Raw genomic sequence first — 450,455 nt, forward strand, 5'->3', positions numbered from 1 at the left:
ATGCTTCCCTGACTTCTTTTCAGCTGATGCAGTGAATCTAAGGATCGGGTGATGACTTAAAATAATGGTCATCTTCTCCTGGAAATGAAGAGCTCAGGTGCTGGTAAAACTGTTGGCTAGCTTTTCTTTTATTGCGTTACGATTCCAGAGTTAGTTTTATGTTTCCAAAGAATCTGGTTTATGTTAACTCTTGGCTATATTTTCTCGTATATACATAGTGTCTTGCATGGGAGTAGCCAGGCTATGCAGAAGATCTGTGCTAGTGAAAGGTTACGCGCGATGCATTTAACTTTGCATTCCTCTGAGAAAGGTGGGAGTTGGGTGTGTTACTGCTCCCAGGCTGAGCCCTGAGAAGCTGATGAGTACAAGAAACAGTTGTACTGACTTCCTTGAGAGGAACTGTATGGTGATTTGAAAACTAAAACATTAAAGGGCTTTTGCCCAAACTGTGCCATCTAATGGCTGATTAAAAAAAAAAAAACAAACAAGCAAACAAACAAAAACCCCTCTGGTTATTTCAGTACAAATAGCACAAGTCTACTGGGTTTTTCATGGGTGCAACGAAACTGGGCTCTACTTTTTTCCAGGCTCCTACTTGAAACTACTTCTAAGCTGTGGGCATGAAGCAGGGATGGCAAAAGGTGACCGAGGTACATCTGCTGGTGTTAGAGCTATTTGCCTTCGTCAGAGATAGAGCTATGGTAGAAAAGCTCTTGTTAGATCAGGACAATGGTGATGGGGAAAAAATATTACTGCCTGGAACAGCAGTGACCTCTTGTGGGTAGTGAGGATGGCTGGTTATGCTGGCAGTTGGCACATAGAGTCAGAGGATGTTATTCTGTTGTAGTTATGTCTGTGGCCTTGGGGTGAATGGGGTAAAGGGAGCTCGGATTCTCTTGGCTGGGTAGCAGAAACAAACAACTGTAAGTAGTTCTAAGTCTCTTCTTCCTCGTATGTATGTGCTCTGAAGCTGAGTGTCCTTAAGTGTTCAGGAGCAGTCCAGACTCCTCTCCCTGCTGAACCCAGAGTTGGCCTTCGAGCGTATCAGGGGAGCAAGAGAGAGTGAGACCAGAACTTTTGCTCATGTACTTTTTCCATGATGTGTCTTCATCTCTGATAAAAGCTCTCTCACTGATCTGGCACAAAATCAGGAAAGTAACATGGTACTACGCGAGCAAGCATTGTGTCTGTGATATGCAGAGGTACTGTGGGGGTTTCAGCTCCTAATAATCACTTTAAAAGCCCTAAGGCATATAACCAGGTTCCCAGTTAACTGAGAACTATGCCTCAGCCCAGCTTCCTAGCCAGCTGCAAAGGCAAAGTAATAACTTCTTGTTGAAGCCTTTTTTTTCTTTTGAAAAGGTTACCTCAGTATATTCTATCTCGCAGTTAGTGGAGGTAAATTTATGTAGTTACAGCTCAACCGATGCTTTATAAGATGCAGGGTATAGCCTGTGTGTCAGAAAGCTCTTTTAGTAGTTGGTGAGATGAATTCAAGTCAGAAAAAGAGACTTTCTGTGTCTTTCTACCAAACACCAGGTTGCTTCACCTCCCTGTGCTTTAAGAGCATCTGAAGGCGAAATTCTCAAAGGAGAATATTCATTTTGTATGTTGCCTTATGGCAAGCTAGTTGCTTAGATTTTTGCTTCTCTCCTCTGAGCTACACACAACACTGCCTTTGAATTGTCGTATATCTCTGGGCAGTTTCCAAATATTTCTGTTCTCTGAACAACTGCAGATTCCATGGGACTGAAAGTAGGAATGTGTATCTAGGCAGACAGCTGCACTGCTGCCCTGCAATTAGAAGGTAACAATATCAAGATTACAGGAATGCCACAGAGATGCTGGGTGGTGGATGTCTTGCACATGCAGATGTCAAGAAAATGAAAGGTAGTGGGAATCTTTAAGAAGTTATCTGCCTTTTATTACTCAGTTTTGAAGCACTAACTCTTTGTGCGTGCCCTTCTGTTGCGTGATGAATTCTGTGTAAATTTACCCTATTCCTATTCTTAGAAAATAGGGAGAGATCCAGCAGAAGATCCTATGCCTGTCCTGTTTCTTCCTGATTGCTAAGGGAATGAAACATCTCTCGGTGAATTGAGACAAAACCAGGATTTGCATTTCCAATAACTTGTGGTTGCGATTCAGATATTCCCTTCTTTCCAGTTCTGATAAAGTAGTTTGTCAGGTCATCGTAAGTTGTGGAAATAAACTACTACCTTGCAAGACTTAAGCTGTGTTGTAGAGCCATGTCCGTCACGCCAAAATAAAAGCAACGCTCAAAAGCCAGGGTATTTGAAGTGGTTTGTCTGGATGTTTGTGATAGGTGGGTGAGTGTCTTGTGCTGTAAAAGTGGGGAAAGGGAAACCAAAGAATGAGGAAGAAGCCAAGAATGTGCAAGAGCAACAACTGGGAATGCAGCCTTGACAAATTTCTGTCTCGTGGTTTTTTTTTGGCTCAGATGGTAGCTAAAGAAAGCCTGGAATAATGATTAAAAAAAGCTATTAGTGTCAGATTGTGTTCAGGGGAAATGCAAGTTGCTGCAACTTCCTTTTCCTATAAAGAATATGCAGAGGGCGTCAGGCTCCAAAATAAACAACTTCTACATGTAAAAGCCTGCTTGACTGAAGTTTAACTAAATGGTAAAGGTCAAAAAGGAACATAGAAGATCTTGTTTCCAAAGTAAGTAACTTTAACAGAGCAAATGACAGATGCATCAAGGTGACCAAGAAGCAGCACACCAAGCCTGGATAGAGCTGGAGACTTAGTAAAGAGAATTTTAAAAAGCTCTGAAGTTTTATCTAGCAACTTCTTGGAAAGTGTTGGTGCGACTTGTCCTTGGCAGTGAATCTCTGCAGCAGAAGTGTGTTTGGATGGCACAGGAAAGGCAACTGTAAGATGGTTCACTTGTGGGGCGCTCTGCGTGCTGACCCACACGGCCCCCTTTTGTGCTGTGGCAAAACTGATTTAAATCAATCTGATGAAGAGCTCTCAAGACTTCATTCAGAACTGGCACTCAGTCCCGGGTAGCCAAGGCATGGCTGAATGTTAGTGAAAAGCTCTTTGTGAACTGGCAGAGCGGGTGTGAAGACTTACCCTGACAAACTGACGTATCCCCAAGGACTTCCAGGGTTCATTAGAAAATTGGATTTGAACTGAGAAGTCAAAAGCAGATGAAGATAATCAAAAGCTCAAGGGGGCAGTGGAACTGGTTGCAGGTTTTGAATATGGCTTTGCAGCAGAGTAGTGGAAGAAGAAATTGCTGCAGTGGAAGAAAAATGGGGAAACCTGCTCTTAAAAAAACATGTAAGCAGTAGTGGCCTCTTACACATGTGAGGGGAATGCGGGTTTATTTTTTTAAAAGTGTAAATTTTTTTTTTCCAGAAAAGTGGCAACAGTGCAAAAATAGAGTTCAATTAAATACTAGTTATCCTGAAAAACTTAGTTGTAAAATGGTGTGGTCTAAATACAAGACTGGGCAAAAGAAGTGATTTAAAATCATGAGAAGAACCCCTCCTCAATTTGGAAGATGGGAGTGGTGTTCTTTCAGTTTTACATGGCCAAAAGTAACATGCAAACACCAAATAATTTGTGGTTTTCTAAGTTTTTGTCAGATGTGTTTTCTGGGGTGTGTTGGATGGCTTCGGGGTGCTGAGAAGCTTGGGTGGGGGATAAGGCCACCTGGTTTTACAGGTCAGAATAAACCCTGTTAAAAACTGTGAGTTTAGCAGGGAGCCTTCGTGGCTAGGCAGCTAGGAAATTATTAAGCTGTTTGAGAGAACAAGACACCTGGAACAATAACCATCTCCTCTGGAAATGGAGCACATCACTGTCCACATCAAAGGTGTAAGGTAGGAGTTGTCTGTGTGGAAGCCAATGGAGTATCAGGCAAGTTAAAGCAAACAAGGACCTGCTTTCAACTTGTCAATTCTTTGAAGGGGGAGGCGGAAAAAGCACTTTCTTACCACCAGAACTGCAGAATCTGTTTACCATGGTAGCGAACGCTGTATTGGGTCTGCTTATCGTTTTCTGCTTCACAGGTCGCAGGATGCTGCAAGGCAGTGCTGGCGTGTTTCAAAGTAAAGAATGTGGAAGGTAAAGATAACATTGGTGCCACCTCGGGAGGGGGAAGGAACCGGGGGAGGGGGAAGGAACCGGGGGAGGATTTGCTGCCTGATAACCTCCGATCCTGGGAGTCTGAAGGCGTGCGGTTCAAACGGTGCCGCTGGGGGTGTTCTGCAGAGCAGCGATACGCGTAGCTCTGTCTCGGAAAAGGGCGGGAGAGCGGTGCGCTCTCCTTGGGGCAGAAGGGTGTCAAGTACGGCTTTTAGGAGGCGGTAGTAAAACAGCCTTGATTTTCCTCTGTCCCATTGCACCAGGGTTTTCGGAGTTGAAGAAAAAAGGCGGTTCCTTTTTTCCACGGCTCCGGGGGACGCGGCGGGCTCCCTCCCAGGGCCCTGCCGTGAGCGGTTCCCGAGCCCAGCCGGCTGCAGGGATTTCCCGCGGGGCGGGGGCGGAGCTGCGGGGCCGGGGGGGGCCGGCCCTGCGGCCGGGGCAGCGCGGCCGGGCCGGGGCAGCGCGGCCGGGCCGGGCCGGGCCGGGCCGGCGCTCACATGACGGGCGGGGGCGGGCCGGGCTCCCGCCGCGCCGCTCCGCTCCGCCGCTTCCCGGGCCGCCGAGCCGGCTCCGGCGGCTCTCCCCCGCCCCGCCCCGCTCCTCGCCCCTGCGTTTCTCACCCCTTCCTTTTCCTTCCTCGCCGCCCTCCCGCCAGCTCTCCGGCAGAGCCCTCCCGTCCCGCTCCGTCCCAGAGCGCAACTGGGTGTTTGGCTCCCCTCCCGGCTTCCTCTCCCTCCCTCCGCTGCTTTGCTGCCCGGCTGTTCCTGGGACTGGTGCCGTCTCCTTGTGCCGTGCCTCCGTCTCCGGCATGCCCGGGCCTTTGCCCCCCACAGAGGTGTACGCCTCGGAGCGGGTCGTCGTGCTGGTCTCCTGTGTGCTTTCCTTCTTGGGTTCCAGCCTCCTGGTTTGCACCCATGCCCTGTGGCCGGAGCTGCGGACCCGTCCCCGCCAGCTCCTGCTCTACCTGTCGCTGGCGGACCTCCTCTCAGCCCTCTCTTACTTCTACGGGGTGCTACAGGACTTCGACAGGACCTCGTGGGACTGCGTGCTGCAGGGTGCCCTGTCCACCTTCTCCAACACCAGCTCCTTCTTCTGGACCATGGCCATTGCCCTTTACCTCTATATCACCATTGTGAGGGGCTCGCCCACAGGCACAGGCTTGCTCTGCTGCTTCCATGTCGTGAGGTGGGTGCTGTCCCCTCTTCCCGTGAGAGCACGGGGGGTGGACCCCGCAGGCACCCAGCCTGTGGCCAGGAGCCACCGCTGCTGCGTGCGGCATGCTCTGCTCTGTGATGAAGCGCTTGGATGGTTGCTCGAGTCACCTACTCTTTTCTTAAGGATAGTGTGCCCTTCTGAAGTTCCTTTTAAACAGGGATTTTGCTGTCTTTTAACTAAACAGCCCTGCTTATTTCCCCCCTCCCAAGTGAAGAAATGGAGATGTTAAAAATTATTTGCTTAAGGTCACCTAGAAAAACCGCTGGCAAGAGATAATGACTCTGAAAATCCTGACTTCTGCTTTCCCTCCACAACCTGCTCTGATGTCCTAGAAATAGCGTCATGATACTTGTGTTTGCAATACCTGTCTGCTGCTGCCGAAACTCCTGTGTTCAGGATCCGTTTCCACGGGTCCCTGACTTCCCGGTGTCAGCCTGGTCTGTAGATCCTTCCCCTTTCCCCAGGCGGGCTGCTGTAATTCAATACTCGTAGGAGAATGTAGTCTACAAGTGGGGAGGCTGCTAGAAAAGCACTCTGAAGGTTGTTTTGGCATGTTTGAAAGCAAGGCAAAACAGACCACAGTGTAGCTTTATGTCTTAGTTTTTGCTATTTAGTTAGCTGATTCTCCACATCGTGTTAGTAAAAGCTTTCATTATGCAATTTGAGCTTGTGGAATCACGTGCTACCTCCATGCTGAGCAAAACAGTGATCCTTTAGTCCTCGTGCTGCCAAGCTTTTGCAATAAATTATAAAAGGAATGATCTAGTTCTTAAAAGAAAAAAAAGCCATCAGAGCAAGTACTGAATTTTCTTTGGTTTCTTAGTCTAATATTTGTCACCTTTTATTTTCAAACAGCATCATTTGGAAGATGGTTGAATTAGAGTTCAGTCCAGGTAAAGGTGGGCCAGAGGAAGACATTAAGGCCAAGTGTGAATCAGGGAGGAACTTCAATTCCTGCCCTACCTGTTCTAATTCTTGCTTGACAGCAAGGTCTGCGTGTGAGGAAGCCTGAGGTGACTGCGCTTCCATCTGGGTACACCGGGCTATTGTTGGTGAAGTTGAAATAAGATGCAGTGAGACAGGGGAGTTTGTTAGGTTATTTCATTTCACGTTTGTTAGGTTATTTCATTTCACGTGACTAGAGAGTTGCACTACGGAGGGGATGGAGTGCCAGTGCAGAGCCACATGTTGCTTAAGGAACAGAAAAAAGGAGTCTGACTTCTTTATGGGCATGCTGTCTGCGTCAGGCTACATCAAAGAGTTGATGTAAATCTGGCCTATTTGTAATTTTCCTGTCTGCTAATCACTTGTTGTGTGGCCTTTGTTCTTTAACTTCTCCATCTGGTTTAATGCTTCTCAGCCTCATCGGCTATGAAGTGCGGACAGAAACAGGCAGAGTCGCTGAAAAAACGTTGGCCGTAATCTGTGCACTCTTTTAAAACTGTAAAAATCCTGAAAGATTGCTCTAACCCTGCGACAGAGGAAGGGAGTGCTCAAACTGAACTTCCTCTGGGGAATTTGCTAGGTTTATTTTCAGGTCTTTGCAGTAAAAATAAAATGCCATCTTCTGTTCTTGGTATTGATCAGCTCCACTTGCTCTGTTTAAAGGGCAATATAGATAGCTTTCATCGAACACCTATTGACAGGTTCTGCTTCGTAAATGACTCCCGTTCTGTGCAGAGCCAGTGTTTAAAGCTGCTTCCTGCTTTATGATCTGTATGAAAAGCCAGAGAAAACAAGCGAGGACCTGTTCTCTGCCCGTCCCCTTGTGACACATCTTCCTTCTTTCCTTCCCTGCACTTTTATCATTACCTGAGAACTCAATCATAGAACCAAATTCTGGACATAATGCTTGGAGATGGGTCCCCCCTCGCGCTTTTCCGTGCTTCAAAGTCCTACTGGCTGCGGTGCTGTTAGCCTAAAAGTCTTCTGGTACCACGCAGGTAGGAACTGCTGCAACTGATACGAAAAGATACTAGTCCGTACACTAATTGCAGAAGGTAGGTGAGGGAGACCTGTCTAGGGCAAAAGGAAAGGTGGCAAAGGGCAGATGATGTTTTAAGGATTTAAAGATAAGTTTCCAGTATTTTTGTCTCGGCAAGAACCTGGGATTTTTTGTTTCCCCTCCTCGCTTCAGAGGTTGCTAACGCAGTCATGTAGCGACTGTTGTGCGAAGAGTCATCCTGAGAGACACTTCTGGAAGGGATTCAAGGCAGGATGGAGTTTTGTCATGATGTTTCCTATTCTTCACAAGCAGTTAGTCATAAGGGGCAAGTGTTCGTAAAGATGAATACTCTTTTAATGTTGAGTATAACCAGAGACTGTTCTTTAGCTGAGTAGAGCTGACCTAAATGTATGTTGGAAGTCAGTAACTGAAATTTTCTTTTTAGGGAAGTTAGGATGTCGCGCTGGATGAAACCTGTCAAACAGGTTTGTTCCTTATTGATTCATGTGGTAACAGATCCACCTAGTCTACTGCTAGACTAGGGAACTGCAGGCTCTGTTTTGGTTTTAAACTTGTGTTGAGCTCAGACGAGCTTTGAAAACAAGCTTACAGTTAGCTTTGAAAATATTTATGTAGTTGTAAGGTGTAAGTTCTGGCATCCAGAGTGTAAATTTCCAGGCTACCTCACTTGTTCTGGATTTCTAAACATCAAGTATCATTTAGTGGGGTCATGTCGTCTTTGCTGTGAGAGTGGTTGATCCAAACTCGGGGTGAGGAGTGGACCAGAACCCACCTTGGGTTTGTTCCCTGCCTTGCTTTTGATAGCAATTGCTGTCAACCTTTGAAGTATTTGCATATCGTGATCAGGCTATGCAGATGGTTATAAGCATGTATATGCTTTTTTATATATAAAATTATGTGTGTGTGTGCTTATACATATGTTTATAACCATGCATATATATGTATATACGCATGCACGTCCATGGAGTACCTGGGGGTCCTTTCATGTGCTGCTGTCCTGTACATCTGAGGCCTCAACGGGCTGCCTCATGCACGACTGACGGTGCCAGTGCTAAACTTCAGAACTGGACTTCAGTCCCTAAGTGTTGCCTGTGAGGTGCAGGGATCTCTTGAAATTTGCGGTGGCTTTATCATTTAGTTTATAAAAGCTTGTAGATCAGGCCAACGAACGTGCAAGCTACCCGACTGCTGGTGCCTTAGCTTTTAAATTCTTGCATGCTTCACTGGGAGGAGTCTGCGCTTGGTACCAGAAAGTTGGTACTTTGGTACTGCAAACTCAGTTTAATGTTTGAGTGGGTAAAAAAAAAAAAAAAGGGGGCAAAAATGAAATTGGAGCAGATTTGGTCTGGAGTTCTGTTTACAATGCACGCTCAAAGCTCTTTCCTGAAATTGGCTGGTACATCCAGAAGACTGATTTTCCTTTCTTACAGAGTAAAAATTCCTGTCCCCAGAAGGGATCGCCTGCAGGCTTGCTGGTAGGATGGCTTGTCGTCTGACCTGTGCAGGCAGGTGACTGCAAGTCTTCCCTGCTTGTAGGAGCCTCTGGGGGGAAGAAAAAAAAAAAAAGCAGCTGTGCAGCGTAAATCAAAATGTGGTATTAAGCAATCTGACCCAGGCATACTGAGGACAAGAAAACCAACACAGCAGTATGCTGCTATAGTTTGAGGGTCCTTGTCCTACCTTGATTAAATGCAGCATTGGTGTTAATGTGGAAAGATATGCTGGGTTGTATGTATTTTTATTAATAGGTTGCTGGGGGCTATATTAGGGAAGTAAGTACTGTTGTATCTGCCTTAGAGCTGGGATTGCCAGCCTTCTTACAGAGGTGCAAGGAGTAGCCTTCTTTCCCTTCTCTCCCACACTGATTGCGTTTAGATCCAAGTGTGCTTTTGAGAGGCCCATCCTACATAATTGCACTGTCTTTGGGGCTCAGAGTAAAATTTCTGCCTCTTTTTGTTATCTTGGATCCTTTTTATTCCAGTCTTTACATATGCCTTGGGTGTATAATATTGCGATTCTTCTGTTCCTCCATTCTTCTAGATGGGTATAAAGCATTGATATTTTCCAGTTCTTGGGATTCTGTCATTTAGGGGTTCTTAAGAACAATCAAATCGCTAGTCTCAGTTCTCCTTTCCGGTTTTCTAAAACAGAGCTGAAGAAGTTCACTGAAATGTCTGTTGACTTTCTAGATTCTTTCTAACTTCACTTGGAGTTTGTAATCCTTTGTCCCTGGTGTTAGTTGTAATAGCCGTCTGATCCCAATACACTATTTCAGTAAAAATTTACTGCCTGATGTGTGACAGTTTTCTTCCACGTTCTTCCTTTTCCTAGTTAGATACTTGAAGATTTTTTAAAGTCCCTTGCTTAGTGGTCTGTTATTTCCTACTGTGGCCTCTCTCACTGTGTCTGTACATACTTATGCTGTTCTCTTTTATATCCATGCCTAGTAATTTGACCTGGTTTTATATTCTCATGTAATTCTCTTTCAGTTTCAGGTCACTGTGGAGATCATTATTTAGGCAAATTAGGTTTTTAATACGCTTCCTTTTTCTTGGTGCTGGACTCATTTGTGCTTGTGTGCCTCAGTATGGTTTCTTTAAGGAAGTGCCAGTTCTTTTGAATTCTTTATCTTAGTGGTCTGCTCTTCCAAGTGTACTGAAATGTGAATGTCTTTGCATCTGTAATCCTTGTTTTCAGGCAAATCACTGTTTTTGCCAAAATGAGTCTTGAGTTCTGTAGAAACTTTCATGGTGGTGGCGATGTTTGGAATGTTTTTAGAAAGCCTGCTCTGATAATAGCACGGGGAGGGCTTCCTGCAGCAGAACTGTCCTTAAGTAACAGCCCTGGCTTGGATTAGCACTGGCTGTTCTGAGCTGAACAGTGAAACAAAATGTTCTAGACATGCCAAAAGGTTGACTGTGAATTTTTTTACAGCATTATATTTACTTTTGCGTTGTGAGTAAGTGAACCCAGACATTACTTAAGAGTAGGAAATGGGGTATTTTTGAGATCTAATATCATGGGATTATCTCTGATTTTCCAGTTGGGCTGTGGAATTTCAGCTAATCTGGTCTAGGCAACTGCTGGTTGCCTACGTAGTCTGATGCATGTGAAACAGATTTTAGGAGGAAGATCCTTTTCGTGTTCTCTGCAGCTGCTCCAGGCTGTCTGTGAAAGATGAGCGTGAACCAGGCAGGTAATGAGCAATACAGTAATGGCTTTGTTTTCTTTGCGTCTGGAGAGACCAGGAGGGTTATGCTGGAAGCTCAGTCTGAGTGCTCTCTGAAGCATGTGTGTCATCTGTTGAGGAAGTGTCCCTTGTCCCTCTTAAGGCTCCACAGAACCTTCCTCTGAGGATGAATATGGGAAGGGCAGGTGACGCATCAAGTTGAATGCAAGGCAGGATTTCAGTTGTGGAGTAATTTGCGAGTTGTACATCACAGGCTAAGGCAGGCCTGTAAAGTCCTGGGTATTAACAGCACCCAGGAAGGGGCTGAGTATTTTTACATTTGGGCTCATGGAATTTTCCAGTTCTTGCTCATGGCTTTTTTGTGGGCAGCCCAAGCTGCTGAGTGACTTCATTCATGTGTGTCACCACAGTTATTTTTCTTCTAAATGCTTCCCTATATTTGCCTCTGCTGTCAAGAGAGAAGCCAAAGTCAAAACACAGCTCCAAATTATCTGAATATGACTCCTCTTTGCTTTCTTAGCTTTTTGCTGTTACTGCCAGTGCTTTTCCTTGGGAAGAAACTTGCACTTTGTCCTTCAGCAATTATCCTTTTGCTCCCAAAATATTGACTACACCTCCATTTAAAAACAAAACAAACAAAAAAGCCCCACTGATGGAATAAAATTGTGGATTTCTTTGTGTGCTGGTCCTTTGTGCCAAGTGTCACTTAGGAATTGGAATGTGGGATTTGGTTGCTTGTGTTCTGAAAGCTGCGTATCAGCCAGCTTGCTCTCGAATGGCTGGGTCCTACAGGATAGTCGCACTGTACAATGCTCTGGCCTTGACAAATCCTCGACCTCACCTGTATCCAGGAGAGAATGGGAGAAGGGGAGTAGGTGGGATGTCTTCTGTTCACCTCGCTGGACCCTGACCGCTTGCTGTGCGGGCCAGGTTCCAGTTCAGAGTGTAGCACATCATTATGCATCTCTCCTTCAGGACTGGGGATCCAAGTTCCTCGAGTGGGTCCCTAGGAAGTGGATTTGCAGCCCACATTCATAGGCTGTCAAATACCTGTTTGTCAGTCGCTCCCCTTAGGCCTGATGCAGGAGTGTCGACGTTCTGGAATAGGTGTTGGCATCCTGTCTGATGAAGAATCCCCTGGTCTGTCACCCGTTTTCCCTGGGGTGTGGAGGGACTAAACTGAGCATGCTCTTGGCTTAACCTTGCTCTTCATGTTCTTTCCTTAGCTGGGGAGTCCCCCTTGGCATTACGGTGGCTGCTGTTGCTCTGAAGAAGATTGGCTATGACGCCTCCAATGTTTCTGTGGGCTGGTGTTGGGTCAACTTGGATGCAGAGGATCGGGTCTTGTGGATGTTGTTAACGGGGAAAGTTTGGGAGATACTGGCCTATGTGACTTTGCCGGTGCTCTACGTCCTCATCAAGAAGCACATTAATAGAGCGGTGAGTATTTTGCTGCTTTCAGCTTAGGTTACAGACTTGCTGTGTGATTATATCCTCCCATGTTCTGAAGGTTTTGCTGCATATTCAGCAGCTACACAGGCAGGAATTGCTTCATATACTGCTGAAATGCATCCACCACTGGGGGAAGCAGTATACCTGACTGAGCAGCCTGCAGCATCATTACACAATGACTTAGCACAAGAAGAACGTAAAAGCCTTTTGAAAACTTAAGGGGTTATGGGATGTACATGAGTGAAATGTGAATCCTACAGTAAGAATTGAAACAGGATGTGAAGGACAAAACTCAGCTCTAATCAGTCTTCCACAGTTCCACTTGTATCAAGCCTGAGTTTGGCGTCTGGACTTAACATCAGCCATTTTAGGATCTCTAATGATGGTCTGCATTTATGAGTACCTGTTTTGTACTAGCAGCATAAAGCCCCATTTGGGAGTCTGGGCACTATAGCATTAAGCACCATATGCATACACAATCCAGGAAGACACCCTGTCTGAGGGTTTCAGAATTCAGAGTCTTATTTGCTGCTGTTCCTTGTAAGCACAAAGAATCCAGGCATCTAGGACAACATTTGCATAATAGATAAATCTAGATTGAGAATGGCAGAAGGAACTACATCCAGAGATTCCTTTTCTCTCTAAGTTGTATTAGGGGGAAAGAAAAACTGGATAGATTCCTCCTGGAAAATGCTGCCACTGCAAACCTGCTTGCTGTGGTGAAGCTATGGCAGCGGTAGTTGGGGATAAACACAAATCTCGGTAGGGCAGGATCCCACAGACGAGTTGGAAGAGCAACGTAGTCTTAAGCAGTCCTAAGGGTCCTGGGAAAGGGGAGTTGGGAAGGGTTTGCTAGTGCCTGTCACCATCACCTGACACGAATCAGACAGGACTCTGTGTTCCAGCAGCTGTCAAAGATAGCAGGGTGACTGCCTGGAAACCCGACCCCCCACCTGGCCAGGCTCTTACCCTCTTGCTCTGCCAGGGATTCTTGGGCACTCTGCTCTCCCTTTCCCACTCCCAGCCCTGACCCTCTTACAGGAGCAGGCAGTTGTCACTCTCTCTTCTCATAATGGGGGGGTCTGAGGGCTGGAGCAGCAATACACAGGGCCGTCTGGACTAGAGAATCTCTCTTCGCGTCACTAGGGATTTTGCCAAGCCTGGTAGCCCGCTGCTTATGCCTCTCTACTGGCGGGAGGTCTCCCACTTCCAGGGAAGAGCAATAGGCAACCAGGGCTGAGTTTGGGCTGTAGTAATAATGGCTGAAGTAGGTTTTGCAGTAGTGGCTCCTACGCAGTCTGAGAGGCAGGAGGAATTATGGAAGTAGCTGTTGGGGGGGGGACGGACACGCAGGGTGTGTACTAGGGGCTTTCCAAATGAAAAAGACTCCACGGGAGTGGATGGGAAGCTGCACTGAAAGCCCTCAGCGGGGTTTGACTCGGGCCACCGTGCAGTGTTGTCATACAGCTCTCTTCTGGAGGGAGTAAGGTGTCAGGGCTGGGAGTACTGGAGCCAAGGAGAATACTCTGCATTAAAGTCGTGTGTGCTCTGTAGCCCTGATGGTAGGAGGAATAGTTTTCTGCAGGTCAGCTGTCCTGAGATTTAATTTCTTCACCCACATTAACATCCTGGTATTCAGCTTCGTGTGTCCCAGCAGCTGCTCTGTGCGCCGTGTTGACCTGCTCTCCCCCATCCAGGAATCTGAGTGCATCCAGTAGCTTCTATCATAGGAAGGTCTCATGGGCCTTACACCTCCAACCACCCTGATCCAGGGCACAGATCCCTGATTTTTTTTTTTTCTACATGTGCTGGTATAGAGAGGTTTGCTGGCTTGTCCAAATCCATGGAAGCCCATTGCGGACGGTATATGGTCAGAAATCAGGCAGCAGGTTCTACGCGAACATACTGAAGGACTGGTTCACAAGGGCATAAATTCCTTGTGGAACTTGCTGGCTGTGGCCGTGGTGAAGGCCAAAAGTTTGAATAGTTTGAGAAGGACGAGCCAGACTTCTCCCCATATATATATAGATAGATAGATATCTCAAGAGGCCTTCCCAAGGCCAAACCCTTAGCCATGCATTTACGAAGCGGTAAGGCCAGCAGCGATGGGGCCAGGCCACTGGCCCAGCAAAACTGTTTTGTGGAGCTCTGCATTTTTTTTTTTTACGTTGTTATGACCTGGTTTCTTGGCAACTATGGAGCAATGTATGTTAATATAAAGCTTTAGTGGGACTCTGGTAAGGGCTGGATATCCTTTATTTGTGCTCCTTGGCTTCAGCAGGAATGTTTGCGTTAGCGAGGGCAGAATGTGGCTGCAGGCTGGTGCTCATAGCTGTGTCCCTGTTAACTTCCCGCAAGATGCAAAAATTGAGTTTTCTCTGGAAAGAATCCCTGGAGCTAAATGTCCAACGTGTGTGGCTTTTTGTTCACGTTTTTGTCTCCCTCCCACCCTCCATGGAAGCACGCAGCTCTCTCAGAGTATCGCCCCATTCTCTCAAGAGCACCTGCATTTCAGCCCCGGACTTCCATAGCAGATAAGAAGTTGATTCTCATCCCTGTCATCTTTATCATCCTCCGCATCTGGAGCACTGTGCGATTCATTCTGACCCTCTGTAACTCTCCTGCAGTGCAAAATTCAGTCCTGGTTGTCCTGCATGTAAGTATTTGCCAGGAAATGCATTAGAAGGAGGATCTGGGAGGGAGATAAGGCTTTGTTGCTCTTAATATCACTTTTTTGTGGCAGGATGCAGCGCGTACCGGTAAAACAACATGGGTGTTGCAAGAACATCTGCTCCCTACTGGCAAGCGCTGTCTGGGATGCTCAGCAGTAGCTATTTCAGCAGCATCTAGTGGCTACGGAGAATAACTGCAATAGGAGTGTTGGGCAATGCCGGCTGCTTGTGGGAAAAGCAGGCTCACACCAGAAGTGTTGGGTGTCTGTCCTTCAGCAGGGCTCAGCCTGCTCCTCCCCTAGACCAGGCTGTAGAAACAGCAACCCACACCAGCCATTTCTAGTCTGCTTTTGGGTGCAAGGTTGATTCTTCTGAACCTGTTTTTCTCATTTAGGTGGAAGTTGCTGACTGTCTGTTCAGCAGTACTATAGCTGGTCTGACACGATGTTTGCTCTTCTCTGGGGGGGTGCCTGTAGGAACGGCACTGATTAATTCCTTTCTTGCCCTTGCAGGGAATTGGTAACACATTCCAAGGAGGTGCCAACTGTATTATGTTTGTCCTCTGTACGCGGGTGGTCCGGACTCGGCTGTTTTCCTCCATTTGTTGTTGCCACTACGACGAGTTGGACTGGCCTTTGCAAAGATCAAACAACCACTGGCAGTGCCCAGAACCCCACAAGAACAAGGATGTGCCAGGCCCTGAGCGGACGAAACCCCTGCTTTCCAGCACCTGAGCCTGGGCTGCCTACATCTCAGTGTTGATTTCTTCTTTCTTGGTAAAGATCTAGTGTGAGTCTTTCCTCCTGCCCTGCCTGTGCACAGCTTCATGATGTGAGGGGTGGGGAACAGCTATCAGTAAGCAGATGACAGAGAGGTAGGCTTCTGCTGCTGCTGTGGGCGTTCCCTGTCTGACTCTACAGCAGCTCCCCATCGTGCTCCTTTGGGGTGAAACCACTTATAGAACAGATCCACTGCCCTTCCCTGTGAGCTGGGGTAGCGTCAAGCCTGTAAAATGAGGAAATAGACTGCAGTGCTGTCTGGCCCACAAGGACATGACACCAGTGAAAACAAGAGGAGGAATTAGTGGCTCCTTTTGGTGTAAAATACCATGCACACGTACATTTCTTCAGTACTGCACAGTTCAGATGTATTTAGTGCCCCAAGTGTTCCTCATAAGGCAATGCAATCCCTGCTGCCGATCATCATAAAAAGAAAACAGAGGGTAAGTGAGTCATCCAAGCTTACGTAGAAAATCTGTAGGAGCAAAAACTTGACAGAAGCTCTCCATCATTTCAGGTACAAGATTGGACACTGATGCCCCTGCGTTGGTCTAGTTGTTTAAGCATCTTGTTTCCTCGCGCTTGACCTCAGGAGTGATAGTTGCAGAACACATAGGGGTGTCAGACTTAATCCATTTAAGAGCACTTGGGGTTGGGGCACTGTGTGGGCTTCTGTCTGTGAAGCAGATATTGGCAATGCTCTCTTCAGTAATAGAGTGCAGCTGAAGGAGGGAAAAACCTAGAGCAGCTGTCCTGACTGCTTAGGTGAATGTAAACTGCGATGTGCTGGGAGCTGCGGTCTCTTCAGAAAGAATATGAAACCCTGTGTACTTCTGCAGTTGTACTTACCCTGCAGGTCACACTTGGTAGAAGGGGCTGAGTCTGAAAGGCAGCAAGTCTGTCTGGGTCATGGGGCGCAGCAGGGGTTGAGCATCCTGGAAAGAAAGCTGTGTATTGGGTACGGTAGGTCTCTGAGTAGATCTCTCTCACGTACATCTGTTTCTTGTCTTCCCAGACCACAAAGCCCCAAAAAACAAAAGGACTTTTTTTAATCAATTGACAATTCTTTTTAATGCGTATAACAAGTTTTTGCAAAAAGATCAGAAGCCTCATGAATTGCCTGGGGAGAGAGGGCAGCTGTCAGGCTGCCGCTGCTCCAGGCAGCCAGCTGTTCAAGAGCTGCTCTTGTTAGTTTAATTTTTGTCATTTTAACAGCATGCAGAACAGTGAAATGATGCAGTGATCTCATGGGACTATAGGCAGAGGCGAGTCCCGTTATTTCCTGAGTTGAAGACTTGGCATTAACTTTATTATTATATTAATATATTTAAGCCCCCTGGTACACAGGCTGTGTAAACATGGGAAGGTGGAGTCCTCAAGAGCTCATGAGCCTATTTCATGGGGCTGTAGAGGGGCTCAGCTCTTTAGCATCCCTAGAGTCTTTGAAGGGTAGATGCGAGCATCTTATCTCTGGCATAGATGACTTCAAGATGTTTTTCCTCCTTTCAAAAGGCTTTTTTAAACTTCTGAAAGCTAAGTAGCAACCTTGGTAGCTCAACTTCATGTTAATCCCATGTGGCTTGGAAAGAGGAGCTATGTTAAAAACTTCTTGCAGAAAGGCAGGGTAGTAAATCTTAAATTTTATGAGACTTACAATTGTGCTGTGTTCGGTTTTTTGGAGCCAGCCCTGAAGAGAGGAAGTAAAATTGTCACCAACTTGGCTCAAGGGAAAAGAAAACAGAACACCACAAACACAAAAAAATACCCCTCACCCCCCAAAAAAACCCTCAAAAAACTAATCAAAACAGATTCCTTGTTCTCAGTTTGCCTTTTTCCATAACAGAGCTCTGAGAAATGCTTTTGGAGGAATGTGCAGCTCGACAGAATTACATTCTCAGCTCCCAGGGGCTCAGGGAAGCGTGCTGGTTTCTAAAGGCCGGCTATTGGCAATAGCACCTGTGCTGATAGAGGTGGAAAGTCTCTGGCCATCTTCATGTCGGCAAGGACAGAGGAAGAAAAACAGCCAACAGAGAACCTCTTAGAAGTGTCTGTAGTTCCTAACACTGAAGCTGACTGCAGCCTAAATATAAACAGAGATGGGATAATAGGGGAGGTGGTGTGCAGAAATGCTTGGCTGCTCCTGGCAGGTCCCCCTCAGTCTCTGGCATGAAGTGCAAGTGCAGGGGTGGTGCTGGAGTGCAGTTCTCCCCGCAGCCTCGGTTGTCTGTGAAGATGACTCCGAACTCTTCCCTGTCAGGCACGGACTGGAGAATTTTACCTCGGATGTTTCTGAAGGTGGCTGAGGTTGGGGTACCTGGCTGTACTTTAGGAATGGGTCCATCATGTCTGTTTTCAGCTGCTGCAAGGTGACGTCCCTGCGGCTTGAGCTGCAGCAAGCCTGTTGTCCTGGCTCAGGGCAAACCTGTGCACACTGGCTGCAGGAAGGTGGGGCAGTCCTGGATTTTAACTGTGCTTCATTTTGAGCAGGTGCGGGATCATCCCAGAGTCCCACAGAGGGAGCTAAAGCCTGGGGAAAAGCACCGCTGGAGTGGCTGAGCAAACGGAAGAGGTCCGGCTCCTCCTCGGCATTCAGATACCAGCTGCTTTGGTCTTGAACTTTGCTCAGGATCCCCTGGAAGATACTGTTCGGCTGTACTCCAGCTTCCTGGTTTTCTTCCCTCCTTCCCCTCACCCTCCACTATAAATCTTAAAAACTGTTTGGGGTTTTGCTTTTCTGTCTGACAAGGCAAATGTGTTGTGAGTTCTGGGGTGAACAAATATCATGGTGACAGGAAAACTTTAGTAGCTGCTGAACTGGACTATCCTGGGCATGGTTTTGAGTCCTAGTGTGTGAGGACTTCCAGGGAGCTTCAGGCTGGCTCCTGTTCTTCACTTGAATGTGGACAATAGTGTGCAAACGTGCCTGTTTGGTGGTGGTGATGGATGGTTCCTCTATGGTTTATTCCTCCTCCTTGGTGGTTAGGGGTCTTCATCAGGGTTTGTGGTGGCAGCACGGTTATTGCCTCCTGAGGAAATCTGAACTCTGCAGACTCCCTTGGTGCTCAGGGATATCTGGGTGTACCACCCCAGCCTCCAGCAAGGACAGCCCTCACCAGCAGCAAGATGGTGCCTGGCACGTGCTCCGAACTCCAGATGTCTTCTGCCGAAGCACAGGCTACGGTCTGTTCTTGCTTTGGGAGTGTTACATCAGAGCTGGGGAGGGGATGGTTTTTTGTTTGCTATTTGGAGATAGTGTTTTACCTTATTTACAGCTCCTCACTTGCTTGTTTTTTAAATATTTTATCCAACTTTTACAAAATAAAGTTTTGTTTCTTTACCAAGATGATGTTCAAGCATGTTGTGATGGGTCTCAGCACCTTGGAGAATTTGGAGAAACTGTTGCAAGATCTTCCTTCAGGTTTCTTTTGTGTCTACCTTAAAGACTAAGGCAGGTACAGGAAGACAAATCTTTTCTACCTATTTGTAGATATGTTCCTCTTCCTATGTACATCTTTCATCAGTTGGAGCAACCTGTTCACCAGTATGCGTTGTTATAGTTCATTCTTACTGGCCTATTGCTGTGAACTGTGGAAAGACCTCTGAGAAGTGAGTATGTGGGTCTTATTTCCCTTAGGCTCAGGTGCCCTTACGGGCTGTGGCTCTCAGCTATGCGAGATTACAAATGTTAGGTAATCATGAGATTACAAATTGCACTTTCTCCAGATGAGGCCAGGCTGTAAGGTGGGTGGGACTAATGTTGGGGAGAGCTGGTGCCGTCCCAGGACCTGCCCAAATAGAGAAAATTCAAGTCACTATGGGGGGAAAAAAACAGAGGCTGACAGTTGAGTATTGCTTTGTAAGTTGCCATGTGATTCCAACCTGTGAATGAACTTTTCTCAGAATGGATTCAAACTCTGTTGGCCGTCTCACAGGGCTGGAAGCAGCCAAGAGCCCTGGTGTAAGAAGTGGTGCTGGACCTTGGCTATAGTCACAACTGACTGAGCGACAGTGTCTGTTACTAGGGTTGCACAGCGCTTCCCTTCTGGGATATCTGCTTTTCTGTGGTTTATGACTGTGCCATAAATTTAAGTGGTTGACCTGGGCAGGCCAGGAAAGGAGTCCAGATGCTGTAGACAGCAAGCGGAGGGGAAGCTTGTTTGTTCTGCAATGTTAGAAGTGATTGAAGGCTCCTTGCAGTATTTTGGCTGCTCTGTAAGGGGGGCTTGCAATGTGTGCTTTGTGTCGGCACTCTGCCCTCTGACTGCATGACAAGCCTTAGCTTGCACATCAAGGGTTGTCCTTCAGATTCTCTATCCTAAATATTGCCATCCCTGAGCACGTCTTTGCCACTTGGAGCTCCTATGCTCAGTGTGCTCCAACACATGGACTAGGGGCTGATGTCAGAACGAAGGGCAGGGAGCCGAGCTGCGTGCTGGTTTCCAGTAACTCTTGGGAGTCTTTGAAGTTCACGGAGAGGTTTTAAGTATATAAAGACAGAAAAGAACTGTATGTGTGGGGAGGGTGCTGGCTGCCTATTGTGGACTATGAGAGTGGAGCCTGGGGAGGGGAAGTAAGAAAAGCTAGGTCTGCAAAGAGCAGAGCTTGTTAAATAACAAGAGCTGGAAGGAAACCAGGCTGGAAAGATGGGAAGGACTTGTGGTGGTTGGAAGTGGAGTTGGAAGTTTTAAGTCTGACTGGATACAAAAAATACAAGCCTACAACGAAAATGTTGGGTGGAGGCGCGTGGGCTGTGTGAAGGAGGTAGGAGTGCGATGCAGCTCTGGATTGAGGGGAATAAAGAGCAACGGGTCGTAATGGCTGGAGGGTGCTTGCCCACGCTCTTTCTCCAGGCAGGAGTCGGTTAGGACTTGGTGAGTTCACATCTCACATGTACTATCACTACTGTTACACTACTTATCAGTACTGCTGATACTGATTTGGTCATTGCAGAATCCTATTCTCCTTTTTTCCCTTTTTGTCGGCTTCCCAAGACTTGAGTCTGTGCAAGATGATCCCTGGCTCTAGGAGTGAACCAGGGTTCTGTAGTGCGGGAGAATCTGGGTGATGTTGGTTTTACTTTAAAACCTAGACGTTGTGTGTTTAAGGAACCATCTATTTGCAAGAAAAGGATAAATCTTCTTGTTGCTAAAGCAGGGGAGCATCTTAGAAAAGTAATTTCTGGTGGTGCCACTACTATCCTCTCTTCTCATCATGGAGAACAGTTACAGAGATGACACCAGAGTACTCTAATGCTGCCAAACCTAATGTTTGTAAGACTTACGATTGCATAATACAAGTCACTCCTGCTACTCAGACGTGTGAATGTCTGTTGTGCTGCGCTGAATTCCATGTATCTTGTAACCTGTGCAACTCTATAGGGAGCCGCAGAAATCAGTGCGGAGTGGCATGAGCTGGCAAACGGCAGGTCTTGGCTGGCACAGTCGGTATTCTGTCCTGGATAGAAAAATGAACCCCCTAAGGTCCAAGAGGGCAGTGTGGGTGTACTGACAGTCAGTGTACTGACTTCTGCTGAACAAAGTGCAGATGGAGATTTAATATCCAAGCATTCCAACACTTTCTGAAACATCTTCTGGGTCACACAACCCTGCCAACAGAGAAAGGACTAGACAGTTCCCAGACCAACTTACCAGATAGTGATGTGGTAAGTTTACAGATCTGTCTGCTCCTTTGTTTTTACTTTGGGGATGCGTCTGTGTGGCTGAGGCTCTTCTGAGATGGTCTTCGAGGGCAGCAATGGAAAAGGAAGAAGGTTGGCAGGATGCGACCTAACATTGCCTTTGCGTGGTGAAAAGAGTCTTGTTTACTTTCTAGTTCCAGAGCTTCATGTCTCCTACTGTTTACCTGCAGTGTGCTTATTTATCCAGCAATCCCCTTTCCTATTGCTAGGGGATCAGACTGCCACATCTGCCTCTTAATTAATTGGCTGGTAGCCATTTATGCAGCTGATAAAGCAGTATCTGTATATGACTTATTTGCAGGCAAATCATTTGTTACTTAAATTATTGTTTCACCTTGAGGCCCCAGTTGTAGCTGAGGACTGCATATAATACTGAATTAGCCTTGACTGAACGTGCAATTCCTTCCCAAAATGCAGGTGAAAAGGCTGCTGATGTCACTCTTTTGGACAAACACTGTGGAATGTCTCCTGGTAAGTCTCCTTACCGCAGGCATTGCAATCAGCATACTGCAGCATGGCTGAGTGCCAGCTCCCAGTCTAACCATCACTTTTCTATAGCTCACTGCTAATGTTCTCCAGCAGACTTATTCTCCTGGAAACTAAGCTTCCCCTCTTAATTATTTTTGCCAAAGGTATCAGGGTTTCATAGGATCCAGCTCTGAGCACAGACAATTGGGCTGAGTGTAAACGGTTTCCTGCACGCATGCATGGGAACTCTTACCACGTGGTGGACAAGTGCGGAGGAGAGAAGATACAGAGCTGAGTTAATGTCTTCAGACAATTGCACTCTGGGGTGAAGAGCAGATGTAAGAAGCTTAATATGTGCTGTAGCTGAAGTTGAAAATGTGCTTGTAAAACGCCTGTAAAACTTGCTCCCTTTACTTGCTTCTGGCGCTGTTCTTTGCCCAAGTCCAACAGGATCTCGGCTGTTGAAGTTATACCCCTGTAATTGCATTGAAAGTCCAAGGAGAAATTAATTCACCGTCCTGTCTCCCTTCATCGAACTCTTCCAAGATCATCTTGGAGCCAATTACTACCTTACAGATGTTGTTACCAGATTCTTGCTGTGATTGGCAAATGTTCAAAGTGTTCTGCTGCCGTAAGCAGCATTTACTCTGGTGAAGGATTTCTGATGGCAAACATACATGTCCTGTTTGATTTCTGTGTTAAGAATTTCTTCAAGTTCAGGGAAGGAGTTTAAAGACCATGATAGAGAATTCTCTTTTCTTATAATTACTGAGCAGCAAAGTGGCTGTCATTCTGCCAAGAACTCCCAGAAGAACGATACTGTCTTTAAAGAACGGGAATTTCATGAAAGAAGTTTGTCCTTGCAACTTCCCTACCCCTGGGGCAGAATGGCTCACTTTCCATTTTCCCTCTTCTGGCCAAAGATTTGTGAAAGTGAGAACTAAACTAGTTGCTGAGTGAGCTATGACCTGTCTGTGCTGGTTTTGGCTGGGATGGAGTTAATATTCTTCACAGTAGCTGGTATGGGGCTGTGTTCTGGATTTGTGCTGGAAACAGTGTTGGTAACACAGGGATGTTTTTGTTATTGCTGAGCAGTGCTGACACACAGTCAAGGCTTTTTCTGCTTCTCACCCCACCCACGAGCAGGCTGGGGGGGCACAAGAAGTTGGGAGGGGACACGGCCGGGACAGCTGACCCCAGCTGACCAAAGGGATGTCCCACACCATATGGCGTCATGCTCAGCACGTAAAGCTGGGGGAAGAAGAAGGAAGGGGGGGACGTTTGGAGTGATGGGATTTGTCTTCCCATGTCACCGTTAGGCGTGATGGAGCCCCGCTTTCCTGGAGATGGCTGAACACCTGCCTGCCCATGGGAAGGAGCGAATGAATTCCTTGTTTTGCTTTGCTTGCGTGCGCGGCTTTTGCTTTACCTATTAAACTGTCTTTATCTCAACCCACGAGTTTTCTCACTTTCTCTTCTGATTCTCTGCCCATCTCACCAGGGGGAGTGAGCGAGCGGCTGGGTGGGGCTTAGTTGCTGGCTGGGGTTAAACCACGACACTGTCCCATTTGTTTTGAGGTGCTTTGAGCAATGTTTGAAGGCAGCATGGGAAAAGCTGAGCTAGCTCAGAGTGTCTTGGTTAGTACCATTAGCTACATTCGCTCAGTGGGACTGCAGGGGAAGGTAGAGAAAGATGAGTTACGGGTGAAATGAATATTCTGGTTTGCATCTCTCTTCAGTTAAGACACCACGTGATAGGTGGGACTGAAGCAGGAGTCACTCCTGAAAGAGCCAGGAGTGTTCTTGAGGTTCTTGATCCACTGTCAAGATATCCCAGCTAACAGCATCCCTGAGGATGTTAACTTATAACAAATGCATTAAAAGACAAATGACAAGAAGTCTAGGGAGGACTTCCACTACCCTGAAAGCAACAGGGCTCCGTTCCCCTTCCTATTTTTAGAGCAGGATGCTTTCACCTAGAGCAAGGGAGGCTGCAACCAGTCAAAGAACGCATGCAAGACACATGAACAACTCCTGTTGCTCAAGAGGATGCGTTGTTTTTTTTTTTTAAGCTGGCTGTTAAAGATAGATGGACCAATAACAGCAAGGTTTGGTTCCAGTTTCTCCGGCTGCTGGAGGTATCTGTGAACTTTGCATTTCTCTGATAAACTCTAGAAATTGTAGTCGACCATTAACCAAGTCCATGTACTGTTAAAAGTAGTCTCATAGTGTAGGAAGTTAATACTAAGCCAGCACCACGTGGTATACCTTGCATGTAGAGGGAAAGGAACTAATGTGCTTTGGTGGAAAAACAGTGTGTTCTTGTGTCCTGTCAAAAACACAAATCTGAGAGGATGAACCTGTTCTCTGTGAACTGCAGAAATGCCCCGAAGCAAGTTGGTTCGTGCAAGGTAGGACAATGAGCGGTATTTAGGCCCAAGGGCAGATACGCAATCCGTGGCTGCAGGAGGGTTAATACAGTTCAGTGTTATCGCTGTGGCCCGTGGCAAACACCCGCTCTGTTGCCGAGGCTGCTCCTGCAGAATGCCCCATTTTCCCCGGCGTGCAGCAGTCGCCTCTCCAGCTGCGCTGTCCACAGCTGCCCATGAGCTGCGGCGTGAAGGAGCAGCAGCCCTATTGCTATAGACTCATCTTGTCCATGTGTATATAGCTGGGGGAAAACAGCTCATTTAGCAGCTTTTGCGATAAGTCTGCCCCTTCTAGTCGGAGAGATTGGCCTGTTTCCCCTGTAGCTAGGCAGCACCTCAGTTTTGAGTCGGGATCTGGCAAAAGAACATCTGACCTAGCGGTGACAGACTTGAACGAGGAAAAGAGAAGACACGAGGGAGTCACGCAGAGTAAGGGAATGGCCAGACAATAACAACTTTGGCTGATAGAGCTTGTCGTTGATTGGATGTTTTCTGAAAAGCCACAGAGGGGGATTTTCTGTGCAGGGCGTTTCCATCCCCGCGTTGTCTGTTTTGGCTATAAAAGCCTCTACTCGGCATCTGTGATTCAAACACCAAAATGAAGTTGAAAAGAGAGAAGCAGGAGAGCTCTGACTGCGATGAAGGTTCAAAGGGGGTAAGTATGCCGGACTCTATACTTCCAACTTGAGCCTCCCACAGAGATACAGGGCAAGCTGTTTGAGATCTGCAGGTACTTGTAGAGGAAGGAGAAGACCAAGATCTTTTGGGCTAACATATCCGTAACTCATCTTGCAGGGAGAGCAGAGATGCGTATGTTCTTGAACCCCATTTATGTCTGTCTGCAGCGTAGTGTTGCACTCTCATGATTTTGTCTGCAGGTGACCTACCTTGTAACTTCTGTGTGACTTTCCCCTTCTGTGGGTGAGTTTTCTTTCCTACTTTCTAATCAGTTTTAGGCTGCAGATGCTTCTGGATGGGGGCTGCCCATAGAGCAGCGTTTTTGTGGAATCTTGCACAATGCAATGCTCGTGTATGCCAGAGGCTTTCCTAAATGTGAATAATTAACACCAGTGGCTCCTTTCAGCTCCTGGGATTTGTTTAGTGAGAGCAAGGCAGCCTGCTTTTCATCACCAATGTGAGAATGTCAACAGTCTACTCCTAGAAAATGTAGCTGGAAGCCTCAGCTTCCTCCTGATCCTTACTCTGAGATTGACTTGAATTTTGATCTCCTGCAGTGCCTTAAACTCTGCAGATCTCTGGAGGTGAGCTGCTAGAGCTTCTGAGGAATACAAGGAGTACCGGCAGCTATTTGGACAAATGTTCAATTTAGGGAAATGACAGATTTCATTCAATGACTTGTGAGTGTTGGGACGTAAAATCTTGCAGACATGAAGGCTATTGATGGTGACAACTATATGCATCTGAATGAAAAATTACTTTATTGATGTAGCAGCAATGAGATATATTAATGAGCTATAAAAACCCCCAAAAACCAGCTCAGTCAACACAGCGGGGCCAGCCTGAGAACTGAATAGCAACTCAATTGTTGGAAAAAGTGAGTTACTTGTAACCCTGAGGACCGTGTACCCACAGCCAGGGTTGGTGCTTAATCCTACTCCAGATGGCGATTTCACCCTTCTGTTTAACGGCAAAGTGCTGCTCTTCTACCCCACCACCAAGCCCTCGCTGAGCCCCTTGGATAAGTTCTAATTGGCTTCAATGGCAATCGGATTAGATCCATAAACAGCTTGATCCTGAAATGTGGGAGGCAGGACAAGCCAGCGTGTGAAGGCATGACAAACGAAGAGGACAGGGATTTTGCCACTTTATGCAAAATCTCTTCTTTTTCAGCTTTCCTGTGCCATTGTCCCGTGTTATTTCACTAACCAATTTGCATGTTGGAAAAAGAATAATTGCATACAACTTTTTTGCCTGCGGGCGGTATTTTAACAATGATAACTTTAAAAATTATTCATCATCTAAATGATCCATCAATACCAGGAAAGAGTAGAATGAATTACTGTAATGACTATGCAAATCAAGCAGAACAAAATTAGTTATCATGAAAACAACCCATTGGGCTTTCTTTATACAGTAACATGAAGTGACAAACACAGAAGGCAAGCCTTAGGGTACTTCTCTATTTTTACTGAACGCCGTTTATGCCTAAAAGCCAAACCTGCTTCTGAGGTGGTGTTTCTGTGTTTTCTTTTCCTTCTGCAGAAAATGACGCTTTTGCTGGCACTGGTAACGCTGATATCTGCGTTTGGATCGTCTTTCCAGTACGGCTACAACGTGTCTGTGATTAATTCTCCAGCCCTGGTAGGTTGGACTGCGGAGTGGACCATGACCTAGGAGCGGGTTTACGAACAAAACGAGGCAGGAGCGTAACAGTAGATGACGGGTGTTTGTGGGCAGAGGCTTGTACTTTTCTCCGTGCTTTGAATCACCAGGCACCTTGTGAGAAGTGACTCCCCAGGAAAGGAAAGGGGGGCTGTTACGGCGTATAACACTACTGTCGGGACTCTGTGCCTAGGAGAGACGGGGCATGAGGAATGCCTTCCCTTCTGGAAACCAGGCAAATCCTACAAGGCAGGATAACTTGTAGTAACAGTTAGCTAGTCCAGGCTTCTCCATCCCTCTCTTGCATTCGTTTTCCAACTCAGCCATTCTGGTTTTTATCAAGACGTTTGTTTAAAGCTTTATGGTGTTTGTTGTTAACTAGCTTTTACAGCATGAAGATTTTACTTACTGTGCTAAACATGCTCTGTATTTCATTCTAGTACATGCAAGACTTTTACAACCGAACCTACTTCAACAGGAGTGGAGTGCCTATGGACAGCGGCTTCCAGACGCTGCTCTGGTCTCTTACTGTGTCCATGTACCCTCTGGGTGGCTTGTTTGGGTCCCTCATGGTGTGGCCTCTGGTCAACAATTGTGGCCGGTACGTGACAGTGGTGTTTAACAACCTTCACCAACAGTTTGCTGGGTTCAGATAAGACTTGCCTCACTGGTCACTCCAGCTTGCCAAGCCCATCAGGAGCATGATAGTGTGTCACACACCTTGATTGTAAGGCAGATGGGCCCGTGATTAGTTGCTGGATTCAGCAATACCTGTTGTCTCCCACACGTAGAAGAATTTATATGGTTTCAGTATGGTCAAGGCCAGGCTGTATGCTGGGCACTGAGCCAGTTAGAGAGCAACGATGAAAGCCATGGGCTGGGATTTGAGATCGGGCCCAGCTTCTGCTGCTCGGGTTTCCTGAGAAACTTCAGTTCTTTCTTAAAGCCTCCATTCCCTGCAGGAAAAATGGGACAATCGCCACTTTCTCTTTGGTTAGTCGTTGGGATGGTGATTCATTTGAGTTTTGGGCAGTATAACGCAGGGGGGATCTATCTGCTCTTGGGGCCTTAGAAAAAATAAACTGAATCTGTCTCCTTCTCTGTTACTTTGCAGAAAGGGCACTTTGCTGATAAATAACCTCTTCTCCATTGCTGCTGCAACCCTTATGGGAACCTCAGAGCTAGCAAAAACCTTTGAAGTAATCATCCTTTCACGTGTTATCATAGGAATATATGCTGGTAAGTGAGAGGTTGGATGGCAAAGGGAGAACAATAAATATGTTCTTAGCTACGTAAAGGTGTTTTATTCTCACAACAGATGGTTTCACAGGTAGCACATTTTAGCCAACGTCTGCATAACAATGCTGTACTTGCTTGAATAACAGTTGTCATCTGCATGTTGCAGAAGTACTAAAGATCTCTAGTAAACAATGGCAGTGAGACTGGAATTTAGGAGGTACAGGGAAGATGTGTGTCTGTAGATGCAGCTATTCTCTGTAATAAGCATCTGCTAGGCACTGGAGCTCTGACAGCCAGGAAACCTGATGTTGTTAATCTGTTTTCCCAGACATCTTAAAGCAGATTTTTTTTTTTTTTTTTTTTTTTTTGCTTTTTAACATAATCAAAACCAGAATAATCCTTCTAAGTCAAAGTCATTGGAGACAATGCCAGATCCAATAATCCAGTCCTGGAACTGACTGTTATTCCTGCAGGAGAAAAGAAATGTTAAAAGGGAGAGCGAAGGGTTCAGAGCCACTGGATTAACTGCAAAGATAGTGGGAAGCCGAGGCGAAGGGTGTACGGGAGTTGCTGGTATAAGTGGCTCTATTAGAGCTACAGTAATATGGAACAAACAGAACCCAGGATGGCTGGGTACCCCATGCAGTGCTGCACTGAGAGTGTGCAGAGCTAGGTTGATAAAGGGTCCTAACAGCATTTAAGCTCAATTAATTGGCTTTGGGCTGGTGAGACTGACATGGTCCATGGTTTATTAGTGGGTTGGGATATCCTGTAAAGATAAAACGAGAAAACAAAGAACTGATATAGGAAAACAACCTGCTCTGTAACATGCAGCAATTGCCATTGGTGAGCTAAGGCAGGAAATTTCTCTAGTCCAATGGTTTTGTTTTGGCTTTTGACTCTCCTAAGCCTGGCAGCTGCTCTTAGCATTGGTTCCCTGAATAAATACTAAGGGACCTGTTAAGCGTGATCCCTCTTTCCAGTTATTTATAACTGACTAAAGGATCTGGACTGGCTGTCCTGACTTGCCCTTCACAGCTTGACTTCACTTGAACTGTGGACACTGTGTCTGGGGAGGGAAGCTGCTGAGCCAAGGCAGCCTGCTTCTGGCTCCGGTAGGATCCGAGCGTCACTCTTCCTCCCAAAAGGGCAGCTCCGGTGCTGGTAGCCCTGTTGACAGCCCTGTTGTATGCAAGCCCCTCTGTGACAGGGCTCGATCAGCATGGGTCTGAAGAGTTAGAAAGCTGCTGTAACTTGAACGCGGTAGTCCAGGAGTCACTGCTAGCATGTTTTAATCTGGACAATTAAAAGGCTGGTTATAGTGTGAACTTAAAACACTACACCTCGTGAGTTTAGTTTTATAATGTTTTCTAGTTGCTTTAATACTTGTTTCCATGCCTCTTGGCTTTCGGATAACAGCTTGATCATCTTAGTAACTCCGAGCTCCTGAAGGCTAGGAACTTTAGAAATGCAAGATAAGAGTCTCATGTGGTCATTTGACTCCAGGAGTTTGGGTTTTGCGTGCCAGGATTTACAGCGTAAGCATGGGAGCTGGCAGCTCTCTGGGGTTACTGTGGGTGACCATGCAATGTTCCTCAAAATAACCTGTGTCCTATTAGAGTAGAAATACCTATTCCAGCATACTACCTGTAAGAAATCTCAAACCAGCAAAGCTCTCCGCAAAGTGTTACTGAGCAATTAAAGGAGTAGTGAATTTTTAAAAGCCAGCAAGAAGTCGCATCCTTCCACCCCCACATCAGCTTGTTTGGATACCGGTTTCTTTTCTTGTTTTAGAGGAAGTAGAAATTCCTCCCTTACACTTTGAGTTTGTTTCCAAACCTGAAGTAGCACACAATATTTCTTTGCATGTATTGTATTGAAGTACTTGGCAGACTCTGCTGGGAGAAAGCTACTCTTAGGAAGATGAACACTGAGAGTCCCCAAATCATCTGCCAGCTCTGTAGGCAAGACAGGCTACTGTTAGCCTTCTCGGACTCCTAAAATGCTTTGCTGCTGAGCAGTTTATAAGCTAGACCCTCAAAGCACCAGAATGTGGGCAGGTTGCACTCCCAAGGCCCCTCGTGCACACATGGTTGGTTCCCTACTGTATTTCAATTGAAATGGGTGAAACAATCCAGGCTCCTTGAATTAACCCCAGCATGGGAATGCCTCTGCAGCTTAGCCACAGAGACGATGTCTGTCTTAAGTTTAATATCTGTGAGTGTAATATTGACAGCTTTGGTGAAGGGACAGCATTACCTATGAACAGAGAGGTAGTGGGACAAACTTCTTTCTCTAACGGCTCCCGGAGAAAGCTAGATTCCTGGGCACCAGATGCAGCGATGGATTTTGTACCTGTCCACCTACTGAGTGAACCAATGCCACGTGTTTTTTGTCCCATGTTGCACTGAAGAGTGAAGAAAACATACACAGCATATTCACTGGCCAGAAGATGACATTAAATCTTCAGCTGGAGCAGAAGTGTTTGAGTGTGAGGATTCCATATGTCCTGTGGTCCAGCGGGGATCACTTTGGTCTCACATGGGGGAAAAAGGCATCTTACTGAAGACGGTGAGTGTGCTGATGTCAGCTGCATGTCTAACATTGTTCTCTACCTACTAGGTCTGGCCTCCAATGTGGTTCCCATGTTCCTTGGAGAAATGTCCCCCAAAAATCTGAGAGGTGCTATTGGGGTAGTACCCCAGCTCTTCATCACCCTTGGGATCCTTGTAGCTCAGATCCTTGGTCTCAACAGCATCCTTGGGAATGCCGAAGGTAAAGCCTGGGCTCGGGACTTTTCTGTGGGCTCCATTGGGGAAAGATTTGTCATCTTGTCTTACTTGTTGCAGGCTGGCCCGTGCTGCTGGGGCTCACTGGGATCCCATCATTAATTCAGCTCCTTATATTGCCCTTTTTCCCTGAGAGTCCCAGATATCTGCTGATACAAAAGGGCAATGAAGAGCAAGCACGACAAGGTACAGCATCATCCTTTAATGAAAAGGGGAGGTGGAATGGGATAGATCTGACTGTGGGACACGGCTGACAGCAACCAGCAGTGAAGCAAGCCAGTGTGAAATTCTTCACTGACATGTTGCTGGTGGATGGGATTCCTGCAACATTGCTCCTTTCTCTGCATATGTGAATCCCTGGCTTCCCACCATGGAAGCACTGCTGCCCGTATTGTTCTGACTTGATCTGAAGCAGGAGAGCTCACTGTAGACCTGTTCTCTGGGGTCCATAACTCACCTTCCTCTCCCAACTAGCTCTGCAGAAGCTGAGAGGCTGGGATGATGTGGATGATGAGATGGAAGAAATACGCCAAGAAGACCGGTCAGAAAAGGAGGAAGGACATTTCTCTGTACTCAGCCTGTGCACCTTCAGAGGCTTGCGATGGCAGCTCATCTCAATTGTTGTCATGATGATGGGCCAGCAGCTCTCTGGGGTTAATGCGGTGAGTGGGAAGGCGTGTGGGAAAGGCCAGTGGGGTGAGTAACAAAGGGATGGGACTTTAGAGTGGATGATGTGGGGCAGTGCTGACGCAGGAGTACCCCTTCGTCAGGGACACTGGTTCTGTGTCACGTTGTGGTGGGTTGACCCTGGCCAGTACCAAATCCAGTACACAGGTGTACTAGATACAGAGCTAAGCTCTCCTGTTAAGGATAGTTCGGACGTTTTTAGAGTAAGGTGCTTGTGCCTGGATCCAAACACCAATATCTCCAGAAATGAAAGAATTCAGTTCTCAGGCTTCTGTGCACCAGTTCTGGGATGTAAAAGCAGCCAAAATGGGATTCCTGTGTTCTGCCTTTGGTCAGATAGAAACACAGCTGTGGTTTTGCTGCAGGTCTTCTACTACGCAGACAGAATCTTCCAGTCGGCAGGTGTGGACAACAATAATGTTCAATATGTCACTGTGTCGATAGGTGCCATCAACGTCGTCATGACTTTGCTTGCTGTAAGTTTGTCCTAGGGCTCTTTGAGTTCTAGCTTGTCCAGTCTCACCTGTCTGTCACTGTTTAAATTAGGTTGTCATTTACACATACTGCGAGCTGCTTTGCACAATAGATGCCCTGCAGTGTCCCCTGGTTGAAGGCAGCTACGTTAAAGTGATTAATCATGCCGATTTCTCACATGCCTCAGAAGTTTTCAATCTCTGGTCTCCAGGCTGATACGCCCTCCTTTTGCTGTCCAGTGTTACCATGCAGGGCTTCCACGCAGTTCTCACTGGGACTGGGTACTGAAGGATGGCCTGCCTGTTCTCTCAGTGTTATTGACACATCCAGCTTTTTGTTGGGTGACTTCATGCCCACAATCCATCAGTAGATGCTGGAAATTTCACTGAATTTCTTAAAAGACAAAGACTACCTTAATAAATTTTTGTGGAATAAGAAGTGCTGTGCCCCAGGTTTCTGGTCTCTCACCGTCTTCCGTCTCTTCAGGTTTTCATCGTGGAATCCCTGGGGAGGAGAATCCTTCTCCTTGCTGGCTTTGGATTGTGCTGTGTCTCCTGTGCAGTGTTAACTTTGGCCCTCAATCTCCAGGTGTGTAGTTGAATGGCTCAGGTGATCCTACCCGTGCATTTCTGGACCTTCCAGGGAACAGGCCATTGGTATATTTTGAAGTTGTTTCTACACCCTGGGTGGGACGGGACAGTATGAAATGTTTCTGTACTTGTATACCTACCCAAAGTAAACCCAGGAAAAGCTATGATCCTGCTTGTCTGAATATTACTTCCAGTATGTCATGTTCATAATACCTGTCACATCCATTTGTTGAAGCAAGGACCATAGCCAGGCTATGATTTTTGTGGCTAAGTATGGGCATATCTGGCAATGGAGGGTGACACTGGCTTTAGAATGCCTTCAGATCTTACTACGTAGTGCCTTGAATGTGTTGGTGATGTTCAGATAGGAACCACATCTAACCTGTGATTAAATTCTTCACAGACCACTGTCTCGTGGATGTCTTACCTCAGCATAGTGTGTGTCATTGTTTACATCATCGGACATGCTATTGGAGCCAGTAAGTATGCACAGTTTAGTCCAGTCTCCTCCACGAGCTGGGTAAAGCCAAGTGTTATGCTGAATTTCAAATCAAAAGCTTCGTGGAGCTAATCCAAGGAGATCAAATTTCTTCTCTGTGTGGCCATGCACCTTGTTGATTGCCAGCTAGGCAGTGATTTGCTGGCTGTGTCGGTGAGGCAGGGGAGCATCTGGCTTTCAAGAGGAAAAACAAAGGCACAATTGTGCTTGTGCCTGAGATTCCCCCAGTAAGACTGGGAGCAAAACTGCGCTGAGATAGTGAGCCCTACCAACTGGGCAGAGACGTTGCACGCTTGCATCTCTAGGCAACAAATGAAATTAAAAGCAACTCAAATTATATGTGGCCCCGCACATCACTTTGCAGAAAGGAGATGTGCAGATAGATGTGGATATTGGAAAGGCTTTTGTCCTGGCTCAGCTTCTTAGCGTGGTAGAGTTGTCTGCTTCGCTTAGAAAGCCCTGTCAGACCCTTGCTGGATGCAGCAATGCGGTTTTGAAACTCCTGTAGAGGTTTCACTGGCAGACGGAATTACCTACAACCTTTCCTTTTCCATTTATGCCATCAGGCGGATTCAAGCGCCGGGGGCAGGGAGATTGCTGGAGGGGGACCACCAGGCCAGCTGGACCTGTGGCCTGACCCCGTTAATGAGAACACGGTCTATTCCTGCTTAACGGTGCCACAGGGCAGCAGTGCAGGGCGCGGGCCTGAGGGCTTGTTCCACGAGTCATTTTTCCAACACCTGCATGTGTTGGGGTGTTTCTCTGTTTTTCTTTTTTTAAGAAGCAATCACCTGCTTAGTTGCTGCTCATAGGGTGCTCTCTGGAGAGACAGTTCGTGTTTATCAACCTTATTTTACAATTTGTGCAGGAGATGGGTTCATGGCTACGGTGCAGCCATAGGAGAGAAGAGGTTGATTGCTGTGTGTGAGCTTAGGAAAGTCATTTAGTTGCCCTGTTTTTTTTTTTTTTTAATTTAATCCCTTATTGGATTTATTGGGTGTTTCTAAACACTAGTAGTTTAGAAACCGTTGCCTGCCACTGAAGTGAACAGTGTAATCTAGGAATTCAGAGTGGGGTAATTGCCTTGGGGATTTCCAAATATGCAACTACCTTCCAGGTCCAATTCCCTTTGTGATGATCACCGAGATGTTCCTGCAGTCATCCCGGCCTGCAGCGTTCATGGTGGGTGGGTCTGTGCACTGGCTATGCAACTTCACCGTGGGGCTTGTGTTCCTCTACATGGAGGTAAGATGCGATCACAGGACAGGGCAAGACTTCAGCTTAAAATTAGTATCTTCACCCCTGTGTTCTTAGAGAGAGCCTTTTTAATCCTGAAAGCCATAAATGCCCAAGTTGGTTCCCAGTACCTGTACGCAGGATTATATATTAAGGGCAAGAAACTGATGTTAATCAGCATTTTTTATCACATCTGTCTGTTGCACATGCTTTAAAAGAAAGCAGTTATTTTTCCAGGTGAATGTCTGATCCTGAATTCGGGAGCATGGAAAAGATTGCAAATTCCCCATCTTCCATTTTAGCCAATTTTAGCTTTTGATCTCTAGGTCACCAGTTCAAACTGATCCCCGGCAGTAGTGACCCATAAATTGCTACAGTTGATGATTTTAGCCTGTGCAAAGGGAGCTGGCGAGTTCAGTTTGATTTATGTAACAGACCCTCACCCTCCTTTTCCAGTAAATCCGTGGTGGTTTCCAATAAATCCATGGTGGTGGTATGAGAAGAGAGAATCTAGAACCACCCCTAACTTCTTCTAGTCGTTCAACTTAAAATATGTGCACATCATTGGCTGCTTTTTTTATAGCTATTGCAGGATTCAGCATGTCCAGATCATGTAATGTATGCAGCTGGAGTATTCCTTTGATCCCTGCTCTGTCTTCTTTCATTGCCCTAGGCTGGACTGGGGCCCTACAGCTTCCTCATCTTCTGTGCCATCTGCCTTGCCACTATAGTTTACATCTTCTTTATTGTTCCTGAGACGAAGAACAAAACCTTCATGGAAATCAACAAGATCATGGCCAAGAGGAACAAGGTGGAGATTCAGGAAGACAAAGAAGAGTTTGAGGATTTCCACACTGTCCCAGGCGGGCAGGCAGAGAAGAAAGAAATCTCCAGCAGTGAACTGTGACCCAGCCCAGTGTTTGGCCTGGCCCAGATATTTTTCAGGATCCGTTCAGTGGGAGAACGAATACATCGATTCATCGTTTGATACCAATCTTCATTCAGACCTTCTGCAAACTTCCCACAGCAGGAGTTTCCAAATAAGCCCCTGTGTCCCGAGAGTGTTCTCATTGTGAGTAATTAGCAGGACCATTCTGCTTCATGGCATAGCCACTGCCAAGGCAAATTACTCATTCATGGTATTTGTCACAGGGAAAGGGCAATATCCTCAGCCAGCTCAGTTCCTGTGATCACAAAACCTATGTCATAAGGTGATGTATGTCCCTGATGTCCTGACTGACACATCTCAGGTGACATAAGCCAGCACTTGAGCTGGGTTTTGGTCAGTTGTGTGCAAGGAGTGCACTATATTCCTCTGAGGAACTGTCATTCATGTATTTGAGGGTCCAACACGAGTGATGCCAGGCCTTTGGTGCACTGGGGTGGCGAGAGCATCAGTTGTTCTGAGGTACTTTGTTAGATGGGCTGACAATGGCATCTACCCTGTCAGCTCTTGTCCTTCCCTTGTGTGCCTCAAAGGACCGCTAAATTGGAAGTGCCTATCACTATAATCTCACCCAACTCTCTCCTTCAAATCAAACCTAGTCCTCAACTGTTGCTGATGAGTCCTTCTGAAGCCTTATTCTTGAGGTTAGGAGTCATCCATCTGGCTGTTGCTTATTCACAGCCAACTTACACCTATTTGTTCTAGTGGCGCTCTAGTCTTTGAGCTATTTAGCTCATTTCACTCCCTAGTGTTTACACTTCAGTTGCCAAAGAGCAACAGTCCCTCTCTTAATCCTTTAATAACCCCCATATCCCTACTCTGTACGCATGAGCCAGTAGGAGCTCATTTGTCCCCCAGAGATACATGGTATTGAACTCTAAGAACCTCCCTGCTGTGTTGCAGGAGTCAAATTCAGGTTGATTCCTGTGCAATGAGCTACAAGTTGGAGCCTGTGTTTGCAAACACATCCAAACTTGTCTTTAGATTCTGACATTGAGTTGCTTAAATTTAATTTTTGAAATAACTCAGCTCTCAGGTACTTGAAACCACTTGAAAAAGTCTTCAAGTGGTTTAGAGCTTGGTCATTCTACTGGTTTCTGGCTGTGTCCCCTAAGGGCACCATTCCACCTGAAGGCTAAATTGGTTTGGAAAAGCTCCGAGTCTGAAGGACTAGTGCTGACTCTCAGAAGACAGTAAAGTGCACACTGATAAAAATGGAGGATTTCTTAAAGTTTTTATTAGTTTAGGGGGTTTGGGGGTTAATTATGGCAAATTTAACATGGGGAAATTCAATTTAATTAATTGTTATGTGAGGCTGCTGCCCTCTGTTTTGAAAAAAGCAGAATTATTGAACAGCCTGGCACGGATTTTGTTGTTGATGGAGATAGCCCTTCACATGATATACTTTAACCTTAGAAAATGAGTTTTATACCTGCCCTCAAACTTGTGATGTATACATGTTGAAGAAGAAACTGCTTCCGTGCTCAGTCTCTACATCCATTTACAGAAAAGAAGGCATGCCATGGATCAAAGCACAATGATTGCATAGGACCACACTCTGTTCTGCAAGGGCTTTACGTACCCTTTCCTATGCGGTAGGTCTGCAGGGGAAGGGGTGGTGATTTGATGGTGAGAAATGGGAAGGAAGGACACATGCAGGGAAGATGGTAAGAAACCGAGACTGGGTGAAGGACATGAGAGATATTTTACTTGATAGAGCAGCTCCTTTGACCAAAGAGAGTGGCACTTTGGCATGTAGGAAGATCTATGTATGGGGACCTAAGTCAAACTCCTGGGTGGGATGTGACTATACAAGGTGTTGGACTGTGCCAAGTTCTGCTCTATTCTTTGTCTCTATCCTACTGATGGAGGCTTTGCTCCCATGTACCTACTTGGAAAAATGACCTGAAGCACTAGCAGGTGCGTAGTGAGCCTATACAAAGCAGAAAGAGAAACAAGCAAATCTAAGTTTTCCTCAGTTTCCCCAGCAAGCAGTTTGGATTCTTCTGCTGCCTTAAAAAAAGTTGGGGTCACTGACAGCTGGTGTCAGACTCCAGAACCACCCCCCCCAAGAGGGTCATGGAGGTTTCTCCCCATGCTATGATATCTCCCTTCAGTTGCCCTGATTTGCACAGTGCAAGTGCCCGAACATCTGCAGGACTGAGAACTTGGCTCCACAGGTTCACGTGAGTCATCCACCCTGCAAAACCATTGGAGAACGTCCCAAGAAGAGTGTCTCTATCTTTCCCAAGGACAAGCATCCCTCCAGCCTGGCTCACATACCCCTTCTGGATACTCTTTGCTTTACCAGCTGCTCCACTGAGCCATAAATTTGCCATGCCAGACTGGGAGGCCCATGCCATGCAGTAGTGCAGCCAATCTTGTGCCTTGTGGTACAGGGGGAAGCTGATGAAATGGCCTCCTATCCACAATCCCACATCTGTGCCCACAGTCATCACTAGCTCATTATCCCTCTCCTGCGTGGAGTAGGAAAGAACAGTCTGACTGCCAGCATGCTGGGCTTTTGTCCAGAAACATAAGGTGAAGGCTTGGAGAGACATATCATGGAGGGGATGAACATTCACAAAACTCTCAATGTTTTCCACAGGGAAGTAGAAAGCTGGAAAAGTGCTGGATTTAATACCTGAAATAACCAAAAAGCCAGCTGTTACATTTCCTGCTATGCTTATAAATCAGCCCAACTCCTGAAGAATACACCCATAGGAACTGGCAGGGCTGTGACAGTCTTAGCTGTCTTGAGCCACAGTTACTGACGTGTGTCGTACCAACAGGGAAGGGGGCTTGAAATGATGAAAAGCTTAGCTCCCTCACGCAACTGTTTGGGAAAATCACTTTTTTTCTCTTCTTCCTCTTTTCTCATCTTGTGTAAAATAGAGACGACGATTATTTATCCTAGGGGAACCGTGAGCTTAAATCCTTCACTGTTTGTAAAAATGTGCTTACATGTTGCAGGAGAAAGCTGTAGTTGCTGTGAGAGTAGCTAGATTAGGGCTAGCTTTAATGATGCTGTAGTTGAAGAATTTCCATCAGCAGGCCTAGATATGGGACAAAATTCTACCTGCGCATATCAGTACCAAACCTGTTAATGATTTAGGCCATCAAGGATAGCAGGGCATGGGCTTTTCATCCTTGGAAGGTAAGCTGGACTCAAGAATAGATGTGTGTCTCACCTATGTGGCTCACTCCATTCAGCAACTCTCTCTTCATGTCTTGGAGCTGCATCTGGATTTGTTCCAGTCTGAGGTTGAATTCTTCTGGATGGCATTGTTCTAGAGCAATCAGACAGCTGAATTTACAGAAGACCAGGACCCGCACATGGTAGATTTTCTGCTTTCTAGTTTGTAGAAGGTTTGGGAAAAACCTTTGTTTTAAAATGCAGCGTCTCACCTCCATACGGTGCCTGGCTAATCAGCCATGCCAGAGCTGTTTCTACAACGGTTATCCTCACCCATATGGATGCAGACACACTTGAACCTAGTGTTCTTGTGTGGTGCCATGTAGCACCACTTATCTTGGGAGATCTGTGTGACACCATTGCAGTCAAAACAAAGGGCTGGTGCACAACCTACAGCTACCACTGCACCATTAGAAGCAAGATGTGTTGGCAAGGGGCAGAGGCACATGGGCCATCTCCACCTGCTGTGCAAGGACACTGCTACTCCTGGGAAAGGTTATCTCCAGCATGCCTAGCTTAAGTGATTTGCAACTTAACTACTTCCACGTAGGTTTCTTGCCCTTCCCCAGGGAAAGCTTGAGTCCTGCCCGCTGACTCCCTTTACCTTGGGTGAGTTTGGCTCTGAAGGAGGACTCCACCACCCGCCCGTTGAGGGGCTGAGCATGCCGGTAGTCATTACGCAGCGTTCTGTTTTGCCAGTCCAGCAAGGTGTTCTCCAGGAGGCTGATCTGTGAGCAACGCAGGCTTATTATGGCAGGCAATGGGAATAACAGCTTTGCCGAGAAGTGCAGTGCAGATCCTGCAGCTCAGGATTAAACCTAGCAATTTGTTATAGAGGAACCCACAGGGTCTCTTGCTGAGTATTAGCAAGGGAAAGGAACAGAACATGAGGGCTCTTATCAGCTAATTCATGATAAAGATATTTTGCCTGAAGGAAGTTTTTAACACCTGCCTGATGGTATGCATGGATGGAGATTTTGCTGCTATTCTGTAGCATACTGTTTTCTCACAAATGCCTACTAGCCTTCCCCCTGTCAAAAAGAGTATTTATTTTTCAAATGAGAACACACTGTGATCCTCCATTACTGTAGTCTCCATTTATCTTGTTCTGCTCCTAGAATAAAATGTTTCTGTTGTTTCTTTCTCATTAAGGAAGGTGAACCACTCTGCAAGACTCAACAGTAAGCTTATTTTACTTGTGTTACTTTTTTCCCTGCTAAAGCCTTTGTCCTGACAAAGCAGACAGAGCGAAGAGAAGGGAATCCTGCCATGTGACAGTATTCAACTGCTGGCACAAGTGGGGTTACTGCCCAGTGCTCCTGTGCACTCAACAGGGTCCTTTGTCAATGCCTCTGCTGGAGCATGGACGAACCCTCTCCTGTCAACGCAGCCAAAACTCGCAGCAGGCCACTCCTGAAATGATCCCATCTAGCTCTACAATGTAAGCGTAGACAAGAAAAAAACCCAAAAATGCTCATTTTTTTAAACTCAAAATAGTTCTAGAAAAATATGCCAGTTATTCTGTAACTGTCTTAATGTTATGAATGGCTCTTACGTTTTTTAAGGGGTTTTTTGGACTCTTGCAGTGGTTTTTGCCTTGTTGATTCTGACTGGTCTCTTCCTTTTTATAGTGCTTCAGCATGGTTGAGCTTAACTGAGCAGAGAGCTTTGTTACCGCTCACCAGACCTCAGGTAAACTGCTGCTGTACAGAAACTGACCCTTGCTGTGATGTAGCATCATGGTGTCGTTACAGCCACCTGTAATTCCAGTTGCTTAGGAGTCTATCCCAAAAGCCCTGTGTGAGAAATGCCCTATCAGCACCTCTGTCAGCCTGTTCCCAAAATCACTGGAGGACAGAAAAGGAAACTTGTGTGGAAAGGTGAAGCGTGGAGGAAAGTGAAGCTGCTCTGTCTGGTAAACAGCTATCACTTACCTGTGTGTGTGACAGGACAATCGGAGAATGAAAGATGGTCCAGATCACGCTCTCGGAGCAAGGTGGGGTTGTTAGTGAGCCCTGGTACCTGTAGAAGTGTGAGAGGTTTTCTGGCAGCATGGCTTGGACATCCAGAGAAATGAGCTTTGTTGATTGACCTCAAAAGGAAACAGAGAGGCAATAGGAACAATTAATGGAGAACAAAGAGAAAGGAGAGAGTGGTGTTAGAGCTGGGGTTGACAAATCACTTTGCCCAGAGCACTGGTATATTAGACCTTTGGCAGAACTGGATGAAGACGGAGGGAAGTGAATGGTCCTTTCAGTGGATCTACGGGTTGTCATTCAGAGATACCTGGGGTCCTAGAGGTGGTGGGCAGCTGCACCTCAGCGCTCTGCCAGTAGCTGTTAGTCCTCCCAGGAAGCAGAGTATATTAGTGCAGCGCAGCACCTGCTATCTGGGCGTACAGGCTGCAGGATCGTAGGACGTTGTTATTTGATGGTGCTGCAGCGTGTTGTGTAGACCTACCAGGAGTATGTTTATTGCTGCCTTGAGCATCTTCCACGCCACCCTGCTGTGTGGGCTGCTGTTTGAGCTGTGTGGGCAGGGATGGTGTGAAGTTGTGCATGGCTGAGGATGCTTGGCCACGTAACTGCAAGCAAAGCAGCAGCAAAATGCCTGTCCCCAGACCCAGTACATACATACAGGTTTTGAGAATATCAAGGATGGAAAAAGGCATTCCCAGGTCTTACCTGCAAACCTGATTTTTGCCAGTTTGGAAATGAATTCACTGTAGTAGGTATTCTCGAAGTGCCCATCCTAAACACAGCATAGAAACTTGAACGAAAAGGTTAGTGACCTGCCTGTCCTTCTATACCATTAATCAGCTTGGGGGATTAATTGATAAACTGGGAGACAGAGAACAAATAGTATTGCAAATCTCTTGGTAGGCTGGACAATCCTAGGCATGATAAGGTATGTACACATAGGTCTCGGGTAGAATAGTGAACTATAAGGATCCTTTTTCACCACTTCTAAATCCACACAAAATCAAGTGCTCTCACTTGCAGATCAGAGCAAGGCCTTGAGGTACAGCAGGGAAAACCCAGCCGCCACACCTGATAATCCATCTGTACTTCTTATGGGGGAAATTTTTCTGTGGCTCCCAAGTTGTATTGGCTGGTATGGTGTGAACCCCAGATGGCATAAGGGAAGAACAGTCCTGCTGCAGCACAGCTTCCTCAAACTGGTAGCAGACATCATCTCTTAAGATAGACGTGCAAACCCAGTACAGGCTGCTTGTGTCTGGACTGTGATTATACCATAAACAGTGATCACAGACTGGCCTTGCTCAGCAGCCTGGGTGTCAAACCTACCGCATACAGGAAGGCAAGCACAGCCAATCCATTTGGTTTGTCTTTGGCTTCTTTAAAGCTTGAGTAGTCAGCTGAGTTGTAATGGACAATATGCAGCTGTCAGAAGAGAGACAGGGTCATTTAGCAAGAAGTCATGAATGGCTTCCTTGGTGCTTTAAAGTACCCAATACAGTCTGAAGGGAGAGTCACCATCCCAATTCCTGCTACTTGTGCTTCACAGCGCAGCCAAATAAACCTTTAGTTTAATAGGTTTGTGACAAATGTGGAAGAACAACTCCATCTTTGAAGGCTATTAGTGCTATTGCAACGGCTTTTCTTAGTCTTCTGTGCCAGCACCGTCAGGCTCAGCTCTTGCATTGCACCAACCACCTGCACTTAAGGGAGCCCTGTTTCTCCCACTTGCCTCTGCATTCCTTCTTGCAGGTTTTGTGGGCTGCAGCTTCCCATTTCGCAATTGCCAGACTTGCAGCGTACCCTCCCTCCAGCCCACTCCGTTCACAAGTACCTCTGCAAAGTATCTCATCCCGTCTATGGTGTGTTCGGAGCCGCTGGTCTCCAGGTCCAGGCCACCCCAGTGCAGATGCATCTGTACAGCTGTGTAGAGGCCTGGGAGCCCTCTGGAAATGTGCATGGTGGGTGGCAGATCAATCTGAACTGAAAAAACAGGATTGGAGACAGCAATGGGTGCAGCCATGCCCATTCGTGTAGTTACGCTTACAGTGCCTAGTGCTTTCTGCCAATAACACCCTCTCTGAAATAAGCTGGCACAGGGAACTAACTCCAGTATGCAAGGAAAACCACTGAAGCTTAAAGCTAGGTCTGCTTAAAATCTTTCCTGACCTCAGGCTCGTGCACCTCAAAGACCACACCAGGCACAAAGATCACTGGGCACTAGCTGTGCCTGCAGACTTTTTTTTCCATTTGAGCAGCTCTAGGTTTTTCCTTAGGCACGAATAAAGGTGCTTTAACGCTCACTTCTTGTGCAGTACATCACATCTTGCAGGGCTCTGCACAGATTTGTTAGCTACTTTATTTCCAAGGAAGAAAAGGGGGATAGAAATCAACAAAGCGACTGGCCTCATCTAACCTGCCATCATAATTTCCAGTATTCTGGACTGTGCATGTTCTAGGAACAGGCATACTGGGCCAGAGCCCTGTAAGTTTGAAAAGGCTGTGTTAATGCTTGAAGGATTTGTTGAGACAAATCTCTTTGCTTCTCCTCGCCAAGGAGTATTCACAAAGACACTATGAAACATTTTTCTTCCTGCTAATGTACTGCCACAAATCGTATTTATGTTGATAAAGATGCCAAACCTAGGAGTGAAAATGGAGAATTGTCTCATCCTAATGGAAGCCCAGAGCACGTTACAAAAAATAGCGACTATCTTTGCAAAATGTAGCACAGTATATATGATTCATTAGTCATAGTTTGGGTTTGTGAGAAGTTTGTTTTGTTTGTAAACTGTTTACAGACAGACAAGGTGAAAACATGTTTCCTTGTAATATCCCAAAGAGTCTAGAGTGGGGGGAAAAATCCATCTACCTTACTTTTTATGTAAGATCCCTGCTGACTGCCTTCCATAATTAAGGTTATGTACCTCAGGTACCTCACTACGGTTTCTACTTTCCGCAAAACACAGCCAGAGAACTGCGTTCTGAGTTTACGGGAAGTTTAAGTCTTCTGTAAGATATTTTATGCAAATACTTCCCTGAAAGCTTGAAGGTCGGTAACAGCCCAGTTGGCTTCTATTTTTCACCCATGTAAAGTGTGTGTGGAAAGTATGACTGCTCTGAGCTGGAAGTGCCTTACTCCTACTTAGCTCTAGTTTTGCCAGGCAGTGGGGAATCAGCTGGGATTACGCAGTGGGAATCTGGGTGCAACTGTGCCTTTCTCCAGCATTTCTGCTCTGCAGTTGGGACTCTTGTCCATTACTGCCTTACAGATTACAGCACAGGCAGCCAGCCTATTTTCCTATCTCTGGCCTCTGAGGCGGTTGAGTTAATGAAGGTCACACTTGAGGCCCCAGTTCTAAGAAAAATCTGCTACTGGAGGAAGCTGCACACCCCCTCCATGGATGACATTTTAATCTTCCAGAGCTGTGTGTGTCCTTGCTACCTACTAGAGGACCAATCATGTTTTTTTAAAAAAAAAAAAAAAAGAAAGAAAGAAAAGTCCAAATGCCAAATACAAAAGTCTTCATTAACCTAAGGTTATCTGTGAGAGTGTGTCTGCACAGATGTGGTAGATAGGTGCAAATTCCTTGTGCAGACACTCTGTGCTGCTGCAGATAGGCTTTATCAGGTGGGATTTAGCCTGGTAATCACACAGCTAGAGAGAAAGTGTAGCTGGTGTCTTAGGTGAGACACTTGGTCTCCAGCTCCTGAGAGCCTGTAAGGAGAGTCCTGCTGATAAATCCGTCTCCTGTCGCTTTCAGATCTGCTGAATGTTTTCTGATGTGGCCCAGTGGAACATTTTCCTTGAAAGATATTGCTACCCTGTCCTATTGCACTGAAGCCAGTAGGAAAACCTAGCCTGACTTCAGAGGCGCTATGAATAAGGACAGTCATTTTGCCTTTGTGCTTTTCTAAAATGCCCTGCATCAGAAAATCATTGTTTTGATGTTAACAGAAGAATGGGAGAATACACATGTGCAGTCAGAGATCTGAAAGCTAAACCTGCAGGAATTAATTTGTAGGCAGTCAGGGTAGCAATGCTGACACGAGAGCTTCTAACTGAATGTTGAGCTTGTGTGGGTGACAAACAGGAGTACTTATTCATTATGACTTTTAGAAATACAATCACAACAGCCTTTCTCTGAAGGCAGTATGTCTCTCATCACTTCATTTCCCTGCTCTCGCTCCATACTTCTTTCTCTTACAGAGAGGAAGAAAGGACTGCCGTGCAGGATTACAGAGCTACCAGCTTTATGTTCCAAACACCTTCCCAAAAACGCTCATTCCCTCCCCACTGCAGCTATTAGAAAATTCTCTCATTGCTCATCTGTAGTCCAACAGCATTATTCCAACAGTACCAGCTGATGACTTATTTAGACAATGAATTACAGACTGCAGCAGGGGAATCCAGGACCTCCTAAACTATAAACCCTGCCCTGAGACTGCGTGGCCAAAGGCAAGGTTTTAACCCATGCTGTGCTTCAGCTTCCCTTCCTGAGACCTGAAATACCAATCCTCTGACTATAAGGGAGGGATTCTCCTGTGTGTTGTACTTTATGTGATCTACATCTAACCGAACCTTGGATGCAAACTTGCTACTGGTTCTCTATTCCTATCACTTCTAGTTCTTAGTATTATACAGGGGGAAAAAGATGCATTTTATGAATGCAGAGAGGAGTCAGTATGTACCAAATACCATTCATTACTATAGTCCTGCAGTATTCTAGCACACTGAAAGGAAGGGTCAATCTCTACTGCTCTAGCTGCCTTTTATCCCTTATGGTCTTGCACAACCATAACTGCCTTTTATTTCTCTGGTTTATATATGTGTTTCTGGACAGCTTTCCTGTGTGATTGGGGAAAACAGCAAATCTAGGAGAGTAGAATGAAGTGAGATGGCAAAGCAAAGTAAGGTGAGTTAAAAAAAAAAAGGGGGCATTGTCTGTGAATAGCATTTCAATCAGCTAAAATGAATAATCTGTTCTTGCACTGTCACGAGCTTGACATCCTCCCAGGACATCTGCTCAGCCACGGAAGAAAAAACTTCCCACCCCTACAGCAAAGCTGACTCATTCCACTGCATTTCAACCTCGTGTCTCTTGCTGGCCACAAAAGGTGTGTGATAATGTTCTAGCTATGGCAGAATGCTGCAGTGATCATACAGGAGCTGTTCCCGTATTCTGCGTGTGCTGGGAAAATATATATCTGAACTCATAAAGTCTCCTTTATACCCCAAACATAATGTAATAAGTGAATGCTACACTGCCCAGGTGAAACCTCCGGAGGATACACTACAGCCTACTTTATAGCTTAAAAGCAGAAAGCTGTCAGGTTTAGGTAGTTCTTCCATCAGCTGTCCCAGCAGGAAGGTATGTTCTTTCTCTCATTGAATGCACTGCAGGACTAAACTCGGTATGATGCACAGAAACCTGAACTCATCAGTGCAGGATGCTAACAAAGAGGTGTGGATAAAAGGGTTGGGTTTTAAGGACAGACCTACCATTAAAGACATCTGCATTTCAAAAATGTAAGGCCTTTGCTGTGCTGCTGCTGGCCTGTTCCCTGCACTGTTGGCTGCCAGCATCACCCGCTGTCTTGGAAACAGTGCATGGGAGGCCCCTGGATGCTGCATGTGCGGTGATCCATGCACATACCAAGCCATGGCTCGGGGGCAAAATGGGGCTGAAGGGGACAGGCAGCACTTGCTTCCTTGTGCCTTAGAGCTTCGCTTTCTGACAGCTAGAGCTGCTGCAGGACTAAATAAACTCCTTGAGCTGTATGTCCTGATTTCTGTTTCAGGCTGCTCCTTTGTCAGCAGTGACTTCTTGACCGGCTCCTCTTTTTAGGTAGGTAATGAGAAGGATCCCCCCAGTCTTACCGGAGTGACCGTTGTTGGTCATTGTGAAATCCCCTTGCAAAGGCCCATCATAACCACTCAGCTCCAGCTGCAGTAACTGGGGGTTGTACCTCACTTTTTTCCTCTGGATGTCAATTGGAGATTGGTGCTTGCCAGCACAGTCTGCAAAGTGCTTTCCCCAGTGCTCTTCATCCAGCTCTCCTTCTGTGTGGAGGAGAAGCAAACCAGGTTATTAGGACACGGTGAGAACTGCTGTTAGCTCAGGAGTCAGAAAACTCTCTTCATTTGCCAGCAGGGCATGTCAATCTGGTTATTATAACACCAGGAGCTGCAGCAATAAAAGGTTGCTCTGCCTTCCCTAGAGTGAAAATAAACATTATTCTGTCTGCAGGACAACTGTGCTGCAAAATAAGAAACCTGCATTGCAGTAATAGCTTACTGATCGCTGGAGACTGAACCTTCACCGAAAGAGAAGCAGTGTTCATATAGAAATGGGGATTTAAATGGGTCTCAACCACCAAAGGTGTGGAATCAGGTTCTCAATGAACGTGAGAGTGAATAGGACCAGGGAAAGTCTCTACTTAGGATTGGGAACTGGCATCAAATTTGCTATTTTTAACTAAGGAGAGAGCTAACAAAAGAATTGGAGTGAAATGGTTTAAATAAATGGAACCTTTTCTATGTGTTCTGGGATAGGAGTGGTCTGGGGTGGCTTTGATGTCCTGTGTGCATTCTTATTAATAAAACCCACCCCTTCTCCTGAGCGCAGTGCTATGCCTCTTTCTGGCACCCCCTTTTTACACACAACAAATAATGACAAAGTGATTCATTGCTTTTGTGAGACAGATCCTGGTGTAGAATAGTACCTGAGCCTCCCAATTTCGGGATTCAGTTGATTGCTCTGAGCTCTTGATGCCCCTTCAGCCCCCAGGCCTAATAGCCCCTAAAGGTCATACTAAGTGTCAATACCGGCTCCTTTTCCTGCTTAGTGTCACTAGCTCAGACACAAACATTTGACATGGGACTAAGGACTAAAGGCCCTAGCTTCACCTGCACGTGCTCATGGTGTCCGCAAGTATTTAATACTAACCCCCCCCCCCCCCCGTGGTCACCTATGGAGGGAGCAAATGTGTAGGAGACCTGGCATGCTGGATGCTATCCTTTTTCCAATGGCTCTAAGCCTCTTAGCCTTAATTTGAATCTTTCCTGCAGAGGTCTGGGTGCTGCTGAAACTATTAACAGATGCCTGAACCCTTCAAGGCTATTTGCTCTCTCCATACTGCTATATTTAGCACTTTAAGCATAAGTAGAAATTTTAATGCCATCTCTGTCAGGGCCGTGACTGACAATCAGTATGGAAACCTTTTCTTCTTGACCCCAGAACTGCAATATAGCGATCAATGTCAGAGTCACGTCTGTCTGAGAGAAACGGAGCTAGAGCTAAGGAATAATCATCATGTGATTGTTGAACTCACTGACTTCAAATCCTGTAGAGATGGTTTGGAAGGAGAGGTGACTGTTGTAAAAAGAAAATAGTTCAAAGCTACTTCATCATCTTCCTAATTTTCAAATTATTATACTTATGGCCACACCTGGGGATTTGTTACTATTTGCCAATTCTTTTATTTTTATTTCATTTAAGCAATGTCAGTTTGCAGGTGTTTGTTTCCTGACATTGATTAAATATGGGGGGCTTAGGAGATGCAGACAGCCTGGCCAAAAGAAAATCCAGAGAGAACTTCTGCAAATAGCTTAGTGTCCTAATTGCAGCAGTGTATCTATTCAACAATATCCTTTGTTTTAGCTTGATTCCCAGCCCACTGAAGATCATAAAAGGATTACCGTTTACTTTAATGAGCTCTGCAAACAACCCCCTGAAACAAATGAAAATCCGATAAAATTTCACAAAATATATAAATACATAAATAAGCACTTCTTAGTGATCTGTACCACATGGGATATGGCAATAAAATAATGAGCAGGCAGTATTTAAAGCTTTTCCTTCCAGGATCATCCAAAGGGCAGCTTTTATTCTAACACATTGTAAAGATTTTTCTCCATTGTTTGAACCTCATTGGTCTGCCAACTCTGACAATGTGCCCTAACCACACAAAGGAGTAAAAAGGGGTGACATTGAAGAGAATCACTTTCAAGACACACAGGCATCAATAAAGAGGAATAAATTAGCTGCTCTGTGGAGATCTTTTGCTAATGGAAAGAGTCAAGCTGAGTGTTGCTCCTGCAGTACCAAAAGGATGGGAGTGTCTTTAGCAAGCTGGCAGTCAGTAGCAATCCCAAAACAGCCTCATTTTTCATTACCTTTGTATGTCCAGTGCACGAGGTGAGAGCAGCTCAGATGCACCAGGAGCAGGCGGAACAGGACAGCTGTGACCCACATGTCTCTCGCTGTATCTGCAGTTGGAACCAAAGTGAGGAGTGCCTTTCTTTAAAAAAGCGTAAATACCAATTTACTCTAGGTCTGGCCTTCCCAGCACCCATCCCGCCCTTCTCCTCACCCATCCAAAACAATAACAGCAAACAATGCCACAGAGATATTTTATTTGGACAGCCAGCTTTAAACGCTAAAGGCACTTTATCGATCCTCTGAACAAAGCTGTCTGTGTGAGTGGAACAGGTTTCCCCCGATGGCCAAAGCTGATGGCCTCGGGGTCACTTTCTGACCCCAGCTGCTACACACTCTCTGCCCGCTTTTCCTGTCCATTCATTCCTGATGAGCAGGTAGAAAGGCTTCATTACAAGTATGTGTAAAACAGTGCTTTGTAAGCAAAGATACCTAACACGGATCTCAAACACTGTCCTGAGGTGGCCAACTGTTTCCTTGTTACACGGAGGAAGGAGCCAAGGCAGAAGGCATTTAAGGGACTGGTTTTCAAAAGCGCTGAGTGTTCACAATCTTATTAGAAGTCAAAATTGTAGACACTTAGCTCCTTTGAAAATCAGACTTCTGAGGCCAGATTTAAAAGTGCTCCGCACCCACAAGCCTAGTGTTTCAAAGCATTTTGCTTTCAACACCTTCCCTACTCACTGAAAATCTAGTTTTTAATGTGAGAGATTTGCAAAATTTGGAAAATTCAGAGCTCTGAAAAACTGTTTAGACTGTTGAAAGATACAGGCGTGATACAAGATACTGAAACCCTGATGGCTTTTTAAAAAACATACAGGAATTCAAATAAAAACTAGCTGGTGTCAGATGTCTAAATGCTCTTGTGGACTTCAGCAGCTGCTCTGTACATCTGCAGACACTTGATTTCCTTAAAAATGTGTCCCAACAAAATCATTGCCCAAGGTCCAGTAAACAAGTCATTCGGCAGGGCAGGGAACAGACCATGGATCTTCTGCCTGCCTTTTTGTATCCTGCTACTAGGCAAATGTCATTCCCTTTGAAAAGCCTTCTCCTCCCCCCAAGAATGACACACTACCGACAGCCCTTTCTGCCCAGCGGTGCCTCCCAACCCATAAACCACTGTTTAATAACAAAAGGGGAGCAGAAATCTCCCCAGGAATGGAATTTTCACCTGGTACTGAGAAGAGCTACAGCTTCCACCAAATGCAGCACAACTTTGCTGTTGATTTTAGGCGGCAGGCAGCAGTATTAAACATTTGGCAAGAAAGCTCACATCAGTGAAATCTCAGCACTTCTGTTTGCAATGTCCCTGCCACTTGCAATAATATTTGCAATTATTTTCTTCAGCAATAAGGTACATAATACAGCAACTCAACAATAAGAGCCATAGGTGAGTAACAGATTTCATGTGAACTGACTGTACTGAACAACAGAATCAGGTTTTTTATTCAAAATCTTATTCTTTGCAAGTGAATTGTTAACATTAAAAGGCCTTTCCTGGTTTGCTGTTTTGTGCAGTGCATATTTAATCTTTGGGAACTGCTGTAATATTGAGTTGATTAACCAAATGTGTATTTTTCCCCGTCTCCCCTAAAGAAGTCATTTATTCTGACAGTTGCACTGAACTGTGGAAGGACTAAACTAATCAAACATGCCCTGCAATGCACTTCATAATCCTTGTGTATCCAGTTGAGTAACTAGGCTTTGAAATTAGCTGAGGGAGAAATTTTGGGGGTTTATACCTGTTTACACTCCAGGATTCCACAGCAGTACATGAGGGTGTGAACAAGAGTCAAGAACAGGAGGCCACCTCTGCACCAAAGCATCCCTCCTGCCACCCTGCCTGTGTGTGCGTGCCCAGAGTGTTTAAATGGATGTCATTTAGGGAGAAGCTGTTTCTCTTGCCTGTGCTTTATCGATCAGCTAGCCCAGTCTGCACAAAGGATTTGAAATAAAGCCCATTTGGGAATGTCCTGGTGCCAGGAAACTGGAGATGACAGTGAATTAATTTTTAATGGAGCTTTTGCAACATGCTAAAATTGTGACATTTCACTTGACATCAGCAGGAGCTGTGGGTGCTGATGTGGTTCAAAAACCACATCTCTGTTAGCTCAAGTTAGCTTCCCCCAAATTAGTGGCTACTCTGCAAGACACAGCAATCTGGGGAGAGGATTTACTAAGGGGATTAAGTATGAATTTGTTTTGGAGTTATGACAGAAAAATAATTTTAATTAAACTCTTTAAATGTATTGGAATATTAAGCTTCTAAATACAAGCTGAATAATATGGAAGGAGTCCTTCTCCTGTATAAAGTATTGCACACGTCAACAGTCACTTATTGATTCTTGGAGCTATAGCTTTTTTTAGTGTATATGGTATTAAACCTGGCTGGCTTGAGGCTTGTCTTTATTAGTCATCTGTTTTGCTACCTCAATATAATTGCTAGAGAGAAGTATGGACGTAGTGCCTAGGAACTCCAGATATCACAGCAGGACCGTGCTTGGTGTTTTACAGGTGAAGAAGATTGTAGGTCTAACAGGACCCAAATTTAGCCAGTGGGAAAATCTAATGTCAGATATCTCAGCCATGAATATTCTTGGCATGATTTCTTCACAAAAGCAGGCTACTTTCACACAGACACAGTTACACAGACACAGTTACACAGACTTCAGCCTCCCCCCTCCCGCCCCAACTGCAGTAGGAAATAAGCCTTTAATCCCACATCATTGGCTTCCATGCACTTCACTTTTATCTCTCCAGCTTTCCCTGACTCTTTGCCATCTTTTAAATCCTGCTTCTCCCGGGCTATTCCCTCTGTCCTCGCTGGCCTAAAGCTCAGCTCAAGTCTGACTTTCAGATCCATTCTGAGTATTGGTAGCCACATTAAAACCTTGACATTGCATTGAAGTAGCTGGCTCAATACCTCAGTGTTCCTTTGACCCAGAACTTGAAAGGGTTAACTCCTTTCCATCTGAATCAGTGGGAATTTCATCAGGGGTTGCAGTAATAGCTGCATCACTCCCGAGTCCAGCAAACATTTGACCAGGAACAGGCTGTTTGATGTGAGACGGACAGATTGCCTTCAGTCAGGCTATCTAGGTTTTCGTAAGTGAGTCTAAAACCTCTTCAAATGGAGCTCTCCCTGCTGAAGTCAGGCTGGATGAATAAAAGTATTCAGCGCCTACACAAGTTTTACGAAAGACAAAAAGCAGCTAGCGCTAGTGGGCCCAAACCCATGAGTAAAGCTGGCAATAGCTGTGCAGATTGAAACACGAGATCCTTTTATTCCACAATTCCTGTAATGTTTTTACATCTTCCCTCCAAAACTGGCCCTCGCTTCTTTGAAATTTTGCCCATGCTTTTTTTTTTTTTTTCCCTTTTTGCCCCCGGCTTTCAACTACATACAGAGATCACGGAAGTCAGAGGCAGAAAAGCACTAGAATTCATTTCTCCAGTTCACACAATCCCCTTAGGCCTCCTTCCTCTTATATAATATTTTGATGTGCTTGGCTAAATTCACCTTCTACCAACATAAATTCAGATACATTTGTTGATTCTGCTGAAGCTTTGTGACAGAAATGGGCTTTGAGGCAGAGATAGACAGACACCGGAGGTTTACACCAGTGTTCCTAAAAGCAGGATTTGCCCGTTTTAAAGCAGAGAGGTTTCCTCTGCGGATTCCATTTCACGGTCTAACAGATCTCAGCATTAGCTACCTGCAGTTCATTGTCAGCCTAAATTTTCTTTTGCTCCGTTTCAGCCAATTACTCTTAGTTATAGCTATAGCCCTCGGATCATCTGAAGATAGTTTTCCCTCTTTAATGTTCACATCACTCCTGGGGTGGTTATCACCTCACTGCACCACGAGCATGAGCAGCCTGTCACTCGCCATTTCCCCATGGTGGTGAAAAGGACAATGTGATGCTATAAAAAGAAGAGAACATGGTCAAATAACCCCTCTTCATTTTCATTTCCAGGAAACGTAATTACAGTTCTTATAATGTCTATATAGGTCTGCTCTACAGACTTTGCTGAAAGTGACTTCACGTTCTGGATCTCTACTTGAGACTTTGAAAAAAAAGAAAGTGTGAAGGGAGGATTAGGAAGGGGGAGCTCAATCTTCCCTCTGCATTTAGTGTGAGGTACACAGGAATGTGGCCTGAGTGTGAGGATTGAAGGAGTGCTGTCGAGAGCCGGCCTGGGAGAAATTTTTCCATCATACCAGGGCTCTGTGCTGTGCACTGGATGGTGGTGGGATAAAGAAGGAATAACTCAGTGACAAGATAGCTCGTCAGCATGTGCAAATACCTGTCCACCTTCTCAGACACCGTGTCATTACTACTTTATACATATCTGCACCTCCTTCCATAAAAATATTCATTTTGCTCCTGATGTCCCAGTGTAATAACACGCAGAGGAAGCACAGCTGCTGCTCAGTCTCTCTGAAAGTCAATATTAGCAGTGCATAAACACAGCAAAAGACCCCAAGCCCCTTAACAAACAAACACTTCACAGAACAAATAAAGGCTCTGAAAATGTGGCTGTTGCCCACTGCTGGGTAGGCACTTTTCCTTTCTTATTTCAGCTGCATTGTGTGTTGAGCAGCTGTGACATCCAGTGGCCAAACACAATACAGTTGGGTTTGGTACAGAACTCTTCATACGTGGTAACAATAACAGAACCTTTCCATTGCATTTTTCATCTTCAAAGAGCTGTACAAACTGTAATGCATTAACCCCTACAGAGCTCAGTGGGGCAGATGAATGTAGCGACCCTAAAAGCACACATGAGAAGGGGAAATGACTCTCCAAGCTCTCTACAAGCATGGCAATCAGCCCTCTAGGGTGGTGAAGAGCCTGCCCTAGGGCCAGAGTGCAGGACCTTCACCCAGCACTGCAGAGATCAGCTGTTGAGAGATAAGGGATCAGAAAGATGCAGCTCATTCAGCATCTGATGAAGAGGCCACACCTGAGGGAAGGGTTGTGCTCTTTTTCCCTAGAGCAAGAGGGCCCATGGTTAGGGACTGGGGAAAGCTACCTGACACAGCAGGACCAGAGCTGGTGTGGAAGAGATGCTGTGCCAGAGGCCTGGCCAGCGGAAAAGGCTTCTGCAGTGATTTTCTGAAGATGTCAGAGGACTTTGTTGATAGATGTGGAAGGTAGGGAAGGGAGTGCAAACATGGATTTGGATTAAGAAATACAGTGGTGCAATCAAAGAAATGTGACTGTGATGAGATCCCAGCGGTTAACTGGGATTCCTGTTCTGACAGGTAAATCGGAAGATACAGAAAACAAGAAAACAAATCAGTGGAAAAGAGGAGCTGGGTCTCACCCATGGAGCAGGGCATCCCAGATTGATGCTAGTAAACATCTATTCCACAAAGAAAGAAAGAAATGGACCAAGAGATGGGTTATCACAGGCCCGTGTTAATGGGGAGGAATAGTGGGTATAAAGTCTTTGAGAGAGGTTTAATCATAGCATTTAGTGCATCTGCTGCATTTCACTTTGCTCGACTCTTGGCCTGTGCTCGAGGTATGTGCTGAGGGAGCTGAGTGGCTGGGCCAGAGCGTGTTTGCCGAGCTCCTCACAGCCTATGAGAGTTAGTTTTCAGTGAGTGTTATAGCTGCAATTACTCTATATCCCATAGAGTGTAAGATCCTGGAAGACATGTGAATGTCAGTATGTGTCTAGGTACGAGTTTGCCACCTTAAGCTTCCTTTCTAGCCCATGGAGAGAAACAGCCTTGATACAGACGCTGTGTTTTATGTGAGTATCTTTGAGGTCAGTCCAGACGTGCCTGTTTCCTTTTGATTATAAAAGCATGACTCAGAGATCCAAACTATGGACAGATGCATCCAGTTTCAGAGATCAAGAAATCAGTCCCTGCTTTCCCCAAGTCATCTGTGCCCCAGTGTTTGCTTGCTCAGACCTGCAGTGGTTTTTTTGCTGCAGGCAAGGTCCATGCAGGGACATTCAGCAAGATCAGAAGCGCCCGCAGCCCCCCCTTTCCCAGTAGCTCATCCCCACTGCACTCTGCCTGTGCGAGGCGGGGGAGACGGTAGGAGCTAAAAGTGATTCCCATGAGAATGAGGTCTATTTTTAAGGCAGGAAGACGACATGAAGGAAATTTAAATCCTACTGTCTGTGCTGTACCTGTTCTGTGGCAAGAGAATCCTGCTTGATAACTCTTGTGCTTTACATAAGTATTATGCACTCATTAAAAAAACAAATGAGTTGTTACTGGTTTACTCATACTGTTTTTTTCAGGTTTCCATTCTAAAAAAAAACCCTAAATACCAAATATAATTTCTTAATGGCTAATCGATTCCTAGCTTGTTTTCCCCTTTATAGCAGAATATATTTCAAAGTGAGAGGGAAAGACTTGCTCAGCAAGGAGTCTCAAACACCCTGTAAAAGGCAGTGCAAGGCTTACACACTGGCCTCTATAAAGGGGATTACTTAATGGTTTCGTCATGGTTTGAATGAGCAGGTATGGCCTTTGGATGCACAATTCCTGGCAATTAATATCCAGCTGGTTTAAAAGCTTTCAGTATAACCTCAAATCACCATATCAGATCATCGGCTGCTGGGAAATGTACTCTTTGGTATCAGCACGCTGATTTGTGCATTGGTTCACTTCCAAATAACTCTTCACCATCACCTGAAAACGGATGTAGTAGTTTCATATGCAGGTTAGCGTTCACAGTAGTTAGAAAGTAGTATATATTTTTCCTATTCCAGCCACCTTATCTGCTTTTTTGTTGTTGCCATGGTTGTTGTGCAGTAACGTTCCATTTAAAATAAAATATGTTCAAAGTATTCTGCCTAGTACATGAGTGTCTAACACAGCTCTCGTATACTCATGTGGGCTGATGATTGACCTATGCTACATATTCATAGCTGCACACAAACCTGTGTCCATAGTATCACTTCTCAAAAATGGCTAGTTAGTCTAATGTTACCTGTATCTCCAGCATCCATTAAACCCCCTTTAGTACTGAATAAACCCTGAGCACCCAGTTCATAGAAAGTCAGACATAACATTCTCTGGCCAAGGTCTGTAAGCTCCCTGCCCTGTCCCTGCTGGCTTGCAAACTAGGGGCATTAATTTCCATTGAAAATTCAAATCCCAAACCTACCAAAGCCAGCTGGAGTTGGAGAAAATCCGAAATCAGACTGTCAGGTGATACAGCAGGCTGAGGTCCCTGCAGCCATGCAGGGTTTGTCACTGATAGCAGATCCTAACTGACAACTCTTAGTTTAATTTTTGTGCTGCAGTTGTGAGTTTTCTATATGAGGACCTGAAAAGATCTAATTCAGTCTAGGTCCTTCCCTCACCCCAGTCATTGTACTGAAGTTACTTTCAGACTGGCTATTAAATGCAGGAACTGGTGGCTTTTAAATCATTTTCAGGACACTAACCAGTCCATCTCTAAAATCCTGGGAGGAGACAGGAGAATCAAGAGAAGCGGCGGAAGTTACAAGCATTAAGAAAGACATCAGGTCTGTCATCTCAAGTCATTTCATCATTCAATGGCCCTAAAACCTGTGGTGTTTCATCAGAGTTAAGCTGTAAGACAGAAAAGGGGGATGAGAAGCAAGAGAGAAGGATGTAAAGTCAGAGGAGGTTTTGAATGCCTGAAAGAAAACATCTTAAACAGTCATTCAATAATTTTAATAGATACCCAGAAACAGCATTAGTCAGGCTCTGCCATTACCTTTCCAATGAATCTTCCTTAAAAATACCACGATCTGCAGAGCCAGTGAAGAGAAGAAATCTGGGCGACAGAGTGCTGACTTCTGCATCCAATTGCTTTCCTCCGGAGATCTCACCTTGACTGCGGTGACGTCGTAACGCAGTCAGAAAGCCTCATTCATAAGGCCACTTAGATGCAGGACTGCTTTTCATAAAGAAACTTATCAAAACATAAACAGGCTGGCACTTGCAGGACTGTCGGATAGAGTAGATGAGGGTGGTGCATACGCAGTGACCCAGACACATGTTCTTCAGGTGTTTTGTGAGGCACTGGGGAGAAAGAGAAGTCCCTGAGTATTCAGGAAGCACTTTCAAGGTGCTACAAAAGCTCACACCCTGGAATGCACCCCACACTGCATAATGGTTGTTAAGCATATTAATGCACCGGCAAACAAGTCCTGATCTGTGGTGGTTCTGCTCCCTGCCTTGGCATCCTCAGCCGTTTGAACCAGTGATTTCACACTCTGCAAAGCGCTGAACTCTCCTGCCCAACCACTTTAAACAGGGAAGGAAAAGGCTGGCCTAGTCAGCTTCTGTGCTCATGAGCATATTGCAAGCAATCAAAAAACTTACATATATTACACTTATAATTTTACCATGGCCTGTAAAGCACAGGGAATGACTAGGCCTTGCAATGGAAGGGGATTTTGATCACGAGAATTGTTTTCCATTTCTGGGTGGTGGATGCCTGTAAGCCAGATCTGTGTCGGTGTTTTTTCTCCATCTGCTCCATCAGCATGTTATACCAATGTGTTAGGGTACTTGCGTGAGCTGTCAAACTAGATTACTAGCTACAGTGGCTTTATGTTTTCTGAAACTCTCTGTTCCCAATGTCCACCCCATTAGCCATACATCCACCTCCCAAACCATGAAAGAAATACATTATTTTAAAAGAGTGCACTGAATATTTGATTAATTGGTAACAAGCCCGGATTCCCACAGAAACTCATGCCAGCTAGATATCTCATTGCCTTAGGGATGCTCAACTTTTTCTTCAAAGAAAGAGAAAAAAAAAATCAGGCAGGATACATGACTGAGCAGTGGCATTTTTAATATCACCTCTGACTTTTATTTTAATATGTACGGTACAGTGCAATTTTAAAGCTGCTCTTCCGGGAAAAATTATACCAACACCTGAACAGTGCCAGGCTTCTGATCCTGGATGCCCGATCACTGCTGCCTCTAGCTACCGTAGTGCCAATGTCTTCAGCTGCGCCCTCTTTTGCAGAGACACGATTCAGTGGAGCGGACACGGCTCTTCGCATGGGGTCTGTGGCCAGAACCACGAGTGAGTCCTGCCTGCCAGGGATGGAACCATGCAAGTAGCAGGGGATGTGGGTTCTCAGCACACAGCTTGTTGCTCACACTCCAGTGGAGGAAATTTGCTTGCTTTGTGCTGGTTTTGTGGTCACAAGGAAAGGAGAGCCTAGGCAAGGGACAAGGGGAAGAGTTTAGGCTGGTCTTCTACAGCCAGTCCCCTCTCACAGCTGGCCAGAAGGTTTGCTTGACACTCCAGTTCTGCCCGCCACCAAGCTAATCATGACCTTTCATAATATGTCTTCTATTCCCAAAGAGCACCTTACCATACTTCACCATTAGCCTTTTGCTCAACTACTACAATGTTGAATTTCCCTCGGCCTTAGGCTTTTTTGTGCTCCATCTTCTCTAGCTTATTATAAGACTCAGCACCTCTACGTGATTTTCCATGCACAGCAATCAAGGGACTTCTACAAAGTGCAAAGATGGTGGAGCACCTCTAATCCATCAGTTATCCAGCATAAAAATCCAGTTTTATGATTTCCAGCATCTGATCGCTCAGGAGTGTGTGTCTGCAGGGAGTACTCCCCTCTCATGCCTTTGCACCAGGAAGGGTAAAGCTCCAGGATAAGTCAGGAACTACTGCCAAGGACACAGCTATAAGGGGTATAACATGCGGTTTTGGGGAGGTTGGCACTGCAAAGAATCATCTACCTATAAAGTGGCAGTTTAATTCCAAGGGCCTCTCCTGGCCAATATTGCTTTATCTCAGCTGTGTGCATCCCAGCAGCACTTCAACCTGATTCATGGCTGTGCAGCCCACATGAATCTGCACCTCCAGCAAGGCAGAAAAAGCACAAAAAACCAGCATGCAGTGCCGCTCTGGACATGTGGGCCATATTGCACTGTCACGAAACAGCTTGGGTTCAAACGGCGTCTCCTTGCTAGGAGCCTAGGAGTCATGCAGGGGGGCCTCATGGGGTACTGTGTCAGCATGGCGTGCCTAGGGAAGGCGGTCAGTTCAACAGATTTCCGTTGCTTTTTATTAGACTTAAAGCTTGGCTCGGGGGGTTGTTCTCAGGAAGGAAAGAAAAACGTGCCCAGAAGAAATGATCAGTCATAGTCAGGCTGGAAGGGCGAGGCAGTTCTGGAGCAAGCACAAACATAACTAACTTTGCGAGCAACGAAATGGCTTCGTGTGGTGCAGTCAGGATGAACTGGGCACTGTCAGACCCCTGGAGCCCCTAGACCCCAACTCCAGGCATGGAGAACTTCACAGGTTTGATGTTATGTACTTGAAATACTGCAGAGCCAGGCCCCCATCAGTCTGAACTCAGGCTGTGTAGTGTCAGATGAAATGGGAGGAAGCAAACCCAGGGGAATTGGGAGCTCCCATGGGATTACACGCATGGGTCTGGGCTCTGCAGTGTCCCAGCAAGGCAAAGTGCCAGTCCCTGCTTGGGCCTCCACATTCCCATGGCTGGGGATGATGCTCTGCCTTGAACAGGAGCGATCATGTCCAGGAGTGAAGGCTAAGGGCACAGGAAGGTGAGAAGGGACGAGACCGTGCCTTTCCCAGGTCAGCCTGGTTCAAATGTTTTGACCTTGCAATGGGATTCCTCTCATTGCAGACTCCCTTCCGCAGTGCAGTGTGTGACTATCCCTCAGTTAAAAAATCCTGGAAGAAAAACAGGCTTATGGGAAGCGTGGGCACAGCTATTCTCCATAGTAAACCCACAAAGACCTTGTATTACAACTGCAACTTACCTAACGTAACCAAAGCAGTATATTCCCCGGGAGCCATACTACCGGGGAGAGCCTAGAGGAATGGTGGCAACCAGGGCTGAGGGGGAAGGAGGCATGCCCCCCCGGCAGGACCTCACACCCCCACGGTCCAACGCTCCAGCACAGAGGAGGGGATGGAGTGGGGCCTTGCCAAGCCCGTCGCAGGGAGCAGCTACCGGGGAGAAGCTGGATAAGTAAGTCCAGGAAGGAACAGGATCCCTCCGCAGTGCCGCAGCTGGGAACAACTCATGTGAGTGGTCATGTTCTTACTAAACACCATGACACCGCTGAGTCCATAGAAAGTTGAGTATTACTTTCCAGGGATGGAGGCTTTGCCGATCACAGAGCACCCAGTTCATTCAGTGGTGCGTGGTTCACACTTCACCATAATGCAACAGACTAAATAATTATCAGTGAGTAATTTGGTGGTTTTTTCAACGTCCATGGAGGGATTGGAGCTTTTCAGGGGCGTGAGTCACTCCATTTTGGCGCAGTCTTTAATTCTGTGGCCTGGTGTTGAGTATTGTTCCACTCCATTATTTTTTTGGTCACAACATGGTCTTCAAGCATGTGTCTTGGGGCATCAGATGCCCTTGTGCAGACCCACGCAAAACACTTGAAAAAGTTTTTGTTCCTGTTGGCACAGTGGTATCTGATGTGTCATAACCGGTCGCACGAGTGCTCCTCCTCCACCCCAGGAAGCGTAACGGTTGTTCACTTCAAAATCAAAGCAAAAATTTATTGTATTTGTAATTAACCTTTTCCTAGAACTAATAACCACCACCACCACCCCTCTTCCCAGCCTTCCTCTTGCCAGCGTGCCGCCTTCTTGCCGGTTTTAGTGGCCGTTTCTACGCCCACCTCGGGATGCGTGGCCGTACCGTCCGAGGATGGGATTGCCGCGACACGGCAGCACCGGGCTGAACCACACGCTTGCTGAGCCTTTGCGAAACCGAGGCTCAGCTTCCAGTTTTAGTGACAATAAGCGTGTTAAATGCCTTCTCTCTCTCCCCACGACGTGCGTGTGCGTTTATACAGGGACACGCGAAGTCAGCGTGCCCCGCGTACGCGCACAAAGGAATCCTCTGCTTTGCACACACACGCCTGGGGATGGCACCGGCTTTCTGCGCAGGTTTTCACGGCTTTGCCACACAGGAGAAAAATTTCCTCGGCGTGGGCCCGCCCTTCCCCACGCACCGGTTCCCGCAAGGGCCCCAGCTCCCCTCACAGCACGCGTGGGCCGCGCCGGGGGAGAGGGGGGGCGGGCGGGCGGCTCCGCCCCCGCCCGCGCTGGGATTTTCCACGAGGCGAAGGGCAGAGCCGACCGGGCCGCCGCAGCACGTAGCGCACGCACCCGAGCCCGCCTCTGGCGCGAGGAGGCGGTAGCCAATGGGAGGGCGGCCAAGGGCCGGGCCGGCCAATGGGAGACCGGAGAGGGGCTGAGCCGACCAATGGGGAGCGGGAGGAGGGCGGCTCATCTGCATGGGGTGGGCTATAGCCTGGCGTCCGCGCAGTCGCTCGTTCCCATTCAGAGCTGAGGCTGCGGGCGGTGCTGTGGTGCGGAGCTGGGCCGAAGGTGAGTGTGGCGGCGGCCGCCGCGGGGCCTTTCGGCCTGTTGGCCATGCGTGGCCTCCGCGGTTCAGCCCCTCCGCGGTTCAGCCCCTCCGCGGTTATCCGCGGGGCGAGAGGTCCCGGTGGGGCCGCGGTTTTCCCTTCCCCCGGCCTCCTCGGGCAGCAGCTCCGGAGGCCCTGCCGTCCCCGTGAGATGGGGCCGCGCCGGCCCTGCCTGCGAACCAGGCCGGGCCTAGGCGGTCTCCGAGGGGGTGCTGGCCTCTGTGGGCGTGCTTCCCGCCAAACAGCGCGGCAGCCGCGTCGCGGGGGCGGGGGGAGGCCTGCGCCGGCCTTAGCCCGGTCAGCGTGCGCAGCGGGGGTTAGAATCTTCTGGGGAGCGTGGTGGGTCAAGGCTTCTTTCAAAGGCAGGGTTTAACCTCTCTCTCTTAATCATTAACAGTTGCTCTCGGATTGCGTGTCATGATTTGGACCTTCCCCTCTTTAGTGGCAGTGGATGTCCTTCAGCTTCGCATCTCAAATATTTAATGTTTGATGTCAGCGCTCAAATCTGCATGCCTTGGGTTGCCCAATGGGGTTAATTAAGTACTAGTTATCTGAAGGCAGCAGTTGTGGGGAGTAGCACCTGACAACTTGATGTGCATCTCTGGATGTTAAAGTGTGGAAGAAAAATCGCTTCTTAAGCAGCTTGCCTCGTGCAGGGTTGCAGGAGAGGATCTTGGTCTTTCTCCTGTTCCGTTACTTGTCTGCTGAGTCACAGGGCAGGGCTATGACTTTCTGAGCCTGGCAGGAAGTAGTGAAGTTTGTCATCCAAACCCACAGATGGAGGCGATGCAGTTTCAGGCCTCCATCTTATTAAATAACAAGAGAGAAAGTAGTTCAACATGTCTGTGACTTATTTCCTGCCAGGCATTATTTAAAACACATTGCATCGTGTTGCAGAGCATAGAGGTGAATTATTCCCATGTGGAACACAAGGGAATAGGGTTGGAAGGTGCCCTTGTTGGTCCACATTTGTCCGGTTTTTAGGAGTGCTTCAGCAGTAGAATTGATATGTTAGGATCTAATACAGTGAGGTCAAAGGTCCAATGAGCAGTAAGCTTTTTTTTTCCCAGAGTGGTGATAGTATGAGACTTGCAGTCTTACAGGACCTTAAAGTGTCATGTAAGATTTCCACTGATAACTGTATGGCTGTTTGGTAATAAGACACTAACTAGGATAGTTCTTTCTATGGCCAAACTTCACTGTTGTTTTTTAATGTCCATTCAGATGCTTGCAGTGCTCAGTCTTAACCCTGTCTTGACTTAAGAGAAACGTGGCTGCAAAAGAGCTCACAAGTACAGCTTTTGGTGATAAAGCTGGCTGTAAAAAAAAAAAAAAAAAAATCTCTGGAAATGATTTTAAGTTGGAGTAGTCCGCATTGGTGTTAGAGTACTGCATTCCCTGTTCAGAGCACAGGATCAGGTAGGGAGTAAGTGGTGATTTCTTGGACTTCAGCTGATAGTGAAGCTAGTACTCAGAACTGGCAGTGGTGCATTGGGCTGTAGCTTAGCCTTGAAATAGTCAATAACATGTGTGCTCCCGGGAAGGTCAGGAAAGCTAGTGTGTGTGAGATTCCTCTCCTAAAGGGAGACACTGACCTTGCCAGCAGATTATAGTACAAAAAAAGGTTTAAGGCAATGCATGCATTAAATACCACTCTGGTATTTGTCTGTGTTTGGCTAGCTCCATCACTGAATACAAAGGTCTGGAGCAGGCAGTGCTACTGCTGACCTCTCTTGTGTTCAGTTAGCATTTCCACAGCTAAACCTGTGCGTGGGCTGACTCCCACTCTCTAGATGAGTTGACTGAATTGATTGAGGCAGAACACATAGTGCTCAGCTTGTGATGAGCTAAACAGCATCAGAGTTTTACCCAGGAATAGCTCAGTGGGAAAACTGTTTCTTGAAGACAGAAGTGAGGGGGTTTGCAAAATGAGCCAAAAAAAAAAAAATGGTGTGAGGAATTTCTGGAATGGTGCAGTGCTGTGAAATGCCTTCTAAAGAAAAGCGAGGGACTACTGGAGAGGTCATATGTCAAGGACGCTTGAGTCATGTCAAACCTGGCAGACATTCCCAATGGAAGCTCTTGCAGTGTGTGTTCCTTAAGTGCCACCTTCTTTGTGAAGGTGAACGAACAGCTCTTGCATTTCTCTAAGACTTCCTGTGAGCTGGCTGTGCTTTCAAAGAACAAGGCACCTAATGTGTTGTCGCAAAGCCGTGTATCGGAAAATGAAAGTAAGGCATAGCAGGTGCCAGCCTAATAAGCTCTGAAAGCCCTTTTCAGATAAATGGGGATTCTTCCTATTAGTCACTGCTCAGTGCAAGTGCAGAGAGATAAGTGTTAGCATGGATGGGACTGATAACTGGAGAGTTGCAGGGATTTATTTCTAGCTTTATATATTTACTGATTAAAGTTAAGTAGTGGCAGCACGAAGGTCAGCTTGAACTAAGTTGTCTTGCTTCTTAGGGTAATCGGATCATCTGTCAGTGTGGGGGTCTTACTGTAAAATTGGCAACATCTAAAAACTTTGAGCTGCCTTATACAATATGCTGCTTAGAGGCAGGATAACTGGAAGGGACACTTTAAAGCCAAGGAGACAAACCAAATGGCTATCCATGTTTTTAACATGGGGAGGGAAAAATTTGCTGTGGAGGAAGAATGAGTGTATGAAGTTAACCCCCCCACACACACACATATTCTGTACAAGCAGCAGTATTTCTAAGTTCTGTTTCCTTGACTTTGCAGTAACTGTGGAGAGATTCATGACCATTTCTGTGAACAGGGTTACCACCCACATTAGCTTGCCAAAAAGCCAGCTTCCAGATAGTTCTACTTCTGAGGCTGAGCTTTCTTCTCTGCAGATGAACTGGTGCCAGTCGAAGGCTTACAGGCATTTGTATGACTTCATTTTTAAAATGTAAAATGTAGCTGAGCTTACGTAAGACATTCCTTACTGCAGTTTTCTTAAGGAAAGGTGTATAGATACGTGAGAAGAGGGAAAAGGAAATATTCAGAAGATCGTGGTGATTTTTCGTCCTTTTAAGAGGAAAAGCTGTTCCTGTAAATACTCAAGACGGGGTGTAACTATTACACAAATTCTTAATTAGAGCTGTGACTGTTTCTATTTCAAGATAGGTTACATTTGGCTCTGAACAGCTGCTGTGCGTACTAAGAACTGTTGCACTTTAGTCTTTTAACAAAAAGAATTGTAACTAGTAGCAGAGATTTCCTGTATTAGGATTGCTTGGCTGCTGTTATGTGGTGAGGTGACATTCCCTTAGATCTCTCTGGAAACAAGGCTTCTGGTTTTAGACTGTTCCTCCCACCTAGATTGAGATTTCTGTCCTCTCAACATAAGACTCTAAGTCTCACCAAGTATAAAAAGTTTTTCCAGTTGAAATAGTGTGAAGTGATGTTTTTGAACTGTTCTCATGACTGCAGGTGTACTACAGGATATAAACGTCAAGCTGATGCTAGCAGCAGCAGTTGCTGCATGCTGAGAGGAGTGCAAGGCTTGTGAGGTCCCTAGGGAGGGTGTCTGAGGGGGTTTCTGTGCCCCTGGCACCCTTGGGCTGTGTGGGAGAGGAACCAGGTGGCAGGTTTCGTGAAGGGTGAGTGAGAGTTGGGTCGTGCCAGCTGTGCCTGTAGCCAGTTCAAGCTGCCGGAAGCCACATGCAACCGGCCTCTACGGAGCACCAGCAACCAGGGCATGGAAACAGGGAGTGGTGTCTGTTGGGAGCAGCATCAGCAGTTTGCGTGGCAGCTCTTCTGGGAAGGGTGTGCCAGTGTTTGGGCTGCTGCCTGCTCTGCTCACCTGCAGGCTTAGGCTGCAACCTGATGGTCGCCCCAACTCAACTGGTGGCTGTGCAAGCCTACCCAGAAGCTTGAGGTCTCCAGGGAATTAGAAGGATGACATCTTTCAAAAGAATTATCGCTTTATTAGTGGAGTCTTTTTTTTCCTAAGAACTGTAAGGAGACTGTGACCTGCTGAAAGAAAATGGTGTCCACCTGCTGCAACTGCAAGGCTGTGGCTGAAAGCCAAACAGTTGCACTACAGCTTACCTATGCTGATGTCTCCACCCAGACAGTCCTCCCAAGGACTGGAATAGCTGTCTAGACCTTAGGTTGCATGGAGCTTCAGTATTTGGAAGTTCCCTTGGCATATGAAGGCAGCAGTGGATGTCATAGCTGCAAGCGCAACCATGGGAAAAACTCCTTGAACAGGTAGCTGTGTTACAGAGGAGCTCAGCAGGCAGTGCAGTATCCAGGGATGTGAGCAGGAGAAAGATATGTGGTATTGTGCACTGTCCCAGGCTGAGCCCTGCCTTAATGCTGTGCAAGGGAAAGGTAAGCCTGAATTCAACCTTGAGCTAACCGATGCGAGTAATGCGTGAGATGGAGACTGGACCCTTGTCTCCACTGTTATGTTCCTGCATAACAGACATTTCCATGCTCTGGGGTTGAAAAATGAAGAGCTTGTGAGTAATAGACAGGATCCAGGAAAAGCAAACCATGCAAAGTTGATCCAGCCACCCACCCGTGTTAGAACTGGTGCTGCCAGAAAAGGATGTAAGGTATTAGTAATTAGAGATTCCTTACTGAAAGGCACTGAAGCACCCATTTTCAATTTGGACAATTTCTCTAGAGGAGTTTGCTGCCCTACCAGAAGCTTGCATTTGTGACATCACTGGGAGGCTGCCAAGCCTGGTGAACCCTACAAATTATTATCTGCTCCTATTATTCTGTGTAGGGTCTCACGATACTGCAACGAGGTAACTTAGAAACATCAAAAGAGGCTATGTCCCTTGGAGCAAAGTTAAAAGGATCAGGAGTGCAGGTGGTGTTCTCCTCAATCCTCCCAGTCAGAGGAAGGGGTTCAGGACGGAGGAGATTAATTCAACAGGTGATTGCTTGGCTGCCTAGCTGGTGCCATACTCAGGATTTTGGCTTTTATGATCATGGATCAACCTTTGAGAAGCTGGGTCTTTTGGGAGCTGATAGGGTTCACCTGACCAAGTGGGGCAAGGGCATTTTTGCCAACAAGCTGGCAAGACATATAAGGAGAGCTTTAAACTAGACTTAGTTGGGGAAAGAGATGGAGTTTTGAGTAACAAAGAAGAGCCAGGGGCTGCTGATATATTAAGAACCAACAATGAAACAGTTGCGAAATGCCTCAAAGGAATTCAGGCTTGTTCTAAAAAGTTGACAGGGTCGGTAGCCCAACTGAAGTGTCCAATGCATGCAGCATGGGTAACAAACAGGAGGAGGTGGAAGCCCCTGTGCATCTAGAAAGCTATGACCTAATTGCCATCACAGAAACTTAGTGCAATGAATCACATGACTGGAGTGCTGCAATCGATGGCTATAAACTGTTCAGGAGGGACAGGCAAGGAAGGAGAGGTGTGTGGGTTGCCCTTTGTGCTTTAAAAAAAAAAAAAGATTGATTGCACAGAGCTGTGTGTGAAGAATATTGATGAACAGGTTAAAACTGAAAGAGGGTAGATTTAGTTTGGATATAAGGAAGACATTTTTTACGATGAGGGTGATGAGACACTGGAAAAGGTTGCCCAGAGAAGTTGTGGATGCTCCATGATTGGAAGTGTTCAAAATCGGGTTGGACAGTGCTTTGAGCAACCCGATGTAGTGAAAGGTGTCCCTGCCCATGGCAAGGGTGTTGAACTAGATGATCTTTGAAAAGGTCTCTTCCAACCCAAACAATTCTATGATTAATGCTCAGCTCTTCTTTTCAGGTGTTAAAGATGTCCATTCTCAAGATCCATGCCCGTGAAATCTTTGACTCTCGTGGGAATCCCACTGTTGAGGTAGACCTCTTTACCAACAAAGGTGAGTCCTTAGCTGTGGGTGTTTATTCCTTTCTTGTATCTGACAGAACTGAAGAGGCAGTCAAAAGTCAAACTGTCCTGTTCTAGCAGTGGAACTGTGCTTACTCTTTCCTCCATACATATAACATGTTGCTGAGCTTGCTATGGGACTTGCAGGAAAAAGCTCTATCTCATTCTACTGGAATGAATTTGCTGAGCTCAGGATGTTGGCCTGGATAGTGAAGTGTGCCACTTCTTACAGTCTAAATTGTGCAAGTGTTAATCCAAACCTGCCTTCCTCCCCTTGCCTTGAGCATAAACTGGGATAGCATTTGCGAACTCGGAGTTAACAAGGCCTTCGTTCCTGTCCTTAAGCAGCTGCTAATGGTCTTAGTTTTCAGTGTATGACTCTGTATGACTGTACTTGAAGTTTAATTCTTGATTTGTCTAGCAGTCACTTTGTGTAATGAAACAAAATCTTGGGTAATGATTTCTTCTCTGCATAAGTACTCAGGCATGACTAAACAACTTGTCTAATTGGGTTTTCACATATAACATCTTATATTTTTTAATTATTTTAGGACTTTCCCTTGGTCTGTTAGTTGTTCATCCCACATCTGATAGGATCTGACAAAGGCATTGTGCAAACACATACCAGTGTGGTTTGGTGGAATAAGCAAACACAATAGCTGTAACTAAATAGCTGATCTTTCTGCCTCAAAAGATTAATGCAGTCATTTAACGAGATTGCCCCTCCTAAGCTCTTTGCTGTAGTGGGATAAGGGAAAGACTGGAGACTGAAGCTGGCATCTTGAACCACAGGCAGAACAGACCTCAGTGTACTGATCTGCTCGAAGTTCAGCATCCTTGGCTGGAAGGATGAGCTGTCTGGGTGGCTGTGCTGTTGTTGGAAGGGCTCAGAACTCATATTAACAAAATAGGCCTCCCAGTTGTCTTTTGTATGCCATATCTTAGAAGAATTTAAGAGCTCGCCTGCCAGACTGAGCTCAAAAGTAGATTCAGTGAATAAAGCTACTTTTTTGGAAGGGAAATGGATGACTTAACTTAAACACTTGAAATGCACAGTGGAAGAGAATGAGTCAGCTTGCTGTTAATCAGTATGAGAGAGACACTGATGAATTGGTGATGCTGTAAAGGAGCAGACAGCTCTCAGGATCACTGTATAAGTGAGCAGAGATGTGGTTTAGAGATTACTTCTCCCATCTGCAGGGATGGAAGTATGCGGTAGGCTGGGATGGTGTATGGGTGGAGAATGTTTTGTGGGTTTGAATGTGCTAAGATGGTTCTCTTTTTCTGTTGTAAACAGGTCTATTCAGAGCTGCTGTTCCCAGCGGTGCCTCAACTGGAGTCTATGAAGCTCTGGAGCTTCGTGACAATGACAAGACACGCTACATGGGGAAAGGTAAACTTGAATTTTGGTACCCAGCTTGGCCTGTTACAATGGCTGTGTTGCTCTGTATGTTTATGCCAGATTGTAGCAGAGGACAACGGGCTCCTTTACTGCCATCTGTATTCTGCGCAAGGCATGGCAATTAAGCAAAAGCGGTGGAGGTTAACAGTAAGATGATAGCGATGTGTATCATGCGTAGGCTGTGTGGCTGGGGCAGAGGTAAAGCACAGACTGCTGGATTTTCCAGGGGACAATGTGGAGAGTGACTGCCTCCAGCAGTGCAGCCTCATAGTGGTGGAGATCACTGTACTTCCATAGGTGGGTGCGTGGAGCTCAGGCATGCTAGCTAGGTGATAATGACTGTGCAGTATGCCCAAACATATTTTGTTACACCACTCCTGTTGCCCTGCATGTTGGTGCATGTCAGAGTACAGAGTGCTGTAGTAGTGTGTTATAAGAGCATCTAAACTACCTGCTCCAAAAGGCTTGGTGATGCTGTGGCTAGTCACAAGATCTCTTCATAGACCAAATGTGTCAAAGAACTGTTAAATATATCTGCTTTGGCCCTATAGACTCCTTAGATCCCAGCATGTTAAATCTTGAACCTGGGGGTTATGCCAACTGCTGACCACAGCTAATGTGCAGCTGTACGCTGGTAATCATGGAAGATACTTCTGTTTCAGACTGCATGATAGCTAAAGTCGCTTTAGCTTTTTGTCTGTCATTATAGGTAGCCAGGATACTTAAGTTTGTGTTAGTGGCGTAATATTTTAGTTGTCTGGGGACTGGTTGTATGTTCTGAAAGGAAACTAAACACAGCAGTCACCAGACAAGCTTGGGTTGTGGTTTAACCTCAGTTGGCAACTGAGCACCATGCAGCTGCTGGCTCACTCCCCCCCTGGTGGGATGGGGGAGAGAATTGGAAGACCACAAGTGAGAACTTGTGGGTTGAGATAAAAACAGTTTAATAATTGAAATAAAATTATAACAATAATAATACACAAAGCAAGTGATGCACAGTACAATTGCTCACCACCTGCCGACCAATGCCCAGCCAGTCCCTGAGCAGCAGCTCCCCTGGCCAGCTTTCCCCGGTTTATGTACTGAGCATGATGTCACATGGTATGGAATGTCCCTTTGGCCAGTTTGGCTGTGCCCCCTCCCAGCTTCTTGTGCACCTGCAGCCTGCTCAGTTGGTAGAGCATGGGAAACTAAAGTCCTTGGCTAGTGTAAGCACTGCTCAGCAACAACTAAAACATCGGTGTGTTATCAACATTGTTCTCATCCTAAATCCAAAACACAGCATTGTACCAGCTACTAGGAAGGAAATTAACTCTATCCCTGCCAAAACCAGGACAGCTTGGGAACAAGTATGGGGGAAAAATGAATAGCCACATACAAGATGCCATTACCCAATAAACATCCTAATAGTAATTCTTATGACTGGTCAGAGCTTGGACGGTCAGAACTCCTTTTAGCTTGCTGCTGTAAAAGCATTGGTGATGCCTTCCAAGTATATGCAATCAACTTAACTTTTGGCAGGGAGAGAGAACTACTTGTATTCAAACTTTTCTGCCAGTCAGGTGAAAGGAAGCTGAAATATTTTGTGCCTATTAAGAAAGAGCAGTTAGAGTGGATAACTATTGAATTGAGCTTGGAGAGCCTTGTCTGAGAAGATTCATGGTTGTTATTACTTTAACACAGAATAAACTCCTAGATGGCTGAATGTCCCAAAGAGCTGAAGAGCTTATGCTGTTTACCTAGGGCACTTTTCCTTGGGAAGAGTAAATGTGTACTTACCTCTGTGTGCTCAATGTGTGTGTGCTTAGACCTGTTAAATCTGATCCTATAGGCAGTCCTTCATGGTGCTTAACTAGACAGTAGTCTGAGCTTCCACAACAGGCTATCACAGCTGAAGGTTTTTGTCAGCTGGGGAATAACATGAGTTATGAAAAAATAATCATCAAATGGGATGAGTTGCAGATAGCTGGTAGGTCTTTCGTAATATAAATCTGCAGACTTAGACCATTTAAAAGGCAATTAATGTGGTTCAGGGTGCACTTAATTAGCATTCACCAGTTCTGAAGCTTAGGTCTTTGGAAGTCTTTAAACACTCTACAGGGATGACAGTATTCCTCAGGCTAATATTGGTAGCTGGCTAATGATGGTCTCTGCTTATGGGGAAGAAGCAAGTTCATGCTGGAACTGCTGGTTTACACAATGGTGGGCCCACATAGACTAAAAGGGTCGTGCTGTGTTCATGCTTTATTCCCTGTCTGAAGCCAGGAGCAGACAATCAATTTCTGTGCCTGCATCCAGGTACAGAGACAGTGTACTCCAGCATTGTATCAAGTGTAAAACATGTGCTAAGGTGATGCTTTAGCAATGTTACAAAATGATAGCAGATAGTGAAATGCCTGAGCTGCTGCATGCTTAACTTCTGGGAAAACCTTTTTCTTTCCCCTTACTCATCCATTCTATGAATGGGTAGGAGTAGCCTATCCTAAAACCTTTTCTAAATGCTGTCATTCAGCCACTCGAGGTTTGGGTCCACAATGGTGTTTGCAATAGTATGGAAACCTGGGTGGAAAGAACAAATACAGCCTCGCTGGCTGATGCACAGTTTCCTCTACCCTTTGAACCCTTTTGTTTCTAGTCTGCTGCTCAGTATCAGACACTTGCTGACTTGTAGGTCTGTCTACCTATTTGTGTCCTTTTCTTTTTCTTGCATGACTGGCTTTGTTTTTGGCTGTGACTCTTCATCTCTTCCTTGATTCTCTTGTCCATTTCGCTTCTGTCAGGTGTATCCAGAGCCGTTAAATATGTTAATGAGTTCCTGGCGACAGCATTGTGTACACAGGTAATGGATGTGCTTTCAGTGCAACCTTGTCACTTGGACGAATTTCGCCAGTGCATGGTCTTGCAAACTAACATTGCAGCAGGCATTCCTAGATGATGCTTACTTCATGCAACTTCCATTTGATTGAGATGACCTCTAAGTGTTCTGGTTTAGCTGTAAGCTCAGGTTGGATTGGGGATTGAATAGCATGAGGTGGTATTCTTGAGATTTTATTGTTACTGAAATCACCTACTAATGCCTGCATAGCCAGTGTGGTTGACCAGTGTCTGATTTGCTTGTTCCTTCCAGGTGTCTCAAAAGCTGTTGAGCACATCAATAAAACAATTGCACCTGCACTGATTAGCAAGGTAGGAGCAATCTGTCTTCTGCTAACATCAGTTAATGCCAGTCCAGTGTGTCCTACCTGATGGGTTGTCTCTCTAGAGGTGGTTACAGGAACTGTATTACGTGGAGGGGTGTTAGCCTGTGTATTGGAGTGCATGTGAACAAACTGACCTACAGTAATTGCTTTACTTAATGACTGCCTATCTAACACAATCAAAACAATCTCTAGCAGCCTAGTATTGTAGTGTGCAGAAATACTTAAACACCTGGGAACTTCAGTGGTGTGCAGTTGACACAAGCTGCTTTATGCTTAAGAGGGTGGCTGAATGATGGGGAGGGACTGGGTTTTATCCAAGTTGGCTAGTTTGGAAGGGAATCTGAGGGGATCTTAGTAAAGTCTGCTTGAGTGAGATTTCTGTGCCCTTTGTGGGCACTAAGCCCTAGCTAGAAAGGATGGTGCAAAACTAAGTGGTAATGCATAAAGTGATTGCACATTCTTAGCGACAATTCCAAACGTTATGTACTAAGTTACGAATGGGTTGTATGTTGTGGGCAAGCTGGTCGTCTTTGAGCTTGCACTAAAGGGGCAGGGGGCATAAACTGGGGCTTTCTCCTATGCCGTGCCAGGCAGATAGCAGTGCAAATGTCAGGAAGTCAAGGGACATGACAGCCTTATGGCTCTGAATGTGAAGAACAGAACAAGCTTTTGATGTGGCCGACTTATCTGTCAGCTTTGGTCTGCTGGAAGTGACCAGAAGATGCTGCTCTGTGATAATGACAAGAATTAGTCTCTTGAACTGTTGGTAGTTGCCCTTAAGCAGTTCTTGGTGCCAGCCAGGGAAATAAAAATGCAGTGGGTAGATGACAGTTTGTAGAGCCATGTTTGGTGTCAAGCAGTGCTTTGCTTGCTTCTCTCTGCAGAATGTCAACGTTGTGGAGCAAGAAAAGATTGACAAACTGATGCTGGAAATGGATGGATCGGAGAACAAATGTAAGTGGGCTTTGTGTTGCAGTGAGGCATGAAAAGATGAAGATTGGTTTATAGAATTCTAGCTGACCTTATCAGAAACAATGGGCAGTGCAGGGCGTATGCTGTGCACTTCCATAACCAAGACCGCAGTGCTGGTATTGCTGAGTCTCTTTATGAAGATATAACATTTCTGTAAACAATTTCTTGTTATTGCAGCCAAATTTGGTGCCAATGCCATCTTGGGAGTATCTCTGGCTGTATGCAAAGCTGGTGCTGCTGAGAAGGGTGTCCCCTTGTACCGTCACATTGCTGACCTTGCTGGAAACACAGAAGTCATTCTTCCAGTTCCTGTAAGTATCTCGATAGGGCTAGCTAAGGACTTGATCCGATCAGGTGCTTCATGATAGCTTGTGGTCTTGGATCAAGTTTTCTAGAGAATGAAGAGTCTTAACATAAATGCTGTTATCAATTTACCCTGAAGCATTCTAACTTGACTTTGCTTTTTGGTTACTCCAAGGCTTTCAATGTGATCAATGGCGGCTCCCATGCTGGCAATAAGCTGGCTATGCAGGAGTTCATGATCCTCCCTGTGGGTGCTGACAGTTTCAAGGAGGCAATGCGCATTGGTGCAGAGGTCTATCACAATCTCAAGAATGTAATCAAGGAGAAGTATGGCAAGGATGCAACCAACGTGGGTGATGAGGGTGGCTTTGCCCCCAACATACTGGAAAATAAAGAAGGTAAGAACGAGCTAAGTGTGGGAGGAGGCATAACTGATAGCCAGAGAATGAAGGCCATGCCTGTCCAGTATGAATGGAAAGCAGGATCATCAGGTTGTAGGACTTGATGCTGTTTCTTTGCTCTGCTTCTATCCTGACAGACTTTCCAAGATGCTATACTGGTGTGGTCCAGTATAGAACCACAGAACTATTTCCTTGGGCATCAGTTTATGCAGCTTGACAGGACGGTTTTGACTTCAATGCCTCATTACTGTTTCATTCCTGTAGCAGCTTAAGGGCATCTTACCACCTTCCAGTTGAAAAGTGGTATGGGAATGTCTGTGTGCATTGCAGGTTTCCCAGAAGTCAGCAGTCAAGGTTTAGTGGAATTGTTTTTCTGCTGACAAAGGAGGAAAACAGTTTGGACTGTGCTTGGTAATGTGTGGGAGTGCATGAAGGCTTGCCTGGGAAGTTGAGGCACTTGCTGCTTCCACAGCCAAACAGTTCTGTTCAGAAGCCCGTGGGGGAGGGAGGCAGTTTGTCTTGTGCAAAGTGAAAGCCAGTAGAATACTAGAACTCTTAAGTTATTTGTTACTTTAAAGCTGTTAGTTATATTACTGTTGAAGGTGGCCTCTGAACTGCATTGCCTTTTCTGATGCTGAAGATAACTGAACCAGCACTAGAAATCAGGACGTTTCTGAATCCCACAGTCACATGCAGCTCTTGCTAGGTCTGTACCCTAGCAGATATCAGTGAAGATGACCTTGAATGACCATTACAGCCCAAGGAATTTGTGTTGCTGACAGCAGCTGCTTTTGCAATTTGTATTACATGAACATGTTGAAGAGAAACAAACAAAACCAAAACAACAACAAGAAAACGAACAAAAAAACCTCCACCAAACAAACCACACACACAAAAAATCCCAAACAAAAACACTTGATCTAAGCTTCCTACTGTAAATAGCCTGTCTGACCCAGCTGCTTGGCTTTGAGTCAGGGGTGAGTGGGAGAGTCTTACTGGTTATGACCATATTGAATTTCCTTGCTTGGACTCAGCCAAACAGGGTAGCATAGTGGGTAGTATCCAGGGACTCCTACTGAGTAGTTCTATTCCCTCTTCTGTGTATAAGTGTGCAAGTGGAGACCAGGTAGATGCAAAGAGAGGATGCCCTGGGCTGAGGCAGGCTGTGTATCACATTGCCTGTCAGGGTTTGGATAATCCAAACCTGATCTGGAGTTAAAAGGGATTAAAGTGCAGTCACTACTTCCTGCCCACATGCATAAAGCTGAAAGAGGATGTGGTATCATCTAGTATTAAGCTTTCTGGGCTGACACGTAGTCCTCCCTGAAGAGATTATGAATCCCATAATGGTGTCTCAAGGGTATTGCAAGCTAAAAGTAGTATTAAAGTAATACCTTGTTCCAGTCGGTTCAGAAGTGGGAGAGTTTAAGAACCTCTTCTATGTGGCCTTTGGGCTTTCTGTAGGGATGGTGGAGATTCTTTGCCAAGCGAACGTACTGTTGTTGGTAAATGAATAGCTTTGAGTTAAGGTGATTTTTGGGAACTCAGAAATACCTTACCATGTTTCAGCTCTGGAGTTGCTGAAGACTGCTATTGGCAAGGCTGGCTACTCTGAGAAGGTTGTCATTGGCATGGATGTGGCTGCCTCAGAGTTCTACCGTGATGGAAAGTATGATCTGGACTTCAAATCCCCTGACGATCCCAGCAGATACATTTCTCCTGATCAGCTGGCTGACCTGTACAAGGGCTTTGTCAAGAGCTACCCCTGTAAGTTGTTCGTCAACAAGAAGCACGGTAGTAGTGGTGAATAGAGGTTGATTGCTGAAGGAAAGAGTTAGGGTGGCAGCCTCCCTTATAAGAGGGATCAAGAGCAGAACAAACAGCTAGCCTTTTAGGGGTCTTGGGAATGTTCTTTGAGGTGGGTAGTGCTTGGCTGCAGCGCTTTGGTACCACTGCTTTCAAACAAGACCTTTCAGGGTGGTGTTGTCTTAAAGCTCCTTGTATCCCTCTACAGTGGTGTCCATTGAAGACCCATTTGACCAGGATGACTGGGCTGCCTGGAAGAAGTTCACTGGGAGTGTTGGCATCCAGGTGGTTGGTGATGATCTGACTGTGACCAATCCAAAGCGTATTGCCAAGGCTGTGGAGGAGAAATCCTGCAACTGCCTCCTTCTTAAGGTCAACCAGATTGGCTCTGTGACAGAGTCCCTGCAAGCGTAAGTTCTCCCCTCTTGGCCATGCCAGGAGGGGGATTGTCTAATTGAGGGAGATGAACATGCAGACCGGAGCTAGTGGAATAGAAATGTGTTGATTGGGCATCTGTGAAGGGAGAACAATTGTTAACTAATAGAGGATATTGGCAGGTAAACCTGTACCTTTATGGCCTTGAAGTTGTATAGGCACATCAAACAACTTCACTGGGTCTAAGCATGTGTAAAAGCAGCTCTTTATCACTGCCTTGTCATATGATCTAACCCTAACACGTACCAAAGGGCAGTTCTGTCTTGTCAAAGCAAGGAAGGCCTGCCACTTGACAGCATCACTAGAGCAAAGGCTGCTAAGTGAATAGGCATGGTGTGAGGCCTCATCTGTTTATCTCTTCTAGCTGCAAGCTTGCTCAGTCCAATGGCTGGGGTGTGATGGTGAGTCATCGCTCTGGAGAAACAGAAGACACCTTCATTGCTGATCTGGTAGTTGGTCTCTGCACTGGTCAGGTTGGTATCTGTAGCTGCTGTAGCTTGCCTTTTTGCTTGATGAGATAATATGGTGATGAAGCCATGCTGCACAGCAGATGGGGTCTGCTCTGACTTAAGGCATGCAGATTTGCTGTTCCTGTATACAGGAAGCTGATTTGCCTTATGGGAGTGTGATGAGGGAACACTTTATCTTGTGTAAACTCACTGTTAATCACCAATTTAAAAAAATCTTAGTCAACTCCAGTGGGTGTATTGGGATTTTGTGATACCGAAGCTGTTAGCAAATGAACAACCTTTATTACTCCCAAGCCCTATCCTGTTTGAGTATACAGTTATTTAGAGCCCGATGCTGAAATGAAGTTTGTGATTATGCTTATTACTCTAAACAGAACAGAATAGTTTTGTGTTGGCATCTGTGGCCTTATTTCTGCTATGGTTCTTCACTAACTTTCTGATTTCCCTTTCAGATCAAAACTGGTGCCCCTTGCCGATCTGAGCGTCTAGCCAAGTACAACCAGCTGCTGAGGTGAGGCTTGTGGGGCAGGGAGGGTTGAGGGTTAAGCCTGACATAGAATGGATGCTCCACTAATGCATTTGGGGCACATGTTGGTCTTCTGCATCTCAAACACTCTGCAGCTTAAGGACTTAAACTGACACTGGCGGAGGTGCTTTTGGGCTGGTGCTGTGCTTGCAGAGCTGGCTCTAGGCTGAATGATGAGTTGGATGGGTAATGCCTGTAACAGACGTGCTAAAGGGGAACATCATACAAAGCATCCTGTGATACTAGATACGAGACGCTGTCTTTCTGTCTGCATGATGCAGTTCCCTTGGGCAAGCATTTAAAATGTTTGGGTGAAGTTAGGTAAGATGGGTGACGCTGACCAGTGCAGTTGAACATGCATATAATGGAAGTTGCTTGGTGGGAACTGGCTTGTGACTCTGGTATCTTCAGTACTGGGTAGATGAGGTGATGTAGTATAAGGCCAGCAGCTGTGGTAATGCAGGAGCTCTACACTGTCTGCTCACACCCAGCACTCTTTCCTTTCCATCAGAATTGAAGAGGAGCTCGGCAGCAAGGCCCGTTTTGCTGGAAGGAACTTCAGGAACCCTCGTGTCAACTAAGCTATGTGGATCAGTCAACCCCTGTTCTGGTTTAAGGCACTAGACATCTACTTAGATCACAATTACCTGTACTAGAGAGATAAGGGCAGCTGAAGGAGAAAGACCAGTTTGCAGGTCCTCTTCCCCCCCTAGACAATTCCTTCACCTCGTGTTTTCACCAATGCTGATCTGTTACTTGTAACGCTCTACTGCTTTTGTAGAACAGTCCCTGTGGGGGGGGTTCTGTGTATTAAACACCCTCTGGGATCACGACCTTGTGACTCGGGCATAAACAGTTCAATTCCTTTCTCTGCCTGTCTGGTCTTCAATGTGTGGAGCTGTGTGACTTGCAGTGCAGCAAAAGGTAGCTGCAAACAGAAATAGTAGTGTTTTTACATGTGATAAACAAAAGCATCAAACAACCCAACAAAGTGTGGCTTTGAGTTACTTTGGGGGAGGCTGAGGAGCAGGGATACCTACCTCTGCATGATCATGCCCTGTTTTAAAGCTGTTCTGCAGGGAGCAAGGGTTGGACTGCTGTCACTGTGGCCATGGGGTGGATTTCAGTTGCTTTGACAAATAGACAAAGAATTAGCTGAATGCGTGTGCCTGCTATCAAGAGGGTGGCCTTGAAGGATGTGTTTAGTCATTTGGAAGCAGGACTAAGAATAGGTTTCTAACCCCTAGATCGATTGTGATCCTGCAGGGGAAGAGAAAAAGCTCAAAGGTCTTCCTTCATTTATCAAAGACGAGGTGTATCCTGACAATAAGTGCTATGGTTAACCTTCATCACGGACTGTTGCAGATGTCTGCTTGTCAGCCTTGTCACAGTGTTGCTGAAAAAATTCAGTGATAGCTTTGGCTTTTGCCAAGAGGTTGGTACAATGTTAACCATGTTGAAAGTGAATTTGTAACCTCCATCTTGCTCTCTTGCTATGGGAAGAGGTAGCTCAACAGGATGCGAGTTGTGGAACAGCACTGTTCTGAACCCTTGTGCTTTGTTAATAGCACTCTAATGTAGGGTGTAATTGGAAGCTGATCTGATACTGCACTCTAATTTTTACCCTGTTCGTATCTAGGTACCATATTTCACATGGGGGAAGAGAAGACTTCAGGGCATTTCCAGCTGTGAGAGAGCAGATGGCCATAAACAAAAGGCTCATGAGCAAATACTTACATTTCTAGAACCCTTTGTTTTGTTCAGGTTGCAGCTCTGCTGGCTTGGCTGGGAAGGGAAGGCAGTGAGAGAGATTGCAAAGCATAGGGCTCATTCGCAGTCAGTGCTTATGTTCTTGTGAGATGAGGAGGAAGAACTCCTTTGTCCTGGGGTTGGGCAAGAGGTTGTTCAGCGGCTCTGTCACCGTTGCGGTGCTATTGCTCTGTGTAGTCGTCAGAGCAGTGTCCTCAGAAGCCGGGAGTGGGGAGCAGAGTTGGAATGTTAGTCCCTTACCAGGCAGGAAAAAGCAAAGTATTGCACAATTGAGGGAAGGGTTGTTTAAGCCAGTTCTTGCTGCTTTGTTTTTTTTTTTTTTCCATAATGGCAGATTTGTAAGGAAAAGATTAATTTCTGATTCACTTCAATGACTGTTCTACTAGTCTTTCCATTCCAGGAAACAAAATTACCTGTGGCTGGAAATGTTTATCATCTGCGAGGAGCATAACAGTGCCCCGCTGTGGGCGTTGCATGTGTTGCAATGTGTTGCAATGTGTTGCCTTGTGGTGGAAGTCAATTTTATCTCTCTTATGGTCTTAAATCAGTAAGGTGGAAACAGCACATTTAAAGCCAGTGATGCTGCCGGGTATGTGTCATCATTTACCTTAAACCCTGGAACTTAAAGAACATCTTCGGTTCTAGTTTGGAAAAAAACAATGCAGACTTTATTTCAAAAGCTGCTGTTAGGAAGTACAGAGCTATGAAATGCTGAGGCGTAGGAACGGTGTGTTATATCCCTAAAACAAACCCGCACAAGAGTGCTCTGCCATCAGGACGAGGGATATGAGCCTGCCCTGTGAGGAGTGAAGCCAGAATGGAGAGGTTTGAGAGTTGCTGGGAGATGTTAGGTCTGCCTCGTACTAGTAATAGCTGTGAAAGGATGTAGCACACAGGGGACTGTTGTTGGGAAAGCCTGGCCTCTACGGTGTCTATCGATCAATGTTTTTTAACTAGAAATACTCATCTGTTGTTGGCATTTCCAAAATACCTTGTCTTGTACAAAGACTGGAGAAGCCGCAACACCAAGAATGCTGAACACCCCTCACAAGGGAAGGGAGGAGTTTTTGGCATCCTCACTTGAACTGAAACCACGGAGGGAGGAAAATAATGGCTCTTGTGCAGTGTGGTGTCCTCTGGTGTGAGCAGTCCCTGCGCAAAAGGCTAAAGCTGGTCTCTTGAGGGAATGTGGCCCATGCTGAAAGTAGGAAGAACGCTGAACTCTGTCATGTGGGCATGTTTGGATCCAGGTCTGTGTCTTGCAGTGTTGCAATGAGCATGGACCACTGTCCAGCGGGAGTACGGTGAATTCGGACCCCAACCGCAGCTGTGGCTTCCCCAGACCCTACAGCCAGTTCAGCAGAGTCTGAAAGCAAATGCAGGCACAGGCAGCTACTGAAACAAACCTCCCTGCAAAGACAATAACCGGTGCAATGAAAACATCCCGTCGTTGGGCAGTTGGCAACTGTTTCTCCTTATGAGATTTATCTCCTCTGTCAAGCCCTTCTTAAGAAGAGCTTTGCTATAAATACCAAATTTACCAGCCCAAGCTCAGCACATGGTAAATGCCTCCTCTCGCACATACTTGTCCTTTCATAAGGCGTTGGTTTAAGCTGGTTGCACTCCGTGCAGATTTAAAACCTGGTGCACTTTTCACACATAGCTGATCTCTGAATTAGACCTGTTAAATGAATAAACCAGCTAATTACACACAAATCCTATCAAGGGATTTTTCTTCTGTCAAAGAGGCAAGCTTGTAATATATGCAAAATGGTTTAGAAAGCTTTTTAGCAGAACCATGTTAGGAAGCAATAGCATGGCTGTCTCTCCCCTGGTACTTCAGAAAGCGATGTCCAAATTCTCAGCCCACCTTACCTGGGCCTCTGTATTTCCACCTGGTGACTTTCTTTTAATAAGCGTCAGAAAGCAAGAAGAGCTGAGAAATCAGGTCACGGGCTGCCATAAATCGACAAAGCCCTCAATGGCAGCGCAGTGGTGATGAAATGACTGACATGAGTAGTGGCTGGCACCTGGGCTGTTGTACTCGTGTGCAGCTACATAAACCTGAGGGAAAAAGTAAGCTAGTGCACTGAGCTGGAATCCTCCTCTTCAGATTAATAGTTTGGTCCCAGCTCTGACAAAAGAGCCTTCTACTTCTGCTGGTTAACAGCGCTGCAAATGAAGCCCAGGTATTAATTCATTATCGTTGACACCTTGTCAGTGCAAGGTGGAGAACTGTTATGGGTACAATTACCCGATGTGTCATGTCTTCAAAATAATTGGGAAACTGCACGCAAAATGGCAGGGTTAGAAGAACATCGCTTGGGCTGTAAAGTCAAAAGCTAAAGTCAGATGCTGTTGAACTGTATGCTCCTTCCTACACCAGGAAGTCAATGCCGCAATGTCGGAGGCCGTGCTCGGCTGTCCCAGCAAACTGGAGCTGCGTAAGGCTTTTATGTTAAATCTTGGAGTATTTGGGCCAGATCAGCAAGGTGCTTCCAGCTGCAGAGGATTCAGGCTCTACCTAATGAGGCCAGAGCATTGAACGGAGTTACTTGTAAAGAAAGAAAAGAGACCAGAATGGGTAAGTGCTGAAACGTGGGGCTGTGGTTTGTAGTTAAGAATTTAAAGCGTATTAAAGAAGTGAATGATTGGTAACTGTGTCTGTGTGTTTGGAGTGAGGGGAATAAGTGAATAGGGAGCAGATTTGATTGCTGAAAATCAAGACCTAAACCTGTACTGCAAGAGAGGGGAGAGATGTGTCTGCTCCTTAATCAGGGCTTGAATCCTGCTGCATAGCTCCTCACCTTTCTGTACTGTCCCCATGGAGCTCCGACTCAAAAGGCTGTGCTTTATAACAGAGTGCAAATGTAGCACAGCCAGTGTCTTTATTACTGTAATAATTTGCAGGGATGGCACTCTTTGCAGCAGAAGGAAGCATCAGCTTAGCAAACACGAACTGGGAGGCTATTCTGAGAATAGCAGGCAGCCTTAAAAGCGGATCTGAAGTAAGAGGCAGGCAGAAGAGATGACTGATGAGCAGAGAGGAGAGGCAGGTGGCACTTTCGGGAGCTATTCAGGTAACAGGATGTATAATGGGGTGATGCAAAGGACTGGAGTGGGAAAGATCTCCCGTTACCCACTGGCTCTAATTCTAGGTTTGTAGAGGTAGCTTTTCTGCTTTGTAGCCCAGCCTGCTCTTAGTATTAATTTCCTACTATCGTGGCTTCTAGGTCTCGTACAGGCCCTGCCTGAAAGAGTTTGTTCTGGACAGAAAGGAATGTTGCCATCCCTCTATAATCAACGAGAAACCAAATGATTCAACGCTTGGCTTTCTCGCTGGACATTAGCCCCTGGTAGGGAGTAAGCACATCATTCATAAGCTTCACTCTCAGAAACTGAAGCTGGCAGTGCAAGGCATGTTTTCAAATCCTTTGGTTATTTTGAACCACCCATAGAGCCTGCTCACTCATTTTCTAGTATCGTGGGCATCAAAACTGGCCCCAGTCTTCCAGCAGCAGCAACGGTGTCCAACATAGCGGTGCTGCGACCTTCCTAGTTCAGTTTGGTACTGTCGGAAGCTCACTGTCAGATCACCCCCCCCGGTGAGGACAGCTCTGTCCCTTGAGCACTGAGACCTGACTCCACATGCGTCCATAACGCGATGCTGGCTGGGGTGATGGTCTGGATTGCTCAGTGTCCATGTTGCATCCTGTTCACCTTTCTTCCCTGATTTTTGTGTTAGAATGTTAAAAATGATATTTTTTTCTTAGATCATTGATTTTAAAAAGAAACAAAATGACAGTTGAACGGTGGATCGACCCTGTTCCTTGCAGGAACTGCTCAGCTCAGTGAAGTCTTGAGACTTGCCAGGTAGGAGATTTTGCTGCCTCTAACGTGGGTAAGAACAATTTTACACCCAATGCTTTTCTCCCTCCTGCTCGCTTATCCCGGGCACAAAAAAGCCACTGCCTCATTGTGTGCAGCCAGTGTGATCATCCTGGGGGAGCCTGTGGCATGTGCTACTTGCCCTGGGCTGCTGTGCCCTCTGATGTCCCCGGGAAGGGACCTCGGCAAGCCATGCCACATTTCCCTGTCTCTGGAGAGGCAGAAGCTGTGGGAGTGAGCCATTTTTCTTTGAAGGAAATTCATTGACTGCAGTGCTCCGTCAACACCCACTCGCTCATTCACAGACATAAAGACTTGTGTAAACAGCCTCACACGCTGCCGGGGGCTTGTCAGCCGGCGGCTGAGGGGAAAAGCCCCACGACAGCGCAAAGGACCAGTAAGAGCAGATGAAGGGAGGGCAGCTGCTGTGTTTTCCCCACTGGAAGGAGGATATTGGGCTTTCCTGCTGCTGTGTAGGCTGCAAGGAGACACAAGGGTGGATGGTGGATGCAGGGAGAGAGGATCTCTGCTGGGCAGCCGGCCAGCCCTGCCTGCCCTGCAGCAGTGTCTCAGGCTATGGCCTCATGCTCCCTTTCACAGCAGGATTTAAAGAACTGTGCCAGGCACCAGCTTAGTCCCACCGCTCCCTTGGAAAGCTTTTATTACTGTTCTCTTTGTATTGCTGGGTGAAATTATTTCCTTGTAGGTGTGAGCTGCGGGTGGGTGTGAGAACAAAATGCAAGAACCGTGCTCCTCTCTGAGCACATGGGAACATAGCCTCTCCCTGCATCTGGCTGCTGGGGTCACCGTGACGGTGCCCAAGCTGTCCCGGTTTGGACATTTCTACAGTGAGAGAGAGACCCATTTGTGTTCCCTCCTTCGGTCCCCAGGAGGGACTGAAGTGCCATCAGATCTGATGCGCTCTGCATGTACTTTGTGTTCCATCGATAGATACAGTCGCAGAGACTAGAAGTGCAAGGTGTGGAGGAGGGTAAGAAGAAGAAATAAAGCCACACCAGCTGCAGCACTCAATTCTGCTAAGAAAAGCTGAAGGTAAAAAAGGAAGGGGGGGGGGAACCCAAGGAAGAGAACTGAGGCAGGGAGGAAGAAAAAGGGTTGAGTGAGGAACCCAGATGATAAAAATGAGAGGTATGCAAAAAAAATAAACTATAAGGAAGAAAATAATCACAAGGTCCAGATCACCTCCTTGTGACACACTTTAAGTTTGTGTGTGGTGAAATCTCGTGTCTATAATACAATGCACAGGCTTCGCTCTCTCTAGAAACACATCTGTTTAATCATCCAGGGTGGCAGTTACAGGCTTGAGTTACAGGAGAGAAAAGAAATACAAAGTAGTTCTGCAAAATAAAAACCTTGGACGAAGCCCAGGCAAAATGGCACCTTGCTGACAATGGTGTCTGCAGTGGAGGCACCGTGACCAGCGCTGAGCCTCCCCGGGCCGTCACCTCGTGCTTCTGATGGGGCTGAGGCTCCTTCTCCTTGGCTGTGCTTGCAATCCAGCGAAGTTCAGCATCTCCCGTCGCTGATGCTGGCTGTTGGCAACCAGCAATTTTACCGGTGTAACAAGGTGTATGAGGTTAACCCGGTTGTCCAAAGAGTAATTTGAGAATGAGGCAGTTCTGTGATGCACAGGAGGGTGTAGCGTTCCCTCTGAAAATGAGCTGGGAAAGCACCTGGATCGGTGTGTTTCAAAAGCAGAATAAGTGCTCTTCCCTGGTTTCTTTGCAAGGACCAGAACTGTCCCAAGCAAGCATCATCCTGTGCTGTTCAGAAGGGTTTTTTTCCGAAGCAGTGGCTCCTTCTCTGCCAGATGCTTCACTTCAGAGAGATCAAAACTCCTACTAGCAGTGATGAATGGCAAAGATCACTTCTGCCCACCTGGAACTGCTTACAAACTTGGCAAACTGATTTGAGCTCAAAATATTATTTGCATGCTGGTGTGTTTTGTTTTAGCATTTTGAGAACAAAACACTTTCACTAACATAGTTTGTTTTGAAGGGATGTTTCTTTTGAAAACTCCTTAAGAAAGCTTTTAACACAAACTAACAAGGAAACCAAAGGCTTTCTGCCAGACAAAACGTTTTCTTTGCTAATGTTCCACATTGCTGAGTGTCTCGGTTTTAGGGTGACCCAACACAACTTGTGTGTGGACAGGGAAACAGAAACTGTGATTTTTGTGTGCATTTAATTTGCGGCACGTGAGTTGCCTGAACCCCTCGCTGCTCAAAACCCACTTACTCTTATTGTTGAGTCTCTGTTTAATAGCAAGTGTCTTATGATGTGTTTTAATCTGAGAGGTTATCCAAAGCCACCGGCTGACTCTTGCTTACAGAATGCTTGCAAACAGCATCAGTCATGAAGGCACCAATGTCCTACAGCAGCTGCATTAGTCAAAGCAAAGGACACGGAGATCTGTACATCAAGATGCCAATATGCCTCAGTTGGTTGCTGTGGGCTTTATCCGTGTCTCATTTTAAGTGCTTGTTCTCACTCCCTGAAATTTTGCAGAAGGGTCTTGAATAATATGTATTGCATTAAACAGGCATCCAGTGCTGCAAAACAAGAGAACTGACTCTGTTAATTCAACTACCTATGCAGGTATTAAGACCAAAATACAAGTTAAGATGCTTTTCAGTCTAAGTCCCAGCAGTGAAATCCCTGCAGAGCAGCTCAGCCCCTGCTACCAGGCGTGGGGGGGGCGAGAAGGTGTGGGGCGAGGATGGCCTTGGGAGAGGGCCTGGGGAAAATGCCTCCACTGAGAGTTTTCAATCTGCTTTTGAAAGCTCTTCAGCGAAGTGTGTAGATCTCGGGTTTGGTGCCTTATGGTGACCTGACTCTGTTGCTTATTTAGAGTGAATGTTCATCGAACCGCCCCAGTAAATGTCAGACTGCTTCTGATCAGAGAGTTCCAGTATCAGCCTAGGTGATCAGTGGTCATAGATTTCAAGGACAGAAAACTGACTGGATTAAATTGGTTTCACTTAACCGCTGTCCCAAACAGAGACAACCCCCAAAGCTATGCAAATGCGCTGAATCTGAGGCTACTTTCTTCCCAAACGCTGTTTACACCAAGAAGGAAAGAGGGGTGGGATTTTGCAGGGGAGAACAAACATTGGTGCTGTCTTTTTGCTTCCTTCTCACTGTGACCAGAGTCCTTGTAGTTTTTAGGTGTCTGCAGTGTTGCTATGTGGCTGTGCAGAATGGAGTCCTGCCTAGAAAATGCCCTGCCGATGTCCCAGCCTTGCCAGTGCTCCAGAGGCACCAGCTGGTGGGTGAATATTAGTATAGGTTGGGCTTGGGGATCTTTGCATCAGAAGCCTAATGCCAACCATGTCTCATCTGCGTTACTGTGAGTACATGCAAAATCAAAAAGCTGCTGAAAAAAGCAGTGTATGCTAAAGCTCCTAAGCCAGTACTTTGGAGGGTAGGTGACAAATCCCTGAAAATAGACCTGCTTCCTAATCAGAGTGGAGCTGCAGGGCTTTTGTGAAGGCAGGTTCCAGGATGTGCTCCTACCCCCACACTATTTTATTTTTTGATTTGTCTCCTCGTTGAAGCAGGTCTGCAAACAAAAGCTGGGCAAGAAAAGCTCACAGGCTGCTGCACTGCTCTTCCATTGCAAAGCTGACCGATCCATTTTGCTGCACTACTTTAAGTAAGTCCTAACCTGTGGTTTTTAGGCACTGTAGTACTCGGGTTCTTTTCTCACCTCCTGCAATAAACAGTGATTGAAAGACGCATATCGTGGCTTCTATGTAGGCTATAAAACTACTGACAGTGGGAATAGCTGAATTCAGAGCGTAAAAGTCCACTGTTGCATCAAAATCCAGAGAGCAGATGTTTCTAGGTATGTACAGCCTGAACCTGCCTCCAGTATCTAAACGGGAGAGGTATATGTCTTTAGGAAGGCAGATAGATTTCTCCATTACTTAACAAAAACTGAAATCCTCTTGCCCGGCTGTTCAGGATGAAGGGTGTTAAGAACAGGCCTCTCCAGCGGAGAGAGTCCCCACGCAGGTGCCAGGAGGTTGTGAGCTGCCCTCAGCCCTGGACCTATTCTGAGACCTCGGATGTGTTGTTCCATTTCTCTATTGCTCGCTTGCCTTACCTGTCCTGTGGGATGGATGACACTTTCCAGTAAGGTGGGGAGAATTCATCAGTCAATTTTGTACAGCTCTTTGAAGATAACAAGTGCTGAGGGGAAAAAAGAGATGGTGCTTGAAATGGAAATTTTCCCATTTCTGTCACTATATTTTCTCTCCTTTTAAAAAAGTACATTCAAATGTACCATCAAAGGTAGCAGTGTCGCAACACCAGGGAAAGAGCAGCTACAGTGGGGAGGTGGGAGCCAGAAACCTCCTCCTGGAGGAGCAGATTTGCAGTGGGAAGGACAAAAATGCAAATCTGAAATCAATCCATCTCTCTCTCCCTTGAATGCTTTGGCCATTTGTAACAGCTTAAAGAGAAGTCAGTCACTGAGGACAAGAAGAGAAGCTTGTAAATCCATTTACTACTTTCTGCACTGAAGGAGAAGCAGTGAATTTATAGTGGAAATGCAGTAAGGGCACAGATGAGGTGTTCCACATTAGCGGCAGAGGATGGCTCAAAAATATCAGAGCAAACCTTTGAACAAACAGAAAGCGTGTAGGCCTTGGGAGCCAGACTTACCAACAGCGTTGTGGACTAATCTTCCCTCCGCTGCCTTGGCTCTGAGTTTTCATCAAAGGCACAGAGGTGTCTGCGCCGCATCTCCTTTCGAGTCCCCCTTTTGTTTGTGGTCCCGTTGTGCTGGCAGCACAAGCCTTGTTGTCGCTCCCCCTGAAACCTTCCCTGCCACAGTGGGGATGGACAGCTGCGTCCGAAAACTGGGGGTCCTTCCCAGAGCGGTGGAATTCGGCCTCCCCGGGAGCAGGCAAATCTGCTTACAGCTCAGCGGACTTCACAGCAGGCATTGCGAACATCTGAGTTCCCTCCCATCGCCCCTGTTCTCGACTGCACGTGGAAACCGCTTTCTGCCTGGTTTAGCAAGACCCCGTGCCTTGCCGGACCAATGCTGTGATTCCAGAGCTCCCTTTCCTGCAAGGCCAGTGAGCCTGTACCAAAACCATCATGCTTTTGGTGTGTTGGAGGCAGCCGGCTTTCCAGTCTGTAATTTTGGATTCAACTGCATTACGAGCAATCCATTGATGTTAACCATGAGAAACGTAGAAACGAGCCAACCCTGTGCCTGTGCCGAACTTGTCACTGACAGTGAAGTCCCTTTACAAAAGTCCAAGAGTTTAGATGAAATTGGAAATCCACCCACTTCCGAGCCGTGTTAGATCACCGCTGTGGCTTACACAAGGGACCTTGTCCGTGCGCGCATGTGCGTCTGCAGGATACGACCTTGGGCAAAACTGGCACTTTTCTATTGGAAAGAAGCAGACTGATACGCCTCTGGCTTCTCGGTGTGTGGCTGCAGAAGCAGACCTAAACACGCCCGTGTATTTGCGTGTGTGAATGTGCACGTACTCAGTTACTACTTGATGTCCGGTGGCTGCTACTTCTCAGGCGCGCGGCTATGATACTTGAAAGTGAAAAGGTACCGTAATACACAACAAAAGCACACACGAAACCCCCGGGTGCTTAGGATCCTTTTCACAGTGTTCTGCTTAAAAGGACTACTTTCAGTTTGTAACGTTATTACTACCCAAAAGCTGGTTTGGGGTGAAAGTAAGTTTGTTTTATTTCCTTTACTTACCAGATTTTATCTGGTATGTAAATCAAAGAATGAGTTACCTTGTAACTACTCCCAGGTATAAACGGGATACAGAAATAAGCATCAAGGGGTGATGCAATTAATCCCACTCATGAGGAAAGGCTGTCATTAGTCATTTGCAGCTTCAGCACCGTGACTTTCAAGGTGTACAAATCTCTCGTTAGACACATTTCATGTTCTGCAGATGGCCATTTTGTCTTCTCGCTGCATGCACTGGAACATGCCCAAGTATACAAAAATGAGAGGAACGATTGTTAGGGCTGAAATTTTTTGTTCATTTTCAATGGGATTTTTTTTTTTTTCTTCGCACGGCGCACATCCTGGGCTTTGATAAATGAGTCTCACTAGACACTGTGGTAAGCCAACCTCTGCTAATATTCATTATGCAGAACCCACTAGGAAATGGTCTGAGTCAGGGAAATGGAAAACCTTTAAAAGATAAATTTTTTTTTAGATGACAAAATTAATTTATAACACATTACATTTCTGGGATGTTTTAGAATATTAAAAACAGACATTTCAGGGTTGTATGTGCCATCAATGTATTCAAAACTTCATAGCAAAGATGTAATGATTGAGCCATGTGCAAAGATACAGACAAGACCCTTTTTTAGATCACAGAAATGGTATTCAAAGGTGACTTAGGAGCCTGATGTTAAAGAATCTGAAAGAGGCCACCAGGGTGGAAGCTGGGTGTGAACACGCTGGGTGTGAACACGCTGTGTGCCGCTGACGCCATGATCTCCGCAGTGGGCATGTTTTCATCCCATGGCAAATAACCAGTCGCTTCTTCCTCTCCCGGTGGCCCTGCAAGACACCGAGAGCGTCCGTACCGTAGTCACCACGGGGCAGCCGATACCCCGTAACTTGTCACTTTGGCCTATCCTGTTGGTAACTTGTTTCTCCAGCTTCTGAAAAGTTGCATCAGATTAACGAATAACGTGATTCTTTTTAACAGATTCTGTTGAGGCACTGTAATTTTGCGTGCACTTGAATGTGTGTGAATATGCTCAAATTGATTTAAATTTCATTTACATCACTTTTGCTTCCATTGCAACCCATACAGCCAGGTTTAAATAGAGATAACCATGTCTAGGAGGAGTTCACAACCATCCAGTGCATCGTCCTTCAAGTGGTACGAGACTTCCCAAAAGTTCTCCAGTATTATGTGTGAAAATGAGATTTTAAATTCCTGAGATTTCTACAGTAAACAACACAAAACAGAAAAACCCCCAAAGCAAACAGTTTTCAGCTAAAGGGCTGGTATTCAAATATTACAAAGGGGGGGAAAGAAAGAATATAATCCTTTTTTGTGAGTGGAGTTAGGTCATCTGTAAAAGCCTCTCAGAATATTATCTTCCAAGCTAATCGCTGTATTGATATTTGCCTGTTTCATTAGAGCTGAGTTTTTACTGCATTGCTGAGGTCAAAACCTGACTCATCTGTCACGGTCAAGGACTGGTTTGTAATTTCATGACTGTAGAATAAAAAAAAATTTCTCTCCCTTACTTTAACTAGTTGGGCTGAAACGGTGTTCACAGAATTCTCAGTATTGGTGTTTTTTGACTTCGTAGTTCCTAGTTAGGTTTTTTCCTCCCAGATTTTTGTTTCGTTCAGTTGGCAAAGTGACAGTTATTAAAAGAAGAGCCATGTTAAAACACAATGCTAAAGAGGTAATTTTAAAAAGTTAAATATACCACATACACTGATATATAGATTTCAGATAGAATAGATGCAAGTGCTAACAAAGGGAGAAAGAAAGAAATGTCATCTAAAACTACAAAGAAAAAACAATTTAGGCCACAACTAAGTCAGTTATCCATGTCATAAACCTCCACGGCTACTGCCTGAACAGGTAAGTTCATGGTCTCTATAATACACCGACAGTAAGCTTCGCAGCAAAAGGGAAGCGTCAGAGAAGTTTTATGCACGTGCAGGAAACAGATGGGCACCTGAAAGGAGTCAAAGGTTGCCTGCAGAATCCTCCCTTACCCAGGGTAAGGATTCTTCTTGCATCACACTAGTAAATCCAGAAATGCTTCGCGTCGTTATTATGCAAACGTATTTATTCCCTTCAAGAGTGTTTCGAAGGTTTGCTGGATGCACTACAGATACTGTTCTCTACCTGCAGGAGCGTTATCTGGATCTGGCAGCAAAGTTGTCATGAAACGTTTTAACTCTTCACTCACCGATGACCTATTTTGTCTGAGAGGGATTTTCCTTTTGCATCAGCGCCTGCTTTCTGTCCATTCACTACGTGGTGTTTTGCCACTGGTTGGTTTGTTTGTTTCTTTGGGTTTTTTTGTAACGAAGAAGATGGAGTGGTAACAGATAAAACACAGTATGATTTTTCCATGACATACGAATAATACTACTAAACATTTGAAGTTTCAGCTATGCCTTTTGCCTCAGTGGATGCCAGATGCATGACCAGCAGAACAGAACTCCGTAGCTGAGAGGCCGGAAAGGGAGCTGGCAGGACAGCTCGGGAGAGGAGGTCTGTGAGAGCGTGGAAGGTGGGAAAGCAGCAGATGAGGCAGGAGCGACACTGCGTGTTTGCTGCTAACCCAAAAGGCACATTGCAGCCTTCAGCAAGGCTTCTGGAGCACCTAAGAGCGAGCTCTTGGCTAAATGAGCTCCACGATGAACACCTACACATGCACCAGGGCCAGGCGGCCCTGCCAGCGCGTTTCCGAATACTGATGGGACTCTGGTGTGACCCTGTTCGCGGTCAAGACAGAGGCATTTCCAGTTGACAGCAGAAGCAATGTTTCAGATCCAGAATACTTAGATAGCAGAAATGTTGCTGCGTCGTATCTTTAGAAATAACCAGGGGTAAGGAACAGGATTTTGAGGATGAACCTTTTGTGTGTAGATACCTTATGTGGCACATTGGAATTTAAGTCTCGGCGTGGATTTGGCCAATTAGCCTTTCTCTGCATCAGCAATTTTATACCTCCCTGGAGCGCTGGGGGACAGACGCATGAAACATTGCGAAGATGTCAGAACCCGCCTTGTTAGAGACCTGCTAGTATCTCAGATAGACAATCTATATGTACATAAAATATTTAACGTGTAGAACATGCCCAGTCATTTCACCACCAATCTCTCTCCAGTGGGATGTGAACCACGAAAATCTGCTGTCCCCAGCCAGCGGAGCAACGATCTCTCTCTGCAGCATTTGGGTCTTCCTTGATCTTCTTTGTGTTAACTAAACCTCGTACTACTTTAGCTGGCGGAAGATTACAGGACAAGCTCTGCGGCTTTGTTTATCACTGTCCACGGGGAGGGCTGCGTCTTTGCTGCATCAAGTGCTATGGCTGCAACAATCCCCTGGTTAAGAAGCAAACTTATAATTGGATCACTTGTGCGTGGTATGAGGACGTGGGTATGCCTGCTATAACGGACTGTGAATAATCACCTACTTCTGCAGTTCAACTTGTGTGAATTTCAGGGGGTACAGAGATGTCAGTTATACCATCTAGGAGGAAATTCCCCCCAAACATGCTTGTTTTTGTTTAGCAACAAAATACGACATCCAAACGTTGTGAGTAAATACTTCTAATCCTTGCGTGGTGACGTGATCACCAGGAGGTTAGTAGAAGAGTAAATAGGGAGAGAAAGAGAGAGAGAGAGGCAGGCTGCTGTGGAGAATTTTCCCATCACAGAGACGGTGACCGGAGAAAGCTGAAGGCAATTGCCCGCAGTTGTGGCAATTTGTACCGTTTTTAATGCATACATCCAGAGACCGAGGAACATGAAATTCTAATTAGCAGAGAAAATAGGAGAGATGGAATGAGACTCTATCAAGGACAGCTTAAGTGTAGCCTCCAAAATGGCTGTGTCAGACATTTAACTGATGTGCATTTTTAGACGCTTATCTAAATTAGTTATTAGAACACAATCAACTCCGTGTCTCAACCTCTGGTGGTAACGTCCCTGAAATTATGTTAGGGATAAATTTGTCCTGTATGTTCAGGGCAAAGAACTAAATTCCTCTCACGTACAGACCTCAAATCTCCTTGTGTGCGCCCTTCTCTTCAGTGAAAACAGTTCCCGCTTCCCTCTGCTAACGGCAATAACGTTAACAGCCTCCAACTTATCTCCTGCGGTACTACTAGAATCAGCCACGAAGACAGTTTACAGAGACAGCAAACAGTTGGGGTTATACAAGTGTAATTGAGGGCAAAATCTCTCCTGACGTATCCCAGTGCTTCTTCAATAAGAAGGCGTAATTCCACGTGAAATTTCTCAGATCCCCGGGAAGAACGTGTGACTTTCTCCGCAGCCGTGTGATTTATTTTGCTGGCCTGTGTTCTGCGGATGAAAGGTGAGCTTAATGTTAAATAACAAGTTTGCTCTATTTTCAGCACCGGTACCTTCACGCCTTTTCTAACTACGCGACAGCTCAGAGCTGAAGCAGCTTAAAAATCTCCGAAGCGACCAAGTATTTTACTAATTGCTACTCAGTAATTTGGAATTCCGCTGCCGTGACAACTTCCTCACCGCACAGAGCAGTAAGAAGCAGCATCAGCTTTTCACCTAGCACCGCGCCTATGCAGCATCGTAACTTTCTGCCCGGGACCGGCAACGGCGCCTGGAGCCCAGCGCTCCGCTGGGCCGGGGCCACGGCGCAGCCGAAAGCTCCCGACCGAGCCGTGAAGTTTTGCACCTCGTCTCCCACCGAAGACGCTTCAAACGCATTTACCGCCCGGGGCCGACAACCGTTTACTCGTCCAGGGGAACAAGACGGCCTGGAAGAGACGCTGGCGTGCGGAACGCCCGCTACCGCGGAGCCACGGCGGGGGGGCACCGCGCCGCGCCGGAGCGAAGCGCCGCGGCGGCAAGGCCGCTCCGCCTTCGGGCTGGGCCCCGCGCCTCCGCCGGGGCCGACCGCGGCCGGGCCGGCACGGCCGATGCCCGCCCGGGCTCGGCGGCGCCAGGGCCCGGGCCGGGCCGGGGGCGGCGGGGAGGTCGCGGGGCTCGCGCTCCCCGTCATTTTCTCTTGCCGAGCGTGCCGCCGCAGCGGGGGATGACGGCGGCCCGAACGCAACCCCCCCGGCGCCTCTGACGTTCAGCCGTTAAACCAACCCGCAGAACAAGCTGGGGGTGCACGCGCCCGCGTGCGCCTGCCATCGCCGCGCGCGCTCCGCCGCTGAGTGGGTGGGGGCGGTGGGTGGGGAAGGCCACGGCCCCGCGGGTCCCCCGCCCGGGACACGGGGCCATCCTCCCCGGGGCGGGTGGGAACCGGCCGCCTTTGTGCGGCCGGGCCGGGCCCAGCACCCCTTCCGCCGCGGCGGCGGCCCAGCCCCCGGCCCGCTCCCCAGGCCCTCCCCCCCCCTCACGCCTTCCCCCTATTCTTTTAAATCGCTTCCATCCGCTTCGCCGATTGGTTCCGGCCGCCTGCCGGGTCACGGGGTGCCCCTCCTCCTCCAATGGGGAGGCCAGATACTGGCATGCGGCTCCGGCCTGGCTGCGTTGCTGGGTGCCCATTCGGTGCGTGCGTGCGTGCGTGCGTGAGGGAAGGCAGGCGGAGGCAGCGGCAGCGCTCGGCTGCCTGGACCCCCAGCCCGCCGCCGCCCCTCCTCCTCCTCCTCCACCACCTCCTCCTCCTCCTCCTCCTCCTCCTCCTCCTCCTTCCCCCCCTCCCCACGGCCCCCCGCCCCGGCCCGGTCGCCGCCCCGCTCCTTGTCTCCCCGTTAAAATGCCCCTGGGCTGCCGCTGTTGAGGCACCGCGCGGGGACCCTGCCGCTCGCCATCGCCGCCCGGGCAAGAGGGGAGCTGCTCCCCGCCGCCGCCGCCGCCCCGCTCCCGCCCAGCGGCCCCCGCCGCCGCCGCCGCCGCTTTGTCCCGGCAGCGAGACGGAGCCGCCGTTGATGGTGTAGCGCACCGCGGAGGTAGGTGGGCGCGGAGCGGGGTAACTTGCCGGGGTTTTGTTGTGGCGGCGAGTCGGGGGGCGAGGCCCTTCCCTCCTTCCTTGTGTGCAGCGTAGGTGCGTTTCTTGGTGTGTTTATCGCTATTGGTGAGCCCGGGAGACAAGGAAAGGAAGCGCTGGGTGAGGGAACTCCGGGAAGAACGCCCGGGGCTTGACGCGGGAAAGGCGCGGAGGGGGATCGCGTCCGCGGGCGTGAGAGCGGGGGGGGGATGAAGTGGCTCCCCAGGCTCCTCACCGCTCCCGCCGGCCCTTCCTTCGGGAGGAGGCAGACGCGGGGGTGCTGGGGCCGATGTGTGTGTGTTTTTTGTTCGGTTGGGTTTTGGGGGGGGGGGGGGGTTGGGTTTTTTGTTTGTTTTTTTTTTTATTTGTGTGTTTTTTTGTTTTTTTTTTTTTTTTTTGCTAGAGAGTGTCGCGTCCGTTTAATGCTCACTAGAGGAAGGGTTCTCGGGGAACGGTTTAACTTGTTAACCTTTTAAATAAACGTGAGATTGGGAAATATTTAACTTAAATGGACGCACAGAGGAAATCGACTTGGGTGTTTAAAAGATGCACTTATTTTCATGTGTGGTAGGTATGAAAATGTGAAATGAAGATTTTATGCAAATGGATTTAATCATAACATTTTCAGTAGCATAGGAAGGGGTGGGGTTTCTTCTCCCCCCCCCTTCCCCCCCCCCCCGTTTCTCTTTCTAAAGTGTGAAAAGAAGATGACCAGAATCAGAAAAGTAGTAGGAGGTAGGCAACATCAGAGGCTTCGTTGCTGAAACTGGCTGTTCAAGAAATTGCTGGGAAGAAAACAATATGATTCATTGTTGAAGTGTCTTTTCCCTTAGATTTATTTTGATACGCTGGTTGCAGTTATTTTGCTTTACTGACGACTTATGCTGAGTTTTTCCTCGAAGCAGTAATGCTCTTTGAGATTAGAACGTTTTTTTGCCGTCAGCAGACTCCTGTCTGATGTCTGTTTACTCCTGTGTTACATTGACCAGTTATTGAAATCAAAGATACTATTTTGCTTGTGCACCAATGTAACTGAAATGAGGAGCCTCAGCCACTAGTTCTTACTGTTACGATTTCGTAAAAATGCTTTCTCAGAACAAATCTGAAGTGACATAATTCAAATAGCATCCCCGTTCTTAAATATGGATTTTAACCAGATAAAAATGAACACTGTCTCAAAAGAAGTAGTTGTTGGTTGTAAAAGGCGCGTGTCAAATTTCTGATTAATGTGCAATGTATAATTTTTTTTTTGTAGTTCTAGTATTGCCAGGCAAACATTATGGTTTTTTTTACACTGCTGCCTTAGAATTGAGAAATCCATGGTGGTTAAGAGGGGTGGAAGTGTTTCTATTAATAATAAAAGCACTTCTGGTAAATACGTCTTATCTTGGTTTTACTCCTTGAGTTTGTACCATAAACTACGAACCGGGGTTGATTTCAGTGGCCTGGTTTGGATGAATAGCGATTTTTGGAGATTTGTCTTGTTGGTTGATGAGGGAAGAGGAGGTAGATGCACACAATGCCCAGGCTTGGGAGCTCATTGTTCTTTGCCGTACACTCTGCTGTGTTTGGGACCGTGTTCTCACTCAAAACACGGTACGAGAAGTGAAAGAGAGAGAATGGGAAACATTTGCTACCTCTTTCCTCCTTCCCCAGAACGGCCTTTTGGTAACCTTGCAAAAAAGCAAAATAGTAAATTAGAAGCTAAAGGGCGCCAAAACATTCTGTATGCTCTTTCCTCCTCCCCTCCCAGCGCTGGCTCTGCTTCTTTCTCTGTCTGTAAGTGAACGTATAAAGAGAGAGGGAGCACGTGAGGTGAGACTCGGAAGTATACTCTTTTGAACCCCTCTCAACTTTCTTTCATGTTCTACCTCCTTCCCCCCAAAGGAAAACCCCAGCTGGCTTGAAATAAAAATTGCTCCGCTTCAGATTTGTGTATTAGCTTTGGGGTGTTTGGTCTGGAGGCACTGTGCAAGGAAAACTACTGCCAAGGGAGAATACTTTAGGTAAATGCATTGGGATAACAAAAGTAGAAGGAAGTGCGCAGAGGTTAGAAGGCGATTTCAGTGTATACATGGTTTCCTTTCTTGATGATTGTTTAATGAGTCTTTTTACAGCAGCATCTGTTTAAAAAAAACCAAAAAACAACACCAAAAATCAAACAAAACAAAAAAACCCCACCCCCAAAACACCGAAACAAAAAAAAAAAGTAGAATCATAGCATATCTCGCGTTGGAAGGGACCCATAAGGATCATCGAGTCCAACTCCTTGCTCCTCGCAGAACTACTACTGTGGTGTGTGCTGAGGCTGTGAAAGAGTGACTGCTGCGCGAGGGCTTGAGCTGCTCCATAGATTGGGTTATTGAGGTACGGTAAAATCTCAGTTAGCTCACTGATAACTTCAACTGGCTGATGATATTGAGGTAGGCAGAAGGGGGTGAAAAAAATGACACGTGGGTGTTGAGGAAAAGATACCAGTGCGCTAGATCCTTTGGAAAATAGGCAGCGGTGACTGTCATGGTTTAATCATGAGGCCTCTAAGTTTTGTTTTTGACTCTTTAGCTGACTTCAGTGTGTAATTGGGGTAAATGACTTCAGTTTCCTTACTTGAGTAAAATGTGGTGATTGCCTCTGGATTGAGGACGCTTTTTTTTTTTGGTATTTTTCTACCACTCATATAGCTTTGGTGTGACTAGTGATAATTTTAACATTATTGTAGGCTATTGTCTGCATGAATGCTACGATTTGAGTTCACAGAGAGGTACAGTGAAATAATGCTGCCTCTCTGTGGCTTTATGATTCCGATGGCATGTGAATTTGTGCTATGGAGTGACTGAGAGACGGATAACTCCATCTGGACAAAGCTCTTGATATCCCTGTGCAAAATGGGAAGCATTTCTTGGGCAGAAAAGGTAAGTGGCGCTAGGAGAGACAGACCTGTCTTAAACAGTAATTACACAGCTGGCTTAACAAACAGTGATTTATTTGCATCCAGGGGTTTGTTTTACCTTAGTGGGGGTTTTGTATGCAGGCAGAAGTCCGTCCTGTGGACTTGTGGGTATAGATTCAGTGCTGCTGCAGCAAAAGGCTAATAATCAACAACATTCACGAATGTGAAGAGATATGGTGTGTGTAATTCTTCATGCTGATTACAGCTTAGGTGAGAAAAATGGCATTCTGATGTTGCAGTTTAATAATTGACTTTTTTTAATAACATGCTATTTGTAAATTTACTATCATAGCTACAAAATGCATCTCTGTTCTAGCCATACTGGGTAGTTGTTTTGCCCATAAAGAAGTTATTTCACTTTTGGGAATGGGAGGAAAAAAGTGTGCTATGAGCATATAGAATTTTGCAAGTATGTGTTACTGGCTGTGTAATGGCACAGCAGAACCTGTGTTATCCTCTCAGCAGAGCTGTTCGTACATTAAGATTGCCTGAGGGTAGCTTTGATTTCATTACGTGCCATCTTTAAGGATACTGTAAGCTTCAGTAACACGTTACGCTCTGTGTTGTTGGCATATGAGTACAGTACTCGAATTGTAGTTGATTTCTAGTTCAGAAAAAAATGACAATTGGAAAACAATTAGTTATTATGTGATCCTGAGACGTGTGAGCAACTACATAAATTTAAAAGGGGTGGTCGGGGTTGGAGTTAACCATTAAAAAAAAACAACAAACAGCTCTAACTTTCTACCGTGCGGTGTGTGTTTTTTTTTTTTTTTTTTTAAGGTTCCGCTATTTTTCACTCTGGTTTTGCTATGGAAATATGTTGCAGTTGTTTCAGTTGCATGAAGTTTAAACAAATCATCCTGCTTGACTTAAAGGGATGTTCAGCTCAGAGCTTAAATTTAAATCAATAGGCTTAAAATACGGCATATTTTTAAAAAAGACCTATCTTGGAACCAAAACGGAACAAAAACCCTATTGATTGGAGACCTGTTTATTTAGTGTGCTTTTTTTAAAGCTGCTTGAAATGAAGCTTGTACTCTACTGATGTTAAGTTGGTTTATTGCAATAGGGAAATCGGAAGGTCGGTGAGATTGGCATTGGTGGTGCGGAAGGTATCAGAAGGAGGTGAGTGTGATTCGATGCAGTTTGGAAATGGCGTTTCCAGCAAGTTGCTAGGAGGAAAATCTAGCCCCTTCTTGGAGTGATAGGAGGTGTTAGGGAGCAGGATCTACAACGCAGTATTGTGCTCTTTATGCTGGTTTGCCAGCAGCATTTTACACAAGCTTTTATAATGTTGGTAGCTGTGCCCAACTGCTCTTTTCAGAGAGGCTGATGTACGAACAAAGGGGCAAACAAGATATGAATACTACGCTGGCTCCTTTTGATTTATAAGTCTACTGGGGCAAGGAGTTGCTGTAAGTGACTGAAAAAAACAAACAGATGGAAATATTAGCTGACTATTCCATCTCAATAGGTGTTGTTTGGGTGGGTTTGGGGTTGGGTTTTTTTGTTTGTTTTTAATACAAACGTCTGCTTAGTTCACTAAGAATCCAGAATAGTACATTGACCTAGAGAAAAGTGAAACTAGCTTGGATACAAACATCAGTTTTCCCTCTATGCCTAATGGAGATAATGATGGCCTTTTTTTGTGAAATTCTTAGAAATGAGTGCATGAAATGCACTCTATCAGAGCTGATGGTGTTTTTCTGAATTCTAGGCATAAAGAATTGCATTTGTATTTGGCATCTTAATTCTGTTAAAAGTGCATCTCTGAAAATGTAGATCAGCTTAGGTATTGCGTAAATTTGATAGATTAAAAAATAAATTTTTATGATTTATCGAAAAACAGGTAATTCTTTGAACATGTAGGTTGTCTTTTGTTCTTCCTACAGAACATGAATGAGAGGCTAGTTCACTGTTTTAAGATTTGAGGTAAGTGGAAGAAAATGAGTGCTCGTTAATTTTGAGGTCTTAGTTAATCTATGTATTTAATCTACTTGTCTATACTAAAAAAAAAAGTTATCATGGTATTATCAATCCCTGATACTGAGAGTCAATTTTGGCCTGTTCCAAATATGTAACAGGATTTCTCTTTTAGAATGATGGATGTTATGTGATCTTTTCTAGTGCACGCAGTGAAGGTTGTAGTGAAAATTTATCTTCATGACCAGCAGTACTAGCGAAGCTTGTGTTCTTGTAGGTCTACTGAGGAGACAAGAGCTTTTAAGTCCTGGAGTTTGCCCCCTCCATCCCTGTTGCCAGTTACTTCCTCTTTTTCCCCTGTCCTTCGTAACACTTGAATGGGCAAGTGGCGTGGATGTGCCTACGGACTAGCTGGCTGTCAAGCAAAACTTAAAATGCTGGTTTCTGTCTGGCCATGCCTTAGTGGGGATGTAATTAATTAGAGAGTTTTTTCCTATCCATCCGCTGGTTTGCACAAAACTTTCAGGAATGTTGGTTATTGCCGAGATGACTGTCGTGGCAGGCTTGTTTGAAATTCATTATGCACCACAAGTTACTGGCATGAAATGAGAGGATAAGGGAATTGGGGAGGGGGGGAAGTGAGGTGAATTAGGGAAGTTTATTGTCTCTGAGAAAGCAGGTTAAAGAAAGAGAAAGGAAGTTCTGTCATCTAGCGCTAATAAATATTTCTGTCTGCGTGATGAGCAGTTTCTCCTTTATGTTCGTCTTTTTGATATGGCCAACCGTTTCGGGGTGGAAAGAGACAAGTTTTTGGGCACTTGGCCCATCTTCCTGCAGATCTTCCTTCCTTTTTTTGGAGCTGTTTGGAAGCATTCTTAGTGATCAGCTGGTCTGGGAGCGGGCATCTCATACAACTGTTGGTTAAAATACATAGGGGGAACATTCTTGTTATATGTTACGCTAAAAATGAATAAAAACATTAAGGAGCAGAATTTCTTATTAGTGAGAAATCGCTGTTAAAATTTTAGAAAACCAAGCTTTTGTTTGGTTTGACATGGCTCTTGGTGTGTGTGTTTATTCCAATTCTACAACAAATGAATCCTTATCTAGAGTAAGCCTAATTCATTTTAGAGGACTAAAAAATGATAGGTCTTATTTGATCTCCGATACCTTGCAAGTGGTACATATTAAATTCTTAGGCGGATATTGTATATTAAACTCTTGATCCTACAGTCGGATTTCTGTACGTGGAATCATGGTAGTCTGAGTGTGTGCAGGGGAATGGATGGGGGAATCTACTTGGGGGCGGGTTGTCGATCATGTGCATCATGATGCATATAACCTATATATATATGTATTTGTGCCTAACGTGAGGTAGGGGCACCTTAATGAGTTAGTGTAGGATAAGTTGCTGTGTAACTTACTGAACGTTAGATACACAGCAAGTGTTCACTCACAATGGCAGCATATGTGAGATGCCCATTTTCTTTCCCTGAAGGACAGGTAACTTCAGGCAGCCCTGTTTACTTCTATCCTTTAGTAAATGGCTCTGGGCGCTTAACACGGAGTGGCTGTGACTCATGGGACCTCATCTGTGCATTTATACTTTGAGTCAGCAGTCTGTGCAGTACTACTCGTTCCATAACCACCCATGTATTACATAAACTGACAAATTGTCTTGTTTTAGCTCTTATCTTAAAAATTTTAACAGAAGATATTTGTCATGTTGGCAATAGAAGCTCTAGTGAAGAGAAGTTTTAAGTTTCCTTTAAGTGAGAAACAGTTCAAAGCATGTATAGACTGTGGGAGAGCTAAAATACGTAGTGAATAGTAGACTTTTAGTGTTAGAGTTGCAACTAAAGGCATTGAGTCAGACTTTTGATGCCAGAAGTAGGTCTTTTCTATACTGCTACTGACATCGCTATGGTCTAGAGGCAGCTCGTAAGACTGTACTTTGTTTTAAACCTGAGCACTTATGATAATTACATGGTTGCATTGCTATGTAAAGCAGGATGAGCTAGACTTGAGTGTATTGGTGTGGTGGAATAGAGAATTAAAACAGAATATAATGGTTCCTGTCACAGCCTATTATTTTGGCAACCAGTTTAAAAAAAAATGGCAAGTTCAGTGAGTAATTAACTATGTATTATAGGATGTTAGGGGATCATCAGCTTTGTGCTAAATATCAAAGTTATTAAATATATGTGTTTAAGGATTATGAATCCTCTCAAACAAGTGTGTATATGACAATGGTCTTCTGATACCAACAACCACAAGGGACTAGAATACATGGTGTTGATGCTAAAATGCGTCTTTATTTTTTCCTTGATTTAGGAGTCTTCATCCATTCATGCATGTTAACATGAAAAGTGTCATGAATATGAAAGAAGAAAGTGACGGTACATCATAGAATTCTAAGTGCTTTAAGGGTCATATTTCTTCAAGAAATTATACCCAGTAAAGAATAATGGTGCCCAGGCAATTGGGACTTTCAGATTTGCTTTGAATTAAGAAAGAGCACTTGGCATGTGGGAAGGTTCTTCATGATGATAGGGTGGACACACACATCAAATGCTTTTTCCTATACCTGTAATTGAAGAGTGGCTCTGAGCTTGGAAAACTTTGAGTTGAAGGGACCTGCTTTTCTCTTAAACTTCTGTCTTCCACTGTGTGTGTGTGTGTGTGTGGTTTGTCTGTTTGATTTTTGTTAATTTTTTTTTTTAAATAGTGGTGCTTAATCTGTTCTTTGGAAGTTTTTCTCGCCCACAAAACCAACTTAACCTGTCTCTTGGAATTCTACCTGTGTTCCTTTATAATTCTTCAACTTGTCTTCCCATCCCCTCTCTCTGCAATAGCTTTAATGCAAGTAGTTCACCTGTTGTTCGGGTGCATCAGCTTCACTGTGATCATACTTCAGTATGATCTAGAACTGAATTATGAACCTAGAAGTATGAAAGAAACTTCAAAGTATGGAAGCAGAAGTATGAACTTCTGTTGATGAAGTTGCTTAAAATTTACCTGGTTAAGGCTCAGTATCTGATAAGATTCTGCAAAGAAAGCTTTGCCTTGCTCCTTATTCTTCGTAAATTTAAAACTGGGAAAGACCACAGGTTCTTTAGGTGGACAAAACACACACAATTTAACAATAGCTGTGTGTTCCTCTGCTACCTGATATCTCTGTGCCAGGATGGTACATCTTGTATAAAAAGGAATGCAATGTCTCCATTAGAGATCTTCTAATGAGGTTGGTGCAGGAGATTTAAACACTTAATCCTCATTTTTACAAACTGGGAGTGAGATGCAGGAAATCTAATTTGTGACTCCAAGGTCATTCATTTTCACAAAACTTAATAGACCTGCCTCTGCTCCTTAAACCACTGAATTATGCTACTTGCCTTCTAACGTGAACCCATAAGATGAGAAACGCTACCCAATGACAGAATGAACTTAAAGGTATCTGTGCATTTAAAGATTTCTGTGAGTCAAATGCCCAGTTAGTAAGAGCCATCAGGAAATCAACTGGCTTACCTTAAGACTGGTTTGAGCTGTGCATTTAATTTCTGATGTATTTTATTTGTAAGAAACTATAGGTTTATTATTGTGTCACACACACAAGTTTATTTGATGTTACTGGGAGCAAAATTGAAATGGGCATGTTTTTAGTGAAGTAAAACCCATTTCATTTTATTTTTGAGAACTTGCTGTGATTTGCCCGTTGTATCTGTGGTTAGTCAGGGAACTTGCTGTGATTTGCCCATTGTATCTGTGGTTAGACAGGGAAACCTCCTCCCTTTTCCTTGTTCACAGTGCTTTCTGTGACTCAGTTTCCATTTTATATTCCTTGCTGCTTAATTCAGCTGAACTCAGGGCAGAAGCTGTGGAAGGCTTTCAGACGATGACAGCAGAAGGCATGTTTAAGGCTGCTCTTGTGTTGGCTGGCCAAAGCTGGAGTAGGGTATTGTTTCAGAGGTGAAGCTTTAAATCAAGGAATGGAGTGGAAAAGGGCAAACATGGATAACTCGATGAATGTGAATGTTTGTGAAGAAACATGGATGGAGTACGGTAATGCAAGTAGTTCTTCTAAGGCAGAGATGGAAATAAAACAGCCTAATGCCTGAATAAAGGGAATATGGATTTAGGGCTTTTCTGTTTATAGGCAGTCTCTTCGTGTTGGGGGAGGTTGCAGTGCATGCTTCTGGATGAAAGTCTGAATAATACTTGGATTAGAAAAGGGCCAAGTCGACTAGTGTTACCATGTGCTCTTGAAAGAAGACTTAGGGAGAATCCAAGTTCTCTTCTGACCTGCTGAAACAGTCCTGGTTGCTGTTTGAATGTCTTCATCAAAGTTTTGAGATACTGTAGGAGTGCAGTAGGTGAAAAGATAGCGGTGCACATAGTCTAGTAGTCTCAAGACTTTTTTTTTAGTGTACTAATTTGTAAGGAGATGCTAAAATTATCAATGACATCTTGCTACATGTCAAATGTCCTTTAGCAGATCAGTAGAAACGTGTGTGGCTTGTAACATTTATTTTGTACCTCTGCTTATATTTTTTTCATAATTGTGCCCATTTCCCTACTGTAGACTTTGGGATTCTACCTGCTGCTGTTCTTTTTTGGTGATTAATGGGAGTGTTTGAGGATATGTTTCTTTTTCCATAAGTCTCGGTCACTATCGCAGCTTACCTTCCATGGCTGGCTTTGTTAAACGCAGTTCTGTAAACAGCATATCTGCTCATTCTTCTGGTTGGAAAAAGTCATTTGATTCTTATTTCCTGCTCCTCTTCCTGTTGAATAGACTTAAGTCTCTTATTGTTGAATTTTATTGTCTTAACTGCATGCTTCTCTTTCCATGTCTGTAATATATGAAAAATGAAACTGGCTCCACTTGCATTCTCATTGTATGTCACTTCCCTCCATGCAGGCTTGCTTCAATTAATGAGAGCCCTGTTCTCTTCCCTACACTAATTATTCATCAAATAACTAGTTCCATAGCTTTTGTCCCAAAGTACGAGTTCAGTAAGATGTGGAGAGTAATTACTTTTGTGTATGTTTAGTGAAGTCTGAGTCCTGATAAGTTATATTCACACTTTTCCTTGCTGGGACTTTTCTGAGGCCCTAATACATGTTAGATATTCTTGAATAGAAACAAATGCTGCGAGGGATTATTAATGAATGAGGCCTCTTGTTTATAACATTATGTTTGAAATTAAACATATTTCCTGTATTAAATCCCAGAGATATTTTAATTAGGTCATATATTTAATTCCTGAAAATTATAAAGGGTCATGCTACAAGCAGACAACCAGAAAGACTGGAAAGATTGCATGTTGTTAATTCATAACAAGAATTTAGATGTCGTTGGTATCGCAATATTTGGATTGTGCTCCAGGCACTTTAAAAAAAACCAAACAAAACCCATAAATACAACTTGTTGCATGACCTTGAGCTGAACAACTCATTGCAATTGTGTTTTTCTGCTTATGAAATAGGTGTGATGATACTTTGTCATTGTTATCAGGAAGTTTTATAGATGTTAAGCAATATGAAAATGCTAATCTTTTATATCCGTTTACTTTGCTAATCTGAAAACGTATGTTAACTTAGTTATACATTACATGTTTGCTCTTTGCAATGATCATGAAATCAGCTAGTTAATGCTTTAAAAACACAAAAAATCCTCCCAAACCTGGCAGCTTGGCCACCCCCCAATACAGAGAGAACTTGACTTGGTAGCTCAGAACCATGAAAATCTGTGCTGTGGCAAACTTTTAGCTTTCTTTCTGTGGTATGTTATTGTTTGGTATAGAGGACCAGCGAGCTATAAAATAATGATGAAATATGTGGGGATTTTTTAAATTTTTTTTTTAATGGCGGTTTGTGCTCAACAGTGGGTTGCAGGAACAATAGGCAAACTCTCAGGAACCTGTTGTTCTGCTGGTTAAGAAATGACTACATTCCAAAAATATAATTTGAGCAGTTCTCTTTTCAGTTTATTGTGGTTACTTTGCACCTTTTTCCCCCCCAGTGAAGAATGAAGTTTTTCTGGTATTTTACCATGTTACTTTTTTTTTCCCCCCTGGTGGAACATAACAGGGAGGTAAGGTGTGCTTTAAAAATATGGATGTTGTTTTGGTGGTGGTTTCCCCCCCCCCCCCCCCCCGCCTTGATGCCTGGAGATTGATATATGTATTAGGTGGTGTATTTGCATTAAGGCACCAGTGAGCTCTGTTCGATGTGGCTATAGATCATCACTTTCTTGCTGTATCTTTTAATTTAAGACATGGTTGCTCTTCTTTTACTTCAAAGTCTAACTCTGATGGCAGTTTTCTGTTGTATCTTTGCATTTGTTATTTTATGTCTTGATGTATCATCAATATCTATTTGATATTACTTGTCCATATCAAAGTAGTTCAGGATCTTCTGATAAGAGCACCTGTAGAAAATAGCTAGTTCTTCAGTACTGAATGGAATTATTGTTTTTTAAATACCTGTTCTGTTAGCTGCCAAATTTGAGTTATATTAAATTTTCTTCTTAAAGTTTTAGAATAAATTTCTAGCTTGCTATTTTCCATGGTTGTCAGAACTGTTTTATGCTACAATTCTTGTCCTGAATCAAGTTTGCTTTTAAAATAAGCTTTGTAGGAATTTCTGTAACTTCTTACTCCCTGGTTTACTTATTTGTGCTTTTAGCAGAAAATATATGCCTTTATGCTTTCTAATAGCAGGATGTCTCTGGGTATTACTAATGGAGAGCTCCTATACTTAGTCTCTTTCTTGTTACTAATTGACTGTTTGCTCATTCAGAGAACAGTTCTGAATCAATACTGGAAATATATTCTCAGTAACATTCTCTCTACCTCCTTAAAGTGAATGAAATTGGGATTTTGCTTTCAGGTGTACAAAGGTGAAGATATAAATGTTGAATGAGCCTTCCAAGATGGAAAGAGGTGGTGTCACCCATTAGTAAGCTAAGAAAAGCCGGAAGGTTATTTGCTATGTACATGTTTGCTTTTAATAAAAATACGTTCTTTAGAATCTAGTTCAGTAGGAACATAATTTGAACCTCATTTGAATATGGTTCTTTAAAATCAGTCCGTGGTTCAGTGGGTGTATGAAGAATAAAATTCATATTCTCTCTAGCTTGCTTTCCCCCCCTGCCCCCAGGTGGGAGGAAGGAAGGGCTCCAGACAAGAAAATTAGGCAGAAGAGATTAATACTTGGCAGTGCAGAAACCAGACTGATCCTTCTGTCATCTTAAGTTTCTGCTTGAAGGCCGACTAGGTCTATTCTCTGTGTGACTGGATGTGTTTTTGAGCTTGTATAGCCTTTCTGTCTAGTCTGCGATTAGAAGAGGTGGTGGCTGTAGTGAGCTGGTGTCACGAGTAAAACCAAAATGTTCTTTAAACTTTAAAATAAAACTTGACATCATACAAACAATTATTGGGGAGCATGTCTGGTGGGAAGAGGGTTTCCTTCTCCTCCTTCTTTTCTGAAAGTACTTAGGCATGTGTATGAGTGTGCATGAGTTGTTGAATGTGACTTTTTTCCCCCCCTGCTAGTTTGTGGGGTTTTTTTTTTAAGAGAGAAAACGAAGACAGTGTCCACTGTGTTCATTTTCCACGCTATGACAGTACAGGAAGACACCAGACTTAAGGTGCCTTAAAAGTACCGCTTCACTGTAGCAGCAGAGCCCTTGTCTTCAGTGTTTAAGTTCAGGCAAATGCCTTAGTGATAAAAAGTATTTTAAATTTTGAAAGTAGTGGATTTTTATGTGGGAAGAACCCATTTGGGTAGCATCACTTAAACATCCCTTTGAGATTGTTGCCTGCTTAGTTCCTTGATGTTAACAGTTCTCAGGTCATCAGTTCCTACTTGCAGAAATAGGACTTTAGGGGCCAGTCATCCATAGCACAGTCTGACTTCTGTAGCTGTGGAAAAATGTCTTATGTTTCAAAAGACTGCAGATGTTAAGTGTTCGTCAGAAAGAACTTGCGGAACATGGTACGTGGCTGATATGCTTGCTCTAATGAGTTGATTAGCTATGAGTTTGGACTAGATAAATTGGCTGGCAGGGTGGGCTGTGTTGTCTCTATAGCACAGTACAATTTTTTTTTTCTTTTTTTAAACCACTGGTATCAAAACAAACCTCTGCTATTATGGGGACTGAACACTGCAGAAGCTCGAATTGCAAGTTTTCACATTAGTGAGAAACTGCTTAGAGATAAAGGGTGTGCAGAAAGTCTGACATTTGGAGGTAGCCCTGGGTAATGAAATGCATCGAATCATTTAAGAGGAGGGAGCTGATATATGCTATTACAGTGCAACATCTGAAGGAGTTGGTTTCAAAATGTGAAAGAACTTCCTATGAGCAATAGCACCCCTCCCCGATCCCTTTAGGAGCTGGATATCTCTCTGAATTACATTTGTCTGTTATGATTAGTTGAGTATATTCCTGAAAAGACAAAGGCTTTGTATAGTCTTGCTTTTTTGATGATCCTGAGCTTGAGGAAACTCCTATTTCTCTGTAGCGGTAACTCATTCAGCTCTGTCTAAAATGTGACGCACTCTTGTAGGAGGCAAAAACATTTGCCATACATTTAGTTCTCAGTGAAGTGTCATAGCTGTAACGTGTTCAAAGAAATCTGCATTAGATTACAAGGTTTAATTTTGCTTGCTTGTGCACATATTTTTATTTTTTTTTTTCCCCTCCAACATGGGCTTTCTTCCTATTTTCTTAGTGTGAAAAGAGACCATATAGTGCCTTTCATCATGGCATAGTCTAATCCAAAAGGAGATTATATGAAAAACTTAGTGGTTTGGGGAGTGTGCTTCTCAAGAAGAAGAAGAATGTCACAGCTCATCTACATACATATCGCTTTGTTCTGTGCCTGTCAGGATAGTTCATTATAGATACATTTACTTTTATATGTTAAAAAGAATTCCTTTTGTGGCTTTGAATAACTATAAAGCTCAGAATTACACAGCTGAAGTCCTTGAGGTGAGAAATTGATTCAGGTTTGGGGATACAGTTAGATGCCACTTCTGGATTGGTGACACGTTTGATTGTTAGCACCACATAAAATGGTAGAGTAGAACTTTGGACTTCATTATTCTTGGTCAGAGTAGTGAAGAGATGGATACAGGCATAGCCTATGGAGTGTTCATTGTGTGGTCAGTGTTGACCTGACTGGACTAGTTATTGCTTGCCACAGGTATGAGGCAGTGGCTGTGGCAAAGGTAAGCAGAAAAAGCTTTCTGGAGTCTTTCAGGCAGTTTGAAATATTTCTAACTGGGTTTAGAAGGGGAAAGAGCTGTGGAGATGATTACTAGGGGAGCTTGGGAGTGCAAAATGTATTTATGGAAACAAGCCAACACTTAAAAAAACCTGTAAAGACCTGTCTTCTGATCAGCTTTTTAACGTGAAAAATGCTCCCCAGTTTGAATTACAGGGCTCTGGTTAAATGATTACGAGGTATGTTTAAAAATAGCAAATGTATTTTATGTCCAGTCAAATAAGGTTCTTGGCATTCAAAACTCAAATGAAATCTATGTTGACTTGCATCTGACAGCCAAGTGGCTCAAATTCTATGTTTCTTGAAGGAAAAATGCCTTTTTTTATTTCAGATTAATTCCATTGTACCTTGTAACAACAAATAATCTTGTACTGGATTTTATTTAAAAGAGTAAGATCCATAACTGTGCAAGCATGCTTCAGTTCAGCTATTTAAAATAGGGTTTTTTAATGTTTATGGTAAGGCAAGTTATAATTTGTGAAGACTATTTTTTCAGTGCGAAACGGTCTGTTGAATGCTTCTTTAGCTTGTTTCTGTGCACTTCAGTTTGCCAGATTAACGGAGCTATTAATAATAGCCACTCTTGCTTTTTCAGCATGAAAGAGTTGGTAAGCATGGAGCTATATGTAGTTTTTATTTTTAATTAAACTTGTACTGGGATTATCTTGTATTACCAGTTACCTTCTAGAAGATTATGTTCATAAAAGGTTCATGAGTTGTTAAGTGGAAGAGATTAAAGCGATTGTTGGCATGTTAGAATTATTTGTTGCCTATGCAGCATTTGTTCATAGCTTTAATTTGCCAGTAATGGCAGACAAGTAAAATGCAAGCATCTGAATCTGAAAATCTATACTAGCTGACAAAACCAAGCTGTATTTTGGAGTGATTGTCTCTTTTATTGTTTTTTTTATGTGATGTTTAGTTTTTTAGAAATATTGAGTGGAAGAATAGGTTTATTTCGGTGTTTCTGTACTGTTACTTTGTGATGGTACTCTTAATGGTGTGACCAGAAAAGTATTTCATTCAAGAATGGAAAACCACTTAAAGCATGGAGGGCACAAATGAGCATAAAGAACTGATGAGCAGATTCTGGAGAAGAGAGCTTCCATTACAGTGGACTTGTAAATCCTTGCTGTATTGGTCAGTTAGTCAATATAGGAAAGGCATGGAAGGAATCCTGCGCTTAGATAAATAATGTGTTGAAATACAGTGCTTAGTATGGTTGTATGCATCTAGATCTGTTTAGAATTAACTGTGAAATACGTTGCAGCAGTGATGAAGAATACAGTGGGTGTCTCTCTGCTGTTATCAAAATCCATTAGCAAGTTTTGCTGTGCTTGAATGCCTTTCATTGTTATGCTTTCTCATTCATCCTAGAGCAGTATAAGTAAATGGCATCCATTCTGTGCTGATATAAACAGTTCCTATATGCTTTACAAACAATGATGTTACAGTTTGAGTAAACATCTGTTTAGCTTTTAATAATGGATACCAGGCAGGTACAGTTTTAGCTACAGTTGCATGTATTTTAGCTACAACAAGGGAAAATAAATACGGGAGATGATACGGCAAACTCTTACATTGTCTGATTATGCACCAATATACTGTGGAAACGTGACCTATTATTTGAAAGGCAATCTGTGGGATGAATTTTTGTGTGTGGAGTAACTTGTTAATGGATATGGTAAAACCAGTTTCCAGTGCATTCTGTGATGCTACAGAAATGTATTGCACTATTCTGCTCTGTATGTCTTCTAAAAAATATTTTCCCCTCCCCTTTTTAATAAGAACTTGCCTTGTAGTTCTTTGAATTTGTGTGGGCTGGGGGAAAAGGAGATCTATGTGTACATGAATAGATTTGAGTCAGTGCATCATAGCAGACTTGCGCCAACATCGTGCAATACTAATGCTAAGCCCGCTGTTTCAAACTGATGATGACTGCGAAACTTGACATTACCACTAACTCCTCCACATGCTAATACACTTATCTTAAATTTGGAGGTGTTTAGATGATTAAGAATTCTAATCTTAATTGCTCTTTGGCTGCCAAAAGTGTATTCTGTTAACAGTATGTCCAATTTATCTTCAACCAGCTTTCCTTCTGCCCCATAATGATGGTTGCATTATGTTGTCAGTGTAAACAAGTGTCTAGCTTACTGAATTTACAGAAAGACTTTTTGTGTTATGTGACTGTATTTAGAGGTCATGTATTGAGCGAGATGTGTGTGAGTTTAATTTGAAGACTTACAAAGCAGTGACCATTCCTAGTGTTCTGCTTTGAACTGTGAAAACACAATTCCTCTCTGTAGCAACCTGCAAAACCAGACTTTCATTGCAGAACTTCTGATGAATGCATCACGATGTTTTGAAACATAACTTCTTGGGGTGGTTTTTTTTTTTGTTCTTACAGATAGACAATATATACACGATAGCTAGTCACCACGTGGTGGCAATTTTCTCAATAAAGGAATTTGTGTGGATAGAAAGTCTGAACTTTTCTTTGCTCAAACATAAAGAATGCAAGCATGCTTTAAGTTAGGCATATTAGTTACATTGATCACTGTTTTCCAGATGTAGTGAGTTTGAGAAGGGGTATATATCAGAAGGGACTATCAAGAAATTAGCATTAGCTCTGTCTTTGAATTTAGTATCTCATGCATGTCTAGCCTGTAAAATACTAAATGCAATCTTTTCAATTATAAAGGCTTAGCAAGGCTTAGAGATTATTTTCTGAGATTCTAAAATATGTACTATTTAATACATAACACAAAAGGAAAATAGGGTTTCTTAATGTAAGAACATGAAAATGGAACCAGCTGCAACATTATGCCACCCTGATGCAGCTTTGATGCTACGTTTTTAGCAGTAGATTAAATATTGATACCTCTTTCTCCCCTCTCACCTTCCAGTACAATCTTAAAAGCTTTTGCAGTTGTTCTTAATTTTTTGTAGAAGAACTGGTCAAGCTTCTGTAATTTTTTCCTCTAGATTTTTATGAAGTATTAAGAGCTTGTTTGTAGTTTAGGGGGAAAAACTGTATGAGCAATTTTCTTCTATACATAGGTGAATCTGTGAACAAGAATACTGCAGAACTTTGTAAGCTCAAATGAAACATGTTCATATCGATAAGGAGCATGATGTCCCTTGGCTGCAGCAAAATCATACCCAAGATCAAGTAAACAGTATATGAAATTAAACTAGTAAAATGGAAAATAAATGTGTAATTATATCACAAATGAAAGGCAGATGTTAGGAACCCAGGGATTATGAGGGCTGGTATGAAAACCATGCAACAATCTGATGCTTATTTGAACCATATGTTAGCTCTCAAGTGTGAGTTATACCACTGAAACTGTTCAGGATACTGGAAAAAAGTTCTTATACTTCTGAGGATTAGGAAAGTAGAGAGGTTAAGAGGAGATTTATAAGGCTGTCAGAATATTCTGCTAGGACTGGAAACATTTGAATTCAGTGGGACAATGAGCTGCCTACTACAGAAAATCATGTGGCTCTGATGGCAGGTATACAGGTAGTCTGTCTCACAGTAGTAGCAAGGTAACGGAGAGTTCTTACTTTGTCACTATTGGCTTCTGAGACTAAGCAGCTTCATGTAGCTCTTGGAATTAGCTTAGCCCATCCCCACATATCTCACCTCTAGAAGCTAACCTGTATTTTTGAAATGGATTCACTAAATGCTCTTTCCTTACTATCAAAGAAGCTGAAATTTCACAATAGTTAACAGAATCTCTTTTTAGTGACCTAAAGGTGGCACTGTGCAGCATTATAACTGAAATGGAGTTGGAGGATCACTGAAAACGTTTTTAGGTCCAACTGTAAGCTCTATAAAATACTTAGTCTACTAGATTCTGATGTCTCTATTTAGTCTTTATTGCAGTGGAAATTAAATCAGTGGGAAATGTTTCAGGACTGGTCCATACTGACCCAAATATTAGCAAACTGATTTTTTTTTATTTCTGTAAGTTGTGTTGTCTTTTTGCTTTTTTTAGAAAATACTGTAGCAAACTAACTGACTACTCAAGTTGTCAACCGCAGGCTGAACAAAGACATGCCAAGATGACATGACTGAAAGTGCAGTGCTTTCTCTTCCGATGTATTGTTTGGCTCTCTTGTATGTTTGCGTATGTGTGTTTTTGCAGCTTTATCTCTAAGTGGATAGTCAAAGGTTCAAGGTCTCTAAGACGCACAGAAGAGCACTCGGTCTGTGTGTGTTTTAGCTTATCGTAACTTGATGACAGCATTGAACTGAGTGCTATGAGAAATTGGTTCTGTTGTGAAAACTTTTCCCCTTTGTACTTCTCCTTGTGGTGTTCTGCTCACATCATATCTTGCAGTGGGGAAAGTAGATATTGGAGAGAGCCTAGAACTTACCTGAAGTTAGGGTTCGCTCAAGTTGCCTTTAAGCTTCATTGAATAGTTACGCTTTTAGAGGCCAAATTAAGATCAATACTGAAAACATTCTTTTTGGTTTTGTAGTGGTTTATCTACCTGACTAGACTGTACCAATGAGGTGGGATGCAGATTTAAGTGTCTGTAGTGATATCCTGTGTTTCCCTATAAACCTGTAGTTCTAAAAACTTGCTTGATTTTTGTAGAAACTAGTAATACTTCTTGCTCTTCAATGTCAAGCTCTGAAAAGCCCACTCGGCAGGGAGATCTCTTCTGAATTGTGGCTGTTGATCTTTCTGCTTAGTTTGTTTGCTCTTTTGCAAGTAGTTTGTACAAAAAGTACCTATCATGTAGCTTGCTTTCAGTTTTAATTTGATGCAGGCTTCCTCATCTGTCTTACTGCAATTTCCCTTTCCTAGTTTTTTATTAGTTTGTAATGTAGAAAGATGAGTAAATACTTCTGGGTGGTAAACTATCAAGGGTAGAAACTGAGTGTACAATGTAATGTCTCACATTAGAAAAAAAAAATCACACAGAATAATATATCTTCTTGGTAAGGAAGAATGCAAAGTACTTTAAATATTGGCAAAAATCAAAGGGGGAAAGATAGCACTTAATCTGGAAATTCAGCATCTGTGGTGAACTTGAGTCCATCAAGAAATGATAGAACAATAAAATTTAAACCAGTGGTGGTGGTTGAAGTATTTGGGGAGATGTGGAACCCAAAAACATAAATCCTCTTGTTCCTAGACAGTAATCAAATTATTACTATTTTTTAATTCTGGATGGAGAATTAACTGCTGAGTGCAGTTTTTAATCTTGTTAGTAGTTTGGTTTTCTGCAGTAGGAGGTGTATTTGATTGTTTATGTTGTCTTCATGCGTCTTAACTAGTTGGCCCAGTTACCACGTTTGAGAGGTATGAAGGAGAGAGCATAGCATTTGTGTAACGGTGAACTTGTTTGTAGAAACTCAAGATCTCATCTGTGTGTTTTTTCCTGTTGAGCATAGCTTGTTTGGTTTTAGAGGATTTTAGAAGAAAAAAAAATATGTGGGGCACCTCACGGGTATCTGTGGAGGTGAAAGACTTGGTTGTGATCTTGCCTAAAAACAACCTCCCTTCCCCTCTAATAAGAGTCAAAAGTCTGTCAGAAGGTGCTTGTTTCTGTTGCTCACAGAACTCTTTTTTTTTTTTTTTTTTTTTTGATGTTGTGACTTGCTTCCTGGGAAACAACATGCCTGAACAATTTGCAGGGACTAGACAGTCCCAATCTTTGATGTTTACTGGAGGTTGAGTAAAGGACACCTTTAGTTACATCCAGTTGTAATTAAGTAGTACTGGCTTTCCTAAACAGCTGTTCTTAAGCTGCTGTAACCATGACATGAATTCATCAGCTGACTGCATCATTGGAAATGGAAATTGCACTTGACTTAACTCGAAGGATCAGATCATTGACATTCAAGGGACAGAGTGCAGTCGATATTCCCCAATTCTAATAAAACTTGGCAGCTTTACAGTGACAGCCAAGCGTTGTGCCTGGAGACTTTCGCATTTACAGAATTGCCAGTAATAAGTCTTCTGACCTTGTTTTCCTAAAGAACCATAAGCATTTGTGTGATGCAGTGGGTGGTTTCTATAAAGACGGGTAATTCATCTCCAACTGGCTCCTAGGTTCTTGGATGTTCTTACTGGATAGTGTGAAGCGGTGTGTATGGTAGTGAAGAGAGTTTTGGTAGTCCCCCCAGTTTGGGTATGAATGCCTGCAGATTAAAGCCTACCCATTGTTGCTTTTTTGCATTAACTCCACTGTGTATTAGTGTATGTGGAGTGGACTTGTCTGCGTCTTGACTGCTGAAAGCTATCTGCTGGGGTAGAGAGGGGTGGTGGGGTGTGAGAAACTACTGCTACAAAGCTTCTGTAAAGAAACAGGAAAGGAAATAAATGTATAGCTCCATGACAGAATGCTCTGTTCTGAAGCAGCATGAAGAGAAAATAGTCATATTCTGTGACAGCGGAATCAATAGGCCTCTGTTGAAATGAATGAGAATTTTTATCTCTTGAGGCTATTGTTGAGGGCAGACTGAGGCAAATGTTTAATGGGTTCATGCTTTTGAAATAATTCTATAACTGTAAGGGAGAGGAACATGCTTTTAAAAATTGAGCGAGCAATTATGAAAAGGAGGTTAGTCACCACTTCTGTAAATGGTTCCTTGTGTCAGAGTTGAGTATTCAGTATTTGAACAAGCATCAGGAGTCAGCAGTCATAGCAATTGCAGAATTTTTGTTTATGTATTTATTTTGTGACTTTAGACTTGGTGTGTGGTGATTTGCATGTCTGTAAAATGTGGATGTCTGTCCTGAAGAAAGTGTAACATTACATATAGAGGTAGAACTTCTGGTTTCAAAGGGAATATCTCTGCAAAATATAACTTCGGACAAACACGATTATATACCAGCATCTTTATCATTCTTGGATTTTGGCATTTAGGTTGTCCCACAGGATGACTCTGAAGAGTATGCCATTCTCAAAGTGCTGATCAACACTGCAGACATACTATACTAGAACTCTGCAATCTAGATCCTGTTATTGACTGCAAAGGTATTCATAAATATTTAGGAACAGTAATGGTAACATGGATTACTTAGTAAGAACACAGTAGTACATGGGAGTAGTGAGAAATGGGCTATTCTAAGTCTTTCAAGTGCAGTACCTATTTTTTCCTGGTGCAAAGCAGATGAAAGAGTAACAAATGATTCAAGAGTGTAACATTCACATGCATGAAGTGTTATCATAAACTGTGCTTGAATATTGGAAAACTGTGATACTTCTGGCAACTCAAAGTTCTGGATTTTTTTTTTTTTGTACAAAAACCTGAAATGTGTGGATGCTCTGTTTTTGCTTTTGACAATGCAGTTCTGGATAATATGGTGTTTTGGCTGGGCACGCAGCTCGCTTAAACTTTGGAAGGAAGAGTGAGAAATCCCAGCTTGAATTTCTTGTTTATAAAACACATGTATGCTCTTGCTCTTGCCTCCTTCATCTATGTGTATATATACATATATATATATTGCTGCGGTATTTATTATGCAAACAAAGAAAAATGAGTACTGACTGGATTGCTAGGGATGTTCGTGCTTCAGCAATTTATTATAACCTACTAATTTTGTTTAAGATGGGAAGTGTTTACTTAGGTCACTTGCCAAGCCTGATACTTTCTTGCTTTGTTTTTAAAGTGCTCGGAGTACCAAAAGCCTTTGTTACATCCTCGCTTCAATTACTGTAGTGGGAACCAGGAAAGAAAAATGCCTTTTTTTTTTTTTTTTTAAATGAAAGAATAGCTTGAGTTTCAGAAATACTAAGCTGAAGTGATTTCCCCCCTCCCCCCCTTTACCTTGTCAAATTAACATGATTGCATGTTTCACTTTTTATGCTAAAGAGTTTCTGATCTTCAAAGGCAACTTTCAAAAAGACATGCTGGTTCAGCGAAGGAGACTAATATTTTAGAAGGAATATTACCAGTAATAAAAAAGACAGTTATGATAGTTTGCATTAATTTTAATAACTTTTTGTACAGCTCTTGAGTCAAGATGTGAGAAATTAAAGGGAAACACAGTTCCTAGTTCGACTGCAGCGTATTTATACCTGATGTGTAGTGTTATCCCACACAGACATGTAAAAAGGCTGCACGAAGCCTCGTTGTGTGGCTTGTGCTGTAACAGAGGTGTGAGTTCATTTTCTAATCTCTGTTCAGGAGTCACATGACCCTGTATCCATAGTGCCCCTACTTGTGATCTCTGCCCTTCAAAAGGGGCAAAATGCTATGAAAATTATCTTGAATTTCAGTAGCATTGGGTTTAGTAGAAGGTAAAAAAGTAACGTGGTCTGTGGTGCTTAAATTCTTATCCTTTCTGTCAGAGGTTGGGGAAGAAGATAACCCTTTTCAGACTTTTTTGTGGTCAAATTAATATTCATTCGCCAGTTTTGGTATACCTGCTTCACACTGTAAAGTGATGTGGCTGACATAAAATGCTTTCCACTTAATTTTCCTAGGTTGTTCTAGCAGCTCAATATTAGTAATCCACTGTGCAAGTCGATTCCTTTGCAATACAGGGGCCAGGAATATCAGCTCAATTTCTTCTGGTAGTCCAGTGTAGTAGTTGATCGTATTTTGCTTCTGTTAAGATCAAGTGGAGATTGATATGAAAACTTGGAGTCTTGATTCCTCCCCCCCTCATTCAGATTAAGACAATAACAGGTAAACATGCTGGGCTCCGAGTACCTCTGGGACTCTAGTTTGTTTCAGAATAATTTAAGAGATAGTGAATGTAACGGACCTAATCAAATACATGCAAATAGCACAGCGAATATTCATGCAAAAATAACAAAAAAATTAAACTGAACTGTGTTGTTAGAAACCACATTATGTGCCTGACCGAGAAATTTATCTAGTGATAGTGGTAAACAGTTTTCTTGAATTAAACTTGAGTAAAAGCTTGTTATTTGTTTCTGTCTTGGTAACTTACCTTCCAGGTTTTCCATAATACTGCAAACGGAAAGTAAGGAAAAAAGATGAGTACTTAAATAACTTGGGGGGTGGACGGGGAGGAGGGCAATGATTAGAATTTTTTTTCCTAAAAGCCTGTTACCTAGTGGGACAAGTGAGAAAAAAAATTTGTGAAGTGGGATGAGAGAAAATAAGAAATGGGTCTGTCTTGTCAGAAAGTCAGAACTCTGATGGAAGAGATCAGATGATTCCATGTTAAGGTACCTTCCTCTGCCTTCCAGTGATATGAATGTAACGGCTTGTAGCTGGTGTGTAAACAAGAGAAAAAAGGAAACTACAAGCTGTCTCCCACCCCCAAGATGCAAGTATTTCTTTTATGTGCTCTAAATATTGCTTAGGAATGAGAGTTCCTAATACATGCATCTGCCTTTTCATGAAGTCTCAGTTATCCACACAATGCATGTTTTCCAAAAAGATGTAAAATCAGAAACAAATGTAGATCTTCCACTTTGTAAGTATGGGGTATAAGTAGAATATCTAATGAGTTCCTGTGAAATGTCAAATTTCATTTATCATGATAACCATCAATAATGCACCAGATGTTTTGACTGCATTCAGTTTTGTATTAAATTACACATAGGCAGGGGTGCATGAAGTTCATCTTTAATGCTGCCAAAGCTGGTGCTGTTGACAACTCCTCTTTGTGTTCTGTGGTTTTGGGGGTTGTTTTTTGGTGCTGCTTGTAACTCTGTGTGTATATGGCTTGTGTGTTTGTAGGTATCTTGCTTATGGCAAAGAATTGCTCTGAAATTAGTTGGCTTTGCTCAGATAAGCTTATACTCTTAAGTTAATACTGCTTTGAACAAATTTTTTTCTTCCATCCTGTCAATCAATTCTTACATTATTTGTTTAGTAAGTAATTACATTCCCTATCTGCATTATACTTGCTGAAATGGAGGCAAGGTTATAAAGAGTAATAATTATATAATACTTCTGTTGTAAGGTAAGCAGAAAACTTCAAATGGGTTGTATCTTGTACTTAATATCTTTGTCTAAAATGCAGTCCCCAGTGATTTGTTAGTGTGTAATACACGGCCTCTGTAAATGCTAACTAATGCATTTAGAATTTTTACTGCTAAGAGTTGATACCAACTATACACTGGCTGTTGAGTAGAGAAGTGTATCTGCAATGTGATTCTTAGCAATGTGTGGAAGCAGTAGGGTAATTAAGATGGCAAACCTTGGGAGATCTAACATCCCCTCCCTCCTTCCTTAGAAAATCAGCTACATCATTGAAACAAGACTTGAAAAGCATGCTCTGAAGCCAGAACAAACACCCTGAAATTTTTATCATAATGTTGCTTTTAAAAGTCCTAAATGTCCTCTATTTAAAATGAAATTCTTTTGTATTAACCTGCTTTCATATGCTAGCTTTCACCAGACTGCAGAATTGCCTGATTTGACTTTCTAATGTAACTGTAATGAATCTTCTGGGAAATGGAGCGATTGAATGCATATACTGTGCAACTCCATTGTAAAATATTCTGTCAGATATGCTATATTTCTGATTTTATTTATTTTTAGGGGAGGGGTGTCCCTGTCAGGTATTAAAGCCTAAACCAAATGTATTCTCTAGGGAACTTCAGGAGCTCAGACACTACAGTGTGTAATATTGCCTTGATTAAATATATTTTCAGCATCACATACATAAATAGGCTGGGTGATGGTAGTACAGTTATATTAAATTCAAAGGCATGTATTTGGAGAGAAAAGAATAAAGATGAAAATTATTGGCAGATAGTCTTGTAATGGGCACAAACAGAACTGCTGTGTTATGCATGCGTAGATAGCAAGGTGAAATATCTGGTAGCCAGATAAAGGCTGTATACATCTGTGTATAATAGCTCATAAGGACACTTCTTCTATAGACATTGTTATAAGGTGAGCATTATATTCTGCGCTTTAACGTAGCAGCTGGTGAGCTTTTTAAGAGATTTCTGTGATACAGCAGTTACAAAACACTTGTATCCACAGTGTTTGTAATTGCTATAATATAATGCTGTTTTATTTGTGTGATGGAAATTGATCACTGGAGTTTAATAATTAAGAATTTATTAGTTAAAACCTCATGTTATAATTAGCCAGATGCTGCTATTTTGAAACAGTTAGTGGCAATTACTGTTTTTAAATAGAAGGGTCTTGCATTTAATGCTGTATAGGCTTGACTTTGAAGATTTCAATCTTTAGAACCCGTTGAAGTCCAGTGTTGAAGGTAAATTTTTTTTATTCTAATAAAAAGCAGTAATCATACTGAAATTTCAGGCGAGGTAAGCGAATTTGAACAATTTGAGGGTTTTTTTTTTTCCCTTAACATGACATTGAGGGTGGAATGTGTGGTGGTAGTTTGTCTTCTGCTTGGTGTGGGTTTTTTTTTTCTTCTTCTTTTAAGTAAAAGCTGTTTCTCTAATGCAGTGTGTGTGTGCGCACTTTTTTTATTGTGGTGGGTTTTCCTGTTCGTTTGGGTTTTTCAAAGATAGTAGAAGGAAAACTGTGGCTGGATTGATTGTTGCATTTTAACCACAGATAATCCAACCAAATAGGCAACCATCTGATAATGCATATGTAGGAGATCTATAGGTATCTGGGATGAAGAATGTGTGGGACAGGATTTTTTAAAAAAAAGTGTTATTTTTTTTGTCATGGGCAAGTATTTTTTAATAATACCAGCTTGAGTGGTGTGATGAAGCATCCGATGGGCCCTCCTGAGAGAGGATGATTATACTGGAGAGATATCAAACTATGAATCATTTACACTAACCTCTTGTGAAGCACAGCTTGCATTTTTAATGAAGGATGATTGCATTTCATAAACAGACCTTTAAAAATTAAAATAATATTGATCCTCTTTCATTTAGTTCTATTAAAACTGTAAGCTATATATCTCCTTCTAATAGCTACAGGACACATTATTTTTAAAAAATGTACCAAAGTGTGCACAAAACTGTAAATAGAGGGTATACTTTTGTGTTAAAATGCCTTCTTATTCTGCAGCTGTACTTGTACAGTGTCTGACTTATGAACAAAAAGACTTTGACAAATATTGCATATACCATATGTGAAAGTGAGGGGGGAATCCAAGTATCTAATACTCAGCTTGGCACCTAACGCCATTCCTTTCATACTTTTCTTTCGGATCAGAAATGCCTATTATTTGCACTCTACAATCTACTCCCAGGGAAGGCCATACCCAAATACTCTAGTGTATTGTCTGTGTTGATACCTTTTTAAGGTGGTATATGTAGTCTTGCTTGCTTTTTTTTGGTTCCTATATCTTTGGGCTTCTTATGTCTTCGAGATGGCTGTTTGTGCTGGTTTTGGCTGGGATGGAGTTAATATTCTTCACAGTAGCTGGTATGGGGCTGTGTTCTGGATTTGTGCTGGAAACAGTGTTGGTAACACAGGGACGTTTTTGTTATTGCTGAGCAGTGCTGACACACAGTCAAGGCCTTTTCTGCTTCTCACCCCACCTGTGAGCAGGCTGGGGGGGCACAAGAAGCTGGGAGGGGACACGGCCGGGACAGCTGACCCCAGCTGACCCAAGGGATATCCCACACCATATGACGTCATGCTCAGCACATAAAGCTGGGGGAAGAAGAAGGAAGGGGGGGACGTTTGGAGTGATGGCATTTGTCTTCCCAAGTCACCGTTACGTGTGATGGAGCCCTGCCTTCCTGGAGATGGCTGAACACCTGCCTGCCCATGGGAAGGAGCGAATGAATTCCTTGTTTTGCTTTGCTTGCGTGCACGGCTTTTGCTTTCCCTGTTAAACTGTCTTTATCTCAACCCACGAGTTTTCTCCCTTTTACCCTTGATTCTCTCCCCCATCCCACCTCGGGGCTGGGGGGGAGTGAGCGAGCGGCTGTGTGGGGCTTAGTTGCCGGCTGGGGTTAAACCACGACACTGTTGCAACAGGTAGAGATGGCCAATGTGGTTCTTGAGCTGTGTTCAACTTCTGAATGCTGCAGCGTGCAACTACCTCCTCAAGCTGTCGCATATCCTCACTGTGGTTGTGATGTTACTGGAGCTTCTGGGTAGCCAAATTCCCCAGTGGCAGGAGGAAGCAAGCAAGCAAGTGGAGTGAGAAAGATGCTACCAGGCTATCCTTAAATTCTGTTGCTTACTTAGCCTCATGTTGCAGTGGAGCTACGTGCAACAATAATGGCACTATAAGGTGCCATTATAGTCTGTTGTGTGTAGAGTTTTCATACCCCTCAGCTTTGTGTTCTGTGCCTTTTGATTCATCAGGGCATATGGGTTAGTCAGCTTTTTAGTAAACCCTTCCTTGTAAATTAAGTTGAAAATAATACTTGTATAATATTAGCAGTATTGTGAAACAATCTAAGTCAGAAGTTCAGGTTCTGTCCGTTTCTGGAGAGTAAGTGCCATTGGATCTTGGTGATGAGCAGGTTTAATATATTTGCAGTGTTTGTTGAGATGGGAGCCTTTTGTATGGTAAGTAGTCTCTTGAATTTCCTTGAATTATGTACATGTGTGGGCCACAGTTATTTTAAGGCCCTGGGTTGAGCTTTTGTACTTTATGAACTGAAGAGTTAACAGAAGCGGCAGCCAGTATTGTGGTAGCTCCTCAGAGTAGTAGATTAGATTGATAGATTGTTCTAAGATTATTCTAAGCGATTTTCAACATTGAAACATAAGAAATAGAGACATTCCCCCACTGTTATGATTATTGCATTATTATTATTTAAATCTTACATTATGTATATTGCTGTTTCTCCATAGATGTCAAAGTACTTTACAAAACAGTGGAGTATGATTCACTTTAGATCTGGTACTTGAAAAGGCCATACTTAAGGAAAAAAATTGTATAGACCACTAGCTTGTTGGTTGTTTCAAAGGTGACTTACGGAAATCACGTTTTCAGAGCAGTGGTTGGTGTAGTCACTAAATCTCCTTCGCATCTGCGCGTGTGTGTCTGTGGCATCTTTGGGAAAGGGGTCATGATATACCCTTTAACAGAGAGGATAGGGAATGTTGGCAGTCAGAACTTCAGGCAGCAAAATAATTGAAGAGAATTATCTAGAAGTGCCAACTTCCACCTTGATGGCTGATACAACTTCTCCTGGGAGGTCAATTCTGCTTAAAGAAGGGTTTTGCCAACAGCATATTCACCTGACAAGGCTCCAGCTGATTTGTTAATTCAGAACAGTTTTGTAGAATGCCCTCTTCCTGAAAGTAGTGAGCTGAAAATTGCCATGAATAAAACTAAGCATAGTTAATCTATCTGTGGGGAAGAAAATCAGTATTTTATTTGGGATCTGACGTTGAGTCCCATGGCCAAAGGGCAGATTTAAACTTAAACCTCTTTAACTTTAAAATGCAGGTAGTGTATTGTAAGTTGAAGACAGATAAGTACAAAGCAGATTCTCAAGCCTTGGAGGATATTATAATTTCTCTATTTTTCCTGTAGATAACCTTTTTCTTTTGTCAGTTGAGTTGGGCAATTGAAATAAAGGCTGGTGTTGCACAGAAAAGATGTTCTGTGGACGTATCTCCATATTGTGTCAGTGTTTTCTGCTCCCCTCTTTTCGCTCTCTGGTTTCCTTTCATATAAAATTTAATTCCTCAAATCCATTGTAGTAAATGGACTTGCATCTTCCTGTCTCTAAAACGAGTTATATACACATCAGCCTTTTGCCAGGGCATTTGAAAAAAGCAGTCTACGTTTGGAGTCAAAGGCTTCTAAAACCTGTGTGTGTCACTGCTTCAGTGTCGAGAATTTATTTTACGTGTTCTTATGTGGCAAGTGTACGTGCCATGTTTATCTATAAATGAAATTTTTCCACCAGTTGTTGCCATTTTGCATTCTGTTTTTGTAATCATCTTTTATAAAATGGCTTTATTGTTCACTGATCAGGTGTATCCTGACATAAATAAAACATTGGCAGTAATTGGCTGTGACAGATTTTCAGCACTGCCTCCTCTCTCCAGTGTGCACAGCCTCTGACAGTTAGAGAAGGCATCTATAGAACCCAGTCCTCACATAGGAAAGTCCCTGGGGTAATTGGCTTTGACGGCTACTGGTTGCTGCAGTAATACTGATCCATGAGCTTGTGTGAGCTGCATAATGCCTCAAGGATTTTGTACCCATCAATATGTCCTCAGCTTGAATCATTTTTTTTCATACTTTTTCTGTGGCAGTTTATTAAAAGAAACGCTTGCTACATTTACTGTGTATTTGGTATCTACACAACCTCAGCTGTCATGGTAGATGAAAACACTATCCTGCAATTCTGTGCAAAACACTGCTATGTGTCTGCAGCCGATACAAAGAAAATTTCTCCTGCAATGGGTGGAAGACACTTGCAGTTCAAATCTTGTATTTATGTAGATACATTGGTGGTTTAAAATTATCCATGATAATAAAACGTGGTAATCTGTTGGCAAGAGCATAACTGCTTTTGTTTGCAAAACTTAATAAGCTGTGAGGCAAACCCGAAAATATGAAAAGGCAGAGATGTACATGCTAAGTGAGGGCCAACAGTTTGTCAGTTACAGCCACAGCGGAAGGCATGCTGACTTGTTTGCTACCTTAAGTAATAACTCAGATTTCTTTCGCAGTGTCTGGTTGAAAAAAATCTCACAGTTGGTGGTATTGATCACACTTGATCTTATTAGGATATTCTGAGAAATGTAAATCGCAGCAAATCCACCTGGGTTGGATCGTAATCAGCTGAAGGACCAAAGTTATTAGGTTCTTAACCAAAATTGGCACATAGAGCTGAAATGCATTAAAAGTAGTTCTTAAAACAGGATTACTTTTTTCTCAGCTAGAATTACTGCTTGCTCATCACTTAAAGCAGAATTTTTGTGGATGAAGTGTTGGCTGGAGTAATTTACTATCTCAATAGTAGTCATGATTGTTTTGGGGAAGGAAGTTTGTCTTAATATCCCTGTATAACTTTTTTCTCTGCTAATTTTAAGGCTCTCTGTTTAGGGAATCTCTTCTAAAGGATTCCAGTAGTAGTTCAGGAAACACTATACAGTAGACCAAGGCTACAATGGCTGAGAACTACCTGCTCTTGAAATGGATACTACTGCTTGCTTAAAATAAAATCCTTTTGGCATAGATCAAACCAACTTGCACCTGTAGTGCAATCTGGATGAGTAATGCATCTTTAAGAATGGCAGTGACTCAGGGAAAAGGTCAGGGATTTCTTTTGGTTATGTTTCAGTGCCAGATTCTGCTAACTCATTAGAATTATTTTTTTAACTTAACTGTGATAATTCTAATGTGGTTTATGGGTTTATAGTCACAAAACACCAGTGTGTTTTGATGACTCTTCTGGGGGAATATCAGATAACTCATAGTGGGATACTCTGCATCTTTATTTTTAGAAACAAAACACTTCTCAGAGAAACAAGCCCTCTGGTTTAGTTGTCATTATGGGGAGGTCTGGCAATTTTCAGTTCCTTGTTTCATGGACTCAGCTCCGTCTTGATACTGAAAATAAAAGTTGTTTGTTTAATTACATACTGCAGAGAGGAAGTTTATGATCAATGGCTGGCTGGCTGTTTGCTTTTGGGTTCCAGTTTTCCGTGACAACAAAAAAAAATGTTTCCTACTTAGCTCACATTTTATGAGTTTGTTTTTAGAACTGTTTATGTGTCTTGAACCTTCAGGCAAAATCCTGAAGCAAGATACTCCTCATTGTGTGGTCTTTCTATGGGTGTTTTGAAGGAAAAGGTACTGAAATTTCATTCTTTCCACTAGAGGACCACAAAGTGCAAATAAAATTTCAAAAATGGGATTTCCTTTGTTTTTGGTAGATTATCTCCCCGGAAGCTACAGTAATCATTTGGGAAGAAACCTTACAGAGGCAGAAAGAACAGCTTAAGAAGCTCACTTCTGCCTTCAGAAGAAGTACTTTTAAATTAGAATGTTGCAGTGTGGTATTTTTATCCTTTTTCAAGTTGTTCACACTGTGACCAGTCATACACAGATTCTGTCCCATTATGACAGAACACTGTACACTGAATATCATGTTCTGTTTTCCAGGTAAACCTTAATTTGAAAGCATAATGCTATTTAAAACCATTCAGCCTCTTTTGTAGTGTGGTATTGATATCCAACCCCCCACCCCAAGAACCAAAACCAGGGAATATCAGTTTTTCAAATATGCCCGGCAAAGTCTTAGGAATCAAAAATAGCAAAATGCAATTACAGGCTAATTGATTAAAGTAATTACATGTATATATTTGACTAAAAGTGGGTTCTGCAACATTAGCAATTTAATTACAAGATGCATTATGATTGTACACCTAGCAAAAAGTATTTTGCTGATAGATGTAGCTGCTATTTCACATCCTGTTTTCTACATAAACTAGACGTAGTAGCTAGTGTATGAACAAGTGTAATATTCTAATTTGCATGAGAATGAAGCTTGCTCTGGAAACTTAAGCATGTGCAAAATTGCTTACAAAACTTAAGTTTAAGAAAAGTAACTCTAATTCTTATGGTTTAGACTCTTGCATGCAAATTAGATTTTAAACATCTTGTCATGTGCCAGCTAGTTGAGTTCTCTTTCTTGGATGTCATTTGGGAATGTTGAATCTATTTAAGAGGAAGCATTTTTGCCTAGTATGTGTCTTCTCACTCTTCCTCCTTCCACTTCTGCTTTAGGTCTCTTTCTTTCACCATTGTAGTAGTATGAGTTTCAGTGCATGTTAGTTCAGCAGCTGACCCTGCCTAGGTAATTTTTTAAAAGCTATTTCTAAGCTCATCTTTATTGGCTCAACTAAAACCCTTGACTTGGAACTTAAATTTCAACAAGAGTGGTGACTGCATGTTAGCATGGCTGAAGACCTCTGTATATAAGAAAAGGACTGCATGCAGTGGATATAGAAGAATAGTTACTAGGCTATACTAGTTCTGTTTTGCGGTGTTTTGTTTTTTTTTTTTTTATTTGGGGAGTGGGCAGTGGACTTCAAGAGTGCAAATACTTCGGATCACAACAGTTGCCTAAAGATACCTATTTCAGAGGAGGGGTTGGTTTGTTTGGCTTTTAGATTTTGGGAAGAGTCTTGGATGCAGTTAGAATCACTGTTCCACGGACAAAAGCTGGCAGTGGCCAAGGCATGCTGCTTTTGTCCTTCGGTCTGCTGAGTGATCAGACGAGTAGGGTGACTTTACTTCCCTCTTTCTTTTCTTTTCTTTTTTTTCCCTCAAGTGGTTAAGAATTGTTTCCTGGGAAAAAAAACTCTAGTGAAATCAACCAAAGTGTGGATTTAGATGGAATATTATCCTGTGTAGATGTGTATTCTTCATGAAGGGTGCTTCCTGTACTGTTAAACTAATCCATTTGGGAATAGATTAAGGTAACTGATACTCTTAGTTGCCTTTTTTTAAAAAGAAAATCCCATGCTATTGCAGTGTTACTCTGAACAATTTGTGTCCACATAGATAAGCTGAATGTTTAATCTGTTTCAGCTCCATTCCTTCCTCTGCTTCTCTACGTAAGAAAATTGTCATGCCACATTCTGCTAGTTGCAATGCCATCTAGATGTGTTTCTAACTTTCAAAAGCTCTTCAAAGTTATTGAAGGTAATGGCTTGTCTCCTGTGACTTTTTACATGTGAAAGCTGACAAGACTGAGCCATATTTCCTAATGCCTAAGTTCTTTCAGATTTCTATGTCCAGTTTGACACTCCATATGTAAGTATTTTTTTATTCCTGTTTTATTCTTGCATGTGTATGTTTAGGGTTTTTTTAGCTTTGAGTTGAAGGAAGGTAATGCATTCCTTCTAATGCTGGTACCAGCCACCCAGTTGAACTGTTTTTGCTAGAGAGAGTTTCCTCCACTAACTGTTTATATGTATTTGAAGGGAAGTGCTATAATCAGAAATGGTTGTGCTAAGAATGGCAGAAGTCCCTGTCAATAGTTTGAAAAGGCCTAGTTGAAGACAGTGTTTGCTCTGTCTTCTAAATGAGGTATGGTACAATAAAGACCACTAAAGTAAGGGTTTTTCTGGTGAAGCCTGCTTTTTGTGTAGTTTGCTGCTATTGCACAGGCAATATAAATAATTGCTGGGCCGCATCCGTGTACTTTCTGATGCAAGTGAGAAACAAGTGGTGACAGGCAGCGGAAGCTAATCCGTGTGGTGTCTGTATGGGAGAGCATAAATGTGGAAGATTGTTGCACTGGCCATTTCTCTAGCATTAATATTAGTTAGAATAACTGTCAGTAAAGGTCACAATCTTGCTGATCCAATGTGAAAGCTACGCAATCTTGTTAGCAGATACTGTACCACACCAAAGAGGATTATGTTGCAATAATAGTTCATAGTGTATCTTTTTATTGCTCTCCAAAGGAGATTGATTTATTTTCAGGTGTATGAATGACAAAATACAAAACTTGAGTTAACTTATTTTCTTAATAAAATGTACACTTCATGTAATACTTCAAATGTGCTCTTCTAAATAACCTCATAATGATCCACAAGCTTGCCCTGACTTAAGAAGATTAAGGAATTAATGTCAAATTACAGACATAACTGCAAATAGTATTTACTCTGTTTGGCATGCAGGAGAGGTAGACAGTTGACAAACATTAAATGTATTTTTAAGATTCTTTTTTCTTAAAGGGAAAAATCACAACTGTTAATAATTTAATGTTAGTATGTTGTCAGTGTGTGAGGAAAAGATGGCATTGGCCGGTGATACTGTCATTCTGTTTTGTGAAGGTTTGGCTAAGGGTACAGGCAGATCTGCTCAGGAGTTGAAGGTGTCAGTTTAATTCTACATCAGACAGTTTCTGATATGTCAGCAAAGTCTAGAAAGCTAACAGTTTTACAGTCAGAGTGTACGTGTGCAGTGGGTTAGTTTTGGTGTGAGATAATTATAAAATGCCTAAGAAGATTGTCTGTGTTACATAATACTAATGGAATTATGGTTGGATAAACACATTAATATAGGGGAGGGAGAAGATGCACAGACTTTAGCTGTGGGAGGCATAAATGTTGCTCCTGAAAGCCATGGCATAATTTCTGAATAGGTTTTGAAATTCAGTGTAGCTAGTTAAAAATAACATGTAGTAAGTTTTAGTTTTCCTAGCTGTAAATGGCTTACCTTATTCTTTCTATTTTGGCCAACTGAAAGGGAAATGAGTTCTGAGGAAACGCTCTTTAGCAAAAGACGGGAAAGCTACCAAGATTACTTATCTGTCAGTTGAATTGCAGGTAATACGTTTTTATGTGCACGGCAGATTGCTCATTTGCAGCATCAGAGCAGTAGTGGTTCTACAGAAAGAATGGGTTATGCTAAAGCAGTGGCCAGACTATTGATCCTTTTTGAAAAAGGAATCTATATTGAGAGGTGTAGTAAAGATTTGTAGCTATCAAAGGCTCTAGATTTGTCTTTCAATAGGTGCTATTTTTAGCCACTGTTCTCAATTATTTGTTGATTTTGATGTTCAAAGGTAAACAAACATATATGGAGGCACAAGCTTGAAACTGCTAATTGCTTCTTGCACTGACAACTGTTATAAACCTGCAAACTTTGTATGTGTAAAAGTATAGAGCTGTGAACAGGAAGTCTAGTAGGTACGTTAGCTGTATGAGACACTTAATTTAGACCTTAAAAGCTGTGACTTTACAGCTTTGTGGCTCACAACCCAGTATCTTGCAAATGATATTATTAATCCAGCAATGTTTTAGATAGTTTGGCACTTATTTCCATCAGGATATTGCTAAGGATTACATTCAGAATGATTATATTAAGGCTTGGGAGCCTAAGGTTAACCAGTGTACAGAAACTGCTTTTATTTTATGTCATGGTCACCCACGCAGATGTATGCTTCTGTTTGTAAAAAGGCATATAGATAGTTGCTATTTTGAAATATTGATCAAAACCAAGAAAAAAAATCACATGCAGTATTTTCAAGGAAGACACAGCTTAAACTCTAAATTACACTGAACACGCTAGGATTTGAGTGATGTATTTTGCAGACCGAGTAGCCTAGCCTGGTTTCGTTAGCGATGAAATAGCTGTTGTGGCTGTGAAGCTGAGTTTTTGACTTGCATTTGTTAGGTAATTGCAAGAGCAGCTGTTACTTCGAACATTTCTTGTGCAACAAATACCTCTATGGAAGATAATTTGTTATGGAGGCTTATTATATCCTTTCTGTAGGCTAGTGTTTCTGCCTGTGCATATTGCAAAAATATTTTCTGACACACACACACACACACACACACACACACCCCCCGTCTTTATTTTCCTGGCAATGACTTAGTGTGTTGGAGAGACAAATGATTTTCTTTTGCCTCTTTTGGCTTTATGTTAAGCTTGTTCAAAAATAAAACGCACTTTTGTTTTAACTCCTCATTTCTCCTATGATTTACTTTAAGGGAAATGGTTGTTTGAAGATAGCCCTGAATTCTTATGGCCCTCAGAGTTCTTACAATTACTGCCTGTGTCCAAAAGCAGGGTCCTCAAGAGATCTTTCTGAATCCCGTTAGATGAAGGATGAATATCCTCTTCAAGAAAGATTAGAAGGATAATCATAGATTTTCTGAAACAGAAGATAGGTCTCCAGTATGAGATATGTGAGTAAAGCTCAAGAGCGTGACCTTGTATGTTTACTTGCTTTTCTGTAATAGAAAACGTGGCCCTCAGACTGGGGAATGAAGATGGGGGTGGTGGTGGTGGGTGGTGGTGAGGAAAACACCTTCCACCTCCTTGGTTAGGAACTTAGATTGCCTTCACAGCTCACTAGAAATTGCTCGTATTGTGTAACTTGTTCGCTATTCTCAGTCGTCAGGTGTGAGTCTGCTTAATTTGGAGGATTAAAACAAAAAGACATCATCAAATTCTGCAGTCTCTTTTTTTCTGGTTTTTTTTTTCTTTTTTCCTCCCAAGGGAGTCACTAATAATTGAATTAATATTTACTTACTAGATGCTCTTTGCATAGCTCCTTTCTTATGTCAGTGTTATCTTTTGCATGTACCTGCTTTAAGCAAAAACTTTGTAATCAATGAGCAAAAATTTAGTGATGTATTTCCACATGGCAGTAACTTATCTTCATTTGAGGTTGAAATAGGTCTTTTAAAGTTGTTTGATAACTAAGTGGATTTTTCATTAACTGAAATCCTATGCCTTAAAATCTTTCACTTACAAATAATAATTAAAAATTCCAGTTCTTATGACTGTGAGGTAATCTTACAGACATGACTGATCTTAAAACACATCAAGAATGACTCCTGCAATCCATAATCAGCCTGATGTAAAAAAATCAGAGAAATAGCAGCTTCCTTATTCACTTCAATAGAAGGCTGATAAGGATGGAAGGACCTGCATCTTTAAGTGATGAGAAGTAAGTCCTAAAAACAGTTTCATTGTCTGGGACTGACTTATACTTCATGTAATTCCAAGACTTAAGCCACTTTGGATTTTTAACTTACTGAAATTTGTACAGGAAGGGGCATGTGTTAGGCTGTGTTCCTTTGTAAAACATTGATTTTTTTTAAAAAAAGTTTCTTTTGTGCCTGTTAGTAGAAAAGATGATGGGTGTCTGCCCACCGTGAACAATTTTTTTAGATAAGCTATAGAACTGCGGATAATTAACAGGCATATGACATAAAAAGCTCAAGATCTTAAAATAGCTAAGCATGTTGGTATTTTTTATTAACTGGCTATGTAACTTATTCTGGGCTGAGGATCTGAGGATATGGGAGAGGTTTCTGTTGTGAAAAGCTTTGGTGTTCCCACAAAACTGGGACAGGAAATAAAAAGCAGAGGTGCTAACTCCAACATAAGAAAAAACTAAGCTTTTCCTGCTCTTTGACAGGTTTCTTAATGACAAAATGGGCTTGGTGACTACAATGCAGTTCTATTCTTAGCTTTGCCGTTATTTCCCACCCTCCATTAAACTTTCATGGGTAGGAAAATTCATCAGAAGTGAAACTAGTTGCAAGTCTTCTGGTCTATGAAGGAAGGTATCTTTAGGAGATAAACTGGGAAGAATATTGCAACATCGCGGTTTCACTTAAGCCAAGCAGTTCAGAATGGAATTTTGTGAGAGGAATTTGGAAAATGAGACTTTTCAGCCTGGATGAGTTTGAAGTTTGGTTCCTACTAAAATGCTTTCTTACACAGTTCTTTTTTTCTTTTTTTCTTTTTTTTTCTTTAATGCAGCCCAATGGAATAACTCCCTCTGGCCATTGGTATTTCAGAGAAACCCCCCCTTTTTTTTTTTTTCCTGGGAGGTGGAGGGGAAGCTTATCCAAACAGTAGTAGTAGGTGGAAGACAAGGTGCAAGTGCACATGCATACGAATAGGAAGCTTCGCTGCATGGTGTCTGTTGTTGTTTAGCAATATTTAAAAGACCAGGAACTTTTTTGAACACTCGTTATAGGAAAACTGTAAAATTTTACAAGTGTGTCATTGTTCCTGCAGACGTTGCACTCTTTAGAAAAGCTGCCCTGTGTATGGTAGAAGCAACACCCCTTCATAAATTAAACTCTGAGAAAGTTCAGTTGTGTACTGTCACACAGTTATCAACAACCTGCTTAAATATGTTGATAGTTGTTCCAAACTGCAAAAATTGCTTCATGCAATGAGGCATCACTCCACCTGCGCTATTTCACTCGCCCTTCTTCCTGGCTGGGGTGGATGTGTAGCTGATTTTTATATATATATACATACACACACACACACACTCTCTGTATGTAAATATAGGAAAGAATACCTTTATCCCCGATGCCTGAAAAATGCTATTGTGTTTACCGATGTATAATGGGTCTGTTATCAGCTTTTGTGTAAAATACTGCCGGTTCTTAGAAACCTGCAGATACCAGGGGTATGAATTCTTCAGGTGAACGAGAGCTTTCGTGTCTGGTGTCATTGATAAGGAGCTGACTCGAGAGGGCGCCCTAAAACAACGCAGCGTTCTCCTTCCCGTGCTTTAACGTGCAAAGGTGACGTTCGCTGAAGAAAAGCAATAAAAGTTGCTATGCATTCCTTCTGTCTTTCTCACCAGCCGTGTGGCCTCTCGCTATATTGGAAGCATGAATATTGGTTTGTCCTGGAGAGTTACTCTGGAACATGCGTCTTAATTATTTAGCTCTGGGGGGATTCCTTCACAAGGCTTCCAAAACACTGAGCTCTAACATCCTACCGATCGTTTTCATGCTGACTTAAAGAATTTGGATGTTTGAAGTATCTTTTCAGGCTGTTATGGAGCATAAATAAAGGATGAATGGTTCAAACTTGATGGCATTTTCTTCCTTTCTTGGACAAAAGGTAAAATACTGCATTTTTGCCTCAATATATTCAACGAGAAAGAAGCAGTGTCTTGACCTGCTGTGATTTTTTTTTTTAATATTCCTTTCTAGCAGCTAGTAATAATTGGTAGAAAGACATGTAATAATATACAAAATCCACACTGAGATTTCACGTGGGGATTTTTTTCCTGTTGTTTATAACTGTCTCTGTAACACTTTCTTCTTTTTCTTACATTTACATACAGTCTTGTGATCCTTTCCCAAACAGATAAGTAACTGTCCTTGGGACGGCGTCTCCTGGTTAGAGATTGTGAAACCTCAAAGTGCTGATGGTTCTTAGTTGCTTAGTGTTGGACTGCAGCATAGGGCAGTAGATTCCATATCAGATTCCTTTCAGTTTTGGTAGTTGCGGTAGGATGTATATCCGCGGACCAGCTGCATGGGACCAAGGTAAAGTATTAGAAGTGCTGGTAGCGTTTTAGGGAGAGTCTAGGTATTGCTGTTCTCAGTCACGGCTCTTGCTGTTAGAGTAACTTCCTAAATTAAAAGTTGAATTCCTTTTAACAAGTATTTTAAAACCTGAAAACGTAGCATTGGCAATAACTGCATAGATATAGGACAGACTTCCAGGTCACTTAATTCAGGTAGCTTTTTAATAGATTCTCCTCTGAGCATGAGAACTGCTTCCCAAATGACTAAAAGAAGTCCCCCAGTTGTTTAAGGTCTTATCTAAAGCTGTAGCTCAAGTTCTTGGTTGGAGAGTATTTACATCTGCAAATGTAATGTCTGTTCAGATTTCTCTTCTCTTTGCTGCTCTGTGGCAAGAATGATGCATTTCTTCTACAGCTTAAAAGAAAGTCTTGTCTTGACTGCTTGGAGTGCATGGCCATTCTGGTACATGCAAAATTAGGGAATATGATTGTTCGGGCTCCCCTCTTTTGTACTGAATATGCTTTGCCTTTTTCCTCTGGAAAAGTATAACTGTTTCCCCTGGAATATACAATCAGGTGCTACAAAGCTCGTAATTTTTACCTGACTTGAGTGGTTATGAGGATAGTAATTGTTTCAGCCTGATGGAGGTTAAAACTTGTCTCCCATGTCAGTTATTAAATGTGGGAATAGCTGCAGGCTGTGGAATAAAATATTTGATTTACAGTGCAACTCTGAAAGGCTATAATGCAAGAATTGTATAGATTTGTTTGGTATAAAAGCTTCATTTAAGAGGAGAAGCAGCAGTAGCCTGCTAGACCATTTCTGGTTGTGATTTCTATTTTAGTAGGCTGAAGCCCAGTGTGGTGATTTGTGTGGTATAATGATGGTAATTCAGAGCTGGAAGATGAGTTGTCTGTAATTTTGAGCTTTTCTCAGTGTTCAGCTTCTTATCAGCAGAGTTAACAGGAGCTGAACTGTCTGTAATACATGGAGTTTTACTCCTTTCTCAAGTTAAAGGTTAAAGTTATTACAAGCATGTCTGTTAGCTTTTGTTGGCATTGGAGAGTGCTTTGGACACTTGCACATTATTGCTGCGGACATTTTTCTACTTAACGTGGTGAGCAGTTGTTTAATTGGAAAAGCTGTTACTTCTCTTGATCCTGACTATAGTAAAAATCAATGTCTTCTCTGCAGTCTGAACTAATAGGAATCAAACTCATTGAAGGATGAAAATGGATTAATCAACGGAGAGCCATCTTAAAGGTTATTTAAAAAAACCCAAACCCACAAACAAACCTAACACACACACCCACACACACCACCACCCCCACCCCCCCCCCCCCCCCCCAGCTCTGAAACTAATGAGCAAAACATGGTGCTTCCTACCTTAAGTTGGACTAATGGAGAGAAGGTAGCAGAAGTTTTAATCTGAAATGGATATAGTGATATTCTTGGGAGCTATTTGATTTCAAAGGCTTTCCTTTTAAACACCATCTCCCGTATATATCTTCAATCTTTGGGTGAACTGACAAAAATGAGGTCTAATTATGGGTTTCTTTGTAGTGGAAGCCATGAAAGGCACTCTGTCTGTTCATTCCAAGAACTGAATCAAAACAGGGTTGTCAGGCTTGTTCTTGGCCACATTTGTCCAGTGAGGTCCACTTATTTAAAATACATCTATTGCATATCTGGTTATTGGTATCCCAAAGTGTAGATTTCATTGAGAAGAAGTAACAAGGGGAATGACAACAGCATGTTTAGTTGCCCACTCCTTTGGAAAAATGTAGGTGGTGTTGGGGTTGGAATTGATGTCTTGTAACCCTGTAAATTGGGTAATGGACTAAGCAATCATTGCTTACATGCCTGTAAAGGGAGGCTACGGAGTATACTTCATGTTGCTTTCTTGAAATTGCATTCACTGTTAATATTTAACCACTGTTAACAACTGTGCTTTACAAATGAGCCTGAAAATACAGGCTTTGATTCTAGTTAGCTAGCTTTCCAGTTCCCCCTTTTCTCTAAACTTTATTTAGTTGGTTTTTCCCTGTTAGTTCACTCCTGACGATTGCCTGCTTAATATACTTTATAGCCATGACTTGCGCTACACCCTGGCATCTGTGTGGAAGCTAGGTGTGTGCGACGTGACCTTTTTGTCTGTTGCTGGGGGGGCCACTAGTTCTTCTTGCTATCTGCGTATGGTTACATGAATGTGAAGTTGCATGCGCTATTGTAGACATGTGATTTGAAAATTTTCATTCTGAATCTTGATGACTGGAGGTTATGAACAGGAAAGACATGGGTAAGCTAGCATGTGTTCTATGACTGCTTAATGATGACTATGTAAGGGAAACTGAAACAAAGTGTAACCTTTAAATTATGTTTTCACCTCTTGATATGCCACCCTTGGCATGTTCAGATCCTAAAAAGCAAAGAAACAGATTTTATTTCATGAGGAAGTCTCCTGCCAAGCTTTAATACAAGTTTTACTAATGGATTATTAATGAACTCGTGAGGTGTACATGTATACTGTTTTCTGCTAAAACACTAGCATGAAAATTCAGCAGTTCCTGTCAAGTCACCTCGTCAAAGCCTAGACATTGTGTTCAGAAGAGCATGAGATAATAGCTCATAGACCAAACAAAGACCTCGTTTGAGGTTCTATGTATCACATGTCAGAAGACCTGCCTGTGCGCCTCTGGATTTTTGTGCACTTCGCACACTGTTTTTGTTGTTCTTGAGTTCATGTCTCGATTAATGAATCGAGTTGTTAGCTGGAGCGGGAACCAAACATATTACAGAACCTCCTGTGACGTTGCTTAACTTTGTGCATTATGGTTCTTTCCTTAATGCTTTCAGTTGGGCTGCTGTCAGCACTTAAGGGGAAAACTGAAGACGTAAAATTTGCAATTGCGAAGTCAAGTCTCTACATGGTCTTTGTGGCTTACTTGAATTTACAGCATTTTGGTGGGTTTTATAACGTTTCTTTTAGGAGTCTGACACTAGGTGGCATACTGCAGCTTGACCACGTCACCTGGTTGAAAAATGGTCACTGACTACTCTTGAGGCCTTTTTGTTGAAAGAGGTTTCTTACGTTTCTATGGAGTGGCTTTAAAGCTGTTTGTTTATTGTTACATTGGAAACTTGCCTCATCCTCTAAAACTCATGCGTTCCTTTTGTCCTGAAATGTTTGCTTTTCATGTAAATTTAACGTAGAACATGTAAATATTTTCTTAAATGAATGTTTATTTTATGGATTTGTCCCTTTGTGCATGTGTTTCAGTTAGGTCTTGATTTACAATCTGCAGGCAGTTGATTTCATCGAAGATGTGATGTCTGGAACACAGTTTAGAATGGGAAGGAATGGTACTCTTGACGTCTTACAGTTTTCTGCAAGTACTTCGAAGAAATTATGTAGGTAGCTCTCACATATCCTTATTACTATGTTGCCTTGAAATTATTTGGTTGCCCAGTTCTGATGGGGATTATATATTTTTAAGTTTTTCTGTCTTAGTTTGTGTGGATTGCTGTGTTTTCTCTCCATATTGCAAGAAGAGACAACTAAATAGGAGATCTGGGATGTCTTTTACATTAAATTCTCTTTCTGATAGGCCATTGAAGGAACAGTGTCAGGGAAAAACTGGCATGTTGCCAGTATAGCCTTCCTAAAAATACTAAGTTAATTTGTGTGTTTCTGTAGTAGCTGCATTACATGTGAAACCACGGTGAACATAGTTAAGACTAGTGTGTCTTTTACGTGAGAATTTTGAAGGAAGTTCAGAGTCAGAATATAGTCATGTGAATGGGATTTTTAAGCCCTTAGTGTGATTTTGTGTTAAATGGTGATAGGAAAACGTGCATTGTTTTGTCAAGTAGCACAGAACTGATTTATGTTAAAATATACAGCAGGATCCTTTTTTTTTTTTGAGAGTGTTTGATAAGTTAGTGTAAACCATGCTTAACTATTGCCACCTCTTCATCTACAGTGTGAGAAATACTGTGAAACTGATTTTGAAAGGCCTTTTTGACCATTAATTGGTTGAGATTAGCTATCAAAAATCTGCTGCTTCCTTTTAGTTCACTTAAAGCTTCTGTGTAGGTGGTTGAAGACTGCTGTGTGAAAGATGTTCCTACATCGGTAAATCCCTCTCTGTTTGAAAAACAAATCAAAATAAGTTGATTCCAGCAAACCGCTTACATAATTTGCGTGATTTAAGGACGGTCATGTTGCACTCTGAGCACTACAGTTTGGAATTTATCTCTTTATTAAGTCTTCCAAAGTGTAGAGTCCTTTTTCAGGAGGATAAAAGGTTTAGTTTCTTAAGTATAGTAGACTGTAGCATGGCCAAGACAGATACACTTGGTTGCAATTCTTACCCAGGTGTATATTTTTTTTAAGCTTCTTAAGAAACGGTGCCTGTGGGAAAGTATCAATTTTTGACATAAAACACTATTTCTTCCTATGAGATGAAAGCTGTCTTGTTTGCTTACGCTTATGAATTTATGGAGGGAAAAGGAGAAGAGGAATAAACAAAGAACCTTCACATTATTCCATGTTTTGGGGGATTCTGGAGGGGTGTGGTGGAGCAATGCCTGAATTAGTTTCATACCCTAGGGATCTTCTCCCATAGTTTTGGGAAATCAAGGGTTTCTTCCCCATGTAGCTGAACTGGAGTCATGTGGTTTCAGACTGTTAACGTTTTTTCAAGATTATAGTAGAAACTTCCTGTTTTTAGAGCTTATCTCCCCGTCTGGAGGGAAAGATTATTATAGGTATGGTCACATCCTGTGGTTATTGTCACTTCAGAAAATTCAACAGACTTTTTTTTTTAAGCCTTTGAATGTGAAAGCGATTACTACACTAAAAAAACTGTGAGCTGTAGTCACATTTCCTATCTCCGCTGTGATTTCAATAAAAGACTGTAAATCCATTGCAAATTTTACGTATCTGTTAGTTCAATTTCTGTTATACTTGGTGTGTTGAGAAAATCTCTTGGTAAAGAATCTATCTTATTCTGGAAGGAAGACTGTAAAGGAAGCATTTGGCAGTCATTTCCTTTAGCTTGTGAGTATGAGCATGCTTTATATTATAACAGTTTAAACATACCACAGGCTGTTGATAGAGGTATCAAATTTTCCATTCCCAAAGTTACTTTTAGTTGAAACTGGAGGGAAGAACAGGCAAACTTCCATTGTTTTACAGTTGCTTTGATAGAGTTGAAAAAGATGCATTTGCTTACTTCTTCCTTCCCTCCTTTTCTTTAGCTTTGCCCTCCCCTCCTCCCCCCCACATCTAACTACCGAGAGTTTTATTTTGTTTGCCTTTTTATATACAGCTGAGAACAAATGGTTTCCTGATTTTTTTTTTAAATCCATTTATTATATTTTCAAGTATGTAAAATTTTCCTTTTAAATATGACTTTTTTCTTGACAAATATTTGGATTTTTTTCTTCTTTTCTATAAGATAATACCTTCTAAAATAAATCGTGTGTGTCACTTTGTAGTTAAATTCAAGAAGCTGCTGAACAGGTTGATGTCTTGCTGTAAGTACCACAAAATCTGGCAGACACAACTGGATTTTGTTTTAATATTCTTGGCTTACAAAGTACCATTCTGTAATTTGGAGTTTCCCAGGGCAGGGATTTTCTACAAAAACATTTTTGAATTTAAGTATTGGTCTCTACAGAGAAGAGGAAACATATCAGAGGAGAAATATTGAAAAAAGTGATTTCTGTGATTAGCAGACATGAACTTTTTTGCTTAAATTTGTCTTGCCTGGTTTGTTTTGATTTCTGGATATGAAAGCTGTAGCTGGGTTTCAAGTTACTTGTCTCACTACTTGTTCACAATATCCCAGTAGCTTGGTCACAATATCCCAGCTGAGTTTATTACACTTTGTACTTATGTACTTACCTATGCACATAAAAGCTTTTATTTTAAACATCTTGCCAAGTTGCTGCATTCCTCAGCTCGTTCATCTTTTTTTGGTGTGTGTCCGTGTCCCCATCGCTCTTCCCAAAGAAAGCGTACAGTCCTTCTGGCTGAATTTTGTCCTTTATGAGGTGCAGCTATTTTAGAACATTGTCCTTGAATTAAGTTTTAACTGTAAATAGAAAATGCTGTCTCCCTTTCTCTGTCTCGTGTTTGTTTTTTCTTGGGCTTTTTGTTAGGCGCACTGAAGTCTGCTTCCAGGGTTTATATAGCTGGCAGAATTGAGTCTTCAGCATTTGGAGGGGGGAGAACAGGGAGAAGGGTGTGGGTTGACACTACTGTGAACATTCACTTAATTGTTTGGGGACTTGAGATGGAACTCTTAGTGGGCTGGGCCATATCTGTTTGGTTTTTTTTTTTTTTTTGTGGTGTGGTTTTTTTTTTTTGTGGTGGTGTCCCCCTGGCCCAACACTTACTAAGCTAGGCCTTTCTGTAAAATCCTGAGATTTCACATGCTAGCATGTGAATTGCCTTAGTCTTCATAGCTCCCTGGGGGAGCGACTTTTGTTTTTTCTTTCCTACTGTGACAGAAAAGCTGTGTGCATCCAAGATGCCGTGTAAAAATAACCTACCAGATTTCTTCCAAAGACATGTAGAATGGAGTTATGCAAGACTTTATGTCCTTGAAGTCACTATTCCCATTCTTCAGCTGAGCGATGCACTGACTGTACCAACAGTAACTTTTGGCTGCGACACGGGTTCTGGATGGGCTGAGAAGGAATCTGAGGCAACTTGTGTTTTTACCTAATAACAAGCAATTGTATTAACAAGCAGTAAGTACCACCAGTGCACAGGTCTTGGCATTTATTTAATTTTTTTTCTTTGGAGGATTTCTGTTTGCACTTGTGCATTGCTCTTGAGACTTGTGCCTCTCTTGTCAGGCGGAGTTTGGTCCAAACGTGTTACCTTACAGGGGTGGCAAAGGAGTTGGTGGCAGTTGTTGGTGACAGTTACAGCAAGGGCGGTGCCTGGAATTCTTGGGCCTAAGAGTGGTTAAAATGAGGTTGAAGTTCCTCAGACTTTTCTGTACTTGGTAGGGTCTTCCTTTCCCAGAATATTGATGTGGTGTCAGATTTTAATAGTGACCTGTAAGGACTTACAGCTTGACTGGAGGTCTTCAGAAATAGAAACCTGAACAGCATGTAAGTACAGAAAAGGAGTCATAGTTCTTGAACCATAGAATGCGTGATAGTGTAGTTCAGTTTAGCAGGTTCTAGGTTAGATGTTGCTGCTAGGTTAGAGGCTTGGGGGGGAAAAAAAAACCTCACCCCAAACAAAAACAAACCACCAACACACACCCCCCACCTCCCCCCCCCCCCCCTTAAAAGAAACAAAATCCAACCCAACAAAAAAGCCAAACCTCCAAAGGTTCACAGTCTGTAAAGGTACAGGTTCCATTTGGGGATTTGGGAGAGGCAAGGAAATGGTTGGTCCAAATTGCAGCCGTTACACATTAAATTAAAATAACTCTTCATGTGCTGATTTTTAAGAACTGCTGCCTGCTGTATATGTAAACATGGTGGAGTGGAAGTGGACAAGACTCTGTGTTTAACTGTGTGCAGAGTTTAGTCTCCTTAGGCAGGCTTGGATTACAGAATGAAATGGCCTTTTGATTATGTTGAAGCAATAATAACATTGCACTGAATTTCCTCTTAAAGATTACGTTTTAGTGGTGTGGAAAAGCACCCTCATGTAATTGTGGAGCAAGCTGTAGCTGAACTAGTGCTGTGGCAAGAAGCTGCTTTAAACTCAATGCACGTTTCGTGTTGTGTATTCACATGTGCTCAGAGATCTACAAGTGTAGACAGGACTTTTCCTGCTTCAAGCAGGTTTGAAGAAATTTGTGTGTAGACAGTAGTAACTGTCTTGTTAAAAGCTGAGTATCATTTATTCTCAGCTGTGTTTATACTAATAAAACAGTGCATTATTTGCAAAGGAAGAAAACATCACCTCTAACCTGACAAAAGGTTTTGTATTTAGAATAGGTAGAGCCTAGATGCTTTGATGTTGAATTGAAAACAGACAGAAATGGGTAACAAATATTCAGTGCACCTGCTTGGAGCAGTTAAGAGGTGACCTTTCATGCTAGTAGCCCGGCCTACTTTTCCTCTCCTCTGCTAAGGAATCTTCAGTTGACCGTTTGCCTCAGGAATTCTCTAGCAAACTTTCAGCTTAAACTGCCTCTACTTCAGGCTTTTTGTTTTATTGGAGGTATCATTGATATTTGGCTGGGAATACATGCACTGACAGTGAAAGGGAAGCTTTTGATGAGGACTGGAATTAAGTGACACACCAGAAAAACACTGCTGTGACAATAATATTAAGGTGTTAGCTTGTTCTCCTTGAACCTACTCCCTTCCTTTTCCCCCTTACCCAATGCCAAATCCGAAGGGAGAGCTTGATTTATGTGGAGCTCTGAAGACAGTGTTAAGTCCCCTTTTAAAAATAGGTTCAGCTTAGCAGGGGTTTAATGTGTTGCACTTGTTGCTTGCCTAAGCTGGGAAGAGGTGTTATATTAGCTTTTAGAAAACACTTGTGGTGATCGCATCTCCATGTGTTCTTAAAAGTAAGTGTAAGCTTCCTTTTGTACAATTAGTGCAAGCCAGACAGGGTACCTGAACCTGCTTTTAAAAAAAGTTAACTGGATGAGTTAACTGCATGACTTCAGAGTGAGCTGCTTTTAAGTGTGTGTGGGACCTCTTTGTCTTGGATGTATCTTAAAAAAAAAAGTTAATTTACTCATTTAAACTGTATAATCTCATTAAGCCTGTTTATGGTTAGTTTGTGTTTCAAGTGTATACATATCTGGTAGACCCGAAATTGCTGCTTTGGAGCAGTTTTTCTAGTGGGTGAAATGTTTATGTGTACTTGATGGCTAATTCCGTGGGGAGAAGTGGAGAATGCTGCTGATCGATAGATCTTGTGACTTGGAGGGAGTATATCTGTATTTAATATTCTTCAAATTTGTATGTCTGTATTTAATATTCTTCAAATATGATAGGGCTCTTGTGCGAAGTTATGAATTATTCGTGTTTGTTATGAGTAGTATGTCTAGAAAGCAGCACATTTTACAGCCCTTTGAAGATACACTGTCTGTCACTTCTCGACGCTCAATCTTTCACAAGCTGAAGTGCGTAGGTGCAGTGTACAAAGTGTTACAGTATTCAGGGAAAGCGCTGAAAACCAAAAACTGCAAGTTAACGGGTGCTTTCCAGTTCTTCGCTGTGAGGAGAGAAGGCGTACCTGGGTGTATGTGTACGTGCCTTTAAGCAATGTCAGGAATTGCTGACAGCAAGTCAAAGCCTTATTTTTTCAGATTTCCAGCTTCTGTTGTTTATTGTCACGACCTTAATGTTTCTTCAACTAGGTGTTCTATTTAATGATAATGTTCATAATAAAGTCAGGTATCGGCTCACTTGGCTGCGTGCTTAGGCCTGTAGCATGCAGAGTGCTTTGCTTGTAACTGCATCCCTTGTCTCGGTTCATTATCTGTTAATGGTACTCAACATGACAGGGTTGTTTTGATAAATGGAGGCTGCCAGGAAAACTGGGCTGGATTTTGCATGCGGTGGAATTGAGCTTTATTTCATTGTGTAACACCGGATAACTAATGCACGCTGGACCAAACGCAACACCATGTTGTGCGAGGCCTGCTAGCAATTGTTCCAAAGCCGTCGTTCGGTGAATCTCCGCTCAAGCCCGCTCTAGGTCTCATTCTCTACGGTGTATTTGCCTAACCCTCGTGGAGGTAGTTTTCGCTTGAGTAGTCTTGATGGGTTTTGTGTATGTGTAACTCATGGGGTTTTTTTGCTTTTTCAGACACGCATGCTTTTAGTGTTGATGTTAAAAGAAATGCCGTTGTAAGTTTATAATGCTGTGACTCGCAAAGGTGTCTTTCATGACCAGAAAAGATTTTCATCTTCTATAATCCATTTCCAAAAGACAAGATAGAAAGTCCCTATTGCAAAATGGAGCTTGAGGCTGTAGTCTCTGCATGTTTTTTTATTTTAGTCTATGAAATGGGGGCAGATCTCCATATCTCATAGGAAAGCCAATTAGTGAAAGTTCAGTTGTTTCTGATGTCAATGATTGAATGCTGTAGCTGTTCTGTTCATTCAAGAATCTCCAATATGCTGTATAAAAACAGATGGGACTTCAGATGATTTCACTGCCATCTACCACATTGCCGAATTCTGAAGTTGGTTTGCCTCGGATTTGTGAGACGGTGTCTGAGATTCAAGAGTACTCCCCAGTTCTGTTGCTGTGTTCAAGCTGCTGGATGCTGTACTCTGCACTGTTTGAACAACTTTCATCCTAACGGGATACAAAAAATTCCACAGATACACTTGGGGTTTGTTTTGTTTTGTTTTTTTCAAATTTGAGTGCATTTTTCCAATATATACTGACTTTTAGGATTTGTGGTCCAAGCTGGCTGGGTCATCTGTCCTAAAGGGATAAGGTGTTTTTTTAACAAATGCAGTCAAACAGGGTATTTTTCAAATAAATGGAACTTGGCCTGAATGAACTTACTGCTGGAAAGCTCTTTTGGAAGTCATTAGAAGTAAACACTCATTTAAATACACACTGGAGCAGTAAGTTCCTTTCTATGATTTGCCAGGTGTCAGGCCACATTTGATTAGAAAATTGAAGTGAGGATAAATGCAATGTGGTTGCTTTGTACTGACTTCAGGATTGAATTTCAGCTCTGGCGGGTTTGGAGCTATCACACGGCTACTCGGTTACAAAGCTTATTTTGAACCAGTTCTTTCAAAGATAGGCTCCAGTTCAGAAGCTGTTGTACAATGAATATTGCGGGAGCGAAGCTTGTGCTGCACACCATCTTCAATTTGTATTGATCATAGCAGTCTTGCAATGTGGCAAGGGCATTAGAATTAATCAGCTACTTCAGCTGTGTTAGTGGTTTTAGGTAGCTATTTCTAGAAAGTACAGAATAAATTTTGAAGTTGGACCTTTGTCTCCTGAAGGACTCCTGTGCTATAGTACAAAACATGGTAGAAACATCTATGGATAAATAGAGGGAAAATATACAACTACAAATAATTAACAGCATCTGGAAAGAATAAATTGGCAGACAGAACTTGAGGGTGTTCCTCTAATTAACTGGGTCTGTGAACCATATTATTTTTTTAAATTATTTTTATTTTTTAACTTGTCTTTGTAAAACCAGCTCTGAGAAGGTGTACTCCCTTATTTTATAGCTAAAATACCACTGTACGGCTAGGAACTGGATTTGCTTGGCAGGGAAAAAGTGTATGTTGCCCTCAGGTAATGGATTACATAGATGACTTGTTTTGCATGTTATTCTGCAAGGGAAAGAGCAAAGCTTTGCTCTAAAATGAAGTTGGTACTAGCAGCTGAAAGGTCATGGTCGTGGTGTTAAAGAACAGTGCCAGACATTGTGAGATTCAGACAAGTTACAGGTTTGCATGAAGACACATAGTAATAGATAAATATTCATTATTTAAAAAAATTGCCAATTAAATACAATTAAAAGGAACACGTTTTGCTGAGCAGATGAATTTCTGTTTCTAATGGGGGGAGGGAAGACGTCGTAGAAAGGATTTTGAACAAAATGGCTTACTAATTGAATACGCTGCAACAAAATCCTTGTGTAGAAGTGTCTTTCAATGTGACACTGGACAGGCATCTCTTTCTTATCCATCTTGGGAATGAATGCTGCGTGTGGATGTGTTCCCTCCACCCCTCTATTTTATCTGCATTTTCCCCACCCCCTGTGTGTTTTGATCAGCGTTTGTAGAGGCGAGGAGCGCTGGTTGCATTAATATTCCTGGCTGCAGCTCTGGGACGTGAGCCGCTGATCACTCCCGGGGATGCTTTGCCTCCTTACTATCTTGCTTGCAGATGCATTTTCTAGCTGACCACGCTATTAAAGAGCTGCCATCAATCACGGGGCTCCCGGTTCCGGCTCGGCTGAGCGGGGAGGAGGCAGAGGCGGGCCGCCGCCGGGGGAAGGAGCGCGTGTCTCCGTGTGCGTGCCTGCGCCCCGCCGCGTGGACCGGGGAAGCGGGGCCGGGCCGGGCCGGTGCGTGAGAGCCGGGCGGGGCGCGGCGGGGCGCGGGTAGCAGGGGGCCCGCCGGGGCCGGGCGGCGGGCGGGTTCCGCGCCGGGTTTTCCCCCGCGCCGCCTGCCGCCGCCTCCCGGGGCCGTGCGGCGCGCCCGCCTCCTCCCGGTGCCGGGCGGGGGCCGGCGGTCGCGGCATGTGGCGGCGCCCGCAGCCGCGCTGCTGAGGGGACGGCCGGCCGGGAGGGGGGGGCGGCGGCGGGCCCGGGCGACGCCGCTCGCTCCGCCGCCCGCTCCGCACCCCGGCCCAGCTGCTTGGCGGCGAGGCGGAGGGGCCTCCTTTTGTTCACCGGCTGCGCCTTCTCGTCGCCCCTGGCCCCCGTTTTCCCCCGTCCTCTGCCCCCCCCCCCCCCCCCCCCGCACCCTCCTCTTCTTCGCGGGGTCCAGCGCGGCCCCCCCCCCCCCGCAGGCTCCGGAGGAGAAATCCGGGTTCGCTGGGGTCAGGCTGTAACAGCCGCTGGGATCGCAGGCGAGTTGTGTTTGCCCGGCACCTCCGAGAGCTGCAGAGCCTAAGCCCGAGGCTGGCGGGTGAGTGCACCCCTCGTCGCCGAGAGGGGCAGGACCTTCGCCTTGGAGTTGGTGAGGGCCCCGGAGCGGCGGGGTTGCAGAGAGGGGATCGAGGGTCTGCTTTTAAAATTACAGCTGAGGGCCGATAGAGCGGGTCTCCAGACCGGCTGGGTCGGGTAACTTCGGTGCCTTACGCACACGCGCTGTATTTCCAAGAGGAAAATTGTTCAGGTTGCTCTTAAAGTTGACTAATTGTTACCGAGCCAACGGTAACACAGAAAACACCTGGATGGAGAAAAAGCTTGTCTTAATTCTCTTTTCCCCTTTGGCTGCTCCCAATTTTTGTCAGAAAAAGTTGGATCGACTTGGTAGGTGAGGCAATAGTTTTTATTGGCCCAAGAAGTTCAGAATGCTTTAAGACTGCAGGGTTTTCTTGCCATAACAAATGCTTTACCTCTGTGTTCTAAATATAAACAGTCAAGCTAAATGGAGTGCTGTGTTTAATTCTAGTTGGTGGTTTTTTTCAAGCAAATTAGATAAGGAGATAAGGATTGCGTTTTCCTTATCCTGAAAGAAAGTACTTTTTCACTGCACTTGATAAAATGTAATGCCTTTGAAGTACTAATTGGTACGGTGTGTGGTGTAACTTTTTTTTTTAGCGATGCTTAATCGTGTTTTAAGATAGCGACAGGAGACCTGCTTGGCCGCTGGGTTTCCTGAGGAAGAAACCAGCTTTGCTTTGTTTTGCAGTTGGTTTTAAGCTCCTCTTGAGGACATGTGGCTTTGCACTGCGCGGGGCATTGTGTGACTGGATGGCCTCCGTACGGCCATATGGGGCTTGTTTAATTGAATGTGAATGAAAACGGCAGTTGACAAGGCGACTTAATTTGGTTTTTTGGGGGTTGTTGGGTTTTTTTTTTTTAATTTAACTTAACATTAATGTCGGGCATGAAGCAGAGGAAAGTTGAGAATAGAAATTTAGTGAAGTATAGCTTCAGATGCTCCACCGATATGTTTCTTCTGGGAACTCGGTTTAAAGTAAACTGGATTTCAAACCCTACAGACGAACGCTATTCCAATGTAAAGCCGTTAATCTGCAGGCAATTAGTTCCAGACGTGCAACCAACTCTGCATTTCTGTCAGTTTTTGTTCTTTCAGGCAATCGCATTTTAGAATATTTATGCCTAGTGAATATCACAAGACAGACGTTTCAGATGCTTAACAGCAAGTTGAGAATTGTGTAGGAGCAGCATTTAAAAGCTTTTATTTGTTTTTCCAACCCTGTAATTTAGTAGTGTTTAAACTATTTTATGAAGATCTCTGGGACCAGTGAAAGGTGGTTTTGAGTCCAGAGCACTTGAGTGCTTATTGTACTCTGGCAGGCTGGGTGCTTGGCAGGCAGTTCTTGAAATGTTATTTGATCTGGCTGCACGATAGAATTGACTAGGATTACACCATTTCCCGCCCCCCCCGTGGCTGTTTGAAAGTGATGCATCAGCGAGTGTTGTTCAATGGCATATTTTAAGACATAAACTGCATGTATTCACTTCAAACATGTTTCCAGAGAAAGGCAGTTAAGAATTTGTCTTGTTTTGCGGTTAGGATTTATGAATTGAGGCAAGGGCTGACGTAATCTATCCTACCACTTCCTTTGTGTGTGTTTTATAGTTGATAGTGCTTTGTTTTCCTTAAAATAGCCAGGACTGTTTCGTAAATACTTTTTTCTATCTCCTTTATGCTGTGGCCTTCAGTGTAAGCAGACAACTTGTTAAAGTTGTATGTGATTATGCCTCTTTGAGGAAATGGTTCCTTCCTTTTGTCACTAAGGTTCAGTGAATTGCTTGTATGCGAAGTAGATGAGACTTTAATTTTAATTAACGTAACGATGTATACAGCTGTTCCATCAGAGTGCATCGACTGTCTTTGCAATTTTACTACAGGTTGTAGAGAATCTCTTGGTGTGTGTCTCAACCCCTCTCTTGCTTTTATTTATGTGAAGGTGACAAGATGGGGCTTTTGTTTCCTGATGTGAGTGGTTAATAGCTCATCTGCGAGAGGGCTTTGTTTTGATTTTTGAGTGTGGGAAAGAAGATAAGCTATTTATTATTAAACGGAATCCTAAACCTCCTTGGTTTTTTGGGTTGAGGGGTGTTATGCTACCTATTGTTTTGCTTAGGAGTAGCCAGAAGGAACCCCTAACTTCCTAATTTTACAGGGTAAGTGATGTTTGTTTTTTGTTTTTGTTTTTTTCCTGGTGTTCTGTGAATGAGTTCCTGCTCTAGTGATTGACCTACGTGTAGGTGAAGCACTTAAAGGGTGATTGTACTCTCTGGGAAAAAACCCACCACTTTTAAAGTGTAGAAACGATGCCATTCCTTTTTGGCATCCAAGATAGTCTTTTGATTTAATGGACCAAGTTTCAGCAGGTGAAGAATACTCGGATCTCCACAAACTCAGTGGAGTTCCTTCAGAATCAACTGCAAGTACAGCTTGATATCCAGCTCATAGTCCAAAAACCCCATACTAAGGACCTCAATTAACTACTTGGTAGCATTTGATAGGGTTGAGGTTTATAGGCAGAAAAAGCCATCCTTCCGATAATTTTCTGCTTCATCTTGGTAATGGGGTGCTGCAGATTTTTAGGAAGATTGTCTCTTGCAGAGATGCATTGTATTCTTTGATGGATGTACAGCTTTAGAGCTAGCTCTGAATGTTAGGTCAGTGTGCGTATGTTAGTCTTCCCTTGTTCTGGGACTCTTTCAAGTGACAGAGAGATTGTGCTGATACTGTGTCTGCTGAATTAGGAGTAAAAGCAGTTTGTAAAACACTGAAAACCAGTATTTCTGTAATTTGTTGATATATACTGATAACATGATATTTCACCTGACAACCAGTTACTGGTACTGGTACAATTATGAAGGCAGAGTGTAGAAATGGATACCGTGTTGAGATTATAATGAAATACTGTTTTGGCCAAGTGATTTTCAAATTAAGGGTATTTCTTTGCATCATTAGCCCAGGCTCTGGCAGATGAATGGATTAAAAGGTGTTGACTGGAGTTGTTACAGTCCCCAGCTGTTGGCCTTATCCCTCTGGTGGCCGTTGTCCCCAAAGCAGGGGTATCTAAACCGTGAGTGAAACTTGGTTCTGAACTGCCGCTGTTCTCAGCCAGGCACGTTGAGTTAAACAAATTCTAATTCTACTTTAGCTGAATGCACCAGGCAGAAAACAGAAGCAATTAAGGAGCTAAGTTGCAAGTGCCTCTGCGAGTTCGTTCTTAGGGGTGTGAATAGTTGTTGGGGACTTGGCTTACTTGGCTCCATAGCTAAGAGATTCAGAAAATTGGATAGAACTAGCAGCATTTTCTAGGTATTAGGAAGCAGAAATTCCATATAGCCTGTGGTGGTTGATGCAAACGCTCAGCCCTTTCATCTCTATAAAGGCTACAGAGTAGCTTTGACTGCTTTACTAAAGTGGTCGCTTGCAGCTGTGATTGGGTCAGTCAACAAGCCTGCATATTAGTTTTGTTAACTTCTGTGAGCTGTGATGTCTTTGCCAAGATGTCTACTTCTTGCTTTAAAATGTTTTTCTTTTGAACCTTGTGTATTTAAAGTGTAAGACTCAGATCAGTAAATGACACTGAGTAGCTCTGTTTTGCATTTTAAGGGTAAATAAGAGAAATGGTATCTCAATCACTGTAGTCCTAGAATAGAAAGCTACCTAATACTTTGATGTGAATCTCTAATATTGATAGTCAATTGCACGAATCTTTAAACAAAGTTTTTCATCTTTGTTTGCAGAACACTGAACACTGCTTTAGAAATAGGTCTGTCCAAGGGGCAGCAAAAGTGGCTTTGGTGTACGAGGGGAGGTTCTTCCATTTTTCTGATCTTACGCATCACTGAGCTGCCTGTAGTGTGGATATAAGCATTCAGTGTAATGATGATTGCCAACTAAGAGGGGCAGGCCTTTTCTTGGAGTAATTTACTAGTCAATAACATGTAGATTAACGTGCAAATATTTCCTAATGTATAAAATAAGGTGATTTCAGAAGGGGCATTTTAGGGAAGAAGGGCTGTGTCAGGGAAACTGGAATCATAGTTGGCGTAGTTCAAACTGTCATGTCAACTGAACCTTGCTTAGCCTTGCTCTATGTTTAACTGTTTCTCATGTTGGTGTGTTTTCTCACAGAACAAATTTCTCTATTGCTAAAGAAAGCAGAAGCCTATAATGATGTAACGCTCTGAATTTAGTAATAAAGGATAGGACCCATGAAAAACTTCCTATAAGCTAGCTTTCTGTTTATGAAAAATACCGTGAAGCATCTTTAAGTGGATCAGAGGGAAATCTGTTTTTTATACTTCAACTTTCTTAAGAGTTGAAATTCTTTCCAGAAGAGTGGGCAAAAATAATATTTATTCCAGAGTTTGCCTGGGGTAGTGGTTCGAGTTCTGACCTTTGGATACAAAGTTGAGAACAAATAGTGTTGAAAAATGTAAATGATTAAAACAAGCTGGCCTTCTTTAGGAAACTTTTTTGTCAAGCTTTGCCAAGGAAAGGTCTTGGTGATTGGATAAACATTTTACTACTGGAATAAATAGTATTTGACTGTGATGTGTAGGTTTTCTTATAACCACATGGGGGTTTTTTATATAAAGGTGGGTTTGGAATTCAGGCTTTTTCTAATATTAGCAAAGGCACAGAAGAAATCGTGGCTGTAAATTTAGCATTAACAATGTAGCTGTACACTTTCTCTTGGGAAGTAATGGTGAATTTTGAAAGTGAACTTGCTTTGATTAGGCTTCTCTGAAAATGGATATAATTTTCATTTTCATGAGATGACAATACAGTGTGAAGTAACAAATCTGGACTGTATTAGTATCTGTTCCTAAAAGTTCAATACTTGCAGATTTTCCAGTCTTTTTTTTTTTAAATGAACTGCCTGTGAAAAGCTGTATGATAGGTAAACCTTTTATTAAAACCAACTAATCTTGGTATAGATACATCGCTGCTTCTGTAACACCAATTTTGTACATGTAAGAAAATTTTGTCTTAGGTGCTGATTTGAATTTTCTTAAAACTAGCAATAAAAAAAAGCTTTGGTTTTGACAGTGTTTTCTTTGTGAATTTGCTTATTTGTAGAGATCAAAATGACTTGTTTTTGAAATAAAGCTGAATCTTTGTTAATAGGCAATAAGCGATTCGGCAGCATCTGGAGTCTGACAAGCTTTTATTCTGTTTAGATATTTAAAAGCATTTAGTAGTTTGAACATTATTGTCAGATTTTGTGTGTTAATGTTGTTTTAGAAGATCAGGGCCTCTGATTTGATCATTGCTGTTGGGAACTGGAGAAAGTGCGGAGAGTTTAGCCATTACGTTGGATTTCTTAATCCATAGTTCTGTAGTCTTTATTCTTGTTCATCTAGCTAGTAAAATGATGGCAGTAAAAAGTTCTAAAACTTCAAAATGACGTCGCTTTAGGTCCTTTCTTTACTGGGGAGGTCTCAGTCCATTAATCTAATCAGTCTACAAAGTCAACATATTTACCTAAACCAGGACCAATATGTGACTTCCTCTGACTGTGGGAAGTTCATAGCCTTCCTGCTCTTGCCAGCGGGCCCCTCCCGTATATTGCTTGGAAAACTAGAAACCCAGCAGAGAGCAGTAGGTATTTTAACCCAAGCACAAGTTGGACCTGGGAACTTAGTTATTTGTATTTTCTTCATGTTGTGAAGTTTCTTGGATTTAGTCAGTGACTGATGACTAAAAGTGGCCTCAGCAGGTACTTAAATTACAAGGCAATATGAAAATGATTGAGCCATAATGTAAGAGTCAATACAGTTCAAGCACTTAAGGTTGGGGACGTTTTTTTAGAGTTTGACATAGTAACAGATCCCTGTAGAATTTATTCTTCCAAGCAGTCAAAACATACTGTATTTGCTCCATTTCCTATTGAAATCTAACAAAGGAGCCAAAAATCAGATTTCCCTTTCCTGATAATAAAGCTATTCCTTTGAGATTAGAGCTGGGAATGGATATCTTTTTTATATAACAGCTCCTGCTTATTAATTGAATGCTCTTAGGTAATCTTGTATGCTGGTTTGCATGAGAGTATGTGAGGAGGAACACATCTAACCTGCGTGTTTAATATTAGACTATTGTAATTGGCTTAAAGTTGGAGACCCAGCCTGTGCTTGTAGTTAAGACTGGTATAAAAGAGTTAAGAGCAGCCCAAGGTTGTTAGATCATTTGGAAACTGATTACCCTTTCACAGCGTAATAAAGTAATTATGAATAGTGTATGAAAATTGGTTGCAGTCTGTTTCAACATTATGACTGCCTGTCTTTAAAAGAAATTGCATTGTCCTCTTTTGTGTTGATCTTATAATTTGCATATTCAAAGCATGTTAGATATTTGCCACTTCCAGATGTAAATGTGAAGTAGCATTTAAAAAAACAAATTATGCCATCTGTTTGTATAGGTTTTCTGTGAGGTTTTTCAGTTCTTGATAATATTTCACCTTGGGTCTGTTCTCTTTACAATAGTACATGCCACTGTTGCTAAGGGAATTTGAAGTATGTTCTGGTGTAAACTGAAAGAATTCTTTCATGAATGGATGTAGTAGTTGCAACGGAGCAGGGCTGCTGCAACTTCGTCTGTTGGTAGGGTATTTCAGTGCAGCCCTGACATAAGAAAAGGTGGTGTTGGGAAAGAAAGAGTCATGATGCTCTATTTTTAGCTCAAGTAGCACATGATCAAATGGTCCAGTACATGGGGAATATCAATGTGAATTTTTAAGATTTAAAAAAAAAATATATATATTAAGAATAAGTTTTAGTCTAACTTGACTTTGTGCACAAATGAGATCTGTGGCTTTGAGTGATACAATTTGTGACTAAAGTATCGTTAATGTGAAAAACGAGTTATAGCTATGATCTCTAAATCACAACTAGGAATGGTTTACCTTGGGATTGTTTTTCCTGTGCTTCCTTTAGAAGTCCCCTCCCTACTGGAAGGATGGTTTAGCTGCTTGTGAGGCAGTTGCGGGCTTACTGGAATTCAGCAGCATGCCCTTGATTACAGGTAGCACTTTGGGTTGTCTTCCAGCAGGGTGATAATGAGGATGGACCGGTGCAAGTGGTAACATCCTGCATCACGTCACTTTTGTCTGCTGGTACTTGAGAGTCTGGATTTGAAGGACTAATTGTCTGAAGTTTGCCCTAGAAAGATGTGCAAACTCCATGTAGTTGCTAAAAGCAATTCTTGTGGATTTTTATAAAGCGTGGAGTTGGTAATACAAATCGGAACAAAGCTAAAGATGTACATGCTGAACTTTCGAGTTTGACTTTTTTTAACAAACACTGCTGTATAAAGTTATATTTTTGGCATAAAGTTTTATTGAATCCATGCTTTTGGCTGAGTGCTTTTCTTCTGAGGCCATACTGTGGTATCTGAGATGCCAAAGGTAAATGTAACTATCTTGTTCTGTTACATTCATGTGGGAGTTCAACAGTGGTTCAGGATTTCAAGAGCACTACAAAATTTCTGACAGCAAAATCTGTGCTCAGTACACATCTCTCAGCTCATTTCGAATATAGAGAGTTGTTGCTGGAGATAAATTATAAGTATTATATGTCAGGCTAATAAAATTCTGAGGTCATTTCTCTACTCTGAAACCCATGCTGTGATGTGTAGTGTGAAGTTGACGTGGGTCTCACGAGAGAGCTCCAAGAGGCGGCCAGCCTCAGCTGTTTGGTTCCTTGAGCTCAGTTGGGGGTTACTGGCTGCCACGTTCATCTTGGCGCTGTGGTGTTGGCACGAGCGTCTTGGCAGAATTGCAGTGCAAAGCCCTCTGGCATGGCAGAAGTGGAAGCTTAGCGTAGTGCAGGTACGACAGCATCTCTGCACCTGCAAGTCTGTATGAGCTTTATTAAAATACTGTGAACAGACTCTCCAGTACAATGCCATGACTTTAAGCTAAACTGGTGTGTTAGGTTTCTATCATAGGCTTTTTCATAGCTGAAAAATCAAGTCCTTAACCAGGCTGCTTCAGAAGTATACCTTGGTTATTCTGCTGCAAGCTGAAGACTGCACCGCACCGAAGGCTACCTTTTCTGTGTTCGTACATCTTTAAGGTTCCTAAAGGCAGCTGACACAGCTGAAATACCCATTGAAAATACTAAACTAAGCATGAGATTCTGCAGTGTGTTTTTTGCATTGCTGTTCTGGATATCTCAGAGTTCAAGGAAACTCCAACCGGGCCAGACATGCTTCATAAACACTGGTGGTGTTTTCTTCAAAATTGACTTTTTAATGCTGTTTGAACATTTGAAATGCACCGGTAGCTTAAGTTTGTTTTGAGTTTGCTTCCATGGAAGTTCTAAAGTATATTAGCTATTCTTCTTAAGCAGATAAACAAGTGATTGAGTCCTATAGAGAAGTATGTGGATAGATGGTGAATAATAGAAACTTTCCCCATGATTTATCTTTAGGATGTTTAAAGCTTTTCCTGCCTCTTACAGCCTAAATTGTGCATGTGACTTCAATTTATTTTTGTTTTGAAGCATAGGTCTTAATATGTGAAGGAAACAGTGGTTGTGTGTGAGGGGTTTTCTTATTTTTTCCTGGAATTAAATAGGGATTTTTTTTTCTCAGAAGTCTTGCTGTGGTTTTTTGCTTTGTTTCTTTGGGGGGGTGTTATTGGGTTTTTTGGCTTCCCCCCCCCCGCTATTACTTTGTGGGAGTTTTTTTTAAACTCTGGGCAGTGTGAGTGAATTTATACCCGTCTAGGAAGTAATGGACAAATAAATAATATGCACAGCACCAGTGAAAAATCATGAAAAGGTTTTCACTTTGCTGTTGGGCTAAGAGCTTGATAGGTAACCTTCTGTAGGAATTTATCTTGTTCTTCCTTGGCCCTATCAATGCCATTTGATGCTATACATAAAAATTTATTTCATATTGTGAATAAATAATAGTTACATAATTGTTTTGAAATGTCACTTATGCCAAAGTTCATTCTGATTCACAGGCCAGATCATAATTCAGTGTATGTTAAGAACTAGTCAGCAAGTAATAAATCTCACCATAGCTGTATCTTTTATCTTATGGGAGAGGCTACTGGACTGTAGGAGAAAACCGGCTAATCCCTGAAGTGTTGGATAGATTTAATTAGGTCCCAGTTGCTTGGGTAACTGGCACTTGGTGAATTTTCTTCTGTAGTATTTTGAAAGTAGCTCCTAAGTCAGCTCCTGATTAGGTTAGTGTTTCAGGAAAAAAACTTTATGACATGACATCCTTCTAAACTCCTACTGGTTTAGTTGTTGAATGCTCATGTGCAGAAAATGATGGAAACTTCATAGACAAGAATCTTCAAAGGTATGCTTTTACAAGAAAACTTTATTGCATCATATTTATAATAAATAGTGTGTAACTTGTTTTGCTGTCTTTGGTTGCTAAAGGATCACCTTAGGTTTTTATTTGAAAGAACAAGCGAAATATGGTAATCCTAGTTTATGTTACTGTGGGAATAAAGAAAGTCGTAAAAGGTATGCCTTGGTCACAGATGGATTAAACACTGCTACGAACAGTTTATGGTGCTCTGCTTAGCCTAGTGTCTTATCCACTAGAGACTGCAGTTTTAAGATCTTTTAACGTTGTTTCAGAGCTGTTACTGGTGTCTAACCTTAAAACTTTACCTAGAAAATAGAGTTAGGAATTTCATACTGCTTCATTTAGGAAAAATAACCTCCATTTTGAAAGTATTTTTCGTATGATACGTGGCTTGTGTGGTCATCGGGTATGCATGTGTAAAACATATTTAAACACGCATGTCATGGGGTATTAGCATATAATTATGAAAGCTAAGGATATTTTGCGTTATTTTTTTATTTCATGTGCTCATTCTTCTCTGTAAATGTTTCAGGTCTCTTACTTCTGTGAGAATGTACGTTCAGCACACAGAGGATGAGTAGTCCTGGATTTAAGGAGGGCAAGCCACAAGGCCACAAAGTCAGACTTTTGCCACAGTACCTCTGCCGTCTCCCGATTACTATTAGTGGCAAATGATGAGATGTGGCGTTATTGTAATGTGAATGAGGCCACCACATTTCATGTGGGGCTTAATAATTGTTTACATTGGTTATTCTACACTTAATGGCTTATGGTCTAATTTTGCAACATTGTTCTTGGCAGCTTACAAGATCAGACCTAAATACATTAATACAACTATATTGCCTCATTCTGTTACATGAGATTCCATTACTTTAGTCATACAATAGTTAAGAGTATCTACTGAGAGTACTGGAGGTAGAAATTATATTAACGTCTGAAGCATGACCAAAGTCAGAAGTTATTTCATGCAGTGTTAAAATACTTCCCCTTGGTTTAGATTAGAAGCAGGCTGATCACTTGGAGCATTTCTTAATGTTTTCTCCCTCTTCTCATGAAAGACTCGGCCAGTTATGAAGTCCCTTTCAAATGGGTTCATTAGCAGCGGCCAGCAGATTACTGATGCAATTGTTCTTGTGGCAGAGAGAGACTGCTGTTTGAAACACAATGTGTACTGTTGAAGCACCTAATGCGCGAGACCGGTGACCTGGTCCTTTTTTCAAAAATAGTGTTTCAGATCTAATGAGGAATTCAACTGGTTGCTGCCCAGGAGCAGTAACATGGCTACAAAGAAGGTGAATTTTTCTGTTATCTTTGATACTATATACTTTTTTTTTTAAAGAAAGCTCACTGATTTCCAGAAAAGTGAACCAGACTAATCTAAAAATGACTATAGACAATGTTTTTTTGTTTGTTTGTTTATCTGTTCTACTTCATGATTGTATGTGTTAAGGTAACCTATATCTTCTAATTTTCCTTGCTACTTGTCAAGAAAAACAAATCTGTGGGATTTCTGTGATTTCTCTCCTGTATTTAAAAACTTACGACATCAAGAGATGGAATATTTCCTAATTACCTGTCCACTGCCATTTATTGTCTTACACATTCAGCCTTAGCTGATGATGGTATGGGAGTAAGCTGGCCCTCTCCGATTAAAATGAAATGAAGCATTACAATTGCACAATATTACACATTGAACAAGGGAATCATGCCTTAATATTATGTGGTGATTTAAGTCCTTACTATTTGAAGAGGCAGGAAGATAAAGTCAGGGACTTTGGATAGTAACAAATTTTGCTGTGGTATACCTGTATGCATAAGCAGTGTAGATTTTCTTTCATGTTTTTTTTCTTAGAGTGGAAGAGATGAAGTTGAGGGGAGGAGGTGGGTGTATGCTTTGTTTCTTGCTGAGTCCTATGAGTATAGTCTGGAGACAGCTTGTTGCAGGTCTCCCAGGGTCTCGGTGTGACCTTGGGCAAGTTGGATGTATTCATGGATGTCTAAAAGACACCTAGCTCTATTTTTGGGATGAAAGTATGTTGGAAGTCAAATGCTGATATTGACAGCTTTGGTTTTCTATCACTTAAGGTCATACGAGAGATCATATGATCTCTTGAAATATAGACCCTCTTTGCAAATACCTTTTAACATGTGTTTTGAAATCTTTAGCAAGAATGTAGAAGGATAATTAGCTGTTGTGTAGGTTTACTGCAGACAAACATATTTAAACAGTACATCTCTGTCCCACAACTTTCTGTGCTTGTGCTTATTCTTTCTTACACACAGGCTTGTGTATGTTTGCTTTTTGAATAATATTGCTGCTGCCTCACAGCAGAACCTGCTCGTGTAGCTGAAGAGTAAAGATCAAAGGTCATACTTCCACTAGTAAGGTTTTACTACTTTAAATACTAAGTACTTGTTACTGTTTTCTGTAGATGCAATAAAGGAAGTGAGATGTAATTTAATACGTTTCAGTTGTTAAGTATTGTGAAATTATGAAGAATATGCTGACCGTTTTGCTGTAGACAGCCTATAATATGAGACAGAGATCAAGCCTGCATTTCACACATGAATAAGCACACTTAATCTCATGATTACAACAGTGCTTCTGTACTGGGAAGAGAGGCTTTGTAGGAAAGAAAATTCTGACGTCTGCTCTGTCATTAACCAAAATAAGCTGCTCCTCAGAGAAAATGAGACCAATGTCTGAAATTAAAGCCGGTTTCTCTAGACAGAAATATCATCTGTCTTAATGCTTACGTAAAAAGTATTTTAAAACAGTGGAGAACAAAAAATGTCCTCTTAATATCTATTGCTCATTCTGACAACATTGTTTTTTCCCCCTTTGTCGTAGGACTGAAAGAGAGCAGAATTTCTTTGTTTCCACTGTCGTGGAATTTTATGGAGCACTTAAGTGGCATAGTTTTAGTTAGTCTTGTAGATGGTCTCTGCAACTCTCAGGATGCTGCTTTCTTTAGAGAGAAATTGCTTTAATTATAGCTGCATTTCAGTGGAAATATCTGGTCAGTCAGCTCATCATAGGAGCCCACCCTGCAGTTATTCTTCCATTTTGAGTAGTTCAAGTACACAGGCAATTGTATGGAGTTAAATAAAACAGTTGATGTGGCTGAAGACCAGAGTTTTTGCCTTTGCTGCTCAAAGGGGTTTTTCCAAAATAACCTGATCTAGTTTTCATTTCGGTGATTTAAATGAAGATATTTTGGAGGCTTTCTAGAAGATGAAAGGATTGCGAAAGGGCAGTTCAGCCATTCAAAAATGAAACATCCAATCGAGAAAAGCATAGCTATATACATCTAGATATAGGGAATGACAGTTTGGTAGACACTTGTAGACACGTTGCAGAGATGGAGGTACCAAGATAAAATGTAGAATGGAAACTGAAATTATTTGTGAGTGGGTAGAGTTCTAGATGTAGTTACATTTGCAGTTGCCTGTAAAGCAGCAATGGTCTCATTCTAACAAACACACACAAATGAATGTCTTCAGTATTATGCAAAACTAATTTCTGTCTTAAAATAAGTGACTTCACAGGAAGGCGTAGGTATGCGATGTACTGGTAACTTTGATAGTCATGCATTCCTTAAAACTAGAGCTATTGTAAAATGGATGTATGATTCTGTTTCATGGAAGTATTCTTTAATGTTACTGTTAGCTTGGTTGCTATTGTGTACCAGGAATTTCTCTTTATGCTTTGATTTCTTTGTTGGTGTTTCCCTGGTCTGAATTTAGAACATTTTGGAATGTTTATATTTTACTTATTTTAGTAAACATACTACAGACTTTTTTGCCACAGACTTGCCTGTCAAGAAATCCATATGCGTGCTTTCAAGTTTTACCCTTTTTGCTTCTGAAAGTCTGCTGTCTTTCTCTGAAACCTCTGTCAGCAAATGAATTTTTTTACAATACTTTATGATTTATCAGGAGAAAGTATAACTTATTTGGTGTATGGATGGTCCCGTGGCTAGTTTGTGGTGATGATGGTTGCCACTGCCTTTGTTTTAGGTTCTGCACCCTAATACTACTTTTTGTCTCTTATCTGTGTTTTGTTGGCTGAATAGTTATGCTGCAAATCCAGTTCTGGCTTGATATGGTTGCTGGAAGGAAAGCAAAGTAATTGTGGCTGATAAAAGCATAATCTGTTCAAAATAATCTGCTGTATATCATAACAAGTTCTTGTTTAACTTTTTTTCTGTTTTAAATGTTGTTAAGCAACCTTATAATGCAGATGTTTTCTTGGCTCCAAATGACTTTAAATTCCCTAGATAATAGTTCTTGTTACAATAGCAGCTCTTTACAGGTCCCTTGGGCCTTTTCTCCCCTAACAGCCTTTTAAAGTGAGGGAGCTATGTTGCATTACATGGACATTTTAAAAAGTCCTGGTTTTTTAATGGTGTTATGAGATGACTACTTTACTCAGACCTATATTGTAGTAATCATTTACATTAGCCTGAATGACTTGAGAGAAGAGGAAGTAAATACATGGTTTCGTATTTACCGTCTGTGGATCATTGTTTGTTCCCATATGTTATGGCTATAGAGGCCATTAAAGCACCTTTTAAAATGACTAGAGGAGTTCTAAGCATTGTGGTTTAATAGAGTGGATCGATACAGCGGGCTGGGATCTGAATTTTTGTACTGTAGTCATAGTTGTGTATCTTGGTTGCTCTCTGGTTTTGAAGTGGCCACCTAGCCACTCAGCCCTTAAGCTTCTTGGTATGTGTGAGAGGTGAAAGGGGCATAGGATTTGGGAGGGGCTGTCTTCAATGTTTTATGTATCACAGCATGGTAAATGAGGGCTGAACTCTTCAGGTGGTGACCAAACTAACAGCCTCATATCAAAATGAGTGTGCAGACAGCGCCAGTGTCCCCGCTGTTTTTTAGATTCCTCACCCAACAGTAATAGAATAGAAAGTCTAGCTAATTTATCTGTTAAAAGTGGGAAATCTTATTGGGAGTACAGAAACTTTCTAAGACTGTATTGATTTTATGTTGCTGCTCTTGAATTAATGCGGGGAGAAATCCTGACTTATTTGGAATTACATTACTTTTATGGAAGCCTGTGTGTAAAACTGTCTGAAAGCAGGTGTTGTCAGAAAGCTTTTCTCAGATCACTGTTGTGAATATGGTACATAAATTGCCCGACCATTTTTTGGAGGAGGCAGGAGCAGCGGATATGTTCACCCCGAATATTATCCCTGGCCTTTCAGTCTACTCTGTAGTCAAAGCTGACTGTCTTGTAAAATTTTGTTCTTAGTACTTATTGAATTTATGACCTTTTGCAGGTAGATAGTTGTTGTACCTGTCCTATGCCAATTAGAATACCACAAACAAAGTGAAATGTCACTTTCCTCTCTCAGATTCTTACTACTCCAATTTTTAAAAATCCTCGCAGTTGCCAGGTAAATCTGGCTGCTTTCTGAGGAAAGATTTAAAGGTTCTTGAAGCATTTTTGAGTAAAATGAAACATATTCCTCCTGAAAATGTAACTCCAAAGACATGCAGAATAGCCTGTCGCTTTCTGTTGATAAATGCAGAAGTAATTTTTTTGCCTTGTGAAATCTTGCTTTGTTTCTGGGAGGAATCTCCTTCACTCTTCTCTTGTTCCTTTAAGTTTTGTAGCATCAACATTGTGTTGAAGAGAGGGTCTTACGATGTTATCTAAGCTATCGTCCTGCATAGCTCGTCTGTCAAACAGACCCTTGACCTGGATTTCAGAATGATGCCATAATATCCCAAGTCAGAGCATATCAGTGTGAAGGTGGGATGTGCAGTGGGAGAGTGCTGATATGCAGCATTATACAGACTGTGATTTAAAAACTGACAGCTGTGAGCATAGCTGGTGTAAGGCATGGCTCAGAAATACGAGATCTCCTGTTTTTCTTAGGTCAAGTTGGGTAAATAGCGGGGGGGGGGGGGAAAGGTTGTTGTCTGTCATGAGAAACACCTTGAATTGTCTGCTTTTGTTCAAGTGATGATTACTTCTCAGCTGGGAGAGATGCTGATGAAGTCAGTGCCTGTTTGTTTCCTTCTCTACACACTAGCTTCTTGAACCATTTGGGGATGATTAGCAGAGCGCGGTTCAAAGTGAACAAACACGCTTTTAATTGCATGCACTTAGAGGGCTTACAAGAGCTATGGACTGTAAATATGTAACGCATAATGACCATTACTGGCCAAAGTGTTCCAGTACTATATTTGTGTTATAAACTCAAAATGCCAGTGAAGGAGATAAGGAAGACAACTGATAAGAGGCGTATCATTCATTGGAGAGAGACTTGTAAGAGCTTTTTAAAAGACTTTCAGCAGACTTGCTTCCAGGAGGGTCGCAGACTAGTTCCGTGGGCATTCAAGAATAGGCAATGGACTCCTTCAACACCCACTCAGCTGTAAAGCTGGTGAGGCACCAACTAGATCGGCACAGTCCTCAGAGGAGAGTCATAAGGTGCATGAGAATAGAGAAAGAAAAGTAACTTTTTTACTGACCAGTGCATTAATGTTGCAGGAAGAAAGTTTGTGTGTGTGTATGTATATGTGAAAACTTCGGAAGCCAGTTATCCTCTAAAGCTTGCAGAAAACTTAGTGAATGAATCCTAAAGTAATAAAAGGCTCATCATATTTACCTTACTTCATTCAGAGATCTCAAGGCTTTACAAATGCTCAAATGCTTTTAAGACATCTTAAGGTTCTGCAACAGGTACTGCTGCATGGGGTTGTTAGACATGTTAGCTATCAATATTTTCTTTTTCTTTCAGTAACATCAGTCAGGAAGAGTTCTAGTTCAAGGCTGTGTAAGTTGGTTGTATTTTCTTTTCTTACTTGGCATTAGAATGTGACTTGAATTGGCATGGCTGCGTTCACATTCATAGCTGGGTCTTTCTTAACAACTCTTGAAACCACTTCCAGATTGTTTTCTCAAACTATTAACTGACCCCCCTCAGCATCCTAAAAAAGCCAAACAACAAACAAAAGTCACCGTGCAGCATGTCAGAAGCATTTTAATTGAAGTAACCTTTTCTCAACTCCATCCCTGCCAAGCTTTCACTCTTGTTTTTCAGGTGCAGGAGTAGCAATATTGAACTAGTATTACACTGAACACAGCACAACAGATAGTGCAACAGTAGTAAAGACGGCATGAATCTTTTTTTTTTTTGGCAGCTATCCACTGTTGTAGAATAGTCTAGTGGGATGTGGCATAAGTCTTGCGTTCTGTTGAAATACAAAGTCTAAAGGAGCAGAAGGCCCAGTACTATTTATGAATTTCTGGTATTGACAGGCTGTATGCTGCCAGATAGGATAGTTCTCTGCTGCTGCCTTCAGGAGCTGGGTTCATTTTCCTTTCCCTACTAGTGGCAGGGAGAGATCTGTGCTTAGGCTCTGTATGTGGCAGTTGATTGGAAAATACTGTAGGTAAACTCAGCAGGATCTGGATTACGAAAGTTGGGGCAAGTATCTTTAGTAAAATCTCACTCCAAACTGTGTGAAATACTGTCCAAGGGTAATGGTATAAAGCTCTTGCTGTATTTTTTTTTTTCTTTCTATGCTGGTTTCTCATTGAATTTGACTTCAGTTTGCAACCTGTGGATCTGTGTTGTCATGAGGCTAGTAGCTCTGGCTCTCCAGTTTGAGATGATGAATGGATTGTGGGGGTAGGGAATATTCTGAGGTATATCCTGCATGAACTCTTAAAATACTTTGTCACTCTGAATATCTGCAGCTCACATTTTCAACAGCAAATGGAAGATAGGGAAAGAGTGTGGGAGTAAGTAGGTAACAGATGTTTTTAGTCTTTTCTGAAACTTAAAGGTTAAACTTCTGTGCGCCTCCCCAGGGAGGTCTAGCCCATGCAGTTAATGAGCTTTATCATAGAAGGTGGGATCTTTTGAAGTGTAAGCTGTATAGAAGCTGCTCCTTTGTGTGTTTGAAGCAGGCATGCCTGTATTTGAACTACAGTGCTAGTGCTGCATTTTGCTACTTGAAGTTTAGCACTTCGTTCTGCCTGTTACAGCTGAGATTTCCTTTTCCTAATGTTGTCTTATTAGGGTTATTTTTCACAAATGATCTTGAAAGTTTTCTTAAAGCAGTTCTTCAAACCTTATGAGTATATGGGGGAATCTTTATGGGCTGTTTTCTTTTCTTTTTTTTTTTTTTTTTTTTAATTTAATCCCTTGTACTAAACCCAAGTTAATTCTTCCTTGACATCAAAATTAAGAAAAACTCTGTGGAAGGAACTCTAGCAGTTGCAGCACATACTTCCTTTAATCTGGCATTTGCTGAAAACAGTGCCTTTTTATCTTGTGATATGAGGCTAGAAGCTTACAGAAGAATGGTCCTGTTGTGTTTATTAAGACTGGTAACACATGACCAAACAAATCTTGTTAAAAGATTTATCTGTCTGGCTTAAATAAGAAAAAGGAGCTCTTCTCCATATTTTTAGTTACCCTGCGTACTTAGATGCCTTCCTGTTTCAGTCTCATAGCATTTCTATTGGACTTGCTTTCACATTATCTTTAAAACCTGACTCTTTAATACTAGTTAAGAGGTTTAAGTACTTAATGTGCAAAGAGGTGGTATGTATGCCTTTTGCTCTGGTAATGATTTCCAGGTGTATAGATCAAATGACTGTAGAACTGTGTGTAATGGGTAGCTGCAGTTTGGCAATCTTAGTAACTCACAGTGCCCAGATCTGAATATAACTCATTTCTCATGGGAGAAGTAGTATCCTGCTTTCCTGACTTGGATGGGAGGATGTGAAGGTTTTTGTGTCTGAACAAATGATGAAACTTTAATTTGAACTAGATTTAAAATGCTGGAAAAAAATTCTCAACCAGGTGAATGTGGGGTAATGATCAGTTGAAAATAATGATTATGAACTTCCGCACTTCAGTTTTTTAAATGAACTTTAAAGTTTAAATCGTGTCTGCTTGATTTCTCGTAAGATACTTCGGCAATAACTTTTTTTACATTGCATTTGAAAATGCATGGGCAGATCTAATCATATTCATTATGACATCTTTTGTTCTCTCTGTCTTTGGGAGTGGAACTGAGAAGGGTTTAGTGAGAGTCTCAAATCTAACACCGGGCTACTTTGGGGTTTGACTGGAGAAGGACTAGTGATAAGAGGCGTGTATATCCTGTGTCCTGAAAGGTGGCTGGGACCTTTGTGTGTTACTTTTCAGAGTGATGCTGCTCTCAAGTTGCCTGTGGAAGAGGTGAAAGGTACAAAAGACCATTTCAGGAATGCAGGGACTGTAACTGCAGTGCTTTTCTTTCCAACTTCATTTGCACTGAAGTGTTCCTCTTGAACTTCTGTGGGCAGAGGAGTCATCCTCGAGACTTGTCTGAAGTTGTTACGATTTTAACTGTTCTGAGAAACTGTTGTGCAATGTTAAACACCTTTTCCATATAAGAACAGTGTTTGCGAGCACTTAATGTGCTTGGGATATCTTACTAAGTAGAAGAATGCTGTGGGGCAACGTTCTGAGTTGGTAAAGCACTTGCTTTCAGACTTCTCTTTATTTGGGACGCTTAATACCAACTTGCCTTCGTGTCTGTCCCAGACTCCTAAATTAAGGTTCCTGTCTCCTACCAGAATCCTGGTTTCCTCTGTCTCTTCATCTCTGGAGGCCTGAACATTTTAACAGGAATAAGAGCATTTGAATATGATTTGAAGTCGTAGGTATCTGCATTTTCTGCTAGAAAGCAAGGAACAGAAAGCTTCAGCAAGTAGCTCTGTAAGCACATTTTTGGCTTATGTTTGACTTCTAAATGGTTTAAGATAGCAAGGACCTTTAATGTCTGATGGCATACTGGGTGGAGATAAATAAAGTTATGCCATAGTAGATGTAATAAACTTACTTGGATAAATGGATGTATCCTGAGGCTCTAGTTAAAAATAACAACAACAAAAAAATCTTAAGGGTGTGATTGCAGTGAAGCTAACATTTTTCCTCAGGTTTTTTCAACTTGCATTGAACAAATAATGGACGGGGGCTATTCTTCTAGTCCTTTGTATGCCAGTCTCAGCCATTATAAAATGAATGTTCCCCTCTTAGCTTAAATGACTTCTTTCCAAGATTAATCTCTAAGAAATTCCCTATGGAAGAAGCAGTAAACCAGTATCAAAGGCAGTTAATACTCTTCAGCCTGTGGTGCTGTAACCTGAATTTCTTTTCTGTAGCATGATGACAGAAGCAGCTGCTTTGGTGGTGTTTGGTATAGTGAGAATGAGGAGCTGCCAGTGAGTAAAACTACTGGAAACCCAAGCTACAGAGCTTGCCAAAAACCACTTAAAATTTTCAATGTATTTTCTTCTACTGTCCTAATCCAGATTTAAACATCTCTGATTACTGTATTTGGCAATATACATGATGTATTATCTCAGTTTACTTTAGAGAACACAAAAGAAGGCTCGCAATATTTTTGTAATTTTTGTGATGGTGTTAGTTTTATGGGTTCCATATTCATGCACAATTACATATAGAATGATAGAAGTGCTTAACCCACTACAACAGCTGTAACTGATGAATAATGTTGAGTCAGCAGATATGTTTTCACAGTATTTACATTTTGGTCAAGAGTGATTAGGCAATATTATAGCTTTTGAATATGGAGTTGGTAGTATGCTCCTGTTCCAGTGTGGTTGGTGGGTGAAGTAAGAATGTGTGAGATGAAATGAAAATGCTTAAGTTTAGATGATGTAGTATTTCAGTTATAAGATACTTTCTGCTCTTATGGTTGAACACCATACATTGGGTGTATGCTTCTATTTATAAATCGCTATTTGCTTTTGGTTTCTGGTGTTAGTAAATAAAAAGTGGGGAGGTAGCAAGGGGAAATGTTGTATTTCACCGTAGAGGCAAAATATGTCTTGGAATCCTTAAAACATGTTTGGATCATTGCTTAAATAATAAAGATTTTATTTATCAAATACTTCTCTGTGGTAATAATGGCTTAATCTTAATTAGGTGGTTGCTGATAAAACAGTTTTTCTTTGCTCTTCTGGTAGTCCTGTATTACTGCTACACAGTTGAGGGTGTATAACAGTATTTTTCCTCTGTGGTTCTCCCCCCCCCCCCCCCCCCCCCCGCCGACTAGTGGTGCAACTACTCTTAAGGTTATGTGACTGCTTTATTCTTAGAGAGACAAAAGTAGTCATTGTTTCATGATGATGATGGTTTAATCCTGCAGTATTTTTGAAATTGAATTTTTTTTTTTTTTAGTAAAATAGTCTTGGGAATGTGATATATTTGCGTAAGGAAGTTGAATAGTGCTTGCGATGAGATTTCATCACTTGCTTTTTTAATGCTAGTTGAACTAGATAGAGACTCTGATTAGCTGAGGAGGCTTCCTGTACTGTTCATAAATACCTTGGCTATGAAAATTACTTTTGTGTGGGTTCTCCTGAAACAGGAGCTAGGAGGAGGGTGGCAATTTTGCTGTATTTGTAGCTGGAAATTTCATAGATGAACAGTCTAAATGAGCAAATTGTGGTATATGCAAATTCTTGTACAGCCCTACAGTAAACTAAATCATTATGAACATAGTGTTTGTTTATGCAATGTTACTCCTCTATGTAGAACTTTGTTGTGCAAATAAAAAAAAAAGGGAAACCCCCCCCATAATAATTGGACTTGTAATAAAAACACTGAAGTACTGTGTTTGAATTTAATCTGAGAGAAACAACTGCAGATTTAGGTCCTCATTATGTGGAGAGTTCTGTTAAGCCCTGCAGTGTTTGTTCTTGCTTGTTGATGGTGAGAACTGGAATTTGTCAGTGCTTCCTCTGCAGTGTGTGACCCTTGACATTCAGAGGCTTCTCTTTTTGCGCTCCGTGGCAGGTTGTGTAGGGGTATTTTCTCTGTGCTGGCAAGTTGTTTTTGCCTATGCCCATAAAAGGTGTTGATGAAGATAGAAAAATCGAGTAAGGGGAAGTGCATTTGCTGTGTTACTCTTCTAAAGTGATTTACCCACCAGCCATGTGGAGGTCACTGTGTACTTGATGTGGTGTTGACCCTTGAGCAGACTCCACTAGTGTAAAATGGTTCACTTGAAATTTACTGTCAAAGTTAAGTTTGGCAAGGAGCAGCTTGCACTGACATTGTGGCTGCTTTTTCAGAATTATCTGCACAACTCTGGTTCCTTGAGACTTAGAGAATACGAGGAGGAGCTCAGAATGTTTCAGGATGCGTATAAAATTAATATGGATTAATTATCTGTCAGTTACTAATCAACTTTGGTTTACTGTTCCTTTAAATTACTTTTTCCTTTATGTTTAGATGTGTGGGGTGGTTGGCCCCTTCTTAGCTTTCATCTTGAGGCTTCAAGGAAAAAGGCCTGTAGCTGGCCAGGTTTCAAGCCTGCTTTTTCTGTTGTTTGCCATCCGTCCCCAGTAATGAACTATTGTGGTGACTGATGGATTTTTTTTTTCCCCCCACTTGGAAATTATTAAAAAAAAAAAAAAGACATTCTGCACTTTGCAGTCAAAGGAGGGTGCTTGTGCTGCAGTTGGCTGTGCCAGGAGAGGGGTGTGATCTTTTATAGTGTTGAAAAGACGGTGATACTGAGATCTTCCACTTGGAAGATACACTTCCACCCTTGAGGGAGGAAAGAAAAGCTGATGCAGCTTCTTTATGGACACTTGACTTAAGTTTCTTGATAAAAGTTATGGTAATTCTGTCATAAAAATTAGTGCTTTACGCTCGGGAGAGAGAGCTGAAGAAAATACATAGGTTGCATACAGATGGGACTGTTTTAAGAGTTGTTTCCTGAAAGTAGTGTCTTCGTAAGCTATAAGAAGGCTACTGTCAAAGAAGTGACGGTGGAACATAAAAATTCATTTGGTTATAGCTGCGTTGCATTTAGTCCCTACCTGCGCATATGCTAAGTTTTGTTAGCACAGTTGGGAAATGAAATGAACAGAAAGTGTTTTTCCATCATGATTTTGTGCAACTCAGACCTTGCATAACCTTAAGAACCAGTGGTACCTATGCTGGTGGTAAACCTGTATATCTGCACGTGAGCAGAGTTCCATATTGTGCCGTCTCTTAATGATATTGGACTGTGCATGTGCTTCTTAGATGCTGCTGAAACATTCTTGACTTCACTGAAAACAAGACAAAAGGACTTGCTCCGTGGCTTTTTTCCTTTAAGTTCTCCAAAAATAACTTGTAAACAACATTCAAGTTTTAATAAACAGGAGGAGGGTAGTGATATACTACAAGTAAGACAAGAAGCAATAGAAAAAGCTCTGAAAAGAACAACTTAATTGTTTAGGCTTAAGTTTCTTGTGTTTTTGTACCTAACTCAAAAATTGAGTCTTTGAGAACTGGGGCTAGTATATAAGAATAATCAGAAGTGGCTGGATTTTATCCATGCTTGGAGGTCACTGAATAAAATTTTTAGGTGTGTGTCATATCCTTTAGTTTCTGATCTCTAAAGAACACATAAAGATCTCTTGTACACAGGTTGAGATGCCACTACTTGTAATTTCTAAATTGCCCTGGGAAAGTAGTTAGTTTTCATTCAAAATGAATAGATTATTTACTCTCTAAAGTAAATTTTCTATCAACAACAATAGAAAAAACCTTCAAGCTTGCTACTGGCGAATTTCCTAGCCTCTAGAAATTTAAGACACTTCTTACTGAGTCCCTGTAGACCATTGCTATCGCTATTATCTGCAACTTCTCTGGCAATTGACAGGTTCATTGTAGTCTTCTCTACTGGAGTTTCGTTGGATTCCCCTTGTGTGTTACCAGAATGATGGCAGCTGCTATAAGGAGGAAAGAAAATAGAATCATTTCCTACCTGATGATCGGTTCATTCAGGAAATGCCTGAGAGATTCAAGCCACAGCCTGAATTGTATCAGCAAAAGCAATTTGTCTCTCTTTGGCTATTTCCATTGCTGGAAGTAGTAGTCAACAGGGACAAGAATATTGGTAGTCTGAGATTCATGTAAGAGTGAAGAAATTTCAAAAACACAGGATCACTGACTTCTCAGCTGACTTCTTAAAAATCAAAATAGTCTTTTTCCTTCTGTAATGTGGCTTCAGATGCTTAATGCGTGAACATTCAGTCTTCTTAGGTCCCTGACTTTCATGCTATAGCATTCTACATAGTGGACTAATTTCAAGTTGCACCAAATAGTAGCTTCCTGAAAACTTATGAATTGGATGCGGGTAAATTCAGCTTTATCCTGAATTGGTGAACTAGGGAAAAAAGGTAACTCACCTTTGTATGCTGGATACGCCCTTCTTGAAATATCCTTCTTTCATGAATATTTACAGAAAAAATGGTATGTTATGATTCTTGTTCAGTAGTAGCTGTAACTGTTCAGACTGCTGCTATTGAGCAGTATTAAAAGGCACTTGCAAATACTTCACTTGGTGCAAATTCACTAGAGCCTTTCCAGAAAAGGTACCAAAAATTCTAATGTATGTGCTGCTGGCTGTCACTCAAAGATGTATCATGCAGCCTGTCAGTCCAGATCAGTTCGATTTGACCAATACAAGGACATTTTAAGGAAACTCTCGATTTTGAGTCAAAAGAATAAAGGCTATAACTGCATAGGGTCAGTATTCTTTACCTTTCATTTGACTGAGGTATGGTAATAGTGTTTCATGGGGAATTAATCCAGACCCCAGTTGCAGGGTACTGGAGGGGAGTTAGTGAGCGGGTGTGTGGTGCTTAGCTGCCCATGGGGGTTAAACCACGACACTAGGTAACTGTGTCTGTGCACTTGGTTGTGGTTTGAGGGTCCTGGCCCGTAGGTCCAAGCTTGCAAATGCTCTTGTAACAGTAAGTCCAATTTTTTAAATCTAAACTTGCATTGAAGGAAAAAAAAGATGCAGTTGATGTTAACTGTATTGATGAAATAATCAAGGAAGTAAAAACATAGGATTATCTCTTCCCTTCCTATTCCCCAGCAGGAAACGAAATGTGTGAAGGTGATGAGTTATAAAAGCTATCTCCGTGTGTTCTGTTATTGGTAAAGCAAGCATGAAAGGTCGTATTTTTGATACATGGAAAAGCAGATTTTGTTAGTGCGCTTGTCACTACGGTGGTTTGGTTTCAATTAATTCATTCCTCTAATCAGTGGATTACAGGTTAGCTCTATTTTTGGAAAAGCAGGGTAGGGGGAAGATTTCCTAACAGATTGCCCTGGAGGTGGCAGATGGCATTCTTTACTCTGTACCAGCTTTGTAGGGCATCCATTGCTAGTGGTGTTGAGATGTGAAACAACACAGCCATTTGCTAAACTTTTTCATTTGCTTTGAGGAAAAAAAAAAAGTTGTAGACTCTTCCTTTCCTGCACTTCTCTCTTCCCAAATGTTTGTTTTCACTTGCATGCTTCCTATTCAGTGTCAGGTATAAAATGACGTGTGTTCTCAGCGAGCACTTCCCATCCAAGAAGTTGTTATATTTCTGTGGTGAATAAAACAATTTTTTAAGGAGTTGTGAGACCTTTTTGAGGATGGAGATAGCTTCAAACATTTTAGACACTTCATAAGTTATCATTTCTACGAATGCTTCAAAAGACCTCCTTGTATTTTACTGTCTTGTGTTTTCTATACTGAATTGCTTTAGGATGTGGGGTTTTCTTTGTTTTTAATTTTTGTTTTCAGAAGTTGAAAGAATTTTGAATATTAACATGGGCTTTTCCCCTCTTTCTCCCCCCCCACCCCTTCAAGAACCTTTTTAAAACGCTGGGGTTGTTGGAGTGGTTGAATTTTTCCTGGATTTGAGTGAGAAATTCAGAAGACTGAAGCCCAGGCTCACTGTCTACCTTTCACGGAGGCCCAGCCGTGAGAGGACAGAAGAAGGCACGTGGCGAATCATGACAGCGGACAAAGAAAAAGACAAAGACAAAGAGAAGGACAGGGATAGAGACCGGGATAAGGAGCGAGACAAGAGAGACAAGGTGAGGGAGAGTGAGAACTCGCGTCCTCGACGGAGCTGTACATTGGAAGGAGGCGCCAAGAATTATGCGGAAAGTGACCATAGTGAAGATGAGGACAATGACAACAACAGTGCCACCACAGAGGAGTCCACAAAGAAGAGCAAAAAGAAACCACCCAAGAAGAAGTCCCGGTACGAGAGAACAGACAACGGTGAAATAACGTCCTTTATCACAGAGGATGATGTTGTATACAGGCCTGGAGGTAAGAAATTCTTATGTTTCCTTTGAAAGTAATTGTACACCAGAGCTACCAGTTAGTTGGCTGCAGCAGACAGCACAGTGTGGTATCTGTTAATTTAAATTATGATTGTCCTAGGGGCAGGTTCCTGCATTTCCATTGGAGACAAATATGGATATGCATGCAAAAGCTTTTGACTGTATCTTGTAATATCTGATTTGTTGGAATGAACTTAGCTCCTCTTTGAAAAAGAGCCACCCTTTTTTCTTTCTACTGCATTAAGTATCTGTGTATCATATGGAATGTCTGTCCCTGGGAATTTTGAAACTAAATTGGATAAAGCACTGAGCGCTTTGCTCCAACTTTGAAACAAGACCTGATCTGAGCTAGAGATTTGACTAGGTGGCATATAGAGATATCTTCTACCCTTCCCGACAGGTTTTTCTGTGAGTCTGTGATTTCTTTGTGGAGCTCCTCTCCTGTCTTCTGTTTGTGAAATATAAATCATGTGACTTAAGATCTCATACGTATTATGCCATTGATTTCACCCCCCTCGTTAATAGCTAGCTAATGCCTACGCACAGCAGCTTAGCTATTGGTCAAAAGACAGTGTCAGTTATCAGCAAGTGTCTGGGATGTTTTGGGGACAGAAACAGAAGCTTGCAATGTGCTCTGGATGTCTTGGACGTGCCTCTTAATTACTGCCAAGTTCACATAAGATTTTTAGGGTCTCATGTAAAGTTTCAAGATCTAACCTGTGGCTGCTGCCAGCTAACTTTTTCCTCAAAATGAAATTGTACTTGAAAATCAGATTATTCAGCTAGCTGTATTCCTCATTTCTGAGTAAAAACTTTGTGTTCATCTACACAGCATTTTAAAGGTGTTGATTGCAGTTGTTTGTTCCACCACAAGGAATAGTTATGTTTGGCTTTACTGTTCAAAGCATTGGCTTAAAGGCTCCGGTAGTTTTATATTACTTTCCTGTAAAATGATCAATATGCTGTAGTAACACCGCTGGAGCAAAATAGAGATGGATTCAAACAAAAAAACCGTGGAAACTAACGAGGTAAAATCTTGTCCGATTTTTCCACGAGATGCTGTATATCTCAACTGCTACAATCTCATTGTATGGGTACAGATGTAAATGTTTTAAATGCTCTCTGCAGTTGTAGTTGCTGTAAACGCTCTAAAATGCTAGTTGTATGTGTGGGCATTATCAGCTGCAGATACAGATGGGCTGAAATTCTGCTGGTTTTGGAGGTGTTGCATTCCATACTTGTTATTCTGTGTGAAAGTTGTAGAGTCTGTTTTCACTTAGATCTACCAACGTTTGTCAAAATAGCTTATCTATTGAAATGCTTCAAATATCACTTCAAACCATTCAAAAGATATGTTTTTCTCTTGGTCAGGGCTTGTAGCTGAGTAATATTTGTTGCTTGAGCAGTAGTCATAGGGAGCCTGCAAAAGCGTCAGCTTTGGTGGCAATCTTATTTTCAGTGTCAGAGGATGAAAAATAATTTAGAATCTGTTAAGAACAGCTGTTGTGTGGGCCCAGTAGTACAATGCGATACACTGGCTTTATTGCAAAAAGACTTTGCTTAAAATTAAGATGGAAAATCAGGTTGTGATCTCGATTTTATCCTGTAGTAGGATAGAGGAAGTATTAGCACTCTATCCAGTAGGTGCAGTGCTTGGAGTACCTCTGATGTAGCAGTACTTGGATAGAGGGTTATTTGCAGAACAGCAGGGATCAGTACTGTAGTTATACAGAGTTTGCACCGTTGCCAGATGATTGACAAAGAGGGGGAGAGAGCCTGTAAATGCTGGTAGCGTGGGGAGAGCTTAGATTCTTTATGCTGTATTTGTCATGAGACTATCCGTTCAGAAGAGAAACCTTCTTTATGTACAGACTGGCAAGAGCTTCAGTTATGGCTTGTACCTTCTCACGTGCCAGCAATTACACGCTGGGGGAGATGCTATTTATGGACTGAAATGCAAGGTAAAGCCTCAGTCACAGCACAGGCATGAAGATGTGTCAGAGAACCTGCACGCAGCAAATACTCTGTAAATGCTGGCCAAGCACCACTCAGGCCTTATGGGACTTCAGGGAGCACGCATGGTTGATAGTGTGGGACAACAGTCTTCTCTAACAAGCCGAGTACTTCATCAAATGTATTTTGGTGATGGTGGTTGCAGATAAGGGAGCAATTCCTCCTTGTACGAGTGTTGTTTGGAAGGGTTTGGAAGAGGTTGCGTGATCTGGTAAAGGATTTGAAAGCTGGTCTGTCCAGTCTCGACTAAGACTAGTGCTGGCCGTAGGCAGCTTGCTTCATTTTCTCTTTGCCCATCTTTCTGCACTGTTTGAAGAAAAGGGGGTGGGTGAAGGTGTCTGTATCTGATCTGGAGGAGGTTATCTAGCCAAAGAACAAGGAAAGCCATAGAACTCGTGATAATTGAGATATTTTATACCTGTTTTGTAATTTAAAATTCTGCTTATTAAATTTTACATTTTATTAGTAGTAATTAGCATAAGAGATGTACCCTAGCACTGAAACTTTTCTGTTCAGTTTGCTTTTTGTGCTTTTTTAAAATTGCATCTGTCTCCTGTCTTGAAAACTGCAGAGAGCAATGAGAACACACATTATAGGCTAGCTCATTGTTGGAGGGACATGAGCCTAGCTGAAACCTTAATTGACTACACTGATTTTTAGATTTTATTTAAAACATAATTTCTTAACAGGAGTGAGATCTTGAATACACATTCCAGTGCATAATATATTCTAAAGCCATTTTAGCATCTATTACAGATGCAAATCTTAGCTTCCGTCTTATGGCTAGGTTACATATAGGGAGATGTATTTGTAGCTAAGGGTACAAATTACGTAAAATTTAAGAGGGATTGAGAGAGTTTAATGAGGCTTGCACAGCAAGGATTAGAAAGATGAAAATGAAAGGTGTGTGCAGAACGGATAGCTGTCTTCAGTTTACATCTTTTAGGCTTTAAGGAAAGGAAATCCTTTCCATTCATTTGATTCTTTCTCTTAAATACTCTTACGTGGATGAATGTTAAAGGTCTGCATTTTCTTACTGTGAAGTCCTTGGTAAAAAATCGCATTCTGTGTTTACCCCATTGCTGTATAGTACTTAATCCAGCACTTAATACTACTTTTTCCTGTGCTGAGCTCAGCAGCTATATTTGAGTAATAGCAAATAAACTGTAAATAAATAATCAAGATCATTGGAATTTTTTCAAATGAAAGGTTACACTATATTGTTACTATATAAATACTGTTCTTATTAATTTGCATAGATATAATGAAAGTACGCATAGCTTTAAACCATGTATTAAAATTTATTGAGTAGAGCTCAGACAATGCTATGCAATTAATCTTCTACTTTGTTGGAAATCACACGGGCCTATCCTAAAAGCTTGTTGGCCCGCTTCCCCATCTGTCCTCTCAGTTTCCACAACCTCCCTCCCATTTCCTTTCCAATCTAATCTGTGGGTTTTTTCTTTTTTTTTTCTTGCAGTTCTTACTTTGCTCTTGTCAAAATGACTGTCACGGTAACATTTTTTTATTGTACAATGTGTATTCAGATTTGCCTATAGGCTTCCTTAGCATAAGGTAATGATAGTGTAAAATAGTTGCATCAAGACAGATTTTTTTTTTTCCCCCTCCTCTTAAATTGTTAGATTATTTAATCATGAATTTCCTTCTGTTTCTAGTGCAGACCGATCCCCTTCTTTCCTACTGGCTTTTGCCAAAATCGAGCACGGTTTGAAAGGGTTGATTTCGTGTAGTTCGTATGCACGTGCAATATGGTTAACACATGGCTCCTAATTGGGTGTAGTCTAAAATTGGTGGTCTTGTTTTGTAGTATGTTTTCTGCAGTTCTACACTTTTGATTGTCAGACTATGAGCAAATTTGAATACTTTGATACTCTGCTGTGCAAAACAGACTTATAACTACATCTGTTGTTTGGGTTAGACAATTGGTCTCCATGTATGATTTTCTGTATAGAAGAACGTACTGAAGTGCTGTCAGTCAAATGGCTGTCAGTGTATTGTACTGGACTTCAGTGGCTAAGGTGCTTTTGGAACAGCTGTCGAGGCTTTTTCCAAGTGCCATGCTACTCCAAACACCATTGAGTAATGTAGTGGCTTTTGTATAGGCCCTGCTTTTGATACTTGGTTAAGAGAATGATTTACCTAGCTGAAAGAGGGAGCTATGTGATGGAAAACAAATAGCGCTGTCAGTAATTTTCAATTTCTGGCCAACGTAATGAAAGATAGAAATGGTAGTGATGATACTGTTCCAGAGAACCTTTTTTCCCCTCCCTGTTCTGGAGGGCAACAACTTGCCTAAAGTCTTACAAGGACCTGATGTATGGACGTACTTTTCTTGTGTATCTTCAGCTTGTCCTTGAACGTGGAGATTTTCTTTTCAATATCCCAGTAAACTGCTCTTGTGAAGTTAAAGGGTTAAGATTCCAGAGAAAGTACATAGCAGAAGTATCTGCATCAAAGTAGTAGCTGGTTATGTGGATACTTTTATTGCCCTGTTCCTTTTTGTTCTCTGAACTCTTGCATACTTTTCTTGCTAGAGGAAGCAGTATTGTCCCTGTCCCCTTTCACCCTCGGTCTGTTCAACACATCAGGAAGGGGTATTACTGTATTAAAGCCACAGAACTTAATACTGAGGATATTGTTGCTACTGAGCAGACTGCTGTAATGTCATCATGATAGCACCTTGAATGCTGGACTGGAAAAACATAGTTGGATGAAAGTCTGAGTTGATTTGGAGCCTCAGGAAAACAGATGACTTGATATGTCACCTGGAGATGAGGACAATATTGTTTCCTCTGCCTACGTAGAAACATTTAAAAGGATCTGAAGGAATTAAAAGGATTTATGAGGATCTGTTTCTACAGTGACATCAGTAGCTATATAAACAGCACATCAGCAAGAGGAATCAACATGAGGTAACACAAGGTGAAATGCTTCTGCAGGGAGAGTAGTGCATTATAGGACTTAATTGTTTTCTAGCAAATTGCTTCGGAATAGCTTACATGAGAGCCTCTCTGTTCTAGGTGCTTTAAGATCTGTGTGAAGTTGGAAGAGGCGCGGCGTGTTAGATACGGAAAGTGCAGTTTGATATGGTGCAGGGAAAGAGGCAGAATTAGCTTTACATGGATCCTGGAACATCTGGCCTAGTATATGAAAAAAACAGGAATGTGTCTCTTGGCCACTTTGGGGTGTTTCAGGCAATCACTGTTTGGGACCGCTGTTGGACTTTTTGGTTTAGTTGCCTTTTTTTAAGGTATGGGAAATCACTGTCACTAGGATGAAAGTGAGATATTGCTACTGGAAAATACAACTTGAGTACTAACTTCTCTGGATTTATAGGTGGTTGTCACTTTAAAGTTTTGTTAGATTTCTGTCCCTGAGTGCTGTTCAGGAGGCACCATAACCCCATAAGCTATTATCTGGACAGGCATCAGAGAAGGAGAGAGAGACTGAATTTGCAGGTTGGATGCACTGTTGTGAAATACTGCTGCTCAGTTGTCACCAAATGTATCAAAGTGAGATCTTACATGCTTTTCACTTTGATACGTTCTGTGATTATAGAGTATGTGGCCATTTTTCAAAGGGAGCACTTCATAAGCTATGAAATAGTTTGCAGTCTTCAGTGGCTCAGATTTGAAGCCTGCGGTTGTTGGGTTATTGCGCTATCACAATGAGAAAATAACAAAGGATGGTGGGTCATCTTTTGCGTGAATCTGCAGGCCTGACATCAGTGTCCTGTGGAGTGTGGCCAATGGAGTTCCAATCACAGTAGAACCAGAATTATATTTACTTCAGATTTAGTTGGACTGAGATTTCTTCTAACTATCTTAAAATCCACTGTCAATTTGGTTAGCAAGCAAGTATTAGGACTTCCAAATTTCCAAGCTTTAGTTTTTACTGATGTGATTAATTGTTAAATGTTCCCTTTCTTATAATTGTGCTGAGATGTTTTGCATTGTTGTAACTGAGGAAATTGCTGAAATGGCTGTTTTAATCTAGAAACCTCCATCAGCTTTATAAAAATATATATAAACAAAACCCAAGTGCTTCCTCTCTCTATTTACTTTGTTACTGAGTGGTATGCTGGTATTTGGGCTGAGTGTTGGTGAAATTGCAATGCAGGAATTTGGCTCATGGTCTGACGGTGATTGGCTTGTATTTGACATTGACCCATGTGTTTGTCATTCTTCTAGATACTGCCTTCTGTTTATTCTGACAGCTTTACCAGTTGAGAAAGGTGGCCATGCCACCAGAATTAAATATAAAAATACATATAATATGAACATGATTTTTTTCTATAAACCTTGAAGTTCTGGCAAGTGGTTTTTTTTAGGCCGCTAAAAAATTGCGGGGAAAAAAGTTAGTTCTTTTCTGGGAAGCTTTTAAAATTTGAATTTTATGTTTGGGCAGAAGGAAGAAATGCAACAAAACTATTTTTTCAGCTGTACATTTTAATTTTAGGAGATCTTTGGCCAGACTGTTTTCTGTCCATGTTGTATGGATTGACCAAGTTTGTCATGGAGATGTGTGTTTTTGCATGTGTGGTCGTCTTTTCCCTCAAAAACTTCATAGTTGAAATGAGAATGTATTCTAACATGATGCACTCTGTATTCCCCTCTTAATTTGAAAGTCTGTTACTGTCGTGATAGTAGATCATTGAAATAATCAGGTATTTAGTGGCAGACTTTCAGCTGCTGTAAATAGGAGTAACCTCAGGAGCTGTGCTGCTTAATGTGTTTATGAGAGTTCCCTTATTTTTCACACTTACACCGCTGTGTTTTCAACCTTTCTGTGTATGTGAATAGTGGTGAGGAAAACTCGTAACAATCTTGTTTTAGAAGAAGAGATTATCTTTAAGACTTTTGTTTCGATGGGGAGAAAAATGCATTCTTTACTCATTCCTCCTTGAGTAATTAAAAGAAGGGGGGAAAAAAAATAGAGATAAGGCCTGGGTTAGTAGGTGAGTCTTAAAACATGTCAGGAGGGTTAACAAAATGCATAAAAGCATTTAAAAATGTGTAAAAGCATCACAGAAGGATTTTCTCTGAAGTTGATGGAAGTCTGTAGAGAACTGTTTCCACGTGCAGCTGAAACGTGTTATTGTTCTGTGCTATTGGATATAACAGCGGTTGTAATCAGTTTTTATTCTCAGCATTTGAGATATTATGAAAAGTGTGGTTTTTAAAGATCAGGTGAGTAGGTGAATAATATTAAGTGTAGAAAATAATTAAGGCTACATGACAGCATACATCGACTACTTAACTGCATATAACTAATTTTCTGTGTATGTAAACACATATGCAGTAAACATAAGCCAAACTGGAAAAAAAAGAAGGCAATGCATTTACTGAGTTCATATTTACTCTTAAATGTGGCAGGCATTGCTCTGTATGTGGACAGCTGTTGGTGCTTGACAGATGGAGTCTTAAGTGCAGATCAAGGCTGATCTAGCAAATGGATTCCTCTGGCTTTGTTCGGCTTTTGTGTATAAATCATGAAGAGCAACACTACGGAGGTGAGGGTACCGAGGGGTGGGGGCTGGATATCTGGGACTGGGGACATTGCTTAGCCAATGTTGGTCTAACAGGTAGTTTTTCATATGGTCTTTGTGATTACATGAAATTGTGATAGTGTTTTCGTAACAGATGAATTGTGCAAGTGACGAATTTTAGATTAGACTTTCTCTATAAGGTTATTAGTACTTTATCTGTGAGTCATCCCTCTGTGTTCATCATAACAAAACACGGGTCACTAACAAAGCTGTACTACCACTGATTACTATAATGAAGTATTTCTAAAAGTAACATGGATTATGTGAACTCAATAAACATATGCTGTACTATATGAACTTCATAACGTGTTCCCTGAGAAGCTTGTATTGCAAAATAAAAATACCTTGTAAAGCTGTGGTGTTTTGGAGCTGTTATAGGATGAATGTGAAACTTTACATGAACACCTTATTGACATAATTTTTTGTGTGTGTGCCTACAACAGCTATAGTTGAAAATTTGTGGTTTAACTACCATAGGTGACTGTGGAACACAGATATGAGCAGTTTTGCAGACTGCATTAGGGAATTATTTTTGCAGAGGATGACTGTAGAAAGACTGTAACCTAAGCAAAAAGTAAGACTTTATGGGGAATGCAGCATGCCATTATGAAATTAGGCAAATGGAAATTTTGAAATAAAAACACAGTGAGTGGGGAGCAACTGTGGAAAAATTGGACTAAGGGGAAGGAATTCCTTGAAAATAGTGGTTTTCAAGGAGTGAAAGTGGAGTTTGTGGCTGCAGTAATTGTTCATGGCCTGTCCTCAATTTATTTCAGTTAAAATAGTTTGAAATTCTAGTGTGTGAACTCCCCAGCCCTTTTTCTTTTACTCTGTGGAAGTTGCCATGTCTTTCATCGACCATTAGATAAAGGAGTGTTTGGTCAATTGTAATGGCAACACCTGTGTGAGCAGTAAACTAAACTCTCATTTTAGCTTCTGTACTGGGAATGATGTTACGGTTTCCCATGTAGCACAGCAGTTTACTTTATGCCAGAGGATTGCTTTAACTTTTATCTGGAGATTTTTTTCTGATAAATTGGCAGAGGGAGGGAGTGAAATTTAATCTGTCAGAATTTTGATCCTGGGACTAACCTTTGCTGCTTCATTTTCGGAATACCGGTTTCGTGAAAATATCTTGGAAGTATTCATGGGGGGATGGAGGAGAAAGTTCATAGGTGAGGGAGATATTTCTCTACAGGTTTGACACTCAGTGCTACGTGTAAGCAGGCTAAGGGAAGAGAGTGTGTTGCAGTGAGACTGCCTTTTTTTTTAATTGTTTCCAAGTGGAATAGAAAATGGAAGAGGGTAAATACAACTTGAGAATTGATGAAAGTAAATTCTTCTTTAAAAGTTATTGTCACTTTCACATTACTGCTTGATGGGCCACACTGGTAAGGTATTTATGTCTGTAACTGGGTATCTTCTAACGGATCATCAAATTTTTTTTTTTCTGTAATATCATAAATTTTGGGCAACCTATTTGGTTTTCATTTTGTCCTAAAGAGGTAGTTTTGTATAAACAGTATCTGGTAGCAGAGTGTGTGTTGCTCTGAAGAAGCATCTCAAGTAAATTGAGATACAAATGGAAATATTCTTGCTTTGTTTTAGCATTGGCAGGAAGAATGGATCTATCTAGTCTTCTTTTTTTCTTCAAAGTCCAAAATGTGTTATGGATGCTTTTACCAAAAGCAGTAAAGATATTTAAAGCAAAAAAGGATCAGAAACGCTGTTGTAAAAGGAGCGGCTAGATGTACATGAAAACTGATACAGATTTAAGACTTTTTCATTTGTATTGTTTGTTTAGGAAAGAAGTATACCTAAATGTAGACATATATTTATTTTTCTTAGGCTTGAAAATCTATGATTGTATCTTTACTGTGGTGATTGTACTCCTCTTAATAGTGAGGAAAGCATTTTTTTTTTTTTCCTGAAATGGGCATTTCTTATTTAAGTAGCTGACTAGCATACTAGCATGATCATTATGCTTTAAAATGAAGGGAAAAAAGGTAACTTACCAGTGTTGAAACAAAGTAAATACACTTCTGGTGTAAGATTAGCTTTTACAGCTGCTGCACTAATTTGTTCTGTGTAAAAGGCATCTCAGAACTATTTACAAATTTAAACAACAGGAAAATATTTTTTGTTTCAGAAAATATGTATTGATTTCTTTTTTAAATACGGATTGTTTTCAGTGCTGCTAGGTATTTGCAGGTAGGTGAATATGAGGTTGGCAGACAATAGGGAGAATATCACATAAGCTTACTTGATGGGAGTGTCTGTATTTGCATCACAGCAGGCTTTGAGGCAACAGACTGCAGCATTTGAAATACAGTATTCTGTGAAAGTCGTCCTCAGCCAAGTGACGCATTCAGTTATACCCTTCTGAACATGTGTCTGTTCAGGGCTGCACTGACAACTTATAAAATGGGTTACTCTCTATCCATTTGTCTAATCGGGAAGATGAAGTGATGGGCCAGTTACTAGGGAAATAGTAATGGCTGTAATTTTTTTCTAGTTGAGGGCTACACAAATAAAGCCCACCCATATTTTGATGAGGTATTGTAGTTTGTTGCACTTGAATTATCAAAAGGGTAGCTAAGGGAGAGAAGTTAAGCAACCATTTGGTGTTTGTGGTGGGCTTGGGAATAGAAGAGTTTTCTCTTCCAAGTTCTCTTGGTGTGCTTGTTTTGCCTACTAGAGCACGGAGTTATAATTATGCACGGTGCAGTAGAACAACTTCTTAAACCCAAAGCCATGTAAAGATGCCCAGTTTTCACATTAAGTACAGCTTCATGGGCCAACTGTATACTGTTCATTTCTTTTAATGTCACCATTGACTCATTACCAAAACTTGGGAAACACAAGTGAATGGAAATTGCATGAGAAGAAAGATCCTGTATCTCAAGTGATAAAGAATCTTGATCCCTTAATCTCTTCAGGTTTTTGTGTGTATTGGCCAATTGCGTGCTATATTCAAAGACATTGTGGAGATTGTTTAGTTGATTTTGTCGACCGTGACAACTTCTTCTGTTGGTTTCTTAAGGCTTATTATTAATGCTTGCATTTAAGGTATCAGAGAAATTATCCGTAGCCGTTGTTCTTCAAGGTGTTGTAATTTGCACGTTAATGATTTTTTAATAGGAAAAAAATGTTAAGGATATCTAAAAAAGTGAGGTCATGTAGCGATGTGGTACTTTTGAATTGCTGCTCATCTTTTGTGTCTTCCACAGTACTTTAGAAATGAGTGTCCATGAAGAGCTGTTGAAATGCATCCGGTTCAGGTTTGAGAGACAGGTGGCTACATAGGCATTTGTAAAATACCAGTGAGAAGTGTTTGGAGCAAATGTTGTACCTCTAGCTAAAGTTTGAGACCTTAAAAGATCAGAAAAGACTGTTTTAAATGGCGTGCGTGTAGTAAAGCTTATCTGTTGCTAAAGAAGGAGCTCTTAGACTAACTAGCTATTTAATTTTTTTTTTTGTGGCCTGCACTCTTAGTCCCACCCCTTCTCCCATTTCATGTATTTAATTGAAAAAGAAAAACAGTTCTAAGACAGGAGGATACCCTAGCATGAGTTAGTGGCTGAGCACCCACAATGTGTTTGCTTTCAGTGTGGCATTTTTTGGTAACTCTACTTTCTGTAAGAAAATGTTTGGTTTGTATCAAAATTGTTAACGAAGTATGTCTGAATGCGTCTTGCAAGAAGAAAGAACTGTATAGTGTTGTGGACATGCATGAAAAGTGCAGAAAAATAATTGGTGTGGGAAATTGTGTAGCTGGGTGCCTGAACTGCAGAACAGTTGCTTTTATAAAAATTGGGAACTGCAGACTACAATTAGCTGTCATTAATTTTGTTGAATAGAAATATGTTTCATTTATTGTACAATCAGGAGCCAGGCTTGAATGAGTTTAAATAGATGAAATCTAAATTATACTGACAGTCCATTAAACAGCAGCAAAACCCCTTAAAGAAAATGGATTCGCTATGATACCAGTTCATAATAAAATCATTTGCCAAATAAGAACTACAGTCCAGGCATCAGGAATACTTCTGTGGGTTTCAAATGAACACAGTAAATTGGTTGAACCATTTATTGCAGAACAGGGCTCTAGCACATTGTTTTCTGACAAGGAGCCAGCAGTGTTGCTTGAAATCTGCTCGGCAGGAAGTGACACTAAAAGATCAGACTAGCAATTTGTTTGTTGTCAGCCATATGGGGGGAAGAGGCAACTGTATAGCTCCCTACCTGCCAGGGGTAATATTTTTCTAGTTAAAACCGTGCGTTTGTCGTTCCCAATGCATTCCTCCCTGTGTTTCTACGTTTGTTACTAAACCATCATGCCAAATGTATTGCTGTAGTTAGAGGTCTGTTTCCATTATTGACCTTTGTTTTCAAGGGTTTGGTAATTTTCCGGTGTTTGGAATACAGGCAGTTCAGATTTCAACATTTAGAATTCATTGAATATGGCAAATATTTTTCTGATCCTTTAAAAGGTACCACTTTGTTATTAATGCTCTGTAACTGCTAATCCCGTGCTCCTAATCGTATGTAAGTGTTCTGGGTGGTGGTGGTGAAGGATTGTGGCATTTAACTTAAAGTACCTGAGACAATGAAACGAAGAGCCCTGCTGCTTGGGGTTCCCACTAGTTTTGATTCGGGCAGAGGTATTTCTGGAAAACAGTTCAGAACTGCCTGATAATGCTTATTCACTTAGACACCAGAATGGAGGAATGTAAATATCCTTTAATTATTTGCCTATCCCACAACTTGTACTCAGGATATACATACATATATATACACACACATTCCCCCCCACCCCGAGTGTCTCCCTCCCTCTCAAGTCCTTATATGTATGCCCCTGTAAAGTCTATAAATAAAATTCTCTGTCTCCCATAGAATTGGGGTCCATCTCAATAAACAGTTGGATATTTTTTTTTCTTTTTTTAAAATCCAGGATGGTTCTGATGAAAGAAACCTGTTTCGCAGGGCTTGCTTGGACACTGTTTCTTTCACAGTTTCTCAGATCCATCATACGAACTTCTACTGTGGTGGAACTGAATCTGTAGACTTAATGAGAATGTTGGGATAAGTGCTATCTCTATAAAGTCAGAGGTGGTGGATGTGGAACAGGAGTGTACACGTATGCTGCACGGATAAGTATACCTGAAGCATGCTTTTTAGCGCACGGATGGAATGGTTGAATATAGAGCATGTGTTACTACTGGTTACATGAGCCAGATGATTCATCTGGCTGTCTGTGACAGTGTAAGAGTTGATGTATGAACTATTCAAACCTGGTGTCCAACGAGCTCCCCTAAGTTGTACCTAGATTGTTAAGAAGAGTGGGGTTTTTTACACATCTGGCATACCGTTTTTCAGAACCTCTAACTCTATCATAGAACATCTGAAGGAAAGCAAAATGAGGAAAAGAATGCATAATCCAGTAAGATACTGGGATGTCAAAACTGGGAAATGCATGTGTATTGGAACTCAGGTTGCTTACAGCTACACTGGGAAGTCTGAGCTTGTGACTGTTGGCATACGATGGCAGGGGGGTTGCAGACAATTCCTTGACAATGGCTTTCAAGGAATATCTTTCCTGTGGAAGCATGGTGCTGTGCAGAGAGCCTAAGGCTTTGTTTCTTGGATGATGCAAGTGTTGACTCATTAGGTAAGAGATAAAAGGATTCTAATTGTGCAGATGGTTACTACATAAACTGCAGCATTTAAGCTGATAAAGGTTCATGTCTTCAGAAAAGTGAGGTGGTTGTGTTTTTTTTTCCAAAAGATCTTTAAGTCCATGTATTGAAGCTCTAATTTTAAAAGCAGCTTTTAGTGTGAGAATATTAATGTAACCCTTCAGAACTAGGGCACATCTGGTGAATATCACAAGCCCAAAGGCATAATGACTCTCTACCATGTGTCATAGAAATACTTCATCTCCAGTGGGACATTTTACATGAAATAGGAAAGTAAGCAAATGCACTCATGGTTGGAGACAGGCAGTGAATCCCACTAGCTGTGCAGGGATCTTAAGATTTCTTTACTCTATTTTGCCATTGTAGTGGCAAAGGTTATGGAAAGCCCTTTTATTTTCTTTTTTTATCTTTTTGTTTTTCTTTCCCGTTGGAGAGTTTGCTGGTTTGTCACCAGTAAACTCCGTGGTGTAACAGATGGTTAACTCGTCTGAGGTGGCCCTTGCAAGTTGACGCATGGATGTTACCTTGCTGTGGAGAAGGCCGGAGTGTGAATTTATAGCACACCCATGTCCTGTGTGGTTACTTGCTTCATGCTTGCTCTTATTTACTAATAAATGCAGGATGATGCGAGGATGACTAAAAGGAATTAACTTATACTTTGATAAGTGTGTAAAGATGTTCAGAGCAACAACTTCTGCTTGCTATGTTTCATCCTATAGCTTACTTTGCAGTAATTTCTTTGTTTTGTGATTTTTCATGGAGCCAATGTAGATAATCGGGCATCTTCCTTCATTTTCTGTTAGTGGTATGATCCTGTCTATTAAGGGAGTCATGAGCCTTGCCTAACAAAACACATCCTTAAGTTCAATTTTCAAGGGATCTTTGCAGATGACAGAGCAGCCGATGCAGAATGTAGTTGTTGATGCAACTATAATAAGGACTAGAAAAGAAAAAATGACCGGCAAGGGAAGGAGACTTGAAGGGTTTGGAGGTGGACAGAATACAGTCTAAGAAAAATACTTTAAGTTTATTGCTACCTTGCAAGTTAAAGGGAACAGGGAGAAGGTAAGTGAAAGAATAATGGTGATGCAGTATGCATAGTGGGATTAACTTGTGTATGTTTAAGCCAAGGCCTCTTGTGAGGCTGGATTTCAGTCAGCTGGGGTTTGGAGAAAGATGGTTGTAAACCAGTGAAGAGCAAGCACTGGATGTGGAGCCAGTGTAGTGGTGTTCATGAGTGCTTGTTGGCCTTCTGAATTGTATCTTGTTTTGTAGGGAACTTATCTTGTCAGGGTTCCTGCGTGAACATGTATAGCCCTCAAGCTGCCAAACGTCAGTAGCCGCAACCAAGTCCACTGCCTGACATAGTACACTCAGAGACAGCAAACTAGTGACTGACTTAACTAGGATGAGTAGGCATAAAGTGGAATGGCTTAACTACAATTATGGGCCGCTCAGTCCATAATTCCATGTAGTGAGATGAGTAACATTTTGAGTATTGGATAGTATTTCTTTGAAAATCAGGGGGCTAGGAATTGTATATCACTGTAGAGCAACTTCAATGGCCATAACGCTGAGCCATTCAATTGATGACATGTTTAAATTAGGAAATTTACAGTCAGTTTGATTTTTTTTTTGTTGGGCTTTTTGAGTGAAAGGATTGAATGTTAAGGTTAGTAGAAATGAATATTAATATTGCAGGAGCAAACAGATGTCTGAAACATACCTGTATTGTGAGTTCCTTTCTAGAATAATAGATGTTGAAATAACTGACCAGAATTTCTTTCAGGTGTCTGAATGGAGAGTGCATATGGGTTCATTGTATTTTAGGCTGACAAACAGCCTCAGGCTTCAGACTTCCATTTAGTGTGAAGAGAGTACATGTCACTCAATTTATATAAATCTGCTGATCAGTAAAAGAATTCTGAAGCAAGTAAACTTGTCTGTGTGAGGAGCATCTTTATTTTGTGATTTTAAGTATTTTAGCTGTTTGTTTATGACAAATGGGGCATCTTCTGTAGTTGTCAGAGTGGCAATAGATGCTTGGATACAAAGCAGCCTAAGCAATAGCGATGAGAATTGACTGAAGTTGTCTAAGTATATGCAGAAGTTCTCTGCAGCCATATAGAGCTAAAAATGTTCCAGAAGTATGTGATCAGCGGGGGAAAAAAAGGGTGCAATAGCACATTCCAATGTGCTAAGGATAAGGAGGGTCTTATTCTGTATTTTTCATGGGCGTAAGTCTCATCTACGCAGGTTTATTGCCTTAGAAAAATGATACGCGGTTTTTCTTTGTTGCTTGGGTCTGCATCAAAGCTGTTCTTCAAAATAATGTATTTTGGATTTCTGGTAAATGAAAGTAATTGCTCTTTATGGTGAGTTTTGAGTGGCTAATGTGAATGCATCTATAAATGTTCTCCTTTTGGCATTTTTCCAGTTTCTAGTGTTCATGACATTGCTTTGCACCTGAATTAACTTGTTTTCTTATCTGTATGGCCTCTATTGCTTTGGAGACATCTTAACTGGATGTCATCTTTGTTTTAAATCTTGGCAGGCAACCAGCAGTGCCTTACTTAAGTGCAATATACTAGTGAGTCAACATGTTTGCTTTATCCATAGTAGATGCCAGATTCTCTTACTTTTGTGTCAGCCATTTCAGAGGGATGCTTAGCTGTTTATTCTGTGCGCTGTCTGATAACATTCTGAAAATGAGGCTTGTGAAACTGAAATATTAAGGAAAAAAAATCTTGGAAGTTGTGGTGTTTTCTGTATCTGATATCTTGCAGCTTTTTATACACATTCTTCAGTGAATCCTGAAAAACTTCCTGCAAATGAGTGATGGAACATCACGTAAATGGATGAGTCACCTGGGATGCTGAGCAGTTGGTTTGAGTGAGTAGAGGGCTGTCTAAATGGAACGATTAGCCAAGGAAGTCTGGGATAACAAAATGGTGCAGGAATACTTTGATGTGGTTAAATTGCTGTAGCTTCTGAATAAACTGAATCATACTGTAGTGATGCAAGGAGGCGAAGAGGATGCGTTTGGTGCAAGGTAGTTCAGATTCTTGCCTCCCAAGAGAGACTGACTTCATAGCTTCTGTGGGATTTTCAGGATTTTGGATGAAAAGTGTGAGTTACAAGTCAAATAGATTACTGTTGTTCTGGTGTTGATGGTTGATTACATACATGATATTTCAAGCTTTTGAAATGTACATATGCATGCTGTTGCAACAGCTGCTACTATCTTAGCTAGGAAATACACAGTTTGAAATTGGTTGTTTGGAAAAGGCAGGTTGTACTTGAAATAAATGGACATAATTCTTCTTCATTCTACAGAGGTACTGGAGGTTGTTACAGAAAACTGTTTATTGTTGTGTTCTTACTAAAAAGGAAAAAAAACCCCAAGATTTTAGTGCATTTTGCATCCATGAAACCTCTGTTTCTCTTGAGACTCCTGGTGTAAGACATTTGGTTCGTCACATTATGGATAGTGAAAATATGCAGCAGAGAACTTCAAACTGAGACTACTTACATAGATACCTATGTAGCCTTGCTATTTAGCATGGTTTCCTGTGATGCCATCATCATTAAGACAAATCGCTATATTTAGTAAATACTTGGTTAGCACTAGCATTTTTGAAAGATTGTACTCCTGACCGTGTCTCCTCCTCTGCTGTAATGCTAGAGTGGTATTAAGGATTCATAATAAATCCAATATGAGTTAACTCTTTCTCACAATTTCCTTTTACTTTGCTTTAAAGTTTAAAATTCTTTGCTCTAAAACTTTATTTAATGCTTATAGCACAAAATTGCCTCTAAACACCTGCCTTCCTAGTGTTGATTGTTTCACGCTCTAGTTGATTCCATTATCCTTCTTCTCTTTGTTACTGTCTCTCAATTTAGTTGGGGTTAAGTTTGTATCAGGTGGACACCTGGTAAAGAGATGCCAGCTGTACTGAAGTGGAATTCTTACTTTTGTTGGCATTTTTATGCTAAAAAGAGCTGTGCAGAAGCTCTCAAAAGAGGCCAGGACTCATATGGAGCTGTAACTGACAGTGAGCGTAGGGAAGGTCAGTAGTGGTGCTTCTCATGTAAAAAAGCCTTTCGGAACTAGTGGCCTGAGAGGTCATGAATTCATTTCAGTGCTATTTTTGTGGATGCTTTTGTAGTGAATGATCAAAACTTATTACAGTAACAGAAATTCTCAGAGATTTCAGTTAGATTTGGGTAAATTAAGCAATGTTAACTTCTAGTTAATAGGAAAAAAAATTAGGAGAACTGCCTGGTTTGGAACTTGCATGCTAAGTTCTGGTTCAGAACACTCAAGCTGTGAGTTGTTACATTTGTGTGTCTTCTAGTGGGAATGTGGACATAACTCTGCTATAATTACATTCCTTCTGTACACTTGGAGAGGAGCTTCACTGATGCTGATAAAATTATGATTTCAGATTAATCCAGATTCTTATCCGGTGCCTTTGACTCTTGCTATAAAATAAGCAATAGATTTTCAGCTTAAAAAAAGAAATCTATTTTGTCAAGCTCATTTGACTTTATCAAATGCTGTTGAGAAGTGATTAACAGTGCAATTTGCGATGGATGGAGAACGGTGTGGTAAAGAAGCCTGTTTTAGAAATGGTGTTGCAGGTAGAAATTTGACGCTTGGATTTACAGGCTTTGCTTCAGATGGTTACTATGGTTATGTGATAAACCAGCAGGAAGCGACTCCTTGGTGGTTACAAGGCGCAAGCATTTGAGAGGATGCAGATGCTCTCTGTTAAAGCCTACGTTCCAGGCCACCCTGTGGTGCACTGTTGTTGTCACTTAGCCCTCGGTTCATACTTATCCGCATGTGGTTGTGAGATGTTCCTGGGCAGGTGATCTGTTCTGTCAACTTGTGCTCCATGGATTTAGTTTTTTTTACTTCAAGGCATTGCCTAATCTATTCACAACTAGATAGTATTTGTGCTAAATGGATTTTATTCTGAAGAGGAGAGTCTAAGTAGCCTTTTCCCATTTCTGTTCTAAAAGCCCCTGATACTTGAGTTCTTGCAGCAAGGTTTTGGTGGCAGTTGAAGCGATTGCTTTTAGCTGTTTGCTAGCCTTTATATTCTCTGGGGATGTAGACCAGAGTGAGCTTGCTTGTCGTTTGTAGAGTTTCTTCGGAAGACTTTCTTCTGCAGAAGTCAAGGTGACCTGCCTGACTTCTGATACTGATGTGCTCTGACCTCAGCCTGATTCGTAACCACTTAAAGACGAGCATCTCTTCCAGTCTAGATTGAAATCATGGGTTAGTATAACTGAGAAATACTTTTGTCTTTGAATTCCTTCCATTGAATGTGGAATTTTAGCTATACTGATCAGCAGGCTTAATTTGAGCCTAGTATGTAGAGATTATTTTATGGCCTACTGGGGGAAAGAGGTACTGCTCTGCTGTCATGGTTTTGCAGTTAAAAAACACAAATGTGTCAATTCGATGGGTAGTGCCTATAGTGAGGGTGCTGGAGGTGAACAGTTTTGCATCTGAAACACAGTGTACTTAGCTTTGAGGTGTAATTCTTCTGGGACTGGTTGTTTTTTAGAAACCTTGACTTACAGTGCCTTGATGTGCTGCTGACATGGGATAAAATAATGACCTAATTGCAAATTTGTAGAGATGATCTGAAAACAGAATTTAGGAAGATAAGGGAAGATACAGAAAAAATAATTTCACACTTTTTTAAATGGCTGGTAGAAAATCTAGAACTATTTCCAGCTTCCCCCCTTGTGGTCTCACTGCTGAGATGGAGAGAAACGTCTCCTGGTGTAAGCAGAACACAAATTCTGTGGCTATGAAACGTCCCAATGTAGGAAGGGTTTTTATGGTATGAAGTATTGGACTGTAACTCAAGTTCACTTCCTTGCTTCATCCAAAAAAACCGCCCATAACCAAACCCAAAACCACAACTCTCTGAAATCCCAGCCTGTTGTCTGACTATTTCAGGCTACAATTTCTTGCCTGTGAAATGAAGATACTGGTGTTTTACTGGAATACTAGTATAATCTAGTGTTGCTGGGTATCACTGTGTTTGTAGCCAAAAGCAGCAAGTCCGGGCCTGCATGATTGCAACAAGCAGTGCGGAATTTGGGGAAAGGTGCTAAGTGCCTTTAAAGCTTTGTTTGCCAGCAAAGTTGCTTTGATCCTGGCAAAACATCAGTTATCTGAAATTAATGAAGATGGGTACTCTACACCTCTATCTGTCATTAGAACAGGATATTATACTGCTGCCACATATAAAATGAGATGCACAACCATGTAATTCCGGCATATATCATTGAAGTGCTACAGATTTGAAATGCTTGGCCTTTTTCCAGCTTGGTTGATGTAGCTAGTAAGACTCTTCCTGCACTTTTGATAGTCCTAAGGTAGTCCTGCTAAATAGCTGCTAAGTTTCTTTCTTTTAAATTAATCGTTGAGTTAACTCTCAGTGGTGAGAGAATTCCTGAGTACAGGTTGGGTTTCAAATGGTTAATGAAGGCTTTCTTTTGTCTTTCAGGAGGAAGATGTTTTATTGCGATAAACAATGACAGTGCATCCTTAGGAATGCTCTTTGTGGAGCATAAGAACTAGAAAATATTTGTCTTGAGCAACTTTTAGATTTTTACAAGACATGAAGCAGGGTATTAGTTGTGTTTTGAAACATGTCTTGTAAAACTCTAAGACTTTGGAATTTTCCTGTAGAAATATAGAAAGGCTCATGGAGATTCACTCATAGAATAGCTGGTGTTCTTTGTGTCTTCCATCTTTTGAATAGCAGTTACCTATCTGAACATAAAAGGAGAACACAATGACTGTCCTTTAAATATTTGTTTGGCTTTGAGAATAGTATCTTTGCCTTCTAGCAAGCTGTGTGTGAATTTTCAGATTTCTAAGGTCATTATCATTAATCAGGCACTTCTTTCTTATCCTTGCTGTAATTTTATTCTGAGGCACTGCTTTTGTTGCGGTTACTGCCAAGACTGTTTTTAATACAACAGACCTTATTTTACAGCAACCCTGTAGAGTCCAGTTGTCAAAAGGAAACAAAAATAATTACTCAGTTTCTGTCAAATGTAATTTGAGAAAGCCCAGTCCTTCCCTGAGGTAAATCTAATTTAGTTTGCTGCATTTCATCTATGATTGGTTGCCTTGGTTTTCTTCACAATTAGAAGAGAAAATATGTTAGTGCTACCTTCTTAATAGCAAGCTAACCACAAAAGATCTGATTAGTTTCCTGTCTTATTTTGATCTGGTTCATAGGTTGTGACCTGGTCATTTTTTTTAACTGAATTTGGTCTTTTATGACTTCCTTTTGTTTTTCTAGCAAAACGTCTATTCAAATCGAAGTTAATTTTTATGCAGTTAATTCCCTTATTTATCATCATAAAGCATCTAGTTTCTATTTTTAGATCACACTTGGAATAAATTACATGTTATGCAAATGAAGTGGTGGCTCTTTCTAAGCTTAAGCTGTTTTTTAATTTATCCTGTTTTTATGTTCTTTCTTGGAGGTACAGAAGTTAATTTCCATTATTTTAAAATCTTGTTTTTTTTAAAGATTGCGTATATATTGAAAGTCGCCGGCCGAATACCCCGTATTTCATCTGCAGCATTCAAGACTTCAAACTGGTAAGGAAAATTTTCACATATCCTCCTTTTCCCTGCCCCATTCTCCGGTGAGATGGCAATATTTCTTAGTCTGTATCTCTTCCTATAGCTCCTTGCTCCTTCTGAGTAAATCTTTAGCTTCTGAATAGTAGCTGTTTTGCTATTAAGACAGTGATCTGTCCTTGGTATAGACTTAATTAACTGGGCTGTAGAGTTCAAATTGTGGTCTATGTCATTTTAACGTTTTGGAACCCACAGAAATATTAACTTTGAGTTGAGTGTTTTTGGGAAATTGTGGCTCAGTAAGTTAAGGTTTTTTTTGTTTTTTTTTTTTTTTCCCTGGGAAGTTAAATTTGGCTGTGCCTTTGCCTCTAGCTTTATATAGCACAGCTGTGTAAATGGAAGCATGTGGGCTGACTTGTGGTAGCCTGTTTATCCCAGCTGATCGGTGGACTGACAGTTGAGGATGCAAAGAGAGACTAGACCAATATGACAAGTTTGATTTGGAAAAATACAACATTTGAGAATGCTTTAGCACTTTATTCTTTAAAAATGAAAAGCCGGGGACCTGTGCAAGAAAAAATTAGTAGGAGTTGTGGTTTGCCCCTTTTTGTCTGAATTTTTATGCTTAAAAGGTAAAACACGTTCATTCCCCGTATGCTGTAGCTGCACAGAAAACCACTTGCTGCTTACGCAGTGCAGAGCAGGAAGCTGCTGCTTGTTGGACACAAAGGGCACCTATGCTTGTTTTGGACTTTCCAGTGCTTTGGGTAGTGTAAGGGGGATATTCGGAAAAGGTAACTGTTACTGATCATCTTGCTGTTGTTGGTTTATGGAAGTTCTGAAAATGTAAAACTGTCCTTCTTATCAATGCATAGTCTACAGACGTAGATCACCCACTATCTGTTGCTATCAGAATATATCTTCCTTTTCCAAGGTTTCTTATTCAAGTCTTCCATTTTACTCCTTACAAGTTTATTTTGTGAGGCCACAGTGAAGGAGAACGTGTAGACCTTCTTCAATATTGACGGCACTGCTTGGCACTTGTGAGTGCGGGCTCTCTTCTCTCTCCTGCCCTCCCTCCCTCTCTCTCCCCCGCCCCCTTTTTTTAAAAGGAGTTCTTGAATTTGTAGTTAACAGGTTCTAGCAATGGGTTAAGCCACAGTTGTACTACTCTTGCGCATTAGCAGGTGCTTTTGTGTCTGACTAGAATTACAATGTGATAGTTGCCATTCTGGGCAATAAGTTCCTGCTGAGTTGCACTAATTGCTCAGGATATTAACAACAAAAGCTGAAGCTTCTGCTGTCAGCATTGGTCTTGTACAACACATTAAAGCTGTTTGCAAAACTATGTGGGAAATGTATTGCAGTATGTTTTAGTACCTTTAAAATTTTTTTTTGAGTGGTTTCTCATGTTTTCAGCACGCAAAGGATATGACATCAGGGTTGCTGGCAATTTTGCATATTTTTTCACATGGAAATAGTATCATTGTTTTATGTTTACTTTTGCCTGCTCTGAGTTCTTTAATTTCTCTGTTAGATTTTTTTCTTACTGACATCATGCATAAAAGGAACTTGTAAAAATGACAAAACCAGAAAACCCCCTTGATGCTGATTACGCTAGCAAAACTGAATCTGCAGTGTGTTTGTCACTGATTTTACTACTGGGGGAAAGGAAAGATGTACAGTGGAAAGGACACTTGATTTCTCTTCTAGTGGGAAATACCAACAGGAAAACAGTCTTGTTTTGCCTTCAGCTAAATATGTCAAGTGAAGCAGGGAAGTTAAAGTCAACAGCTTTGAAATGTCACCTACTAATTAAGTACATTATCATGTTGGTTGTCATAAACTAAAAGTTTTTGGCTGAGTGTATGAGTCTTACCCTATACTTCCTGTTGTTCTAGGTGCAGTTCAGGCATAGGAGTTGATGGTGGTGTTTTTTTACTGATAAAAACAAGGAACGTAAGCTTGCATTTTAAAAAAAGGGAGGAGGGGGTTAAAAATGACAAAGCAAATGCTGTCTGATATACACATGTGCTATCTTGCAGTGTAAAGGTACTGAGGGTCATTCTGGGGATGAGGCTGGAGTACCATTCAGTTTCGTTCTTGAAGTAAACTGAAGTTTGACTTGCTTTTTCCAGTAAGATCTTCAATCATAATTAGATATGATTTTATGTTTATTGTGGAACTAGAAACTGGTTCTATGAAGTCTGGCAGTTTTTTCTATTTTAGTGTTCAAGCGTCCTTCATTTGACAGACAGATGGCAGGAGGCAAAGAAGGCAGAAGCAAATACTGAAGTATAGAGTGGTGTATTCCCTAAAATAGGGCTTACTCCCTTTCATGTTACTCAAGTTGTATTAGAAACAGCATCTTTGTGGTTAGAACTGTTTTGCCTGCTTCACTTTCACAAATACCAGTGTGGAAAGTGGGGTGAGATTACTTATAACTTGATGAAGTCATACTACTCCAGAAGCAGATGTCGCAAATAATTTCAGAGCAGCTTTGTATTCTAGTGTCTAGATCTTGTGGCCTGGAGAAACCAATAATTGTTTTCCTATGCATGCTCTTTCCAGTTCCAGCAATTTTGGCAAGTAAAATGGTATGCTTTGTTGCATTAGCTTATACTTCCATCAGAAGTTTCTCTTGAGGTTAAGATGAATCAGTCTACTAAAAATTCTACTAGAGGAAGAGCTCTTTTGCTTTCCCGGAGAACAGTTGCACTTCACCAATGGCCATAAAATCCTCGTGATGAAGCTTTACTTACTGGTAATTTCTTTGTAATCTGTCCTGTTGCCATCCTGCATTTTGTTGCTGTGTGTTGCTTTGCATGAAGCAGAGCTGTGATGCTGCGGAGATTGGTCGTTCCCTTCGTGAGTTGTATTAGTTCTTGTATTAGGATAAGCTGAGGTTGGGAGGAAGAGCAGCAGATTTGGTTCCCAAGCGTTGAGGGCAACTGGAGGAGCGTAGCTAGCTTTCTAGGTCTGTCTCCTGAGTCAAAAAATCAAATGGTGCATTAAGGAAGGCCGTGTGGGAAGAAGTTAAGTGATTTGGTCAATCCAGCTTACCTATGTTAGAAACTGTCATGGGTAACATTTATCCTCTTTTGTCTTTACCATTTCTGTGGTACTGGGTTCCTTTAAGCTTTCTGGGATTCATGTAAATGACTTTGTGGAGTTGAGAAGTAAAATATGATTAACTATGATGTGTTGTGTCTTAGGGAAACTGTCAACAAGAAGTGGCACTTTAAGGAATTGTCATGTCCGTTCTGGTCTGCCATTGCTTCAGTACTTCCATAACATGGGTTTCACTGTAAGACTAATACCATCTTTCAAAATCACTTCCAATAACATGTTGATAGTCTGATACGTGCTTGGGGAGAGACCTAACTAACACCAGCACCAAAGGTGTGATGGGAGTACTGCTCTGCTATGCGAACTTCTTGGCATGCTTTTAAGAAATGCACTGACTATTCCTGCAGCTGAGAAACTGCTTTGAAAAAGCATTGATTTGAAACCTGCGGGAGCCTCATAGAACACTGTTAGGGAATAAAGATGATGACAGAAGGGACTTCACCTGTTCCTTTATTGCTTGTCCTTTTCCACTGAGTTTGGAAAACCATCTGTAGTTCAGATGTGCTATTTAGCATCTACTTGGTATAATGTGCATCAGACTTCGAGAAGGCAAATGCACACTCAATTCCTGGTCAAACTTCATAGATTTTTTTTTTTTTTTTTTAAATGCCTAATTCTCTATGATACTTAGAGGGAACTGTGTTAATCTAATGATATGCCTCCCCGGCCCGTATGTCTGATGGTCCGTAGTTCTGGTACGGTTTTGTGTTTTGGTTTTTTTACACCATGTTTCAGTACACAAGGATGTCCAGTAAGGTTTGGAGGTGATGAAACAAGCTATCTGTTAGTCTTAAATATGAATGCTTATCAATTTTCCTTTCTCCCATAACTGTCTGTGAATACAAGTGGTAACTGCCATTTGTTGGGGAGCTAAGAAGTTTCACTTTTTCTCACTAATGATATCTGCGTAGAATATTCGTAGTGAGAAAGCAATCAGGAATAATTTTCCTTCTTTAAAAGCTGTTTATGGCTTAAAAGCCATAAAAGTTGCCTGTGTTTAAACATGAGTTTCTACAAATAGGAGGAGGGTGTTTTTGTTGGTGCTGGTATGGTAAATAGGAATGGAAGATACTTCAGTAGCTTGTGGCAGCTCAAGTTCCCTGATGTTTTGCTACAATGTTGTGTTTTGGATTTAGAGTTACGGCATAGCTGAGACTCAATTTAATGGTGAATTGTTAAGAAACTAGTCAAATTAACTTTTTTTGTTGTTCAGAATGGTGCGTGATATGAAAGGTACCACAGGGAAAAAATGATAGTGTCTTCAAGGAAGTTTTTGTTTGTGTCTGTTTTCTCGGTGGAAGATGCCACAGCAAGTACAACCACACTTGCTTTTACTTTGCCTTGCCACAAAATGGCAGTGGATGTGAAAAACACCTTCTAAATAGATACAGTTCCTTTCTGGTGTAGTATTATTTTCAGAATCCAAGGAAATTTCAGGGCTTGTTTAGGACCCAAGCAAAGGGTTGGGATTCAGGAGTGAGGCAACAGCGAGTATTTTTAAGGCATAGTGTCTTGGATCTCTCCTGTTATTTTTATCTGTCTGAACTTTGCTTAAAAAAGCAGATGGATGGTATGCAGGAGCTGGGAGTGAGTGAAAACTCACTTAGACATTTCAGCTGCTGGCTGCATGCTGAGATCTGAGTGCTGGGTTCAAAAACCAGCCGCCTGTTGTAGGAGCCTTTTAGGTTCAAAAATTGGTGAGATTTCAGGATGGGTGAGGGAAGGGATAGCAGGGAAACGTGCAGATATTTTTCTTTCTCTCTGTTTTTCAACAAATTAGAAGTGCAGTGTTGGTCCAATTTATCTGTTGAATCAGATGCTTCCTTATACCACTAAAAAAAAGTTCTGTTTTTAATAGGTCATATTTTTCAGCTTTTGCCTTCTAATCTGTTTTGTCTTCACATAATCAAGAGTTTTGCTGCAATTTCTATAGTGGCCACTAACTGGGATTTGTTAAATTGATAGTAAATTTTAGTTAGGGCATTAATTTTGACAAACGTTCTCTTTGCGTTCATTCTGTGTGACAAACTCTCAAATTGATTACCAGTATCTATCAGATATTTTGATGGAGAGGCACAGTGATCTTTTTACTGGCAGTTGGTAGTCTTTTGACAAACCATCTCAACTGTGTTTGTAAGGTATTCTATAGGAAGTCCATCAATCTTCAGGCAGTCAGCAGAATTTAGCATAAAGGTAATTTTGTTGATGGTTCTTTAAAGGCCAAAAAATGCTGCCAAACCCACTGTAGCCTGATCTGAACCAGATCTAGTTGGCAAAGCTTCCTCTGTGCAGTGATCTATTAAATTCCACAGAGACGCGCAGATCTAATACAGTGCAATAATAGAGCTGCTGGATAAAAAAAAAATTACAGATTTCCAAATAGTGTCATTATGTTAGCTTTTTTTACTATACCAGATGTCTTCACTAAATAGACTTTTTTTGTTCATTTAGCTTTTATTAAGATAGCAGTGATTGCAATGTAATTTAAGTTTCTCTCTGGAAATATTCAGGTATACATTTAGTACGGGTGTTGTCCACTGATGACAACAGAACTCTCAAGTGCTAAGAATGTGTGCATTTTCATTTATAAACCTGAGTTTAACATTGTATCTTTTTTTTTACTAGAAAGCTTGATTTCTGCAGCAGTAGATAGTAACCTGGTTAGTTAACCCATTTTTCTTGAAGGGAAACAGCAGGAATTGGTGGAAAAGAATTGAAAGATAGGAATGGAAAGTGTTTCCTGTGAATCTTGTCTTGCTTAGAAAAGGATTTTTTTTTTTTCCAGCTGCCTACAGAGTCAAGCTGCTTAAATAAAAATTACATGGCACTTGAGCAGACATGTTCTCCAATGCAAAAAAGATGTGTGGTGCTTAAAGTGAACGTTAGTTTTCTTTGTAATGGAGTGTTGTGCTGTACTGCAGTGTGTAAGTGTATTTTTGTTGCACCTCTGTTTCTCCCCACTCGAAGAACAAGATGCCCTTTTGTCCGAGCTGGATCGCTGAGGCTACCGGTTCTTATCCAGTGCTTCTGGTGTTCTCTCAAGGCAGCAGTTCTGTTGTGAAGTGACATACCGAAGATGTAAAAATACAGAATGATGTTTCAGTAGCTCTCATGCTATTTTGTTGGCTACTTGTGATGATTTGATTTTTGTTGGGAATTTTGCAGAACGTTTTGAGGAACAAGTTCTTTGGGAATCTGCTGTTCTATTTTTGCTGTCAAATACTGAAATATTTACTATACTTGTGAATGTCGACTGTTACAAGTACAGCTTCTTTTTCTTCTCCTTAGAGAAAATGATGGCGTGGTGGGTCATTTGAAATGGTGTAATATGCCATAGATGCTTTCCTTGTTTGCTTCACTTCACCAGTTTTGAATTATTGAACTTAAGACATTTTAAAACTGAAATTGCCTTAGCCTATCAGAAGAGTATGAGATCGTTACCTGTACTTTAAAAAAAAAACCACAACAAAAACCAAGTTATTAGATTCCCGCCCCCCCCCCCCACTGATTGGGTTATTTTGTGCTGTTTTGTGACCCAGAACATTTTTTTAACCCCTCTCTAGTGCTAATTCATTTTGCTCTGGATTAATACTATCCTCTTTCAGGATTCAAGGCCAGATTATCCTTAGGGACTTTGATTAGGAACAAACTGTGGTGAAACAATGCTTAAATCTGTGTTTGGTTTATTGCCTTACACGTTATTGGTTTATAAGTTCCTTCTTTCGTTGCTGGTACTGAATATTAGCTTTCAGTTACTTTGTAGTATATGCTCTCCCTCCTTCCAAGCAGGAGCACATCAGGGCAGCTGAACAAGTGGTTGGGGTTAAGTGGTCTTCTGTAAATCTGGATTATGCAAGGTTATGATTAGCTCTAGAGCAACTTTCCTAACCTTGTTTTGTTCCTTGAGAAACACTTCCTTACCCATTTATTTTAAGCCTATGTTATCAATCTTACCATGTCAGTTACTTTAAAAATATTATTTTTTTAATAAGAAACAGCAAAATATGATTGGGAAACTGGAACGTGTGGATAAAACTTGTAAAAGGGCATAGTAATGGGGCTTTAATACTTCATTGACATCACTTGACTGTTGAACAACTATAAGGAGGAGGAAAATGGTGTTTTGCAGAGTAGTAAAACTGGGATCCATTAGCATTTAATTCCGGGTTCGTTTACTGTTGATCTTTTGTTTTAGAACAATCTTACAGCTTGGGGTTTAAATTACATGGGCAAGTCAATAAAATGGAAGCAGTTAATGCTTAGGTGCGTGTTTTTAAAGTATCTTTCCCACATAAGTTTTTCTGATTAGTTTTTCTTTCTGTGAGAAAACGTTGAGATTGTTTACATCAAGAGATGTCTCCTGTGCATCAGTCTGCTGCTTTCAACTTAATTCTGCAACAGTATCAATGCATTTCTAACAATGCAGTTGTTTCAACAGCAGCACACTGGCTGTCATAAATGCAAATTTTCTAGTCATCACAGAGTTATGGGAGCATATATTTGTTCACTTTAATTTGGCATGAGTCAAAAATCTTAAAAATCTACAGACTTCAGAAAGTATTTCTTAAATATTCTTTGGTGCTACAAATACATTGATCAAAGCATACACAGCAGAATAATGATGACTGTGTCGTGCTTTAGTTGGCAATGAAGAGGAAGTGAGGAGGGGTGAATTGTCTGCAGACCAAAAGTCTTGAACTGTAATATTTCTGAAATAAGTAGCTGGGAATCAAATGTTGCTTCACACACCACCCCCCACCCCCCAATGCTAATTTTCCAGAATTGATACTCTTCACTCATTTCATGTAGTCCTTCAGAAGTAAGCCTGACTTCAGTTACTTAACCTGTTATTGTGGTCTCTGAATTGAAGTCTAAGTTCTGCTAAGAATAAATCAAACCTGGCCAAAATGACTTTGATCTCCTTGTTCTGAGTTTCTGGCAGAAAAATAGTATCTGGAATTTCTTGAGGAAATAGCTAAGGATCTGCTCAGCCAATCGTGCTTCTCTTTCACACGCCAGGACTTTTTGCTGCTTCATTCCACCCAGCTCCCTATCCCCTGCAAAAAGAAAACAAGTTCTTTATTTCTTTTTTAATTGAAGAAGGCTGTGTTTTGAAAATGGAAATTCTCACTGAATTTCTTTTTGGATCAGGCCATTTGAAGAAACAGATTTGGATTCTCATCAGACTGAGAAGACAGCTTCATAGCTATAGTTTTTTATTAAATAGTATTTCAAGTTTTTCTATTGTAGTTTAAACTTTGACAGAGTCTTTGCATTACCATCAGTGTATTACAAACAGTGAAGTTTCTCTTTCTCTCCTTGTTAATGCTTAACAAGCCCTAAAATTCAGTCCATTCTCTTTATCTTAATTAAAATGTTGATTGTGATTACTTCCAGATGATGAAAATACATGATTAAAACTTAGATGACTGACTTGTATGAGAAAATCCAATTAATATGCAGAAATTCAGTTAATACGCATGCACACTGGTCATTGAGATGGCTTTTGATGCTCTTTTGTGTAGGACCCCCCTGAACTGGAAGGAAGCTTCTTTCAGTCCTGCAGGCTGGAGAGCACGGAGGCAGTGTATAGTGCTAGCTAATAGCTGTAACTCCTGTGAAATACCTAGGCAGACTGCAGGGCTGATATGTAGGGATACGTAGGCAAGACTAGCTTGAATAACTTGCCATTTGTGTTCAGTGGGCCTACCAGAGAGGCATGGCGAGGTGTTTCAGAAATTCTCAGGGACATAATTTATTTGATATGGAAACCTATGCTGTCATAAAGCCAAGGATCACCCTGCTGCCTGTTCTTCTCAAGTGGCTTTCTGCTGAACACCTACTGTTGTGGACAGGCGCTATCTGTTGCTGGCCAAGCACTGTCCATTGTGAAGATGTGTTAATGGTAATGTGAACTTACCCCTGACACTGGGTAAACCGGCTTTGGGGAAAGCTCTGTGACATGATGGGAGTGAGAAATCCAACAGGAGTATTCTTTTAAGTCCAACAGAATTTAAGCAAACACTTCTATCTCTGTGCAGAGGAGCATAGACGTGGACACTTTGTACCAAGCTCTTGATCTGTCTAGTGGTGTGAACTGCTTCCTCAGGAGACAGTAGCAGCTGCTTTAGTGTGTTGTGAGCAAAAAAAAAGCCTGCAGTGTTGGTTACAAGTTTGTTTTATCCCAATAAAAATTTCTCTTCACGGTAAATAACCAGCTGTTGGCTTAAATACATGATGCAACAGTAGTAATTGCATTTCAAATATGAATATGTTAATGATGTCATGCATCTAAAACCATGTGTATCCAGCTTTGATTACTCGTCCCCATTTAAGTATCAAAAGTAGTAGAGAGCCATGGCTATTGGAAATATGTTTATCTGTATGCAGAGATCAGTAGTAACATAAGATTACTGAATATTAGTGTTTTGGGAGAAAGGTAGGTTCTGCATTGTGCTTTGTTTCTAAGTTTTAACTTCCATCCCAAGTAAGAGCATACTGATTTGAAAACGTAGCTAGTCACAGAACATTACACTTACAAGTGTATTGAATACAAAGTTCTGGTTAATTTACTGAAACCAAGGCAATTCCAGCTTAGCTTCTAGGTTGACAGGGAAAAAAGACACATCCAAAATGGAAGAGAAAGTGGAACTATCATCCGAGAAGTTTATATGCTTTTTCTCTGTGATGACAAGTAGAGGTAAAGTGAGAAGTTAGGTAAACAAAACAACAACAACAAAACCAAAGGGCGATAACTGACAGCCAAAAGAAACACATAGCTGCTGGTAATACCAGGATATCTCTGACCATGATACAAGCTAATTTATACAAATATAATACATCTTGCAAATCTGCTCTCTAATCCTGTCATTTAAACCGTTCTTGGTATGAATTTCCAGTGTTTGATAAATAAGTCCAAATTTCCTTTTTAATGTTTTCCTTTTTTCCAGAGAGGGACAGAACCCAACCAGCAAATGGATTTCAGCAGCATGCTTCTGATTTATCATATTTTGACTTAATTTGATGTCACATTTAAAATGCTAATGGGCAACGCTTTGAATCTGAGCATCAGAGAGAAACTTTAAAACAGAAAAATGGTGAATTTGCCATATAAAAGAAAACATTATTAATTGTGATGCAGTTGCCCTTTGTGCCTGTGTGTTTACTTGATTGAAGCATCTTGACTGTGGTGCTTTCTCCTTGAAGCCTGATTTGAATGGAGTATACAGCTGGATTGCCCTAGGGCCTTGTAAGAATTTATAGTCTGGATGGAAAGGCAGAAGTGCATAAAAAGACAGTTGTGAAATGCCGCTAGTGCCCTGTAATAGAAAATCTGTGTATGATGACCTTGTCTGTATGGGCCTGTGGGATCATTTTACTGTGATCCAAAGGATTACAAAATGGAAAGTATTGCATCTCACCTGGAATAAAGAGGAAAAATTAAAAGAAATAGGTTTTTCTAAATTATGCAGTATATGCTTCCTCTTCTTTGCATTCTTCCTGCGTATGGCCTTGCATTTTAGCAAACATGTTAAAATTACATCTGTTATTCTCTGCACTTTTACAGGAGCTAGTGTTTTTGAATGCAAATATCTGGGTGAGGTTTCTGTAGCCACAAGCATTTATGTATTTAAAAGCCTCATTCTGTTTGTAGATGAATTGATGTTCTGTTCCTGAACTGCAGCTGAATTAATTTGCGGCTAATTTTTCCTGGCCAGTTATGAGGCAGCATGACCTTTCCTTTCTGGTGTGGAAAAAATGCTGATTAATATAGATTCTTGCTTCTCCAGATTCATCTCCCCTTCTACAGCCAAGAAAAGGCTGAAAGATTTTCTTTCTACTCAAAACCTTTGCTAGAACTGCTGTCCCATGATTGCTCAATCCTGCCTTCAGCACAGCTAAGTTTGCTATTAAGGTACTGAACAGACTTGATAATGAGAGATAGACGAATGAGACATTTGAAGGAGTGCTGAATTATTTAAAATAAAAAATTTAGTCTGCAAATGAGATTGGCTTTTATGTCTAATGTGAAGCAGATTGAAATGCTGCTGCGATTACAGTGGGGCATGTGTGGGGTGGGAGATTAGTATGAAAATGTGGGTATAGGGGGCTTTGAATGAAGTAGCAAGGAATTATGAAGAATCAGAGGTGACAGTTTAAGGATTGCATGGCAAGAGCTGCACAGTGATTAAATTCACTGATGCTGTCATTGAGCCGTGAGGCTGAAGATAACATTCTCTCCCAGTGCTGAAAACAAGAATCAGTACAAACTCCTTGACAGGGGCTAAATTATTAAATAGAGCCCTTCTTACAATGTTTCATTATCTGGGATTTACCTCAGCTGGTGATTTGTCAGCAGTGCAGGGAGATTTGCTGGGCATTTTGTATTAAAATCATTGCAGATGCATATGAATCCATTGATAATTCCTTTCCTTTTTTACAGTGCTTCTCCATAGAATTTTTTTTGTTTACTTTTGCCCATATGACACTTTGAATTTTCAGACAGATATTAAGCTGTGGTACACAGTAGGGTTAGGTCTTGTCACAAACATGTAACAAATTCTTTTTGTAGTAACAGACTGTTCTTCAAGTGCTGAGTTGATTTGCTTGCTTTTGGTGTGTTGAATTAGCAAGGTATTTGAAATGTCCTTCAGATGAGAGTTCAGAATTGAAGAAAGAGGAATGAAGCTGCTCTGTGGATTTATGGGTATTGGAGTTTCACTGAACTTGGTTGAAAAATACAGCAACATTCTCTTTATTTTATTGTGTATCTTCTGAAGGCAGGAGCAGAAGCCATCCATTCTGAAGTAGCTAAACCAGTATATCTTGAATTCCCAAAGTGCACAGGGAATTGCACAGGGCTGCGTGAAGACGTTGTACTTAGACCTGGTTGATGCTGGCAGAGATCTGTAGTTTCATCAGTGGCATTATTTTGTCAAGTAAAGAGTGTTTAGCGGTTTTGTGGGGGGTTTTTTGTTTTGTTTTTTTCGGAGTTGCTTTGACAGTGTAATGCACCAATGCAACTAAATTAATTTATACAGAGCTACAACGTTATGTCACAATTGCATCATTGTCTTTTGGAAAGGGAGAGAACATTCATATTTGGGGCTTTAAAACAGATGGTAGCATTGTTAAGAATAAGGATTGAACAGCTGGAAGTTAAGACTATATGTATGTATTTTAGGGCTCAGCTCCAGCTCTTCCTCCATTCCCCTCCATATGGCCTAGATCTTTACAGTTGAAATCCAGACCTTACAACTTATGGGCTACATCTGACAAAAAAAAAAAACCACACCAAAACCCCACCACCACCACAGAATAATCCACAGGTTTTTTTTCGTGCGATTAACCTGTTTGTTTTTGCACCACTGGGCATTCAGAAGGCCAGCAATTGGAATTTTCATTGCTGGCGTCTTGCCACATGAAAAATGAAAGCCTGTCTGGAGGCTATTGAGGATTCACCCCCAACAAAGGCTCTGTGAGCTCTCTCACTGGCTCCAGGGAGTAGCTGCTGAAGCCCTTCCTGTAACAGCAGAGCTGTTTCAACATCCTGCGCTGCTGCCGGTGGCGAGATGCTTGTCTGTGTGTGTGCACCACGTTACAGATGCACTCCAAAAGAGAGAACATGGTGGACAGTGCCTTAATATGAGCTGATGATGCTTGTCAGCTTGTTCTAAATCAGAAAATCGCTCCCGTTCATTGTAAAGATGTTTTACTTTGAGAGCCAACTTCTGTATAAAACAGAAAAGGGAATTCTAAGAATTGCAGCGTGACAAAAATAGGACTGAATGAAATCCCACGCTCGTTTTGTAAAATTGCTATTGTGTTATTTTTTCTAATGTTATAAAAAGGAAAGCAGGAAGCACAATTGATAGAAATTCCATTAACAACATACCCATCCCTCCCACCCCCCCCCATCTGACTGTGAGCCAAGGACGAAATCAGATATTGAGCAAACAGGGAAAAACAAGAATATACCACTCATGGTTGTGGAGTACAATCGGGATTGCTTTTACCATACTGTGTTATCAAGAGGGACATGTGTGGCTAATAATTTGTACATGAGAACATGTTTAATAGCAGTGGCTTGATTGTAGATACAGGAACATGGAATTTATTAACATCCCTTTGTACATTTAACTTGCCCATATTTTTAGGGTTTTTTTTAGGCCCTTTGTCATGGTAGTGTAGTCTTCAGCACCTTTTGCCTTTTTTTTTTTTAAACTTTTCTACTGTCTTGTTTCCTCCTACTTACCCAAAGCAAACCAGCTACACCTGGTGTTGAGATAATTGGCTGGTAAATAAATCAGTAGTTGTCAACTTGAAAATATGGAGAAAAAAGGTTGTTATTTCTAGCTTTTAGGGGGAAAAAAAAGTATTGAACGGTACATTAGCTGCTTTACATGTAGCAAGAGCAAATGGAGTTAGAATAAATTTAGCCATGTCCTCTAGTGTTGAATAGTGAGGGCATCTGTCATGTTTAATAAGGCTTCTGACCTTTAGGATTATTGAAGTTTGAAATTTTCTCTCTGGTCATTTGGGGGTACTTGTGCCTGTCAGATTTCTTGTGTCTGTGCTAAGTCTCCAAAGATACATTGTTATGCTTCGTAAGCTGGTGAAGATAATTCATTAAAGAAATTTGTTTTCCGGCTTTCAAAATGATTTTCCTTAAGGAATGTGAAATGTCACTGTGGTCACTAAATTTTAGTGTGTGTCCCATCCCTCACCATTTGCTTGCTTGCCTTTTGCTGGAAAAGGGCAACCTCACTGATGTACTTCATATTGCTCTTCAAGGTAGTGATAAAGCTCTTGGGAAAATAAAATGCTCAGTGTAGCATGTGGAGGTATATGACTTAACAAACATCCCGCCACCAGCTACCCAAAATGATACCTGTGCTTGCCATGGCTTCAGCAGGGTGTTGTGTTTCAGTGTTATCACAGCTGTGAAACTGTCGTAAGAGCTGTGCTGTAGGTATGGGTAAGGGCAGCTTAGATGCACAAGCATCTTGGAAGCTTGTAAGTCCTATCTGGGTGCTTAAAAATAGAATATGGGCAGAAAAGAATGATGCATAATATGTGAAATAGACATCTTTGATTTTTTTTTTTCCAGCTACATTGAAGAAAGTGCAATTGAGTTGTTGTGGAGTTCAGTTATGGAAAACATCACTGAGACTGCCTAACTATAAAGTTTTTGTCCTAAGTGCTCTAGAGTAACAGTGCACGGTCGAAGGTGGGAGGTGGCAAGTGTCTGCAACGTTGGCAGTCTTGGTAGAGAAATCTCTTCACCTGAATCGGTGTAGAGATGCGAGTGTAATCAGAAATCTCTGTTCCTCCTTCCCTGCCCCATATTGAGTTGGTTGGACTCTTTCCTTCCTGTTTCCCTAGTTTCCTTAAGATTTCAGGACTTGGGGACGTTTAAGGATATTGGCACACATGCATGTTCATCTTCAGCTCTGGCTAGCTTCCCTTGCAAGTACTTCTTGCCTTTCAGTCGTGCTGCTGCTCAAGCAGGTAGCAATTGTCTTTATCCATAAAGATCAGCCATTGTTCCTCTTTACTGTGGAGCGCTTCATAACGTGATAGAAACGTGATAGACATTGGGCAACTGGTGTATGTTCTGAAATGTCAGTTTTCTTGATTATCACTGCTGATATGTCGTTTCCATGCACTACCCCTAGTCTTGCTGTGTGGCTGTTGTGTAGAGCAAGTATGTTCTTGAAGGCAAGTGATTATTTTGTCTGTCTTTGGTAAATTTGAGGTTGATACACTACACTGTGTCAAAAGGTCTTGATTCTGTATAGATTAAAAAATGCTAGGTAAGATGTCTGTTCTAGCAGGCTGCTGGTGAGAGGTACAAAAAATGCTATCATGTGGAAGGGAAAATAGTATAGATGCTCTTTGAATACCTTGGATGCACTCTGTGTTTCGGTGGCAGGAAAGGCAATACATCTCCCCTTTTTGTACAGCAGACAGACTGATTGAGCCACGTAGGAAAATGCTCCAAGTCAGCTCCACCTTGTGACTGTCTAATAGAGTTTCAGATCCTTTGCAAATTCCTTTTTTTTCTTCTACACAGAAGGTAGGCATGAGGTCTGTGTGCTACCTAGGGCCTGTTTAGAGAGCAGAAATGGGGCTTAGGGGCTGGCTGGCTGCCTGTCCGTGTGAGCCTGGGATTCACGTTTTGTGTAAATGAGATAACCAGTTCTTTTCCCTACTTGGGTTTTTGACTCTGTAGTCACTGAACACTAATCCATGGAGAATTTGAACTTGTAATTTTGATTAAAGTGATTGATTTTAAATCAGCCTGAGTTCATTTTGGGCCATTAGAGGGTATTTAAAAGGAAAATAACTCTTTAATTAAATTAATAGTGCATAAGTATCCTGCTCTGCTTTCCAAGCAGAGCTTCTATGTTTTTTTTTAAATCTTATTCCTTTCAGTGTCTTGTTTCTTGGCACATTTTAAGGTTAAAAGCAATGCAAAATTATTGAAACAAACAAACTTGGGCTAAGCAAATCTTAAACTTTATTTGAACTCTTTTTCCTTTTGGAAAATATACAAGCTTTGTTGTTTTGTAAAGCAGGTTTTGTTCCATCCACCTGTATGTACTGTTAATATATCTCATGTAAGGAATGCTGTATAAAACAACAGCATTTCCCTTTTATTTGTAAAACATCCTTTTTAAAATAGCAAAACACTAGTTGTAATTACAGCATAAAACATAAAGCAGAAATCCATCTAAATGTAAGGATCCTTCTCCAAAATGAAGTTCTGGCTCTATAAAAGTTCTAAGAGAGTGAGGCTATGAAAATAAGTATTTTTCAGCAGTTGCCATTTTCATAACAAATTGTGATGATGACTAACCTGTTCGACAGCTTACAGTTTGCTGAACCAAAATTCCATGCATGGTTTGCATTTTATGAACAGTAAAAGGAATTGTCACTGTGTGGTGTGCCAGGTACTTACTTTGTTACTTAAGAGATGGTGTGTTTTAAGCATCCTGGGTTAAGAAAGTCTCGTTATAGGTAGCAAAATTGGGAGGGTGGTTCTTATCTTTCCAGATACATTCTGTTGTCAAATCAATCTTTTTACTAATTGTGCTGTTTATGTATAAAACTGGAACAGCACAATTGTGGAGATATGTATATCTCTTCTGGTTATCAGTATGCTTCCTATGATTTTCTTAACCCATTTTGCAGTTGTCTGGGTAAGTGAATCTTCATGGCTCTGGTTGAAATTTTTTTTCCCCTTCCTTAGGTCAGTAAACATCTTAAAATACCGGAAGAGTGGAGAGAGGTGAAAGAGGCAGCCTATATTAAGCCTAATGTCATGGAGCTCTTTGGAAGTTCTTGGAGTTCTAACACAAAATACGACAGTTGTAGCTTTGCTGTAAAACCCTGGGTAGAGGTAATGTCGCAGTCTTATGATGCAGATAGGGTCTTTGCTGGGACAAGTGTTGGAATCAGCCTATATGACCAATGCAGCAGACTCTAGTCTAGGACATTGTAAATAAGATTTGACGAGCTGTAAAGAAGGTTGTTCTATTTACAAATCCCTTTACTCTTATATCAGACATATCGCTAGGATTGTTGAACTTTTGGGTCTTGCTTGTCCAGATTTCATAGCTAAGTATTTGTGCAAAGCTGTATGTTTTCTTTGAGTTGAGATTTCCATGAAGTGGGTTCATTACTAGTCACAGTCAGCGTGAGGATTTTAGCAGGTCAAATAACCAATTTAGTTCCGTACAACACTGAATTTTAGAGGTGCTGTTGCTGGCCATGTCTCATACTGATGACTGTGAGGAATAAAGATTCATCCCTTCTGCTGTGGTTTGCAGTTGGAGAATTCCAATGGATGTCTGATTCAGAGGGGCTTTTTTCAAATAGCCTAACACCACTAAAGTGCTCTTTTATGCTCTGTACCCTAATTTTGCTGGGAAAGCTAACTAATGCTTTACAGCGAATGAACATCCTAGGAAGTCTGTATCCCATGTTTATGACTCAATGTAATATGCATCTTCATGAACTGCGTTAAGTAGCTAAGAAATGCTAGAGGAGTTGCAGTATAAAATACATGCAGCTTCATCTATACAACAGTGCTTTCATATATGGAAAAGATTCTTGATTAGAGTGAAGGCTACTTGACAGCTTTACCAATTTGTTTACAAGTAGCTGTGCAGTGGAAACAGCAATAAATGTGGCATCTGTATGTTTGGATATAGAAAAAGAAAACGGGAGGGAGTGGTTAAGATGAGGTTTACACATAACTGCAGAAAGGAAAGGAGATGGAACATTAATGCTAGGAATATTACTTTAGAGAAAGGAGTTGCAGCTGTTTACACCCTACTGGCTACAAACATGTCTGGAATATTCGATTTATGGAAAGAATCAAGTAATTAAGATAAAAGAATATACATGATTCACTACTGTGAAATAGAAAGACATAATTTATGCTCTGTATCTACTGTAGTTATGATTAGTGACCTAAGGCTGTTGAACTTCCTCTTTATGGATTGTGAAAATGCTGTGACAGTTTTCAAGGGAATTGCTGTCTTTGAGTTTAAAGAGATGAAAATGGACCTGCTAACAAGGACCAGTTTCAGTATGTGCTTTCATATTCTTCATGTTTAAAAAAAAAAAAGGAAAAAAGGCAATTGGGTGCATTGATATGTCTGAACCTTAGGACCTAGTGAGGCAGAAGGTGCATAATGCATAATATCACACAATGCATGCAATGTATGCCAAGAAATCTGCAGAAAGGTATTCCCCTGGATGCTTTTCAGAATGTCTATTGCTGAAAAGATTGCGAAATACGTTTTCAAAAAAGGAAGCTATTACTCGGTGTTATTTTTCTGGTTCTGATGTGTTGTAGTGTTTTGCTTATTTGTATTACAAAATTGTTCATAAACCTAGGAATTCTTGCTCCCTGTGCTGTGCTCATGATCAAAGAAGATTATTATCACCAGTATGGACTGTGATTGAGTGCTTCCCTGCATTAGCCGAGGCAAATTTGTAAGGAAATATCTGAAAATTGTATACCGATTTCAGATGTGGTTTCTATGTGCTTTGCTGAGCCCTCAGAACATTCTTTCAATGTAAGCTGTTTGAGTTTTCAAGTAGTTTGGGCATTTAAGCTAAAAACTTCACACTCTGAAGTGCAAATTCCATGAACTGTGGTAAAATATCATCATAAATCTTTCATCTGGAAACTGCAGCTGTCATGATGCTGTCTGCAGCCTTCCAGTGTAACCTGCTACTTGGTGTAATTCTGTGTACTGCATAATCTTCACTTCTGCTTAGGAAGGGCATGTCCTTTGAATGTGCTCCCTTCCCCACATGTTGACTGCTCTTGATGCCGAAGAGGGCTAATACAGTAGCTTTAATTGGTGTTTAATACTTGCCTTTTGATGCTGAATGTGTAGAGATGATTAAACCAAGGGTGCTATTTGTCAGTAAAGATATTGGGGCAGGAAAATAAACAGCTAGGAGAGTGTCTGGAGCATGCCTGCATTTGAAATACACTAACTGCACAGTAAATATTTAAATTTGAGCTAATATTGCATTATATTAAAGATTCATTTATTACCGTACTCATTGGAAAGCACTTGTAGGACAAGTCCTATAGTTTACATTAGTTTAAGTGTTGGAAAATGGATTTGTCAGTGTCGCTTCTGCCAGTGCATGAATATTTTATTTCACTTTTCAAAGGTAATAAATAGGTAGCTCCACACCTTTTAGGCTCAGGCTCCCAGTGTGCTAGGACTCTTTTTCTCCCCCCCCGCCCTGCTCCAGTTCCAAGTAATATCAGAGGTCCCTTCCAGCCTGGCAGCATTCTCACAACTTTCAAAGCATTAGAGCACGCGGTTTGTGCCCTATGCCGATCTGCGCAGTCAAGTACATGAGCCTGTGACAAGCAGAAGTCAGAGAGATGGTATGGTCAAAACTGAAGGCAATTGCACAAGCTTCTCAAATATGTGCTTCAATATTGATTTTAAGTAGGCTTTTCCCTGTAACGTAGGCATCAAAGAGAGGGAGAGCGCCTAGTTTTATTCCATAATCTCTAACACTTGTTTTTTCCCAAGTGAGACTCCTAGTAAAGCAGTTTGAAGAACTAAGCTCATGGTGATTTTAAAAACAACTTTTTAAGTCATGCTGAGAAGATTGTATTTAGTAAAAGGTAACTAATCTAAATAATGAGCTATCTCTAAAACAGTCAAATAAGGTTTTACACAAATTTCCTTAAGTTTTACTAACACTTGGTTAGGGTGTTTTGGCTTCCTTTCTGAAATTTTTTTCTTTTTTGTAAGGTACTCTGCCAGTTTCTGATTATAGGTAATGGTTGCACATAATTCTTAATCAGCTGTCCTGTTGTTTTCAATAAGTCTGTAAAAAAATTGGCTATGATGATACGCTTCATATAAATCCCCGTGCCCAGAACAATGGGAAAGGTATAAACTTTCAATAACAATACATGATGATTTCTGAGTCAAGAGCATTTGAATTGGGCAAAGATGGGTTCCATCCAGTGCCTCTAGTAATAAAGTAAATTAATTTGAATTCTGCAGGAGGACTGAATGGTTTATGGAACTACTAGTTGGTCTCAAAGCATTCTACTTCTGGATCTCTGGCTGAAATAACACCTTGACTTTTAAATGGAAGTCATTAGTAGCTTCATTTGTTAAAGTTGTAGTGCTGTGACGATTATATTGCCCAAGAGAAATGATTAGCCTTAGAATTGTATATTAGCTTGGCCGTCTGTACTCACTTTAATCTTAATTCAAATGAGACTGCAGATGGTGTCCCTGATATGTGTACTATATGTTTAAAAACTATATATCTTTGTTTCAGAACTCCTTTTCTTGGGGTTCATCTTAGTTGTCTGTATGTTCACGCATGATTTTCAGCATCTGAGAAGTTTTTTTTTTCCTTTGTACCTCTCTTCCAACTTTTCCTTTGAGCATTTTTCTTTTATAGCAAGTAAATGCATCCATTTTATTCTGCAGTGTAGTTATTTCTGATTTTAGCATTTTCAATATCTAGCTATTTCCAGATGAATGGAGGCCATCTTTCCAATCTACAGGTTTAGATTAGATTGCAGCCTGTGGACCTGGTTTGGGGTATATTTATTTGGTACTGATTTACATATAAATACAAAGAAAAATATAAAGTCTAGTGTTGCTAATTCTACCTATTGATATCGCAGCAGACAGCAACAATCTGTATTAGAAATTCCCTGCATAGTAAGATACAGTCATATCTTCTACAACTTGACTTTTTTTTCAGACTGCTGTTTTTTCTTGATTAGCTGCTCTGGTTTGTTTCACATCAATTACTGACAGTATTATTTTTATTAAGGCTATGTCATGACCCTGTTTACCAGCCAGGGTCTGAACACCCCAATACATGTGTAGAAAACTCTTTTTTCTTTTTTTTTTTTTTTTCCTTTCTGGTCTGAATGTTAGCTTTTTCTGTAACACAGCATGTTAGGTGCAGTTTCTTAGAGGATGGAAACATTTAAGTAACTGACCATTTCATAAGCAAATGCTTACATCCTCTGAGAAGCTGCACAAAGAAACATTTACTTTCCAGGCATTTATTTTCCAAATACACTTTGTTTCCTCATAGGAACAGCATTTGATTATGAGGTAAAATAGCCAAGTCACAGGATCTGGCTGAACAGTCTTTTATTTCTTTCTTTTCTTTTCATAATTTTAAAACCCAGCTTGCTAGCAGAGTGGGCCGGTTTGCAGAGGTGCTTTAATTTTTCCTGTCACAAAATTCCCCTGCCTATTAGGCGGTATTTTAACAGCCATATGACTGTTCAAACTCTGTGCAGGGTTTGCAGAGCAAACTGTCTCCTGATTGTTTTATCCTTTCAGCTCTCGGTATCTCTTTGTTAAAAGGTAAACCCCTTAGTGAGATGTTGAAGAAAAATGTGGCCTCTTGATATTTAAAAGGTGAGAAATCTATTTAAACTGTATATGGTGGCTTCAAATAGTCCCACCGCTGTGTGCTGCTTGTTTTAATAGAAGTGATAAATACTGCGGCTGGTGGTGCTCAGCAATTAGATTTGAGCTATATACTATAAATGACATTTAATGGCAAATGTCAGGCATAGTCTGAATGATATCTTCATTTCAGTGTTGCGTTTCTTTAGGATAAGGCTTAAAAAACCTTAATGGAATTTAATTATCAGAGCATATATTCAATGATTAGTTAAATGCATTTGTAATACCATTAGTTGTTAGGTAACTGTTTGCTTATTATGCTTGACACAGAGTGTATTTGATGTACAATGTGTATCGTATGCAGTGCAGCAATAGAAATGCTAATAAGCCCGTGTGTTAAGGAGGGTCACTATCAATACTGTGTCAGCAGCTTGCTGCCAAATTTGCTTCTGTGAGAAAGGCATAAGCTGTAATCAAAGTGGAGTTTGTAGAAGCAACAAACACGAACAGAGATGCTGTGATTAAAAAATAGTGCTTATTGCTTTCTCTAGTAGTGATTTTAATTATAGCCTATTAATGAATTCTCACCCCTGTTCATGTCTTTCATATAGGGCTTTCGTGATACTTGTAGAAATAATAGCTGAGGTGTGGCATCTCCATTGCTTCATCTGTGATTTTCGTACGGTAGAGCTGAGCGTACCGTATATATGCGCATAGAGAAATGCAGTAGTTTTGTGTTGTGAAGAATCTTCAGCACGAGCACAATGCGAGGTTACGTGGGTATTGCGTGGAGATGTGGCTTGCTAAAACAAAAATAGTAAGCCTGGATGGACCCAACTGACTGGCCACAGCTACGATGTGCATCTGTATTCCGCTTCCCTCTTGGGCCTTTGTGGAAGCAGTGCAGGCAGACAAAGTTTATCTGCACAGGTTTTGTCAGGTATATACACGCTGAACTGATTTGGATCCACTGCTGTAGACAGCTGCTTATTTTCCCCAAGAAGGGAGCAGTCAATTGGGGAAAGCTTTTTGTGCCGCAGAAGCTTTCATGGAGGGGGAAATGGGTGGACACACTGTCTTCTAGCCCTGACAGCTATAATTAAACAGGCTTGTTCATGGGTAGTTGTACACTGTAATAGTGTGGTTACTTTATGCTTTTGCTCAGCATAACTGACACCATGAACCACAGATGGGATTCAAAGAACATAAAAGGGAAACGGAGCAGAAAGATACCACAAAGGGATTAAATGAGGTAGTAAGCAATGACCCATAACCTTCATGAAAGATCTTTTGATAGTTTTATTTTAAGCCAGCCAGTTCTTAAGCATAACTGCTTTTTTTACAAGATGAAATTATCTTTTGTCATTTAGAATTGTACTGAAATTTTAAGGGTATTGTCGTACTTAAGTGTATTTTGCTGATAGGAAAACAGGTGACTTGCTAGATCTTGTCACAGTAAGCAGCTTTGTTTCTAGTAAAGCTGAAAAGTTTATGGAATAAATACTGTAGTTTGTTTTAAATACAGAAATCTCTTATGGTCATTACCTGAAATGAGTAATGTTCTTTTTCTTGAAAACTTGGATGAGGCTGCGTTCAATTCCTGTTTTCTGGATTGTTCAAAAGTTAAAACCCTATGAATGAATATATGTTTAATATCTGATATTTGAGGTATTGTGGGATATAAGGGTGCTGTTTCTGATCCTCTGTTTCTGTGTCACTGCCAGCTAAAAGTAGGGAAGATGGGATTAATTTTGAGTGTTGTAGGTAAGGAGGAAATTGCCTCAGGAATTTGGGTAGAAAACACACATAACTTGGACATAGACTGCATAGAGTAGTTTCTTGTTTGGTCCCAGGTGACCTTTTTTGTAATCTTCTTAAAAACAGAGATAATGATGTCGGTTGCTGATTGATCACATTTTCTGGGGCGTGAATATGAGTGGAATTCCAAAGGAATGAAAAAAGATAGATGCTTTTTTGATACTGAAAGAGAGGAGTCCACAGAGCCTGGGTACAAAAGGCTGGTTAGAAGTTGAATGTATTGAAAACTGTTCTACTTTGACAGATGGCCGATGCCCTCGTAGCTTCATTTTCAAGTAACCACGTAGTCTCATTTTGATCAATTCTAGTTTGCGCTTGTTTTTATATAATTACACATACTCTCTTTTGCACATATAAAAGTATGTCATTCTGTAACTAACTTGGGCCAATAATTTATACAGTAGATTTTTTTTTTACATACTTCTCTTTGTTCTTCTGTCTCAGTAGAAAACAGGAGGCTTCATGTTAGATTTTAATGGCCCTATGCCTTTAAGAAACACTGTCAAAGAATAAGATTTTAAATAGTTACCTATCCTTTAACAAAACTGGTAAAGCCTAAACACTCCTTTTCAGTTGGCTATTTCACAGTTGCTTTTTAGAATGTTTTTCAAGACTCAGGAAAGACAGGCTTAATTTTTTATTTGGCTCATGGCAAGTGTCTTATTAAAGCTATTGTTCCATATGGGCTTAGGTCTTTGAAAGGAATGACTGTTTGCCTAATGGTATTTTCATTTGTTCCTTGCGTTTCCTTTTTCTTTAATATGATGCCTAATTCACTGATTGATACCCGGTTGTTGGCATTCAGCATAATCAATGACTGACACAAAGTCAGTCTCTCTGTGTCAAGGGGAATCGCTGACATGCACCCCTTGGCAGTTCATTTGGAAGTAAATAATTAGAGGACACGGGTTTGAAAACAGCAAGAAAATATTAGCAGAAGAAGGGAATAGAGGTGTCTCATCAGAGTTTGTTGTCCGAATCTGATTCTAGGTGAGAGTTACTAGCTCTTTGAGGATGAAGCTGTTATCAATATGTTGGAGAGGATTATCTTACCTCTAAAGGGCAATTTTAGGAGTGCAGAGCTCTCTTCCTTATTGGTGCCATTTCTGTGCAGTGGTATTTGGCTAACTAGTGAGGTACTGATGTGTAACACCTCCCACCTAAAGACCCGAATGGAGTTGTAGCCTCTAAATCTGTAAGCAATTCCCTACTTTGGTGGGTGAATAGTTGAGGTGTCTGCAAAAGACAAAGAACTTACCCAGCATACTGATTTTACTGGGAAGGTCTGCTGATGAAGCTGGGTCTACATACCGGTTACATCTTTGTTTGAATTACAGCATATCAACTCTTGGGTGACTGGGGCTGATTTTTGGCTTAATTATTTCAGGATGTTTTGGACATCTGGAAAGCAGAAATTGAGGGGAAGGGAAGATTTATGAGTGACACTAAATAAAATTAAGAGCTGGTAGGTAACATTTATTCAATATTAGTTCATTTTTGTAAAAGTGTGGAGGGGAAGACAGAGCTATGAGGAACAGATGGAAGAGAGAAAAATGCATTTAGACAGCTTGATTTGTTGAGCTTTGTCTTAGAAGTGCATCTAGTTGAAGCCCAATGAAATTCAGTGCTAACCTGTATCCTTACGAGGCAAATTTTATTGTTGAATTCAATAAGGTTCATGCAGTCTTTTAGTGCTATTTGTTGCAGTTTCTGATGGTTCTTTCCCTAGTTCTCAGTTACCATAATTATTCTTTGTCTGTCATATATGCTGTAGAGTTCTTGCCTTGTGACTGTAATAGCTATCCCACTGGAACATCTAGTGTTCATAAAATGGCAGTGTAGCAAGTTTTGATAGTACAGTTCTTCTGGTGATCTGAAGTCTGTATTTTTTTTTAAGACAGTCTAGCAACTATAATGCCAAACCACCCACACTAGGAGACAACATATGGCAGCTGCTAGGAATTAACATGCGGATAAGTAGCATATCACCTAGTGTTTTTCAAAAAAGGCTTGAGCCTTGATAGCTGGATTCTAAGGTTTTGGCTATCTGGCCATCTCCCCACAATGCACAAAACACAACCTTGCAGATAATGAGTCATGATTTAAGACTAATTTTGGCCATGTTTTGCATTGTTTAAAGGCGTAGGCAAACAGATTGTTGTTTTATACTTGCATATGTGTATATCGGTATGTATGTAGGCTGAGATTTACAGGCATGTTTATGGGACTTGTATGCTTTACCCTCTCTTATGTAGGAAGCAACTCTGTCTACAAATAACCTGTCTATACTCCATAACGTTTGGCGTTGTTTGCAAACAGTTTTGCTTCAAACTCTGTAGGAACTGTTGTAGAGATCTAGAACAAAGAATATTCTCAACAAAGCAGAGTGGCTCTGAGCAAAAGGACTGCGTTTCTTGTGTAGTCTTCAGGACAGGTGCGTCCCTGAAGGTGTGTGAGTGTGCATGTGCATCTGAGTGTAAAAGTTTGAAAATCAGGGAAGGCGAGTGTGATGCTTGTTTTACATCTCTGAGCTATTTGTACACAAGGCTGAATTAATTTCCAGCATGCTGAGGTGACTTCATGAATTCCAAAAGGAGTTTCATTTGTTAAACTTATGAATAAAAGGGACATGAGGAATTCTTGCTGTAAACAATCACAAAATGTCAAGAGCAAGACATTGTGAAAAAATCCTATATTGTTTTGTCAATAAATTATGCTTTCTCCTGCATAGGTCACAGAAATGGGACTTTACCCTGGAAATAGCAATATTTGATACCCCAGGCAGCTTATTCCCAGCTCAGCTCACACTTCAGTGAATACACTGATCGATTATCCGTGGCTTAACCAAGCCTTCTCATTTCCTGCCTTCCATTACTGCGCTCAATCAAGCCGACGGTTCTTTGTGGCCTGCCTTGTGCACTGAGATAAGCCATCAAGGCATGTTTCTATTAGAAAAGCTCTTGTAGATGGAATAGTCATTAGATAACACTAACAGGTTTAAAGGTTGCAGTCTTTGTGTTGGTTCAGGTTAGGAGGACAGGAACCAAAAGGGCAGCTGCCTTGGGTTGTTGTATTTGAGGGGCAGAGAGGATTAAACTGCACATTGCCGTATTTAGTGCTCTTACTTAACATTTTTATTTCTTGCTGAATACTGATAGCTCTCACTTTTGACAATGCTTCTGTGTTTGCAAGAAGTAATTATGCGTTAATATGCATGCATCTGAATTAAATAATCAAGCTGCAAAAATAACATTCATTTGTAGTAATAACTTCTGTGTTTCCAAGCTGGGTTTTCTTGGTTTACAAACAGCTGATCAGGTTTCTTATTTAATTAGAAAACAGCTTATAAAAAGATATCCTGAGAACTTGAAATTATATGTGCTATTGCAGAGTGGGAAGAAAAATTATCCTTGTATCTCTCTAGCATGTGATTTCCAGATAGTTTAATTTGTGTTGTTCCCCCCCTGCCCTCCCCCCCTCGGGATTTGGTATGACTGGTCTTTCTTTTTCTTTTCCCCTCCTTTGAATATTAGTAAATGTCAAAATTGAGTAAGCGTAAAAATACTACGGTAGGAGTAGAAATATGGGTAGCAATTCAACATGGCAGGGAAGGGCCAGGGAGGGGTGGGACACAGCAAGTGGAGCAAGTCAAATCTACCACTTGTGTTGGAGTCAGGCCAATACTGTGTCATGGAGCGTAATTAGAACTGTTTGTGTAAAATGAAATAATCATTTTGGGGAGACAAAACAATGCCCCAAAGGGGTGGGTTAATTTGTAGTGTTAAAAAATAAATATAATGTGCACTTGAAAACTGGCTTTGAGGCCAGAGCTTCTATGCTGCAATGCACAAGATGTTTATTTTGAACAATGGAGTGACTGTTAAAATATTTAACATGTTGTTAAAATAATAAAAAGAATTTGGTAGCCTAGAATTAATCATGTGATTTTTTTCTGATAGAAAGATTTCATTGTTGAAAATATGTTTGGAAGGAAAGATGTTCTTTTCCTTGTTCCTATTTTGCTGTTTGTTTCTTTGAAATAGCTACTATCCACTGACTTCAGCGTGCCCATCTGTCATCTCCAGCATTTGGTATATTGTTTCCAAAGCTAGTTGTGATTTAACATGGTATCTAAATAGGGCAAGTAATGAAGGATACTGCTTAAATCCCTCTGAGAGAATCTGCAGGACATCTGTGATCATTTGCACAATTTGGTTAGTCATAACCCTGGGAAGAGAATGTGGAATCTCTTAAGATGTTAATTGTAATGTGCAGGAGCTCTGTTTTCAAGTGTGTTTTAAAAGAAAACTGGCACCTTGGAATTGTCATAAATGCTGTGGAAATCAGTACATTCACATTAAAGAGAACCTGCAAGATTATTTTTTTCCCCTTTTAAAGGAGAGGCTCATTTTTCAATAGAATTTGACCAATGTTTGTGAACTGTGATGCTTTAAACCATTTACAGATTTTATCTAATTCTTGTTGAATGTCCAAAACTGATTAATGTTTTTTAAAAGGAACAAAAACCAAAACAGCAGCAACAACAAAACCCCCAAATGAGTACTTTTTGAGTACTGCAGCAATAGATGGTATTTTCATTTAAGGGGAGGATGGAGTTTTGTAGCACAGGGAATCTCTTTGAGCTGACAGAAAGACATTTTAAAGCACTTGCCATTTCTGTGATTTCTGCAAGTCTGAATTTGGCATGTGACTATCTGCAGCTATCATATGTAAAGGTGTAAAAAAAAAAAAAGTAACACTTTATGAACTAGGGGACACTTCTTTTGTGTGCACATGGTTCTAAAATAAATAGTCTACCACAGAAGTTGGCGCCTTGACACATCTGAGCATAGTCTGCTCTGTAAATGACATACGTATTTAGAAAGTTGGCTGACAAAATAGCATGTCTAGGAATTTCTGTGCAATGTGAAAAACAAGATTCTGACAGACGTTTTATATTTTTAGGGAGACTAAAGCTTCAGGTTAAAACCCATAAAATCATGCATGTTGGAGAGTAGATACAGAAAATACTTTTCAAGTGGAAGCTTTTAAATTAATTGGACAAAAAGCAGCAGTCATCGTAAAAAGAGGTATTTAGGAATGAAATCAGAGTCCCCCAATCCCCCCCAACCCAACCCCAGCTCAACCAACCTAAACCCAATTGCTGTCAGCAGAGCACAAATAGCAGCTTATTAGTATGTCAGCATATTTTTAGTTGCATCATTGTCCAGAGACTTTTCTGTAAAAAGTTCCTTGCACATCTCAGTTGTAAATGATATTTTTGTTGCTGTTCCTTATGTATGGAGCCATTGAGTCATGCCATATATGTGCATTCTATGATTCAAAAGATGGAGAGCAGTCAGCATCATGGAGCATGTGCTGCTTTCTGTTTTGAAAGATACGAGTCTGATAATTTTTAAAGATGTGTATATTGGCTGTGTTCATCTTTTCCTGTCATTTATAATTCATTTAAAATGCCTATTTCATAAAATTTAGGTTTTAGGAGTTAAAAGCATAGAAAGGTGGTGTATGCCATGGCTTCAAATCTATGCTTATACACACCATTTGGATTGATTGTCTATTGTTTTTATTATCTGTTTTGGTTCTAATTCTACCTTCATCTCTTTTCTCTGTAGTTTTTAAAGATACGTTATTTTTGTTTCTGAAGTATAATGAAAGAAAAGCCACTTTTCTGTGTTACAAAAACCCCTGTAATTTCTTTTTCTTTGAAATCTTCCCCTCTGACAATGCCTCACAACTACATGATCAACCTGAAGAAGTCAATACCATTCCTGTTGGCAGGTTGCAGTGTAGGGCAATTCATCATTTCCCTGAAAACTTCTTAAATTCAGCCAGCCTCCTGAAATTCAATCTCATTCCGCGTGTTCTTCCTGATTATGAATCTGATTTCAGGGGAGGAAATGTTGTTGTTCTCTTTCACTGTGCAGAGGAACTGCTAACCTCTGGAATAAAACACAGTGGAGGCAACAACTAAGGCATTCTGCGAGTCTGAGAACAAAGTTTCAAAATGGGACGTGAGTACCTTCCCATCAAATTAAAATGCTTGAACTAGCCAAAAGCTCCGGACTGTAGGTAGATTTTATGCTTTCCTGAAGTATGGGATTCTGGAGTGATGAGGTGATAAAAATACTGCAAAACATAGTAAATACTTTGCCTGCCTTCATTGTGTGTTAATGTGTGAATATTCCTAATAAGCTCTTGTGTAATCCCCTGCTATTCCATTTTTTTTAACACATATTGGGGATCTTGAGCATTTGCAGTGAAGCTTACAGGAGACGTAGCAATAAGCAAAAACTTCCCTTTGCATTGACAGAATGACAAATTGGGAGGGCATTTTGGGAGGAGGGGAGAGAATGAGGTGGTCCCTTACAGCAGCGAGTGGAAAAACCTCACTTCCAACCACTAATTTCTTCTATCCAAGTGTATCAAAAGGCTTTCTAAGTGTTGACCTTAGCCCTTGCTGCTAAAAGCCTTGTGCTATTCTATGATATAATAAGAAACTGAGACAGGGAAATCAAGTGATTGCATCACCATCTCCTTTACAGTCTCGGCCTAATTCAAAACAAAGCTGAGACCTTCCAACTCACAGCTCTGTGTGATGCCAAGGCAACGAAAACATTTGACAGCTTTGATCCCTCCCTTTTTGTTGCAATATAATCTCAATGTATGCCTATGCAAAGGATATACCTTCACACAAAACTGTTACGCTTCCACAGTTCTTTCTGCAGAACTGCCCCCTCCTTGCAGAGTCGCTGTAGGGTTACGTATGAGGTTGTATCCGTTCACTCATCGCTTGCTACCTTTGTCCTCTCCATGAGTAGCTCTTCTTTTTACCAAGATAGAGTAACTCGTTGCCTCTTCTCAGATCTCTCCATTGGCTGCTGGTTGTTGTTCAGACTTTTGATGGTTTGGTTTGCAGATAAGCATTTGTAAGCACCATCCCTGCCTGACCACAGTGTAGATTTCTAGTCCTTCTCCTCCTGCCCCAATGTAATTTGCTACTCAAAAAACACCGCGACCAACAAAATTCAGTACTGTATTTTGTAGTCCTCCTTCATGGTTGCATACACATGTGTACTTAGATACTTACTTCACAGTGCTCCTTGGAGTGTTGTACTATTTGAAAGACACCCGACTTTAGTGGAACAAACCAAGAAAATTGAAGCATTAGCTTTTGATGCTTGTTGTAAACTGTCCATGTGTATAAGTGAGTAGTTTTAGTGCCATAAGGTGATGCTTTCTGAGTGTGCTCAGGCTTTGTGTAACACAAGAGGGGTGCTTATTCCTCTCAACTAAGAAACGCAAAGAGAATTTGCAGAGAAATGCTGGGTTAATGTTTCCCATCATTGTTGCATGCAGTTCTTGTTAGCACTAATAGAATTTATGAACTCTTAGCAAGAGGGTAACAGAACACTTAAGTGCATTTTTTTGTCTTCGGAATTCAGAGAAACTATTCATAAAGACTGTGATGCGTAGAACTTTATTTCAGGAGAACAGAAAAGTCTGCAACCACCTTTTTTGAACAGCAGGCAGCAGAAATCAGTGTTGGCTCTCAGACTTTGTCCTTTTGATTTTTTTCATGCATTAGATAAGCTTGTTGTCTTTGACTGCAAATGTGTTTGGTTTTTTTTTTAATAAAAAAAAGTAGGTTCAGGTTTCTCGTGTACGACACAAGTATGCTTAGTATGTTCTTGAATGTTTTTTGAGGCATTCAGTACATAGAGCACATGTGGTAGTGGTGGATTAGTTAAGCTTTTCTCTGGCACAATGCTGCCACTAGCAGTTTTTTTGTGGTATTACATGTGTTTTTAGTCAAAGGCTTCAAGAAGTGCATTTAATGGAAAGATTTTTATGTTGTTTATTAAGCAGAAAGGGTGGAAACTGCTGTAACAACTAGGCTGATGTGAACAGGAGAGATAAGAACTTTCTGGTCCAGTAACCTGTGATTTAATTTTTAAATGTAAATGTTTTAAGAGCAGTCTTAGAAGGGCCTAGAGAACTGTAGTCGAGAAAAAACAAACGGTGCTTGCAGTTGCCTCATTCCAAAAGAATGTTAATTTCCCCTAGGCCTTCCTCTGTTTCTTCAAGTGTTTTGGAGTAGTAGAAAGAATTGACTACCAAGGGTTTCAGAGATAAACCGAAGCAGAGAGTCTGTAATAACTTGATCTAAAAATTCTTTTTAAGTGGTGTTTATGCTTCAGTTTCCTTCTAAGAAGGAACAAACTGGTAGCTGGATTCTCAAATGAAAAAGGAGCGCTTGAGGAAGATGGTTTTGTCTAAGTTTTGCTGTTGGTTTTGTGAGGTACGTGAGCCTATAATTGTTGGGATTGAAGTGCAGCATCCTATTCCTTTGTGTGAAGGAGTGTAATAACTTCTACGATTACGTCTGAATCCATCTGTCCTTGGGGGAAAAAAAATCTGGTATCTCTTGGTTACAACGGTTAAGAATGGTTGCATTGAATTATGTTGCTATTGGTATTCTTTTTTCCGTGTTTGGCCGCAAATACTTTTTGTTTGTAGGAATTAGCAGACTAAGATCATGCTGCATGAGGCCTAAAATTCCAGTCCTTTTCTGATCCCTGCCTCTTCTTTTCTTGGGTTAGTTTTTTGTGAGTGAATAGATTAGTATTTGCCGGTCAGATATATAGAGAAACAACTGCATGATGATGCAGTAGGTTCTTGTTGCCTTTGCCTAGTTTGAAAGTCAATCGTTGCCCTTGTTTCATTGTCATAGAAATATGTTTTCCTCCCTTTTGGGTCTTACCTCAGGTTTTCTTCAGTGTGAAAACAAATTTTATACTTTAGAAGATTGTGTCAGATGTGGTCTGATTTCCTTTTTAGTAATGCCTTTAGACCTTCTTTTTCAGAGTAAACGGGACCACCTCCTTATGAATGTCAAATGGTACTATCGCCAGTCTGAAGTCCCAGATTCAGTCTATCAGCATTTGGTTCAGGACAGACACAATGAGAATGGTAAGTTAGGCTCTGTAGAGTAAGGCCTTCTTTACTTGTACTCTGAATTTTAAGTTTTAACAGTCCAGAAAGCAAGAACGCTTTTGCATAGGGATATGACGCAAGGACTGTTGATGAAAACAATATATTAGAAGATGGATGATAGTGTTTCTTACCTGCCTTGTTTGTTCTAACTAGTGTATGTCCTGTAACCATAGCTATAATCAGATGCATTTCAGGTATGGTTTAAATACTGTGCTGTATTATACTAATGCCTTAAGAGAGAGTAGAAAAGAAAAATAACATTGGATCCTTTGTAGGCCTTCTGGACAGCGTACTAATACCTAACTGGCTGAAGACCAAGTTGTCTGAAGAAATTGTGAATCTCTTCTATTTTTTGTGATTCTGCCATAGTGTCATGAGAACTACGTTTTTGCATTCACACTACCTTGCACGTATGAATACTCACTGTGATTAATATTGCAGTAAGTGATGTAACTGAAGCACTTGTAGCTGAGTTCCCCCTTTTCTCTTTGCAAAAACAAGTGTGATCTTGGGTTTAATAGAAGCAGAAGAAACTTTAGTACATATTCCAGTGTCATTTATCTCTTGCCTCTAGGGGAGGCATAACATTTGCTTCTATTCTTACCAGGAAATTTCCTTGAGGGAACTGTTAAAATTCTGAAGATACTCCAAGGTGAATTGTGATGATAAAAGTTCATGTTTGAAATATGGAACACAGCAACTTTTTGGTGCATGACAGTACAAAGTTGCGCATACATTCTCCTTTTTGCAGGCATTAAGGACGCTTTCCATGTGCTTTTAGCAAAAGCTGCACAAATCTAACATTTCTCTTACTAATTTATTTGAAACTTCTAACAATGGGATTATAGGCACAGTGTCAAAAAGTGAGCATTTTTGATAACATGGCTGCTTTTTTGTGTCACACTTGTGGATGTGGAGAAGTATTTTTGTCTGTTCTTCAAAGGTATTATAAAGAAGTCATGGAAAAAGTTGTCTTCCAGTTTTTTGTTAATACTGAGAATTTTCTGTATTTGAACATGAGTATCAATATTTATCTCAAAGCCAGAGCACTAAGCAGTTAGTACTGTCAAGATTTTGTTGAAGAATATGCAAACAACCAAAACCTTAACCCAGAAACCAAAAGTCAGTGATCAATTAATTTGCCTAGTTCCTTTCACCTAGGAGTGACCACTTCTAGTGGTCAGTGGGTAAGATGTGTCATCCAGTACCCCTAAAATCTGTTTCCGTTCAGCAGTTCTTTAGGTATGGCAAGGGAGAATTCACGTGTAAAAATGGGTATCATGTTATTTCCATACCTTACAGGCCATGTAAACAATCTGAATGTTTGTCACCTTAACACTGAGGAGTGTGTATCTAAGAAACATCCTCAAACTTTGACCTGTAAAAAAAAAAAACCAAAACCTGCAAAATGGCAATGGTAGATGCTTTCAGACTGCAGCTAATGTGTTGGTGGTTTTTTTGTTTGTGTTTTTGCTTTCTGGCAGACTCTGGACGAGAGCTTGTTATTACAGACCCAGTTATCAAGAATCGAGAGCTCTTCATTTCAGATTATGTTGACACTTACCACGCTGCTGCCCTCAGGTAAGTTACAGAGGATGTGGTGCCGTGTCTCAGAGGTGGATGAGAAAAACCTTATTGAGAAAGGTGCTTTTTCTGGTTTTGCGGGGGGGGATCATTAGCATACTGCTAATCATAGCTCATAGCACATATAGCTCATATGCTCATAGCATACTGTTCAGCTTTCTCCTCATCTCCTACAGTAATTAACTTGTGTTATCTGTTCTCATTCAAAAAGAAGCTGTAATTCTACAATCTCGTTTTAATCTCAGTTAATCAATGTTGCTCAGAAGACATTGTTTCCCATCATTGCCAGTTTAGGTTACTGCTAGTTCCCGAAAAAATACTACCCTTCCCTCCTCTGTGTTTGATTTCACTATTAACAATAGCGTCTCCTAGTAAAGTGACTGTTAGTATGTTGCCCTGATTAAATTGCGTTAAAGGCTTTTGCTCTGGGCACTTGTTATTGTTGCAGCTCAGCTAAGAGCTCCATTAAAAACTGGCTGTACAGACAGGAGGTAATGGACCCCTGTATTGTTTTCTGTACTATCTGCCCTTCCCTGGAGGTTGCTGCTCTCTTTACCCACTAAGTTTTTAACTTAAGTGGCCAACCTTTGACTAGGCTGAGGGGATACACTGTTACTTAAAAATGTTTTCAAATAGAAATAGCAAGGCATTATTTTTCAGCAGATTTTCAACATGCCAAACATGCATGGATATTGTCAAAATGCAAATTGAATAATCTCCCTGATAATAATGCTCAGATGGTGTTTCACTAGAACCATCTGGAGACATTTTTTGTTCAGAGTCACTTTGCTGAAGCCACTTACTTCAAGACAAACTAGCTGCAACTTCTGTTATAAGGGTGGGAAGAAGTCTTTGATTTACATTAGACTTTTTTATAAACTCTGAAAATTCCAGTGGTGTACTATAATCTCATGAAATTCCACAGTGCCTTTTCTGAGTTGCAGAAGGTCGCCTTCCAATTTTAAATCCGCATGCTTAGAAACAAGCTAGCGGGAGGTTGGTTGTCTTGATGGAACCAATCTTGGAAATCTGTCTGCTTAAACAGAGGGAAACTGAACTATGTTTATGGAATTTTCCCTGGGAGTATTTTAACTTCTCTTCTACATCCTTTCTGTTTTTTTCTTTAAAGAAAAGATAAAAATGGAATATATATGTATACCAAGCAAACTTGAAAAATAACTTTCTCTTCTCCCCTTCCAAAAAGAGTGGAGGCTGCTTGAAAGACCAAACTGATCACTTTCTCAACCTGTCTTGTGTTTCATCTGCCTTCTTTTTGTTTGGAAGTGCATACCATGGGCACCTTTTGGATCACTCTCTTGTTTCTCTTTGTTGGCATATGGTTTTGCTGTTGTTTTGTTGTGTTCTGGACTGTTTGTACTTTAGATACCATCTACAAGCCTGTAAGAATTATCAAAAGATGCTGATAATTGAGATAATATACTTTTGCAGGATAAAGATATTTTTGCTGATTCTTTTCTAGCAAATTGTGATTAATACACATCAGTAATTTTCAGTGTACAAGACAAACATAAGGGTAATTGCACATGGTGTTCTTACAGTTTGAGAACATAGAGTAGGCAGAATGTGTTGTGATGCATGAAGGGAGGGTTAACATGAAATTCTAATTTATTATAATATGAGATTACTTCTCTGCCCTCTGCAGGCAAATAGCTCTGGTCACACAATGAGTTGATGACAAACTGGGAAATAAAACCAGTGATTGTAACTACCAATCTTCTGCTCTAACCAGTGGAAAAATTTAACTAGAGGATACTTGTAGATCCCTGTGGAAGTGTGTAATAAAAGTTAGTCCTTTTTACCTATATGGTAAATCTTTGTGGGTAATACATAGTACTACTTGTCTGAAATGCTATGAACAAGATGTACTGCTTTCATGAATATAGATAATACAAGCTTATCTGGAAAATGCCTATTAACTGTCAGATGAATTATTGAAAGGAAACTAAATATTTTCCCCAAAATACTTCTGAATTCTGAATTTAATGTGAAATATCAAAACAAATACCCCTTCTCGTTTTCTTTCTTTCTAAGTGACTAAACTAGGAAACTATCTTCAGCCACCAGGGATAAAATAAGTATCAGTGAACAAGTTTGTCTTTCAGTATTTCTGTGTGATGTCTCAATTACGGACCTTGTTAATGTTCCATTACAACCTGGCATGACCTGTGCAAAATCCAGTGTTGCTTTGTCCTTTGCCAGAAGGGCAATTGACTGAGAATTAGGCAATCATAGGGACAATTATGCAGCCTCAGCTCACAGGATAGCTGTATTGATTTTGTCTTAGAACAGTCGGCAACTTTATTCATCCTTCATCCTTCTGGTGTGTTTTTTCCTCACCTGTAGTAGTTGATGTTGTGTATCGGAGAGCTCATGTTAGAAGGCATCGTTCTTAGTGGCTGTTGATTGGCAAGCTTTTTTGAAGTGCTTTACCATGAAAAGATTAGGAAGGGAAGCAAGCTTAGCATTTCAACTTTCTAGTGCGGTTGTTTCAAGTAGGCAGTGCTTTTAAGCTCTGCTGAGAAGACTAGGCAAACAGATCCAGTGTTATTACAGGCAAAATAATTATTCATCTTGGTGTACTGGTGGCAATAGCACTTGTCATTCAATTTTAACCAAGACGGGCAAACCTTTTTACAATGTTAAATAAGCCCCATAGCAGCTTATTTATAATAGCAAATACTATTCAGTAAATACCAGCGAAAAGAGATGCTACCTGTATTAGTACTAGAAAGCTTGACATACTGAAAAAGAGCAAAATCTTGTGCTTTGCTTATTGCATTGAATCAGGTTTAGATAAAAAGCACTAACTCTTTGGCTGTCTGGCCCACTTGTCTCTGCCCGCTTCTGATCCGATTTACTTGGTGGCAGTAAACTGCAATGCATTGAATGACAAAACATGAGCAGCTGTGGAACATTAAAAGTCCAACAAACCCTTGCGGAAATGAGATGCAACTTCTTACAGCGAGTCTTTATGCTCATCCTTAAGGATAATGACTTTATCACCAAACTATATTAAAAAAAAAATATTAACAATCTGTTGTAGAACAAGCTAATAAATCCTCTTTCATCTTTTTTCTTTTTCTTTTTTAAATGTCTGTGTTTTACTCTTTTATGTATGAAAGTAGAAGGAAGAAACTTTTGTGTGTTTGGAATTTGCATTGTTAGGATTGCAGTCTTGCTAAAAACAGCGTAGATTTGCTTTTTATTTGGAAGTGTTATTAAACTGAAGTTTTATTTAGCTTTCTAAATAAAAAGCTGACTTCTCAAATAATATGAATAGTAGAATTTTTGAAGCTTCCTTAAAGATGTAAGTGCAATAGGACTTCAAAAGCTTTGAAAAGAAGACATTTTCAGGATTGTATTTCTAGGGTAGATACTGTTCGTTAGTCTGATTAAATTTGGGCTCTCGGGACTGTGTGCTGGCTGAATGAGAATTAATGAATGTTTGTAGAACACCATCTGAGACATTGTAACTGAATTTTCTTCCCTTTCCACCGTGGGAAGAATCTGCATGGTTATTTGTTTCAACAGGCTTATATTGATGAAGTTTTAGATATTTATGAGAACACAAGGATTTCTGTGGCTTATACACAGATTGCAGTGGCACTTAATTAAAATAGCTGTTATTCAAGGTAGAATTCTAATACCATTTTCCCTCTTTCTTTCAGAGGGAAGTGTAATATCTCCCATTTCTCTGACATATTTGCTGCTAGAGAGTTTAAAGCCCGAGTGGATTCATTTTTCTACATACTGGGCTATAATCCAGAGACAAGGTAAGTGAAGTGACTTTTAAAGGCAAGCTTTACCACTGATCTGAGCCTGTAGCAACAGGAAAACTACTCAAGGGAAGAAAAGTTAAAATCAAGTATGATGCTGATAGGAAGGTGGAGTGGAAGAAAATGCGAGGGAGAAGCTACCTCTTCCTGCTGAGTGTATGTATAGGAGGAAAATTAACAGTAGATAACAAAATTGTGCAGTGAGTCACGATAGCCGGTCGCATCTCTGGGTAAATAACATACTGCTTCAAAACAGGTTTTTAGAACTGTGAAATTTTTTTTAAAGGTTGCAAACATTAGCAGGAATTCTTAGCTGTCTCATTGGCTAATTGCACACCCCTGAAAATACTTTAAAAAATACATTCACATCTTCTAGTAAGGAACGTTGAAATTCATACACTTTTAAGAAATCAGATAGAAAGTTTTTAAGTGTGGGAATTCATGCTTTCATGTGTAAACACTCATATAGGGTCCCATATCAACAATTCCTAGTTTAGGCTTCACTGGCCTGGAGCAAATTAGAGATACAGAAAGAACTTTTTTTGGGAATTAATACGTATTTGAAGAAGGCATGTTCAGCATGCTCTTTCATTTCACAGTTCTTTCAATCTGCCTGGGAGTTGTCCAACCCATCTTTGTCAGCTGTGTTTGGAAAGCATAGCTGCTACTGGACTGTACCTTTGTTATTTTTCAGGTCCAAACCCTAACTCTTATTTTTTCATTTATGTAGTTTTGTAAACACAGAGAATGCCTTACAAATACCAGCCTTAAAGAGTTTGTTGTCTAGAGGCGTATTTCTTTGAGCACTTGAGTAAAAGAATAATGCGTGACAGGGCTCAGCAAGGTCTCTGCTGACTGAAAGTTATTGTTTCTTTCAATGCAGAAAACATAATTAGCTTGTGGACCTTGATTTCTAGATATTGTTGAGAAAAGTATTATTTTAAGTGGGGATTAGATAGGCATATAAATAATTAAATATTTGAATTGTTACATTGTAGATTTACTGTTTTTAATGCAGATACGAATCTTTGTGCTTCAGGGCGTAGCCAACCACTAACTGCTTGCAGTTAGGAAGAAACTCCCTGTGTGGGCCTATTACTAAGTAATCGCCCATTTATGAGGCTTCCTGTACCTTACCCTGAAGTGTCTCCAACTGTCCGTATGTCTGGGACAGGGTACTGGACTAGGTAAACTCCCTTAATCGATTCAGTTTACATTCATACCTGGTGTTGTCAGTGTAAGTCCCTAGGAGGCAATCTTGCTAGTGTATGGTGCTGAGCTCTGGGAAAAGGGCATTAAATCCTATAATATTTTAAAATACAGTATGTTAAAATGTTTTTGTAACATCATTTGTGTATTTTTTTGGAGCAGTCTGACAAGGCGAGGCATTTATGAAGTTTGTCATGATACACCTCTCCGATATTCAGCATCATGCTTGACCCCGATATTTAACTTTGTCACTTTTCTTCAATGCAGTTTTGAGGTTGTGAATGCTAAATGAACTATTTGTATCAGTGTTCAAGTTCTGTGTTTAATGGATTATTTCTCTTATGAAATGCCATTTATGTGAGTTGTCGGTGTAGTTTTAAACCCACTTTCTGTGTAGAAGTAGCTGTTAATTCTTCCAGCTATTAGAAAATGACTGAGCCTGAAAAGATCAATGAAATGACAAAGCATAGCACTTAGTGATCAGCTAATTACTCAGACTAACCAGCTCTCAAAATGTAGGTTTTTCTTCATTTGGTTGCAGCCAGGGTTTTTTTTAATTCTAGCTCTTCAAGTCTGTGTTTTGTCTTGGAATGGGGGGAGGTTTAGAAAAAGGAGCTGAGTCTAGGTTGCTTGATTATTTTTGACCTGTGCATTTGCTACTGCTTTGCAATGCATGCTTCTTTGAATACCTAATTCTAGATTCATTTTGCTTTTGGAAGTAAAATAATTTGTAACATTCCAGGATAACCTGTTGGTGGTCTATCTATAAAAACAAAACTTTGTCTTGAACTTGACGTCCTTTTCTAGTGTAGTGTTTTGTTTCACGTTGAAAGGGTGGCATATGTTCATGGTAGCTTGAAGTAATAGTATGTTCAAGATAAGGTTCTGAAATCTGCAATGTGACCCCCTCGATTGACTTGTGGAAGTGTGTGATAGGATACATTCTTAGACCAAACATGCTTGAGCTGTGGATTGCATCTACAAAGATACATTTCTGTTTGAGTGATTCTGTGTTCAGCATAAGATGTTCATATAGTTTTCCAGGACTCTGAAATGCAGCTCAGTGTGTTGGGAATCTGACTATTTTCTACAGTTTCATGTGTTCTATTTGCAAAACAACCTGCAAAAATCCCAGACCCCCAAAAACATCCAAAACACTGGTGTGGTGGATGTGTAATAAGAGGCCCTTTTGTTCTTGGAGCACACAGTGCTAAAGGAAAGTATGCTTTGTCCTTTCTTTTCTATTTGAAAGCTTGCTGACTATAGGTCTAGCTTGGGAAATACCAACCGTGATCCTGTTGTCGATCATTCTGCGGTCTGGAAGTGGTAAACCTGTGCGTTTTGGGATAACTTTTTTCTTTACAGTATATATCAAGCTGTTGGTTGTTTTTTTTTCTACAGAGTTTGGTAAAAGATCACACGCTATGTTTCAGTAATTTTCACATCAGTGAGAAAAATCTGATTGTGGAATAAAAACCGAAACTAATATTAAAGCTAGAGGCTGGGTGTTACCACCTTGAATAGAGTGTTAATCAAGCTAGTAAGTAGACCTGAAATATGTTCCTGGCTCTCAAGTGTGTGGAATACATCCACTAAGCTTGTATAGCCAGCTGAGAAAGAAAATTCACTTTATGCTAAGTACTTTAAAATAATTAATTTCATGTCTTTTCAGAGAAGGGACTGCCCTGACACTGACTAATTCCACTATCATGGAATCCCACTCAAACTTTTGGGCTCCCCAAATGGCCAGATGAGACCAATGCTTTATCAAAGAAGAAATGTTAGGTGCATTGTGTATGCCCTGAAATTGGTTTAGAAGCATTTCAAAGTGTATAGAGTAGCAGTCAAGAAGCATTAATGGACAAACAGACCTGGTGTACCACTTCAGAAAATCAGTAATTGCACCAGCTTGAGTTAAGCTGTTGATTTTGGTATTTGAGTCAGAAATCAGCTCTGCCTGTTAAAAAGAAATCTGCAGCAAGGCTTGGGAATGCTGTTGAACATGCCGCTTGACCTCAGACAGCTGTTTTTCACCAGCTCACATCTTACCACTTGTTTCCTGCAACTCTAGTTCTTACCCTATCTGTAGTATAGTGCCAGATGTAGCTGATTCTGGCAAGAACTTCTTCCAGTCCTTCCTTTTGTACTCTGACATCCTGTATGGACTTATAGAAACAACACTGAACTATCTTACTCGAGGCTGCAGGCATGCCAAATGCCAGTATTGTTACTGGCCTGTTTTTGTAGTGTACTGGCATGTACTAGGCAATCAGTTCTTTGATCTCAGGAGTAAATAAATACATTATGAAGTGTTGTCTGACACAGACATCTGTAAATGTACATAGATTTAAATGTTACTGAATTTTTACTTGGAACTATGAGTAATCGGATATTATTCTACAAACAGTTTTCATGACCGTGAATCAAAATTACTCTTCAACAACACTGTTTTGCATTGTAGAACAAAATAACTCCAAACAGTCAAGGCACAGGTGAATTTTCTGAATAGATGTTTTGGGAAGACCAGGGTCTTCTCTGTGTTTTTATTCCACAACATTTGCTTTTTCTTCATTTTTAATCTTTTTCTTCTGAAGTGCTCTTGTTTGGTAATACCGTGAGCTAAATGAGTATTGGTGTGTCTCTGAGAGAAGTGTTCCCAAGAGTGAAATTGAAGGTGACTTGCTAGTTCTTTTTCTTGTCCTCCATGGCTTCCTATTTTGTGTTGTCTAGAAGGGGATTTCTGTTGAAAGTCTGAATCATGAGCCTGTTCCCCCCCCTGCCCCTGCAGTGGAAAGCATAGTGGGTGGAATACAAGTTTCAGGTCTAGAAACAGATAAGGGGTAGTATAAAGATATATTCTTAAGAAGTCAAGAAGCCAGTGTGGAGTTGTGTATAAGTAGGATTTTCAAAGCTTCCTCTTAATGTTGCCCCTCTTTAGAAAAAATTGTAGTTGAATGATAGATTAACATCTACAGCCAAAATGCAAACAGAGGCTGAAGAGGACTGCAGAGCTCTGTTTTGCTATTTTGATCCTTTTGCCTGGTTAATTTTTAGCAGTCAGAATATTTTGATTCTATGCATGTAATAGTGCCTAGGGCAGTGATAGAGGGTGAAACGATCATAAAGGTTTTTAAATGTATTCATCCTTATGTCTCAAACCAGAGCCTTAAAATGAGTTGTTACTGTGCTTACACTTAGTAGACCACTATGACACTTTGTGGCGTACTTTGTTTAAATCAGACAATTCCTACACAGTATTGCAAGTCCAATTTTTTTTTTTTAAATAGGTTTAGCAATTTTAAATACAACCAGGAATCCTCCTGATCAGGGAAATTGGGGACTGTTTGTATGACATGCCCATGTGATGTGAAACAGATGGCTTCTGTATGTCTTACTAAATTACAGCGAAGTTTTGTCTCACTCTTGTCTAATATTCCTGGGAAGGAATTATGGAAGATGCTGAGCACCCTCACTTCATGTCACTAGGTATTGTCATGCATTGAAGTGCCTCGCAGTTGATTCCTTTTAAACAAGCAGACCAAAAAAACCCTCTCAAAAACTGTATTTAGACAAGTGGATGTATAACTTCCTTGGGTTGTTCTTTCTAGCTGATATCACACTTATTAATATAATTTGGACTACATTATTTCTATGTGCCCATATCTCAATTTATCTCTGAACTGGAGGGTAGCATAAAAGCTGAGAACTTTTTCTCAAGTTCACGTTGTGAACTTGAGGGGAAAAAACCCAATCCAGAACAACAGCAACAAAAAATCCGGAAATGCATTTCAGCTGTAGTTGAAATGAAGACTGGATACGTTTGGCCTTGTAAGTGTTCTTATTTAAATTGGTCAGCTGGTAAAGACTGTGCAAAATATCTGGAGTAGTTATCTTTTTCTAGTCTGTAGTCTGGGAAAAAAGACAGTCTTGTTCTGCATGTGTTGCCTCCTGTAATATTTTTATAACAGAAGTGAGCTGATAGAATGTTATGGTGGGTTGGTCTCTTTTTTTTTTTTTTTAAAGCAGTTTATAAAAAGTTATTGTGTTTCTGGAAGTTTTAAACACAGTGTAGTATAGCTTAGTATTTTTAAAAAACCCAGGAACTTTTATCATGGTTGGTTGTGTTCATTTTTAAATTTTTATTTTTTAATTTTTTCTACAAGTGTGAGCCAAGCCCCTCTATCTGTATCTTAGGGAATGGCTCCTGAATGAGCTTGGTAGCATCAGATAGTTTCAGCAGAGCCATGGTAGCTGAAATGTTCAAGTTACTGAATGTTTGAATTATTATTGCAGGTGCCTTGAAGAAGCCAGGCTATGTTGGTGAAGGTTCCCAAGAAGGGGGTGGGAGGTAACATAATACAGGCAACAAGAAAGGTGTATCCACCTACGTTGTAATAAAATTTTCTCACTGGATTATTGTAAGAGAGAAAATTTGGGATTGTTCTGTGGTCTGATCTGTTTTGCTTCATCTGTTTCTGTCTTTAAAACTCAAAATTTGAGAAACTTTTTTATCCTTCTCTAGCCTCGCAGTAAATTCAGGCATCTCAGGTGCTCTAAACTGGAGGCAGGTATACTAATTAAAGCATGTTATGCTGTAGTGGGAAGGGATATTCCCTTCATGGGTAATAATTGGTAGCTAAGAGTTTTTTTGAAAATTACATTAATAAACAGGAACGCCAAAAATCAAGGATGATGAAGGAGGTTCAAACAGTGAGTCAGGTCTGGCTCCTCTTGGGTTCACCTTGGGTTCACATGTGCTTGTAAATGGCAATGGCATTGTTGCTGAGAATTCATATTCTTTAAATGTTCTCCTATATTGCATTATTGACAGGTAGAATAGAAGTATTATGTGAATCAGCTTGCTGCTTCGTTTCCTAACAAATGGATTGTATATTAAAATGTGACGCTTCTGTCATTTGCATCTGTGAAAACCTCTAAGCCTTTTAATCAACGTAACTTTTTAAAAAGCTAATCACAAACCACGAAAAAAAAAAGCTTTTATGAGCCTTTTTTTTTTTTTTTTAAATCGACGTGTATTTCACTTGGAGAAGATATAAGAAGTGCTGGAACGCAGATATCCAGACTTTGAATTGCTCTGCTCTCAAGCGTTGGCTGTATCAGATCCCCTAGCTAAGGCCCCACTTCCCTGCACACTAGCTTGGTATGCAGAAGCTGCAGAGTCTGTTCAGTGTGCTTTATTTACGGAAACAGCAGGGTTGAGATTGATTGCGTTGTAAGACAGTGTGTGGATGAGGGAGGGTCACAGCACATGCTCAGTCCTGTCAGTCCGAGGGCGAAGTTTCTGCGTTCTGCGTGCAGGCTTAGGTCATAGCACAAGCTCAGTGAAAGCTCTCTGAGGTCTCTCAGACTGCATGTGCCTCCATTTTGAGTTGGTAGAGTGGAAAAGGCAGAGTTTTAGCTGTTAAGTAGAGGGTTCAGGAATACATCTAAACCCACAACAGCCTGTCATAGTCATGGATGATCCATTCAGCCCCTGCAGGTAGGCTACATCACTCTGGCCTCCCCTAAAGAATGATGATTTTTGCTGTTATTTGTGACTTCTGAAATGTTTATGAAATCATTTCATTACTATTGCATGTTCCTCAGAACCTTGTAATCACATCAGCTTTGCTGTGCAGCTGTTTGTATGGTGCATGAGGGCACTGAGCAGGGAATCTGCTGCCTAAGGGGTGCATGTAGCAAAACGTTGAAGCTGCGTGGGCTTATTTTTTTTTTTTTTTTCCCCTCGTGGTGCAGTTTTAATTTCAGTTGCGCTGCCTGCATGCCAACCTTATGGCAGGTCTGTAGGGAGCTGCAGAGGCACTCCGCAGGATGCAGTGTTACTGAAGTGGCTATTAGGAAATGTTTGGGCCTGCAGCAGACTGTTTAGATAATGTTACGGGGAGGGTCGTAGATCAGCAGCCATTGGTTGCTCTGAGGATGGGTGGTTCTCGGTTTGATTGAGGGGCAGTGATCCTGCTGATACTTCCTCAAGTATTAAGGGGGAAAAAAAGAAAGTAGCCGGCATGGTTCTGTTGCTTGTCAGTCACATGCGAATAACACGCATCTAAAAATGCAGCAATATTGTCTTACGCATTGAGAAGCTTGTCACATGGCAGCTGTGTGAGCAATACCCACATCGGTTTTATCGGGCTAGCAAAGCACTTAAATTTTTAGACTGATCTGAATAAAATAGAGGACTTGGGCTCTACAGTTTTGTGTCATGATAGTGTGGTTGCAACTGGCTTTGAGGTCCTTGTGGGACAGCCATCAGTAACTTGTCACTGCTAAATGTAAATGGGTTTGAGAGGACTTGGGTGTGTTGAATGGGAGTAAACTTGATTCTGCAGTGTGTTCTCATTCACGATAGTGTCTGAACTTGTGCAAAACTGGGTGCTGTTCTGCTGTGGCCCTCTGCCTAGCCCATTGGCTTGCAGAACTCATCTCTGCACCATGGGGTCTATTGCTGAGGGAAAATATTTCCATCGGGTTAACTTGTTTGTGAGTAGCTGGAGCGTATTGAGTTTGAAGGTGACAGGATGGTTTGTGCTGCTCATAGTGACATCTCTGGAACTTTACAGCAGAAGGTTGACTTTTAGCCTTGCACGCAGTCATTCACTTACGTAGTGTGCATTACTGGGGCTACCTTCCTTCTCTTGTCAGAAGCTGAGGAATGAATGATGAATAAGACTAAGCAGTTTTGCCCATGTTAGTGCCATGTCTGTATCTGTATGCTATCTGGAGTGTCATTCCCTGTTCCATTTCCTTTTTTACCTATAGAGCATAAAAATCAAGAACAGTTATGTAGTGTGGGTCGCTGGTCATTTTTGCCATCGGCTGAAGCAAGGTTGTGCTAATGATTATAGAGTACAATTCCCTTGAACTTCAGTCTGGCTGAATCACCTCATAGTTGAAAGGGTTGTCTCCGTAGGCCTAGGCTTTAGAAACATTCTTATTCCTAATAAAGGAGCTACTTGAATATGTACAGGAATATGAGACTGCTCTGCAGGAATACAGGGATGTGATACTTTGTGTGCTTAGCATTTGTTTTAAATGTTGACGTACAAGGAGAAAAGAATTAAGGGATGGGGAGGGTATGAAGCAGTCTGCTTTGTGCTGTTTTTCAGTGATGATTTGTGCATGCATTTAAAAAATATTTGAAAAATATGTCACTTCTAAACTTAAAATGAAAATTTGGTCATGCTTATTTTTAAAAACTATAAGGTTGACTTACAATAGCACAGGTGGAAAAAAATGGAAACAAGTCTAGGCTGCAACAAAACAAAATCTGATTGTCAAACAAAAGTATTACATTTGGCAAAACAAATACTGCTGGAATAATATGCCAAATAAGGCATTCTTCACTTAATCACTTGCACATGAGATCTTGTGGATGTCATGTTGGTTGTATTGGCTGCCAGAACGCTCCCTTGAAGGATGCCTCTGGTGTCCGTGCTATGCTTGTGTAGAATCAGATGGTTCCTGCTCCTAGCAAAAGTATAGATATTTTTCTTGGCTGTGGCAGTACTGCTCTCACGGCAGACCTTCAGCATTTTTGAGGTCTCAATTTTTCCTTTCCACGTGCTTCAACACAAATGTCTTTCACCTGTATTGCCAGTTGTGGGGTTGGTCAGCCAGTTTATAATGAAAGCGCTTCATTAGGTTTGTGCATAGGTGTACGAGACTGTTACGCTTTGGTTTAAGAAAAGTAACAACACAAATAGAAAACCAATCTCTCCCTTCCTCATAAAATAAAACAAACAAAAAACCCCAAACAAACCCACAAACACCCACCCACCCACAAAAAACAAACCAAAAAAACCCTTGGTAGTAGCAGAAGCAGGGCTGTCTGTAAGTTATCTGTGGTACTGACAAGATATTTAGTGCACCGAAAAGACCCTCTCTCCTTGATCAGATTATGGTGTGTTCCTATGCAGTTACTACTAATGGTGAAGTTTTAAACTGGCTGGATGGCCAGAAGATTCTCTCCAGTTCAGAGACTGTTGATAGGTGGTCTGGTGAGTTACAGTTCCACTCCAAACAACTGTTTGAAGTTACAAATATATTATGGGAAGTACTTGTATTTTGTCCTGTGGATGAAGAAATAGTGTCCTTGATAGTCTTACTTCCCCTTGTTCTGGCTTCGTTTTAGCTTTTTTCAAGACTTAAATCAGTAAGATTACCTCTTCCCCCTTCTTTCTGATTCTTTGGGCTGTAACTTGCTTTAATTAGAGCTTTGTATTTCCAGGTGTATGGTGGAACTAGGGGGAATCTTCAAGCTTATTTTATGCTTTGCATTCTTCATGCTTATCACCTTTAACACGTGCTGTTGCTTCTCCATGTATCTACTGTTCAAGGAAGCTGCAGATTTGTCTTGTCAAGCAAGCTGAAAGACTGAGTGATAGATCATTGCATCTAACCTTGATGAAGCTTTATGGAAAAAATTAACTGCTAGGTTGCTGCCCGGTTCCACTGACCTGCATATAAACTGTGATTGTGATAAAGAAATGGTGCTGATGTCGTATATAGTCTGTTTTAATAGTGAATATTTGCTCTGGGAAGTGCAAAGGTACCGCCTGGCCATTTTAGAAACTATACAGGATAAACACTTAAAGCAACATAATTCCATGTTGAATCCATTTACATGTTTACTTATCAGTGTAAATGTTGCTTGTAAATAAGTAATATTCTGGTTCTATTAAAATCACAGGTAGACCAGATAAAAAACTTTGTATCATGCAAAGGTTTCCACTAATTCATTTTTTTGAAGTTGTGATCAAAATGGTGTCTTCCTTATTTGAAGGTAAACAAAAATTGGAAAACAAATACTAGAGAGGTGATCAATGAAATCTACAAGCAAGATATTACCCACACAGGTAGTTCCTATGTGGAAAGGATGCTTGTTTCCTTGCAGTAACGTGTGTCTCAGAATGGCTGTATTACAATCACTTCCATCCTACCTTTTGAGGAGGGGACAATACTTCTAAGGACTGTATAGTGTTTTTTCTCATACATAAACCTGATGAAAATTAACGTTATCCTGAAAAAGCTTACCCTGTCTGACTCAAACTTCTGCAACTACTTCCTTCTCCAAACAGCAGCAAGGGTGCAGAACACCGAGTCCTCCACTTCCTTAAAGTTCTGACTCTGCAATCAGTCAGCAGGTTTGAGCTTGTACTGAAGATACAAACGTTAGTACATGTTTATTCATTCCTGCTTTAGATTGAGAAATCACTAGAAACGTTCCTGTATAAGTTCATTTGCCTAAAATACGGGTTTGTTTTTTTTTTACTTGGAACACAAAATTGCTCATGCATTTTTTTTATTATAGCACACTGTTACAACAGGTTTTAAACAAAACTTAAACTTACTAGAGGCTTACCATTAGCAATAATATTTTCTGAGCATTAATATACTTTGTCTAGAAAAGGGATTTTAAAATGTTGCTTAAAAAAAAGTTTAAGGCACCAAGTGCAAGCTGGACACATGAAATTGGGAAACTTGAAGTAAATTTTTTTTATGTAGAAAATAATTATTGGAAAAAGCTAACAAGCCATTGTTTAATCTGTAAATTGATAGAGGTCCCCATATAATGAAAACAAAACAATGTGACTAACTCATTGTCTTTAAGCAAGACGTGCTGTTTGTTTGTTTGGGGGGGGGGGGGTAGAGAAGCCAGTTCTGTTATTCTTAGGCACCTAACTCACAGGTTTGTGGTAGTTATGGGGTTTTTTTGGTTAAAGGTTGAATGGCCTGAACCTGATTGTCCCTTTTGTATTTTGAACTGTGTAATGAAAGAACATAACATGCCTAAGAATGGATCCTCAGTTTGACCCAGGAAGACCGTTTGGCTCAGTATCCTGCCCCCCAACAGTGACCATAAGCAGATGCTTGGAGAAAGTAAGAATAGAGCTGTGGTGTATGACAGAGGCTTACTGTGTTTGTGGGCAGTCTATTTTGCATCACTGTGATGAAATCTTTTGACTTCATTAGTGCTGCAGAGGAGCAAATGTATGTAAAGCTTTTTTTTTTTTAAATAGTTAAGGCTTTGCAGACAGAGCCTGCGTAGCATCGGATGAGGGAGGAGCATGGCAAGGGAGGTTCTGAATTTGGTTTTATGGATGCACAGAATAAAATGAAACAGAATGTCCTACCAAATGGATCTCTTGAATGTAATGCCAGTCCCTTTCAGGCCCTGATAAACTACTTTTTAACCAGCCGAAGTTGGAGTGGAGGAATTTTGTTCTCTCTGGTTTTGTCCCTCCAGAGATGGAACAAAATGATCCTTGCCAGATGTTTTTAGAACTGCCTCTGAAGAGCATTTTTTTCATCTTGGGTATTGGACCATTTGCATAAAAGGATTTTTATTAAAAACCTTTTCTTGAGACTTTCTCTTTCCTGACTACTTCAGATTTATATTAATTTTACAGAAATCACAAATGTCTAGGAATTGCCTTAGTGTATCATGCTTTCAATTTATGTAACTGATTATCTTGCCAATAATAGTGACTGTTTGGCTACATCAAATGTTAAAGTGTATGATTGCAATTTACAATCTATTCTGCCTATGATATGTATATCTAATCTGGTTTTGGTTTTATTTATTAAGCCATTGATTTTCTTACCAGGCTTCGTAAATAAACCCAAATCTTAAAGTTCATTGTTTAGTGCTGTAGCTTGTTATTGCTTATTAAAACAAAAAAAACCAACCCCCCCCAACCCCTGCATATCCTAGCTTTAAGCTGTGTCTTTCCTCTTTTAATCTTCCGTCATATAAAAATAATGACCTCTTCCAACTGTTCTTGCACACTTCCTTAGCTAACAATCTGTCCTCACACTGTGATGGCTGAATGCGTAGTAATCGCTGCTCTGGTACCCCTTCTGGCCTCAACTTGAGAGCCCTGTCCCCTCCTACAGGCTGTATTCCAGGATGTGAGAGCTGCTTAGACTGATAGTGCGTCTAGTTTAATTGTTGAAACTTCTTTGGCACTGTAAAGTTTGCCTTAGTGATATGCATGTGTTGCAGTAGGCAGTGGTTTTTAGCAAGCTGGTTTTGAAAACCCTTTTTGGAGAGCTCTGAAGAGAATCTGAAAGACTGTTTCAGAGATAGTCTGTGGCTGAGTGATTTTGGCCGGTTTAAAAACTTTTCTGTTGAAGCATGCCTCTAGTTTAATTACAGATCACCTCAATATACGAAATCAGGAATGATTATGCCAAGAGTGGTTAAAGGGGTAGCACAGAATGCTGTCCTGTATGTGACGTTTGGGTTGTGGTGCTTTGTTTTGGTGTTGGGTTTTTTTTAAACTTAATGCTACCATTAAGTGGTTTTCATGTTTTCCGGGCTGTTGCTGGCTAGTAGCAGGTGTTTCAGAAAGCCGGTGGAAGTGCGGGATGTGGTGCAGAGCATGGAGTGCGTGGTGACCACAGCAGAACGAAATTAAACCGTGTCCGTTGCTGGGTGAAATGAACTGATGAAGAACATAGTTGGTTCAATGTGATACTGCAGTAGTACCACCTCCTTCACCCCCGTCTCAGGCATGTGAGTCAGTATAAAAAATGTGCAATTACTGCATAGCATGTTTCTTGCTGAACTTTGGTAGTAAAAAGGAAAACATGAAAGAAGCAGTATCACAATTTCTAAGATGCCACCTTGTACACGTGATCCCTGACCTTGACGGTCCACCTTACGTATGCAGCATGTGTAGTTTCTTTCAGAAGCCTGGCTTCCTAGCAAAGATCTGCGCTGAATGTGCCTGGGTAAAGAACTAACTTGGATTCATGTCAAGGATAGGACAAAGATAGGACAGTGCAGAGAAGTGCTACGCAGAAATCTGCAAATGCCTTTTGCCATTGCCTTCCAACTCTGGAAGAGTTTTGCTGCGAGTTTCCAGCCTTGAATCCTGTATGGCGCTGGCAATACCGTAATAGCAGTTGGCATTGTGAGTCCTGAACCCGAGTTATCCTCAAAGCTGATCTGGTGTACTCCACTGCAGCTCAAACTCTGTCTTGTGGCAGTTCTTTTGTTGCCATGTTTCAGTCCTTAATGGCATTGCAGCGCTGCGTTATTTTCATGGACAAAGGCTACCAGTTGTGCCAGCTTTTGCGTAAATGGGATGAGTCTGGTGTACAGTATAGATAAGGAGGTAGATGATAAACAGGGTTAAATTTGTTTCTGTATTGGAAATAATTCAGGAACTGTTGTTGCCAGCCTTACTTCCTCTCTTTCCTTCTTTCTAAAGCTGATAAATTAAAGCTCTGCACCACCCTGTGCTGTCTCCTATTCCTTTCTCATCCTCACCTCTGAACTGTTTTCTCTCAGTGGTGCTGCTTTTGGCCTTGAACCTCCAACCTCCCCCGTTGCTTTAGATCTGAAAGGACAAAGCTTTATTGAACTGAACATCCTCTCTCTTCTCTCCAAACTGTTTGGAACAAGCCTCTCTTGGATTAGAGTGTGCTTGTTTTGCCCTGCTCTGCTACAGAAGCTTCTTGCCTTTTTGATATTCAGTCGCAGGCTTCCATCTCCTTTCTGACCAGCCCCTGTTTACTTTGCAGAATACAACGTTGTCATGGCAACAGGTTACTTTTCAAAGGGAACATCTTGTCATTATATTTAATCCACTGCAGCTGAAGAGGACTGAAATATTAAGTTGTTGTTGCTATGGATACTGCTTTGTTACATCAGTTTCTTTTGTGTCAGATTTCATATACAGTGTTGGGTCCTCTTTTTTCTTTCCCGTAGAATAAACAGAGAGTGCCGTTCCATTATTATTGTAATTGCTCTCCACCAATATAATTTAGCTTAAAAATCTACAGTGCATTTTAGTTTCCATAGCAAGAATTTTCTTTCCATTTGCAAACCCATTCCTGGGGACGTGGAAACAGTAAAAATTATTTAACAGATTGTGTGCCCTTGCAGAGCTGTCAGCTTTGTGCCCTTTTAAAAAACAGTGTGATGTAGTGCAGTCTGAAAGAGCTTCCTGCACAGCAGCTTGATTCAGTCCAGCCCTTACCTTTTGGGGCAGGGGGAGGGAGTACCCCTAGGGTGTGAATATAATCAGGAAATGGTAGATGAGTGCTGAAAAGGCACACAGAAATATTTCTCCCGACACTTCATTTTCATGTGAGGAATCATGGCTGGATAGCCCCGCTGAGTTTCCCCAGCTAACTCCACATGAATAGTTAGGAGCAGAAGTCCCCTCCGAAGCTTTGCTTTTATCTTTGCAATTACTTACAGGATGCTCCAGCATCCTATAATCAGTCTTGATTCTTAAATTTATCATATTCAGTGTGATGCAACTGAAGAAATTGGGAGTTGGGGGATATTTGAGGTGCTGTGTTTTTTCCTATCTAAACAGAAAATAGCTTAATTTTCTGTTTAAGTATAAAAGCTACTTGTGTGGCCTTTGGCTGGTGTGGAGTCTTGTAGCTGGCAGAAACTGCATAGACATGTTTTAAATTTGACTTGCACTGACCGGTAGAGATGTGCAAGGCTTTAAAATGAATTCTGGGAATAAAGGAGGAGCATCGTCATTTTCTGTTGTCGGTTTCCCCTTCATTCCTCACAGGGAAAAATTCTGACACCTTGTAGCTGAAAAAAAATGTACCCTAGTATTTAATTTATAACTTTGTTGTAAATATAAAATTGATTTTCTCGTTCAGTCATTTCCTTGCATAACCTGAAAACAGTAGAACAGTGTCAGATCACGTCTTGCAAAAACATGCATTTGAGAAAAACATTTTGACGTGTTCTTGTTCTTTTCAGGAGACTTTTGGCACTTATTTTAGAGTGGATCTGCTTACCAGGAAGGTAGCATTGCATAGGCGTCACGACGTAAGATTGAGTATTACAAAACCTGTGTTTATTCCTGTCTGACAGGTTCTCCTGTCATGTTGTCTTGGATAAGGTCCATTCAGATCCACTGCTGTAGTTTACCCACTTGTGCACCACTGAATAACATTTCGGAATGGTCAGTAAGGTGAAGTTTAACTTAATATACATATGCAACATACCTTGAAATTTTGAGGTGAAAATGTTCGTGAAGATATGCAAATGATCATGTCAAAAAAACCCTCCAGTGACCTTTTTGACTTCAAATGGTATTTAATGGTTTGGGTTATCCATTGTTAGTTTTGCTCAGGGCTAGCAGTTTACGGTTGTGATCTTAATTTTTAAAGTTTAAAGGAAACTCTTTCTCCGTCATTGCTTATGATCACCGTGAACACAGCAGGGTGAAGAATAAATCCTGCAGGGTGTCAGCTTACTTGTAAAATGATGTCATTATTCCTGTAACAGCAAATTGCAAGATTAATTCAAGTTTGCTGTTTACAGGTTAAAGGTGGTGATCTCTTAGGCTTATACATGTGCTCTTCCTTGCTAGTGTGTTGAGACTCACTTAAATGTCTTGCCGTTATTGAAGTGTTAAGTTCAAAAGTTTGTCTTATAACATCTCTGAATTTTGTTGTCCTTTTAATGTAATCTGCGGTATATAAATAAAAGATGTCTGTTTACATAAGAACAATTTATAGAAAAAGAAGAATGTTGATCTTAAGGATATTGAATTTCCTTGGATTTGGTTGTGTTCTTTAATGCTATTTTACAAGAGTCTTGGAGGGTCATTTAAGTTTTCAGACTGTAGCTGCATTCAGTATCCCAAATACCAATACAGGTGCCTTTATAGACTATAGTGAGCTGGCTCTTGACAAGAGCTGGGTATGTGAGATTACAGCAGAGAGGTCCCATGGTCACAATGGTAGTCCTTGAGAAATCAGTATTTCCAGTAAATATTTTTGTTTGTGTGCCTTCTTGTTGCTTATATTGTAATATATTTAATAAAGAAAAGGGGTCAAAGGGCACTCCTCAGTGATAAAGTTTTGTTTACTCTGTATAGTCTGTTCAAAATTTAGGAAGAAAAATAAATTCTGTCATGTCAGATGTGTTATTCTGGTTTATATTGGCATATCTTTAACTTCTGTTGTTGCCAGGGTGATTCTATTGCAACATGAAAAAATAGTTTTTATTCTACCATATAATGTGATGTTTCAGTAACTCCAGCCAATGGTGTGAGCAGCCCAGAGCCCTTCAGAGTTTAATTCTCACTACATGGAGGACAGTTCATTTAGAACTTGAAGTTTTTTATATAAATACATTTTCAAAATAGCGGAAAAATAGGAAGGCCAACTGTATTGAGTAGAAGGGAAGCCCTTTTTGGATGAATTGAATTAAATTCACTTCTACAAACGTTATAAGGCATGTTTTTATTGCTTTTCAGATTTTCCATGCTTCTGTGTCATGCTAATTAGTGCGATTTCAGCGACTGAATTAATAGCAGCAATAATAATTTTAACTTCTTAAAACAAGAGCTAGATAATTTTGCATGTGAGATCCAAAGTAACTTGAATGGTTATCGCCCTCTTGGTTTTTGCCAGTTGCAGTGTGGCCTGTAACGCACCTGAGTGTATATCTGTTCTTGTTTTCTTAATAATGTATTATTTTTGCTTCTCTTCCATTTGCATTGGAAATGCAGTGACAAAAAATACAGAATATGATCCTAAATTTCATTAATTGTAACTCTTTCTCGTTACTGTTTTTTTCTTTATATATTAGGAGGCTAAACAGTACCCAAGGTGAAATCAGAGTTGGACCCAGCCATCAGGTAAGGGATTTTGTTCGTATTCTAATATCCAGAGGGCATGCTTTTGCCGCTTGAACTGTTCAGAGGACACTTATTTAAAATTGTATGCATTCAAATACAATGAGTTTCTTTAGATTCATCATGAGTTCTTTAGAATTCCTTAGCTCAGTTAATGAGATTTTTCTATGTCAGATGTTGATATGTTAATGATTTTTACTAGCAGAAGTGCTATTGGGTTGGTTCTAGAATAAGATTGAAGAAATATGAGTGACTACTGGAAATGAAGGAAAAATCTCAGCTATTATTGGGGGCACGTTCTGGAGTTAAAAATGAATGCATTCTCGGCTGGCTTTCACCAAGCAATGTTTTTAATAAACTATAAAAAATTAATTTGGTGGTGTTTTCCAGTTATATTGAAAGTAGATCTTTTAATTTTAATTTGCATAGTAAAATTGTCCAGTTGGTAGTATGTTGCCTATAACAGTCCTTTTTGTGAATCTATGTATTTAAACAAAATGGAGTTCTTATAGAAGTGATATAAAAAAAGTCAGCAGTTTTCCAAGAACAACATTACAAAATTAGAAGGATGGGGGAACTTTAAACCTGGAAAAGGTTTGTTTCCTATAGAGCAGCTGTGTTGAACTATACATATATATTTACGTATGTATTCATCTTTTAACACAGGATACAGTGCTTTTAAGCATGTCTGTTAAAGTCGCTGTCATGAATGCAGAATTCCCTGCAAACCTGCTCTCTTTTGTGTTTGTCTCTGAGCGTGCTCTGTCTGGTGTCATGTCTGTGGCTTTGCATTTCCTCATTGACTTGCGTTTACACTTGAAGTCTGCACACCTTCTCTTCTTATTTTTGTATGTTAAATGAATTTGGCCCACTGTGGTACTTCAGCATGAAAGTCAGGGGGCCATTGTGTATCGAGTAATTCAACAGTTGTCTTAAAAATGAAATTGGTATTTATAATTAGAGCAGTTTTGGCAGCTGTTAGGGATAGACCTCTTTCTAAATACCCTCTTCTTGTGTTGCCATGTACCAACATCACCAACACATTCTACCCCTGCCATTCAAGAGGTTAGCTGGTCCTCACCCTTCTACTTGCATAATTTTCATACAAAACAGTTTAAATTCTTTTTAACTAGGAGGCATGGTAATTCTGGATGATTATTGAAATACTCCTTTTGTCCATAGTCTACAGAAGTCATATTATAATTATATTATCTTACTTGTATTTCCCAGGAAGTGTTTTATGCAGGCTTTCTTGTCACTTTCTGCTGCCGTAGAGAGGAGAAGTTTTGATTTTTAAAGATAGGGAGACCTCAGTTGTATTGTTTGTTTGACTGTGAGAAGCAGTAAGAACTGTAAGTTCTTATGACCAGTGCCTTAAGTCATTTGAATTGTTAAAATAGAAATTGAGAAAGCATGCTGAATGTGTTCAAACACTGGGAAGCAGAATAAGGTTAAGACTCTAGATGTTAGTTTGTTCCTGGTATGTTAGTTCTAATTTAAGGAAAATCCTTCATAAGCATTGAAAATAATCTGTTCTTGAAGAGCATTAACATACAACTTACTCTGGTTCATAAGGCCAGATCTGTCACTAGGAACTGAGTGCTCTCCTTTACCTGTGGAATTGACTTTGTACTATCCACGTGATGAATATTCATTCAGACTCTTTTTAAAATCTTGTTTAATAACTAGTGGAAGTAAACATTTATGGAACCTCTGTAACATTCTTAAGGATGTTTTGCATTTAGGGGGAAAAAAGTCCTTGGCAATTAAGCCAAAAATTCATCTTTTCACTAGTCATAATAAGAGTACTGTAAATGATACCTTCAAAGCAACTTTCATCTCAAATTGTCACCTAATATTTTGGCAGGTGTTAGTCACCTGTGCTGTAAGGTATAATTACCAGATGCATTTATGGATGGAAAAAAAAGTAGGAAGAAGGTCCACTGATTTGGAACACTGTTAGTTTTTTGCTTGCTTAATATTTCAAACTTCCATTGTTCTTTCACTCGTTTGCTGAGCATCTATGTTTCTGACAACTGTCATTGCTAAGAGGATATAATCTCGTCCTGTTAATTGGTGTAAGGTATAATCTTAAGATATATGGATGGTTGATTGTAGGCCGCAGTAGGAAGTCAGACTGAAGATGATACTTGCCGCTTTCTGTTCTGTAGTCTGATTCATTCTGTGGAAAGTGTAAAAATAGTCTCATCTACACACTGGGCTTTGTTATCTCGGGGAACGGATACGCTCCTCCACCCGCCTTATTGAGAATAAGGTATATGTAGCAGAATCCAGAAACCTGAGATCCCAATAGTGGTTTCTGATGAACGTCTGTTGCCTTTATTTTCCTTAAATTGTGCGTGTTACAGATGCTAGAGGACTGTTGGGTTTTTTTGATACTTAGTGCACCGATACCTCAGACAACTGCTTGTATCATAATAGCAAGTAGGGACACAAGTAAAGGTAAATGTTTTGTAGAACTGCAGTTGTTCTCAAAATTCACGTGCATAGGAGGAGGAGAGTAGGTCTCTACTAAATGTTCTCCTAGGAAAACTTTTGGCTAACAAATTAATGACCAGAGGAAGTTGCTACTTCAAAAGGAAGTTGCTCTTAGGAGTAACTCTAGTAATGAAGCATGTTCCTAGGGTACATAAGGATGAACGTTACTTTGTGAAAGCACCCTGGTTGCTAGAATGCATAGCTCTCATAGAAATCTCATCTTGGTATGATGCTTGCTTATCCTGAACGTCCTGAAGAGACGTTCAATGACACATCCATTTTCCCAGGCAAGAAGTAAAATAAAGTACAGATTAAAGAGCAGAACATGAAAGACATCTCAACCTTTGACTTGTAATTACTGGTTATGTATAAATGTTGCCTCTCAAATATGTTTAACGTTGTAAGTATAGGAGGTAATTATAGGGCTTAAAAGCTGTTTGTGAAGAGGCTCTCAGCTATCTCATCCCATAGCAGTAGATGACTAAAGGTGCTAATTGGGTCTCTGGATACAGTGTGATACTTATTTAGTGGCAGAGTTCATTTCACTTGAGCTATCTCACTTTCAGGAAACTTCTTTGTTTCTCTTTAGAGTTTTAATGATTTACTGAGGACTTAGTTTTAAACTTAGTGTCAAATGTGTATGGTTTTTTGCTGATTTTTAAAATGGTACACGTATGGTAGCCACATTCTTGCCTTCTTTCATATTAGTATGTTATATGAGTATGTTTTAGCCTGGCAGGCAGGAGTTGTAACAGCATCTTTTTGACAAATGAAAACTGTCTCTTTGAGGGTGAATTGTCCAACAATGTTTGACTTCTATATATAATGGAGGACTACATATGCAGTACAAAATGGTTTACTTTAAAGCTGTGGTGTTTCTGCAGACATGCTTGCACTTGGCCTATATACAGAAGGGCTTCACTGGTGGTGGACTGAGGTGGTGCTAACCCTGCATAATTGTCAGAAAATGAACTGCCCTTCTAAAAGAAGAAATGCTGGATAAAATGAATAGATTGGGGCTTGATGACCCAATTTCCTCATAAACTTCTGAAACTTGGATCAAATAGCTTCACCACCTGTTGTCTGAATATGTTCCATCTATGAGATCATATTATTCCAGAGAATTTACAAATCTTGTTATTGATAACACTTGTGCATCCTCCTAACATTGTTAACAACCGTAATGTCTGTATGAACTCTGTATTTTTTTTTTTCCTAGGCTAAGCTTCCTGATCTGCAGCCGTTTCCTTCCCCAGATGGTGACACAGTGACACAGCACGAAGAACTTGTGTGGATGCCAGGAGTCAATGACTGTGACTTACTTATGTACCTTAGGGCAGCAAGGTAACTTCAGCCAAGATACTACCAATGTCTTTAGAATGCTGTAGTGGAAATGTGGACTGCCATGTATGCGCAGTTGGCTACGGTCACTCTCTTCTATTCTCTTTTGGTGTAGCATGGTGTCAACCGGATAAGCTGAAATGTTTAGTTCGAGACAAGAATGCTCTGATTTGATGTTGGGCCAACACAGAATCTTTCCACTGGCTGCGGCTTTTGGATTTAAAATGCAAAGCCAGCAGTATGTGTTTAGCATGACAGAAAGAGCGTTGGATATGTACCATGTAACAAGGGGAGTAACTGCTCTGAGTGGAATAGCTGTGATAGCAGAGAATTCCTTCAGAGACTAAACGTGTTTTTGAAGGAGCTCTAGTTTGCATTTCAGTTTCATACAGATTTCTGGTATGCCTGGTAGTTTGATAAGATGCACTGGTGGGCCTCATAATAATTGAGAGTATGAGTAACTTACTTGTAGTTTGCAAGAATTCAGGGATGGGGGGAATCTGCAATTTAAGTCAGTTTTCGAACATAATGAAACTAAGATTACAACAACAGGTTTGCTGTCTCTGGTGAGACTCTGTCCTCATGTCTGGAGGTTGTCTTCCATAATCCTGATCAGGCTTTGGTACTACTGCGGTGCAGGTTTTTAATTGATGAAATCCACTTAGATTGGATTTTAATTTTGAATTAATTATTCCATATGCTGAGGTGACTCAGGTTTGCATAACAAATGGCAGTGTTTGTCGTGCCTCATTTTACTTGTTTCCACAGTGTCACAAGGCCCTGAAATTTGTGATTTAAGGTGTAAATATACTATTTGTGTATTGCATGATGTGTGCATAAAACAGTAGCTGAAGAATTTAAACTTTTTTCCCCTCAAACTATAAAGGAGCATGGCAGCTTTTGCAGGCATGTGTGATGGAGGATCCACAGAAGATGGTTGTGTTGCAGCCTCCCGTGATGACACTACACTTAACGCACTCAATACAGTAAGTATATAGAACTACTGAATGGAAGAACAGTCTTTCCACTTATTTCTGGACTACTTAAAGCATGTAGTGCATAAAATACTTAGCAGGTAAAATAGATTTTGGGATCACAATACGAGTATGATAGTAGTCTAGGATATCATAACTTCCTTTCAAATACCAACTAGTTTTCAAAAAGCTAACCTACAGAACTTCAGTGATCAACTTTTGGGTGGTGCCTTTAAGATGACAGCTAGTGAATGTTCTGTATGGGAAGCTGCTCAGGTCAAGTACACCAGCTGGAATTGTTACTTACTCAGCTGATACCTTACCTGGTTATTGGTCCTTTCATTCAGTCCAGCTAGCTTCTAGCTGTAGGAAAACAATAGTTGTTTCCTAGAAGGAAAATTGATAATGCCATCAGTTGTGTAGTGTCATGTATGTGGTAATGACTGTCTGGAATTTGTTCCACTCGTGATCCAGTCTTCATAATAATTTATATTTGGATGCATGTATGTCCAGTTATCTCTTGCATAAACATAATGTGTGTAAGTAAAGCATTACTGATTAGTTATATGGATGTGAATGTATGTTGAGATGCTCACACAGTTTCAGTGCAGCCACAACAATTAACTGTTGGGGGGGGGGGGGGCACTAACATCAGTAAATCATGAAATGGTATTTTAAGATCAAGCTGAAGAAACTTGTCTGTCATTCCATATTTTTTTGTAACACAGTGAAATCTATAGTTGTTTGTTTCCCCAGAGCCCTATCTGCAGCTTTTGGAGAATTGTGGTCGTAGTGACTCTAAGCTGACCTTTGTTATGTCTTCATTGTTTCCTTCCTGAAATATAATAAAAGGAATTATGTGTAACTGGTCATATGTTACTCTAAAGAAACACATAGACAGATCTGCTGACTCTACCAACAAACAATTTCCATTCTTCCTCTTTTTATGTCACCTATTATCCATAAAATGTATCTTGGAGGTATGAACAGTTGAGTTCTGTCCTGTCATTTTCATGGTTATTGGCTACATTCTAATCACATGCACTTGTGAAAGCTGTGGAAAGGATAGGATGTACCATTTGCTGAATGAGTTTCTAGCTAAATCTGTTAAAATGTTTTGGGGCAATCACAACAGAAATGTACAGACCCCACGTACAGCTGGTAGGACTGGAAGCTGGGAGCAACTTCAGCTGAGCATGTTTTTTGTGAAACTGCCAAGGGGAGGATGCAGCGTGGAGCTTCAGATTTAATTTTTAAAGATCTCCTTTCCTAAAAGTAGTTTTAAGCATATTCTGCCTCAGTGTCCAGCACCGTAACTATCTACAGCGACTCATACATTACTTTGTTCACAGCGCGTGAGGCTCAAGTAATTTGTTTTCATTCAGCAAAAAATAAAACTAGTGATACCAACAAAAACCAAGTTAGTATGTTGTACTCCTGCAAATTGGCTAATGTTAAATACCAGCTAATGACCACAATATTATGTCTGCCTCTGCTTGCTATGCTTTAATTATTTACAGTTGCATCGTTTTTAACCATTTATTTTTAAAATTCTTAAAAGCTTGTAGATGGTTGTGATACACATCAGAAACTGAGTGATAATTACTGCAACAGAGAACTGATTATCTGTTTGTTTAGAGGAAGTATCCTAACCATATTGTTATTTGGTTGTTTTATTAAAGTGAGTGGAACTGACTTTATCAAATTAATCACATTAAATATGCTTAACTGATTCTTTACTGTCAGTAAAGCATCTCATTACACGAAGCTTTTAAATACTTCAGAACGTTAAAAAGAAGCTCAATCTGTGTAAGTTGTAGAACTGGTTTGTAACTGGTCAAGTCCACGATTAGGTATGTATAACGATATCTACACTAAAGTTAAAATGCTTGTATTCTTAACATGAAAAATGTTAGTTATGTAACCAAAAACCACTCGCATCAGTTTTTGTTTTATTTCTGCGTCTATTTGATTACGTGTTTCATAGAGTGCATCAATTTTTGTCTTGTTTCCTGCAAGAGACAGGAGTAAAATAGGATTAAGATCTAAAATGTGCCTCTGTAATACTTATTAAATAAACAGCAACAGAACTTTCATTCTTATTCTGCAAAATTGTTTAAATATAGTCTACACACTTGCATGTGTAATCAGCTGAAATCCAGGATCAAATTCTGTACCCAAATTAAATGCTTCCTTGTTCTGACTTTTACATCTGCAAAGTCAAGTGTTGCTTCACAGTGCGCTTCAGAACTGAGGTGAATGTATAAATCTTAGTCCTTTGGTTCCTTTCCTAAAGATAGCCAGTGTGTTAAAGATTTTTATACTGCTTGATAAGAATTGCAGTTAAGTCTGTATCGCACATCCACTTCAGTTTCTTGCCTGTTTTACATTTTACTTCCTTTCTCTTGGGGTGGATGCCATCTGGTTTGGGTGGCTTACCACTCTAGAGTTTTCTAAGTTGTTCCCTAACACCCGTCTTAGAGACTCAAATCTCTGTTAAGGCCAGTAATCATCAAAGAGCTTTTGGAATTGGAATTTCTTTTCCCTTGTCATCTATAATAAAAGACTAATGTAGAAAATACGTTTAACTTCACTGCTTCGCTATCTACTTTAATTACCCCCTTTAATTGCTTGGGAGTCTAAGGAGCCTGTAGTTGCACTAGTAGACTTCTTGCTTCTGAGACTTAGATTAGTCCCAAAATATTTTGTTTCTGCCTTTCTGATTCTTTTCTCTTTGTATTTCTAGTGCACATCTATTTTAGAAAGTCACTGCTGATTCATTTTCTGAATGGGGGAGGGTTTCACACTTCTGAAATGAAAGCACTAGACAAACTCTTAATTTATCCTCTTAAGAACCTTGTTTGTGTGTAAAATTTTTGACTGCTGTTGTTGTGACTTCCCCTTCCCCCCAATATGACATCTTAATGTACAGCGGTAAGACTTACCCTGTGGTGTTCTTGTAATCATCTCGTTAACTTCAGCTTTGCTGAAGTTTCTCTCTTGTAGGTATTGGGGTGCAAGTCCTCTGTTCCTCTCTGGGCTAGTTTTCAACCCTGTGTTGACACAGTGTAGTTCCCATTAAATAGTCTGCCTGAACACAGACTTCCAAGAAAATAGAGTCTGCAAGGTTTGACCTTAATGACTCTTGAAAGGTCCTTAGGCTTCTATGATGTTTGGTTTATTCATGCTTCAAAAATCTACTCTGTGTACTAATACTGCTCATCGCAATTTTTAGAAACCAGTGAAGGTGCTTTCCCTGTTCACTTTGAATTTTTCTAGAGAAGTGTTTTCTTGTGAACGATAGTTTCTGTCAGGTGGGATATTTTAAGAAACTTTGACTTATTTCTGAGAGCCTACTTTTCTGACTAACTTAAAACAGTTTAGATAGGTAATTTGTTGTCCTGACAAAATGGTGCCCTTTTTCGGTTCACCATCTATTTAAAACGTATCAGATTTATCTGATAAATAATTGGTGAGAATCTTACCCTGCCCTAAGTTGTGTTTTTGTTTTGAAATGATCATATGCAACCCAGAAGATTAATGTAAAAAAAATTGATATGGTATGATTTCTTATTATGGAAATCCAATAAACTTCAGAGCAGCACTTCATATAAATCAGTCTTGACAAGCTCTTTTGCTAGTATTTTATTTATGTAATAACAGACACTGTAGCCCCCAGAAGGATTTATCGTTAATTATACCAGATAGAAATGAAGATCGTGGAAGGTACAATGCAACATATATATCAGCTCATTGAAATAATTATTCACTTAATGTTCCAGGTAAATTTCAACTCCTGCTCCTTTGTTTGGCTATTGGGATTTGATGCCCCATTTGTCATTGTAACCCTTAGGAAGGAAATAAAGTTTTCATTTGGAGTTTGTTGCCTTCCTGATGAGTGTTGGCTGTCACACTGAGAGGTACAGAGGAGGACACGTTAGTTCCTGAAAGTCTTTCACCATGGTATTTTTAGATAGAGAGGGGCTTTTTTGTTACAGTACCATAGAACAGGTAGCTGAACTTGGCTGGCTTTCTAAAACTAGCTGGTTTTTGTGCTTTGTTTAAATATTCATTAACAAAGGCCGTTTGATGCATTAGACCTTAAAATATTAGTCATGTGAAACGAAAACATGCATATTCGGTACATTTTTATTTTTCCAGTTTCATAATTGAACCATAATGCATGAAGCCATTTTTATTGGTGAAATCGTAGGTGACGGAAACATTTTAATTTTTTTATAGCTACCGAGTTCCTCCTGTCTTGTGAACAGGAGAACCACATTGCTTTGACGCAGAACTCTTCCTAATAAGTGAAATGGGAAATGGAAATGCTAATTTGGGTTACTCCCAAACCTTGTTTTGGGTCACTGTGGACAACATCATTGCATTCTGAGAGCCAGCATGGTTGATGTGAAAGTTTTATAATTAATACTCAGTAGCAGTTCACTTTGCCTTTTTAGTGCTTTAGGGCTTTGAGTGTGGATAGGCATCACTTCTTAGTAATCAGAATACCATCAAAAAGTCCCTCAAAACACTATATTTACAAGATACCTGTGGAGATCCTTAGTTAAGAAAATCACGCAGGAGAGCCAGGACTTAATCAGCCAGTTGGTGGGTTGGTTTGGTTTTGGTGTTTTTGTCTGTTCCAAGCTAATTGAAATTTGGAAATCAGTTGAAAACCTTAGAATTCATTCCCTTTCCAAGTCGGGCTAGTTTAATTAACTACCTTATTTTGCTTAGTATTCTTGCAAGTGCATCGCCCACTCTAATGTTCAGTGTGGAAAAGCATCTGGCACCCTGTTTTGTTCTCTTGTGTAGAAGGAAGAAAAAAGTCTTGTGGAAGTATTTTTTTTAAAATGGCCAATTGTGGTGCCAATATGTTTCATTTGTGGATAAATTTCTTCTGTAACACATGCAAAGGTGGGTAACCTGGGCCATCTGTAACACTTACGGTGGAGCATGGGCAGGAGGAGTTCCAGTTTTCAAATGAAAATAAAGACAACCCTGCACTTAAGTTCTGTGGCAGGATCAAATTCAAGCGTGTTCAGACAAGCAGGTGGAACTGTATTCTTATTTATTTCTTTGTGTGTCCTTGTTCTCCTGCGTTCCTGTAGACACTTCAATTCTGGCACTATGTTTTGCAAAACTCCTCTTACACATAGGAAATTCAATACTTGAGTGTTCCTTCGTTGCGGGACCGAACTTCTCAGAGGTATGATCCTAGTGCTTGTTACGGAGAACATCTTTCTTGTCCACGTCCATACTTTTAAGCTAACATACAGTGCCGGAACATTTAAGCAGATTATTGGATTGTGCAGCGTCAGACAACTCAGGTTAAGTTTTTCCCATGCAGTTCAGTATTGCCCTGGGAAAAACAGTAATAGAAGGTAGTTTAAATGTTCTTAAAAGCAGAAATGACATTGAGTTTTGCCTTTATTAACTCTCAGATCAGGAAGAATTAAAGATCAGATTAACAAAGAATACCAGAAAACTTACAGACGTGATCTTAAGGGCCAAGTTTTAAAATTACACTTCAGCCCTGGGAAGGCTCATTTCAATGGCATATGGATCACTGGAGTAATTTTTGTCTTGCTCCTTAGGAAGCTAAAGGAGTTCTTGCCTTCAAATGTAATAGGATGAGCCCTTCTCTTAATATCCAGAGCCATGTAAATCACTTCTGCAATTTAAATTCAGAAGTGATAACTGTACTGTGAGTCTGTAACTTCCTCCAGGTTAATTTCCACTAATACATCATTAGTAGTCCCTTTTTGTGGCATTTGTTAGAAATGCTGTAAACTCTTAAATGGTAGAGAGCTTATAGGCAAGTCAGTTGAAGGTCAATCATTTTGAAACCTGGTTTTGTACATGTGAGAAAGTAACATGCAAACTTAGCAAGCAGTACGTCTCCTGCTCCATTGTGTGTTGTGGGGTTTTTTTGAGATGGAAAACAAATATTTACATGCGCTTCTATCAGAGTGGTAGTTCTTTAAACACGATACACAGAAGGACCTTATGGAAGCTTGTTACATAGCTTGCTACATACACACAATAGCCAAAGTTTTATTAGTATGTCTTCATATGAATAACTGTTATTGTTTTCACAGGTGTTTCCCTCAGTGTTTTTCTTCCTTTTCTTATCCCACCCTCATAACTTTGTCTACTGTGGGAATTGTATAGGAGCATTTTGGCATGATTGTTGTAGACTTATTAAGGATCTGCAAAGGCATCTTGTAAATAGAGAGAAGCGTTTCGTGGCTTTTTGACAGTATTCTGGTTATGAAAACTTAAATGTGACCTCCAAAGTGGTGCTTTCGTGGTTTTGTTCATTTTTCAAAATAAAGCATGCACCACTTGTGGGATACTCTAAAGTAACATCATTTCACATGTGCAGTGCGTAGGACGGCTATGGAATAGTTGAATCAGTACAACTGAGGAGGTAGGAACATCTCAAGTCATTCTTCCAGTGGAAAGATTTGTGGTGGCTTGCCCTTAGCTAAAACTTAAGGATGTCCTTTTCAAAGTTAACAGGTAGGAGAAAGACCTTTTCATTTTAAAACCCCACATTTCTGTTAGGCTGGTGGTAATTGCAGCTGTATTGGATCCCTTAGCACTTTGAACGTGCCTTCATTCATAATGCAAGAAATAGAGCTAAGTGAAACAATCCGAGTGAGCTGGTACCGCCTCCTGTGTGCCTTAATATCACGTTCATTTTAGGCAGAAGCCTGGGTCTGTTTCTACACCTAGCTGGTTGTGGCACACAAGCAAAACCTCTGCGTTCACCTCTGTTGCTCAGAGCTGTTCACTTTCTCTAAAGAAATGAGAGCTGTTGCTTGTGATGGTATCGTTAAAAGAAAGTGTGAGAGTTACTGGTGTCCCAGTACAGAGTACTGTATTAGGAAGCATTGCAGAAGCTGATTGAGGCTGAGCTGTATGTAGGGAGGAGGAGGAGCAGCAAGGGGTTCTTCCCCTGTCATCAGCTCACTTTGCACCATAAAGGTAACGTTAAAACTTCACTGAAGTCATGGCTTCGTCTTCAACAGAAGAGTAGGCAATAACTTTCGAGGATGTTAGGAAGTTGCCATATCTAGAATTCAGGTATGCAAAGGCTGGAAGAATTGATTTTCAAATGTCTTAACGCGATGAGTGCCTGTTACAAGGATTGGAGCTGGCAAGCCCTGCAGATTAGAACTATCAAAAGAAGCGTTCAATACTACAACAGTGATTTCAGAGAGCAGAAATGGCTGACAAATAGATTTGGAAAAAAATAAGCTCAGAAAGTTTGTCATGCTCTGTGGTAGAAAGCTGATGCCCTAGCTCTGACAATCCATGGAAAGATTGTAACATGGTGAATATTGAGCATAAGCATAGTTGCTACTGCTGGCAAGTACTGTGGAGTAAGAGCTGGGGTAAATCTTGGTGTAGTTTCTTCCCTGCCCTTCCTCCCATTTCTTGGCTGCTGTCCTCCAGAGCTCTGATTTAGTATCGGATCTGTTTTAAGATTCTCTTTGTGCTCCATACTAATACAAAGCCAGAAACTCATGACCTGTTTTATCCTTTGCTGCTTTTGACCTATGCCTGCTGTTCAGAGTTTCTGCAGCTCTTTTCTCAGAGAATCCAGGTCAAGAAGGAGTTAAATTATTTCTTTGTTCTCAGTTTTAAAAAAGTTCCAGAATAATTCTCGGTGTTCTGCCTTACCCATTGTTCCGATTCAAGAGTAAGTGTGAGCATCAGTTATATAAAAGAGCAGACCCTAGAAAAGAAATTGGAAATGACAGTGTGCAAACTCAGTGCGTAAGAGCAGATCTCAGGTTTTTGGTCATTTTGATGTGCGTGTTGTTTTTGCTGGGGAAATCAAAAAGCCAGCAACTCTATTTATCCTCATATGGTAAGAAAATACCACCACTTAAGCTTGCATACTACTACATGGAAGAAAGACAAAACAATTGTATGCTAATATTGTATAAATCTCTCTTTACTAATAGCGTTGTTCTGACTTCTTATAACACACTGTTACATGGAACATGTCATTATGAGTGACAAACATGACAGTGTAATATTGGTTTAAGGAAATTCAGTTCTAAGTAAGATGTCACCCAGACAAATTACTCCCTGTTTTAACTTGCCCTTAGACCAGATTTTCTTGTTCATTAACTACAGACAAGGTTGAAAGCATAAAAAATTATTTAAATATATGTTAGCATTTCTTATTATTACTAGTTTTCCTTTTGGATGAGTCTTAATTAACAGCTACTCTCATGGTTCAGATGAGGTAGCATAGCACTGCAGGGGCCATCACTCTCTGCCTGGGCATGTTGGAAAATGAAGCCACTTCTAGTGCGTAAGACAATTTTGCCACTTTGAATTTTCATTCATCCTTATCCTTGCTCTTAGGGGAAAAACTTCAGCACTATTTGTAAGACGAGTCAGGAAGCCTTTCTGGAGAAACTGTTGAAACGGGCAGAAAAAAAGGGTCAAAAATTACTGCCATGGTTACTTTTTAAAATTGTTTTGGAATATGTAAAATATTCATATTTTTTTAAAAGTTTTCTTTTTTTTTTAAATGCTGTTGCAAGTTTTGCAGGTATTTGGCAAGTTCTTGCCCTGGATGCTTGTGGAGCACGAGCCATGCCTGTTGTGTTGACCCACAAAAACAGTTGGCACAGCTAGCTCCCTCTACTGTTCTGTATTTTGCAACTGTATTTTCAGCTGTTTGGCAGAGCCCTGGCAGTACCAGTGTGTGAAAAGTGGATGTAACACAAGTATCTGGCTTTTTAATTTCCATCATTAGCATCTAGACCACTTTGTAGCAATGAGAGTTATTTAGACGCTTAAAATGGATTAGAACTGGGGGGGAAGAGATGGAAGTTGCTTCCCCCCCCAAAGCAATGGGGACTGATTTCTATTTTTTCAAGTTCTCCAATACCACAAATCAGATATTTAAAAAAACAGAGCTAGTAGTAATTTTCTCTTGAAGTAGCTTACTGATTTCTGTCACCTTCTTTTTTTTGTTGGTTTCAAATTCTGTTGCAGGCCAAGCTGTGTCAACTAGTTATAAATCAAAACTTCCCAGTGAGCTGTGACAGCACGTTGGCAAAACATGATTGTTGGGCAGTCTTTTTGTTGGATAGTTTAGGTTCTTGATTGGTTCAAGGTTCCGTTGTCCTTGGGCACCAGAGGGAGCTCAGCAAAGTAGTTTTGTTGTCTGAGAGGGCAGTATATATTTTTTTTTTTTCCTCTGATCCAGATTGTTTGGTGCGTTGCAGCAGGTGGGGAGGAGGTAGAGTTTCAAAGAGGAGGGGGGAAGGAAATTCCTGGAATTAAAGGGCGTTTGGGGCTAGTGTCTTGTTGAGTATCAGACATGGTTGATAAAAATCAAATCTTGCCATTTTGGAGGATGAGCACTTTAAAGAATGCTGCAAATCTGAAAACAGATTTTGCTGTTTCACCTAATGAGATATATTTGCTATGAAGCATATTCCATTTGATAGTAGGGTAAGATGTCTGTAGCTATAAAGAGTATCTGCATCAAACTGAAATTTGTCAGCTCTGCTACTGAAAGAAGTGGCCTGAACTACGTTTTCTATTAAATTAGGTGCTTGGATTAGAGTGAGTACACCAAAAGACGTAGCTACTCAAGCCACATGGCAATAATTCTCGTTCTGCTTTTCATTTTCCTTGTTGTCTTTTTCCTTCTCCCACCTGTTTATTTTCTGCCCTCTTAAACATGCTACAGTTTTACAGAGAGCTACTGGGTATCTTGAGCATTGTCCCCTTCAGTGAGAGGAGCAAATCACTCATTAATAATTACAATGTTCTTAAGCCTGCATAGATTAAAATAACTGGTGCTTAAATAGGGATGTTATGTAAATATCACTAGTGCAGTGGCAGGCAAATACCATCTTCTTTTACAATTCCACTGAAGTATCTTGCTTGGCAGAAGTGAAAAATTTCTTTTGACACATCTGTATTACTTGAGTCTTAAAATGCTCTTGCAATATTGGTAGTATCTAGTTCACGTTTGGCAGGTCAGGCTTTATATCTTTGTGCCCTGACAAGTGACGTGATTTGTCCATGACCAGTGATCATTCAGTGGAAGAGCCAGCACTTGAACCTGGAGAACTCCTGAATTCCAGTGCTGTCCTATAAAGGCTGGACGTGGCTGCATCCCTACAAAAGTGTGTTCTGGCTGAACAATCCCTTCTGCTTTTATTGGCTTTTCTGGGTAGATTTCAAAGTAGTTCAGTACTAATTTCTCACTGTATAGTAGCAATTCTTCCTTAGAGAAAAAGACTCTGGAATCTAACAGTGTTCTTAATGGACTGCAATTATTTAATATTGTAGCATGAATGCAGCGTAACTCAGATGGGCTTTTCAACGGAGATCATAATGACTGTAATTGCAAAAGGATGCCTTGCTGAAGTAGAAGCTGCCAGATGCAATGCCATTCTGTTCTAAAAAGGTCACAGTAAAAGGGACATTTAAATTAAGTTATAAATTACAACTGAAGAACAATATTTTGATGAGCAAGACCAGAGATGTCAGAGCTGCAAGATGTAATTCATGGGTTCATTACAGAACAGAGGTGCCTGACAGCTGAGCCATGCCAAAAGGAGAATTTATCTGCAACATCACGCAGACAGAAAATGGCAGCTCTGCTGAGAAGCTGTAGTAGAAACTTGAAACCTTGTGCTAATGTGCAGACTTTATGGTAATAAGGCTTGCCTGTGATCTAGCGTTGTTTAATGACTGTTGTAATATAAATGGGGTTTTTGGACACGTGCACATGCAGAATTTTTCTTTAATCTAAAATCCTGTCCAGTGATGCAGAAGTTCCTGTATTTTCTGTTTCAAAGTATAAGTACACTTGTGTTGATTCCTTTTGTTGCAGTTGTATGCATACATAATGTCACGGTGGTTCAAAATTTAGATGGCAGAGTTAATGCTAAAAATGGTGATTCTCTAGATGACAGGATAGTAATCTAGTGTTTGTAGCAATACCTTGAAAAGTTCAACCAGAAGTTAATGAAACCATAGGCAGTCATCATTAGCTATTATTTATGTTTGAGTTGCTTGCCAATAAAGTGCTTATATATATTAAATGACCAAAAGTAATAAGCAGAGAATGAGCCAGATTGAAACACGTAAATTTAACTCTGGCACTTATAAAAAAATATTTGTCCTTTTTGCTGCATTATCCTACTCCTGGCATTTATAAAAGCTTTTTTTTCCCGCTTGCTAAAAGTAACATTTTTCAGGAGACTCTAAACCTGTGTCAGGTCTCTTTTTTTCACATCTGTCTCTTCTCTGTTGTATGACTCTTCTTTCACTGTCTTGTGCTTATGGGTTTTGTGATTGTTATTAATGTAATTACTTGGTCAAAAGTTAATGTTCATTTTTTCTGTTGTTGATTTGGGACAGTTCTGATGGCCTGTATACTCTTCTATTTTTCAGTAACCAGAGTAGTTGCCTCTTAGACCAGTCCATTCTTTCTGGGCTTGTCTGACTTTTTTGCAGATGAACTGCTTGGGCAATAGGGCTGCCAGGGAAAAACACGTGTTGTCCTTGAGGCAAAATAAAGATGCCCTCCAAGTTACAAAGAGGCTTTGGCATTACTGCACGTTTTGGGAGGGAGCAAAGAGGGAAAAGAAACAGAAGCACTATTCTCTTCAACACTGTCAATTTCCTAAGTGAAAAATCTTTTAGGTGGTGGCATGCACAGAAAAAAGCATTTGTAAGGTGAGCTGGCAAAACAAACAGTCCTTTTTTCTTTAAGATGGATGTGTTCCCAGTGCTGGAGTGCAAACAAGGAGGAAAAATTACTGTGTACCCAGTAGAAACGACAACATCTTATTTTCATGCTTTTAAGTAGGTATTGCATACCACAGGAATTCTTAAAAAAACACGTTAAAAAAAAGTTTGAAGTCGGTAGTGTTGTTTGAGTACTGGCATTGAGCACTAGCACTGCAAGTCTACTTCTTTCTACTCTTATCATTTGACTTGTGGCTTATCTAAGATGGACCGAGATCATTGTTTCGCTTGCATGGAGGTGCAGTCATGGGAGCTGACACTGATGTAGTCAACAGAGGCAGATTTACAAGCCATTGTTCCGTTGCACATTAGGAAATTTCACCTGGGGAGACAGGTTTGAAAGCAATGGTTTCTACTAAGTGATCTCAGGTAATGCATCTCCCTGACGTACAGCAGCGTGAGGTGCTGTTGATGGCTCTGATGTGTTAATGCATCTCTTAGCAGTAGCTTGCAGAGATCAGGTAGCTGAAGAAGGGGGGCTGGGGAGGAAATTATTTTTTGGAAGCTGAAGCATTGTTTTCTATGGTTAGTCTGCAAAGGCAGATATAATTATTGCACAGAGTATCTGTAACTCCCCTGTAGGTGCCATATAGAAAGCTGAAAATGAATAGAAAACCACTCCGGCTTAGCTTGCTTTCTTGTTCCCATTATAGTAGTCAAGCGCTTGTTTTACTGCGGTAGCACCCTGTATGCTCTTGTTATTTTAGTTGTTGGTAAGGGGAAAAAAAGTGCTCAGGCCACCAGTTAAGGAAACATTATTGTTTGTTCTAAAAACATATTGCAGGTAATGATCAGAGGTCTTTGCCCAGTAATGACCTTTTATTTTTAGAAATTCTTTACTTTCTTTGAAAGTCTCTCAAGTATAAATAAATTTTGGATGCCCCAGTAACTTGGTGGAGGTGGAAGAGCACCTTCATGAGTTCAAGATCTGTTCCTACTGATAACAGAAGATTTGAGCCCATTTGTGTGATGTATAACCCATAATGTACTAATTTCTTCTTTAACACAGCTGGTAACATGTTCATCCGTGTCAGTAGGAGGTATGCAGTATGACTCTTGAGTGGCCTAATTTTCTAGAGGGCTGTGCGCTTCTGCTTTTATAGCTAACCTGCTCCTCTGCTTTTTTGGACCTCAGACCCCCTGCTTGAGGGGGTTAGTAACAATTGTTGGTCAAATTGTTTTCTGGAAACTTGGCTCTTCAGGTGTTACAAAGGAGGCTCAAAACTATATGGAACTGAAATTTCATCAGCAAATGGAATAAATTAGCTGTTATTTTTAAAGCCTTGAGGTTCATGTGCAGGGACGTTTTCTTTACTGAAGAAAACAAAGTAATTTCTAGGGCACTTTGTACTGCAGGCGGATTGGCTTTACAGACTGTCACAATCTGTTCTGTGGCATTCATGACCAGAAAACTGAGATGCTAATAAAATAGATGGGAAGATGGCATGGCATGATATGTGGTATCCAAAATCCACCATTTCATAAAGTGCCCCCGTATGATAGACTACAGTGCCTTGTGTGAAAATGGGCACTTTTTGTTCTCTGAAATTCCCTGTCCATTTATGGCATCATTTTTATTGAAAAAGTGAACCCTGTTTTATAAAAAAGCAGGGTACTTATAGATGCACAAGCTATTTAAAACCTGAGTTGACACAAGCCTGGAAGTGAAAGTGAAGACTGCTTTGTACCAGGTCTTACAGATGTGCTTTCTTTTCACAGCTGCATGAGTCCTATACAGAGCGCAGAGCTTTGCTTTCCATTTCCCAGCTTTTGGCAGGTTCTGCTGCAGCTCTTGAAGACTTGTTGAGTATTCTGCCCTGTCATTCGCAGAAGTACTATGGCTCTGGAGCCGTGCTGGCTTTCCTAGAGCGGGCTTGTCCCATCTGAAACCTAGATTCAACAGTGTTGCAGCTTTAAAGAAGCATATTATATATATGTTATAACAGACACACACACATATATATATATTCATGCATGTCTGTATTTTGCTGTAAATGTCATCATAGCAATCTAAGCTGCCATTTGACTTTCTTCCTTCTGTAAGTTGTATGGTGGCTTTCAAAAGTCAGTGCACAAACCTTGCATAGATTATTTACTGGGAGAACTGTACAAAGCTGGCTTTCAGTGGGAACTGATTTTTATCATAGTCTCACTAAAATATTTCTGTAGGGCCAGTGATTTGTTTTTTCCCTTCCCTTCTCTCTTGATTCAGATGTCTGCCTTGAATTCTTAGTAGAAGTCACTCAGACCTACTTAACAGAAGTAAATTTGAGTAATTTTCTTAGAGCTTTTAAAAGCTTCTGAATGATGCTACTGGATGCAGTATGAATGCAGGGCATTCTTGTGCACCAAAGAGCTTACAGTCTGAGTTAAGACCACAAAAAAGAAGCGATATAAGGAAAACCCAGTATTGTTAGGTGGTGGCCCTACGGTAGAAGGGGTCTGACCGTTGTCAAATGTACGTAAGCGGTGCTTATGAATTGGTTGAGAGATGTAAATAGCTAAAGTGAGCAGCAGTAAGAAAGTAATCTTGCTATTTTTATTTGAAGCAGAATGCTGTTCTAAAATTTGAGCCTTTTAACGTAAGAAAAATGAGGAATTTTTTCCCTCTTGTAATCAGGTTTTGTTATAATTTTATATTAATAGTGACAAAGTAGTTAATATCTTGTCACTGTTCAGTAATTGTATCTTGATCCCTGTTCAGTTCATCAGTCTTGGGAAGAGATCAAGAATTACAGTACCTGTTGAAGTGTTTTCTGAGACTGATAGAGCACAGGTCTAGCAGCATGGATGCTTCTAGAGAGTGGGATGCAGATGGCTCAGGATAAATTCCGGATGAGAAGGAAAAGCAGGTGATAATCAATGTACAGAATAATGTTTTGGTTGTCCCTATTGTAAAGAAGCTTTTGAGGGTCTAAAATTCTGTGATGTTAATCGATAGTTTTGAAGCTTCGGTTTGCTTAGCACGTTGTTTAGGAAAAACTACCTCTTGTCTGTGTAGGGAAGTTTGCATGCAAACCGTTCTCCCTTTTGGGTGTAGGAAGGTAATTAACTTTTTGTCATCCCAGCAACGTTTCTTCTTCTTTGAGATAATTTTCAGAAGACATAGAGCAGGCTCCTCACTAGTCCTTCAGTTCTTAAAATCCCACTGTACTTTGAAGATAGGACAGGCTATAAATCTACAGTGTGCTAAATGTCTTCTGTCAAGAGTTAAGAGCTGGAGATTCTCATGGGTTCGTTGTTGAGTGGGTTTTTTTAGCGTAGTTGTTTTTCTACCTCACACTGATTTAAATGTCTACTTCAGACAGCTTTTGATCATAGAGATACCAAATTTATGGTAGAAAATAGGGTACGCTGTAGGCTGTGACCAGCTGAAACAGTAATGTTGAATTAGACATACCTAGTTGCTTTTATGTACTCCTGTAGCTATCTGTAGAGGTTTTGTTTCTCTTCCATACTTGTTTTCCAACAGCATGGTGATCTTTGCAGTGCAATAAAAATAAAAATAATTTTCTGGATAGGTAAACTTGACATCCCATGACTTGCAGTCCCTCCTGTATGTTAGTTTTTCCAGTTGGTTTTACTAATCTGAACAAAATGTGCTGCATGAAATACAACTCCTTTTGAAAAATGTTGTTGGAGCTTTTTAAAATTTTCCTTGGTATTTCTAATGTAAAACATATTTTTTTAAATTAACCAAAAAAATCATCAGGGCTTTATGGGCTCAGATGTTATCTGGGAGAAGTTTAGGAAGGAAGGGGAAAATATACTTGTTTTAATGCTGTTTCTTCTACTAATAAAACCCCAATTACCCTTCAGGTTGTTTAAATTTCACTTCATATATCAACAGTAAAAATAATCAGGCATAGAACATCTCATGTTGGCCCCCTTTAGCGGTTTTCCTCCAATATCAGATCACTGCTAATTCCATTCAATGATCTATTTGTCTTCTTTATTTTTTAGCTACATGAAAGTAACTATGATGCTGGAAAAGCCCTGCAGCGCTTGGTGAAGAAACCTGTGCCAAAACTGATTGAGAAGTGTTGGACTGAAGATGAAGTGGTAGGGAAATGAATTATTCCCTTGAGCCTTATAGTTCGTGTTGCTTCTCTTGCTTTTTTCTTTCTTTCTCTTTTTTTTTTTTTTTCCTTTCCTAAAGAGGTTATCTTTATGGGAAAGAAGAGGGGCAAATAACTTGCTGCACAGGATAAATTTTTCAACAATTCTGAGTTAGTGGGCCCTCGTTCGATATACAGAACTTTATTAGACTGGGGAAAATACCTTCCTAGTAGTAGAATAAGAGAGGAGAAGATCAAGTGATTGGTTTTGAGAGGATATGATAGGGTAAATGAACAGCTGCAAAACTTCTGGACTCTAAATTTCACTTTCATGGTCACCTCCAAGAAGGCTGGCCACGTTCATTAATTGGAGTAGGACAAGATGTAAAAGGCATACAAAGTATATCGTCCCTGTTTTTTTTCCTGCTGGTATTGGAGGAGGCTTACAGTGTCAGCTCAAGTTGGCTAATGGGAGGTTGGATATCAGTGTTCCTCCTAAATAGAGTTTGAGATTAAGTCCCTTCTTCCCCTTATACGGAATATTAGAAAGTATTTACTGGCATAGTTCTTGATGGATGAATCTTTGACAAAGAGCAGACCAAAAATAGATTATCTGAAAGCTGGGATTTAGCCATGTCATCCACATTTACTTTAAAGTATGCAGAAATTGTCAGGCTCCAAAACTGTACTGAAAACAGTGCATCCATCTTATATGTAGCTCCCAATGTAATGGACATGATGAATTTGGGGCATGCGGTGACTATGCAGTGCAGTATTGTGTCCTCGCAGTTACGGACCTGGAATCGCTGAGAGATTTGGGCTCATACACTTTAACAGCCTGGTACGCTGCAAGTCTCATCAGCTTACACAATTAGTAGTCACAGTGCTGGTTCTTCCATATGGCTGCTGTTTCAGCACATGCTGGTGGTTAGTCTTTCTAGGTTTGGGGTTGTAGTGCAGGCAGAGAAGGAACATGTAAACATGTCATTCTTTCCTTCAGACAGAGGTTGAGGTTTTTGGTGTATATGGCTTTGGATTGAAATTGTACTGTTGTTATTAGCCTACTAAAAGATCCTGCTCTGTGGTCTGATTAGTGGAAAAAAATAATTCTGATCTGCAAAAGACACCTCTTTGTAAATCTCTAGTCGACAGAGAGGGTGTGCTGCTGGGAAAGCCCTTCACACTCAAATGTGTCTGAAAACACGTTTTTTCTATTTCTGGGTATTTTTCCAGAATTTGGGGGAGATGATATCTGTGGGAGAATTAGTGAAGCAAAGGTGCTTCTTGTGGTTCATTCTGCAGCTTAATTGCTGCAATTGTGAGGTTTCTGCTGGCTTAATTTTCATACATACGATATAATGCAACTGTGCTTATTAAACAGTTTTCTGTAGGGTTGTAAACCGAACCAAATGATGTGAAGTTGGGAGCAAATTATAGATTCTTACTTTGCTGACACCTTTTAAACAAACAGATTCTTAAATATTGTATTCAACACAAGATGCATTTTATGGCAGCATTTGGAATCCAAATGCTGCTGCATTACAGCCCTTTGTTTGTCAGACCTTGCAGCTTAAGCTAGCACACAAGTACTTGAATGTAAAAAAAAAAAAAAAACCAAACAAACAAAACCCCCCAAAAAACCCACCACCATGAAACTTGTGTATTTTCAGTACCCAGGAGAAATGCTGAACAAGTTCACTTGGATTACATCCTAAAAATATTTTGCATTTTAATGCTGATGTTGATTGTGCTTAACAGAATAGATTTATGTGAAATGTAACATGTAAGAAGCCAGTATCTCTTTAGCAAGCTGACTAGGCATGTCTGGTTTTGTGAAAACGGAAAAATGTTGTATTTCCTAGCTCAATAATTAGGCTGCAGCGTGCACTAAAATAGAAAATCAGATGATTGGAAGTTAGTTATGATAAAATATTTATCACAGAAGAACTTCAGACTCGCTTATGGTTTTTACCTTTCACTGTTGGAAAAGCTGCTTCTCTTATGTACCATATTGGAATAAACAGGGATAGAAATTCAGCTTGTCATGTATACTTACCAGGTATATAAATGAAAAAAATCTGATACAGCGCAAGACAGCATTGCTTATGTAAAAGTGACAAAAGGGTTTTGGTTTTTTTTTTTCCTTTGAATGAATGAATTTTTAAGCTAGTTAGTTAATTGGTAAAGTATTGGAAGAAGAAAATAAAAATAAAAATTTTGTGGTCTTGTTAAGCTACTAATAAAGTTGCAATGATGCTATAAAATAGAACTGATTAATAACGGGTGAAACTTTTGTGGTCTCTTAGCATTTTTTTAATTATTCAGACAGTGGCTGGAGAGGCTTTTTTTTTTTTAAGCTCTAGTTTCTCTGAAAGTCTTTCAGGGAGTTATTCCAATGAGTTATGTGTGCTTGCTCTGTCCTTACGTAAACCTTTTTGCAAGAGCTAGATTAGGGGTAGGCCAGGCCGTATAAACCTGTATTAACATAGGCTTATTCTGAAATCCAACAAAGAACCTTTGTGGTAAGGAGGCTGCCTGAAGTCGTAGAGCGAAAGAGGATCATGTGCTAACCCCAGTAGCAAAGCGGAGGAGAGGATGAGTGAAAAGCCTAGAACACAGTTCCCTGATAAGTTTTACAGCTATCTTGTCGTGAAAGGGAGTTTTGTTTAGGGAACTGACAGTCAAACAAATACTTCTAGTGCTCTGCCCTGTGTTTAGTAAGTTTGTATTCATATTGTTTTAACCTCTGTTTTCTCTGCATACATTCTTTCCCACATTCATGGTTAAATTGCACAGTACCAACACCTCTTTTTCTGTGTAGATTTTTTTCAGTCTCCTTGTTTTTTTTTTTTCCATCAGCTGCACTATGCTGTGAATGCCATAGCTGCTGCAGCTCAGGGTTTTTTGATGAGCGGTCCACATTAAATGGTAAGAGAATAGAGCCTTACGAATAAGAAAAAGCAAAGTTTATTGAAAAGTGAAACATTACTCCAAAAGTGCAAACTCTGTGAGTACAGAATAATGATCATTGACTCTATAAATCATTGTCAGTCTCAGCTCATTTTATCATATTTGTTCTTGTTCTGTTCCATCCAAGTTTCCAGAAACATTTGGCAGCCCTCCAGCCTCAGCAGAGCCAAAGATCAAACTGTGCTCGTATTTATAGACAGCTAAGCTCCACCTGCGCAACATCATAGCATGTTTGTCCCTGGCAGTTTGTAGAAAACTCCAGATTAAAGCAGCTGTACTGCACTTCTGAGCATTTCTGAGACTTGCAAGAGAAGTTTCCTATTGTTGGTTCTGTGAAACCGAGGAAAACTCTTTCTGCGTGATACAGAGGGTGCTAGAGCTGCATAGGAACTCCACAACAAAGTAATCTTCAGGAAACACTGACGTGTCAAACCCAAAGTCTTGCCAAAACAAATTTTGGTGAGAACCTTGTAAGTGCATGTCGTTGTCCCCCCTATCTCATGATGGCTTTTGATGAGCAGGAGGAAGCCTCTAGTAATGTGGCTGGCTAATAATCCAAGAGACACACTTCTAAGGGAAGAGGAAGACCCCGGTCCAAACCATGTCCCTGTTTGTGCTGGACTTAGAATTAATCTCTTCTTGTGGCCCAGCAAATACCTACTTACTTAATTTTTACAACTTGGATAAATGAGCAGATACCACACCAGGTAGAAAGCTTTGGCTAGTTAACCTCCTTAACTGAGAAAGGCTCTGTGGCGTGTGGCCAGTTGAAATAATGTAGATCATGGCTTTTGTTGCCTCAGTTTTTCCATTCCTGCCTTTCTAAATGCTATAATCATATTCTGCCCCCTGCCATGCATCTGGACCCCCAAAGAAGTCACACTCCCCCTTTTGTTATTCTTAAGTTAATTTTCTGCCACATTTTTAAGATGAGCATCAGAAAAGTTCTGTCGCAGGGAAGATGTAAGGTTGTTCGGCTGGGCGGGGAACGGAGAGCAGAGGGAAAGGAGCATTGGGGCAATGTCAAGTAATTGGGCAGGTGGCAAAAGCAACTGAAGCAGAAGTGTAGTCACATTGATGCACGGAAAGAACTGACTTAGTACAAAACTAATTCTTAAAACTTTACACTTCCCTAAGTCAAAAATCCTCTGTAAGTTGGTTGGTCTATTACTTGCACAAGCATTTTGACCGAGTCCATTTCCAGTGCGCTGGATGATTAATGTAGTCGATTCTGTTGTGCGCGTGATAGCAACGCTGGGTCCAGCACAGGTCTCTGTAGTATTCAGTAGTATTTGTGATATAAGACTGTGTGAGTAACTCAAATCTATTGAAAATTTATTTATTTATAAAGCTTTTAACTATTTCTGTGGACTATCTGTTGCCCAAAGATAAAGCCTTTCTTGTTAATTAAAACAGCTTTGTTGCCTGTGACCAAACTGTCAAGTAAGACCTGCTTTGCAGTGATCAGAACTGATTAAAATAAAGGATGGAAGCTATGTTATTTTTACTACTGATTATGTGGTTACAGAGGTTTAGATCAAATTAAACAGAGGATAAAATTTGCCAGTGATTGAATTAAATGGAAGGCTCTGTAAATATGAAGACGGAGGTTTGTTGTCTCCCTTGTGTTTCTAAACCTATGGCTATTTTTAAACCTTTTTTATTCCAGTATGTAAATTCAGAGGCATACTGTGAAAACAGGTCTTCCACTCTTGCCTAATAAAAGTGGCTAAAGAAACTTCTTTACTGATGCATCTACATGCAGCTCTAGCAGCAGCTGTTTCCTGTTTATAAAGGCTTGTGCTACACCTGACAACAGCAATTTCCAGCAATGACTTGGGGGTGGGGTGGTTTCTCTTGTAATGCTCATGAATTTACTTCTGTGGACAAATTTGTTGAGAAATTGTCATATGTAATGCCATATTTAAGCACTTTCTAAGCATGCACCCTATAGACCGACATTCAGCAGGGTCACCTGGTCAAATCTTGTTGGTGTTAGGCTGCAGTTTCAAATAGAAAGCAGTGCAGTTCAGAGGAGATGCGTTATTTGGGAAGAAGCCATGGAGCAAGTCCTCTGTTTTGATACAGCTGGCGGCAGTGCCCTCTTGCAAGCTTCCTACCATTGAATGCCGTGTCTGACATGTGGCATGATGCTCGCTGCTAGAGCAAGGTCAGTGTAGCTGGGAAAGGGGGACTGACTTAGCCATCAGGCATGTGTTCCATGTGATATCTTTCACTAATGTGAGATTACAGAGTAACCACTTCTCTCCTTTCTTTTTCTTCAGCCATCTTTCCTAGTCTCCCGAAGCCCTGGTGGCACCCAGTCTCTATAACACTGTGTGTGTCATTCCATGTGCAACAGTAGGTTGTAGCACAGGCAAGATGTAGTTAGTATTTGTCTTGCTTTCAATGCACTGAGAAAACAAAGATGCTTCACTCAAACTCAGCAAGGGATTGTCAGAGTGAAAGAGAAGTGAGCTCTACTCTGCATCTCATGGTCACCTCTAAAAATGTCTCTTTTAATCTTTGACAGAGTACAGGCATTTTTGATGCAAGCGATCAGAAATCCCTAATAAGAATGGAATGGTGCTGGTCAAATTGTCTTCTCCAGCTGGAAAAATTTCAAAGCTGACATTGAAATTGTATTTTGAAACATGCAGACCGAGTTTGTGGTCTATGGGGAATAAGTACAACAAACCTGAAACTGCGTGCCTATATTTAAACTCTGGTGCTTGCCCTGATGATATGCTGCCTTACTTTCCACAGATTCCAAATCTGGAACTATGATCATTAGCTTCTTTCAGCTTAGGTTAAATTGAACACCCATATTTCCTGGCGTGGTTTCAGTGGAAATATTTCACTAGAAAAATTGTCCTTACAGAATTTCCACCTGTCTTGGGACAAAATCTTCTCTGCAAAATGGCTTTTACACTTTCAGTGATGTTCAGTACAATTCTGACCCTATGCTTGCTCCGGGTCCAAAAATGAGCTTGTTGTACACACTTCCATTTCAGATACATAACCTATCAAATGGCTATCATTTACAAAGGATACAATGTTCATCTTAAGTTTTGTTAATTTAATGGAATGGTTTTCAGTTCTGGTATGCCTCATGTATTGGAAACAGTGAAGGAAACAGTCTAGTTCTGACTGTTCTTTGCGTAACAATCCTGCTGATTTGATCTTACATTTTTGTCCCTTTATTCAGAATGTGCTTTTTTCTGTCTTTTTATCAAAAGTACGAAGAAAATCAATATGGCTTACAGAAGAGAGAAATACAAATCAGAACTAAAAGAACCTCTAGTTTATTAGGTTTTTAATTAAACATGATGAACACATTTTAAATAACACAAAGGCCTCAGGCTGAGCTGCATCTAATCGAAACAGATTAAGTCACCCGTCCACACTTGGGTAGTTATTAATTCTGTTTACTTATGCATGCTAGCTAAAGGCAGAGTTCACTGCTGCTGTGTTGCAGTTTATTGCACAGGGATGCTTTTGCTGCATGGAATTGTTCTCCTAATTAGCATTCAGATGTTGATTATGAAGAACACTGGCAAGGCTAATTGAACCACCTTGGAAATTCAGGGCTGTCTCTTCCAAAGTTGAAGAGAGTCTGGGTGAAACAGTAGTTTTACATTATTTCTCGGACACTTCCTCCTTTTTCTTTCTACACTTTCTTTTCAGAGATGTTAAATTCTCAAAAAGTAATTGTTAAGTCTTCCTTAGGAAGAAGGTGGGGGGTTTTTTTATTTTACTTGTGCATCTCCATGCAGAACTGTCAATGACACACCGTGACGTCCTTGATAACTAGCTTTTATCGTGAAATATGCTGCTCTTTAAATATTTTACATTGTTTTTGATGTAGAGTAGTTGAGGTAAACAACCTAGATTCAAACAACCTCTTAAATTTATGTGCAGGGATAGTTAATCCTTGCTGGCGATAAACCTTAATTGGCCATGTACATGGATTTACAAGTCATAAATTTTAAAATATCCACAACTGGCTTCAGCTTAAAGCTCATTTGTCATAAAATGCAAGTGGAGATCCTTCTGCCAAAAATGACAAGATATACAGCAAACTAATTTCCTAACATGTTTGCAAGTATTTGTAATCCAGTGTAGCTGGTCAAGAAATTACTTATGCAAAATACATGTACTTATTTGCTTGCCTTCTTTGCCTAGAATCATCTTCAGATGTCTCTCATCTGCCCTTTTTGGAGTATCTGCTCGTGAAAACATTGTTTTCATTGCTCACTCCTTTGAAACCAGGCTTTTCAGATATGCTGGAAGACAGAGCTGCTTACTGGGGCAAAAATACCATGAAATTTATTTACTGTTCATGTGGCAGCTATAGAAAATGTAATTAATGGCAAAATTGAAACAGAGCCTCTGGAATATTCGGGGGGGGGGAAGTCATCAAGGGATATTTGAAAAGGAGGCTGGCATTGTGGGGCTGCATTTGAGTAATTGAGTGGGCTTAGAAGGTTAAGATATCAGTTACTGCTTAGTTTTAATTTTTTTTTATCCACAAAAAGTAAACATTACAGCTTCATAGTAGAGTGGCAGTTCCTACTAAATTAACATTTTCTGGGCTTTAGAAATCAAGCCATCAGATGCCATTTGCAAGTGTGTTAATCAGTAACAGTTGAAAATTAACTGAGCATTGAGATAAACCCCACCAAACACAAATTGCCATGGTCTAGTAGGACCTTTATTTTAAGAAAGAGTGGGAATGTACAGTCTTGCTGTAGCTTATTCTAAGAACTTAAAGTGTAGAAGAACCATCAGTCCTCACAGTAAAAAGTAACCGATGAAGGATGAAATTATTCTGCTTGGGGAAAAAAGTTATTATTTAAAAGTTGCATAAAATTAGTTACTTAGCAGTTGATGGGTTTACAAAATTAGAAGGTGCAGTATAGCTAGAAAATATAAGGTGTAATATGGCTAGAAAAGGTGAATTCAGTTTAAACACAGGTTTCTAGACAAAAGATAACAATCTTTTTGGTTGTGATTAACTTGCGTCAGTCTTTGATCCAAGTCCTTGTTTAAAGGGATCAATATTGCACATACAGCACTGGGTTTATTGTCAAGTCCTTTTGGAAATAAGACAGTGAATTAAAAATCAATTATACGTGCAGAAAAGTTTGTGTAGGGCAATCAATTTTGTCCTTTTAGTTTGCAGAAAGATTCCATTGTTTAACCAGCTGTGAAAAGGAATGAATTTTAAAAGCCTCCAGCAAATGAGATAGCCCAAATGGGGTGGGGGAAGTAGATTAAAAAAAAAAAAATATTTCGGCATTTCATGTTCAGCAAAGGCTGCCTTCAGGGATAAATCTATAAATCCTGTCAGTGACCTTGGCTTCAAAATGGGTGATTTCACTGCGTTCGCTAATCTTGATCTTTTCACAGCTGCCAGATAAGTTAGTCTTTTCTTAACAATATCATTTTTTTATTTGCTTTGTTTAACCGCCATATGTTTCTTGATTCATCGTCTTTCTGCCTTCATGCGGAATATTTTTATCTTTTAAGCACTTACCATATTGCTGATCCCGAAAAATAATACAACAAATATTTACACTGGCCAGTTGCCACAGCTTAGAAGGCTATTTCTGTGTGGGGACGGAAGCTAAACTCTAAACTCAAAGTTTAACTCCAGCATAAACTAAATAATTTGTAGGTGCTTTCAGAAGCTGGTGTTTTGTTTTGTTTTCTAGAAAAAGGTTTGTAATAGGGAGACAGAAGTGCGTACACATAGTTCCCTGTTGCCAAGGGAAAAGAATCTGCTGCTTGAAAGATTAATAAATACGACAGCAGTTGATTGTTGAAACCATGTTTTTCATCTCATTTTCAAGGGCATCTTAAAAATGGAGATCACTTACACTTCCTAGCATTCTCGATCATCTTTCTGTGTTCATTTAAAAATGAGAACAAGGCACTGAGGGACTTGAGAGATTGCATTCGTTCTCCCATAGGGCAAAGTGGTTATTTTATAAATGAAGAGGGCCAAAAAAGCTATCCTTCGTAGTTTCTTAGCAACAGAGCTGGAGTCAGTTTTAATGTTCGTGTATATCTTACAAGTTCTATGTATAGAAGCATGAGCTGTGCAGCTCAGCAGTATTGCAACTGAAACAAAGACTATTCACCCTAGCCTTCTGCAGGGGAAGAAAATAAACCAAGCGTGCTAATATGCTGCATGGACTTGTCTTTTTTTCCTTCTCCCCATCAGATGATACTCTGGTCAGTGACACTGTTACTGTCTTCAATACTCTGACCTTTTATTCAGATTTTATCTGCTAAGAGATCCGGAATCTGGTTTAAATATAACATCATCCTATGTCCTGTTCTTCTCCAAAAGGAAACTGAGTCATTATAACAGTAAGAGCATCTGGACAGTGCAGGGATCATCAAAATTCTGGGAGTTTCTGGGGTGAATGCTTCTGCCATAGCAAGCAGAACCAAGTGAGTGAGTGTAAGTCTTCATCTCTCCTGGTCATGGTAAAACTTTTTTTGTCCTGTATCTATCTTTGGACGGGGGTGTGTGTCTTGATTCAATTTTAAAAAGGTACCGTGTATCAAAGCTCTCTTGCTTGCATTCCACTGACCTGTTTACTCTCCATTTCTTTGTACATAACTTAATTTCCAAATTCTGAAATTTATTTTTTTTTAAAGATAATACATATTTGTTAATGGTATGATTGCCTTTTAAAAGATTAATAAGATATGTTTCACAGTTTGCTTCCCATTCTGAATGCAAATATAATACATGTCCTTAGATAGATTTCTGGCTCATGCTCCTTGGTGTACGTTATCCCAACACCCCAACATCTCAGATTGTATGAGTTTATGCTTTTGAAAGCAATTTTATAATTTAAATACAAGAAGTGTTGGTTAGCTGTCTGTTTTCAGAAGGTTTTTTTTGTTTGTTTTGGAAATGTTATAAATAGTGTGATTTAAATTTAGGTTCACCTTTTCTAACGGTTAAGGAGGGGTGACTGGTTTATTGGCTTGTATTGATAGCAACATCCAGAGTTCTTGGGTTGATTTCAAATTATTTCAATAGTCCTGTCATTTCAGTAGTTTGCTTGAGTTTAGCTGTCTTGCAGGTGTTAAGAAATTTAAATTGGTCTACAGGATCCTTACCTCCTTAATATCTACAAGTGCAATTATAATATAGTAATAAATAGTAGAGAAGTGCTTTGATATTTTTCCATGTTAAGTGTATGATAGAAATCTCCAGCATCTTTCCAAGTAATTTTGGCTTAGTCTAAATTGATACAGGGAAAAGTGTTTCATTTTGGAATACTTGTGTTGGAATTACACTTTCTTAAATACATAGAGCCCAGGAATGGATTACTTGATACGGCAAATCGCTATTTTGTTTTGAAAGAGTTGTTTGCTGTCGAAACCATGGGAAATGGCAATTTGCTGTTCCTAACAAGATTGCTTTAAAAACACAAAAACCCCACCTAAAACAAAGCAAGTGCAGAGACAGATTACAGTGTTGTCTCCAACTTGGCGAGATGACATTTGATTCCCCCCTCCCCCCCAAGTTTTTTTCCCTACTGATAGTGTGGATCTCTTTGTCTTAGCCTTGACTTCCATTCTGTTTGAACGTGGGGGCCATCAGCTCAGACTAAATAAGGGGAATCCTAAGGCTAAGCTGTAGCTGTAGAGGGTGTAGGTCAAAGAGGTCCAAGAATGAGCCGAGCTAGAAACAGGTGAGAGTCTCTTAGTCAGAAAACAGTATGGAGCTCAGTCCACGCTCCCGTGCCTGGCAGGGCAAAGAAATGACGTTCTCTGTTCTGGTGCTGTGGCGGCAGTCGATAGCAGATGTTTGTTGCCAGAGCAGCGTTTGCCGGCATAAGTGACGCTCTGTGGAGCAGTAGCGGAGAGGCCATGTTGCTTTCTTGGCCAAGCTAGAAATATGGAAGAAAACAAATTTGTTTTCCAGTGTCAAACGGTAACTAACTTTTAAATAACTATCTAGCTTCCTAGATCTCTTCCTAGCATCTCCAAGCAATGAAAGCTAAAGCGGGGATTGGAGCGGGGAGAGGAAAAACTAACTAGGTTTGTCACCTGGCTTGTGGAGGGTGAGAGTGCCAAAACATGCCACCTCGGAAAGCTTTAGTATAATTAAGGTTATGTTTGAAATGCAGCACTCTTGCTTGCAGCTTTGATTTTGATGTTGAAAAAGGTTCTTTTTTTAACAGGTATTTTGATTTTTCTAATAATTACGAGAAAAAAAAAAATTCAAACTTCTTGAATGTCACTAGATTCCTGTGGTTCTGCCTGACAGCTTCTCTGAGAACTTAGTATGGCCTGGTGGCCATTGCAACAGAAAATGACAAAATACTTCAGATTGGTATAGTGAGATAATTCGTATTTAAGAAACTTCGATTACTGTCACAGTATGGATGCTCTGTGTGCTTTAGTGCTCGGGACTTATCTTTCTTGCACAAGCATAAGCAGTATGAATGCCAAAATACACCTCATTTGCAAGTTCTGTTTGCATGATAAATTTTGTTTTTCTAATCTTCCCGATCAACAGCACCAATTTTTTTTAATCTTTCAGATGACATAAAAATGCATTTTAATGAAGCAAATTATATAGCTTTGTCTCCTTTTGTGTATGAGCGGGGCGGCCATATTCAATTAGGCTGAAAAATGATCATTTGTTCTTTTACAGGCTGTAACAGAGTGAAAAAACTGTGATCCATGACCAGTTGCTCAGCTTTATGCTGCTTAAATCACTTGCCGTTCTGTCAGTGGCTCTGAATCCTCTAAGGGACCCATTATTTAATTTAAGTTTGTGGAGGTGTCACTTGTTTGATAATAGGCTTCTTCTGTAGTGGATGCATAGTGACTACATATTAATCATTTTCTGCATCCATCCAAGATTCCTAATTAGTTACAAGGGTAACAGTGCCAGTAAAGCTAATGATTATACTGCCATAAAAAGAATTTGACAGCAAATTAGGACTTGATCCAGAGAGATACTCAGTACCTGCTAGTACTGAGGAAGTCTGCTAGAGCCGAGGAGGCTTAATTTCCAAGTCTGGCCCCATGTTGCTTACGTGGCAAATGTGAGGGGTTTCATATGATGTGGAAGGAAACTTAGATTTGAGTGTGGAAATGCCACCTTAGAAGAACACTTGTTTTCCATTTCACAGTAGCTGAGTAACTTAACTTTTGACCTTTTTAAAAGTTTAGGTAGTCAACACAGATGAACCCCAACACAGCAGTCCCTGGACAGCTTGTAAATACTGTCTGTGCTTCTGCAAAGGTTCTCTTAAACTACCATGTGGTTAGGTTTCCTCTTCCTTCCTCCTTAAGTGTTGTGTAAAAGATGTGTTGTGTTGATCAGTGCTCATGAGGGTGCATTTAAAAACTACTGCTTTGTGCTCCTTGTCCAATGTTGCTTTTGTACTTTCATGTGCCTGTGGTTTTGAATACATTGTGGTAAAGACTCAAAGTGCATGTAGCTTCTGGGTTTGTGGTTTTGCTTCAGCTTTTGCTGGCCTCTTGGTATCTCACTTGTTCCCCTATCCACTTGTGCATGATCCACCGTGTTTTTTCTTATTCTTTTGTTCCTTTCTTTCCTTTCCTCCTCTCCCCCCCACCCCACCCCCTTTCATAGTATCCGCTCAGATTTATATAGCTTTTAGGCTACATGGGGAGATTGATCAGACAGGGGCTTATGCATTTAGAGGAGCTAATAAATAAGTATCACAGCATATTACCCTCCACTGCATTGGAATAACTTCAAACACTCAAATCAAACATTCCATTTGTTACAAATTGGGGAAGGCAAAAGAGGGCACCTCTGTTTTATTAGGGTGTGTATTTCATTTATCTGTTACGGAAGATATTGTCCAGTTCTACGTGTCTGGGGAGGTTAATTCCGTAGTCTCAGCACCACTTCCCCCTTGCCTCCCTCCCCCCAAATATCTACCTTTCAAGTTTCCTTTGCCAGTGTTCGCCTTTGTTACAGATGCATTTCTGGTCCTTCGTTTTCAAATCTTTTTTCTTTTGTCTCTTATTTGTGGGTCACTTTTTCATATTTGGCACACCCCCCCAGTAGATGTTTTTATTCAGAGCCCCTTACACAAAAGAAAAGGGAACTTACGAATCGTCTGATTCTTTTTAAAATTACTTTTATACGTTACTGCCAAGATCACCGTATGAGCCAACATCTTCCTCAGTAATTGGATGGCTGCGTGGCAGAAGTGTATCATTCACTTTACGGAAATCTTCCACGCTTCTGACAAAAATACAATGGATAATTGAACAATGAGGGTAGTGGTGTGGGTTCACGACAGGAGCTTGCAAGGAGCTGAGACCTTGTGCGGTGGGACTTACTGGTTAAAAATAATAAAAATAATAATTTAATTATAATTAGAAAGCTTAGCTGACCATTCATCTAATTTGTTACAAGCAGTCTTGCTGATTTTGGTGCTCGGGTGCCGCTTGTACCCACACTGGCAGCTGGCAGTAGCTAAAGAATTAGAATCTTACAATTAGGAGAGCATTGGTGCTATTTATTACATTCTGATTCTTTTAAATATAAGGCTATGAAGACAATCTTTAATTAGCAATCAGTCAAAGTCCTGGAAAAGGTTAGGCCTTTTTACTTCCTTCTTTAGAGAGAAGGCTACGTTATGTGATTTCAGCGTGGAGTCTTGTAAATTGGAGGGAAATGCTGCCACTCTTCCTAGGAACTGCTACATGTACATAGCTGGGTCAGACTGGGCTACACAACTGAAATAACAAATTCATTAAGTGACTTGAATGCCGAATTTGGGTGTTCAGTTCTTATAAAAGTGTCAAAGGCTGTGTGTCTGTAATTATTTGGAAATTAGTCTCCTCTTCAAACTGTCACCCATCTTCTAAACAGTGCGGAGTATCACAAGTAATGTTTCAGTTTCTTTGGCGTCAGCCTCCAGAGCTTATGAGTAAGTCACAGACACAAAACATGCTGCCACTGTTGCCCCAGCCCACGTCTAAAGAGGGAGTTTAGGGGCTTGCTCACGTGCTAAAATCTGCTGTCTTTCAGTGGAGACACTATTACATACCCAGATTCCCCTGTGATTTCTCATCTCTCTTAACTTTTTTGACTGGCAGAATTTTCTTACAATAAAAGCTTCAGTGGAAGAAAGAAAACACAGGTTAAAAAGCTTAAATTATGAGGCTTTGGAGACTGAACTTTCTAAAGAGCCGTATAGAATTTGCAGTGTTCTGAATATGCTCATTTTGGTCTTAAGTGTTCAAGGTTTTCTGATACTGTATCATCTTAGGTGAAAATGGGAATTACTAAATTTTCATTTCTCGGTAACTAAAAGAGTATGAAATTCTTGAAACACATCAGAACACCCTATTTTTGTTGTAAACAACTTGGCAGGATGAAGAACTCCTGTCACAGGAGGAAGCTTGCTTTCTGCTTGATACAGGAAAGATCTCTCACTGAGGATATGTCTCTTAGCTTGGAATTTGATTTTGTCATCACTAGTTGTCGTGGTTTAACCACCAGCACACTAGTATTTCTTACATCCAGATTTGCGCTCTCAGGTATCTCCTCATTCCACTGCAGTCAGTGGCAGACTTATCCTGAGAGAAATTCAGGAAGTTTGCAGAGGTTGCCTCATGTCATTTTAGTAAGGGTTACAAACTGGAATTTGTATCTTAGTGCTTGAACTCAAACCTGGGCATTGCTACCATGAGCAGCCCTGCTGTTTAATTATTTACTTGGCGAAGTCACCTACAGAAATATTTGCCCCTCTATATGTGTAATTTCCTTGGGGATTCTTGCCACCGTTTTGTCTCATTATTCTTGGATTTGTTCACTGCTCTAAAGTATGGGAGCTCTTGAAGTGGTTTTACTGTTTCCTTCTGTCATTTGCATAAAGTCACTGTTTGAAGGCAGAAATGGTCTCCAGAATAATTGACAATAATGGTTGAAATCCCAATGGAACAATATTTCTGCAATAGGGAACTTCCACTAGAAATACTATGTTCAAGTCTTGAAAGGATCGTACAGTATATTTCAAGTAGTCAGAGTGCAGCTTTTTTGTGCTTAGTGTTACAAATTGACTGAAAGGACAAAAAAAAGTCACAGTGAAAGAGAACAACTTCAGGCTTGCGTAATAGTGTTAAACTTGAGTAAACAGACGTGTATTTTCAGAACTTTGTATGATCTGTGTAACAAAAAGAAAATTTTCTGGGGAAAAAGACGGAGAAAATGGAAATGTTCTGATGTTTAAGAGCTCAAGGGACTTGTGGTCTGATCTTGCTTGAACTACAGCTCATGGGTTGGGGGCCGGTATATATCTGTGTTCACCCACCCATGTTATTGCCTAGAATGGGCATTTTAGTATTGATGATCTAATGGAGATCTGCTTTGTGTTAGTGGGCAGAGTGGTGTTCCCTATGGTATTGTAAGTTGAGTAAAAATCCTGTTGTTAAGAAAAACAGTATGAGGAGAATGAAATTCAGAGGGAGGCTAATAAAGGATATTTTCCTCTTGGCTTGTTTCTGCCCAGTAAAGGTGAGAAAACATAAGGAACGTCTTCAGCCCTGTGGAAGATGATAGACATTCTGATGTTGGCATTATTCAAGGAAATATTCATAACTTTAAGAATGCACTGGCATTGCAGCTTTCGGTACAGGTATCTGAGATTCAGAGCATGTGAGGAAGACAAAGGTTAATATTCCAAATTGATGTAAGAGAACCATGCCTTTGGAGGAAAGGTGGTATAGTAGGGCATTGTTTATATTCCCCAAGTGCTGCTTTTCTCTTTTGGTTCATATTACATATGCTGCTTATATGTATTTTTATCTCTGCTTTTGGATCCTCTACTCCAGCTAGTTTCATCCTGTTCAAAAAAAAAAACAAAAACCAACAACAAAAATTGGAACTATGAGTTATTTTTTTAGAAAATGCATTTTTACCAAGTCTGGGTGAGCATGAGTTTGAGAAATAAAAAGCAAATAGCTTTTTTTTTTTTTTTACTTGAAGTTTGCAGGTTAAGTGCTGAATTTCTACTAATTACCTATATTAAAGGGAGGTACTTTCAGATGTCATATGGGAAAGGAAGTATGTCCTTGAAAAGGAACACGTTGTCCAACTTTTTACTTGCTCTTTAGTTTTGATGTGTAAGAAGGCTTTTTGTATATTAGCCTTTTAACAGCAGTTTAAAATAACAATCAGAAATGAATCTCTTTGTGTACAGAAAAAGGCAATCTGAAGTATAATCAAAAGCTTTCTGTTGTCTCTTGGCAGCAGCATATTGTTTTGCTTCTCTGGGTCACAAATGTGCCAGACCTTTATTCTCCTTAACTCTTAAAATGCATCTTTAAAAAATCATTTATGTAAAAACACACTCAAATCATTTTAGCTTTGTTTGCAGCACTGAGAAACTGTTGATTACAGGAGACAACAATCTACAGATAATGTTATATAAATAGAAAGCTCTTTTGTTGTCAATGAAGGCAGTCTCCAGTTTGGTTTTAAAGGTTTTGTGTCCACAGAGGGGGATAGTCTTAGACTCACTGTGTGAAACCTGGTTTATGGACATGTGCAACGTGATTGTTTTCTGAAGATCATGAAAGAGCGAATGTCTCGGGGAGGCTTTGTGAGCAGCTGGAGCGTTGCACAGATCTGGATCTGCCTGTCATGCCTGCATAGGTGGACCCTTACGGCTGCCAGCAGAAGGTCTGTCATGGGCATTTAAATATAAACGTGGGCAAGTTGGCCAGCCGAGTTTCTTGCTGGTGGAAATGATTAAGTTTAGTAGAATAAGGAAATGCTTGCCTGTGTGTTAAATATAACTGCCTTTCTGCACTGCTGTTTAGAGGAGAGGTATGCAGAGTCCTGAGGGACTGTGCATTTCCAGCCTTCTGGAAGTTCAGGACTTGTTGCTCTTTGGAAGATCTTCCTGCAGCTCGACCCTCTGTTGCAGTGCCACCAGGGGGTGAGTTCTCCAGACCTGGTTTGGAAAAATGAATGCCTCCTCTTCCCACCCTTACTTTATTATAGAGGAAAGTAAATTGCAAACTGAGCAGTCTTCAAACAAGAGTGCTCATCTGTCCCTGCCTGCTCATCTGTCCCTCCTTGTTCGTCTTTCTGTTGAAATGTGGGACCATGCAACTGCAGTAGTGTTAGGATGGATAATAATGCTTGTAATAATCCACAAATTGTTTTTCCAGAGTCAAGGTTGTTTATCAAATACCCCTTCTAGAGCTCAGGAAAAGCAAAGTCAGGTTTTCTTTTTCCTCCTGCTGGTGCTTTAATATCCAGCCTTTTTTTTTGATCTGTGCATCAGCTTCTGATGTGCCACTGTAAGCTGTTCTTAGATCAGGTTTCTTGGCGTGCTGTTGACTTTATCTCGTTTACCGGATCACATTTCTGTTGCCATACGCTGCGTGATCGCAGCCTCCCCGCAGCTTTTTAACAATTAGTAATTGAGCAGGAAGTGTGTGTTCATTACAATAGCCTTTTGATTTTGGTTTTACAATCACGCAGTGTTTCGCACAGAGCAGAGGCGGGGGAGGCACTTCTCCCGAACACGTTTTTGACAGAGAGAAGTCTGTTGTTGCAGCCACTTGGCTATTTGTCAGCAGTTCTCAGACATCCCTCTTGCGCAGGTTGCTTGGCAACCCGGGCCGGAGCCATCGCACCGCGGCCAGTGCATTTCCAAGAGCAGGTTGGTAGATGATTTATCGGCGGGGCTGCGAGCGTGGTGAACCCAAGAGGCAGGACTGGACCTTTTAACAGGAACCGACGTGAAATGTGAAGGCGAGAGGGAGGCTGGCTGGCTTGGGAGCATTATCTGGGGATGTGCAGTGAAAGCACCCAGAGCCAATAATCAGAGGGCACAATTAGAGAAAAAATAAAGGCTCCTCATTTAGACATAATTGATTTTTTTTTTTTTCTGTTTTCTCATCTAGGCTCTCACGCAGAAACAGGTACAATGCAGAAGGTGAATCAGAGCTTTGCGTACTGCTTTGGGTGAACCCGAAGTCTTTCTCTTTATAAAAATAGCTCTGTTAAAATACTGATGGTAAAATAAAGCTGGGGTTAGCACATAAGGTTGGCAGCACCCTGACAGCTCAAAGCCTGGGGTGAAGGAATGGTTGAATTCTCCCCCAGCTTTGGAAATGTCTGAGAGCTGTTGTGTCACCTTCAATATCATGTTGCCTTTCATACAGACTTTTGCATTGATCCCTGGCATTAAACAGAGGAGGGAAAGAAGAGTTTTATAAACTGGCATTTAGGTAGTAGTTCATGCTGTGGTCAAATGCCGAACTCTTCCACCACCACCACTCCCCCTTTAAAACATCACTTTCAATAAACTAAACTGAAGGAAATTTGGATAACCTTTAGGTAAGCACCCCAGTTCCATTTCTTCTGCTAGCTTGTAAGTCCTTTTTCCAGAATAGTTGTGATGAGGGATTGGCAAGATGTGGAAAGCATGTTGACAAGAGCATTTTTGCATACTTCTAAGAAGGCGAAGAGGAGAGAAAGGATAACGAATCCACTTTGACCTCTTGAACGGCAGTATAAATACTTTATTGAAAATTCTAAATAAATGTGTTTGTAACTAGTAATCCTGCTCTGCATGCAATCTCATTTAGCCAACTGTGTATGCAAATGTGCTATTAATGTGTTTGCATCCAGTATAAATATACAAATCTAATCTGTTTATATATGTAATTTACACACAGCTGTGCTCATGCTCACTTAATACCAATATTTTCAGCAAGTGAGAGGTATCATGGGAGATCTATTGTTCAAAACAAAAGCCAACAGTGCAGCACCATGGAAGGGGGATCATTATCATTTCAGGATCTTTTGGCATTCCCTTGAGGGAGTCTGCTTAATGACTTTCCGTCTGTGTATATGGCTACGGATGTGCGGAACACAGGCTCTGGTGGATGTTCTGTGCTTCTCTGCATCTGTATAATGCTTTGGTGTTGAATCCCTTACAGTTTGAGGTAGGGTTTAATTTTTCAGTATATTTTTTCAGGAAGACAAAGTGATCCGATTGGGAGGGAAAGCTAATTGTTCGGCACCTTTAAGCCTTTCAGCTGATACATTTCATGTCGGTTTGTTTATAGAGGATACTTGATCTTACAGGCATATGGCCCAAGGAGTGTGAGATTTTTATCACATGTAGATGACCAGCAATGCACTCTGAAGAGGTGCTTTGAATATCCAATGAGAACTTTAACGCTTTTTAATATAGAATGGTATCTAATGAATACCGTCAAAATATTTTTGTTTTTCCATAATAACTTTGAGTAAGAGGACTTGGTGAAAAAGAATTTTACTTTCAAAATACCACAAAGGTTAGAGGACAATATTGTCTTGACACAATAGCACTATTTCATTAAAATAAATTGACGAGAAAAATAAACAGACCAGTATCTATTAAAAGACAGCTGAATTTGGTTTTAGTACGTATTTTGAACTAAGGTCACAATCTGCTGAATGAAGAGGCAAATTGAGTAAGTATATTTTGGAGGCAAGGGATGCTTTCGACCAAAACAAAGTATCTATATGCACACCCACATGCATATATGTGATTATTCTCTTCCAGTCTTGCTCTACAAAATGATCACCTGCATGTGTGCCTTCTCTCTTGGACTGGAAGTCTGGAAACATGTTTGTGGCACAATTTAAGAAACGTTTACCTGTTTACAGTTGTGAAAGGGGACTGTTAAAAAAACAAAACAAAACCAAAAACAACAAACGAACTTGTCTCAAAATTGGTTACTTAAAAATTTGTAGTTTGTAATTAAGCAGCAAGAACTGGCATTGCAGGGGTTGGCTGGCATTTATTACTGCTGATGTTTCACTGTCATAGCTAGCTGGTGCAGCGTACAGTGCATCAAGTACAGTGAAGGATCTTTACTTGCTGTTATTCCACAACTTCTGCAAGCCAAACAGATCATGAAAGAGCTTGTGTGTATAGCGTCAGTGGTCATCAAAGCACAGACATTCCCCTACAACAGAGGTCTCTTGCAACAGCGATTTGTAGTAAGTGGTTGCAGACATCTTCAAGCAGTTGCCAGACTGTGTGAACCATTTCCCATACCTTCGCATGGTTGTGTCGGAGAAGAGAATAAGGTCCTTCAAATCATGACCTGTGCTTCAGTGCAGCCTCTTCAGGAGGAGACTCTAAATTGCAAGTTGGTGACAGCCTTACTTCCTGCAGGCGTAGACAAAGAAGTGCTGTGGTTAGCGATGGGACGGAGCAGTAAACTTAACCTGAGATGTAGGCTACAGGCAGATAACACTGAGGGAACAGTGGGAACAGAGGTATTTCTGCAACGATCTATTATTTCTGCTTGCATGCTTGAGATCTGCACACATCATTGATACAATGCTAAGGTCTGTGGAACAACACGCAGAGACGTTTAGGGAGGGCTTACGGTGTCTAAGTTTGTCAGCTAGGTGATTTTTTGCAAGCTTGCTGTTAACCGATGTAACGCACAACAGCACAAGTATCTCATGCTAAGGGTAAAATCGCTTGCTACTTCAAAATTAAATTCAAAACACATTAAGCAGAGTTACGGTAGTGACAGGAAACAATAAAATGAAGTTCAGAGGAGGTTGAAGCATATCCTGTTCTCCCAGCAGCAGGGCATGTTAAAGGAACATAGCAGAGGCCTGAATGTAGATTTTTCTTGATAGTTCTTTCCCAGTGGACTGATTTTTTTTTTTTTTTAAATAAAGGTTTCAGGTGAGCTTCATTGAGTCATCATGCTCATTCTATGTGCTACTGTCGCAACCTAGAATATTCTCTTACCTTGGGACCAATCCTTGTCTGTGGCAAGTTGCTCTGAGGATGTGCGTTCTCGGGCCAAGAAATTTCTGCGGAACGTCTCTCCCTTCTGCCTTCTCCTGTACGCCTAGAAAAGGGTCTTTCCCCCTCTTTTCTTTTGTAGCTGTCTCATCTCTTTAGCTGACAATTTGTGCATCTTAAAATTGTGTTGTGGAAGCCTTTGACTATCCTGTTCTCTCTCTGACCAGACAGAACATCTGCCTATCTCTCCACCTGCTTCTCCATCGTGCAGCCTTCCTGGGCTCAGTGCCAGAAAGCATTTTCCCCCGGCTTTAACCAAGCCGCCAGTCCCCAGTCTGGGCCGTTTTGAGAAGGCAGGACTGAGAGAAAGCCTGCCAGCTAAGGCTGGAAGTGGATGGGGCACGGCAAGGGCATCTCAATCTGACTGCAGCTTCCCATCCCTGAGACACCTTCCCTTCTCTGGCCACAGTCCTAGCTGGTGCAGCACCTTAGGGCCGTTGGCCTTTTTCTGGGCAAGAGTGTTCAGGGGACAAAGCAGCTTGTGGAAGGAGTTAAATGGACATGCTATGTGCCTGCAGTGGTTAGGTGGATTCTGAGAATAGCTTGGATATGTGTGACAGCTGCATTTTCTTTAACTTAAAGTACTTTTTTTTTGCCCTTCATGGAATTCTTTACTGAGCAGTACTTAGTCCTGTCTGTTACTGAGCGTATAGAATTCCTTTGAGGTAAAGATACAATAAATACTAGCATCGTTTTCTGCTACAGCCAGGTATAGTTTGGTCGGAAAAAAAATTGTGAATAACACAAGTTATGTTTTTGTGAGAGATACCTGACATCTTCAGGTTAAACTGTGTCTTCTTAAGGAAACTCTCAGGATACTTCTGTTTCTAGAGGACAGTATATATCATTTAATGTTATCAGCAAATGCCTTTAATTGCACTGTACACAAATAAGCAAAATATAATGTTAAAACTCAGCCAAGCTTTTAAGAAAACGTACTTTGTGCACTGAAGTTCAGCTAGTGTGCATATACAATGTCTGCATGCTAAAAAATTGTTTGGGACAATCCATGAATGTGCTGCCCACTTAACAGAAGTTTTGCAGCTATAACCAAATCTCATTTTCTTTTCAGAACAACTGCCACAATTTTTCGTCTTGTGAAATTTAAGAAATAAAGATGCTTTTATGCATTTAGTGTTTATTTGCTGTTAACTATTAAAACCCCGTAATTTCTCCTACCATATTTACTATAAAACTTAAAAAGGCATATTAAATATGGAAGATGGTGGCAACTTCAATTGGCATCTGCCTAGAAAACCTTGGGCCTTTCAAAACATGCACTGTACCGATTGCTTTCACGATAGCAACATCTTCCATTTTTATATGCTTATAAATGAGGAAAAGGTTGAGAGAAGAACTTGCTGTTCTTGGATGTAGTCTAAAGAGATTTTTTTAGAAAGATTGAGAAAAAAAAGAAGTCCTTATTTCCTGGATTGAAGAAGAACAGAAAAGGCTCTGTGCTTGTGTGTTTGTAAATACAGTGCATTACAACGTGCTCTTCACTAATTAACCAGGTGGAAGTCATAGGAAGGGAATGAAATAGCACATGGATTTTCTTAGAGAAAACATGTTTGATCTAAACCTGACTGAAGCAGCACCTCGGAAGAGACATATTAGTAGCAGTTATGAATTTACAGTTTTATCAGAGTCATCCTTCCTTGCTGAAGCCCATGAGGTTTCAGTTTGAAATTCTTAAATTGATTAAACAGATCGTTTTTGTACTAGATGTTATTCTTGCATGCTTTTAGAAACAGCTTTATTTTAGATTTCTGCAGTAAAGAAGAAAACTGAACTGGGAACCTCAGTTCACAGTTAAAACCAGGGGTGCTGAATTTCAGCATGCAGCAGCAGCAAATTTTTCCTGCCAAGCTGTAATCTCTTGATAATAGAAACCCTGACGCATAACCTTAACTACAGCTTTGCAATGGCATTATCATCACATTGATAAACATGCCATCTGAGCTCTGTTAGCCAGAACATAATGGCTTTGTGTATCTTGTCATGGTATTTGTTTCTTGGGATAAAATATGGGACCTGCAAGTAACACATATGCAAACATTAACATGCTTGTTCCTTGTTCTTCCTTGGTTATTTATAGCTCCCTGTTTACACGTTGTAGCAGGATACTGCAGAATCTAATACATTTCATTGGGGAAGCTCAAATTATAAAGTGGTATTGGGAGATCTTGTGTTGTGGCTGGTCAATAGCCATGGTAACCACTTCATAAAATGTAGTGGTGTTGTCTGTCAACACTGACTGACCTAGCAAGCCATGGGATTTCCTGGTGCTACTTCACAGCAGTAATTATCCATAGCATTTTTTTAAATTGTGTTACAGTTTGTCTTCAGTGAACAGTACAAACAGTAATGCTGACAGAATTCTGTCATAAATGATGTTTTAAACATAAGTAGTAAAATTGAAATGTTTATCTTAAAAATCCGAATTCTGTACTTGTAAAAAATCAAACCATTGTGCTCTAGAGCCACTTCCACTTCTTAGCAAAACTTTTCTCGTGCATCCAAAGGTTTAAGCCTCATTGTTCTACCAGCCCTGTATTGTAAGACTATTTTAATTCAGCAGCTGTCATTTTCACATGCCTTCTGTGAGCAGTGCAACATCTCCTGCACCATTAAAATGCAGACATAGAATTTGTTACGTGTCATTTGTGCAGAGCAGAGAAAATTTAAACTGTGTTATGCAGTCTGTTTTATGAGACGCTGGAGAGCAACAGGTCACTTCTGATTTGGTGTGCAACTATTTAGTTCTTTTATATTTAAAAACATTTAGAGGTCTCTGTGGTGCTTGACTTGGAGAAAAGAAGTAGCTGTTCTTGCTGTAAGCTAAGGGAGAACTGAACATGATGCCTGAGTTAATGGAAGACTAGAATAGGAAGGAAAATCTGAAAAAGAAAATGTTTTAAAAAACCTTGATCATTTTGTTAAGCTTTAGAATTTCTAAGTTTCTGAAACTAATTTTTGTGTGCTTTGTTGTTCTCTGTGTATCAAGTGGCTCTCTCTTGCCTTTCAATAGAGGCACACAACTATTTTATAGTTGGATATCTTGCACTGCCTCAATGGCCTACTGATAATTCTGTATGACACCAGTAAAGGTGACGGCATAATTGGCCAAAATTTCAGAATGCCAGAAGGATATTCATATTTGGAAATTTGGAACAGTATTTCAAGCTCCCTCTAATTCTGTTATTCATATAGGCTGTTTGCTAGGCTTACATTCCCAGTAGGGATTTTTAACATCTCCTGAGTTCAAAGGAAAACAGTTTGTCATAGGCTTTTTTAATACCGAGTTGAATCACAGCACAACACATGTAAAATAGTTTGTTTAAAGGAATCTTAAAAAAATAAATAAAATGGTCCCCTGAGAATTCAGATACACCCTAGTCAGCCTTTGGCAAAATGAGGAACAGGGAATCAAGGCTTTTCATGCAGCGGACCAGATTGCTCTCTCATATTTCCTTGTGCTTTTTCATCCATGGTTGGAGTGTTCCAGCTCTGGCTTCTTCTTATTCCCCTACAGCTTTTTGTCACCGTTTCCTATGTATGCTCTGGTAACTGATGCTGCAAAAGCATCGTACGTCTGATACAGTCCACGAGGCAGTGATGTCAAAGCCAGGAACTGAGCTGCATCGTTTAGAATCCGAGTTCCCTTTGGATTGCCTGTTTTTAAATGTTTCTCGATCTAGTTGATTTTCATTCTTTGTGATAAGCTGCAGACAGGAATTATATTGCTCTTTGGGATGTTGGGAGCAGTATGAGGGCTCGGTTGTTTGCCTAGTTGCTGCTGCCATCTTTTCTTGCCCAGAAGCACAAACCAGAAGAGGTATGCGTATGGTGCCAGGGGTGATTGTCCTCCCCCTCAATGTATTGAAAATTCCTTGCCGTTCACATGGTAAAAAGTGAGAAGTATGCGCGTGCATTAGTGACCAGTTACACGTTGTAGGCAGTCTTGGTATCTTGCTCTGTAGATATTTGTGTGACTTCCACCTGTGAATGGGGGACTGGTACCTTGGTATTAGTAAAATTTGCCTTGTTCAGGAACCCAAGCACCCCTGTCACTGAACTTCTAAACTCCAGAGTGCTCTGTTTACTGGTTTAAAAGGAGCAGGTGGGTATGAGCAAAACATATACTGGAAGGGACTGTAATCTCAAAGTATATACAACCAGTAGTTGTCTCTGTGCCCCCAGGCATGTTCTTGGAGAACCCTAGCAGTCTTGCTGGTTTTGGGGGTCAGGGTTAGGTAAGGATAGATCCCTGTGGGAGCATATCTGCAAAATAATATACATGAGATTCCAAAGAGACTGCTCACATTCAGCATTGTGGTGGGAGCTTATGAGGTGTACGGAGCACTATTTTAGTAGTGAATTACCCTTTCTGGGATTCCTTATCCACAATATGGAAGCCTCTAATCACCTGCCCACCTCCTTCAAGTAGATGTTTGCAAGAAGCTGTGGTCCAAAATGCATTAAGCCAACTTGAGGTATGTTTCTTTTTAGAGAATTACTAATTCTCATCTCCCCCAGAATGGTAGGGCCCACATGCTCAATATCCCTCATCTTTTTTGCAGGCAGAATTTGGTATTTGCTGGTGTTTATACCTGTATGCTTATTATAGGAAAGGAAAAAGTCCTCAGGACTGGCCCTTCCACAAAGAGGCACTCTGTTTAGTCTTAATCTCCTGGTGTACTGATTCATGGTGGTGAAATGCTGGGGTGTAGGTGAGACTGGTCCCAGAGCTGCAGGCTGAGAGGGATAGCACGCTGCAGTAGATTTACCGAATGAAGGTGCTGGCCCCGGAAAGAGAGGAGGAGGGGAGCGAGCGATGCTTACAGCTGGAGGCTGAAGAGTTATCTTGCGGGGGGGGGGGGGGGGGGGGGAATACTGCAGAGGGGAAACATGAGTGCAAGGGGCAGCTGAAGGGGGGACCGGAGAGTAAAGAAGGGCAGCTGAGGGGTGCGGCAGATGAGAGACAGCAACTGGCAGGGGAGGAAGACGCCACCCCGTTGCAGAGCCCCCGGGGACCGGCGGGCGTTAATCCGGCGGCCGATTTCGCGGGGCTTTCCCGGGGGCGAGGGGCCCGCCGCACGGGGGCCGGGGGGGGTGGGTGGGGGGGGCCGGCGATCCAGGCCGCCTTTTGCGGCGCGCCCCGCGGGCGCCGCGCCGCCCAGCCCCGCCGCGATCACATGCTGGGCGGCCGCGGCCGCCGCCTCCCGCCCGCCCGCCCGGCCCTCCGCGCCGCTCGGCTCGGCTCGGCTCGGCTCCTCCGCTGGTCGCGGCTCCGCTCGCCTCGCCTCGCCTCGCCGCCCGCGCCGCAGCCCCCAGCCTCCCGCCATCGCTCCCTACCTGCGCCTGCACCGCCGCTCCCCCCGCGGCCGCAGCCGGGCCCCGCCGTGCGCGGCCCCGGCCCCGCCGGGCGGCTGCAGGGCGAGAGGAGGAAGTGTCTCGGCGTGGCAAGCGATCGCGGACCGCTGCGAGCCGCCGAGGGGGAGCGGCAGCGGCGGCTCCGCTGTCGTCTGGCGGAGGGCTTTCTCGGGAAGCCGCTTGCTGGTATTCCTCCGAAAATCGGGAAGGGTGAATCCGGAGGGTTGGCGTCTGCGAGGACTCTTTAACCCCTGCAACGCCTTCTCTGGAGAGTCACTTTCCTCCCCTGAAAATCAGCGTTGCGTATTTTCTTTCGCCTGCTGCTTCTTAGTTGAAAAACAGACTTCGAAAGAGACGTGCAGCAGAATACTTCGGTCGTTTTGGAAAAGAACTGACTGTGGTACTGACTTTTTTTAAGCTTCAAATGTTGGAAGTTTGACGTGGAAGGGAATGTGGTTTGAATTTTTCGGTATCTTTTCAAAGCCTTTTTTCCCCTGTCTGTTTTCAGTTGCTGTGTAGGTATACGTTTTCTTCTGTCGACAGTCCTTAAGCTAAGAACATTGTTTGGGTGTTGTGCTGATTAACAAGATTTCTTTTTTTTTTTTTTTGGCCCCCCCCCCCCCCCCCCCCCCCCCCCCTTCTGCTGACATACTATTTTTGTTATCTTTTATCACAGAAACGTTTTATTAAGGGGTTGAGGCAGTACGGCAAGAACTTCTTCAGGATCCGAAAGGAGTTGCTTCCAAATAAGGAGACTGTAAGTACATTTGGACTTTATGTAATTTGCTTTTTCTGTTGTTGCTTCAGTGTTTGATGTTGCGAAACTATTTCCTTTTCACCCTGAACTGAATTCTCTTCAGATAAATGGAAGAGAAATCTACGGCCAGAAAAGGTAGCTGTAATTTTTAGTGCAGTTTTTAGGTTTTACTGTGTGAAAGATGTTACATAAAATAGTCATCGTTGCTGGACAGAGTTGCTAAGGTTGGATGAAGTGTATTTATGGAGACCAAATCTAATTTTAAATTCTGACATTATGATGGGATAATACATTTATGTCACCCAGTTGGGCTCAAATGGCAGTGGGTAATTAAAGAAAGCCTAAAACAAAATCTAATTGAATCTGGAAGACTGAGGTATGTGCCTGCTCCTACGACCTGCAGAATTCAGTTGTTGTGTTTAACTCTTCACGTTCCTGAAACATGTGGACAGCAAGTGTGTAACTTCAGTTTCTGAACTGATCTGGGGCTTGTTACTCTACTGAACTTCATAAAGCTTACACAACTGTCTTTCTGCTGGAAATCCTGGTGAGTGCCTAGAAAGAAGGTGGACAGGGAGGAGCGGTTGACGACTTCAAAGGAAAGAGGGTTTGGGAAGCCTTGGGAATCTAGTTACTTTTCCATTAGTCCTAATTGCCAAGCTTCTCTAGAAGCTTCGGTTTCTGTTCTGCAGGTGTCATTTAACTGCTGGGAGGGTGGTTTTGGAAAGCGGTTTTCATATTTGTTCGGAATTTAGAAGGGAGATAACTGAGTGAAAATTGAGTTAGGCTATTTTCTAGCAATGTGTTAATTGGAAAATATTTATTTAAAGTACAACTGGTTGTTTAGACTTTTGTGCGTGTGGAATTTGGATGTTCAATGGGGAAGAACGTTACTATAAAAATATTTTAAAACCTATCACTTAGTGTAGGATGTTTCCATTCTCTTCTGAGGTGTTCTTGTGAGACGATGCTGTGATATCACAGTCTTTCATTGGTAAACAGTTAGTAACACCATGTAAGTCAAATAGAAAGGGGAGGACGAAATGATTCCTGGAGTGCCTCAGTTGGTGTATATGTTCACTGGCTCTCCCATTGAGAATGATGGGAAAACTTAATTACCGATCAAGCGTAGGTAGACTTTGCTTTAGTATTCTGTTGGATTTTGAGGCGTGAAGGCCCAGTGTTGGAAAGATGACAGCTTAGAAGGAATGCTGAAATAGTATGCTTCTTAGCAACATCTAACAAATCCAGCGCATAGCTTAAGCAGTCCTTTCCTCTTTTCTTTAGAATATCTCCTAGGAATGTATTTAGAACAAATTGGTGTTTACTTTAGAAATGAATTCTGCTGATGGTAAAGTTACTGAGAGGCAAAAGTAGTCTTCTGCAGTTTGAATTACAGCAACTATGAATTACGCTTTTAAATACAAAATTTGTCTCTTTGTGATAGAGAAAAACAGTTTGCAGGAGAAAGGAAAAGAAAAACTAAAGAACTGAGAGTTGGGGGCAGGTGTCTGACCCTGTTTGTACTCCTTGAGTTCTACGTTTGAACTTGGGTATCAGGCCTAAGGCTTTTTGTCAAAGTTTTGCAAGTTTGCAAGCGGTGGGAAACTTTATATAAGCTATCATTTTTCCAAGTGTTACATTTTTGTTTCATTAGGTCTAAATTTTTCGTATAGAGAAGACTAAATACTGATTTTGAGCAACTGGGAAGCAGCGTGTTGATGGTTTTGAGCAGGCTTTTTTAGCCCCTAGTGGTAACTGATCTACAAATAACCTTTGACCTACAACGGATTGTTTAATCTCTGTTTCCTATTTTTGCCCACCGGTCTCACTTCTGCTTTCTTTTAATTCCCAATCTTTTTCAGACAAAATTTACAGCAGTTTTGCTATAGTAAGACATGCAGAATAAAGGCTGCCATAAATAATATTTGACTATCCAGTTTTGCTTTTCCTCCTTAAAGTGGAATAATGACTAATGTAAATTACAAGGCTGTGGAATTAATTTGTCTGTATTTTTTCATCAGCAGAATAATTTCAGATACTTTGCCTGCCATTTTTCTGTTGCAGTCTGAAGTAACCCTCTAGCAATTCCAGAAACACTAGAAAAAAGGCCTTGTTTTCCTGTTTAGCCACCATATTAACATGAGATGAAACTCTAAAAATTATTATATGGACGCAAAAGCACTACTCCCAAGTTCTGCGAAAGCTACTTGAAAATGAGTCAGGGCATTCTTGAAGTGACTTGCCCTGAATGGAAACCAGGCTATAGGTCAATACATCCTGCACATCTCTAATTTATTGGAGTTTACCTTACCAGTCACTGAAGCCTGTGGGGAGGGGAGCCAGGGGTTTTGCCTCTGTGCAAAACCCACTTAAAGTTAAATCTCCTTATTATCATGCTTCTTGTATAATGCGTGCCTTTTCTAGACAAATATTTGTGCTGCTTTCACTGGGGGAGAACTCTTCTAATACCGCCTTAAGCCCTGCGATTGGAACATTGCACTAGTGGAAGATAAGTAATACAATAGAAATACAAAATTATTGTAGAGACTAGGCCTATTTTATATTAAATCAAGCTGCTGCTACTGTACACAAAGTCAGAATACAGAGGTGAATATGACATTGTATTTCTCTTATAATCTTGGAAGGTGTAAAGCGGCCATGGTGAGAGATGAGAATTAGGCCATACTGTACTAAGTTTTCACAAGTGTGTTAAGGAATGTCCTATTTGAGTTGTCCTTTTGCTATTTTTTTCTCTCTACAGTTAATGTACCGTATCTTCTAAGAAAACCCTGTATTTGTCAATGTGTGTTTTAACCAGTTTACCATCGTTTTTCAACATTTTTTTCAATTGTTTCTTCTAAAGGAATAACCAGCAAGAAAAAAATCATTATGAAAGAAAATATTTGCCGCCTGTCAAAGCTGTGTGTTTGTTTAGGTCTTCACTCTTCCAGTTTATTTCAAATTTCCAGTTTATTTCAAAGTTTATGTCCAAGAGGGGTTCCCAGTGGGCATGAGTGTGAATAGCTGTAGCATCCTCTTCAAGCTTTTGTAAGCAAGACACAGGAACTAAAATCAGCTCTTACCTGAGCTGGCCCTCTGCTGAAATGGGAATGCTGAAACAGATCAAGGAAAGCCATTAGTTTTAAGGCTGGATCAGTAAGTGTTAACCTTGTGATACTCTGGGGGAAAAGTGCCTCCATGTAGATGAGCTTAAATAAAACTTCTGAAACTTCCTTGGGTTTCCATTGAACTCTGTCTTAAATACATCTTCTCCTCTGTTCCCATGTATCTTTCTTCCTTTCCCCTTTCTCCTGAATAGTTTTCTCTTAGTTATAGTTGCAGTTGGATGGCACAGTTGAAGTATCCTACTCTCATTTGGTTCGTGCTTAGCAGCACTTTTGATTCTTCTACATGGTAAGCCGGGAAATAAATTTTGGAGGCGCCTATGCGACATGAACAGTTTTCATTAATAACTTTCATTTAGATTCGTATGTTGTGAGAATGCAAGGTATGCAGCTGGCAACAAGTCTTCTTAAGTATCTGATTTGGCTTTAAATGTGATATTCCCCCCCTGTTGGGGGGGGGGGGGGGGGAAGTTTTAATTTGCTAAAACTTCGTGATAATACGGGATTTTGAAAGTATTTAAAATTCTCCTGCTCTGAATTCTTTAGGTGATTACACTGAGCTACTTGAATTCGAGAGTTTCAGAAGCACCAGCATTGTGATAGGCCTGAGATAAATGTACTTAAGTGCCTACAGGGTCAGGGATTGACTTATTTTGTTCTTGTAAATAGCTTAACTCTGTGTTAGTGGCATGCAAAAGGTAAATAGAAACATGGAATGAATGTGAGCTTGTGCAGAGCCATAATGTCCAGTCAGAACAGGAGGAGGAGGAGGACGCCAAGTTGTGGTGTCAGCTTGCTCAGATTTAGAGCTGGGTCCTGTTCCACCCAGCCTACCCTTGCGCTGGTCACTCAGAAACACTTCTGTAGGCTTCAGTTAGGGTGCAGTTTCAGTTTGCCTGAACTATTTAAGGCCGTGGTCCCAGAAGAACAGATCTGTTTTCCTCTGGCTGGAGTTCCTGCAGCCTGCTTTATGTCAGATGCGTAGTGTGACCAGCAGAACTCAAACATCTTATGCCGGTTAGCTGGCCACTAGAAACGGAGGGGCATGTATGTGATTGTCCCTTTGGCAGCCTTACATAGGTTTAAGAATAATACCATGTTACATCATTAGATAGCCATGGCATGTGCTGCAATTGAATCGAGGTTTTGGAAACACTGTGTCTTTCATGGGAATAGGCCCAACTACTTTTGACCTCTTTTACCTATTCTTAAAACTGGGGATGACACCTATCTGAACGTTTTGAGGGTCTCGAATGACTCCTGCATTCTTCAGGGAAGGTTTATGGTACAGTGACTGTGGCCGTGGTCTCATTGTCTGCTTGTCTTTTTTCTGGCAGGCTGGAGCTCCTTAGTGAGCCTTGTAGAGCTGCTTGCTTAGTAAGAAGTCCAAAAAGAGGACAGTGAATCTTTATGGAGGCATGCAGACTTTGGTCTAGTTTTGTTTTGAATTTCCCTATTGAGCACATAGGTATCTTTGGTGTGTGTGATTGTTTGTTTGTTTGGGTTTTTTTGTTTGGCTGCTTAGCAAGAGGTGACAGGGTGCAATCGAAAGGTCTTGCCTCTGGGTGGATGCTTCTGTATTTAGCTTTAAAACACTGTGTAAATAGAAGTCATGAATATCAACTGTTTTCCTTAGATCAAAATACCTGCAATGTGCTGTATTTATGCGCCTAAGAACTATATATGCATCACTTTCTTCTTTAGGGAAAATATTCTCTCTTCCGATAGTAAAATCCTTCTCTCCAAATGAAATGCTGTTGGGATTTATCTCAGAGACTAAATAAGCTGTGCTCTGTTAATGTTAGGAGACAAAATGAGTGCAATGTGAGCTTTCAGCATAAACTTCGGTTTAATTTTAGATTGGGGTTTAGATAAACAATTTAATTCTTGCCTCATTAATGCTTAATCTTGTGTTACATAATATACAATATTGGCTTCCTGAGTAGCTCTTAAATATAGTGCAAATGTGTGGTAGCTGAAAGGTCACTGCAGCTGCCATATGTGCAGGCTGGCAAGGTGTTTGTCCTCTCTGAGGACAGACTGTATGCTGTTCATGTCAACAAACAGCCTTGGTAATATTTGTGCAAAATTCTCATGAGCGTACGAAAGGTAAAGATTCTCCCTCGACGTCATTGTTCAAATAGCAGTTTTCCTTTGATCAAAAGAGGGGGATAATTAGGTGAATGTATTTTGGTCTGTTAGTGTAAAGTGATATGTTAGCCTTACATCAGCTTTTTGATATTTGCATTTAGTGGTATAACTTATTTGTACCAGTAGCTGAGTTTGTGTCTGTGGCATGGGCGTTATCACTGTTCTCCTTTCCCAAAGGAAATATATTTTATTTGATGGTATATTCCCCTAATGATAGGGTATTAATACATTGCATAGTCAAGGCATCTTATTTCCTGACGTGTCTTTGCTGCAGGAGGCTTCAGAAAGGGACAAGCTATGTAAGCCTTTTCTGTTTGAAAGCTGAACCTTTTTCCTTAATAACTTGTTCTAGCCTAGATGCAGTCAGAGCTGAAATTTTCCATTAGAGTTTGAAGCGACTGCCAACATAAACAGCCACTGCTTCTTTTCATTTCATCTCTGCTCACTGCTGCTAGTGCTTCCATTGCATGGATATTACAGTTGGAGGGTTTTGTTCTTGCTAAAACAGGGACTATAGGCTTCGCATTTTAAAAATGATAGCCTAAGACTTTTTTCTTTAGTCATAGCAGATATCCTACTGGGCTTCAGTCCATTGTGAAAAATGGGCAGAGGCATCAGTTAGTTGCTTTTCCTGTGTAAGTGAAACCATTGATTCATTTGCATAGCAAACTCGTCGGTAGGGAGCATGTTGCCTTTTTTTGTGTGTGTGTGTGTGTGTGTGTGTTGTTTTGAGTGTGGCTATCTTAGCTGATTGGGAGAGAACGCTATGTTAATATGTTTGGCTTTAAGGTAAAGCACTGTACTGAGGAGGCATACAGTAATTCAGTTCACGCTTCTCACCAGGAGCAGAATAAGTAAGCCAAAGAATTTAATGAAATGCTGAGCTCATAAGAGCTGAGCTCAGATGGAAATATTCCTAAATTTAAGTGGCACTGAGCTGAATGCTGTTTACAAAGACCAGGTCATCTGTAAGGGGTGTTCAGTATATGTGTTCACTGTGATTTGGCTTGTTTTTAAAAGTTTAACTGTTAAACCTATTGCAAATGTCATCATTTTATTGGCTAATAAAACAGAAGGTTTGGAACGGTCTTTAAAGAGACATAAAGGTTTAACTCTAGTATACACCGTGTCATCTTCATCTCTAAAACTGATTTCAAGTCTTACAGGTGAGTAGAGCTGCTGACTCTATACTTTATTGGACAAGCTTGTGCCACAGTTCCAGCTTCATGGTTTATATACCATGCGTGTTCCTTTTGTTTCAGTTTCTTGAGTTTCTTCTTTTGACTGAAAATATCCTGAAGGTATATATTGCTTATCTCTTAAATCCTTGCTCTGTGAACTGCCTTTTTACATTGATTGTTCACTTTCAGGGCCCAGTGCCACTAGTGTGTGGTCGTCCGATTAATGACTGTGGTTACATCTTCCAAAGACCAAAATACTCTTTCGCATACCTGTGTGTCTCGATTTCAGCTGAAGCAAGTAAAACCAAAGAAAAAGGACCTAATGTGCTTTGGTTTTATTTGTTTTAAATCTCTTAAGAGACTAAGATAATTCATTTTCAATTGTATTATTTTACTTTTGTATTCTAAAGGTAATTTACAGTGGCATCAGCTCAAAAACTGGGCTGCTCATTAGAGTTTCTTGCTAAAAAACCTTTGTAGGTGAAGAGCATAAAACCAGGTGTATTCACTGTGCCAACTGGACTCTAGAATTGCATTTAGCATAGGTAATAAATCAACTCTGCACTCTGGGTTTTTTTTATTATTTTACATTACAAGATTGAAATTCATTGTTTATTTTTCTCTGAAGGTTTAGAGGTAGGTAGGGGTAAAATATTGTTGCAAGCAAAAGAGGGCCATTAGGCAATTGCATTGAGTTCTGTCAGAGAGCCAAAAAGGACAATTTCTGCTTTGTAGTGAAAGGTATGTAGTTGAAGAACTAAGCCAAGATTATTTGGGAAATTGATGCAATATTGTCTGAGTCTTCCTCAACAACTGAGAGAACACAATGCTTCTGTGACTCCTCATAGTTCTGTTACGCTGTATTTTCCTTACCTTATGTTTATAATTCACCATCATATGGCATTTTGTTTTGTTTATTTTCTTATTGTGAATTCTCTTTTTTTGCATCTATGCTGAAAGGGTATGCGTGACTCTGGTTAAAGTATTTTTGTTGGTCAGCAGCTGTGTACTTTTCTGTATTTTTCTTTCCCTGTGAGAAAAAAATACTACCTTTTCTTCTTTTTCAGCAGTTGTCAGATTGTATCAAATACTCAGACATCAATCCTAAGGTCCTGTGAATCTCAGGTACATAAAATAGGTATCTATTTGAGAATTTGTGCAGTTCATTTTCACGGTTGAGTCTCTTATCCCGGCAAGATTCTCTTCCATGGATGCTGTGCACCAAACCCTTCATGTTGTTTGTTTCCCATCCAGTTAGCGACTGAAGATATGCTTTAAAACTTGAAGATGGCTTTCAGAAAGGCAAAAATAAAAGTTGTATAAGCAACAGTGACGTTTGTGGGACATCTTGTCTTAGAACAGTGCTGATGTTATAAAATGTGGGTAACTCCTTGAATGAATTAATCTCTGTAATCCTGCCTGGTGTCTGATTTTTGAAATGGCTTAATAGAGGAATATTCTCCACGTAATCCTCTCTGTGGTACTAACTCACAGACCCACAACTGATATCTAAGGATCTCATGATCTTTAATTGTAGACTTAATGTACAGTACTGTTGGGTGTGGAATTGAAGTTTTTACAAGTTAAAGAGCTGAGTCAGAAGCAAACCTAGTGACTTGCTCAGGGCAACCAAAAACGTCTGTGGCAAAGCAGGAAGATAAGCTTTGATGTCCTTTATAATAGTTGCATTGATGTAAAAGTGGTGTTGCACAAATCTCATCCTACAAGTACTTGATTTAATCTATGAAAGACATACATGAGTCAATGGCTTTGTTTTATGGCAAGTTAAGGACTTCTGTTAGGCATGAACATGGCATTCTACGATGGTGGTGTCTGTTTGGGGGGGAACGGGATGGGACCAAAGGAGACAACACAATGCGAGTCTCTTTGGACAAGCAACATATCAGTGCTGAATATATGCTTCAGATGGTGTCTACCTGGTGCTGGTTAGTCCCTCTTTCTTATCTATGCAGCGGGAATGCTAACTTTTAAAAATTCCTCTATGGAGCAGACAAAGGAATTATTTTTTGAAAGGGAGGGAGATGTGGAGACAAGTGGTTTGGTTGGCAAGTGGCGAGTTTTATGGCAATTGCTCAAGTCTGAGATACTGAAAAACAAACTGCAGTGAAACTCAAGCACCTAATTCAACTTCTGTGTTTAAACTTGATGTTTATGACCTATATGTAATTGGTTATTTGATTGTGTGTGTGTGTATTTGGGCCAAATTTTATCCTTAGTTATCCGCTGGAGGCCAGCGCAGACTGCTCACAGACAGTTTTTGCCAGACTGGTGGCTTGCTTACATTTGAGGCTATCTGCTACTTGATTTTCTCCTCCTCAGCACCCCCACTGCTTTCTTATCCTAGTCAGGGATAATAAAGATTAATTATAAATGTAGCATGAAGGGGGGGGGGCGGAATGGAGCAGGGGCAGCTAGATTGTAGCTAACATAACTGAGGATGTTATCTGAGTGTTGTCCCAAGTGGTGCCATTTCATGTGTGTATTTACAGTGTGTGAGAGAGAGATTACAATTTCAAAAGGTATTGCAGCGGTTTTCTTTGAATTTTCAAGTTCAAGAAGTAAATAAATATGAACAGCTTTGACCTGTTGAGAGAGTCATGTTACAGGAGAGTCAGGGTGATCTGGAGTGCTTAGTAGTGCAAAGCAGTTTTCAGTTCCTTAATGCAGACATTAATAAAACTGTTGTCCAGGTTGTGTGGGGTTCACTAGAGTGAGCCATTTGAGGGCAAAAGATTGTGCACCAGGAAAAAAAAAATCGTCTGTTGGCAGAGAGTAAACTGTACTTTTAATGTGTCTTGCCTGCCACGCTGAGCATGAAATTAACTTTCTTCTTATACAACAGATCATTGGCCTTAATCGTTGCTTCCTGCCCCAGATGGCACCGTAAGAACGGTATCTACAGTGTTCTTTTGGCATAGAATCAGCCCCCAAATACATTATTCAGTCCTAAATATCCTGTAATACGCTGCTATAACTGTTCTGTGAGAACAAGACAATAACAACTTCAGTAGACAGATGCACTCATTTTGTCATTTTTGTTTCGAACCAGCTGTAAAAAAGAAGCAGTGCTTGATTACTGTGTTTTTTTGTTGTTGGGGTTTTTTTCTTGCCAGGGAAAACTCCCAGGAATTACACAGATTGTGGAATAAACTGAGAACGGGGAGTTAAGAATAGTGGCTTTTGTTTAAAGGGGCTGTGCCATAGGGGAAACTAAGGCAGTTTGTGGATATAACAGGCTCTGTAAGCTTTGTACTTAAGAAACATTTAACATCACAAGCTGAAATCTGCTACATTTGCTTTTGTTTTGTTTCCCCTTTCTATTTTGTATCTGAAAGAAAAATGCTTAGGAGTATGATAGAATTCAGATTCTCAGGACATAAAAATGCTAATGATTACTTACAGGTGATGGTGGTGGGTAAACATCTACTGCTTTTACCACAGCAGCACATAAGGGAAGAGGCCTGTTCCGCAAGGCGTTCAGTTGGTAGGAGGAAGGCTGCAAATCTGAACCGTGGCCCTGTATACATGTGTATGATGGTGGATTTATAGCGGGGGATTCCTTTCCCTGCCAAGAGGTAGAATGCATTTTCAGGCACCTTAATGTCTTTTGGTATGTGGAAAACAAAGATAATGAAGATGTGAGCCATGCGAAATGCTTAGGCTTTGGGTTTCCCCTTCCTGCTTGTGAGTAGTAAGTATCGTGCAAGACTGGGGTCCACCATTTGTGCTGTTTGTGCATTTTGCTTGGAGTAAAAGGGGCTCCCTCTGCTGACGGTGCCTCTGACATTGTCCCAGGTAGAACTACATTCTTATGCTGCAGTGTCACTCGTTCTGCAGTAAAGAAATTCAACACACTGCTCCACTTCTTGCTTTTAGTCTAGTTAAGAAGGTACAGGCAGTGTTGCATCAAACATTGAGTAATAAAGCAGGTTCCACAGATTGCTTTTTCCATCCCTTATTTTTTAAATGTTAACGGGTGTGTGTCCTTCTGATTTAGATCTTTCAAGATTAAATTTTTCAGTTCTTTTCTTTGTAAACATGAACTTAGAAACTTTCTCTTTTGGGGAGATAGAAACAAAAGAGATGGTTCCTAAGTAATTGCTGTATTTAAGAACTTGGAGGCTTAAGAAATAGACAAAGTGTTATGAGATTAATGACAAAATCAAAAATGCTGACAGTACTCATGGTTGGGAAATCCTTATTGGCTCTGGTCATCTGGTATGTAGAAAATTGGCAGGGAATATTGTTTCTTTTTATGCTACCAAACTCCTGTACAGCAGTGAGAAATCTGGCATTAAAAAGGTGCTGATAAGTGCTTTTATTGCCATGGTGAAAGAGATTGTTCCTGTTGGGTGGAACAGTTGAGTTGATTCCTCTCCTTCCCCTCCCCCTAAAGTACTTTCTGTGCTCCCTTTTCCCTTCCTCCCAATGCCCCTGACACAAACTGAATTATTTTGTACCATGCCTCTAGACCCTAACCTTTAAAGAAAGGGAGAGTACGTTCCAGGTTATAAAACAGCTCTTTCCTCATGCAATTTGAGAAGTCCTCCCCGTTGTTTAATTCTGAGCCTGCTTTGTGCCTGGTGCCTCTTGTTGTGTAAAGCACTAGGACATCCCACAGGAACTCTTGATTTATTTTGCTAACTCTGCCCTTCTCTGTGGTTCAGAAACCTCTAATGATCTGTGAAGCTCCAAGATTTTTGAGTTGAACAGTAGTAGTTTTAAGGACCTCCTCTACTACATGAAAGTCTTAACACTTTCCACATGCTGGGTTTTTGGCCTCATGAAAAGGTGACCTACAAAAACAGTTTGTAAAGCTAGGCATCCTGGGCCAGGGCTTGTTAATGCTATTGTGAAACAGGGGGGGAGAAAAAAAATGTAATGAAAAATCTGGGCTCTTGGCCAGCAAGGAAGATGTGAGACAGTGAACATGTTTCTGTTGCCCTTTGTTACTGTTCAAGTTTGATTAGCTTTGTTTCCAGTAAGCTTAATTACAGTTCTTTTCTTCTTTTTTTTTTTTTTTTAATGGCTATGAAGGGGATCTTTGCCAAAGCTCAAGTCTTTCATTACCTGAATTGCAGTGAGAGGGAACTGGAGAAATGAATCATGCCACCTCCCCATCAAACAAACAAAACAAAACAAAAAACCCCAATGAACACCCCCCACACACCCTCAAAGAAACCCCATTAAACTATAAAACCAACTCTTTTCTCTCTCCTTTCCTTGTTCCTGCAGCCCTATCACTATTACTTTCCATCCGTTGCTTTCCCTTCCCTGAAGCTTCTTTTTAGGCCTTTAGGGTTAAGATTGAATTTAGACAATTGTGCGATGCTAACTGCATTACTTGGATTTATCCTTTCTATTTAGCAATGCAGGATAAGGGAAAGGGATTTTGCCATTCTAAATGCTTGCTTATTTCTAAGAGCCCAAAAGACATGTTTGTTGCCTGTCTGTGTAGGAGAGGGTGTGTCGTGTAAGCCTCGTGACTTCATCAGAGATTGTATGCTTGGTAGCTTGTACAGTAAGTTTTTTTTTTTGCCGGGGCAGTGCTCTTCATGTTTGGTTGCTGTGCTTCACTTCAGCTTGACTGTGAAGCTCATGCATTCTCTGCAATTCTGGTGTCGCACAGGCTACGCTTTCTGCATAGGTTTCCTTTCGTTGTATTAGAGTAATACAGTTGCAATGTATAATGGCTTAAATGCTGGAAGATAATTTACAGAAATAGGTGTTTTTTGGTTTGGACCCTGGTTTTGTTCTGCAGAATTTCATACCTTGCAGATTCAGATGTGATTAAAAATATGTGCCATAAACCTTGCACACTCTGGATGCTTAAAGAGCATATGGGAAAAATGCATTTATCCTAATTCCCACTGTTAAATCAGATCCAGTACGTAGAATAACTCTGTGGGTTGTATAACTGGACTTTTACCTTGTTATGAAGAAGTGACATGGACAAAGGCCTTGCATCTTCAACACGGTGTTAAAGTTGTATTGATTTAACAATTCCAGCTCATGTTCTTATTCTCTGCCATTTGATGTGTGAGATTTTGTTGTTGTTGTTGTTGCCTGGCTTTAGAAGAACATTCTTTTGTTGTGAGCATAAGAGCTTCTAAAAACAATTTGTCTGCTCACTGAGGGCATAGGGCTCTCCTCCCTATCTTTCCCTTACTTATATTTTTTTAAGGTGAGTAATGTTTTTGTTTCGGAGAAATCTGTGTTTCTTAAACTTGTAAGCCTTTCAAAAATGATTCAAATGATTTTCAGCTAAAGGATGAAAAGGAGGAAGCTAAAGTCTTGTTAGATTTGAACAACCAGAGAGTTTTAACCCATAGCTGTCCAAGCTATATTTGGAAATAATGCATATACTTTTAGAAAGCTTCATTTAATAGGTGTGCATCTAGATAGACAAATGGAGGTTGTAAGCTGCTGATTGTGATTTTTATGAATGACCCCACTTGCCCCACTCTTATCCTCTGAATATTTTTCCTTGGAGCATATTAATAGTGCTGCTGAAGACAAATCAATGGGATTGTTAAGTGTTTAAGTGAAAACTGCCCTACCATTTTCCCACCTCATCCAATCACTCTTTTATAGTCCTTATCCCATGTTTACACAACCTCATGACTCAAAAAAACCCATGCTGGCATTTAGAAATTGCGACTGCAGAAGTTTTCATTGCTCCAGCAGTTAAGTAGTATGTAACAAATTTATGTGACTCACTACTGAATAGCTAGTTTTATATATTTATATCTGTGCCAAACCAGTGTTAAGTTTTGGGATTTTTTTTTTTGAATTACTGAAGTTTCGCTTTGACCTTTTCAAGTGAAGTTATGTAGAAAAGATAGGGGAATTTTTTAAAACTGAGTTTGACGTTACGTGTGATTGCTTTAGTTGTCATCTCGGAGCTGAAAATGTGGATGGAATCCTGCAGGCTGTAGATAAATAGCCTTTCCGGTGCACTGTTCAGGCTTGGTTTGTCGTTCCATAAAGGTCACGTTAAAATGAGTAAAAAAAACCTCAAAACAACAGAAAATCTGGACTAGCGGGGACTTCTTATCTTAGGAATAAGAAGTTCTTCGGGCTACTGGTTTTTCGGATATCCTTGCTTCAGTCTCTCTCCAGGAATATATCCTCTCTCCTTCAGTGCTGAAGAGAGTCCATTGTGTAACTTACTTCCCAAATACTCTGTTAATCAGCCTCCAGCTTTTGCAACTTCATTGTAGTTGTAATACTCTGTTGGCAAAAGGAAGGCTAATAAGAGGTGGTTTCTTTAATTGGGTTTGCAGATTGAGCAGCGCAGGGGAAAAACCCAGCTCGTGGAAACCTAGTGGATAGACGTTGATAGATACGGTTTGCTCTGACACTTCAATTAGACCTGTCCGTTTCTGAATGGCTGTTACCAGGTGGAAGGACGGGGCTGGGGGGGAAGCTGGTCTGTTGGGTACCAGGCAGTTTCCTAAGATCATCCATCTGCTTTTATTCCTCTTCTCCCCCACTTCCCAAGGTCACCTTCATGTGCAGTATATAGTGGGGATTTCCATTTTGTTTCATTAGAAGTGTTTTTGAAGGGCAGCAGGAAAGTAAGTTAGATGCTGCCAAAGCTTTGTTGCCTCTGTATTATTTTGCCTTGTCTCCGTAATAATTAATGTTGACGTTGCTTGCTTGAAGGCTGCTGGGTTCCTGGCAGCTCTGCTTGCTTACTCCCCGGGGGATCTGTTAGCCCTGGGATAGATGCCCTCTCAGATGCAGATGCTGAAAAAATAAGTTGCAGGTACATGCATCTTTTCTGAACAGAAACAATGTGCACCCATTAATTAAATCCTTTAATAGGTTAAAAGCCCTTTTGTGGGAGGCTTCCTCTGTTAGCTTTGAAGCATTTCTGAGGAATTCTGTGAAACGGTAACCTTCTGAGCGCTGTGAGCGTTGCACGCTTGGTGCAGGGAGGTTGCAGGCTGTACACCTGTTCTGGGCCCTCCTGGGTGTCCGGGGTCATGCTGTTGCAAATTTTTCTAAGCCTAGTGAGTAACTAAACCACAGGAAAAAATGGCTGGTGAACCACAGAAAAAGCTTTGTTCGTATATTTGACAATTAGAATGGTTTCAATTACGAGACCACTTTGCAGTAGCATGTGTTTGATGGATTAGGGGAACACGAGTAATAGAAAACCTGCCTTGCTGCTTTGTGTCGCTTGAGTCTTTTCTGAAGGGAGGAAGAAGCGCGTGCTATTCGGGTTAGCAACAGCTTTCTTCTGAGTAGCGAAATGCAAGTTAAGAAGGCCTGCATGGTTTTAAGTATTAAAAAAAAAAAAAATAACCAGAGTAAATACACACAAACACTACAAGAACTTAGCATTTGAAGTCAGAGTTATGTGTGATATTTGCTTATATACTTCTTTCCACTTCTAATACATTTTTGAAAATTTGAGTTTTCAAGGGTGCTGTGGGAATTTATGCCTAGGTGAGCTCTCATTATTGGATGTTACTCTGCTCAAGGTAATTGTCCGCTGTGATTGACTATAAGGAAATAATTTGTATTAGTTGTAGGTTTGTTAGGTTTTGTTGTTGGGTTTTTTGTTTTTAATTGCTAGAGCACTGGATATAGAACAGGTACTCTTCTAACATAGATACCAAAAAAGGACACAGGTAAATGGCTGTATCTTGTAATGGTTTCAGCTTGCCCCACATACTTAATCAATTTAAAAATTCAAATGTCCTTAGAAATCTGTATATCTGTACAGTAAATAACTGTTCTTTTTCTGAAGTTAGTACCTCTATCGAAGGCCCAAAGGAAATTGGTGTTTTCCTACGTTGTTGGATGTAATTATTTGGTATGTTAAACAAATATTTTCCTTCACAGTAAATTAAAACATGCACACATCCATAACTACAGTACCTGGAGAATATCCTAATTCAGGAAGCAACCTGGCTTGTTAGCCCTTCCACCGTTCAAGTCTTGTTAGCTGGACTGTTCCTCTTGGGTAAGAACCGCAAGACGATTTAGTAGGAAAGTAGTAAGTTTGGTTAGACTGTATGGCTTTTCCATGCCATGCAAGTGACCCAGTGTGCTCTGCTGACCTGTTACCTTCTTTACTACAATTCATGGTTAATTATTTTTTCCAATTGACTGTCTTTTGAACTCTTCCTGTATGGAGAATTATCATAGGTTTGGAAACACAATGATTTTTAACTTTTAATCTTATCTGGACTTGTTAAACTTTTATTTGAATTTACTCCAAGGAGCACAGCATGTGTGGCAGACAAAATGACTAACAGACTCGTTACTGATCAACATAATCCTGAAAAAAAAGGTAATATTAACAGTTTCCTCCCTCCCTGTTACCCACTTGTTCATAGCTAACACGATGTTACTGAAAGCCCCGCTCCTTCCTCGCTAGAGTACCAACGTGGGTTGCCGTGAAGGACAGTTATAGCCAGCGGTAGTCAAGTATCTGGTAATATAGTTGCCTGCCCTTTGAAAACTGAATTAATGTTAACAAGCAAATCTCCTAGGATACAGTGCAATCATCTAGTTAATGACTTGGGATGGGGGGAAGGCACATGTTTCAAGTTACTCTTGATTTTTGGTGTTAAGGTGATAGCACCAGTGAGCGTTCATTCTACAATGGAAAGCGATAATACGCATAGGTATCTATTGTAGCATTAAAATTGCAATTAATTTGGTTTTTGTGATGTAGTCTCACTCTCAGCTTGTCCACATAGGAAAATTGACTACCACATTTGTACGGAAGCGGTGTAATTTTACTGGAAAAAGTTAACCCATTTCCAGGGTAACATGTCTATGCTTTGATATGATCCATTATATTATTGGTATGCCCCTGTCATTCTTTGGTTCACTTTCCTTGGGAGACGGAAGCTATGAAAGGTGATTGGAAGGAAGAAGAATGATATGAGAATGTAGCATTGTTTTTCTAAAAACAAACCAACCAACCAAAAAAACAAACCAAAAAACCAAACCAAACTACAACAGTCAAAACACACACAAAGCCCCCATCATTCCAAACTCATTGCCTAAATCTAAAGAAACTACAGGCTTGCATTCAGGCAGAGTTTTCAAACACAAAGGGTCTAACAGCCTTGTGACAGCATGACTGTTCCTGAAGGTTAGTTTTCAAATGTGCAGTTAATGTCAGCCTTTTGGAGATTATACACTAATGCACTACGGACAGCCTAGTTCCTTTTATCTTGAAAGGGGCTGCTTTTAATGTTGAAAGTATGGAGCCAATTATTTCAGGGTTACATGGCAGTTGTTGGGGGTGTGGTTTTTTTTTTCTCTGGCATGTTCTATGAGAGTCTTATGCCATGTTTCTCCCATCCTTTTCTTTTAAGCAATTCTACCTTGTTTCAGATACTTGCTTCTGGTGCTGCTATTGAAGATAAAAATGTCTTTAAGAAAAAATACTGCCTGGTGAAATAAGCAGTACTCTAAAAGCTTGGCATTCTGTTAAAAAAATAAAAAGCCTTTTATGGTAAGGGAGGGGGAAGGATTGATTAATGATGTGCGTGGACAGATATGGTCAGACCGTGGCAACATCTTGAAAACTTCCTTTGAATGTAGAGCACAATGGTAATGTGTTTAACCAGTAGTGCCAACCACAGAAGAAATGCTCAGTATAAAGATATGTTCTCTTTTTGTGAAATTATTCTGTATTTAACGAACAAGTGAGATCTACCAAGCTATCTCGACTTGACATGGAAAAAGTACTTGGGTTTTTTTCTTTTCACAGGTTGATGTTGCTTTTTTATTTTACATTGTGCATGCTTCAAAATTTATCAAACCTTGTATAATGCACACTTTCATACCATGCCAGTTGGAAATTGTTGTGTGGGTCCTTGTGAAATAGAAATCCTTGAGAACGGCTGTTAAAATGTTACATTATATTCATAACAGCAGCATTATTCTGTGTCACTTGCGTTAGTCAGAAAGCTGCTTTGCGAGTGGTTGAAACTTTAACAGCAAACATCCCTCCAGGGTTTATAATTTTCCAGACAAGATGGCAGAGTTGATAGAAACGCTTCCACCGCAGCCTTGCAGCAGATGCCCTGGTGCTGGCTTAACAAATGTTGAACATAATTCATTACTGCCTCCTCATCCTTTTTCAATGGACTTCTTAGCTAGTGCATTTTATAAATATTTTGTTTCAGGTGGTAATTAAAGCTACTAAAAGGGAGAAGGACTAGACCAGGGGTATTGAGTGAAGAGATACAGTTAGCTGGATGGGACTGTGTGTGCAGTTGCAGTACCTGCTTTGTGTTGACAGGGAAGATCAATAGTTTCAGGGTTTGTAGAGTTTCTGCAGAGGAAAGGATGGCCAAGAAGAGGGGGAGGTAAGGGAGCTGGGAGGAATAGTACTTCTTAACATGGCCTGCTTTTGATGTTTAACTTAATTGACTGTCCAAAGCTCCTTATTAACAGGATTAATGGGTTATTTGTATGTTTGAATGTGGATATTTGTATGCTTTCTTTTGTAAAGATAGCCTTTTCTGAAGAGTGTGGAATTTGCAAAGGGTGTTCCTTTGCTTCTGCTCCCTCATCTCCTACTCTTTTTTTTCTTTTTAATGCTTTAGTATTTCTCTAGCTTCAACTTTAGATCACAATTTACACATTTCACAGAAGTTTGAAGTTCTGCAGTGTTGCTCTCCTCTTTATCACTCTGAAGAGAGGCCAGTTCAGGAAACTGAAGCAGCTCAGAGTGATTAGGGTTTACACAAAGTCCAGGTGAGTTGCTCATAGATTTTTCTCTCATAGTGTTTTGTGTGTCTTGTATACAGAAGGATAGGAGTGGATTTGGACTCCTTGACTCCTTCAGATACTCTGATCCCCCAAGATGCATATGTGCTTCTTGGGAATGCTGCCAGCTCTTCAGCTCTTACGTTACTAGTGCTTCAGACTGAATCTGAACCAGTGAGTTGGAAGTGAAGAATTGTGTATCTTACCTATTCAAAGTCCCTTTCCTGCTTTGGAGACGTGAATGTGTAGTGGTTGCCTGCTGCTTACAGCTTGGTATTCTCAGACATTGAGCTGTTGATGATGGTATTTTTACATGGTATAAAATAAGTGATGTAAAAATTTTTACATGCCTGAGTTGAATGTCAGGTGTTTGTTGGGCCTCTTGCATGTGTTTGTGTATGAAAGATTCATGAAACATTTTAAAGAGATGGCAGTACTGTTGTGAAAAATATTGCTATAGAAAAATTCCAGTGAGTGAGTCCATTTTTTTTTAGTGCATCGTTTTCTGTATTTTCCCTCTTGTTTTTATCGTTAGTACCATTTGCATGAAAACATCTGTATTTGTCTTCATTTGCTGCTTTTGTTTTATTCCCACCTGAAGATGCCACTTTTTGTCCTGCTAGCTTGGTAGCAGCTAATTAACAGCAGCGTATAGACCTGGGGAATCCTAGTTGTCCTCGCATACATGTAGGAATGGGCTGAATCCCAGACTGCGATTTCACAAGCGAGGCCTAAGCAATAGAAACGTAGAAATAAATTGAGAAGTTACTCAGTTACCTTACAAACAATACCTGCAAGGATGGACCAAAAATAAACAATACATCTTAGCGATGTTACTGTGATTAGTTTAATGAGGGGAAAAAATGCGGGCTAGAATTACTTACAAAATGATGCACGACACACTAAAAACGTCTTATAATGCGCTTATAATGTATCTGGCTAGATCCAGCGTAGTAAAGTGATTTTTAACTGAGAAAATAGTGTTTGTGGTCTGTCTTCCATGTGTCACAGGGTTTCTTTTCCAGAGTTGTGTAATGCCTCAAATCCCTGTTACTGCAAGATGTCTGCCTTAGTTGTGTCAGCTGGTTGGGTAATTGAACGTGTTTGTAATCAGAAAGGAGCTTGCATCTTGAGTCCATGGCTTTTTGTTTCTTTGAATTTTCCTAAGCCTGCAAGATACGGGGTTCGTGGTTGGTAGAACAGGATGCTGTCAAGTCAAAAACTGGACAAACAGATAGGGAAGAGTTAAGCAGGACAGAAAGGCTGTTGTGAGGTAATAATGTTACTGTTGAATAACTTGAGGTGATGAATTGTTTGAAGCAGCAGATGCCTTTAAGAGCTGAGATGGCTGTCACTGCTGTGTTTTTCTCCTAATTGATGGAGAACTGCACATAAAGCTGAGAGCATTCTTAGGTTATTGAATATTTCATACAGAAAACACAGGGATTCTGCATTTAGAGAGGCTGCAAAGATATCAACTGCAAAGAACCTTTTTCTAACACATAGCTTTAGAAAGTACTTCTCTTTCATGCCTGTTGGACCAAACCGAATCAAATGCATCATGCCTCTGACTGGACTAAGTCATCACTCTTACAAGGCATGTGAGTAACCCCATGAAGTTCAACAAGGTCCTGCACCTGGGTCGGGGCAATCCCCAGTATCAATGCAGACTGGGTGATGAATTGATTGAGAGCAGCCCTGCAGAGGAGGACTTGGGGATACTGGTGGATGAAAAATTGGATATGATCCGGCAATGTGCGCTTACAGCCCAGAAAGCCAGTCATATCCTGGGCTGCATAAAGTGTGGCCAGCAGGTCAAGAGAGGTGATTCTCCCTCTCTACTGTGTTCTCATGAGACCCTACCTGGAGTACTGTATCCAGCTCTAGAGTCCATGCTACAAGACAGACATGGACCTGTTAGAGCAGGTCTAGAGGAGGGCCGTGAAAATGATCAGAGGGCTGGAACACCTCACCTATGAAGAAAGGCTGAGAGAGTTGGGGTTGCTCAGCCTGGAGAAGAGAAGGCTCTGGGGACACCTTATTGCAGCATTTCAGCATATGAAGATGGAGGAAGACTTTTTACCAGGGCCTGTAGTGACAGGACAAGGGGCAACAGTTTTAAACTTAAAGAGGGTAGATTTAGTTTGGATATAAGGAAGAAATTTTTTATGGTGAGGGTGATGAGACACTGGAAGAGGTTGTCCAGAAAAGTTGTGGATGCTCCATCATTGGAAGTGTTCGGAGTCAGTTTGAACGGTGCTTTGAGCAACCTGATGTAGTGAAAGGTCTCCCTGCCCGTGGCAAGGGGGATGGACTAGATGCTCCTTGAAGGTTCCTTCCAACCCAAACCGTTCTATGATTCTATGTCTGCCCCAAACTTTAGGTTTGCTTATCCCTTAACTGACACTTTTCCATTTCACTGAAACAGGTAGGAAGGAGGTGTAATCTGTAACGGGACTTCCCAGTGCTCCTGCAGAATCTATTTAGTGAGTCTTCAAGCACTGAATCTTACTATGATTAAGCTTTGGTTTTTATATTTCTTCCAGCGTAAAAGCTTGGTGATAGCCCTCGTCAGTGAAGTCTGCTCTTATCCTCCCCTTGAAAGCAGCTTGAAAGCAGGAGAATGCGAATTCCTTGTGTCTTGGCTCAGCATAGCTCAGATTCCCTGTGATCTTCATGTCTTCCTATTTTCTTCAGCTACTGTTTACAGACAAAAGAAGCTTGTTAAAGGGACATTTCTTTTTAAAGCTGGGAAATAAAATTATTTGGACGTTTTAGTCCAAATTCTTAGTCTAAAGAATGTGGAGGTCTAAAGTAGGCGTATGTAAAATCTTTTTTTTTTCTTGCTTTCTTTGGCTGAAATTCAGTTTTTTGTCTTAGCAAGTCAGGGTTACTCTAAATTAAACCAGGTTTTATGTGAGTAAGATCATCACTTTATCCCGGATGCCTTCACTCCATTTGGACACCAGAGCACTCAGACCGGAACATTTGCCTGCATCAAGCAGAGGTGTGTTTCTCTTTCCCTGAAAAATACTACCTGTCTATATTGCCAGAAAATAAATTTTGTAATACCAGACCAATGAGATTTTCTTTGACATGTTGCTATGATCTCGTATTTTCGAGGAGTTGACACGAGCGGCATATTACAACATGGTACTTAAATAGGCAGGATACTATCTCTTTATCTTCATTCACTCATCACCTAGACCCTGCCAGGAAGAATTGCAGGGGTCTTTGTGTCTCGTGTGCTCAGCCACTGCCCCTTCTGGGAATTTCTACCCTTTCTGATTCTAGAGGGATTGGAGGGAGGAAGAAAAAATCTTAAGGGAGGGCCAGAAAACAAAGCAGAAGGATCATTTGACAGACCATGAAGTTAGTCTTGTAAAGAGAAAACTGACTTAATCTCCTTGTTCTTTTGTGGGCCTTCTCTTCTGCCTTGACTGGTCTCTCTCCAAGTTCTGTGAAATGGGATAATATCTCGGCCTATTCTGTAAAGGTGCTGTGGAGATAAAACCACTTAAGATTTAGAGAGATTGCTCTAAAGCTTGGTTGTAGGAGAGGCTTTGTAAGGACTGGGGTGGACAGGGAAAGGAAAAAGATAGGAGCTGGAGGATTCCCAGAATGATTTGTCATACGATGTCAACGTGGCCTTTCTAAGCTGACCTTTTTACTACATATTTGATGTGATGGGGCAGTATACAGAGAAACCCTTTACACAAGTATTCGATGTCTGCAGGAAACGTTAACTTGTGCACTACATGTGGTTGTTTGCTGAACTTGGCCCCGAGCCCAAGCACTGTGTTAAACACTGATCTTGTTTTGCAAATGGAAATCTTCCACAGTTAAAAGGAAAAAGGAGAATGTGTCCCCACCGAATAGACTTTTGGCATTCCAGTTTTCAAACTTACACATGGCAGTGAAATCAACACACTGAACATCCATCTCAAGCTTTTTTCCAGCACTGAGCTGTGTCATTGGGTCTCTGCATCTTTCTGACAAATTTATTTATAGCGTAATATTTTGCTGTAGTAAACCAAATCCAAAACGTAATGCAACTTAATAATAGATGAAAGCTGGTGTTGCTGTGTCTAGAGCCGCAGGTTGGTTGGTTTGTTTGCGGGGGGAGAAATCTGTTCTTAGATTCTTTCAGGGGAGCGAATTCTTAAACTAACTCAGTGTGTACCCACTTCTAGTTAATGGAGTTTTCCATGCGGTAAAGCACTAGTTTTTACTTCACTCTGATTTACGCTCATGTAATACTACTCATTTTATAGATGATCAGTAAAAATGAAAGTATTGTACGCAAAGCTGAGGCTGGAAGTCCTAGCTGACAATATAACCTCACTCTACAGTATGTGCTTAAAGGTAAAACCAGGTTAAGGTTACAGTTGCAGTTCTGCTTGCTACTACCACCTTGATTTCCCCCTTCCCCCCCAGTGGTGTGTTTGAATTCTGTCTGTAATATCTTCTCAGATTCATGATGTGAATGCTAACTTACATCTTCAAGTAGAGCCTCCTGTGTGGCACCACTGTAGTTAAAGGACATGTATATCGAGGGCCGATTTGCAAGTGGCATTGCTTTACAAACCTGCAGCCACCGTTAGGAAGCAATTGAAGAAGGTAGAGGATTCCAGGAAAACAAAAGTGTAAGGAAAAAATGCACCGGGGAATTTTGGTGGCCAATAGGGATGGAAGTGTCTTGTTGGAAGTGCAGGATGCTTCTGTGAGTAGGTTTGTTTGTAAATAGTGCAGTGTATAGGTTGCCCTCTGGTAAACTTATAAAAAGTCATATTCCAGCAATTTCAGAAACTTTGTGGCTACAGCTTATCAGATAATAATGGAGTATCCTTTTAAGAGGCACGCAAGCATAAATGTATGCTAGTAGGCTTCACTTTCTCTCAAAGGAGGCCAACAAGTATTGATACAACCTCTTCTTTCTTGTTGTTTTTAAGTTCTCAGTTACAAGCGGTTCTCTTTTAGTTTCTGACACCTTGGTTGCTGTGTTGAATACCAGCCACTAATTAAAATGATCACTCACGCTGCCTAGCGGTAGGTATCAACATGCTGTGACTGTTAGACATGGTAGTAGGGAATAAATGGTGTAATACTCCGTGCATTTGGAATACCTGATCAGTCAGTCTATGTGTTTCCAAGGCATATTGGCATAGTCTAACTAATAGTAAAGAATTTCTGAGCTCTTATTGATGCAGCTGGAATGAGACTTTTCAGTGTTTATAAACTGGTAATGAGAAACAGGTCTGTGCGGTGGAGGGCTGGGTGGGTGAGAGTGCGATTCCAGGGGAAGTGTGGCACAGCGGGAGCTGTCAGGCATCATTCGGAGGAATTGGTTGCATAGTTTTGCGTATCTAATAAAGGAGTACAATGAAGCGGTCTTCAGAATCTTAATCTTAATTAATTCTTAATCTTCAGAAGATTGCTGACTGGGTAAAAAAGGCATTTCATTCCTCTTTATCAGAAACTGTCTCAATCTCTACTTAACTTGCAGAAGAACTCAGGAAGGCAGGTAGAGACAGTACAAGCCTAATACCTATGAAGAGGGAGATAAACCTGACTTCGTTTGCGTGAGGGAATGAAGCTTTTCTTGGGCAGTAAAGTGAAATGTAGAGAGGAGTGTGTCAGGGAAGCAGAAAGGCAGCTCCAGAATAAGATTGCCAGACTCTTGGAAGGAAAATGTTACGTAAGTGGCAGACCGGCTATGGAATAGGTCAGCGCCCTTGCTTGACAGATTTCCTGGGGTCTGCACTTCTTTTTCCTCTGGCATAAGAATGCAGGGCCAGAACAGGCCGGGGGGGATTGCTGAATCTCAAGTTCTGTTGTCACAGGCAACCATCTCTCAAATCCCTTTCATGAACGGATCAAACTTCATATTAAAGCTCATAAGGTCTATAGCCATTTGTTCTTTTGCCAATACTGCCCTTTCGCTTTAATGGCTCTTCTATCTCCCTGGTGGATAACTGCATGTGGAGCTACAATTCCGTATAATAGGTATTGTACAGAGCCAGATAAATGAAGATGCCTTTTCTAATGCTGCAGCTGCTTTATGTCATCCAATGGGTCAGAATCTGAAATTTGCCCAACTCGTGAGAAATAGCTGTTAGAAGGTTAGCTTGCCTCGTAGTGTGAATCAGAGCTCTTGGGTTTTACTCCTGCCTCTGAGATCGCCGGTTCTGAGTGGCAGTTGATTTTGGGGTTGATGAAAAATACTATTGCCTTAACTTCATTGTTCCATCATACTTGTTTTCTCTCCTGCTTACATGGTTCTTCTATCGGAGGTTAGCATCCCTGTAGTGGACATGACAGAAAGGTAAAAATGAGCCCACTGTTTCATTGCAGTTGACAGTGTAAACTGAAATCCATGACATTTTAAGTTAGCGCACTTTGTAAAATTAGCTGTGGCAGCCATATCACCTGTCCTGACACCCCTGCTGTGGATGTGGGCCACGTACAGGGAGGACAGGATTAATGGCAGCAGCCCAATTTCATCTCCGAACTCACTGTAGTATGATTTGCAAGACTTCAGGAGTCAGAGCCCTAAGTCATGCCCCAAATTACAGGCACCTTTTTTTTTTTTTCTTATCCCTAATTGTGAAGCGGGGATCAAATTCACTTTCCAAGGGAGTAGCTAGGATTAATGCTTGCTGGAGACACCAGGGCGGAACAGAACTGTAAAGAATTAGCAATTTCTTTCACTTGTGAGCTCACTGTATAGGTGTTACAGTAAGCTACAATGAATTGGTCTTCCTAATACTGCTTTACAACTCTTACCATTGTCTTTCAGTTAAATTTTGCTTGCTAAGGATTTTTTCCTGACAGAAAGAATTTGCGACTGGAGGGAAGCAACAATAACTGAGGGAAAAGCAGCTTACGTGGCAGTTCTTTTGTGGGTTGGGGGGTGGAGGGGTTGCTTGATGTCCTGCTTCAATATTCCTCTTTTCATATATTGCTCTGATAAACAGGAAAACACTTAAGTACCCCTCAACCCTCCACACTTAATCTAGAAAATCTACTGGTTTAGAGAAATGTTCTTGGAGAGCAGTAAAAGGAAAACAGCTGTTGAGGGATCAGATCTGAGAGAAACTAAGTCTGTTTAAAATCAAGGCTTAATGACGGAGATGTCTGAGGGTTTTCGTTTGCAAGTTTGTTGCTTTGCCCGTAACTCAGACTGAATAGTAGAGCAGGAACCCATCCTTCTTAAACCTGTGTTTGTGTAGTGTGTGAATAGTTTTCAGTGATAAGCCTGGTCGTTTGTATGAGTTTGTTTGTGTCCTGGGTTTGGCTGGGATAGAGCCGAAACCAGGACAATTTGATACTTTCCAGGTGTGAAGTGGATGGCTTTCTTCCTCCATCTGGCTTGTTCAGGTGTTGGACATCCTGTGATAGAGATTTTTATTAAGAGGTCAAATTCTAGCTGTCTTCAGCATGGAATCAGGGGGTTTGATAGTTTTCGTCATGAATTAAGCAGTTGTGAGGACTTTGAGGATAGCTGCAATAAAAAAGGGATGGAAAATATTTCTGTTTCCAGGTGATTGCATCTTCACTTTCCTCATTAGCAGCGAGGATTATTTTACGAGGTTTGTTTGCCTCCTGTGTAGTTTTCAGTATTTTCTGAATGCTGTTGTTTTTAATATGACTTTATAATAAACTATTAAAACTCAACAGCTCCCCTGTAGGTCATGAGCTGCAAAGGGAGGAAGCTGTGTGTCAGGGAAGATAATGCATACATTTGACAAGCCAGGCTTTGTGTGATTCATCACAGATGTGTATGGAAAACCTAAAACATCTGTTACATTGAAATGTGGAATGCAGGTCAACGTGCAGACGCATCAGCAGTCTGAAACGGTGCTGCTAGTGGCAAAGTTGCATTGCTGGTGATTGTCTCGGAACTAAGAGGACCTTCAATTCTTATTTCTGTATTTAAATAAAAGCAGTTACAGACTGTGACATTCGAGAAACAAATGGATTATTCCTTTCTTAACTTTCAGCTCTTCTTGCCCTATTAAAATGGGAAAATCTGATCAAACTCAGAATTTCCATTTGCTTATTTATTTGAGTGTTCTTGTTTCCTTGTTTTTGTGGTATGTTATCTTCTCAGTGACCACTGCCTGCCCAGGAAAGAAATGGGGCTAGGACTGCAGAGCACAGTGCAAGTAATCTGTGTTCTTAATCTAGAGGCAAAAACCTGCTCTCCAAAGGAATAAGGGGGGGAAAAACCTATCTGACATCATGGGAATGAACTCCTACAGAGGACGACATCAGATTCCAGTAATAGAATATGGCAAGAATCAGATTTGTTTTGAAACCTGGTAATATGATATATTCTAACTTAACCCGGGGAAGGCAAGAGACAGACAGTTACACGCAAGGAAATAAACAGAAGTACCAGCTATAATTAACAGGATGACAGTCCTCGGGGGCCCATAAAATGTCGTAGGATTTGCACATTTGACTATTACAGAGAAGCTGCAGCGACTTGGGGATTGGAACTTTTTTCTGGACCATCCAAGGTGCCCCAGAAGTGTTGAATAATGTGGCCTGTCTGACCTGAAACGCTTGCCCACACGTGGACTAACTGATGACTTTTAAACTGGAGCTTGAAAGATAGCTAGAAACTTCTTTGTTAAATGTTAGAGACTCCAGTGTCTTCTCAGGTAAGTTGAGCCAGGAACTTGCATTGCAAGATGTAAGCACTTAACCATTTGAGATAATCTTTTCAGGTCAGTAAAATGTCATCCATCTTACCACTGTGTAAATTTCCAGCTGAACAGAAGGGGAATTTGCTGAGCTATGTAATGGTTGTCTGTTTTAGCTAATGAGGAGTGTGAATGTGCGGGGGTTATTTTATTGCCCCTCCCTAATATTCTAGTGAGAGAAAACCTTTCTAATTCTGATGAGCTCAAAGTCGGTATTTTCTATCATCCCTTCAGTTATGTGCCAGTGTCACTCCAGTGAGCCTGAGGCATCCAGTGGAGTGCTGCAGCAATGCAGAGTATTGATTATAAGTGACAATTAACTGCGAGTGGTTTGTTTTAAATACCGACTTGCATTATTGCTGCGAAGTAGTCAACTAACAGAACAAATAAAGCTAACAATTATAACACATGAAATGCTTTGGTAAGTATAGTTTGATTCTATTTGTAAAATTGTCATAATGCAATAATAAAAATATTTTTGAAGCAGTAAAACTTTTTTAATAACTGCAAGCCTAATTTCAGTTGTGCAGAATTAGGAAACAAATCAGCATATATATACCTTACTGAAATGCAGGAGGATTAAGTTCCCCGCTAAATAGTAGAATTAAATTTTTAATACTTTGTTTAAATGAAAATTATGAAAGTAGAAAATGCTGCTGTCCTTGTGTTTGGAATGTCACTTTCTGCACACGCATGCACACACACAAATTGGTCCTTCATTTAAATTAATTAAAGTTGACATGCAAACCGCAACAGAAAGTAGTCTAGTTGGGGATGAAATTACCAGAGTCTGTCAATATTTTTTGATTGGTTTGAATAGCTGATTGTACTGGGTATAATTCTCAGCCCCTGTATAAAATCCATAAAATAGGAACTGCTGTGGTTGAAGGAATCTTTTTCATTTTCTGGCAGCCATTACATGCTGCCAGTACAAAAACATTTTTTTCTTAACAGTCCTTTTCCAAGCTCAAAAATGGATTTCCCCCCAGCCACTGTCACTCAATTATCGCCTCAGGAAATGCATAGATATAACTGATGATCCCTTTAAAACATCCTGCGGTATTCCACTCCTCCCATCCTTCATTTTTCTTCTCACTCCAGTCATTAAATGTAACATTGCCGATGTATGTTTTATAGGGTGACCCTGACGGCTGTCGCTTTGAGGATGTGCAGAGATAATAAGATTGCGCATGTAATGAAGGGCAGATAAATAGAAAAATGTTTACGGGATGGAGTGCGGTAGTTTTAACTGCTTTATGGCTTGCTTCTCTCTCATATACGCGCCCATGTGAACCACCACTGATACCTTTGCTTTAAATAGTGAAAATGTGATGTATTATAGGCATTGAGAAAGGTATTGTCGTGATGTAGCCAGTAGCAGTGAAATGGGTTTTTTTGTCCCACACCTGAACTCTAGCAATATGCAACCAAGAAACTTAATTATTGAGCTGGTACAAAAAGAAAGTGCAGTTAAAGGGATAATGTATCGGTGCTTGGCACCTTCATTGAGAAAATCCTATTCCTTGTATTGTGTTGCTAAATTCTTAATGTCAACAGCATTGATGGAAAAGTGTATGTGAAGGGGGAAAGACATGATCCAGCGCAGACTACGGTGAGCTCTGCTCTGAAAGCTTTTCTAAATACCTTGCGTTTAATTTATCCGCGTATTTATCCCACTCCTTTTTGTCCTGGTGTGTGAGATCCAATATTGAGAACTTCTAGTTAACAAGAGACTGGCAGTGAAAGATGTTGCATGAAACAGCTGTGAACCCCAGGACTTTCATGTGGGTTGTAAAATGGAATGAAAGAATTGCTGGCTCAAGAAAATAGGAACTTCTCCCATCTTTGCAAAAGCATTTCATCTCTCTTCTTCAGAAGTACATTGTGCTTAATTCACCTGGCCCATGTGCATTTTGTTAGGGGTAGCGCTTTGGGCATCAAGATGTAAGTGAAAAGGGAAAAAGGCTGAATATTGGCATTTGGTAGGGAGAACAAATGGATGTTGAACAGTGGGTTGGAAGGAACCTGCGATGTATGCCAGCCTGAGCCTCAATAGGAAGAGAGATGCCCTGGCTCCACAGGGGCTAAATTACATTCTCCAGGCTCTGTCTGCATGAAGCAGTTCGTACTCCGTGCCAGGTGAAAACATCACATCAGTGCTGAAGAATTGGGCTCTGCTGGAATGGGAGACCCCTCTATGCTGCAGATTGGGCAGCTGAGGCTGAGCAGAGGCTGGTAGAGTTGTGTGGGAAGGCAGGAGGTAGAGGCTAAGATTAGGAGCGGAGGGGAAAAAAAGTTAAATGGTTGGAATTAAAAGTGGTCAAGCAAATCAGGATTTCTAACCTCAGAAATTTTGATAATATAAGTTGCAAAGGGGAGCTGAGTAGAAAATAAATCCTCGATAAATGTGTGTAAGGCAAGCAGGTTCTTCACTCTTTCGCTATTTTGATAACCTCTTAATTGATCAAGCACCGGAGATCCCTGTGGGGAGTACCTGGTAACACTGGCAGTGGTTACGCAGTCCTGGAGAACTATAACTGACACTATTAAAGATAGGCTCTAATAATTAATAATGGATGCAGCCAACAGTCTGTGAGTTCCTATGGGGATTAGGAACTCTGTTGATTAACAAAGAGGAGTCTCTGGAGGAAGAAGCCTTAATTACAAAAGCTTTCTTTTCATTCTGGCGTGAGGTACAGCTGGAGAGAGGGTCAGCAGCTTTTAACTGTGGCTGAGGCTTAAAACAATGCACTAGCGTGTTATGCGTTTGTTTTTGCAGAACTGTTAAAGCTGGTACTTAAATCCCTAAAAATGAAGGGGGGAAAAAAAAAAAGAATTGTTTGCATAGAACAGATAGCGAGGGTAAGTTCCATAATATGCTAATTATCTTATTTCCTACCAGTATATGCAACCTTAATTACAAACACTGGAAAAGGTTAGCCAAATGAACTACATGAAAATTGTGAGTTAGATGTGGCACAGAGACATGTTATTGGTGTTTTTTTCAGGCTATGGGCAATAACATTTAGATTTCACTGTGGTTTGCTAAAACCATACAATCAAGTGGTAAGAATGAAACAAGCGTATCCAATTGAAAGAAAAGGCAGCTTGTATTGAGGGCGAAAGGAAAGCTGAGCTGTTGAGGAACGGTCAGCCGGTACCGTGCTTAATAAGGATGGATAAGCCTATCCAATAGGCCTGGTTTTGAATTATGAAGGAATTTGAGAGCCTGACTGTCACTGGTGGAGCTGTTCACGTAGTTTGAGGTTAATCAGTACAATTGCACTTCTCATACAGGATTGATCTTGGCCAATCTATAAATCTTCTGTCTCTGTTTCTGTACGCTGTAAAACTTAAAAAGGATGTGCTGAGACTTAATTTGTAAATACCTCATTGACTTTGTCATCAAATGGAAGATGCTGTGCAATGGTTGAGTGTTACTGTGTTACTGCAGATAAATGTTTGTTTCAAATGAGAGATTATTTACATCCTATCTTGCATATTTCTTTCCTTTTTTCTCCCCACTTTGCAGTCCCTGTTCACTGCCTCTTTTCTACTAGTGATGATTCCATTGCTGTTTGTGTCTCTTGCCACTTCCAGTTCCCATGCATAATTTTGTTGTAAGAGTTGAGTTTAGTTTGCACTCACGTGTTACGGTTTTTGTTTGTTTATTTTGGGGGTTTTTTAATTATTTGTGAAGGAGGGCAAATATATTCTCTTGGGATAATTACAGAAATGATCTTTGTGTTTCATGTGTAACATGAAAAATGAAGTTACTTTAGTCTCTTCACTGCTTGAGGAACTTTGGAGTGAAATCTTCAGGTTTCAAACTTGCTTCGACATTCTCAGGAGCGACACAGTTCTCTAATGACCTGTTGTATCATAGGCCCATGTCAGCTATCTCAACAAAAGCATAATTTGTAGGGGGTAGAAGCTCGCTCTTCCTCTGGTCTGTAGAGGACTAAACAGGGTAGCAGCGCTCATTTAGCAGAAACAATTAGAAAGCATAAAGCTGTATCTGATTGCAGGTTTTTTCCACAACAAAATGAAATCCAGAAAATGCAGATGGCGCCTCGGCTGGGTTCCCAGGAAATTCTGTGACTGTTCCTGTACTGGGGGTAAATTGACAGCATAAAAACCCAAGGAGTTAGCCTGGGTTTCTTATATACCTATCTCCTCTTCTGATTCCCACTTGGCCAGCCTGTTTTGCCAGGAGTTTCAAATAAAAAATGAAACCAGCTAGCTTACCTTGCTGTTTGCAGAACAAGGAAACAGAGTATTAAGACAGCCAATCTTGTCCTAAAATTGTAGGTAGAGTTCTTAGCAGAGACGAGGGAGAGAAGGCTGTATTGCCATCCAGAAGATAATAAATGGTAGAGGAACTGCTAGATAAAATGCCTATACTTTTAAAATATGCTAGAGAACTGAGACACCTGCAGGATATTCCTTAGAGAGCATCCCACGATTTTTAATGTGTTTTTTGTAGTGTTAATAAAATATTGCTTGGTTTTTAAAAGCCTCTCTTAAAATTTCAGTAATGTTTTAGATTATGCAGTATTCCTGTGCACCCAAGGTGGACATTAATCAGTGCTACTGAACAAGCTGCTGAGACTTATTGCTTAATTAGAGCATATGCAAACCTATTTGTCATAGTTGGCAGAGGCACGTAGACTAAGCTTAAAATTGTAAAAATGCCTAGGTTCAACTCTTCTGAGCTGCACGCAGCTGCTGTTCTTTCTCTTCCCTGCTGCATTTTTTCAATACTTTAACTTGTTCAGACCAAGACAAGGGTTCCGAATTTTCTCTATCTGGATACAGGCTCATAACAAGAAATAGCCATGCAGTGCTCTCCACTCACTCTCCCATTTCTACCTTGATGTGGTAGGCTGTGCTGTTCAGGAGGTCAGGGGATTTGTGGCATGACTCTGCCAGCCTGTGTGCGTACATTTGTGCCTCTTGTGTTAGCAACTTTTGGGCATGGAGATGCGCGTGATGGAAGGGACTGATACCTTCCATTTTGTCTCCCAGTGTAACAGTGCATGGCAATATTCTGGGTTGTTCTGTAAAGTTTCGGGAAGCGAGCTGGAGATGACAGACAGCGATACACTGGTCTGTACTGAAGGTGTGTGCTATAAGGCTCCCATTATGCAAAACTCTGCATGTGTAGTCCACTTTCTTGATATGCCCCTTGGCATGCAGGCATTTGAGCAGATGTTATAACCAAGACTGTTAAAGCCAGGGGATTCAGTCGAGGAGGGAGGCACTGGAGACACTGTTTTTACCACAGGACTTCAGTAATAGGGAGCATTAGCTAAATAGAGTTGACTTAGTAAAATCTTGATGCATTCCAGAAAGATTGTGAATTCATTAAGGCCACAGCTGGACAATCTGTTCCCCTCTGGTCTGCCATGACTAGTTTATAGCCATTGAAGAGAGTTGTCATTTACCTTTTCTGTTTAATTGCTGTAAAGCTATTCTCCTCCCCCATGGTTTGTTTGGTTTGTTTTTTTTTCCTGGCAGAGCTAGGCTCTGGGGAAATTAAACAGCAATTATTATGTTTGCTCACTCTGTTATACCATAACAGATACTTGAAGGTAAGTTGATGTGTTTGTGTGATTGGCTTCCATAGGAGCAGTGTCTGCTGCAGCAGGGCTGTCAAAACCTCTCAAATCCAGAAATGCATACACAGTGTTAATCCTTTGTTTACCTAAGGCAAGACTAAACACAAACATGGGGCACAGCTTGGAATTGTGTATTTTACATTTGAAAACTACTGATAAGAAGTGAGAAACCAGGGCATGCAGCACTTCCTGGCGCTCATGTTAGTTTGTTAAGGGTATGGAAGAGTTAGTAAGGCCTGCCCTGGTGTTTTGTGATGTGGCTTGAAGAGCTTGACTGAGCTGCAAAAACATATGGGTGAGAGCAGTGGGTGACAATGGTGGGAGAGGTAAGAGAAAGGTGCCACATGCCGAGGAAGTAATCTCCTAATAAATGCAGATGGCCTGTGCGGTGCAAGCAGGAGTGCTGGGTTAGGGAGGATGTGGGCTGTTGGGCACTTGAAGACTCTTGTCAGCTCAGCCTCCAGAGCTGAATTGCAGAGAAAGTCTCACTGCTGCATGTTCCTGCAGGAGTGGATCTGAACCATTTCTTTCTCTTTAAAAATAATCCCTAGAACAGAGCTAAAAGGAGATGAAGTGTGACTTTCTTCTATGTACCTACAACATGGGGCGAAATGGCCTTGGCAGAAGAAGGCAAGAGATTTGAGGAGTTGTGAGCTCTGGATGTATTTCAAAATTGATGAAAGCTGAACGATGGCTTTTAGTGAAGAGCATATCCCCTCTGTCTTGTGAAACTTCAGTAATGGGAAAGTAGATGTTCTCGAGGAAAGGTGGCATTAAAAGCCTGAACAATGCTTCTCATTTTGCTTTGTATGTGTTTGATGAATCGCTTGGGACAGTTAATCAGATGTTAACATAGAAAAATGGAGTTGTGTTTGCAGAAAAGAGAGGTGGCATTGTATCAAGCGGAGGTGAGGCTGTTACTATGAACGACTAAGCAGATTGGGAGAGAAAAGAATCTTCTCCCCACGCTGATGCAAAAAGCTGTTCCTTGATGGAGTTGATCTGGGAGGACGCTAATAGCATCTTCCTTGGATGGGGCACAGTACAGGAATTTGAGCTGCTCATTTGAGGGGTGGTGTTAGAGTAGACTTGTGGACCACTTTATTGGGACTTTCCTTCTAACATATTGGATTTATTGGTAAGTGATACAAGTGATACAGTTGTGTCAGCAACATCAGCTATCTGGGGGTCTGAGAGCTGAGGTGGATTTCAGGGACAGGAGGCACCTGTTAACAGTTCTGGTGAAAGAAGCAGCGACTTGGACATGGAAACCCTTCCTGCTGGACAGTTGCCTCAAAATACTGGCTATATTACCACCAAACATCTGGAACGTTATGACTGTTTTGATTCATTAGACTGGGAGCTTTGCTGAAGAATGGTTTTGCGTGTGCTATGAGGGACTGCCTCATTGAATGCTCGTGTTTCTCATTTGCATATGCATTATGGGTCATCCATGTATGTGCAGCCTTAGGAAAATTTCGCTGCTTCACGTTCGAAGCGGTGATAAGCTGGGTCATGCATCACTTAAGTTTACCATTCCATTGTGAGGCTTTGCAGTGGTTGTTAATGCCTGTTTTATTGGTGGTTCCCGAACTTGATTAAACAGGAGCATGTTATTGGGTGCAGGGAAGAGAAGAGGGTGACAGAAGCAGCTGGGTGGTGCTTACTGCAAAAGGAGACGGTCTCCTCCTAACTTCAGATGGTCTGTGCACTTCAGGCCACTAAACTGGATTAGAGAGTGATGAACAAGGTCACTATTTCAATCAGCAAGTTCAGCCCTCCCTGAACCTGGCTTGCAAGCCTTGAGTTTCTCTTCCACCATCAGTCAGAGACCTCACCGCAGGTAGTAGTTGCTTCAATGGTCTCACCCCTTCCTTAATTTATCTCTGAAGTTTAGAAATGAGGGAGATGTCACTCTTAAGTTGAACAAGTAGAATGATACAATGAAGGATGGTTCAGTCTGCTTTATCTTGTGTGATTTTTAGTGCGTATGTTGCTAGCAATACCCAGTTCCTGGCACAAAAAACTTCAAATGAGACATACAATATATTTGCAGGTGGTTGGGTTAGGACTATTCCCCTGGGTGTAGACCTGCTACCCAGAAAATCAGATTCAGAGCAGCTGCTCTCAGCCCTCCCCCAGTGAACAAGCACCAGACTGCCTCAGTTCATCATGCTGTTCGCAATTATAGTACAGAGATGTAGGATGTGTTGACTGCGAGACCTTGTGGTGAGGTGAGGTGCGATCGCCAGGAACAAAATGATCATTACAGGCCATTCATGTCAGCAGCATTTATGCTTTTCTGTTTGCTTGCAAGCAAAAACAGCAGCTAATTTGCAAGGCTGCCTTTTGTAAAAGGGCCTTTTGATCAATGCTTGCCTGTGTTAATGTTTCAGTAGGCTATTGATTTCTGCAACAGCTTTTGTTCCCTGAATTTATGTGCGATGGGATTCGGCAGCGCACACTATGCATGTTTGATTAAAGCTCATTTGACTTCACTTGCAGTGAAGCTGGAAGCTGTTTTTACTCCCTGTTTGTAGAACCAAAGCTTTCCTGACTTATTCCTTTGTGCTCAAGCTTCTGCCACCCGTGCAGTCGCCAGTGTATGCTGTTTCTAATCCTTCCAGACTCACTCCACTCCAGCATTTAACCCCTTAGGTAGACAATGTAATATTAGATAGCCAGGCAGCTAGTAAGATCTGGCATGGAATTTTTTCAGTGTCGTACATGTCTAACCTGTGTGTATGTATATAACATTAACATTCTCTGTGTATGCCTCCTCTCTGACTTTTACTTCTTCGTCTTTGTCAGAAAGTTGAGTCACTTACTGAGTCGAGTAGCTGAATTTGAAGTACAGAATATTCTCTAGTCCTTTAATATATCCAGGTTTCATAGATGGGGTAAAACTAGTTGTTGAATAAACTTCTATTTCATCTTTATCTGCATGCAGTTGTGACTGCAGTGTTGGGAGGGTCTCAGGAAGAAAAGCATTATGATCGTGAAGTTAGTATTTTTTATAAAAATACACCATTTCTTTTTTTAAAAAGTTTGATTTATGATGTAGTGCATGTGTAAGTTGTTAAACTTCCCTTGGGACCTGATGGGTTCGCGATGTGTAAATAGACTTCAACTGGGTTCCCATTTCCTATTTTATGATAGGAGGAAAACAGATTGGTTTGCACTCTGCTGTTGCCGTATGTCAGAGGACACATTAATTCACTGACATAAAGACATGGGATTTACTGGCTTGCTCCTTGGTGCTGACACCTCAGATTTGATATAAATGAATTTATAGGTAAAATGTGGCTGGTTTCATTTGCAAGAGACTTTCTACCTCTGAAAAGGATTGCATAAGCTTTTCTGCAGAGCTTCGTCTGCCTCCTGGCACATGTCATATCCTCAGTTTGCCAAACAGTTGTGCTGGGTGGACTTTGAGCCCACTTAATGGACTCAAAGTAAAGTGGTATTTCTAAAGCAAACATGCACAGCTGAACATGCAGTAACAGAGCAGGGTGCTGGGTGTCAGAACTCTGTGTTCTTCCCAGATCTGACATAGCTTGAACGCTCATCGCCAGCCTGCACCCATTCAAGTTTTAGATTCGCTTCAGGAAAGAGTTGGGGTTTTTTTTAAATTTTTTTTAGTGGGGCTTTTGTCCTTCAGAATCAACAATTGTAGGTAATGATTAATTTTGGCCACTTAATCCTTCCTCCTCCTAACCAAGTACCACTCTGAATACAGTTTGGTGTGAATATTGTTCAGGTCTGTAGTGGAGATCAGTAGCATCAATCCCAGTCTATAGCAGTGCAGAATATAAATGCATTTATTCTGTCTGTCACCAGAAATCGAAGTTACGGTTGTGTTTTTCTGGTGTTTCTGTTTTTAAGTTAGGCATTGGTAAAATTCTTAAGTGTCTTAGATGTCAGCAGCTAATGTCTAGAACAACATCATCCTTTTGTCTTTCAAGAGTTTCAGTGGTACAGATGTTAGTTATGGCTGTAATTGCTTGTTTGAGGCCCTTGGGAGAGTTTGGATTAAGGGTGTGTCTTTATTAGAGCTGACTTGAGTGATCTGCCCTGCGTATAGGCTGCAGGATTTCTCCACAGAGGAAGCAGGCTGAGGTTATGTTATTTGATCACATAAAATGCAGTTCAAAGAAACCCTTTTTGTGGGCAATTCAGGTATGTTTGTTCTGATGTTGATTTTTCAAGGGGCTGGTTAGAACTTCACCGTTTTTCTCTTGCAACTTGAAAGAAACAACACCTTTTACCTTAGAGGCAGACAAGTCGCCAGGAAATGATGGGGTTTCAAAGTAAGAGAAAAGAGATTAAAACCACATGCTGTTCTTTAGTTCGGCATTACATCCGCTAGTTTGAATGGCAGCTGCTCCAGTTTTTGAATGTAAGCCAGATTCATTATGCTGTGAAATTATCACTCGTTTCTCTAGGTGTGCTCTTTTAACTGCTTAATTAATTTAGATGTGGGCATATATATTCAAATTAAAACAACGATTTACTGTAGTAGGGTTGAGTTATGGTTATAGACTTCTCATTGAACACATTTTTATTCTAACTTTCAGCTTCTTAAACAGGAATATTTAAAAATATCTGTACGCAGAATGTAGGTTGACAAAATGGCAGTACCTGTTTGAATTGATCCTTATCTTTTCTGTAAACACCAGAGAATTCTTAGCAGTTATCAGTTATTTGTTCTGACAACTCACTGAAAGGTAGTGCCTCTCCGGATGCAGCGCCTGCTGAGCTGTGCAGAGGTGTCAACAGGATGCTGACAGCAAGGCAAGGGCACCCCCTTCCGAGTTGCTGAGACCAGCAGTGCCAGCAGCATCCAGGTGGAAGCTGGATACGTACTACCCAACCTCTTTTCTAGTGGAGGAGGAGAGGAGTGAGAAGGCGTTTCTCTACTTCTGTTCCTCCCCTGCAGAGGCAAACAAAAAATAACGAGGAGTTTTTTTCTGTCTTATCTAAAGATTTCTTTTGTCTGGCTGAAATACATCATGAAGCTTCCTACAACAATACAAGTGCACGCATACAGAGAGCTAAAAGGGAGGAAAAAAGCTGACAAGTCAAATTTGCATGCCCCTCTAACATACTCATTCTGTATTTGCAGGGAGAACTAATCACCTTCTATTACTATTGGAAGAAAACCCCTGAAGCAGCAAGTTCTCGAGCCCACCGTAGGCATCGAAGACAGGCTGTGTTTCGGAGAATTAAAACTCGAACTGCTTCCACTCCAGTCAACACTCCCTCCAGGCCCCCCTCCAGTGAATTCTGTAAGTGGAAGCTAAAAGCAACGCATTTATCTTTGTTTAGATGCAGGGAGCAACAGTAATGTAATGGTGCTGTACCTTCAAGTGAATGAAGCAAGGAAATGGGGTTCAGGCAGTTGCCCTCTCCTGTTCCTATACCATTATGCTGGAATGTGGTAGGCGTCTTTGATCACCAAGTGCTTTGTGCAGTTCTCAAACATTAAAGCACCCTGTAAGGATGGAAACATTGCCCTGGTACTGAATTTCCCTACTTCTTTTCTTGGGTTTGTGTTGTATTTTCTCCAGGCTTATTACAGCAATGGGAATTAGAAAATGCAAAAAGAAGGAAGTCCATCCCTTTGGAAGGAAGTCCCTTTCATCCTTACTTGGTGACCCATACCTTCTGCTTGATCTCAGGCTGTGTGCTGCAGCCAGCACTGTTGTATCTTAATGCATCTTGGAAGGACTTTGGCCTTGACTGAAGCAGAAGTGTCTAAACAAAGAATAATTACCCAAACCAGTGAACTGTACTGCATTGCAAAGGGTTATGATTAGTAATGTCCGTATGGATATATAAGCTTTCATCCTTATGTAAAAGGCTTATGTTACGCTGTGAGTTTTAAGTCTTTCTATAGACTAAACCCAGCACATTTCACGTGCCTTCTAAAGAAAAGGGACTATGTGGAAGGCAGAAATTGGCAGAATCTTATTACTAATATGGGGGAGGTAGAGGATGTGGTGAGCAGGCAGGACAGAGAATTCTGGAGAGGATATTAGGTAGTAAGAAAGGGCAATTAGCTTCTTGCCGAAATTGATAGGTTTTATTGCTGATTTCTGTGTGCACAAGAAGTGAGGATCTTGCCTCTACAGCTCGATCCAAGATACTCAGCACTTCAGAGTGCATGTGGCTGGAAGGACCCATCCATATGGATCCGACTGCAGGATGAGAATAAAAATTAATTTGGTAAAAGAAAGCAAGTTCTAGCCTGGTGTCAATTTTGCAGTCAGGGTTTAAACACCTGCAAGAATTAATGTGGAAACTATGGTAGTGCCCTGTGTTAATTTGAAGGGTAATGAGTTGATGGCAAACGCTAATGGCAAGTACTGTAGAATCCCTCCCTCTCTATAAGCTGCATGTGTTGCAAAATATCCTCTTGGAACCTTTAGAAAAAAACAGTATTCTTGCATCAAGGACTTCTTTTCTAATTAAAGATGTGAACAAAAGAAGCCACAGGGCTTTCTGCTTGTGACAAATTATAGAGCTGTTATGTTGTGAATTTATAGTGGTGCTAGAAAAATGCAGTACTCTCAATAAGAAAGGATTTACTCCTGAGTTGTTTTAGAAGATGAGGTAAGATACCGGTTTTGTGATGTCTGCAGATTTTCAGTGGTTTAGATGGTGCTTTTTAGCTCACAACCTTGTAATCGGCTAATTTGCTATATACTGCTTGCCACAAAGGAAAGTGACCCTTTCCGTATTCTCCACTTCTTCGAAACGTGACATTCTTGAAATGTAAGTTTGCCACAGGTTACAACTCTTACAGAGGCTTGCAGTAAGAATTGGAAAGCTGGTAGTATCCTTGTAGTACCTCTCATCCAAAAGAACCGCAACATGTTTTTCAAACGGGTACATTATATGCAACCATCGTTTCTTCCACCCACAAAATGTATCTAGCTCTTGTGTTAAATATAGCCACTGTCTAACAGAGCATAGCAGCAGTCCCCATCTGGTTTAGAAGATGAAGACTAGAAAACAAATAAAAAACAGAAAAGCCACCGCAGTATCTGTCCATGGAATCTAGTAATGTAGGATTTAGGTGTAGAATATTTGATTTTAAATTTGATCAAGTTCTAGAGATACAAACCTCCTTTCTCTTGAAAATTGTGCTTTTGGAACACAGCCTCTCTAACTAAAGCGTGAACAGTGTTTGAATGACAACTTAATTGAAAAAGTACCGTGTACTGAATAAAAAGTTCTGTGAATTGTATCACTTGGTGCATTCCTGGAATCCTCCTTTAATCTGCAGACTGATCAGGTCTGGGCTTGCTTAGTTTGCAAAATCAGAAATAATGGCCATCCAAGGCAGGGTGATTGCAGGAAGTCACAAAATTTATGCGAGAACTATTATTATTAATGGTTATTTTAGCCAAGTAGGAGGAAATAAAAACCCTGCTGAGTTTTTCTTTTCCATTTTCCTCTTTTTCCCTTGTTCTTTACTTATTCAGTGGACTTGAGCTCGGCCAGTGAAGATGACTTTGACAGCGAGGACAGTGAACAGGAACTGAAGGGCTACGCCTGTCGTCACTGCTTCACAACCAGTATGCACCTGATTCATTGCTGTATTTCTCTCCCTTCTGCTACTGCCTGTTTAATGCAGGTTCATTCAAGCAAGAGCAGTTCGTGTGCATGTACAGCTGTTCAAAAAAATGTGGGGTTGAATCAGCTAAAATATGCAGCATTCCTAGCAGAGTTAATCATGCTTTGCCGTTGCAAATTAATACTGCAGTGACAAAGGAGAATCCTGAGAGGTAGACATTTATACAGGAAGAAACTTTACATAATCCATAATCTATGTAATGCATTTGTGATACAGCAAATCAATATTGGACTGTGACTGTCAGACACAAAACTTCTTTACGCTGCACCAAATCTCTTCTGCAGCAGCCTCATTCCTGTAGGTATTCCTGAAGGTTGTCTGATATTTGGGCATATACATGGCACAGAAGTGTGAGCCCCAAAATAGGGAAGGGAAGGGAAGGGAATGAGAAGTTCATAGCTCACCTCACTTTAAGAAACCACAGCTTTGGAGAATAATAGCTGCCTGTTAGCTCCCAGGTAGAGCAGATAAGGCTTCTTTCTTTGTTTTCAAAACTGTAGTTGCTTAAATAAACAAATAGTTTGTAAACTGAATATTGAAGATGTGCACTGGAACACAGACTAAGCCTGGAACAGGACCAAGTTTTCCAGAAATTTCTCCAACTTTGTTGCCCGTAGGAAAGCAGCTACTTTTCTGGTTGTTGTGTGCTTTTTTAATAATGCAATGTGTTTGTGCTGAGTATCTGGTACATTGCGTATTTCTAAGCTGTTGCTTTTCCTGCCCCAAGCCTCCAAGGACTGGCACCACGGCGGTCGAGAGAACATTTTATTGTGCACTGATTGTCGCATTCACTTCAAAAAATACGGAGAGCTGCCACCCATTGAGAAGCCTGTAGACCCTCCACCCTTTATGTTTAAACCTGTCAAAGAGGAAGATGATGGACTTAGTGGAAAGCATAGCATGAGGACAAGGCGGAGTCGAGGCTCGGTAGGCTTAACGCTCTTGCATTGCAGCTTCTTCTGTAAAGACAAGGTGTTGTGTGGAAAAAGGTAGTCAAACTTCTAAAATGATGCTTTCTCCATCTTGCTTGTTTGCCACGGTATGTGCCTGCTGCTACATTTGTGTATGCAAGTGTGAGATTTGCTGAGGTTGAGGTTTGCTTTGGAAAAAGGAGCTGAACGGTCTCTTCTGCAAGTTCTAATCAAACTTGTTATTTCCACGTCTTCAATGACTGGCAGTGGATTGTCGTCATAAGAGGGCACTTGACCAGTGTGTCATTACAGTTTTTGTACTAGTATGTATCCTTGTTCCAGCTGGATCCTGTCAGAGGTAAGCCCTTGGGCTTATTTTAAAGGAAGAGTTTTAAAAAATTAAATGCTATTCATGTGGTCTCCTCATATTACTGGAGTTAAAATCTCTTCCCTACAGAAAACTGTAGTTTGCGCCTGTGATCAGTGTGCTCTGTCACAGAGTTTTTACTCGGGGTGGAATGCCGGGAGCATTACTCTGCGCAAGTCACTTGTGAGAACTTGACAGCAGCTCCAGTTAATTTGATGTTTGCTTTGGCTTTTGGCTGATAGAAAGCAGCAGATATATTTCTTTTCCTTGCCCTCCCCTTTCCATCTTTCTGATCATGATGATATGACCGTTGCTTCTAAATATCTTGTGAGGCTACACTGTCAGGTAAGGTTGGCTTTGTTGTTTTATGGTAGCCAGTCATCCAAAAAACTGCCACGCTGGGACAAAAACAGCATTAATTATTGAAATATACTCCACCTTGATTCCTTATTGCATAGCAGGAGCACATTGAAACAGTGGTTTTAGAAACTGGTCTTGACTGCTTGAATGCCAACAGGTAGACTTTTTTTTTTTTAATGGAACACGAGTCCCCTCCTACCGCGTGTATGCACGCTTACAAACGTGCGTGCATGTGTTTTATGAAGAAAATTTAGCATGCAGACAGCAGCAGTTTTGGAACATCGTTCTAATGTTGTCATTTCTAGCAGACACTACTAAAAAAAATAATCAGCACTTAATGTTTTTGAGTAGACAAATTAAGGATTTGCCTCCTTTTACTTTTAAGTCCAGATGAGCTTTCAAGGAAAAATTGTTACTACGTTAAATGCTCTTGTTTTTTCATTTTTCAAGCTCTTAGCAGGAGTGGTCCATCCATGCCCCTGATGTAAGACAGAAAGAAGTAAAGAGGTTGGACAAATGCTGACTTTGATACACTTTTATTTCTGTTAAACAAATAGATGTCTACACTACGTAGTGGTCGTAAAAAGCAGCCAGCCAGCCCTGATGGTAGAGCCTCACCTATTAATGAAGACATCCGTTCCAGTGGCCGCAACTCTCCTAGCGCTGCCAGCACCTCCAGTAATGACAGCAAAGCAGATTCCGTGAAGAAGTCTACCAAGGTAAAATTTTCCCATTCTTCTTTTGTGTCAGGACTGGACACCTGAAGCCTCTTCAGTCAGCTAAATGAGATGCAGATTCTAGGAGGCTGGGGAATCTCTCAGTGACCTAGAAATTTCTATTTGTGTGGATAAGCAAAAAATTTAACGGTGCATCTGACTGATGCTTTGTTTCCTGTACATAAGGATGTGTAGTGATAGAAACCATTAAAGTATCCCCACATAACCTTACTGCTCTCATGATAAATTAATCCTTCAATTTCGGATGCAAATGCAAGCATTAGGCTCATGGAAGTAATACAGATCAGAAATGCTATATTTGAGACAAGTAGACAGTTTGGGGGATTTTTTTTTTTAAGCAGTACTTAATCTTTGTTTACAAAGGAATATGAATATGTAGTAATTGAGACTACTTCTGTTACTGTTGTTCTGTATGTATATGTTCGCTTGATTTTTCAGAGCAAGCTGACAGTTTAGTCTGTTTAAATGAGTAAGTGCCTTTCCAAGAGAGTACTGAAGAAACAAAGCCAGATGAAGTGAGAAGGCTTGTTATTAAGCAGTGTAAATTGAAAAGTAGCAAGTTAAAAATAAATATTTTTATAAAAAAACAAGTCAAAACTGGAGTATGGAGCAAGTTTTCACATGATAAAACTGAGAACTTAGCAAAATTTGAAGTTAGTTTAGGTAATTATGTGATGAAAAAAGCTGTCCCAGGCTGTGAAAGAAGGTAGTAATCTTGTAATAGCTAGTCACTGTTAGCCCTATACTTGAGGGGGTATAAAAATATCCTTTGCAAAATATCAGGAGTAAAGCAAGACTTTCACGTAGTAGAAAGGCTTATTCTCTGCCTGTTTACTGCTGAAATTCTTGCTCCACCCTCTGTTAACAACTGGTGTTGGTGTCCATTAGAAGAGTATACTGGGCCAGTTGATCTGGTATGAGTTCCTGACGGACTTGATTCTGCACAGCTGAAGGTGGAAAGACAACTGCTTTGTTTAAAATATTCCTTCACTACCAAAGCTCAAGACCACACCTGCACGATGGAATGAGGAATGCTTTACACGACGTTCCTTTTTCCTGCTAGCTTGTGTCAGAAACGTGTGCTGGGTTTGTGTGCAAACTGCCCCTTGGGTTTCTGTCCACAGAAGTAAAATTGCAGTCTGTTTTGGGTTCTGTCTTAAATTTGACATCCAGAGGGAGTGGCTAGAGCATTATGTAGATGCAAGTCTTCTGGGAGCTGCTCCTGGCAGATGGCGGAATACAGCAGCAGCTCCAGAACAGATTCCCCTGCAACCTGTAACTGGACAGAGGGACAGATGTTTATTGGATTGTTGTTAAATACTCAACTTCTGATCAGTTCTCCTACTCCATAGGGACCCTTTTCGTTTATTTGTATTAATATGGTAGCACTGGCATATGCTCAATTTACTTTTGCTTTTATATCACTGGTAACTGTTGTGTTCTGCTTCATTTGTGGCAGAAGATAAAAGAAGAGGTATCTTCTCCTCTCAAGAACTCCAAGAGGCAGCGGGAAAAGGCAGCTTCTGACACAGAGGAACCTGACAGGTCCAATGCCAAAAAATCCAAAACTCAAGTGAGTCCCACAGAGGAATATTTTCTCTTAGGAGAATGGTTTGAAAGTGGGAGGGGGTGCAAACCTGGTAACAAACCAAAAACATGAGATCAATTTAAGCCACAGCAAATTGTAACTTAATCTGTGGCTGGAAAGCAACCAATTTTATAATGTGTTCCTTCTGTTGAAAAACAGAGACTGATACGGGGTAAGTCCAGAAATTTTTTTTTTGTTTTAATATCAGTATCAACCATATAGGAGTATATTTGGATTATTTTCCACCCCCTCCCTCTCAATTGTTTTTAATGGAAATTTGTTTTTTCCTCTTCTGTGGCAAGTTTAGACCACCACCACTGGAGTTCTCTCAATTTAATGGTATCAAAGCTCAATTGAAGTACTTTCAGGATGTCTTTTCAGCTCCATGTACCTGACCAGGTTCACTCTGTGCACAAGATTTGGTAATTTTGGCACTGAGCTTTCCATATTACAGAATCACAGAATGGTTGAGGTTGGAAGGGACCTGGAGGTCATCTAGTTCACCCCCTCTGCTCAAGCAGGGCCACCTAGAGCCAACTGCCTAGGACCATGTCCAGATGGCTTTTGAATATCTCCAAAGATGGAGAGTCCACAGCTTCTCTGGGCAACCTGTTCCATTGCTTCGTCGCTCTCATAGTGAAAAAGTGTTTCAATTATGTTCAGGCAGAACCTCCTGTATTTCAGTTTGTGCCCATTGCCACTGGACCCTACTAAAAAGAACCTGGCTCTATCTTTGCACCCTCCCTTTGGTATATTTGTGTTGCCTGTGCTGTTTTAAGTCCTGTGAGGTTCAAAGGGTGGTACTTGCACTTGTGTTTGCACAGCATGAGTAATAGGTTGCATCCTATGGCATGCTGGTAATGTTCTTTGTGCAGTTTTCTCACGCATGGTGGTTATTCTTCCCCCTCTCCCTGCAGGAGATCAGCAGGCCAAACTCTCCCTCAGAGGGTGAGGGCGAAGGTGAGAGCTCTGACAGCCGCAGTGTCAATGACGAAGGGAGCAGTGATCCCAAGGACATTGACCAGGATAACCGGAGCACGTCACCCAGCATCCCTAGCCCTCAAGACAATGAGAGTGACTCGGATTCATCTGCTCAACAGCAGGTGCTGCAGGCACAGCCCCAAGTGCTTCAGGCACAGAGCGGTTCTGGCCAGGCTCCTCCTCCTACACCACCTATATCAGCCCAGTTACCAGCATCGCTGCCAGCAGTGTCGAGTGCTGCTTCGGCTCCACCACAGGTCTCGCCATCAGCATCCCAGCCCCCTAGCCAGCCCCAGGCCTCTGCGCCACCACCTCCTCATTCTCACATACAGCAGGCCCCTGCTTTGCACCCACAGAGACTCCCATCACCCCACCCACCTCTGCAGCCTTTGAGCGTGTCGCAGAGCCAGCCGACCCCTGCCTCTTCACAGCCTCACTCGCAGCCTCCGCTCCACAGTCAGGCCCAGCCTACCCCTCACAGCCTGCAGGCCCAGCCCCTCCTGCCTCATCCGGTACCTTCCCAGCCATTTTCCCTCCCCACTCAGTCACCTCAGTCTCAGGTTACCCTTCAGACACAAGCACCGTCTCATTCTCACTCTGCTCTCCAGGTTCAGGTAACGCAGCCTGTCCTGCCAACTGCAACCTCACTGCAGCAGGCTCAGCCGCCACGGGAGCAGCCGTTGCCCCCTGCACCCATGGCCATGCCTCATATCAAACCTCCCCCTACTACCCCAATCCCTCAGCTCCCCACTGCTCCATCCCACAAGCACCCTCCTCATCTCTCTGGCCCTTCTCCATTCTCAATGAACTCCAACTTGCCTCCACCACCTGCTTTAAAACCTCTGAGCTCCCTCTCAACTCATCATCCTCCATCTGCACACCCTCCTCCTTTGCAGCTGATGCCTCAAAGCCAACCACTGCAGTCTTCGCAAGCCCAGCCTCCTGTACTGACACAGAGTCAGAGCCTTCCCCCACCTGCTAATCACCCCCCATCTGGACTCCATCAGGTATCCTCCCAGCCCCCCTTTTCTCAGCATCCATTCGTCCCAGGAGGCCCACCTTCCATCACCCCTCCTTCTTGCCCCTCCACTTCCACACCACCCAGTGTGCCAGGCATCCCGCTTCAGACTTCCATCTCCACATCAGCAGCTTCTAGTGGAAACGTGCCAGTGGTGACAGCCTGCACGCTACCACCTATTCAAATCAAAGAAGAAGTCCCAGATGAAGCTGAGGAACCGGAAAGCCCTCCCCCTCCACCCAGAAGTCCATCACCAGAACCTACTGTGGTGGATACACCAAGTCATGCTAGTCAATCAGCCAGGTATGGAGGTTGTCATCAGTGCTTCCTTAATGTGCTCTGTTTTTTCTGTGTAGCGGGGCACTCCCAAAAGCTGAGAAATGACCTCCTGTGGGAGCTGAGTGTATTTTACATGTGCAGCTTGTCAGCCTCTCGTTCTAGCATGAGTTTGCTCTGTTTTTCTGGAAAGGTGCTGTTTCAGCCGACATATTCAGACAGGGCATTACAGTTTGTAATTGTGAGAGGGGTTTTATACTCCGCTTGTCTGTGGAGTAATATGGTACAATTAATTTTCTCATGGCTTTCAGGGAAGCTGGTAGTGCTATTGTGTAAGTGTAGAGTGATACTTTTTTTTTTTCCTCCATACAGCTCTCAAATCCCAGGCTCTTGCATCTGTCCCAGGGCTAAGCTCTTTCTCTTTTGTTTCTTTCAGGTTCTATAAGCACCTGGACCGTGGCTACAATTCATGCTCAAGAGCAGACTTATACTTCATGCCTCTGGCAGGATCGAAACTGGCCAAGAAGAGAGAAGAAGCCATTGAAAAGGCCAAAAGAGAAGCAGAGCAGAAAGCCAGAGAAGAGAGGGAAAGAGAAAAAGAAAAAGAGAAGGAAAGAGAGAGGGAGCGGGAGCGTGAGAGAGAAGCAGAAAGAGCTGCGGTAGGTTTATTTGTAGCTAAGAGCTGTTTAAGGGAGTTGGCATGGTAGGATCTGACCTGGATGGTGACTACAGAATGTAAATCCCCAGAAGCGCCTTAATGCATGTGCAGTCAGGTATTTGTGAATATGGGAGCCTTGTGTATTAAGTGAAAGCCAACCAGCTACGAGCACCTCCTGGCCTGCCTGTGACTTTCTTCTCTTTAAAGGAAATGGAGAGTTTCTGCTCCTGGTCTGTTTCTGATGTGCGGGAAGCCAATGCAGCTGGGGATAACTAGGCCAAGTATTTACTTTTACTTGCAGTAGAAAAGCACTCTGTGCAGATACAGTGAATGCCTTTGTGTACCTTGTACTACTGTGCAGGCACAAGAGTGCTGTCCGCTGGAAAAAGGGGATCTGAAGGCTTTTGAAATTTGAAGTAAACTTAATTAACTTTTTTTATGGGGAGACCCAAACTCTAGTCTTGGTATAAAGAGCCAATACAACTAACCCATTTTTCTGTGGCCTTTCGGAAAGGAATGATTATTTCTGGGCCCGTGCAATTGGTAGGTTGGTAATACATTATTGATGCCGAAAAAGAAGGTGCTAAAGTATTCCTATTCCATGGTGCATTTCAGAGATCTGAATCATAGCTATGTGCTTCTGTAGAATTATAATGGACAGATGCTATATCCTGACTTTTAAGGGATGTGTCATGTATGGGGGACTTTGCTTTATTTTGGGGACGGGGATCCTTGAGCGATTGCATGGGTAAACTGCTTATAGCCCTCCCCAGAAGTGCTGTGCTGCCCTCGTACAGGAGGAGAGAGCAGGATGCAAAGTCCTGATGTGAAAGGAGTGGAATTTGTTGTGTTGCACATCACGGGGATGAGTTTCCTTGGGTTTAGTAAGTTCTAGGATACAAGCGAGTGTGGAGAGGAGAGGAAGAATACGCTGCAAACAAGACTGGTAGTCTGTAGTGACATGTATCAGCCAGCTGTTGCCCATAGCTGTGACATATGCCAACTAGTTCCTGCTCTATTAACTGTAAAGCAGTTAGTGTAGCTTTGAGGCTGCCACTACAAAGTAGTTACCTTCTGGCCTACAGGATGGACAGAATCCAGTTCTTCCCCAAAGCACATTGGAGCACACAACTGCAGGAGTCGCAAGGCTCAGCAGGCTGAACTTGCCTCCTCTTAGAGCTTGAGGCGCAAGAAGGGAAGTGTGTGCCTGCTGTGCTTTTAAGCCAAGTGAGTTGAACTAAAATTCTCTTCCCCCATTCTGTGCAGCAGAAGGTATCCAGCTCCTCCCACGAAGGCCGTCTTGGAGAGTCTCAGCTCAGCGGGCCAGCACACATGAGACCTTCATTTGAACCTCCACCGACAACCATTGCTGCTGTACCACCTTACATTGGTCCAGATACACCTGCTTTACGAACACTAAGTGAATATGCCCGTCCTCATGTCATGTCGCCAACAAACCGTAATCATCCCTTCTTTGTCCCCCTAAACCCCACTGATCCGCTTCTGGCCTACCATATGCCTGGCCTCTACAATGTGGATCCCACCATTCGGGAACGAGAGCTGCGAGAGCGGGAAATCCGGGAGCGAGAAATCCGGGAAAGGGAGTTGAGAGAGAGGATGAAACCTGGCTTTGAGGTGAAGCCCCCAGAGCTAGATGCACTGCACCCAGCTACCAACCCCATGGAGCATTTTGCCAGGCACGGTGCACTGACTATTCCCCCAACAGCAGGACCTCACCCATTTGCTTCCTTCCATCCGGGTTTGAACCCCCTTGAAAGAGAGAGACTTGCACTGGCAGGCCCACAGTTACGGCCTGAAATGAGCTACCCTGACAGACTGGCAGCAGAGAGAATACACGCTGAGCGGATGGCATCGCTGACAAATGACCCATTGGCACGGCTCCAGATGTTCAACGTTACGCCTCACCATCACCAACATTCACACATACACTCGCATTTACACCTACATCAGCAGGATCCCTTACATCAAGGTGAGCCCAGGGAAACGGGCTAGGCAGTTTCCTAGGGAACCTCTCTCGTGAGCTGTTAGCAGCAGTCTACCCAAACCAGGCAGACTGTGACTCTGGAATTCAAGTAGCAAAATCCCTGTTCTCTAGAATATGATGTGACTTCTGCATAAGGTTGTGGTAACTGAAATGCAAACAATTATTTTTTGGGGGGAGGGTGAACCAATAACAGTGATTAAGTAAATGATGGTAACAGTACAGCGATCTTCACTGAGACTGCACACTGTCACTGTAAAAGGTTTGCTGTTTTGTTAGGGGTTTTTTTGTTTGGGTTTTGTTTTTTTTTTTTTTAAAGTACTGGAGTCCTAGAGCACCACCTTACAGTGATGTCTGGTGTACAGGTGGAGACTTCATTGGGTGAAGGGAATTTGCTAGGAGAGATGTCATGGAACTGGTAACGCTGCTAATGCTGATGGCTGTTACATTATGAGTTATAGCTGGAAAGGAGCTGAAGCTGGTGCTTCCATACAGGAGCTGAAAAAAAAAAATTAGGAGAGAAAGACTTGATCTCTTTAGCCATTTGACATGCCAACCATCTGGCTTTAGTTGAGCTGAAATTCTCTGTCACAATTCTCATAAGAACCATCTAAATTTAGGGGTTGGTGTCTTTTTAGCTACAGTGTATTCTTATGTGTGGAAATTTTTTTCCCCAAAGTATTTAATAGTCTCAAAAATGAATTGATGCCTTGCTCATTTCTAAAGCAAGCTACACGGTTACCCCTCTAGAAGTCTAGAGTCTGGAAGATGAGGCACTAAGCAGAATTTTTCTGATTTTCTGGTGGCAGACTGGAGAGAACATAGCAAGCAAGGCACCAGGTGCAGTAGCTGCTAAGTAAGGGGGGGAGGGAAAAGTCCCAAGTACTTAAAGCGCAGCTTCTGGTGCAGCTGGCTACAAATGTAGTGTTTGTGCAAGCAAATATAGCATACTTCGCCTTGGAGCAATATGCATTAAACGTAGCTGGGGTGTCTGGTTTTTGGAGTTTGGAAGGAATTTGAGTGCTGTTGCAGAAGCCAAATTGTATAGCAAGGAAATCCGCAGGGTCTTACGAGATTGTTAAGGGGCGGGGGGTTAAAGGTAGGAGATAATAGTGCTGAATATCAGCACTCTTAAAGCTGTCAGCTGTGGACTTTGATTGAGACTGACTGCACAAATTACAAACTGGTTCAATTTGAGGCAGGTTTGCATACCCCATTGATAGCAGAATGAATTTGTCATAGATGGTGTCTATACAAGGATTCTGTTGTCAGGTAAGTCACTTACCACCTCTGTGCAGGTAAGTCTAGATACTCCCCCAGTTACTTGTTCTGGACAAAAATATAGCTAGTACATTCTCACTCTCAGTCTAGTGGGAGACTGGTGCAGACAAAGCCAAGTTATTTCAGCGTCAAGTCTCTCTTACCTGTATTTGAAAAGTAATTTGGCTTTAATCTTGGATGCCAGGTTAAAATACAGTTAGGGGCTCTTGAGCGTCTCCAAGTAGTTCTTGTTCCAGGGTAGCTCCCTAGGTGGGTAAGGCCCTAAAGTGTCTGTCTCCTTAGAGCGGGAATGAATAGAGTGTAAAATGACCACACGTTTGTGCTCTGGGCCAGATAACAGCTGAGGGAGAATTGTGTTAGCTGTGTTGTATTCCTTTCATTTGCGGTTCCTCTGCAATCTGCTAACAGCTTAACATGCTGAGATTTCAGAGGAGCTGATGAGTATACTTACTCAAGTATTTTTCAGGTTTTGCCAGTGTCTCTTTTTTTCATCATATTGGTAAAGTGACATTAGAGATGTTGTCTACAGGTGTCCCTCTCCTCACAAGGATGGTGACAATGTCATCTTTTGCAAACAAAGGGTTTTGCCAGCTTTTGGCCTATCAAGTAGTATTGGTAAAGTCAAAAGGATGCTTAAGTCCTTCTGTACTAAATGTCACTAGTGATCCTTCAATTTTATGTGTGTAAAGGGGAAATAGGAGAGCGTTTTGGGGAAAATTTTTCTAGATGCTGATCATCTTTGTTGTGAAGAGATCAGGGTTCTCTTCAGAAAGAGAGGCCAGGTGTCAGAGATTGATAGTTAAAGAAAACCATGGTTTTTCCCTGTCACAATGCTGCAATAAAGCACTCCACAGTTCTCTCTGATGGTTTTGTTTTTTCTCAGTGTAGTTACCGGAGCTGAGCATGTTCCTTCCTCAGGTTATTTGTGGGAGCAGATCTGTAATTCAAGTCACTTGCACTGATAGACAGAAATGGGATTGCTTATTTCCAAGGAATCTCCAGAAAAATCAACTGAAACAATTCAGTTTGTAGCGACATGTTTGAGGTGACTTGTAAAAGCCAAGAACAGAAGATGCCTAGGAGAGCAGAGAGTAGTAAAATTTGGCCCAGAGGTCCGTGGATTAAGAGGTGGCCTTACATATAGCAGCACTATAGAGTTGAAAATAAAGCTGATGTGGATTTGCCCAGCTGCTTATGGTTTTGGCTGGGTTTTTATCTCTTTGTGTCTTTTCTGTTTGTTGGGTTAATAGTGGCCTGTTCCCCAGGCCAGTCCATTGTGCAGGCATAGCAACAAGCGGTGGTAGGTAGAGGTGGGAACAAGTGGCTGGGAGGTAAAGACTGAAGAGCAGATTGCTTTTTTCAGAGTCCACTTAAGGTGTTTGACAAGGGGTTTGCACTCTGAACACATGGTTAAAAATGTAATTATGATAAGCAATTACCAAAAAAAATCTGTACAGGGGAGAGATCTTGCAAGGCTTAAGTAAAGGTAAGAGCAGACCTGTGCAGCAGGATTTCTTTTTTTTAAGTCTTCAGTTATTGAGCAGATTTCACAGCATCATCTCAGTTTGCCTCGTTAGGCTGAGCAGGTCTGATTAGCAAGCACTGCTGCAATGTATATGGGGGGAGTGTGGAAGGAATGTCTGAAGATGAAAGCTCAGGTGGTTTAGTTACTTGATTTCCCCCCCCCCCCCCCCCTTACCGCTTGGTGGATTTCTTTTTCTTGTAGAAACTGAAAGCCCTGGGTAGTTGCTTTACCAATTAAGACTGTTTGGTAAGCAGATGTCACCTGAAGATAGAAAAGTGGGTTTCAAATTGGATGGAGCTAAGCTCCTGGTAATTACATGCTGGTTAGGCCAAATGCTGATCCAGCTCAAGTCTAACAGGGCTTTTGATCTCCCAACAGTGAGCGATGCTTCCAAAAGGAGTTGATTGCTTGCTTTCTTTCCTTCTTTTAAAGGTTCAGCAGGACCTGTTCACCCGCTGGTGGATCCTTTAGCAGCCGGACCCCATTTGGCACGTTTTCCCTACCCACCTGGGACCATCCCCAACCCATTGCTAGGGCAGCCACCTCATGAGCATGAAATGCTCCGACATCCAGTCTTTGGTGAGAGCATTTTATGGTCCTTTACGAAGGTTGGCTCTTGATCTGAACTGTCCTCTTTTCTTCTGGGTCTTAGCATTTCTTGGGAGGGGAGTTGGTGGAGTTGAGCTGTAACTTAGGTTACAGCCAAAGGTTGGTTGGTTGGTTTAAAAAAAAAAAAAAGCTTCAAGGGACAACTCTCTGCAGACCTCATAGCAAACAAGTGTCTAAAAATGGGCAACTCTCTCTTAGGTACTCCTTATCCACGAGATCTGCCTGGTGCCATTCCACCTCCTATGTCAGCAGCCCACCAACTGCAGGCCATGCATGCCCAGTCAGCAGAGCTGCAAAGACTGGCAATGGAGCAGCAGTGGTTGCATGGGCACCCTCACATGCATGGTGGTCATCTACCGAGTCAGGAAGATTATTACAGGTGAGAGGTGCAATGAAGGCTTTTGGAGACTCGGGGGTGCTATAGCTTCCTTCATCTTTCTCCACATTCCATCTTTTTTCTTCTGAAGTACTGCCTTTCTTAACTGTGTGATGAGTTACTGTCCTGATGCAGTTATGGAAGATGGTGAAGCTGTACTAAGACCTAATTTGGGCATAGGTGATAGGGCAAATTGGAAGCTAGGTCCAAATTATTGGCACAGGATGTAGACTAGCTGAGTCTGACATTGCAGAATTACCTCTGATTGGGGTTTTTAGTGTGATACTTGCTACGATTGCTGCTTCCACATCTCTATATCTTCCTTTAGAACTGTGGAGGAGGGTGGGTAAAAGCTTTACGAATGAGGAGAGGAATTCAATAAATCTTAAGAAATGACTAAGGGCAATAGGAAGTTGAAATGTGTAAATAATACGGATCCTGCATTACCAGCTGAGAATGCCTAGACGAATCATGTGAGTTTTTCTCCCCAGAATGCTATATGGTGTTGAGAGTAGAGTGGTTCTCTTCTTGGCCTACCTTATGTGACACCACCTTACCTCCTGTTTGGCAATGACCACTGACAACGTCAGCTAAGAAGAAAAAGCCACCAGCACCTAGCAGGGGTGATTCCGCATGTCTGTGGGTAGCAAGGATATATAGGAAGCAGCATATTAAACACCTGCCTTGCACTGCTTTCCTCTGATGTTTCAGTCCTTGCTTCTGCTATCCAAAATTGCCTGCTGGCCTTGTGCCATGGGGGCAGCCAGTCTGCCTGAAGCCGACTGTCGTATCTGCAACTGCAGATGAAGCTAAAGCGTGATGAGCTGGCACTAGTGATCTTGCTCACATGTAAGGAGCGCTTCAGTAGCAAAAGGTCATCACTTCCTCCCGCGACAGACAGTGTTATCGCTGCTGTTACAATGGCTCTCATTTTTGTGCTGAAAGCTCACAAGTCCTGTTGCAACCTCTGTTCCCTTCAGGGCACCCGGGTGAGGTTAGCAGGAAGGCAGGCTATCTCTGAAGTGTCATGACACCTCCTTCATTTTGTTAAAATGAGTTTTCTTTCTCTTTCAGTCGACTGAAGAAAGAAGGCGACAAACAGTTGTAATAAATTATTTATTTGTAATGCTGGCTATGGAAACCCCAGTCCTTGGGAAGGAGTGGAACATTTTTACATACAATAAGAGCTACAAAAGGAAAAGAATATCTTATAAAGATTTCTTTATATATTTAAAACAGAAACAACCACCCAACAAGTAGAGACTTATCAGCATAGTGTTCATTTGTAGAGAAGATTTCTCAAGACTGGTGTGGGTCTCCCTGCATGACAACGTATTCAGAAGCCTATTGAAAATACAGGACTGTGTGGAATATTCAGAGAACTTCCTGCAATCTTGTTTTTTTTTTTTTCTTACTAGTTTGTTTTGAGTAGGTGCTAGAATCAGGTTCACAACACAAGTCACTGTGCGTGAAAAGACACTCAATGCATCTATAGCTATTTAAAAAAAAACAAGGATTGCAAGTAGGTGACGTAACAAGCTCTGAATCCAAGTGCTATAATAATAAAAATCTACTTTTATTTTAATACATTGTAGGAAATCTTCATAATTTTAAAGAGAGCTCAGTTCTGCAGCATGGCTTTTTAAGTCTGTAAATAACTTTTTTGGGTAGAGGGGAGAAACAAAACAAAACTAAACTCCAGAAACGTTTATCTTGATTTTCAGTAACATCACAAATTGTGAATTCCTACCTGGTATTGACAGAATACAGAGTTGATTTTTTAATAAAATATATATATATAATTATCCCTTTAATTAAAGGGAATGATGGGTATCAATAATTTCAAATGGGTAAAAGCTTGAAATTTGGTTTGATATCAACAATAAGCATTAAAGGGAGTTGCAGGGATAATGTTGCAAATGACTGTTTCTGTTCTTGGTTTTTTGGTTTGTTTGGGTTTGTTGGGGTTTTTTGTTAGTGTTACATCTCTCTGTTCTGCAGATGATTTCTGTTGAGTTGGGTGTCTCAGCAGTACAGGTGTCCCTTGGAACTAGCTTGCCCTTTTGATGCCTACTTCAAGGGTTAATTTTCAGTGTGGCCATAATACACTTCTTTCCTATTACCTTTTGAAACTTAATCTAACTACATTGGTTTTAGACTTTAGGCAAAGGTTCAAAGAAATAATCTGTTCTAAAATCTCTTTTTAAAAATGTTCCGTGGCTCAAACTAGTACAGCCCGAATTTTGTATGCATGTGCATATTTTTGGAGGACATGCTCTTTCTGGCCTCTTACGTTTGATATGTTCTTAAGAAAAGTGGATAGGCAACTCGGTGTTCTTAAAGTTGTTTTGCAAAGACCAGTCTGTATTTCTCTTTGACTGTTTTAGTTTTGTTTTTGTAAGCAACAACTTTTTAATTGCCACCAGTGTTCTGTATCTCAGGAACTTACTGCTTTGGGATTAACCATGGACAGTAACATTTACAACAGGTCCACACAGAATAACTCCTGTTGGCTAGTTCCCATGTGGATGGTAAAAGGAGAGGAATACACAGAAGGCCAGTGAGCATTATTTTGGAGACAGCTCTGCTTACTGTCTAGGCAGATTTTTTTTTTTTCCCCCCACTGTTTTGTCGTGGGTTTTCTTTGCCAGAGCAGAGGGTGATGCAACCAATGGACATCTGAATCTGCTGGCCATTTTTTCTGCTGGTGCATAACTTCCCCCCATTCTCTCTCTTAACTCACGAGCGCGCTCTCTCTGCTGTTGTAAACTGTTCAGTGTGATGGTTGTGTCATAGGACCGTACTGAGCCATGTTTGATAAACTTGTAGTTAATCATACGTTCTGATGGAAGGCATGGCATTCACAGTGCTTTATCCTCCTCGTGGGTCTCAAAACAGTGTCAGCATTAGTGCCCAAAGATTACTGTCGGACAGTTAGTAACATAAATTCACCAATTAAAAATTATGCATCGGGGTATTCTAGGTCCACTTAAGGCAGGAGTGCATAGAAGAGAGAGGAGGACTATTTCAGCTGATGTTGATCTTCCTTTTTTTCTGTCCTCCATTCCAGATTTCTCAGTGCTAAAGAACTGCAATAGCGTTTAATCAGTTCCATCTGCTATATTTGAACTCTCTGTGAAGGTATTAGGAGGAACAGCTAGTGTTTCTGAGATTTGGAAACCATGAGGTCAATCTAGAATCGAGGATGGTAAAGTCTTCTTCAGTCAATGCCTTCAGTCGCTGTCTGCAGTGATCAGGTGAAATGGTTTTCTTCTGAGTAACTTTTTTTACTTTTGCTAACAGTGGAGTAGCTAGTAAGACCGGTCTGCTCAGCAGAGAGAGTGCCTCAGTTTACTTTAAAGGTCTAATTAGGCACATTTCAGTTAAACCTCCCCTCCTTGTTTTTACCATGTGGAATTTGGGAGTTTGGGGGAGTTCAGCCACTTCAGCCATTTCTTCTGATCCTTCTCTTTTGCTGTTATTTTTAGCTATAGTTCTTCTTAAGGAAAAAAAAAAAGCTAATTGCCTCCCATGGTTCTCTCTGTATTTTTTTTTTCAGCTGAAGTTTGCAGTCTGTTCAAAAGCTATTCATTGATCCCTTTTTTTTTTCTTTCTTTCTTCAGAAAAGCATTCTGATAATTTGTGGGAGTTTTTTTGTTCACATCATTCAGCAAATAAGCACTGAAATTCTTCCATTTTAGACCAGTGATTAACTACAACTTTACATGCAGTGGTTTTTGAAGCCATCTTGGTGTTCGATGCCCTGTTAAAACAACCCAGACCTTTTGATTTTCTTTAAGAAACCTCTCTTATTTTTCCTCTGTTTTGAAAGTTTATTTTTTAATTTTGCTTTAGTGTTTTTGAAATGTCTCTCTTGTTCTATGTCGTCATGGTTGAGCTTGTTTCACTGCACCGTTAAAGCAGAGTGTACATTCTGACTGCTACATTTATATATATCTTGAAGCTTAATGTATATATGAGTAGTTTGCCATGGGATAACACAGTGTAAACAGAGTAGAAACCCAGAAATCGTGACTTCTGTGTTCTCTCCATTTGAGTATTTTGTAATTTTTTTGAAATATTTGTGGACATAAATAAAACCAAGCTACACTACAGCAGCCAGGTTTTGCCTGCAAGCGAAATGTGTCTGTTGATTGTTGTTAGTGGGAAAAGAGTTATTTTCATCTGGGATAATATGGGATGCCGGCCTGGCCATCTTGTCTGTTTCAAAGCTGTCTTGTCTTTCTTGGCTTTATTTTTTCTTTCTTTGAGGTCATTTTGTTTTTAATATACAGTACACAAAATGCCAACATCATGTCCAGTTCCAGAGTATATTCTGCCTCCCTGAGGCACATTTATGCTCTAGGGCCATACTGCATAACTTTGGCATGTTTTTCCGTAAGTTAAGCAGTCAGATTGATAAGAATGAATGTGTAAGGATGTTTTGGCTGTCATGACTTCAGGGGCTTTCTGTGTACAATGGTAATACATTGTAGCCACTGATCTGTCTGAGCACAAACGAGTCGTTAAAATGAAGTGTGTGGATAAGCTCTCATTGCGTCAGCCAAAGAAGAGTAGAAAGACGAGAACTTCTAAACCAGGGAGGACAATTCCCCTCGTTTCAACAGAGTAGGAAAGACTGCATGCCATCATCTTCTTTTAAATTTGCCTGTGAACCAAAGGTGTTCAGAAGACATGCAAGGGAAAATGAGGCCTGATGACTCATGAAGTGTAAGCTTGGAATTAGATTTAGTACACTATATATACCCCAGTAGCCGAGTTTTTCATGCATCTTATTTTCTAAGAGATGCTACTTTGTGCCAGTAGAGTCGTCTTGCACATAACTGATACAGAGCTGGCAAGAGATGCATTCCAAAGGGATAATTGCAGAGAGAAGGATGCACAGTAAGTCATTGTCTATTCATTGCCTGCTGAAAAGCTAAAATTTGCTTTCAAATTGCGTAAAGTTACATGTTTGTGTACATTCGTAATGGCTCCCCTGTCTTCTATCTATCAGGGATTATAATGTATTTGTGTGAGCTAGCTGTTTGGGTGTTCCATATTTGCAGTTCGTGATAATCGGCATCTCTAAAACTTAGGAAAATGTTGTGATGCCACGGAGAGAAGAGGCGAGTATCTTTACAGAATAAATGTTTGGTCAAAAGGGAGACGGGAAGGCTGCATTCTTGATCTGGTTTTGATCTGTGATTTTTTCAGAAATAGTGAGGTATTTTGACTCCAGTTCAAGCTAATTAGTGCTCTGAGTATATTGAGAAAAGAGTGCCCTGTTGTTTGAGTGTGCTTGAAACAGACGGAGAAGTATTCATGACAAATTGCATGGGAGTTTGGAGCTGCATATTTGAAGAGGCTGCTCTATTTATACCCTGTGGCATTTTATAAGGGGAAGGTCAGTTCTTGTCTACTGGAAATAGCTTCTGAAAGTGCTTTTTCTGAGGCTGGCTTGAACATGTGCTATGGTATTTATTTTGACATTTCTTCGGGTTTTTTAATTCCTTGTACTTAACATAGAAATTGAATGGGCTTAGGGTGCCCTCCCTTTCTTGTTACAGGTTCTAAGTTTCCAGACGTTAAATGATGAACCCTACAGGGACAAGGCCGAAGAGGATTTTTATTACTGCATAAATTGAACAATATAGTTCCTATTGCAATATTAGTCTTGTGTTAATGATGCCTTCCCATTGCAAGGGCAAAAGCTGGAAAGCCATCTGTCGCACAGCTTTGTTATGTGCACGTTAGCAGACTTCATTCTAATGTCATGTCAGCTGTAAAAAGTAACATAGGCAGTAGGATTTCAATCCTTCCTAGGCCATGGGTAGCTTTTTACAACCTACATTCATTTAGGTACAAGGAGAAAAGGGGAAGCCTGGTGTTTTGCTCAGGAATTTGATTTTCTGTTCTTTGAACATGAAAAAAGGTAGCTCTAACATAGCTGCTTGTGAAATTTCTGTTCTCTGCAGAGGCTCCCGTGCATTGGGTTTGGTCCCTGAAGATCTTAAAGCACCTCTCCTTCAGGTGGTGGTAACGAGAGGCCGTGGGGCTGGGCTGTGGGAGGGGTCAGTGTGTGGGGCTGAGGGGGCCCAGCTGGGCGGGAGGGCGGGCCCTGCTCGTTAGGGCGCTGTGGTGCAGGGAGCACCTGGCCCGGAAGGTTCCGGCAGCTGCTGCGAGTGAGTCCCTCAGGCCAGGCGGCATGGCGGCCTGCAGGTAAGAGCCTGTCCCCTGCTGTGACAGGAAAAAGGGTGACAGAAAGGTGGTGGGAGGGAGTCTCGGGGCACAGCCTCTTTTCTGAGAGCAGCCATGCCTGTTTGCCTGTGGAGGGAAGCCCAGACCTTGGGGTACGCTGTCACCCGGCCCTTCCTGGCAGTGTTCCTCTATCCCAGAGGGAGCCAGCTTCCCCTCTGCCCCTCCTGGTAGTGTCCCTTGGTCTCCAAAGGAGCTGGGTCCCTCTGTGCTCCCTCTGGCAAGTATCCTTTGGTCCCTGAGGCAGCCAAGACCCTTGCAACCCAGGGGCTTGTTCTGTTTGCTCAGTTCTGTCCATGTTGCTGTGACAGGTGCTCTTCCATATGTCCCAGTCAGCGGCTCCTGTGTTGACAGCCCCAGATGTTTTTCCTCTCTTGCTCTCGTATGTAACAGGTAAGCTTGAGAAAACCTTGTTGGTGTTTGTGTTGGGTCTTTTTCCAGGGTAGTTTCTTACCCTAAGTGTATCGGAAAGACTCGATCTGATGTTGGAGGGAAGAGACTTTTGGGTGCCCTGCGTGTACAAGTCATCCTTTGCAAACTACTGTTCTGCTCGTTTCCTTCTTTTACTTTAATGCAAGGTAATTAAGCCTGATTTTTCTCATGGTGTTGACTTTGCAAAAAACAAACTGGAGCAAAAGATAAAAACAACATAATGCAAACTACAAATCTCAAGTGGACGATTTAGCTAGGCTACTTTTTGTTCTTTACAAATGCTCATCTCTGTAGAAGTAGTAACTTGGCCTCTGCAAAATCAGCTACTTATATATATAAAGAATGTACTTCCCTGCCCTGTTCCTAATCCCCATCCTCTTTCCCACTTTCTCCTAAAGAAAAAACAAGTGAGGGAATCTGGCAAAAAACATTTATCTGCATAAACTCTCAGACATTTTGCAAAACTGTATTTTAAGAATGGTCACCCGTGGCACCTGACAGGTGTACTGGTGAATATTGATGCAGTGCAGGTTTCTGACACAGCATAAACACGTCTTCCTTGGGTCTCACAAATGAGAGAAATGAGTCTTCCCAATAAATATTGTTCAAATCCACTTTCTGGTTGGATGAGTAGTGGGAAAGGTTAGGCTAATCTTGCATTGCTCTGCAGAAGGGGGAAAAGGCACTATAAAAAACAGCACTTAGTTAGTGGAGGACACTTGGCAAGTAGAAGTCTCAGCCAGGACAGGATTTGATAATTCCATTGCTTGCACATCTCTCAGGTTTTGGAAGTCAGAGTATGTAAATTTTAGGGCACTAAATCAAGCCCAGCTTCAATGTAAGCATGAATAACTTTACTGATTGTTAATATTAATGAAGTAGCTTTCCCTTACACCAAGGCACACTTAGGGTAACTCAGAAGTACAGTTGTCAAAGTGAAAGACCCAGAAAAGATTCAAGCAATCAGTCTTGTTACCCATTCTTTTACTCTGGATGACTTTGTTGGATTCAGTTTCTGAATCTTGTTACAATTCCATTTCATTATTTGTTAGCTCTTTAAATATTTGTCCAATGTCCTTACCTGTGGCAATGTCACCAGAAAGAAGCATGCTCTGCAAAGTTGTTGCTTAGCTTATGAACATTCCTGTTTTTCACTATAGCTGCAAGGCTGAGTTTCCTGCGCCAGGGAACGTGTGTATAGGAGAGAAATTACAGAATAAACTGATGCACTGGCCTTGGAAAATAGCTGTGCGTGATGTCAATGGAGTTGTATTTCACTTTGCCTGGGGTCTTGGTTTTGCTGGAACAGACTATTAGTAAAACCTGTAAGATGGTAGTTTCTCTGGCATTGCAGCTTGTTTGAATGAACCCTAATTACAAAGTCAAGGCAATTACAAAGAATCTAGTATTCTTGGCCTGGTAACGTAGTTGAATGTATGCTTTCAAAATACTCAACCACAACTTCGTGGGGAGTCTTCCTCCCTCTAAGTTGGATTGTTTTATTTTCATCTGTCACCGTTTTATCTTTCTTTTGGCTTCTCTAGTCCGTTCCTTCACAGCTTAATGCTTTTTCTATAGTGGCAAATAAAATGGATATCAATAGCAGTATTTTAAGAAGCACAAGAGGATGCTCAGTAGCAAAGGAGTAAAGGAACACACTACTCAGTTTCCCTAAGAAGCTCCAGTAAGCTCCTCAGCACTTCAAAATACCAAGGGTTTTGTTTGTCACCAAGAGAGTGTCTGTGACAATTTATTGGAAGTAGGGGGAGAGGATTAACAGAGGGAATTACTTAACAAAGTGTCCATTTTGAAATACATGAATTCTCTGGGTGCTCTTATTTTTTTCTGTGAAAGGGTCCACTCAGCCCTAAATCTTCTAGTGGACAAAATTGCACGATGTCTAGTGTATCTGCCAGCAAGGTCTCTTGATGTTGCAAATGTTCCTCTAGCCACTGTTTGAGGGGTGGAAACATTAAGGTAAATGAGGATCATAGTTTGGACTTATTAGCACTGTATAGATACACGGCCACTAAAGGTATGCACTGGGAGATAGGGAAACGCTCCCCTTCCAGCTGATGTGTCAGGAAGGATGACGAGCTTGAGGAGCATGTCAGAAGGAAGTCTGGAGAGTGTCAAGTGTTTCAACAGTTTCTGGAGCTATACCTTTGGGAATTTTGAAGAGTTTATCTTCAATACATATGCATATCCCTATAATACACTGCCCTTGTGCCAGTGCATTTTTCACTTGGCTCCTGGTTACTTCTCGAGAAAAACAAGTATGATTCTGATTTTGCAGAATGAGCAGATGCATGTTTGCAACTGCTGCCACAGTTTGAAAAGTGTACAAGTGTCTTGTGATGCAGAACTGAAATAGTTTGTAAAATGCTATGGTTGACATAGTGAGACACTTCACAGTGGCTCTGCTTGTAATAAACCAGCATTTAATTAAAAATTCCATCATGTGCACGTTCTGTGATGACGTACAGGGACCCTCCAGGTGAAGGCGGGCTGTCAAAAGAGCAGCAGGGAAGTCTTCTGCAGCTGCCTCAGCATATGGGGAGGCTTTGTCTGCGTTTGTGTCGGGTGTAACTTGTTCTGAGTTGACCTCAGACTTGGAATCTGTGCAGAGACTTCAGTCCCTAGGGTGGCACTGAGCAGTAAGTACTAATTCATTCAGATGACAATACTTAAATAATCCCCTGACTATATCCTGTCTCGGAATCTATGGCACATCTTTTCTTTACTTGGAAACTATTCATGAGGTTTTTTTTGTTTCTTGCCCCCTTTTGATCTGCTTTTTTGGCTCAACAGGAGAATGTGCTGGACCTAGAGGGTTTGTCATCTGTCTGTCCTTCATCCATCAAGCTGCTGCATTAGAGCCTGGTCTGTGCTGAGTTTTCCTGTAGGTGGTATCGATTAGGGAGGTGGAAATACTTAACTTTTCTTCCCCAGCTGACTGATTGCAAGATATTTATTCCTTTACAATAGATAAGACAGTAAAACATAATTTTATTGGTTATACTTGCATCTGTTGCTTTTACTCTTGTAACTATTGTGTAGTGCTGAAACAGGACAAATTTCTAGCACAGACAAGCCTTTCAATGACAGCAGCAAAAAATGCACGTCAGTTATTGTTCACTGACATTTCTGTGGTGGCTGGGGACACGGATGCCAAGGGCAGTGAAAATCCTTGTCAGATCTGTGCTCACTGGGGAAAAACAACATTAAAATAGGTACCTTTGCAAAGCACTTCCACTCTATCAGTACTGAAGCAATGTACCATGCATTTCATTTGTCAGGTGTCTTGAAGACTTAGAGTGTAATGAACTGAGTAAAGGCTGGAGGTAAAGCCTACATGGTGTAAATTTGTGGTGGTACTACAGTGTTTCACAGCAGCATTGAATGTGGTCCATTGTCAGTGTGTAAGGGAACTGTTCATAGCCTGGTGATAGAAACCTCTGTAACTGTTCAGTATACACAAAGCAGGGCATTTTAACAGAGTTCATGCTGGAAAAATCAGTTTCCAGACATAAGCTCTGTTTCTCCCTGACGTGATGATACTACTCTCCTTCCACCTGTTGACATTGCTTTGCTACAGATTATGTGATTCCAGACCACAATATGCTTGCAGTGGGATATAGAAATATTTTTTTTTCCCCTTTTCCTCCTGTGTTATTTAAGGCAAAGCTCCTTGACTTTTACTAATTTCTTCTGGAGACAATACCTGGGGCCAGAAACTGTTGGGAGGTGCCCTGACAGAAACACCTTCATCTAAATGTAAATGTTGCTTCCCTGCCTCAGGCTGCCTTTAAGAGGCTTTTTCTGTGGGAAGCAGCTACAAAGTAATGGTGCCAATCAATTTATTCAATAAAAGGTCTTTTATATGCTTATTTGAAATGTATTGTTCTGGGGTGATAGGACCACATTTGTTTTTTAAGCAGGTGCCTCAGATGGAATGAGAAATAGGGAGCATAAAGGAGAGGGAAAAGAAATTGTGTAAGGCTTGTTGCACTTGGGGGGGTACAACTTGGGCTCTTGAGTGCAAAGGGTGGAAAGAACTGAGGTGCCTCGATAGTGGGACACAAGACAAGGTGTGCTGGGTAGAAGTGGGACAGAACTCCCCTAGTGCCCCTGGGACAGTCTATTCTGACTTGGGTTGGGGGTTGAGTAAAGGAGTTCAATACAGAGTCCCTGACAAAGACAGAGGGAAGGATTTTCTGAGTCACTTCAGTGAAGTAACATCTGCTTGTAGATGACCATCTTGGGCAAAGGCAGCTTGAAATTCTCGTTATCATACCCCCTCCTGGGAAAACACATAAAGAGGTGCTACATCAAAGTGCAAAACATAATTCTTTCTTTATATATTTCATATTCCGCATCAAAGTATGACTTTTGGTATGTGTGTCTCCTGCCAGCACCACCTATGAGCAGTGCCTTGTATGCGTGGTGTTTCATTTTCTTTTGACTTGGTCTTCACTTTGAGGTAACCTCACTGTACTGTTCCTGACAGCGAGAGGCTAATAGGCATAGGCAGGTGTTGATGGCAATTTAACTTACTTTGCCAATGGAGCTCAGTTGCTGTAATCCTCCCTGCAACTCCAGGCTTTTATTTCTCTCAAACAGCATTTTGGCATTCATGACAAATTACTTACTGGCCCATTGCAAGATACATCTGTCCCACAGGAGCTGGGCTGATGGTTTTGCCGATCTGTCTGGGTGCTGTTTGGTTCTGCCACAGATCCCAGTGCTGGTGTGCTGTGCCTTGGTTTCCCTGTGTAAAAAAAACAGAGGTAAAGATACTGACTTGCTCTAAATTCTGGTTTTGCTCTTTCAAAAAAGCTTTGAACAGATGGATTTCTACTATTTGTATTTGTGCAATATAGATGGAAGAGAACTTAGTAAAGGGTTTTGAGACCCTTGAATCCTAATGGCTACAGAATTGATAGTTGCAGACACACGATTTCAGATGTGATTTGAACTTAGGTTGCTGGGGTTACTTACACCTTCTATTCTGCTAAGGTCCTGTAGTTACGTGGTGTGGATCTGGCCCCTAAAGCTCTGGAGCTGGTGCTTTGGAGAAGGCAGTAAGATAATGCTTCAATCTCCATTGCTCTTCTCCAGTGCTCCTGACCAATTATAGGTTGGCGCATAAGCATCTGTTCTGAAGTGGTCCATTGTGAGCTGCTGGTTACACCATCATAAAGCAGGAGAAATGCTGTTGAGTTCAGCTGGATTTATTTGGAGTAATTGAGAGCAATGCTTACACTCTTCTACCTAAATGCGTTATCTCTGTGAGACGAAATGCTTCTTTGCACAGCGTGTACCACGTTGCATAGTCATGTGTTTGCTCTGAGGTACTGGAACACTACAGATGATGAGCTGAGCCTTTGCTGCAACATTTGGAAAGTGAAGATCTGGGCTTGCACTTCTTACGTTATTACTTGTTATGTGATTACTTGTATTACTTGTTATGCCTTTGCAATGGATAAGGTGTCTCTCTTAAGAAGACGGCTGGTTTTTTCTTACTGGCTGAGGAATACTAACTTTCAGGCATCTCAGCTCTGTCCCCTCAGAGTCTCTAGGTATGTGGCTGCTGCTTTTTTTGTCAACAGTCTAACATACTGCCGTGCAGTGTTTCTGCAAACTGCAATGCCCTGTGTATTTTTGCATGTGCCAGACTGAGTTCTGAGTCATGTAGAGCAGAGACTCTCAGATGATGGGGGACTGGACTGTTTCTGGCTGGGCCCCCAGGGCTCTTGTCTGACTGACTTTTATTTACGAGATTGCAAATAAGAAAACATGAACAGTTGGCTGATGTCCCTGGCACGCATTCCTGTGCCCAGCTGGACTGCAGGGACTTGGCAAAGCTGACTTTACAATGCCTTCTGGCTATTGGAGTGCTGGCCCTGGGGCAGGGAAACTCCCTCTTCCACCTTGGGGGGGGGGTGGGGGGGTGGAAAGGACAGTGGCAGGAGAGGAGACAACATCTGAAGGAAGACCAAGGGATGTGAGGGGAGTAGTCTTGCACTGAACAGTGGTCCCGTCTTCAGCCCTCAATGCGATTTGATAGTTTCCTGCAGCAGGTGATTTTTGTCTGTGATTCACCCAGGTCGTTCCCTGTCCAGATAAGCGTGAGACACTCCCTCCCGCTTTCCAGGAGCTACCTCCTCTGGACACCGAATGGGTTCCCCAGTGACTCGGGCCAGGCTGCAGGTTGTTGCCAGAGCCCCGGCTGTCCCTCTGCCAAGTGTGCCCTGGGAGGCCCTGGGTGCCATTGTAGCGTTTGCCACCGGATGGCAGCAGATGCTAGGGAAAAAAGAAATTCAACCCTCAGCCTTGAGCATCTGTTTCCAGGAAAACTTGAGGAACTCACAGTAATTACTGTATCGAAGTCGTGGTCAAAAAGCAAGACTTCAAGTCTGTGGCTTTCCTTGGGTTTCATTTGTTTTGCAAAAACAAGTTTCTGTTGCCAAAATTTCCCAGCTGCTTCCTCTTCTTTTACCCTCATGGCTGTGCACTCTGCACCTTTTAACTTTATCTGGCCCTGCAGAGTGGTCGCAATTCTCTTTTGCTTTGCTTGTTCCACATTAGGGGCTGGGAGACACAGACCCTTTAAGTGACTTGCTCTGTGTGTGTGCGCACATTTATATCCTGGGGGAATGCAGTCTAGGAATTCTTGTCTGGACTCTTGACCAGCTGTGTGGCCCTGTGTGAGTTGCACCACCTCCTGGTGCCTTAGTTTCCCTCTCTGCAAGTAATGCTTTTGATGCCCTTGTATGGAAACAGGGATATAAACACAAGGCAGCTGCCCTGAGAATATTTGTTTCTTTTAGATGGCCTCAATTCCAGGCTCGCTCTTGAACTTGAAAAATACACAAGCCATGCAATAATATTTAATATAACAACCCCAGCTAACAATAGCCCTCTTCTTCCACACCATTCAGCAGCTGGGTGACGGCACAAGGGGTTTTCTTCTAGACTTTTTGGCTTTCTTGGGTTGACTGTCACAGCCTCTTGAGAGCTAGCATTTGTCTGGAGGGCATGCTAGAGTGCCTGTCAGTTACTGCTGAAGATAGATGTCATTTATCAAGCAGATGTACTGCAGTGATCAATGGCTACTGTCAAACAGTATTGGTCTAGTAAGGACTGGTCTCTGTTGTATTGGTAGAGGATGCCCTACATAAAATGCTTCTGACCTTATTGATTAGTCCTCTCTTTTCTGCACGTGGCACATGTGTATCGAGAGGGGACCTATCTCAAGATGCCTTACAGGGAGTTTGGCTTTCTGAAAGTTTCCCTTGTAGTAATCCTGTCACAGAGTGGGTGCCCAGCTTCTGGTGTCAGAGCACTAAGGGACTTGTGGAGTATGTCCAAAACTGGTGTGCATGGACTGTGCTTGGGCACAGCTTCAACCTGTAAGCACCTGCAAATGTGGAGCCAGGACCCCTTATTACCCAGCCTGCATTTGTGGCAGCCCAAACCCTGCCTTTATGCACTGCCCAGTCCCTGACAGTCTGCAGGACTAAGAAGTGGTAAAGGAGGTCAGAGCTCCAAGTTTGTTTGATCTGTTTGGTAGGCAGGACATTTGTTTGCTGATCTGGCTGCTCCAGTCAATGGAACTAGCGTTTTCAGTTGAGGTCAACATCCAACTCTATTAAAGTCTCTGAGGATCTGGGTAGCAAATGAAGTAAGTGAAAGCATAGGCCATTGGGCCGCAACGCATGGAGGCAGAAAGGCAGGCAGTGAAAGAATGTGGCCGGCAGGAGTGTTACATGGGATGCAGAGGGTTCCTTGGGGCAGGCAGGAAGAGGACTGCTTTTCTTCTACATGGCAAATACTTTGTCTCTGAAAAATCAATTTTAAAAGATAGAGAATGATAGTAGGGGCCCGCTTGGACAGTTCCTGCCATCTCCCCCCGCTACTTTCCTGCCCCCAAGCCCTCCAAACCTTACAGTGTTGCAGAACTCCCGTAAAAGTGGTTTCCCCCTCAAGGGTAGAAGTTGGGATAAGATTGTTTAATAGAATAAAATGTTTCTGTTCTGAGACAGGTGTGGAGTCTTTCTGCAGCTCTGGACCTGCTCTAATGTGAGCCATGCTGCTCCCAAGCATGTCATGGTCAAGAATACTTGAGGATGTGACTTGGTCACAAACGCCATGCAACTCTATGCTGAGACGTTTCATTCCAAATCACAAACTGGGGTCTTCGCTGCCTCCTCTCTGTGCACAGCAGTGAGGTCAGGTTTTGGTGTCAGCTCAGTCAGCCTGTCAGTAGTAGCCGAATTTCCTGGCTGCAGATGATACCTGTGTGTCTGTACATGAAATATGCAATAATACTTTGTGTAACTTTTTTTGTTTGTAAAGGTTGTTAAGAGAGTGTGGCTAGCTGACAATATCCAAGAATTATTTAAAGTAAATTAATTAAGGTAGTAATTAGCTATGTTATGCAATATCTCTACTGGTGTTAGGCAAGCTCTTTGAGGGTAGGAGTGGTGCCTTGCCTGTATTAAGAATACCAGCAGCACTTTGTCAATGCTGCAGAAAACAAATTGTGAGGGAACAGCTCAGAGCAACTAAGTATGTTGCTTGAAGTCCCTGAGGGAGGCAGAAGGAACTGCCAGCAGGTGCCTGGCTCCTGCCTCCTTCAGTGGTCTGTGTCTATATATAAATGTGTAGCGCGTGTGTGTATGTATATATATATATGCTGAATTTCTGTGTGTGTATAGCACTGCTTGTGCATGCAAATCTGCCAGCAAAATGTCCATAGGGGCTAGTCTGGATGTTGATTCCAAGCATTGAAATGCCTTTTCTCTTTGTCCCAGTTTCTTTTTCTTCTGCCTCTTAGCTTATTAGGACAGAGGTCTCTGCTATCAGGTTGTCTGATCTTGGGTTTTCCGAGGAAAGCAGGCTCTGTCTCCCAGGTGTGGGAGTGCTATTGCAACCTTCTTGGCACCTTTTCTGAAGACCAGGGCACTGACCCTTTGCAAATAATGTCATAAAGGGGAGAGGAAATTCTTTGAGCTGGATCCCTTTTTAATTTCTTCTAACCCATCTGTCTAGAGGTTGTTCACTGCGGCGTGTCTCCAGTCCTAGCTCATTGTATGGAAGTGTTTCATGACCTTTCCCCGTGCATCTATTTTGCTGGAGAGCTCCAGGATTTGAAAGAACTTGGCTACTGCAACATGCTCTCCCAAGTGCTGTTTACTGATGACAGGCCCTGTGAAGGCCAAGGAAAGCTCCAGCTTGTTTTTTTCATTACAGCCATTGCTGGAGCTGTTGCTGGAGCTCCTGTGGGATGAAGGGCATGGGGAAATCGCATCACACACTTTGCTTTTAAAGGAAGAAATAACCTGTTCTGCCCCAGGGAAATACCCAGGCAGGGAAAAACATGTTGCAAGTTCAAGGACAAGGCTAAATGTTCTCCAGCTGGGCTGCAGTCAAAGAAGCCAAGCCTAATAGAGCCTCTAGGCTTGTTCGAAATGCTAGGTTCCTATTTTATAGCTGCAAAGGCCAATTTTACAACCTGGTCAGCAACTAGTACATATTCTTGCATAGTGCATGAGTGTAGGGGAGTTTGGGTGTCGTAGATACTTACAGATGTAAAGTAATATGGCTATCAAGTGCCAGAAGTGTCTCTTAAGTCTTAGTTGCTCAGTCAGAAGTGTTTAGCTTTGTTCTTTCAATGAGGTTTTGTTCCAAGACAGCAATGAGGAGTATGCCTTGTCACTCCTGTGAGAGTGAAGAGGAACAAATGGCCTGGGGACAGGAGTTTGCAGTAGGGTCCTGGATCAGTCAGCAGCTCTGGCTGCTTCTATATTTCTTTGATTCAAAATCAAGGAGGTAGTCTCTGCCCCATTTTTAAGTCTGCTTATACTAAAAATGGCTCCTCTGGATCAGTTTGGGATATTTTGTAGCAGTTTGGAAGGGGTGGAAGTCTATACCTCTTCTGCTTCAACCTGTAAGTGGTTTGTGGCCAGAGGTCACTGGTAGCCCTGCAGGTACCTCTGGCAATATTCACCAGCATGGGGGAGGGAGAGGAGAAGATGGAGAAATGGATGTGGAGAAGCAGAGATGATGTCACTCATATCCCTTGTTTCTGTCACTGGCCCAGACAATTCCTAGCATGCATGTGTTTTGCACCTGCTCTTTTTTCTAGACTGCTCAAACTTGTGACCTATTCTGACTGAATTGCTCGAGCACAGGACAACAGGACTTCAGCAGAGGGCATAAAGATGTATGTGCTGGGACATGGGAAGAAATATGATGTGCCTGCTTTTCAAACCTTTAGTTGCAGCAGGGCAGAACCATCCATGTACAAGGTCTTTCTGCAAAGATGTCCTCAGACCTGGGGCAAGGAGCAGGAAGTCTAGTGTCAAGAGCTGGTGTGTATGTTGGTGTAGTCTGTCATGACTGAATCCCAGCCAGGTGGAGGTCAATCAAGAGTAGCCAAAAGCAAACCACCTGATTATTCCACAAATGAACTTGGAATGAACCAGCATGTTGCTAAGAAAGAGCCTTCTTTGGCTTTCATGTTGTCCTCACAGTCAGGTGTTAACCCTCTCCCCACCAGCCCTGCCAAGTATGTGGGACAGTTTAAGCTATGCCCTTTGATATTTAGCATCTCCTATGCTAGGGGCCTATGTTTGTAAAGTGAGAAAGAGCAAGACCCTTGGCCTTCTGCCCAGCCATGTGCATGGCATCCAGCTGGTGGCTTTTCAGCTTTTAATGCAATCTTTGGTGAGGAGATAAATGACAGCACCCCATTCTGCCATGCACCAAGGAGCACATCTCCCTCATCCCCCTTGCAGGAATGCTAGAGCTTGTAGGTTCCTCCTCCTAACTTGCCGTTACTGTTTTGGTGGCAAAAGGTGATTTGGCTGGAGCCGGACTCACAAATCACTCATTTGTTTCCTGTGAAGAACTGCTCTGTGGGGTCTACTTGAGAGTCCACCCTGCAGCCCACCTGCTCAGCTCCTTGTCTTTTGCAGCATTGCTGGTGGGGAACAACTCATTCATGTCACTCTGAATGCTTGTGGAGGAATGAAAAGATTTATGACCTTGTCCCCTACTCCCCATCCACCTCTGTTTTCCTTCCCTGCCCCCCCGCCTTCCCAGAGCTGGAAGGTCAGAAGTTTAAATCCTGCTTTGAGCAACTCCTGACTTGCTACCAGCTCCTACACATAGCTTCTGCTGGTGTTTTAACTATTTCCCTGGAAATGAGCCTACTTAGATGACTTCTTCATATATCCATATATAAAAACATCCTTAGACGAGCCTCCTTTGAGTTGTCTTTTCTGTATTGATACATAGGGTTGGCCAAACTATTCTTATCTTCTCCTGCAACGGATGAGAAATGGCTGCTGTTAATTCTGTTTAATGACTGAATTCACTAGGTGCAATACAGCTCTCTATTCGCTTGTCTAAGATCTGCTGTATTGTAAATACCTTTTTCGGTATGAAAGTCCCTTCTGCCATTTCTGATGTCCCTGGTTCGATACCAATATTGATTTCTTATATACAGGGAACAAGATTTACTGCTTATTTTCTGGAGACATTTCCTTGGGCTGCAGTACCATCTTTCTAGCTTCAAGAAATGCCCTTTCATTTAGCTTTTACTGCAAGGCCCCCAACCACTATCTAGCTCCTGGCAAGCCCCCCCCCCTTCTACATTCACGGCTTCACCTCATCTTCTCCACTTTTGTCCTGAAGATGCAAAAAGAGTACCAACCATGGATTCACCCTGAAAAGGAAATTCAAAGCCTGCATTTTTGGCTGGGAAAACTCCTTGACAGTATCAAAGGCAGAGATATGACTTTGAGATCAACATGGTTCAACCCTGAGCCAGTAACCAGCTTTTTGAAACAGACCAGAGGGAGAGGAAGAAAAATAGTTCTCCTTATGTGTCTTCCTTTATATTGCTTTTGCCACATCAATATATAGGCTTGGCCAATCTATTGTTATCTTCTGCTTTCAGTGAAATGCAATATTAATTCCGCTTGCTGATACCTGGAGTTGGGGATAAAATATATCTATTCAAGTGCTATGGTCTTTGGACAATCTATATGGACGCTGAATACTTCCTGTGAATTGCAAAGCATATCTATGTTCTGTGTAGGCCTGTGTGCATGCAAGCTCTGGAGAGACACCCAGTCTAATTAGCAGTGATTGGCGAAGAAGCTCACTTGTTAGGATCAGGATGCAATAAATAAAATATTAGCAAGAGGAGGTGAGTGAGTCAGGAGATATAAACAGGGCTGTGGAAAAGCTTTTTTAAAAAGAAACGCTGTGGGGAGCCCACAGTAAAAGGAGAGACTGTCAAAAATGCACACAATATTCTGTTTGCTGCCTGCCCCTGTGGAATGCCTGGTATTATGCAGTCTTGGACTTCTAGGAAATCAATCCCACGCACATGACCGTGCTTCTCTTTCCCAATAGCAAGGAAGGATTTCAGCACATGCTAGAGAAAAGACATGAGAAGCTTCTCTTAAGTGGCTTGTGTTTCAGCATTTGTTCCATTCATTAAATTAGCCCTTTAAAGATACTAGTATAGGTTGTTAATGGTTCAATGCACAGCATGTTTTTTATGAGAAGGTTTATCTGCCACTGCTTGCTCAGTCTTTCTCAGTGCTTCAGCTTCCTCTTCTGTAGACTTATGAGTGGTATGAAGCTTGCATTAAGGATTGTTGAATACTCTGATATCTTAAGCGAAAAAGATTCCGAAGGGGTCCAACATAGTGTTGGGAAGCCATGAGGAAAAAAGGTTGTCCATCTGTCCTAAATGAAGGATGTGTTGGATTTTACTCTGGTTACTAGCAGCTTGGGCAAGAATGAATAAATGTTGAGCAGGTTTAGCCTAAAAAAAAAGCTCAATACTTAAAATGGGGCTTTTGACCGAGTCTTTCTTTTCTCTGTGTGTGTTAAACACCAAGGCATGTGCCTGCTCCAACAGCATCATTAGCACTGGTGTAGCAGGTACCCCTAGTTCCTTTCTTACAGCTGCTTATTCTGTGCCGAGGGGGTTTGTTCTGGATGGGTGATCAGGCTGGCCCCACTGTTTCAAGACTGTCAGAAAAAGCAATGGTAAGACGTTTGTATAAAGGGTGAGAAGGGGGAAAGTTTTGTCTTGATTTTCAGTCTGTGGGTTCCAAAAACATACAGTTCAATGAAAGTAAAAATGCTCAGTGAAAAGTGGAGACACCGAGGTGTCTCATAATGTACAGACATTTGGAGGTGACAGGATCTCTTGTACTGGCTGATTTAATGGAGCACCTAGGAGGAGAACCACTAGGTGGGGTAAAACAAGGTCAAGCAAGTCCTTCTAGGGCAAAAGAGCAGTTAAAAAATCATTTTGGTTCTTAACAGGAAGGCAGTGAAGCGACTAAAAAGCGGGTGTGATATGTTGAGATAATCTAATATAAGAAAGTACCCTGGAGGCAGAAGAAGCCATGTTTAAAACCATCAGCAGCCCCTGGAAACCCTTATCAGGAACAGCAGGAAGTTGGAATAATCAATCCTAGAAGAAACACAGTTCATTGCTGCAGCAGGTAGTATTATGAAATATTTCACATCTTAGTAATGTGACTTGGATTGTCCAAAACCCAGCAGCTGGATAAGACTTAAAAACAACCAACCAAACAAAAACGCCCAAAAAACCCAAACCTTGAATGTCTACTGTCATTAAGGGTCACATGCCACTTTTCACAAGAGATCTCTGAATCCACATGCTGGAAAGTAAAGATACGCTCTGCCAAAGAGCTTTGCTGGTTAACTGGATAGTGCATCTTCCATGTATCATGTTAAACTGGCACATAATGTTGAGGTTTTCTGTTAAGAACTGCTGTACCTGCTGTTTTAGCTGTGAAAGAATCATTTTCCTGTAGGATGCTTTGAGATGTGTGACGATAGACTCCTTTTAACTGGTGTGTTCAGACCTGTGAGACAGACAACTTCCTGAAGATTTCCCAAGCTCCTAGCAATCAGCAAAGTCTGGTCAGTGGCTGTGGCAAAGAAGGAACAGTTCCCTTTTCTCCTTCTATCCTTATTGTTCACTTCAGGGATAAAAATGATAGAAAATAGCTGTGATGCCAGGTGAAATCCAACAACTGGTGACTCCCTAACTTGGAATCCAAAGTAGAGCAAATCAAAACAGGCTTGTGTGATTTGCAACTTGACCTTACGTAGGACTCCTGAAGATTTGCGACTTAGAATTACAAAGCAAAGATTCAGATTAACCTTGCCTTCCTTCTAACACTGTACAGTCTTTGGCGCGAGGATTCCTCTCTGGGTGCTAAGAGTGCCTGGGTTGGTTAGACGTCCTCCTTGATACATGCTAAAGAAAGACATGTTAGTGTTCTGTATTGCACTGGAAGTGTTTTAACCAATTGTGTTCCTTAGGCAGGTAAACACTACCCTTGTTCATTTTCACAAGTCTCAACCTTCTATGTGTGTATATATAAATATGTATGTATGCATGGATAAATACTTAAATATTTGTATGTATCTATGTTCACAAATATAAATATGTAGAAGAGAGATCAAAAACCTGCTGAGTGAAAGAGTAGGAGTCAGACAAGGGAGGGAGGATCTGGTTGTGTAGTGCAGAGGTGAGAGCAGCTTTTCCAGGCCTGCTAGAGGAAACGGGTAAGACAAACCATCAACTTTAGAGTACTAAAAGGCAGCAAGCACTGGCATATCTAAGCTTTCAGCCAGTGCTATGATCGTGGCATGACGGAAATGGGACAGAAGTTCAGCATTACCACTGGCTGAGCACAGGATAATGAGGGCACAGACAACCACGGCTGGGCTCATTAGCCATTCTGCTGCCCAATTAGGCTAGGAGCTAATTGCTCATTAACGAGACCATACCTGCTGAGGCAGCTGGGCTTCCCTAGAATTCACGGCTGGAGCCACAGCAGAGACTGGGGAGAACAGAAGCAAGATTTGAAACCAAGGAAATGGAAAAACTCGTCTGCCACGGAGGAAAGTTTTTGCTGCCTGTGCCGCCACTTCCTGGGGACAGTAGTTCGATTCCTGGCACCGCTGCTGCCTGAAAGGCATGTCAATTAGCCCTGAGCTCCCACCAAAGGCGGCTTCTTCCTGGCATCCTACAGCCCTGATGCTGATGACGTGGAAAACGAGTGGCTGAGGCAAAGATTCTGGGGGAGTTTAAGGTGGAGGGTTATTCTGACCTATATTGCTCTCCTGAACATCATCTGGAGAGAAGCCAAGTTTTTTAGACTAAGCGGAGGAAGTGTAGTGATTTGAAACGCAGTGATCACAGACAAGGGTCAGCAATAGGATGTTGGAGAAAGCAAATTGTAATACTCTAGTCAAGTCCATCTCCGCAGGATATAGGCCATATCAGCAGCCCCAGCAACATCTTCTGGAAAATGAAAGCTGGAAGCAATAATGTGCTTAACACCACACACATCAGCTGTCTTTTGACACAGACTTGTTTTATTTAGCAGTGAAAGCATAGCACCAGTGAAAGCACAGGGACTACATTGAGAATGAACTTTTACGTATGTCGAAAGGTTATCTACAACACAGATAAGTATGACAGTCCATTGCCTGCACACTAGGCAGAGGCACGTGAGATGAGGATTTCCTGCCTAACACTGGAGAAAGAACTTTTATTAACAGTGAGTTTTCTGTATATGCCTTGACATCCTGTGATGGAGGTCTGGGTTGGGTTTAGTTATGAGTTTGTTACTTCCTTTCCCTTTATTCTTTTCCCCACTGTTCTCTGTAGTGTTGTTTTGATGATTTAAGCTCTTTTTTTTTTTTTTTTCCCCTCACTAAAACAATATAGAGGAATGTTTCAGCGTGGTCCCAGGTTTAGGTGGTGGGTTTTTGCATGCGATGTTGGCACAAAAATGGGCTGCTTTTTACCTGGCTGTGAATAGTACGTAGATAGTGGACATGAAAGAGATGTATTGCGTGTGTTACTAGGCCAGTTCTGCATTCTTCTCTGGCCTGGTTGCTATTGGAATGAGTGTACTGGGTTCCAGTAGAATACTGGATTAAGATGAGACAGAGTGATTTTTTCAGGTGGCTAAATTCCACTTTTGGAAGATTTTGCTTAAAAATTGTCAAAAGTCATTGCTATTCAGTCCCTCAAGTGCCATGTTTCTCTGAGAAATGGGATTTCAGTCCCACAGATGCTTTGCTTCTGTTGAATTACTACTTCAGGTCTATTAGGTGAGTGTACTGAAAGCCTGTGGAGTGGTTTTGAAAACCAGGAGTGTGGTAATTGGGCTGGCTCCTACAGTAGCTGAGGGGCCAATAGCGCTGTTTAGGCGTCAGAAGGGGATGGGTGCCTGGCCTTTTTTTGTAGCATTACATATCTTTTGTCCTCTCAGCATAACTTTATATTTTCCGTTCGCCCCAAGCTATACTTGATGAGGGCTGGAGGCCATCTGAGAGCAGCAATGGGATTAATGCACAAACATCCTATTTTAGTTTGCAGACTCTTTGTCTCAAAGGGAATTAGAGAACCACTGGCTTGGGCTTCACACTCCTGTGTCTTTTGGAGCAGGCCCATACGCTTTTTCTGTGAAGAGGTGGTGGCTGCAGGAGAGGGAATGGAGAGAGAAGGAATGCATTTCTCATTATGTGCTGCAGCCTCTCTGCTCTGGCAGCCTGAGAAGAGAAATTTTCTCTCCCTCCCCAGGCCCTCTACCCCCTGCAACTTGCTGATTATTTTTGGCTGAGGTGGAAAGCACAACCCTAGCATTTTTCCCATAGGGGAGTGACCGAAGCAGGAGGGGAGTGAAGCCTAGGCTGTTCTCTTTGTGCTCTTTCAATTAATAGCCACGCTTTTGCATGTCTGTAGCTCCTTTCCTCTGAGTACACCAAAGAGCTTTAAGAGCTACTAGGTCCTCCCAGCCCACTGCGGTCACTCTCACCTCTGCTTAGCAGAAGGGGTGAAACTGAGGCACAGAGACTTACTGAAAGTCACACAGGGAGGCTGTGACTTTCCATCCACTTTGCTTAGGCTTTTTTCCTCAGGCTCTTTTCATGCTGTTGAAGGCCCTTATTCCCTGCTCTGACTCTGTTATGCTGTGGTTCCCTCCTGGCTGCATGGTGCTGTCGGTGATGCCTGCAGGGCATTGCTACAACTTTTGAATGGGAAGGTTTCTCTGGGTTGTGCCTTCAGTGGTCTCTTAAAATACTTCTTGAAAAGCTGGCTCTGCCAGGCATAGGGTAGGGTTGTAGCTTTTGAGGAATAGCGGCATGTATGTGGGAGTCAACTTGACAACAGAACATCCACAGAAGTTGCATTTAGAAAGCTGAGTGGAGAAGAAAGTTGTGCAGAAGTGGGGTGAAGGACACCCCAATAAGCCTGTGAGCGGTGTCTACTCCCACTCACAGAAACCAGTGCCTTGTGTGCAGGGTTAAAGCAGAGAGTCAGATTTCCCAGGTTCTCCCCTCTCCACTCCCCCCACTGCCACAAGGCAAACTCCCCATGCTCCAGAGCAGCCTGGCTTGTTTTCTCAGCTAATAGAAAGCACATGAGGAGCACAGTTAGGCACAGCGACAGCTGTTGGGAATGATTCATTTGGGACACAAACAGGAATCAAATGCTGGCTGATCCCTGGGCAGAGCCTGTCCGCTGCTCCAGGCCTTTCCAGGGGGTGACTATGAACTCCCGAGCACACCCCCCCCAGCCCCAGCAGTGACTCACTTCCTCCAGCCTTGGCAGAAGCTCTGTGCTGGAGGGCCAACTTAGATGCTTCGGGGCATTAAACCTCCCAGACCTCTTCTTTCACTCTCCCCTGCCCCTCCTGAATCTAGCTTGTTCTACTCTGAGGGCAGAGTCCATCCATGTTTGATCTGTGGGGCCAGGAGGGGAAGCTGCACAAAGGTCTCCAGCCAGAAGTAAATAGCATGTTGTAACATATTCAAGCCAGCAACAATGCGAACCGCATTGGAAAAAGCGGAATGTATGTACTGGCTGGGAAGTCACTGAGTGTGTGCAGCTAAAGGGGGCGACGGGGTGAGGTGGCTACTGATCATACATCCCAGTTTCTGGGGTTTATTTACTGTTTGTTCACATCCCTTGCTGGTCCCTGTTAATTTCCTGTTGCCTTCCAGGACCAATACACAGTCCTTGGATGGTAAAGGCTGTCTGTGAGATTGCCTGGATTGGGTTTTACTTTTTATTACTTCTTGTCTAACAGATTTAGTGCTTGTTTCAAAGTCTGATGTGCTTTGAAGCAGCAAAGTCTAGAATGGCAAGGCTGGAGCATCTCGGGGCATTGGGAGTCCTGGCTTTCTCTGAAGGGCAACCTGATTTTTCCCATCCTCACACACTGGGTCCCAAATTCCCAGTGTTTGGTTTGCATATGGTGCAAGTTGCCTGTACCCTGCACTTGCAGATCTGCTTGCTGGTCTGTGACCCAGCCAGCCCTCTGTTGCTCCTGCCATTCTCTCTCTCTCTCTGTGCCAGCAGGCTGGTAATTACTGGAGCAGAAGAGACAGGCAGAGGTGCCACAGCTCTGGCAACAGCAGACAGAGCAAGCGAGAAAGGAGCTTAGGAGTGAGAGAGCATATTCCTCCTTGACCTCTCTGAAGGCTTGGCAATAAAACAAGTATTTGGAAAGACCCCTAGATCCAGGCGCTGTCTCTTTTTAAAGCAGGAGGGCTCTGTTTTAGGAAGCCTGGCTGTGTATGCAGAAAACTGGGGGGGGAGGAAGGATGGTGACACCTGCTCCCCTTTTGGGACACTCCAGTCTCCCATGGCTGCGCTCCAGAGCCATGTGTCACCCAGAGGAATTTGAACTGCGGGACATGAAGCCTGGATGGCGCCACCGTGGCCCCATCGTGGGGACAAACTCTGAAATTGGACCCTCCGCCCCCTTGCTCCAGCCGACTGTCCTGACTGCCTCAGCAGACAGAGCTGGCTGCGCCCCGGGCAGAATTGCTAGGCTGGTCATGGAGGTCTCTTCCCCCACCCCCCGCGCCCCTGTAGCTGCCACCCGTCCTCCTCCCCTTCTTCCATTGCCCTTGCCCTTTTGCACTGACGCTGCCCTTGGAATCGGGCCTGGCAGGTGGGATGTTGTCACCAGGGCTGGCGCAATATGGCACGGCTGAAAAGCGCTCGTATCTTCCCTCCTTCCTTAAAACCCTCACATTCCTTTTGTGGCCTCCGGGCTGCCTGGATACTGCACTCAGCTGTCATGGGATAATAGCTGTCATGGGGTAATAGCTGTCGAGTCCTAATTACAAATCTCCCTGGCTTGATCAGAGGGCGGCTGGGCAGTTCCATCTGGATTGTCTCTCTGGGAGTGCAGTGGGGGGGACTGAAAGGGGAGGGAGTGTAAGAGAAATGCTACACAAATGTCGTGGTACTCAGAAGCATCCAGGCCTCCAGCCTGAGACAAAAATAATCAGCCAGCTCCAGGGGGCACAGGGCCGCAGGGAGGTTTGCTGAAGCAGAGGCTCTGCAGTGGAACATAATGAGATGTGCATACCTCACCCAGCCTAGCCACAACCCTGCGCACACTGAATCGGAAAGGGCAGATGGACTTGATCCCAAAGCATCTCCAGGGGTCCATCCATCAATCCCTCTTGAGCTCCCCCTGGACTTCCTACAGTGAGGGGGGAAGCTAAAGAGGTTTCATTAGCTGTAGCATCTCCAGTGGAGACTTTGCAAGACCTGCAGAATCTCCATGACAAAGCACTGACTGTGCACAAAGGTACCTGCAGTGAGGCTCCCCTTGCTGCCTCTCTCCAGCCAGCTGACTCCTCAGAGAATGGGGAGCTCCCAGAACATGTGCTCTTTGCTTTCCCTAGTGGCTGGAGCTGTCTGGACTATAATGGTGCTGTTCAGAAAAGAAAGCACATGAAAGAAGGTGCCTCCCAAGTGCATTATTGTTAAATGATAAGGCTCGTTTTAGAACTCTCCAATCCTGAGAGAAAAAGCCTCTTGTCCTGGAGGATTTTGAAGTGACAAAGGATCAGGCCTCCTGGTATTTCACCCAGATCAGGAGTTAAATGTGGGCAGGGGAAGAAGGCAGTGGGGAGAGATACCCTGAGGGCTGGGACTTGTTCAGCAAGGGGCAAAGAGAGGAGGTGTAGTTTTGTGTGCTAGTCCGTGCCATGTTGGTGAAGTGGACCATTACTCCCCACAAGCTCATATTTAATTGCTGTGTACGCTGGGGACAATAGCGGGAGGGATACTTCAGCACTCACCCCCATATGATGCTATTTTCTTGATACTAAGAGGCATGGTTCATTTAAAACCTGTGCAAGAATAATACATGCTACTCTCACGAGGCATCAAAGGGTCTGGAGCAAAAAATGAATGTGTGGCAGGGACTGATCAGTCCTCTGGGGGCTAATGCAGAATGGCAGTTCCCCTGCTTGGCTTCCCGCTTGTGCACTGCCCCTTTCCCCCCAACCTCCCCTCACCCCGACTCCCTGCAGGGCTGCTCTTCCCGGGAGTTATCTGAGGCCAGCAATGTGGCAGTGGCTGCTGCCGCCACCGCTTCTGCTCCTCTTCCGCTGAGTTTAACCCAAGGTCAAGCAACATCATGGCATTTGCAGCCTCGTGAGTTCTTGAGAGATTTAATTTTCAAAGCGCTCCCAACATCCCCTGGGATAGACCTTGGCTGAGGTCCAAGGCCTGTGACTGCCAAAAGGAACTGTACTAGGCCAGACCGACAATAATAGCTTGCTTGCTCTATTCCAGCAAAGAAAGAAAGAAAAGAGAAGCAGTGGGGAAGAAGGGGAGGGGACCCAAGGCCCTTTTGGCCTTAAGCAGGCTTAGTGATGCCTGCAGCAAAGTGTAACCTACAGTTGACAGGATAATAAAGCACACGAGGATGAGATGCATGTGTGCAGAGTCTTGTCCCCTCAAAGACAGCTGCTGAAAATCTGCTGCCCAGCACAGAGGTGTTTGTGTGTGTGTCTATAGGAGGAAATAGAGTTTCCAGGGATTTTTCTCTCGGAAAACGGAGAAGGGGCTGCTTTCGGTGCTGGGGGAAGCAATGGGCTTACCAGCATGGGTATGGCCAGATAACACGTAGAGAAGCACTGGAGAAACTTTTATCCCCAGTCAGCTAGTGGGCTTTGCCAGAGACCTCAGCCCTGACCCATAACATCTTCTGCTGTTCCAGCCCCAGGCTCTGCCAAATGTGAATCTTTTGAAATACTTCCAACCTGATTTGCTCCCCTGGCTCTTTCAGTCCAAAGAGGCAGCTCAGCCCTGATACGTGCTTTCTGCTGTTCCCACACTGGATTCCCCCTTTCTGTCCTGACAGACCCACTGTATTTCATCACTGGGAATCCATTTCGGTTTCTGGGACTCTAACATCCTCTCTTTCACCCCTGGGTTCTTGCAGTCCCTCTTTTCTTGTGTTCTCAGTCTAGCGCAGCAGCAGCGGTTCAAAGAATAGCAAAGGGGAGTCAGCCCCAGGGATGTGTTTGAAACAGCCCTGTCTTGCTTTTGACCCTTAGAGAAGAGGTAATAGGCTGATGGAAGGTACTAGTAAGTGCCAAAAATGGGTATTTTTAAAGGTGAGGGGAGGTCTGCCGGAGTAGTACAGAATACTCCAAGATGCAGGATGCTGGACGTGGTATTTTGGGATTGTAGGGTTAGTAAGGAGGACATGCAAGGTAAGTGAGGCATGTTTGAAGATTTAGGATTTCTTGCATAGATCATGATCCTTTCTAGAACCAAACCCCACTCTGAAATTTCCTGGTATTTACATTGTGATCCAGGTACTGTTGTTCACTGCCTGACCACTTTCATTATGGTATACTTCAGAGTGTGGTTTTGTGTTCTCTGCCTCTTGTCTCAACTGAGCATTCACTCCCTCTTGCTCCAGTCTGTCTGGGTTGAGCTGGGTTTGCCTTTCTCATTGCAATCTTCCTTGGCTGGACTAAGCTAGGCCAGTCAGGGACTGCACCCAGCAGTTGCTGGGCTGCACTGAGAATGGCTTTTGTCTATCTGTTTTTACTTTATTCTCTTTACAGTCCTAGAAGCAAGACAGGAATTAGGGAAGGAGGAGATGGTTATTTTAGATGTTGCTGGTCACAAGCCAGCAAGCTGGGAAGGCAGGGGATGGGGTGGGGGGGAAGCAGGGGTTTACTAAGTCTAAAATACTCATGTTTCTGTAGGCATGAATGCAAAACCCAAACCAGAGGTGGTTTTGGTTTTGACCTTGTAAAATGAAAACATGACAACTGAGGTATTGCCAAACCCAATCCGCAGCCGCCTGTGCTCCAGTCTAGCTCTGGTCCATCGTCCTGCCATCCCTCCCAGCTATCCTGGCAGGCAGAGGCAGCAGGAAGCGGGAGGCCTGTTTCTTCCCAGATGGGCTTTAACACTTGTCTGCAGCAGCCAGCCAGCTAGTGGGTAGGGGGTGGAGCTGTCTTGGATGCACTTAAATCTCCGTTCTGTAATCACAGCTTCCTTTGTAACTTGATTGTGCAGACCTACACTGGAATAATCTCTGGAACCACGTTTTGGGCACTCCAGCAGAGTTAAAAACAGGAGGTTCCCCAGGCAGGGAGTAGAGCTGCTGGATTTGTTGGAAGGCAGAGCAGCCAGATGGTGACAGAGAAGGGGAGGGGAGTTTGTGAGGGAGCGGCTCCATATTCCAGTTTCCATCTGGGACTCTGCTACCATGAGAATGCCCTGATAGAGGCTGTCTGTGGCAAGCTGCAAAGGCCCAGAGCTGCAGAAAGAAGTGGGTAGGGACAGAGGAAAATGAGGAAAGGCGGATAGGCATGGCCATAGCAGCATGTACCGGACTGAAAATTGATATATGCACTTGCATCTTCCAAAGAAAAACGCAGGCTAATGTTAGCTCTGGGTTGGAGGATGACTCCAGCCACAGAACTGCTTTGCAGGAGAGGGGTGGCTTTGAAGCTGTTTGGGTTTTTTGACAAGAAGTAGTGAACACGACACCTATGTCCCCTTACAAAGACTGGGAGAGCTGGACCCCTCAGAGGGTCAGGGAAATCTGTTATGGCTGTCCTTGTCTTTCATAATACCGTGCCTACTCCAAACCTGTATCCTGGGTATGGCTAACCCTGAGCTAAGCAAGATGAAGGTGTATAGGGGAACTGTATTCCCTCATGCAGCTCATCTTGACTTTTGCTTTTATTAGTTCAAAACTGTAAGTTGGCTGTTTGTGGTCTGGCTATCAAATAATTTCACAGCTACTGCTGATAAGGCTTTGTAGTGAAGTTACTTACTTGGCAACAATGACCCCAGTACAAGAACTGATTGTAAGGCTGTTACTTAACATACAAAAAGAAATGTTATTTATCATGGTGTTACAGAAAGGATGTGTGGATTTGAGGAGGAGAGGTTTTCTGATGCTTTTGGCTGTTTTTTGTTGGGTGGATAGGCATTTAAGGCATGAATTTGACTACTCCCAAATCTTATAATGTCTTGTGGCAAGATTTTCACCAGAATTGGCACAGACTGTGGCTTTATCATTACTACAACAGGAAAATGCTTACTGGCTTTGAATCCACCCACCCCTAAACCAAATTCAAGGAGCAAATTCCTATGGAGGGGAGATATGAATGTGATCCTGTTTCTACTCCAGAAATGTATTTTGGTGTTCTACTCTAGAAATTGTATTGTATGGTCTATACTACATCTTCCTCCTGCTACAAATCAATAAATAACATGAGTATATAGCCTAATTGTTAGGTGGACTGAATAGCCACAGTTCCCAGCCGTGTAAGTGGAATTTAGGAGTGCTTTCAGCCTGTCTGAAAATCAACATATATGGCTGCAAAAGTTAAGGTCCTGAACACCGTAGGCAAGTGACTGTCTTGTCCTTCTATGTGTCTCTTCTGGGTAACTATGGAGAGCAGGTTGGGAAGGTTTCTAACAGCGGGGCTTGGGTGCTGGGTCTTGTGCATGTGGTGTGTTTCAGGGCCCGTTTTTTCCAACTCTGGCCTTAGCCCTTGGTGTTTGTCTTCAAGGAGGATGGAATTTCCTACTGAGCATGTTAACAGCACACTTGGGCAAGTCAAGCCCTGCACGTGATGCTGGAAATTAATCTGTTTGGGATTTTTGTTGTCTACATATAATGCTCTTTTTAAAAAGGGGTTGCAAGTATGGGGAGGTCTTAGCTCTGAACATGGGAAAGATCAGATATAAATAAATTTGTGACACAGCTACTGTATATAGCCAGAATGGCTGCTCAGTTTCCTGAAGACTGCAGCAAGTGGTAGTTTAAAAAAAAATCAGGGGAGGGGGGAATAGTCTTCCAAAATATGGAACACCTCATAAAGCTGGGGAGGTAGGAAACAAGTCAAGCAATCCCAGCCATGGTTCAAACTCACAGGAGGCATACTGTACAGTACATAAAGCCCAGGGAATCAGCTCAGGATGCCAACTAATGAGCTTTTTAATTAGCTGCAATTGCAGGCAAGGTTTAAAACCCAAATAAGTAAGTAAATTAAAGATTTAAAAGGCTGAACAGAATCAATGAGGGGTCAGCACTTAAAATATTAAAATGCCAAAGCCGTTAACTTTACAGTAAGTTTGCAGTGCTGAAGCAGAGCTGCCCCTTTAAGGAAGCAGAAGGCTCTCGTTTTTCTGGTCTGAAGCCCTCTGGCTGGAACATGCCATCTGCAGAGATCCATAAATCATCCTGCACTCAGCAGTCTGGAGTCCAGCAGGGTCTCCATGTGTCTCAGCCCTTGCCTGGAACCTGCAGGGCATTTTCTGCAAGCGGAGGGTCCTAGCCAGGCGCTCCTTTTGGCTGCAGTCCAGGTGTTTCCCCCCAGCTGCATCCCGTGAGGCAATGGGAACCATGGCCAGGAAACTTGCAGTCAGCTTGGAAGCCTTTACTCTGTTGCTCTGCAGTAGTGAATGGTCTGTGCAGATTGCACCGGCACTCCCTGACTTAGAACACTCAGGAAAGTCCGCTCACATTATGGTGAATGGTGACAGAATGGGTGGATTGTCCCCCATCTCCCAAGCCATGTTGCCTCACAGCACTCTTCCATCTGAGTGCCTGACTCCTTCCAAACTTGTCTTTCTCTGTTTTACGGTGGGGTGCTCTGTAACCATTCTGATATCTCAGCCTGTTGGCCCTACCCTTTATCTGTGCCTATTAGTTGGTGTTCAGAGGCCTTGAAAATCAGATTGTCAACTCCATGCTTCTCACCTGCAAATGCAGGAAGAGAAGCAACTGTGGAGACAGTCTGATCACAAGTGTTTCATGAGAATGAGTTCCTTTTTCCTGATTGTACCCAGGGGGCAAGACAGGGTCAGGCTCAGGGACCATAAGGTATTCAAGATCTCTTTACCTACAACATCTGAGAGTTGTAGTCCTATGCAAAGGTAGCTCCTTTTGCGGGATGAGTGCACTTTTCTCATACTCATGTGTTGGCCATTCTATTAGACACACAGAGGATATAATGAGGAATTCTATGAGGAGGGATTAAGTTTGGAGACAGGCTTAGGTTGTACTCACGTCGAATCTCAGACTGGCAGTAGGCTTTATCTCAGAGAACCACCATGTATCCAAGTTGTCAGTTTAAATCTACAGTGACTCCACTGAGGCTAGAAGTGCTGAAGTGTATTCATATGGGTGCAAAAGAATGAGAATGTGACCCATAATCAGAGATCATTGAGAAATTAAAGGATGTGGCTCATGTGGCATTAGGATTATGCAGTAGTTTTTGCAGCTGTCTCACCCATCACTCATCAGATTTGCATGGCATCGTGTTTTTGGTATCTTTAGCAATTTTTGTGGCTCATATCATGGTTCAGAGGGCAGCAAAATTGATTTAAAAGTAAAAAAGTCACTGAGAAATTAAAGCATTTTTAGGACCATTTTATTTTAAACTACTGTGGATGGTGTTAGCCTGACATTTTGGGATGCTGGAGCAGCCTGCATTGTACTACATCATGTGTCTTGGTGTTCAGGTGTTTGTCACTAGTGATCTTGGTGTGGCTCCATGCACCTTGTGGGGTAGTTGTGCAATGACACAGGCACCTGTCTTCTCTGACACAACTGGATGCAGTGGTGTATTGTTGGTGTTCAGGGGAAATGGGGCATTGCTGGCAAGAAACTGCCACCTTTTTCACATTCTATGTATAACGTACATGTCAGAAGCAATTCAAAATCACCAGGGTGTCCCCTTGTGCCTTTGCAAGCAGGCAGCGCAAAAGTTGAAACTACTCTTCATTATGCTGATGCTCCTGGCTGCCCTCAGGGATGGAGAATGCTAAAAAACCTTAGTCCCCCAAGTATGAGGTGCTTTGGAGAGCCAGGTAAGCCCTGTAAGACAGGGCTGCCTCCGACTATCTCTCTCTCGAAGTAGTACTGTCACGTAGGCAATAATCATATCTTACACTGTTCGGAACAGAAGGAAATGAATTTGTCTGTAATCATGATGCTTTGTTAGGGTCTTTTGTCTGAAGATCTCAAACAGCTTTGTACATATCAATTGACAAAACCTTACTTGCACTTCCAGGAAGATAAATGTTGTTGTCCTAGGGGAAGCCTGAGGCATAAAGAGGTCAAGCGAGCAGCCCAGCAGAGAGGTAGGCATTGACAGAGCTGGGTCTACAGAATTTCTGGCATCCTCTGCCCAGATGTCGGCTGGTAGAGTGCTGCTGTCTTTCACCTAGAAGGAGTCTAATATTTCAGAGGGTTGAGCAAGATGGTTGCTGTGGAATAAGTATGGAATGGAGAAACATTTTGCTCTACTTCTATTGGTTGTAGTTTCATTTGCCAGTGTCCTGCCTTTTTGCATCCTCTGCATTTCCATTCTTGAGACTACCCTGATTAGAAGCTGCCATTTGGACCAGTGTTTCCGTCTGGCTCAAACAATGCTATCATACTTAATAAACCCATGGGGACCCAAGTAGAATTTGAATCCAGGCTTTGGAAGTAACAAAAGGGCCAAATATGAACATGTAATAATGAGCTACTCTTGTGGGAAAACGCCTTTTTTTTTTTTTAAGCAAGACAATAACGCACAAATTCAAAGCTGTTAAAATTTGGATATGCAATAGGGGCCAAATGGGTTTGTTCAAATGATGATTTACTAAGACTTGTGTAAAAGAGGGGAGGAGAGAAACTGGAGAGGTGGGAGGCAAAGAAGAATCCAGCCCCCAGTGGCCTTGAAAGCAATCTGAAAGTGACTGCTGTCTACATGCTGATGGATTTGCTGTCACCTCTCCCTGGCATGAGGTGACAGATTTCTCTGTCGGATGAAGCCAGAACCAATAGCCATCCATCACTGTGAGGACAGATAGGAGTAGGAGGGAGGCATAGAGGGGGAGAAAGCAAGCCCTGGCAAAATGTTTCTCTGCCCTCCTTCCTTGTCAATGCTGGGTCATGGGGAAATAGGTCTTCTACATACACATATCGAGGATGACAATATCGGTGTCCAATACGGAAAGGATGGAGGGATCTGAGTCTGGGGACAGGAGTGGAGGCATGTGCACTTGTAGGGAAAGCTGCCTTCAGAAGGGAGAGAGCTCTACTTGGGACACTTCTCTTGAGATTTTTATTACCATATTATATCATATTGCATTGTATTATCCAGTCATGGGGCAAAGACTCCTGGAACTGCTGGTATTTTGGGCCTGTCTGTTGAAATTATAGTTCCTAGCAGATGGAAGGGCAGGTCACTGCTGTGTTGCAGCTGGGTCAAGGCTCTCTGAAAGGCTTGCCAGCTCTGTCTCCGTCTACACAGAAGCAGCAGAGCCAGAGCTCAGGAACTCTCTTGGGCACCCCATGTCCAAGAGACTTCTGCTCCTTCTGTCTCTTTTTGAATTGCAGAGATAAAGTTTTACGGTTAGAGCTCCCTGTTGTGCCTTTTCACTCCTTCAATGCAGTTTCAGAGCTGAACGCAAGATAAAGGCAATGTTCTGTCCACTCGGACCTGTGGTTTTGGCCAGAAAAAAATGCTTTCTCCGTTCCTGCAGGCTGGCAATATTGAAGACTTAGCCCTTTAATTCACTCAGGCACCTTTGGGGTAGCAGAAGGATGGGGACAGGGAGGAGCTGGAAAATCTCTTTTTCTCAGATTCACAGCACAGGAATGCTGTTTCTGGTCACTGGGACAGAGTTTTTCACCAGAGAGATACTGGAAAAAACTTTGTTTTGCTTAGTAAAGACTGAGAGGGAAAATTATTCTTCTCTTATACCAGCGAGGTTAAACACAAGCAAAGGTAAATAGCTATGGCACAAACTGGATGTGAGCATTTTAGCTGGAAATCAGAAGGAGATTGCTTCTGAGCTGCTTTAGGGCAATGAAGTTCTAGAGGGACCTCCAAGTGATGGTGCAGTGTAAGAAGTCTTTTTTTTTTTTTTTTTTTTTTTTTTTTTTAAGATGAGTCTTGGTCAATTTGAAACAGGTATGCAGCATTTATCTGTGGTAGGAGAGGCTGTAATCACAAACACTGGAGGTCCTTTTCTGTCTTGTATGACTATTCTCCCTGATGAAATAACCATAACTTCCAGGTTTTATAGAATCATAGAATAGTCTGGGTTGGAAGGGACCTCTAGAGGTCATCTAGTCCAACCCCCCTGCCGTGGATAGTCCTATCTGTGTTATTACCACTCCTTTGTCATGTGTAAGTAAAAATCAAGGAAGTTTGGAGCGTGGTTTTTGCATTTGGACAAAATCCAGATACTTCTCTATATAGTTGGCAAATGAGAGAAATGCTCCTCTCTTTTCTTGCCGGTTTCCTGAAACATTAAAAACAAACACAAACCCTTCCCTTGTATGACTTCAGGTAAAAACTGTGCTCTTACTTTTAAGATGACATGTCAGGGGATGAGACCCTGTTTGAGCATGTATTTTAAGATGACTGTGAACTTATTTTGCTTTCTAACACATTAAATTGCTCTTTCAAAACTGCCAATTTTCACTTAGAAATTAAATTCTGCTCTCCTTGTAGGACCTACAGTACTACTCTTATGTACTAATTAGTGCCCTCTGATGGCCTGCAATGAAATGGAATGATTTAGTCAGTTCTCAGAGCAAGACTGGAAGAGCAAGTCTAAGGAAATGACCTGCAGAGGCTGCATTCATTTAGTGCATCCTTCAAAAATTGTCTTTCTCGTAAATGGAGAAAGGATGTCTGACAAACAGATAGGCCAGGTATGTGGAAATATTTCTATATGCCTAACCATCCCACAAAGCCAAAAAGAGTTAGGCACTTCATTCATTTAGATGTTCTTCTAAATCTTGCAAAGCATGTTTCTCAGTCCTTTGTCATCTAAATAACTTTGTAAATCTGGCCCAAAAATCTCTATATGGGGTGTTTATTTCTAAATTGTTGTTACAAAATGCTAAGAGGGGAAAAAAAACCCCGTAGCTGTTTGCTGAAAAGCAAAGAGCACGGGAGTGTTCCTTTAAACTGAATTAGCATGCATAAACCTTGGGCTGCTGTTGAAGCTTTGCTGCTCCCAGGCCTCAGACTTTGCATCTGTTTTTTCATTTGCAATAGGCTAATGTGCTTTGACACTGCACCCTTCTGGGAAGCTGCCGACAGGCGGTGTCAATATTTCCTTCTGAAAAAAAAAAACCAAACCCTCTAAAGTGTTGCTTTACAATGTGCTTTTCAGAATTAAATTACGGAGCATGCAGGCTGGCCTCCACCTGGAGAAAATGTTCCCAATTCAACTCGTGCATTTCCTGCATCCCTCGAGTCAATTTTTTGTTGTCTTTTCTTTTCCTTCTCCTCTTCAGAAAAGAAAGGGAATGTGAATATTCACTGTCACTTTTGGCAGCTGCTGGACTAGGTTATATTGGTGTCTAAGCCAGGCTGTTGTGCTGTCAACTGGAAGTGCTCCAATTTTCAGGAGTCAGGTACCCAAAACCTGGAGATTGGCATGAAGGTCAGGAAAATTAAATACAGGCATTTGGAGGACTGTTTCTTTTTAGTTTGCTTATTTTGTTCTGTTGTTTTACTACTTTGCTTTGACATTCTAATGGTCATGCTTTCAAATTTTTCTAGAAACTCACAAGGGCTAGGAATTCTCCTTTAAAGTGAGAAAGATAGAGGTCTCAGACATAAGCACTTGACTCCAGGAGTGAAAGCTTTGCGAAAACCACTAAATATCAGAAGATTTTTGTGATTAAAGCACAAGTGTTGACAGCAGCTGAGGTGTATTTTCCCTGGGGCTCTGGTAGTGCTGTTGGGGAAGGTGCAATTCACACCATTGTTTTCCTTTCCATCTGGACAACTCTGTCCATTGAAAGAAAATGAGAAAGGATACAAAGGATACATCCTGACTCCCACCAGTAACTGGCATTACTCTATTAACATCATCTGTGGGACTGCTTATTGCCAGCACCGGTCCAATACCTGTTTGATTTCTTGGTAGTCCTTTTCACTGAGTTCCTGTAACTCCCATGCTAGTGAGCTAACTGAAAACACAACTCTTACTAGCCTCGCTTTTATATTGGTTATGTGTGCAAGAGTTGAATTCACTGTTTTATAAAGGGCCAAGGTGAATTTCTTGAGCTTATATGGTTTATATAGAATTTTAAATAGTTCATTGTTTAACAGTGAACTGTACCTTAAAGCAGTCTTGCTGAATTAGCAGCATTGGATTATCCAACTATTGTGCTATTTTACCCTTAAGCAGACCTTCAATAAGCTGACCAAAGTCAACCTTGTGAGGCTTTAATGGCTGGTATTTGGGGGATTGTAAAGACCAGCATCATTTTACTGACTTTATACTCTTCAGCAGCAGTTATTGTGAAGCTGTGTTGGCTAGTCTGTCACCGGAGACTTTAATCCCTTCTGAACTTGCAGTTGAGTACCATCTGGCCCTGGTGATTTACTGTCTATGAGTTCCTCTGCTCGGTTCATAACTTCCTCCTTGGAGATTTTGGTGTCTGCTAAGGCCACGTTCTGATTTCCCATGAAAAGGGCTTTCAGAATAGGAATCTCTCCATTGTCCTCAAAGGAAGAGACAAGATACACAATTAACTTTCCTACTACTTTCTTTTAAAGGGACTGAGGGCTTATAATCATGCATACATCCTTCTTGCTTCTTATTTATGTATCCTTCTGGCTTAAGAGAGTCTTTATTGTTAAATGTATTTCTTCTCATGTTTTCTTATTATCTACTCTAATTTCCTATTTGAAACTCTTATGACATAGATTATATTCTAAATGGCCATGTATTAAGGGGGCAATTGTCTTTGTCAAGGATGCTGAGAAAATTTTGTACTTGTTCTCTGAACTGTCCTGATTTTATTCTACCTCCCCTGAATCCCATACACACAAGCTCCTGTTGCAGTGTCCAAAGTGGCTCACCAATTAATGGGATGGTTTTGGATTTTTTTTTTCCCCTGTTCCTTCATTCCCTTTTATGTAGTTGACTAAGGATCTAAAAGGACCTAAAAAAAAAAAAAAAAAATCAATCAATCCTGCGGTTACTGCATCTTTAAGTTGTTCCATTTTAAACAATTCTGCAATACAATACTGGTGTCTTTTCTCCTACAATGTTTATTTCTATTAACTCAGATAACTGAATCCCCAGTGCCCGCACCAAACATAACAACAACAACAACAACAACTAGGAACAAAAAACCCCACAGATTTCTCTTTGTGAAGAGCAACCAAGCATGTTCTTGGTCATGTGTTGGCTAAGCAGTCCCGTGCCAAGTCCAGCAAGAATCCCTAAAAGGAGCCAGGTCTGGATGCGCCCTGTAATGGCTCTGGATATGTCTAGCCTGTGCTATGCTGCGCATTGCCAGGCAGAGATCTTCTACCTACCTCTGAATGAGCTAATCGTAACCTGGAAAAGAGAGAGTGCCTGTTGGAGAGATACTCCACCCAAGATAATTACCTAATTACCTGAGAAGTAGGGTTAATTAACCTGGGTGGATGGCCATAGTCATGACTGTGCTGCTTCTGTGAACTGAGCTGGTCTCTTTGTGTGCTTTGTGATGTGTGGATGGACAAGCTCATGTGGGGCTAGCTATGATATTTCTATTCAGATGTGCTCTGCGATCCCCTTAATGTATCAGGACCTCATGAATGCTGAATTAATTAACTTTCACTGTGATTTCATGGCTATTTAATAAACTCTTTGTTATGGGTGGAGAACTGAGGCACAGAGCAATTAGGGACTCTCCCAAGGTCACCCAGGAATTTTCTGGGAGAGCTGGAGATTGAAGCCAGCATTTTCTATCAGTGATTTAACCACAGAACTTCCTTTTTTCTCTTTTGAAGAGTTGTGGACAGGTGCATTGGCTTGGAAGCTGCATCCCAAGGATGACTGGCTGCAAGTTGTTGGTGAGGGGTGTGTGGGATGATTAACTCTCAAGAACTGTGGGTTCATTCAGAGGCTTTTAGATAAACCTTCACTGTGGCACCACAGCTCTGTTTAAATGCAGGAATGAGATTAAAGGTGAAGTTTCCGCCCAGAGCTCATCCTCAGGCAGGACAGAAAATAGAACCAAGTGAGTTCTCTGGGTTTTTCCCCAGCCTGGAGATGCTCCGTTGGCCAGAATGTCATTTCTGATCTTATTTGTGCTGTTCTCTCGTCCTTTCTCGTTAACCCCTTCTCTGGTGTGAATCCTGCAGACTGCACAGAGCTCTACCCTGCAGCCGACATGACTGCTAAGAGAATCATTCTGCCTCTCTGAACAGGAATTCCCAATATGTGGATTTCCTGCTCTTCTCTCCAGGCTCTCCTCTAGTCTTCCCTGCTTTATGTTCTTTACATTTTAACTATTTTGTGGCTCTCTTTTCTCCCTTGCAACATCCAAGTCTATGCCACCTCGCCCCTTGCTAACATAAAGTATTCCTCTTTCCTACTATACCTCCTCAACACCCTGCTTTGAAGATGGTTGTAGGAACAGAGCCAGGAGCTGGCAGACCTCTGTGCTAGCCCAATAGATCTTGCTGTGTGTTTTGACAAGTTGAGTTTTATCTTCCTACCTGCCTCTTGCAAAGTGTGCCAAGGTGAAACTTTGAAAGTTGCATATTGAGGTTTCAAGATTTAGTGTCTCACCACTGCTCACCAACTCTTCTTTCCCGTGGCTGCTCCATAGCAGTGGCTGCCTGCCATGCTGTGTGGTCTTGTCAGATTTTTGGTAATGCCTTTCTCTGCCTCTCAGTAGGTTTTGGGTAAATCTTCCATTTTATCTTCAAAGCCCTTTGCAACTGTTAACTCATTTGCATGCCATTCCTCTAAGGCACATGGCATTATAGTTCTTTAACAGAAAAGGAGAGTAAGTCATAGAGCAACCTCAGTTAATTTACCCCTAATCTTACACCCTAACAACTGTTCTGAAAAAGATACAAAGTGGACATGAATTTGCTTGGAATTTATACATCTCTATCTGCCATTTAATCTGGTAGCCAATTATTTAGAAAAAGTTTGCTGTTAGCATCTGTATTACACAAATGACGTCTCATTTTTGTATGCATGGTATTATCAATAATATCTCATTTTATAAAGCTTCCTCCTTCGCTCCCCGCTCACTGCCAGGAATGTATTCATTTAGGTCCCGATCCTAAGGATTTTCAACAGGCTCAACTCCCCAGAATACCTTTCAGGAAACATTCCTAATTCTCCTTGCACCTTGGTTACTCGTCTGTGCAACCTCTAATCTGTGTCCTTTAACCCAGAAGGATTTCATGTTTTACTGGTTTGATAGAGACTAGGTAAGTATTTGGTTCTGGCATTGGGAATCCAAGAATGGCACATCACCATAGGGTACTGGAGTACCCTTTTTATGAAACATAAGGCTTTTGAAGAACTAGTGTTGTGTCATTCAAGTGAAGTGTCCTAAGAATTCAGAGCTGCCCTTCCCTGTAACTTTCATTGCCAGAGAGACAATGTGGGATGGACTTGGGTAGCGATGGTTCTGCTGCTAGGCATCACCCAGGGCTGGCTGCCAAAGGGTGAAGTGTAAAATACAGAGAATTAAGATAGTTGTTAGTAAAGGACAGTGTATGATTCAGCAGTAAAAATGGAAAAAGAAAAGCCAGCAAAAATATATGCGTGAAAAGGGAATCATTCCCTGTACTATTTTATTAATAAAATGGACCAGCTCCTGAAGGCTATACCATGTCTGTCTTCTCTTTTCAGATCCATTTGGGTGAATCAGAGGCCTTCTCTCTGTGAATGCATTGCATGAAAAACATGAGAGACTCTCTCTCTCTGTGAAAATTGGGGTTAACTGTTTCCCCCACTTCTGGTATGAAGCAGGTACTGTCGAAAAGGGCTACTGGATGCCTTGTAACTGGGGTCTGGATGGGCAAGGGGTGGAATTTGCTGCTGTCCAAAACAGGAATTCCTAGGTTCAGACTTCATGTAAACTATTAGTGAATAAGCTCTGGAATACTCCCAAGTAATGGTGTAGGCCAGTCCTATGTTCACTGAAGCAGAAGGAGTCACATCACCTGGGAAAAGGGGAGGCAGAAAACCTGCTGATATTGGGGTTTTGTTTAAATGTAAAGGGAGGGACATTCATCTCTATCAAATGGATCTTGCAGTTCTTATTTGTGGTGAAAGGAATAGCATTTTGGAAGGTGTTTCAAACACATAAGCTAGCCCAGGATTGCTTGTGCAACTATGACTTGTGACTACTCTTTTCCAAGGTGACCATAAGGGGCACTGCAGGGTAAGGAATGGAGACAACCACACTGGTCCCAAAGAGTTTGGTTTCAGAGGACACTATGGGGCATAAACAGTAATGCCCAATAACACTGAAGGGCTGTCTGCACTTAGGGTTTTACATAGTGTGGTAGCAACAGGGATGGTGCTCCCAGCTACATCTGTAGAGTCTTAAAGATTGAATGCTAAGGGAGATTGTTGTGTGGACACTGCTGAGACACCCATGTACAGGCATAAAACCTTGTAACTGGTGGGACCTAGCTGATGAAACAGTCGAGACCGAGGTGGGGTGTGTGCACAGGTGTACACCTTTTTTAAGTAAAGGTTTAAGTGTCTGACTTTGCTTCTGAGGGGCACATATGTGTGTGCGTGATCAGTCTCGAACATACGATGCTGCAGGTAGAAGAGGTGACGCTACTGAGGGATAAGGAGAGGGGAGTTCAAAGCTTAGGATTGTGGGTAAAATTGCTGTCTCTGCTACCAAATCATTATCTGAATGACCTTAGACAAGACCTTTAACAATTCTTTGCAGCAGCTTCCTCACCTGTAAAATGGGGCAGCACTCACCTGCCTGTGGGTGAATTAGACAAATGTCTGTCATGCCCATGCCTTGCTGATACGAGGCAATAGTATGAGTTGGGTTGTTAAGACAGGTTTTTATGCTTCTTTACGTGCAGAGGGAGTTTGAAAAGAGCTTTGCACCTGAGGAGTGTGTCTGTCATTTGTTTGCTGTTGTCATTCTTGTCTCCCTAACAGACTTTTGAGAGGCAAATGACTGTAGGACAATAACATACCAATAATTCTGTGATGTAAAAGCTGAGAAGCACAAAGCAAATGAAAGGATGTGTATGTCTAGATGAATGAGAACGTGCATCTCAAGGTGTGGTGTGTATTTGTGCATATGCATATGTTACATGTATATCTGTATTACTTTACCTCTGTGTGTCTGGCACAATTGTATATAAGCGCATGTACTCAGCCCTACATGTATGAATGGGTGCCTAAGTACACATAAGAGTGCCTCTGAATGTGTTTAAAGACCTGTATTTGCGTTCTGGAGTGTCTGTGTCTGGCACAGATATCTCTGTGTGCAGTCAAACACAACCTTTTAAATGCATGGCAAAATGACAACTTACTTTGGAAACCATGACTGAAAGGCATGGTCCAAGGCATGTCTTTAAAACAATTTTAAAAAACAGAAACACTGAATGCATCATTATCAATGTTTTGATTCCAGAATACCTAGGGTCTTGCTGCAGATGCAATGTTTTCTCCTTGGAATATCATTCAGGTTGAAGAGGGCAGTCAGGTTGGCTAATTTGGTTTGAATGAGTACTCTCTAGAGACTGCATGACTACACGCTATCATAAGTACCTGCTATGTCTCACCTGCATGGTGTAGTGTACTGAGTGACTGTTTGAGGTAACAACATGTAGAGCAACTGATAGATAGGATTGTGAATTCCTGGCGGCTCCCACGGAACATGCAGTACTGGGCTCTCTGTTTATCATCTCGCAGATAACTAGTAGCTCATATCCCATGCTTATATGGGCAAGTGATAATATTTAGAAAACATTTACCTATGGTACATGCTCCTTAAGGAGTATGTTGACCTGTTAGTGCGTAGGGGATATCGTTACTCCTGAAAATGTCAGGTTAAAAGCCCCTATTAAAGCGGTCCCGTTCCATCTAAGCCTGACACTTCTTCCGTTGAGAAACACTTACCTGAAGGTAAAGAAAGCAGTTCTTAAGGGCTATGGGTAGCAAAGTATGCCAGTATATAATTCCACTTGAAAATCTGAAGATTCTTGAATTTACTTTGCAATCTGCCAAACAGCAACATTACTCTTACTTCCAACTCCAGGGTGATGCTCTCAACACGTTGCATGTGAGGCTATGGCCCATATGTCCATGTTTTGTTCCTCAGCTCACAGAGGCTAGCACATACCCCTGGCAGCCTCTTAGGACCTGCCTGCCACTGCTAATCTTTCTTCGGCAGTGATTCTTCCATCTATTTCCGAAGTCATGAGATGACACGTAGACTTTCAGCTGCAACTCTGCTCCCCTTCTCTTTGGTTTTTCTCCTCTGTGCCAGTTTATCTTCCAAGGACCCTATTTGTTTTTAACTTCTGGGATTTCTAGCTTGCATCCAAAGGACGCCAGCATTGTCAGTACAGCGCAGAGAGCCAATGCCAGAAAGTCATACAAGGCACTGATTTTGCTCTTGCTCTCTTCTGTGCTCTGCCAGTTCCATGATTACTTTCAAGTTTAGTAACAATTTACACATCGTTTCATTTAACAAGTGGGTCTCTGATTTTCCATCCAGAAGTTGAGCAGGTGTGCCTTTTTAAATGTCCATTTTCTGTTGTATAGACTGTTTTTCTATATTTTAAGCATGGGTGGAACTAAATGCACAACAAACTAAGACATGCTAACAATAAGCTATAAAGACATTTGGGCTGGCAATTCACTCCCACCTTGGTGCAGGTTGGTGGGGCTGATGCATCCAGTTTTTCCCCAGTGTTAACTGCAGGCGAGGGCACCTTAGGTTTCTGTCTGGGTAAGCTGGCCCTCACATACTGTTGTAACCTGTCGGCTAGTGAGGGTGGCTGCTGGAGTGACAGTGTTTATTCAGTTGTGTCTCAGGAGATGGTGCCAGCATCTGTTTGAAAAGGAGACAGTATTTCAGCTTGGAAATGACTGAAACATGACCCTTTCCCCATTGCAACATCCTGGTGCAGACCCTGCCTGACCACCTGGCAGTAACAGGGTCTCCAGGTCAGCCTGGGAAAGGAATGGGGACACCTTTGCCGTCATTTGTTGGAATTGCTCTTGTACCTCATTAATCTGATGGCAGACAGGCTACTTGAAGCATATTCCGAGGCCCATCCATCTGATTACAGAGACTTTTCTACCAGCGGAGTGGACACAGAGGAGTTTTCAGTGGAAGTCTGATCCCATGTCATTATAGCCCCAGCTTCCTTTTTTCCTTATTTCAAGCAGATTGGTGTACACACGTACACATGCACACACACACACACACTGGAATTGTGAAATTGTGTGTCTCTTGCAAGACTGGCCTCCAAAGAGTTAATCTGTGCAAGAGGGGAGACCTGAGGGGAGAAAGGGGGTGTTCTGATTTGCTGTTCCCTGGATCCTAGCCATTCTGCTTGGGTTTTGGCTCACCACGTCCTCCAGTCTACCCCCCACCCACCCCCCCTCCTTTCCAGCCTTTCATGAGAATTGAAATCTCTGTTCCTTGGCTCTCTCCAGTAGAAGCCCCACTTTGGAGCAGCAGTAAATCTCTTCATGCAACCTGGCCAACTATACTTTCTCAGGAGGGAGAGTAAAGGGGGGAGTCAAGCCTGAGCTATCACCTGCTTGTGGTCTCATCTATCACCTTGAATTGTGTTGCAGGATAAAATTACTCATCCAAACCTAATGTTAAATTAAATCAAGTCTGGAGCAGAGCAAAGAGGATTAATGGGCTGTGTGCGCACATGCACACGTTTGGCAAAGTGGCTGTGACCCAGGCAAAGTTTGAAATGCTTGCTGGAAATTATGAAGCCAATCACAAGGTAGGCTAGGGAAGGCTGGAAGAGTCCTGCATCCCTTTGCAGAAATACATTGGGCTGTGGGACCAGCTTCCACCTAGTGAAAGTGGAGATGACTCCTAGTGGAGTCATCCGTGCTACGTAAGCATTTATCCGAAGGGGAGGAGTCTCTCTCCTGTGATAAGGGCCTTGTGTAGATGGGGTAAACCATGGAAGAGGAAGACTTTTAGTAAATGACTATATAAGCCATAAACATATTTGAAGACCAACAGCATGTGTTGTTCCTGGAGAAATAGTGGGCTGTGTAAGAGCAGAGACTTGGAGTATGAACTGTGTGGGAATGTTTAGCAATTGCAGCAGTCAGCTGTCAAAACCCAGGACAAAGCAATTCTTAAAGCTTCTCTTTGTGTGCCTGCTGTAAAATGCAGCATGCTTTGGAGGACTGAATATGGCGCTGGGAGCTAGGAAGCTTAGGTCCTCTTCCCTGCTGTGTTCACTGCAGTAGTCTGGGACAGGCTCTGTGGGTTCAGTGTAGCTTCATCTCTCGTGCTAAGTTGGACTGGCAAAGTAGACAGTCATCAGGATGCCCTTCAGCCTTAAAATCTATGAGCATAACTGGCCTGCATCAGTGGGAAGTTGGCAGCCTTTGATTTTCTGTGCCTTTTGAGTAATTCAGGGGTGTAAGCACTACAAATATTTAGCATCCCTAGAATGCTTTGTGTATGAAGCACTTTACAGAAGCCAGGGCCCTCACCAGTGCTCCAGTGACAGGCACGAATTAGTCCTGTTTCTGTGATGGGGACACTGAGGCACAGAGTGAGTGTGGATGCCAGGTGCCCTATTATGCCCTCCCCTGGCCTCCCTCCCACTCAAACCACTAGATCACATTGCCTTATCACCTGACAATGTTTTTCAAAATCAACAGCCTCATAAAGCTTTTCATAATCTACAGCAGATGCTGTGAGGAGCCCATTTATTAGCTTCATGGGGGGAAAAAACAAAAACAAAACGAAAACCCAACCTTCCCCTAACCTGCCACACAAAACCTCTATAATAAATAAAGTAAATGTGTGTGTGTGTGGGGGGGGTGGCTAGTTCATCCCCAAAGCAAACAGGGTATTTCTCTCCCTCTCCTGGGTTTGGCTAAAAAAAGCAAATAAACCACAGAGGAAGCGCGTCATGGTGCAAACCGTAACCAGATGGCGCGGGTGAGAGCGTGGGAGGGGAGAGGGGGTTTCTCTGAACGGAATATGCATGTCAAAGAGGAAAACTACAGAGAAAGGCAGTTATCAGAGAGACCTCTTGTTGGTGTGACGGTTTGGGTTGCCCCCCAGCCATGGCGAAGAGTCCTCCCTGGGGGTGCGTTGGGGGAGAGGGGGAAAGTCTGTGACTGAAACCAAGATTGCTGGGGGCTGCGAGTGGAAAATAAAATAGGGCAGGACTCCCTGGAATCAGCAGCAGCCCGCAAAACATCTCACTCAGCTCCTTTCTTTTTCTGTTTCACTGCCACGTGCTATTGAACTCTGTCAGGTGCTTCTTTCTCTTCTCTGTCACTTGCCGCCTCTTTTCTGAGATTCCCAGAAATATGTTTCTGACCCTTCTCTTCTTCCTGCACCTTTCCCCATGCCTATCCGTCTGCCTGCCGCCAGTGAAAGGGGCCTGCCAGGGTGGGCCAGTGGGGCCGGGGGACATGCCGGGGAGCCAGCCTGGCTGGGCTCAGTAGAGGCAGGGTGCTTCGCAGGTGTCATGGTGCCTGATGCAGGTCTCGCTCCTTCCCCCTCTGCTCCCACCTCAGCCAGCATCCTGCTGAGATGGTTCAAAGGCCACTCCTACTAGAAGGCCTCCCAGGAGGCCTCCTCACAGCTGACAGGTAGGCATGGACATCGCCTCTTAAGATGAGTCTTCAGTCTCTGACATGAGGAGATGAGCTGGATTTCTGTGCCCTGTGCACTATTTTTCTCTCTTTAGCAGTGCCTCTCCTTTGTGTTGGGTGAGGTAGAGAAAGAATGTGGTTTTCCCCCCATGGTGATTTTGTAGGGTGGTTTGTAGCGGTGAAACAAGCAGGGCATTCATGCTGTGAAGCAGGCATTGCTTTTGCTTCTGTAAAATGTAAATCCCTCTTGCAAGGCAGCCAGAGCTCTTATTAGACCCTTTTTCCTTCAGTGTTGGTGCTCAGGCCAGCAAGGAATGGGGAAACTCCACCATGCACTACTGCAGAACAGCTCCAGCTGGGGTGGAGCCTGTGGGCATGCATGGGTAAAAGGTCTCCGCCTCTTCCAGTCCCTTTAGTTTGGCTCAGTCTTGTCAATGTGTTGCAGGTGATTTTTTGGCATAGGGGATCAAGCAAAAAGATAAGCATGAAAGACGCTATGGAGAATATGCAATTAGAAACCTGGTTCAGCTGTGATGTTTTGTGCATGCATGTGCACACGTTCTCGGAGTGTCAGCAAACCATATACAAGTCAAGCGTGCATCTCCATATGCATATCATTTGAAGCATCATCAGAATGTGGACAAGCTAAGCAGCAAGGAAGCTGGCCCTAGGACTTCTTGAGAATGTTCAGTTTCCATATATCACTTGGTCACAGTTTTCCCAAAAGGCATCAGGGACAGAAACTGCTAATAATATTTTGAAAAATGTCTTCAAAGATTAACCTTCATTCTGCCTTAGGTAGGAGTGATGATCGTTGTCATTTTAGATGTGGAAACTGGGGCACAAAGAAGTGAAGAGAATTGCCTGAGGCCTTGCAGTGAATTGCTACTAGTGCTGGGAGAAAAGTTTGGGGGGTTCAGATTCTCAGTCTGGGACTCGGGCCTCAGGACAATTTTCTGTTTTCCTGTCTTTCCAACATTTCTCTCCCTTCCTTCCTTCCCTTCCTTCCCTCCCTTTCCTCTCCCCACCCCCAGTGACCTCAGACATCTGGTCTGAAGCTTGCTGTGGTAGTGATAGGCTTTGGTGAATTTGAAAAAAAAAATGGCTTGGTTGGTTCTGATACAATGTTGGCCAGAGTTAAAAGGTGTTGGGAAGGTCTTGGGGTATTAACCTGTGTGTGAGTAGAGGGGCTGACAAGGAAAATATGGTGAGGTCACCTTCTTTAGTAGTTTGGGAGAGGGGAAAAAATATTCTTACAAATAAGGAGGACAAAGGGAAATGTTTTCTGTCTGCCTCCGATCCTGTGCTGGTCGGTTTTTGATGCTTTAGGGAAAATCACCTGGGAGGGATGGGGGCTCCTGTCTCAGCTCTTACCACTTGCAGGCCACTTGGCTGGCAGAAAAACCTGCATCAAGAGATTGGGTATGGTTCAGTTTGGCTGTCTCAAACCTGGCTGATTTCACAGATACATCCTCTGGGTTTCTGAAGGGCTGAGAGATTCTACAATTGGTGTAGTGCCCAACTGTTTAAATCGCTAGGGACAGCAACAGCTAGGTCCTGCAAACCTGAGCCATATGCATGAGAAGCTGAATGGGTTTGTATGATGTAAATGGTACATGCATGGGAAGGTAATCACTGAGTGAGGGAAAAATAGGGAAAAATGCGTGAGAGAGTAGATAATTAGGACAACTGAGTGAGTATAGGCAGGAAGGCTTGTAAATAAGGTATGGCAGGGGTTGATTGATAGGAAGATGAAGATGAAGGGGATGAAGATGCAGATGAAGGGGAGAGTGGTGCCTGAATGATCTGTGGAGTGAAAAGCAATGTGTGACAGCATGCAAGATGATGTAAAGAGGAGGTTTATGGCTGTGGTATGTGGAAATACAAGATGGAGAAAGGAGAGTTGTGGTGGTGAGGTTGCAGAGTGGGATCTGCCAGGAGCAAGAAGTAAGAGTGAATGGAGCTGTGTTTGGAGAGAAGTTAAGAGAGTCACAAACTTGAGGATGAAGACGGGGATGGAGTGAGCATGTGCAATGGGGGAGGAGGATTTTATTGAGGATTGGAGAGGGAAAGGGTGCGTGTGCAGGATTTGGATGGGTTAGTGCTTGGAGGGTTTGGCTTGTGCAGTGCATTAGCAACACAGAGAGCCCGGAGTGCTGTCCTGTCGGCATGACTGATGTGGCTCCAGATTGCGTGTTGTGAGTGTGGGGTTTTTGCCCCGTGGGTAGAGTGAAGTTATGCATTTTCCACCCACGGAGTGTTTCAGGAAAGAGCTGCTGCAGCTCCTCTGGCAAGAGGGAGGTTTAGGCAGATTTGCTTCACCAGCCGGAATGACAAGGGAAGGGTAGAGGGAAAAAACCCAACACACAAATAAAAAGCTGTCTGTTTCTTCCCCCAAAGGAGAGGCAGGCATTAGCAGCCACACACACACGCAGTGACTCCCAGATAATTAGCATGTCTATAGAGCAGAGCTTCTGGCTCTAGGCATGCAAGAATATTGTTCAACAAAATAAAATGCAGATTTTTTTCCCACTAAGTACTTGTGCTAGCTTCTGCCTCCCTTCCCAGCTTCCACCCCAGCAATACACAGGCAGCTCTCACCCCCTGAATGTTCAATTATTGCTGCTGCATGCTAGTTATGCACTATGGAGTAGCAGGGGGGGATGGCAAGAGCTCTGGAGGGAGCGGGGCACGGGAGGAAATGAACACCAGCAGCACTGTCAGGATCTAAACCCAATGTTACTGGAGCAGAGAGAGGGAGTTGTCTCTGCTTTAATCCTCTTCCCCCTCCGCTGATATCACTGGGGACAAGATGGAGTCAGCCGTGGACACACTGGTAATTATAGCTATGTTTCCCTCCACCATCCACCAAGATGTGATACTCTCCCATCAGCAGCAAGAAGTGTCAGGTGGGTCCACAGACATCTTGGGGTGAGATGTGACTGTGCAGCAGGTAATGGAGATAATCTTGTGTTCTAGCTCTGAATAAGCGTATGGGCTGTGACAAGCATTCTGCCAGGGATGTAAGATTTCAGGAGCCCATCTATGGAAGTAGAACAGGAGTATAGTTTGTCTTTGCTAACAGAGACCATGATAGAGATACATGGCATATAATGTTTTGTCCTTCAGGGTGAAGACAGGTGTCTAAAAGGAGCCCTTTGAATTAAGTCCTCAAAGGTGAAGGAAATTAAGTCTTCCAGGGTAACTGAGGCACAGAGAAATAGGAATGAGACAGGTTCACGAGGGGAAATAGTAACAGAGCCCAAAACTGAGCTTCCCAAAGCAGCTCCTGCAGGTTGGGGTATCAAGCTGCCATTGCTTGTACCCAGAATACATCCTTCTTGCAGGTCAGATCAGAACTGAACAGAACAGAACTATGACTAAATATGAACAGTTTGCCACCACTGAAGCTGGGTGCTATGTGCAGGTGACTAGATTATTTCTGAGTGTTACAAGCAGGTAACTCTCCAGTGATAAGACACAACTGATGGATTTAATGGGCCTGTTTATGTGGACAACTGCTCTTGCATAGCAAGCAGGGTGGTGCACTGCTAGCCTTGGGATTATAGTGCAACACAATGCAATAGGCTCCTCATTGCTCTTGCAGACAGGAAGCCTGCCTCTCTCAGTGACAATTGCTATGAAATGAATGCCACAATTTGCTAGGACTTAGGACCCCCTTTCTGTTGCAACCTTTTTCTCTTGCTTGTCTTAACTCTGCATGTGTTGCTTAATCTCTAAAATGGGGCCAATCACCATGAGCTAGTTGTGGAGTTGATACTGAGGAAGAATGTGGCCCCTAGCCTCTAATCCCTCAGAAATACATATCCTTAGGGGGTATTCGTCTTCAAATCCAGACTGTATGGCTTAGGCTAATTGCTGGCCAATGTTAGCAAAAAGCATTGACATGACATGGTGTTCACTACAACTTGTTCCATAGTCATCACCTCAGTGAACTCTTGCATGTCTTTAATGGATAAGTTGGATTTTCCTTCATTTGAGTGTTTGGTATTGTTAGGAAGTGTTTCTTGATATCCAGGTTAAATATTCCTCATCCTAAATTTCCCCACCTTTACGCTGTCCCTGAAAGGTAGGGTGAGAGTTGGCTGCCAAATTAGGAGCTGTGTCTTATTTTATGAGAAGGGTGTTTATGTCTGAATGCTGCTGGGATACATCTGTTGGCTGGTACTAGAATGCACCAAAATGAGGCTAGAAGTAGAAATCACATTAGCCCTCCTATCCTATCCCTCCCTCTTGGCAAGGGGTGGGGCAGGAGAGAGGACGGGAATTCTAGAAGGCAGTTCTGATGAAATCCATCTCCCTTTCCTGGCCCTCTGCATGGAAGCAATCCCAGCAAAACAGAGATGCAGATGGTCTCACCCCTGGAGCCAATGCCTATGTCAAGAGCCTTAGAAATGTGAGACCATACCACCAATGAAGTTCAAACAGCACTGAATATCTGCTGTCAACGCTGAGTAGACTCCCCCACCCTCCTTTTCCTTTTTTTTTTTTTTTGGTAGTTGCTGATGGCTTTCTTGTTTTGTTTCTTTTTATTTTGTTTTTGTGTGTTTTGTTTTCTGTCTTTAGGCCTTCTTGGGGGCCTAAAGACTGATGGAAAAACAATCAGTCCTACTTGGATGGCTTTGCTAAAGGATACAGAGATCCTGTTTTGAGATCACATCTTGAGGGGTATTTTCTAGGTATATCTCTGTATCTCTCTGCCCCTCCCTCCCCTACCTCCTCTGTTCTTTCACCTCCCTCCAGCATTAACACTCATCAGAGTTTCAGTGGAAGTATTGAATAATGGATACTGTGGAACCCCAGCCAAGCCCCATGGATCACAGTCCAACATCTGACTTGTACAGAGACAACATTCACATCATGGCCTCCTACCCCGCTCTGCACGCTGTACCCGGGGAAGACAGTCTCTCCTGCTCTCTCCAGGCTTCTCCCTCCTCTCTGTGGGCAACACTGCCTGCTTACGGTCTTTCAGCATCTGCCTTACTCTTTTGGCACAGCCACTGCTCCATCTCTGCTGTGTCCTCAGCACGAGCTCTCTTGCTGTAATGATGCCATCCTATGCGTAAATCTGTAAGTTTTAGCTCTTGCTGAGCCTTCTATTTTGGTAAAGTGAAAGCTAGACTGCATGTTTCACAACTCAGGCTGTCCTCTCAGGCCCTAAGTGCAGAGGATGGGCAGAAGTCTCAACTGAACATTATATTTTCTAGGCCACATATTACATGAACTGCTAAGCTGGAAGCAGTGGCCGTTCTCCACTGTCGCAGTGGGTTTCCTAGAATCCCAGTGGCACACTGACCGTATTTCAAGCCCTGTTGATTCATCAGATATCACACTTTGCATTAGCCATTGGTCCCTCAAGCAAAGTGAAAAAGGCAGGGCAGATGGGTCTGGATGCTTCCTGGGCTGGGGCATCCCAAGCCTGCTGGACCAATCTGCCTCGACTTAACAGTGTCTGGCAAACTGCTCAAGGAGAAAAGTCTGGGCACAGAATGGCATTTTGGGCTAAGTTATCACGCAGGCTCAAAGAGGTTAGAAAACAGTAATTTGGTGGCTGCTGACATTCTGTGCTACTCTTTCTCATGTTAGATCATGAATCGGGTTTCATCCGGGTCTAGGAGAAAAGCGCGTGTGTGAGGTCTGATATGTGTCCTCTGTGGTACACGTTGCAGGGAAGTAAATAAACTTTTGTCCATCCCAGATAGTTGTAAGTTGTGGGCTTCTTTGGGACAACATTGTAAAGAGCTACAAACTGAAAGACCAGTCACTGAGCTTGCTTTGAGAAGATTCATCAAGAGTATGTGTACATACTCAAAGAAAATGCACAACAGAGGAACAGGTATAGAGAGGCTGCTGGTACTAGCTGTTTCAGAATGAATTAGTTTGACGTTAAGAATTTATTTCCAGGGCTCATTCTTTTTGCACCTTTTCCCAGCTTTCATTTTATCATCACTCCCCCCCCCCCCCCCCCCCCTTCTAGTCCTAATTTTGAAAGGGGACCAATATAGACAGCTGACTAGCCCTTTCACTTTTCTTAGCTTTTTCTTTCTGGTTTCTGAAGTAATAAATGGCAGGGATCAAAATAAATCAGTATATGTCTGGAAGAATTCAGAGCACTTGGACATGCAACAATTCACTGAATATTCAGAAAGAAAGGTAGAGAATTAATCAGATCAGCAAGCAACTATGAATCTAAAGGACATATAACCATGATAAAATTCCTGATGCTGGAGCAGCATGGAGTTTAATCACTGGAGATTTTGAAAAGCTTGTGTATGTTTTGAGACATTTTTATTCTTTCAGTCATGTCTTTTGAGATAAAAAGTAATAAGCTAATTAAAATGTACCCAAGCGTGGCTGTGAGTAATAAGATGAGAGTATGGACATAAAAAAACCAAACAAACATACATATAATCCTTTCGTCTCGTTCAGGGTGTACAGTCATGTTTCAACTTTCTGAACACCAGTGATATCAGTGGGAATACAGGCTTCATTAAATGCTTGGACAGTCCATTCATTAATAGGTCAGAGAGGACTTAAGTAAAACTGGAAAGGCCCTATTTTGCTCTTGTGCTGGTCAAAAGCTTGTATGACAACCGGAGGAGAAAGTGCTGTAAGTGATGAGGAAATTAAGCCCTGGTCTGGCCAAAGCTCCAAAGTCAACGTATCAGGGATAGTTTCAGAGACGGGTGGCAAGTCCAATGGAGTCATGTCAGTGAACACGCACAGCACGTGAATTATGATAAAGAGTATTTGCCTATTTGCAGGAGGGGGCTGGAGGACACTTATTTAGTAGTGCTTTCTGGTTTTGAATGAAGAAGGGAGGCTGAAGGGCATTTATTACTTAACTTGCTGATTTTGGGAACGCATGGATGAAGCAGTGTTACTGATCTTCAGGTGAGCTGCAGGCTGGAGCTAGTATTCAGTGCAATTGGGCCAACAGAGATGAAACTGAGGGCAGACCTGGACCTTTGTTGGAATGATTGTGTGTTTCCTCTTGCTACAGCTACAGATTTTGGAAAAGGATGGGAATGCATGTGAGCAAAAGGCTTGAATGTGTGGACATAGTAAGGCTCTGTTTGATAGGCTCCTTCTTTGAATTTTGCTTAAAAAGTCTGCGTGAACGGTGGTGTGCATCTATTATTTATTTCTTCCTTCGGATTTCCAAGTTCAACTGTAGGTGCACCTCGCCCATAAATTAAACATCCCAACATAAACAAAGGGCTGCTTATAAATATCTCCACCTTAACCCATCTCCTTATCAAAAGTCTTGGAGGGAAAGAGGAGGGCTCTGTAGCGTGAAGCGAAGAGACTTTCTCACTCTTTAGCAAGAGAAGGTGCAAATAGAACACTGTTACGGCCTTAGTTCTTCTGATTTTTGTGCTGATACCCTGCTTTTCTCTCACCTGTGTTGATGCCTTAAGCTTCACTCAAACTAGCTGATCATTCGCTGTTGCAACAATTCTTCTCCCTCACCTGACAATGCTGACAAAATACAGTATCTCTCTCCTGCTCTAGGCTTGTGCCCTCACTTCCTCTGCAAATGGATGTTCTTGCTGTGCCCACAGGTAGTCAAGGCTCATGCTGCTGTGCAGCCTTGCGTATTGTCGCAATTTCTATTTCTGTTGAGACATAAGACTGGGATGGCTCTTCAAAAAAGCAAGACCCACTGGACCCACAGCACAAACACTGAGCTGAAATCCAGTGAACCTGGGGTGAGATGTGACTTGCCCTTCAGGAATGATTTAGAAGGTAAGTTGAAAAACACGTGCCACCTGAGTTTGTAGACCTTTTCCTGGTCTGTGTGTGAATGGGAGTGGCTTTACAGGAGACTGAAGTGGGTATAGGCCACCCTTACATGCTCTGCCCGCAGACTGTCATGCACAGCTAGAGGGAATTGATACCAGTTAGTATGGGACGAAACTGTACCCTGTTGTAGAGATGTATAATTAGCACCACGTGCAGCACCAGCATTAAGAGAATTAGTGGACTCATTTACAGTCAGGCCAAATGTCAGAGTCAGAAAAACAGCCCTTGCTGTAGCAACACAAGTACTCTCAAGGAGATGGTGTGAGGTTTTTCACACTTGATGCCGCTGCTGCAGGGTGGGTGCAGCCAGGAGCTCCATCACTCTCACTCTTCCGGCCATGAAAGCGCTCTTTCCATTTCCTGCCACAGTGGTGAGAAAAGCCTTCACGTTGCTGCCTCTTCCCCTGCCCTTTCAAACGCCCCCTCCCCAGTTGAGCCTGCTTTTTGACATATAACGTGCCCTGAGGAGGATCTGAAAGACAAAGCATGCTAAAGGGGTACTCCTCTTCCCACACACATGCTTACTGGGCAGGCAGCCCTTGGTAATCTCCTACGTCTCATTCGCAGAAGTGCTCGCTCTTGAAACGAAATGCTTGGTGGTTAAAGTGGTTCCAGTAAAATACCTAGTGAGTAGGTAGCTAATTTCCATAATACAGAGAAGCCTCAAGAAAAGAAATCCCTGGGGCTTGGTCTGCAGCAGAGAAATTACCTATCACTGACAGCAGGCAGGAGTGCCGTGTTCAGTACTGGTTCAGGTTTGCTCAGTGTTAGTTTTGACTCTTGCCTGCTGTAAGGCTGCTGAACGTGCTTTAAACCACGTATGTCTGAACTCATATTGAACCTGTTAGAAAAAAGGTATTTTTCCAATGCGGAATGAGGATGGGGACAAGTGGGCATGCAGAGAGCTGATGTCATTATTGTGCTCTTCAGTAAGGGAACTGCACCCTACCATTGCTGGTAATTTCTGTCCCTTGGAAAACTCTGCTCCAACTCAACATCTGGTTTTCCAAATGGCTCTGCAATACGAGGTTTTTTCCAAGTGCTTTTCAAGCTCAGTTGGCTGACTTGCATCTGGAGGTCAAGTGACTTGCCCCACAGGTCATGCAGCAAGTGAGCGCTTTGATCCTTATCCGGACAGACGAGATCAGTTTGAGGCACTTCTGCTGCCAGTGTTGAGATCTGAGCTTCAGGCTTTGGAGGCAGGGTGTTTCCTGGATTACAGAGCTCTGTTTGCCAGAGACTAAAGGGACTGTGGGGAAAGGTTTAGCTATTTGCTTCAAATTTGACCTGATCGCAGGTCTGAAAGCAGAAGGGCTTATTCTCTAAATGGATTGAGGGTGTGAACTGCCTGTTTTATCACTCCATTCTTTCACCTCAGGGAAAGTGTAGACCCTGTATTGCTCCAGCATTGCATTTTAGCTGCAAGGTGTTTGTTTCCGTGGGCCATGTACCCTGATGGGCCTGGTGGCTTTGACAGAGGTTGCTGAATGCTTGATTCTTCCTGGAATTTGCAACCCTTATTAATAAATGTGTTTCAGCTCAAGCAGCATTTTGAGCAGAACAACAGGTCAGTCCCAGGGCCTTTGAATAGCAAGGAATAGTTTTGCTAGCTGGTTGCTCCTGCAGTATATGCACAACAGCATGCAGGCTTACAAGGCTGAGTGGGTATTTATATCGTGGGAGTGGGTTGGAAAGGTTGGCTGTCTTCACCGAAACGGATGCCCTCCATCTGCTCTGTTATGGAGGCCTCTATTGTTATATCAGAGCCAGTCAGTGCAGGTGTCCTCTGTATCATCGTTTCCCATCATCCCTGGAAACCTTGTCACCATTAAGAGGGCTGAGTGAAAAGAAAAAAATACTGCCTGACCACCTGCCAAGAGTAACTTAATGCATAAAACCTTCTTTTGTGGGCAGGCAGGCTTGGATGAAGCCTAAGGTATTCCAACCATTACTATTCTTCCTCTTGCAGCCCTTTCTAGCATCCAGCAAGGGGAGCTGAGAACCTGCTCCCTTCCCTTTCTCCATCACAACTGCATTCAGGCTGTCCCCAAGTAAAGAAGGCAGCATCTCTGCATCAATTTACAACTTGCAAGGGCGGACTCCCATCCTGCTGCATTTGTCTCGCTGCTCTTGCTGGACTGGGATTCTGACTGAAAGCTGTTGGATGGGAGCCTGCACACCAACAGGCTAATGTGCTAAACAGCTGTTGCAGGGCCATATTTCACATCCATGCTTCACGCAGACCACTTGCTCTCTCCCCTGCGTCTTGGGAAGGCTGCTCTTTCCCCTCCTTACTGTTTCCCACTTCTTCCAGCATGGGGGTGTTCCCTTTCATGAGATTTCCCCCCCCAGTTTTCAGAACTCTATTATTCCCTCCTTTTTCCTCCCCTTGGTGGTGCCTTAAATACAGCAGTTAAGCTGAAAAGGGTCAATCCATAGGGCCATGCCTAGGAAACTGCCTGGTTTCAGCAGGTGACCTCATTACTCCCTCTGCCTTTCATGTGAGAAGACCTCACAGGGGACATGCAAAACAACAAAAGTTTAGTCTTGTTTTCTGCTATCTCATCCCAGGAGAAGATGGAGGCTCAGTCACACTTTAGAAATTGGCATTTCATGTGGCAATCTCCATATACCTGTTCAGAGGCTCGGTGTTCCTGCACTAATCTCTGTGTCTTCCTTTGGTGTCAGCCTTGCACCGCCCTTGAGCAGCATATTTAACTGGCTCCCTACTCTTGTCCCACAGGGAACGCACAGATCCCGCAGGCAGAATCCAAGTTGTTCACATACACTCTGTGCTCCCTCCTCGGCCTCCCTTGCAGGTGGCCAAGGAAGAAGTCTGACTTTCCTTTCTGTGCTCTATGGGGAGTTCCAGGTCTCTTGCTCAATACTAGATTGCCTTTAGTGAAGTTCTGCTATTAATTTCAATAGGAGCAGGGCTAGGTTTTTGGTTTATGTGAGTCTGGGAGCCTATGGAGGGTTCTGTGGGAAGAATTATTCTCTCCAAGCTGTGTTTTTCCATACCCATTCTAGGCTCAAGCTTTGTGCTCCTCTCCCAAGGTTTGTATCGAGGACAAGATCTCTGTCAGGGAGGGAAAGTAGTGGTACAGAGTGTTTCTGGCTTTCTGCAAGGTCTCAAAGCCATCTAAGTTGCCTCTGTGGTGCCAAGAAGGGAGGCAGATGCTGATAAATTCCTATCTGAAAGTTTATTTGTATTGGCTTCACTATGGAGAAATACAGTTTTGTCCTGCTTCTCTGCTTCCTCAGCTACCATCAGGCAAAGGAGAGAGATGTTGTAGACGCGAGATCTGCATGGCAGGTGATTCCACAGTCACAAAGCACAGGGATGAAGGGAATTAAGGGCTGTCTCGAGCACGTAAGTAGTAAATGCTTCTAAAACCACGTTAGAAAAGAACACAGAAAATTGAAGCTAAAAATAAAACCCATCTGAGCAGCACCACAGCTCCCATCTTCCCTTGCTCTGGATGCCCTTTGGACTGGGGAGATGAAGCGCCACTTTTAACTTCCTTTGTTTAGTGTTTCTGGCATTCAGCTTGGCTGAGGATATTTGCCTCTGATCTTGGCTTTTACATTCATTTTAATAACTTCCCATTCTGATCATCCTTTGATATAGATATATGCATGCACGCAAGCATTCACATACAAGATCCCCCTTCCATGCAGGCAATGAGGCCAATCTTTGAGATCTTTGCAAAAATTAGAATTTAAATTACTTGAACTCTGTTGCATGCATTGGGTCCTTCCTGGCAGTGTAAGGATGGCAGATCTCCGATTTCCCTGTTTTCTCTGGTAGGTGAAGAGTTATCAGGAAACTGATGAGCAGAGAAGTTAAATGACTCAAGGTTCACACAAAAATTTAGTGACAGCTGGAAGAATAAACCCCAGGATTCCCAGCTCCCCATTGCCTGCCCAGTGGCAGGTATGACATGTCAGGAAGGGAGCACCGATTTCCCTGGGGCCCTGCAGCTGGCGGATATTGCCCATCATTTTTGCTACAGCACAGCGTAGCCACGTTGTCACCACACACATGGAGCTCCAAGGCAGCTTGAAAAGAATGCCATTCATTCATACCAAAACCCCTGAGAGCAATGCCCGAAACTGGGGAGAAAAAAACTTGGGGGATTTGCACCTTTTTTTGTTCCTCCCCTTCCTTTCCCTACCTTCATGCTTTGATTTAAAAAAAAAAAAAAAAAAAAAGTTTTTCTGTCTCCCATCTAAGCAGTCAAACATCACAAAATGCAGGGGCACCAGTGTAGGCTTGCCTCTGTGAGCCTTTGCTGGCCAAATTATGTGGCAGTGGGTGCTGGGAGTGCACATGTGCATGGAGAAATGGGTAGAGAGGGGACAGAGCTGCTGCCATAAGGCTTTTTTTCCCACTTCTTGCCAACATAATCAAAATAACTCACTTACACCTAATAAAACAAAATGCAGAATCCAAAAGCCTTCCTTCCCTCCAGCAGTTTGTCTGGATCCCATTCCTTGAAGCTGAGCTGAGAAAGCAAGAGGGGGTTTTATTTTGGTTTTGTTGTTGTTAATTTTTCTAGAATGAAAAATACTAACAGTGAGACAGAAGGTGCAGCACATTTCTGGCACAGATGGAAGTCAAGCGTTCCTAATGCTGCTGGCTTGATGGGGACCAAAGTTAATGTCTGGGGCTATTTTTCCTTTTTCTTTCTTTCTTCCTTTCTCCCCCCCCCCCCGCCTTCTGTTTAATTTAGTCTTCACTTACCACAGATAGGTGGGGTTTATCCCCTCCTTGTCTGCTCTAAATATATGTATATGCTTTTCCAATTAGACTGATATGCCCTTCCCTTCGGTCCGTTTCCATTTAAGATTGCTTTCCATCACAGCTGTAAATCTCCAAAGTACTGGACAGCAAATGTGGGAAGTATCAGCAGTCCTTTACAATGTGCCAGGAATGACTGGAGATGACGGATTCAAAGGTGCTAAAAAATAAAAGAAACCATAAAGGCAAGAAATTCCACATGATGTAGTGGCAATCCTATGTGTTCATTAACTCTTCTGTATCTTTTGCGTATGTAAATTGTAACAGTGAAGGGGACTGCTCCTGTGGTCAATTAAAATGCAAAATTAATGACAGTGTGTTGGTGATACAAAGCTGGGCTTGCTTCTTGGAGGCTCTGAGTAATGTTGATTGCAAAATGATCAACTGAAAGTGCAAGTTTGTCAAAAATTGAAAGAGTTCACAGAAACATGATGATTTTTGACAAAATTTTCAGGGGAAAGGCACTGAAAGAAATAGCCTTAGACTTCTCCATTTTAGGTTTCTCCTTTGACCAGGATGCGTCATACTGAATCAGGATATTACAGGGACAGATGCAGCCCTGATGTGAATGCAAGCACAGCTGTGAACACATCAGGGAATGCAGGAGCACCCCTACCCACCTTTGTAGGCCATGCAGTGGGGCACATTTACTCCTCCAGACTGACTCATGGGGTGGGGGTGGGATGGTGAGCATAGAGCTGCAGCTGGGGAGACGCATGTGGTCCTGCAAGCACCCAACCATTGTGCTCCAGGAGCCCCCAGGCAAGAGGCAGCACCCCAAGGCCCATTACCAGAGCCTGCCACAGGACAGAGCCTGCACTGAGGACATGCAAGTTGCCAGTATGGTGGGAGGGCAGTGGAAATTTGGGTTGAAGGATGGACTGAAGCTCCTTCAACTCTTCCAGTACATCTTCATTGTCATTCCCACAATGGGAGAAGGCGAGATGCAGAAATATTAATGTGACTCAGCAAGTCAATGAGTGAGTCAGTGACTGAGCCTGCGGACACTAATCTCAGTACTTGTTCTTTAGCTACAAGACTATCTAGTATATGAGAGAGATTTATATTCATGTTCAATGTTTTCTTTTTATTGTCATGCATATTTAATATGCATCTAATAAATGACTAAATTCCATAGCTTGCACCACTGCAGCTATGAAAATATGCAATAACCCAATGCCTCTTATCTTTGTTTCAGTTTTGGCTAATGACAGAGAGAGAAGAAACCTGCCCTTCAAACACAGGTAAATGGTCTCTACTGAAGTCATTGGGGTCTATGCACGTGCTCTTTAAGGCACAGGTTGCTCATCTTTATTACTGGCTAAATTATGTCTTAGAAACTATTATGTTATTTCCACTTCCATCAGGACTTAGAGATTTAAAAAAAAAAACAAACTGAAATCTACTGGACAAAGGTAACAAGTAAAAGACACAAAGATGCTGTATGATATGAAGGTAAAGGAATAAGCTCCGTAGGCCTATATGCATTTAAGGGCAGATTTAGTAGGGAGGCAAAGGGGACTGTGAGCCCTTAATTTCTTTTACACCCTGTGTCACAGTGATGAGGGAAAGTTATTCCCGTCACCAACAGGCTGCACCCAACCCTGACATGAGCTATCTACTCTCTAGTGTCCTGTCTGTCCCATCAGGTACCACTCAATGTTTCTCAGCCTCAGTAAATCCTTTTTCATTAAAGCTACAGAAGCTCATGATTTTAACACTGGTGGTTTCCCAAAGTTGAATCCTTGGTGTTGGTCGGAGGCTGCTGTCACATATGTGCATGCCATTTACCCTGCAAACCACAATTTTTTTAAGAGGCAGATGCAAAGTAAGTAGGACAATTAAGAGTGCTGATTCTCTCACAAAAGTAATCTATTTTTAGATCATTACAGTATGTAACATCCTTGAGTGAAACGGAGTTATCATCCAAACCTGTAATTTTCAAGTAATCACCGAGTTTTGAGTGTTGTCATGGGCCTGTTGCGACAGGACAAGGGGGAATGGCTTTAAACTAAAGGGGGGTAGCTATGGACTAGATATAAGGAAGAAATTTTTTACGCTGAGGGTGGTGAAGCACTGGCACAGGTTGCCCAGAGAGGTGGTGGATGCCCCATCCCTGGAAACATTCCAGGTCAGGTTGGACGGGGCTCTGAGCAACCTGATCTAGTTGAAGATGTCCCTGCCCACGGCAGGGGGGGTTGGACTAGATGACCTTTAGAGGTCCCTTCCAAACCAAACTATTCAATGATTCTATGATTACCAGCAGTAGCCAGCATTTGAAAAGGAGGCAGCAGAGAGTTTCTGTAAATACGCAATCAAAAATCTTTTTCGTCAATGGCATGTTTAAAAGCTGAAGCATCAGAGTCATACCTTGTGAATCCCTGTCTGGATCAGTGGCAGCAGAGCAAACGTGTAGCAAAGGGAAAAGGTCTGATCATAAAAAAATTACAGAGACACCATGCGAGAGGCGTAATACAGTAATTTGCAGGTTGGGATGAAAAAACATCAATGCTCAATTCTGCGTATTGAGCTATTATGTATAAGTTATTATTAACAATATAATTGCTCAGCTCAGGTGCTGGTGGCAAGAGATTTCATATGATAAATATGCCTCCAGCACAACTCAATTCTCTTCGCTAGTGTTTGACTGAGGACAGATTAGGTTGTTTAAGTCTGGGAATGAATTTGGTGAAAACAGCCTATACCAAAGGGCCTGGAGAGCTGAAAAGGTAGGGTAAGATGACCATATACGTTTCACAGTGCAGAATATTCTTGACCCCTCATAGTAAACCTTTTGGTACAGGATTCAAATATGCAAGAGTCCGATACACATGCAGCAGCGCTGATTCTTTTTGTATGCACCATCTTCACGTTACATTGAAACTGCCAGCTCAATTTTCAGTATTGAAAATATGGAGTAATTGTCACTTTAAATTTAACCTGTTGGAGCAGACACAATTCCACTGAGAGATTTAGAATTCTTCAACCATTATCAACACTCGGTACACAAGCTGTCCTCTTATTTCAAAGCTAGGTTGTTAAACATCTTAAACAGTTTTGAAGACATAATAAAAATGAAAAGATATTAACAAATCAACCTTATCTTCTTAAATATCAGGGAGCAATGAATTTCCCTTAGTGCCTTCTACAATAGTCTGTTATCATGAAGGAGGGACTATGCTGGCCTGCTAAAAAGAAAAAAGGGAGGGAGGAGAATGCAGCCATTGGGGAAGCTCTAGCTCCCTAAATATATTTCTGTATCAAGTTATTTGCAGTCTGTGTCTTGATCGGTCTAGGTACCCTTTGGACAAGTTTTGCTCCAGATACATCAGTTTTGCTGCTGTTACTAAGGAGTACCAAAATGCTCTGGTCTGTTCCATATGCCACAGGGAACCCAAAGTGCTTTCCGGGAGCTAAATGCATGTCTCGGATCTTTCTTTCTTACTCCAGTGACTTGAACTGCATACTGCTTGTAGCGCTGCAAAACCAAACCTGTGATGGATTCGGCAAAAAGCTCTTCTGTTCAGTGGCAGAGGAAGCACAAGCCGAAGTGGCTCTGCACATTCAGCATGGCTACGCTACAGGTACGACTCTCCAGCGCCTGGCGCACTGCTGTGGTCTCGTTCTTGGCTACTTTGGGTACAGCCGAGAAGTGCGGGCATCTCTGCTCGGGGCTGGCCTGGCCACGTTACAAGGGCCTGTAAAAGGAGCCCTGGAGGACAGGGTAGCACCCTGGAGGTGCGCAGTACTGTCGCCTCACGGAAGTGTCGGTGAGGAAAGAACCAAGTTAACCTCACTGCAGAGGTGCCGAAGCACGGCCTCCTCTTCGGCGCGCCATGTGTTTGACCCGACCGGGGTTCAGCTCTCCGATCGGGGGCCGGGAGAGCGCCAGCCTGCCTCCCAACGCTGTGGGCCAGGGCTGCCGCGGGCAGAGCGGCGGCTGCACCCACCCCCCCCCGCCCCCCGTGCCAGGGGGCCGCCCCGCGCCCCCGCCTAGCGGAGCCCCGAAGGAAGCTCCGCGCCCCAGCCCCGAGGGGTCCCACACAGCAGCCCCAGCGCGGCGTCCCCGCGGGGACGCTCCCCTCAGGCAGGCGGAGCCGCGCGGCCTCCCCCGCGCTTCCCCCCCCCCGGGGCTCGGCGGCGCGCCCCGTCGCTGCCCGCAGCGCGCCTGGCCGGCGGCGGCCACCCGACACCCGCCGCTTCCAGGAAGCCGCCCCCCCGCCCCGGCCGCGCCGCGCCGTCTGGGGCCGCCGCCGCCCCGCGGGCTGCCGGCGGGGGGCCGGGGGAGCGGCGCGGTGGGGGGGGCGGCGGCCCGGCGGCTGGCAGCGCGCCCGCCGCGGCCGTGCCCTCGGCTGCCGGCCACCGTGGGCGGCCCTGCGGCTGTCCCCGCTCGGGGGGGGGTGTCCCGGAGGGGGTCCCCTTCCTCGTCCCCAGCCCGCCCGAGCAGCGCGGGGGTATCGGCACCGGGGCCTCGGCAGAGAGGCTCTCTGTGAGCGGCTCACGCCTAGGGGAGAAGGCTGTTGTCCTGGGTTAAATAAGCCCGCCCCAACTGAAAGGCAGGGGTACGAGCCCACAGGGGAAGGAGGGAGTGGGGAGGGGCAGACAAGGGCTTGTTCTGCAGCATTTCTTTAATGAAATTACGCAACATTTAAATGAGCGAGTGTTTCCTACTGAAAAATAATCACTATTGTTACCCCCCCGAGCTCCACTATTCTGGATCGCCTGATCTATGTGTTTAAAATGTCAAGCCCAGCATAGGAGCAAAGACTCAAAAAATATAATTCTCAGTCTAAAAGAAAATCTTTTTAGAGAGAGAGTGTGCATGGCTGGCTGGCTGGCTTTCTGCGGTGCTGAGAACCTACAGTTCCCATACAAAAATCGGCTCATAATGCTTCCGTGTTTTATTTCTCCCTTCTACAGGATCTGTCCATTGTTCTTGTCTGGATCCATCACTAACTCAACCTGAGCCCATGGCAAACTTGTCAATATGTCTCCCCAAGAGCCACCCAGGGTGTTGGGGCTGTTATCCCTGCTTCACAGAAAGGGAACTGAAACATGCCCAAGGTCACCCAAGGAAATCTGCACTAGATTAGCACCTGAATCATTCATTCTGATCACAGAAATGCTAATTTCATCAACCAACATCTGAGCAGAGCCTTGAATAACATGGCTGTATGGAAGATGTAGGTATTTCTGGTGTTGGTCCTACTCCATTAAGCTCAGTGGTAAATTTAATTGGCAGTGGAATGAGATCTAACCAAATATTTTCTTTGGGTTTGGTTCTCTTTTCATGAATGTTGTTTTATGTAAAACTGATGTAAGCAAGAGAAGAATTAGACTTTAATTCTTTTATAAAATATTTTTTGAATTATTGTGGAATTATTCAACAAACATGCTGATTTCTCGTAACAGACTGGGATATCTCAAATGAATGTCAAACTTTTTTTTTGTGCAATCCTTTATTTTTGCATTCTTTACAGCAAGAGTAGGAGATAATGGGGCTGGAATGTCCTTCTTGATTGTTCATGTTAGTTCTCTGTGTCAAGCAGGATAAAACTCCAGCTAATCCTGCTATAAATTTAGGTGTTCCTAATCCTTCAGTATTCCCACTTTTCTTCAGGCATTAGGCATGTAATCAGTCCTGTGCCAAAAAAAGAATGTTAAAGAAAAAGTTGGGACTGTAAGCAGCTATTAAAAAAAAAATGAAAAAAAAGTACAAGCTGCCCGGTATTGCTCAAGTTCAGATGGTTTTAATAGCTCTCCCCTCTAACCTGTCTGGCTCTGCAGTCCCTTAGCACAGGAAAATTTATATTTGGGAGCATGCAGAGATCTCTCTCGGGGCCGTTTACATAGCTCAGTACTCTTAATACAGTGGTATAGCGGTGCTTTGTCCCCTCATATTGTAGTGTCCAGTAAAGGTTTGTATCTCTGCTCTTTGTAAGTACGGTAGAATTGGACAACTACCCCCAGGTAATGTGTGGGGCTAGTGAGAAAAGGGAGCTAACTATGACATTTGGAGTTAAGAGTGTGGCTAAGCATATTCTCTTGGCATCTAAACAGAAAAGAGTGGTTCCAAGCGAGAGGGGACCTGTTGAGAACTGCTGCCTCACAAGCAGGGGCCCCGTTTTAAGATGGGCCGCTTCTTGTAAAGGTGTGTGTTATCCCTTCTTCCCTGTGGAGCTGGGGTGGGGGAGTCTGCTCTGCAGTCCTCCAGCCAGAGCAGCTGTAGGGACAGGAACTGCTCTACAGGACATGGAAATCAATAGGGAGGACAGGGCATGTAGCGGAGTGGGTAGAAGGAAGCAGGGCTCAGAGCAGCTTCTCTAAAATAAAGGAAGAACTAACGCTGCTTTGGGGAGGGAAAACGTATGGGGGGGTGGATGTCCCTGCTGCTAATAGTGAGCAGAAAATGCATTCCTATCAACCTGCACAGTGGTATTTCGCTATGCTCTGCTTCACAGCTGTTATACCCCTTTCCTGGTGCCTTATCAGTAATTGGTGTTATGTGATCCCTTGCAAAAGTAACATTTCTGCCTCCTTCCCCCTTTTCCTAGCTTGTGTTGAGTTTGTTCTTTCCTCTCCTGCTTAGCCCATGGCTTATATTACCGATATGTTTAAAGAAGTGAGTTCATTTTCCTCTTCTAGGTTATATTTATTTCTTCAGGAGTTATCAGTTTGATGTATGTACACATTATGAGGTGCTGCGCTTCTTGGCGAGTGTTTTGCTGGGGAAGTCTGTTGTTCTTGCTGTGGCTTGAAAGGGCTTGTGGGGTGTGTGTGTAATTTTTTTATTATTAAAGAAAAGATGACAAAAGGAAACCAACCTCAGTCTATGAAACTTCTCCACCACAGTGAACTTGGTGATCAGAATTGCTAAATGGCCACTCCATATAACAACAGGCTCAGAATTATCAAAGTGAACAGTGAAAATCAGACTAGCTATTGGTATAACAAACTGATGGTTATTTTTAAGGCATCTACCTTTTCTCAGGTAGCAGGGAACTGGAAACTGGAAGCCAGTGCAGGGTATCAACAGTATACGTGTGACTGCTGCACACTCAGAAAAAGCCCAGTGACTGCAATTCTTGTACTAAGTTAGGTACACTATATAGATATTCCTGCTGTCCCATGGACATGTCAGCATGGGACAGGAGACTCACAGGCAGACTTTGGCTTACCATCCTTTTTCTGTAGGGTGGGAGGATCCAAAGAGAAGGACCTGTAGTGTTTTGAATGGGAGCTGTCAAGGAGGGTACAGGCAGAATCCAAGGTGAAGTGCGGCCACTGTTCCCAGCTCTGGGCTGGAGTGGTGGTCAATGCCTCTCACTGCACATTTCTAGGTAATGAGGTCTGCCTGCTTGAGCATCTGTGGGCTCTTCCATTACAGCCATCCCTGTTCTGCTGGCCTGTTTAGAGCCAACTTGGGGAAGCGCTTCTGTGCACCACAGGCACAAAGACAGCCTGGCTTACCACCAAGGGGTATTTTCTCCCACTGGGAATGCTCAATGAACCATATATCTGGTATGTCTTTCTGGCTGATGTGGAGGCTTTACAAGCAAGCCAGCTGCTGTGAGGAGGCCACAGCCACACAGCTCCCAACTTTCTTTTTTATAACGACCAAAATAGACAATGGGGGAAAAAATAGAAATAAACAAGCTGGCTGCTTTTGATTAGGAGCAGCCCTTCTTCAGTCTGCACTAAAAAGCACTCACGTTTGTTTAACAGTAGAAATAATGAATCATGTGAAAGTGGATTCCTAGACCAGGATAAGATAGCAGGACCTTTTACTTGCTTCCACAGGTCCATTTCGGTGGGTTCCACTAGCATCTTGCTGGCATCCTCTGGGGGATGAAGCCTGTAGAAATGTACAGCGATTAGTGAAATGGTTCCTTTGTCATCAGGCAGTTCTGGATCAGGCCTACTGTGCGAGTTTCCCTGTTGTCTCTAGTCTGCGGGAGGTTGCTCCCTTTTGTGCTTGGGTGCTGCTAAAATAAGATTATGGGACTCTCTCTGTAAAGCCATGAATCAAAATGACCAACCTGACTGGCCTTAGGGACAGTGGTTTTACGCCTTGATGCTATGGCTGCGCACTGATTTTCACACTTGGCAGCAAAGCATATCTCTTCTTCGCTTGGCAAAGAATGGGTTATATCTGGTGTAAAAATGAGTGTCATCTGCAAGTTGTCTCAAGGGCCTATGAAATTAGGGTTTCTTGACTGTATTCCCAGCTTCTCTACCAACTCCCCATGGGCCTCAGTTTGTCTACCTGTAGAGCGGGGATAGACATCCATATGTGCCTTACGGGAATGAATAGTGTGATGTTTGATTGAGAAATGTCTGTGCTATGAGATGCTCAGATGAAGGATGTAGCTGTGAACAGTTCTTACTGCTCTTGTTAGACCCTGCTAACAGAAGGGAGAAACAGTTCTATGCTGCCTTGCTTTAAATGGGGCAGAGTGTGAGGCACAGATACAAATGAAAACTGTTCAGATTGTTTCTTTTTTCTTTTTCCCTGCAGAGAACCTGGCCCTGATTCTGCTGTCATGCTGGTGTGGAAGAGCGAGCCGACTGGTGTCAGAGGATTTCCGTTGACATAAATCTAGTGTAAGCAGGAGTATCATGGGGCTCTATATTGGACATTTTCCACTTTCCAGGGTGAACGTGTGGACTTCTCTCAAGCAGACAAGCCTCAACAGGCTGCTTCTTTGTCCTCGCCCTTAATTTTTCTTCTATTTGCCTATGTTATTTAACTGTGTAAATTTCAGAATTCTATTCCGTAAATGTGTCTTCCATAAATGCAAATGGCGGTGGGCATTAAAATAAGCCATAGTTAAACATTTTAGAGAGACTTTTCCACTTGCCACTGATAATCCCTTCCAAATTGGCAAGAATATATGGATTTTGCTATCGATAGGCAGGCAGCTTTGCTGGTATTTATCATGATTGATAGTGATAATTTTATTAATTCATTTTATAGCATTTTGAAGTGTTGCAAACTTCCTGCAGAACAAGCAAGCCCCTACACTGAGGAACTTTGCGGCAAAGGTATGTCTGATGAAGAATATTGCATTAGACTGAGATGTGAGCATGTAAGGTCAAGCTTGCTATTCTGCTTTCATACAACTTCTCCAGAAGCTCCCACGATAATAAATAATAATGATTACCTAATTAACTGTAAGGCATAATAGCAGCTTTCATCCAAGATTTTAAAAACTCTTTGAAAGGTGGATTTTGCAAATGTACAACTGCAGCACAGGGATGAACAGTTTGATTTCTATTAGACAATGTGGAACTTGCCAAAGGGACACACAGGGGAGTGTGTAGCAAAAAGGGATTGAATTCATGCTTCTTGCAGCACTGTCCTGTGCCTTATTTTTGTGGGTGGTTGTGCCACACAGTTCACACAGTCGCCAGACATCCTTCCCGCAGTGTGCCTTCTTGTCTGCCTTTCTTTTTTATGTGACCCAGAGCCCTGGGTAGTGTCTTTCAGGCATATCTTTGAGACATGAAACTTAGATCTGGCTATAGAGATACTTTTATTCTGAGCAAAAGGGTTGCGTCTCAGCACCCAGTGAGCAGCCTCACAGGATAACCTTACACCTGAAAATTGCAAGATCAGAAATGTTCTGAGCATGATGTGCACTGATGGCAAATGCACAGCTCACACAGAGAGTCATGCATGCAAGCAACAATGTACAGAGTATCTTGAAACATTTGCAGGATTCAAAGAAAATATTTACTGCTCGTCCCCTTCTAGACCATTCGGGGTTTTTTAAAAAGACATGTGGAAGTCTAATGCTTCTCTAATACAAATGTATTTACTGTAGGTTTTCCCTCCCCCTCGTCATTTCTGCCAAAAGAACTGGAGAGCTGTGGTCAATGGCATCACTGAAGGACATGTGGGCTGACAGACAGTAAGTTTGCTACAGCAAATATTGCAGTCTTTTCCAACAGAGGCAAAACAAATCACATGTTGTCAGTGGTATTGCAGGTCAAGCATGAAGTTTTGCCAGCTCCCCCAGTCTGAGCAGAAACAGAAATCCAAGCAGTGAAGGGAGACAGAAAAGATGGCTGACTGACTAGCTGCCTGCTCAGAGCTGCCTGTTTAATTTAGTTATCTGCTTATGTCTATTTTTCTATACTTTTTTTTTAATGCACACAGTCCCCCAGTCTTCTATTATTATAGTGAGGAGTTTCATTCTGTGCTCAGCACCAAAGCTCTCCCCATAGCGGTACATATTGGACACTGTTTTTTCCCTTCCCTTCGTATCAGTTTATTGCATATAGTATCCCAACTCAGCTCAGTGCAGATTTGAAACCATTATCTTATGCCCAATATTTTCATGCTGTCTGGGAGGAGCAAGAGCGGAGAACACCCTTAATCCCTCTTCCTCTTGGCCAAAGAGGTAAAAGAGGAAGGGCAGCGTAAATGAGAAAGTTGGTCTCAGCTGAGACCCTCTTATCCCTGCTTCATCTCTCTCCTTTCATGTATCTCCTGTCCCTTCTCTTCTCTTCTCTTCCCTTCTGCTTTATTTCCTGCGCTCTGACCTGTGCTGTAGTGTGTTGCTGGTGGCCTCACTGTCTTCTCCCTTGCCACTCCTCTCTCTCTGGGACAAGGTGCTTGAGAGACTAGGGACCCCATACAACTGACAGAGAAGCCTGTGGAGTTGTTCCTCATCTTTTCAGCTGTGAATATGGCCCAAGGGGCTTCTAATCACTTTCATTCATTCTGCACACAATGAGTAGAGCAGCAGAAGCTCACAACAGGGGAAAGAGAGGGAGAGAATTGGCAGAGGAAGGAAAGGATGGGAGGAGAGAAACGGGTTTCTCTCTCTATCCATGAAGCTGGAGACTTCCCTGTTTGGGAAATGAAGGCCCTCTGACCCGTGGAGTCTGTTCCGTCCAGTTCAGACAATGTGCAGATGTTCTGCCAGGCCTCGCTGCACCTGTTTTGTAGCTATAAAGCCTTTGCATTCAATTCTATCAGGTTGGCTCTTTCCCAAAGACATCAAATTCACATAAGAAATAAAAGACTTTGCAGTGCTAGAGCTGTTCATTTCTCAGGAAGTCTCAGAACTTCATGGGTGGAAGGCAGAGACTCTCCAGGAGACTTTAGGAAAGCCATTTGTCTCCAAAATAATCTGGGGCAAGAAAGCAGAAAGTATGATCAGACTCACCTACAAGAGCAAGAGTTTGAAAATATACTGGGGAAGTAAGAGAGGTTAGGGCTGGGAGGGCAAAAACATTTTGAAGAGGCCTGAGTGAAGATGAGTGCCTAGAGGTTTCAAGCATTGTACTAAGTTAGTGCTTCATGGCGTTGTGCAAAGTTGAAGGGCAGGAGAGGAGCTTTGGATGGCCCCATTTGGAACTTACATCTCTTTTCCTTCTCTCCCTGTGGGGGTCCTTGGCATACCGGTCAAATGCATGGAGAACAGCTATCTTTGGTCCTACTAACCTGTGCCAAGAAAAGGGATAATGACGCTATGAGCAGGGTATGTATGGGGGTGGTTGGCCCTGCTCAGTGAGACAGATACATCATTAACAACTAAAACCAGAAGAACATCCTGTAGGTGTGTGTGTTTGGCAACAGTGGGGTAAGAAAAAGGCAAATATTTCTAGACTGGCCTTATTTGGTAGAATTCCTAGGGTCATCCATGGAGGAGAAGGGTGAGAAGCAGCTGTAGAATTAAAGAATAATGTGTACCTGGAAACCCAGCGCTCCATTTTACAAGGAAGCAGCCCCTCAAAGAGGGGCTGTGCGAATGCTTCTAGTTTCCTAATCTGTCTGGAGAGCCTTGATTTGAGAGCTTGCTTGGGGGGTGAAATCTCATGGCTGTGTTGCTAGCACCCGTTGAAGCCTGGAAGAGCTGTATGTGTTAGATGTAAAAAGTTTTCAAGGTGCAACAGGCCCAGAAATGCTTCCTTCCGTGCATGCATGAGATACTGTGATTAAAAATGCTCCCACAGAGAGGAAAATAAAAACAACAGCCCAGGAACTCCTTGAAGAAAGATATTTATGTCCTAAGTTGTAAAACTAGCCAAGCTCCCCAAAGAAACAGCAGTAACAGAATTTAGCTGTTGGAACCCAAAGATGCATTGTTCTGATTTAATAATTAATGTGGAGTTAATTGAGGCTTTTACTGAACTGAAACAGGATAAAAGAAACCCGCCAGTCTGGACGCCATGGTTCTCTGAGAACAAGTTCATTCTGTTCCCCTGTGACCCCCTCCCCACTCCCTTCGCTGCACACCGCTCCCCCTTTCTTTTCCCCCCAAATGGGTGTGGAGCATGACCGCTTCTGCTGTTCTGTACAGAGACAAGGAGGCAGGGAAGATGGCCACAGAGGCATCTGGGTATGGGGAAGGGGAGAGCTACAAGAGAACCAAGTCTGGTGGTGAATGGAACTTTCCTCCTTCCCTCTCCTGGGCCATTGTTTAATAGGGATTTTCCATATATGCACTGACTTGGGAATTACTGAGCCATGCAGCAGTCACAAAGAATGCCTCCAAAAGGGCAGCAAAACGGAGAGAGACACAGGGAGAAGCTGGCTCCACGTTATCTTTAAGAAAATAAATAATGACATGGGTTTATGGCTTACAATTTAGTGCTTTAGAAATTGAGTCACACACAATGTATCCAGAACAAAATGGCTTTTAACCCCTTGGAGTATGTGCAATGTGAATAAATACTACTCAGGTTTGTTAGGAAAAATGGTAAAATTTTGTGTCAGGGTTGTTAGTTACTAGAGAATGGAATGATCAGAGAACATTTCAGATTAGGGCATGGCTGCTAGTTTTTAGATCCCCTGGAAGAAAGGGTGGAGTGGCCTTTATCTTATTGTAGTCAGTAGAAGTCTATACCAATTTCAAGGACCTTTGGATGAGAATTTATCAGCCTATAATGAAGGAAAAGCTGTTTTTTATAATTGTATTTCTGATTAGAACAGTATTGGGGGAACACGAGGTGCTAAGACAGATGAGTCTTGGAGTAGATCTGCCCTAAATTCTGGCCCATGCAGTCTCCAGCCCTGGGTCTATGTTTCATGGAAGAATGCAGCCTTCATTTCAGCCTGCCGACATACTAAGGTATGTTAGTAGAGAGGTGAGGGAGTTCTTCCGATATGGAAGAGGTAAAAGAAGTGTTTCTGAGAAGGAATGGCTCCTTTTCTTGATTCTCCTTTCCTTCCTTTCACCCCCCTCCTGTGTGGGACTCCTGCTACTTTCATTCCACCCATCATCATCTACTTAGAAACTGGAGGAATAGCAACAACTGTTGGAAGTCCATGAGATTGTGACTGCTTAGCAGTTTGCAAAACCGACCTTGAATATTACCACCAAAGCTATAAGCCCTGCAACTCCAAGCCACCAGTGGTGTACGGTGTGGGAGGTTCAGGCTCTTCTGTCCCAAGGACTTGCTCTGGAGATAGCTGAGCTTCTGAGATCCAGTTAAGCCTTCTCAACACAATCCCTCTTACAGGATGAGGGAATAGAAGTCAAGGGAACCCAAGGAAACTAGGGAGACCCTACTATTTAGCCAATTCTTTTTCTTTTTTACTAGGCTTGGTGAGGAGAAGGGAAGCAGGGGCAATGGCTGGGACGACTGAACTGGATTTTTGTTCAATAAGCCTTCATGCACATGCAAAATCAGGTTTATACACAAACATTGAAAGTGTTTTACCTTCTTCCTCATCCCCATCCTGTTTTTCAAGTGGTTTATTAGGGAGGTGACATAGTAGTGGCTAGAAGAATTACTCCAGCAATGCTGACTCAGAGTTCAGTTCTCCCTCACTTCCCAGTTTCAGTTGCTGCTTTCAGTTTTCCAACTAAGGTGTCTGTGTTTTGCATCCCTTTGCGCTGTCAGCCACCAGTCATCCTCTCCTCTAACATATTGCAGAGGGAGGAGTGACTTAGCATTCATTTTGCTGTGACATTCCAGTTGAGGCCTTGTTGCCCTAGCTGGAAGTGGGATTATATTGGAAATGTGGGAGGACCTTTGCCCATTTTCCCATTTAGTAACTGCTCTTCAGCAACTGCCTCTGAGGTGGAACTTTTTATTTAAGTTTTCCCTTTATTATTCTAGGTTCACTGAACACAATGAGTGAAAACTCCTGCCTGGAGCACAAAAACTTGCAAAGCAAAGCTCTTCTACATTACTGATGCTCGATGGGATCATCAACAGAAGTGAGGTATGCAACACTTGGGATTCAAACTCTCTCTTTGGAAATGGGAATGCTGGAACGTTGGGTCATTTCCCCTCCAAACGAGTGGGGTGATATAAAAGATTACTAAGCTTGCAGAAAGTGCTTTTTCACCACCTCGAAGTCCACACATCTATATCTGTAGCCCTGAAAACCACCTAGGATGTCACCTCCAATGTATATGCTGTCCTTAGAATGCTTGTCTCCAGACCTCCCTAGAGTCTTCATGCTGGAGGCAGTTACTAGCCACCTTAAACCTTGACCAGCTCTCCCCTATGTCTGAATATACATTTTAGAAAATTAAGTGTATCACATGTCTACTACGAAGCAAGCACCGCATGCAAATTCAGGAATCTACTGCACTCCCCCTTCTGCTCCACGTGAATTGGAAGGAGTTAGGGAATGCTGCCAATGACAGAATTTGCACAGAGAAGCACAATGGTAAACTGCTACTAATGCATGCACTACAGATGTTGGTTTGGGATCTGGTAGTGTACAGGACGTACACATTCTGATTATGGAATGGGGACTCTGAATAAAACTACACAGCCAGTTAATGTACCCTCTAAAAACTACTTTTATACCCTGAAGAGATTAGTGTCTGTCATTTGGGCTTTTACTTTAGAGACTAATAGCTGGAGATTTAATCCCTTATTCAGAGACGTAATTATTGTTCATATAAATAGGTCTGTTGGGGTCAGTGAGCTGAGCTCACTGAGTAGGGGATAGAGAGTTTTACCAATCCAAGTCTCTACAGCATTGTCCAATGTGCGATGCAGTATTTAGTACATACAGGAATGGTGAAGTATATTACACTTTTTCAGTGGTAATCTGTGGAAACATTCAGGTTCAGGTGCTGACTGAGGACATAGCCCTTCACATCTACATGTGATATATGTGTCTGCATCAGCCGCTTGCCGATGATGGGTTGGATGGCAGGACATGGTTCTTCCTGAAACCAGTATTATGCAGGGTGAGCCTACTTTGGAGCTGGGATCTCAGTCTTCAAACCCCACAGGTAGTTGCTGCTAGACCACCTGACAGGGTTTTGATGAAGCTGGAGCTGTAGTTTTGCCTACTGAACAGAACCATGCGTCAAGTTTTGGGTTCCTTCATTTTTAACTGCTAAATACATTAGGCGTTATTTCTGTGGCTTGAAACAAGTGAGGTTTGCAGGAATGGTTGTTCTTTACTGCCTATACCAGCTGGCAGCTGGGTCTGAGGGGGATTCTGCAGCACTCACACCCTTATCTTTCAAGGAGCATTCCTGGCAATGGTGCTGGGGTTGTCATGCCAGGCCAGGAAGCAGACATGTGCAGCAACAGAGCTGTGATTTCCACCCCCCCACCCCCCCCTTCCTCCCACCTCCATGTGGGGGAACTCCATCAGCCATCAAGTGAAAACATTGCAACACACAGCACATCTCTGAGTGTGGAAAAAGGGATGCTGGGCACTTGGAGAAAGAGGAAGTACCATGAAGAAGAAAAACTGAACGTAATCACACGCTTCTTGAGGCTCACGTGAACACAGTATATATGTGCCTGCTATAAGGTAGCACTTTAGGTACATCCCTGTTTATTAAAAAGGAATACTTTTTTTCATCTGAGTGTATGATGAATATGGGGTCCAATGAAAAGAAAGGTGTGTGGGATGAGGATCTGGCAACAACATTGTTGCCAGATAAGCCAATTTAAGAAAAAAAAATTTGCAGCTGTAAGATGATATTATTGATGTGCAATCCCACAGTAGCCAGAAGCCTGTATCACAGATCAGAACCATACCGTAACACACTGAACTCTTGCTCCTCTACAGCCCTTAAATTCTTGTGATTGTGTTTTCATTTTTGGTTTTAGTTTTGCTTTGTTTGTTGATGCTGGTTTGTTTTTTTACTATCATCACTTCCTCTGGAGATTTATTGATTCTGCATTTGGGTGAGATTTTGAACTGCAGTGGGTGCTGCTTTAGCTTTGTTGCCATTTAAGATAATAACCTGGTCTAATTCTGTTCAAAGCATACTGGCTTCTATAGGAATGGAGTTACGCCAATATTGGTAGTTTTGGAAAATCATTTGCAAGCGTGTGCCAAACCCCTGGAGGGTTTGACGTTAGAAACACAGAAATTAGAAGTAAAGAATGGGTCCAGTGATCCAGTTCCTAAGCTGTTCATTGTATGACCTTAGGCAACTCATTTAATTTCTTTGTGCCACAGTTTATCTATCAAAAAAATAGGGATAATATCTATTTATCTCTTGCAATAGGTTGGGAAATCTAATAAATCTTGGCAATAAGCTTTTGATCCTGTAAAAATAACTGAGAACAGCAAAAGACTATTATTTACAAATTCATGTTCCATTTTTCATGTAATTGATATTGTTATGGTACTATTTGGAATTAAGCTGATGCTAAATAGTTCACTGAAACAGAATTCAGCAGACTCTTGATCCTGGCATGTGGGAGTTCCTAATGTGACTCAAATGTCAAGTTTCTCTTTCATTTGCTCAGGCAGTTGAAGTAAGTCTTGTTGGGCATGCAACCCCAGACAGGTCATGTTGTATAGCTTCCACGGATCCCACCTACCTGTTCTCCATAGTACCACCAGCCTGCTCTGTTTTAGGCATGTTAGAGAGAGCCCTGGGGGCCACACATGGGTTGACCAGGTGGCCTTTGACTATGTCCTCTGTCTTTCTGTAGATGATCCTGTGGTTTTGGCTTAGTCAGTGTAGAGAAGGGCATTGATTGTGCTGTGCTTTTATATGAAAACCGGTCCATAAACAAAATAAATCGCAGACCCAGCTGGAGTTGGAGCTGTGAAAGCAAGCAGCACTAGAAAATGAGCCTTATTTAGGGCGATTTATTGAAACGAGCATATACTCACACCAATTTATATTATCTCTGTGTGTATGCTTACCTGTATCTGTACATGTGTGTATATTAGAAAAGTAGAAATCTAATGGTCATAGAGTAACCATATAAAGCTTTAGGGAAGAAATTAACATAAATGACAAGGAAAGTATTTCCTTCCCTAATGAGAAAATGAAAATAAATTTAAACAAAAAAAAAAAGAAGAGGGGGAGGAAAAAAAACCCCACATGTACATTCTAGGAACAGACTGTCAGCTGGACCGGAGATGCAAATAGGGGACATATCTGGCTTCCAAGGCTTTCTCAGGACTGTGGTCTGCCATTCCCCTAGAACATCAAATTGGATGAGGAGAGCAGATCCCAGATGAAGTCTCCTTCTCAAGGTCCCACAGACCTTATGAAGGGCCCAGAGGGCACATGTGCATCAAAAAGAAACAGGCAGAATCATGCTATACAGAGGGGGAGAATTTAATTCAGGCTTTGAAACACCCAAAAGGGGATTAATAGCCATAATTAAAAAAAAAAAAAAAAAAAAAAAAAAAATCTCTTGTCTATCAGAAAATCCTTTGCTTCCCTGCAGGAGAGAGGAGACTGGGAACTGAACAGAATGTAGGACGTAAGAGCAAACTGTAACCCAGTGAATTAGTCTTAACTATAGCGAAAACAGCACTTGTGTAAATGAGGCCCCTAAGGGCCAATAACCAAGCAGTAAAATGTTACAGGAGGGAAGTAAGTCAGGGCTATAAACCTGGGAAGTCAGGACTGGGTAGCCAGTATCTGGAGTATAAAACAGGCGAGATTAAAGGATGACAGATGAGGGCTGGGAAGGATGCATGAATCCTTACCAGCATAAGGATTCCAATTCCTGTGGCCTAAAGACAGGTTTGTTCTTCTGAGTACTGCCAGGTACCAGAAAATGACTGGGATGCCCACTGAGAACTTGTGAGGAGAGTAGAAGAGTGAGCGATGGATAATAAATAAAATAAGGAAATATAATCAAATCAACATTGAGTGTATTTGATTTAAGAGGACACCAATGAATAGAGAAGAGGAAGAAAGCAGCAGGGTGAGAGTTGCTGTTGGATGGGACTGTGGCTTGAGTGAGATATAGTGCAAGCCCTAAATTATCATCATCATTATTTTTTGGCTGGGCTGTGTTGTGACATCAATACCAATTTACACTCTGGGTGAGTAGCACTTACTACCTTCTTGTCTTCATAAATTGTGCATTGTCCTTATTTATTTGCTTCCCTGTCCCCTTCGTCTCCTCCTGCATTGCCTCTCTCCTTCTTTAGAAGCATAATGGGGATGGTGTATCCTTGCTATGTCCTTGATGAGTTTGACATTTAACCCCAGTTATGGATCCCCAGCTCCACTCTCCTTTCTTTTGTGCCAGGTATGGGAATGTTCAACTTGTATTCTTTCTTGTGAGGAGGATGGTGTGTACAAAAGGAGGCAAGGTTGGCATTATTCTTGATAGACCTGTTAGCAAGTGATTCTTTTATCATCGTGCAACTGGTATTTCCATGATACTTTGAGTTCCTCATGTCTAGCCAGGAGTAGACTTGTTGGCTATTCTGAGTCAAAGCCTTCCTGACAACAATTGGTATGCGTTTAAAGGTCATAATTTTTATACTTGCTTTCTCTTCGAATTTAGTAAGCCATCTCATATTGTGAAGTCCACAAAAGTGCTGCTGTGGCATCACAAGATATCTTCAAAACTACCTTCAAGCATGGAAGAAGCAGGCTGCATCATGGCAACCTCAGCAGTGCCTGGAAGCAGGTCTGCTATTTTTGGTATATCTATAGGACAGAGCTACTCAATCTTTTCACTGTGTGGACTAAATTGTAATAGAGAAATCATTCTGCAGGTCACCTGCCTGCCCAGGGCATCCCTTTGACGCCTACTGTAATGTTAAAAAGACAGAGCGTCTATTGTTTTTCTTCAAGCGTAATATAGCAGCTGAGGGAAAAAAAACATTATAACACTGACCACATTGTCTTAGGTAACTACAAGATACATCTTTCTGCTGTTGAAACAGAGCATAGTTAGAGAGATAGAACCCATTTGATTTTTTCCCCCGCCCTGTGAATCTGTGTTGGAGTTTTCATCCTGCAGAAAACACAGCATAGAGAAAGGAAGTGTGGGAGAAGCATTAGAAGACAATAACATCAAGCGTATCCCAAATAAAAGATCAGGCCTGAACTGTAAACTTTATGGAACTTTGGCAAAAGGGTTGGGAAGTAATCTGAATAGCCAACAAGTTGGAGAGTTTGATTGTGGGTCTTAAGAACAGTCTATCCCAGACGAATGAATAAATCCCAGCTACAGCAGAGTTCTCAGAAACTGGAGACAGGTAATGTGTCTGGCCTGCTGTCACTCACTATCCCCTTTCTCATCTTAAATTGATTAAAAGATTTTCTTACTTGCTCTTTTGGCATGAACAATTAAGACCATCCATCTTGAGGAGGGGAAGAAGATGAAATTCAGTTACTACATTTCCTTGGAGGAGGAGGACTTTCACTCAGCTGATTACCTTTCTGGAGTAAAGTTGGAGATGTGGCAGTCGTCTTTCTTCATTTTCTCTCTACTCCTTGTACTCTTTCTTTTTCTCTGTAATGTTGGAAAGAGCAATCAGTTTGGTGCAGCAGAAAAAGGATGAAGTGTCTATATCAGATAGATGCCATATAATTTACCAACTTCTTTTGTCCCCCATTGTGTGCTAAGGACTAAAGGATTCACAGGTTGAATATCCACAGCCAGCTATCTAGAAAGGAGCCCTGCAGAAGAGATAATGTTCCTTATAGAACACTGCCTATTTTTTTTATAAATACCTTTGCATACATACAATTAAAAGGAGCAAAAAGCATGCCCAGGTTAGTGGGGGACTTTTTCTCTATCTTACTATCAGGTGAGGGTTTTTTGGGTACTCCTAATCATTGGTATAAAGGAGGGTAGGACTGCAACAAGGGAAAAGAGAAACAATGTCTGTCTGGGTTACTGGTTCAAGTTCCTATTATCCCTCGGTCCAAGAGAGTACGAAGGGTTGAGCTGTGCGTTGCTGGAGCCACGTGGGTCCGTCTATGAATGGTTAGCTGTTCTTGCTGTAGGCTGATATCTTGCCGCGGGATTTTTAGCTGATGATGTGACTTTTGATTATTTTTTTTTTTTTTTTTTTTTTTAATATTAATGCCCACTATGTGACTTTGTAGGAGAAAGGGTGTTTGTAACCATTAACAAGAATAATTATGGAAGCAGAAGAAATCTTGATTTGGTAAGCTGACAATCTGTCATTTTATGTCAATCAGCAGAGATGCACTAGTTTTCACTGATAGTTTATGCTAAACCACTGGATTTTACACTGAAACAGCTGAGTTGTGCACATGTTCTACTGTTACGGCTTTGCAACTGGGTCAGTGATTAAATGAATTAGAGAAAGTCCATTTGGAAAGTGAATGTATGCCAACTTCCTTTTTCAGTTTCATTTGAAACTCTGATATAAATTAAACTGAAATAAGTCTGGTTCAAAATGAGAAACCTTTTTCAGTTGCTTAAAATCACACCTTAAATTGATCTGATATCCCTCAACATATGGGATAACTCTTAATCTCCTCATGAATTGAAGTTTGGCTGTCAGAGGGGCAGATGGTAAAGCTGAAACTAACAGTTCTCGGAATTACCTGTTTGTGATGTTGTAGTGGATAGCTCTTGGCTGTGGCATGAGTGTTAAGAAGTAGAATAGAGCTCATGCTGACTGCTTTACTTTCAGAGCATGGTGTCCACACTCACCCACCCAAAATTGTTCTCCCACAACAGAACCCAAGGAGGAGGGTGATAACACAACAGCAGCATGCTGTGAGCAAGTACTCACACACAAAACCCCATTTAACTGAGAGGAGATTTCTATCTGTGTAAGCATCGCTGTTGTATATAAGGGTAAAGAAAATGCAAAACCAACAGTAGTAAACTCAAGAGAGAGAGTGAAGGAGAGTGGGAGAGCAAATTCATTTGGAAATGCCTCAGTCAGTGCCAATTTCATTTGGCACACAGGTGCCAGGTGATGGGCAATGTCACTATCAGGAAAAGGACAGGCTTCTCCTATGCTAAAGGATTACAGATTTAATCTAACAAAACCTGTCTCCTGTTTGCAGTGGTAACTCCAATTCACAGTCTCTCCTGTCATATTCTGCATGTGGTTGAATGTTTATTACTATATACAAGAAATACAAGGTTTCTTCCTGATTCCTGTATGATCAGTTCATGTTCCGATGCTTACAACTAATGGAAGAGAAAGTTGGGAATTTGCTTTCTTTTGAGAATCTGCTTTGCTGAAAAGAACATAGATTCAGATAATGTGTAAAGAACCTTGGTGCTGGTGCCTGCCTGGAGGAAACAGGCAAAGGAGGGATAGACTGAAAAAAAAGCCAGTGACCTTATTTAGGGGTAGTAGATTTAATAATCTCTAATGGAATTACTGGTGAGGAATCTACATGCTCATCTCTTTCCTGTAAAGGTTTCTGTCTGTTTGTTTGGTTTGTTCCCCTCTCTCTAGCCTGCCACTTCTGCAGGGAATCAGTATGTAGGCATTCTCCTAGGACAGCAGCTGCATGATGGTACCCTAGCTGTGAGGTCGTGCCCTAGCATAATACATTATGAGACAGTGGGTTAGAATATGCTTAACCCTGTACAGGTGCACGGGGAAGAAGATGGATGCAAGGAACTTTTTACTGCTGCCTCTGTGCAGGGGGCAGGGAGGAGGCACCATCTCTGAAACTCCTTTTACACGCTATATGGTGCTGTGGGAGTCTAGTCCAGACTAGAATGGAATCTAGCCCCAGGCACAGTGCCTTGGGGAGCAGCTGCCAGTGTTGAGTCCTTCTTTAGCTTCCCTATCCGCCCCACATAAGCAGAGACTTGCAACTCTAGCTTTTCCTACAGCATCGAGTTGCAATAACGCAAACTAATTGCCAGGATGCAGCACAGAAAGCTGAATCACCTGCCAAAAAGATAGAGCAGTTCCTTCATTTCCATTTTCTGCCTGCATAAAGGTAGAGTAGGAATTAAAATCCTGGGGAGCGCTCGCACCCTCTCAGGCTGCAGCTGAATGATGGAAATATTTGGAACTTCACTGCTAGCTCTGTGGTTTGTTTGATTTGGGGGAAGCAGGAGATGTAGACCTCCCTAGTGCCCCATGCAGAATAACATGCCTTTCCTTAAACACTGCTTTAGTAAATATTCTGGGTAAATACTGGGTAAGAACTGCCATGTTAGATTTTCTTGGAGGGAAGTTTCTGGGGTTTGTAACTAGTCTTGGTGACAAGGGAATCTCCCTGTAGATAATGATATGAGAGCGGTGTCATTTCAATTCTTATTGATGCCATGGTCTTGGACAAATATGAAAGAATAACTTGGCAAGAGGTGGTGGTCTGGCGGACAGTAGATACCCCACCCCCCCCCCCAAGACATAAAACCAGCAGCATTAACTTTTAAGTTTGGATTTTCAAAGAATGAGTGTTGAGCAGATGAAATATGCAATTAGTTCACTATGTTAAAGGACTGCAACCCTTCTCGTTTGTTGCTTGTCTGCATCAAGAAGTTATTAGATTCATTGTTGAATTTTAATTGGTATTACAGAAAAATCACTCTCCCAATTTTATTTCTAAATCTCAATCCACCTAATACTTCTGTACATGAATGGCCCCATTGTATTTGCTAGCATCAGTAGTTAGTAATTCTTAGCTGGATTAAATCATTAGGCCCTGATCCTGTTAACAGTATTGCATTATGGGTAACTTCACTCAGGGATTAGCTGAACCGAGATTTGTAGATTCATCTGGGTGGAGCTGTTTGTAAACAACAAGTGTTTGCTAGACTTGAGGTATTAATGAATTCAGTGGTATGGTTCATTTACTTAATGTCAAACATTTCTATAATGCTGAAAATTTTGGGCATTGAATGAGGTAAGGAGCATCTGAAAGGAGTAGATTTATTTGTGCGTATGTCATCATACAGTTTTTGTATGTGGAAGATGCCTTAAACTAAACTGTGTTAAGCCATTCTCTATGGCTAAAAGTACCTAAGCACATTTAGATTATATTTGTAATATTGTATAGGTGAGATCTGGTTATTCAACGCACAGAAAAAGCATCTAAATTTTGAATGTAGGAATGTCAGGATTGGGGCCCAAACCTGGATGAGTCCTAAGACTTTACCTTCCTTTGGAGTACCAAGTATGTCTGCTGCAGGAGGCAGGATGAATGCTGAACTCCTTGGAGCAGTGGTGTGATCTAGGGGCAAATCTTCCATCCTTCTACAAGAAGCAAAGCACAACTTTCAGACAAATGATAAACACCCAATAATTTGTGCTTCTAATAGAAATGCCAACAATCTGTTAGCTCCTTGGCATTGTGGCAAGCCAGTTTTGCAGTAGACACCAGGACTGCCCAGTTCCCAGTCCTTGTTGTAGCTTCTGTGGTGCAATCAACCTGGATCAGGGCACGGGCATTTTTGCTGTGTCCATAGTTGACTCACCCAAAGCAGTTCACACGGGCTTCTCGCGATCCCAGAGACACCATTACCTCACACAACACTCCTGGGCTTGATGGCTGAGATTATAGGACTGTTACTTGGGCCATGAGGACAGGTTCATGCCGTGAACACGTCACCTTTTTGCTCTGGAGGCTGAAGCATTCTGCTAATCCCCAGGCCTAACAGACCAACTTCTCCCTCCTGCCCCCCTCATGACCCCAACCTGATCTGGAGGAGCCACTCCTCCTGAAGGTCAGAGATAATTCATGTGGTGTCATGCTGTGTCATTCATGATGAGTGACTGAATTGGTATGATGAATGGGGAAGGGTCAGTTAGAGCGCTAACCCTAGGAACAAATTTGTGGGGCCACCACTGTCATTTTATTTAGGGTCTGCACAGAGCTCTCCAGGCTTTCTGCCTTAAGAATGAACAGCTCGTCCCTGAAAGGAACTTAGCTTTTTCCTCAGGGTTTTTTCCCCCCCTGACTCTAGGAGAAGGAGAGAGTGAGAAGCATTTGCAATTCTGTAAAAAATTATGAGCACAAAGGCTAGTCCATCTAATTGATAAGAAGCCTTAAATCTCGTTTTTCAAGTGTTTATAATGTGGCACTGAAAATTGCTGAAACTTAGCATTCAGAATTCATCTAGGGAGCAACTCTTTTCTTCCCATCTCTCTTTTTTAAAAGGAGATTATTTTCTCACATCATCACCTCTTCTGCTCCGCACTCTGCCCCCCACCCCCCCAAGTTATAATTCCTGGCAGAGTTTCTCAGTGAGCAATTGCTCATGAGGGCTCTGAGCTCGGCCATTTTTTCTCCCAGTGGGAGCTGCATCCCAGCATTTTTCTGGAATTAAAAAAAAAAATCATTTCTCAGGATTTTCTTCCCTGAAACAAAGAACAAATGATCCAAAGGCTTGAACAGAGATTTCTGGAGCACTATGTTCTTTGTACCTATGACCTACATGTTAGTTAAAGTCATGTCTGCCGAGGGCCCACAAAAACACCTTCGAGACAATTCATTTCCATTTTAGATCAGAAATGAGCCCTGTTTACTTATGGGTTTTACTCCACTGACGATACCAATGTAATTGAAGCCATATAACTTCTCTAAGGTATGCTAAGGTAAAGCACGTATCATGATGGTACAGCTGCATCCTTTTAAGGGTTGTATGGATAGAACTTTTCTGATAAAATCAAATTCTTCTCTCCTCTCTCTCCCAAATATGATATTGGTATGCTAAAAAAACTTTCAAAGGCCATACCTGAATTTAGAGATTAACCTAGTGGCCACCTTCTGGTTTTCAGTGTTTCTGAGCCAGCGCAGCAAGCGCTGGCAAGGAAGAGGGTTGGGTTGCCGGGGCCGGTGTGCAGTCAGTGCACGTGGCCTGAGTTTTGGCGAATGCTTGGCTGCTGTGTTAGGGCCGCCTCCGGGTAAGTTGTGGGATGGACTGAGGAGCAGAATCCTACCCATTTGATGTAGTGCTATTTTCCAGTCTTCCTCAGCTTCTTGCCCCAGGAACATGCAGAGAGGAATCTCTGCTCCGATGTGATGAATGTGGCCCTTTGTACTGAGCAGGTGAATTTCATTATGAGGTGTGAAATTTGCCACCCCTCCTTAGGCAAAGTTTTCACTGAAGTCAATGAGAGTTTTGCCAGAATGAGATCTGCATTGTCAGGACTCTTGCTCCCTCCTGGCTTCTGCTTGCACAGCAGTATGACTAAAATTCTCCACGCTTATCTCATTGCCATTTTTTTATTCGCCTGTTTTGGCAGGGCTAGCATCATGTCCCTGGCCAACAGGTTCTTACACTGGGATGTGCTCAGGTAAAATTACCTCAGATTCTACTGGAAAGTTTGCCTGCCTCAGGTCTACAGGCATAAACACATAAGCCCCTTTCTCATGTTTCCGTAATTCCAAAACAGCTTAAATTTTAATAATAAAATATTGCAGGTATTTAGTCCACAATATGGATTAGGCCCCCCTTAGCCGCTTAGGAGAAGCAAACATAATTTACATGGCAGATAGTTTTGTCATTTGAAAATTAGCTACTCTGTATCTGAAATAACCCTTTTTTGTGGTTGTTGGCATGGAAACAAGCATAGCATGCAAGTCCTTCTCCAGATACCTTTGTAACTCCAGTAGAAGTCAATGAGAACCTGTGGAAAGGCTCTACAGCTCTGAAAATCAGATGTCAAATACCTCACTTTTTTCCTCAAAAAGTATCTGATTTTGAAAATTAGCTTCATTCTGAAGAAAGTCTTTCTTGAAGTAGTGACTTGGAACAGTTTGAAGTCAGGATGTGTATTTAGAGTTGAGGTTAAATATTTCAGGCATAACAGCTCCTTCCACGCCATCTGGTTCCTATGTATTGCATAACAATGAGATCAAATGCCTTCCTGTAGCTAAGTGGACACAACTCCACTTTGATCGGTGTCATATCCCTTTATGCTAGAGCCTAATGTTGCTTGTGACATACTACTGCTTTCCCCAATCCTTGTAATACCAAGTAGAAGGGGACTTCGATAACCATGGTAAGTTTTGTCCCATTTTTGGATCAGGGTTAGGCTCAGTCTAGTCAGATATTTTGTAGATGGCTATGGTTAATTTTTTCTGCAATGCAAACGCAAGAGAGAAAAAAATGTTCTCAATATATGACTTGATGATATGGGGCAAGACACCATCATTTTGTGATGAGAAGTGATGGCATTTTACTGAAATGTCATGGCTTGAGATACAATCTGTCTTTCCCATCCCACAATGATTTCCAGGAAGGCAAAATTGAAAGTGGGACCATGATGATAAATGAGTGAGATTTTTAACTGTCTTGCTGAAATACAAAAAGCCCTTCCTCTTATATAGGAAATATTTTTTTAATCGTTTGAAAATGAAGCCAGAAGGAGGACATTTCCTTCGAAACCTGTCAGGTCAGACAAGGTGGTGATTAAAACACACTCCTAGCCCTAATGTAGTTTTTAAACTAGCTGGCTTTTGTGGGATTGCATCAGATCTTCTGATTAAGGGAAATGCTGACAGAGGGGGAAAAAGGAACATGCATAGGGGAAACAACTTCCATCATCTTCCTTACTTTCCCAGGACACAGATGCATCTCTGTGTGAGGGAGCAAGAGAGTAAGACGCTCGCCCCAGTTTCATCTCTTGTACAATGGAGACCCATGTCTCTTAAAGATGGTCCATCATGCTGAAAGAAGAGAGACATGGGCAGAGGACCCCAAGGAGTTTGAGCCTCGTATCATTGCATTGTGTCTGACACTGCAAAGCTTCTGGCGGGTGGCAGTGAGGACTGGGATGAATGGATGTAACTTACAGCTGAGTAGTACATCCTTTTGTAGGATAAACAGGGGGATAATTGAATCTTGAAACTATATGCTTAGTGCCAAAGCCTGCCTCCAGAAAAGGTCTTGCTAGGTGTGGAGAATCTTCTGGCAGGTGCAGCTTGAAGGGATGGGGCTCTGATCGTGACTTCATCCTTCTGCCACACCACCAGTGCTTGGAGATGACTTCCTACTCAGCTGGAGCGTGACACTTGATAATGTAGAAGACTTTTCCTATGTCTAACACCTGTACCTACGTGTCCAAGGGTCAAAACAGAAATGTGGAAATCTCAGGATGGAAGCTGTTCATTGCTAAAATATTCAGAAAAGCACCAATATTCATGTGCAAAATGCTAGTAATGGTGCAGTGTTCTGTGCTGGCGCAGTTTGATCATTGTATATACCCCGCACTGTGTGCCAGCAACGCATCTTGACAGCTCATGAAGATGAGGCCACCATGTGTGACACTGATCTCTGTTGTTATTGCCCTGAGAATTCCTGTAGGTTGGTGCTTTGTGGTTGCATGTACAGAAGACAAAAGTCCAGTGCTGTGTTCTCTGTGAATGTGTTCGGTATGCCGGTGTTGACTGTATTTGCATGTTTTATTTTTGCTCTTTTGTGAGGTTGCCCACATGTGTTGTAGTAGTACATCTGTGCCGGGTATGCCCACTCCGTGTGCTTTGCTCTCTCCTGCTAGTCTATGTGCGCCCTTGCCATGCTTCTCCAGCCTTGAGTACCGTCTCACCGAGGGGTGGGTTCAGTAGCTCCAGGCGCGGGTGCGAGTGTGGGGTTTTGCGTGCCTCTGCTCAGTGTGTGGCTTCCCAGAGCACCCACCCCCGATGCCGCCTCGCGTGTTTCGCAGGCGCTGCTCAGTGCCTGCGAGGCTCTGGGGCTCCTGCGGGGTGCAGCTGTTTTCGCAAGCGTCTGTGTTTCCATGCTATCGCCCTTTTAAGCGCACGCACCTCCCCCCCCCCCGCCCGCCGCCGCTCCCCGCCGAGCGCCGGCCGCGCCGCTGGCTGCCTGGCCCCGGCCGCCCGGGGAGCGCGTAGGCGGCGGCGGGCGTGCCGTGCCGTGCCGTGCCCCGCAGAGCCCCGGGGCAGGCAGCGGCCGGGGCCGCCGCGCTAATTGAAACGTGTCGGCGGCTCATAGCCGTCTCGGCTCCGCTGCCAGGGCGACTCCGACCGCGGCGGCGGCGGCGCCCGGGGGGGGGGGCGGGCGGGCGGCGCCAGCCCGGGTCGGCCCCAGGCAGCGCTCCCGGAGCCCAGCCCAGCCGAACCGGGCCCCACGCCGGGTCCCGCTCTGCTTTTTCTTTCCTCCCGTTGTTCTTCCCCCGCCCCATCCCGCTGGACTGGGCGTGCGGGCGGGCGGGCTCCTGGGTGCTGCCGCGGGTGACTCCGCTACCGAGGCTCCCCGCCGCGGCTCCGCGCCGGGCTGGGGCTGGCGGCGGCAGCGCCGCGCCGGGCCCCGGGGGTGCTGCCTCGCTGGGAACCCCGAATTCTGGCTAATGGAGAGATACCAGCGGAAAACAGGAAAACCCTCCCCTAATTCTCATTCCCATTGTTAAGTAATTCTGCACGATGAACCGTTCCCAGAGATGGCGCTAGGATTAGGGTAAAACCTCTCTCCCTGGCTGTTCTGATTTCATGGAAGAGATAATCGGATTACTCACAAAGTCCATCTGAGGTAGAACCATACGTGTACAATATCATAAAGTACTGTTTTGTCTCCCTGTGGATTCACACACGGTACCAAATAGACACCTTGAAATGTTACATACCTATAGCACATACTTTTCAGTACTTGTTTTCCTTTAAAAAAAAAACCAAAAAAAGTGCATAGTCACCATACAGATTAAAAGAGAGCCTTTTATGAGGGGTTTACAGGTCTGTAGGAAGGGCGTGCATGTAAAGTATTTGGTTGGAAGGTTCAGCTTTCATGCTTTATGGACCTATTGTGAGATCAGTTAAAAACTGAGCTGTGTAAATTTACATGTGTACATGCAGTAGTCCACAGACCAAGCATGTATACGATTCTTCCTGATAGGAGTGCCGAGAATGTTAGAAATACTGTGGATCCCAAGGAGGAAAACTAAAGAAGCTTCTACTTCCTACTGTAGTGGTGTATGGTGAAGGGATTAGGGAAGGTGGGTCAATGCATTGCTTGATATCAGAAACTCCTATCTGTGGTTCTCATTTAACCTTTTTAGGCATACGTGTGAAGGTTTTGTTGGCAGTAGAGTGTAGCTTCTGGAAGAACTGGTAGTATAGGTTATACTGGGTTTGAAGCTAAAGCTTGCATTAAAGTAAGGGGGAGATGCAGGTTTGGGATTAATGAAATGTGAAAGCGGGAGGGGAGACAGAAGTATGAGACTTTGGATACTGTCATAATTATTGCTCTTTTTTAATAAGAGCTATGGATGCTTATCATCTCAGTAAATAAGGTTGTGTCAGGTGCCTAAATTGAGGCACCCAAGTTTGAAAAATGCCACCTTCCTGGCTTGTTGTCAAGGTCACAACAGCTCCGTGACAGATCTGGAAACAACCCGCAGTTCTAACCCTTAGCCTCATGCCTCAGGCAGGAGGGAAAGGAACCATGGAGCTATAACTTAAGGAAAAAGAAGTACCATAATGAAGATCGTGCAGGAGTCAACTTAGATGCCTGGAAGGGAGAAGCACAGAGCTAGAACTGAAGAGATGAAGGACCTCATTGAACCTGGAGTGCCTCATTAAGTGCAACACAGCTTGTGCGTGCACAGTGGCAGATTTTTCAGGAGATATGTGCAAAGCTCAGATGGGAAGGGTGGGAGAAATGGGGGAAAACAGCTCCCCTTCTAGAAATACTGAAGTCAAGTATCATTTTATATAAGGAAGAGAACTGAATTATTTTATGCTTAGTTGGTAGTAAGTAACATGCACCGTCCGTTTTAGAACAGTCTGGTCATGTGGAGCTGCCTGTGTGTAAGGAAACAGTTGTCTGCTGTTCCTGTCTCTTGATTCTGAAATGCCAAATGCTTGCTCTGTGCCTTTGTTTTTCCACAGACGAGTTGAGGGTAATAAGTTGATTTCTCTGAATCTTTGTGCACAGAATTGTAAGGCAGCAAATATCCATGGGGTTGAACACTGTGAAGTAAAAACAAAAGCAGAATAGATAATACGAAATTGATTGGGAAATTCAACTGTGTATTGAAATATTCAGGAATATTGAATGTTTTTTTGAGGTTCTTAATACTTTGGGGCACTGCTCCTAAAGCATGGGGTTTTTTTGACATCACTGCCATGCACATCAGAAATCATACTAATATTAGCCTATGTTTGGTGCTTCCCTGGCTCCCCACAGTACTACTAGAAAGCTGAGAAAGAACTGTTTGCTAAGTGTTTCATGAACTTCAGATGATGGTTGCTATTCCTGTGCAAAGAAGCACCGTGAATTAAATCAATGGCATGCTGGCTCTAGGAAAAAAAGAAGAGAAAGGGATTTGGAGAAGGACATCTGCTTGAAGTGCTGACCCCTGAGGAAGAGAGTGACTGGGGAACTCCTGCCAGTGTTGCTACTATAGTGTTGAGATTTCAAGATGTGAAAATAGGAAGTGCACTGTTTCTTTTAAAGGGCCTCAGCCACGTGTGCTGCTTAATTTATCTTCCTGGCTGGTCCTACACTGATAGCATTTAGCCTTGTAGGGGCCGCTTCTCTGTTATTATTCAGATTAAGCTGGCAAGGTTTGAGCAAATGATGCAGACGGGGTTTCCAGGGACTTGTTTGAGAATGGTTTGCAACCAGACTACTCAGCTAAAGAGTTGTCAGCCTACTTTTAACCTTTAACTGGATGCTAAAGTCCAGTTCCATGTTGGCTGTCAAGTAATTTCTTGAGGTATCTGTCTGCTGCTTTTAAACCCATGGAAACTTTGCTGGACAGATTCCACTGTAATCTCCCCTCAATGTCTTGTCATTGCTTTACCAGAAATTTTAAACACTTCTGCAGTTTGGTTTCACCTTTTGCCTGAGAGCTGGTATTTGGCCTGCTGTCTCAGTGAGGGATGCGACTAAGGAATTGGGGAGGGCATGGAAATGTCACCAGGTGTGGGTCCTCGAAGAGGCAGCATGGAGACAGTATTTTGACAAGTCCTGCCTGTGGCATGCTGCCAACTTATTTTACAGAAAGCATGGCCTTGGCAGGTGTTGATGGCAGCAAAACAAATTTGGAATCAGTTGTGATAAAGGGAGTTCTCTTGGGAAGTGGAAAAAGGAGTGATAAATATCTTAAAACTGTTTGATCTCAGGAAGAGCGAAGATGTGCTTGTTGGAGCACTCAGGAACTGACCTATAATGCACCAAATGTTGCAAGACAATCTGGGGGCCTGGTGAAAGCCGAAGAAGATTTCCGTTAAGTGTTTTTTCAGTATTTTTCTCTCCAAGGATAGAAATTTGCCTGTCCCAAGGAGTTAAAATAAATTTCCCAGGATTTTGGGTCCCTAGGTCCTGAAGGGACAGTTGGCCTTTCTTCTAAATGCAATGAATCAGAAGCCCTGATTTCAGGTGCCTTCTCAGTTGATCTGGGTTTGAACCTGGTGGCTCTATTTCATCCTTATTTCTGGGTCTTTCTGCAACCAAGTGACCTTCTGCTCACTCCTTTTTTTTTTTTTCAGTATCTGCTTCCAGTCATGATCTCAGTCCTTAATTTCAAAAGGAACTAGATGGTTTTTTTCTAGGCTAGTCTGCAGCTTTAAACTGGAGTGAGCCGCTCCCAAACTGGGAGTGAGCTACGAAAAAAATCAGAGTAGTGATGGCAAACAGCATGTGATATGTGAATCTGGTAGAGAGAGAATCGGGGAAAAGCCCAGGATTTGTGTCCAGTAACCAGGAGCACGGACACAGTGCAAAATGATTGCTTTTGCTAATGTAAAGATTCTCTTTTCTGTCCATTAATGTAATTTTGTGATAGACCGGAGAGGTTGCTATTGTGATCTATAAATCTTTGTTCTGAAGGAGTTCTTGATGCTGGTGTTCCTGTCTTTGAATTTTTTCAAGGACAGATCTGATAAGTCATAAAGCATGCAAGTATTTTGTTTACATTCAATTTTTGTTTTAAATATGCTTATTACAGCTGTAACGTGACTGCAGCTGTAGTCCTTCCTGTGTTAACATTTCCAACATAGACTCACTCTTTTCTTGGGTGGGGCTGAGCGGGGAGTTTTCTAACACAGGTACTCAGTGAGATAGCGGTAGGTGGGCTGGGGTTTTGTGTGTGAGCAATACTTCAGTTTGATAGCAGTCTGGGGGATGTTCTGCAGCACGTGGGCTTCCTAAACTACCATGGGGAGAGCATCCTGCTACACTTGATGAGGATGGTGTGCTTCTCTGCAGCTCTATTACATGCTGGTGGCTAGTGAGATGTTAGCTCTACCGTGGGGGGAAAGGCTGCTCTTTGATTCTGACAGAAATTAACCCAGTGAAACAGAGCCGTAGTGACGCTCCTTCAGCAGATCATAAGAGTTCAGGGTGGACATTTGGAACATAGCACGAACCACGGATGTGTCGGATGTTACCCTGTAGACATAAGCATCATTTTGAAATGATCGGTGACTCACCAATACAGTATCATCACCAGAGACATGTCCAGCACCGAGCCATCAATCACTCTTGAACTGACAGCATACCGTTATGTGTGCGCTATGCCTGCCCAAGACCCCTGTTATAAATCCTCTTGGAATGGAGGAACGTGTTCCTTGTAACATATATACATACACAGGGGTACCCTAAGCATGTCACATCATTCTGTTACTGATAGACAACATCAGGCCTCAGCAGGGCTGCTCGTGCTTAGCCATATTGGCAGGAGAAGGCGTTCTGTAAAGCTGAATAAAACGCCCCGTGATTTCCAACCTGTGGCTCCACTGGAGCTTGTTGCACGTATGCCCTTTGTAATAGACACCTCCAGTATGCACAATCATTCTTGGCCTCCCGCAACCCGGTTTATGCAGCAGGTATTCGGCATTCCAAGAATCTGGGAGGGAGAGTGGTGGGCTTTGGCTGTGACCAGAGGAGTTACTAGAGTTGCCAGTGGAGTGTGCAAGGAGAGACTAAGAGAACGGGGATCCAAAGACTGCTGTGAATGGGTGCTGCATAGAAAAGCACTCTCAATTGGTGGGTAGTTGTGTCTCAGTGAAGAGAAGGCAAAGCTACTCCTGCACCTCCTGACTTCACTTATCTGTAGAAGCTTATGGTTTGCATAGCCCTTGGCAAGTACGTTTGCAGATTGCAGATATGCTCTGTTGTCTGAATCTGTCAGTACTTCTTTTGAAGTTAAGCAGATGTTGGTGTAAATGTTCGTGGGACACAATTGAAAGAGACATGTTGAATGGAGAAGACCATGAGGCTGACATATGGAAAGGTCCAAGAATTTTGGTGTGGTTTATATGTGAACTGCTGTATTTAACAAAACAATTAGCATCACTAAAGAGCATTTCAGTGCTGTGCGTCAGAGAAACAAGAAGGATGTTTTGATAGCTTTTAAATGAGTTTTAATCCTTAGTGTATTTCCCCCACTGAACTTCAAATACTTTGGAAACGTGAGTAAAGCATCCATTTTACAGAGGAGCATTGAGGCATTCTTATAATTCACCTGCTTAATGCTATAGGAAGAGAAAGCCCAAGCATTTCCTCAGCTACATCTAAGACTCAAACTTCTTAACCTGCAATTGGAGATATAGCCATCTTATGTACGACCTGATTCTGTGCCAGTACGTTCCTCCTACTCTTTCAAGGATGGTATGAATTCCAGTCTCCTTTTATCCTCACACTGAGACGCACGCATGCAACTTTCTTGCTAGTATTCTAAACAGATATCTGATAGAAGCTGGCAGGATGGTGGAAGCCTGTCATTTCCTTACTCTGAGTGTTGTCAAAGAACAGTGCTTTCATTAGAAATGTAGCTGGCAAATGGCAGAGTCCCTGCCTGTCTCCACAGACAGTGGCATACACGCAGACACAATACAGTGCACACACCTGCCAGTATTCAGGTGGGGAGAAAGACTGGGGGAGAGGCAATGCAAAAGTGAGTTTGTGTAATTAAAGATGGAATAGCCATCTTTGCTGCCTTTCTCATGCAGCATAAAATAAGACCCAGACTGAGGGGTTGGCTTCTGGCGATCTAGCTGTGGCAGCATGAAAAATGAGGAGGAGTGCGATAAGAAACTAATAATTTATGTTCCAAGCACAGACTCACACCAGTGTGGAGGGAAATTTGTGCCAATAACTCCTACTAACTCAGAAAGGCACGCAATCTTTTATTGCACAAATTATTAACGACCAGAAAATAAATGACTTTGTAATCAGATTGGTGCTGCTGGCGCTTTTTGTTTCTTCTTTTATTTGTATAAATTCTGAAGCCAGTCCACCCCTGAAGCTGAGGCAACGGGAACTTTTACTGGCCCAGTGCCCTGCCTGACAACAGAACAGATTAAACAACGATGAAACAGGAACATCCTGGTATCTCCTTGCCTATCAGAGATGGGTTTACTCAACAAACATTTTCTGGCCACTTCAGCAGTAACAGCTCTGTAGGTACACAGGGATCTTTGATTTGGGAATCCATTGCATAGTGATTGGAATAGTCCAACGGCAGCATAGTGAACGTTTATTTATGAAAATGTACAGAAAAATAACAGCTCCCCATCATCTCCTCTTGGCCCTGCCCCTTTTCAGGCTCCTTTCTTCACGTCCTTCCTGTGTCCTCAGGGCTGCTGGTGTTGCATTCCATATGCTTCTGCTCGAGTTTTTCAGCATTTGTGCTTAATATTCAGAAGTGCTGGGCACCTACAGCAGTTTCTGAAGTATACTAGAATTGTGGATTCTCAGCCCTTCTTAAATCAGGCCAAGGTGAATTTGGGCCTTGTACTTGCATGGGGAAAGGAGCATGAGGAGTTTGGTTTATTTAGACAGAGTCCATATGGAAACAAAGCATGGAACATTTTCCCTACCACTAAGTGATTACATCCTGTGATCTTTCTTGAATTAAAATCTTTATTATGATGATGAAGAAAAGAAGCATTGATGAAGAATGAAACATCTTAAGGAGGAAATGATGACTTTTGGATTTGCTGCGGGTCCCCTTCTGTTTACATGGTGCTTTGTGTAATCTGAAGCATGGCAGTGTTCCTGTGTTAGGTAGGAGTAGTTAGGAGTTTGGGTGTGATGCCAAAGGAAGATGTGGAATTTGATTTGGGCTTGAACTAGTAGTTATTTGCAGGGAGACACAGGGTGAACTAGAATGGTAGAAGCAAACAACTTTGAGCCCACAGATAACGTTGGATCAAGATCTGAGCTTCAGTTGAAAGTTATCATGATAACATACTGAACCTAAATCTTGGTCTCGGTTCCAACCCTGGGAGATACTTGAATTTGAACCTAAAGTTTGCGGGACTTGCTGCATCCGACCTGTGGGCCAAACCAGCCCTGTTTTGAAGCCCAAGCTTGTATTGTGAACAGCAAGGCTTTTTGGCCCTAGATCCAAATGCAGCTGCGAGGCCCATGTCTACAATTTACGGAGGTTTGCTCTGATTCAGATGACCTACGCAAGCCAGTGTGACCTGGCTAAGACTCATTTAAGCCCTGTGTTTTAAGGTTTGTAGGGTGGTGTTTCTTCAATAAACAGGGTTCCTTGAAGGCAAGGGAGTTACTCTGTATGCGATTAGAAGCTGCTGGTCTGTGTTTAGTCCATATATTTTTCAGTTGGTGGGTAAGACCCATGTGTGAGGCTCAGACTTTTCTTCTCCCCTCCCATTCCCCCTCCCCGTTTTGATTATGTGAACCATATGATAAGGAAGAAAAGTGTTTCTATTGTTAATTCAGCCCATTCGTTATCAATGGCACTATATCCCTGATGGCTTCATCTGAATAGGGAGGAGAGGGGGAGTTGCTTTCCCTCTCTCTCTCTCTCTTTTTTTTATGGTGAGGGGGTGTTGGTGAAGGCGACCGCAGCCAGGCTGCAATAATGAATAATGTGCAGATTGTTCCTGGGGACTGCAAGTGTTTTATTAACGCAGGTTTTCTTAGACTGAATGCCCAATCACCACAGAACCATGAAACTCAAATTGCCTTACAGCTCTCTCATGAACATACTTTTAATCTCATTGACCTGTCGTTATACTACAACACATAAATTCAGATTTGGAGATCTTATGTCCAATCATAAATTGGGCTGGCAGACTTCCGATCAACAGAATAAAACTGTCTCCTGTGAGGTGGGTTTTTTATTTGTCAGTGCTGTTCCAGCAGACGGAGTGGAGGTACAGTCAGCTTTTCTTAATAAACTGTTCTTTAAAAAATGGAGGGAAATAAGAAACCCGGCATGAAATTCACAGGAGAGAGAAGAAAAAAAAAATAAGGTGATGTTTAAATAACATTAGCGTTGGACATAAACTTAGAATGTGGAAAACTGTGAATTAAGGGGTGTTAGCTTCTGTTAACATCATGGAGAAATGATAGAAAAATAGAAGAATTTGTGCAGTGGCATTCAGGCATACAGTTTTGGCCATAATTCTGTGTGTTTTCGGGGGGGGAGGGGAGGGCACACATGCCAACTTCACAGAGTTCCTTCCTCTTTTCTTATGTCTTTTTCTTCTTTTACTTAAATGAGCAACCCAGAGGAAATCTGATTTCTCCCTCCCTCTTGTTTTGCAGTGTTTTATTTGGATTCAGCAGTGAATGGGGGATTTGAAATTTCTATGGGTCAGTGGGAATTTGGATATGAGGGGAGACTGCTATGCTGATATCAGGTGCAGGTACTCATGCAGAAGGGTTTGCTTGTGTGAAGAAAGATTAAAACCAGTAAATCCTGCTAAGTGCTGAACATTTTAAGAGTGGTGCAGGAGGCCCATCTGTGAGTGCTGTCATTGCATAAGGACAATTTCTATTGTCGTCAGTAGAGATGCGTCATCCTAAATGCTGGTAGAACAGGTCAGATAATTTTTTGTGTATGCACATCTCCTCTTTACAGGTCATTGTAGAAGAGAGTCCCGTGATGATCTGGAGCTGCTAGCAGTCTTTCTAATACTTTCAGTGGAGCTGCCTCCTCAAATACAGCACACAATGTTCATATAGCCTTAGTGCTTTCATTTACATAAATGTCACCTTTTTAACGCTCCCCAGTTGTACGTGTTAGTCCATTAGATAATGCACATGGGGAGAAAAAAACAAAAGTAAAGTATTTCATACTCTTGCAGTGTGCTGAACCAGTATTTTCTCTTTATCTCCAAAAGGGTTCTAACAGACAGCAGTGCAGGCTTCCTCAAACACAGCTAACTCCAACGTACTTTGCATCCTACCTGTTACGACCAGCTCTGCAGTTAAGAGAGTAAGTCAGTAACATGCACCATCATTACATGTGGCTCTGCCAACCCATGTTGGAGCTAAGTTGGCAGTCTAGAAGTAATGTGCATCCTTTCCTGTGTGTGGCTTCACCTGGGGGCATGTTGCTGCTAAAAGGAATCCCTCCCTAAAGGCAAAGAGCAGCTGAAGTTCTGTATTCCTCAAAATGTGGAGACCTTTTCCCAACCTTTCTAGAAGAGTCTGTGGTGGAAGTGGCTCATTTAAAGAGTATCATGGGCTTTTCAGTGTCCTTGGAGTGTTAGCAGGTGAGAGCAGCGCTACAACCTGAAGAGTTATTGCATTAATATACATCAGGCATCTGTACCTCACTTGAACTGCACACTGGGCAGGCAGGCAGTGCCCTCTGTTTAGCCCCTGTGGTGGTTCTCTTACTCTCAGGCAAAGCAGGACAGCTAACTCTGGTTTTGGACAAAGGTGCAACTTCTGGCAACTGCTTTCCTGCAAGTGCTGTCTTGTGACATCGCAGCTGCCACGGGCTCTGGCTTTGTTCCACTCAGCACTCCAGCCTCATACCTGTAACAATTTAGCAGCAGTCATCTGAGGAAATAAAGCACTTCGGACTCCCTCCCCCAGGGTTTTCTGTCCTTACAGTAATTTTTTGAAGGCCTCTGTTTTCACAGCACTGGGATAGATGGACCCCTAAAATATACAGCCAATTACATAGCAGAATTTATTAGACTTTATTCTGGTGCACGTTACGTGGTGGGGGTGGGGGAGAAAGCGCGAACTCTGGAAGGAAACCCATAGCAACTGAAAATGTAAGTGTGAGGATTAGAAGTCCCCATAAATATACCTGACTTTGCCATCTCTTTTAATTAAATGCAAGTCATGAAACACGGGCACAGAGTGCGTCGGTGACAGGGTGCAGCAGTGTTCAAAGACAGGAAGGAAGAGTAAGTGGGGGGGACTGGCTCCATGGCCTGGGGCTGAGATGCAGAGCAGAGCCGGGAGGGTTAAAGCTCCATAGGTGATTTAGAGCGAGCCCTTCACAGCAAGCCAAAGGGAACTCTCCAATCAGTTATTAATGTTTCCTGCTGTATCTTCTCATCTTCATGGGTAAATTATCCAGCATGCTGTACGTCTCCCAGATAGGTGGTAGAGGAGAACGTGCTGATGCTAACAAGGAAAGAGGGGGCAAGGAAAGGCCTGTCCCCTCTGAGCTTTGCCTCAGGGTTGTGCAGCTATGAATTGTGAAGCTCTCTGGGCCTTATGCTGTGATTCACTCAGGTTCTGAGGCCTTCTTCCCTCAAAATGATGCGCCAGAATTTGGCTTCTATGAGCAGCGGTGCTTGGTTTCCCTCCAGATATGTGTGGCCCAGAGGGCCCATGTCTGAGAGACCAGGATGAGGTACTGTGTTAATTCAATCCTCCTGTAAACAGCTTCCTCATTTTCTCCCCCTTCTACGTATTCAAGCATTTTTCCTTTCCCAGCTCTGTTTCGCCTTTGGTAATCTCCCCGGCATGTACTCCATCAGCACTCCTGTGGGGCTTCTGTGTGTAGGAAATAAAGCCCATAGTTCAGCACTATCCATCTAATATCTTCTGACTGCCTTTAATCATAGCATTTTCCATTTAATTGGGAAGGCAGGCACACTTTGCATATTAATACAGCACAGCCTGCACCTCCTAAGCATTAAAATTGTAGATGGCTGGGACGTGTTATGCAGCGGCTGTGAACCTGCTGGGTGTCCTTTAGCATCTCTGTGAATGGGGTATTTTCAGCAGGGCTGTGTTTTGCCCTCCCAATGAGATAAACAACAACAACAAATTCCCCCCTCAAAAAAAATATTGGTATGGATTCTCTCCATTCAAATAATTGCTCTGCAGCCAGTGCTGCCATGCCTCTGTCTGTTGTGTCCATTGTCTTTCTTAGATCATAACGCTGCTGGTCCCATTGTCTATTCAGAATGGCCAAAGGGAAAAATAGCATCTTCCCTTCAGAACTGCTGGTTGTGTAGCGTATTCCCCTTCTGTGATCCATGAAAGACCCATTCTTTCTTTTCTTGGCTTCATTCTGCCACCCAGGAGTCTGTTAGTGTGAAACCAATAGTTTTGTCTTAATGTCATTGTGGTTTTCATGACTCTCTCTCTTCTCCTTGATCAAAGCTTGCCTTGGGACAGACATGTTGGGTTTGATTTGGAAGAGGTCTCAGTAGGTCTTTCGCTTTTATGTCAAAAAAGCTTTTCAAGAGCACACTCACATATGCACCTTTCTATGTGTAAGACACGATGGGCAATTGTTGCTGTGATTTACAATCACCGTTAGTTGATTGTATGTTAGATGCTGTCCAGAAAGACAGCAAATGTGCAGTTCTGTTACAAAGAGGAGGTGTATGCTTTAGACACGAGGTAGGTCCCACTTACAATTTCCATATCCTCTTGAGGTCTCTCATTCTCCAAACTTTATGGTATATGTCTTTAAGGTTCCTGTTCAAAGTCAGTAGAGGAAGAAAATTGATGAGATGAGTCTGTACTAACGTTTGAATATTTCTGTTATTCAGAAGAATACAGATCTAGAGTCCTGCCATCTTTGAGAACAGTTGCCCCTGGTTTTGGATGGTATGGTGCAAAAAAGGGCATATGCCTCAGACATTAATTTGCAGGCTATCTACGGCAGGGATTTTATCTTCCTTTCTGGTTGAGGCACACTGGCCACAGTGCTGGGTCTGTGTGATTAATGTCAGTTAGATAAGCCTCCCATTCCTGCTTCTCCATTATGCCTGTTGAAGCATTCAGGAAACACCTGGATTATTCTGCACCAAAGTGGCTTCCACTTCTCCAGGAAGAAGTCTGGGGTGTTCAGGCACTGTTGTAAAGCTTCTTAGACTCCCATGCATTGGCTCATAGCGCCACAAAAGCACTTAATAATGGCCCCTGTGGAATGGTGCTCTTAACTGGAGATTGTAGGGTACAATATTACACTTGTTCTGCATTGGTCATTGTGATCCCCGAGTGAGATCCACAGTATCCAGAGGGCACTGTCTGTGGCTTTACCTCTTAGCTTGAGTTCAGGGCTGTGTCTGTGAGAAAGAAAGGGGTAAACCAATGATGCTGCACAACCTCACCTGTTCTGGAGGCCACACACAAACCCCTTGGGTGGGCACTGAATCATGCTTATGTATTTAGTTTCCAAGCTTGACAGGGTAATGCAGATGACACCAGAAGCAAAGTAGATAGATAGATTGGCTTGGATTATAGATTGTAACCACTGACAAGGCAATGTAGCATTTTAGTTTTCAGGAATATCACAGTGTCCAAGCCATTTTTGTCCTGGTTACCAATAGGTTCAACAGTTTGGTGAGTTTTGTCTTGTTTGAGAGATTATCAGCAACCACAAATGCTTCATTCTGCTATTTGTGTTTCTGCCATTCTTCAGTGTGACAGCTCCCCCCAGAAGTTTTTAAGCATGGCTGTACCTGGGACCTTCTGGATCATGGTCTTTTGTGAGCTGGTATAATCTGGCAATTGTGACTCCTCTGGGCTGCAGTGTGTACCAGTAATTCAGCTAGAGGGAAGAATGTCGGGATCCAGCAGAGGCATACAGTTTAATTATAGGGGAAGGATAGATATGCTACGGAAGAAATCATAGCTCTTTGGAAGTTGATGACATAGTAGTGGAGGGGATTTTGATGGTCCAAAATGAGCCACTTAATTACCAAATCTCTCTCCGACTCTCCTAATATCTCCACCATTCTTCTGTGGACAAAAGAGCCCTCAAACTTCCATGCACGCATGTTCTTTCATGTCTACATCCATCATCTCAGTGCTCTCTTGTCTGATCTCCTCATTGTTACCCCACAGCACCAAGAACACCCCTGCTGTCCACTTCTGACTGCTCCTGTTTACTTTGGCACAATTCTGCATGAGCGCGTGTTGTGCGTGCTTGTGAGGAGATGGCATAGCATGGAGAGAGGCATAATCTGGTCAGACAGCAGCTTTTTTTCATCACTCACCAGGCTCCATTTTTTAAGCTAGAGGACTTTGTCTGTCTCAAATGCATGAAAGTACCAGCAAAGTGGCTTGGGGAACTGTGATTCAGGGAGGAAGGGTAGAGGGCTTGCATCGCTGCCTTAGGTAATGAGAGAAAAAGAATGTGCTGGTCTCACGCTTTTGGTCTCATTTGTGGGTGCCACAGACCACCCTTCGTACATCGCACCATGGTTTGGCATAGCTTCTGGGTTGCATGAGCGAGGGCTAGGATTCAAAATAGCGCTCCAGATACTACAGAGCAGGAATGAGGGGCTGTTTTGAGTTGCAGTGTCACGCTGTGTATGAAGGACAACTTGTGTTGCCTGTCTGGCATTAGCAAATTAAGGAGAAATTCAGACAAGAGCTTACCTCTTTGGGATGCTTCTACTCCAGAAGCCACATCCATCCTGGAGCTTGGATTCCCCATTTCATCAAGCAGTCTATTGATCTTGCTGATTACTCTGCTCTGTCAAAACTGGTTGCACTTCATAGAACTGTGACCTGTCCTTTTACAGAAATAACAGCACTTCATCATTCCCAGTGCTTAGTTATCTCTAGGCTGTGTGTCGATATTGGGTCTTGATCATTGCGACCCATTTGGTTGTAATATTTGTGCACATGTAAGCAGAGATAGGCAAATATTTTTATTTTTCCTTAAAAGCATGCCTAAATTCAGCTGCCCTTTGCTTCTACTCCAGTCTGCTTTTCTGGATTCTCATGATAAAAAGTTGCTATTTAGATTGTTCCATCAGTTTGCAGGTACTGTGTTCCTGTTTTGAGACTGCTTCTGGGATTTCCAGCCAGAATTTTGGAAGGAGGACAGTGAATGGTGTTCTAGTTATAAAAATTAGTCGGATGTTTTCCATAGCTATGAAAATACAGCTTGAAAAGGACAAAATAGAGCCAGATCTTGCATGCTGCAAGTATTTTCCTTACTGATCTGTCATTGTTCCTGCAGCATGTCAGTAGTGCTAGTCATTCCTGCTTTTCTGGTCTAGTAAGAGCTATGTCATTGTGTCTGTCTTGACCTACAGTTCCCTGGAGACTTCATAATTATGGCCGCCTTTAAAACAGACATCACTTACCATGCCAGAAATTGTCACCGTGTGGAGTAGAAGATCAAAACCCATTAGGGAACAAGAGGTTACTAGATTAATTTTCACCTGAAATTTCAATTAAGCTTTTCAGTCTAGAGTTAGTGTGTAAACCAAGCCTAGACATGATGACTGGTTTTTGAATTTTAGAATTGGTCTGATAGGAAGAAATGGAGCTTTCTTGAGTTCTAAAGTACATGGCACTGCTACAGACAACCGAGTAGAGCTGTAGATAGCTGTAAATATTTCAGATGTTGAAAGCCACAAATATGTAGAGGTTCTCCTCATGGTAACGTCTGATGTGCTTAAAAGCTCAATATCCTACTGGAAACAAGTCAAAACAGATTCTTCTACTTGTTTTTATTTCAACTAGAGACCCAGTCCTCTTTGTGTCTGTTGGAGTATGCAATAAACTCGTTCCCAAGATAGTATCGGTGCACATGTATCAATAGGTATCTGGTTTTCTGAAGCATCCAAGAGGACTAGTAATCTGTAAGTGTGCTTGGGCTCAGGGTACGTATACATACAATTCTGGACCCTTTTCAAAATTTCTGACTAATAGCAAACAACTTTTGGAGAGGCATTTCCTATAAAGGAACTATGGTTCACCAGTTACTGCTTTTGACTACGTGCTCTCTTTTATGGGAAGGAGAGGGACCAATAGCCAGCCCCCATCATCACTGCTGTTACAGACAGTCTAAATAAGAACTGTGCTGCAAAGTGTCTAAACCATTTCCGAAAGGAGAGGCAGGATCCTGTGTGCTGAAACTGCTTTGCTGTTTCTGTTAGCTCTGTTATTTCTTAAGTACCAGACCTAGTTGTTTCCCTGTGCTAAGAATATGGCTGCATCCCAGCAATTGTTGGGCTGGAAAGCTGGAGTTTTCAGCTGAAACATGCAAGCCTGTTCCCAGTACTTTTGGGGAGACAGTTGGCGCTCTGCATCTTAACAGCAGCAGGCAGAGTATACACATTCCGCTCCTTCAACACTGAAAAGCATCTGTTTGAAGCACCGCTGTGGAAACAGAAGAATAATATTACTGGCATTCTGCACCAGGCAGGAATATAGAATGCAGGATAAATTGAAATGGCAGTTGATCTTTTTTTTTTAAGGGTCTTTGGGTTTCATTGCCTTTTTAAAATTTCTTTTCTTTTTTTTAGAAATTTTACAGGTCTGGGCTAATTAACGCTGACCCAGAGTGACTGAGCTTCTTAGAGCAGTTTGGAGGTTTCTTCTGATAAGTGACATTAGCGACAGAGGTCTTGCATAGCCTTTAGCATGCATTAACATTGAGCAGAAGATGTTGTATATCAGAAAGACGAGGATGTGGGTGTCACAACACCTCAGGTCTTTCCCAGACTCTGCCACTTCCTTGTTCTGTGTCCCCAGGAGCCTTATTTAAGTTCTCTCTTCTTTATCAGATTGTAATACAAGTGTAATCACTGACCACCTCCATCACATTGAAATTGTGAGACTTAGTTGTCAAGGACCTATAAAAGTAGTTAGAAGTGTCTGAGGGAAGTTAGGGAAACATTAAGTTTCTTATTCTCAATGGACAGAAGAGAAGGATTGTAGAGTTTGGTGATTTTTTTCATAGCTTACAGTGAGACCATGAATTGCCCTAAAAGAGCACAAGAGGCTGTTCCTAAGGCTGGAAGGCACTGAAGAGTTGGTGGGGCTCTTCTCCAGGCTACAGTATGTTTTTTGCAGTAGCTGTTACTGCTCAAAAGATGCCAATGCGTAACATGCCACTAACAGGTCTGTGCTTTTGGAAGTTCAGTGCTGGGAAGGAGAAGGAGGTGTTACACGCAGGATAGCAGAGATCTTTGTCATTTCCTGGGTTGTGAAAATAGTTCTGTTTGTTCTTTTGAATGGCAACAGAAGTAAGGTGCCTTCTCATTTATTAGACACTTACGAAGATGGATGCGGGGGGGGGAAAAGAGAGACAACGGCTAGAAAGCTACCGAACAGGCTTAATCAGCAACTTGTTACTGTGAAACACTAAAAGGATACCCCCAAAATTTAGGGACTAGGAAGTCACTGGACTACTTTGAATCCTATTTTTTTAATTTGGCAGAATGTCCCCTACTTCTAGCACCTGCAGTACACATCTTCTGAACATGTCCTTCCACATTGTCAGGGTGTGTATATAAACTTAGATCCATACCAACTGTGTGCGTAGAGATCCCTACAAACTATGTGTGTGTGTGTACATCCGTATGCGCGCATGCACTCACAGAGCCGTATGTAGAAACTGCAGATCTTGGGGACAGCCTTGGGAATCCCTGGAGAACAGGCTGTTACTGCGCTTACTTTGTGTCACCCTTATTTCTAATCAGACACACACACATGCACACACCTCTCACTGGCTCACTTCAGCTCTGTATCTATTTTCTTTTATTATCCTGGCAGGAGACGAGCTTCATTAGGGGAGTGGAGTCTCTAACAAGGATGGGGAATGGCAACAACAAAAGGATGTAGCAATATAAAGTTATGTCAAAAAACCTTTACAAGAAAAACGGCTGACATTAGAAACACTGTGCATTAAAAATTCAAGACGGTTGGAAGGGGGGCAGGACTGGGGAGAGAGAAACAAATAAATACACAGGCTTTAAACGAATAAATCCTTGTATTTGGGAAATGCATCAAATCCTGCGTGCTATTAAAACTGGTTTTATTTCTATTATTGTTAATAACAATGATAAATACATTTCTTTTCTTGGATCTCTGTGTTGGGCTATCAGCATTTTAAATACACATTTAACCAGCTAAGCAATCTTTCCCTTGTACTATTTCTGTTGCTAATATTCAGCGACTGGGAAGTCTGTTTC

General features: G+C 42.1%; 5 protein-coding genes and 2 long non-coding RNA genes across 14 annotated transcripts; 4 read left to right on the top strand and 3 right to left on the bottom strand.

Moving 5' to 3' along the window:
- The first annotated feature begins 4,725 nt into the window (after positions 1–4,725).
- On the top strand, positions 4,726–18,731 carry GPR157 (G protein-coupled receptor 157). 3 transcript variants are annotated; one of them, XM_076355952.1, is made up of 5 exons: positions 4,726–5,301; positions 11,714–11,927; positions 14,401–14,595; positions 15,124–15,387; positions 17,878–18,731. In XM_076355952.1, the coding sequence occupies exons 1-4, from the start codon at positions 4,925–4,927 to the stop codon at positions 15,343–15,345; spliced, it is 1,008 nt and encodes a 335-aa protein (XP_076212067.1). In that variant the 5' UTR covers positions 4,726–4,924; the 3' UTR covers positions 15,346–15,387; positions 17,878–18,731. The 3 variants fall into 3 exon arrangements, 2 of the variants coding, with proteins under 2 accessions (XP_076212067.1, XP_076212066.1); XR_012996816.1 differs by having other exon boundaries at positions 4,829–5,301; positions 15,124–15,400; XM_076355951.1 differs by lacking the exon at positions 14,401–14,595 and having other exon boundaries at positions 4,829–5,301.
- Positions 18,732–21,508: 2,777 nt separating this feature from the next.
- Positions 21,509–36,260, top strand: LOC143168955 (solute carrier family 2, facilitated glucose transporter member 5-like). 2 transcript variants are annotated; one of them, XM_076355990.1, is made up of 13 exons: positions 21,509–21,559; positions 24,511–24,640; positions 26,209–26,307; positions 26,769–26,929; positions 27,443–27,567; positions 30,190–30,342; positions 30,417–30,542; positions 30,831–31,018; positions 31,409–31,519; positions 32,004–32,105; positions 32,511–32,586; positions 33,724–33,851; positions 34,516–36,260. In XM_076355990.1, exons 2-13 carry the CDS (start codon positions 24,584–24,586, stop codon positions 34,747–34,749), a joined length of 1,560 nt encoding a protein of 519 aa, XP_076212105.1. In that variant the 5' UTR covers positions 21,509–21,559; positions 24,511–24,583; the 3' UTR covers positions 34,750–36,260. The 2 variants fall into 2 exon arrangements, with proteins under 2 accessions (XP_076212105.1, XP_076212104.1); XM_076355989.1 differs by lacking the exon at positions 21,509–21,559 and adding an exon at positions 23,846–23,967.
- A 483-nt stretch (positions 36,261–36,743) lies between these two features.
- CA6 (carbonic anhydrase 6) lies at positions 36,744–45,934 on the bottom strand. Its single transcript, XM_076356434.1, has 8 exons — positions 45,845–45,934; positions 41,798–41,946; positions 41,293–41,388; positions 40,669–40,735; positions 39,919–40,076; positions 38,589–38,712; positions 37,980–38,078; positions 36,744–37,453 (listed from the first exon to the last, which is right to left on the bottom strand). The coding sequence occupies exons 1-8, from the start codon at positions 45,864–45,866 to the stop codon at positions 36,819–36,821; spliced, it is 1,350 nt and encodes a 449-aa protein (XP_076212549.1). The 5' UTR covers positions 45,867–45,934; the 3' UTR covers positions 36,744–36,818.
- Positions 45,935–60,477: 14,543 nt separating this feature from the next.
- On the top strand, positions 60,478–76,833 carry ENO1 (enolase 1). Its single transcript, XM_076356291.1, has 12 exons — positions 60,478–60,562; positions 66,348–66,441; positions 67,747–67,842; positions 70,979–71,037; positions 71,936–72,005; positions 72,201–72,334; positions 72,502–72,724; positions 74,297–74,494; positions 74,742–74,943; positions 75,333–75,441; positions 75,891–75,949; positions 76,476–76,833. Exons 2-12 carry the CDS (start codon positions 66,357–66,359, stop codon positions 76,543–76,545), a joined length of 1,305 nt encoding a protein of 434 aa, XP_076212406.1. The 5' UTR covers positions 60,478–60,562; positions 66,348–66,356; the 3' UTR covers positions 76,546–76,833.
- A 7,341-nt stretch (positions 76,834–84,174) lies between these two features.
- LOC143169107 (uncharacterized) lies at positions 84,175–87,826 on the bottom strand. Its single transcript, XR_012996856.1, has 3 exons — positions 86,312–87,826; positions 85,752–85,837; positions 84,175–84,195 (listed from the first exon to the last, which is right to left on the bottom strand). It is a non-coding gene; the product is annotated as an uncharacterized LOC143169107 (long non-coding RNA).
- A 1,238-nt stretch (positions 87,827–89,064) lies between these two features.
- Positions 89,065–92,678, bottom strand: LOC143169105 (uncharacterized). Its single transcript, XR_012996855.1, has 2 exons — positions 92,493–92,678; positions 89,065–91,718 (listed from the first exon to the last, which is right to left on the bottom strand). It is a non-coding gene; the product is annotated as an uncharacterized LOC143169105 (long non-coding RNA).
- Positions 92,679–93,231: 553 nt separating this feature from the next.
- RERE (arginine-glutamic acid dipeptide repeats) lies at positions 93,232–350,061 on the top strand. 5 transcript variants are annotated; one of them, XM_076356292.1, is made up of 22 exons: positions 93,232–93,298; positions 169,841–170,311; positions 191,181–191,251; positions 223,014–223,119; positions 224,628–224,724; positions 228,417–228,521; positions 245,338–245,386; positions 249,102–249,226; positions 250,110–250,209; positions 265,969–266,067; positions 292,953–293,033; positions 330,720–330,882; positions 333,085–333,177; positions 333,964–334,163; positions 335,432–335,593; positions 337,071–337,184; positions 338,117–339,501; positions 339,911–340,133; positions 341,399–342,122; positions 345,373–345,519; positions 345,748–345,928; positions 347,000–350,061. In XM_076356292.1, exons 2-22 carry the CDS (start codon positions 169,987–169,989, stop codon positions 347,031–347,033), a joined length of 4,584 nt encoding a protein of 1,527 aa, XP_076212407.1. In that variant the 5' UTR covers positions 93,232–93,298; positions 169,841–169,986; the 3' UTR covers positions 347,034–350,061. The 5 variants fall into 5 exon arrangements, with proteins under 5 accessions (XP_076212407.1, XP_076212410.1, XP_076212409.1 ...); XM_076356295.1 differs by having other exon boundaries at positions 341,402–342,122; XM_076356294.1 differs by lacking the exon at positions 93,232–93,298 and adding an exon at positions 144,166–144,198.
- The last annotated feature ends 100,394 nt before the right edge of the window (positions 350,062–450,455 follow it).

Source organism: Aptenodytes patagonicus, chromosome 19 (assembly GCF_965638725.1).
Source record: "Aptenodytes patagonicus chromosome 19, bAptPat1.pri.cur, whole genome shotgun sequence".
NCBI classification, from domain to species: Eukaryota; Metazoa; Chordata; class Aves; order Sphenisciformes; family Spheniscidae; genus Aptenodytes; species Aptenodytes patagonicus.

What these genes read in the sequence shown, in the direction of transcription:
- LOC143168955 (XM_076355990.1), top strand. Translation starts at nt 24,584, where the DNA reads ATGAAGTTGAAAAGAGAGAAGCAGGAGAGCTCTGACTGCGATGAAGGT. An exon ending in TGATTAATTCTCCAGCCCTG is followed by an intron (nt 26,308 to 26,768) that starts GTAGGTTGGACT and finishes ATTTCATTCTAG; the next exon opens with TACATGCAAGACTTTTACAA. An exon ending in TATCATAGGAATATATGCTG is followed by an intron (nt 27,568 to 30,189) that starts GTAAGTGAGAGG and finishes TCTACCTACTAG; the next exon opens with GTCTGGCCTCCAATGTGGTT.
- ENO1 (XM_076356291.1), top strand. Translation starts at nt 66,357, where the DNA reads ATGTCCATTCTCAAGATCCATGCCCGTGAAATCTTTGACTCTCGTGGG. An exon ending in AAGTCATTCTTCCAGTTCCT is followed by an intron (nt 72,335 to 72,501) that starts GTAAGTATCTCG and finishes GGTTACTCCAAG; the next exon opens with GCTTTCAATGTGATCAATGG. An exon ending in GTGACAGAGTCCCTGCAAGC is followed by an intron (nt 74,944 to 75,332) that starts GTAAGTTCTCCC and finishes TATCTCTTCTAG; the next exon opens with CTGCAAGCTTGCTCAGTCCA.
- CA6 (XM_076356434.1), bottom strand. Translation starts at nt 45,866, where the DNA reads ATGACCAACAACGGTCACTCCG. An exon ending in CAGAGCCAAACTCACCCAAG is followed by an intron (nt 38,079 to 38,588) that starts GTAAAGGGAGTC and finishes TGATTGCTCTAG; the next exon opens with AACAATGCCATCCAGAAGAA. An exon ending in GAATGGAGTGAGCCACATAG is followed by an intron (nt 37,454 to 37,979) that starts GTGAGACACACA and finishes GAAATGTAACAG; the next exon opens with CTGGCTTTTTGGTTATTTCA.
- RERE (XM_076356292.1), top strand. Translation starts at nt 169,987, where the DNA reads ATGACAGCGGACAAAGAAAAAGACAAAGACAAAGAGAAGGACAGGGAT. An exon ending in TGTTGTATACAGGCCTGGAG is followed by an intron (nt 170,312 to 191,180) that starts GTAAGAAATTCT and finishes TTTTTTTTAAAG; the next exon opens with ATTGCGTATATATTGAAAGT. An exon ending in GCCCCCCTCCAGTGAATTCT is followed by an intron (nt 330,883 to 333,084) that starts GTAAGTGGAAGC and finishes TTACTTATTCAG; the next exon opens with TGGACTTGAGCTCGGCCAGT.
- GPR157 (XM_076355952.1), top strand. Translation starts at nt 4,925, where the DNA reads ATGCCCGGGCCTTTGCCCCCCACAGAGGTGTACGCCTCGGAGCGGGTC. An exon ending in TGCTGCTTCCATGTCGTGAG is followed by an intron (nt 5,302 to 11,713) that starts GTGGGTGCTGTC and finishes TTCTTTCCTTAG; the next exon opens with CTGGGGAGTCCCCCTTGGCA. An exon ending in CAGTCCTGGTTGTCCTGCAT is followed by an intron (nt 14,596 to 15,123) that starts GTAAGTATTTGC and finishes TTGCCCTTGCAG; the next exon opens with GGAATTGGTAACACATTCCA.